Raw genomic sequence first — 576,716 nt, 5'->3', positions numbered from 1 at the left:
ATTTTTAATAAAAAATTGTTTCCAATAGTTATAAAAAAAAAAGGTGTATTTTGTTAGTTGTTGTTATTTTAGTTTTTAGGAGCATTAGCAACTAAGGCCATATTGCTCCGAGATATGTGGTGGTAATTCCCTGACCTTTCCGCATCCTCCGTATTTGGTGGTGACGGGCTCGAACCCCGGTCTAATCAAGAAGTGTGTGCTATGCACTGCTGCTCCTTCCCACCTGGCTACGGAGGCGCCTATTTTGTTAGTCTTTGGTTTGTATCCCCCCACTTTTGTACTGGCTCTTAGTCCCCTATAATATAACACGGTTTTGTACTATATACGAGATTTTATTGGAACTTAACTACCCTGTTATACGAGGGTTACATGTATATGATGTGAAAATATTCTTTATGTCCAGTTCCTTTGTGATCTCATAGTAGCTAATCAGGTTAAGGCATGATTTCTTCTTAACAAATCCATGTTGTGATTGCCTTGCACATCAATTCCTATCATGATAATATTGCATTCCTTTAATTATTGACACCATTATTTATTTTATCTCCTTTTTTTTCTGGCATAGAAGTCAGACTGGCAGGTTTCTAATTACTCACTTCACCCATTGAACCATCCTTTGAATAAGAGATCTTTTGCATATCTCCAATGATGTTATTATCAGCTTTACTTTCTTGCATCTCTTTTTGCTTGGGACTCAAAGATAATTGCATTATTACAGTAAAGGTTTGATTACTTTTGCTGCTGCTTTTAATATAACTGGTCAGATTCCATCAGCCCCAGATATCTTATTTACATTTAGCTGCATCAATTTCCTTTTATTTATCAAATTCATTTAACTTCCAATCACTAGGTAGACTTTTGATATCCCTATCTGTAAATTCCATGAGTAAATGCAGATGCAAAATTTGTTCAATTTGTCTTCAAACTGTATAGGATCAGCAATAGTTATACCATTTATATCAAGTAGACAAATGTAATTAATCTCTTTCCTTCTAGTTTGATTGTAAGCAAAATTTGCTGTTTTGCTTTGTATATTTGCCAGAGTTGCACATCATTCATGCAACAGAGGCAACCCCTCTCCCATGGCAGAATGTACTGATTCCACAGGGATCAGTGCATTCTGCCTTGGGGAGAGTTTCCACTGTGATATTTCCCATTTCTCTATTGTCAAGGGAAATGGGAAATATATTGTGCAAAAAGGATAGGTGGAATAGGACTAGTGTATAGTGTTTATTGTGAAACGGCACCAGGGGTTTCCACTTCCGTTGCAGGCTTAGCTAGACCATCCATTTTAAAACTACCAGACTACCAACCAGAAATATGTTGCACTTAATTAAGAAGAGTTGCTTAATTTGTGAATTAATCATGAATTAAGCAACTTAATTCATGATTAATGCAGTATTCAAGATGTGGCCTGACCATTGCCTTATAAAATGGAAGTGGAATAACCACCTTATCCCTGCTAGCAAAATTCCTGTATATCATAGACAAAACCCCATCTGTTGTCCTAAACTGAGTGTAGTGCCATACAGTTTATATATTAATTTGGGATTATTCCATATGCAGTACTTTTTATTTGTCAATATCAAACTTCAGTTGCCACTTCTCAGGCCATATGCCCAACTCTTCTTGATCCTGTTGCAGTAGCATACTGTCATTAACAACCCTGCCAACCTTTGTATCATCTTCAAACTTGGACATTAAGCCATATACCTTCATCAATATCATTGATAAATATACAAAACAGCAATGGGCCCCAGCACCAAACCATGTGGGACTCCACATTAGTCCATTAAGAGCAATGGATATTGCTCTTAATGGACTAATGTGGAGGTTATCAATGGACTGAAGTCCATTGATAACCACTTCGGTGTTCTCCCACTCAACCATCCCTTTATCCGTATGGCAGTAACTTGCCTGTAATGCTACACTGCTCCAATTTGTACAGCAGCCTTTTATGTGTAACATTATCAAAAGCTTTCCTGAAATCCAAGTATATGATATCAAAATTATTTATTTGCATCTAGTTCCTTTGCCACTGCATCACAGTATCCAATCAGATTGGTCAGGCAAAATTTCTCTTTAACAAACCCATGTTGTAAATGAAGTATATCTTCATTCCTGTGTAGGTGGTCCTCCTACATTTTCTTCTTTAACCAGAATCCATTATTTTCCCTGGAACAGAAGTTAAGCAAACTGGTTTCTAATACTCGTATCACCTTTCGATACCCCCTTTGTAATTGGGAGTACATTCACAAATCTCCAAAGCAGAGGACCTCCCCTGAATTCTAAGATGCTCTCATAATTATGGGTAAGAGTGTGGTTAGCTCCTGTGCTGCTTCTATTAATAAATTGGGTAGATCCCATCTACCCCAGGTGCCTTTTTATACTTGGAAAGTTTTGCTTCCACTTTTCTCTGCTATCACAAAATTATTTAGCACCTGTAGAGTTTGATAAGCCTCTGGCACCACCCTCCCTAAGAAATTCCTTGTGTGTGAATGTAGATGCAAAATACCTATTGAGCCTGTTAGCAACCTGAGCAGAATCATCAACAGTTGACAAAAGTTTCACTTGACGTTGAAACCATCAACATCAAATGAAGCAAGATGATTTGACTCCTTCCTTCTATTGTTAATATAAGTGAAGAAGTCTTTGCTACTTTTCTTGACATTCTTTGCCAGAGACTTCTCATCTGTCTTGACTTGCATAACCTTCTTTGTGATTTTATTGCAGACTAGTTTGTCTACCATAGGCTTCAGTAATACATGATAACTTGTATGCATTTTATTTTTCTGTGCCACGTCTCATTTGACATCTATTTAGTTCTAAGTCTCCAACAGTATTTTTTAGTTGGAATGAAAAGCCTGGTAGCTTCTATGATTATTTTCCCAAATACCACTTTAGTCTACTTTATGAAAGCATAAACCCTTCACTTTACCTTTGATTATAGTTATATCTTTAAGTAAATTCCACATCAATTCACTGGGATCACTGCTGCCTGATAGTTCTTTTATATGTAGCTTCTTAATGTACAAAAAATCATGGCTGATAATCAGATCAAGAGTCTATCTCTTGCTTCTGTAGAAAGTCATCTAATAAATCCACAAGTCTCACTTGTGTGAGTGACCAATTCACAAGTTCCAGTCTAGAAAGTTAATTTCCCATTATAAGACATTTTGAATTACTGGCCCACTGTATTTCTCTGTACAGTTGTTCATTGTACTTATCACTCATTCAGCTTATAACATACTGCTACTCTTATTTTTGTTTTCCTAGTGCTTATGTCAAGCAAACTGATTCAACATTGCACTGGCCACACGTGTCAACTGGATGTGTCTTAGACTTTGAACTTCTTAACTAAGACCATAACCCTTCATATCCTTGGTTTTCTGAACATATTGTACTCGCTCTATTTAAATCTTGCATCCCTTATGTCTGAGTGACATCACTTTTCTTGATACCCCACAATGTCTGCATTTAATGATTTGACCACCACTTCAAATTTATTTACTGTGCTCCTGGAATTAGTGTACATGTGAATATACATACATCTTTTCTTACTCTTAGTTATCCTAACACCGCCCATGCATTCTCTTGTTCTATAATGACCTACAGGAGGCCTTGAATTCCCTGACAACTTTCTTTCCAGGTTGCTGCATGTTCTAATAGCAGTGTAAGAATTGCTTTCACTTTTGCCTGTGGATATCATTAATCTGTTGGTCTGTTATCCTCCCAAACTAGCAGTTTTCCTGACCCACTTAACACTCTTGATAGCATCAGCTCATATTCTTACATACCTATTTCTTCTGTTTAATTATATCCTATCCCTGTGAAAACAGTCTATCCTGTTAACAAGCACAGTCCATGATGAGAAAAATTCTACCCCATGAGCATTGCAAAGGTTAAAGAGGGCAGCTTTTCATTTGAAGACTGTCTTCACTCTTTTTGCCATTCAACTTGAAAAAGTTGTTCGTGATCTGATCAGGAATGATTGGCATTTGACTATCTGCAAAATTGCTAGTGAAATTGGTAATTCTTATGGGGTATGTCAATTTTAACATAAGATTTGGGAATGCGATGTATTTTAGGTAAGTTCATGTCTCACTGATCAGACAAGAGCTTACATGTCAGCATATTGCTGCTGACCCACACTATTTCTTCTGTCATTACTGGTGAGTTATTGTGATGTGTGGCTGTAATTCAGAAACAGTCCAGTTTACTAAATTGGAGATTCCATTTTATCACAGCTGATTATATTTTTTTGACCCTCTGGGTATTATACATTATGAATCTGTTCTGCATGGTTAAATAATGAACCAAGAATACTACAAAACTATGAAAGTGAGGACACAGTGTCCTTGCTTTCGTCGGTGCAGCTGCTAAGTGATACAGCTCCCGCTTTAATCAAGAAAAATATTGGTACCACTTAAAGTATGCCTACTATTTACTATCAATGGGACCCTCAAGAGGAGAACAAGAAGAAGATAAAACCAAGAGCTGCTGAATGTCACCAGGTAACTGCTGATTAGCATTTTAAATAATCAGCACCAAAATAACAACGCTAATGTATACGATATATTTCTAGATGGAACGTATAAGGCCAAGGGCACCTAATTCCATGGCTCTATTATTCCTGTAGTTTGCGACTAGATAGAATGGCATGCAGCCCTTGTTAAGCTCGTTGACCTAAATCCCCAGGGGTGCTTCTCCCTCTCACTCATTAAAGGATAACACACCTTGAGCCCTGAGTAGGTGTTCATATAGCTGTGACGACCCGGATATAGTCAGCGGATCTTCTTCCAACCTTTACACTAAATAAGAACAAAACTGATACATATGTTTGAAGCCTCTCTACCCCCCACCACCACCACTAAGCTTAACTGTACATGGAGCAATGCATCTAAAACCATCTACCGTCAACCCTTAATCAGAATGTTATCACCTAGCAAGTACGGTCACAAGAGTGAAACAGCAACTAACTGAACCAGCTTCCCTCACATGCATAATTTACTATAACTTACTAAAATCTTATGTCAGCCTCTGCGACAATGAAGAATTCAGAGACCTGCAGCCAGTGCCCCAGAGCGATTAAAAATATCAAATGTATTACCTGCAATTCATATTACTGCTTAAGATGTGCTGCAATTTCACATAACTTTCAAGAAGATTACGAAAAATGCATGGCAATGCAGTCCCTGCCAAAACGAATAGAAGTTCTGAGAACCCAATGAATTGCATAGTAGCAAACACCATTGACGAAACCTCCACGTCCATGTGTGCACCTGATAAATCCGACAAAACCACATCAGACCTATAAATAGTATATGAAATGGACAATGATAGCTACGATGCTATTTTCCAAAAAATAAACTGTTTATGCAGAACAGATTACAATAAAAAATGAGATGAGAGACAACACGATGAATCTTCAAAAACATTTGTCATTTTTGCAGAACAAATTAGAGCTCATACTCACTAATCAAGGCTTGCTATTGCATCATCAGTTACAAAGCATAAATTCACAGCAAGCGCTGCTAGACGCGATAAAAAGGAAAAAAGGAAACAGCAATTCAGCTAAACCCAGTCCTCTTGCTTCAAGCTCCAACCACCTGACCAGGCATCAGACGAGCTCATCTATATAGCAATTTTCAACCCGACACCAAACCCTCAATGTCTAGAAGTGTCTGGCGAGACAGATGGCATTATGAACCTTAGAGTAAACGATTTGCGCTCCCCAGATACACCTATACAAACTGAGGACCGTGACAATATGGATTCCCATGAAGGCATATTGCAAACTAGTAAGACCAGCTTGGTCCTCAGAGGAAGTAACCAGCCAGCACTCAATGACCATATGTCTGCACAATACACAGCTAAGCAAACAAAGCGAATACACTGATCATGTGATGTCTCAATAGCTCCAGCATCACTCATTCTCCCAACCACCTACTATATCATTGCATCACACAAGAAGTCAACCTTTCCCTGGCAACTCCATATTGGCATATGCTCACCCAAAACCTGTAGACATCAGGCAATCCTTTAGTAAGGAGGTCCGCAGCTCTTCTGATACTACCTCCCATACCAACCAGCCACGGGGAAAGCATACCCATTGCGATAATTCTTCAACTTGGGCAAACGTCATAGGCGGATCTCGCATCGCGCACAAAAAGACTCCTCCAACTACCTTCCCGGAACCCACTCAATGATTCCCACCAGTACGAGAGCACCTATTTGTCATGGGCACCTCAGCTCTCTGTGCAATTGAACAGCCTACAAAAGCAAGAACAAGCATCTTCATCTCAAAACAAGATCCTCGTGCGACCCCCACCGAAGTCGCAGCCATAGTTGAAGAAATCCGAATGTGTTTCTATAAAGCAGCTGCCAGTCAGAAGTAATAACTATGCAGCTTTTAAACTGGAATGGAACCCAAGAGATTTCAAAATCTCCCACCCATCTATGTGGCCAATTGGAACGATAATCTTAGCATTAGTAGAGGCATTTTATGCAAGAGAGCAAGCTTATGCAGCATCAGCCAAAAAAAAAAATAAATAAATAAAAAAAACCCACTTCCACTTCACCCCTCTGTTCGTTCAAAATACCTGTCCAGCTGAGCCTTAAACTTATTTAGGCTATCAACTTCCACGACAAGGGATGGAAGTTTGTTCCACCAACCAATCACCTGCTGGCTAAAGGCAAATTTCCTCACGTCTATCCTACATCCGTCTTTCCTCAATTTGAATTTATGCCCTCTCAGGTGATTATTCTGAGCAAGAGGAAGAATCCCTTCAGCATTGAGCATGCTCAAACCATTCAAGGCTTTATACATATCTATCAGATCACCTCGCTGGTGCCTAGTTTCCAGACACTGTAATTTGCAAAACTTAAGCCTTTCTTCGTAAGAGCAACCCTTTGTTCCATTCACTAATTTTGTTGCCCTTCTCTGTACTTGTTCCAGCATATCTACATCCTTCTTGAAATGAGGCCTCAAGACCTGTATACAGTACTCTAGGTGTGGCCTGACCATTGCCTTATACAAGGGAATAATCACTTCCTTATCCCTGCTAGAAAACTTCCTGTATATCATAGACAATACACCATGAGCTACTCTTGCAGCCTGTCTGCACTGCTCAGAAAACTTCATATCTGCCTGCACAACCACCCCCAGTTCCCTTTCATTCTCTACCATTGTCAGTGTAGTACCACAGAGTTGATACGTTGCTCTGGGGTTGCTGTTTCCCATATGTAGTACTTTACATTTGTCAATGTTAAACTTCATTTGCCACCTCTCAGCCCATTTGCTTAACCTTTCCAGATCCTGTTGCAGTAGCATAGTGTCAGTAGTGTCCTTGACAACACTGCCAACCTTCATATCGTCTGCAAACTTGGACATTTAAGCTTGATATACCATCATCAATATCATTTATAAATACAGAAAACAATAATGGACCCAATACTGAACCCTGAGGGACTCCACTAATAACATTAGTCCACGATGAGCAGTGTCCATTGATTACCACTCTGTCTTCTCCCCCTCAACCACCCCTTTATCCATAGTAGCAATTTGCCCCCAATGCCACACTGCTCCAATTTGGGCAGCAGTCTTCCATGTGCAACAGTATCGAAAGCCTTTCTAAGATCCAAGTATATAATATCAAAGTTATTCCCTGCATCCAGTTCTTTTGTGACTGCATCATAATATCCAATCAAATTGGTCAAGCAAGACTCCTTAACAAAACCATGCTGTGTCTGAGCTATAACTGAAGTCTTGTCTAGATGATCCTGCAGTGCTTCTTTAACCAGTGCATCCATTAATTTTCTGGGAACAGAAGATAAACTAACAGGTCTATAATTACTTGTGTTGCCCTTTGATCTTCCTTTGTGAATTGGGGTCACATTTGCACATCTCCAGTCCATGGGTACTTCCCCTGAGTCCAAGGAAGCTCTCATAATTATGGCTAAGGGTTTGCTTACTTTCTTTGCTGCCTCCTTTAATATAACTGGATAGATCCCATCCACCCCAGGTGCCTTTCTTGTATTTATCTTCAACAATTTCTCCTCCACTTTACTCTCAGTTATTACAAGATTCTCCAGCTTACTGCCAGAGTTGAATACACCTCTGGCATTCCCTTTGCTGAATAACTCCTCATGTGTGAATGTAGATGCAAAATATTCATTTAGTTTGTTAGCTACCTGAGCAGGATCATCAACAGTTGACCCATCGATATCAAGTGGACCAATCTGATTCATCCCCTTCCTTCTAGAGTTTACATAAGTAAAGAACTCTTTGCTGTTTTTCTTTGTATCCCTTGCCAAAGATTTCTTGTAATCTGCCTTCGCCTGCCTAACCTCCTTTGTAACTTGGATACAGATCAACTTGTATCTATCATAGGCTTCTGTGTCACGTGTTAATTTGTATGTATCCTATGCATTTTTCTATTCTGCCATATGTCTCATTAGTTCATCTGACATCCATTTAGGCCTAAACCTTGAACAATATTCCTTAGTTGGCATGTAAAGCCTAGTAGCTTCCAAGATAAGTTCTTTGAATTCTTTCCATTTTGAATTTGGTGTTGGTAGCATCATCAGTTGGTCCCACTGTGTAGAGTTTAAATACTGTCTCAGTCCATCGTAGTCCCCTTTACGAAAGCAATAACCCTTCCCTTTACCCCTAATGGTAGTTACCTCTTTGAGTAAATCCCACCTCAGCACACTGTGATCACTGCCACCTAGTGGTTCATTTACCTGCATATTCTTAATGCGTCAAGAATCACTACTGATAATCAAATCAAGAGTATTACTCCCTCTAGTTGCCTCCCGAACATGCTGATGTAGAAAACAATCATCCAATAAATCCACAAAAGCCTTGCTAGTGTGTGAGTGACCAGCCCCCAAATTCCAGTCAATATCTGGGAAATTAAAATCCCCCATTATAAGACTCTCTGATTTACTGGCCCACTCTATTTCCCTGTACAGTTTCTTATTATACTCATCAGAGTCATTAGGCCTATAGCACACTCCTACTCTCAATTTTGATCTCCCAATGCTTATGTCACACCAAACTGACTCGACACTGCACTGTCCAGCAATGTCGACTGGCTTCACTTCCTTGGATTTTATGCCGACCGGGCTAGCCGAGTGGGTAAAGTACCTGCCTGGCAACCCAAAGGTCGCGGGTTCGATTCCCGCCTCGGGCTTGGATCAAAGTACTGCAAAAACCTTGAGAGGTGCAATATGGCCACAGAAGCCGATGCGCCAACAACTACCAAATCAAAAAAAAAAAAAAACCTTGGATTTTATGTATTTCTTAACTAATACCATAACCCCTCCTCCCTTCCTATCCTGTCTATCCTTTCTGTAGACATTGTACTCCCCAAATTCCAGTTCTGCATTCCTTATATCTGTGTGACACCACATCTCTGATATCCCAACAATATCTGCCTTTGATGTTTTGAGCAATACCTCAAATTCGTCAAATTTATTTACCAAACTCCTAGCATTGTGTGTACACACAAGTATACATGCACCTGTTCTTTTTCTTAGCTACCCTAACACAACCCATGTGTTTACTTTTACCCCAATGATTCCCAGCAGTCTCTGAAATATCCTGCATCTTATTTTCCAAGCTGCAGCTCATTCCAATAGAAACAGTGCAAGAATCACTTTCACCTCTGCCAGTGGCTGCTGTTAATCTATTAGTCGTTTTATCCCCCCAATCTAGCAGTTTTCTGACCCACCTAACGCTGCCTTGATAGCATCAGCAAACATTCTTGCACCCTTTCTATTGAAGTGTATCCCATCCCTGTAGAAGCAGTCTCTCCTGTCAACAAGTACAGACCAGGCTGAAAATTCTACCCCTTGAGCCTTGCACAATCTTTCCAGGGCCGAATTGATCGACAGGGCTCTCATCATATACTCCCTCCTATCATGTCTGGGTAGAATTGCAGACACTTTCAAATTGAACCCTAATTCATGGCTTTTTTTCAACAGTGACCTGTACTTGTTAAGTAATTCCGCCGGTCTCCTACTCTTAATATCATTAGTGCCAACGTGTACAACTATATCACCTTTTGTGCCCTTAAAAGATGATATCCACTCTATAACGTCATCAACCTTTGCCCCTGGCAGACATACCCTGGTCCTGTTCCACCTATCCTTTTTACAAAGCATGTTTTCTGTTTCCCTGACAATAGTCACTAACAACTACTAGTTCCTTTGGGACCAGTGCATTCTGCCTTGGGGGCTGCCGTTGTGTCGCATGATGACCAAGTGCAAGCTCTGGCATTGGTGTGGGCAGCTGAGAGCTTGATGGGCCCCTCACTTTTAATCCTTCAAGGGCATCCAACCTGTCCTTCAAGCTCTCATATAGGCCCATAACAACGCTGAGTTGTCGCCTGATTTCCCTACACTCCTTGCATCGCGCACACACAAAGATATCCCCCATGGCAGTATCATGTCCCGTACCCGACTGCTCCACAAACATCAAGCAAGTAGTGCATTTTAATAGGCTGTGATTCAGAGGGCAACTGCCACCCTCAGTTCTCCCCTGTGCCACAGCACTCCCATTAGCTTGAGCCTTTTGCTTTTCTGCTCTGGTCTGAGTCATGATTTAATTTCAATTTCAGTACAAAATTAAAACCCTAAACTTATATCCCAACACAGTTATAACGCTAAAATTATGTTTCAATATCGAGTGTTATCTACGAAATCCCTTTATATAACTTCCGTATCAAGTTAAGTATTAATTATTTATTTTTTACTAATTATTTATGTTACGTAACCCAAGTCGTTATATGTATAGTTAAAAGTACAATTTAATTGACAATGAAGTTCAACAAGATTAATTATATGATTAATTGACAATATTATGTACTATACTATACTATATTAAGCTTATGCTATCTATTTAGAGATATTTTGTATCACATAACAATGGCGGCAATTACGAATGGTAAACACGTGAATTTGATACCCTTTCCGATACTAAGTAATACCTACAAAATCTCTATCTAAGTTACTTTAATCTAAGTATCGTATATAGGAATATTAAGTTACTCTAGAAAATAAGTTAATATGCCAATTTAAGCTAATAAAACAGAAAATAAATCAGAAGAAACTTCTCTGTTCCAGGAGTGGCAAAAATGTACTTCCGCACAGGCAATACTCGTTCTCATGTTCTATGAGACCTCTCACCGAGATAGACCCTTCTCAGCCTTAGCAAAGAACCACTGGATCCCAAGTAAGTGACTCCTACAGGACCCTGTTATTAAATTGCTAGGCAGAGAATATGATCATAGTGCATTCGGTCGCACATATCCAGTATCCCCTAGTAAAACACCAATCTTCTTCATCTCCTGCATGCATGCTACCTTCAATGCAGAAAGGTCAGGGAATGACCACCACATATCCTGGAGCAATATGGCCTTAGTTGCTAATGCTCCTTAAAAAAAAAAAAAAAAAAAAAAAAAAAAATCTAAGCTACCTCCAAACCAAATGGACATGACTATCCCAACCAGGATCACAAATCGCTCCTACCATTAGCCACTGATAAATAAATATTATAGGTCAGCTACTTTACCAAAACATGCGTAGCATCAGAAATAAAATTTACACCTTAGAGTAGTTACTCCTAGCTTCGCACTCTTGGATCTTCTCTGCATCACAGAAATGTGGTTAGAACCCCATCAAGAATGTATTGCAATCACTGTCCCAGCTGGATACGGGTCTGCCTTTACATCGAAAGATAACAGGTTGGGAGGGAGTACCGCCATCTTTTATAGACAAAGCCTCTTCACACTGACCTCTACCATTTCAAGTGAATCTCAAGATTTTTATGCCACCTCTGTCAAACTCAAGTACCAATCTACCGTACTTTAAGTGACTGTAGTCTGTGTCCCATTGCTATCTTGAGACCTTATCCTTGAAGTAGCAAACTGGATCCTGCACCAGCTGCAACCGCCCACTGTAAGCATTGTATGTGGTGACTTCAATCAATCTACCCCATAAACTTAATAACCTAAAGCAACTGGTCCTCTCTCACCTTCTTACCGCAGATCTCTGCCTTGTCAGCAAACTCCCAACTCGTGGGCTTAACTGACTTGATCTAATACTAGCCTCCATACCATGCATTGATAAAACCCTAGAGACTGTGCTCAACTCTGACCATGATGCACTTTTCATGCTTCTATTTCAATTACCAACTAATCGCCATCTTGCAAATCGGCAGAACAAAACCACGTCACACGTCAGCCCTACATTCGTGAACATACCGAGATGCATCGAGGCAGCATCGTTAATCCCTTGGTCGATCCTAGTCATGTGATGTCCAGTTAGCCATCACCCTCCTTACCAATTGGACTATATCTGTAACAAGCTATGCAGCCACAAGAAAGATCACAATTTCCCCTTACTCTAAAGCAGGGTTTCCCAACCTTTTTTTGCTTGTGGACTCCCTGAGTACTAACTTTACGTATGTGGACCCCCATATACTCATATGTAATATTCCTAAATGAAATATTTATTTGTAGGTTAGTAAAAGCTAATAATTAAATAATTCCAATATAATATAAAAAATGTAAATTACAAATTTTGAAAATTTTAATTGATAAAACTGAAACATATTTTTACTTGTAATGACAGAATTAGTAAAAAAAAATTTTAAAAAATACTATTTCAAACAACATATATAAATTTATTCCTAAGGCTATTAAATAGGATCCCATTAAATAGGCCCTACTAATGAGATCCTTGTGGCTGATGTTTTGATATTAGCATTTTAATATCTGGCTCCAATTTTGTGAGTCAGATGAAGATCATCTCTTTTTACTATATCATGTCGGTTACGACTTTTTGCCAACTGTGTTACACGACTAAAGCCAGATTCCACAAGATAAGATGATGGGAAAACAATGACATCCATTTTAGCTTTCTCCTGTAAAAGCGGATATTTACATGCAATGTCACTATTCTTCCATACATCATGCTTTCCTTTTTTGAATAGACTTCGGACTGTCTCATCAGACCGCAATTCAACAAGTTCCTCTTGTAAATCAATTTCAACATCAGCAACATTTACTTCAAATGGACTCAGCACCCAATCTGGGATGTTCAGTTCTAGTAAGTCCTTGAATCGAACTTGCATGTCTTCATAATTTTTTTTTTTAAATGATCAACATACACAATACAATCATCTTTTAAACCACTGCTAACTTGAAGCAAGGTTTGGAAACTGGTCAAACACACGGTGCGAGATATTAAGACCGTACAATTTGAGTTTTCCAAGGAATGCATTAATGGCTTCTTTGCTAGATATTAAATCACAATTATGTCCTTGCTGCAGCTTATTAAGAAAATTCAGTTTTTAAAACACATCTGAGAGGTAAAATTTGTCTGTTTTCATGGCAACCAACTGTTTTCCAATTTCCTTTTTGTTTAGAAATGATACAATACTGTCCCAAATGACAACTAAGCGACGAAGACAATTGAGGTTGACAGCTTTTATTACAAGAGTTAAGGCTTCATGAAGACGTCCACTCAATCTCTTCGCCACAAGATGTTGGCGGTGAATCACACAATATATGCAAAATACTTTTGGCAATGCATTTTTTAAATGAGTGATAAACCCTCTGTACCTACCGACCATGGAAGGAGCGCCATCAGTAGCATAAGCCATTAAATTTTAGAGTGGAATATTTTTTTTTCTCTAAAATAAAACTGGACTTCCTTAAATATTGTTTCACCTTTAGTATCTGTTTTGAGGAATCTTGCAAAAAGCATTTCCTCTCTGAGTTGATTATCATCCATACATCTTATATATGCCAATAAAAGTGCTTTAATGCCCATCAAAGTGGATTCATCGAGTTGCATTGCAAAGTGTTTCACTCATAATTGAGCAATAAGTTGATTTTCTGCATCTTCATAATTGAGCAATAAGTTGATTTTCTGCATCTTCACATTTCAACAATGCGTCTGGATATTGTGTTATTGCTCAAAGGAAGGTTATTGGTAATTTCACGTGCATTTTTGTTTAACATTGTTGAAATTACAACTGATATCGAAGGCAAGATGACAGTTTCACCAATGCAATGTGGCTTTCTAGATTTTGCTATTTTGCTGATTTCATATGATGCTAATAAACCGGTATCTTTATTGCTTGCTTGTTTACTAAAAATCTGATGCAATTTGTTTCTTCCTTGAAAATTATCTCATAGTTTTCGTAAATACTCCACTGATTTATTTTTCTTTTCACTGTGCCTTGTCTCCAAATAGTGACAAAGCTTACTTGGCTTCATGCTATCATTAGACAGCACAGTCATAATATGACACATTGGTTTTGTGATATTCGCTGGTGATTCAATAAAACCATACGACAGATATTCAATCTAATATTGTCTTGTTTTCTTCTTTGCATGAGCCATGGGTAATCTGAAAACAATAATAATATTATTAATCTCAAATATTTAATGTTGGAAATGCTTGTAGGTACTAATGGAAATATAGTTCACTAGAACAATAACGTTCAATAACACAAACAATAGATTTCACCACGACAATGTCGATTACTCACTATAGAATGAAATGACTGCCTCTGACTGACTCTTTCTAGATTAGTCAGTACTTAAATAATGTTTTCTTCTTCGAGAATTTTCTATTAAAAGAAATTTTTGTTTTGCGTCAACTGAAGAAGGTTCTAGAAAATAACAGTATCTTCTAACTGCAAATTTCTGGACTTTTCTATGACATTATTATTATTATTTTTATTTAACAAATTATTTTATTTATATTTTATCATGAACCCCTTAGCTCATATTGTGGACCCCCTCAAGCTTCTATGAACCCCCTGGGGGGTCCATGTGAACCCCGGTTGGGAAATGCTGCTCTAAAGCATGGTGGTCCCACGACCGGAAGAAGTGATTCGACCTTAAGCAACATCTACATAAATTGTGGAAGCAGTCTCACAACATTACAGACAGAATTGCCTACTCTAGAGCTCGAGCTGAGTTTAACTGCCAGAAATCCACAGCTATCAAATCGTACCTAGACAGGACCATATGCATAGGGAAAGTTCCATATAAGGATATCCCTTCAGGTTTTCCCCCTCAACTTGATCCCTAAAGCTGGCTTGACTTCATCACCAGGTTTACCACGACTATCAACCCAGAAGACCAGCCCTTGCTACCAACATCTGACACCAGTTTTGACCCATTGACAACCATAATAATATCAAGACAAGAATTGATTAATTCTATCAACTCACTGCCAGCAACTTCTACTACTACTTGACCTGACGGGATTCCACAATTTATGCTTAAGAGCCTGAGTCCTTGCAACCTCTGTTACATATCTTTAACTCAGTGCTCTCAAAGCACTGTTTTCCACACCAATGGTATTCCTTCCATTGATGTTTCCCACACCAATGGAAGGAATACCTAGTCAAACCAAGGCTAAAAATTAGAGTTCCATCACTTGTGAAACATTACAGACCAATCTCAAATTCATCCCATCTATTGAAACTGCTAGAAAAAATACTGCTCCTGATCCTCACTAAGCAAATCCTGCCAGACAATCCTCCACAAATCCACTATGCACTCCCACACAAATCAACTGTGACCAACCTTCAAGCAACAACTAAAAGAATACTCACAGCCTTTGAGAACAGAGACGAGCTGGCATCCACCTACTTAGACATTGAATCTGCATTTGATGCTGTGCATGTCCCGTCTCTCCTAAAAATACTAGAAAAGTGCTATCAGATAGGAGGCGACATCTTAGATTTCCTCAAATCTCTGTTGAATAACCGAATAGTCAATTTATCTGTAGATAACTCACGATACTGCAAAGTAATCTCAGTTGGAGTCCCGCAAGGGGCAGTGCTACCTGGCCTCCTCTTCACCGCCCTTATTGCTCCACTGATAATCGAAAAGTTAAATATCCTAGTATATGCTGACAATCTAAAGCCGCAGTCGCCAACCTTTCGGACCTCACGGACCACTAAACTCAATTTTGAATCCCGCGGACCACTACCATGATTTTTTCCATAAAAGTAACATTCTAAATATGAAATGGTACTTACACTTGTTTTTGCACTCCAAGTTATTTGCAAAAAATTGGATATCATTAATGTTAATATAATTAATAATATAATGGCCTTATAATGATAAAAAAGGTATAATAAATAAACGCAGATATATTTATTATGAAAAATGCAAAAAACATTTCAAATTTCATTTTATTAAAAAATTAACAAACAATTAATATTAACAATTATCAAATATCGAGTGCACTTTGACATGAAGCTGTATAAAGGATTAATTATAGCAAAATAATGTGTGACACTTGTTGCTGCTTGTTTGAAATAAGTGGTTGGATTCTTGGCTCCAATGACGTTACTACAACACGGATAGCCGTTGTATTTCTAGCCAACAGTGGTACTTGTTTTTAATTGCCGTAACTGATGAAAATGTCTTTTCACACATATATGTAGTTGCGAATGGATTTAAAATTTTGATTGCCTTTTCACTCGGTACACACTTTTTACGGAAAGCCAAAAATTAGATCTTGTTAGGGACGAGTGGAAATGACCTTTGAGACTGTCATCAGATGATAGATCAATTAGCCTTTCTTTTTCTTTCATGTTCAAATTACTATCCTCGATTTTTGCTGAAAATGGATCTATTATCCACGTATTTCCATGTCTGGGGTCCTCTTCCTTTGAGTAATAATGACCAAAAGAGTCAGTGAGCGACTAAGTGCAATTGAACAAGAGTTATTACCTGCCGGTTGACATCCTCCTGTTTCATATAATCATCAAAATTTGGGAACATTTGCAGATCTTCAGCTAACCACGTTTGCCACAGCAATGTCTTCCTTTGAAATGCATCCATTTTGCCTCGCAGTGTGAATATGCGGTAAGCTGTCCTTGCAAGGACTTGTTTAGCTCATTTAACAGAGAAAAAATATTTGCCAGGTATGTAAGCTTGGCCAGCCAATCATTGTCAGACAAGAGATCATGGAACCTCTAATTATTTTTCTGCTGGAAGAATAACTTGACTTCTTGGTGCAGGTCAAACAATTGGGTTAGTACTTTGCCCCCCGACAGCCATCTCACGTCAGCGTGAAGAATATGAGTATGCTGAGAGCTCATTTCTTCACAAAATGCCTCAAATATTCAAGAATTGAGCACTTTGTGATGAATTTCGTTTACAATTTTAATTACATCAGAGAGTACTTCGTGCAGTTCTGGAGATAATCTTTTCGCCACAAGTTGCTCATGATGTATAACACAATGCGTAAACAAGATGTCTGGGTGTCCAATGTCTTTCACTTTTGCAACAACTCCCGAATGATGTCCAGTCATGCTTGTGGCACCAGCACCGTCTGTGCATATCCCAACACATTTCTTCCATTCAGTACTGTTTCAGGAAATAACCATTAAATGCATTGAAAATTTCAGAGCCGGTTGTTCTACCTGACAAGATTAGCGAACAGAGGAGTTCTTCCTTTAATTCTCCTTGGCAATCAAACCTCATGTCTGTTGATTCGTCAAGTTGAATTGAATAAAATGTAGAATTTTTCACAAGTGCAATCACTTGATTTTCAATATCTTTGGCCATGTCTTCAATTCTGCACTTCAGTGTTAGCGGACATAGGAATTCCTTTCAGTTTCTGGACAGCCTGTTTCCCCAAAACTTCTTCACAGGCTTGTAACAAGCAAGGCTTAATTAATTCTTCTCCAATCGTATACGGCTTTTTACATCTCACGATTTGAAGTGCTATCAAATAAGATTTTACTAAGGACTTATCTTCAATAATCATTGTTGCTAATGAACTTTTTTGCTTTTTCAAATTTTCATGCATCCTTTGGAAGTATTCAACTGGATTTTTAGCTAAATCTGGGTGTTTTGACTGCAAGTGCCTCTGAGTTTCGAAGGTTTCATGGCATCATTGGGTAAACTCTCAGAACATATAATACAAAGCGGCCGTGGATCCAGTTCACTTCCAGGATTCTTGAATAAATCCAAACTTCAAGTAGTCCACATCATATTTTCTTGAAACCTTGAACTTTTTCTTCTCTCCACCTCTAGTTCTAATGTCCTTCCTGATGATGCCTTGTGGTGGCTCTGATTCATTAACCAACTCATGACAATGCGATGTATTACCTAAGAAGTGCAAAATGCTTGCTTGCTTTTTCTCACTCATTGGGGTTATTTTATTTGAATCTAAAACCAAACAAGAAATAAGATAGTTATCAAATTCAAGCTCTTTGATGCCATTAAATATCACACTATGCACAGTTAAAATAAAAATATCACTGGTCACTTACCTAAGAACTGTGCCATGCCCAGGCTAGGCCATCGATAAGAAACAGAAATAGCTTTCTATATTTTTTCACAATAAAAGCATTGCTAATACTGGATATTGCACTGGACCTTTTATAAGCATGCAATGTAATAAGGTGAAAATTGCAAAAAAGTAGAATCAGAATATAATGAAGCATTTTGATAAACACGAAAATTGCAAATATATTCAAATTACTCTGCGTACCACCAAAATTCTCTCGCGGACCACTGGTTGCTGACCACTGATCTAAAGGTACTCACACCAATAAAGGCAAGCCAAAACTCTTAGAGTCTCAGAAGAGCCTAACCTCCACTCAGTATATATTTACCTCAAACAATTTGGTCTGCGTATCAATCCCAAGAAGTCAGAAATCATGGTCTTCTCATTAAAGAAACAGCTAACAAAAATCTATCCAACCCTCACTGGAGCCTCCATTCCTCTTGTCCAACATCACATTGATCTAGGAATAAGTTTCGATCCGAAGCTTCTTTTCGGCCAGCATGTAGACATACTCCTTACAAAAGCCGCCAGACTGAAATGGAGATGTAAGCAACATCTGCACCATGTAACAGACAAATCCACAATGGTGAGATACATCTCAACAATAGTGTATCCCCCCACTTCTCTATGCTGCAGAGATTTGGGTATCTGCATCTCCTACCATCAAACCAGCTTTCTCATCGGAGTACTGGCTTCTAAAGTGGGTGTGCCACAAACTTAGCCTGCCTCCACAGCTCCGGACTGCCGATATGGCCAATGCACTTAACATCCCAAGGCTCAAGTTGCTCATTAATGAAAGAAGGCTCATCACAACAGTCAAACTTGTGACTGCTCTCATCTCCTCCCCCTCCTTCTGGGAAAACTGTTCATGGAGGATCCCACCGGCACGTCTACGAGCAATCCCCCAGTTATGTCCCACTGCAAAGATGCCTTCAGCTGTCGGACTGGTTTCTTCCTCAGCAGATGCTATCTCGAGTCCAGGACTTAGATGTTGACTTCAATAAGTTCTGTTGTGATAGACAATACAGGAAGGGAATACTCAGTGGGGAGGCCAAGGCTACTACTATTATAATTTGAGTCAATGTATATTCTTAACCCAAAGAACTATGGACATTTATGCACTTCAATGTATATCCTTATAGTATGTATTTTGAAGCAAATGATTGTACACTCAATGTTCTATATATGTAGTATACTAGTAATTTCTCCATTTTCCTGTATTTTTTTGCATTTATTTATCATTTCTATTATTTATTTATGTATTTTGGTTCTTGAGGCAATGTCTCTGTAGTACAATGTTGGCCACTGTGCTATGACAGGCTGTTGCAACTAATATTATGTAAATTATCATTCTAAGCATTGCAATAAAGATTCTTCTGTTCTACAGTGATTGTTTAATGCTGTTTTTAGGGAAAACAGGCTGAAAAGTCTGTCAGGGAATTGGCAATGCTCCTGCATACTTAATGCTTTCTGCATAGGAATTTCTTGAAAAACACCACATCACTCACACTTACTGGATTTACGTCCTTTTTTTTTTTTTTGTTTCTAAAGCTTTTTAGTCCCCTTGAAAAGTCACATATCTGCAGAGACTGAAGAATTTATTCAGAAAATGACACCAGAACTATTAACAGTTCCAAAAGAAGCCTTCCAGGAATGCTCCAGCTTTTGCAAAAGTGTTTGAATTGGTATATACAATGTTGATGTGATTACCTTAAAGGAGAACCATTATATCTTTTTAAGCTTTATTTTCCAAATTTTAGTTCAGTTGCCCAACATCTTGGTTACACCTTGTTTATGCACCTGCTTATGCTCTCAGTAATGGATGCCTCCGTAGCCAGGTGGGAAGGAGCAGCAGTGCGTAACACACGCTTCTTGATTAGACTGGAGTTCGAGCCCGTCACCACCAAATACGGAGGATGCGGAAAGGTCAGGAAATGACCACCGCATATCCCGGAGCAATATGGCCTTAGTTGCTAATGTTCCTAAAAACCAAATAACATGCTCTCAGTAACCTTAATGCTACCCACATAATTGTCCATTGAGCACCGCAACTAGACCTTATATTTTTCCATCCCCTCTACTTTCCAGGATATTGAGTTTTCCAACAGAAGCAACACAAGAATCTGTTCCATTTCTGCTTATGACTGGTATTAAATTCTCAATGCAAGACCATTGATCAGTTTCTGATTTCTGACATTTAAATAGCATCCCTTGATATTATCTGAAAATAAGGTTCTATTCTCCACTTCTATAACAGTTTACATGGTTTGTAAGCTGCTTACTACTCTGCTCATAGGCACATATGGCTTGTTTCTTATTTAACAAGGGCTTGCTAAACACAATATTGTCTTACCACATCCCCCCCCCTTACTCACTTCACCTTTGTCATGCAATTTTTTTTCCTTTTCCTAAAAAGGAAACAATATGAAAGTGTTGCTCTGTCCAGAAATTTCAAAAGTACTTCAAGAAATGTACTAATGGTGGCAAAAGAAAATTATTACTCAATGACTATGTTATAAGTGGCTTTCTGTGTTTTATGCCCTTTGACCACTTCTCAAAGCTGCTTGTAAATGTTTTCTTTAATTGATTTAATTTTTTTTTTTTTTGTAGTCTCTTTTCCAGACATACATTTACATGAAATGTAGATGTTTAATTTCTTTTTTTCACTATTTTATAGGATCTTCTTCCTGTTTTATTCATGTTTGAATTGCCTTCAAATATTAAGGTTCCATATACTATGGAGGCCCATCCAGCAGTCTCATACATACAAAATAAATATGGCTTTTCAGTTGTAATTCATCATTCCAGTTCTTCAAGCCCAGCTTTAGTATCTGTCAGAGGATGCAGCAAAGATTATCCTAGACTACGGCAAGGAATTTTACTTTTAATGGAATATTTAGCAGGATGGAATTTGGTGAGCTAAAAAATCAATCACTTTTAATTTAAATATGACGTGTGTGTGTGTGTGTGTGTGTCAAAATTCAGACTTAGTAAAGCAGTTGGGTAAAAATCTGAAATGTCAGCATTTCACTTCATTTTGCATTAATATCAGACTGATAATAGTGCAAAATGAAGTGAAATTCTGACATTTCAGATTTTTACCCAGTTGCTTTGCTAAGAGTCTGATACACTAAATCCTGGTACTTAAGTTTGTATTGGTAAAAGCTTGCTTGATAATTGCATTTGAATTCTTTTCATTATAACTGAAGTACTGTATGTTAGGCACACTGAATATAGTGAATATTTATCCAGAAAACCTTGCAGAGATAGTAAATATTACCCCTACTCCCTTGGTTTAAAAATCAGAAAAGTGAATGAAGCAGGAAGCTTCATTCACTTTTCTGATTCAATCAATTATGATTGCATTAGATTTCTAAAAATCTAATGCAAAAAAAGGAATCAACGCTTCCTTTTTTGCATTAGATGTTTAGAAAAGGTTAAGGTAGGATATTCATTATTTTTGAAATATAGTGAATATGTTACCTAAAACTACAAAATTGACTCCCTTTTCCATATTTTAAACAAGGGCATGGGGTGGTATGTTCACTATATTCTAAATATAAGTATGTTACCCAGTCAACTTGTCAGGGATAGCAGATATAACCCCATTTCTGATTTTTTAAAAATCAGAAAAGATGATTAAACAGTGCGAAAAGGTAAGTAATAACTACATACTTCATTCAATTTTGATTTTTAAACAAAGGTGTTGGGGGTAGTATGTCTACTGTCCTGCATAGTTGCCTTGATAATATATTAGCATTAGTACAGGCATTTGATGCAAGAAAGCAAGTTTATGCAACATTAGCCAAAAAAAAAAAAAAAAAAAAAAAAACCACTTCCACTTCACTCCTCTGTTTGTTCAAAATACCGGTCCAGCGGAGCCTTAAACTTATTTAGGCTATCAACTTCCACGACAAGGGATGGAAGTCTGTTCCACCAACCAACCACTCGCTGGCTAAAGGCAAATTTCCGCACGTCTATCCTACATCTGTCTTTCCTCAATTGGAATTTATGCCCTCTCAGGTGATTATTCTGAGCAAGAGGAAGAATCCCAACAGCATTGAGCATGCTCAAACCATTCAAGGCTTTGTACACCTCTATCAGATCACCTCGCTGCTGCCTAGTCTCCAGACACTGTAATTCGCAAAACTTAAGCCTTTCTTCATAAGAACACCCCTTTGTTCCATTCACTAATCTTGTTGCCCTTCTCTGTACTCGTTCCAGCAGCTCTACATCCTTCTTGAAATGAGGCCTCCAGATCTGTATACAGTACTCTAGGTGTGGCCTGACCGTTGCCTTATACAAGGGAATAATCACCTCCTTATCCCATCCACCCCGGGTGCCTTCCTTGTGTTTATCTTCAACAATTTCTCCTCCACTTTACTCTCAGTTATTACAAGATTCTCTAGTTTACTGCTAGAGTTGAATACACCTCTGGCTTTCCCCTCGCTAAGTAACTCCTCATGTGTGAATGTGGATGCAAAATATTCATTTAGTTTGTTAGCTACCTGAGTAGGATCATCAACAGTTGACCCATCGTTTCAAGTGGACCAATCTGATTCATCCCCTTCCTTCTAGAGTTTACATAAATAAAGAACTCTTTGCTGTTTTCTTTGCATCCCTTGCCAAAGATTTCTCGTAATCTGCCTTCGCCTGCCTAACCTCCTTTGTAACTTGGTTACAGATCAACTTAGATTATCTATCATAGGCTTCTGTGTCATGTGTTAATTTGTATGTATCCCATGCATGTTTCTTCTCTGCCATGTGCCTCATCAGTTCATCTGACATCCATTTAGGCCTAAACCTTGAACAATATTTCTTAGTTGGTATGTAAAGCCTAGTAGCTTCCAAGATAAGTTCTTTGAATGCTTCCCATTTTGCATTTGCTGTTGGTAACATCATCAGTTGGTCCCACTGTATAGAATTTAAATACTGTCTCAGTCCATCATAGTTGCCTTTACGAAAGCGATAACCCTTCCCTTTGCCCCTAATGGTAGTTACCTCTTTGAGTAAATCCCACTTCAGCACACTGTGATCACTGCCACCTAGTGGTTCATTTATCTGCAGATTCTTAATGCATGAAGAATCACTGCTGATAATCAAATCAAGAGTATTCCTCCCTCTAGTTGCCTCCCGAACATGCTGATGTAGAAAACAATCATCCAATAAATCCACAAAAGCCTTGTGAGTGACCAACCCACAAATTCCAGTCAATATCTGGGAAATTAAAATCCCCCATTATAAGACTCTCTGATTTACTGGCCCACTCTATTTCCCTGTACAGTTTCTTATTATACTCATCAGAGTCATTAGGTCTATAGTACACTCCTACTCTCAATTTTGATCTCCCAATGCTTATGTCACACCAAACTGACTTGACACTGCACTGTCCAGCGATGTCCACTGGCTTCACTTCCTTGGATTTTATGTATTTCTTAACTAATAGCAAAACCCCTCCTCCCTTCCTATCTGGTCTATCCTTTCTGTAGACGTTGTACTCCCCAAATTCCAGTTCTGCATTCCTTATATCTGTGTGACATCATGTCTCTGATATCCCAACAATATCTGCCTTTGATGTTTTGAGCAATACCTCAAATTCATCAAATTTATTTACTGAACTCCTAGCATTGGTGTATACGCAAGTATACATGCACCTATTTCTATTCTTAGCTACCCTAACACAACCCATGTGTTTACTTGTACCACAATGACTCCCGGCAGTCTCTGAAATATCCTGCATCTTGTTTTTCAGGCTTCTGCTCATTCCAATAGAAGCAGTGCAAGAATCTCTTTCACCTCTGCCAGTAGCTACTGTATTCTGAATAAAGTTTTGAAGACTAAATGCTCAAGGCATAATACATCATGGGTTGAAATTAACTATATAATATTGGTGTAAATACGTGCTAGTTTAACTACATACGTAGTGTAACAGCATCGTTTAGGTTTTATCTCATTGTGGCTACCTTCACAATGAGATATCTGAATAAGGTAGTCAGTCCTATCTGTTTGATTTCTGTTTCTATGCCAGAATTTGTACCGATGGTATCTTTACCTTGTCGTGGTGGGCCTCGCGTGTCTCAGTGATCTACAGAGCTATGCTGGTGCTAGCTCGCTACTTGTAGGGCGTCACCCAGAAAGGTTAGCTAGAGACCAGATGAAAAAAGATACCTTGGTCTTCCAGGTTGGGGGTTGATGCAATGGGCCAGCTCCCCATTCTTGATAAAACATTCTTTCAATGCTAAAAGACCTAATAGAGAAAAAATCAGACTGACAAATAGGAATCTAACTGACGAATGGAAAAGGATTATGAATTTTGGCTGATGAAATGTACGAGGGGTTAGCACAAAACATAATGAAATTTTATTGGAATTGGGAAAACATAAATTGGATGTTGCAGTCTTAACTGAAACAAAGAACAAAGAGAGGTGAAGAAATGACTGGAGAATATATTTTTCTTTGGTATAGTGTTGACCAACATGTAAGAGCTAAGGCAGGGGTAGCTGTACTTATTCACAAGAATCTCAAATTTTATTGTAAAATGGAGCTTTGTTAATGAATGAATCTTGACCCTTGAAATTAAAATATATGAAAAAGAAATTATTATTGGGGTATACGCTCCTAATAATTACTCTGCAACAGATATTAAAGATTTTTTTCTGGGAAAACCTGAGAGAAGTAATAGAAGCAATTCCACGTTGCAGAGAGATGGCCATAATGGAGGATTTGAACTCCAGAGTGGGACATGCTGCAGACAATGAAATGGTGGGAAGACACAGAGAAAATGTAAAGAATGATAATGGAGAGTGACTTGATAGGACTTTGCTCTCAATGTAAGCCAAGGATTAGTAACACGTTCCAACATAGACAGTCATAAGGTCACATGGTTCCAAGAAACAAAAGGACTAAAATCAGTAATTGATTGTGATCACAAAACAAGAAGCACAATTTTTGTCTGTGATGTTAGGGCCCAGAGATGAGCAAATTGTGGCTCTGATCACTTTTTGGTGAAGGCTACATTGTCATTTCCATGGATGTGTCGAAAAAGGAAGGCGAAATGGAAAAAAGACTGAGAGGAATGAACAACTTGACACTGAAAGATTCAATATGGCATCACTAAAAGATGAGAGCACTAGGGGGCTTGTGTCAAAGAAAATTAGACCAAGAATTAGATGAAACCTACAGGGAGAGTGCAAAAGATATATATGAATACTTAAAGGAAACAGTGAAGAAAATTGCTGGAGAGGCAATAGGAAAATCTCAAAAGATTGAAAGAAAATGATCAGCTGAAAATGGAAATTAAGGAATTAATAAAGGAGAAAAAAGCATAACGAAGATGGCTAAGCTCAAAAAGTGAAGTTCATAGAAAAATATATAAAGAAAAAAATAAAGAAGTGAAAGTCATCAAGGCAAAGAATGAGTCCTGGGATAGAGCATGTGCCTGAGGTGAACAGCAAACTAGGATGTATAAGATCTGCAGAGGTGTGGAGAGTATTGAAGAGATTAAGGAAACCTCATAAACAAAATGCTAGACTGGAAATGATAGATGTGGAGGAATGGGTCAATTATTATGAAAAGTTATTGAATGAAGGAAGAGAATAATTTAGAGAAACTGAAACAGTTGTGGAAAAAGCATTGAACATCCAAATTAAGGAAGTGGAACTGGAAATAAAAATGGAAAAACACCAGGCCCAGGTGGAATTGACAGAGATCTGCTTAAATATGGAGGTCAAAGTTATAAATCTACTAACTCGATTGTTCAACGAATTAAGCAATGGCGAAGAAATACCAGATGAGATGACAATCAGATACATTACATCAATTTTCAAGAAAGGCGACAGAAGATGCTCCAACTATAGAGGAATATGAGCTCTGTTGCTAAACTATTTGGAAAAATTGACAAAATCAAAACTGGAACAAGAGATTTATTTCTGAGGAACAGTGTGGCTTTTCAACTGGACACTCGCATATAGACCATTTATTCACTGTTAACCAAATTCTGGAAAAATGTCAGGCTACAAACCAAGATGTAGGTATGTTGTTCGTAGTTTTAATTTGTAGACTTAGAAAAATCTTCTGTGTAAGGCTGTGGAAAAAATGTCAATAAGCCAGGCATTAATTGAAATTATTAGAAGAATCTACAAGAACAATACATGCTATATAAAAAGTAGTTCAAAAATATCAAGAAAATTTAAGACGTCCAAAAAGACTACTTCAAGGATGCTGTTTGTCACCCACTTTGTTTAAGCTGTCCCTGGAAGTTGTTCTAAGACAATGATCACAGAAGTGCAGTTCAATGGGTATTTGCTCTTGGTCAAAATAAGAACCTTTACAATTTTCTGTTTGCAGACGACCAAGTTGTAGCACAGCATGATGACGTAAATTACGTGGGCAGAAAGTTACTAAAACAGTATAAAACATGGGGACTGATAGTTAATTTTAATAAGACAGAGTACGTGAATCGAAGTGAGGATGCTCTGGATTTAGATGGAATACAGGTGAAATTTTTGTGCACCTGCCAAATTGTCCATTCTTTCCTCCAACCAGCCACTGCAACAAACATAATAGTCAGTGCTTGAGCATACAATATATGCATCTAGATAGCCTATGTTGATGTGCATGAAAAAAATTAATAATTGCTAGATTTTTATTGTAGTTTAATGAAATTTTTGGATGGCTTTACAAATCTTTCTAATAGGGCTAAATATGAAAATTCATGAGAGCAGTTGTTGCATGGCAGAAAAAAATAAATAAAAGTAGTTGCCAGATTTCTATTAGTCAGCTTTTAATGAAATTTGGAATGGCTTGAGAAGTCTTTTCAAAAGACACAGAAAAGTTTATGAAAATGCATCCACTGGGAGTACTTGTAACATGCAAACAGATGCATTAAACAGATGCATGTTAAACATATGCATTATGTGCATATGTTTAACTTGCCTAAAAATTGAATAAAATGTTCATGGGAAACGGTTTATACTGTCATTAGCAATAAATTATAAACAAAACACTGATAGAAATGGTTGACTGCATATAGGAGACAAACTTGTGGAGAAAGTTATAGCAAAGTTAAATTACTAAAAAACTCAAAGGTCAGCGTATAGTGTTATCTAGCTGCCTGCCAAAACTGAATTATTTCTGCCCTGCTCTGCAAGTTGGGGAGCAGATGGGAGACAGAGTGCACATTCCCTATATCAAGAAGGTGTACTGCTTGAATGTTATGTTAAAATCTGTTTAACTTAACATGGGAGTGCTTCCTTACTGCTAATGAATGACATATGTTGCAAAAAAATTTGTAGTTTTTCCATTGCTTACTCTTGTCTCACTAAAATTTATTAAGGATTACAAATAACATATTTCAACCATCTTTTGAGCTAGGTGAATGCTGTTCTTTGTATGCACAGAAAATTATAAGAGCCACTTTTTGCAGTGTGAGATGCACTTTAAGGACAGTTAGGATTCATCTCTTTAATTCTGTTTGTTTTTCTTTAATTTTTTAATCTTGCAATTGTAATTAATACATCACACTCAAAAATTTGTAATGTATTTTCAAATAATTCTATCCAAGAGGAAAACTGGATTTCTCAAAACCTGTCTTTTGTATCTTATTTTTAAAGGTAATTACAAAAAAAAAAAAAAAAAAAAAAAAACACTACAGGAAATTAACTACTTGGTTTAGTGCCATCATCATCATCAGCCATTTTCAATCCACTGCAGGATGAAGGCCTCTCCAGCAACTTTCCAGTTCCTTCTGTTTTGAGCACTGGCCATCCATTTACAACTCAAAAGCCGACCGGGCTAGCCGAGTGGGTAAAGTACCTGCCCGGTAACCCAAAGGTCGCGGGTTCGATTCCCGCCTCGGGCTTGGATCAAAGTACTGCAAAAACCTTGGGAGGTGCAATATGGCCACAGAAGCCGATGCGCCAACAACTACCAAATCAAAAAAAAAAAAAAAAAAAAAAAAAAACAACTCAAAAACTCATGAATTTCATCTATCCATCTCCGCTTTTATCTTCCAGGTTTTCTTCTAGCTCCTCTTGGGTACCATTCTGTTATTTTCTTAGTCCATCTGTCATCATGTCTTCGAGCTATGTGCCCTGCCCAAGACCATTTTAGTTCTTTAGTTTTGATAAGAATGTCCTTTACTTGAGTTTGCTGCCTAATCCATGTGTTTCTCTTCTTATCTAACAGTCTGATTCCCAATATAATTCGTTCCATTCTTTGCTGTGTAGTTCTTAGCTTCTCTTCCATTCTTTTGGTGAGTGCCCAAGTTTCACTTCCATAAGTCATGGTGGGGAGTATACATTGATTCATTATTTTACGTTTCAGACAAACTGGGATATTGCTCTTCAGTATGTGACTATATTTCCTGAATGCTATCCATCCAAAATTTATTCTTCTCTTGACTTCCAGCCATTTATCATTATTACAGCTAATAACTTGTCCCAGATAAGTATGACTCCACCTTTTCAATTACTGCTCCTTCAATCATTATTTCCCTTTCCGTGGCATACTTGTTCATCATTACTTTTGTTTTAGCCATATTCATCTTTAGTCCAAAATCCTTACTAACTGTGCATAACTGATTAAGATTTTCCTCTAATTCTTTGGGATCGTGGCTTATGACCACAATGTCATCTGCAAATCGTAAATGGTTTAGGTATTCTCCGTTCACATTGACTCCTTTCTGCGACCAGTCTAATCTTCTGAAAGCTTCCTCAAGGGCAGCAGTAAACAGCTTCGGAGATATTGTGTCTCCTTGTCGAACTTTTTCTCGATTTTAAATTTGCTACTGTCTTTGTCTAGTCTAATAAAGGATGTAGCACTCTCATATATTTTCTTCAAAATCATAATATATGGAGTATCTATGCCTTGTCTTTCCAGTGCCCGAAACATTGCCTTTTGCTGTATGGAGTCAAATGCCTTTTCATAATCCACAAATGCCAGGCATAATGGTGTTTTATATTCATTTGCTTTCTCCATTAGCTGTGATATTAAGTGAAGGTGATCCATAGTTGAGAATCCTGTCCTAAAGCCAGCTTGCTCTTTCGGTTGATTCTCATCAAGTATTCTTTCTAATCTGTTAGTAATGACCCTTGTGAACAACTTGTAGATATGGGATAACAAGCTAATTGGTCTATAATTTTTTATAATTTTCATAATCCACAAATGCCAGGCATAATGGTGTTTTATATTCATTTGCTTTCTCCATTAGCTGTGATATTAAGTGAAGGTGATCCATAGTTGAGAATCCTGTCCTAAAGCCAGCTTGCTCTTTCGGTTGATTCTCATCAAGTATTCTTTCTAATCTGTTAGTAATGACCCTTGTGAACAACTTGTAGATATGGGATAACAAGCTAATTGGTCTATAATTTCCAATTTCTGATTTATCTCCTTTCTTATGCAGCAAAACTATGATTGCATTATTGCACTGCTTAGGCGTCACACCTTTTCTAATGCACTTTGTGAAGAGCCTTGCCAGTTTTTGTTATGTCTCTTCCTCCCAATTTTAACAACTCTACAGTAACTTCATCTTCCCCCGGGGCTTTCCGATTCTTCATTTTCTTCAATGCATGTTCTACCTCATCAGGAAGAATATCGGGTATGTCGTATGTGTTGCTACTTTGCAATCCATCTTCCCCACTGCTGGTATCATTCCTTCGCTCCTTGTATAATTCTCTATAGTAGTCTTCTGCTATTTGAATTATGCCTTCTCTGCTGTTTATAAGTACACCATCGCTATTCTTCAGTTTCAGTATCATTTGTCTTTCTGTATTACTGCTCATGGCTGCTGATTTAATTCCTTTGTTTTCCCTTAATGCTTGTTCTACTTTTCTTGTGTTAAATCTTCTTATGTCCTCTCTGAGTCTCTTTCTAATGGCTTTGCATAACTCAGTATACTCAATTTTCTCCCTGTCAGTGTTTTTCTTGCTCTTCATTTGTCGTCTTTGGTTCATCATGACAAGTGTTTCTTGACTAATTTTTTCTTCTTTGGATTTCTGTTTCCCTATAGGTTTCTTGGGCTTTATCACTTTCAGAAAGTTGTAATATTCCTCGTCGATATCTTGGTCCTGAGCAGTCTGCAGAAGCTCAAACTTGTTCTTAAGTTCCAGTACATACTGCTTTTTCTCCTCCTCTGTTATTTCAAAGACCTTTGTATTATTTACTCGAGTCAGTTTTTTCCTTTCCTTTCCTACATCTATATCAAGTGTACATCTTACCATTCTGTGATCACTTCCAACATTTACCTTATTCAGGACGGTAACATCATTCACAATATATCTTCTGTTAGTGAGGATGAAGTTGATTTCATTAGTTGTTAATCCATTTGGACTCTTCCATGTCCACTTTTTGTTCACCCTTTTCTTGAAAAAAGTGTTCATTACTGACATTCCTTGAGATTCTGCAAATTCCACAAGTCTTTCACCTCTTATTTTGTTCACCAATTCCAAAATTTCCTATAGTTCCTCTTTCTGCGCTGTTTTGCCTTTTTCCAACCTTAGCATTGAAGTCTCCCATAATAATAATAGTGTAGTGGGTTTTCTGCTCATCTAGAAGACTCAATTTCAGTGTACATTTCTTCAACCTCTTCATCATCATGGCTTGATGTTGATGCATAAATCATTATAATCTTTAGCTTATACCTCTTAGAAATCTTGAGTATTAGTCTTGACATCCTTGGTGATGTACTTTTGAATTCCAAAATGTTTATAAAATCCTTATGGACCAGAAACCCAACTCCACCTTCACTCCTTTCACTGTTTCCATTAGTGTACAGCAGATTTCCACTTGATAAACTTATAAGTGATTCATTTCTTCTTCTTGTTTCAGCCAAACCGATGATATTCCAATTCACATTTTCTAATTCCTTTTCCAGCTCTAATATCCTGTCTTCACCGATGAGTGATCGTACGTTATAACAGGCCAAGTTCAATTTCCGTGCATGGCAGCCTGGTCGTACCCAGAGAGTCTTAGCACCCTCTGCTTCCACTCTGATCCTCTCGCTGCCGTAAGAGGGAGAGTGAAAACTGCTGGGGACTGAGGGCCATTTGTATTGTTGTGCTCTCATTGCTGGAGGGTTTGGTCTTTTCCTCTTCACGCTGACCAGGCGTCTTCCAAAATTTCCTGTAGTTCCTCTTTCTGCGCTGTTTTGCCTTTTTCCAACCTTAGCATTGAAGTCCCCCATAATAATAGTGTAGTAGGTTTTCTGCTCATCTAGAAGACTCAATTTCAGTGTACATTTCTTCAACCTCACAGATGTAACCATGACGTTGCCAACCTTTTCCATAACTTAATCTAATCAAACTTAGGTTTATCACAGTAAACTGTCAATAACACTACAGCTCTTCTCATTCACAGAAGGAACACTATCAAGATATTTCAAGCCTACATCTGATCATTTTAATTAACCTTAACTGCAATAATCAAATTGTTTTAGTGCCACTCTGCTCTAATGCCATTTGATCTATAGTAGAGTAACATCAATTTTCTTTTTGGTAGGGTTTTACTAAAACTTATTTTAGATGTGTTTACCAAACTTTATATTTGACTTATAATAGAGTAACATCAGTTTTTTTTTTTTTTTTTTTTTTAAGAAGTATCTTTTTGAAATTAAATTCATTATACTAAACTCTTTTACAGGCACAGTTTACAGGATATCTAAAAATGGAAATTGCACCTCAAAATCAAGCTTTTGTTTTAGGACTTGGTGGAATTAATATTCAGCAAATAATGCAGAGAACTGAAGCTGCCATCATATTTCCTGGTGCAAGTCTTTCTCATATCAGCTCCCTGTGTCTTGGGCATGAAGTACCAGTTTCTAAATCAACTGTACTAATTGCAGGACTCTTTGATAATGTATATCTAGCTTGGCAAGAACTTCAGGTAACATTTCATAAATGAATATTTACTTTATTTGGGTTCTGATAAAGTATTTGACGTCTATGATATTTTCATGCGGCATCTGCCAAATCAAATATAGCACATTTTATCTCTGTGACTAGCTTTCTCATATATTGCTGTGACCTTGAATTTGATTATTGCAGTTAAGGTTAATTAAAATGATCAGATGTAGGCTTGAAATATCTTGATAGTGTTCCTTCTGTGAATGAGAAGAGCTGTAGTGTTATTGACAGTTTACTGTGATAAACCTAAGTTTGATTAGATTAAGTTATGGAAAAGGTTGGCAACGTCATGGTTACATCTGTGAGGACTAGTAGGTGTCATCAGTTATTACCTCTAATGACGTTCATGCTTCATTAGAAGCAATAGCATGACTTGTCCATGTTATCGACATCCTATGTAGTCTTCAATGAGTGCCTAGTATGCATGAAAAAAAAAAATCTGGCTTAAAGGTACTCCACAAGCATCTGCTTTGTGTCCAGAAATTGGAACGTATCTTTACAGACAATCGGCAAAACCTTCAATAACAGACAGCAGAAACCCATTTCCACCACCATTATTCAGCGAGTGCAGGAAAATTGATCTACCCAAGTGCATGGTAATCCACAAGCCTCCCACTTTTGAGTGGAAGAAACAAATCCATGTAGCACAAAGCAATATTTCCCAAATCCATCCCTCTTCCCATCTGTGCAGGTAGGGTGGTATCTGGTGTTTGTGGGGTTTGGCTTAGGTCTTCTCATTGTTTTGGAGGTGTCCTGTCACCTAGAGGATATTTCTGAACATTGTGATGGATGAGATTCACTCCAGAGTGCTGACACACCTGGATGATTGATACCGTTCCAAGAGACCACAATCCATAGCCTACAAGCTGTAAATTATGCCAAACTTCAATGATATGTATCAACTGCTATAATCTGCTTAGTCATCTGAGACGTCTCATTGAGAATTTGTGGGTTCACTGGAATAATGCATCAGAGATAAATCTCAACCAATGAATCTCTAATGGAGCTAAAGGTCATTCTGAAACCACAATAGAATAATGTCATTTGGGACATATTTGTACAGCTATCTGACTCTGTTCTAAATCCCCTCAATGTGGGCACCTGTTCATGGTGAGGGGACTTCCCAGTGATGCTGCTGAGTTTGCAGATTAATGAATTTAATCCCTGATATTGAAGGGACAAACTGCCAATTGTCCCTTCAAGATCCAAGAGCTAGTTCAAGGTCTAAATTTCATGTTAGATATATCCATGTCAGCTAGGCAGTTCCTTACTCCTTGGAGTATGCAACTTCCATTTTCTACTAGGTATTGGTGGAAAGTTGATACATACTCATTTGTATATTGACAACTCCTTGGAGTATACACAGCTGAATATTCTGACATTCTGACTCCTTGCCAGTATATACGGATGGTTTGAAGAGTCTGGAGTCTGCTCGAATTTTCCATAGAAATGCCATCTGCAACCAGATTGCCAATGAATGTAGTATAACACCACATAGCTCCATACAATAGAACTGGCATGGGAGCATATAAAAGCTCACCGGTACTAAATGTGAATGGTATATACAGATTCTTATTACTGGCTGTGTCAGATGAGATGAACTCTCATTCAGCGCTTTCAGGTACAGCAAATGCTACAGTCTCTTTTAGAGTTACACTTTGATATCTGCTTTAGCAGTAGTAGAGGCATATGACGCAAGAAAGCAAACTTATATACTATCAGTAAAAAAAAACCCATTCCCGTTTCACCCATCCATTCACTTAAACTTTGTCTAGTTCAGCCTTGAATTTATTTAAGCTGTCAACTTCCACAACAACAGATGAAGTTTGTTCCAGCAATCAACCACCCACTGGCTAAAGGCAAACATCCGCACATCTATCCTACAACTGTCTTTAATCAATTTGAATTTATGCCATCTCAGATGATTATTCTGAACAAGAGGAAGAATCTCATCAGCATTGAGCATGCTTCAAACCATTATAGGCCTTATACACCTCGATCAGATCACCTCACATTTGCCACGTCTCCAGACACTAAAAAATTTCAAAAACTTCAGCTCTTTCTTTGTAAGAGTAACCCTTTTTTCCATTCACTAATCATGTTGCTTTTCTTTGTATTTGTTCCAGCCGCTCTACATCCTTCTTGAAATGAGGCCTCCAGACCCGTATACAGCACTTAAGGTGTGGCCTGACCATTGCCTTATACAAGGCAATAATCACTTCCTTATCCATGTTAGAAAAATTCCTGTATATCATTGACAAGACACCATGAGCTACTCTTGCAGCCCATCTGCACTGCTCAGAAAACTTCATATCTGCCTGCACAATTACCCCCAGGTCCTTTTCATTCTCTACCACTGTCAGTGTAGTACCATAGAGTTGATACGTTGCTGTGGGGTTACTGTTTACCATATGTAGTACTTTATGTTTGTCAATGTTAAACTTCATTTGCCACCTCTCAGCCCATCTGCTCAACCTTTCCAGATCCTGTTGCAGCAGCATAGTATCAGTAGTGTCCTTCACAACCCTACCAACCTTTGTATCATCTGCAAACTTGGACATTAAACTTGATATACCATCATCAATATCATTTATAAATACAGAAAACAATAATGGACCCAACACTGAACCCTGAGGGACTCCACTCATAACATTAGTCCACGAACAGCAGTGTCCATTGATTACCACTCGGTCTTCTCCCAGGCACCTTTGTAGCCAGGTCAGCAGGAGCAGCAGTGCGTAGCACACGCTTCTTGATTAGACTGGGATTCGAGCCCTTGCCCACCAAATATGGAGGATGTGGAAAGGTCAGGGAATAACCACCACATATCCCCGGAGCAACATGGCCTTAGTTGCTAATGCTCCTAAAAAAAAAAAAAAAAAAAAAAACCACCAAATAACAACCGTCTTTTCCCACTCAACCATCCCTTTATCCATTGCAGCAATTTGCCTCCAGTGCCACACTGCTCCGATTTCTGCAGCAGTCTTCCATGTGCAACAGTATCAAAGGCTTTTCTAAGATACAAATATATGATATCAAAGTTATCCTTTACATCTGGTTCCTTTGTGACTACTTCATAGTATCCAATCAAATTAGTCAGACAAGACTTCTCCTTAACAAACCCATACTGTGTCCGAGCTATAACTGAAGTCTTTTCTAGATGATCCTGCAATGCTTCTTTAACCAGTGCTTCAATTAATTTCCCTGGAAAAGAAGTTAAACTAACAGGTCTGTAATTACCTGCGTCTCCCTTTGATTCTCCTTTGTGGATTGGGGTCACATTTGCACATCTCCAGTCCATGGGTACCTTTCCTGAGTCCAGGGAAGCTCTCATAGTTATGGCTTACTTCCTCTGCCACCTCCTTTAATATAACTGGATAGATTCCATCCACCCCAGGTGCCTTTCTTGTGTTTGTCTTCAATAATTTCTCCTCCACTTTACTCTCAGTTATTACAAGATTATCTAGCTTACTGCCAGAGTTTAATACACCTCTGGCATTCCTCTCCCTGAATAACTCCTCATGTATAGTCTCCTTGTATAAGGCAATGGTTAGGCCACACATTGAGTACTGCACAGAGGTCTAGAGGCCTCATTTTAGGTGGGATATAGAGCTGCTCAAACAAGTACAGAGAAGGGGAACAAGATTGGTGAATGGAACAAAGGGTTGCTTTTATAAAGAAAGACGAATTTTGCAAATTGCAGCATCGGGAGACCAGGCACCTGCAATTTTTTCTGATTGAGGTGTATAAGGCTTTGAATGGTTTGATCAAGCTCAATGCTGATGGGATTCTTCCTCTTGCTAAGATTCTGCACCTGAGGGGGCATAAATTTAAATTGAAGAAAGATAGTTATAGAATAGATGTGCAGAAATTTGCCTTTAGCCAGGTTGATTGCTGGAATAAACTTCCATCTGTCATTGAAGTTAACAACTAAAATAAATTAAAGTCAGAACTAGACAAATATTTGGAGTTAATGGATGGGTGAAATGGGAAGGGTTTTTTTTTTGTCTGATGCTATATAAGCTGCTTTCTTGCATCATATGCCTCTTCTAATGCTAATTTCATTTGTTCAACTTCCTTTTGTTCATACACAGCATGTTTTTGTGCAAGCAGTTGTTCAAAGATGATTGGCTAACTAATGCTGTATAATTCTAAATGTTAGGAATAGAATGCTTGCTCTTTTTCCTTAAAGTTTAAAAGACAATTGTCCTATTATGAGAATATAATATAATAGTGTGTGCACATGTTTATTTTCAAATTGATTGCTATTAATATAATTATGTTTTAAGATGTTTCACTAATTTTTATATCTGGCTGGTTCAACCCAAGCCTGGCTTCTTTTCGCTGTATAAGTAGTATTAATATTATTTGCTTTGCTGTTTTTTTCTCTCTCTCCCGAATTAAGTTTCAAGTTCAAGTTTTATTGATGTGAATCTTATACTTGCAGAAACAACTTCCATTGGCATTAATATTTGAACTTAAAGATGTGGATCAGTATAATCCAGGTTAGTTGTAATGTTGATTTTTTTTTGTTTATTTATTTTTTTTTTAGCTAATGTAACTGAAATGGAATTGTTTATTGAAATAGATAAATATCTAAATGTAGTAATTTGGCAGGAACATGTTAATTCGTTAATTCATTGCATTATTTGTTTTCCACATGTGAGACAATGTATGGATTTTCACAATAACAAAATAGTAGAAAACAAAAGTTAAAAGTAGTAAAAGATGCATGCAAACCTGTTTATAATAGAATAGTCTTCAAGAAATAATGCTTGAGTATCAAGGACTATTCCTTCACTGAAATGTAAGTCTCACTATTGTCATCAGCCCATTGTATATCTGTGATGCTGAGATGTATGATCATGAGGGATTGGTTGTGGAAATTAAAGGATACTAATGTGTATGTTCCCAACACTGTAACAAAAAACCATCCATTTACATTTAACTATTTCTTATATATATTTTATGTTTTCAGTTACTGGTTTTTGTCTGATGTCAATACTTTGATATCAGTTGAAGGTTGTTTATTGTGATATTTGTATGTATTACACAAGTGCATACCAATATTGTGATATATAAGAGCCTGTAGTATTCATAATTTTTTTTTTTTTTTTTATTATATATACAGTTTGCTTCAAATTAAATTGTGATTTATCTCCAGGCTCATTCTGTTATACTTCTGAATATAATTCCAAAGCAGATGAAGCTTAGTCATGCCAAGTGATAGTGCCCAAGTGATATTTTGTGCAATACATAGTGCTCTTTCTCAGTGGATTAGTTATATTTATTTTCCAGTGTCTCTATTCTTCCTGTTTTTCATAAGTGATTCTTTACTTAAAAGCTTTGAAGTAGGAATCCAAAAAGGAAACACTCCTTTCTTTTCTTGTATATATATTTATATAATCTGTACTAACCTAACTTTCTAAACTGCTTGGTCACTGGTGGCACCACTCCTGCCTCCACGTGGTGGGGCCGGTAACCTGGGAGAAAAAAATCACTCCCAGGACAAAAAGGAGCAAAGATGGACATAAATAGAAATGTCACTTATGATCTCACGATCTAGCTCTCTCAAACATATGACTTAAATGCATGTAATGCAAAACGGTAGAAAAAAGAAGGAACAGAGACCCCTGCTCCTCTTTTTCTGATGCTGCATTCATTGAGTAAGCTCTCCCCATTCTTAATACAAAAATGTCTTGAAAATGTGGTGGGCCCTCCAAAAATGGTTCGGAGATTAAAATCTGGAGACCTTCTAGTGGAGATGAGTGAGAATAAGCACTCGGAAAGACTGTTAAAAACAGACTTTTGGTGGAATTCCCACAAAGGTTTTCCTTCGTGCCACTCTAAAGGGGTAATGCCTTTGTGATATATTTTTAAAACACATTTCTGGAGGTCTCTACCATAAATCAAAAACAATTTGCAGTTTCCCGTTTATTGGGCTTTTCTGTTAGTGCAAGCAATTATAAACGGGTAGTAAACTCAGTGTTACTGCTTTGCAAAAATACCGATAGCTGGAATTGTGTGGTTTTTTTACGTTACTATCGTGAAATGTGTTTTTCCTTTACTGAAATCTTAAATCATATAAAAAAACAAAAATAAATTTTCAAAATCTTCTTCATTCTTTTTTTGTAAACTTTGTAAACTTGTTACTCCTTGCAAATTGTGTTAGTTGCAATCTGCATTCTGATAAAAAAAAAAAAAAATGCTTATGCATGATATTGAAATTTATAAAGAGAGAAGATTATCTTGGAAACAAAATGCCTCTTGAAGCATTTCTGAAGAATACTGAAGACTACTCCTTGTAAAACAGAGTGCCAAGCCAATAATGAGCGATCAACAAGTGTGCATTTCACCGATGATGATGAAGAATAAACATTCTTTAACATTCGAGGCAGTGTTAGGTGGGTTGGAAAACTGCTAGATTGGGTGGGATACACACAGTAAAAGATTAATGGTAGCCTCAGGCAGAGACGAAAGTGATTTCGTCTCTGCCTTGCACTGCTTCTATTTTAATGAGCAGTAACCTAGAGAGCAAGATGCTGGGGATTTCAAGAGCTGCTGGGAGTTGTCATGGAATGAGTGAATACATGGGCTGTGTTAGGGTAGCTAAGAGTAAGAACAAGTGCACTTGCACGTACATTAATGCTACAAGTATAGTAAATAAAATTGATGAATTTGAAGTGCTGATCAAGACATCAAAGGCAGATATTGTTCGAATATCAGAGATATGGGGTCACACAGATATAAACAGTGCAGAATTAGAATTTGGGGAGGACAGACAGGGCAGGAAGACAGGAGGGGTTATGCTGTTAGTTAAGAAACAGATAAAATCTAAGGAAGTTCATCCAGTTGACACAGGTGGACAGTGCAATGTTGAGTCTGTTTGATGTGACATAAACACTGGGAAAGGGAAAATGAGAGTAGGAGTATGTTATAGGAAACTGACCTTGGCCTGTTGCAACGGAAGATTGCTCATCAGTGAAGACAGGATATTAGAGCTGGAAAGGAATTAGAAAATGTGAATTTTCTAATTCCTAATTTTCTAATAGGATGTAGAGCTGCTGGAACGAGTACAGAGAAGGACAACAAGATTGGTGAGGGGGAAGGGGTCCTCTTACCAAGGAAGGCTTAAGTTCTGCAAATTGCAGTGGCTGGAGACTAGACACCTGCATGGTGATCTGATTGAGGTGAATAAGGCCTTGAATGGGTTGAGCTTGCTGAATTCTGATGGGATTCTTCCACTTGCTGAGATTACGAACCTAAGGGGGCATAAATTCAAATTGAGGAAAGACAGTTGTAGAATAGACGTGCGGAAATTTGCCTTTAGCCAGCGGATGGTTGATTGCTGGAACAACTTCCATCTGTATTTGTAGAAGTTGATAGCTTAAATAGATTCAAGGCAGATGGGTGAAATGAGAAGGGGTTTTTTTTTTTTTTTTTTTGGCTGGTGCTATATAAGCTTGTTTTCTTGCATCGTGTGCCTTTACTAATGCAAATCCTTGTCCATGAATACTGGTTCCAGCTTCTCACCAGAAAAGACTGTTTGTCCATTTTTGTTGCAAGCATAGCCTTCACGCCGAACCTGAATTAAGACTTGGACAAACAACCATTCCAGTAGTATCAGAGATATGTTCTTGGGACTCATATTTGACAAAAAGCTGGCATTCCTCGAATACATTCATCAGCTATGCACAAAGTGCTTGAGAGGGCTTAACATTCTCTGTGCTATCTTCAACTTTTTGGGGCACAGACAGATGCACATTGTTCCATCTGTATTGTGCACTTGTACACTCAAAATTAGATTGTGTCCCAGGTATATTCTGCCAGAAATAATGTGCTACAGTGGCTTGATTCCATTCACCATTGGGCCATTCTTATTGCTACTGATACATTCAGAACATCACCTGTCCAAAGTCTGTATGTTGAAGTAAATGAGCCATATTTGTCACTTTGACAAAAACAGTTCTTTACAGTATACTTCCATGCCACGTGTACATCTGTTTTTGAACCATGATGGGAAAATCTTTAACACATGTTAGACTGCCAACTATCCATTCGGTATTCATGTCCAAGAGCTACTCAGAAGTAGTCACCAAAGCAGTCCCTTTCCCCCCATTGACCTGCTCTAACTCCAGCAGGTGTCTTCTTTAAAAACTGGGTGATGTCAGATACAGCACCTGCTGTCTAACTTCAGCTCTAATCACAGTACAAAGCCAGTCATTCTGACTTCTTGCCTGTGCATACAAATGGCTCAAAGTCAGAATCGTGTGGGATCTGCAGCTGTCTTTCTGACTATAGTATATCCGAGCATCATCATCATCAGCCATTTTCAGTCCACTGCAGGATGAAGGCCTCTCCAGCAACTTTCCAGTTCCTTCTGTTTTGAGCACTGGCCATCCATTTACTACTCAAAAACTCATGAATTTCATCTATCCATCTCCGCCTTTGTCTTCCAGGTTTTCTTCTAGCTCCTCTTGGGTACCATTCTGTTATTTTCTTAGTCCATCTGTCATCATGTCTTCTAGCTATGTGTCCTGCCCAAGACCATTTTAGTTCTTTAGTTTTGATAAGAATGTCCTTTACTTGAGTTTGCTGCCTAATCCATGTGTTTCTCTTCTTATCTAACAGTCTGATTCCCAATATAATTCGTTCCATTCTTCGCTGTGTAGTTCTTAGCTTCTCTTCCATTCTTTTGGTGAGTGCCCAAGTTTGACTTCCATAAGTCATGGTGGGGAGTATACATTGATTCATTATTTTACGTTTCAGACAAACTGGGATATTGCTCTTCAGTATGTGACTATATTTCCTGAATGCTATCCATCCAAAATTTATTCTTCTCTTGACTTCCAGCCATTTATCATTATTACAGCTAATAACTTGTCCCAGATAAGTATATGACTCCACCTTTTCAATTACTGCTCCTTCAATCATTATTTCCCTTTCTGTGGCATACTTGTTCATCATTACTTTTGTTTTAGCCATATTCATCTTTAGTCCAAAATCCTTACTAACTGTGCATAACTGATTAAGATTTTCCTCTAATTCTTTGGGATCGTGGCTTATGACCACAATGTCATCTGCAAATCGTAAATGGTTTAGGTACTCTCCGTTCACATTGACTCCTTTCTGCGACCATTCTAATCTTCTGAAAGCTTCCTCAAGGGCAGCAGTAAACAGCTTTGGAGATATTGTGTCTCCTTGTCGAACTCCTTTCTCGATTTTAAATTTCCTACTGTCTTTGTCTAGTCTAATAAAGGATGTAGCACTCTCATATATTTTCTTCAAAATCATAATATATGGAGTATCTATGCCTTGTCTTTCCAGTGCCCGAAACATTGCCTTATGCTGTATGGAGTCAAATGCCTTTTCATAATCCACAAATGCCAGGCATAATGGTGTTTTATATTCATTTGCTTTCTCCATTAGCTGTGATATTACGTGAAGGTGATCCATAGTTGAGAATCCTGTCCTAAAGCCAGCTTGCTCTTTCGGTTGATTCTCATCAAGTATTCTTTCTAATCTGTTAGTAATGACCCTTGTGAACAACTTGTAGATATGGGATAACAAGCTAATTGGTCTATAATTTCCAATTTCTGATTTATCTCCTTTCTTATGCAGCAAAACTATGATTGCATTATTGCACTGCTTAGGCGTCACACCTTTTCTAATGCACTTTGTGAAGAGCCTTGCCAGTTTTTGTTATGTCTCTTCCTCCCAATTTTAACAACTCTACAGTAACTTCATCTTCCCCCGGGGCTTTCCGATTCTTCATTTTCTTCAATGCATGTTCTACCTCATCAGGAAGAATATCGGGTATGTCGTATGTGTTGCTACTTTGCAATCCATCTTCCCCACTGCTGGTATCATTCCTTCGCTCCTTGTATAATTCTCTATAGTAGTCTTCTGCTATTTGAATTATGCCTTCTCTGCTGTTTATAAGTACACCATCGCTATTCTTCAGTTTCAGTATCATTTGTCTTTCTGTATTACTGCTCATGGCTGCTGATTTAAATCCTTTGTTTTCCCTTAATGCTTGTTCTACTTTTCTTGTGTTAAATCTTCTTATGTCCTCTCTGAGTCTCTTTCTAATGGCTTTGCATAACTCAGTATACTCAATTTTCTCCCTGTCAGTGTTTTTCTTGCTCTTCATTTGTCGTCTTTGGTTCATCATGACAAGTGTTTCTTGACTAATTTTTTCTTCTTTGGATTTCTTTTTCCCTATAGGTTTCTTGGGCTTTATCACTTTCAGAAAGTTGTAATATTCCTCGTCGATATCTTGGTCCTGAGCAGTCTGCAGAAGCTCAAACTTGTTCTTAAGTTCCAGTACATACTGCTTTTTCTCCTCCTCTGTTATTTCAAAGACCTTTGTATTATTTACTCGAGTCAGTTTTTTCCTTTCCTTTCCTACATCTATATCAATATCCGAGCAGATTCCCCTTAAATACACCATACATGCTATAGAGATGGCCTTGGGCCACATAACAGCCTGCCAACATCATTGGGTTATTATATATACTGATTTGTTGAGTGCACTCCAGGCTCTATCAGCGATGAGATACAACAATCATTCAACTCTGTCCCAAATTCATCAGATGATATGCTCTCTTTCTCTCTGTGTGTGTGTGAAAGCAGATTCAGTATCAGCTTTTGCTGGATCTTCAGCCACATTGGCATTGCCGGAAATGATTTTGTTGATAATGCAGCGAAATTAGCAGTCCTGAAATATAATCTTGACCTGTCAGTACCCCCCTGTACATACTACAGGCAAGTAATCCATAATAAGATTTATTTGCAGCGGCAAGATTCATGGTATGGACAGGTAACAAACTAACTCTATCAGATTAAGCCTGTAACCATGGCACTCTAGTCTGCACAGGGATTGTAAAGAGGAAGTTGTTCTTATTCAGCTCTGCATAGAACGTAGTCATCTAACACATTCTTTTCTGCTGAGGGCTGATGATGCTCCTGTGTGTGAGCAATATGATACCATTTTATCTATTAAGCATGTTTTAAAAGAAAGTCCAAATTTTAGAAGTGCACATTTTTATCTCTTTTAACCATCTGACTGAGCTGTATACACTCAGTCAGATTTTATCTGATAATGACCGTGTGTCAGCAGTTTAATTTTTTTATATGCTGTCAATATGTGGCCTCGGCTGCCAAGCATATTTCCTATATTTATATTTTTACTAATTAACTAACACTTGAACTGCTTGGCCTCTGAACGACACTGCTCCTGCCTCCCTGTGGCGGGGCCGGTAACCTGTGGGAAAAGTTATCCTTGGGCAAAAAGGAGTAACCATGGATATAAATGAATATCCACCACTAGAGCCTTCAAATTCAAGGCCAGACAAACCAAATGATGATGATCTGACCCAACCAAAAAGGCTCCGAAGAGAAGTGCAGTGCAATGAGATGCCAAACTTCCTGGTGATACATTCGCTCTCCAGCCAGCCTATTGGCAAATTATCACCATTTGTCATCCAAAGATTTTTGGAATCCATTGCTGGAACACCAAAAATGGTTAAAGGACTGCAATCTGGAGATCTCCTAATCGAAACAGCCTCCTCAAAATATTCAGAGTGGATGCTTAAAACAACAACTTTTGCTGGGCTACCGGTATCTATCACTCCCCACAATACGTTAAATTCGTAAAAAGGTGTCATCACAGAGTGGGACCTGGTTCCTGCACTAATTCCTCTTCAGATACTGTAATCAGGTATCAAAAAACGAAAAACTACAACCAAAAAGTAATTAATACGAAATGTATGAAGACCAAAAAATATGGAAATCTTGTTCCAACTCGATCCATAATTTTAACATTCAGCAACCCAGATTTACCATCCTCAGTAAAAGCGTCCTTGAGGTTGTCACAGACATTCTCTCAGATATGCCAGACAAGCTGTACTTGCTACCTGGGAGTCAAAACGCTGATGGAACTGATATTCGGGTGACACTCAAGTCAAGTGGACCCAATTTCGGCGAAGTCTGGACGGTCTGTGACAACCAAATTGTCTGCTTGCACCTTCACGATGGTGGGACTGTTAGTAATCCTGGGTATAACCTCCATGCACAAGTACATGGTGGGTGACCACCCAGGTGTAAACCAATGTAAGCAGGGGTCGATGTGTGGCGCCCACACCACATGGAGGAATGCCGACCCTCTATGTTACCAGGCAGTACTAGGTGGTAGATGACTCTCATCAACTGGTGAAATACCACCACTTTGCTTATTGGAGGCTTGAAGTGGTGGACCCCATGTTTAGTCTCTAGAGCTAAGTTCTGGTCAACCCTTCCCTATCTCTTCCATCATGCAGTATGATTGATGACTTTTGAGGTTATGATGAATGTCGTGGCGAGATCCAATATTCCTTACATTTCGAGGGTACAGCTCTAAAACAGTGTTCGAAGGCCGGCCGCTAGTTAGTACACCGGACCGAACCTATTGGTAACTCTCTAGGAGGCTTCCGGATCAGCTAGTGTATCTTGCTACCTCTACTCTGCCAGATAGTGACTGGAGGGAGTCAGAGTAGTGTGTATGCCGGGAGCATTGTCGAGGCCACGTTATGTCAAGGATCTGGGTATATTCTTACCACATGTACGCCATATCCAAAAATTTCATTACTTCATACAGTATGTCCCACCCACTTTTTCTTACTATTGAATACACCATGAATTGTCAAACTAATAGAGCAAGTTTATCTGCGAAAAGATCTAAACCTCCCAAGGACTTCCTAATTCATTTCACAAATATACGTGGTCTCAATTCTAATCTCAATGATGTCCATTTCCACTTGCAGTCTGCCAAACCCCATGTACTTTTTCTGACAGAATCTCAGTTATCGGTTGATTCATCTAGTGCTCATCTCAGATGCCCAAATTATTTGCTGTATGATTCCTTTCACCTCAATGGTGGTACTTGTGCATATGTCCATTCTGATATTCCCTGTCAGAGACTTGGCAATTTGGAATCTCCTCTCTTTGATCTTCTCTGGCTTAAAATCTCTCTACCTCATTGTGTCTAATTCATCTGTTGTCTCTACCGTTCTCCCAACTCCACTAATCACTTGGAGCTCCTTGACTTCCTCTCTTTTCAACTTGACTTTCTCCAGTCCAACTTTCCTAACAGTGAGGTAATTTTCCTAGGTGATTTTAATATTCACAACTCCAGCTGGCTTCTGTTTTCTAGTCACACTGATCCAGCAGGTCGAGATGCTGAGGCTTTTGCAATTACTAATGACCTAGCACAGATTGTTCATTTACCTACAACAATACCGGACAATCCTAATCATACAGCCAATACATTTGATCTTTTTCTCACTAACAACCCTTCCAAGTACACGGTCAAAGTGAGTGGTCCTTTAGGTACCTCTGATCACAACTTGGTGATTGTATCTTCTCCAATGGAACCTTTATCTCATGGCTATTCCCAACCTCGTGTTGTTTGGCATTACAAGAATGCAAAATGGGATGACCTGCGAGACTTCTTTTCTTCTTTTCCTTGGTCGGATTACTATTTCAAAACTTCTGATGTCAATGTTTGCTCAGGTCGTGTCAGTGAAATTATTCTTGCAGGAATGGAATCCTTTATCCCACACTCCACTTTAAAATCTCGTCCCTTATCTAAACCTTGGTTTTCCAATAAATGTGCTAAGGCTGTCCAAGAGAAGAATGTTGCATATCGTAATTGGCTTGTTTCTAATTCTTCAGTTTCATTTTCTGCCTACACCAAAGCACACAACAATTGTAAAGCAGTTATTAATCAGTCCAAACTAGAGTTTGAACAGGCTAAGAGTAGAAAACTTGCTTCTTGCCCTAATGGTAGCCAAGCATTCTGGTCTCTTGCCAAAGCTATTGGCTGCAACTTTTGCCCATCTCTGCTCCCATCTCTGTCCAAACCAGATGGTTCTGTTGTCACTTCAGCCAAGTATAAAGCTGACCTGCTAACATCCCATTTTTCTTCCAGCTCATGTATTAATGATCTTGGAAAAACACCTCCCACCATTCCCAACACGCTCCATTCAATGCCTCCTGTGGTCTTCTGTCAAAAGGATATCAGAAAGATTTTGATGAATCTTGATGCTAAGAAAGCTCCAGGTCCTGATGGTATTTCTCCACTTGTTTTCAAAACCTGTGCTCCTGAACTTACTCCTATTCTTTGCCGCCATTTTTCACTTTCTTATTCCAAAGGTTTTTTCCTTCTGCTTGGAAATTTGCTTATATCCAGCCAGTTCCTAAAAAGGGTAACAAATCCCTCCCATCCAATTATCGTCCCATTGCAATTACTTCTACTCTTTCTAAAGTAATGGAGAAATCAATTAACCGCCAACTCTTAAACTACCTAGAAACCTTCGGTCTGATCAACGATCGCCAGTATGGATTCCGTCAGTGTCGATCCACTGGTGATATTCTGGCTTATGTTACCGATTTATGGACTAATTCAATGGAAAGGTTCGGTGAAACACAAGTAGTTGCTCTTGACATCTCAAAGGCTTTTGATCGTGTTTGGCATAAAGGTCTTCTAAACAAGCTTCCATCTTATGGTTTGCCAACTATTTTTAGTAATTGGTTATCCAGTTTTCTCTCTGATCGCTCACTGAGGGTGATGGTAGATGGCTCTCTGTCTTCTAACTTCTCCACTAATGCCGGTGTCCCCCCCAAGGTTCATTCTTTCCCCCACTCTTTTCCTCTTGTATATCAATGACCTTCTTCCACTGACTGGAAATCCGATCCATAGTTTTACCGATGATAGCACATTGCATTCAACTTTCCATTTTGAGAAACCTTGTCCTGCTCAAACAGATTCAACTTCACAAAAATCTGCTACCAATTCCTTAAATGCCGATCTTCAGGTAATTCTCCAGTGGGGCAAAGACAACTTAGTTGATTTCAACCCTTCTAAAACTCAGTCTTGTCTTATATCTCGCAAAAAGGATTCTTCTGCTCCTATGCTTATCTTTAGTGACACTCAGATTTCTAGGCAAAATGATATATCTCTTTTGGGGATTACCCTGACTTCTAATCTCTCTTGGCACCAGCACATTACAAATATTGCTTCCTCAGCATCTAAAAAACTTGGTTTTCTCTTTCGCTCTCGGCGTTACTTTTCTTCCAAACAGCTGCTCACTCTGTATAAATCGCAAATCTGCCCTGCCATGGAATATTGTTCCCACATCTGGGGTGGTGCCCCCAAAACCTCTCTCAGGCTTCTTGATTCAATTCAGAAGTGGGCAGTTAGGTTAATTAATGATTCATCTCTAACAGAGTCTCTCCACTCGCTTTCTCATAAACGTACTGTTTCTGCTGCATGCCTCTTCTGCAGATACTTCCATGGGCACTGTTCTTCTGAATTGGCTTCTATAATTCCCGCTCTCTATTTCAAAACAGTCCGAACACGTGCCGCCACCAGCCAACATCCATTTACTGTCAAACTTCAAACCCACAGAACCAACTTTTCATCTTCCTCATTTATTCATTCAACTGCAGTTTTCTGGAACAACCTTCCTTCATACGTATTTCCTGAAAATTACAGTCTACAGAAGTTCAAGTCCAATGTCAACAAATATCTTCTTTCGTCTTCTCAACCTCCAACCCAAGCACGGTACTAAGTACTATAGGTTCTAATACCTCTCGCGTTTGGGGTTCACATAAAAAAAAAAAAAAAAAAAAAAAAAAAGCTGGCAACTTAAACTGCCAAATACGGCCTTATATCCCTAATTCCATATGTTGCTTTAAATGGCCAAAATATGGACACTCCCAACAAGGATGTAGAGGTGATGCCATTTGTCCAATTTGTGGTTCCAAGGAGCATACACAAGCAGACTGTTCAGCCTCAAGTCTCATTTGCCCCAACTGCAAAGAAAGTCACCCCGCCTTTTCCAAATCTTGTGAAATATGGAATGCTAAATGCTAAATGTGGAAAACAGGAAAGAAAATCCAAAAATATAAAATAGAGCACAGTCACGTACCCCAGGCATGCAGATAGGTTATGTCAACCATGCCCAGTTGTTCATATGCATCTTACACTCAAAGCTTTCATTCAACAGCAGCTCAAACAGATGTATCAATACCCCCCAACACATCTCCAGCTAACTGGGTTAAAAACACATTATCAAACTCTGTAAAAGACACACACCAAATTAAAATCAGTGAATCGACCAACACTCCAATCAGTATCCCAATTGAGACTCGGACAGTCTCGCATGACAAAGAAAAACTAAAAACTACTAAAGACAACAATAAACCTGAATCATCCACCAGTAGTATGGAAGTAGATGTAAACCCAGATCATGAAGAACCCATACTAGAACTTCACGCAAACGACACTATGGATACTGGATGCCCTACCTTCCCAAAAAAAGACCGAAAAAAATCCTCCTCAAACAAAAAAAAAAAAAAAAACAGTCTGATGAATCATCCTCAACTAAACCAAAATGAACCACAGCATTGCAGAGACTTTTGTTCCAACACAGATGATATTCAATACCTAATTAACCAATATTCTCCGGTTGCCTTTTGTTTACAGGAAACTCTCCTAACCTCACAAATTTCTCCTTCGATAAAGAACTATTGCCTGTATCGAAGAGATCGAAATACTGCTAATGCTGCCCATGGTGGTGTGGCAATCCTAGTAAATTCAAAGATCTCAACTAAACATATCCCACTTCAAACTGAAATAGAAGCTGTTGCTGTTCGTATAACTCTCCATAGTGCAATAACACTTGTCTCAATCTACCTACCACCAAACCGTACTTACTCTTTAAAAGATCTTGAAGACCTCTTTATACAGATACCTCCACCTCTCTGTATATTAGAGGACTTTAATGGACACCACCCATTATGGGGCTCTCCTAAATTGGATAGATGGGGCCGACTAATTGAAAGCTTTTTGGAGGCACTAAATCTCACCATACTCAATACTGGTGCACTGACACACGTACAGCTCCCAGCAGGACACACCTCAGCAATAGATCTCTCAATTTGTTCACCAGTACTAGACCCAACCATAGTGGTATGTAATAAACGATCCCATGGACAGTGACCACTTCCCAATAGTAGGCAACTTTCTGGAAGCAAAGACTCATTCAATTCAACCCTGCAGAAAGTGGAAACTTGTCCGAGCAGTCTGGGCAAAATTTCATTTATCAATTGACCTTGATGAGGGAAAATCTGCCTCCAGCATATTGATAATGTGATAGATTACATCACATTGCATCTTCTAAATGTGGCTAAAGACATGATACTACTATCAAATCTGCTGGGCCGAAAGCATTATAATTACTGGTGGAATGACAAATGCACCACAGCAAAGAGAGCAAAAAATAAAGCCTGGAATTTGTTTCGGCAGTGTATGAGCACAGTCAATCTCCTTAATTATAAGAAATTAAGGGCAAAAGCACACTTCATACAAATGCAAGCTAAGAAAGAATCCTGGACCCATTTTGCATCCAGTTTTCACAGAAATACTGATCCCAAAATAATATGGAAAAAAATTAGACAGCTGTCTAGTAAGTTTCCTACCATACCTTCTCCAATCCTCTCCTGGAATAAGAAAGATCTATCTGTCTAATCCTGTAGATATAGCCAATGTTTTGGGCAATACTTTTGAAGAAATCTCAGCAACATCAGCCTATACTACCTCATTCCAACGAATTAAAAACACTAAAGAAAAGCCTTGTTTTAATTTTGAAACTTCCCACCTTCTCCCATATAACAAACCTCTGCAATATTCTGAACTGTTACATGTCATTAGAACAGCCCGCATTGGTGCTGCTGGGCCAGATGGGATTTATTATGTCATTCTACAACATTTTAATGACAAAGCTTTGCACCTCCTAGTCTTTTACAATTGCATATTTTTAGAAAATGTTTTTCCAGCTTCTTGGCATCACTCTACAGTTTTGGCATTCCTGAAACCTGGAAAAGATCCATCCAACCCCTCTATAGCTATAGACCCATATCTCTCTCAAGCTGCCTCAGCAAAATCCTTGAGAAAAGGCGCCTCCATAGCCAGGTAGGCAGGAGCAGCAGAAGTGCGTAGCACACGCTTCTTGATTAGACCGGAGTTTGAGCCCGTGAGCCACCAAATATAGAGGATGCGGAAAGGTCAGGGAATGACCACCGCATATCCCCAGAGCAATATGGCCTTAGTTGCTAATGCTCCTAAAAACCAAATAACAACATAACAACATCCTTGAGAAAATTATCCATAGAAGTCTTATCTGGATCATTGAGTCAGAACAGCTAATGAGCCATAGTCAACATGGCTTTTGTCAAAACAGGTCATGTTTAGATCTTATGGTCAAGGCTGAATTTGCCATCCATAATGCTTTTGTGAAACATGAACATCTAGTAATGGTTTCAATAGACAGAGAGAAGGCTTTTGATAGCACCTGGCGGCATGGTATACTTAGTGATCTTTACTTTCTCAGAGTACATGGCAACCTTCCTATATTTATTGAGAACTTTCTACATACTAGATCATTTCAAGTTCGATACCAACATGCCCTCTCCAACTTTCATTCAGGATGGTGTTCCACAGGGATCAGTATTGAGTGCCACTCATTTTGCTATTAGAATTGATTCCATCAGTAAACAGCTTCCAAACACAATTGAGACTTATCTTTATGCAGATGCATCTCCTTCCATTCCCAAAACATGAGATCTATTGAAAGACAGCTTCAAATATCATTAATAAAATACAACAATGGGCCAGCCTCAACGGCTACCGACTCTCTCAGCAGAAAACAATTGATACATTTTTGTAGACAACGAAAACTTCATCCGGATCCTGAACTTTAAATTTCCAATGTCTCCATCCCAATCGCTACTAACATCAGATTTCTAGGATTAATCCTTGACCACAAATTAAATTTCCTAAATCGTATTAAAAATATACGGACTTCCCAATTTCTGCCCAAACATGGTCAATCTATTCATTTGCCATTATTGGATCTGCAAATAGATTCTCCTCTAATTTTTGCATAAATGATGTTATGTCAGTTTTTAAATCGATCCAGCCAACCATTGTTACATACAATTGTCGCGTTGAAATTGTTTAGCAAATATTTCAGCTTGAGCCTTCAAGATCGGACTGTTCATTGAAAATTCAGCACTTTGTGTGGTGAATCATTGAAGCAATGCTTCATCAACGTTTGTAACCTTGCACTTTCTAATTTTTTTTTTTTTTTTTTTATATTTTCTTTTCCAGTGCCAATATGTAAACATCATTATTCTTCCACAATGTCGATACACTTGAAAAGGACAAAACGTTTTGCACTCTTCAACATTTTTTGCACCATGTAGAACTTGCAAATAATTTCAGTTGTTTCATGAATCGAGAGACACTTTCTTGTTAGTAGACATGTTTCCGAAGGAAGGGTTTGTTTCTAACTGATTTTACTTTAAAATGCTAAAGTAGTCTGCATGAAAACTTCTTAGAGGTCCCAAAATGCATACAACATTCTTAAAGTCCTGAAATGCATACAAGGTTCTTAAAGTCCAGTTTCCAAAATTCTTAGAAGTCCTGAAATAAATTTATGGTTCAATTGAACACAAGACAATCTGTAAATAGGGTATTGTGACAAGCAGAACGCCAATGCACTTGTATACTCCTGTCCCTAGGACAAGGTCATAAACTGGCTGCTAATCTGATGCAGGTGGTCATAAAGCTAAGTTGCCCTTGTCATTTTTGTCTATTCCAATAATTGAGTTTTTTCGATTATCCAAGGAAGTAAGAATTTTCATAGTTACCAAAATTTGTTTGGTATATCCGTTAGTATGCTCGTTATAACAGTGAGCGATTGTATGGAAATAAGCATAAATTTAATCATTACGGCTTTTTGATCATTATAGCCATGATCTCATTATTTCTGTGCTTGTTATAACCAAGTTAGACTGTATACAGTATACAACTTTTGACAAGGTAACTTTTTCAAAGGTTACCAGAATCTCAATTTTTTTTTTTTTTTAAATTTAAATTCTTCGTGCATTATAACCTTTGATGTTTTTGCACCATTAAAACCAAAAATCATCATCAGTATGACCACTTATTACTTAAAGATATAACACTTATGTATGCTCTTACACTGGTACTAAATCCCTGTGCTACTGTTTCAGCATCCCTGTTGACTAATACCAATTTCTTTACAAAGAAATTGGTATTAGTCACAATCCAAAAGAGGTGTCTTTTCATAGACAACTTTTAAGTAAAAGTTTGAAAGCTGTGCTGCTTCACAATGGAAATGCACTCATTGTTTCCTGTTCTCTATTCATAATAAATGGAATTGTAATCTATTCATATTAAATGGAATGTTTGTGGCGACATAATGCTGAGGGATTTCCATGGTAGATTCATTGGTTTTTCTGTCTGAAATAGCAGCAGGACAGTTGATCAACATTAGAACAGTCTGGTAAAATTGAGTTTCAGCTTGGTGCACACCATGTAGTAAATCTCATGGATCTTAGTGAAAGTCTTGCTTCCACCACTCTATATCAAGCTGATCAAATTATTTGTTACAGCATGTCATCCTCAGTATGACACTTTCAAGCATATACAATGTTTCTAAAATTGCCCGAAGCAGAAGTGAAGGGTAACATATTTATTGGTCCATAAGTTAAGCATACGTTGGTTTTGTAAAAACTGAAAGACAATGATTGATGCTGAGTGAAATATTTGGCAGTAATTTTGCCTTGTAATGAATGTTTCTTGGTATGCCTTGTAATGAATGTTTCTTGGTTCCTTGTAATGTTTCTTGGTAACATTAAAAGTGGGAGTTACAATTATCTAATTGACAAGTTAAGTGAAAGAAAAGTGGGATGCAGAATGTCAATCAAACTTCATTACTTGCACTCTCACCTGGGTTTTCAGACCAAATCTGGGTGATGAGAGAGTGTGCACCAAGACATCTAATGCAGACAATGGTCAACAGGTTTCAATAAGGAAGGTGGGATGAAACTAAGATTACACTGACCACAAAAGATATCAAATGGATGTTTAAGAAATTTTTTTACTAACCTGAATGTTTACTGAAGTTAAACATTGTTCATAAATATGATATAGTATTATTGCATATTTACTTTTCTTTTATTTCTAGGCAAACCATTGATAATATACAAATGAACAAAACCTTTTTGAAAACTTGATACATGACATTTGTAATTCAAGTAGTTTCAACTCAGAATATCTCAATGAGTACAACAAAAACAAGACTCTTAATTATGAGAAATCAAGACAGTTGAACAGTCTCATATGTTATCAAACAGGTGTATTTGCCTCAAAAAAATTTTTATTTAAAGTTACAAAAGAAACAATGAACAGTTTGCTATATATTTAGATAGAAAGAACTACCCTTTTTTGGTCAAAATATTAAAGAACAGTGCAGTTATACTGTATGATAAAACATTAGTTGTAAGTAGACAAAACATGTCTGAATGTGACAGTAAGAGTTTAAATATTACATGTAGCCTTGCATACAATGAAAATAAGAATAATTTTGACCAATAACTTTTACTATTTCCACAAAAAGAACCATACTGCAGTTTAAGCCAGTGTTTCTCAACAAGGGTTCTGTGAGAAATTGCAGAATTCACACACGAGGAGTTATTATGCTTTGAAAATAGCAGAAGGTTATTGAATTGTAGCAGGGTGCTTAATGATTTTGTAATAACTGAGAACAAAGTAGAGGAGAAATTGTTGAAGTTAAACATAAGAAAGGCACCTGGGGTGGATGGGATCTATCCAGTTATATTAAAGGAGGCGGTAAAGCAACTAAGCAAACCCTTAGCCATAATTATGAGAGCGTCCTTGGACTCAGGGGAGGTCCCCACGGATTGGAGATGTGCAAATGTATCCCCAGTTCACAAAGGGAGATCAAAGGGTGACACGAGTAATTACAGACCAGTTAGTTTAACTTCTGTTCCAGGTAAAATAATGGAGTCGCTGGTTTAAAGATGCATTGCAGGATCACCTAGACAAGACTGCAGCAATTATTCAGACACGCATGGGTTTGTTAAGGTAAAGTCTTGTCTGACAAATTTGATAGGATATTATCATGTGGTTACAAAGGAACTGGATGCAAAAAATAATTTTGATGTCATATATTTGGATTTCAGGAAAGCTGTTGACACTGTTGCTCATGGAAGACTATTGTACAAATTGAAGCAGAATGGTATTAAGGGTAAGTTGCTTCAATGGATAAAAGGATGGTTGAGTGGAAGAAGACAGAGGGTGGTAATTAATGGGTGCTGCTCTTTGTGGACTAATGTTATTAGTGGAGTCCCACAGGGTTCAGTGTTAGGTCCACTGTTGTTTTGTATATTTATCAGTGATATTGATGAAGGTATATTAAGCTTAGTGTTGAAGTTTGCAGATGATACAAAGGTTGGCAGGGTTGTTAATGACAATAATGGCAGTGTGCTACTGAAACAGGATCTAGATAATTTGGGCAGATGGGCTAAGAAGTGGCAACTGAAGTTTAATCTTGACAAATGCAAAGTACTGCATATGGGTAGAAGTAACCCCAGAAAAACGTATCAGCTGTGTGGTACTACACTTAAGGTGGTAGAAAATGAAAAAGACCTGGGAGTAATTGTGCAGTCATATATGAAGTTTTCTGAGCAATGCAGACAGGCTGCCAGGGCAGGTCATGGGGTTTTGTCAATGATATATAGGAATTTTGCTAGCAGGGAGAAGGAGGTGATTGTCCCTCTGTATAAGGCAATGGTCAGGCCGTGCCTTAAGTACTGCATACAGGTCTGGAGGCCTCATTTTAGGAAGGATAGATTTGCTTGAGTGTGTACAGAGAAGGGCAACAAGATTGGTGAGGAGAATGAAGGGATCCTATTACCAAGAAAGGCTTGAGTTCTGCAAATTGCAGTGGCTGGAGAGTATGCACCTGCGTGGTGATCTGATTGAGGTGTATAAGGCCTTGAATGGGTTGAGTACGCTGAATTCTGATGGGATCCTTCCACTTGTTCAGATTATGAACCTAAGGGGGCATAAATTGAAATTAAGAAAAGACAGATATAGAATAGATGTGCAAAAATTTGCCTTTAGCCAGTGGGTGGTTAACTGCTGAAAAAAACTTCCATCTGTCATTGTGGAAGTCGATAGGTTAAATAAATTTAAGGAGGAACTGAACTGGCATTTGGAGGGAATGGTGTGTTTTTTTTTTTTTTTTGGCTGAAGCTGCATACACTTGCTTTCTTGCATCACATGCCACTACTACTGATAAATAAATAAATAATTTTGAAATACTACAAAAAATTCGAAATATCTCTCAAAATATTGCCTATAAACATTGTGATAGGTAGGGGTTCTGGTGTTCTTCAATTTATGAAGAACTTTCGGAATTCCTTCACAAGGAGAAAGGGAAAAAAAAAAAAGATTGAATGCATTTATCCCATGCGGACACAAGATTTTTGTTTCTGTACCTTGCTCAAGTCTTTTGGTTGCTGTTGATGCCATTAACTTCCTTTCATTGTGAACATGGAATCTACATCCTGTCAGATCATTCCTCGGTAGTCTCTTTTTTTTTTTTTGTCTTATAGGTATATTATTATTATTAATTTTTTTATTCATGTTTTACTTTTTCTGGCTTGATTCAATTATCCAGATTTGAATTCTGGGACAATTCACATATGAACCCAAGGCTATGCAAACAATCAGGATGCGACTTTGGATTAGAATGTTCAGGTATGTGGGTATTCGTATAATTAACACTGAGTGTCTGTGTTGAATGCAAGAGGCAAGAATTCAGAAATACATTATAAATATACAATACAGTCAATATATACTTAGTATATAATATACAACATACTAAAGAAAATAAATATTTAATACAACTTTCAGTTATTTTTGGTCATTAATCTCTTTTTTTCTTGTAAACCTATCTTCATTTGGTTTAGACCTAATATGTACTTCCTTGTTTTCATAACTTTTATGACTTACTGAACCCAATCAGTTTCAATTACTCTGACCTCCTATTCTATTAACCCCCCCCCTTGTTTCTTTTCCAAATATTTCTTAGAACACACATTATAATAACCCCTGTTACTTGAAACCATCCTCACTGTTATTCAAAGCCAGTACTATTCAAATTTCCTTTTTAATAATACATTTACTTACTAATAATTTACTTAATTTATAACTGTACTAATAAATTTGAGAGTTACCTCAATATCCAAATAGGAGATCTTCTTTTCCAACTTCTGGGATAAAATGAATTAGAATAAATCAAAATTTACATTTAATTTTAAATCTCAGAGTATAAGCAAATTATAAAGTTACCTCAATGTGCTCATACTTCCTGTATGTGAACCCTCCAGGTACTGGAAAACAATTCGACATCAGCCAGCCCCAGTATGTTAATTTATAACATACTAAACCAATTCAAAGGAAAAGAGGAATGGGTCAGCATCCTTACTAGGTAAAAAAAAATAAATAAATCAATCCACAGCAGGATGGAAACCTCCTCAACGATTCATATTTAGGGAAATGGATCATAATCTGCCATGCTGGTCCAGTGCGGGGGCAGCAGATAGACCGTATTTAGCAGTCAGGGGTGGGCTTGAACTCCAGTCTACTCAGACCACTCTTCTACAGAGCTCCCCATAGCAGAGTGGTCAGGAATAGGAGGAGTGCAGGTCTGCACTGGATCAGCATTGTAGATTATGATCCATTTCCCTCAACATGAATCATTGAGGAGGCTTCCATCCTACAATGGATTGATAATGGCTCCCCCCTTACACTCAAACTCGGTGAAAGTGACTTTGGAATTGACAACTTGGCAAAATGTCACAATTACGTAAGTTAAGATAAATTGCCATATAATTGTACCATTTTGCTTTGGTTACAATGTCATTTCAAAATTGTGTGCCTTGACTAAACATCAAACTTTAGTGAATCAATCAGCAATATGTATTTGCTTAAAAAATTGTCCCAACCTGCCATTTCCAGTCATCTTTTGCATCTTGAATAGTGTTGTATTACATTAGAATCTGCATTAAGAACCACTATCTACTTTTATTTCTGCTCTTTTAAAAGTTTACATTGTAATATTTTATTATGCTGCATAGTAAACTTATTGATATTATATGTGTACCTGGGATACTTTGGTTATGCAACCAAGCCATTCCTTGTTGCATGATTAATACAGTACTGCATATTGTTTTCTTTGTAAACCAATGCCTCATTATGGAAGTGTTTTTTGTAATAAGAAACTGATAGTCTCAAAATTGAGCTCTTTGAACTCTTGAAAAGTAAAATCGTAAACATTTAGTATCCATTAAACATGTGTAGTTATCAGTGTACTTGAGAACATTGGTTTCATTTTGAATTCTAATCAGTTTGCATCATATTGCAAAAGTTTTTTTACACAGCACAGCACAGTACAGTACTCTGAAAATGGGCAACAATTGAAAAGTTAAGTGTGTGAGGAGAAGTGAAAATGAGAAAATGAAAGAGGAATATGAAATGTGAAGAAAATATTGTTGCTTGTGAATTTAACTTATTGAGCTCAATAGTGCACAATTTAGAATTTAAAAAAAAAAAAAAAAAAAGCAATGGAGTCATTTGAAAAGAATTTTTAGCAAAACAAAACTCCTGAGTAAACCTGAACATAATAATAAGATTCTTTATTAACATAAATTTTATACAATAGTGATTCCTTACACAGAAAGCCAGAGGAATCTTAGTTTGTTTATACAAGTGATTTTGTTTTATAATAGAAAAAAAAAATGAAATAAAATAATAACTAAATAATAATTAATAGATAAAAACAAAGATAATCAAAATGTAAAAATCAAGTAGTAATTACAACGAAAAAGGTCTACAAGTTTAGCAGAACATGAAATAAGATCGGCACTTACATAAATATCCTTTACAGACAGCAAGATAGGACAAGATGCCATCGCGATATGTCTTGTCTACAGTCCACAGGTCGATGTTGAGCGAGTTGAGTGTCCAGAGTCATATTTGGGAAGGGTCTCTTGAAATTCTGTAACTGCTGAAGCCTTGAGCACAAGGTGGGGGTATTACGGAGATGTCTGCCTAGCAAATGCCAACCAACCGTCTTCCGGACGTTGATGTGATCCTGCTTAGCTGAGCACAGATGAAGGAATGACTTTATTTTTAGCACATGGGCACTGTGGACGTGTATTGCAGGTTGGAACAGAGTGCAGATTTAGATGTCATGTAGATCTGGTGCGACCACAAGGTGGCCCACTTCAGCACCCAGAATTAGAGGCCCCACAGTTTCCTGAGGCTGGTGGCTGGTGCCGCTGACCAAACTTCCACGGCATAGGAGAGCACACTACAGAACTAAGTTGCAAGGTATTTCTTGATTATTTGCTTATTGTACATTTTGCACAGATCTATTTTCATTCCCCAGAAGGCTCTGAGATCTTTGGAATATTGAGCTTGTATTTGTTTTTTATAGGTGAGGTTGGCATCAAGGATTACTCCTAGGAATTTGACACTGTCTGTGGGAGTCAGAACATTTCCTGTCAGTTCTGTACTTAGAGAAGATGTCATCTGACTTGGCATAAAGATGAGATAGTTTGACTTCTCTGAATTGACTGACAGGCCAAAAAATTTGGCATACTTACAGAATGTATTTAGGTAGCTGTTTACAGATTCAGAGGAGGTTTGTCTTGTGTGTCACCAACATGGCGTTTGCATGACAAGTAGCATACAATATCATCAGCATATGATAGGAAAGCTGGAATTTGATCCATTAGTGGAACTAATATTGCTGCAAATAGCAAGGCTGAGAGAGAGAACCACCTTGTGGGATCCCTACTTCGATGCTTTTAAAGACTGTAATGCCATTGCCTGTGAAGTGAAGCATTCAACTAGATATCAGATTATTGAGGATCTCGAGCATATTTCCGGATATCCCGTAGAATCCCATAGACTGAGTCGAAAGCAGATTTCATGTCCAGAAAAATGGTGTGATCTTAGCATTAGCATTAGTAGAGGCATTTGATGCAAGCTTATGCAGCATCAGCCAAAAAAAATAATAAATAAATAAATAAAAAATAACCACTTCCACTTCGCCCCTCTGTTCATTCGAAATACCTGTCCAGCTGATCCTTAAACTTATTTAGGCTATCAACTTCACAACAAGGGATGGAAGTCTGTTCCACCAACCAACCACCCAATGGTTAAAGGCAAATTTCCTCACATCTATCCTACGTCTGTCTTTCCTCAATTTGAATTTATGCCCTCTCAGGTGATTATTCTGAGCAAGAGGAAGAATCCCATCAGCATTGAGCATGCTCAAACCATTCAAGGCTTTATACACCTCTATCAGATCACCTCGCTGATGCCTAGTCCCCAGACACTGTAATTTGCAAAACTTAAGCCTTTCTTCATAAGAGCACCCCTTTGTTCCATTCACTAATCTTGTTGCCCTTCTCTGTACTCGTTCCAGCATCTCTACATCCTTCTTGAAATGAGGCCTCCAGACCAGTATACAGTACTCAAGGTGTGGCCTGACCATTGCCTTATACAAGGGAATAATCACCTCCTTATCCCTGCTAGAAAAATTCCTATATATCATCGACAATACACCATGAGCTACTCTTGCCGCCCGTCTGCACTGCTCAGAAAACTTCATATATGCCTGCACAACCACCCCCAGGTCCCTTTCATTCTCTACCACTGTCAGTGTAGTACCACAGAGTTGATACGTTGCTCTGGGGTAGCTGTTTCCCATATGTAGTACTTTACATTTGTCAATGTTAAACTTCATTTGCCACCTCTCAGCCCATCTGCTCAACCTTTCCAGATCCTTTTGCAGTACCATAGTGTCAGTAGTGTCCTTGACAACCCTGCCAACCTTCATATCGTCTGCAAACTTGGACATTAAGCTTGATATACCATCATCAATATCATTTATAAATACAAAAAACAATAATGGACCCAATACCGAACCCTGAGGGATTCCACTAATAACATTAGTCTACGATGAGCAGTGTCCATTGATTACCACTCTGTCTTCTCCCCCTCAACCACCCCTTTATCCATAGCAGCAAATTACCTCCAATGCCACACTGCTCCAATTTGTGCAGCAGTCTTCCATGTGCAACAGTAGCAAAAACCTTTCTAAGATCCAAGTATATAATATCAAAGTTATTCCCTGCATCCAGTTCTTTTGTGACTGCATCATAGTATCCAATCAAATTGGTTAGGTAAGACTTCCCTTAACAAAACCATGCTGTGTCTGAGCTATAACTGAAGTCTTGTCTAGATGATCCTGCAATGCTTCTTGAACCAGTGCCTCCATTAATTTTCCAGGAACAGAAGTTAAACTAACAGGTCTATAATTACTTGTATCGCCCTTTGATCCTTCTTTGTGAATTGGGGTCACATTTGTACATCTCCAGTCCATGGGTACTTCCCCTGAGTCCAAGGAAGCTCTCATAATTATGGCTAAGGGTTTGCTTTACTACCTTTGCTGCCTCCTTTAATATAACTGGATAGATCCCATCCACCCCATGTGCCTTTCTTGTATTTATCTTCAACAATTTCTCCTCCAACTTGACTCTTAGTTATTACAAGATTCTCTAGCTTACTGCCAGAGTTGAATACACCTCTGGCATTCCCCTTGCTGAATAACTCCTCATGTGTGAATGTCGATGCAAAATACTCGTTTAGTTTGTTAACTACGTGAGCAGGATCATCAACAGTTGACCCATCGATATCAAGTGGACCAATCTGATTCATACCCTTCCTACTAGAGTTTACATAAGTAAAGAACTCTTTGCTGTTTTTCTTTACATCCCTTGCCAGAGATTTTTCGTAATCTGCCTTTGCCTGCCTAACCTCCTTTGTAACTTGGTTACAGATCAACTTGTTTGTATCATAGGCTTCTGTGTCACGTGTTAATTTGTATGTATCCCATGCATTTTTCTTCTCTGCCATGTCTCATTAGTTCATCTGACAGCCATTTAGGCCTAAACCTTGAACAATATTTCTTAGTTGGTATGTAAAGCCTAGTAGCTTCCGAGATAAGTTCTTTGAATGCTTCCCATTTTGAATTTGCTGTTGGTAACATCATCAGTTGATCCCACTATATAGAATTTAAATACTGTCTCAGTCCATCAGTCGCCTTTACGAAAGCAATAACCCTTCCCTTTACCCCTGATGGTAGTTACCTCTTTGAGTAAATCCCACTTCAGCACACTGTGATCACTGCCACCTAGTGGTTCATTTACCTGCAGATTCTTAATGCATGAAGAATGACTACTGATAATCAAATCAAGAGTATTACTCTCTCTAGTTGCCTCCCAAACATGCTGATGTAGAAAACAATCATCCAATAAATCCACAAAAGCCTTGCTAGTGTGTGAGTGATCAGCCCCCAAATTCCAGTCAATATCTGGGAAATTAAAATCCCCCATTATAAGACTCTCTGATTTACTGGCCTACTCTATTTCACTGTACAGTTTCTTATTATACTCATCCAATAATACATTAGGCCTATAGCACACTCCTACTCTCAATTTTGATCTCCCAATGCTTATGTCACACCAAACTGACTTGACACTTCACTGTCCAGGAATGTCGACTGGCTTCACTTCTTGGATTTTATGTATTTCTTAACTAATAGCATACCACCTCCTCCCTTCCTATCCTGTCTATCCTTTCTGTAGACATTGTACTCCCCAAATTCCAGTTCTGCATTCCTTATATCTGTGTGACACCACATCTCTGAAATCCCCACAATATCTGCCTTTGATGTTTTGAGCAATACCTCAAATTCATCAAATTTATTTACAAAACTCCTAGCATTGGTGTACATGCAAGTATACATGCACCTGTCGTTTTTCTTAGCTACCCTAACACAACCCATGTGTTTATTTGTACCCCAATGATTCCCAGCAGTCTCTGAAATATCCTGCATCTTATTTTCCAGGCTGCGGCTCATTCCAATAGAAGCAGTGCAAGAATCACTTTCACCCCTGCCAGTGGCTATTGTTAATCTATTAGTCCTTGTATCCCCCCAATCTAGCAGTTTTCCAACCCACCTAACACTGCCTCGATAGCATCAGCAAACATTCTTGCACCCTTTCTATTTAGACCCCTTCCTGTAGAAGCAGTCTCTCCTGTTAACAAGTACAGACCAGGCTGAAAAAAATTCTACCCCACGAGCCTTGCACAATCTTTCCTGGGCCGAATTGATCGACAGGGCTCTCATCCTATACTCCCTCCTATTGTGTCTGGGCAGAATTGCAGACACTTTCAAATTCAACCCTAATTCACGGCTTTTTTTCAACAGTGACCTGTACTTGTTAAGTAATTCCGACAATCTTCGTTGTCATTCCAGGCTTAAACTGTTTTTTCTGTGATGAGGACTGTAGGCAGGTTACAGTATATCTATTAGGCATGGCATAATGGGTATGTTCTGGCCTATGCACAAAGTGCTACATCATTATAGATGCACTTCTCCAGGCATTTCAGGAAGGGAGAGGCAATTGATATTGGCCTGAAGTCAGCCGGTGTTTTTGCACGAGGCTTCTTCGGAACTGTCACAACTCTGTATGACAACCAACTTGAAGGCACCTGTGCATATTTGAGTACTTCGTTGTAGAGTTGAGTGAGCTCTTTGCTGATGAAATAAGAAGCAATTTTTAGACTAAAAAGAGGTATTGTGTCAGTTCTTGTGGTGGACTTGTCAGGTAGTGAATTTATTATTTTTATTAACTGTTCTTTAGAAATTTCTGTATTACTTTAAAAGCTGAAGAAACTTTAAACACTTCGTTCCAAGGATATGCTTCAGACACATACTAATCTCGCTTAAAACGCAGCACATGCTTACACCATTTCTGGAAATCTAAAGATAGAGGGATGCAAGTATGACTTGTGGACCACATGTTTTTCCCTGTATAGCTGGCCGTTCATGAAATTGTCAATAGCAAATTGTTTACTCTTCTGGAAATCCATCCTTGCTTTGGAAAATTTGGCGTATGACTCTTGCGAAGGCGACTTCTTGTAGGCTGCCTGTTTTTCCCTAAAGGCCTCAGTCAGGAGGTGATTCCACCATGGCTTTGAGTGGGGATGTAAGTTTTGGACATTGCAGACCTTGCAATGAATTCCATCCATCTCGAAAGCCAGTAGGTAACCTCACTGATGTTAAGCTCAGTCAGTATGTTCCATGGGTAAAGTTGGAAAGAGTTTAACTTTTCCAATGTTGATGTATTTTGGATTGTATACTCTCCTGACAGTGTTTGTAGTTTGTACTTGCGTACGTTCATCCTTAGGTGCCTGCAGAGATAGCATATCAGTAATTGGAACGTGATCAGATGGGAGGAAGTTCTCAGTTATGGTCAGGGGTTTCATTTACTGAACAGTTTGAGAAGATGCAAGACCAATGCTCATTTAAGACATGTTCAATGATAGTGTATCTAGGAGCTTCTTTGTGGCTGGCAGTGGAAGGTTCAAGTCTGAGGATGATAAGCTTTTGCCAATGATTGATTGTGGATGACAGCCATGCTGTCAGATTAAGGACAGAATCCTCAGAAACTGGTGGAGGGAAATAAACGAAACACACACACACACACACACACACACACACACACACACACACACACACACACACACACACACACACACAGAGATCGCCGACCGGGCTAGCCGAGTGGGTAAAGTACCTGCCCGGCAACCCAAAGGTTGCGGGTTCAATTCTCGCCTCGGGCTTGGATCAAAGTACTGCAAAAACCTTGGGAGGTGCAATATGGCCACAGAAGCCGATGCGCCAACAACTACCAAATAAAAAAAAAAAAAAAAAAAAAAAACAGAGATCAACAAACCAGCAATTTGGTAGATTCCAAGAACAGCTATGTCACCTCCTGTATAAGTGGATGCCTTAATCAGGGGGAGTGAACTCTTTTGACAGATTGCTACGCCGCCGCCTCATCTCTCTCCCAATTCTATTAGCAGCCAGTGTGTGATACCCAAGATTTGAGGTGAAGGCAGCAATTTCCATTTCATCTCTGAGCCAGGTTTCAATCAGAATGACGAAGTCATACTCTGTGCAGGAAAGCAAATCAAGTAGGCCATCTAGTTTGTTTTTGACACTCCTGATGTTTTGTAGGAAACATCGAATATTTACTTCGACAGAAGGTTGTACTATGAAGAGATTACTCTCGGAACAGTATTTGCTTTTCATATAATGATCTGAAATCTCGTCCCGGGATCGATGTCATATTCAATGTGCCCTGTTTCTGGATATTCTAACTGGAATGCAACTAGTCCGATGTTTGCTCGTCATCTCCATGCTAGACATCCACAAATTGCACCCGCTCTTGGATATAATTTGACTCCGCTAGAGAGGACAGGTAGCTATGCTGGCATAGTTGTGCATTGTTGTGGAATGGGGTTTGGGCTTGATAAATTCTTGGCCTTTAGTCTGCCATAGAATGGCATTACCAACAGACCTCTGGGCCAGTATTTGGCATTGTGGTATTGTTGGTAATTGGGCCCATCAGTCTGAATCCTGAAGGAAGCAAAAGATGGATGCTTGGTATTGATTTTGAAAGGCTTACCATGTATGCCTAGTTCCTTCAATAGTGCCTTAATTTCTTCAACTTTTGTCAATGGATCCAGCCTGCTAATGAAGATATTTGTGTGAGTATTGCTGGTCGCTTGGTGATCTTGTATTCTGAGGCTAGTATTAACTACTCTCATGACAATCAAGGTGGTTATGCTGTTTCTGGAATGCCGTTGGCGTGGGGATGCTTGTGTCGGTTGAGGTCCGGGCATCTGGCCTTGCTGTGCTCCATTCATGACTGCAATATCAGAGTTCTGTTTTGTAGATTTTAGCATGGTGCTATAGGTGCTGTCTTTAAAAAGTGCAACTATATCCGTTTCAGGTAGTAGCAATGACTCAGGTGAGGGAGATGGATGTTCCTGTGGGTTAGGACAGGGGAGCCTAGTGTTCACGGGCAAGAGACCTTGTAGTAGGCTCAAGGACTTTCATTGATAAACTTCAAGCTGGCCCAGACATTCCCTTAGTGAGCTATTTTCTGAATTCAGTTTTCTTAGAATGCCTTCAATAGTTTCAAGTTTCTCAAAAAGTGCCACCCCTGAAACACATCACACCATATGAACTGGTGCATTATGACCCACTTAGTCCATGCACCATTAAACCTCAATACAAGCAAAAAGCGCAGCTGACTGAAGCCTTTGATTCCGTTTGAGAACAATTATCAGTAACCCCATGCAAAAGATTGCATGGGGTTACTGATAATATGGTCGTAGCCGGTTCACTGAGAGTGGAATTGTTGTGTGATGATGTCATTAACATCATTCAACATTCCAGAGGGAGAGACTGTGGGGGAGGGAGGCAAGTGCGCTAAAGGAGCAGCCAATATGTCAGCTATATCTGACGAATTCCTATTTTGCTTGTGGCAGAGTGCACATCTCCATTTTGATTTCCAAGTTGCGCAGTCCGTTTTAGATCTTTAATGCCACTACAAAAATTGCATAAAAGAAGCTGGAATGATAAACATTTTATTAGGCAGTTGGAAAGTTTTTCGCAGCTTGAGCAGGGTTGAATATTTTTCGACAGCATTGTACCCAAAATTCACTAAACACTACAGGGAGAGATATGTCAAAGTTGCCGACAGAGTAAAAGCAGAGTACTTACTGACCAAGGAATGTTCATTCGGGCTAGGATTAAGTCAGGTGGTGAAGAGCTGACCACGCAGTATGTGGGCTCCAGCGGGTAAAGGAATACACACTGTACTCACAATGGCGAACAACAAGGTTCGATTCAACTTTAGCAATACTGCCAGGAAATCCGAAATTACTGGACAAATTAGTAGCAAAAAGGACTTCGATACTGATGTTGATGAGGCTCACTTAAAGTGGTTTAAATAGCAAAGAGCAAAAATATCCTGGGAAATGTTCTCTTTTAACTTAACTCATGAACATCTTGTCAAATTTTTGGAACAGAACTTTGTGTTTCACTGGTTGGATAGATCAATTTAAGCTGTCACAACATACATGTTTGTTTATCAAATGTGTGTATATATTTTGGTAAAATTACAGGTAAAGATTTGAACAATACAACTGCTCTAGAGTGGTTCAATTCTGTATGGCCCAAAGTGCACAAAGGATATGCTGACAAAGACATAAGGAAGATGAGGAGGCCCTTTTTAAATTAGTTCTTGTCAGGACAATAGAATTCAAGTAAAAAAAGTGCATATGCAGTAAACTCAATATCAGCTCTCATTTCCATGGGTCAGAAAAAAAAAAAATGTTATGGAAAAATCTAAAAATCCTACAAGGTTAAAAAAAATTACCTCTTTGATAGAGAGCAAAAAAAAAAAAAAAAAAAAAGCTTGGATGACATCAGCAGCCTTGTTTGAATTTGAGCTATTTCATTGGGATTGTTAGAGGCATGGTCAAAAAAATTTTACCTTTAGACAATTATGCCACATGTGAAGTGGATGTAAGCATGATTAAAAAAACATGAAACTTGGGTGGTTTTTCCTGCAAACACAACAAGAATCTTTTGTATAGGTAGGTGTTTTTTATTTTTGATTATCAATTTTACTTAATGATTGCTTCTCTTGAAAGAAAAGCAATATAACAAACACTAGATATCTGGAATTCTGTTCCTCACTCCATTTGAAAATGACAAACTTCATTTTCACTCCTAGAATATTTGAAGAATCTCGGGTTGAAGCAATGGAATTCTCCCATTTGACAATGCTGACAACTTACTTTTTTCCCCATTAGAAGTTGTCTAAGGACAACTGAAGTTTGAAACATTACTATACTACTGTGCTCCAACATGACATTACTCTGTTAAACTGGGCATACTGACACTCAATTTGTACAGACAATCCAACTTTCAAATAATTTCTTGAGTTGTGCTGTTTGCAGATCAGATCACTCCATTCTTGATTTCTGTTTTCCACAGGCCTTCAGTCAACAGCTCAAATTTCTGCTTTTAGAACCCCCCATACAAAGAAAACACGCCCTTATTTTTCTCATGATTACTGAAGAGTAATCATGAGAAAAATAAGGTAACTCTGTAGTGGAAATCATAATCCATGCTGTTGACTGCATTTATTACACATTTGGATTTGTTTCCATCATTTAACAAAAGTCTCTTAGAACTATTTAGTAACAAGTTCGTTTTTCTGTTAATTTTTAATGCAAGGGATGGGCTTGATGACATAATACCAGTTTCTCAATGTGTGATCTAAATTTGCTAAGAAGGAGTCTTAAATCACTGTGTTGTACTAAATATGAAGTTGGGAATGCAATAAGTAGCTTCTTAACCACTGTCCATAGTGTGGGATAGTAATCAGAAATTTTCTTCTATAACCAAAACTTTTGATAAAATTTCTTAAACTTCGTTTCAGCTCAGTATCATTTTGTAACTCCATTAGTTCTTCCTCTGATACCCCAACTTCCTCAATATCTAAAAATCAATCAATTCGTCACCCAATCAAGAATCTCTATCAAAAGAAGATCCTTAAATCATTCAGACATGGTTTTTTTTGCAGTGTATCCAAAATGGTCACAGACTCTCAGATCATCATCCTGTATCCCACCAATTTTTTTAGCTCAGACAGAGAGGGAAATTGATGTAGCTTGTGATGGCCTATATTGCACTTGAATAAAGTTAACATTAAAATAAAAGTGGGTACTACAGATTTGACCTTAATAAGGTTGATATCATTTCCTTGTAACTGTAAATTCATTTAATTGAACTTTGCAAATAATTAGACAAATATGCAATGTCATACCTGATACCTTTTAAGTTTATCACTGAGAAAAGCATCTTTCTCTTCAAAAACTCCAGAACAGAGTCAAAAAGGTTATAAAAGCATCTTATGCAATTGCCTTTTGTCAATATGAAGAAACAAACATTAAATCTTCATTCTCAACTCAAAGTTCCTGGAATAGTCTACTGTTGAGAGCATGGGCTTTGATTTTATTAACGCCAGTAATGACTTGTGAAGGTGATCGCTGAGGTTTTTTGCAACCAGATTTTGGCGATGAATGACACAGTGAATGGTAAAGACATTTGGTACAACTTTTTTCAAGTATGCAACACAGCCTTGGTAGTGACCAGTCATTGATGGAGCACCATCTGTCGCGAGAGCAAGTATGTTAGCAAAGTGCTCAGCACGAAATATCGACTCACATTTAGTATCTATTTTTAACTGCCTTGCAAACAACAACTCGAACTAAACTTCCATCTTTCATAAAGCACACATATGTTAGACGCAAAGATTCATTGCCTGTCAAAGTTTCACAGTGACACAGTGAATGGTAAAGACATTTGGTACAAATTTCTTAAAGTACGCAACAGTAGTGGCCAATCATTGATAGAGCTCCATCCGTCACAAGAGCAATTATGTTAGCAAGTGCAATTTTGTTGTCTTTAAAGAACTGCTCAACAACACTAAATACTGACTCACCTTTAATCTGTTTCTGCCTTGTAAACAATTATTGAACTGAACTTTCATCTTTTATAAAGCTCACATATGCTAGAAGCAAAGATTCTTTGCCTAGAAAAGTTGACTCATCTAGCTGTAATGCAAATTCTTAGTCCTTAGGTATGCTACACAACATATCTTCCACGTTCTCAGCCATTTCATATGTGTCTTTGAACCGAATTGTTGCTTAGAGGAATACTAATAATTACTTCATGTGGTGACTTATGTAAAACAGTACTCAGAACCTCACTTTCTGCTGGTAACATGAATTCATGTAAAGGAATCTTTTATGCTTGAAATAATAATAAAAAAAAAAAAAAAAAAAAAAATACTGCAGAGACCATTGTTCCTATGGATACTTGTATTAAATTCCTTTCCCAGGAAATTTTCTTTTAGAAAAGATACTTCTTACCATCACTTGTTTTTTTTTTTTTTTTTTTTTTATTCCCCTTATTTGTTAAATATTTCATATTTAATGTTTGGGCATTCAATTCTCCCTCTCATCCCTTTTACAGTGTAGCTATTAATCGCTACCTTGAGTATGCTTTGGCATTGGTTTCCTTTTTACTAATGAACTCTTGAAGTTATTCTGTGCACAGCAGATTAATACAAAGCAGATGGGCAGCAATGAAGTTAGTCTGGCCTTTTATTATCCTGAAAGAAATAGTCATGGTCAATGTTTACATGAATTGCTAATTCATGAGGATTGACAAGTATATGATCTTTTTCCCTTCCTTGGAAAAGAGGAAATAACATTTTTAAATTTGTTATAAGATGGATATGGGAAAAAATTCAAACAAACTGTAATTTTCTCTTTCAAAAAACAACAGTAGACCAATTGTACAATACACAAGTTTCTGTGAGTAAATATGATGATTACAAGACTATTTTTTAAATAATCAAAATTAATGACTGCAGATTTTTTCTAGTTTTAATTAGGTCACTGTCTGAACTACTGAATATTAACATCACAATCAAGCCAAAACCAAGTAGTAACATGGTAAGTTATTAATGTACTCAGAGATTATATTTTTATTATTTATACCTTAGATGTTACTTTGATAAAACTGAATATAATTTTTGTTACAGTAATAAATATCTGTTACAATTATAGGTAAATTTAATACTGTAGAGCTTGGATAATTTGAAGCTGAATAGCAACAAAATTACTTCATATTATTATCAACAATATGAATTTTGTGAATGACTCTGTATTAGAAATACAATATTAGCAAAACAATTTTTTTTTTTTTTTTTTTTTAAGCAGTTGTCTCTTTAAATTGCAATTTTATTTTTTAACAAAAAATTGACATTTTTGTATTTTCCTGCTGGCTCAAGTATAGCACATTAATTAATTTAAAAAACTGTTTAGATAAAAAAAAGTTCTAAGCTATTGTTGGTGTTGATAAAAGATGAGCAGTTAGTTGCTAATATTTTTATTGGCATTTCTTAAGTTAAAGAATGTGAGTATTGAATGGAGAACTTATTTACTTTAGAAAGAAGTAAACAAGAAATAAAGAAGTAATTTATTTTCTAACCATATAATGGTGGAAACTTGTTTCACATAATGAGATCATTGAATGCTGGGGGGGGGGGGGAACACTGCAGTAATGCTTAACTGCTGTATAAATGCAAAAACTATTGTATATTATATACCTCAAATTAGGTACATGCCTATTCAAAAGCTAACTAAAGGAAGATACGAATTTCTGGCTTTTTCCTTTTCAACAAATACACAAACTTCTAGTGCATTTCAGAGAATGGAAAATTATCATTCCCATTGTCTTGTACTTCAAAATAGTATTAGTAGTGGCAAGCTTATAAAAAAAATTGGCCAAAAAAAAAAAAAAAACTACACACTTCACCCATCCATACCATCCAAGAATTTGTCTAGTTCTTTGAATTTATTCAAACCACCCACTTCCACAACAATAGATGGAAATGTGTTCTAACAATCAACCATCTGCTGGCTGAAGGCAGACTTCCACACATCTATCCTGTAAGCATTCTTCCTCAAATTGAATTGATGCCCCCCTTATGTGTAGTCTTATAAAGAGGAAGCAGAAGAATACCATCATACTCAATCCATTCAAGGCCTTAAATACCTCAATCAGCTCTCCCTGCAGTTGCCTAGTCTCTAGATGCTCCAATCTAAAGAACTGAAGCTCTTTTTGGTAAGAACACCCTTTTGTTCCTTTCACCAGTCTGCACCCATTCCAGCAGATCTACATCTTTCCTAAAGTAAGGCCTTAACCTGTATACTCAAAATGCAGCCTAACCATGGCCTTGTACAAAGGGATAATTACCTCATTCCTGTTGTAAGAGTTTCTGTACATCATGGACAAAACTCCATGAACTGCTCAGAATTTCATATCTGACTGCACAATTACCCCAAGTCTTCATTTTCCACATTCCCTTGAATGTACTACCACACGTTTGATATGTTAATCTGGGATTAATGCTACCCATATGTTAGTATCTTCCATTTGTCAATTTTAAACTTAGACTACCATTTCTCAGCCCATCAACCTAATTGTTGTTATTATTATTAGCCATATGATGCAAGGAAGCCTGAGGCTTATGCTACACCGGCCAAAAAAAAAAATTTCCCTGTTACCCTGAGAGAGAGAGAGAGAGAGAGAGAGAGAGAGAGAGAGAGAGAGAGAGAGAGAAAGAGTAGAGACTGAGAGAGAGAGAAGAATGATGATATCCAGCTCAAGACCCTGAGTGTGTGCCAAGCCCATGGCACACACTCACCAGATGTGAGCCCCTGGGGGAATTGTCATAGATCTTGTTTCAGTACTTACCCTGCCAACCTTTATATCATCTGAAACTTAGACTTTAAGGCCATATACCTTCATTAATAAATATTGAAAACAACAATGGGCCCAGCAGTTGAACCCTGGAGGAAAAAAACTTCACTAACAACATTAGTCCACGAAGAGTAGTGGCCATTGATAACTATTCTCTTTTCTCCCACTAAACCTTCCCTTTATCCATAGCAGTAACTTGCCCTTAACGCCACTTGCTCCAATTTGTACAGCAGTCTTTTATATGCAACACTATCAAAAGCCTTACTGAAATCCAAGTATAGGATATAAAAATTATTTTTGCATTCAGGTCCTTGGTCACCTTATTATATTATCCAATTGGATTAGTAAGACCAGGCATGCCCTTTAACAACCAATGCTGTGACTGCAATATAATTACAGTGAAACTTCCCCTTAACAGACAGCCACGGGGAACGAAAATGTGTCCGTTAGAGAGAAGTGTCCGCTAACAAGAAGTCTGAGGGAGAAAAAAAAAAAAGAAAGAAAGAAAAATCATTAAACATTTAAAGTAAAATTAAATTAAAATATATACAGATTTTGAACAATATTTTTGTAAATAATATACATACAATTATGCATATTATGACTTTATCTTAAGAAAAATACATACAATAATCACTTATTTTCTTCTGCACCTTCTTCCGGCTGATAATTTTGTTTTAAACATTTGTTTGGAGTGAAGAAACCGTCGAAAGTCCTTCAGTGGCGAAAAACATTTTTAAACGATTGATTTGTATGAGCGTTTCTTCTATTTTCATCGGTGGTTCGTCGTTAATATGTTCTTCGACAGAATGACCTCCTTCCATTTCTTCATCCTCATGAGGAACTTCTTGAAAAATATCGATGATAATGTCGTTGATATCTATAGCACCATCTTCTGTAGTGAGGTTCGAGTCTATATCTTTGTAGCCAGAGTCACTTGTAGCTGAAGTATCGTACATTATCAATAGATGTTGAAGTTCTTGTTCTTCTTGGTGCTCCACTTTGCTGTTCACAACTTCAATTTTTGCGTTTGAGAAGCCAGACTTTACAAAACAGTTCACGACAGTTTGTTTTCTAATTGAGTTTACTGAAGAGGAAATCCATTGAATCGCATCTAGGATGCTGAGTTTCTTCGCAAGGTCACTCGCACATCTTACATCGTTCGTGTTTGCAATGAGATGTCTTAAAACACGTTTTCTGTAGTGAAGTTTAAAATTTTTTATTATCCCTTGATCCAAGGGCTGACACTCTGCAGATGTGTTTGGTGGCAGAAAAACTATTTGAATGTTGGACAATTCAATGTGCGGGTGAGATGCAGCATTATCCATGAAAAGAATAATTTTTTTTGTTTTGACGAATCATGTTTTGGTTAAAGTGACTTATCCATTCGCTCATGATATCTCATGTCATCCACGCTTTTTTTATTAGACTTCCAGTCAACATTCAAAAGATTCAACTTTATGCCCTTGAAACAACGAGGATTTTGTGGTTTTCCTATAACAAGAGGTTGTTCAAAGTCTCCCAGCATATTTGTACACAATAGTACAGTCAAGCGTTCCTTAGAAATTTTTCCGCCCTGGCACTTTTCATTTTTTAGACTCATTGTTTTTTCAGGAAGAGCTTTAAAAAACAACCCATCACAGTTGTAAATATCCTTAGCTTCAAAATCACGACATAAATCTTCCAATTTGATGGTCCTCCAAAGCCTTTTCCCTAATAATAGGCCCGTTAATGGGAATTTTTTTAGCACATTCGTGACAAAACCACTCATAAGTAACATTGTCAATTTGAAGTCCAACAGTTTTTGGGAATGATTTTTGAACCTGATCATTTCCACGTTGGCAAAATTGTTTGAGCAGTTCATTTTTTTTCTTTAGGATGTCGCTTACCTGCGTCTTCCCGATTTTGAATTTTGATGCATTAATGAGTTCGACTTTATCTTTTAAAGTTAAATGTTTACGAGAAGACATTGTGCACTTCACACGACACTGAACAAAACTGAAAAGACGAAAGGCCGACCATATTTCCCCCCCCTGTACACACCGAATTCATCAGAAGTTTTACACTTGCCTTAAAATTCTTGAAAAGGGCTTAGAACCGCAACGTAAACCTTAATAAAATTCAGAGAATCGGAAATAGAAAATAAACACACGATGGAGGCAATACGTGGAAGAAAGTTCCTAGAAAAAGGCCGTAAGCTCGCCCGCTGTCCGTTATGGGGAGATCAAATTAAGTGCCAATCTAAACGAAACAGTGCAGATTGCCTGTCCGCTTCCGTTACAGAGAATGTCCGCTAGACAGAAGTTGAAAACATGTTAAAACCAATAGAGGTGAGTTGGGGAATTTGAAAATGTCCGTTAACGAGAGGTGTCTGTTAGGAGAAGTTTCACTGTACATTCCTGTCTAGATGGCCCTGCATTACTTCTTTATCCAATGACTCCATTAGTTTTGTGCTGACAGACATTAAGCTAACAGGGCTGTAATTATTCATTTCACCTTTTCATCCCCCTTTGTGAATTGGGGATACATTCACATCTCCAATCCATAGGGATCTCCCGTGAGCCCAAGGATGCTCTCATAATTATGGCTAAGGGTTTGCTTACCTCCTTTGCTGCCTCCCCTAATGTAATTGAATAGATTACATCCACCCCAGGTAGTTTTTTAGCTTTAGCTTCAACAATTGCTATTTACTTTCCTTTTGGTTATCACAAATCATATAGCTCCCTGTTAGTTTGATAAACTTGTGGCATCCCCCTCCTTTAAATAATTCCTCATGTGTGAATATAGATAAAAAAATACTTATTCAATTTGTCAGCAACTTGAGCAGGGTCATCAATGGTTAACCCATTGATATCAAATGGCCTAATGTGATTCAACTCCTACTTTTAATATAAGCAATGTTTTAGCTGCTGCTCATTGCATTTTTTGCCAGAGACATCTCATAATCTGCCTTACTTGCCTAACCTCCTTTGTGACTTGAGTCAGTTGTGGCCACAAGCATAGTCAACCAGTTCTGTTGAATAGGGCCCCATGCTCAAATGGTCTAAATAATAATATCATCTGCATCTTTTCCACATTTCTATCAATGAGTCTGCCACTGTCGTAATGTATAGTTACCCATATTATCTTCACTACAAGAGCACTTAGTCAAGTTGATGTAAAATTGCTAGAAGTAGAGCATATACTTTCTCAATGTGTTTGTTTCATTTGATATCGAACATAGGCCATTATTTAATTTTAATGTTATTCCATTATCCCATTCCAAGCTAAAAATAGCTAAATTATTTAAGGTTGTCCATTTGCCAGGAAAGACTAACTTCACTATCAATTACTTCCATCGAAAATGACGTAGCAAAAAAAAATTGGTTATGACGACATCATTGACTTTGCAGCCTAAAAATATTTTGTAATTATCTAAACAATGTTTGTCTGCAATAATTTCTTTTATAATATGTAAATGTACATGATTATTGGTTCCTATTATTATTTATTTGTGTTCCTATTTTTATGAGATGACTGCAATTGTTCAACAGTATTGTTGATTATTGTATTAAATATTATTTGTATTTCAAATTTTTGTTCAGTATAATATAAAATTTAGTTATTTCTTAGTTACTGTAAAATTTGAAAAAATAAATTAAAAAATTGCTATTACAAAAACATCCTGTATAAGTTTTGCACAAGGCCCACAAGTAATTCTTGAACAGGGCGCCACAAATTTTGGGGCAGGCCCTGCTTGAGTTCAGATTTTTATGTTTTTTTATATGTGGGCTTCTGTATCACCTGATAATTTATATGCATCACACATTTTTCTTTTCTGCCACAAGTCTCAATATTCATCTGACAATCATTTATGTCTAAGCCTTGAACAGTATTTCTTGGTATTAAAAGCTTAGTAGCTTCTCTTCTGCAGTTATTTCCTTGAATGTTTCCCATTTAGAATTTGCTGTTGGTAACATAATCAGTTGGTCCCAATACATAGAACTTAAACTATCTGAGACCACTATGCTCTTATGTAAGCAAGTCTCTCCCTTTACCCTTGACAGTAGTTATGTCTTTAATTAAATTCCACATTAATACACTGAACACAGTCACCCAGTGGGTCTTTTACCTGCAGATTCTTGATTTTTGAAGAATTACTGCTGATACCAGATCATGAGTATTTCTTCCTCTTGCTCCCTCTCTACTTTTCTGCTGTAGAAAACAGTCTGATAAACCTAAAAAATCTTGCTAGTGTATGAGTGACCAAACCCATAAATTCAAGTCAACATTTGGAAGATTAAAATCTCCCATTATAAGACATTTAGAGGCCCACTTTATTTCTCTGTATAGCTGTTTGATATACTCATCACCAGAGGCAGATTTAACAGAGGGCACACCGAGCGTGTGCCCTGGGCTCCGATTTCTGAAGGGCCCATGCAAAACCCCAACTTTATACTCAAAACCCCAACAAATTAGTTGAACATATTAGTTCAACTATAATAATATGTTCAACTATTAGTTCAAAACTTTGTGATTATTATTATGCTATAATTAATTATATTATACATATATTATATTCAAATTTTATTGGAAATAAAACATTAATAGTACATAAATTTTTTTATTTATTTAAAAAAATGATTAACATGTTTTTATTTTCCCTGTTTTTTTTTTAAGGGGCCCCAATATTTTCTTCTGCGCCCGGGGCCTCAACCGACCATAATGCACTCCTGCTCATCACAGTGATTTTGCCTATAGCACACTCCTACTTGCATTTTTTGTTTTCTCAATGATTGTCACACCAAACTGACTCAACATAATGTTAGTTACCCATGTCAACTGGATTGACTGCCTTAGAATTATTATGCTTCTTAACTAAGATAATAATTCCCACTCCTCTTGTTCTGTCTGTCCTTCCTGTATACATTTTACTCATTGTATTCAAATTCAGCATTGCTTATGTCTGAGTGACACCATGTCTCTGCTATGTCTACAATGTCTGCATTTGATGACTTATTCAGCACTTCAAATTCATCAAATTTAGTTACAATGCTCCTATCATTAGTGTACATGCAAGTGTACAAGCACCTGTTCTTACTCTTAGTTACCTGAACACAGCACATGTATTTACTTGCTCCTTGATAATCCCCAGCAGTTCTTGAAATCCCTAGCACCTTATTTTCCAGGCTGCTGCTCATTTCAATAGAAGCAGTGCAAGAATCACTTTCACCTCTGCCTGTAGCTATTGTTAATATATTAGTTTGTATATCTCTTGAAACTAGCAACTTTCCAACCCACCTAACACTACCTCAGTAGCATCAGCAAATATTCTTGCACCCTTTCAATTTATGTGTATCCCATCCATGTAGAAAGCACTCTCCTGTTGACAAACACTGACCAAGCTGAGAAAAATTCTACCCCATAAGCCTTGCACAAACTCTCCAGGGCTGAATTGATTCACAAGACTCATGATATACTCCCTCCTATCATGTCTGGGCAGAATTGCAGATGCTTTCGAATTTAGCCCTAACTCGGCTTTTTTTTATAACATTGCCCTGTACTTTTTAACTAAGTTTGCAGATCTCCTACTCTTAATGTCATTAGTGCCAACATTTGATATCTGCTATAGAACATCAACATATCCTCGGAGCAATATGGCCTTAGTTGCTTATGCTCCTAAAAATCAAATAACAAACAAACAACATAAAGACATCATCTTGGCAATATGTCCCGTTCCTCCATAGCTTTGGAGGAATGGGACATATTGCCATAGCTCCACAGACATGAAACAAGCAGTACATTTCATAATGCTGTGATTCAGAGGACCCCCTCCCTCAGTTCTCCCCAAAGCCCCAGTACTCCCACTACTTTGAGCCTTTTGCTGTGGTCAGGAATGATTTTTGGTTCTAATTCAATATAATTAAAAAATACTACACTAAACGTATTCTTAATGGAGTAATAACACTGCACCAGTTATGCTACAAAGTTTACATTATTGAATATATGTATCTCATATCTTCTACTAAGTTTGTTATATGAATTCCATATCTCCTATCAAGTTTAAAAATTACAGGAACTCCCCGACTTACGTAAGGGTTGCGTTTCATGGAATGCTGCGTGAGTCAAATTTTACGTAAGTTGGAATTTCCCTAAATGCTTAATTAGGGAAATTCCATACTCAACTATGCACATTGAATTTGATAGAAGCAAAAAAAGAAATGTTCGAATATGTAAACAGAATTATTCAATTTTTTTATCTCGTGTGCAGGAAAAATTACAAAAATTTCAAAATTATAAAATTACAGAAAAAGAGGAGATGCATAACGTCAGCAATTTTTACCTTTTGTGTATCTTTGCCAGAATTAACTCATCAGCTGATAAGCATGCTGCTGCAGAAGTTGAGGGCTGTGGAGATTTAGAAGGGGTTTTTTCCAACACATCACAATTTCTCTGCAGCTGCAGAATCAGCACGGGAGACTTCAGCGCATACTGTAATGTTCTGGAAACCAGCGCTATGCTTGAACCTATTAAACCACCTGTTGCTTGCCACAAACTTGGGTTGGGGTTTGCTCTACTTACCTTAATATCTTCATAAATACTTCTTGCTTTTGCTTGAATGGCCATTGGACTCGGGGGCACTCTCTTCTGAATCTGATTTTCCATCCATATTATTAATAGCTTTTTCATCTTCGATATAGCACCTGAACGCTGTTTTGTGATCACTGTTGGGGTGGACTGGCCGCAGTGTGAAATACATTGATCCTTGAACATGTTCTTTTATACATGCAGTGTCCCTTAAAATAGTATTCATTGTTGAAGCAGCAAGACCTAATTCTGTGCAATAGATGACAAACTTTGTCCTGCTTCATGCTTCTTAATTAATCATCTTCATTTGTAAATCAATTTTGTTTCATTTCATTTCCTAGTACTGCCAGTGCTTGCACTTTCCATTGGTTGCTTTCCCTTCATCATTGTAATAAGTAAATAGGAATGAAGAGAAGATTCTGAAAATTTGTTTTTTATATGATTGAAGATTTCAGTGAAGGGGAAATACATTTCACCATAATAACATAAAAACCCTCAATTCCAGTTATCGGGATTATTGCAAATGCAGTAACATAGTTTACTACCTGTTTATAATAGATTGTGCTAACATAAAAGCCCAATAAACTGGAAAGTGTAAATTGTTTTTGTTTTATGGTAGTGACTTCCAGAAATGTGTTTTAGAAAAATATCACAAAGGTGTTCAAAATTGATTTTTATAATGGAACATATGATAACGATGAAAGTGTAGTGCAATTTCCATTATAAAAATGACTTTTTTAGAGCTTAGTTATATAGAGAAAATTTCAACTTCCAAGGTCTTGGAACGAATTACCAAAAAAAAAAAAAAAAAACAGTGTTATTGGGTTCGCATTATGATATTTTCACGATACTTCCATTTATTCCTATGGGATGCAAAATACGTTTCCACGATTTTAAGTTTGCACAGGCCAGCAAAAACTTCAAGTTGAATTTGTGTAAATTGAGTATTACATAAGTCAGAGTTCCTGTATATGTATTATGCTATAACATTACATTTGTAAATTCTAAGTAGTTATGATAGTAAATAAAAGATAATAAATTGAATTTTATCTTTTGCCAACTTATGTGTTTTGGAATCTAGTGATGTATTTGCGATACTATATCCATGCCAAATCACCGATACTGAAAGCTCCACATTGTGCATTATGGACTATGTGGTAAAATTAAGTTATTAAAGTACATAAATAGGAATGAAGAGAAAGTCATAAATTATAGTTAAGCCTCTTCTGGTACTGATTACACTGCTACAAAGCTACATAGAAACTCCAGTATCTACTATATCAATACTAAACAATGGCAACAAAAAATGAAAGTTCTTATCCGATCCACACAATGCCGGCTGAAGTAGATGGAATTTTTTTTTTTTTTTTTTTTTTTTTTTTTTTTTAAGCAATTACAAGGGCCAAGTAAATGACAGATACACCAAATTAATTAGAAAATCACAAACAAATATTACACTACTGAATTTAAATCAAAAGTTAGAGAAAAATGGTCATTTCAATCAATAAATAAAGATCCACTCATCGGCTCCTGAAAAAATGTATAGTTCTCTTAGCTTCACCAGCAAACATTCTCAGTGAATAAAAAGTGATCCACTGTTGAAGTAATTATAATAGTAATACTATATATTTGAATATGATCAGTAGTTAATTAAATATGTTACTTTTATTGATGTGTATATTGCATTTTGGACATTGATCAAGAATCATAACGGGACATTCTTGTCCCGTTATGATTCTGGAAATTCTTGCAGGAACTTTGAGCTGTATGACACTATACATGGAACTTGTATGGAACTTTGAGCTGCTTCTGAACTACATATTTCTTTCTACCAACTTTTGTTAAGTGTCTGTCAGAATTTCCCTCCATTGCAGCTGGCAGAGCTAACTTAGATGAGGACTGTTTTGGTTGTGAGATAATCTGACCTCCAATTCATGTTACATGTGCTCAGTGACATTAAGGTCTAGGGTCTGAGCCAGCCAGTCTGACTTCTTAATTTTGTCTGCAGAGCAGTCACGATGATCATCCTGTATGACATGGAGAATTACTATACTAATAAGGCCTGTTTCTATTATTACTACAGACCAAATCTGAATGAGCTGAAACCTTCATTTCTCTCAACACAGAGCACAATCACCATCAGGTGATTGTGCTCTGTGTAATCTATGTATTCAGGCAAGTTTACTGAAATGAAACCTTGTGTAGTGAATTTTGTCACTCTATAGCTGCATCTAGCACTGTCCTAAAGTTCATGAATATTGGGAATGACATTACTCCAAATGCTGTCCTGCATTGGGGTCTGTGATATTGGACTTATGCACAACTATCTAATTGCTGAATACAAGGTCGTGCAGTTCTCAGATAGTTGACTTACAGATATTCCTGTACCCTCTTAGACCTGATCATTGATGTTTTCTATAGAAATGTGAAAGGCATGAGCTATCCTCTGGGATGCTGCTTCCTGGTGACTGCCCCTAGCCATGTGGAGGTGAACCACTACTCAAAAAAAAATATATAATAATAAAAAATAAACCAAATAAATAAAATGAAAAAGATGGCTGCACTCAAGTCTCAGCCAAAATCAAACTCACCCTAGGTAATGATTAATTATAATAAAAATTCAGTCTGCCTGTATAGGATCAGGTCATAGCTGTTGAGCAACTGTTCCTTTACTTTTTTAAACTCCATCTGAAAAGTCAGAGCTGGAAAGACCCTTTTTTCTCAAGAAATCAATGCTTACTCTGTCAGTGGGGTGGGGGATTCTTTATCAAAGTAGAGAATGTTGTTCTGATATCAGCGAAGATCAAAAGATGCAAGAAAAACCTAGTTTCCTTGCATCTGTCAAAAAAAAAAAAAACTGTCCATAGAATCCCTATCCTTATTGTCATATTTCTTCACTGCCAGAAGGAGGAAATCCAGTTTTCCCTTAAACCTTGCCAGACTCTAGACCTCAATCCTCCCACCCATATAGGCAGTGTATTCCAGTCATTGATAATACTGACCAACATGTTGTCACTACACCAACATGTAGAACATGCATCTAATTTTCTGTAGTGCACAAGAAATAAGGTAGAGGTGTTGTAGAGTTTTTCATAGAAGGATCTGCGACTAGTGATCAAGAGGGTGGTGCAAATTTGGGCGGAACTAACCTTTTTTTTTTTTTGTTTTGGAGGACTGGACCTCTAGATTGAATATTTATAACTCTGCACTTTATGGTCACATCCTATCTCTTCTGCCTGATCTGTTCAGTTTTTTTTTCCAATTTGTCCTTTCCCTTCTTTGGGCTGGTGTCTGTGTTCACATGGGATTCCCAAGATTATTATTTTTTTTTTTATTATTATTATCAGCCATATGGTGCAAGGAAGCCTGAGGCTTATGCTGCACCAGCCAAAAAAAAATTTCTGAGTTAACCTGAGAGAGAGAGAGAGAGAGAGAGAGAGAGAGAGAGAGAGAGAGAGAGGTAGAAGGAAATCACCAAGAAAGAAGAATGATGATATCCAGCTGAGGACCCTGGGTGTGCCAAGCCCATACTCACCAGATGTGAGCCCCTGGGGTTTCTCATTGGTCATAGTTTCTTTTGATATGTTGTGATGTGCGACATGAACTGATTTGGATGCCACACAGAACATTACTAATAGTTTCATTCTGGTGGGTTGTCTAGTGGCTGGCCTGAAACTGTGTTCAAGTGGTACCATTGGAATGTAAGGACTTTGGCTCTCTGAATGATGCCTATTATAACCTCAAAAGACATGATCTATACCACACAATAAAAGAGATCAAATGTTGGACAACGTTTGTTGCAACTAGTCAGCATCCATTCACTGTCCAACTCCACTCTCACAGAACCAACTTTTTCTCTTCCTTGTTTATCCCTTCTATGTCTGTTTTGTGGAACAAATTTCCTTCATATGTATTTCCCAAAAATTAGTCTACAGAAATTCAAGACTGAGACTAATGTCAACATATATTTTCTTTTAAATCTTTAACCCATACAGGATAGTATTGGTTCTAATATCTCTTGTGTTTAAGGTTTTCGTATAGGTTAAAAAAAAAAAAAAAAAAAAAAAAAGTTTTTCACCACTTCAAACCTTGCACTGCTTGATACTATCTGGTATTGCTTATTGACACATGGGGTTGGCCATTCCTGTGTAGTATGGATGCAATACTATGAATCCCATTTGTTGTTCACATGAGATATACTCTACTCTGGGTTTACTAACAGTCCCACCATGATAAAAAGTAAGAGCAGAGGATTTGGTTCTCACAGTATGACCAGACACTGCTGAAATTCATCCCACTCAACTTTCAACTGAGATAAATATCAGCTCAGTCAGGATTTTAGACTCCAGAGTAGCAGCCTTAACTAATCACTGGAATAATTTTTGCAACAAACATAGGTAACCTTGTATGGACAACAAGCAATGATTATTTTCCCCTTCAAATATTCTGTACGTAGAAACATAGTATATAATTCTGGAATAGAGAAATAATTTCATTTTTGTTGTACTGTACACTAAATATTTTACAGTTTAGTACTGTGGAAATATTTGCTTTACATTTTCCATTGTAATGTATTGTATATCACTATTCTCTCTCAAATAAAAAGGGAAAGGGGGCTACAAATTGTACAATTCAGTGTACAGTAATTTTGCAGTCTCACTGTGTGTGTGTGTGTGTGTGTGTGTGTGTGTGTGTGTGTGTGTGTGTGTGTGTGTGTGTGTGTGTTCTAGAAATTTCCAGGGTGTCAGTAATCAGATTTTGGAGGTTTGGCTGTATTGTAAAAATTGCATTTCTTTTTTTTTGCCAGACTTTTGGAAATTACACAAAAAACTAATAATACACAAATGTAAATTATTAGTTTTTCATGGCAACATAGTGGCTTCATCACTTGATGCTTAATTTGAAGCGTTTGCATCCCATTGAATTGTAGAAATTTTAAATGCTGAAAGTTGAGCTCAGGCAGAGATAGTATTATGGTTTCCATCTTAAGTTAATCCAGGTTATCAGCCTGCATAGTATAAAAATTGGCTTTTACACACACACACAAGAGAAAATTTCATGAACTAAAGTACAGTAAGGACTGGTGCACAAGTGGCATGAGTAACTGATGTACCAAAAATTTATAGTTTTACAAGAAGAAAATTGTGCAGTATTTAAACAGCATAATTTCAGGTGTGTAAACATTTTAATGAAATAAAGGACGTGATTGTTTTATTTGTAGTAGCCCATTTAGTAGTATATTGCTGTTAAGTTTTCTCAACTCTTCTCTCATTTTTTTATTTTTTATTTTTACACTAAAAATTGCAATATAATTTCATTTCTGTTTCTGTAGTCGGCACTTTTACGAAGTGCAGAGAAAGATTCAAGGTCATTATTTGAAGCACGTAGGCAAATTTTAGGTCTTGACCAAAGTGAGGTGCCGCTCTGTTGTGAAAAGCATACTGCATCACTGACATCAGATGTACTAATGACAGCAGTTCCTCTTAATGAAACTTTGAATAGTGTGGATACATTTCCTATGGCAATAATGAAATCTTACTCAGGTAAAACTTGCACTTTATATTTGTAGCATTCTTCAGTTGTATATCATTAGACATTTTCTTGAAATTACCTTGTTGATGTATCTGATTGATGACACTCCCCCCCCCCCCCCCCATACACACTCAAGTGACTATTATTTGCTCAGAAACCAAGTCTCATATCTGTGGAACTCATTTTAAAGATGATAGAGCTGAAAGCAACTGTTTTTCTTCAAAAACTTCAGATGAATTCAGTATAGATTAAATACAATAAGTATATTGAACTATAGGCTTAATATATTGAAAATAGGGGGAAAATATTGAACATAGTACATATCTTTTATACTCCATTTTCAGAACTTTATTGACCACATGTGTTGTTTGAGAGAGAGAGAGAGAGAGAGAGAGAGAGAGAGAGAGAGAGAGAGAGAGAGAGAGAGAGAGAGATTTTTAATTTTTTTTTACAACATTTATATATGTAATAAGCAGGAATATATGCACATGTTTTAAAAAATATATATTTATTTTTTTAAATTAAAGTTACTTACCATAAGTAATAAATCCATTAAGAAAATTGATATATTGATACTGTAGAAGCAAAATTCAAAGAACCCAAAACTTTTTAAAAAGAAATTGAAAATTTAAAAAAAAATTGAATAATTTAAAATCTAAAAATACAGAGGAAATGAAGCCATGGAACTAGAAATATTGACAAAGCAGTCATTACCGAAACAAAAAAAAAACAACAACGAAGGATCCAAAGAAATAGGTAGCTTCATAACGATGTACTCAGGCGTACCAAGTGAAATATGGGTATCATTGGGAGTTGCTGTTATAATAAAGGAAGAATGGGAAAACAAAATATTAGACTACTCTTGGATATCACTCTGAATTTTGAAATTAAGACTAAAAATTCTATCTTATACAATAACAATCATTGGGATTCTTCCTCTTGCTCAGAATAATCGCTTGAGAGGGAATAAATTCAAATTGAGGAAACACGGTTGTAGGATAGATGTGCGGAAGTTTGCCTTTAGCCAGCGTGTGGTTGAATCCTGGAACAAACTTCCATCTGTCTTAGAAGTTTATAGTTTAAATAGATTCAAGGCAGAACCTGACAAATATTTGGAGCGAGGATATGGGGGAAATAAGGGTTTTTTTTCCCTTTTGGCAGTGCTATATAATCTTGCTTTCTTGCATCATGTGCTTGGTTACAGTCCAGTTTATATCTGTCATGTTGTTTTCTGTATTTATAAATAATATTAATGATGGTATATCAAGCTTAATGTCAAAGTTTGCAGATGATACAAAGTTTGGCAGGGTTGTTAAGGCTACTGATGCTATGCTGCTGCTGCAACAGGATCTGGAAAGGTAGAGCAGATGGGCTGAGAGGTGGCAAATGAAGTTTAACATTGACAAATGTAAAGTACTACATATGGGGAAACAGCAACCCCAGAGCAATGTATCAACTCTGTGGTACTACACTGACAGTGGTAGAGAATGAAAAGGACCTGGGGGTAATTGTGCAGGCAGATAACATCTTGCAGCCCGTCTGCACTGCTCAGAGAACTTCAGATGAAGTCTTCTGAGCAGTGCAGACTGGCTGCAAGAGAAGCTCATGGTGTCTTATCAATGATATACAGGAATTTTTCTAGCAGGGATAGGGAGGTGATTATTCTCTTGTAAAATGCAATGGTCAGTCCGCACTTTGAGTACTGTATACAGGTCTGGAAGCCTCATTTCAAGAAAGATGTAGAGCTGCTGGAACGAGTACAGAGAATTGCAACAAGGTTAGTGAACGGAACGAAGGTTTGCTGTTACGAAGAAAGGCTTAAGTTTTGCAAATTACAGTGTCTGGAGACTATGCACCTGTGAGGTGATCTGATAGAGGTGTACAAAGCCTTGAATGATTTGAGCATGCTCAATGCTGATGGGATACTGCCTCTTGCTCAGAATAATCACCTGAGAGGGCATAAATTCAAATTGAGGAAAGACAAATGTAGGATAGATGTGTGGAAATTTGCCTTTAGCTAGTGGGTAGTTGGTTGGTGGAACAGACTTCCATCCCTTGTTGTGGAAGTTGATAGCCTAAATAAATTTAAGGCTCAGCTGGATAGGTATTTTGAACGAACGGAGGGGTGAAGTGGAAGGTTTTTTTTTTTTTTTTGGCTGATGCTGCATAAGCTTGCTTTCTTGCATCATATGCCTCTGCTAATGCTAATAGGCTTTCATGTCACCCATTAATTTATATGTATCCGATGCATTTTTCTTCTCTGCCACATGTCTCATTAGTTCATCTGACTTTCATTTAGGCCTAAACTTGAATAATATTTCTTGGTTGGTATGTAAAGCCTAGTAGCTTCCAAGATTAAATCTTTGAATGCTCCTCATTTTGAATTTGCTTTTGGTAACGTCATCGCAACAAAAATATTTTTTTGTATAACAACTAGCGAGTCAACAGTGGGGATTCACAAAAAAGAATGGAAGTATTGAAAAATTACATCCAACATAATAGCAGGGTTTCCCTGCATGAAAGCTCAAAAATACTGGTCCCAAAGGAACTAGTAGTTGGTGGTGACTATTGTCAGGGAAACGGGGAACATCCTTTGTAAAAAGGATAGGTGGAACAGGACCAGGGTATGTCTGCCAGGGGCAAAGGTTGATGACGTTGTAGAACAGATATCATCTTTTAGGGGCACAAAAGGTGATACAGTTGTACACGTTGGCACTAATGATATTAAGAGTAGGAGACCGGCGGAATTAATTAGCAAGTACAGGTCAATGTTGAAAAAAAGCCGTGAATTAGGGTTGAATTTGAAAGTGTCTGCAATTCTGCCCAGACACGATAGGAGGGAGTATATGATGAGAGCCTTGTCGATCAATTCGGCCCTGGAAAGATTGTGCAAGGCTCAAGGGGTAGAATTTTTTTCAGCCTGGACTGTACTTGTTAACAGGAGAGACTGCTTCTACAATGATGGGATACACTTAAATAGAAAGGGTGCAAGAATATTTGCTGATGCTATCGAGGCAGTGTTAGGTGGGTCGGAAAACTGATAGCTTGGGGGGATACAAGGACTAATAATTTAACAGTAGCCGTAGGCAGAGGTGAAGGTGATTCTTGCACAACTTCTATTAGAATAAGTAGTGACCTGGAGCGAGGGGTGTTGGGGGTTTCAGGGACGGATGGCAGTCATCGTGAAAGAGGTGGGTATATGGGATGTGTTAGAGTAATTAAGAATAAGAATAGGTGCATGTATACTTGCATGTATACCAATGCTAGAAGTATAGTAAATAAATTTGATGAATTTGAAGTGTTGGTCAAGACATCAAAGGCGGATATTGTTGGGATATCAGAGATGTGGTGTCACACAGATATAAGGAATGCTGAACTGGAATTTAGTGAGTACAATGTGTACAGAAAGGATAGACAGGATAGGAAGGGAGGAGGTGTTATGCTGTTAATAAAGAAAAACATAAAATCAAAAGAAGTGCATCCAGTTGATATAGATGAACAGTGCACTGTTGAGTCAGTTTGGTGTGACATAAGCACTGCGAAAGCAAAAATAAGAGTAGGGGTGTGTTATAGGCCTAATGACTTGAATGAGTACAATGAACAATTGTACAGACAAATAGAGCTAGTAAATCGGAATGTCTTATAATGGGGGATTTTAACTTCCCAGATATTGACTGGAACTTGTGGGTTGGGCACTCACACACTAGTCAGACTTTTGTGGATTTATTGGATGATTGTTTTCTGCAGCAGCATGTTCGAGAGGCAACCAGAGAAAGTAATACTCTTGATCTGGTTATCAGCAGTGATCATTCATGTATTAGGAATTTGCAGATAAAATAACCACTAGGTGGCAGTGATCACAGTGTACTGACGTGGGATTTACTTAAAGATTTAACTACTATCAGGGGTAAAGGAAAGGGTTTTTGCTTCCGTAAAGGCGAGTACAGTGGTCTCCGACAGTTTTTAAATTCTGTACAGTGGGATCAACTGACGATGTTACCAACAGTAAATTCTAAGTGGGAAGCATTCAAGGAATTAATCGTGGAAGCTACTAAAAGGTTCATACCTATTAAGAAATATTGTTCAAGGTTTAGGCCTAAATGGTTGTCAAATGAACTAATGAGACTCGTAACAGAGAAGAAAAATGCATGGGATGCATATAAATTATCAAGCGACTCAGAAGCATATGGCAGATATAAGTTAATCTGTAATCAGGTCACAAAGGAGGTTCGGCAGGCAAAGGCAGATTACGAGAAATCCTTGGCAAAAGATGCTAAGAAAAACAGCAAGGATTTCTTTACTTATATAAACTCTAAAAGGAAGGGGATGAATCTGATCGGTCCACTTGACATCGATGGTTCAACTGTTGATGATCCTGCTCAGATAGCAAACAAACTGAATGAGTATTTTGCATCTACATTCACACGTGAGGAATTATTACAGTTTGAAAATGGAAGAAGGTTATCAAATTGTAGCAAGATACTTAATGATTTTGTAATAACCGAGAGCAAAGTGGAAAAGAAATTGTTGAAGTTAAACGTAAGAAAAGCACCTGGGGTGGATGGGATCTATCCAGTTATATTAAAGGAGATGGCAAAGCAACTAAGCAAACCCTTAGCCATAATTATGAGAGCATCCTTCGACTCAGGGGAGGTTCCCACGGACTGGAGATGTGCAAATGTATTCTCAATTCACAAAGGGGGATCGAAGGGTGACACGAGTAATTACACACCAGTTAGTTTAACTTCTGTTCTGGGTAAAATAATGGAGTCGCTGGTTAAAGATGCATTGCAGGATCATCTAGACAAGACTGCAGCAATAATTCAGACTCAGCATGGGTTTGTTAAGGGAAAGTCTTGTCTGACAAATTTGATAGGATATTATGATGTGGTTACAAAGGAACTGGATGCAAAAAATAATTTTGATATCATATATTTGTATTTCAGGAAAGCTTTTGACACTGTTGGAAGACTATTGTACAAATTGACACGCATGGAAGACTATTGTACAAATTGGAGCAGAATGGTATTAAGGGTAAGTTGCTACAATTGATAAAAGGATGGTTAAGTGCTAGAAGACAGAGGGTGGTAATCAATGGGTGCTGCTCTTCTAGGACTAATGTTATTAGTGGAGTCCCACAGGGTTCGGTGTTAGGTCCACTGTTTTGTATATTTATCAATGATATTGATGAAGGTATATCAGGCTTAATGTCGAAGTTTGCAGATGATACAAAGGTTGGCAGGGTTGTTAATGACAGTAATGGCAGTGTGCTACTGCAACAGGATCTAGATAATTTGGGCAGATGGGCTAAGAAGTGGCAACTGAAGTTTAACCTTGACAACTGCAAAGTACTACATATGGGTAGAAGTAACCCCAGAGAAATGTACCAACTGTGTGGTACTACACTTAAGGTGGTAGAAAATGAAAAAGACCTGGGAGTAATTGTGCAGGCAGATATGAAGTTTTCTGAGCAATGCAGACAGGCTGCCAGGGCAGGTCATGGGGTTTTGTTAATGATATATAGGAATTTTGCTAGCAGGGAAAAGGAGTTGATTATCCCTCTGTATAAGGCAATGGTCAGGCCACGGCTTGAGTACTGCGTACAGGTCTGGAGGCCTCATTTTAGGAAGGATGTAGATTTACTTGAGTGTGTACAGAGAAGGGCAACAAGATTGGTGAGTGGAATGAAGGGATCCTCTTACCAAGAGAGGCATAAGTTCTGCAAATTGCAGTGGCTGGAGATTAGGCACCTGTGCGGTGATCTGATTGAGGTATATAAGGCCTTGAATGGGTTGAGCACGCTGAATTCTGATGGGATCCTTCCACTTGTTCAGATTACGAATTTAAGGGGGCATAAATTCAAATTAAGAAAAGACAGATGTAGAATAGATGTGCGGAAATTTTCCTTTAGCCAGCGGGTGGTTAATTGCTGGAACAAACTTCCATCTGTCGTTGTGGAAGTTGGTAGGTTGAATAAATTTAAGGAGGAAATGGACAGGCATTTGGAGGGAATGGTGTGTTTTTTTTTTTTTTTTTTTTGGCTGATGCTGCATAAGCTCATACATTTACTTTCTTGCATCACATGCCACTACTAATACGGTGTTGTGTGAGGTTTGCCGCAATTCTCTAACCATGTTAGAGTGAAACCGTATTGTAGAAGTACTGTGTTATGTGGAAGGTGCCTGTACTTTCCTTTTGTGATACAATCACTGGAATATGCCTAAGAACAGAACAAGACAGCCACCAACTGAGACAATGACAACCACTGGACTATGACCTTTGCCTTGTTATGACCTCACCTTACCATAGGAATTCCACTGGATTTGATGGACCTGACCAACATTAAGCTTGAAATGACATCCTCCACCAGACAGCAATCTAGACTGTGCATCCTAGCAAGTCTACTTTTAATCCTGCTTGTTTCCATTTACTTTTGGGGATGCCTTCCTCTACATCCCCAATACTTATATCTTTTCACCCCCCCCTCCTCTTGGCACTTTATCCCATACTTTTTTTTTCTTTTTTCTTTTTTTTTTTTTTCCCCGTCTGTCAGGAAGTTTTAGGTGACTCTGGTGGAGACTAGCTAGAGAATATGGGACTGCCTGGCTTACCTCCCAGAGGTAGTGGTAGGCAACGTGGGACCCTGTGGCAAAAAGCCAGATGAACAACAACCCAACGCTACACTTTCACAAAATGATGCAGCTCACTTCTGGCTCTTAGAGTTCAGTTTTATTGCACAGAGAAACAAAGGTGCAGATGTGGGAAACCACCAGTGGCACCCCAACACAAACACTGTGCCACTTTGTATAAGGCAATTGTAAGACTACATTTGGAATACTGTTTAGGTATGAAGACTTCATCTGAAAAAAAGACATCTATCTTCTTGAAAGGGTCCAAAGATGGCAACTCAAATCAGATTAGCAGTAGGATGACAATAGGATGAAAAACTCCTGGAAGACTATTGTACAAATTGGATAAAGGATGGTTGCTATGGATAAAGGATAGTTGAGTGGGAGAAGACAGAGTGGTAATCAATTGACACTGCTCTTCATAAACTAATGTTATTAGTGAAGTTCTCCGGGGTTCAGTGTTGGGCCCATTGTTGTTTTCTGTATTTATTAATGATATTGAGGAAGGTATATCAGGTTTAATATCTAAATTTGCAGATGATAAGTTTGGCAATGACACTAATAACAGTACGCTACTGCAACAGGATCTAGAAAAATTAAGCAGATGGGCTGAGAGGTGGCAACTGAATTTTTGCAAAGTACTGCTACCCATATGCAGTACTTTACATTTGTCAAATGTAACATTTGACAAATGTAAAGTACTGCATATGGGTAGCAGTAACCCCAGAATAACATATCAACTGAGTGGTGCTACACTCAGGGTAGTGGAGAATGAAAGAGAGCTGAGGGTAATTGTGCAGTCAGATATGAAGTTTTCTGAGTGGTGCAGACAGTCTGCAAGAGTATCTCATGGTGTCTTGTTTATGATATACAGGAATTTTTCTAGCAGGGATAAGGAGGTGATTATCCTGTTGTATAAGGCAATGGTTAGGCCACACCTTGAGTACTGTATACAGGTCTGGAGGCCTCGTTTTAGGAAGGATGTAGAGCTGCTGGAATGAGTACAGAGAAGGGCAACGAGACTGATGAATGGAACAAAGGATTGCTCTTATGAAGAAAAGCTTAGGCTCTGCAAATTGCAGTGTCTGGAGACTAGGCACCTTCGAGGGGATCTGATTGAGATGTATAAGGCCTTGAATGGTTTGAGCAAAATCAATGCTTATGGGATTCTTCCTCTTGCCCTGATTAATTGCCTGAGGGAACAAATTCAAATTGAGGAAAAACAGCTGTAGAATAAATGTGCAGAAATTTTCATTTAGCCAGCGAGTGGTTGATTGCTGGAACAATCTTCCATCTGTTGTGGCAGTTCACAGCTTAAATAAATTTTAGGTAGAACGAGATAAACATTTGGAATGAATGGATGGGAAGGGTTTTTTTTTTTTTTTTTTTTTTTGTGTGATGGTATATGTTTGCTTTCTTGCATAATATGCTACTGCTAATGTGGGTTACTAGGCACCTCGGAGGTGACCTGGTTGAGGTTTATAAGGCTCGAGAGGGATTAGTAAAATGAATGATGTTGGAATTCTCACTGTTCCAAAGAATTACAGAACCAGCGGTCATAGATTCAAATTACAGGGCTTGAAGTTTAGATTAGATTGTAGGAAGTTTTAGCAGCAAGTTGTTGATAGCTGGTACAAGTTGCGCTCACAGGTAGTTGAACATGACAGTTTGAATAAATTCACAGGTCAACTGAATATTTACCTGTGTGTGAGGAGGGAAGCATATAATTTGTTTTCTTATCTACTTTTTTTTTTTACCAGTGCAGCGAAAGCTTGTGGTTTCCTTGTATTATATGGCAAATACTATTACTATTCCAGAAACAAGTAGTAGTAATGGCATGTAATGCAAGAAAGCAAGTGTATGAGCTTATGCAGCGTCAGCCAAAAAAAAAAAAAAAAAAAAAAAAAAAATCACACCATTCCCTTCAAATGCCTGTCCAGTTCCTCCTTAAATTTATTTAACCTATCAACTTCCACAACGACAGATGGAAGTTTGTTCCAGCAGTTAACCACCAGCTGGCTAAAGGCAAATTTTCGCACATCTATTCTACATCTGTGTTTTCTTAATTTGAATTTATGCCCCCTTAGGTTTGTAATCTGAACAAGTGGAAGGATCCCATCAGAATTCAGCGTACTCAATATTTAAGGCCTTATACACCTCAATCAGATCACCGCGCAGGTGCCTACTCTCCAGCCACTGCAATTTGCAGAACTTAATCCTCTCTTGGTAAGAGGATCCCTTCATTCCCCTCACCAATCTTGTTGCCCTTCTCTGTACACGCTCAAACAAATCCTCATCCTTCCTAAAATGAGGCCTCCAGACCTGTATGCAATACGCAAGGCGTGGCCTGACCCATTGCCTTATATAGAGGGACAATCAGCTCCTTTTTCCTGCTAGCAAAATTCCTATATATCATTGACAAAACCCCATGACCTGCCCTGGCAGCCTGTCTGCATTGCTCAGAAAACTTCATATCTGACTGCACAATTACTCCCAGGTCTTTCATTTTCTACCACCTTAAGTGTAGTACCACACAGTTAGTACTTTGCATTTGTCAAGGTTAAACTTCAGTTGCCACTTCTTAGCCCATCTGCCCAAATTATCTAGATCCTGTTGCAGTAGCACACTACCATTACTGTCATTAACAACCCTGCCAACTTTTGTGTCATCTGCAAACTTTGACACTAAGCCTGATATACCTTCATCAATATCATTGATAAATATACAAAACAACAGAGGACCCAACACCGAACCCTGTGGGACTCCACTAATAACATTAGTCCACGAAGAGCAGCACCCATTAATTACCACCCTCTCTCTTCTCCCATTCAACCACCCTTTTATCCATGTAGCAACTTACTCTTAATACCATTCTGCTCCAATTTGTCAATAGTCTTCCATGCGCAACAGTGTCAAAAGCTTTCCTGAAATCCAAATATATGATATCAAAATTTATTTTTTGCATCCAGTTCCTTTGTAACCACATCATAATATCCTATCAAATGTCAGACAAGATTTTCCCTTAACAAACCCATGCTGTGTCTGAATTATTGCTGCAGTCTTGTCTAGGTGATCCTGCAATGCATCTTTAACCAGTGACTCCATTATTTTACCCGGAACAGAAGTTAAACTAACCAGTCTGTAATTACTCGTGTCACCCTTCGACCCCCTTTGTGAATTGGGTATACATTTGCAGACCTCCAGTCCATGGGGACCCCCCCCCCGAGTCCAAGGATGCTCTCATAATTATGGATAAGGTTTTGCTTACTTCCTTCCTTTGCCAAATCCTTTAATATAACTGGATAGATCCCATCCACCCCAGGTGCCTTTCTTATGTTTAACTTCAACAATTTCTGCTCCACTTTGCTCTCAGTTATTACAAAATCATTAAGCACCCTGCTACAATTTGATAAACTTCTGCCATTTTCAAACCTTAATAACTCCTCATGTGTGAATGTAGAGGCAAAATACTCGTTCAGTTTGTTTGCTATCTGAGCAGGATCATCAACAGTCGAACCATCGATATCAAGTGGACCAATCAGATTCTTCCTCTTAGAGTTTATATAAGTAAAGAAATCCTTGCTGTTTTTCTTAGCATTTTTTGCCAAAGATTTCTTGTAATCTTCCTTTGCCTGCCTAACCTCCTTTGTGACCTGATTACAGACTAGCTTATATCTGCCATAGGCTTCTGAGTCGTTTGATAATTTATATGCATCCCATGCATTTTTCTTCTCCGTCACGAGTCTCATTAGTTCATTTGATAACCATTTAGGCCTAAACCTTGAACAGTATTTCTTAATAGGTATGAAACTTTTAGTAGCATCCACGATTAATTCCTTGAATGTTTCCCACTTAGAATTTACTGTTGGTAACATTGTCAGTTGATCCCACTGTACAGAATTTAAAAACTGTTTGAGACCACTGTTAATATAATTACATTATTAATAGAATTTTCTTAAACTTTGTAGAGTTTACCTCAAACCAGGGTTCCCCACCACCCTGAAGCTGTGGGAAAAAGTGTTCCTGAAATGTAGCCACAAATGTTTGTATTTGTCATTATGGTGTTGCAATAATTCAAATTGTAACATTCCAGTAATAAATGTGCCACACAATATAATAGTATAGCCTCGGTCAATTAATTTTCTTATTCTGTAATATTCTTGTTTCAGTTATCAGCTCTTTTTATCCCATTAATAGTTAAGTATTTAGTTTCTATCACATTAACCTTTGGGCCACTTTTTTTTTTTTTTTATGAGTACTTAGTCTGGAAAAAAAAAAAAAATTCAATGACTGGTTTTGTGTATTGAAATTGCAGTATCATAGCAAGTTGCAACTTGCTGCAGCTGCTCAGTAACTCAGAATTCAAACTTACCTGTGGTGCACTATAGCCATAGTTGCTGATGTTTCAGAAAAATTTAAAAAAAACAAACAAATCACCTGCAATCACTCGAGATTAATGTGTTGAATAGATTTTTTCACTGCATTTTAAAATGAATGATTTTACTGAATAGAAAATTTTCATTGAATTTTGTTTCAAGTCAGAAGAAATGCAACAGAAACCTTAAAAATGTTAAAAACTGGTATTGGAGCAGGTGCTATGTGTCATTTGAAGACTTCGATGGTTTGAAAAGTTTAAAGAGAGCCACTTCATTGAAGACACTGGTCACTCTTCAGCTTCAAAAATTAATGATTCATTTGCTCATGATCTGATGAGGAGTGATCGAAATTTAACTATCTGTGCTACTTGCTAGTGAAATTGAAATTCTTAGCACAAACCAATAAATTTTAATAAGACTAGAAATTCAATGCATGCTCTGACTCAGAAACAAAGGCCCACTTCTCTCATTTGAAGACTTTTTCCTCCAAGACCCAAAAAATCAAAATCTTGATTAAAAATAAAGATTATGCTTATCCTATTTTTTTTTTTTTTTTTTTTTTTTTTTTTTTTACTTGCATTACATTGGTCCTACATGGTCAGTGACCCAGGAATACTGCAAAACAGTGTGGTGTTTGCACAATGCTGGCGAGAGAAAATGGCCAAAAGTGAGCTTTAGGGAATTGGTCCTTGCATGCTCAGCACTTTCTATACAACAGTTTCTTGTAAAGTGCCCCGGCACTGTGGTTTCCCATCCAGCTTACTCAGATTTGCAGCAACTGAAGGCATTATCCAGAATTTGAAAAAGAACTACAGTATCATCAGTTACAAAAATTCTGTCAGAAATTGCAGAAGTGTCCAAATTGGTTTACTGTAAAGTGTCCAGGAAAATATTTTGATGATCATCCAGATAGCCCGTAAGTTTCATTTCCGATCTCTCGCTCACTCACCCCCTCCCACTGAAGTTTCTGTGACACCTTATATATTAATTTTCTTGTCAAATTCATCTTGGTTGACTAATTTGATAATAAAATATTGTAAATTTTCTTAATTAGTATTAATATTTTAGAGTGCCTCTTATTTCATTCCTTAAAAACAATTTCAATGAGTTTTGAATTTATATGGTGATAAGAATAATTCCCCTTAATTGCTTTCATTACTCATTTGCAGTCTTAGATAATATAATATTTTTTGCGTAAAAAAAAAAATTTTAACTGAATATAAATATTATTTTTATTATTATTTTTAATAATAGCACCAGTTGGAAGTTCAAGATTATTCAGCCAAGACTATTTGCCTCTGCTCACTGGATGGATTGCACAACAGTGTCAGTTAGCGTTACCAGCTGAATCAAATGAATTATTGCCTATAATGAAGCCAGCAGTAACTCCAATATTTTTAACTCCTTCCAATCAAATGCCCTCAGTGTACTCACAAAAACAAGATAGCAAGGATACCACTAGAAAGCAGATGTTCATGGAAAATATGGCACCTCATTACATGTGGAACAATAGCAGTATTCTTCAACCAGAGTCAGGTAAATAAACTTTCTTTCATAAGAAGATGAAAAACAAAAACGAAGTGAGCATATTTTTATAATGATATTAAGAAGTTTCTTTTGCTTTCTGTGATAATTTATTTCAATTTCACTGCCTATATGAACTTCATCAGATCCAATCTTCTGTTATTCCCTTACTTTTTATATTTTTGTCCACTGGCTCACATCTCACCTACGAGGAAAAACAGACCTTCCTCATTCATTTTACACTTCAGATCTCTCCTTAGAAGTATATTTTTAAAACATTCTAGCCCACATACAGGGTGATTCACTACCAGTGTGACAAACTTGCAGGAGGTGTAGTGGGCACAAAGGCGAATCTAAATCACATAGCATTGCAGGGTCTGAAATGCCTTCGTCATGTGGTAGAGGATGTTGAATGGGAAGTCGCGTGAACAGCAATCCAGCTGGAAGTCAGCATTTGCGAACCATTTCTGTTGCAGAAACCAAGTAGCAAAACTCCTCCGGAGTGGATAATCCACAGGCTCCAATGATTGGACGCATTGCAGATGGTATGAACTCATTTGGTTTGCTGACAGTATCCTCCATACAGTGGATTGGGAAATACCCAATCGTTCTATCGCTCGAGTACTCGTACTCGGATTGCCTTCTGCAAGACATAGGACATTCTCCTCATTGTCCGGCATCCTCGTCGTTCGCTCTCGATTCATGGTACCTCTCGTAAAACAACCAGTCTCACGTAACCTTCTGTGCACACGTGCGAAAATCGTATGATGAGGAGCATGCCTGTGCGGGAAACGTTCCTGGTACAAGTGCAGAGTGGTGAGCCCGTTATAGCCCGCAGCTCCATACGCAAGGTGCATGCCGGCCAGTTCAACGTTTGAATACTTGTCCATCCTACTGCCTCGGGAACTGGTTCGCAAATGCTGACTTCCAGCGGGATCGCTGTTCACGCGACCTCCCGTTCAACGTCCTCTAGCGCATGACGAAGGCATTTCAGACCCTGCAATGCTATGTGATTCCGATTTGTCTTTGTGTGCCCCCTACACCTCCTGCAAGTTTGTCGCACTGGTAGTGAATCGCCCTATATACTGAATTCTTCATGTGTGCATTGGTTTGCACTCATTATCAATCTGGTTACCATTCACTGAACCCTCTCCAGAAGATTTTTTATTTTTTAAGTGCAGTCTCCAGAACTGAGTACAGTATTTCAAATGTGGTCAAATCAACTTCCAAAGAGGGACAATGACATCCTACTCCTTAATTATAGAAAAGACCCTATAAATCACAGACTGGACACCATGTGCCTTCCTACCCACCTGCTTTCACCCTTGGAAAACTTCATTTCAGGCCAAATCATAACACCTAAGTGAACCACTTCTAGCTCCTCTTTCTTTATATGTGACTAAGATTTGTAGTCCCAAAATTCATAACATTACATTTAGAAGCATTAAACTTTATTTGCCATTTTTCAGGCCATGTATACAGCCAATCTATCTTTTTGGAGCAGTGTGGACAGGCTTGAATTGTTAACTACCCTTCCCATCTTCAAGCCATGAGCAAACTGACAGCTTACCTTCATCAATGTCATTTAAGAAAATCAGAAATCAGATGGATGCAACACCAATCCTGAAGGACTCTGTTGGTCAATTCTTAAGACTTTTATGATAACCCTATGTCTCTTATCTTTTAGCCAACTGTGATCCAGCATAGGGTCTCACCCCTAATTCTTTTTTCCAGTTTTATATAACAGCCTTCCATGAGGAACAGTATCAAAAGGTTTACTAAAGTTTAGATATATATAATGTTGAAATTGTTACTTGCATCCAACTGTTTAATGGCTACATCATTAGCATTAGCATTAGTAGAGGCATTTGATGCAAGAAAGCAAGCTTATGCAGCATCAGCCAAAAAAAAAAAAGTAACATAAATAAATAAAAATAACCACTTCCCCTCTGTTCGTTCGAAATACCTGTCCAGCTGAGCCTTAAACTTATTTAGGCTATCAACTTCCACGACAAGGGATGGAAGTCTATTCCACCTACCAACCACCCGCTGGCTAAAGGCAAATTTCCGCACATCTATCCTACATCTGTCTTTCCTCAATTTGAATTTATGCCCTCTCAGGTGATTATTCTGAGCAAGAGGAAGAATCCCATCAGCATTGAGCATGCTCAAACCATTCAGGGCTTTGTACACCTCTATCAGATCACCTCGCTGGTGCCTAGTTTCCAGACACTATAATTTGCAAAACTTAAGCCTTTCTTCGTAAGAGCACCCCTTTGTCCCATTCACCAATCTAGTTGCCCCTCTCTGTACTCGTTCCAGCAGCTCTACATCCTTCTTGATATGAGGCCTCCAGGCCTGTATACAGTACTCTAGGTGTGGCCTGACCATTGCCTTATACAAGGGAATAATCACCTCCTTATCCCTGCTAGAAAAATTCCTATATATCATTGACAATACACCATGAGCTACTCTTTGCAGCCCGTCTGCACTGCTCAGAGAACTTCATATCTGCCTGCACAACCACCCCCAGGTCCTTTTCATTCTCTACCACTATCAGTGTAGTACCACAGAGTTGATACGGTGCTCTGGGGTTGCTGTTTCCCATATGTAGTACTTTACATTTGTCAATGTTAAACTTCATTTGCCACCTCGAAGCCCATCTGCTCAACCTTTCCAAATCCTGTTGCAGCAGCATAGTGTCAGTAGTGTCCTTGACAACCCTGCCAACCTTCATATTGTCTGCAAACTTGCTCATTAAGCCTGATATACCATCATCAATATCATTTATAAATACAGAAAACAATAAAGGACCCAATACTGAACCCTGAGGGACTCCACTAATAACATTAGTCCACGATGAGCAGTGTCTATTAATTACCACTCTCTGTCTTCTCCCCCTCAACCACCCCTTTATCCATAGCAGCAATTTGCCTCCAATGCCACACTGCTCCAATTTGTGCAGCAGTCTTCCATGTGCAACAGTATCAAAAGCCTTTCTAAGATCCAAGTATATAATATCAAAGTTATTCCCTGCATCCAGTTCTTTTGTGACTGCATCATAGTATCCAATCAAATTGGTCAAGCAAGACTTACCCTTAACAAAACCATGCTGTGTCCTAGCTATAACTGAAGTCTTGTCTAGATGATCCTGCAGTGCTTCTTTAACCAGTGCCTCCATTAATTTTCCAGGAACAAAAGTTAAACTCACAGGTCTATAATTACTTGTGTCAGCCTTTGATCCCCCTTTGTGAATTGGGGTCACATTTGCACATCTCCAGTCCATGGGTACCTCCCCTGAGTCCAAGGAAGCTCTCATAATTATGGCTAAGGGTTTGCTTACTTCCTTTGCTGCCTCCTTTAATATAACTGGATAGATCCCATCCACCCCAGGTGCCTTTCTTGTGTTTATCTTCAACAATTTCTCCTCCACTTTGCTCTCAGTTATTACAAGATTCTCTAGCTTACTGCTAGAGTTGAATACACCTCTGGCATTCCCCTTGCTGAATAACTCCTCATGTGTGAATGTTGATGCAAAATATTCATTTAGTTTGTTAGCTACCTGAGCAGGGTCATCAACAGTTGACCTATCGATCTCAAGTGGACCAATCTGATTCATCCCCTTCCTTCTAAAGTTTACATAAGTAAAGAACTCTTTGCTGTTTTTCTTCGCATCCCTTGCCAAGGATCTCTCGTAATCTGCCTTCGCCTGCCTAACCTCCTTTGTAACTTGGTTACAGATCAACTTGTATCTATCATAGGCGTCTGTGTCACGTTAATTTGTATGTATCCCATGCATTTTTCTTTTCTGCCATATGCCTCATCAGTTCATCTGACATCCATTTAGGCCGAAACCTTGAACAATATTTCTTAGTTGGTATGTAAAGCCTAGTAGCTTCCAAGATAAGTTCTTTGAATGCTTCCCATTTTGAATTTGCTGTTGGCAATATCATCAAAGTGAATCATGATAGTTTACCAGATCAATCAGGCATGACCTCCACTTAACAAGCCCATGCAGAGATCTATTCTCATTGCTGTCCTTGTTAAGATTGGTCCTAGACTGCATCGTTAATCAGACTCCAAGATCTTTCCTTCCACAGAAGTAAAACTTACTGGCCTATAGTTACCTGCCTCCTCTTCCTAACTACCTTTTTCAGAATGGGAAAGCACTAGCACTTCTCCAGTTCAAGGGACTCTTTCTTGGAGTCCAATAATTCTCTCATTAAAAGTACTTTGTTATAGTCATATGAAACTTTTTAATTATAACTGAATATATACCATCTTTCCCAGGTGCTTTGCTCTCCTTTAATTTCATTATCTTTTCTAACAAATGTTTCTCTGAGATCACTTATTTTACAGCATTCTGATTCCTTAACATTCCCCAAAATTTCAAGTTTTTTCTTTTTTTTTTTTCAACTGTAAGTATCGATGAGAAGTATCAGTTCAACTCATCTGCCATTTCTGCTTGGCTTTCTATGGACTTATCACTGTGACCAAGTAAAGTGTGTTAAGTAAAATAAATGAAGAAATATTCTAACTGGTGAGTGAGATAAGAAAAATTGGAGGACTTGGATATAAAATCTTATGGAGTAACTTTATCATTAAACTCATAATATAAAATTTCTGTTTATACTCCAGGATGGCCACAAGGTTAGAGGAGTTCAAAAGATAAAGAATATAAAAACATTGTATTCTAGTAGCCATGTGGGCTTGAACCATGGTTACTCAAGCATGTGCATATCATCCTCACACTTGACCACTTGGTTACAACAAATGACTCCTCATGTGCAATCAGTCTCTATTATATATTACAATAAAGATATTTTAAAATCTTAAGAAGTTAAATTTTGTTGTTAGGACATAAATATTACTATCCCAATTATTATGCATTTTCAGAATAAAAGATTTTATTTTTTGAATAGATTTTAGTTTACCATTATATCTATGGGAAAATTGTTCCTGATTTACAAGCTTTTGTTTTATGAACTACTTTTCAGGAATGTATGGTGTTTATAAGTCAGATGATTACTGTACAAAATTATCTAGTTATACTAAAATCATCATGAAATAGTATCATCCAATCAATTGAAAATATCTGTTGACCCAGAACTTGGTTCACTGAAAAATTAATTTCTGAATCGCTGTTATCCATTAGTTTTCATTATGAAAACCAATAAAAGTAACTATGCCCTATTTTCAGAATAGCTAAATGATATTTTTTAAATTTTACTGGCAGCAATAAAATGGCAAAAGCAAATATCCATATGGTAGTCAAAGAAACATCTCTCTCTCTCTCTCTCTCTCTCTCTCTCTCTCTATATATATATATATATATATATATATATATATATATATATATATAGAGAGAGAGAGAGAGACTGAGAGACTTTATTGCAGCATTTGACTATAACTGGTTACAAGGTTAAGTATTGCAACTTTCCTTTCACTGCCAAAAGGCCAGGGGTTTACAAGTAAGGTGTTACAATAACATTAAATACTATAAGACATTAAAGAACCAAAAACAAGATGAATTAAATTATATAGGGATAAAACAAAAATGAAAAATGCAGTTTACAATAGTGATGGTTGTCACTCACACTGTCAGGCTCATTTCCCATTATGCTCACTAATTAATTCACGGGGGGGGTCTCCAACCAGGGCAGTTTCACTTCTGTTGATGAGTTGCAATGCTTCGTCAAGAGATGGTGGTGCAACATCCCCTGTGGTCGCTATTCCCTGTATTAGTTAAGGGAATTAGCAGATGTAGCTGACATTTCAGTCTATGGAGTGTGTTGGGCAGAGTATCCCTTGTCTATATTGTCGGTTGACAGCAAATTTCTTAAGGTCAGCGTCGATGTCCTGGATTCATCCGAGCATCTGGTATGGTTGGAAACGATCTGATAGATAGAGGCGTACATAGAGGGCAAATAGTTGGTGGCTGTGAGCTGGGCAGATGGAATCCTCCAGCTGCATAGATCCCAGAATGAAGGAGATGTGATCAGACTGGTCAACATCTTTACTGTGATTATCAGTCTTTTTTCATCAATGAGAGAGGGCAACCTGGGGATTCCCAGTATCTGGGCCATTTCAGTTGTATGAACGTGGGGTAGTGACCTGTTTGACCCATTTGAGAAGCCAATATTCTGCTGCCCAGATGGGTTTTCTGATCTTGGGTGCTGATGCCCAGATTTCAGCTGCATGAGGTAGTGGGGAGTAATGGTCCTGACATATTTTACTGCTGTAACCCCGTCTGAGACTTAATGCAGGTATTTTGCTCTCCATTTCAGGTGCACTGCACAAATGATGAGTTTGTCCATGTGCTTGTTGAATATGAGTTTTGTGTCAAAGACAACCCCCAAATCTAAGTGATAAGGAACAGTCAGGATGGAAACTCCAATGATGTTGGGCAAAGTGATTGTTTCTTTCTTCACTGAGTAGAGCATGCACTTAGACTTCGCTGGGTTAATGTTAAGGCCAAATTGTTTAAGGTAGCCTGCTAATGCGAGGAGGACACTGTTGATTTCCTCTGTGATCCTAGAAGGGTTTGTGTTTGCTTGGATGGTGGTCAATATTTTTAAATATTGACCACCATCCAAGATGGTGGTTAGACAATACATCTGGTCCCTGGCTTATGAAAGGGGATATAATGGCAGTAAAGAGGAGACCAGAGAGGACTCTGCCCTCTGGTACTCCTGTAGATATTTGCTTAATATAGTTTTTTTTTTTTTTTTTAAATGATGAGTATGATGGCAAGATTGAGAATGAGTGATGAGAGGAAGTGCAATGCATCCCCGCCTATAGAGTAGTGGTCTTCAAGCAGTTGTTGGAGGGCAGGTACCTGAACAGCATCAAAAGCTGCTTCGATGTCAAGGTATGTTATGAGGAGTTCTTTTCTCTCAAATGCTGTTAAGGGTGCTGTGGGTGGTGGTGGCAAGAAGATTGGTAATTGTGGACCTATTTTGTAATGAAGAATGAATTTGTGGTGGGGCATCTGGAAGTATGTGAGTTATTAGTTGGAAGGAGGACTCTTTCTAGTAGCTTCAGGAGACATGAGGAATTGGAGATGGGTCTGAAGTGCTTTTCCAATGACAGTGTTCTTATTTTCGGGTGTGGCCTTACCAGATATACATTCCATTGATGAGGGAAGATGTGGCTGGTCAGCACTGCATTAAAGATGCTAACAAGAGGCTTGTGATACATGGTCCCAGGCATCTCAACATGAGCTGCGGTATTCCATCAGCACCCACAGCTGATGTGGTTGAATTCAAGGCTGTCAAGATTTCGTACTTGGATATGGTGATAGGTGTCAGAGTTCTGTTTGTCATGATTGAATATGTGGTCGAGGTTACTGCTGGATCCCACGACGTCTTCAAATCTAGTTATGAAGTCAATCCACCTCGGGGGTTGAATTGCTCTGGGAAACTGGTAGTTTGTTCTGTGTATGGTTTCTTACCTATTTCTAGCAAACGATCAAAATAGCTCTTGATGGCCTGGGATTTTTGGTGATTGAAAATGGCTCTTTTTCTTGAAAAGGCTATTATTAATTTCACCAGGATGCTTTCATTGCTTATGGAGTTGCTGCTTTAGTTGAAAGCTGGATTTTAGATGTGGGGCCCACCATGCTCTAGAGTGGGGAGTGATAGTGACTGTCTTTGAGGCAGTGTATTGAGCTACCTTAATAATCCATTGAGTTAACAGGTTGACTGCTAGTAGAGTATTGCAGGATTCAAGGACATACCATGGGATGAGAGATACTGCTGTAATGCATCTGGAAACATCCAGATATTTTGGACTATTGATTGTCCTTTATATCACCTGTCCTTTTGGGTTGTAACTTGGGGTTGGTGATTCTAGTTGTATTAGGATTGGGTCATGGTCAGAGTTAAAGTAACCATCTTGAAGAGTCAAGCGTATGGGCAATAGAAGTGAAAATCAGATCCAGTTGGTTTGTACCCCTTGTGGGGCCTTTGTTTTTTATAGTAAGGCTAGCCACACCAAGCTGTGAGGAGCAATTTTTTTCATGTGTTCCAGACATGGCGGGAGGTTGAAATCCCCACAAACAATTTTTGTTGATGAGATGTGGCGGTGAAGGATCCAGTTAGTCACCTCTTGCATTGTTTCTGGTTTAGGATTGGGAGGTATGTAAATGACAATGACTTCAATGGAAATGGACCTCATTTTCAGCAATGCGAAGAGCGCCTCGTAATCATCTGAGTTACTGGAGATGCTGTTCTCAAGGGTGAGGATGGCTTGGTTGTAGAATAGTGATGTTCCTCCTCCCCTCCTTTTATTTCTGGATGTGTGAGTACAGAGCCATAGCCACTTGGAGTCATAGCTGCAATGTAATGCTCACTGGGTTCTAGCCAGGTCTCTGTGAGGCAAAGCATATCAAACTTTTTCGATAACAGAATTTTGTCCATGGTTTCAATTTTATTCCTTAAACTGCGGATGTTCTGATACAGCAGCGTGACCTTGGGGATCAAAGGGGATTCTTTTAATTGTCCAGACTCCTTGATTAGTTCTTTCGAGGACAGGCCGTTTCCCTTAATGTGGTCCTGGATATAGCTATCTAGTATATATAGTAGCTGTATTAATTTATAGAAAAATGATATTGTTTTATGGGCAAATCACATAATGGTAAAGTAATTTAGCAAATATTTGCATTCAGAATGAAATGGAAATTTTTATGTCTATTTTATTTTGAATGCAATTTTTTGCAAACCACACAGTCAAATTTTTGACTTTTAATTGGTGTCTGTCCATACCACATACAGGTAAATAGTTATAAGGGATATACTGGAGTGATAAATAGTAATTTAATGGAATAACTATATATTCCATTAAATTACTAGTTTCATGCACTCCTATCATTACAGTAGTAATGATAGGAGTGCATTAAACTAAAACAAAACTGTTGATCATCACTGTCTCAGCTCCTGCAATAAAGAAATGAATGATGAATGAATTTAATTTCTGGTCAGGTCAACTGATGATGGAATTCACCTAGATGCTGAAAGTGGGGGGGGATGGATGACCACCCAGGTCCTTGTACCTCTAACAGGCCTTAAGTCAGTTTTCAAGCCTGGATATGAAATATCTAGGCTGAAATTCAGCCTTAGATATCTGAGGAATCGGGTCCAAAGAGAACCCAGTATAAATCCTGCAATTTTATTAATGTAATTTAAAAAAACAACACTTTGATGTGAAATTATTGTATCTGCTAAAACAAAACTTCCCATCAGTTTCTCATAGTTTTAAGTGAGTCATTGAAAGTCAGAAACTTTTGGTTTTTTGAAAAAGTCAGAAAAACTTTTGGTTTTTTGAAATATTCAAGTTTAATTGTAAATTTCATTTTAATATAATTTAACTTTTTCTAGATTTACAGAATGAATGTATACTGTTATCTGTTTTATTTAATATAAATTCACCTATTATTCATTTTCAATCTTTTTTTTTTTTTTTTTGATTAAACCCCTGGCCACTTGCTGTGGGCATGGCACTATCTCAGTTCCTGCAATAAAAATTATGTATCTATACATTACTATAAACAGTTGGTAAGAAATGGCTCAACTAAAAAAAAAAAAAAAAAAGCTTCAAATGAAGCTTTTAGTAAGAGCAATGTCATGTGGTAGCATTTATCTGTATTTTCCTCTTTGATTTTCATGAGCTTTGTAAAGTACAATAATTTCATTGCACTTGCTGTTTTCTTTACTCTAAAACATTAGCATATTTAGTGTTTTTGCACTCTCTCTCTCTCTCTCTCTCTCTCTCTCTCTCTCTCTCTCTCTCTCTCTCTCTCTCTCTCTCTCTGTTTTAGGTCCTGAGGCCATGAGGCACCTGTATTCAAACCCTGGGGCAAAGCCCCAGGGTTTGAATGTATATGCTCATGAGTACTGAAAAATATGCTCATGAGTACTGGGGAGACTGCAAACTCAACAGTTTGCAGTCTCCCCATTACTTCTTTAGGTCCTCCTTTTTCCAATGCAAAAAGGAGGACCTAAAGAAGTAATGGGGAGACTGCAAACTGTTGAGTTTGACTTCCATGATTAGCAAGATCAGTGAATGCATGTAATCAATCTGCGAGACTAAATAGAGGTGGAAACCTGAGCCCTGGCCAGGCAGTATTTTGGTTATGTTGTGGCATACTATTAGACAATAGGATCTCACCCAAGCCTATACAATATTGCATTACAATTCTGTCCAACTGCCTCTTGGCATTTTTTTTTATTATTATTTTCAGTAGTTACATTTTTTTTTTTTTTTTCATTGTATCACTACCACATATTACTCTCTCTTCTTTACTTTACCAGAGGCAAAGCCAGAAGGAAATGTGTACACCTTAAAACCATATCTTTACTCCTCAGGAATTCAAAACACACCTAAACCTCTTTTTATGCGAATTTTTTTTTACTCGAATTCGGAGTTACGTGAATTGGGATATCAAAAAAATTTTTTATGCAATTTTTATTCACTTTTACGTGACCAACCTAAAGTCTAAGTTAGGAAAAAATTCCTAATTCAAGAAAATTCTGAGAATTTCGTAGAATTGCATTCTTGTTTCAATTAAGAAAATTTGTAAATTCCCCGAATTACATAACTGACTGCTCATAAACAAAAAAAAAAAAAAACAGCAGTTGTTTGCCGTTTGAATTCGGTTTCTTGTATCAACTTAGAAAATTGTTACGAAATTTCATTTATTGGGAATTCCCCAAATTACATAACTGACTGCGCATAAAAAAGCAGTTCTTAGCAGTTTGAATTTGGTGTTAAAAACACAGTTACTGCATTTTTTGCATTTCCATTTTTTCAGTGAAATCAAAATTAAAATCTCGTTATAAAATAATTTTGCCAAGAAATAGTAAATGGTAAGCTACATTGTATGTAACTTTCATTTCATTAATCGAAGATTTTAATCCAGCCCTCATATGATGTTGCCGATAACCAAAAAAATAAGGAAAGGCATTTCCTTGGATATAAAAATTCAAATTTTAGATCGTCTTCAAACTGAGGAAGGTGTGACGGCTGTGGGTAAGCATTTTGGAGTCTATGAATCAACTATCAGATCTATAAATAAAAATGAAAAGGCTATTAGAAAAGCGGTATGTTCTGGTACAAAATAGTGTGAAATTATCATCGTACACAAGAGATGTTCTAGAAAAGGCCGAAAAAGCTTTAGTGATGTGGATAGAAGATAATATACAAAAAAAGAATGCCAGTTGACGGAAATTCCATCAGCATTGAGATTTTGTGAACAGATTAAAAAACTGCAGCCAGATACTTCATCTGAATTTAGAAAAAAATATGAATTTCATGCAAGCAATGGTTGGCTGGCTAAGTTTATTAAAAGACATGCTCTTCATAATATAAAAATTAAAGGTGAAACTGCTTCTTCTGATGAAACAGCTGCTAAAGAATTTCCTCAAAAACTTGCTAAAATAATTGAAGATGGAGGTTACACTCGTGAACAAGTTTGGAATATGGATGAAACTGGCCTTTTCTGGAAAAAAATTCCAAACAGAACTTGCGTATCAAAAATGCAAAAAACTGTTGGTGGGTTCAAAGCAGCAAAGGATCGCATAACACTCCTATTTTGTTCGAACGCTTTAGGAGATTGGATGTTAAAACCACTGCTCATAAATCGATCGTTAAGACCACGGCCAATGAAAGGCGTAGATTTTCAAAAATTGCCAGTTCATTGGATGGCCAACAAAAAAGCTTGGGTGACTATTGATATTTTCACTGAGTGGTTCCACAAACATTTTGTGCCAGAAGTTAGATGCTATTTGAATGACAAGTGTCTCGAATTTAAAGTGCTTTTGATTCTTGATAATGCACCCAGTCATCCTACCATAGAACACCCAAATGTGCAATTTTGTTTTCTGCCGCCCAATACCACATCACTGCTACAACCTCTAGATCAGGGTATAATTGCGTCTTTTAAAACATTGTCAGACAAACATTTCAGTTCGTTTTGAACAAGCTAAATGATGATGAAACACTGTCAGTTATGAATGTGTGGAAAAAATTTTCAGTTATGGATTGTATTGATCAGGTTTGATTTTCGTTATCTGAATTGAGACCAGAAACTATGAATGCATGCTGGAATACTATTTTCCCCGCCTGTGTTAAAGAGAATGCTTCTGTTCCCTTCAATCATACTGTAGAATTCCCCAATATAATAAGTTTGGCATGTGAAATTGGCGGAGAAGAATTCAATGATCTTACGTCAGCAGATATCGAAGAATTGTTAATTGATAAACCTCTTAGCGAAGATGAAATAGTGGAGATTGTTTTTGAGACTCCTGAAAGCGAAGAAGTTAATGATAATGATCAAGATAATCCTACTTTTACTGCTTATATAATTAAAGGTCTTAAACTGGCCAGTAATTTAGGCAATTATTTTGCCCGACATGATCCAAATGGAGAACATGCTGGGAAGTTTTCGCGTGAGCTTAAGTTGTTAATGTCTTCATACAGAGAATTATATCGTGACTTATGTAAAGCATCAACACAGTGATTAATAACCGAGTTCATGCCTAAAACTACTGAAACAACCAGTGGTACTTTTGTTCAAGACATGACAAGAAGAATTCCACAAGTTGAGGCGGAAGTCGATGATGATAATACCATACAGTCGGTCCTCGTATAACATGTGTTTACATTACACAAATTCGATCATACACGATTTATAAATAGGGGAACATTATCTTATATAACACGAACCGAATTCGCTTATGCACGATTCGCCTTTGTGTTTACAAGAAATGGCAGTCGAACGCGGAATCACCCCAACCAAACGCAACACGATAGGAATGAAGAAGATTCTGAAAATGTATTTATGTGTTTTATATCAGTGAAGGGGAAACACATTTCACCATAATAACATAAAAACCAACACGATTCCAGCTATCGATATAATCGCAAATGCAATTAGATGGAGTTTACTACCAGTTTATAACAGATTCCACTAGCAGAAACAAACTGGAAATTGTTTTTATTGTTTTATGGTAGTAACCCCCAGAAATGTGCTTTAGTTAAATGTGGGGTGTTAATAGTGTATCTCGGCCTTTACGGTGTTGTTTATTCAGTTGCTATACGCCCGCAGCTTTGTTTATGTTTAAGCATGCCTCCTCGTTTTGTAATTGCGCTTTATTCCCTAAAAATTAGTAAAATACTTAAAAGGTGTGAAAAGAAAACGTCCTGGCGGACACACTGCAGAGAGAGAGAGAGAGAGAGAGAGAGAGAGAGAGAGAGAGAGAGAGAAAGCAATATTGATAAACAGAGGCGGACTGGATCAAAAATTCTTACCCGGGAAAATTTATAGTGGCCTCATACTACAGTTTATGGCCAAAATCACACAGGCCCCACCGGAATTTCCCGGCTAAGGCTTATGGCCAGTCCGCCTCTGTCGATAGAGAAAAAAATATGAAATTGTGAAATGCTTTGAGCGAAATGAAAGACCATGTGATATTGCACGTGCTACAGACCTAAATGAGGCAACGCGGAGAATTACAAAGAATGCGGAGAAAATAAAAACAACTTTCATAGCAGGAACAACTCAAAGTGTAATTAAAATCCATTAGATTAAGACAAGAATTGGAAGAGATGGAACGGCTGTCATCTGTTTGCATAGAAAATCGAACAAAAAACAAGTTTGCTTACGATAGAAGCAAAAGCGTTAGCAATATTTTATTACGTAATAGTTGTAATTAAATATGTAAGCATTTTATTACGACTTACGTATTATAATTTATACTTACATATTATAAAATACGTAAGTATTTTATTACGATTATTTTATTTAATATAATAAATTTTTTACGAATGAAATAAGTGTTTTATTCGTAAAAAATACTTTTAGTATTAAAAAATACTAAAAATACTTTATTATAATATAATAAAAAATATTTATTATATTATAATAAAAATATTATATTTTTTATTACGTATTTTAATCGTTATAAAATACTTACATATTTTATAACGATTAAAATTACCGGATTATTTATTGTGCTTGGTAATGTTTTGGTTCCAAATGTGTGTTCAATCTTGGGTGGTCGGCACCTAACCCCACTTTTCCCATAGGGCCTGTTGTTTATATTGCACGATTTTGCATTGCACGAGGGTTTCTAGGAACACAACTATCGTGCTATACGAGGACAGACTGTATCTAGTAGTTCTAGTGATATTACAGTCTCACGAAAACAAAAGCTTTTGCGTTTATTGTCAGAAACTGATGGCAAATAACTTTTTTTTTTTTTTTTTTATAGAATCCTTAGCAAACAACTGAAATGAATGTTTTTTTTTTTTTTTTTTTTTAAGTTATTAAAATGCATTAGCATTAGTAGAGGCATTTGATGCAAGAAAGCAAGCTTATGCAGCATCAGCCAGAAAAAAAAAAAAAAAAAAACAACTTCCACTACACCCCTCCGTTCGTTCGAAATACCTGTCCAGCTGAGCCTTAAATTTATTTAGGCTATCAACTTCCACAACAACGGATGGAAGTCTGTTCTACCAACCAACCAACTACCTGCTGGCTAAAGACAAATTTCCGGACATCTATCCTACATCTGTCTTTCCTAAATTTGAATTTATGCTCTCTCAGGTGATTATTCTGAGCAAGAGGCAGAATTCCATCAGCATTAAGCATGCTCAAACCATTCAAGCCTTTATACACTTCTATCAGATCACCTCGCTGGTGCCTAGTCTCCAGACACTGTAATTTGCAAAACTTAAGCCTTTCTTCGTAAGAGCACCCCTTTGTTCCATTCACTAATCTTGTTGCCCTTCTCTGTACTCGTTCCAGCAGCTCTACATCCTTCTTGAAATGAGGCCTCCAGACCTGTATACAGTACTCAAGGTGTGGCCTGACCGTTGCCTTATACAAGGGAATAATCATCTCCTTATCCCTGCTAGAAAAATTCCTTTATATCATTGATAAGACACCGTGAGCTACTCTTGCAGCCCATCTGCACTGCTCAGAGAACTTCATATCTGCCTGCACAATTACTCCCAGGTCCTTTTCATTCTCTACCACTGTCAGTGTAGTACCACAGAGTTGATACATTGCTGTGGGGTTGCTGTTTCGCATATGTAGTACTTTACATTTGTAAATGTTAGACTTCATTTGCCACCTCTCAGCCCATCTGCTCAACCTTTCCAGATCCTATTGCGGCAGCAGTGTCCTTAACAACCCTGCCAACTTTTGTATCGTCTGCAAACTTGGACATTAAGCTTGATATACCATCATCAGTATTATTTATAAATACAGAAAACAATAATGGACCCAACACTGAACCCTGAGGGACTCCACTAATAACATTAGTCCATGATGAGCAGTGTCCAATGATTGCCACTTTGTCTTCTCCCCCTCAACCACCCCCTTTGTCCATAGCAGCAATTTGCCTCCAATGTCACACTTCTCCAATTTGTGCAGCAGTCTTCCATGTGCAACAGTATCAAAACTTTTCTAAGATCCAAGTATATAATATCAAAGTTATTCTCTGCATCCAGTTCTTTTGTGACTGCATCATAGTATCCAATCAAATTGGTCAGGCAAGACTTCCCCTTAACAAAACCATGCTGTGTCCAAGCTATAACTGAAGTCTTGTCCAGATGATCCTGCAATGCTTCCTTAACCAGTGCCTCCATTAATTTTCCTGGAATAGAAGTTAAACTCACGAGCCTGTAATTACTTGTGTCAGCCTTTGATCCTCCTTTGTGAATTGGGGTCCCGTTTGCACATCTCCAGTCTATGGGTACCTCCCCTGAGTCCAAGGAAGCTCTCATAATTATGTCTAAAGGTTTGTTTACTTCCTTTGCTGCCTCCTTTAATATAACTGGATAGATCCCATCCACCCCAGGCACCTTTCTTGTGTTTATCTTCAACAATTTCTCCTCCACTTTACTCTCAGTTATTTCAAGATTATCTTGCTTTCTGCCAGAGTTGAATGCGCCTCTGGCATTCCCCTCGCTGAATAACTCGACATGTGTGAATGTTGATGCAAAATATTCATTTAGTTTGTTAGCTACCTGAGCAGGGTCATCAACAGTTGAACCATCGATATCAAGTGGACCAATACCAATCTAATTCATCCCCTTCCTTCTAGAGTTTACATAAGAAAAGAACTCTTTACTGTTTTTCTTTGCATCTTTTGCCAAAAATTTCTCGTAATCTGCCTTCGCCTGCCTAACCTCCTTTGTAACTTGGTTACAGATCAACTTATATCTATCATAGGCTTCTGTGTCACATGTTAATTTATATGTATCCTAAGCATTTTTCTTCTCTGTCATATGTGTCATTAGTTCATCTGACATCCATTTAGGCCTCAACCTTGAACAATATTTCTTAGTTGGTATGTAAAGCCTAGTAGCTTCCAAGATAAGTTCTTTGAATGCTAACCATTTTGAATTTGCTGTTGGTAACATTATCAGTTAGTCCCACTGTATAGAATTTAAATACTGTCTCAGACCATCATAGTCGCCTTTACGAAAGCAATAACCTTCCTTTACCCCTGATGGTAGTTACCTCTTTGAGTAAATCCCACTTCAGCACACTGTGATCACTGCCACCTAGTGTTTCCTCTATCTGCAGATTCTTAATGCATGAAGAATCACTACTGATAATCAAATTAAGAATATTACAACCTCTAGTTGCCTCCCGAACATGCTGATGTAGAAAACAATCATCCAATAAATCTACAAAAGCATTGCTAGTGTGTGAGTGACCAACTTACGTTATGATATATGTATGTATGTGTGTCCTCTATGAAATGTAAATAAAAATCTTATGATCTTAATGAATTTAATGTTTGTTTTTTTCATTATTTTGCTTATATTTCAGGTTTGGAACCAATCTTCATTTTTTTCTATGGAGTCAGTAGTTCTTTGTATGCGTAATTTTTAGGAACATATCTATCGCGTAAAAAGAGGTTTAGTGTTTTTTTTTTTCCATGGGGAAATTTTCATATCCTTGGAAATCCTTCAGCTCCTTCCTCCATTTCTGAAAATGGCCTAATCATATTTCTGTGTCTAAAATGGCTCTCCTTTTTCACCTGCAACTGAACATATGTAAATTACTTTTGTTTATGTTTAATTTGTTTGAACCAGTTTTTCACAGTTGACTTTACTATGTCTGTAGAATACTCTGTGGAAACTAGGTATCTGCGACAGGACCCAATTGAAGTACACCAGTGAGCCAAAGCATTATGACCAGCAAGTCGTTATACAAATTGCAGCAACTGCAGGTGAACTACGGTGCGGGTCAGGACATGATATAAAAATCACCAGATACTGAGCTCCATTAATTAGTGTTACTTTTTGTTCTTCAGATTGGAAAGGCAGCGGACTTAAGTGAGTTTGACAAAGGGCAAATTGTAAGGACAGGCAAATGAGTTAGAGCATATCCAAAATAGCACGGCTGGTGGGGTGCTCACTGTCAGCCGTGGTTAGTACCTACTGAAAGTGGTCCAAGGAGGGGGAACCCACAAACCGCTGGCAAGGTGTTGGACAACCAGTGCTCATCCGATGTGAGCGAAGGCTCTCCCAGATGGTATGTGGCAACAGAAGGGTGACTGAGGCACAACTTGCCAGTAATTGGAATGCTGGTGATGGGAGTAATGTGTCACAACACAGTACATTGAATCCTGCTGAAAATGGGGCTGCGTAGCTGCATGCTACTCAGAGTGACCATGCTAACAACCACTGTTCACCGGGGACAGTGCCTACAATGGTCACGCGAGCATCGAAACTGGACCTTGAGTGATTGGAAGAATGTCATCTGGTCTGACAAATCATTTTCTGTTGCACCATGTGGATGGCCGGGTATGTGTTCGTCGTTTACCTGGGGAAGTGATGGCATCTGGGTGCACAGTGGGACAAAAGCAAGCTGGTGATGGCAGTGTCATGCTCTGGGCAATGTTCTGCTGGGATACCCTGGCTCCAGTCATCCATGTGCCGATCACTCTGATGTTTACCACCTACCTAAACATCATTGCCGACCAGGTACACCCCTCAGGCAGTGCCGTCTTTCAGCAGGATAATGCGCCATGCCACACTGCCTGGATTGTTCGAGACTTGTTCGCAGAACATGAAGACTTCTATGTATTGCCCTGGCCTCCAAATTCCCCAAACATCAATCCCATCGAGCATCTGTGGTTTGTGTTGGAACAGCAACTCCGATCTGCGGCGTCTCAACCATGGACCTTACAGGAGTTAAAGGATCTGCTGGTTACATGTTGGTACCAGATACCACGAGACACATTTAGAAATCTTGTAGTGTCCATGCCTCACCGGATACAAGCTGTTTTGGCTACACGTGGAGGACTAACATCATATTAGGTAGTCAATGTTTTGGCTCATCGGTGTATTTTAAGGCTTTAAATGGATTCAGCAAACTAAATGCTAATGCCATCATTACTTTTTTTTTTTTTTTTTTTTTTTGTACAACTGTCACACAAGGTAACTGTACATCATTCATTCAGTACACCTTCAGCATGTCCACTTTCTAAGCTGAGTCTTATATGTGGGTTATGCTACATCAGTGAAAAATTTTGAATGTGTTAAAACATTTCATTAAACATCAAACAATTTAAAATTCATAAACAACACTCAATCAAAGGAGAGCACTATACCTCTTTGCCATAGCCATGAAGGATATAGTCTTAGCTAATGTCGTCTCACATATCCTAATGGACTATGTTACCGTCCCCAGCCACGGGGAGGCTGGTACTACTATCTAGCCTTTGTCTTGCTCTCCGCTTAAAAATCAAACTCACAAAATTATTAAAATACCAAAACAGAGCCCTATCCATGAACATGATCCAAAGATTTCCTTTTTCAAGTCCACCTAAGCACACCTCCAACTCATTTCTCAAATCAACCTAACTACTACAATGCAACATAATGAGTGCACTGGTTTCTTGTTGTCCACAAGAACATAAATCACTTTCTGCAAGTCCTAACTCATAATCTTTTGGCCAGTCTGCGTCCTGTAATTAGAAATGTGGCATGCAATCCAAATTGCTGCCAAGGATTTGCTTGCACATTCAATATGTCCACCTTGGGAAGATACATATAGGTAACACGGCCTCTTTCGCTCGTGTCCCATCTTTGTTGCCATACTGCCATTAATTCACTTTTTATTCTTACCTTTTCATCCTTAAGATTACATCTAGTGTATGTCTTATGTGAATCAGGACAAGTGTAAATCAACACTGTTTTTCTTATATTGTTCTTGGTACAATATAATAATGATGAAAATATGGTCCGCAAGTCAGCCGGTAGTCGATCAGCCAAAACCTGCAGAGCATCTGTCGACACCGTCCTATAAGCACGTGTCATACGTAGGAGAGCGAACCTCTGCACTTACAGCAAGTATTTCATGACAATAGAATTTGTTATCCTGTGCAACCAAGCCACTGAAGAGTAAGTTATGATGGGAACAAATAAACAATCATAAAGAAGATTCTTCCTTTTATCCCCCAATCAGTTCTTATCATTCTTCTTAGCTTAGCATAAAGCACCCACACTTTATTTTTTAAATACAGTAAACCCCCGCTATTCGCGGTATCTGTATTCGCGGTTTCGCGTATTCGCGATCGCCGATTTAATATAAAATGAAACCTAAAAAATGTGAATTTTAAAACGCCGTGAATATTTTCCGCCATAAAAAACATGGGCGTGGCTAAAATTATCTTTCCTGGTCAAAACAGCGCTCAGTGGGTGGGGGGAGAGGGGAGAAAAAATCGCGAGCGTGGATGTTTCTCGCTAATCCTTGTTCAGTATGTGTTAGTCATGGAAGGTTTCGTCGTTTGATTTTAATTTATATGTTTATAAATTGAATAAATTTATCAATTTATAAATTGATATGCTTACAAAAATGATAACTCTACCTTTTTGCAGTGTAAAACAGACTTTTTCGAGTGCATTAACGGAAGAAAGTGACTTTATTGTGGTCAAGTTCTTTCTAACCCCTACAAAAATATGGCTACGAATAAAAAGAGAAATGTGAAAATATCAAAGAAGGTGATGACACTAGCGAATAAAATTGAGTTATTAGACGAAATTTCTAAAGGTGAAAGTGTCTCCTCAGTGGCAAAACATTATAAAATCAATGAGTCAACAGTATGATCAATCAAGAAATCGGAAGAAAAAATCTGCCGTAGTGTCCGTGAAACCACGCTAATTGCTTCAAAAATTTGCTCTGTAACTCATGATGTTAAATTTAAAAAAATGGAAAAGCTTTAAATCTGTGGATAGAAGACCGAATTCAAAATAAAATTCCGTTAAGTTCACTCATCATTCGTGAAAAGGCAAAACTTCTTTATCAACACTTTAGCGAAACTGGTGATAGCACTGGCGGGATGTTTTTTTTTGCTAGCAAAGGCACTGATTTGAAAGATTTGTTTGAAATTTCTAATAAATATTACATTTAATATTAAATAGTTTCTTATTTTCATTTCGATGCCATATGCTTGCATTTCACTATTCTGTCATGTACAGTCATATTATGAAGGTACATATAATACATACATAGACAAAATTTTAGACTAGTTTTTCTTATATATTTCATACTTTGGAACGGAACCCCTTTATTACAATGGGAGCCATAACTCAGTATTCGCGTTTTCGGTATTCGCGACATTTCTCAGGAACGTAACCGAATAGCGAGGGTTTACTGTACTTCATATGCTCCACAAGTGCCATTCTCTCCCCCACACATACACCAAGATACTTAACAGAAGTTACGTATCGAATGGACATATCAAGTGCTGTTACCACCGGACACCTATTCATGCTTAAGCGACCCTTGAGCAGCATCTGCACAGTTTTCGTTTTTGAAATCTGTAATTTAAATAGAGTAGACCACTCTAATAATTCTTCCATGATCTGAGAGACACGTACCTCTAGTTGGGACCTTACATTGCCATATACCAGAATTAACAAGTCATCAGCATATGCCATCACGTTCACACCAACGTGATTCCTACACAAAAAGTCATCCAACACTATTGCCCAGGCATGAGGACCAATCATCGAGCCCTGAGGACAACCACTTGTTACATTTCTTCTTACTTCCATGTATCCAGTTCTTACCACTGTCTTACATTTTGAGAAATATTCCTTAAAGATTGAATACAGGTTGTCTCAACATCCAATAGTTCTATCCTAGAGAGGATTCCCTCCCATCAAAGCATGTCGAATGCACCATGAAAATCAACGAAGATTCCAAGGACATAACGCCCCTCATAGCCCTGAACATATGATATCATCTGATAAATAACGTCCTCTGTAGACTTTCCTTTTTTCTAACCATACTGGTTATTAGAGGACATATGATTCTCATCATATTTAATCATAAGTCGACTGATACACAGTCATTCATAAGTCTTTGCTATTACAGATAACAGTGCTATGGGACGATACGAACCTGGTTCGGAAGCTTATCTGGACTCTTCATTATCAACTTCAAAACGGCCACTCTCCATAGGGAAAGAACCCAACTCCAAGCATTTGTTAAACATATTAACTAACAAATCGGGTCTTATATTAAACACCCTCTTCATAATCTTAACCTCTATTAGATCAGGACCAGGCGACTGGCCATCCACCGCCTGTGCAGCAGCACTATGGACTTCCTCCATAGTAAAATTTTGCTCACATATATTGGAACAATGCCTGGCATTGCCTCATATCATATCATTCTGTTCTTGACTTAGTTCTTGTGTATCTATATCGGGAAACAACTCATCCAGGGTCATGTCCATGGATTCACTCCATCCTAAAGTGTCCATACTCCTTGTATTTACAGTAAAATTAATAGAGTTAAAAATATATTTCTCCGTAATTAGCCTAAAAACAGTATTCCAGGGATCTCCTGAGCCTTTCTCCAACACATAAGACTTCCAAGAAGTCTGCTTTGAGACATTTATGGCCTTAACATAACCTTTACACAAGTTCCTATACAAAGATTTGTACAGCTCTGTCATCCGAACGTCCCCAGCCCTTCTAAACCTCTGAAATCTTTTCCTAGTTGCTCTTAGTTCAACCTTCATCCGCTGCAAGTCCCTATTCTACCATATCACAGGTCTTGATTTTTTTCTTTTTCATTGATAGATTCGAGGCTCTATACACTGCATCCTGTAATTTATACACATAGTGTTAGTGACTAAGTGAATCCCAATTTATTTCATTCACTATTTGATTGAAAGTTACATCAAAACTCTCCCAATTAGCAGTTCTGACAGAAAACCTTGCTATTTCTTTAACTTCCCATAATCTCTCAATGCAACTCAGTTGAAACAAATTGCCATTATGATCACTTGTAATCAAATGATCAACCACTTTCCAGTCATGTACCTTATCCAGCACAGACACAGTGCATACTTTAACATCAATATAGGACTGCCCATGTACAGAGCTATACTTTGGTATATTGCCTGGGACATTGATAACAACCATACCAGAGGTAGACAAGAAGACCTCAAGGATCTCTCCTCTATCATCAGACTCCCTACCACCCCACAGGACAGAATTAGAATTGGAGTCCATTGCAATAACAATATGGCAACCTTGTAGTACATCCCTTATTTTCTCCAAGTAATTTATATACGGATTTATGTCATCAGAGTGCTGACAGTAAAGTGAGACCATGTAGACTCTGCCAGTTGCGCCAATTACTTCGACACATATCATATTTTCATTTGATAGGCTTGTAATCTTGGTAACCACCAAATCATGTCTTCTCACCACTATCGCAACTTTCGGACTATTTCCATCTAACAGAATTCTATAATTACTTGAGTACCCTTGTACGTTACCCCCTACTTTGTAGGGTTCCTGCAATAGACTCACATCAATGCCCTTCTTTTCCATTTCTAAGTGAATTTGTGCTGCCACTGCCTTTGCTTGTTGTGCATTAAGTTGTTATACACTTAGTTTTTCAGCCATAACTTATTTTATTTTTATTTAATTCTAAAGCTCTTTTGTACTCAAGGCAATCCTTATCAGTAGCAGTGTGATCACACTTCCTGCCTCAATTCTTACAGTTACAGCAGACTGGTCCCTCAGCCTTATTTTTGCAATCTCTGTATGTATGTCTCATCTAGGCACAATGTCCACACACAGCTTCTCTTTTGCAATATTTAGATACATGACCAAATCCTAGGCATTTGTAACACTGAGCCACAGAGAATATTTTTTTATATTTGTATGCCATCAGGTTAGCATATATCCTTTCTTTCTGTCTTATTACGTTCCAGAGCCTCAATCTAACCTCCAATATCCAATTGGACACATTACCATTCTTAGCATTATTTATTGAGACAATTTCAACATTTTCATTAAACTCTTTCTTAGATACCCCATAATCATTATAGTTCTTTATCCATACCTGTTCCAGAAAGTCTTACTTCTGAATGTCCTTTTCAATATCAAATATAACTATTCTAGGATGAACAACTTTTGTAATTACATACTTTAATCCTACTTCCTGAATCTTTGAACATCCTCCAATTTTCTTAATGTCATCCTCCGCCTCCAACAGAATCCCGCAGTCTCTAATTGTTATGTTTTTAACCTTCTTCTTTTGAGACAGGTCTCAATTCTTTCAAGACTTCTTGTTTAATATCGCTCGCTTGTCTTGAATCTGTCATTTGCTGCTTTTATCAACACGCATCTTGGCGGCTTCTTAATTTCCTTTACTGGTTCTTGAACCACATGACCATAACTTTTCTTTTCCTTCCTCTTCCCCTCCAACTTTTCTTTTAATAACAAATTTTCCATATGGACATCCATAGCCTTTGTTTCAAGAATGTCCCAAAGATCTAAAATTGTTCTCAAGGCTGCAGTAGGGACTTTACTGTGCACATCATATAAGTAGGCCCTAAGCCTGCCCCTTATTTCCTTAACATGTTCAAATCCTTCATACTTAGATCTTTCTTTACTTCCATCTGTTCTTTTCTTATAAGAACCAGTCTTCTTTGCAATATCTTGATTTTTCTTCTCAGCACTATTATCAGCTCTTGCTTTCCTTTTCTTGGTATCACCACGACTTTGTGAATTCTGTTGAAGATTTGAGAGAGAGGAGAACTAAGACTAGGAGAAGTCCTTGACAGGGTTCTTCCAGAAAATACCTCTAACTCTGTTAATTCCTGAACTTGTAACAAGATTTCTCCTGTTATTTCCTCCCTTTCATCATCTGTGACCTCAGATGTTGCCTCGGCCAATTCTTCTTCACTCAGAATACAGTCTGATTCTTCAACACTAGCCATGTATACAATAAAATAGCTATTTACAATTAAAAATTAAATCTCAATAATGAGAAAAAAGAACTATTTACAATATTTACATAGCTCGAGAGTCCTGACCCACAGCTTCTGAATGAATTACTAAAAGATTTCTGAAACCAATTAAAACCGTCCACACCCTAGTCAAACGGGTTGTGGTCCCAGGAACAAAACTTCAAGGGCATGAAAATGCTTTTAACAATCTTTCCTAAATCCCAGAATCAATCAAGCCCATCTAGCCAGCCGGGGAATCTCCCTGACTGCCCACCCCAGACTACGAGGAAGTAAGCTAACTAAACTGGTTCTGGCACTATAAATTGTACAAAGCAAGAAAGCAAATTAACACAACTTACAATAAAATTATATCACTTGGATATCTCGCAATGTAAGCAACCCTGTGGCGTTAACTTTACATCAGAGGAAACAGAGGTTAGAGCTCCATTATACAAGTCAGCAGTGAGCCTACTCTTTGAAATACTGTGTTCAGGTTTGGGAGGGGGAGCCTCTTTTAAGAAAAGACATTGAGCTTCCTAAAAGACTCCAGAGACTGACTCATAGTGCAAACAGCAAAGTGGCACTGTATTCACTCCTCATATATGGTTGTGTATGCACTCACTCATATAGAGGAGTGATTACAAAGTTGTGGGTTACAAAGTTTGGAAACTCACTGAGGTGTATAAGGCATTGGAAGGAAGGAACAAATAAAACATTGATGGAACTGATATTCGGGTGACACTCAAGTCAAGTGGACCCAATTTCGGCGAAGTCCGGACGGTCTGTGACAGCCAAATCCTCTGCTTGCACCTTCATGATGGTGGGACTGTTAGTAATCCTGGGTATAACCTCCATGCACAAGTACATGGTGGGTGATCACCCAGGTGTGAATCAACGTAAGCAGGGGTTGAGATGTGGTGTCCACACCACATGGAGGAATGCCGCCCCTCTATGTTACCAGGCAGTACTAGGTGGTAGATGACTCATCAACCAGTGAAATACCACCACTTATTGGAGGCTTGAAGTGGTGGAACCCATGTTTAGTCTTTAGACCTAAATTCCGGCCACCCCTTCCCTATCTCTTCCATTATGCAGTATGATTGACTTTCGAGGTTATGATGAACGTCGTGGCGAGATACAATATTCCTTACATTTCGAGGGTACAGCTGTAAAACGGTGTTCGCAGGCCAGCCGCTAGTTAGTACACCGGACCAAACCTAATGGTAACTCTCTAGGAGACTTCCGCATCAGCTAGTGTATAATCTTGCTACCTCTACTCTGAGGTGACTCCGTAGCCAGGTGGGAAGGAGCAGTAGTGCATAGTACACGCTTCTTGATTAGACCGGGGTTCGAGCCCGTCACCACCAAATACGGAGGATGCGGAAAGGTCAGGGAATGACCACCGCACATCCCGGAGCAATATGGCCTTAGTTGCTAATGCTCCTAAAAACCAAAAAACAAACAAACAAACCTCTATTCTGCCAGATAGTGACTGGAGGGAGTCCAAGTAGTGTGTATGCGGGGAGTATTGTCGAGGCCATGTTATGTCAAGGATCTGGGTATATTCTTACCACGTGTATGCCATATCCAAAAATTTCATTACTTCATACAACATGTCCCACCCACTTTTTCTTAATATTGAATACACCGTGAATTGTCAAACTAATAGAGCAAGCTTATCTGTGAAAAGATCTAAACCTCCCAAGCACTATCTAATTCATTTCACAAATATACATGGTCTCAGTTCTAATCTCAACAATGTCCATTTCCACTTGCAGTCTGCCAAACCCCATTTTTCTGACAGAATTTCAGTTATCAGTTGATTCAACTACTGCTCATCTCAGATGCCCAAATTATTTGCTGTATGATTCCTTTCACCTCAAAGGTGGTACTTGTCCATATGTCCGTTCTGATATTCCCTGTCAGAGACTTGGCAATTTGAAATCTCCTCTCGTTGATCTTCTCTGGCTTAAAATCTCTCTACCTCATTGTGTCAAATTCATCTGTTGTCTCTACCATTCTCCCAACTCCACTAATCACTTGGAGCTCTTTGACTTGCTCTCTTTGCAACTTGACTTTCTCCAGTCCAACTTTCCTAACAGTGAGGTAATTTTCCTTGGTGATTTTAATGTTCACAACTTCAGCTGGCTTCCGTTTTCTAGTCACACTGACCCAGCAGGTCGAGATGCTGAGGCTTTTGCAATTACTAATGACCTTGCACAGATTGTTCATCTACCTACAAGAATACCAGCCAATCCTAATTGTATCCAATACGCTTGATCTTTTTCTCACAAACAACCCTACTAAGTACACGGTCAAAGCGGGAGGTCCATTAGGCACTTCAGATCACAACTTGGTGATTGTCTCTTCTCCAGTGGAACCTTTATTTCATGGCTATTCCCAACCTCGTGTTGTTTGGCATTAAAGAATGCAAAATGGGATGACCTGCGAGACTTATTTTCCATGGTCGGATTACTGTTTCAAAACTTCTGATGTCAACGTTTGCTCAGATCGTGTCAGTGAAATTATTCGTGCAGGAATGGAATCCTTTATCCCACACTCCACTTTAAAATCTTGTCCTTTTTCTAAACCTTGGTTTTCCAATAAATGTGCTAAGGCTGTTCAAGAGAAGAATGTTTCATATCGTAATTGGCTTGTTTCTAATTCTTCAGTTTCATTTTCTGCCTACACCAAAGCACACAACAATTGTAAACAGTTATTAACCAGTCCAAACTAGTTTGAACAGACTAAGAGTAGAAAACTTGCTTCTTGCCCTAATGGTAGCCGAGCATTCTGGTCTGTTGCCAAAGCTATTGGCCACAACTTTTGCCCATCTCTGCTCCCACCTCTGACCAAACCATATGGTTCTGTTGTCACTTCAGCCAAGGATAAAGCTGACCTGCTAGCATCCCATTTTTCTTCCAGCCCATGTATTAATGATCTTGGTAAAACACCTCCCACCATTCCCAACACACTCCATTCAATGCTTCCTGTGGTCTTCCGTCAAAAGGATATCAGAAAAGGATTTTGATGAATCATGATGCTAAGAAAGCTCCAGGTCCTAATGGTATTTAAAAAGACCCGGGGGTGATTGTGCAGTCAGATATGAAATTTTCTGGACAGTGCAGATAGTCTGCTAAGACGGCACAAGGTGTTTTGTCAATGACATACATCTATTTTGCTAGCAGGGAGAAGGAGATGAATATTCTGATGTATAAATATTGATATATTAGCATTAACATTAGTTGAGGCATGTGATGCAAGAAAGCAAGCTTATAGCAGGGGTGGCAAACAAGTCGATCGCGACGAATTTTAAATATATATAAAAAATAGATTAGTCAAAATCTAAATATTATTATTATGCGCCCCACTGCACATGCTTGTTACAAATCCGTTGAACCACATGACCACTCTTGTCGCCGCGTAGCAGCTAGGCTTGTCTAGTGAAAATTCACGCAGTTACGTTGAGGAGAGCATTGCGTATGTGTCGAATTCTTATTTGGCTTACTTAATATTAATAACTGGACAGTACTTATACGTTAATTTAGTACCCTTTGATTTAAAATGAAGACTAAGAAAAAGAGTAAAACGTATAATTTTCATCAAGAGTGGGAACGAGAATACTTTTTTTGTAATCATAAAAGAAAAATGTTGTTTTTTGATTTGCAATGCTTTCGTGGCTATACTGAAAAAAGGAAATATAGAAAGGCACTTCAAAGTGCTCCATGGTAAATACCAAACGGATTTTCCGCCTAATAGCGACCTTAGAAAAAAAAAAATAAATTAAAAGAAAATTAAAATTCTCCACTTGTTCTCAAAACCTGTGCTCCTGAACTTACTCCTATTCTTTGCTGCCTTTTTTCACTTTCTTATTCCAAAGGTATTTTTCCTTCTGCTTTGAAATTTGCTCATATTCAGCCAGTTCCTAAAAAGGGTGACAAATCCTTCCCATCCAATTATTGTCCCATTGTAATTACTTCTACTCTTTCTAACAAAATCAATTAACCGTCAACTCTTAAACTACCTAGAAACCTTCTGTCTGATCAAAGATCGCCAGTATGGATTCCGTCAGTGTCAATCCATTGGTGATATTCTGGCTTATGTTACCCATTTATGGACTAATTCAATGGAAAGGTTCGGTGAAACACAAGTAGTTACTCTTGACATCTCAAAGGCTTTTGATCGTGTTTGGCATAAAGGTCTTCTAAACAAGCTTCCATCTTATGGTTTGCCAACTGTTTTTAGTAATTGGTTATCCAGTTTTCTCTCTGATCGCTCACTGAGGGTGATGGTAGATGGTTCTCTGTCTTCTAACTTCTCCACTAATGTCAGTGTCCCTCAAGGTTCATTCTTTCCCCCACTCTTTTCCTCTTGTATATTAATGACCCTCTTCCATTGACTGGAAATCCTATCCATAGTTTTACCGATGATAGCTCATTGCATTCCACTTTCCATTTGGAGAAACCTTGTTCTGCTCAATCAACTTCAACTTCTTGAAAATCTGCTACTAATTCCTTAAATGCCAATCTTCAGGTAATTCTTCAGTGGGGCAAAGACAACTTTGTTGATTTGAACCCTTCTAAAACTCAGTCTTGTCTTATATCTCGCAAAAAGGATTCTTCTGCTCCTATTATTTTTATGCTTATCTTTAGTGACACTCCGATTTCTAGGCAAAATGATATATCTCTTTTGGGGATTACCCTGACTTCTAATCTCTCTTGGCACAAGCACATTACAAATATTGCTTCCTCTGCATCTAAAAAACTTGATTTTCTCTTTTGCTCTCGGCGTTACTTTTCTTCCAAACAGCTGCTCACTCTGTATAAATCGCAAATCCGCCCTGTCATGGAATATTGTTCCCACATCTGGGGTGGTGCCCCCAAAACCTCTCTCAGGCTTCTTGATTCCATTCAGAAGAGGGCAGTTAGGTTAATTAATGATTCATCTCTAACAGAGTCTCTCCACTCGCTTTCTCATAGACGTACTGTTTCTGCTGCATGCCTCTTCTACAGATACTTCCATGGGCACTGTTCTTCTGAATTGGCTTCTATAATTCCCGCTCTCTCTTTCAAAACAGTCCGAACACGTACTGCCACCAGCCAACATCCATTTACTGTCCAACTTCAAACCCACAGACCCAACTTTTCATCTTCCTCATTTATTCATTCAACTGACCTTTTCTGGAACAACCTTCATTCATATGTATTTTCTGAAAATTACAATCTACAGAAGTTCAAGTCCAATATCAACAAATATCTTCTTTCGTCTTCTCAACCTCCAACCCAAGCACGGTACTGAGTACTACAGGTTCTAATACTTCTCGTGTTTGAGGTTCACATAAAAAAAAAAAAAAAGAGACAGTAGAATTTTCACACTGAAATGGGACAAAAACCAGGGGGCATAAGTCTATTCTATTGGAGAAAATGAACTGAACCTCAAGAAGTTTACATTTGATCAGCATCAATTAACCACCTTCCTAGGTGGTTAATTGATGTCTGAAGAAGTTTTATGAGGAAACTTGATAGGTAGCTTCTGGCAGCGAGAAGGGTATAAGAGATAGATTTTATAGATAATTTATTGTTTTATTTTTTTGCATCTTGTAGCCTATACTAGTACTAACTCAGTGACTTACTACTACAAATACAAAGTACTGTTTCCTTGGGGGCCTTAAGATATATCTAATTAACTAATTGATTAGATCACATCTAGTGGTTCAACCTTCTAGATGTAACAAAATTACATGGTTTTTTTTTTTTAATAATTGTGTATTTAAAAAGTAACATACACAAAGACAGTGATATGGATTAAACAGTAATATACATTCAAATTTTAATCTGCTATTACGCCTTTCAAATCTTTTATTAGAAGACAATTAAAAACTGGCGCCTCCGTAGCCAGGTGGGCAGGAGCAGCAGTGCGTAGCACACACTTCTTGATTAGACCGGGGTTCGAGCCTGTGACCACCAAATACGGAGGATGCGGAAAGGTCAGGGAATGACCACCGCATATCCCCGGAGCAATATGGCCTTAGTTGCTAATGCTCCTAAAATCCAAATAACAAACAAACAAACAATTAAAAACTGTTACAAATAACAAGTATTTTCACAGTGGAAAGAACACTGACATAATATATACATGCTGTTGAGAAAACTAAATTTATTTCATTAGTTCTTAAAGTGGTTTAATCTTAAGAATTGATAGAATAATCACTAGAATAAATAATGAATAGAATAAAATTTTCTTTCAGGAGTTGGAAAGAACAAAGAGTTACCTGCTGAATTTCCAAGCTGGACAGTTACTGATACCAACACAATTAAGAAGTTTCACCTAAAACCAGCATCTGCTACTGACAGAATGAAATCAGGTTCTCCAGATTCGGGAATTCTTTCACATGAAGGGTAACGTTTCATATTAAGGTTTTTATTTAAAATTATTTTACTGTGATGCTCAAGTAAATACTAACTTAACACTAAGTTAAATTACTTATTGCTTTTTTGCAGTAATGATGCTATAAATTCTGCCTGAAACATGCTCTTTAGCAACCATACTAAACCAACTGTTGCCCACCCTCCCATATCACTAGTTGTGACTGACCTGGTCATATAGTAGTTTCACCGCTGTTTTTTTTTTTTTTTAATATTCTGAAGACTGTAGCATTTTTTTTTTTTTTTTTGCTACTATTTATCCATACGATCATTTATTATTATTATATTTAACATTACAGAGCAATGTGTGTTATGGTAAAGCTTTTCAGTCTCTTAACCCTTGCTTAACTAATTGTTAATTCCAATTTTGGGCAAGGAGAGTTTTTAAGAAAAATAAATGCATGCATACAGTGAGAAAGAAGAAAAAATGTGTGGTATGCATATAAATTATCAGGTGATACAGAAGCCTATGGTAGATATAAACTAGTCTGTGATCAAATCACAAAGGAGGTTAAGCAAGCTAAGGCGGATGATACAAAGTGTCTGCAAAGAACAGCAACAAAGATTTATTTGCTTATATTAACAGTCAAAGAAAGTGGTTGAACCACACTGGAACATTTCATGTAAAAATTTAACTGTTGATGAACTTGCTCAGGTTGCTTACAAACTGATTAGGTATTTTGCATTTCCATTCACACATGAGTTCATTAGGGAAGGGGATGCTGGAACTTTATAAAACTCTAATGGAGAGCTAAATAATTTTGTGATATCTGAAATGAAAGTGGAAGAGAAATCATTCAAGATAAACAAAAGAAAGGTATGGATTGGAACCATCCAATTATATTAAGGGATGCAGCTAAGGAGGTAAGCAAAGCTTTTAACCATAATTATGAAATCATTCTTGTATTCAGGGGAAGCTCCATGGACTGTAGATGTGCAGATGTATCCCCAATTCACAAAGGATAACATGAGTAATTACACAGCTGTTAGCTTAACTATTTTTCTAGGGAAAATAATGGAATTGTTTAAAGAATTAATGCAGGACTATCTAGACAAGATTGCAGTTATACTTCAGTCACAGCATGGATTTGTTTAGGGGAAATCTTGTCTGACTGATTTGATTGTATACTATGATGCATTCATGAAGGACTGCATCATAGTATCCAGGAACTGAATGCAAAAAATAATTTTGACATCATATACTTTGATTTCAGGAAGGCTTTCAATACTATTGTACATAAAAGACTGCTGTACTGGCATTGATGGCAAGTTACTGCTATGGATAAAGGGAAGGTTGAGTGGCAGAAGACAGCGGGTATTAGTAATGGCCGCATGGTACAAGAAAGCCTATGGCTTATGCTGCACCAGCCAAAAAAAAAAAAAAAAAAATGAATAAAACAATGATAAAAAAATATAATAAATAATAATAATTAATAAAAGAAAAGGAAATTAAACCTATCATCCTATGCATTTCCCTGACCCGAAGGTACTGTCCAGATGACCTTTGAATTTCCCCAAGCTATCAGCCTTTTCCACCCATGTAGGCAACTTATTCCAGTAATTTATAACTTGCTGGCTAAAATAAAACTTCCTGCAGTCCAATCTAAACATTTCCCCCTGTAACTTGAATTTATGTCCCATAGTTCTAGCATCATTTATAATCTTGAAAATTTCGTCCTCATTCATTTTACTGATGCCTCTCAGAGCCTTAAACACCTGAATCAAATCTCCTCTAAGGTGTCTAGTTTCCAAACTCTGCAACCCACATATTCGAAGTCTTTCTTCATAAGGACGCCATTTTGTTGATCTCACCAGGTGAGTTACCCGTCTTTGCACCCTTTCAAGAAGCTCGATGTCTTTCTATAGGTGCAGTCTCCATACTTGAACACAGTATTCCAAGTGTGGTCTAACAAAAGCCTTATATAATGGGATTATCGCGTCCCTATTTCTACTTGCAAAAGTTCGATAGATCATCGATAGGACACCATGGGCCTTCCTTGCAACCTGTTTACAATGCTCAGAGAATTTCATGTCTGATTGTATCGTAACATCCAAGTCCCTTTCCTCCAGTACTGGGTTTAGTTGAACTCCACCAAGTGAATAAGTTATTTTGGAATTACTGTTTCCCAGGTGTAATACCTTCCAATTTGTTGGATTAAAGCATAGCTGCCATTTTTCTGACCATTCCTGAAGTCTATATAGGTCTCTCTGAAGAAGCTCAGCTTGACAGTGATCATTAACTCTTCTACCAATTTTAACATCATCTGCAAATTTAGACATCACGCCCTCTATCCCTTCATCGATGTCGTTTATGAAAATTAAAAACAACAGTGGTCCTAATGCTGATCCTTGGAAAACCCCACTTCTTACATCAACCCAATCTGAGGAATAGCCATTTATCACAACCCTCTGCCTCCCTGAAGCCATCCTGCTATCCATCTAAGGATTTTCCCAGCGATTCCAACCTGTTCCAGCTTATAAAGCAACCCCTCATGTGGGACTGAGTCAAAAGCTTTGCTGACATCTAAATAAACAAATGTCGAAATTATTCCCTAAATCCAGCTCATGAGTGACCCTTTCAAAATAGCGAACCAGATTTGTTAAACATGATTTTCCCTTTACAAAACCATGCTGAGTATCTTTGAGAATTTCAATTCGATCCAAATGATCCTGAATTTCACCCTTGATCATTGCCTCCATGATTTTCCCTACCACTGAAGTCAGACTTGACAGGTTGATAATTTCCCACTTACACTTAGAGCCACCCTTATGTATGGGAGATACATTGACACTTTCCCAATCCAAGGGAATCTCCCCAGAGTCTAGTGATGCTCACATAATAGGCTGCCAGGACAGCTCATGGAGTTTTTGTCAATGGTATACAGGAACTTTGCTAGCAGGGATAAGGAGATTAGCATTAGAAGAGGCATATGATGCAAGAAAGCAAGCTTGTGCAGCATCAGCCAAAAAAAATCCGCTCTCATTTCACCCCTCCTTTCATTCCAAATACCTGTCCAACTCAGCCTTAAGTTTATTTACGCTATCCACTTCCACAATAAAAGATAAAGTCTGTTTCACCAATCAACTACCCGTTGACAAAAGGCAAATTTCCACACATCTATTCTACAACTGTCTTTCCCAGATTTGAATTTATGCCCTCTCAGGTGATTATTTTGAGGAAGAGGAGGAATCCCATCAGCATTGTGCACGCTCAAACCATTCAAGGCTTTATATACCTCAATCAGATCACCTCGCAGGTGCCTAGTCTCTAGACACTGTAATTTGCAAAACTTAAGCCTTTCTTCGTAAGAGCAACCCTTTGTTCCATTCACTAATTTTGTTGCCCTTCTCTGTACTCATTCCAACAGCTCTACATCCTTCTTAAAATGAAGCCTCCAGACCTGTATACAGTACTCAACGTGTGGCCTGACCATTGCCTTAAACAAGGGGATAATCACCTCCTTATCCCTGCTACAAAAATTCCAGTATATCATTGACAAGACACCATGAGCTACTCTTGCAGACCATCTGCACTGCTCATAAAACTTCATATCTGCCTGCACAATTAACCCCAGTTCCTTTTCATTCTCTACCACTGTCAGTGTAGTACCACAGAGTTGATACGTTGCTCTGGGGTTGCTGTTTCACATGTGTAGTACTTTACATTTGTCAATGTTAAACTTCAATTGCCACCTCTCAGCCCATTTGCGTAACTTTTCTAGATCCTGTTGCAGCAGCATTTGCAGCAGCATACTGTCATTAGTGTCCTTAACAACCCTGCCAACTTTTGTATCGTCTGCAAACTTGGACATTAAGCTTGATATACCATCATCAATATTTATAAATACAGAAAACAATAATGGACCCAACACTGAACCCTGAGGGACTCCACTAATAACATTAGTCCACGATGAGCAGTGTCCATTGATTGCCACTCTGTCTTCTCCCACTAAACCATCCCTTTATCCATAGCAGCAATTTGCCTCCAGTGCCACACTGCTCAAATTTGTGTAGTAGTCTTCCATGTGCAACAGTATCAAAAGCCTTTCTAAGATCCAAATACAGTGGATTCCGGTTATTTGTGCCACCGGTTAAACGGGGCAGCCGTTTATTTGGGGCAAATCTTAAAAAACAAAAACCAATCGAGAAAATAGCCAGGGTTTACTTCGCTTAATTGGGACAAAATGCCATTTAATCGGGGCAGGAGACCTCAGCACTGGAGATTACCCTACGATTGTCTCCGACTGTACCACGTAGTTCGGTCGGATTTCTGGAGGTCACAACCATAAAACAATAAAAACAATTAGCAGTCACCTGTTTATTGGGCTTTTCTGTTAGTGCAGTCTATCATAAACGGACAGTAAACTCGATCTTATTGAATTTGCGATAATACCGGCAGCTGGAATTCTGTGGGTTATTATGGTGAAATGTGTTTACACTTCCATGGAATCTTCAATCATATAAAAAAAAAATAATTTTCGGAATCTTCTCTTCATTCCTATTTTTAAAGCTTCCTAATTTGTTACTCCGTTCTCACTTGTGCGTGTTGTTACTTGCAATTTGTGTGTGCCCTCTTCTTTGTTATTGATTGCTTATCTTTTTACTGTTTTAAATTTCAGCCCTCACCAACAAATGTCAGTGAACAGAAATGTCAACTAGTTTAGTTAGTATGTACATATTACAGTACGTATTAATTATTCCAATTATCACGTATATTCTTCCGATTTTCACGTATCATTTAATTTTTTTAATTGGTAAGGTAATAAAGGGTAAATTTGTGCTTAATATATCTTTACTTTTATAGCCTGTGGATAATATTCCTCCTATTTTCGCTAATTAGAATCGCTGTTTAGTAGAATTAAAATTCAATTCACAAACGTGATCATAATGACCGGCGCTTACTGCACATCGTATAGTGAACGGTACTGTACTATTTTGAGTTCGTCGTAACGTGATTTGATTGTACAGTGAACTAATTGTAAAGGGGGGGGAGGTAAATTGTATTTTTAACTATTTACGTGAAACTTCGTATAATTGGGGCAGCCGCTTAATCGGGCCAAAATGCACTAGCCCCGATGTGTCCCAAATAACCGGAATCGACTGTATATGATACCAAACTTATTCCATGCATCCAGTTCCTTTGTGACCACATCCAAGTATCCAATCAAATTGGTCAGACGACTTCCCCTTAACAAAACCATGCTGTGTACAAGCTATAACTGAAGTCTTGTCTAGATTCTGCAGTGCTTCTTTAACCAGTACCTCCATTAATTTCCCTGGACCAGAAGTTAAACTAATTACTTGTGTCACCCTTTGATCCTCCTTTGTGAATTGGGTCACATTTGCACATCTCCAGTTCAATTATGAGAGCTTCCTTGGACTCCGTGAGTCGAAGGAAGCTCTCATAATTATGGCTAAGGGTTTGCTTACTTCCTTTGCTGCCTCCTTTAATGTAACTGGATAGACTGGATAGATCCCATCCACCATGGGTGTCTTTTTTATGTTCATCTTCAACAATTTCTCCTCCACTTTCCTCTCACTTATTTCAAAATCATCTAGCTCACTGCCAGAGTTTAATTCACCTCTGGCATTCCTCTCCCTGAATAACTCCTTGTGTGAGAATGTAGATGCAAAATACTCATTTAATTTGTTAGCCAACTGAGCAGGATCATCAACAGTTGAACCATCAATATCCAGTGGACCAATCTGATTCATCCCTTTCATTCTAGAGTTTACATAGGTAAAGAACTTTTTGCTGTCTTTTTTTTTGCCAAAGATTTCTCATAATCTGCCTTTGCCTGCCTAATCTCCTTTGTGACTTGGTTACAGACCAGCTTATATCAATCATAGGCTTCCATGTCACCAATTAATTTATATGTATCCCTTGCATTTTTCTTCTCTGCCACATGTCTCATTAGTTCATCTGACATCCATTTAGGCCTAAACCTTGAACAATATTTCTTAGTTGGTATGTAAAACCTAGTAGCTTCTTTGAATGCCTCCCATTTTGAATTTGCTGTTGGTAATATCATCAGTTGATCCCACCATATAGAATTTAAATACTGTCTCAGACCACCGTAGTCACCTTTACGAAAGCAAAAACCCTTCCCTTTACCCCTGATGGTAGTTACCTCTTTGAGTAAATCCCACTTCAGCACACTGTGATCACTGCCACCTAGTGTTTCCTTTATCTGCAGATTCCTAATTCATGAAGGATCACTACTGATAATCAGATCAAGAGTATTACTTCCTCTAGTTGCCTCCTGAACATGCTGATGTAGAAAACAATCATCCAATAAATCCACAAAAGCCTTGCTAGTGTTGTGAGTGACCAACCCACATATTCAAGTCAATGTGTGGGAAATTAAAATCCCCCATTATAAGACTTTCTCTGATTTACTGGCCCACTTTATTTCCCTGTACAGTTTTTTTATTATATTCATCAGAGTCATTAGGCCTATAACATACTCCTACTCTCAATTTTGATCTTCCAGTGCTTATGTCACACCAAACTGACTCGACACTGCACTGTCCACCAATGTCAACTGGCTGCACTTCCTTGGATTTTGTGTTTCTTAACTAATAGCATAACCCCTCCTCTCTTCCTACCCTTCTTGTATACATTGTACTCCCCAAATTCCAGTTCTGCATTCATTATATCTGTGTGACACCCTGTCTCTGATATCCCAACAATATCTCTATCTGCCGACCGGGCTAGCCGGTGGGTAAAGTACCTGCCCGGCAACCCAAAGGTCGCGGGTTCGATTCCCGCCTCGGGCTTGGATCAAAGTACTGCAAAAACCTTGGGAGGTGCAATATGGCCACAGAAGCCGATGCGCCAACAACTACCAAATCAAAAAAAAAAAAAAAAAAAAAAAACCAACAATATCTGCCTTTGATGTTTTGACCAACACTTCAAATTCATCAAATTTATTTACCAAACTCCTAGCATTAATGTATACGCAAGTATACATGCACCTATTCCTATTCTTAGCTACCCTATCACAATCCATGTGTTTACTTGTACTGCAATGACTCCCAGTCTCTGAAATACCCTGCAGCTTGTTTTCCAGGCTGCTGCTGCTCATTCCAGTAGAAGAGATGGTTATCATCCCTTTAAACAAGACAATGGTTAAGCTGCATCTTGAGTACTGTATACAGGTTCGGAATCCTCATTTTATGAAGAATATAGATCTGCTGGAATGGGTGTAGAGAAGGGCAGTGAGATTGGCGAAGGGAATAAAAATTGTGGTCTTACCAAGAAAGGCCTTGAATAGATTGAGTAAGCTCAATGGTGATGGCATTCTTCCTGTTGATAGGGCTATGCATATGAGAGGGCATAAATTCAAATTGGGGAAGGATGGTTGCAGGATAGATGTGTAGAAGTTTGCCTTAAGATAGCAGGCAATTGATTGTTGGAGCAAACTCCCATCCATTATTGTGTAAGTGGGTAGTTTGAATATATTCAAGAAAGAACTAGACAAATTGTTGGAAGGGATGTAGATGTGATATGGGAAAAGTAATTTTTTTTTTTTTTTTTTTTTTTTTTGCAAATGCTCCAAGTTTATTTTCTTTTCAGAGACAGTTTCCAACATATCTATTTTTTTAACAATACAAAACAAGGCAGCGAAATAATAGTAACTGCCAAAGCCGAGGAATAGATAACGTCACCATTTATTAATACTAATATAGATTTAACCATATGAGATTTATGTTAGATTTTAAAACTCTTGTTTGCTCAATACTTTTAATCTAATTACTTGGAATTATCGGCACTTTTTAGCATCTTTGTAATAGAGTAGTAATAATAGAGTCGAAATAATGCAACATCCAAACTAACAGCACATTCAGATCGGATGTTTACATACAGTGCAAATGTCTTGCAGTGCCTGCAAGACATGTGATTACTGTATTTGTTTACGTTTGCCATTTTGAAAGTGAATTCTGTACTGATATCACGGATTATACCACTGTTTTACATTTATTTTAAGTTAAAAATCCTTCACTATGGCTCCTAAAGTTAAACCTCATATAGAGAAGAAAAGAAGAAAAACATTAAAGCTTAGTGACAAACTTAATATAATCCAAACTATTACATTAGAATTACCCAGAAATTAAATCCATATACCTCTGTGTATTGTCTATAAACTGAGGTACTCTGGTCGATTTGCCTGTTTTGCTGGATGAAAAACCCCCAGTTTCTGAGAGGAAAGCCTTCCTATCTATGCCTGAGGCTAATAGCTAAATGTAATAGTTTGGATTATATTAAGTTTGTCACTAAGCTTAATGTTTTTCTTCTTTTCTTAACTCAGCCACAGAGTGAAAAAAAGCCCATAAGTTCCTCACGTCATCAATGGAATTTGAACTCTGGCCTTTTCCACCCTGTGTAGGGAGGACGGCGATGATATCACTGTGCTATCCGCACAGCCTAAACTTGATATAATAAAGAAAATAGAACAGGAAATAAGCAGGGGTATATTAATGGCAGAATATAACATTTGATCATCAACATGTGTATGATTTTTATGTGCAGTTAATAAAATTGCATTCTTAATCTCTGTTTCTTATTTAGCATTATTTATTCCTCATTATTTCTGCATTAAATATATTAAAAATAAAACTTTCTAGCTAATGGAAAAATCAAAATAGGTGCCATTATTCTGAAAGTCTACTGTATTATTGAAACAATTCGTCGCTGGATTAGCAGTCTTTCTTTAATAGTGCCCATTTACCCACCAGTGAAGCAACAAACTCCTGAAATGGCAATCTGTCATGGTACACAATTGCACAAATTGGTACAATTGCACATAAATAGCAATATACTACTTTTTAGGAGTAATGCTGTTTATCTGAATTGGAAACTGGTAACTTGTGATTAGATTGTGTTGTGATCTATTCCACATGAATTACATTTTCACATTAGACTAGTAGTGGGCAGTGATGCAAGAAAGCAAGCTTATACATCAGCCAAAAAAAAAAAAAAACCTTCCCATTTCCCTTTCAACAAGTTGTCTAGTTCTGCCTTGAATTTATTCAAGCTGTTCACTTCCATAACAACAGATGGAAATTTGTTCCAGCAATCAATCATCCACTGGCTAAAGTCAAAACTTCCATGCATCTGTTCTGTGGTGCCCAGATAAATGTGCACATGAAAAAAGCCCACACAAATTCAACACAGAAAAAAACCCCACTGTCATAAATGCTCACATGAAAGATACCCATGTGGAAAGTTGCTCACATGGATAAATGCAAACATAGAAAAATGCTCACACAGAAGAATGCTCACATTATTTTTTAGTTTACAAAAAACAAATTATTTTATATTTCAAAATGCAACAAAATGTTGAATTTATATATTTTATTTCTACTTCTATACGATGTATTTTAATATAACTTTTGATATAAAACCTTTTGATTTTAATATAAAATAGAATATATTTGGATGTAAATATTTGTAAGGGAAATTACAGGAAATAAAATGCTCTGGTTTTATTGCAACTAAAGCCTTTTATTTTATTTATAAAAAAATTATTTTTTCTCTGTTTTGTAAAGTGAACAGTCAACACTTTTTTGGTTTTTTATCAACAAACAACTAATTCAGACATATTTCAGTGATTTATTTGTCAAGGATTTGAATAGAATTTTCATTACTGTAAGTTAGCCAATCTCTGCAAGTATTTCAGTTTGTCTTCTGCCTCCTCATTTTTCTGCACAAAAGGGGCAACTAAGTCATGCAATGCATCATATCTTCTCTTTTTCACCTCTAGACAACCTGCTTATGCATTAGCCAGTGTCAGCCAGGTACCTCTTCAGTCTATCAAATGAAAACTACATGCTGGGATAACTGCAGTGGAATAGGAAATTAAGTGCATTGTGAAATCCCTCACAGCAGTTTGTAGTTTTAGGCAACCATTCAAGAGCTGCATCATGATGATTCCATTTTCTTATTGAAAACTGGGTATCTCTACCTGCTGCACCCTCAATGTATATGAAAAAGAAATAAGTGAGCACCTCATTATAGCTATCTTCCTCTGGAAATGTTGGCGGCAAGCTCATCAAAGACACTCCTGATATGGACTGGGACAAAGCTCAATGCAGCAAGAGACTTCAGCTTGAGTTTTATATTTATATCAGTTTCAAATTCAGTCTTTAAGCTGACATTGCTAAGTTTCCTGATGAGACTCTGACAGATGGAAATAGCACCCTTTAACCTCAGCGTGTGGAAAGGCAACCCTCACTGCATTCATGCAAGCCTTTTCAAAATACATTAAAACCTTTTGAAGCACCAGATTTGGAACCAACAGCTTCATGATTTCAAACATTCTATTATAAGTATCCAAGTTCTTTTTCTGTAAAAAAAAAAAAAATGTAAATATGTGGTAGGTATGAGTTACCCACCTTGGCATGCCAAGTATACGGTTGGTAAAACATGTTTGGAACTTTATCAAAGGTGCCATCTCCATAAATTGTATCTTTGTTCAATTCAACCAAGAGTTCTTTATCACCTAAAACCAGAATTCTGTCTGGATCATCCACACCTGAATCAAGAAGTATCAGTTGAGGGTACTTCTCCGGAATGTCAAGATTTATTGTTGTTGGATTAGGCAAATGACATTTCTGTGATTGAAAAGATTTCTCGCAAGGGATGATTTTTTGGGCATAAAGGCCAGTACATCGTTACTCAACTCTGACAACACATTCTCCATCACACTGTGAGGAGTGGAACTAACTACCCTCGTGTATTGCCTCATTTTGCTTCTGGCAACGTTGGCTTCTGCTTTTTGAGGACAGGAATTATGAAAATGTTCGGTTGGTTGTCATACTACATTGCCGTCTTTTGTCTTCATAACTAAATGATAATTGACAGTGCAGCAGGTAGAGATCCCCAGTTTCCAATAAGAATATAGAATCATCATGATGCTGCTCTTGAACGGTCGCCTAAAACTACAAACTGCTGTGAGGGATTTCACAATGCACTTAATTCCCTATCCCACTGCAGTCATTCCAGTGTGTGGTTTTTGTTTGATGGACTGAAGAGGGACCTGGCTTGCCCCAGATTGACACTGGCTAATGCACAGGCAGGTCTGTCTAGAGATGAAAATGAGAAGATATGATGCACTGCATGACTTAGTTGCCACTTTTGTGCAGGAATATGAATAGGTAGAAGCCAAACTGAAATACTTGCAGAGATGGCCAACTTATGGATGAAAATTCTATTCAAATCCTTTACAAATAAATAAATCACTGAAATATGTCTGAATTAGTTGTTTGTTTATAAAAAAACCAAAAAGTGTTGACTGTTCACTTTGTAAGACAGAAAAAATTATTTATATTTTATAAATAAAATAAAAGGCTTTGGTTGCAATAAAACCAGAGCATTTTATTTTCTGAAATTTGCCTTTCAAACATTTACATCCAAATATTTTACTTTATATTAAAATACATTGTATAGAAGCAGAAATAAAATATATAAATTCAACATTTTGTTGTGTTTTGAAATATGAAATAATTTGTTTTTTGTAAACTAAAAATAATGTGAGCATTTTTCTACGTGTGGGTATTTTTCTTCTGAGCATTTGACAGTGGGGTTTGTGCGTAGCACACGCTTCTTGATTAGGGGTTCGAGGCCGTCACCACCAAATACGGAGGATGCGGAAAGGTCAGGCAATGACCACCGCATATTCCCGGAGCAATATGGCCTTAGTTGCTAATGCTGCTAAAAACCAAATAACAAACAAACAAACAAACAATCAAACAGTGGGGTTTTTTTCTGTGTGGAATTTGTGGGCTTTTGTCAGGGAACCCTGTTCTGCAACCATCCTTCCTCAATTTGAATTTGTGCCCTCGTGTGTGATCTGAGCAGCAGGAACACTCCATCAGCATTTGAGTGTGCTCAAACCATTCAAAGCCTTAAACACCTCAGTCAAGATCACCTTGCTAGTGCCTAGTCTCCAGACACCCTAATTTACAGAAATGAAGCCATTCTTTTTAAGAGCATATCTTTGTTTCTTTACCAATCTTGTGACCCTTCTCTTCCTAAAATGTGGACTTTACACTTGTATGCAGTACTCAAGGTGTGGCATGACCATTGCCTTGTACGTATAGAACAATCACCTTCTTATCCGTGCTTGTACATCATTGACAAAACCCCATGTGCTGTCCTGGCAGCCTGCCTTCACTGATCAGAGAACTTTATCTGACTGTGCAATTGCTTAGATTCTATACCTGAGGTTCATAAATTCAAATTGAGGAAAGATGGTTGGTTGTAAAATGTGTGGAAATTTGCCTTTGGCCAGTGGGTGGTTGATTGCTGGAACAAACTTCCATCTGTTGTTGTGGAAGTTGAGAGCTTAAATAAATTCAAGGCTGAACTACATAAACTTTTGGAGTGAATGGATGGGTGAAATAAGAATTTTTTTTTTTTTTTTTGCTGATGCTATTTAAGCTTGCTTTCTTGCATCATATGCCTCTCCTAATGCTAACAATTACCCACAGGTCTTTCATTTTCCACTACCTGAGTGTAGCACCATATTGGATACATTAATTTGGGATTACTACTACCTATGTGCTGTACTCTGCATTTGTCAATGTTAAACCTCAACTGCCATTTTTCAGGCCAACTTCCTAATTTTTCTAGATCTCATTGCAGTAGTATACCGTCATTAACCACCCATGCTGCATTGCAGTATACTTGCTTTACAATATGAGATTCCAATTTTTATAGTAAACTCTATTTTCTTTTAGCTATATACACAAATTAAGCTTTTCTCAACTCATTTGCATTAATGTTTTATAGCGTTTATATTCCCAAAGCATTATCTCTAAACATTTACAACTGATCATTGTAAACAAGAGTTGGAAAATTATCAGACTAATTAGCCCAGTGGTTTTGAACCTTCTGCTTCAGTGAAATGTGTAAACTCTTTATTCATCATAAAAAAGAAAAAAAAAAAAAAAAGAAAAGCCGAATTCTTCAATTTCATTGAATTAGAGAATTTAACTTGATCTATAATGAGAATTTATTTTAGCAGACTGGTGGTGGGAAGGAATCATCCCCTCTGTTCAAGAATCATTAATAATTGTCTATGTAATATTCTGTATAACTGAAAACTCTTCAGATTTACAACAGAGAATATCTTTTTTGATCCAATTTGACTCCTCCTCCTCCATCTCACTCTCATATAGTGCCAGAGTGTGTTTTTCAAAAACACCATTTTTCTCAATCTTTACTATTTTTTTTTTTTTTTTAAATAGTAAAGACTGAGTAAAGACCCCCTCTACACTACCATGTCGGTGAGTGTAGAGAGGGTGCACCAGATAAATCTTAGCCGGTTTTGCAGCTCCCAAGAATGAAAAGTTTTTAATTATACTTAGCCGCTTTATTAACTTAATTGTTAGATTAAATTATTTTCTATAAGTAGCTTATAGACCTAGTCAAGCTCCATGGTTTATTTTGAATTTAGATAGCACGATTTTGAAAGTAAATAATACCTTGTGTTCGTAGATTAACCATTCATAACTTGCTGCCATTGTTCTACGTGTGCTAGCATAAGGTTTAACGGAAAACTAGATAGCGAGTATAGTAGTATCAATTAATCAATAAAATTTATTAAACTTATTAAATTTCATTGTCAGTTTAAGTCATATAACGTAACTCGGAGATAATATTCGATACCGAAAAATATATACAGTGAAACTTCCCTTTAACGGACAGCCATGGGGAACGAAAATGTGTCCGTTAGAGAGAAGTGTCCGCTAACAAGAAGTCTGGGGGAGAAAAAAAAAAAAAAAGAAAGAAAGAAAAATCGTTAAACGTTTAATGTAAAATTACATTAAATTATATACAGATTTGGCACAATATTTTTGTAAATAATATACACACAATTGTGCTATGCATATTATGACTTTATCTTAAGAAAAATACATACAGTAATCACTTATTTTCTTCTGCACCTTCTTCCGGCTGATAATTTTGTTTTCAACATTTGTTTGGAGTGAAGAAACCATCGAAAGTCCTTCAGTATCTTCTTCAGTGGCGAAAAACATTTTTAAACGATTGATTTGTATGAGCGCTTCTTCTATTTTCATCGGTGGTTCGTCGTTAATATGTTCTTCGACAGAATGACCTCCTTCCATTTCTTCATCCTCATGAGGAACTTCTTGAAAAATATGGATGATAATGTCGTTGATATCTATAGCACCATCTTCTGTAGTGAGGTTAGAGTCTATATCTTTGTAGCCAGGGTCACTTAAAGCTGAAGTGTCGTACATTATTAATAGATGTTGAAGTTCTTGTTCTTCTTGGTGCTCCACATTGCTGTTCACAACTTCAATTTTTGAGTTTGAGAAGCCAGACTTTACAAAACAGTTCACGACAGTTTGTTTTCTAATTGCGTTTACTGAAGAGGAAATCCATTGAATCGCATCTAGGATGCTGAGTTTCTTCGCAAGGTCACTCGCACATGTTACATCGTTCATGTTTGCAATGAGATGTCTTAAAACACGTTTTCTGTAGTGAAGTTTAAATTTTTTTATTATCCCTTGATCCAAAGGCTGACACTCTGGAGATGTGTTTGGTGGCAGAAAAACGATTTGAATGTTGGACAATTCAATATGCGGGTGAGATGCAGCATTATCCATGAAAAGAATAATTTTTCTGTTTTGACGAATCATGTTTTGGTTCAAGTGACTTATCCATTCACTCATGATATCTCGTGTCATCCACACGTTTTTATTAGACTTCCAGTCAACATTCAAAAGATTCAACTTTATGCCCTTGAAACAACAAGGATTTTGTGGTTTTCCTATAACAAGAGGTTGTTCAAAGTCTCCCAGCATATTTGTACACAATAGTACAGTCAAGCGTTCCTTAGAAATTTTTCCGCCCTGGCACTTTTCGTTTTTTAGACTCATTGTTTTTTCAGGAAGAGCCTTAAAAAACAACCCTGTTTCGTCACAGTTGTAAATATCCTTAGCTTCAAAACCACGACATAAATCTTCCAATTTGACGGTCCACTCTGTTACAACCCCAGTATCAACAGATCGACCTTCACCACTTACGGTTTTCCAAGAAATTTTATGCCAAGTTTTGAACTTGTCTAGCCATCCCACAGAAGCTTTGAACTCATTTACTCCCATAGATTTCGCAACCTCCAAAGCCTTTCCCCTAATAATAGGCCCATTAATGGGAATTTTTTTAGCACGTTTGCGACGAAACCACTCATACGTAACATTGTCAATTTGAAGTCCAACAGTTTTCGGGAATGATTTTTGAACCTGATCATTTCCGTGTTGCCGAAATTATTTGAGCAGTTCATTTTTTTTCTTTAGGATGTCACTTACCTGCGTCTTCCCGATTTTGAATTTTGCAGCGAGATTGAGAACACTTTTTTTTTTTGCCGATCATACGCATTAATGAGTTCGACTTTATCTTTTAAAGTTAAATGTTTACGAGAAGACATTGTGCACTTCACACGACACTGAACAAAACTGAAAACTGAAAAGACGAAAGGCCAACCATATCCCCCCCCCCCCCCCGCACACACCGAATTCATCAGAAGTTTTACACGTGCCTTAAAATTCTTGAAAAAGGGTTTAGAACCGCGACGTAAACCTTGATAAAATTCAGAGAATCGGAAATAGAAAATAAACACACGATTGAGGCAATACGTGGAAGAAAAGTTCCTAGAAAAAGGGCCGTGAGCTCTCCCGCAGTCCGTTATGGGGAGATCAAATTAAGTGCTAATTTAAACGAAACAGTGCAGATTGCCTGTCCGCGTCCGTTACAGAGAATGTCTGCTAGACAGAAGCTGCAAACACGTTAAAACCAATGGAGGTGAGTTGGGGAATTTGAAAATGTCCGTTGTAGAGAGATGTCCATTAACGAGAGGTGTCCGTTAGGAGAAGTTTCACTGTGTGTGTGTGTTTTATAACTGCATTGGAATATAGGTTTAGGATTATATTTTGTATTGGAATTTTATTGAACTTGAATAGAAATCATGACTCAGACCAGAGCAGTAAAGCAAAAGGCTCAAACTACTGGAAGTGCTGTGGCTGAGGGGAGAACTGAGAGGGGCAGTTGTCCTCTGAATCACAGTCTATTGAAATGCACTGCTTGTTTGATGTTTGTGGAGCAATCAAGAACGGGACAAAATATTGCAAAGGGGAATGTCTTTCTGTGTGTGCGTGCAATGCAAGGAGTGGGAGGAAATCAGGTGCCAACTCGGCATTCATCATCATCATCAGCCATTTTCAATCCACTGCAGGATGAAGGCCTCTCCAGCAACTTTCCAGTTCCTTCTGTTTTGAGCACTGGCCATCCATTTACTACTCAAAAACTCATGAATTTCATCTATCCATCTCCGCCTTTGTCTTCCAGGTTTTCTTCTAGCTCCTCTTGGGTACCATTCTGTTATTTTCTTAGTCCATCTGTCATCATGTCTTCGAGCTATGTGTCCTGCCCAAGACCATTTTAGTTCTTTAGTTTTGATAAGAATGTCCTTTACTTGAGTTTGCTGCCTAATCCACGTGTTTCTCTTCTTATCTAACAGTCTGATTCCCAATATAATTCGTTCCATTCTTCGCTGTGTAGTTCTTAGCTTCTCTTCCATTCTTTTGGTGAGTGCCCAAGTTTCACTTCCATAAGTCATGGTGGGGAGTATACATTGATTCATTATTTTACGTTTCAGACAAACTGGGATATTGCTCTTCAGTATGTGACTATATTTCCTGAATGCTATCCATCCAAAATTTATTCTTCTCTTGACTTCCAGCCATTTATCATTATTACAGCTAATAACTTGTCCCAGATAAGTATATGACTCCACCTTTTCAATTACTGCTCCTTCAATCATTATTTCCCTTTCTGTGGCATACTTGTTCATCATTACTTTCGTTTTAGCCATATTCATCTTTAGTCCAAAATCCTTACTAACTGTGCATAACTGATTAAGAGTTTTTCCTCTAATTCTTTGGGATCGTGGCTTATGACCACAATGTCATCTGCAAATCGTAAATGGTTTAGGTACTCTCCGTTCACATTGACTCCTTTCTGCGACCAGTCTAATCTTCTGAAAGCTTCCTCAAGGGCAGCAGTAAACAGCTTCGGAGATATTGTGTCTCCTTGTCGAACTCCTTTCTCGATTATAAATTTCCTACTGTCTTTGTCTAGTCTAATAAAGGATGTAGCACTCTCATATATTTTCTTCAAAATCATAATATATGGAGTATCTATGCCTTGTCTTTCTAGTGCCCGAAACATTGCCTTATGCTGTATGGAGTCAAATGCCTTTTCATAATCCACAAATGCCAGGCATAATGGTGTTTTATATTCATTTGCTTTCTCCATTAGCTGTGATATTACGTGAAGGTGATCCATAGTTGAGAATCCTGTCCTAAAGCCAGCTTGCTCTTTCGGTTGATTCTCATCAAGTATTCTTTCTAATCTGTTAGTAATGACCCTTGTGAACAACTTGTAGATTTGGGATAACAAGCTAATTGGTCTATAATTTCCAATTTCTGATTTATCTCCTTTCTTATGCAGCAAAACTATGATTGCATTATTCCACTGCTTAGGCATCACGCCTTTTCTATTGCACTTTGTGAAGAGCCTTGCCAGTTTTTGTGTTATGTCTCTTCCTCCCAATTTTAACAACTCTACAGTAACTTCATCTTCCCCCGGGGCTTTCCGATTTTTCATTTTCTTCAATGCATGTTCTACCTCATCAGGAAGAATATCGGGTATGTCGTATGTGTTGCTACTTTGCAGTCCATCTTCCCCACTGCTGGTATCATTCCCTCGCTCCTTGTATAATTCTCTATAGTAGTCTTCTGCTATTTGAATTATGCCTTCTCTGCTGTTTATAAGTACACCATCGCTATTCTTCAGTTTCAGTATCATTTGTCTTTGTATATTACTGCTCATGGCTGCTGATTTAAATCCTTTGTTTTCCTTAATGCTTGTTCTACTTTTCTTGTGTTAAATCTTCTTATGTCCTCTCTGAATCTCTTTCTAATGGCTTTGCATAACTCAGTATACTCAATTTTCTCCCTGTCAGTGTTTTTCTTGCTCTTCATTTGTCGTCTTTGGTTCATCATGACAAGTGTTTCTTGACTAATTTTTTCTTCTTTGGATTTCTGTTTCCCTATACGTTTCTTGGGCTTTATCACTTTCAGAAAGTTGTAATATTCCTCGTCGATATCTTGGTCCTGAGCAGTCTGCAGAAGCTCAAACTTGTTAAGTTCCAGTACATACTGCCTTTTCTCCTCCTCTGTTATTTCAAAGACCTTTGTATTATTTACTCGAGTCAGTTTTTTCCTTTCCTTTCCTACATCTATATCAAGTGTACATCTTACCATTCTGTGATCACTTCCAACATTTACCTTATTCAGGACGGTAACATCATTCACAATATATCTTCTGTTAGTGAGGATGAAGTCAATTTCATTAGTTGTTAATCCATTTGGACTCTTCCATGTCCACTTTCTGTTCACCCTTTTCTTGAAAAAAGTGTTCATTACTGACATTCCTTGAGATTCTGCAAATTCCACAAGTCTTTCACCTCTTTTATTTCTTTCACCAATTCCAAAATTTCCTGTAGTTCCTCTTTCTGCACTGTTTTGCCTTTTTCCAACCTTAGCATTGAAGTCCCCCATAATAATAGTGTAGTGGGTTTTCTGCTCATCTAGAAGACTCAATTTCAGTGTACATTTCTTCAACCTCTTCATCATCATGGCTCTATGTTGGTGCATAAATCATTATAATCTTTAGCTTGTACCTCTTAGAAATCTTGAGTATTAGTCTTGACACCCTTGGTGATGTACTTTTGAATTCCAAAATGTTGTTTTTAAAATCTTTATGGACCAGAAACCCAACTCCACCTTCACTCCTTTCACTGTTTCCATTGGTGTACAGCAGATTTCCACTTGATAAACTTATAAGTGATTCATTTCTTCTTCTTGTTTCAGCCAAACCAATGATATTCCAATTCACATTTTCTAATTCCTTTTCCAGCTCTAATATCCTGTCTTCACCGGTCTTGCTATGGGCTTATATGAGAGCTTGAAGGACAGGGTGGATGCCCTCAAAGGATTTAAATTGAGGGGCACATCAAGCTCTCAGCTGCCCACATCAAATCCAGAGTTTGCACTTGAACATCACAAAACACAGTGGCAACCCCCAAGGCACAGGAGCAGCAGTGCGTAGCACATGCTTCTTGATTAGACCGGGGTTTGAGCCTGTGACCACCAAATATGGAGGATGCGGAAAGGTTAGGGAATGACCACCGCATATCCCCAGAGCAAATGACCTTAGTTGCTAATGTTCCTAAAAACTAAATAACAAAACAAAACCCCCAAGGCAGAATGCACTGGTCCCAAAGGAACTAATTGTTCTAGGTGACTCCATTGTCAGGGAAATGGGGAACATAGTGTGCAAAAAGGATAGATGGAACAGAACCAGGGTATCTATGCCAGTGGCAAAGGTTGATAACGTTATAGGGCAGATATCATTCTTAAAGGGCACAAAGGGTGATATCGTTGTACACGTTGGCACTAATGATATCAATGATGATATTGAGACCAGCAGAATTACTTAAGTACAAGACAATGCTGAAAAAAAGCTGCGAGTTACGGTTGAATTTGAAAATGTGTGCAATTCTGCCCAGACACGATAGGAGGGAGTATATGATGAGAGCCTTGTCGATCTATTTCTGCCCTGGAGAGATTGTGCAAGGCTCAAGGGGTAGAATTTTTCTCAGCCTGGTCTGTGCTTGTTAACAGGAGACTGCTTCTACAGGGATGGGATACACTTAAATAGAAAGAGTGCAAGAATATTTGCTGATGCTATCGAGGCAGAGTTAGGTGGGTCGGAAAACTGCTAGCTTGGGGGGATACATGGACTAATAGATTGCCAGTAGCCACTGGCAGAGGTAAAAGTGATTCTTGCACTACTTCTGTTGATATGCAATTGAGCAGCAGTCTGAAAAGCAAGGCAATGGGGATTTCCAGGACTACTGGGAGTCATAGTGGAACAAGTAAATACATGGGCTGTGTTAGGGTAACTAAGAGTAGAAACAGGTGCATGTATACTTGCATGTACACCAATGTTAGGAGTATAGTTAATAAATTCGATGAGCTTGAAGTGCTAGTCAAGACATCAAAGGCAGATATTGTTGGGATATCAGAGACATGGCGTCACACAGACATAATCAGTCCAGGACTGGAATTTGGGGAGTACAATGTGTACAGAAAGGATACACAGGACAGGAAAGGAGGAGGGGTTATGAAGTGTAATCTGAAGTGCATCCAATTGATGTGGGTGGACAATGCAATATTTGGTGTGACATAAGCACTGGGAAAGGAAAAATGAGAGTAGGTGTGTGTTATAGGCCTGATGAGTATAATGAGCAATTGTGCAGAGAAATAGTGGGCCAGTAAATCAGAGTGTCTTATAATGGGGGATTTTAATTTCCCGGATATTGACTGGAATTTGTGGGTTGGTCACTTGCATACTAGCAAAGCTTTTGTGGATTTACTGGATGATTGTTTTCTACAGCACCTTGTTCAGAAGGCAACTAGAGGGAGTAATACTCTTGATCTGATTATCAATAGTGATTCTTCATGCATCAAGAATCTACAGATAAGAGAACAAGTGATCACAGTGTGCTGAAGTGGGATTTACTCAGAGGTAACTACCATCGGGGGTAAAGGGAAGGTTTTTTTGCTTTTGTAAAGGTGACTATGGTGGTCTAAGACTGTATTTAAATTCTATACGGTGGAAACAACTGATGATGATGTTACCAACAGCAAATTCAAATAATCTTGGAAGCTACTAGGCTTTTCATACCAACAAAGAAATATTGTTCAGGATTTAGGCCTAAATGGATGTCAGATGAACTAATTAGACGTGTGACAGAGAAGAAAATGCATGGGATACAAATAAATTAACATGTGACACAGAAGCCTATGATAGATATAAGCTAGTCTGTAACCAAGTTACAAAGAAGGTTGGGCAGGCGAAGGCAGATTACAAGAAATCTTTGGCAAAGGATGCAAAGAAAAACAGTAACGAGTCCTTTACTTATGTAAACTCTAGAAGGGAGGGGATGAATCAGATTGGTCCACTTGTTATCGATGGTTCAACTGTTGATGATCCTGCTCAGGCAGCTAGCAAACAAATGAATATTTTGCATCAACATTCACACGTGAGGAGTTATTCAGGGAGGGGAATGCCAGAGGTGTATTCAACTCTGGCAGTAAGCTAGATAATCTTATAATAACTTAGAGTAAAGTGGAGGAGAAATTGTTGAAGATAAACACAAGAAAGGCACCTGGAGTGGATGGAATCTATCCAGTTATATTAAAGGAGGCAGCGAAGGAAGTAAGCAAACTCTTAGCCATAATTATTAGAGAGCTTCCCTGGACTCAGGGGAAGGTACCCATGGATTGGAGATGTGCAAATGTGACCCCAATCCACAAAGGAGGATCAAAGGGAGACACAGGTAATTACAGACCTGTTAATTTAACTTCTGTTCCAGGGAAATTAATGGAGTCACTGGTTAAAGAAGCATTGCAGGATCATCTAGACAAGACTTCAGTTATAGCATGGATTTGTTTGTTGTTTTTTTTTTTTTTTTTTTTTTAGGAGCATTAGCAACTAAGGCTATATTGCTCTGAGATATGGGGTGATCATTCCCTAACCTTTCCACATCCTCCTCCGTATTTGGTGGTCACGGGCTCGAACCCCTGTCTTATCAAGAAGTGTGTGCTATGCATTGCTACTCCTGCCCTCCTGGCTATGGAGGTGCCTTAATGTGAAGTCTTGTCTGTCTAATGTGATTGGATACTATGATGTAGTCACAAAAGAACTGGATGCAAAGAATAACTTTGATATCATATATTTGAATCTTAGAAAAGCCTTTGATACTGTTGCACATGGAAGACTGCTGCACAAATTGGAGAAGTGTGGCATTGGAGGCAAATTGCTGCTATGGACAAAGGGATGGTTGAGTGGGAGAAGACAGCGCGGTAATCAATGGACACTGCTCTTCGTGGACTGATGTTATTAGTGGAGTCCCTCAGGGTTCGGTCTTGGGTCCATTGTTGTTTTCTGTATTTATAAATGGTATTGATGATGGTATATCAGGCTTAATGTCCAAGTTAGCAGACGATACGAAGGTTGGCAGCGTTGTTAATGACACTAATGACAGTACACTGCTGCAACAGGATCTAGAAAACAGGATCCAAATATATGACATCAGTTATTTTTGCATCCAGTTCCTTTGTGACTACATTATAGTATTCAATCAAATTAGTCAGACAAGACTTCCCCTTAAGGCACCTCCGTACCCAGGTGGGCAGGAACAGCAGGGCGTAGCACATGCTTCTTGATTAGGCTGTGGGTTCAAGCCAGTGACCACCAAATATAGAGGATGCTGAAAGGTCTGAGAATGACCACCTCATATCCCGGAGCAGTATGGCCTTAGTTGCTAATGCTCCTAAGAAAAGTTGAGCAGATGGGCTGAGAGGTGGCAAATGAAGTTTAACATTGACAAATGTAAAGTACTACATATGGGAAGCAGTAATCCCAGAGTAACGTATCAACTCTGTAGTACCACACTGACAGTGCTAGAGAATGAAAAGGACCTTGGGAGTAATTGTGCAGGCAGATATGAAGTTTTCTGAACAGTGCAGATGGTCTGCAAGAGTAGCTCATGGTGACTTGTCAATGATATATAGGAATTTTTCTAGCAGGGAAAAGGAGGTGATTATCCCCTTGTATAAGGCAATGGTCAGGCCACACCTTGAGTACTGTATACAGGTCTGAAGGCTTCATTTTAAGAAGGATGTAGAGCTGTTGGAACAAGTACAGAGAAGGCAAACAAGATTAGTGAATGGAACATAGGGTTGCTTTTATGAAGAACGCTTAAGTTTTGCAAATTAGTGTCTGGAGACTAGGCACCTGCGAGGTGATCTGATTGAGGTATATAAAGCCTTGAATGGTTTGAGCATGCTCAATGCTGATGCAATTCTTCCTCCTGCTCAGAATAATCGCCTGAGAGGGCATAAATTGAAATTGAGGAAAGACGGTTGTAGGATAGATGTGCGGAAGTTTGCCTTTAGTCAGCGGGTGGTTGATTGGCAAAACAAACTTCCATCTGTCATTGTAGAAGATGATAGCTTAAATAGATTCAAGGCAGAACTTGACAAACATTTGGAGTGAGTGCATGGGTGAAATAAGGGTTTTTTTTTTTTTTTGCTTATGCTATATAAGCTTGCTTTCTTGCATGATGTGCCTTTGCCAATGCTAAAAATGCTGCCCTCATATGTCACTAAATTAGTAAACTCCATCTACTTTGTCAATAACAATTACAAAAAACCAGTGAGAGACAAGAGCAGAGATAGTGTTGAACATCAAGACAGGTTGATATAGCAGAACTTTACCAAGTTAGTTTTATACATGAGAGATAGAGAGAGAATTAGTGCAAGTTTATCTGTTGTATTGCCAGTGTGACTTGTGTGCTGATATGATCCAATGAAATGTTACCACTAAAAATATTTACTACACTACTCATAGCAGAAACTATATGATTCTATGAATAAACTTTTTAAATTGTAAACTTAATTTGGTTGCAACTTTCTGTCATGAATTTTTAACATTAAACTGTTCCCTTATGGCAGTATAAAGCCTGTCATTAGCAAACAAAAATCATAGATATAAAGAAGTTGCCCATCTAAGTTATCAGAAGCATTATGTTAAATAATATTCAACTTAAACACAGACTTTTTGAGGAACTAATTCATCATCCAGTAATTGCTATTGAGAATTTTTTTTTTATTATTTTTCTTTAACCAATTTGAAAAGGACTGATTTCTGAATACAGTCTGTCCCCAACATACCTAAGTGATACATTCCAGGGATTCTTATGTAAGTCTGTTTTTATGTAACTTGGTAATGACTAAGAAATATTGCTACTATAACCCTGATATGCCAAAATTACAAAAAATACATAATATTCTCAGAAGAATGAAGGAAAAATAGTTATATACCATAACAATTAAAATCTTTATCTGGGGGTGAATTAACCAGAATGGCACATAAGAAAACATAAAAGGAAGAAAAAAATGTGTTATTGTACTGTAAAAACTGATATGTACAGTGGCGGACAAAAAAACTGCATCACTTGTGAATTTTGCAAATGTGTTTGTTTGAATTTTGCAAATGCAGAAATGTTCGAAATGCATTTTTTAGATGGGGATATATATATATATCTCTGTGAATGAAATCCAATAAAAAGATTCCACCTGATATACCTAATTGCCATAAATATCTTCCCAAAGGGTAAAATGCGTAATTAATGGAAATATGAGAAATCATGCAAATGCAATCATGACAATCAGACTTACATTTACATGTACAAACTGAAATGACAAGTTAATGTACTGTGCTCAAAATAAGTCCTCAATATTTTGTTGTTCCTCCTTGAGCTGCACTTACAGCCTTGCAACGATCTGGCATAGAGTTAATCAAATTCTGGATATACAGTTGCCCAGTTTTGTAACATTTCATTACAATGTGTTCTCTTGCATCTGAATCTTACTTGTTGGCTTCTTCTGAGTAATTTTAGATGACATTATGTACCAGCAATTTTCAATAGGATTCAAATCTGCACTCATGCCAGGCCAGTCCAACACTGTAATGCCAGCATTTCTGAGGTATGACTGCACCTTAAGTGAGAAAAAAGAGGGAAACATTGGTGTAAATATGTTTTTAGCCTTGTGAGATAAGAAGACAAACTCATCATTAAATCTAAATAGCATAAAACTTACCAATTTTGCTGTGTGGCAAGGTGCTGAGTCCTGTTGAAAAATGCTGTTTTGGATGTCTGTGTGGTGATCCCTAATAACGGGTTTCAGGCACTCCTCCAAGATAGCAGTGTATATTTCTGCATTCACCATTCCATTAATAAACTTAATTCGCTCCACCCCTTTGCTTGTTATGCATCCCCAGACCATTTGATCAGTGGGGACTTTACAGTCGGTGTTATGCAGTCAGGATGGTATGCCTCCAATTTTCATCTTCTTACGTATCGCTTTCCATCCAAGCCATGCAAGTTAAATTATTTTGATTCTTCAGAAAAGATGACCATGTCCCATTGCTCTTTTGTCCATGAAACATGCTTTTTAGCGTAAGCGAGTTGCCTCTTCCTCATTTGTTGGGTCAACAAAGGCTTCTTCTTGGGGCGATAGGCATGCAGACCACATTCTGAAAGCAGTCTTTGGAAAGTTCGTGCACTTGTTTCAACACCAGAGGCCATCTCAAAGTCGTTTTAGATCAGGATCACTAGCATGCTGATTAAGAAGGCATAGCAGTTTCAAATATTGATCTTGGAAAGGGTAGTCACTCTCTTATGGCCTGATCCAGGTCTTCTCTTCACATCACTGGTTTCATGCTTTAATTTCAGCACCTGGGTACTGTTGAGTGGTGGCAGCCTCTTTTATCAGCAATAGCATACATAGAAAGCCCTTCCTAGCACAGAGCAACAGCTACACCTTTTTTCTTGGGGGTCAACTGAACATATGGAGCCATGCTTACACCTCCACAAAACAGGATACTAATGAGTGTGTATACCCTTCCAATGCCATATTTATAGAAACGGCTGATGCAATACTTTTCAATTACTGTCTGATGCAATAGAAGCATTATCTGACGGAATATCTTTGTTTTGCAACAAACGAAATGACTGTAATCAAACAATATCTTATGTTTCATTACAAGTTACTTTTTTAAAGGTGATGCAGTTTTTTTGTCTGCCACTCTAAGGTAAAGGTAAACTGCAGTGATTACCAACCCACTGCACGATGGAAGCCTCCTCAACAATTCAGGGAAATGGACCATAATCTGCCAAACTGGCCCAGTGTGGGTTGGTAGATTGACCATGTTTAGAAGTTAGAGGGTTGAACCCTGGTCTACTCAGTGTGTGCTACTTCACTTCCACTCCCAATCACTCAGCTATGGATGCCTTAATTGCAAAGCATTTCGCTCTCTCAGGAAGGCAGCCTGAAGACCAGTCTAGCACAAAACTGTTTTAGTATATAAAATTATCTCTGACTTAGAAGTAGACGCTTTTGGTAATTACTATGCCAACGGCAATGATTTAAAATTGATTTCCTTTAATTCACTACGAGTTTACTTAATTTCTATCTTTCTACAATGCAAACAAAAGAAAAATGTATTTCTATAGGAAAGTATTAGTAATTCACCTTTATCCTTGAGGGACACTCTTTCATCATACTCTTACAATCCCCCACCACCAACCCTGGTGGGTTATATGGATGCTGATGCAAGCAAATATAAAATCTGGATTTCATTGTCTAAATTTAAATGTTTCATGTAAGTTTTTAAGTGAATTTTCTGTTACAATCACCCCCCCCCCCCCCCGCCCCACCATTCCAAATTGCTAGAGCTTATGTAGCATCAACCAAAAAAAAAATTTCACACAACCATTTCCTCTAAAAGTTTGTCCAGTTCCTCCTTGAATTTATTTAAGCTATCACCTTCCACAATGACAGATGGAAGTTTGTTTCTGCAATTAACCACTTGCTAGCTAAAGGCAAATTTCCACACATATTCTACAACTGTTTTTCCTTAATTTGAATTTATGCTCCCTCAGGTTCATAATCTGAGCAAGTAGAAGAATCCCATCAGAATACAGCGTTCTCATCCCATTCAAGGCCTTATACACCTCAATCAGATCACCTCTTAGGTACCTAGTTTCCAGCCACTGCAATTTGCAAAACTTAAGCCTTTCTTGGTAAGAGGACACCTTTGTTCCCCTCATCAATCTTGTTGCCCTTCTCTGTACACACTCAAGCAACTCTACATCCTTCCTAAAATGAGGCCTCCAGACCTTTACACAGTACTCAAGGTGTGGCCTGACCATTGCCTTATACAAAGGGATAATCACCTCCTTTTCCCTGCTAGCAAAATTTCTGTATAAATGTTTGCATTATAAGCTTAATATGGAAAAAGGTATTGGATATTACTGGAAATAATATTTGAGTTATTTTAATTGTAATTCTAAAATTTATTTGCTCAATTTTGAACTCTGCCCTAAAGGTTTTCCCTCCCTCTAGATATGAATCTAGTGACTCAAGTCCACAGCCAGCAAGTTTTGAAGATACAGCAACAAACAGATCAACTAATTTTTCAAGGAACGATTATGAGCAACGGAAGTTTCTAGCTTCAATAGGTTTGTTTTATGATTCATGTAGCTATACATGCAGATTGTGAATTGGGTGTAGCTTGCTTTATAATACACAACATTAAATGATACATTGATGAAATATAAGTTCTCATATGATCCTTTTAAGATTTCTAAAAACAAATTATTTTTAAAATAGAAGTTTACCTCAATATAATATGTAGGCTACTATGTATTATATTGAGGTAAACTTTTCTTATTATTTTATTATTGTATTTTATTATTGTTTTAGTTTATTATAGTATTTTATTATTGTTTTAGTTTATTATAGTATTTTATTATATTATTGAATTTTCATATATTGTAAGTGAAGCAGTTTCTTTAAAATAGCTTAGACAAATCACATTACTTAATTTCCAAATTCTTCCATAAGTGTATAGTGGTACATATGGAGCCATGCTTACACCTCCACAAAACAGGATACTAATGAGTGTGTATACCCTTCCAATGCCATATTTATAGAAACGGCTGATGCAATACTTTTCAATTACTGTCTGATGCAATAGAAGCATTATCTGATGGAATATCTTTGTTTTGCAACAAACGAAATGACTGTAATCAAACAATATCTTATGTTTCATTACAAGTTACTTTTTTAAAGGTGATAATGAGTGGAAAACCCTTTTTTAAAGGGTTTTCCACTCATTATTTGCTTATTTGAGGTTTAGATTTGAATACCATTTCAAGATTAGACAAATTTAAATGTCATTTCATTTCGAGATTTAGTTGGATAAAAGGATGGTTGAGATCGCAGAGAGTGGTAATAAATGGACATTGCTCTACGTGGACTAATGGTATTATCAAAGTCATCCTCACATCTATTCTACAACCATCTTTCCTCAATTTGAATCTATGCCCACTCAGGTTCTTAGTCTGAGCAAGCAGAAGTATCCCGTCATCATCATAGAGCCTGCTCAAGCCATTCAAGGCCTTATACACCTCAATCAGATCACCTCACAGGTGCCTAGTCTCCAGATGCTGCAACTTTCAGAACTTAAGCCTTTCTTCATAAGTGCACCCCTTTGTTCCTCTCGCAGTTATTGCCCTTCTCTGTATTCTTTCTAGCAACTCCTCATCCTTCCTAAAATGAGGCCTCCAGACCTGTATACAGTACCCAAGGTGTGGAATGACCATTGCCTTATACAAAGGGATAATCACCTCCTTGTCTCTGCTAGAAAAATTCCTATACATCATTGACAAAATCCCATGACCTACTCTGGCAGCCCATCTACAATGGCCCGAGAACTTCATATCTGATTGCACAATTACCCCCAGGTCTTTTTTCGTTCTCCACCTCCCTAAATGTAGTACCACAGAGTTAGTACATTTCTCTTGGGTTACTACTACCCATATGCAGTACTTTGCATTTATCAATATGAAACTTCAGTTGCCACTTTTCAACCCATCCGCCTAAATTTTCTAGATCCTGTTTCAGTAGCATACTGTCTTTAGTGTCATTAAAAATCTGCCAACCTTTGTATCATCTGCAAACGTCGACATTAAGCCTGATATACCTTCATCGATATCATTGGTAAAACAGCAATGGGCTCAGCACCGAACCCTTGGGGATTCTGCTAATAACATTAGTCCACGTAGAGCAGGTGTCCATTTATTACCACTCTCTGCCATCTCAACCATCCTTTTATCCATTGCAGTGACTTGGCCTTAATGCCTTACTGCTCCAGTTTGTACAGCGGTCTTCCATGTGCAACAGTATCAAAAGCTTCCTTGAAATCCAAGTATATGATATCAAAATTACTTTTAGCATCCAGTTCCTTTGTGACCACATCATAGTATTCAATCAAATTGGTCAGACAAGACCTTCCCTTAACAAACCCATGTGTCTTAACTATTGCTGCTGTCTTGTCTAGGTGATCCTGCATCACCTCTTTAACCAGTGAATCCATTATTTTCCCAGGAACCGAAGTTAAACCAACAGGTCTATAATTATTTGTGTCACCCTTTGAGCCCCCTTTGTGAATTGGGGATACATTTGTACATCTCCAGTCCATGGGGACCTCCCCTGACTCTAAGGATGCTCTCATAATCATAGCTCGGGATTTGCTTACTTCCCTTGCTGCCTCCTTCATTATAACTGGATATATTCCATCTGCCCCAGGTGCATTTTTTATGTTTAACTTCAATTTCTCTTCACTTCGCTCTCAGTTATCACAAAATCACTTAGATCCCTGTTAGTTTGATAAACTTCTGCCATTCCGCTCCTTGAATAATTCATGTATGAATGTGGATGTAAAATATTCATTCAATTTATCAGCTACTTGAGCAGGATCATCAATAGTCGAATCATCTATGTTAAGTGGACCAATCTGATTCACCCCCTTCCTTCTAGAGTTTACATAAGTAAAGAACTCTTTGCTGTTTTTCTTTCGTCCTTTACCAAAGATTTTTTGTAATCTGCCTTCACCTGTCTAACCTTCTTTGTGACTTAGCATTAGTAGAGGCATATAATGTAAAAAAGCAAGCTTATGCAGCATCAGCCAAAAAAAAAAAAAAAAAAAAAAACCACTTCCATTTCACCCCCTCCGTTCATTCGAAATACCTGTCCAGCTGAGCCTTAAATTTATATAGGCTATCAACTTCCACAACAAGGGATGGAATTCTGTTCCACCAACCAACTACCTGCTGGCTAAAGGCAAATTTCCACACTTCTATCCTACATCTCTCTTTCCTCAATCTGAATTTATGCCCTCTCAGGTGATTATTCTGAGCAAGAGTAAGAATACCATTGGCATTGAGCATGCTCAAACCATTCAAGGCTTTATACACCTCTATCAGATCACATTGCCTGTGCCTAGTCTCCAGACACTGTAATTTGCAAAACTTAAGCCTTTCTTCATAAGAGCACCCCTTTGTTCCATTCACTAATCTTGTTGCCCTTCTCTGTACTCATTCCAGCAGCTCTACATTCTTCTTGAAATGAGGCCTCCAGACCTGTATACAGTACTCAAGGTGTGGCCTGACCATTGCCTTATACAAGGGAATAATCACCTCCTTATCCCTGCTAGACAAATTACTGTATATCACTGAGAAGACACCATGAGCTACTCTTGCAGCCCATCTGCACTGCTCAGAGAACTTCATATCTGCCTGCACAATTACCTCCAGGTCCTTTTCATTCTCTACCACTGTTGGTGTACCACACAGTTGTTACGTTGCTCTGGGGTTGCTGTTTCCCATATGTAGTACTTTACATTTGTCAATGTTAAACTTCATTTGCCACCTCTTGACCCATCTGCTCAACTTTTCCAGATCCTCTTGCAGCTGCATAGTGTCGGTAGTGTCCTTAACAACCCTGCCAACCTTTGTATCGTCTGCAAACTTGGACATTAAGCTTGATATACCATCATCAATATCATTTATAAATACAGAAAACAATAATGGATCCAACACTGTGAACCCTGAGGGACTCCACTAATAACATTAGTCCACGATGAGCAGTGTCCATTTATTACCACTCTGTCTTCTCCCCCTCAACCATCCCTTTATCCAAAGCAGCAATTTGCTTCCAATGCCGGCGCCTCCGTAGCCAGGTGGGAAGGAGCAGCAGTGCGTAGCACACGCTTCTTGATTAGACCGGGGTTCGAGCCCGTCACCACCAAATACGGATGATGCGGAAAGGTCAGGGAATGACCACCGCATATCCCGGAGCAATATGGCCTTAGTTGCTAATGCTCCTAAAAACCAAACAACAAACAAGCTTCCAATGCCAGTGCTCCAATTTGTGCAGCAGTCTTCCATGTGCAACTGTATCAAAAGCCTTACTAAGATCCAAATATATAATATCAAAGTTATTCCCTCCATCCAGTTCTTTTGTGACTGCATCATAGTATCCAATCAGACTGGTCAGGCAAGATTTTCCCTTAACAAAACCATTCTGTGTCCGAGCTATAACTGAAGTCTTGTCTAGATGAACCTGCAGTGCTTCTTTAATAAGTGCCTCCATTAATTTTCCTGGAACAGAAATAGTAGTAGTAATAGTGGTGGAATGTGATGCAAGAAAGCAAGTGTATGAGCTTATGCAGCATCAGCCAAAAAAAAAAAAAAAAAAAAAAAATCACCATTCCCTCCAAATGCCTGTCCAGTTCCTCCTTAAATTTATTCAACTTCCACAATGACAGATGGAAGTTTGTTCCAGCAATTAACCACCCGCTGGCTAAAGGCAAATTTCTGCACAATTAATTGATATAATTATATATATAGTTATATATAATATAATTATATACAGGCATACCTCGAATAACGAATAGGATGAGTTCCACGAAATTACTTCGTTAAGCGAAACTTCGTTTTCAGAGGTAAAAATACTATGACCAGAATAGGGATATGTTCCTACCTAAAGAAAATGAAAAGCTTTTTTTTTTTCGAATAAAGAAAAGTTTTATTAAATAAACAGTCAACTTACATACAAAGTGAAATCACATTTTAAAATAGGAGTCTAAAGTTGATTGCTTATGCTTTTTTTCTCTTTCGTTTAACAATTGCCTATACGGAGTTATTGCATTTAACACTGATCGCTTAACAATAAAACTTCTTCCTAAATCAGGATCATTTTCACTAAAAAAATTTAAAACGTTTTCAATGTCATTTAAGCACCTTTTTAAATCTTTGGTTGTTAACACTTTTTCGGCAGGAACTTCTTTAACTTCGTCTTCATTATCTTTGTCTTCGTTGCTAACAAGGTTTTCTAAATCTTCCACTGAAAAACCATCATCTTCTGCATTCAATAAATTTCTAACATCCTCTTCATCGACATTTTCGAAACCTATTGATTGAGCCATCTGGATAACTTCATTTCTAATTTCTTGGATGTTATTTTCTTCTTCTAGTACAACTTCTGGCCATATTTTGTGCCAAACTCCATTTAAGCATTTCTTGGTGACTTCTTTCCAAGAACTATCAATGTTTTCAATTGCATTTTTAATGGTGTAGTTTTTCCAAAACGTTTTAACTGTCATTTCCTCTTTATCCTCTAGTTCAGTTAAATTGCTTAATGTTCGACGCAGATAATAAGCTTTAAATGATGCTATTACTTCCTGATCCAATGGTTGAATCAGGGAAGTTGTGTTTGCTGGAAGAAACACAACTTTGACAGCAATGCGTGTCCAACGTGTTGAGATCAGTAGGATGTCCCGGAGCATTGTCTAACAACAAAAGAGCTTTTTCTTCAAAGTTGTTTTTCTAACAATATCGTTTTACTTCAGGACAAAAGTGGGGTGAGAGGTGGCAAATGAAGTTTAACATTGACAAATGTAAAGTACTACACATGGGAAACAGCAACCCCAGAGCAAAGTATCAACTCTGTGGTACTACACTGACAGTGGTAGAGAATGAAAGGGACTTGGGGGTGGTTGTGCAGGCAGATATGAAGTTCTCTGAGCAGTGCAGACGGGCTGCAAGAGTAGCTCATGGAGTATTGTCAATGATATACAGCAGGCCCCCATTATAACGCAGTTCGCTTTACGCTGATTCGCTATAACGCTGTTCTTATATTATAACCCGTATCTGACTATAACGCTGTCAAAACTCACTGTAACGCTATTTTACTAGCATACAGATTGAATTTTTGGCAAATCCGTCTTCAGCCCAGTCTGTTTTGAGCCTTTTTTTTTTTTTTTTTGGCAAAAGGAGAAAATAGTCACCATGAAATTAACTACAGTAATTATTTTTTATAATTTCTACTCTATGTACAAAATTGAAACTTTCAATATGCTCTTATTTTCTTGGTGTGGATAGTTTCAAGGGGGAAATTCTTTTTTAGTACTCAAGTTGAAAAAATTTACCATCCAGTGTCATATGTTGTTACTAAGTCTGCATTTTCTGTTCTGACCTGTAATAGAAAGATACTAAAAATAGATTTACTCCCTATCTCTTCTTTTGTTTTACTGTGGGAACTATAACTTGCGAAATGTTTTTCACACAATCAATCCCATGAATGCTAAATGCGGTGCTGTTTCTTGTACAGTATTCTCTAGTCTTCTGAACTCCTCTGACCTTGTGGTTACCCGAAGTACATAAAATTTGTTTGTTTTACTGTTTTGGAAATTCCATAAACATTCTCCATGAGTCACACCATAATTGATTTACAGCACTTTTCCTGCAATAAACAACCATTTGATTTTACTGCACGGTAAAATCGAACTTTTCAGATAAATAAAACATTTGTCACCGTCTTCAGCTCACTTGCCAGAGGAATTCTAGAGATATCATTCAGTGCATACAGTGTTAGACATACAGACAGTTTACTGTACTCGAACATCGTATCACAATCAGTGCAACGCAGTTACATTTGCAGAGAGTTATGGTGTATAAGAATGAAAAAGCAACAATGTCTGGACACGGTGCAAAGATTGGAAAGGTAAGAAAAACATTGAGTTTGAAAATTAAATTAGACGTTTTGAAGAGAATTGATTCCGGTCAAAGACAAGTGGATGTGTGCAATAATTTAGGACTGGCAAGTTCAACTGTAAGAACAATCATAAAAAATAAAGAATCAATTTTAGCAGCTGGAAAAACAGCTGTTCCCCTGCAGGCAACTAGGCCGGCTATTATGATTGAAATGGAGAAACTTCTACATAATTTTATTGAAGACAACATTCAACGTAGAATTCCTTTAAGTTCAATTATTATTAAAGAAAAAGCGAAGATCCTATATGAAGATTTAAAGGAAGCTCACCCCGAAAAAAATGTGGAACCATTTAATGCTAGTAAGGGCTGGTTTGATAGATTTAGAAAGTGCTATAACCTGCACAATGTAGCAATACAGGGAGAAGCTGCAAGTGCAGATCAATAAGGAGCCGAAACTTTCAAAAAAGAATTTGTTAAAATTATTGAAGAGGGATGTTATACTGCTCAACAAGTTTTTAACATAGATGAAACAGGTCTTTTTTGGAAACGAATGCCTAAAAGAAGTTTCATATCGAAAGAAGAAAAAAACATGCCAGGCTTCAAAGCGGCAAAGGATCGGTTAACTTTGTTGTTGGGTGGTAAATCTGCGGGGGATTTTAAATTAAAACCCCTTTTAGTTTACCATTCCGAAAATCCAAGGGCTCTTAAAGGTTTAGCTAAATCAAACCTACCTGTAATCTGGAAGGCTAATAAAAAAGCTTGGGTAACCAGGCCGCTTTTCATTGATTGGTATGCTGAGTTCTTCTGTCCTGCAGTGGAAAAATATTGTGCAAAAAATAACATTGGTTATAAAGCTATTCTAATCATGGACAATGCGCCAGGACACCCAAGCAAAGAGAGCTTAGAAGACTTGAACAATCACATAAAAGTTTTTTACATGCCTCCAAACACTACGTCTCTGATCCAACCAATGGACCAAGGAGTAATTGCCACATTTAAAGCGTACTACATAAGGAACACCTTTTCCCAAGCTATTAAAGCCATCAACACTGAAAATGTACCGAGTTTAAAGGAGTTTTGGAAATCCTATAATATTAAAACCGCCATCTACAACATTTCAAGTGCCTGGGATGAAGTGACTCAGAAAACCATGAATGGAGTGTGGAGGAAAGTTTGGAAAAATTGCATAAAGCATTCCCAGGAACCTGTTGATTCCGTTGAAAATGTTAAAACACAAATTGTTGAGCTCGGAAAAGGAGCAGGATTACACGAAATTAACGAAGAAATCGTACAAGAGATGATCGACAACGACAGGGATGGCCTCTCTAATGAAGAACTAATGGAAATTATAAAAGAACAAGAGCTTGCTATTGAGGGAGATGATCAAGATACTATAGATGAAGAACCGATGAAGTCGCTGACTGCAAAAGGACTTAGTGAAGCTTTTGAACACTTCGAAAAAATGTCTGATTATTTCCGGGAGAACAACCTTGACATGGAACGAAGTGCCAAGGTAATAAGAAATTTGAAGAAAGAAATGAATCCCTACATGATGTTGTACAATGAGAGGAAGAGGGCCAAAGCACAACCCAAAATTGACACATTTTTCTCCAAAGATACGAAAACTCGAGAGCACAGGGCCATCAAATCAATAAATTCATGATTTTCGTTAGTTAATTACCTCATAATTATGTGTATATAATGTAGAATATTTTATATGTACAAAATTTTGAATATTAAATATTTTTAATCGACATTGGTGCATATTTTCACTACCATTTATTATTGATTAGAAAATATCCTATGGAATAGACCGCAACTCACAAATACATATGTTACCTTATGGGAATATGGCGCTCGCTTAGCACGGATTCACTTAGTGCTCTGTTTTCCCGGAACGAACTATCAGCGTTAAGCGGGGGTCACCTGTACAGGAATTTTTCCAGCAGGGATAAGGAGGTGATTATTCCCTTGCATAAGGCAGTGGTCAGACCACACCTAGAGTACTGTATACAGGTCTGGAGGCCTCATTTCAAGAAGGATGTAGAGCTGCTGGAACGAGTACAGAGAAGGGCAACAAGATTAGTGAATGGAACAAAGAGGTGCTCTTCGTCGGTTTGATGATCGTTAGGTGAGGGGGATAAAGAAACATCCACGCTCGCGATTTTGTTACCCCTCTCCCCCACCCACTGATCGCTGTTTTGACACAGCGCTTTAAAAATCAAATTTTTTTAGGTTTCATTTTATATTAAATCAGTGACCGCGAATACGCGAAACCGCGAATACAGATACCACTGCTGCAACAGGATCTGGAAAGGTTGAGCAGATGGGCTGAGAGGTGGCAAATGAAGTTTAACATTGACAAATGTAAAGTACTACACATGGGAAACAGCAACCCCAGAGCAACGTATCAACTCTGTGGTACTACACTGACAGTGGTAGAGAATGAAAGGGACAGGGGGTGGTTGTGCAGGCAGATATGAAGTTCTCTGAGCAGTGCAGACGGGCTGCAAGAGTAGCTCATGGTGTATTGTCAATGATATACAGGAATTTTTCCAGCAGGGATAAGGAGGTGATTATTCCCTTGTATAAGGCAATGGTCAGGCCACACCTAGAGACCTGTATACAGTACTTGCAAGACTCATTTCTTGAAATGAGCCTTGCAAGTACCTCATTTCAAGAAGGATGTAGAGCTGCTGGAACGAGTACAGAGAAGAGCAACAAGATTAGTGAATGGAACAAAGGGGTGCTCTTACGAAGAAAGGCTTAAGTTTTGCAAATTACAGTGTCTGGAGACTAGGCACCAGCGAGGTGATCTGATAGAGGTGTATAAAGCCTTGAATGGTTTGAGCATGCTCAATGCTGACGGGATTCTTCCTCTAGCTCAGAATAATCACCTGAGAGGGCATAAATTCAAATTGAGGAAAGACAGATGTAGGATAGACGTGCGGAAATTTGCCTTTAGCCAGCGGGTGGTTGGTTGGTGGAACAGACTTCCATCCCTTGTCGTGGAGGTTGATAGCCTAAATAAGTTTAAGGCTCAGCTGGACAGGTATTTTGAACGAACAGAGGGGTGAAGTGGAAGTGGGTTTTTTTTTTTGGCTGATGCTGCATAAGCTTGCTTTCTTGCATCAAATGCCTGTACTAATGCTAATGCTAATTAAATGATACACTAAGCCTATTTGCTTCTTCTGGTGCAGTGCACATACGCACCATCGGTATCTTGAAACTGTTTCAACATTGCTGTATTGATTGTTCCTTAAGTGGATCTTTCTGGAATTCCCTTTAAAAAGGTCTCTTTATGGTTGCTGAGGATTTGTTATCCAACAGTTACAACATGCACATTTTCTCCTGCACTGTACCCATTTTAATGCTGTACTTTTGCAATGTTTGCTGTGATCAAGGCTGCCAACTGCATGAGAAAATACTTATTGAGTTTCTTTCATAATTGTAGTAAACCATTTTAAGATACCTATTGCAATAAAATTTTAATCAAGCTTCATAATCAGGTGAATATTTTATAGACTGTCTGTATATCATCTTCTTCAGCCATTGTTGATACTCCAGTAATGAAAGCCTCCTCAGAAAACTTCCAGCAGTGGCAGCCTTGTGCTTTCAGTTGTTATTTCACAACTTCCTTGATCCACCTCATCTTTGTTCTTTTTCTTGGATGTTTAAAATCAAGCCATATCCATTTCAAAATTCATTTGATCATCTGTTGTCATTTCTTCTTGATATGTGGTCTGCCCATTTCCATTTTAAGTGCTTTGTTCTTTCAATGATGTCATGGTGCCTCTGTAGCCAGGTGAGCAGGAGCAGCAGTGCGTAGCACACGCTTCTTGATTAGACCGGGGTTCAAGCCTGTGACCACCAAATATGGAGAATGCGGAAAGGTCAGGGAATGACTACATATCCCCAGAGCAATATGTTGCTAATTAGTTGCTAATGCTCCTAAAAACCAAATAACAAACAAACAAACAAACAATGATGTCATAGATTCTTGGCTTATTGGCAAATATGTGCGCATGGACTAATGTTATTAGTGGAGCCCCCCAGGGTTCGGTGTTGGGCCGACTGTTCTGTATATTTATCAATGATATTGATGAAGGCATATCAGACTTAATGTCGAAATTTTCAGATGATACAAAAGTTGACAGTTGTTAATGACAGTAATGGCAGTGTGCTACTGCAACAGGATCTAGAAAATTTGGGCAGATGGGCTGAGAAGTGGCAACTGAAGTTTAACATTGACAAAACCAAATTACTGTATATGGGTAGAAGTAAACCCAGAGAAATGTACCAAATGTGTGGGACTACACTTAGGCTGGTAGGAAATGAAAAAGATCTGAGAGTAATTGTGCAGTCAGATATGAAGTTTTCTGAGCGATGCAGACAGGCTGCCAGAGCAGGTCATGGCGTTTTGTCAATGATATACAGGAATTTTTCTATTAGGGAAACGGAGATGATTATCCTTTGTATAAGGCAATGGTCAGGCTACACCTTGAGTATTGCATACAGGTCTTGAGGCCTCATTTTAGGAAGGATGTAGTTGCTTGAGCATGTACAGAGAAGGGCAACAAGATTGGTGAGAGGAATGAAGGGGTCCTCTTACCAAGAAAGGCTCAAGTTCTGCAAATTGCAGCATCTGGTGACTAGGCACCTGTGAGGTGATCTGATTGAGGTGTGTAAGGTCTAGAATTGGTTGAGCATGCTGAATTCTGATGGGATTCTTCTGCTTGCTCAGATTATGAATCTGAGGGGGCATAAATTCAAATCGAGGAAAGACAGTTGTAGAATAGATGTGCAGAAATTTGCCTTTAGCCAGCGGGTGGTTAATTGCTGGAACAAACTTTCATCTGTCATTGTCGAAGTTGATAGCTTAAAAAAATTCAAGGAGGAACTGGACAAACTTTTAGAGGGAATGGATGTGTGATTCTTGCATTACATACTACTACTACATGTTTTTTAATCTCATTTGGTTATGTTTAAAATTTGTCACTCCATACTTCTCTGTGTGACCCTCATTCTCTGTTATAGCTTGGGCATTCGGGGTCCATGTTTTACAACCACATATTAGGACAGAGAGAATACATTGATCAAGAACTTTCCATTTGAAAAAAAGTGGCAAGTTTTTCTTGAAGTATACTTAGCTTTCCGAAAAACGTGATGCCAATTTTTTTGTACCACTCAATTGCCTTCATGATGTTTCTGTCTGTTGAAATTTCTTGTCCAAGGTAAACATATCTTTCCACTTTTCCAGTTCTTGTCCTTCGGCCATGATTTTCTTTGGTATGGTAAATTTTTTGAACATAACATGTGATTTCTTGATATTCATCTTCAAACTGAGTACTAAACTTGCTTTCACATTGCAGTTCCTTCAGTGTTTTGCTGTAATTCTTCTGGACCATTGACAAAGGAAATATCATAAGTGATTCAGGTAGTCTCCATTTATCTTGAGTACTTTTTAATTCCAATTTAGTTTGCAAAAAAATTTCTTCTAAATGGGCAGAAAATCGATTTGGAGAGATTGTCTCCCTGTCAGATGCCTTTTTCCTACATTGATTTGAACTTTCCCATTGTTGACCCATAATGATGCATTCACCTTTTCATATATTGATTGGAGAATATTGATGTAAGCTCCATCTATACCTTGGTTGATTAGGGCATTGATTATTGCTTGTTTTGTGACTGAATTGAATTCATTTTTGTAGTCAATGGAAGCTATACATAATGGGAGGTTGTATTCATTGTGTTGCTCTAACTTGCTGCACTGTTTGGATATGATCCATTGTACTGAAGCCACCTCTGAAACCTTTTTCTTTGGGTTGTGCTGCACCAAGAATTGTCTACTCTTCTTGAAAGTATTTTTGTGAAAATCTTGTAGACAGCTAACAATAGGCTTGCCATCAGTAGTTTTTGAATCTGTTTTGTTGCCTTTTCTGCACTTTTTCATGCTACTGGCACTTTGTTAAGTAGAAGACATTTTGAAAAAAGTTTGAACAGAGCTTTATATACCAGCTGGCCTCCAGTTTTCAACAGTGACTTTATCAGGTCCTGTTGCTTGCCCATTTTTCACTGTTTTTATAGCATCTTCTACTTCATCTACCAACATTTTCGGTTCTGCATCTGGTGTTGGATCCAGTTGGATCCCTTAGAAATTAATAAAATTCTTCCCTTGCACTTTTTTTTTTTTTTTTTTTTTAGCTTTTTATTGTTGTCTCCTTAGATCTTCAAAGCAAACATTTGGCTATTGTGTGTAAAACTATTTTTCATTTTGATTTTTTTTAGCCCTTGATGCTCTTCTGAGAAGATTAGCAATGCTTCTCAGAACACTGGAAAATAATAAAGTAGAATTTGTAAAAATGTGCAATCCATTTTTACATATTCTACCTTTTTTCTTATGTTACCACACTGCTTCATTCTTCATTTTTTTCACCATAGCAGTTGTTTCCTTTGATATTCTGGTTGGTTTTTCTTGTTTTTCTGTATGTGCAAGGACACAGCAGTGTCTACAGTTAGTTTTCATGACTTTGTCATTGTTGGTTGAACAATCTGTCAGGAAGTCTTGCAACAGGCCCACCAAAAAGTTGTGATTGGACAGTTCTAGTTCAAATTTTTGAATATGTTCTAATAGTTGGCCAACCTTCATTTTCATCAACTTGATCAATTTCTTTCATCCTTGCAATCAATTTCGATTTTTTTCTCTCAGTAAGCGATGGTGGCTTCTAACGTTAAATGGTTCAATACTGAGCAGTCAGTGAGCAACTTTTTGTTTGTCAGTAGGAAGTCAATTTCATTAGAATTTGTAAAATGACTCTTCCATGTCTTTTTTTTTTTTAAGACTGAATTATTACGTACATGTTTTGTTCCTCTGCAAATTCAATTTGTACATTGCTTCTATCATCACTTTTTCTGGTTCCGTATGGGCCAACAGATCTTTGCTAATTTTAGATCTTGCTAATTCTGCATTGAAATCTCTCATTACAATTTTATAGTGGTAATTGTCTTGCTTGCAAAGGTGCAATGCATCTTCATGAAATTCTTGAATTCCATCATCACTGTGGCCACTTGGAGTATACAATATATATACTGTGGCATGCACGCACACAGAGCTTCTTATAAATTAAATTATGCAGCAAACCATTTTAAGATACCTATTACAATAAAATTAAGCATAATGATGAGGTGAATAATTTATACACACCTTATATGTGTATATATACAGAGCGACTATAAGTAATAAATATATACACAACAGTGTGCCAATTAAATAAAGAGACTGACGTTACTACAAAAAAAAGAATAACATGAATGGCAAAGTAAGGTTATATTTTCGAAGCAATTGCCTCAGATGTCAACAGTGTACATACTGTTTACATCTCTTTTATACAAGTTTTGAAAACACTTTTGGAACTCCTCTTCTAGTACTGCTTTCAGCTGGTCGGTCACTGCAGCCTGGATGTCCTCTATCATCCCGTACACATTATTTTCATGGCTGTTTTGATTTTTTGGGGGACAAAGTAATCTTGCGGGAGCCAAATCCATTGAATATGGGGGGGGGGGGAGTATTTGATGACCGGAATCTATTTTTTGTCAAAAATTGCTTCCTGTTGATTGCAGAATGTGCAGGTGCATCAACAAATAAGGTACAAAACGGGGAACAATTTTTTTTTTTTTCTCTTACCCAGATCTTCTTTTAGAATTTCTCTTACAGATTCCTTACTGCTACTAATCATCTCAGCAAGCAACCTCATTGAAATTGATCTGTCTTCGGTTACAATTTTTCTAACCTTTGTGACAATCTCCAGTGTTCGAACAGAGATCAGTCGGCCAGGTTGGGGATCATCTTCTAACGACTCATGTCCTTTACGAAAATGAGAAAACCATTCAAACACTCTTGGTCGAGACAAACATTCATCAGCACACGATTTTTTTTTTTTTTTTTTTTAAATCATCAAATGTTTCTGTAGAAAATTTTCCCAATTTACAATAAAATTTGATAGCTGCTCTTTGCTCCATTTTTTTTCAATTTTCTGATGACATGCACAAAACTACTATTTCTCTTTCTGTCATAAATCACAAACTACTGGCCGAACAAGTTTCAACTTGCACACTTTGGAAAGAGCACACTCTAGCGGATCTAATCATGTACTATTTTGGCCTCTTACGTTAATACTAAATGCAGAGTGCACGCAGTCTCGTTATTTAATTGGCGCACTGTGTATATGATTTTTTTATTACTAGTAGGAATGCTAATTTCACAAAAAAAAAATACTCCACCATATTGTATTGTACAGTATCATTTATATAGAGGGCGCTGTTGTCTGCCTACTTGGTTAATCACACATGTTTACTGCTCCAGATTTTTGCTTTTAAAAATTAATGTTAACAATGAGTTTTGTTTTAAAACATATACCAACGGATTCCTCGTTGTGTGGACTATCGTGGGAGTAAGTTTATTTTTGATTTTTGGGTTCTCCGCTGGGATATTTTCGTTATTTATCTGGCGCTATTGTCTGTGGGCCGGGTCACCACGCCACCATAGACATAACATTGGAGAGTGTGGTCACTATCTTGGCTGCCACGAAAGTATCTAGGCGACCTTGACTGGGGGTGGGTTTCCCCCTTGTGTGCTGACAGTGGATAGATTTGCATGTGACTTGAGTGTGCTTGAACATTCCGGCAGCTCTGCTGACCTTGAAATTCTCACCAGGTTTTCTCTCACTGACCTTTCTCCCTTGCTGACTGACGGCAAAAAGATCTGTATTGTCTTCCTCAGAGTGTCTACTGTGCTACAACTGATTCTATCATGTTTTCTATCCCCCCCACTTATTCAAATTTTCCGCGACTGACTTCCAACTCCTCCCGTTTCTTGCCCCAAATTCACGCACGAACTTGTGCTTCATCGCATGCATCCTGTAGCTGTTGTGGAGGACTTTACACTGTATAGCTTGCATCCTGTTAACCAGAGAGCCCCGCAAATCCAAAATCATAAGGAAATGGAGAATGGAATGGAAGAGACAGAGCTTGGTGCTCCAAGCACAATTGAGGTCACGCCACCAATACAGGGGACACAACCAAACTTAACCGAAAGAACAGAGGAGACCAAGGATCCAAAATCGGTCACGAAGAGGAAAAATACAAAATTGATGTCGATGTTACCGAAATTTGATCTGGAAACCTGGAGTACAAGTGAGGCCAAGCAACCAAGCGATCAGGTGGGAGGACTTGAAGAACAGCATAAAATGCCAGCGGGAACCATCCTAGACCCGACACTCCCACAGGGAACTGTGCCAGAGCAGACACTCCTACTGCATATGGCCTTCGAAAATATAATGGAGAATAGTAATAGGATTTCTTCATCCATCTGTGCAGAAATAATCCTGCAATGGAATAAGGTGGAGACCATACTAATGAACATACATACAAATTACCAGAGAACAATACCAACACTGGAAGCCCTCTGTGCAGATGGCGGCAATCAAATGCCACAGCGCACCCCATCATATGCTCAAGCGCTGAGGAATACACCCACAGAAACACTGAGAATGGGCAAGGCCACAGAAGCTAAAAAGAAAACACTTCTGCCAACACCCAATATAGTCATTTTAAGACCAACAGGGGAAGAAACTAGTACAAGTGAGGAAATCAAGAAAAAAGTAATCCAAAACCTCAGAAGAATTTGGAGGAACCAGAATAAAAGCCATAAGAAAGACCAGAAATCCAGAGATAGTAATAGAAATGGAGAGTAAGGAAGAAGCAGAAGGAATTATAACAAACCCCAAGATCCCTACACTTGGCCTCACAGCGGAGGCCCCGAAGAGAAAAAGGCCCTCAGTGGTCATCTTCAACATGGACCAGGATTTTACCCCTGAACTTCGGGCAGAGGAGATCTACAGGAAGAATCTAAAAAGTGCACTCCCAGACCGGGATGGGAAAGTGCTGGTTTTCCCAAAATACAAAACCAGAGTAAATAACAGTGGCAACTGTAATTGGGTCATAGAACTTGCCCCTGAGGCTTGGCGAATCCTACGAACACAGAGTACCATCTATGTAGAGTGGAGCAGTCATAAGTATAGGGAGCATGTGGCAGTAATAAAGTGCTATAGGTGCTGCAAGTATGGCCACACCTCCCATACCTGCAACCAGAAAAAAGCTACGTGCGGCCATGCTCAGAAAGGGCATGAATTTAAAAACTGCCCAAACAAGGAGAAAGATCCCATATGTGTCAATTGCAAATCCCTGAGGCTGGACCACACACACTCCATACGGATGCAAAATGCCCAATGTACCAAAGAGTCAAGAGTATTCCAACAACGAATTGATTATGGGGACACACCATAAGAAATAGAACTACGGAGTTCTGAAGATACACCAGATCAGTGGGCGGCGTGCCAGGGCAGTGGTTGACCAGGTGTGCCACAAAGCCGATGAAGAAAATGCCGACATCATCTTTATCCAGGAGCCCTATACACACACACAAACCAGGTCAGGGGATTCCCAATGAGTTATAAAATTATCCAGAGTGATGAGGATACCCCATGGGCAGCAGTGGTAGTGAGGAATCCGGAAATAGCAGCAACAAAATTACCACAGCTCTGTATGCCCTGGGCTGCCTGTGCTCATATAATCAGCTCAATTGGGAGTTTCTACGCAATTTCATTGTACTGCAGACCTGGTGTGGAAATCGACTTTGCTATCACATATCTCCAATCCATCCAGACAACCCTAGCAGGATAAAGAATAATTGTAGGAGCAGATGTAAACTGCCGCTCCCCTGTTTGGCACAGTGCCACACCGGACCGCCGCGGAACCAGAAATGGACAAAGACTGGACGAATTCCTGGCAAATTCAATCCTCACAGTCAAAAACCAACCCTTTAACCTGCCAACATTCTGCAATACCTTGTGGGAAGCCACGATTGATATCACTCTGACCACAAGGAATATTGAAGCCCACATGACCGTTTGGACAGTGCAAAATGCCTGGACCACATCGGATCACCATACAATAACCTACCAAATCAGAAGATCAATGACAAAAATAACTACAGACAGACAATTGGCAAACAGATTCACAATCCAAAAGGCAGACTGGGAACTTTTCAGAGTACAACTGACGAGCAAGGTGCAAAAAACGCTGGAGGAACTGGACAGACAGGCGGTGGACAGTGAGATTAAAAACCCAGATACACTCCAAGAGAAAATCCCCAGTATCATAACTTAAGCAGCAGAGACAGCGATGAAGAGGAAAACCCCCTCAGTCAGGGACATGCCCTGGTGGACTTCAGAATTGCAAAGATTGAGAAAACAGGAAGGAATTCCAAAGAGCACACGGAGAACATGGCCACCAGCAGAGGTAGCAGTACTAGGGCAACAATACAAAGAGGTGCGAAACACCTATACAGAAAAAATTAAAAAGAACAAGCGAGCCTCTTGGGAAACCTGGTCTCCACAACAGGGAACGAGAACCCCTGGGGCATAGTGTATAAAATCACCACAAACAAGCTCCCCAGGGGAGAAGCATCCACTGTAATGAGGATGCCCAATGGAAGCCTGACTAAAATGTGGGAGAAATCGATTACCAATATCCTTAGTGCTATCATCCATGAACCACAAGATATCCTTAATGAACAACAAAAGGTAATATGCCAGGCAAACCAAACATATAGAACCGCCCTTCAAATCGATGAATTACAGGGTGTGGCCTTGCAAATGCGCAACAGGAAATGTCCCGGCCCGGATCTCATAGAACCAGAGATGGTCAAAAAAGCCGTGGAATATATACTGAACCTGATTCTTAATCTCCTCAACCGATGCCTGGAAACTGGGAAATTCCCGACAAGTTGGAAGACTGCACACCTAAAACTTAACTTAAAAAACCCAACAAAACCTCCAGACCAACTGGCCTCATTGCCCCATAGCCCTACTCTCTACCCTAAGCAAACCCTATGAAAGGCTGCTCCACAAAAGGATCATGAACCATTACAAAACCGCCAACCTGGAATCACCCAGGCAATATGGATTCAAACTGGTCTTCTCGACCATTGAAGCAGTCCAAAACCTCATAACCAAGGCAACCCAAAGTAACAAGAAGTATTTTCTGGTAATAGCAGTGGATTTTGCTGGGGTCTTCGACACCGTCTGGTGGCCCAGCATCCTTGGCAGACTCCGGAAAGCAGCACTCCCAGAAAACTTGTATAACAGTGTCCTGGCATATCTGTCGGATAGGAAAATTGAGGTCATCACAACTTTCCGAAGAGTTGTTAAGTGTCCGAAGGGGTTGCCCACAGGGATCTATCCTGGGGCCACTAATGTGGAACATGGTTTTTGATGACTTCTTGGCTCTGGACCTGGGAAATGTGGCCAGTCAGCCTTTGCTGATGATCTCATTTTAATGGTGGAAGCAGACTCCAGAACGGGACTTGAAACACAGGCAAACTAAGCACTACAAACCGTACAGAATTGGGCAAAAACACATGTGTTAATGATTTCACCAACCAAGACAAACTCAGTATTACTAAAAGGCTCTCTAAATATCAGACAACCACCGCAAATAAAGATAGTGGGTTCCACCACTAAACTAGCAAAGCAAATAAAGTATCTAGGTATTATCCTGGATGGAAACCTGTCCTTTACACCTCACCTACTTGAGAGAGAAACTAAGGAACTATGCAGCACTTGTAGCAAGAGTATCTCGCAGGGACTGGGGACTCAACAAGAAGACCCTGTCCCTGTATTATAAAACAATATTCATCCCAGTGATCACCTACGGATTGCCAATCTGGTTCAGGAAGGCCGGAACCGCGGTCAACAGAAGACTGCTGGACACTATCCAAAGAAACATACTTCTAACTATAACTAGGGCATGCAAAACAGTGAGCACCCATGCTCTGCAGGTCCTGGCAGAAGCTCTTCTGCTGGACCTTGAGGTGACTAGATGTGGACTCATGTATTTACTGTCCAAGGATATACCTGCCTCCATCTATGACTTTACCTTGGACCCAACCAACAGTCGGACGGCAGAGAAACAACGAATAGTGGCTCACATGTTGAAGTTTTGGCAGCACAGATGGGAGATGTCGCCAAAGGGTCAAGTTACAAGAAGCTTCATACCGATAGTCGCAAAAATGTACCCAAAAGCCCCCTCGTGGTTCTATCCTGGGCTAAATACAACCTTCCTCCTGATGGGCCACGGCCCATTTAAAGCAAAACTGAATGCACTCGGAATAATAGAAGAGTCCACATGCACCTGTGGAGAACCTGAAACCTGGCAGCATATTATGCACGACTGTGAATGCTACGAAGAACACAAAGTAGACTTATAACTGAGATTCAATATTTGCCAAAAAATCAAGAGTACCATCTACTGGATACAGAAGATGAATACAAAGCCCTCAGCCGATTTGCACTTGATGTCTTCAATAGACGACGAACAGAAATAGCCATCCACAACGAATAGATGACCACAAATAATAAATAAAGGCAAACTGATAAAACATCAACACAGAGGAAAGGATAGTAAAATACTAAGGATAAACAGCGTAATATGCAGCAGAATAAATGAAACAGCATCGACCTAGGAACCAATGGGAGTGGCTCCAGCCAGGATGTCGTCGCTCCCAGGATGAAACCACACACCTAGAAAAGGACCAAGCCTCACCAACGAGTCATCATCAGACTGCACTTGCTGGAGGGCACTGCAAATTGCTGCTATGGTGAACTGGGCAGGGCTCCCTTGCCCAGCCCACTTTCTCTCCCTATCCATGGTGGGGTGAGGGGAAGGTCTTTCTGCCCCTCCCCACCCCACCACCCCCTCTTTTCCCACTGGTGGGGCAAGGGTATGCCCCACTGATATACCTGAGGTCGCCTTCCCTATTGACCCCATATTTTTGTCTTTTTCCCCGAGCCTTCCGTCTTTCCCCCCTACTCTACCTATATCGCCAGCGAAAAGCGAATGCCCCACACAACGTAAAAATTTTAAATGCCAAACTCGACACACTTGCAACCTCTTTTGGCCTAATTAAATTCAAGCGTTTATCCCTCCCCCCCTTTTTTTATATATATATATATAAAATGGGGCTAAGTGTGGGCAATGTTGGGCCTCAATAGGGGTCCAGCGACTAAACGGCCGGATGAACAACAGAACACAACACTACACATGTACAATATCCATACACTTTTAAATCTCTGGCCTTCCCAGTGAACTGGTACACCCACAATGAAAGCAACGCGGAGATGGGGGAAACCCCTGGTGCCGTTAGACACTAAATACACTTTACACTTTTTTATCATTTATATATAGTATATGTTATATACATGAACGTTAAATATTTTGAGTTCATAAATCAAATTTGAGTATCAAATCCTTGTTTAAATGATTCAATTTGTAAATTGGGTGTTCACAAATTGGGAGATTTTTACTGTACTGAAGAAAATTTTCTGTGAGTGCACTGAGATGAAGCTAATACATAGTATTTAAACAAGATAAGCTTACAAAATTTATTGGATCTATGGAACTTTTTTAATACAGTATGTAGAAATTAAGATTATATATATTAAAAACTAATGTGATTGTTTTTCCTTTTCAATAAGCAATGCAGCAAAAAGTGACTGATAAAATAAGAATCCCTACAGATAGGTGGACCGGATGTGGATTTTCTAGATCTGTTCCCCAGCATATGTTTCAAAAGAATTATGCTCCTTCGTCTGGATCATCTAGTCATGTAAGATTTTAGTTAAACAGATATTTTCCCAGATATTCAATCAGTATTAACAACAACACTTAGCAGTTAATAATGGGACTACAGTCTTGAATGTGCCATTATGAATTTTCAGCCTTACCGTGTTTAATGTTTGTGTATTTGTGCTACATGAGGAGATCCATTATCTGGACTGATAAAGCTAATATTAATTACAAGTAAAGAAAATGCTGCTGGATACTTTATAAAAGTATAATACAAGCCTTTATATGTAAGGCTATGTGTGTTTCTGTTAATTTGAAGATAGAATATCAGCATTAGTTGGATATATTACTTCATGAGAGATGAGACCAACACTTCAGGATTCCTCCTCGTTTTCATATTCATCTCAGCTTCCAGGATTTTACAGACAAATTCATTACTCTGATAGAGTATTGAATTTGGTTGTGAACTTCACTGTAGCATCCCCACCCTCCCAGTTAATAGCATATCCATGGGTGTCAAGGCTTAGTTACATAACATTCCTTTAGGAATAGCCAATGAAATCTCCTGTAAAGCAGACTGCATAATTCACTAAGCCTAAATGCACAAGGATCAGCTACCCTCTAGTAGTTTAAGAGTAATTATGTATTGTAATTCTCCCTGCTGATAAGAGCTGATTATGGTCATCATGAGCAAAACAGAATGTCATCAAACTTTTACAGCTACTGGAGGACTATATAAATTTAAAACTTTTTTTTTCCTGTAGAAATCCCTTAATAGGATTAAAGGGATTGGTCAACACCCTTCAAGCCTTAACTTACCATGGTAAAATTACTCAGGGCAGATACTGGAAACTTCATCCAATAGTTGCCACCTTTCTATAGTTCTGTGGCCTCCCCAAAGTGCACAAGCCTGGTGTCTCCCTCTGTGCTTTATTTCTGAGGTTCTCTCACATGTAGTTTGAGTTTGCTTAAAGTCTACTTCCCTCGAAGGGTTTTAGATTTGAGAACAATGGCAACAGTGCAGTGATCCCATTTCACAGGAGGAGTAAATTGCTGATCTTCCTGGAATTGAAATGAGTGATGGAAAAGAGCGAATGTGAAAAGAATTGGTTCTCAGACTGGTTGAACACTTGAGTTCCCTGCACATGTGTCATGCATGAGTGTGAGAAGCCTCCTCCAGCTGGCACTGCTTATATATTGTTCTGTCTTCTGATGATATTCACACCAATTTGCAAATTGTTGCACAAACTTTGTATATGTACACACTTAAGAGATACAACAGGTATTATCTAATCCTGTCCCTCCTTCCCTGATACTGCTAGAAGTGGGGTTGCCTACCATGTGCTATTCAGTGAGTATGATACTTATCACATTTGGGGAGATCATTACAGACTAGCTAACAGAATTTTTGAACACTGTATGATCATTCACACTGGAAATCTGTGTTCAGCAGTAGTCCAGCACTCTGCTACTGAAATGTTTAAAAAATCTTGCTTTCCTTGTTCTAATTTGAACTGCTGTCAACTGATTTTGATGGCCATCTCCTTAGATATTCATTCTCTTAATAAGAATATGTAATTAGGCTTAAACTAGGATGCTTTACTTCTGCATTTGATGCTATTCTTCTCTCTGCTCTCTGTCTTCATAATTTTTATTCAGTATCTGGTAAGATTTTTTTCATTAACTCAATTATAAATAGAAAATTATTGAAATTCTCTGATCGTGTATACTAAAACCATCTCTGTTAGCATTCTTCAAGGAGGTATTTATCTGCTCTGATGCCCATCCCCCCTGCTTCAATTAGACCACCGGTAATTGCTTAGCTGATGATTTGAAGGTCTGGTCAATTTCTCATGCTTCCGATGAAGCATTCTCTGACAATGAAGTTGTCATTCCCAAGGGAACAACTATTTGAAAACTATTACTGATTACTTTACTACCATTGGCCTTGTTCTCAATGCATCAAAATCAGCACACCTGTCCATTTCTGAAAGAAAAATTTTAAGTTTACTTTCATTTTTGATTTTTTCTTTACTTCAAAATTAAAGCATTAAACACATTTTGGCTACTCAAAACTTAATTTGTGTTTTGGATTAAAATATTATTGCTAAGTACATTAAATCATTTTATTCTTGTAATGATGTATGGACCAATTATCTGGTCTGCCATTGCACGTGCCAACTTAATATTTTGTGCTTAAAATTTTAAAATGGGCTGATTTTAAAGCAGGATTTGAGCTCCCACAGTCATGGTCCACTCTGTATAGTTGTCTAAATTATATCCCTTTGTCAAAACTAATTTTTGCAGAGTCTGTACAAATGTTTAAAAATGATTAACTTCACTGTTTCAACATCTTCAATTTTAGAAAAAATGAGAATAAGAATTCCACCAAAAGATATGAAGCTAAAACTTTTGTTCATCCCACTTCAAGCTAGAATTAAGTTGCTCAACCAATGTTTTCTAATATTGTGTAAACTTATTAATGAGAATGTAGTTGATTGTACAATTTGTCGTGGTGGCATCACATATTTTTAAGAAATACCAAATCTAATTCTCTTCCAACAATTGAACAGTCTTGTTTCCTTGTCTGCTTGAATAGGTTAGTTGTCTTGTTCTTATTTACTTAAAATCAGTACTTTACAGTATATGAAATTAAATGAGAGTTAAATTGTATTATATTAATATCTGTTTGTATGTATATATGAGTTATCATATCTTTTAACTTTTCATTTTAAATGACAGAGTCCTTTTGTCATTTGAAATGAAACACAAATATTATAAGCAATACTGCATATTCCTTGACTTTATCATTTTATTTTTTCACTACGTAACAAGTCTAGACTGCAATTAAATTAGCATGGGATAATATTTCACTGAGTGTGGGAAAGTTCCCCAAATCAGCATAAAACATTTTAATGCTATTTTGCTGTTTGTTCTCAATGCTGTTGACTACGTCAAATGAAGTGTTTTTGTTAAGAATGACAAAAATTAAATCTGTCACAGAACTTCATATGGAATCTTAGATTGCCAGTCATGGAAAAGATTTTACTATGTATGGCATGCGTTCATGTATAGTACCTGTGTTCTGTGTTGGTTGTGAAAAGAACGCTGCATGCAAGAAAAAATTCCAGATCAACCAACATGTGAAAACAGCATCATACATTATGGCCAAGCAAAGGAAAAGCAAGGAAAATTTTCCAGAGCAGTCAATTTTAACCAAGCCATGTAGTTTAAAAGGAGAGAAAAGTGATTTTTCAAAGGATTTTTCTTTCCCTGGTATGCAGCCAATATCCCTTTCAATAATTTAAACAATCAAGTCTTCAAGCAATTTTTTGAAAAAATGTATAAATCAAAATATTCCTAATGAATTTCACATGTATTCATTTTAATTTTCCTTGCCCTTATAACAGGCATCATTCAGAGTCTAAGAATGCAGGCAGCATTCAAAAGCTTCTCCTTTGCTACTAGTATGTATTCTATGAAATTTCACAATTAAATATATAAGTTTTTTTTTTTTAATCTCAATGTTCTAAATGTTCATTTCCTAAACAGCCTAAGCCGGTGGATATAATAACTTTAGCATGAATTACACCTCTGGCTGTTGTGTCCTTTATTATAACAAGGGGGAATGGCTATGTATCCTTCCTAATTTTCAGGTATGAATTTCTGTACATCTCATTTGAACCTACTCCATTGCAAATAATACACTACCAGAAAAATTGCCCCATTCTAGGAGTTAATGGAACTGTGAAAAAAATTTCATGATAACGAAATTTCAGCAGCATGCAGATGATCAAATGAACTAGTGAACCATATAATAGTATGCACTATGGCTTGAGTAGCTATGTACCATGAATTTCTGTGGTACAGCTTTAGTGCATAAGCCCTTGATTGCTAAATTCAGCACATAGTTCTGGTTGGCATTTTTGTTGGCATTATGGATGAAGAATATGGAATTCAAGTGCATTAAGCTGCCTAATTCATTCATTGAATCCTTTAAAAACTTGCACATTGTTTCTAAACACCATTGACATGGCTTTCATTCTAGCAAAAAAAATCACTTGTTCATTCATCTACATTTTTTGATTGCACTTTAAGCCTCATGTAAAAAATATGGTTTGTGCATGCATAAGATTGGTTGATATTTGTGTATGCTGCTGGCAAACAAAAGGGACAATAATTGATATTTTTGGATGGAGAGTTCAGAATGTTTCAGTCAAGCAGTTCTTAGCTGCAGTATTCACTGAGTATTTTCAACAGCTTATACATTGTTGTGTTTATGAAACAAAAGTGCAGCTGTCGTCCATTTGTATTTGTGGTTAAAAAAAAAAAAAAAAATTCTTATGCATTAGTTGATTGCACACAGCCTGTGTAGTTGCCTATGCCCATCCGAAAGTTGAGCATATATGTAACTTAATTTAATGTTTTAGAATTTTAAATATGAATATTTGGAGTGGTATTAATTTAATAATTAACATTTCCAGCATAATGCACTTCAAGCAATCTACATTTGTTATAGCTCATGATTTCTGCCCCCCCCCCCCCCCATTATGGAGCTGAATTTTTTGGGTGGGTGGATTCTGGAAACTTATATTAATACATTTTTAGCAATGAGAAACTAAAAATAACAAATTTTCCAAATATATAATTTTATTGTGGACTGCTAATATATATATTTATTTTTTATTTATTTATTTTATTTTTTTGAATAACGTTTGAAATAGTTGGAAACTGAATATTTCATAATAAAGATAAAATAAAAAGGTAAAGCAAACATCAGAGGCAGTAAAAAGCATATTATAAAAATAAAAATAATGCCAGCAGCATGGCAAGACAGAAGAGTGAAAATAGTCAAATTTAAACATAACGATCAAACCAACAGGGAGGGAAGAGAGAGGTAACAAGAGTAAAAATATTGCAGCAGAAACTCTAAGATAATTTAGAACATCTAAATGTAAAGATAATAAAATAATCCATTAAATTTCGAATGCCAATTTAATAGAAATTTAACGATGCACCCTCTGAATGGCACCAGGTCCAAATTTATGTGAAATATCACCAACAGAGATGTAAACCACTACAATAAAATAAACCAAAAATAGACTGACCATTATGCTCCATCTGAACAGAGGACCACAAGGCCAATAATGGTCAGGGAATCGCTGCATTTCGATAGACAAATCGCCGCAAAGGCAAGTCGATCGAAAGATCAGTCCATCTCCAGATCGAAGCGCCAATGCAGAGGACTTGAATAGCGGTGGTACTGATGCAGCAAAAATTAAAAATAGAACAGATACGAGCACTCCCATGCAAAGCTACACCACTGTTTTCGCTCTTCTGTCTTGCCATGCTGCTGGCATTATTTTTATTATTTTTTTATTATTTTTTTTTTAATTCTTATTCTAATTTATTATTATTATTTTTTTAATTCTTATTCTAATTTATTATTATTTTTTTAATTCTTATTCTAATTTATTATTATTTTTTTATATATATATATATATATATATATTTTTTTTTTTTTTTTTTTAAATTACCCAAACAGATGAATCTGCTATTATTGTACATTTAAAAAAAACAGATACTGCCAGGATGGCTGTTTCAAAGCAGCTGGCTTCTCATCAAGTAGTCTCTATTAACAGCTGTGTGCCAAATTGTAAATAATATTTTGTCTAATTGAATAGCTAATGGTATATGGAAGTAAGCTTCCATGTAAACACAACAACCATTGTATGGCTTTGGCCCTTAGAACTGAGATGCCCTGCAGTATACCATAGGATTGTAGAGAGCATTTCAGTTTATTAGCTGAAATCAAATAAAATTCAATTTTTGATCATGGGATCATTCTGCTCCCACTGAAGATTCAGGCTTAGTGCTAACCTCATGCTAATTTTAGAGTGAGGTTAGTATTAAGGCTTGGGCTTGTGTGTCCAATTTAAAAAGACCTTGGCAGGATGGTAAATAAGGTTCCCCCCCCCTCCCCATCCCAGATTTTGAAAAATATAATTTCCTCATATTGCAAAAAAAAAAAAAAATAATAAATAAATAAAAAATATTTATTTTTATTTTTTTCCTTCCTGATTTGACCAAAATAATCTTATTTTCCTCCTGCTTTGTTAGCCATTTTCTGGCTCTTTAAAAGTCAAAGGTTGGTAGCTATGCAGTATGAGCAAGATATGTATTGTGTCTGTGATTTGCCTGTTTTGCTGGACGAAAAACCCCCAGTTTATACGGAAAAATTGCTATCTATGCCTGAGACAGACTAACTCAGCCATGGAGTGCTAAAAGCCCATAAAAGTTCCTTGCATCATTGACAGGATTTGAACCCTGGCCTTTTCTGAAAAACCTAGGTGGGGAGGACAGTGACGATACCATTGTGCTACCCATGCAGACTAAACTCGATATAATAAAGAAAATAGAACGGGTGTAAACAAGTATATTAATGGCAGAATATAACATTGGATCGTCAATGTGTTTGTCTTTTATGTGCAGTTAATAAAATTGCATTATGTACAAGTTAGTGCAAAAAAGCATCATTAGTACGCAGCTAAACTCTGAATTAGCAAAAACATGCAAAGGTGGCATCGTTTAGGTTTTATCTCATATTGTGAATACCTTCACAATGAGTTGCCATGATATTGCACTACTTCGAATAAGTAACACTTTACCAAAGGAGAAGACTGTTTTTACTTATTCTCAGCAGATACCACCATCACCCAGACAGACAGACAGACAGACAGACGGCACCGTTTCAGGGCTATTTGGCCCTTCTTCGGTGGGTGGGTAGATACCCTAGTGATGCAGTGATGACAAAACAGTTATGAAGTACAGTATAACTCCACAATATGAGAGATGTCTGATGGTGTATAATATAAATTAAGACTAAAATACATTATGGGATTTAGCCTCAGGCTACGAGAGATTTAGACAATGTACAAGTTGTCTAAATCTCTGGTAGCCTAAGGCTAAAGCCATTAACGTATTTCAGTCTTAATTTATATTATACACCATCAGGCATCTCTCATATTGTGGAGTTATACTTCATAACTGTTTTGTCATCATTGCATCACTAGGGTACCTACCCACCCCCCAAAGAAGGACCAAATAGCCCTGAAACAGTGCAATCTGTCTGGGTGGTGGTGGTATCCGCCGAGAATAAGTAACAACAGTCTTCTCCTTTGGTGAAGCTTTACTTATTCGAAGTAGTGCAATCATGGCAACTCGTGAAGGTATTCGCAATATGAGATATAACTTAAACGATGCTGCCTTTGCATATTTTTGCTAATTCAGAGTTTAGCTGCATACTAATATGATGCTTTTGCACTAACTTGTATGTTGTCTAAATCTCTCGCAGGCTGAGGCTAAAGCCCTTAATGTATTTCAGTCTTAAAATTGCATTATTAATCTCTCATTCTTATTTAGCCTAATTTTTTTTTTTTTCTGCATTAGATATATTAAAATAAAACTTTCTAGATAACAGAAAATTTTAAATAATAGCACCTTGAATCCTGGAAGGTGCAGTTATTCTGAAAGTCTACTGTATCTAGAGATAATTAATTTTTGTTTTTGTGTGTACTGAGTAATATGCAAGTCCATTGTCTGCTTAATGAAGTGGATTCTTCAGTGTTCATATATATTGTTTATTAATGCTGTAACTTGTTCACAAAATCCTTTTTTCAGGAAGGAAAAAGCTCATTTCAGTATAGGAAGTCAAAAGAAAGTGAAAAAACTACTAAATTTTCATACAAGCATGAAAAAGGTATGTATTCTATTCGTGTAATGATATTTCAGTTTATGGATGTTTAGAGGGTGTGCTTGCATTTGCAGACTTGCATCTAGATACAAGAAGTTTTATTAGAACTTCCTGAGTAAAAGAAACTGTTAAGAATGAAATGAGCTTATAAGAAAGGATATTTAACCAGACTACTCTTTGGACCAAATCAAGGAGTTGAATGATTTGAAGGAATTTCCCCAGATTGGGAAAATTATTCGCTTAATAGATTTGATTTGTGAATTGAGTTAGCAAATCGCTTAGAGTTAAAGTGATGCTGAAAGTGAAAAACAGAGCCTAGTAGAAATGGGAGCAGATGAAGTAATGCTTGTTATATTGTAACAATATATTATAGGACTAATGTTGTATGTTCTAAAATCTATTATACAAGGTCATTGAAAAAGGTGTCAGCGATTTCCCTTTTAATTATCTTCGGAAATATTTGATCGATTGCTGTGATCATAACAGTGTGGTAACTCACAATCATAAGTATGGTAACTCACTGTTTTATTTAACGCCTCAACCTTAGCTGCACTGTGAGTGTGCACAGAATGACTCCTATGTGCACTGCCTCAGTAAGATGGTGACCATGCAACAGAAACTACAGTATGTGTTGTGTGGTATGCTGAATTTAAATCTGTAATAACAGTACGTCACAACACATACACACAGCAGGCCAAGAAAGGAGGAGTTTCCAAAGGTGGAAAGCTCAAGCTGAAAATTGCTACATACATTGCAACAAACTAATGATCAAAAGTATTGTGTGAATGAATTCAGTTGTAACCATCAAGAGGTAATGAAAGCCATTGCAATGATATGAGCAGGAGTGGTTTCAAGCCTTTTCTCGCGTGTGTAACATAAATGTAATGGCTGTGAAGATTTTTTTACCCTGTACGTTAGTTTTGCATTACATCAGATTGCATACACTGTACATTATATATGTATATTATAAATTTATATATTAGCATTAGTAGAGGCATTTGATGCAAGAAAGAAGGCTTATGCAGCATCAGCCAAAAAAGAAAACTCTCCCACTTCACCCCTCCATTTGTTCTAAATGCCTGTCCAGCTCAGCCTTAAATTTATTTAGGCTATCAACTTCCACAACAAAAGATGGAAGTCTATTCCACCAATCAACTACTCGCTGGCATAAAGGCAAATTTCTGCACATCTATTCTACAACTGTCTTTCCTCAATTTGGATCAGTGTTTCCATTCAGATTCTTAATCTGAGAAAGAAGAAGAATCCCATCAGCATTCAGCTTGCTCAAGCCATTCAAGGCCTTTTACACCTCAATCAGATCACCTCGCAGGTGCCTACTCTCCAGGCACTGCAACTTGCAGAACTTAAGCCTTTCTTGGTAAGAGCATCCCTTTGTTCCCCTTACTGATCTTGTTGCCCTTCTTTGTGCTCGTTCTAGCAACTCTACATCCTTCCTAAAATGAGGCCTCCAGACCTGTACACAGTACTCTAGGTGTGACGTGATCATTGCCTTGTATAATGGGATAATCACCTCCCTATCCCTGCTAGCAAAATTCCCATATATCATTGACAAGACTCCATGACCTGCCCTGGCAGCCTGTCTGCACTGCTCAGCAAACTTCATATTCAACTGCGCAATTACCCCTAGGTATTTTTCACTTTACACTTCCCTGAGTGTAGTTGGTACATTTCTCTTTGGTTATTGCTACCCATATGCAGTACTTTGCATTTGTCAATGTTAAACTTCAGTTGCCACTTCTCAGCCCATTTTCCCAACTTATTTAGATCCAGTTGGAGTAGCATACTGTCTTTACTGTCATTAACAACCCTGCCAACCTTTGTATCATCTGCAAACTTGGACATTAAACCTGATATACCTTCATCAATATCATTGATAAATATACAAAACAACAATGGGCTAAACCCTGGGGAACTCCACTAATAACATTTGTCCACGGAGAGCAGTGTCCATTGATTACTACTCTGTTTTCTTCAACCACTCAACCATCCCTTTATCCATTGTAGCAACTTACCTTTAATGCCATATCTCCAATTTGTACAGCAGTCTTCCAGGTGCAACAGTATCAAAAGCTTTCCTGAAATCCAAGCGTATGATATCAGAACTATTTTTGGCATTCAGTTCTTTTATGACCACATCATAGTATCCAATCATATTGGTCAGAAAAGACCTCTCTTTAACAAACCCATGCTGTGTCAACTATTACTGCAGTCTTGTCTAAATAATCGTGCAATGCTTCTTTAACTAGTGATTCCATTATTTTCCCCGGAACACAAGTTAAACTAACAGGTGTATAGTTACTTGTCACCTTTTGAATTGCCTTTGTGAATTGATGATACATTTGTACACTTCCAGTCCATGGGGTCCTCCCCTGAGTCCAAGGAAGCTCTCATAATTATGGCTAAGGGTTTGCTTACTTCCTTTGCCTCCTTTAAATAAATGGATAGAACCCATCCACCCCAAATGCCTTCCTTATTTTTAACTTCAATTTTTCCTCCACTTTGCTCTCAGGTATTTGAAAATCACTTAGCTCCCTGTTAGAGTTTGATAAACTTCTGGCCTTCCCCTCATTGAATAACTCCTCATGTGTGAATGTAAATGTAAAATACTCATTCAGTTTATCAGCTACCTGAGCATGATCATCAATAGTCAACCCATCTATGTTAAGTGGTCCATCTGATTCATTCCTTTCCTTCTAGAGTTTACATAAGTAAAGAACTCTTTGCTGTTTTTCTTTGTATCCTTTGCCAAGGATTTCTTGTAATCTGCCTTTGACTGCCTAACCTCCTTTGTGACTAGATTACAGACTAGTTTATATCTGCCATAGGCTTCTGTGTCACCTGATACTTTGTGCATAGCATGCATTTTTTCCACCAAATAAGAAAAGCAAAAAAAAGATGCCTGGATTAGCTTTACCTCAAGTATAAACAAGGAGAGACCAGACTCATCTGGAGGAAAATAAAAACACTTAAGGACAAATATGTCAGTCCCCATCTTCAATACTAAACTGGGAAAGGAAGGATTTTTCATCTCCAGGAGAAATAGCAAATACCTTAGCCAAATCATTTGCCAGTATATTGGTAGTATTCACCTACAAACCAGTCTTTCAGCAAATTAAAGAATCTGTAGAGCAGCACAAGATCAGTTTTTCTATGATAGTTTCACACCTATACAACCAGCTATTCATATTAACAGAACTTTTAGGGTCTTGATAAAACATGCAATAGTGCTGCTGGTCGAGATGGGATCTACTACATAATGTTAAAACAACTAAACAACAGAACAAAAAAAAAAAACATTGTTAAAATATTACAAATGATTTTTAGAAAATAAATACCCAAACCCTCTGTCAATTGTCCTAACCTTCCCAGCCCGGGAAAGGATCATACCTTTCTACATAACTACAGGCTGTTTAGGCAAAGTCCTGGAAAAAATGGTTCACAGGTGGCTAATGTGGTTCCTGGAAATAAACAATAACTAGTACGGTTTTGAAAGAATTGGTCCACATCAGATGTGATGATAAAATCAGACATCTGGTCATGAATCTTAATATCGAGAAAGCCTTCAATATCACCTGGTAATATGGTGTGCTTAAGATCTTCATTATTTCGGCTTGAGAGGTCAGTTACCCCAATCTATACAGAACTTCCTACACCATGGGATGTTTCTGGTTAGATATATGAATAATTTATTCAAATCATTTGAATAAGAAGAGGATATACCACAGGGTTCTGTTCTCAGTGCAACATTATTTGCAGTAAAAATTACAAACTTGGCAGGGGATGTACTGAATACAGTATAAGCGTACATGTTTGCTGATGACCTCATCTCTTGTCAATCCCAAACTATGAATACCATTAAAAAGAGACTTCAAACTTCCATAACTAAAATAAAACCATAGGCACTGCAGAATGGTTAATTCCCTAGCAGAAAAGAAATCTGCTGAAATTCATTTCTGAAAAACCAAACTATGATTTTTGGAAATGAGAGTAGCTCTGAGTTGGTGATAGCATTTTTCTTAAATTTTTGCTGTTTTATTGACTTAATTGGCATATTAATTTATTTTCTAGAAGTGGCTTTATATTCCATGTTACAGTACTTAGTTTATTTTGAATTTAGATAGATTTGTAGGTTATTACCTAGTAACAGTAAAATTTGTACCATTCGAAACTTGCCACCATTGTTGTAATATATTAGAACATTACCGAGTAGCGTAACATATATCTTGAACTTGATAGCGTAAGGTATAATGTAAAACTAGATATTATAATATGCAGCACTGTATTGGGAATCTGTTAGCTCAGTATAGAATTGGCAATTAATTTATAAATCTTATTTATTTTTATTGTTGTTTAAATTGTATTTAAACAGAAATCATGCATCCAAAATAGAGCAGCAAAGTAACATGCACAAAGTAGCCAAAGTGCTGTCATTCGGGGGAGAACCCGAAGGGGATGATTCTCTAATGCATCACAGTCTAAAAAAAAGTGCAAAATGTGACATGTTTGCAGATCTTTCTAGAACATGATCTAGCTGTGTGTGTATACGCACGCACTAGGAGCAGAGAATGTGAAGAAATCATAATACACAATACACCAACCGATGTTATAAATAGTGTTATGTTTATTAAAATAATGTTTTAAATAAAATAAAATACATTCCAATAAAAACTGATAAAAAAACTGACTGTACAATATAATATGAATTTAAACTGCAAAGAATTGTTTACAATAAAACAATGTATATGAAACACAGGATGATAAAAGCACTAAAATACCATAGCTTTCAGAGGCATCCGCCTCCTTTTTCAACAGTGAGGCTTATCGTACGGCACATGCTTAAATATCAGCAGGCTCACGGTTCTCTGCATGTGGTTCCACAGGAGCATGGGCAGCGTTCTCCCCATGTGCACTAGAACCGGAAATGGCTCGGGAGCATGCCAGGTGGAACCGCTCATCCCGTCCAAGAACCACTGCCTCGAAGAGGGGATGAAAGCGGATTCCCCTGTCTCTGTTAATGGTATTGCTCTCAGAGGAACAAATCCGCAAGCTCTCGAGCCACTTGCTGTCCCAAAATCTATGTGCCCAGTCGACGATAACAGCTTCGTCTGGGGAGATTTGATGGTGCTCCTCCCAAAAATGTTCTGCCACAGCAGATCTTCCATAATCCGTGGTCTTTAACACATTCAAATGCTCCCCCAGACGATCTTTGAACCGCCGTTTCATTTCACCAACATGACATTCCCCCACAATCCGGGCATCTAATCGGAAAGGAGTATGACAATTCGCCAAGGCATAGAAAACATGCTCGCTCTGTATCATAAGTTATACAATGAGAAGGCAAGCACTGCTCAAACTACTTTTGATAAGTTTTTACAAAGAAATAAAACACTTTAATTCTAAATTTTTCTAATGTTTTAAATTACAATGTAATAAATAAATATTAGTTTTACTCCCTTTTTCAATTCCTTTTTTAGTTTTTAATGTTTTGACGAAAAATTTTTAAAGGTCATGGAACAATCATAATTTATCCCATTGAATATTAAGATCGCTTTCCACTGTTATTTTTATGGTCCCGCACTACCATGCAAAGCAAGGACTGCCTGTATGAAGTTTTCTGAGCAATGCAGACAGGCTGCCAGAGCAGGTCTAAGGTTATTGTCATATAAGGAATTTTTCTAGTAGGTGATTATCCCTATGTATAAGGCAATGGCCATGCCTTGAGTACTGCGTACAGGTCTGAAGGCCTCATTTTAGGAAGGATGTAGAGTTGCTTGAGCATGTACATAGAAGGGCAACAAGATTGGTGAGGGGGGAACAAAGTGGTCCTCTTACCAAGAAAGGCTTAAGTTCTGCGAATTGCAGCGGCCCGAGACTACGCACCTACGAGGTGATCTGATTGAGGTGTATAAGGCCTTGAATGGGTTGAGCACACTGAATTCTGATGGTATTCTTCCACTTGCTCAGATTACAAATCTGAGGGGGCATAAATTCAAATTGAACAAAGACTGTTGTAGAATAGGTGTGTGGAAATTTGACTTTAGCCAGTGGGTGGTTAATTGCTGGAACAAACTTCCATCTGGCCTTGTGGAAGTTGATAGCGTAAATAAATTAAAGGAGGAAGTGGAAAAACTTTTAGAAGGGAATGGATGTGTGTGTTTTTTTTTTTTTTTTTTTTTTTTTTGGCTGACGTACACTTGCTTTCTTGCATCACATGCCTCCATTACTATTATTACTACTATTATATGCTTTGTTAGCTGCATCTGGAACCTCCTCAGCAAAAGAAATGCTGAGGAGGGTTCTCTCCCATAAGCAAATATAGATGAGTTGGATGGGAATAACAGATGTCTTGTCAGAATTACTCCTTTTCGCCTGCTTCTCCTGAAACTAGATGCCCACAGCTGGGGTTAATTTTTTTTTTATCTGCAGCAGTTTATTATTGATCTGAGTTTGTTAGCATCAAGACCATTGTTTCCTACATGTTGTTTTAATAATTGATTTGTAGTAAGTGTAGGGCACTTTCAGTTGACAAGAAGATCCAGTGCCAAGATGTTTAGCAGCATCTACAAGTTCATTACCTGGGATGCCAACATGACCGGTGATCCAGCAGAAGACAACCTGGTTGGCTGTTTAATATTGACACAATTTAGATCCAATTTCTTTATAAGAAGGGAATAGGAAGGAGAAAAAGTAGATTGAATGGCAGTGATTGCACTTAAGAGATAATATATATTAGGGATTGCTTGATATGGTGGTTGTTTGTTATGTAGTGCTAGTTTTAATCCAAACAATTCTGCAGTATAGATACTGAATTCAATAGGAAGAGACTTGGCTACTGAGAAGGTGTAATAAAATGCTGTAGCACCTACAGCTGAATGTTTAGGAATGAGGGAGAATTGCTAGGGAGAATTTTCCTTTTACTGAAAACTGCTGCAAAAGAGGCTCTGAAAACTGAGTTTTTGAACTTGTCCATGTAATTCAACCAACTTTTTGTTTTGATTTCTTTTTTTTATTAAATCTTTCTCACATTCTCAATATCAGCATACAGCACTATATAAAAATTGTTTTCCTGCTGTCAAGGAAAACAAGGTGGCATCAGAATTTATAGAGCACTGCATTTATGTTGTATAGGTGGCATCAGAATTTTTTTTTTTATACTATATATTGCTATAAATGACTAGGAAAAAAAATTATCTGCCCATTAGAATGGTTCTTTTTAATAACAGTTCCTTAAAGATGATACTTTTAACACCCATTTTAATTAGGGTGGTCCAAGCTTAGTAACTCAGAGCCACACAAAACCGTTTTATTTAATAAATTAAATACATGAATTTTATTTAATAAAATTCATGCATACAATAAAATTATCAATCAAATGGACATTTCAAAATCATTATTAGTTATTTCACTATCTTTAATGTTCGCATTAATGAACATCACATTATGAAAATACTATCATTTTAGCTTACCCTAAATTAGCTGGAAAAATACAGTAAAAAAAATAATAAATACCACTGGAATTGAATTTAATTTTTTGATCCTTTTTGTATCTAGTTCTCATTAAGGGCTATTTAAACTTCAATATCTGTTTAAAAGTAGAGCAACAGGTGTTTTGGAAAAATGTAAATTTTTGAATAGTGATAATGGCAAAATAATATTTTAAGAATTTTTGTTATTTGCCCAGACACGATAGGTGGAAGCATATGATGAGAGCCTTGTCAATCAATTCGGCCCTGGAAAGATTGTGCAAGGCTTAAGGGGTAGAATTTTTTTACAACCTGGTCTGTACTTGTTAACAGTAGAGACTGCTTCTACAGGGATGGGATACACTTAAATAGAAAGGGTGCAAGAATATTTGCCGAGGCAGTGTTAGGTGTGTCAGAAAACTGCTAGCTTGGGGGGGGATAAAGGACTAATAGATTAACAGTAGCCACTGTCAGAGGTGAAAATGATTCTTGCACTGCTTCTATTGGAATGAGCAGCAGCCTGGAAAACAAGATGCAGGGTATTTCAGAGACTGCTAGGAGTCATTGCGGTACAAGTAAACACATGGGTTGTGTTAGGGTAGCTAAGAATAGGAACACGTGCATGTATACTTGCGTGTACACCAATGCTAGGAGTTTGGTAAATAAATTTGAATTTGAGGTGTTTCTCAAAACATCAAAGGCAGATATTGTTGGTATATCAGAGATGTGGTGTCACACAGATATAAGGAATACAGAACTGGAATTTGGGGAGTACAATGTGTACAGACAGGATAGGAAGGGAGGAGGGGTTATGCTATTAGTAAAGAAACACAAAATCCAAGGAAGTGAAGCCAGTCGACATTGCTGGACAGTGCAGTGTAGAGTCAGTTTGGTGTGACATAAGCATTGGGAGATCAAAATCGAGAGTAGGAGTGTGCTATAGGCCTAATGACTCTGATGAGTATAATAAGAAACTGTACAGGGAAATAGTGGGCCAGTAAATCAGAGAGTCTTATAACAGGGGATTTTAATTTCCCAGATATTGACTGGAATTTGTGGGTTGGTTACTCACAAACTAGCAAGGCTTTTGTGGATTTATTGGATGATTATTTTCTACGTCAGCATGTTCGGGAGGCAACTAGAGGGAGTAACACTCTTGATTTGATTATCAGTAGTGATTCTTCATGCATTAAGAATCTGCAGATAAAGGAACCACTAGGTGGCAGTGATCATAGTGTGCTGAGGTGGGAATTACTCAGAGGTAACTACCATCAGGGTTAAAGGAAAGGGTTTTTGTTTCATAAAGGCGACTAAGATGGTCTGAGACAATATTTAAATTCTATACAGTAGGACCAACTGATGATGTTACCAACAGCAAATTCAAAATGGGAAGCATTCAAAGAATGCTTGGAAGCTACTAGGCTTTACATACCAACTAAGAAATATTGTTCAAAATTTAGGCCTAAATAGATGTCAGATGTACTAATGAGACATATGGCAGAGAAGAAAAATGCATGGGATACATATAAATTAATGGGTGACATGGAAGCCTATGATAGATATAAGCTGGTCTGTAACTAGGTCACAAAGGTGATTAGGCAGGCAAAGGCTGATTACGAGAAATCTTTGGCAAAGGATGCAAAGAAAAACAGCGAAGAGTTCTTTACTTGTGTAAACTCTAGAAGGAAGAGGATGAATCAGATTGGTCCACTTGATATCAATGGTTCAACTGTTGATGATCCTGCTCATGTAGCTAACAAACTAAATGAATGTTTTGCATCGACATTCACACATGAGGAGTTATTCAGCGAGGGGAATGCCAGAGGTGTATTCAACTCTGGCAGTAAGCTAGATAATCTTGTAATAACTGAGAGTAAGGTGGAGGAGAAATTGTTGAAGATAAACACAAGAAAGACATCTGGGGTGGATGGGATCTATCCAGTTATATTAAAGGAGGCAGCAAATGAAGTAAGTAAGCAAACCCTTAGCCATAATTATGAGAGCTTCCTTCGACTCAGGGGTGGTACCCGTAGACTGGAGATGAGCAAATGTGACCCCAATTCATAAAGGAGGATCAAAGGCTGACACAATTAATTATAGACCTGTGAGTTTAACTTCTGTTCCAGGAAAATTAATGGAGGCACTTATTAAAGAAGCATTGCAGGATCATCTAGACAAGACTTCAGTTATAGCTCGGACACAGCATGGTTTTGTTAAGGGAAAGTCTTGCTGACCAATTTGATTGGATGCTATGATGCATATCTTCAAACAGGCCTATGGGGCTGGGAAATTCCATACTGCAATAATTAAAGACAAACACCAGCTAAGGAATTAAAAAATTTTTTACTATAAAAATAATAAAACAATGTGATACACTATCAGAAGACTAAAATATTACAATAAATTGCACTAAAATAAACTACGACAAAATGTTAAAAATATACCGAAGCAATAAAATTATCTAAAATAAACTGGATTAAAAGCGATAATACCTGAAGCTTTTGGAGACTGCTGTCTCCTTCTTCAACAGTATACTATTACTGCAATGACACATCCTTAAGTAGCAGACCCATGGCACTCATGGACGTGGTCCATCAGACACATGGTCGGCATTCCCCACGCGCGCATCGGAAACGGAAGTGGCTCGGGAGCGTGTCAAACAGAACCGGTCATCCCGTCCGAGGACAACCGCCTCAAACAGGGGGTGGAAACATGTCCCCTTGTCCCTGTTAATAGTATTACAACTGGATGAACCGTTTGCAAGCTCTTGAGCCACTTGCGTTCCCAAAATCCGTGGGCACGGTCCGTAATGACCGTGTCTTCAGGGGAGATCCGATGCTGCTTCTCCCAGAAATGCTCTGCCACAGCAGAGAGATAATTTTATTGCTTCGGTATATTTTTAACGTTTTGTCGTAGTTTATTTTATCGTAATTTATTGTAATATTTTAGTCTTCCGATATTGTATCACATTGTTTTATTATTTTTATAGTAAAAATTTTTTATTCCTTGGCTGGTGTTTGTCTTTAATTATTGCAGTACTATGATGCAGTCACAAAAGAACTGGATGCAGGGAATAACTTTGATATTATATATTTGGACCTTAGAAAGGCTTTTGATACTGTTGCACATGGAATACTGCTGCTTGATGCTTGATAACCATCAATATTCAGCAACAAATTCATAACCAAAACCAATTTTTTTTAAGTTACTTTCCTGAGAACAATATCTAAAAAGTGTAATTTATTCTACTGATTTTTTTATTTATTTTTTTGTTAGCTCTTCCTTTCAGCATTAGTAACTACTTCGAGGGCATTTCTCCACGTCTACCAGTACCTCCTACTAAAATATCAGACAATATGGCAGATCTTCTGACTGCATTAGACCTGAAAAAATATCATGAGCTTTTCTTACTTAATGAGGTAAGTAAAATAGGGAAAATTGAATGAAGGTATAAATAAATAGAATAGTTTCTATTACTAATAGAGTAACCCTTAAGTGACGTGAAATATTGCTGCATATGTTTGTCATTTTAGAGAAATTTATTTGCTGTCCAAGTGAGATAAAGTTTGGCATATATTTACATAGAGATAAAGCCCTTGATCTGATTATCAGCAGTGATGACGCATGCATTAGGAATTTGCAGATAAAGAAACTACTAGGTGACAGTGATCACAGTGTACTGATGTGGGATTCAGTTAAAGATGTAACTACAATCAAGGGTAAAGGGAAGTTTTTTGTTTTCGTAAAGGTGACTACAGAGGACTAAGATGGTTTTTAAATTCTATAGAGTGGGATTAACTGATGATGTTACCAATGGTGAATTCTAAATGGGAAGCCTTCAGGGACTTAATCTTACAGGCTACTAGACTTTTCGAACCAACTAAGAAATACTGTTCACAGTTCAGGCCTAAATGGATGTCGGATGAATTGAGGCTCATGGCAGAGAAGAAAAATGCATGGGATGCATTTAAATTATAGGCGACACAGAAGCCTATGACAGATATAAGCTAATCTGTAATCAAGTCACAAAGTTAGGTGGGCGAAGGCAGATTACGAGAAGTCTTTGGCAAAGGACACAAAGAAAAACATCAAAGAGTTCTTTACTTATGTAAACTGTAGAAGGAAGGGGATGAATTGAATCATATTGGTCCACTTAACATAGATGATTCGACTATTGATGATCCTGCTCAAGTAGCTGATAAACTGAATGTGTGTATTGCATCTACATTCACACACAAGGAGTTATTCAAGGAGGGGAAATGCCAGAAGTTTATCAAACTCTAACAGGGATCTAAATGATTTTGTGATAACTGAGAACAAAGTGGAGGAGAAATTGAAATTAAACATAAAAAAGCACCTGGGGCAGATGGATTCTATCCAGTTATAATGAAGGAGGCAGCAAGGGAAGTAAGCAAATCCTTAGCCATGATTATGAGAGCATCCTTAGTCAGGGGAGGTCCCCATGGACTGGAGATGTACAAATGTATCCCCAATTCACAAAGGGGGTTCAAAGGGTGATAAAATAATTATAGACCTGTTAGTTTAACTTCTGTTCCAGGGAAAATAATGGATTCACTGGTTAAAGAGGTGATACAGGATCAGGACCAGGGTATGTCTGCCAGGGGCAAAGGTTGATGACGTTGTAGAGCGAATATCATCTTTTAAGGGCACAAAAGGTGATATAGTTGTACACGTTGGCACTAATAATATTAAGAGTAGGAGACCGGCAGAATTACTTAACAAGTACAGGTCACTGTTGAACAAAAGCCGAGAATTAGGGTTGAATTTGAAAGTGTCTGCAATTCTGCCCAGACACGATAGGAGGGAGTATATGATGAGAGCCTTGTCGATCAATTCGGCTCTGGAAAGATTGTGCAAGGCTCAAGGGATAGAATTTTTTTCAGCCTGGACTGTACTTGTTAACAGGAGAGATTGCTTCTACAGGGATGGGATACACTTAAATAGAAAGGGTGCAAGAATATTTGCTGATGCTATCGAGGCAGTGTTAGGTGGGTCGGAAAACTGCTAGCTTGGGGGGAGACAAAGACCAATAGATTGACAGTAGCCACTGGCAGAGGTGAAAGAGATTCTTGCACTGCTTCTATTAGAATGAGCAGAAGCCTGAAAAACAAGATGCATGGTATTTCAGAGACTGCTGGGAGCCATTGTGGTACAAGTAAACACATGGGTTGTGTTAGGGTAGCTAAGAATAGAAACAGGTGCAGGTATACTTGCGTGTACACCAATGCTAGGAGTTTAGTAAATAAATTTGATGAATTTGAGGTATTGCTCAAAACATCGAAGGCAGATATTGTTGGGATATCAGAGACGTGGTGTCACACAGATATAAGGGATGCGGAACTGCAATTTGGGGAGTACAACGTCTACAGAAAGGATAGACAGGATAGGAAGGGGGGGGGTGTTATGCTATTAGTTAAGAAACACATAAAAACCAAGGAGGTGAAGCCAGTCGACATCGCTGGACAGTGCAGTGTGGAGTCAGTTTGGTGTGACATAAGCATTGGGAGATCAAAATTGAGAGTAGGAGTGTGCTATAGGCCTAATGACTCTGATGAGTATAATAAGGAACTGTACAGGGAAATAGAGTGGGCCAGTAAATCAGAGTGTCTTATAATGGGAGATTTTAATTTCCCAGATATTGACTGGAATTTGGGGGCTGGATACTCACACACTAGCAGGGCTTTTGTGGATTTATTGGATGATTGTTTTCTACATCAGCATGTTCGGGAGGCAACTAGAGGGAGTAATACTCTTGATTTGATTATCAGCAGTGATTCTTCATGCATCAAGAATCTGCAGATAAATGAACCACTAGGTGGCAGTGATCACAGTGTGCTGAAGTGGGATTTACTCAAAGAGGTAACTACCATTAGGGGTAAAGGGAAGGGTTATTGCTTCCGTAAAGGCGACTACGATGGACTGAGACAGTATTTAAATTCTATACAGTGGGACCAACTGATGATGTTACCAACAGCAAATTCAAAATGGGAAGCATTCAAAGAACTTATCTTGGAAGCTACTAGGCTTTACATACCAACTAAGAAATATTGTTCAAGGTTTAGGCCAAAATGGATGTCAGATGAACTAATGAGGCATATGGCAGAGAAGAAAAATGCATGGGATACTTACAAATTAACACATGACACAGAAGCCTATGATAGATACAAGTTGATATGCAACCAAGTTACAAAGGAGGTTAGGCAGGCGAAGGCAGATTACGAGAAATCCTTGGCAAGGGATGCAAAGAAAAACAGCAAAGAGTTCTTTACTTATGTAAACTCTAGAAGGAAAGGGATGAATCAGATTGGTCCACTTGATATTGATGGGTCAAGTGTTGATGATCCTGCTCAGGTGGCTAACAAACTAAATGAATATTTTGCATCGACATTCACACATGAGGAGTTATTCAGCGAGGGGAATGCCAGAGGTGTATTCAACTCTAGCAGTAAGTTACAGAATCTTGAAATAACTGGGAGTAAAGTGGAGGAGAAACTGTTGAAGATAAACACAAGAAAGGCACCCGGGGTGGATGGGATCTATCCAGTTATATTAAAGGAGGCAGCAAAGGAAGTAAGCAAACCCTTAGCCATAATTATGAGAGCTTCCTTGGACTCAGGGGAGGTACCCATAGACTGGAAATGTGCAAATGTGACCCCAATTCATAAAGGAGGATCAAAGGCTGACACAAGTAATTATAGACCTGTGAGCTTGACTTCTGTTCCAGGAAAATTAATGGAGGCACTGGTTAAAGACGCACTGCAGGATCATTTAGACAAGACTTCAGTTATAGCTCAGACACAGCATGGTTTTGTTAAGGGGAAGTCTTGCCTGACCAACTTGATTGGATACTATGATGCAGTCACAAAAGAACTGGATGCAGGGAATAACTTTGATATTATATACTTGGATCTTAGAAAGGCTTTTGATACTGTTGCACATGGAAGACTGCTACACAAATTGGAGCAGTGTGACATTGGAGGCAAATTGCTGCTATGGATAAAGGGGTGGTTGAGGGGGAGAAGACAGAGAGTGGTAATCAATGGACACTGCTCATCGTGGACTGATGTTATTAGTGGAGTCCCTCAGGGCTCAGTGTTGGGTCCATTATTGTTTTCTGTATTTATAAATGATATTGATGATGGTATATCGGGATTAATGTCCAAGTTTGCAGACGATACAAAGGTTGGCAGGGTTGTCAAGGACACTACTGACACTATGCTTCTGCAACAGGATCTGGAAAGGTTGAGCAGATGGGCTGAGAGGTGGCAAATGAAGTTTAACATTGACAAATGTAAAGTACTACACATGGGAAACAGCAACCCCAGAGCAACGTATCAACTCTATGGTACAACACTGACAGTGGTAGAGAATGAAAGGGACTTGGGGGTGATTGTGCAGGCAGATATGAAGTTCTCTGAGCAGTGCAGACGGGCTGCAAGAGTAGCTCATGGAGTATTGTCAATGATATACAGGAATTTTTCCAGCAGGGATAAGGAGGTGATTATTCCATTGTATAAGGCGATGGTCAGGCCACACCTAGAGTACTGTATACAGGTCTGGAGGCCTCATTTCACGAAGGATGTAGAGCTGCTGGAACGAGTACAGAGAAGGGCAACAAGATTAGTGAATGGAACAAAGGGGTGCTCTTACGAAGAAAGGCTTAAGTTTTGCAAATTACAGTGTCTGGAGACTAGGCACCAGCGAGGTGATCTGATAGAGGTGTATAAAGCCTTGAATGGTTTGAGCATGCTCAATGCTGATGGGATTCTTCCTCTAGCTCAGAATAATCACCTGAGAGGGCATAAATTCAAATTGAGGAAAGACAGATGTAGGATAGACGTGCGGAAATTTGCCTTTAGCCAGCGGGTGGTTGGTTGGTGGAACAGACTTCCATCCCTTGTGGTGGAGGTTGATAGCCTAAATAAGTTTAAGGCTCAGCTGGACAGGTATTTTGAACGAACAGAGGGGTGAAGTGGAAGTGGTTTTTTTTTTGGCTGATGCTGCATAAGCTTGCTTTCTTGCATCAAATGCCTCTACTAATGCTAATGCTAATCACCTAGACAAGACAGCAGCAATAGTTAAGACACATGGGTTTGTTAAGAGGAAGTCTTGTCTGACCAATTTGATTGGATACTATGATGTGGTGACAAAGGAACTGAATGCTAAAAATAATCAAAATTATTTTTAGCATTCAGACTTGGATTTCAAGGAATCTTTTGATACTGTTTCACATGGAAGACTGCTGTACAAATTGGAGTGATATGGTATTAAGGGCAAGTTACTGCAATGGATAAAGGAATGGTTGAGATGGCAGAGTGTAGTAATAAATGGACACTGCTCTACATGGACTAATGTTATTAGCAGTCCCCAGGGTTCGGTGCTAGGCCCATTTGTTGTTTTGAATATTTATTAATGATATCAATGAAGGTATATCAGGTTTAATGTCCAAGTTTGCAGATGATACAAAGGTTGGCAGAGTTTTTAATGACAGTAAAGACAGTATGCTACTGCAACAGGATCTAAAAAATTTAGGCAGATGGGTTGAAAAGTGGCAACTGAAGTTTAACATTGACAAATGCAAAGTACTGCATATGGGTAGCAGTGACCCAAGAGAAATGTACTAACTCTGTGGTACTACACTCAGGGAGGTGGAGAATGAAAAAAGACCTGGGAGTAATTGTGCAGTCAGATATGAAGTTCTCGGAGCAGTGCAGATGGGCCTGCCAGAGCAGGTCATGGAATTTTGTCAATGATGTATAGGAATTTTTCTAGCAGAGACAAGGAGGTGATTATCCCTTTGTATAAGGCAATGGCCATGCCACACCTTGGGTACTGGAGGCCTCAGGTCTGGAGGCCTCATTTTAGAAGGATGTAGAGTTGCTAGAAAGAGTACAGAGAAGGGCAACAAGATTGGTGAGAGGAACAAAGGGGTGTGCTTATGAAGAAATTCTTAAGGTCTGCAAGTTGCAGCATCTGGGGACTAGGCACCTGTGAGGTGATCTGATTGAGGTGTATAAGGCCTTGAATGGCTTGAGCAGGCTCGATGCTGACGGGATACTTCTGCTTGCTCAGACTAAGAACCTGAGTGGGCATAGATTCAAATTGAGGAAAGATGGTTGTAGAATAGATGTGCAGAGAAGTTTGCCTTTAGCCAATGGGTAGTTGATTGCTGGAATAGACTTCCATCTGTTGTTGTGGAAGTTGATAGCTTAAATAAATTTAAGGCTGAACTAGACAAATGTTTGTAGTGACTGGATGGGTGAAATGGGAAGGGGTTTTTTTTATGGCTGATGCTGTATAAGCTTGCTTTCTTGTATCATATGCCTCAACTAATGCTAATGCTAAGTATTGATACATGCATTACAGAACTTCTCTAATGCATGTTTTTTGTCCAGAAAGTGAATCATCCTTTCAAAAGCTGATTGAAGATGATACACACATCCTTACTGATTGATCTAAGATGGAGGGGGTTGGAACTACCTGTGGTCTGTCAACACCATATAGAAACAAATGACAAATACATGAAGTGGATGAGAGATGCTCTAACTTTCACGCTGAGCTAAATCCCATTAGGGAGACTTCGTGTTAATGTATCACCTGAAAAAAAATCCAAGCTCCAATCCACTTCAAGTTGGCCAGGACACATGTGGGTCTATTGGGTGATGTAAGGGCTGATGAGCTGGCCAAGAAAGCCATTCAAAATGCCCCACTATCCTTTGTACTTTTCCTAGATCATACATCAATAATACCCTCCAGAAAAATACCATTGGAACTGGCAGCTCTGTTGGAACCAAAGGAGAAAGGTCAGCACAACCACCAACTAATCCATAACATCACAGAATGGCTGAATACCTCCCAAATCATCATGGTGACCCAGACACAATTTCTAACTTGCATTGATTTCACAAGAAACCTCAGCCTGCTCACTCTTACTGAGTGTGGCCTAGGCACACAAGGAGGATACCACCTCCTCTATAAATACAACATATTTACAGCTTCCAGAAACCAACTGGAGATGCTTTCACTGTCTTGAATGGTTATGGCCCTACCTGGTAGAAGCTCTTATGGGAAGGATCCCTCAGAGTAGAATTTAGATCTTCAACTGCTGAATAAGAAAGAACTCAAGGTCGACGTTGTTGTAACAAGATCAGCAAACCACTTGCTGTAAATGGTCAACAATCCAAGTGACTTGGAATCCTGTCCCATTAACTGGGGGGAGACTGGTCTCCCATACCTGACCCACTGGAACTGCACCCAAACTGACCCCTGTTATTTAAAACAACCGACAAAAAAAAAAAATTAGAAAATTTGTATTGAATTTTCTAAATGTCAGTAATAATACAGTAGTTTTAAATTAAAATAAATTAGTTAATATTTTATTTTATATACTTTATAAATTTTTGTAAGTTTCTATGTAAAAAAAAAAAAAAATAAATAATAGAAAAAAGAAGTCGGTACTTTCAGAGTTCAGCTATATTCTTCTTTCATGGGTTAGAAATCCAGTTGCAGAAAACTTTCACTTGCTGCAATATTGACAGAGATAGAAGAAATTAAATCCTTGCAACGAGGAATGTACTTGATAAAGACTGGACAAAACTGTACACCCTTAAAGTGTTACCTTCCATGTCGACTTGGATGACACTAATTTACAAAGATCACTTAATCAGCCAAAACTAAAACTACAATTGCCATTCATAACTAGGAAAGGCTGCATCCACTTGCACCTTTCCCATCAAATTTCAGCCCATGGAGAATACTAGCTTATTTTCATAAACCCTCCCCCTCTCGCAACATTACTGCCTTCTCCCCTGCTAGCAATGTACTGCTTTCCTACTCCTGATCACTTGGTCACTGGTTGGCACCACTCCTGCTTCCAGTGGGGCGAGTAACCTGAGAGAAGGTAGTCCCTCTCCCAGGGCTAAAAGGAGCAATAATCGATTGTGATGCATAATCACCACTAGAGCCAACAGGCTCTCAACCTGCTGAATGTAGAATGGAACACAATCTCAGTCTTACCCAAAGACTGAGAATAGATTCTAACAAATCAGAACTACCAGCATTTTCTGATAATGCTTTTGTTATTTACTCAACTGGTAAGCAAATTCTCTCCCTTTGACATGTCGCATATACAACAGGTACACCAAAAAATGGTAAAATGATTCCGGTCAAGAGATCTATTAATTGAAACCATACAAGTAAGACATCCTGAATTATTATTAAAAATGTCATGTATAAGCAGAATCCCAATCAAAGTCATGCCACATAACACATTGAACTCACTTAAAAGGAGATAGTCATAGAATCACCAAAGAGGAGATAGTCATAGAATTACAAGAACAAAAAGTAACTCAGTGAAGGCAAATTATGATCTGGAAGGACAATAAACTAGTTCAAACACAAAATCATATTCACTTTCAGTACACCTAATTTGCCAACCTCAATTAAGGCAGGCTATCTGCACTGCTGAGTCAGTTCATACATTCCAAATCCCTTAAGATGTTTCAAATGCCAAAAAGTTTGGTCATTCTCAAACAACATGCAGAGGTGAAATTACATCCTAATTGTGTGTCCAAAGGTCATTCTCAAAACAGAGTGTATAACAGAGTCTCCAGAATGTCCAAACTGCAAGACAATCAAAACAAGCTTGATTACTAGCAAGATTATGCATAGGACATACACACCCAACCCATATGTGTCTTCTCATAGGAAATGACTCACCTCAATGCATGCATTGTTCATCACCACTTACTGTCAAACATATTTCTAGATTGTATGTACTATGCTCATATCATATGGAAAGTACTTTTTTGTACTTTCCATTCACTGTCATGACTATCACTTGCCGATGTTATTGGCAATAATGCAATTTTAAATGAACTGTTTACCTTTCTTAAGCAAATACAAATTTATGATTTCCTCAGATGCCAAATTGGACGATTTATTACATAAAATTATAACGCATGAATCGGCACATTTTGGCCTCAGTTGCCCTTGTGCCCTAAAACATCAATACTAGTACAATCAAATTTCAGCCTCTGTTTTAAATACTCTTTCTTAATTAATTACTCTATTTTATTTCTTAATATACCTCACATCTTTATATTCTTGGACTTGGCACATAAGGGCCTAAGTTACCCAGGTGACATTAATTCAGATCATATCTTTATACAGTCAGTTCTGCTATAACATGGTACATGTGTTCTTAAAAATCTCTGCGTTATAGTATTTTGGGCATTAAAAACATTAGAGCTTATGGGAAAAATAGGGATAGGGATAAAGCACCCAAAAAAAAAATGTTCAGTCTGGTTTCTTGAGGTTGTCACAGACATTCCAGACAAGCTGTACTTTCTACCTTGGAGTCTAAAACGCTGATGGAACTGATATTTGTGTGATACTCAAGTCAAGTGGATCCAATTTCGGTGAAGTCCGGACAGTCTATGCCAGCCAAATCCTCTGCTTGCACCTTCATGATGGTGGGACTGTTAGTAATCCTGGGTATAACACCCATGCACAAGCACACTATGGGTGACCACCCAGGTGTGAACCAGTGTAAGCAGGGGTCAAGGTGTGGTGCCCACATCACATAGAGGAATGCCGCCCCTCTGTGTTACCAGACAATACTAGGTGGTAGATGACTCATCAACCGGTGCAATACCACCACTTTGCTTATTGGAGGCTTGAAGTAGTGGAACCCGTGTTGTCTCCAGAGCTAAGTTCCTGTCAACCCTTCCCCATCTCTTCCATCATGCAGTATGACTGATGACTTTTGAGGTTATGATGGACATCATGGCGAGATCCAATCTTCCTTACATTTCGAGGGTACAGCTCTAAAATGGTGTTTGCAGGCTAGCTGCTAGTTAGTACACCAGACCGAACTTCTTGGTAACTCTTTAGGAGGCTTCCAAATCAGCTAGTGTATAATTTTGCTACCTCTACTCTGCCAGATAGTGACTGGAGGGAATCCAAGTAGTGTGTATGTGGGGGGGGGATTTTCGAGGCCACGTTATGTCAAGGAACTGGGTATATTACCATGCGTACACCATATCCAAAAATTTCATTACTTCATACAGCATGTCCCCCCCCACACACTTTTTCTTACTATTGAATACACCAGGAATTGTCAAACTAATAGAATAAGCGTATTTGTGAAAAGATCTAAACCTCCCAAACACTTCCTAGTTCATATCACAAATATACATGGTCTCAATTCTAATCTCAACGATGTCCATTTCCACTTGCAGTCTGCCAAACCCCATGTACTTTTTCTGACAGAATCTCAGTTACCGGTTGATTCAACTACTGCTCATCTCAGTTGTCCAAATTGTTCGCTGTATGATTCTTTTCGCCTCAGAGGTGGTAACTTGTGTATATGTCCGTTCCGATATTCCATGTCATAGACTTGGTAATTTGGAATCTCCTCTTTTCGATCTTCTCTGACTTACAATCTCTCTACCCCATTGTGGCAAATTCATCTGTTGTCTCTACCATTCTACCAATTCCACTAATCGCTTGGAGCTCTGACTTCCTTTCTTTGTAATTTCACTTTCTCCAGTCCAAATTTCCTAACAGTGAGGTAATTTTCCCCTGGTGATTTTAATGTTCACAACTCCAGCTGGCTTCCGTTTTCTAGTCCCAGCTGGTCGAGATGCTGAGGCTTTTGCAATTACTAATGACCTTGCACAGATTGTTCATTTACATACAACAATACTGGACAATCCTAACCATACAGCCAACACACTTGATCTTCTCACAAACAACCCTTCTAAGTACACGGTTGAAGTGAGTGGTCCTTTAGGCACCTCAGATCACAACTTGGTGATTGTCTTTTCTACAATGGAGCCTTTATCTCATGGATATTCCCAACCTCATGTTGTTTGGAATTACAAGAATGAAAAATGGGATGACCTGCAAGATTTCTTTTCCTTGGTCAGACTACTGTTTTGAAACGTCTGATGTTAACGTTTGCTCAGATCGTGTCAGTGAAATTATTCTTGTAGAAATGGAATCCTTTATCCCACACTCCACTTTAAAATCTTGTCCTTTATCTAAACCTTGGTTTTTCAATAAATGTGCTAAGACCATTCAGGAGAAGAATGTTGCATATCTTAATTGGCTTGTTTCCAATTCTTCAATTTCATTTTCTGCTTGCAACAATTGTAAAGCAGTTATTAATCAGTCCAAACTAGATTTTGAACAGGCTAAGAGTAGAAAACTTGCTTCTTGCCCTGGTCTCTTGCCAAAGCTGTTGTCTGCAACTTTTGCCCATCTCTGGTCTCACCTCTGTCAAAACCAGATGGTTCTGTTGTCACTTCGGCTAAGGATAAAGCTGACCTGCTAGTATCCCATTTTTCTTCCAACTCATATGTTAATGATCTTGGTAAAACACCTCCACCATTCCGAACACGTTCCATTAAATGCCTCCTGTGGTCTTCCGTCAAAAGGATTTTGATGACTCTTGATGCTAAGAAAGCTCCAGGTCCTGATAGTATTTCTCCACTTGTTCTCAAAACCTGTACTCCTGAACTTACTCCTATTCTTTGCCACCTTTTTTCACTTTCTTATTCCAAAGGTGTTTTTCTTCTGCTTGGAAATTTGCTCATATTCAGCCAGTTCCTAAAAAGGGTGACAAGTCCCTCTAATCCAATTATCATCCCACTGCAATTACTTCTACTCTTTCTAAAGTAATGGAGAAATCAATTAACTGATCAATCAATTAAATATTACAGTAAAAAGAGCACTGTAATATATACATACTAATTTATTTCTGTTCACTGCCTTTTTTTTTTTTGATTGTAAAATTTAAAATAGTAAGGGTGGCATCAAAATGAACAATTCTAAATTTTTTCTTTCCAATTTTAAGGTTATAAAATGGCATACATGATCCCACAAATCACAAAATTGCTGAAGACCTAACCCACACTATAGGTATCCAACTCAATGCAGGGCCAGTGTGTGTGTATACATAAGAGGTGTGTGATCAAAAATTCAGGGACTGACTATATCTTGAAATTGTGGTATTGTAATGAGTTTCAACTTATCCCAACATGTTCAGTGACTCGACTGGACATTAAATGCATGAAAATCTCCCATTTATCTGTAGTCAGTCTGACTCAATATGTGGTTGAATAGAAAATGTTTTATATGCATTGCATTTTAAACCGAGTGACTTTACTAAGCAGTAAATTTGTATTAATTGTTTCATATTAGGGAAAAGTGCAACAAACTCACAAAATATTAAAAACATCTTTTGGACAAGATCCCATGTGTCATTTAAAGACTTAATTGGTTTTCAAAATTTGAAGAGGGCCTGTTGTGTATTGAAGGTAATCCTCAATTATGGGGCTTGTCAGTTTTAACACAAGATTTTGGGAATGCAGTGCATTTTAGCCAAGTTTGTCTCACATTTTTACTGATGATCACAGAAAGCAGCAAGTTTTCACATATTATCTTCATTAAGATGCTTCTGCTGACCTATATTTTGTTTCTTCCATGATTATTAGTGATAAATCATGGGTATATGAGTTACAGAAGCAAAGGACTAGTCCTCTGAAAAGAAGACTCATCTCTAAGACCCAAAGATGTAAGACAATTTTAATCAAATATGATGGTCATGCTCATTGTATTTATTGACTTGCAGAGCATTGTTCATTATGAATTTGTCCCACATGGTCAAACAATGAACTGAAATACTACAAAACAGTTCCATAATGATTGCCCAATGCTATTTGAAGAAAACTTCTGGAAATTGAGCTTGAAGAAATTAGTGCTTTGCATCATGACATTGCCCCTGCCACTTTCTTTTCTTTTGGGGCACTCATTCACCATTAATCCCCTATCTACCATATTCTCCAGATTTAGCTCTTTGTGATTTTTCCTCCATAAACTTCAAAGTTCCTTTGAAAGATTATATTTGTAATGACTGAGGAAATTGTTCAGAACACGACACAGGAACTGTTAGCAGTTCCAGAAGAAGTCTATTAGGAATGCTTATAGAAGTTGCAGGATTGATCTCCTTCAAAGTGTACTACAGTGGTCTCTGACAGTTTTTAAACTCTGTACAGTGGGATAAACTGATGATGTTACCAACAGTAAATTCTAAGTGGGAAGCATTCAAGGAATTAATTGTGGAAGCTACTAAAAGTTTCATACCTATTAAGAAATATTGTTCAAGGTTTAGGGCTAAATGGTTATCTAATGAACTAATGAGACTCGTGACGGAGAAGAAAAATGCATGGGATGCATATAAATTATCAAGCGACTCAGAAGCCTATAGCAGATATAAGCTAGTCTGTAATCAGGTGACAAAGGTGGTTAGGCAGGCGAAGGCAGATTATGAGAAATCCTTGGCAAAAGATGCTAAGAAAAACAGCAAGGATTTCTTTACTTATATAAACTCTAAAAGGAAGGGGATTCATCTGATTGGTCCACTTGACATCGATGGTTCGACTGTTGATGATCCTGCTCAGATAGCAAACAAACTGAATGAGCATTTTGCATCTACATTCACACATGAGGAACTATTAAGGTTTGAAAATGGCAGAAGGTTATCAAATTGTAGCAGAACTTAATGATTTTGTAATAACTGAAAGCAAAGTGGAGGAGAAATTGTTGAAGTTAAACATAAGAAAAGCACCTGGGGTGGATGGGATCTATCCAGTTATATTAAAGGAGGTGGCAAAGCAACTAAGCAAACCCTTAGCCATAATTATGAGAGCATCCTTGGACTCAGAGGTTCCCACGGATTGGAGATGTGCAAATGTATCCTCAATTCACAAAGGGGGATCGAAGGGTGACACGAGTAATTACAGACCAGTTAGTTTAACTTCTGTTCCAGGTAAAATAATGGAGTCACTGGTTAAAGATGCATTGCAGGATCATCTAGACAAGACTGCAACAATAATTCAGACACAGCATGGGTTTGTTAAGGGAAAGTCTTGTCTGACAAATTTGATAGGATATTATGATGTGGCTACAAAGGAACTGGATGCAAAAAATAATTTTGATATCATATATTTGGATTTCAGGAAAGCTTTTGACACTGTTGCTCGTGGAAGACTATTGTACAAATTGGAGCAGAATAGTATTAAGGGTAAGTTGCTACAATGGATAAAAGGATGGTTAAGTGGGAGAAGACAGAGGGTGGTAATCAATGGGTGCTGCTCTTCTTGGACTAATGTTATTAGTGGAGTCCCACAGGGTTCAGTGTTAGGTCCACTGTTGTTTTGTATATTTATCAGTGATATTGATGAAGGTATATCAGGCTTAATGTTGAAGTTTGCAGATGATACAAAGGTTGGCAGGGTTGTTAATGACAGTAATGGCAGTGTGCTACTGCAACAGGATCTAGATAATTTGGGCAGATGGGCTAAGAAGTGGCAACTGAAGTTTAACCTTGACAAATGCAAAGTACTGCATATGGGTAGAAGTAACCCCAGAGAAACATACCAACTGTGTGGTACTACACTTAAGGTGGTAGAAAATGAAAAAGACCTGGGAGTAATTGTGCAGTCAGATATGAAGTTTTCTGAGCAATGCAGATAGGCTGCCAGGGCAGGTCATGGGGTTTTGTCAATGATATATAGGAATTTTGCTAGCAGGGAAAAGGAGGTGATTATCCCTCTGTATAAGGCAATGGTCAGGCCACGCCTTGAGTACTGCGTACAGGTCTGGAGGCCTCATTTTAGGAAGGATATAGATTTACTTGAGCGTGTACAGAGAAGGGCAACAAGATTGGTGAGGGGAATGAAGGGATCCTCTTACCAAGAGAGGCTTAAGTTCTGCAAATTGCAGTGGCTGGAGACTAGGCACCTGCACGGTGATCTGATTGAGGTATATAAGGCCTTGAATGGGTTGAGCAGGCTGAATTCTGATGGGATCCTTCCACTTGTTCAGATTACAAACCTAAGGGGGCATAAATTCAAATTAAGAAAAGACAGATGTAGATTAGATGTGCGGAAATTTGCCTTTAGCCAGCGGGTGGTTAATTGCTGGAACAAGAATAAATTTAAGGAGGAACTGGACAGGCATTTGGAGGGAATGATGTGTTTTTTTTTTTTTTTTTTTTGGCTGATGCTGCATAAGCTCATACACTTGCTTTCTTGCATCAAATGCCACTGCTACTACTACTACTACTTTGAAGGAGATCCATCCATAAAATAAATAAGCTTCATTCCCCAATATTATTCAGTTCCCAGACTTTCTGATCACACTTTGTGTGTACACACAAGTTTGTATGTTACCCAAAGTGAAGAGTTTCAAATTTATGACTTTTCCTTTGCTGCATTTGATATAAATCCTTCTCTGCTTAGTTACCACTGGCCCTTGTTTTATTGAGGGATAAGAAATTCCTTTGGTTTCTAAAATCATGTATCCCTCGTAGATAGTGACTACTATGAGAAAACATCTATTTGGTAAAGAACCTTTGATTATCAGTTATTCCTTACCTCAGAATTTATTAAAATATGAAGTGAAGATGCATTACCAATAAACTGAATTTTGTGCTTAATTCATTTTAATAGTTTTTCAGTTGTTAGATGCCAATCATTTCAAAATATATTTTGAACATATAGAAAAATCAGAACTGCTAAAACCAGTTACAAAATTTTCACTTAAATGTTTCTTTCCCACCATACAATAAATTACTTGTTGATGAATATACATCTGTAGTAGCAGAATAGGTTTATTTTTGTTCAACTGTTTCTTTTCCTGATGGATATATATGTTAAAAAATGATCTCCCTAGCCTGGTAAGTTTCCCACACTTAAACAACTTATTTGTTAATATCATTAACAATGGATTTCCTAGAGACAAAATAACCATGGGTATACCTAGTCAAAACTAGAATTGATAAGACATTCAACAGTTTCAGTGAATATGAATGAAAAATCCACACACTTATGTAGAGTGGTATACTAAAATACACTTTTCATCTTATCACTCCCACATAATCAGTTTGCAGTAATCTCAGTTGGCTGTGGCTCCATTTAACAGGTTTCACAACTCTAGTGCATATATTTTCAAATAATGACAATATTAAAAAAAAAAAAAAAAAAAAAAAAAGACATTTGCTTACTAAGACTTCTGAAATTAAATTATAAAAATCTTAAACATTTTGCAAATAGAATAAAGATTATTTCCATTAAATCACTTTTGACTTATTAATAGCTTAATATTTTATAGGTGGATATGGAAAATTTTCTTCAGTTGACTGAAAGAGATCTTAATCTGATGGGCATTGAATATGCAGATAGAAAAAAGATGATCTCTGCCATAATGTGTAAGTATACAATTTTATAAACAGTTATAATAACCAAGATTAATTCCTTAACAGATAAATGTAATGTGCAACAATAAAATATGATTATTTGATATAAACTATCAGTTTTAAAATAAAGTGACTTAAAATGATTAATATACTATGAATATTTTATAGAACATATGGGAAATCAGTTATTATTACAACCTCCTTCTATAACTTAGTCCACAGAGGCAGTGTAATACAAATGAAATCACACAGGGTTCCTGACCTAAATAATAAAATTGATACTGGTTAGATGACATTTACTGTTCTACAAAAAAGGTGCCTCCGTAGCCAGGTGGGAAGGAGCAGCAGTGCGTAGCACACACTTCTTGATTAGACCGGGGTTCGAGCCCGTCACCACCAAATACGGAGGATGCGGAAAGGTCAAGGGAATGACCACCGCATATCCCGGAGCAATATGGCCTTAGTTGCTAATGCTCCTAAAAACCAAATAACAGTTCTACAAAAATCAACTTTTTCCTACTCCTTATTTTATATTTGCAGTTACTGTCAAAGAAAAAGATAAATAGGAACATTTAAAACAAACTTAGTCATTCATAGACATGACTTGTCTGCCTTTGTCAACATAAGTATTCATCATTAATTCAATACCTGACAAAACTTTCAGTACATAATATTAAAAGATATTTTGGTTAGTCTTTAGTACAAGGTTCTTACCTATGGATCTTTGCGATAATGAGTGATAGACAGGCCTACCTCCTCCCCACCTCTTCACAGCGGTTGGCTATTAATCACAATGATTTTGGGTTAGAGTGAATGCCATTTTGCTATCTATTCCTTTGTGAAATTGTCTCCTGATTATCCCCATTTGGCACTGGTTTAAAATTGGGAAGTGATTTCTTGCCATTAAGATTGTTCAAAATTCTTCTGACATCCTTCATAGAAGATCACAGAAGGCATTGACTGGAGTACACTGAGAATGGTAGGAGGGGATTTACCAAGTTCAATACAAGAGTCAAAAGAAAAGTAGAATGCAAACAGGTTGGTTTTATCTTTAGCTTAGGTGGCAATAAAACCATTAGGTTTTAACAGAAGTGGGAGTACAGATGTGCAATAATTGCAGCCAATAACTTTGGCAAGAGAGCAGAATGCTCAACTACCATTTGGACAAGAAGCAAGTTTTCAGCTCTTAACCTGTTCAAAATCTAGTTTGGACTGATTAATAATTGCTTTACAATTGTTATGAGCTTTGGTGTATGCAGAAGATGAATCTGGCAAGTTAAATGAAAGCAGTTTGTTATATGTATATGTTGAACAGCCTTTGCATATTAAGTGTAAAAACAGTTTAGATAAAGGACAAGGTTTTAAGGTGGAGTGTGGAATAAAGGATTTCATCCCTACAAGAATAATTTAACTGACACAATTTGAACAAACATTGACATCAGAAGATTTAAGAGTAATCCAACCAAGAAAAGAAAAAATCTCGCAGGTCATTCATTTTGCATTCTTGTAATGCAACACAAAATAAGGCTAATAGTGGTAACAAAAGAAAGGCTGCTTTGAGAAAGAGACCATCAATAGGTTGTGATTTGAAGTACTCAGATGACCACTCTTCTCTACTGTGCTTGGAAGGATAGTTTGTAAGAAAAAGATCAAGAATCTTAGCTGTATACTTAGTACTGTCAGGAAATGGAAAATTCCGAATTAGTAATTGGGAAATTACTAATTTTCCATTTACTAGAAATTGGGAGCCAGCTTCAGTTTGTGAACATTAAAACCACCAGAGAAAATTTTCTCTTTCTTATGAAAGTTGGACTGAAGAAAGTGAAGTGTTATACAGGAGTTTGTTCTCAATGGGTTCGGGCTTCTTTGGACGATACTAGCTGTGTTGCGGGACTGGTTTCCTTCCTTGCGTACTTGTCCCGAGCGTAACACAAGTATACTCACGTGACTGCCTAGTGGCTTTTTATATTAGGGCAATGGTCTCGAGCCCTAAAAGTTCTATTCAGCCGTCGTAGGGAATCGAACCCTCGGCAACTGACCAGAATTGTGTTTTTCACTACAAGACCCTTTCAATTATAGTCAGATCTTGAGTGCAAGTTCTTTTATTCTTACGTCTATGCTCTGATCATCGTGTGAATGGAGAACAGGTGTGAAGCAGAGATATTTAATCAAAACTTAGTTTCATACTGAATCATACTATAGAAATTGTACATATATGGTTAATAAAGCTCTAATGGCAGCGACAGGCAAAATATACATCATCTAGTTACAACAATTCACACTGATTATATAGAAATAGTTTTAACATTATTGATAAATTGGTAATGGATGGGCTCTTAGTGTGTGTACTCTTTGTGTGGATGGCTCATCTCTGGCCTGTACTGGCATGTGACAAACTGGTTACATTTGCTGTCAGAGAATCATAGTGGGTGACAATACTAAAGGTTGCGCTATTTAAGATATCACTCATAAGATATGCTTTAACTTATTATACATCATATTATCTATAGTGAATTATAACAGATGACAATACTAAGTGTCGCACTAATTAAGATAGCAGCATTAGGATATTCTGTAATTTACCAATACTAACATAATAATCATATTTTTGAGGAGTAATGTTTATACATAACAGAAGGGTATCATTATGACTTACCGAAAAAGGGACGATTTGTCCTACGGGGTGTGGAAACTGGTGAGGAACTTCCGTGTTTTCTATCTTCTTTCGGGCTCTGCTACTCTCACTCACTTTCCGTATCGTCTCGTGCTGTCCGTAAAACTTCCTAAAAATCTCTCCCTCTCTCTGTCCTGCTCTGTTGACTATATTGCCCCTTATCACCTGGACTTCTATCGATCTGGTGTTTGAAAAAAAGGAGGGGGAGGGTAACCTGCAACGATTAGCGACAAACAGCATGAAGCAGTTTCTCCAAGAGCGAACGGAGCTCATATTTTTGGACCCCCGAACTTAACTTCTTCAAAAGCGACTGTTATCGTTAGCAGCGGCCTCCGTAGCCGAGTGGGCAGGAGCGGGAGTGCAGTAGCACACGCTCTTTGAGTAGACCGGGGTTCAAGCCCCTGACTGCTGAATACGGTCGATCTGCCAACCCGCACTGGACCAGCGTGGCAGATTATGGTCCATTTCCCTCAGCATGAATTGTTGAGGAAGCTTCCATCCTGCAGTGGGTTGATAATGGCTGCACGTTTGCTTTTTACTTATCTCGAGTTAAGACAATAGTGACCGGGGGAATTTGTTACCGTGAAAGCTACTACGTTCGGATACGGGTTCGACACTACAGAATTTCGGAATCTTATTATTGTCGAAGAGCTGATAGCACTTGGTTTGTCATGTTAGTTTAGTAGTTATGTTTTCCTCTGACATGACCAAAACATCTCTTTAGCAAAAGGGGCACAGCATGGGGGGAATATGGGGAATGTTTTCAAATTAATAAGAAAAATGTGAGCATTTTACAGAAGTTTCAAAGAAAGGAAGTCGAAAGGTTCCAAGTGATTAGTTGGAGTTCCAAGAATGTAGAGGCAACAAATGAATTTGAAATAATGGGGTAGGTCCTGCTATCAAAGAAAAAAATAAAATAAAAGTAGTTATGTAACTTCATAATCTTAGGATACATCATTGCCTACTTTGGGGGGGTGAAATGCCAGTACACCATACAAAATTGGATTTGAGCATAAGCATAATGAGAAATGCAAAACTGAATTCTTTTTTGCTAAATTTGATAATTATTTTATTATTTTGATAAAGTATTATAAAAAAATTGAATTATAAAATGCACCATTTTAAATTGGATCACTTAAATAATTTAAAAATTTAATCCTTTAAATCATTTAAAATAATTTAATATTAAAAAGAAATGAGTGCTTGACTGCAGGCATTAGAGGATTAAGAGCATTGTATAATCTTCTGTCACTTGTGCAACCTTTGAACAAAAATAAAAATAAGTAAGCAATAATAGTAATAATCAAGAAGGTTTTATTGTATTTTTAGAATTTAAGGTAACTGAATCTCCTGGATTGAAACAAATGCTCCATGTGGCAGCTGCAACATGAGCATCTATTTTTGTCAGCTGCTCGTATTTAGCCAGTGAAACCAAAACTTTGGCAAAAATTACACATCTGTTGCTGTCATCTCACAGATGCCACTTGGGAATTGCCTAAAAGAACTGTAGATGCATTTGGTTGCATGGCATTCTCTTAAATGCCAAAATAAATAAATGAAATAATAATAACAGTATTAATAATGGCCATATGGTGCAAGTAAGTCTAAGGCTTATGCTGCACCAGTCAAAAAAGAAAGTAATATATTAATAAAAATTAAATAAAATAAATAATAAAAGAAAAGGAAATAGACAACCTATGCATTTCCCTCCTCCCATAGGTAACTATCCAGCTGACCTTTGAATTTCACCAAACTGTCAGCCTCTACCACCCATGTAAGTAACTTATTCTAGTAATTTATAACTTGCTGGCTAAAATAAAACTTCCTGCAATCCATCTCATCTCCCCCCCCACCACCCGTAACTTGAATTAATGGTCTCTGGTTCTAGAATCATAACCTTAAATTTCCTTCCCATTCATTTTACTTTTGCCTCTCAGAGCTTAAACACATCAATCAAGTCTCCTCTAAGGTGCCTAGTTTTCAAGCTGATCCACATCTTCAAATTCAAATCCACATATTCAAAGTCTTTCCTCATATGAATGCCCTTTGGCTGATCTCACCAGGTGAGTTACCCATCTCTGGACCCTTTCAAGAAGCTCAATGGCCTTTTTTTAGGTGCGGTCTCCATACTTGAACACAGCATTCCAAGTGTGGTTGAACAATAGCCTTGTATAATGGAATTATGACGTCCTTATCTCTACTAGCAAATGTTCAATAAATCATTGATAGGACACATGGGCCTTCTTTGCACCCTGTCTACAATCCTTGGACAACTTCATGTCTGACCGTATCGTAACTTCCAAGTCTCTTCCACTACTGACTTTGTGTCTCTTCCAAGTCTCTTCCACTACTGAAGTGTATGTTATTTTGGGGTTACTGTTCCCCAGGTGTAGGACCTTGCACTTTATTAGCTATATGGTGCAAGGAAGCCTAAGGCTTATGCTGCACCAGTCAAAAAAAAAAAAAATTTCTGAATGAGAGAGAGAGAGAGAGAGAGAGAGAGAGAGAGAGAGAGAGAGAGAGTGAAGAATGATGATATCCAGCTCTGGACCCTGGGTGTGCAAAGCCATACTCAGCAGATGAGAGCCCCTGGGGTGATTTGCAAGGATTAAAGCAAAACTGTCACTTTTCTGACCATCCCTGAAGTCTATCTAGGTAAATCTGAAGAAGCTCTGCTTGGCAGTGATCATTAACTACTCTACCAATCTTTACGTCATTTGTAAATTTAAACATCACATCCTCTATCTCTTCATCAATGTCATTTAAGAAAATCAAAAACAACAGTGGTCCCAATACTGATTCCTGAGAAACCCCACTTCTTACTTTAATGAAATCTGAGAAATAACCATTTATCACAACCTTCTACCTCCTGCCCTGAAGCCATCCTGCTATCCATCTAAGGATTTTCTCTGTGATTCCTGTTCCAGTTTATAAAGTAACCATCCATGTGGGACTGAGTCAAATGCTTGGCTGAAATCTAATAAACAATGTTGAAATTATTCCCTAAATCCTACCCATGAAAATAGCTAACCAGATTTGTCAAACATTATTTTCCCTTTACAAAACCATGCTGCCCATATCCTTCAGATTTCTACTTCTATCTAATCATCATGAATTCCACCCTTGATTTTCCCTACTACTGAAGTTAGACTGACCAGTCGGTAATCTGCCCTTATGTATTGGAGATACATTGGCACTTTTCCAATCCAACAATTTCTCCTGAGTCCATTGATGCTCTTATAATTAGCCTCAATGGTTCAATGCACTCACTTGCCGCCTACCATAAAATAGTAGGATGTATGTCATCAACCCCAGGAGCTTTACTTGACTGTAGGCTTAAGTTTTTTTCATTAAAAATCATGTGGAATTTCAGTATCATTAATTACATATTTTTCAACTCCACTCCCATAATTTCTCATCCTACATAAAGGGTTTTTCTTCTGTAAATATCGATGCAAACTAAGTGTTGTGTTCATCTGCAGCATCAGCTGGGGATCTAATAATATCCCACATCCATTACATAAAGGTTCGATCTGGCAGATAATGAGAAATCACTGGCTCTCTTTGCCAGTGATTTCTCGTTATCTGCCTTTGCCAGCCTAACCTTTTCTGTGGCACTATTACAGATCGATTAGTAGCTGTTTATAGGCTTCAGTACTTTTAATTGCTTTAACTTTTCCATGCCGTCTTTTCTGCTCAAATAATCAGGCAACTTCATTATTCATCCAACTTGGATTCCCCATGGAGTATACTATTTTAATGGTATATACACAGTTCAAGGCTTTTGTGATTGTTTTAAAGGTATACCATAATTCAATTATATTTTCTCTCTGTGAGATATCTACCTGGTTAACAGAGGCCATGTAACACCTTAAGTCATCGTAATTTCTTTTCCTGAATGGGCAAGGAATTGAACTGAAATTATAACCCATTCCATTGCCTCTCTAACTGCTGCTACCTCTCTTTATTGTCCACTGTAGAACTCCGTTATCATTTCCTGCTGTTGGTTCCTGTACCTTTTAGCCCTATTATGTCATCTGGTTCATGGGTGATGATCAGGTCTAGAATATTCTTTTCTCTAGTACTTTCCTTGGCATGTTGATACAAATAACAATCATCTAGTACAGTGTTTCCAAAACTGGAGTCTGTGGACCCCTGAGCATCCATAGACCAACTGCAAAAGGATCCTCTGGAATTGGTCAAATTATTCATTCTATGTATAGCAAATTGATATTAAATAAAGTTATTATATTTATGTAAAAATAAGAATAAGCTTGAGTTGAGCTTATTTTAAACATAACTTTGAATTTTCTTTTCAGAAAATTCACTGTTTTCTCTCTCTCTCTCTCTCTCTCTCTCTCTCTCTCACACACACACACACACACACACACACACACACACACACACACACACTGGGGTCTGTAAACTTTTTTTATTTTTATTTTCGAAGGGTCTATAGATCTCAGTAGTTTGGAAACCACTGATCTAGTTGATTTAAAATTTTGTCCCTCATGTGGAATTTCCTTCCTGTTTGCTCCAGTCAATTAGAGGCAAATTAAAATTGCCCATAAGACATGCTTACTTGCCCATTCCATTTGCATGTAGAACAGGGGGCCCCAAACTATATGGCCTTCGGGCCAGATATAGCTGCCGAAAGAATTTTATCTGGCCTGTGGATACATCGCCACCTACTTTGTGGGGGGTGATGGTGGTGAAATGCCAGTACACCATACAAAATTGGATTTGAGCATAAGCATAATGTGAGAAGTGTAAAACATTTTTTTTTTCTTTTTTCTTTTTTTTCTTTTTTTTTCTTTTTTTTTTCTTTTTTTTTTCCAATTAGATTGCAAAAATTAGTTTGTATTAGATCACAATAAAATTTATGAAAAATACATTTTACAGATTATTTTAACATTCGTTGGTTGATTAATAGTGTTGATGCATGTATGTCAGCTTAGTCTTTAGATATTAATTCTGTTATTTCCACTCAAAGCTATTCTTTGAAACATTGTTAAAATCTGTTAATCTTGACCCTGTCATTAAATAGCAATAGGTATTAGGGATTTCCTAATCCCTTGCCCGCCTGCACAACAACCCTGATGTCCAGAGTATTGGGAGAAAAGGTCGCCCTAGGCTTCCACTACACAACATGAGAATCCCGGATCCAGGATAAATCCTGGCACCAGCAGCATAGTCTGATGATTGGTATTAGTAAGACCCTGAACCAGCATGCACATGAATTTAAGAGTATGAGAACAAAGGTCACCCATCTTCTACTATACAAGAACCCAGATCCAGGATAAAAACATGACACTATCCTATTAGTTAACAGAGTTAATCCCTCTGCTATAAATTAACTGCTGGCAGCCTGTATGCACAAAGTTTCTGGTAACATTGGCAAGAGGAGGCTGTCAGCAGGTATGAATTTAACTCTTTGTATTACCCTGCATTTCCTCTTTTATATTGTAACAGCAATTCAAATCTAATACTTTAGAATCGTAATTTGCAAATTGTAATATTAGAATTGCATTTGTATTATTGAAATTGTAACTGTAATATCCTAAAATCAGATTTGTAGTCATTTCTGTTCTCCCCAAAACAGCATGGTCTGATGATGGATATCAGTAAGATACCCAAAACGTTACCTTATTAAATTATATCATAAATATAGTTTTGTATTTTAATATAAAGCTAAGTTTTATATTATAATAATGTAGTTTATTAGGCAAACAGCCTAAATAAACTATATTATTAATTTCATTTGATGAGTGATATGAATATAATAATCTCCATGTTAAAAATATTTCATAAAATTTCAAGACACGTCAGTGCTTACTTAAATATTCATGAGCATTTTTTTTATATTCCAGTGATCCCATAAAAATCATGTCGAAGTTGATGTCAAAAAAAATAAAAGTTGATGCTTAGTGTTGTATTTTTAATGAGCAGTGGCCAATTAATTACTTTTTTGTACTGCTCAGTGATACTTGCACATGTCTTATTTGCAACGAAGCCTTGTTGGTGTTCAAGGAATATAATGTGAAACATCAGTACACCACAAAACATTCCTTAAATTACGATAAATTTCAGGGAGCTTTGCAGCACCAAGAACAAACCCAAACTTTTCAAAGTCAACAACAGAAAATTAGAACTTTTACTCATCAAAATTTATCTGCATTCAGAGCTAGTTGTCGAGCCTCCCAACTCATTGCCAAACAAGGAAGAGCTTTTATGGATGGAGAACTTGTAAAATGAATTTGTTTGGCAATTGCAGAAGTATGTCCTGCAAAAGTAAAGAATTTTGCGTCTAAGTTTATCTTCATCAACTGTAACGAGAAGAATTGAAGATTTAGGAGCTGGTATTCAAAATCAACTCGTAGAAAAAGTTTGAATTCTCACATTTTTCAATAGCAATTGATGAGAGACGATACAAGCCATGCAGTTCAATTACTAATTTATATCTGAGGTGTAAATCAAAATTTTGCAGTAACTGAAGAGCTAGTTGCATTAAACTTGAGATACAAGTGAAAATATATTTTGAGTGTGTCAGAAGAAATTGATGGCCTCAAATTGAACTGGGATTGGCCATCAGCAGTTACAATGGATGGCACTAAAAATATGGTTGGTACTAAAATTGGGTTCATGGGTCAGCTTCATAAATATCTTGAGAGTAAAAATATTAAAAAAGCAATGCAATTTCATTCTGTAATTCACCAGCATTCTTTGTACGGAAAGTTTGAGTGTAGATTCAGCGCGCGTGCACACAACACTCTCTCTCACTCTCTCTCTCTCTTATATATATGGTATATATTAAAATAATAAAACTAAGTATTGCCTAAGGATCAAATTCTAATAAACTTATTTTTAATTTTCAGTAAATATTTTAATATTTGTTTTTTTTTTTTAATTCTTTAAAAAACCAAAAGGTATACACTATTCACCTAAAAGAATCTGGAGGGTACATGGCATATACCCTCCACCACAGCTCTGTGCATGACCCCATCATCCCTTCTATCTGTCCTGTCCTTCCTAAATACATTGTACATACCGTACTAAAACTCATATCTTCATGTGGCACCACATTTCTGTAAGCAGTCTTTTGTCAGCATTACTTGTCCTAACCAGCAGTTTGAATTCACTCATTTTATTGATGATCAACCCCAAGGGCTCACATCTGGTGAGTATGGGGCTTGGCACACCCAGGGTCCTTAGCTGGATATTATCATTCTTCTCCTTCTTGATGATTTCCTTCTACTTCTGGCTCTTGTTTTTTCTCCCCCCCCCTCTCTCTCTCTCTCTGTTTCTCTGGGTAACTCAAATTTCTTTTGGCTGATGCAGCATAAGCCTTGGGCTTCCTTGCACTATATGGCTATTAATATTACTGTATAAACAATTAAGACAGTCTTTTTGTATAGTTAACTACCCTGACACTTTCCTTGAAGTTATTTAAGCTTGCTTCCATGGCATTAGTTACCTGCTCATTAGAAACATTTCTGCCTTCAGAAACAAACAAGAACTGTTGAGGCATATGCAAGCATTACTTCGACCATTATCAGATAAACTTGTATCTAAATTACCCTTTCCCCTCCCCCCCCAAACTAGCAGTTTCCCTGAACCTTGAAGGTATCCTCAATGATCTGGCAAAAACTCTTGCACCACGTTTGTTTTAAAGTGTCCCATCTCTATGAAATATATTCCTTCTACCTACAAGTGCAGGCCAAGCTGATAAAAATTCCCCCCTTCCAAAAGCCTTCAGAGTCGAAGTCTTGAGTTGATCTACAAAGCATTTCAGCATATAATGCCTCCTATTGTGCCTGGGCAGAATTGCAGACACATTCTGACCTAACTTGCAGAATTTTTCTAGCATGGTCTTATATTTGTATAACAAATACAAATCGTAAATCATGTGCGCTTAATATCATTAGTCCCCACATGAATAATACTCTCTTTACCTCCCCCCCTTTAAAATCTGACAAGGTGTTGGTGACATTATTAATTGTTGCTCCTGGCAGACATACCCTGATTCTAGTCCACCTATCCTTATTACAAGAAATATTTCCAATTTCCCTGACAATGGAGTTTCCTAATAGAACCAAGTTAGTCCTCAACGAGAGCAGTTTGCACTCGGTTATTCTGCTCTGGGGCCTGAATCAGGGGTTGCATCACTTGGTAGGTTATTAGTCTTGAATCCCTAACACAAAACAAGTAATCATAGTCTCATAATTCATAGTATATTGCAATAACAACAGAAAATACTCTATAACCAGTTAGTGAATATTGGTGGGCATAGATACATAGAAGGATTTGATTTCATTGACAAGTTTAAAAAAATAACAGAAAAACTTTTAAAGTTAGATCTGTCAGATGCCATAATAGCAGTGGAAGGTTAATGATGTTATATGTATATTAAGAAATGCAAAATATCAATTTAATTAATTTTGAATTTTTTTTAATTGTTCATAATAACAAAGGCATTCATTTAATCACTAATATAAATGCTTATATTTTTTTTAATCCCCCAGTTCTGAATAAAAGCCACTTAACCACTTTTCAAGATTCAAAGTACTTTCGAAGCACACCAGGGGCAGGAAGATTTTCAATCCCTATCAAGAAATCTTGAAAACATATCATAGGCTGTATATTTATGACCATATAATGGCCTTTTTAATGACAGTTGAAGAAATTCTAGTCATGGACTCTTACTGTACACAATGTAATCTCCATCATCTCATTATAAATTGACATTTAGACTACTTAAATATTGCAGATATTTTTTATTCTTCTAACAGTGAGATTTATATTTAAAGTATTTTTTAAATATTTTAAGTTTTTTAAGATACTGTTCTTTAAATTTCTTTTTATGTATACTGTTTGATTCTTTTAAATCACTGACTATGGCCAATTTTTTTTTTTTTTTTTTTTTGAATTTATTTATCAGTGAAAGTTTAACTGTTTTAGAATGTCAGTGGAGTACTTTTAGATCATGCATATTCTTTGTTTGTAAATTCAAAATTAGGGCCTTCTATTTTATGTATCTGATTTTTTCCTAGTAACTATACAAAGCTTACCCTTTTGAATTAAATATTTATTTTAATTTTTTGAGTACTAAATTACATAATGTGATATTTACTAATATCGGCAGTCAAGTATTGTACTTTATATGTATATATAAAGCAATTCACAATATGTAATAGTGTATTTTTAATAAATTATGCACATTAAATTGTTTGAATTATTTTAATTTATTTTTGTATGAACCTAGTTCTAGCAGAAAGTTGAATATTTAAATATTTGGTTTTGAAATATGGCTTCATTTTAGCCAAGCTTATTCCAAATTTTATTATGGTCTATAATGTCATCTTTAATACCAATTCCTATGATATTTATTTTATTGCCATTTTAAAATTTTAGCAATATGTTAGTTTTTTAAACATTTAAAAGTTCTGCTTTTTAAAATTTGAGATGTTGTAAAAATTAACTATTTTTCCTCTCATCAAACAAATTTCATTTAATTTTATTTACATGTAATGTGAACAACTTAATTTCTTTTGTGTATGAGTGTCTGTGTGTATATATATATGAATTTGAATAAAAAAAAATGCTTTGTATATTAATTTTGTTTTTATATAAAAATTATCTTAGACTCCTAAATAACAATCTATTCTTATAATTCAAGCTGCACTAAATAAGTTAAATTTTCCTTTCACTCAAATTCTTATACATGTGATATGCTTAATGAGCTTAACATTTAACCTTTGTGCATCTGATATACACAATGGTAATTCCCTAGATCCGTGATTCTCAACAAGGGGTACACGTACCCCGGGGGGGTTAGCAGAAGCGGTACCAAGTGGTATCTCAGGTGTTGCATCCAAAATGGCAGATTTTCATGTGGTTAGTTTTTAGTAAAATATTTATCAGCTGATTGTGAAATTTTACTGATTTTTACCATGTTATTTCTGATACTCTAGAATTTGTGCTTTGAGAAAACTAAATCTAAACCAAACTGTCCAGCCTGTCAGTGCTGAAGTGAAATCACATGACTTCTCCATAAATCATTTGTCACTTATCTATATTTTTGCGTAGTTTAGCCCTTTAGCAGATTTTGCTATCTTAAGTGTAACTTCTAGTCAATGAAAGGATGTCATGTGCTATTGTTTACAAAAAAATTTCCTTTGTAACTAATGTACCACATGACAAATGGTAGCCATATTCACTCCCAGAGGTAGCTGTTTGTAATTAGTGTTCCACTGAAATGCTCTTTTATTGCATCTCCAGCTGAGGAGAGAAACTGGGTGTTTACAGTAATTATTCACTGAGTCCAGTTTACAAAAATTACTAAGCAATTGAATGTATCAAAGCAAATATATAGCCAAGTCTTAGCTATTTTCCCCTCTTAGATAAGTTCTAGACTCGCTTTGTGTTGTTTGTACTAGATAACATGGTGGTTTTTCTGCGTAACTATTTTAATTTTCATTTCACACCATCCAATCACGGATAAATTTTTAGTAAGAGGGATAAAGAGAAATTTAGATTCTGTGGGGAGAACAGAAAATCCTGAGAAAAGATGCGAAGACAAGTCAAGAACATTTCAATATTGACAGAGGCAAGTGTAATCACAACCATTCACCAAGTCTACAAGCAAATCAGCTTCAGATTAAAAAAAAAAAAAAAAAAAAAAATTATCAAAATGAATATTTGAAATATGGCTTCTATTGTTTTGTGGTGGAGGTGAGCAGAATCAAATCCATTAAAACTCACCAATAACTATGAAACTGTCTCTGTTGACATATTGGAGACATAGTGAAAGAAATCATTTAGACTTGAACAGCAAGTTCATTGCTTTTTTCAAAGAGAAAAAAGTATTACATAAAAAAGACTTAGTTGGTGAAATCTATATTTGTGAGTTGTAAAAAAAAGAATTATTAGAAGCTTTACCGAAAGTGATGAATTTCGTTGTCACAAATGGTAAAAGAACAGTTCATAAAATTTTACCCCTGTGTGACGACTTATGTGGGTTTGGCATATATTGTGACACAATCAAAAAAGAGAAACACACTTGATGCTTCAGCAGATATTTGCTATCAATTATCAGCTTTGACACTTAATTAGAGCAAAATCACTGAAAAGCTGTCACAGCAGATTTCTCATTAGATCACTGGTTTCCAAACTTTGTTACTACGTCCCCCTTTTAAAAAAATCTAATCTTGGTGCCTCCCCCCCTTTATTTCATAAAATAATACAGACACATTTTTAAATGGTAAAAAATGTATTAATACAAAAAATGAAAAAAAACGTAATTGACAGAATAATAACAAGGTTTTACTATATATATGTGTATATTCATTTTTAAATTATTTTGTTTTTAATGCGATGGATGTGCTTGTTTATTTGCACGAAGTTTATCAAATCTAGGTGTCATTGAGAAGAGTGCTACTCGTAGTTCTTTTTCTATTACTAAACGGGCTCGATATTTGGATTTCATTGCAGCCAATGCAGAAAATTCCATTTCGCATAAATATGATATTACGAATGGCAGCAATACCTGCATTGCTTTACTTGACAAAGTATTATATTCTTCACTTCGATTCAACCAAAATTGAACTAGGGTTTTAGGCGCCTCCGTAGCCAGGTGGGAAGGAGCAGCAGTGCGTAGCACACGCTTCTTGATTAGACCGGGGTTCGAGCCCGTCACCACCAAATACGGAGGATGCGGAAAGGTCACGAAATGACCACCGCATATCCCGGAGCAATATGGCCTTAGTTGCTAATGCTCCTAAAAACCAAATAACAATAACAAACTAGGGTTTCACTCTGAAATTTTTGTTTCAATGAAGTATCGCATGATAATTCTATCAATTTTTCCTTTTCCAAATTCATCATCTTGGATTCTATATCCACGCGAACTTTGTAAAATCAAAATCTTCGAAATAATGTGAAAAGTGCATTAGTAAACCATCCAAGTGTTTAGTAAATAGATTTTTGTTTGCTTCAATATTAACTCTGGCGCAGAAATCATTTAAAAGTGGAAATATGTCCAACTTATATTTTTGTAAATTTGATTTCCACAGCTCAAATTTTTTTATGAATGCTTTCACTTTGTCTTTTTGAATCAGTAAATGCATTTGTGATCCTTGCATTGATTTATTCAAAACACTCAATTTTCCAAAAATTTCAACCAAATAGGCAAGTTTAACAATAAAGTTATCATTCCTAAATAAATTTGCCTCTTCATTATGATTTTCATAAACAAAAATTGCAATCTCTTCTTTTCAGAAGTGATTCAAAGGGTTCAAACACCCTTTGAATCACTTTTGCACGAGATAGCCAGCGCACTTCACAATAGTATAGAAGTGAGGTATAATTACCTTCCATATCTTCACACAGCTTTGCAAACAACCTAACTTTTAAAGGACTGTTTTTTAAGTAACTTATAACTTTCGTAACTTTTGTAAAAATGTTAAGTCCCTCGCTCATATTTTTTGACACAAGAGCTGCTCTGTGAAGCATGCAGTGCATCCAGATAACTTCGGGTGCTTTCTTTTTAATTAATGCTTGAAGACCTGCCTTGTGTCCTGACATTGACTGTGCTCCATCAGCACAGAGTCCAATGCAGTTATTCCACTTTACGTCGTTCTCATCAAAAAAAGTGTCAATTATATTAAAAATTTCATTGGATGTGGCCTTTCCAGGAATGGGGTTGCAAAATAATATATCTTCCATTATATTAGTTTCTGCAACATATCGAACGTATGCAATTAAATGAGCATCTTTAGCTACATCAGTTGCCTCATCTACTTATGTGGCGAATTTCGAAGTACGCAGTCGAGAAACTAACTGATTGCAAAGATCTTCAGATATATCATCGATTCTTCTGCCAGCTGTATTATCAGTGGTATTTGTCGCAACTGTTTCGCATATGATTCGCAGAACATTATTTTAACCATATCAGTAGGTGGTAGATGACTTTCATCAACCGGTGAAATACCACCACTTTGCTTATTGGAGGCTTGAAGTGGTGAAACCCATGTTTAGTCTCTAGAGCAAAGTTTCCGGCATCCCCCCTACCCCCATACTTCTCCTTCAACCCATGCATGGTACTAAGTACTATAGGTTTTGATACCTTCGTGTTTGGGATTTTCATAAAAAAAAAAAAAAATAGCTGCTGGCAAAATTAGAGTTTCTCCTATTGTGTGTGGTTTTTTACATTTCGCAATTCTGTAAGAAACTTGGTATGACGCTAGAATTGCATTTGATGGAACAGAAACTATCTTTTTGAACGTTTGCTTTTGTTCGTTAAACTCATCTACTTTTCTTTGAAAAAATTCTATGGGCTTACCAGCGTATTCAGAATGCATAGTTTTAAGGTGCCGTTTTAATTTGCCTGGTCTCATACTATCTGCAGCCAAAACTTTTGTACAAAACAAACACATTGGCTTTACCAAGCCATCTATAATAACACTTGTGAATCCTAATGATAAATAGGATGAATCGTATTTTCTTGTCTTGGGAGTTCTACCTCCTTGTTCCCTGTTGCTTGTATTCCCACTACCTTTACTTGTATCAGCATCAGTATCTTCATTATTAGTGGATTTTCTTTTGTAACCAGTCAAAAATTTATCCATCCGTCTAAAAATATTAGAATTAACTTTATATTCATAAAAAATACAACTTCTCAATTACTAACAATTATTATCAGTAAGTAATCACGCCAAAAACAATAAAAAACATAATCGCACACCGCTGAAACCGTATTTTCAACCATGCAACTAATGCATGGTTGAAAATACGGTTTCAAATAAATTAAATTCATCATATCAATCATAATTCATCAATCCATTTCAGCAAAATATAATATTTTTTTCCAAATAAATGTTTATCTCATGTTTACATCGAAGTTAGAGTGAGATAGGTGGCGGATGCTTTAAAAAATAGGTTATAAAATTTAATGTTATGTTATGAAAGTTTATTTATATGTATATATTTTTTAATTTATATATGTTATGTTATGAAAATTACATTTCTGTTAAACTTTTCGCGCCTCCTTTTGCACTAGTCTGTGCCTCCCAGTTTGGAAATCGCTGCATTAGATTCACTTAGTAAATTTATTTTTTAATTTAGTCTTAATAATACTTATTTTTTATTTATTTATTTTCTTAAGTTTTAATTTTTTATTTTAAATAAGTTTTATTTTTTTTAAGTTTTAAAATTGTAAGAGTATAAATTATTTTTTGGTTCCACTATAATATAGTACACACATTCAAAAAAACTGAAAAACACCCCTTTCTTAGGGGTATTTTTCAGTTAGGTGTTCTATGCCTACAATAATCTTAGCATTAGCATTAGTAGAGGCATATGATGCAAGAAAGCAAGCTTATTCAGCATCAGCCAAAAAAAAAAAAAAAAAAACACACACACACACCACTCCCATTTCACCCCTCCGTTCGTTCGAAATACCTTAGGAGGTGCATGAGGACCTACCAAACTTTCACAGGGTATCAGCCAGAAAGGTTGAGAACCACTTCCCTAGATGACTGGTAGAAAGTTACAAAATGTTAGTGGGGGTAACAGGAACACAGTAAAATCTGCATTAAGCACCACCTCATGGGACTAGCAAAAATGCCATGCATAAGACAGACTGGTACTTAGAGGCTATGTTATTAAATTAACAAAGCAAACGGGTTACAGCAAAGAATAAAGTAACTTTATTTAAATTATTTTGCAAAAAAAAAAATTTGATTTTAGTCTGGTTAAGATTTTTTTCTAATCTAAAATGATTCTTCAAAATTTGCTAGTTTAAAATATATTTCTTCAAAAGCAGTAAATTCTTTTAATTTTTTGCTACATTTTTAAAGCCTCTTTTTTTCCATTTTTTTTATTACACTAAAGTTTAATTTCAGGAAACTCTGTAGACTGGATTTTCAGACATCCATTGTCAGGTATTTTGAGCATTTACATACCCTGACAAATGTAACCATACATCATCAGTGAAAAATGTAAGATCCAGAGTACCATCAGTATTTTGTGTGAACTGTTGAAACCAGTAGCAGTAAAGTCTTTGCTAAAGATGATCTGCTGCTTTTAATTCTTGGACAACTGTGATACTGTATGAAAAAAGGTGTAGCTTCTTCCTCACTGCTAAATGCACATTTTTGCTGTTATGAAAACTTCTGCAATGATTTTGGATTTTGCAGCATTGAATCTGAAATATCCAGGAGTTTCTCTTCTGTCATTTTTGGTGGCTTGCCATGTTGTGTACAGCACCTATCTCATAAATTTGTCTATTAATGACTGCACAGCATGCTGATATGATATTGTCATATTTGGAAATTTCTTAGAAAAGTTTTACTGGATGCTTTGCATATACTCACGACGCTTGTTAAAAACATAACCAAAAAAAAAAAAATACACCCCTCCAATAACAAAACTATCCTTGGCACACTCCAATTAACTGCCTAACTGACCTTGACACACATGCCACTAGGTGCACAGTGACCCATATTTTACACATTGCTTTCATACAGGTGTATAGTGATTTTCCAAACACTGCATAAGTAAAGAAGTCTTTGCTGCTCTTCTTAGCATTCTTTGCTAGACTTCTTGCAATCTGCCTTTGATTGCCTAACTTCCTTGGTTTGTAAAGTTTATATCTACTATAGGCTTCTGTATCACCTGATAATTTATATGCATCCCATGAATTTTTCTTCTCTGCCATGTCTCATTAGTTCATCTCACATCCAATTAAATCTAAGCCTTGAACAGTACTTCTTAGTTAGTGTGAAAAGCCATGGCTTCTATAATTATTTCCCTGAATGCTTCCCATTTAGAATTTGTTGGCAATGTCATTAGTTGGTCCCACTGTATAGAATTTAAAACTGTCTGAGACCACTGTAGTCTGCTTTATGAAAGCAAAAACCCTTCCCTTCAACCTTCACAATTAAGTAAATCCTCCAGAAATATGCTACGATTACTGTCACCTAGTGGTTCTTTTATCTGCAAATTCTTAATGCATGACTATCACTGCTGATAATCATATCAAGAATACTACTCCCTCTTACATGGTGCTGCTGTAGAAAGTAGTCATCCACAAGTCTTGCCGATGTGTGAGTGACCAACCCACATCCAGTCAATATCTATAAAGTTAAAATCCCCCATTATAAAACAGTTGATTTACTAGCTCACTATTTCTCTGTACAGTTCATTGTGCTTATCACAGTCATTTAGCCTATAACACACTCCTCTTATGTTTTCCCAGCGCCTATGTCACACCAAACCGACTCAACAGTGCACTTGCCACCCACCCATGTCAACTGGATGCTCTGCCTTAGATTTTGTGCTTCTTAACTAAGAGCATAACCCCACCCAATCCCTCCTGTCCTTTCTGTATATATTGTACTCCACATATTTAAATTCTTGTATCTGAATAACATCACATCTCTAATATCCTCACAATGTCTGCATAGATGACTCAACCGGCACTTAAAATTTATATACTATGATTCTAGCAATGGTGTACATGCAAGTATACATGCACATGTTCTTACTCTTAGTTAACTGAACAAGCCCATGTATTTCCTTGTTATTGTTAAGTTCTTGGTCTGTGTAACTCCCAAGCTAGCAGTTTCTCACCCCACCCAACACTGTCTTGACAGCATCAACAAATATTCTTGCACCCTTTCTATTTAAGTGTATCCCATCCCTGAATAATCTTAGAAGGATACAGAAATTTGCTTCTCATACTGTTGCTGACAACTCTGTAAGGAAATCTCAGCAACATCAGTTTATACTACATCTTTCCAGCAAATTAAAAACAAGAGAACAGCATTCTATTAACTTCCAAACTGCCCACATTCTACCATAACAAACCTCTACAATATTCCGAACTTTTGCATGCCATTCAAACAGCTCACAGTGGTGCCGAAAGACCAAATGGGATCTATTATGTCATGCTGCAACATCTTTATGACAAAACTTTGCACCTCCTCCTGGGAACTGCTCTATTATTTTAGCATTCCTGGAAAAGATCCATCCAACCCCCATAGCTATAGACCAATATCTCTGTCAAGCTGCCTCAGCAAAATCCTTGAAAAAAACTGTCTACAGTAGACTCGTCTGGATCATTGAGTCACAACATCTAATGAGCCATAGTCAACATGGCTTTCAACAAAATAGATTATGCTTGGATCCCATAGGCTGAATTTGCCATTCGCAATCCCTTTGTTAAACTCGAACATCTAGTAATGGTTTCAATAGATATAGAAAAGGCTTTTGACACGACATGGTAACATGGCATACTTAGTGATCTTTATTCTCTCGGTCTACGGGGCAACCTTCCCATATTTGTTCAGAACTTTCTACACACTAGATTGTCTCAAATAAGATACCAAAATGCTGTCTACAACTTTCATTCAAGGTGTTCCGCAGGGATCAGGGATCAGTACTGAGTACTACTCTTTTTGCTCTTAGAATCGATTCCATCACTAAACAGCTTCCAAGCACAGTTGAGACATACCTTTATGCGGATGACCTTTCCATCTCCTGCCATTCCCAAAACATGAGATCTATTGAAAGGCAGCTTCAGATATCACTGAATAAAATACAATGGGCCAGCCTTAATGGCTATCAACTCACAACAGAAAACAGTTGCTATCCATTTTTGTAGACAATGCAAACTTCATCTGGATCCTGAACTACAAATTTCCAATGTCTCCATCCCAATAACTACTAACGTCAGATTTTTAGGATTAAACCTTGACAACAAATTAAATTTCTTAGACCATATTAAAAATGTATGTACTTCCTGTTTAAAAAAGTTAAATATACTCAGAACATTATCCATCCTAACATGGTGCAGATCGCACCTCCCTGCTTCGGTTATACAGGGCATTAATCACGTCTCGATTATAGTGCTCCTGTCTATGATTCTGCCAGAGCAAATGCTTTGCGCTGGCTCGATCCAGTTCAGCACAGTGCCTTGAGGATTGCACTTGGGGTTTAAGAACATCAGCAGCACATAGCCTCTACATTGACAAGCATCAAAAGTGAAACAACTTTATGCAGTTCACACTTGCAGATGTATTGATTTTTCTGCAATTTACACAGATGGCTCTAAATCTAACTCAAACGTTGGAGCAGCAGCAGCAGCAGCAGTGTTCCTAAATACTATTATTTCAGCATCCCTTCCACCTGAATTCAGTATCTTCTCAGCAGAATTATATGCAATTAAACTAGCCTTAGAAAATCTGTTCTGACTGCTCATTAAAATTTGTTATTTAGACTGATTCCCTCAGCTCAATTATGGCATTATGTAACTTCTCAGATAAAGTTCACCCTGTTCTAAATGAAATTAAGACTATTACTGCAGATTGAGGAGTGCTATGAACTGATCACCTTCTGCTGGATTCTGGTAATAAATTAGCTGATAAAGCTGCAAAAAATCCAACTATTGTACTTTATATTTAACCAATATCCCTGTTCCAAACACAAGTGTTCCACAAATCATTCATGGTGCATGCCTAACAGAATGGACAGTGCTCTGGCACTCTCAAACAAATAATAAACTTTTTCAATTTAAACAGGATCCTAAAATTTGGCATTCCAGTGTTCATACATCAAGACGAGAAGAAATAGTCCTTTCAAGAGCAGAAATAGTCATACTTGTTTGACTCGCCTTCATTTACTCACAGGAGATGATCCACCACAGTGTCCACATTGTTCTATAAATCTGGCTGTTAAACACATTCTCGTTGAATGCCCATACTATATACAAGACAGAAATGCAACCATGCTGTCATTGGTTAACGTTAGGAAACCAATAACTATAGAGAATGTCATTGGTGACAACGCAAGTATTCCTGAGTTTTTCAACTTTCTGAAGCAAATTGGAGTTTTTAGTCATTTCTGATTTCAGCCTTTTCTGATGTTACAAGAATTTCTCATATATTATTACAATAAATAAATAGGTGCATTATAGCCAAAGCAGCTTATGCGCCATCAAACCCCCACAACAACAGCATATCTTTTTGCCACCCAACAAACATAGACTAACACATAATATAGCTCTGCTGGAAATTAGAAAGTCATGTGAAGCCTGAAAACTTATTTATACGATGGACTGAGGAATGCCTCACATACAGGAGTAAAGTTAAAAATATAGGTATCTTATACTATTGGAAAATGTTTAATAGTATTAAAGCTGAATTTTGCGGATAAAACATCTATTGAAATTAGAAAGTTATACACTAGAAGTATAGTAAATAAATTTGAATTTGAAGTGCTGGTCAAGACATCAAAGGCAGCTAGTTGGGATATCACAGACTTGGTGTCACAGATATAAGCAGTGCAGAATTGAGATTTGCAGAGTACAATGTGTACAGTAAACATTGACAGTGTAGGAAGGGAGGAGGGTTATGCTGTTAGTTAAGAAATCACAAATCTAAGGAAGTGCATGCAGTTGACATCTTGGACAGTGCAATATTGAGTCAGTTTGGTGTGACATAAGCACTGGGAAAAGGAAAATAAGAGTAGGAGTGTTTCATAGGACTAATGACTCTGATGAGTACATCAAACAGTTGTGCAGAGAAATAGAATGGGCCCGTAAATCAGAATGTCTGGTGGGGGGGGGATTGGATTTAAATATCCAGATACTGACTGGAACTTGAGTTGGTCACTCATGCTAGCAAAGCTTTTCTGGATTTATTGTAGGATTGTTTTCTATGGCAACATGTTTGAGCAACATACTCTTGATCTAATTATCAGCAGTGATTATTTATGCATTAAAAATTTCAAGATAAATGAACTGCCAAGTGAAAGTGATCACAGTGTACTGATGTGCAATTTACTTAGAGATGTAACTACCATCAAGGCTAAAGGGAATGGTTTTTTCTTTCGTAAAGGTGACTACAGTGGTCTCAGACAGTTTTTAAGTTCTATGCAGTGAGATCAAATGATGATGATAAAAATAGCGAAACAGCCTTCACAGAATTAGTCTTTGAAGCTACTAGGCTTTTCATGCCAACTAAGAAATACTGTTCAAGATTTAAACATAAATGGAAGACAGATGAACTAATGAGGCTCCTGGCAGAGAAGAAAAATTCATGAGATGCTATAAATTATCAGGCAACAAAGAAGCGTATGACAGATTTCTTTACTTATGTAGACGCTAGAAGGAAGGGGATGAATCAGATTGGTCAACTTCATAGTTCGACCGTTGATGATCCTGCTCAGATAACTGACAAACTGAATGAGTATTTTGCATCTACATTCACACGAGGAATTCTGTAAAGAAGGGGAGGACAGAAATTTACTAAGCTCTAACAGAGAGCTAAATGATTTTGTAATAATGAAGAGCGAACTGGAGGAGAAATTATTGAAGATAAACATAAACAAGGCACCTGAGGTGTATGGAATCTATCCAGTTATACTGAAGGAGGCAGCAAGGGAAGTAAGCAAACCCTTAGCCAAAATTATGAGAGCATCCTTAGTAGTAGTAGTAGTAGTAGTAGTGGCACTTGATGCAAGAAAGCAGTGTAGGAGCTTATGCAGCATCAGCCAAAAAAAAAAAAAAAAAATCACACCATACCCTCCAATTGCCTGTCCAGAATCCTTAAATTTATTTAACCTATCAACTTCCACAACGACAGATGGAAGTTTGTTCCAGCAATTAACCACCCGCTGGCTAAAGGCAAATTTCCGCACATCTATTCTACATCTATCCTTTCTTAATTTGAACTTATGTCCCCGTAGGTTCGTATTCTGAACAAGTGGGAGGATCCCATCAGAATTCAGCGTGCTCAACCCATTCAAGGCCTTATAGACCTCAATCAGATCACCGCGCAGGTGCCTAGTCTCCAGCCATTGCAATTTGCAGAACTTAAGCCTCTCTTGGTAAGAGGATCCCTTCATTCCCCTCACCAATCGTGTTGCTCTTCTCTGTACACGCTCAAGCAAATCTACATCCTTCCTAAAATGAGGCCTCCAGACCTGTACGCAGTACTCAAGGCGTGGCCTGACCATTGCCTTATACAGAGGGACAATCACCTCCTTTTCCCTGCTAGCAAAATTCCTATATATCATTGACAAAACCCCATGACCTGCCCTAGCAGCCTGTCTACATTGCTCAGAAAACTTCATATCTGACTGCACAATTACTCCCAGGTCTTTTTCATTTTCTACCACCTTAAGTGTAGTACCACACAGTTGGTACGTTTCTCTGGGGTTACTTCTACCCATATGCAGTACTTTGCATTTGTCAAGGTTAAACTTCAGTTGCCACTTCTTAGCCCATCTGCCCAAATTATCTAGATCCTGTTGCAGTAGCACACTGCCATTACTGTCATTAACAACCCTGCCAACCTTCGTGTCATCTGCAAACTTCGACATTAAGCCTGATATACCTTCATCAATATCATTGATAAATATACAAAACAACAGTGGCCCCAACACCGAACCCTGTGGGACTCCACTAATAACATTAGTCCACGAAGAGCAGCACCCATTGATTACCACCCTCCGTCTTCTCCCACTTAACCATCCTTTTATCCATTGTAGCAACTTACCCTTAATACCACTCTGCTCCAATTTGTACAGTAGTCTTCCATGCGCAACAGTGTCAAAAGCTTTCCTGAAATCCAAGTATATGATATCAAAATTATTTTTTGCATCCAGTTCCTTTGTGACCACATCATAATAACCAATCAAATTTGTCAGACAAGACTTTCCCTTAACAAACCCATGCTGTGTCTGAATTATTGCTGCAGTCTTGTCTAGATGATCCTGCAATGCATCTTTAACCAGTGACTCCATTATTTTACCCGGAACAGAAGTTAAACTAACTGGTCTGTAATTATTCGTGTCACCCTTCGAACCTCCTTTGTGAATTGGGGATACATTTGCACATCTCCAGTCCGTGGGAACCTCCCCTGAATCCAAGGATGCTCTCATAATTATGGCTAAGGGTTTGCTTAGTTGCTTTGCCGCCTCCTTTAATATAACTGGATAGATCCCATCCGCCCCAGGTGCCTTTCTTATGTTTAACTTCAACAATTTCTCCTCCACTTTGCTCTCAGTTATTACAAAATCATTAAGCACACTGCTACAATTTGATAACCTTCTTCCATTTTCAAACTGTAATGATTCCTCACGTGTGAATGTAGATGCAAAATACTCATTCAGTTTGTTTGCTATCTGAGCAGGATCATCAACAGTCGAACCATCGATGTCAAGTGGACCAATCATATTCAGCCCCTTCCTTTTAGAGTTTATATAAGTAAAGAAATCCTTGCTGTTTTTCTTAGCATCTTTTGCCAAAGATTTCTCGTAATCCGCCTTTGCCTGCCGAACCTCCTTTGTGACCTGATTACAGACTAGCTTATATCTGCTACAGGCTTCTGCGTCGCCTGATAATTTATATGCATCCCATGCATTTTTCTTCTCTGTCATGAGTCTCATTAGTTCATTTGATAACCATTTAGGCCTAAACCTTGAACAATATTTCTTCATCGGTATGAAAAGTCTAGTAGCTTCCACGATTAATTCCTTGAATACTTCCCACTTAGAATTTACTGTTGGTAACATCGTCAGTTGATCCCACTGTACAGAATTTAAAAACTGTCTGAGACCACTGTACTCCCCTTTACGGAAGCAAAAACCCTTTCCTTTACCCCTGACGGTAGTTACCTCTTTGAGTAAATCCCACTTCAGCACACTGTGATCACTGCCACCTAGTGGTTCCTTTATCTGCAAATTCTTAATACACGAATGATCACTGCTGATAACCAGACCAAGAGTATTACTTTCTCTGGTTGCCTCTCGAACATGCTGCTGCAGAAAACAATCATCCAATAAATCCACAAAAGTCTGACTAGTGTGTGAGTGACCAACCCACAAGTTCCAGTCAATATCTGGGAAGTTAAAATCCCCCATTATAAGACATTCTGATTTACTGGCCCACTCTATTTCTCTGTACAATTGTTCATTGTACTCATTCGAGTCATTAGGCCTATAACACACTCCTACTCTTATTTTTGCTTTTGCAGTGCTTATGTCACACCAAACTGACTCAACAGTGCACTGTCCATCTATATCAACTGGATGCACTTCTTTTGATTTTATGTTTTTCTTAATTAACAGCATAACACCTCCTCCCTTTCTGTCCTGTCTATCCTTTCTGTACACATTGTACTCCCCAAATTCCAGTTCTGCATTCCTTATATCTTTGTGACACCACGTCTCTGCTATCCCAACAATATCCGCCTTTGATGTCTTGACCAACACTTCAAATTCATCAAATTTATTTACTATACTTCTAGCATTGGTATACATGCAAGCATACATGCTCCTATGCCTATTCCTTGTTACCCTAACACATCCCATATACCCAACTATTCCAGGATGACTGCCATCCGTCCCTGAAACCCCCAACACCCCTCGCTCCAGGTCGCTTCTTATTCTAATAGAAGTTGTGCAAGAATCACCTTCACCTCTGCCTGCGGTTACTGTTAAACTATTAGTCTTTGTATCCCCCCAAGCTAGCAGTTTTCCGACCCACCTAACACTGCCTCGATAGCATCAGCAAATATTCTTGCACCCTTTCTATTTAAGTGTATCCCATCCCTGTAGAAGCAATCTCTCCTGTTAACAAGTACAGTCCAGGCTGAAAAAAATTCTACCCCTTGAGCCTTGCACAATCTTTCCAGGGCCGAATTGATCGACAAGGCTCTCATCATATACTCCCTCCTATCGTGTCTGGGCAGAATTGCAGACACTTTTAAATTCAACCCTAATTCTCGGCTTTTTTTCAACAGTGACCTGTACTTGTTGAGTAATTCTGCCGGTCTCCTACTCTTAATATCGTTAGTGCCAACGTGTACAACTATATCACCTTTTGTGCCCTTGAAAGATGATATCCGCTCTACAACGTCATCAACCTTTGCCCCTGGCAGACATACCCTGGTCCTGTTCCACCTATCCTTTTTACATAGCATGTTCCCCGTTTCCCTGACAATAGAGTCACCAACAACTAATAGTTCCTGTGGGACCAGCGCATTCTGCCTTGGGGGTTGCCGCTGTGTTGCGTGATGACCAAGTGCAAGCTCTGGCGTTGATGTGGGCAGCTGAGAGCTTGATGGGCCCCTCAATTTATTTCCTTCGAGGGCATCCACCCTGTCCTTCAAACTCTCATATAGGCCCATAACAACGCTGAGTTGTCGCCTGATTTCCTTACACTCCTTACATCGCGCACACACAAAGACATCCCCCATGGCAATATCATGTTCCGTTCCAGAGAGTTCGGCAAACATTTCACAAGTTGCACATTTTTTTAGGCTGTGACGCGTTGAAGAATCGCCCCCCTCAGTTCTCCCCCGAGTCACAACACTCCTGCCACTTTGTGCCCGTTGCTTTGCTGCTCTAGTTCGGGGCATGGTAGTTTAAATTAATAAAATCAATAAATTAAATGTCAGTAGTATTTGAATAGAAACTATGAAATAGAAACAGTGAAGCGTATTACTATATAATTATGCGTTAGAGCTACCGCAATTAAAAAATTTGAATTCCCTACAAAAACTTTGAATTCCCTATATACAAAAACAATGGCTACAAAAATCGAACAAAAATAACGGTTTTACCTATCGTAAGTAAAATCCACAAAAACTCTTTATCTAAATTAAAATAAAAAATAACCAGCGTAACTATAACTATATGACTACGTATTAAGTACAATATAAAACAACAATCATGTAAATAAAAGGCAAACACTTATCGTTTTTGCGGAGCCTGTAACTGTCAGCTGTAACTTTTAAATAGAGTCAGCGCCCTCTTTTTTATTCTAGGAATTATGTAAAGAAGGGGAGGACAGAAATTTACTAAGCTCTAACAGAGAGCTAAATGATTTTGTAATAATGAAGAGCAAACTGGAGGAGAAATTATTGAAGATAAACATAAACAAGGCACCTGAGGTGTATGGAATCTATCCAGTTATACTGAAGGAGGCAGCAAGGGAAGTAAGCAAACCCTTAGCCATAATTATGAGAGCATCCTTAGATTCAGGGGAGGACCCCATGGACTGGAAAAGTGCAAATGTATCCCCAATTCACAAATGGTGACACAATTATAGACCTGTTAGTTTAACTTCTGTTCTGGGAAAAATAATGGAGTCACTTTATAAAGAAAGGTTGCAGGATTATCTAGACAAGACTGGAGTAATAGTTCAGACACAGCATGGGTTTGTTAAGAGGAGGTCATGTCTGACCAATTTGATTGGATACTACGATGTGGTCACAAAAAAACTATGTAAAAAATAATTTTGATAACATATACTTGGATTTAAGGAAAGCTTTTGATACTGTTGCACATGGAAGTCTGCAGTAAAAATTGGAGCAGTATGGCATTAAGGACAAGTTGCTACACTCAATAAAGGGACGGTTGGGTGGCAGATAACAGAGAGTGGTAATAAATGGACACTGGTCTTCCTGGAGTAATGTTATTAGTGGAGTCCCCAAGGGTTTGGTGCTGGGTCGATTGTTGTTTTGTGTATTTATCGATGAATGTATATCAAGCTTTATGTCGAAGTTTGCAGATGATACAAAGTTTTGCAGGGTTGTTAATGACATAAAAGACAGTATGCTACTGTAACATGATCTAGAAAAGTTAGGCAGATGGGCTGAAAAGTGGAACAGAAGTTTAACATTGACAAATACGAAGTATTGCATATGGGTAGCAGTAACCCAAGGGAAACATACCAACTGTGTGGTACTACACTCAGGGAAGTGGAGAATGAAAAATACCTGGTGAGTATGGACTTGGCACACCCAGGGTCCTCAGCTGGATATCATCATTTTTCTTTCTTGGTGATTCCTTTCTACTTCTGACTCTTTTTTGCTCTCTCTCTCACTCAGGGTAACTTGGAAATTTTGTTTTGGCTTCTACAGCATAAGCCTCGGGCTTCCTTGCACCATATGGCTAATAATAATAGTTATTATTATTAATAACCCAGCTTGATATGCTCCAAAAAAAGATTAATTTTTTGTCAGCCCTAAGAATTTTACTTGAATTTTGTATCCTTTTAATTTTGGTTCTTTATCTGGATGATGATGTTTTTGGCAAAAGTGTGCCTCCCCCCCCCTTTTTTTTTTGTGTGTGTGTGTGTGTGTGTGTGTAGTCAGTCTAAATCCAGTGTTCTTGGCCCATTTGACTCTGTTGATGGCATTCCATGTAGTCTGTTTGCAACTGGAAAGTACTTTGGTACCAAACCATTTTTCAAAAGGTAAGGTAAAGAGGCAGTAGATGGAGTATCAGTCTGCCTCACACATGTAGTTTTATATTCTACATCTTTTTGACTTGGCGCATTATAGCCTTAGATGCTAATGGGCCATAAAACTCAAACAATCTGCCTCACACCTGATTGAGCAATACACATTACGTGTACTAGTATGCACTGCCAGACACCTGAATATGACAAAAATGTCTGTACAGCAACATCAAAGTTCTCAGTGGAGTGAAAAACAGTGAATAATGTCCTTAAGTGTTTTGAAGAGGCAGAAGGATGTTAGAGTTTAATTTTACCTATAACTTAACCTACAAGAAGAGCTGCTCTAGACACACTTTATCATAAATAACAATTAAATGGATTAGAAAATCTTCATTGCTGTCATACCTAGAAGATAAATTAAAATCTCCACGTAAGAAGTGGGGAAAAATCAGGGAGTAGGAAAACAGTTGATCAGATATACTATTTTGATAGATGCATCGAACACATTCAAGAATTTTAGTGTTAGTAGGAAGGTGCCCACTCACAAACTCTTGCCAGTTATAAAGCAGATTTTTTTTCCATTCATGAAAACAGCTCTACATGCAATTTTGAAACAAATGGAGTTTTAATGGAAGAAAACGGAAGCCAAATGGAAAGATGACATTTTTCTATGGAAAACATAGTATTTATGGGGATTTGCACATTACTTTGATTCTGAGAAGAACCTAGATTTTTTAGATGAAACTTGGGTGGACAGCAGTGTCCAATTTAACTTTTCATAAGTGTTGGAGGATCAATGGATTATCCTGGAGTCATAGACAGTGGTCACACTGAAAACAGACTTAAGTTCAGGAAGTATAAATGGCATTATTCCAAACTCTGCACTTATATATAAAGCTGAAAACACAATACTATTCTGGCCAAATGAATCAACATAATTTTGAAACTTGGCTAAAGCAGCAACTACCCAAATATTCAAGCAGGTTCTGTAATAGTTTTAAATAATGCACTGTAGTGTAGCATTCAACAAGACAAACTTTGAGGCATAAACAAGATATGGAGTGGCTGGTGAGGCACAATATATCACTTCAGCCTAGTGTGCGTAAATAAATTATTAGAAATTGTTAAACATTCCAAAACATACAGTGGATAGAATACTCCATGAGTGAACACACTGCCTTACGATTACTGCCATCCCATTGCAACTTAAACCCAATTGAATTAAAATGGGCTGAAGAGAAGAATTTTATTCAAAATAAAAATATTCTAGGAGATTGAATATGACACATCAAGTGGAATACAAGAAAAAAAATAGCATAACTCAAGTAAGATGGAAAAGTTACTATTACTGTTTTCAAGATAGAGCAGAAGTATTAGGGAACTGATTGTATTTCTGAAGATTTTACTAAGTCTTTAATGTTTACTACAAGTGAAATAGCAAAATTGAAACAGCAATGGAAACAGATCAAAAGATGATTAATGTAAGGTTTTAATTATATTATTAATATTTATTAAATATTATTGCTAAATAATTATTTCCTTTGACATTTATTTCTAAATATTATGATTGTAATTTTCAGTAATCCAGTATAGCTATAAAAAGAAATAATTACTAAAATGTATCATTCATTTGACCAGCTTCATGCTCTCTTTACTTCCTGACTTATTTCAGAGAATAGAAGTCCCTGCGTAGCCACACCTCAAGTATCCTCCAGCTGCGAACAAAAAGTAGTTGTGGTTCTCATGTTCTGCAAATCGCTAAATGTACTAAAGTTGTCAACATAAAGGATAACTGTTACTGCAGGTGGTAATAGATCTCCATTAGTATTTAATTTAATTGCAAACAAGTTGACATGGGATCAACCTGTGTTACTCCATCCTCTTGGTGGAAGATTTCAGAGTAGGATGTCCATATTTGGACTTGGAAAGTACAGTAAAATTCCATTACAACAAAGACCATTTTAATCAAAGTGGTATTTTTTTGTTAAAATACCATTTTAATGAAAATATATCAATAATGCTTTGTAAATCTCATTTGAAAGTTCTGTTATACTGCTTCATCAGTATAACAAATTTTGCCTATAGTAGAGAGAAATTGTAAGCAGTTGATTAGTTGCCCTCTTTACTCATCCCTTATCTTTCATGCACAAAATTCTTGGTATCAACTAGCTATGTAAGCAGTGCATTTCTCAGGCCAACAGTTTGTTAATGAGACTGTAGTGTGCATGATCATGGAATAGCTAGTGAATGACCTTGACCTTCCTATAGAAATTTTCTTCTATAACATAATTGTCTACGTCAGGATGACCATGGAGAGTCAGGAGTTCCCAAGATAGAAAATATAAGATTGTGCTTGGTAGCCACATGGGCTCAAACCATGGTCAACTCAAATGTGTGCACTGTAGCACTCCTATAATAACCATCCTACTATTAGTTCACTTAAATGAAAATTACAAATGACCCAATGATCCTCACATTGTAAACACAGATCTTGGGGATTTCAAAAGGGGGGAAAAGTTTTAATATGTAGTTAAAGAATCCAGTTTCACACTCTGCTTGTGGATTTATTGGATGACTCTACACCGGTAGGGTAGAGGCAATGAAAAAAAACAGTACATAACTGTTGATCTGATTATCTGCAGGTGGCAGTGATCATAGTGTATTGATGTAACTATTCTCAAGGGCAAAGAAAGGGCTTTTGCCTTCATAAAGGTGACTACAGTGGTCTGTTTTTAAATTCTGTGAAGAAGTTACCAACAGCAAATTCTAATTGGAAAGCATTCAGGGATGTAATTATTAGTAGTGACATGATGCAAACTGACTAGATACTATGATGCAGTAACAGGGGAACTGGATGCAAAAAATAATTTTAACATCATATATTTAAATTTCAGAAAAGCTTTTGTTACTGTTCCACCTAAGAGGGTGCTGGAGCAATATGGCATTAAGGGCAAAGTTATTGCTATGGCTGAAGGGATGGTTGGGTGGGAGAAGACAATAGTTATCGATAGACATTGCTGCTCTTCTTGGACAGACATTAGTGGAATCTTCCAGGGTTTAGTGCTGTGTGTTGTTTTCTGTATTTATAATGATATTAACAAAGACATATCAGGTTTGATATCTAACTTTGCAGCTATTATGAAGGTAGGAAGGGTCAATAATAACAGTAATCAGGAAATGCTACTGCAACAAGATCTAGACAAATTAGTCCAATGGGCTTAAATAAGTGGCACTTGAGGTTTAATATTGACAAATACAAGGTACTTCCTATGGGTAGCAGTAATCCCAGATTAATGTACCAACTGTGTGGTATCACAGTCAGGTTAATGGAAAATGAAAAAAAGACTTAGAGGCAATTGTTCAGTCAGATATGAAATTCTCTGAGCAGTGAAGGCACTGTCAGGAGAGCTCATGGGGTTTATCAATGATATATAGGAATTTTGCTAGAAAGGATAAGGAAGTGATTATCTCAATGTATAAGGCAGTGGCCAGACCACATCTTGAGTACTCCATACAGGTCTGGAGGCCTCATTTTAGGAAGGATGTGCTGGACTGGGTGCAGAGAAGAGCAATGGGATTGTTAAGGGGAACAAGAGGGTGCTCTTACTAGGAAAGGCCTTTTCTGTAAATTGCAGCATATGGAGACTGCCTGCAAGATCTGATTAAGGATTTAAGGCTTTGAATGATTTAGTTGAACTGAATGTTGATAGAATTTTTCCTGTCCGATTACACTCATGATGGGGCATAAATTCAAACTGAGGATGTTGCAGGTTAGATGCAACTATCTGCTGGCTTCAGCCAGTGGTTATTTGACTATTGGAACAAACTCCCATCTGGTGTTGTACAGGTGGGTAGTTTGAATAAATTGAAGGAATAACTAAACAAACTGGTAGACAGAATTGGACAGGTGATATGGTAAGCGTTGGGTTTTATTTGACTGATGCTGTATATGCTTGTTTTATTTCATTGTGTGTCAATACTATTAAGTTTTCCTCATTTTTGAATGCTTATTCTTAAATCCAGTTTGAGGCAGTTGTTTTCACACCATGAAAAATAAGTGGATGTCGTCTATGAGATGACAAATTCTCAATAACTATTTAATTTTACTTGTTACTTTTTGCTCTAGTGGTGGTGGTGGGGGGGGGGGGGGGAACTCCCAATAAAAAACAAAACTAGTTTGTTTTTAGAAATAATTCTTACAAATATTATCTAACTTAACTTAGTACAACTTTAATTAATATTTTTGTCTCCTGTTATTGTTGTGATAAGAGTTCAATGATACAGGGATGACTAAAGCCCAATCAAATCAGATTTTCAGCAGCATGTCATAAGTTTGCAGCATGAATTAGTCTCTTTTGAAGAAAAAGAAAATCTCTGCAAAACTTGCTATATTTCCTAAATTTTACAGTGTTGTAAGGCCCTGAAATTGTCTGAAAAGTGCCTGCCCTCATATTTGAGTAAAGAAGACAGTCAGTTAAGATATGTTGGATAGTGAGCTGGGATTTTAGTGCATTAAGGACTTTCACCCATAAGCAAATGGAGTTTGCAGTATGGTCACACAACCTCCTCTTGTGTTTTATTGGGAGCTAGGAATGCATATCAGTCCAATTACAACAAATCAGGCAAGTAAGTATCCTGCTGGATATTACTGAAATCCACGTTCCAGTTGCTCTTTCACACCAAGACCCTATTAATTTGCAAAAAAAAAAACACTAAAAACAAAAATTGATGTATTAATATGTGCAAAGTTGTTCTTTTTACAGTGTGGGTTATCAAAATTTTATGATACAATATGCTTTAAAAACAAAGTTCTCTAAACAGGTATTTTTACTTCTGTAGTACATGTTTTTGTCATTTTATTGCTAATATTTAAAATAAAAAAGAAATGGCTACTTCTATATATTAAAAACCTGCATTAGAATTTATTTGAACAAATAATGGTTCTTTTGAAATGATTCATGCACCCTCCCAAAAATATCTAATTTTGCAATGAGATATTACAATGAATCCCCACCCAAGGGAATTCTGGATGAAAAAGGGAAGGTATCCTTTAAGTTCAAAGCCTTACATTTTATGTAATATGCTGAGGAGCCACCAAAGTGAATAGGTTCCACCTGAAGCCACATTGTGCATTACTTGGTGATTTTCTTCCAGTACCAAATCAACTTGTTTACTATTTTCTCTGACTTTACAGAGGCAGCTAATTAAAACTATTGCACAATAATGTTTAAGATCTGAGGGATCTTTATCTGATTTAGAAAAGGCTGGCTGTAGCATGATGGCACCAGTTTGTAAATATGTATTATAGAGGAGCAGGATCATCCTTGATGACCCTGCTCCTGTAGGCTCTAGTTTCCTAGTAGCCTCCTAGTTGCTTTATCATATAATGAATCTTATCTGGTCCTACTTCACTCTGAAATAACTGCATGTAGTTTATACATTGAGTCATTATACAAATCGAAGCAACTGCAGGTAAACTACGGCACGAGTCAAGACACAGTATGAAAAACACGTGATACTGAGCTATGTTAATCAGTGTTACTCTTGTTCTTCAGATGGGCAGGGGATTTAAGCGAGTTTGACAAAGGCCAAATCATAATGGCCAGATGACTGGGTCAGATATATCCGAAACAGCACGGCTGGTGGGGTGCTCGTGGTCAGCCATGGTTAGTACCAACTGAAAGTGGTCCAAGGAGAGAAAATCCACGAACTGCCAGCGAGGTGTTGGACAACCACAGCTCATTGATGCTCGAGCTGAATGAAGGCTCTCCCGGAAGGTATGTGGCAACAGAAGGGTGACTGTGGCGCAACTCGCCGGTAATTGGAATGCTGGTGACGGGAGTAATGTGTCACAACATACAGTACGTCGAACCGTGCTTAAAATGGAGCTGTGTGGCTGCAAGCTGCTCTGAGTGCCCATGCTAACCACGGTTCACTGGTGACAGTGCCCATTGCTGAGGAGCCACCATTCACTTTGGTGGCTCCTCAGATATTCATTGTAATATCTCATTGCAAAATGAGATATTTTTGGGAGGGTGCATGAATCATTTCAAAAACTGGACTTTGAGTGATTGGAAGAATGTCATCTGGTCCGACAAATTGTTTTCTGTTACACCATGTGGACGGCCGGGTACATGTTCGTCGTTTACCTGGGGAAGTGATGGCATCTGGATGCACAATGGGACGAAAACAAGCTGGTGGCGCCGGTTTCATGCTTTGGGTGATGTTCTGCTGGGATACCCTGCTGCGTCCAGTCATCCATATTCCAGGCACTCTGACATTTACCTTAACATCATTGCTGACCAGGTCACCCTTTCATGGCAATGGTCTTCCCCTCTGGTGGTGCCATTTTTCAGCAGGATAATGTGCCAGGGCACACCGCTGGATTGTTCGAGACTTTTTTTTTTTATGTGAACCCCAAACACGAGAGGTATTAGAACCTATAGTACTTAGTACCGTGCTTGGGTTGGAGGTTGAGAAGATGAAAGAAGATATTTGTTGACACTGGACTTGAACTTCTGTAGATTGTAATTTTCGGGAAATACGTATGAAGGAAGGTTGTTCCAGAAAACGGCAGTTGAATGAATAAATGAGGAAGATGAAAAGTTGGTTCTATGTGTTTGAAATTGGACAGTAAATGGATGTTGGCTGGTGGCGGCACGTGTTCGGACTGTTTTGAAAAAGAGAGCAGGAATTATAGAAGCCAATTCAGAAGAAGTGCCCATGGAAGTATCTGTAGAAGAGGCATGCAGCAGAATCAGTACATCCATGAGAAAGCGAGTGGAGAGACTCTGTTAGAGATGAATCATTAATTAACCTAACTGCCTTCTTCTGAATGGAATCAAGAAGCCTAAGAGAGGTTTTAGGGGCACCACCCCAGATGTCGGAACAATATTCCATAGCGACTGGTTCACAGAATATGAAGACTTCCAGGTATTGCCTTGGCCTCCAAATTCCCCAGACATCAATCCCATTGAGCATCTGTGGTTTGTGTTGGAGCAGCAACTCTGCTCTGCAGCGTCTCAACCACGGACCTTACAGGGGTTAAAGGAGTTGCTGGTTATGTGTTGGTACCAGATACCACAAGACAAGTTTAGAAAACTTGTAGCATCCATGTCTCACCGGGTACAAGCTGTTTTGGCTGCATGTGGAGTACCAACATCATATTAGGTAGGTGGTCGTCATTTTTTGGCTCATCGGTGTATAAACTGTATCCAAGAGATTATTAGCTATATGGTGCAAGGAAGCCTGAGGCTTATACTGCACCAGCCAAAAAAAAAAAAAAAAAAAATTTTCCTGAGCCACCCTTTGAGTGAGAGAGAAAGAGAGAGAGAGAGAGAGAGAGAGGGGGAATCACCAAGAAGAAGAATGATGATATCCAGCTCAGGACACTGGGTGTGCCATGTCCATACTCACCAGATGTGAGCCTCTGGGGTGATTTTTTACTTTGACAGCTAAAGTACTGTGCTCTTATTCTAGTTTATTTTTTTTTTACAGGGAATTCATAGTAGGATATCTGTGAATTTTGTTGCTGTTCATTCCTCATTCCCACCATGATTTTGGGTGTAGTGGAAAGCATGTAGATGTATTAGAATTCCAGTTTTTGCTACATGGAGAATTTTCTCAGTGATGTTTATCACTGCTGTCAATTTTTTTCCTGATGATGTCAGTTTAGCTATGGCAGTACTTGCATCTTTATTTTATAGGTGCAGACAGGCAGGAAAAAATTCTCATGAAAGGTCATTGATTTCTCAAATTGCAGCATAAATTGCCTTATGCTGCACCTAATAAGTAACACCTCTCTAAAAATAGAAGTTTTAATGTTACTTATTAAAAGGTGCTGATGGAACTATAGTGAACAAGGTCCATCTGAATTTTGTTAGGCAAGCTTTATTTTAGTCTTTGTCTAAATTTAGTCAGTATTGCAGTCTGTGATAAATTTTAAACTGGTAAAAGAGACAATCTTCACGGGCACTTTTGGAGACTTCTGAAATTTTAGACATTCTTCTGTACCTCATTATCTTATCCATAGGCAGAGATATACCATCCTGACTGATATTAACTTCTCATTTTTACTACTTGGTGTATGTAAAAATTTCCCATGTAAAGCCCTGATAATTCATCCCTCCCCCATCATTTTATAAACTTGACTTCTGGGTTAATTAATATAAAATGAATTATTTTAAAACGTCTTACTTGAACTTGCATGCTTTTCTTAACATACAAGGTGGGGCAATAATTCCTGGACTGGTGCTGTTGTGTTGTCATGTTCAATGAGTTTGAAAACAAATGGAAGTGGTACGTTGTAGTTCAATCTGCCTCCAGCAGATGGTGGTACAGGGATGGTCCAGTATGCTGACAAGTAACAAGTTTTGTTAATAGCAGTAATGTTCTATGTCATGATTTTGTAATGGAGTAATGAATATCAGATTTTGCTTTAAACTGGGAAAATCTACAACAGAAACATGAAATGTTAAAAACCATTTATGGTGATGAAATGTTAAATTCTACCAGTGTGTTCAAATGGTATAAGCAGTTCAAAGATGGGTGAGGATGTTTACAAATGATCCAAGAAGTGGGCACCTGTCAACCTCTTGAAATGAGGACAGAGTTCCAAAAGTTTGAGAAATTGTGGCAAGAGATAATTGTTTGACCCTCAGAATTGATGGATATTAATAGACTATCCATTGAATTCTGCATGAGGATATAGGGGAAAGGAAGGCATGTGTAAATTTTTGCCTCACAGATGAGCAAAAGCAATGAAGAATGTCACTGTGAAAGACTTTTTATCCAGACTTGTTGAGACAATCTTAATTTCCTTGACTGTACTGTGAGTGTTAAGTGTTTCAGTATAACTCAAAGATGAAGTGTCAAAGCATGCTGTGGACTTTAAAATCATCATCAAGGTCCAAAATGCTCATTTGTAGAAATCCAGGATCAAGGTGATATTGATCATTTTTGAACAAATGTGATTCACAAGGAACTTGTACCTGATCTACTCTACTCTCATCTAGCACCAGCAGGCTCATCTTTCCAAAGGTGAAAACTGCCCTCAAAGGAAAGATATTTCAGGATGTTGAGGACATAAATTAAAAATGTGACCACCGAACTGAATGTCCTCTTTGGATGCTTTTGCCAAGTCTTTTCAGAAACTTTTAGAGCAGCGTAATAAATGCATTCAATCAGGTGGTGGTTACTTTCAATAAAAAATAAAAACACTTTCTTTCTTTTTTTATTGTCATTTTTATTGCATTAGTCCAGGAGCTTTTCCACACCTTCTATATGCATAATAACAAAGAATTGTGGTTTAATTTATTGATATTGTTTAATTATTAGACTGAATTTTACTGCATGATAAAAATGATCTTAGATTATTGTGGTTATAATGTACTAGGTGTACATTATAACCACAATTTTTAAGACAGTGTTTCTCAATTCTTTGTGTATCAGGGATAAGTATCTTAAATTTAAATGACAAAAATACAGCCATTTCAAGAAGAGGTTACCTTACTTGTTGGATGAAATTATGGGACCAGCCAAAAAAAAAAAACTGATGCCTATAAAATCAACAAGATAAGGTTTTCAATTCATATTAGAATTGAAAACCTTATATGAATTGAAAACCTTATCACGATAAGGTTTTCAATTCATATAATGTGGTATAAAGATGTTCTATTCCTTAATTATTCTTTAACCCCCCCCCCCATGTAATGTCTTCTCAATACTGAACATGTTAATCTAAATTTAGGGCTCCAACTTGGAATGTAATTTAAATTCTTTGTAAAGCTATGATCCATTTACTGACATTTCAAACAGAGGCATCAACCAAGTTTATTTATGCCCTATCCACTCAGCTGACAGTTGGGATTTTGTAAAACAGTTCCCCACTACCATCACAGAACTAACTCCTACATCTACATGTAGATGGCCTAAAAATTACAACTTATAGAAAAGTCAAGAATGCCAACAGAATTTTGTCTTCCTAGCTGTTGCCACACACACAGTACTATAGGTCCATACCTTTGCACATTTGTTCAGTAATAGCTATTAAACAAACTTTAATATTATTTTTCTGTCCATTCCAACAAAAGTATATGGAGCAGGCTGTAATACTTGCATAACTATGCACAAGAGTGTTGGCATAGTGTGTCAACCTCTACTTTTTTTTTTTATATTTAATGTATGTTCTTAAATGATGTGAAATTTCAATATTACTAAATGTGCATAACAATTTGAATAAAGATTTAAAGGAAACAAAATCAACAACTTTATTATCAATGGAGGCAGCTATATTTCTTTCATTCTGGAAGACAACCTTCAAATCATACCAAACGAAAGCAATATCAATATGACCATTTGAACAAAGTTGTTACTGTATATAAAGTAAAAATTTTATATGTAATATTTTCAAATTCTCTAACCCTTTGTGTAATTCATGTAACTTATCAGTTTCACTATGTAAGCAAATCATGACTGTCTGTAATAGATATTAAAAACATATGGTCCCCATTAAACTGCATGATAAAAATGATCTTAGAATGATTCTTTATTTCTCATGTATTTTTATTATACAAGATCTATTTCTGATTGTAGTAGCTTTCCTATAAAGATGGTTCTTTTTCTTGTCAGCAATGGATTTAGTCTAAGCCTATCCAGTAACAACTTTAGAACATTTGGGGCTAGTCATATATTAACAGAGAACAAAATTACCAATTGGCAAAGTCATTTTTCTACTCATATTTGAATGCCTCAATAATGGAGGCATTTCAAATATTAATATAAACTCATCTTGATAATATATCCCAGAAAATATGCCAGCTGGGGCTTTACTTCATCTTAAAAGAAAATATCTGCAAAATCTATACACAATGTCACAGGATATTTAGTTGAAGCCACTCCACAAATTAAAGGCCATATTTACATCAAAATTCATCACATTTATATCTAACAACATCAAATGCAGAAATTGTTTTAAAGTTATTTTTCTTTAAATAAAAACTGTGGCCAGAGACTTCAGTAGTTAACATGGTGTATTAGAAATATTAATAAACTACTATACAATATATTTTGTTAATACTGGCTCACAAACCTAAACTTAAACATATACATTAGTTAATTTCTTCCAACATTTTATAACAACTCATAACAATCCATATTGTTTGAAAATATGAAAGTGATACAACATAAACAATGCTGCAAATTCTATTAAATAAGGATAAAGATATAGTTTGGCTGACAATGCACTGAAATCTTAAAAAAAAAAAAAAAACACCCACTATGATGAAAACAATTAAATATTTAACAAAAGTACCCCTTATACAAAACCACTTCATCTGTACCAATCAAAATGTATAATGAAAATTTTTTTTTTTTTTTTTTCCATTTCAATTTAAAACAAATATTTCCATCAAATATACAGAATGCATTATCACTGGTTCTGCAGTTCTCACTGGGTTTTATATTCCTTAACATGGAATAATAATCCATAATGCAAATGATTGTCATTTTTAATACCAAAAAAAATTAACAAGCTTCCAAGAGGACATTTCACATTCTTAATAAGGATTAACATTCTTATTAACCTTTGTAAAGGTATGAGACTGCGGAAAGGATGAAGGTAAAGTATATTCATGAAATAAGAATTTTGCTCAAGGATAATTTATATAAATTCCTGATTGATCAGGAATCCTTCCACAAACAGAGCTAGTTTGACATTCACAATTTCTAATTAATCATATGATAATTAGATCTTCACGAAACTAAAATTCATAAATACTGTATTTCATACTATGAAGTTCCTAGCTCAAGTAAAAGAGCCATCCCTTTAAGTTCACACTTTTTTTACATCACTTGTTCTTACCAGCAGCAATTCATTCATATCTTGTACTTAGTTATTTATACAAACATTTTAGTGGAATGTAATATTTTTCTTTTCCCCTCTCCCAAAAAAAAAAACAGCACATGCTAAATAATATAACTATTTTGGCATATTTAATTTCCTAGCTACAGATGCTTTTTTTGGCTGAGGCTGTGATGAAACAAAAGTTAAAACAGGAGAAACAAATGTTGCTTGTAATGCTGGACTTGAACCAGATGTAACCAAAGGCAATGGAGGTGTTATAGTAGGGTACTGGAGTCCAGGATTAATTGAAGGTGACATCTGCTTTAATACAGCAGTCCCTTCCAATGAGTTGGGAGAATATAATATTGCTCCCCCACCAGGTGAAATCAGTGAAAACTGGGAACTTCCTGAAGACTGTTGAGTAATACTAGGTGATATGAAACTCTGGCTGGATGTGTGAGAAGTATCTGGAGTAAGAAATGAACTGATGCCCATCATACAGTTACTTGATGGGGAAAGGTATGACATGCCCCAAAATGGAGATTTTGTAAGTTTGGGAGTATGTGCAACGTACTGAGACACCCTTTGGAGAGGACTTGCTGTCATTTCCTGTTCTAAAGACACTGGAAGTTTCACATTTTTGTAGCTTAGAATACCTTCTACTTCTAAGTTGGTGCTTTCATTGCTGCTCCCATCTGGGGATGCATTAAGTGCTGCCCTAATTTCACTTTGCTTCTGCCTGTTTAATTGCCATGGAGAAGGACTGTGCAAAGCACTAGATTCTGATACAGTAAGTGCATGAGCACGCACTTCAGGAGTTAAAGAATGACCACCAAGGTCAGCCTGTGTTGACTTTTCTTTTTTTTCTGAACACAGATGATTAGATATAAGTGGTGAAGTCTGAATGATATATAGATTGTGTGAATTTGTACGAGAATCAATTATTGATTTGCTGAAGCATCTCTTTTTGGTAGAACATGTAGAAGGTTGTTCACAGTTTGAAATTTCAATTTCATTAACCACCTCTTTCTTGGCTGAAGATAAAGACTCACTTCTAGATTTGTGCAGTTTGTTATCCTGAAATGAAATTATTTGTTCACAATTTGAAATTTCAGTTTTATTCACCAGTTCTTTCTTGGTGGAAGATAAAGAATCACGTCTAAGTTTGTGCAGTTTGTTATCCTGAATACCTTCAATCTTCTGTAACACTTCAGTAACAATCTGATTAGTTGGTAAGATGTGATTTACCATCTGTGTTGCACTTGGTGAAGCGTAGCCACTTGGCAAAGTAAAAGGTGAAATTTTAACAGAACCGTCTGAACTGGGAAAGGTAGAAGTCATGTTTTCACTTTCACTACAAATAATCTTCTCATTTGATTCTGGGACACTCCTATATACATTCATGATGCTGCCTGCACTTTCTTCTTGCACATTTTGTTTGCATTCAAAAGAGAAAACTGGAGTACCCTTCACTGAATTTTCTATTTCTGAAAAACTAGGGTTGTCTAGTGAAGCTGTGCCAAAAGTGCAGTCTGAATTTTCTTCTTTGTCTTTATTTTCAATAGGTGTGATGATCCCAGATGCTGATAACTGCTCTGTATCTTTAGCACCAATTAATTTGATTGAAGCCACTTGGCCTACACCCAGGGAGACATTTAATGACTGTAATATAGCTTCACACTGCTGCTGTGTTAAGGTAACAATTTGTTCTTGTGCATAACAGCTGGAATTGTGGTTTGATGAATTAGTCTATTAAGAAAAATAATGGTAATAATTAACACACAGGGAAGAAATAACATTCTTAGTTTATTTTTAATATTAGTGCCAAAATAGCAAGAGTAACAAAATAGTTTTAATTCAAATTACATAAAAAAAATAATAATAAAAGATAAAACTTATTTAATTGAACTTTTTTTTTTATATGTATACATCAAAGAAAGTGCATTATCTAAAATTTCACATTTCTAATCCTTTTTTGCGATGGTATGTTACATAATGACTATCATCACAAATAGAAATATAAACAAAAGATATTTATTAATAGTTAAGGCAGTTCTAAGTAATATTTGACAGGTGCCCTCAAAATATTCCAAAATGTTATCAGAAGCCCTCAATATGCTTCAGTGTATCATTTTAAATGGAAAACAAAATGAAAAGTTCACCAGGTGCAAATTAATATTTAGTTGAACAGCCTCTGGCCTTGATAGCAGTAGCACACTGCCGAGGCATTGACAAGATCAATTTCTGAAGATAATCAACTGATAGTTCATGGTTCAAAACATGAATTATGGCTTCCCAAAGTTCACAAAGGGTCTTTGGTTTTTTTTCTGGCAACTGGAGATTCCACACAATGCCAACTGTTCTCTATAGGATTCAGGTCCAGGCTGTTTCCTGGCCAGCTAAGAGTTGTAATTGACCGTTCTTCCACATAAACACATTACCGCTAATGCAGAAATGAAGCTAAAGTAACTACATAAGTTCCTACTTACACTTTTTGCCCAATGACAAGGAGCAGAGTCGTCCTGAAAGATGCAGTTACTTGGCAGGTTGAAATGGTCTCTAATGGTTGGCAGCAATTTGCCTTCCAATATAGCCAGGTATCCATTGGCATTTACAGAACCTTTTATAAACTGCAGGTGACCTACTCTGTGATATGAAATTCACCCCCATATCATTTGGCTGGTAGGGAATTTCACCGTAGAAGCTATACAGCCTGGATGGTATTTTTTCACAGTGTCTACAGCGAATCGTTTGTCTCCCATCAGAGCCACGCAGGTTCAATTTCTTCTCATTTGAGAAGATAACAGACTTCCACTGCTCGGGGATCCATTTGACAAGCTCCTTACACCAAATTAACCGGGCTTTTTTCATTTTTTGTGTGAGGAGGGGCTTTGGCTTCTTCTTAGGACGACAGGCTACAAGTCCATTTTTGAAGAGGCATCTTCTGACTGTTACTGCACTTGCTATCACTCCTGTATGTTCTTCCCAATCTCTTTTCAGCTCAGACGAAGAAGCTTTATGGTTTTTAAGGCATAAGCGCTTCAAAACGTGGTCCTGTTTTGGTGTAGACTCATTTGCGTCCGGTTCCTTTTTTCCTATCAGCAAGAACCAGTATTCTTGAGTTTGAAAAGAAATCTACTCATTATCAACTGGTTACAAGACACTCTGTAAGCAATAATATCCCTCCTCACGTAAACCAACAATAGCACTCATTCTCCGTGGCGTCAACTGCACGTAACTCGCCATCCTGAAGCAAGGAATGACAACTCTTGCAGAGCGTGCTTATATAGCTGAAAGTAACAGCTGATGCAATATTACGTCATCACCTACGTGTGTCAATCTTATCTGATGCAATCTGTAAAAAATATTGCCATATACTTACGTTATTCGGACGACAATTACAATTTTAACAGGTGATGCACTTTCTTTGAACACCAGTGTATGTGTATATAAAATACACTCATTAGCCAAAATATGACTACCACTGTCTCCATGAATGGATGTGCCCCACAGCACATATAGTGTTTGTCAGTACGAAGCCTGTGCAATGAGGAAAGGGAAAAATCTGATAGTTTGAACAGGGAATGATTTGTCTTGCTTAAAAGGTAGGGATCAGCAACTGCAGGCATTGTTAGACGTTCAAAGGTCACAGTAGTGAAAGTTTGGTAGGAATGATTCGAACAGCAACATCCAAACACAACGTGCCACAACAGGGAGACCACAACTGGTTGACAGTTGGTACGTGCTGTCTAAGGCAGTGGTCTCCAAAGTTGGGTGCGTGCACGGCTAAGGGTGCACAAGATAATCCACAAAAAAAAAAAAAATCTATATTTATTAATTATGAAAACTTTAGTTTTTAAAAACGTAACTGAAAATAAAAATTATTTTTTTTTTTAAATACTTCAATATGCGGCTTTGTGTGATCGCGCAGTTGGTTTCATCCATGTCTGAAATGAAGCAGCCACGTGCTCGCAGTATATCTTCCATCCTTGTTTAACTTACTGAACAAACGTAAATCAAAAAAATTATTTTATATGATTTTAGATAAAATGCCTTACACATAAATGATTTATATTTTAAAAAAATATATTAAACTTGTATATTTAATTTTTTATTCCGGGATGTGCGGTAGTCCTTTTAAGTAAAATAAGGGTGTGCAACCAAAAACGTGAGATCACTGGTCTAAGGTAACACAGATAGTGCACAGAGAAATGTTTCCGAGCATACTATCCAGTGGCCACTCTTGTGAATGGTCATTGGATGGCAACCTATTCATGTGCCCATATTGAACAACCATCATTGACACCTACACCTGCAGTAAATGTGAAAGCACCATTGCTGGATATTGGTTGACAGAAAAGTTGCTTGGTCTTGAATCAAGATGCAGCTCCATCATTCTGATGGATGATGGTATTCAATATATGATGGTATTCAATATGGTAAATGGCTACAACCAGACTGCACGGATGAAAACAGGTAGTGGCATGATGGTTTGCAGAATGTTTTCATGGATACATCACTGGGTCCCCTCCTCCCCACTGAATGCTTTCATTGCCAGTCCTGCCTTGGCACTGTTTTGGACCAAGTTTTCCCCTACTTAGTGACGGTGTATCCAGATGGCACTGGACTCTTTTAACAAGACAATACCCTGTGTAACAAGGCCTGCATTGTGCAGGAATGGTGTGAGGATCTCCAAGCATTTTGTGTGCTTCCCAGCTGCCAAATTCTCCCAATGTCAATCCCATCAAACATCTGCGGGATGTAGTGGAATGCAGCATTTGCCATTCCATGCCAGTGCCTCACTCCTTATCCAAACTCCAAGACATCCTTCTATAGCATTCAAGTTCTCTGGTTAATAATGAACCAAATTTCATTCCAGCTAAAGTATCATCTTATAACTTATCAGATATTTTTATAATGAAATTAGGCTTCAGAAAAATCTTTACATTAAAGAGGGAAAGTTATTCAAACACTTTTTTTTTTTAGGTGCATTATGCGTTAGCATATACGCATAATGCACCTATTTTACACTACGTATGTAATGTAAAAGGCATTGTTTTAATTGTATCTTGTATTGTGGGTGCCTTCACAACAAGATAGCTGGTATTGCACTACTTCAAATAAATAATGCTTTTCTCTAGTAGAGAAGACTACTGTTATTTATTTTCAGTGGATACCACCCACCCAGACGATCGTTTTGAAGCTAGTTGGCTTCGTCATCAGTGAGTGGGCAGGTACCCTGGTAATGCAACATGCCATCACAGTTGCGAAGTTATTTCCACAATATGAGAGATGCCAAATGGTGTATAAATAATAATGTATTAGAAGAAGTTATGCCTTGTGCATTTTGTCTTCTAATAATGCACCTATTATCTGTCCCTCCATCTGCCCATGTAACAACTCAATCTTGGTAGACAGATTTTCATTAAAATTAGACCAATCTGGTAATTATTCTTCCTTCCCCCCCCCCACCATCTGCATATAATAACTTGCCTACTTCCAGTAGATGGACATTCATGAACTTTTTATATCTCGGCCCCCCAAATTTCATTAAAATAAAACCAATAGGAATTACTTTTTTTTTCTTTTTTTTTTTTTGTCTGTACATCTGCATGTAATAACTCAGTTCCTTGTGATGAATTTTCATGAAATTTCACATTTAGATCTTTCAGAAAGATCTGTTGAGTCCTCATAAATTTCATTAAAATTGGACCAATAGACATGTAGCAATTATTATTCATTTTTTTGAATAAATAACATAGTAGTATGTATATTGTAATATATTATGTTTGTTGCCCTGCACTGGTTGGAGGAATGAATGGGTAATGTGGCAGATGAGCAGAAAGAAAATGTTCAGTTCATGGATAAAGTTATTGTTATTTTATTTATTTTTTTTTTTTAATGTAAATCATGAATTATGTACTACACACTAACTTTTTTTTTTTGTACATTGGGATGGTGTTTTCAGTCTATTTAGGTTACATGTTAGTTTTAATGTAGAGAAATAACAGTGCACCAGAGTGGTAATCTGAAATGTTATTGCAATGAGTTTTGTGGCATAAGAGCAACACAGGTCAGAATGTGTTATACTTATAATCAGATGAACAAGTTTCTACTATCATAGAAATTATTCAGGTGTTAGATTGTATCATAGCATTTTCTGCTTCAGAAAGGAGAAAATACTTGCCAATCCTAGATGATGAGCTGTGATGTGGTTCATGGAGTAGGGTTTTTTTTTTTTTGGCTTTCAAGGAAAAGTACTGTTTTTTGTGTTCTGTCATATAAAGTGCATTCTATAACAATCTGTTTGACAGTAAGGTGGGTCTTAAAATTTGAGAATTGGAGTGAATCAGAAGCTGTAAGTAGGTGAGATAGTAGCCTATCCTTAATATGGTTTAATATAGCTATTACAACTTTATGCATTTCTTGAAAAGCTTGTTTTCAAGAACTTTAAATTTATTTATTTATTTATTATTATTAGCTAAATGGTGCAGGAAGCACGAGGCTTATGCTGCACCCGCCAAAAAAAAAAAAATTTCTGAATTACCCTGAGAGAGAGAGCGTGCGCACACACAAGAGTCAGAAGTAGAAGGGAATCACCAAGAAAGAGAACAGTGATGATATCCAGCTCAGGATCCTGGGTGTGCCAAGCCCATACTCACCAGATGTGGGCCCCTGGGGTAATGCCATATAGTTTGTTGTTCACTTTATTATGCAACTATGTTACCATTTTTCAATATACATCATTCCTTTATAATATCTTATAATCATTAACAGTACATTAAAGGAAAAAACAAAAACAATAGGATCCATTGCTTACAGATCGACATTTGGTAGCTTTACATGCATGTTCATTCCCTGGAATGCCTGTGTGACCAGAGATGGATCCGACAAAAGAGGATAACTTGTATTTATTCTTATTTGATTATTCCAAATATGGTGGAATAACTGGTTATTAAGCTCTTTTTTTCTTTTTCCTGCTGTATAGCTTTGACTGCATTAATCAAGCCTGTGCATACAATGTGTAATAGAAATTTATTTCAAATGTAGGTTAAGGCTATTTTAATCATAAAGTTCAACAGTGTAAGTCTTCTAGACATGGCAACATTCAGAAAGATCGCAATGCTATTTCAAGATTTGGAGCCACATGTGTAAATTGGTGTACGTTGCGCATACTGAGATGACAGGATTGCATGTTTTGGTCAAAGGAAAGTATTTTTACATGTTAGCAGTGATAGATCCACAGGGGAACTCCATGAGCAGTATAGGGCTTTATTTCTTAGAAAAGTTGCCATCCATCATGTAAAGCCTGAAGAGATATCCCTGTAGTATGATTTATGGATGGCTAATCTCTACATATAATTTCTCAGTTCAGGAAAAAGAGTGCTCTGTAGATTGGATAATCTGCTGCCCTTTTATTTTCATGGCACAGCTTAAAAGGAGCATTTGTCTATGCAGTTGTAGTGGGGGTTTGCAAATACAAACTCTGAACAGGAGCACTGTGATGGATGGGATCAAGCCATCAGAGGATACTCACATAGCTTGATCTGTAGCAGCTAGGACCCTTAGAATATTCAGTTTTTTAAGGCTTTATATATTCCAGGAGGTTAAGTTAGTATTAGTAGAGGCAAATGATGCAAGTAAGCAAGCTTATAAAGCATCACCCTCCTCTCAAAAAAAAAAAAAAATCCTATATCATCCATCCATCCCCTCCAATAATCTTTGTCTAGTGTTTCCTTGAATTTAGTAAAACCACCCACTTCCACAACAGATAAATTTATTCCAACAATCACCCACAACCTGATTGAAGACAAACTTCCACATATCTATCTTGCACCAATACTTCCTCAATTTGAATTTGTCCCCTTATATGTATGTATTCTAGGCAAAGAGGAAGAAAGTCATTAGCAATGAGCTTATTCAATCCATTCAAGGCCTTAAGTTCAGTCAAATTCCGCAATTTGCAAAACTGAAATCTTTCCTGGTAAGACCACCCTTCTGTTCCCTTTTCCAACTCATTACCTTTCTCTGCACCCACCCCACAGATCTACATCCTTCCTAAAATGAGATCTGTAAACAGTACTCAAGATGTAGCCTCACCATGATGGCCTTGTACAATGGGATAATCACCTCCTTATCCCTGCTAGCAAAGCTCATGAATATAACTGACAAAACATGAGCTTTCCTGACAGCCTCTCTGCACTTCTCAGAGAACTTCATATCTGATTGCACAATTACCCCTGGTCTTTTTAATTTTCCACTATTTGAGTGTAGTACCACACAGTTGGTACATTAATCTGGAATTTAATTGTTAAACTTTAACTGCCATTTCTCAGCCCATCAACCTAATTTTTCTATATCTTGTTTCATGATTGTTTGAACAGTGGTCTGATAAAAAAAAAAATATATATATATATGTTTTTTTTTTTTTTATTATTATTATTTTATTTATTTCAAAAAAAATAATAAAATAACACTTTAATTGTACCTTTCTATAATGTATCGTCAGAATCAAACTGTACTAAATTTCATATCTTTCATTCATTGTATACTAAAAAACCAAAGTAGCTTACCCTGATTATCGTCATTAACCATTCTTTGTATCATCTACAAACTTAGACATTAAGCCTGATCAATATTCAATATTGTTTCATCAATATTGTTAATGAATATAAAGTGTGAGGGACTCGGCACTGAACTGTGGTACTCCTCTAATAACATTAGTCCAAGAAGAGCAGTGCCCACTTACAACCACTGTCCCCACTCTACCATATCTTTATCCATAGCAGTAATTTGTCTCAGATGCTGCACTGCTCCAATTTAGACAGCAGTCATGTGGAACAGTGCGAAAAGCTTTAATGACATCTAAACATGTCAAATTTATTATTTGAAACCTGTAATCTACAGGAATTTCCCCTAAACCAAAGAATGCTCATAGTTATGGCCAAGAGTTTGCTTACCGCTTTTGCTGCTTCTTTTAATATAATTTGACAGATTTCATCAGTTCAAGATTCTGTAGGATTCCATGTTACTTGCTAATTTATAACCATCCCACCCATTTTTCTTCTATATACTAGTCTCATAACTTCACCTGATGTCCATTAAGGTCTAAATCTTATAAAACAATATCTCCTAGTTGGTATAAAAACTTAGTACTTTCTATTATTACATTCTCTGAATGTCTCCCATTTAGAATTAGCAGCCAGTCACATCATCAGTTCATCCTGCTGAAAGGAATTTAAAAACTAGGACCAGTGTAGTTGCCATTACAGAAGGCAAAATCCCTTAACTTGACAGTACTTAAATCCTTAAGTATGTCCCACATCAATATAATATGATCACTGTTATCCAATCATTCTTTTATCTGGTTATTCTTAATGCATGATGAGTCACTGCTCATAACCAAATAAAGAGCATTGCTTTCTCTTGTTACTTAACATTGTTGTTTTCTGTATTTATTAATGATATTCATGATGATATATCAGGTTTAATGTCCAAGTTTGCAGACAATACGAAGGTTGGCAGGGTTGTTAATGATACTAATGACAGTACGTTTGCTGCAACAGGATCTAGAAAAGCTGAGCAGATGTGCTGAGTGGTGGCAACTGAAGTTTAACATTGAAAAATGTAAAAAAGTACTGCATATGGGAAGCAGTAACCCCGGAGTAACATATCAGCTGTGTGGTACTACACTGACAGTGGTAGAGAATGAAAAGGACCTGGGGGTAATTGTGCAGGCAGATATGAAGTTTTCTTAGCAGTGCAGAGGGTCTGAAAGAGTAGCTCATGGTGTCTTGTCAATGATATACAGGAATTTTTCTAGGAGGTGATTATCCCCTTGTATAAGGCAATGGTCAGGCCACACCTTGAGTACTATATACAGGTCTGGAGGCCTCATTTTAAGAAGGATGTAGAGCTACTGGAGTGAGTGTGGAGAAGGGAAACAAGATTAGTGAATGGAACAAAGGGTTGCTCTTATGAAGAAAGGCTTAAGTTTTGCAAATTACAGTGTCTGGAGACTAGGCAACGGCGAGGTGATCTGATTGAGGTGTGTAAAGCCTTGAATGGTTTGAGCATGCTCAGTGCTGATGGGATTCTTGCTCAGAATAATCACCTGAGACGGCATAAATTCAAACTGAGGAAAGACAGTTGTAGGATAGATGTGCAGAAGTTTGCCTTTAGCCAGCAGGTGGTTGATTGCTGGCACAAACTTCAATCTGTCATTGTAGAAGTTGATAGCTTAAACAGATTCAAGGCAGAACTAGACAAACATCTGGAGTGAGTGGATGGACGAAATGAGAAGGGTGGGTCGGTGTGTGTGTTTGGCTGATGCTATATAAGCTTGCTTTCTTGCATCATGTGCCTTTACTAATGCTAACATGTTGCTGTAGAAAGCAGTCATTCAGAAAATTTCTGATACTGTGTGAGTGACCAGCCCACAAGTTCCAGTCAATATCTGGAGAGTTATATAGAGCACCTTTTGTACAATTGAAGTGTAAGATGGTGCTTTAGTAGACACTAAAAACTGTTTCTTTGCTTCTTGGTATGGCACTTTCTGCTTGAATTTGTAATTTTCTTTTCAGCCAGCTGCTGGATGCACTCGTTTTGAATATGCCAAAATGATTTCCCTGACAGGTGGGCAGCATTACATTTCATTAGTGCAGTCTGTGTAAATACATTCTTTCAAACCACAGAGTGTGTACGTCAGTGGTTACACACAGACTGCTCAAGAGTGCCCAAATTTTGGCTCTAAAAACACCAGACTGGGTGTTTGGTCACCCAGTCTGGTGTTTTCAGCAAGTCTAATTTTGCATCTTAGATATCCAGCTTTTATGGTTAATGGCATATTTGGTGTTTAAAATGCACAAATGATTGTCCAAATGTTCCATTTTTCTCAATGACTAGCATTTGTTTCATTTTGATTACTTAGTTCTTGAACAATCTATCCCTTGGATACATCAAGGAGATCCCACTCTGCTATTACCCCTTTATCGGAATTCAAGGTAGTGGTTGAGGTAACTTTTGTGGGAATCCCACCGAATGTCATCTTCAAACCATTTTTAGAGGCCAACCACATTTTCAAGATATTTCTGAATTAAAAATGGGGAGAGCTTACTCAATGGATATTAGAAAAGTATTGAAAATTAGAGCAAGGCTTCTTTCAGTTCCTTCTTTATTCTGCCTCTTTGCATTAAATGCATTTATTTCATCTCTGTTCAACACATCTGCATCAAAAGATCTGTAGGTGGTATGTCTGTTGTCCACCATTGCTCCTTTTAGCCCTGGGGGAGAGATATTTTCTTCTACCAGGTTTCCAGCCCTGCCAGGTGAACATAGGAGCAGTGCCACCAATGACAAAGCAGTTGCTGAAGTATAGGATTTCCTTTTTAGGTTCTCACTTTAAACATATATACATAACCACTTTGAAGGCTCTAGAAAAGAAATAAAACTATTGCTTGGAAAGAGCACTCTGCATATTGCAGACAGAAAATTGCTTGCCACTTGGAGCAGTGTTGGTATTCCAGGTAATTTGAATGAAGGTGGGCAAGTTCCATATAATCCACAGAAGTGGATTATATACTGGATAAAATGTACTGCTTGCATGATGTTTGTGGAGCATTCAGGTATGGGACATGATATTGCTATGGGGAATGTCTTTGTGTGTGTGTGATGCAAGGAGTGTATCGAAATCAGGCAACAACTCAGCATTGTTATGGGCCTATATGAGAGCTTGAAGGACAGGGTGGATGCCCTCAAAGGAACTAAACTGAGGGGCCCATCAAGCTTTCAGCTGCCCACATCAACGCCAAAGCTTGCACTTGGTCATCATGCAACACAGCGGCAACCCCCAAGACAGAATGCACTGGTCCCACAGGAACTAGTAGTTGTTGGTGACTCTATTGTCAGGGAAATGGGGAACATGCTTTGGAAAAAGGATAGGTGGAACAGGACCAGGGTATGTCTGCCAGTGGCAAAGGTTGACGACATAGAGCGGATATCATCTTTTAAAGGCACAAAAGGTGATATAGTCGTACTTGATATCATTAGTTGGCACTAATGATATCAAGAGTAGGAGACCGGCAGAATTACTTAACAAGTACAGGTCATTGTTGAAAAAAAAAGCCGTGAATTAGGGATGAATTTGAAAGTGTCTGCAATTCTGCCAGCGATAGGAGGGAATATATGATGAGAGCCTTGTCGATCAATTCGGCCCTGAAAAGATTGTGCAAGGCTAAAGGGGTAGAATTTTTTCAGCCTGGACTGTACTTTAACAGAAGAGACTGCTTCTACAGGGATGGGATACACTTAAATAGAAAGGGTGCAAGAATATTTGCTGATGTTATCGAAGCAGTGTTAAGTGGGTCGGAAAACTGCTAGCCTGGGGGGGGGAGCAAAGACTAATAGATTAACAGTAGCCACTGGCAGGGGTGAAAGAGATTCTTGCACTGCTTCTATTGGAATGAGCAGAAGCCTGAAAAACAAGATGCAGGATATTTCAGAAACTGCTGGGAGTCATTGTGGTAAAAGTAAACATGTGGGTTACGAGAAATCTTTGGCAAGGGATGCAAAGAAAAACAGCAAGGAGTTCTTTACTTATGTAAACTCTAGAAGGAAGGGGATGAATCAGATTGGTCCACTTGATATCGATGGTTCAACTGTTCATGATCCTGCTCAGGTAGCTAACAAACTAAATCAATATTTTGCATCTACATTCACACATGAGAAGTTATTCAGGAAGAGGAATGCCATAGATGAAGTAAACACTGGCAGTGAGCTAGATGATCTTGTAATAATTGAGAGTAAAGTGCAGGAGAAATTGTTGAATATAAATACAAGAAAGGCACCTGGGGGTGGATGGGATCTATCCAGTTATATTAAAGGAGGCAGCAAAGGAAGTAAGTAAACCCTTAGCCATAATTATGAGAGCTTCCTTGGACTCAGGGGAGGTACCTACAGACTGGAGATGTGCAAATGTGACCCCAATTCACAAAGGAGGATCAAAGGGCGACACAAGTAATTATAGACCTGTGAGTTTAACTTCTGTTCCAGGAAAATTAATGGAGGCACTGGTTAAAGAAGCACTGCAGGATAATCTAGACAAAACTTCAGTTATAGCTCGGACACAGCATGGTTTTGTTAAGAGAAAGTCTTGCCTATCCAATTTGATTGGATACTATGATGCAGTCACAAAAGAACTGGATGCAGGGAATAACTTTGATATTATATACTTGGATCTTAGAAAGGCTTTTGATACTGTTGCACATGGAAGACTGCTGCACAAATTGGAGCAGTGTGGCATTGGAGGCAAATTGCTGCTATGGATAAAGGGGTGGTTGAGGGGGAGAAGACAGGGGAGGTACCTACAGACTGGAGATGTGCAAATGTGACCCCAATTCACAAAGGAGGATCAAAGGGCGACAAGTAATTAGAGTGGTAATCAATGGACTGCTCATCGTGGACTAATGTTATTAGTGGAGTCCCTCAGGGTTCAGTGTTGGGTCCATTATTGTTTTCTGTATTTATAAATTATATTGATGATGATATATCAAGCTTAATGTCCAAGTTTGCAGACGATACGAAGGTTGGCAGGGTTGGCAGAGACACGACTGACACTATGCTGCTACAACAGGATCTGGAAAGGTTGAGCAGATGGGCGGAGAGGTGGCAAATGAAGTTTAACATTGACAAATGTAAAGTACTACATATGGGAAACAGCAACCCCAGAGCAACGTATCAATTCTGGTACTACAGTGGTAGAGAATGAAAGGGACCTGGGGGTGGTTGTGCAAGCAGATATGAAATTCTCTGAGCAGTGCAGATGGGCTGCAAGAGTAGCTCATGGTGTATTGTCAATGATATATAGGAATTTTTCTAGCAGGGATAAGGAGGCAATTATTCCCTTGTATAAGGCAATGGTCAGGCCACACCTAGAGTACTGTATACATGTCTGGAGGCCTCATTTCAAGAATGAAGGTGAGCTCCTGGAACGAGTACAGAGAAGGGCAACAAGATTAGTGAATGGTACAAAGGGGTGCTCTTACGAAGAAAGGCTTAAGTTTTGCAAATTACAGTGTCTGGAGACTAGGCACCAGCGAGGTGATCTGATAGAGGTGTATAAAGCCTTGAATGGTTTGAACATGCTCAATGCTGATGGGATTCTTTCTCCTGCTCAGAATAATCACCTGAGAGGGCATAAATTCAAATTGAGAAAAGACAGATGTAGGATAGACGTGCGGAAATTTGCCTTTAGCCAGCGGGCGGTTGGTTTGTGGAATTGACTTCCATCCCTTGTCGTGGAAGTTGATAGCCTAAATAAGTTCAAGGCTCAGCTGGACAGGTTTCGAACGAACAGAGGGGTGAAGTGGAAGTGGGTTTTTTTTGTTTTTTTTTTTCTTTGGCTGGTGCTGCATAAGCTTGCTTTCTTGCATCAAATGCCTCTACTAATGCTAAAGTGCAGTTGGATAAGAATTCCATACTTCCAAGTGAATCTTTCCCAGATTCAATATTAAAACAATATTGAATCTGGGAAAGATTTTGATGAGAATAGGTTTTCTTGTTTTTCAGTGCTTAGAATCAGTGTAGATGATGCGTTTTTGTATTTTCTTGATTTTTTCACATAATCAAAGGCTATTTTTATTGCTTGGATTTCTGCTATATATGTGGTACATTCCTGTGGGAGCTGTTGTGATAAGGTAACACCTGCAAAAACTGCTGCTGCTTCCAGTGGTTTCTAATTTTTATCTATCCATGTATTCAGGGGTATAGGTTGGAAACTGGGCAATGATCAGAATGTAGCTGCTAGAAGCCAAGTCCAGGTAAGGATGTTCCCCCCCCCCATACTTTTCAAAGGACAAGTTGCAAATTGGTCTTAGATTATTCCAAGGTGATATACAGAGTCAGCAAAAGAGTTCTTGGTCTGTTAGTAGGTTGTAATTTACTAAGACCTCCTGAAGTCTTATACTTTGCCCTTATGTGAGCAGGGTATGTTTTCCCACTTAAGAATGAACAAAGTTCACCACACTGAATGGGCTGTTATTTGTTATTTGGTTTTTAGGAGCATTAGCAACTAAGGCCATATTGCTCCGGAGATATGCGGTGGTCATTACCTGACCTTTCCGCATCCTCCATATTTGGTAATCATGGGCTTGAACCCCGGTCTAATCAAGAAGCATGTTCTACGCACTGCCGCTCCTGCCCACCTGGCTACGGAGGCCCCTACACTGGATGGGCCGGCATGGATCTCATAAATACTTGAATACTAGTTTTTTCTCGTCTAATAGTTAGTGGTGGTTTGTTGGATTCAACAAACTGTGTAGTGATGTTCAAACCTTCCCATGGTTGTGCAAATACTACTGTGGTGGTTAGGTCCAGTTATTAAAAAGCACATTTTTACAGAACCATATACTTGGACACAATGAAGTTTAGATCTTACTAATACTTGGTACTATCTAAGGGTGCAATTTGAAGATATTAAGTCCCCCCCCCCCCAAGAAAGTTGTCCATAACTGCTTGATATGTTGTCTTTACTGGGATTGTGTCCTAATTTTAGTTATAGATAAAGATTACACTTTTGGAAAAATTTTACACAGCTGGGTTTTTTTTTTTTTTTTTTTTGTATAGACAGTATTTGTAGAAGAATAAGAAAAATTTATCTTAATATGATAAGTAGAACATGATACTCTCCAGAAATTAAAACGAATAAAAGATTAATGCCAAATGATTACAGTAAAAAAATCAATTGAACACAATTCAAAAATTAACATCGGAGGTATTAAAAATTAACTTAATCTCTTAATGATTGACCATATACATTTGACACCTTTTCTACTCCGTATCACATACTATGGGAGGTATTTAGATAGTAGTACTATTCGAGACATTTTACATTCGGTTAATAATATTCATCCTAGACTTTATTTTACATTGGAAAGGTAAAATACGGATACTAAGTCATTAAATTTTCTAAATTTCATGCTTACTAGGGATACGAATAAAATCCAATTTAACATCTATCATAAACCAACAAACACCAGTATGCTTCTACATTATAACAGCTATCACCCATTCATCTACAAAAGGGCTATTATCTTTAATCAGTTTCTCAATGCCTATAAATATTCAACGATAGAATCTACTTTAGACTCAGAAATACAGATATTAACCAGAAGATGCTTAAACAGGGGTTACCCCGTTGATACAATAAACCGAATTGGGGTACAAACTAAGGATAGGATACAAAAAACTACACCAACCAACAATAGTAATATCAAAAAATACTTTATTTCTGTCCCATATGTTGAACAGTGGCATAAGCAGCTTAACAGATTCTTTAAAGATACCAAATTTAAGATGGCCAGACCAATATGGAAATTGCATGCTATACTGAACAATTGCTCAGTCCTTTCCTCTTTCATGACACAATTTCGTGACGCTTGATATACAATATTTCTTGCAATGATCTACACGATTTCTGCTGACTGTTCTCGTAAAACAGCACACGTCCTCAGTTCATGCTTCTCATTCAGCCGCGTTAGAATTGGTCTTTCATGCTGTTAACGAAAAACATACATTTTTATTTAATGAGGCCAAAATATTTAGTGTCCAACGTAATTATACGAGACTATTAATTGCAGAAACCATTGAAATTAAATTACATGAATTCTATTAATGTTCATCATCCATATCTAATCTCCAATTCGTGGTCTTTTGAGCACCTGCGCAAAAACAAATAATCACGGCATTTCATGCACATGCATGAGGACAAATAATTTGCCTATTTAAGATTCAAGCTCTCACACTCAGTAATTTCCATTCCTGGGATCACGACACATGGTCAAAAAAGCATTGTCTGCTGCAGGAAGGAAAAAAATTTTTCAAAATTTACATTTAATTTTAATTGATTTTATTAAAATTGTTTTTTGAATTGTGTTCAATTGATTGTTTAATGTAACCATTTTGTGTTAATCTTTTCTTTGTTTTAATTTCTGGAGAGTATCATACAGAAGTGTTCTACGTATCATATTGAGGTTAATTTCTCTTATTCTTCTACAGATATTGATATCAACATAGAATGCATTGAGCACCATAGCTCTGTTATGTACTATCATAGACAGTGTATATCCATTGCAGGAAGGCAAGTTCAAAGAGGTAAGGGCAGTTATTTATTTCTTTACTTGGCGTCCATTGAGATCTGGGCTTTCAAACCCACTTTATGGCTACAATTGTGTTACCATTTTTGGCTGCCATTGTTGTTACATAGAGGTTATCTGCTTTTTTAGCAGGACATTTGTTTCATGCCCATGTGTCCCTAGGTGCTCATTTTAGCATTGAAATTGATGTAGTTTAGCACAAAACACATTGTAATAAGTGTAGTGATTACAGGTTTGATTCATTAATATTTAATGGCATTACTCAAGGCAGCCAACCATCTCAATATAGCCGGGGTTGTCCCAATTTAGAACTTCAAGTCCCGCTTCCCGAAAATGCTATCATTTGTCCCAATAAGAGAGGAAAAAACTTAGTTTATTGATTTTACATATTTTTAATTAATTCTTATTGGAATCTAATGGATATGTTAAAAATTAATTATAACAAAATTAATTATAATAAAATTATTAATTGAGAAAGTCCAAAGGGCATTTTCTCGTCACTGAGTAATGAAAAAAAGAAAATGTGTGAAGATAAATGGGTGCAATTTTTCTCAATTTCCAGAGGCAAATTATAATGTGTCTCAAATTGTAAGCTCCATATTAAGCATTCCACATTCAAATGCTTCATCAGAAAGAGTTTTCAGCTTAATGAAAACTGCTGGGCAGAAAGAGAGAAAGTCTTTTATTAGAAAATTCAGAAGCCAAACTTATGGTGAAAGAAAACTATAACATGTCCTGTTCAGAATTTAAAACCTTCAGAAGGAGAAGAAATTTTAAAATTAGCAAAATCTAAAGAAAAATATATAAACAGTTATTTAAAATAACTGTTATAAATAATATTATAGTTTACATAGGTTATGATTAACAACAAGCATATAACAAATAAATACTATGATTGATTGATAAAAAAATGTATTTTAATTGTAATTTTATATTTTTCTTTTACTTTTTGAAGATAAAAATGCTATACTGCATGTTTTGTTTCAAGTTGTCCTGCTTACCAATTTTCAAAATATGCCCACCCTGGTGTTACTTATTTTATTTTTTTTTTTTATGTGAACACCAAACACGAGAGGTATTAGAACCTATAGTACTTAGTACCGTGCTTGGGTTGGAGGTTGAGAAGATGAAAGAAGATATTTGTTGACATTGGAATTGAACTTCTATAGATTGTAATTTTCAGAAAAAAACATGTGAACGAAGGTTATTCCAGAAAAGGGCAGTTGAATGAATAAATGAGGAAGATGAAAAGTTGGTTCTGTGTTGGTTCTGTGAGCAGCACGTGTTCAGACTGTTTTTAAAGAGAGGAGGAATTATAGAAGCCAATTCAGAAGAACAGTGCCCATGGAAGTATCCGTAGAAGAGGCATGCAGCAGAAACAGTACGTCTATGAGAAAGCGAGTGGAGAGACTCTGTTAGAGATGAATCATTAATTAACCTAACTGCCCTCTTCTGAATGGAATCAAGAAGCTTCAGAGAGGTTTTGGGGGCACCACCCCAGATGTGGGAACAATATTCCATGACAGGGCGGATTTGCGATTTATACAGAATGAGCAGCTGTTTGGAAGAAAAGTAACGCTGAGAGCAAAAGAGAAAACCAAGTTTTTTAGATGCAGAGGAAGCAATGTTTATAATGTGCTTGGGCCAAGAGAGATTAGAAATCAGGGTAATCCCCAAAAAAGATATATCATTTTGCCTAGAAATCGGAGTGTCACTAAAGATAAGCATAGGAGCAGAAGAATCCTTTTTGCGAGATATAAGACAGGACTGAGTTTTAGAAGGGTTGAAATCAACTAAGTTGTCTTTGCCCCACTGGAGAATTACCTGAAGATCGGCATTTAAGGAATTGGTAGCAGATTTTCGAGAAGTTGAAGCTGATTGAGCAGGACAAGGTTTCTCAAAATGGAAAGTGGAATGCAATGTGCTATCATCGGCAAAACTATGGATAGGATTTCCAGTCAATGGAAGAAGGTCATTAATAAACAAGAGGAAAAGAGTGGGGGACACCGGCATTAGTGGAGAAGTTAGAAGACAGAGAGCCATCTACCATCACCCTCAGTGAGCGATCACAGAGAAAACTGGATAACCAATTACTAAAAACAGTTGGCAAACCATAAGATGGAAGCTTGTTTAGAAGACCTTTATTGTTTAGAAAGCCTTTGAGATGTCAAGAGCAACTTCCTGCGTTTCACCGAACTTTTCCACTGAATTAGTCCATAAATGGGTAACATAAGCTAGAATATCACAAGTGGATCGACACTGACAGAATCCATACTGGCGATCGTTGATCAGATGGAAGGTTTCTAGGTAGTTTAAGAGTTGGTGGTTAATTGATTTCTCCATTACTTTAGAAAGAGTAGAAGTAATTGCAATGGGACGATAATTGGATGGGAGGGATTTGTCACCCTTTTTAGCAACTGGCTGGATATGAGCAAATTTCCAAGCAGAAGGAAAAACACCTTTGGAATAAGAAAGTGAAAACAGCGGCAAAGAATAGGAGTAAGTTCAGGGGCACAGGTTTTCAGAACAAGTGGAGAAATACCATCAGGACCTAGAGCTTTCTTAACATCAAGATTCATCAACATCCTTCTGATATCCTTTTGATGGAACACCACAGGAGGCATTGAATGGAGCGTGTTGGGAATGGTGGGAGGTGTTTTACCAAGATCATTAATAAAGAGCTGGAAGAAAAATGGGATGCTAGCAGGTCAGCTTTATCCTTGGCCGAAGTGACAACAGAACCATCTGGTTTGGACAGAGGTGGGAGCAGAGATGGGCAAAAGTTGCGGCCAATAGCTTTGGCAAGAGACCAGAATGCTCGGCTACCATTAGGGCAAGAAGCAAGTTTTCTACTCTTAGCCTGTTCAAACTCAAGTTTGGACTGATTAATAACTGCTTTACAATTGTTGTGAGCTTTGGCGTAGACAGAAAATGAAACTGAAGAATTAAAAACAAGCCAATTACAATATGCAACATTCTTCTCTTGAACAGCCTTAGCACATTTATTGGAAAACCAAGGTTTAGATAAAGGATGAGATTTTAAAGTGGATTGTGGGATAAAGGATTCCATTCCTGCAAGAATAATTTCACTGACACGATCTGAACAAACGTTGACATCAGAAGTTTTGAAACAGTAATCCGACCAAGGAAAAGAAGAAAAGAAGTCTCGCAGGTCATCCCATTTTGCATTCTTGCAATGCCAAACAACGCTAGGTTGTGAATAGCCATGAGATAAAAGTTCCATTGGAGAAGAGACAATCACCAAGTTGTGATCTGAAGTGCCTAAAGGACCTCTCACTTTAACCGTGTACTTAGAAGGGTTGTTTGTGAGAGAAATATCAAGCGTAATGGCTGTATGATTAGGATTGTCCGGAATTCTTGTAGGTAAATGAACAATCTGTGCTAGGTCATTAGTAATTGCAAAAGCCTCAGCATCTCGACCTGCTGGGTCAGTGTGACTAGAAAACGGAAGCCAGCTGGAGTTGTGAACATTAAAATCCCCAAGGAAAATTGTTGCACTGGAGAAAGTCAAGTTGCAAAGAGAGGAAGTCAAAGAGCTCCAAATGATTAGTGGAGTTGGGAGAACGGTAGAGACAACAGATGAATTTGACAACAATGAGGTAGAGAGATTTTAAGCCAGAGAAGATCAAAAAGAGGAGATTCCAAATTTCCAAGTCTCTGACAGGGAATATCAGAACGGACATATGCACAAGGTACCACCTTTGAGGCGAAAGGAATCATACAGCGAATAATTTGGGCATCTGATATGAGCAATAGTTGAATCAACCGATAACTGAGATTCTGTCAGAAAAAGTACATGGGGTTTGACAGACTGCAAGTGGAAATGGACATCGTTGAGATTAGAATTGAGACCACGTATATTTGTGAAATTAATTAGGAAGTGCTTGGGAGGTTTAGATCTTTTCGCAGATAAGCTTGCTCTATTATTTTGACAATTCATGGTGTATTCAATAGTAAGAAAAAGTGGGTGGGACATGCTGTATGAAATAATGAAATTTTTGGATAGGGCGTACACGTGGTAAGAATATACCCAGATCCTTGACATAACGTGGCCTCGACAATGCTCCCCGCATACACACTACTCGGACTCCCTCCAGTCACTATCTGGCAGAGTAGAGGTAGTAAGATTATACACTAGCTGATCCGGAAGCCTCCTAGAGAGTTACCAATAGGTTCGGTTCGGTGTACTAACTAGCGGCCAGCCTGCAAACACCGTTTTACAGCTGTACCCTCAATGTAAGGAATATTGGATCTTGCCACGACGTTCATCATAACCTCAAAAGTCATCAATCATACTGCATGATGGAAGAGATAGGGAAGGGTTGACTGGAACTTAGCTCTAGAGACTAAACATGGGTTCCACCACTTCAAGCCTCCAATAAGCAAAGTGGTGGTATTTCACCGGTTGATGAGAGCCACCTAGTACTTCCTGGTAACATAGAGGGGCAGCGTTCCTCCATGTGGTGTGGGTGCCACACCTCGACCCCTGCTTACGTTGGTTCACACCTGGGTGGTCACCCACCATGTACTTGTGCATGAAGGTTATACCCAGGCTTACTAACAGTCCCGCCATCATGAAGGTGCAAGCAGAGGATTTGGCTGTCACAGACCATCCGGACTTTGCCGAAATTGGGTCCACTTGACTTGAGTGTCACCCGAATATCAGTTCCATCAGCGTTTTAGACTCCCAGGTAGCAAGTACAGCTTGTCTAGCATATCTGAGAGAATGTCTGTGACAACCTCAAGGACCAATGCTACAAAACCAGCAGGAAATGCCCTTCCCGCATGCAAAATTAGCATACACTATTGAGAAGCACAGAGGGAAGGCATATTGTGTATGTACTCTTGATAGGAACAAATACATTAACTACCAATTTGCACCCCATGATGTATACAAAATCAAAGAATCAAAAGGGTAAAGATAAACAAAAACGATGATACTGGAAAAGTGAACTACAGATTCTGAGCCCAAAACTCAGAATTTCAACCTACAGATTGTCCCACATCAGCAATGGTGCTCAGTCAACTACTGAAGATGAGGATAGCAAGCATGAACCAACTTCCAGCAAACAAAAAGTAGAGTTAAAACTAGGTCTAAAACAGAGTGCCCCCCACCCAACCTACTCTAACTTCACAATATGATATACCTGATACTGACAATGACATTGAAAGCAAAGAAGAGACCCACCAAGCTAGCTCTGCCCTGGACCAAAATCATTTTAGTGAGGCTACAACTGGGAAAACTAATGGCAGAAAACAAGGAAGAACCACTGCCTGAGTTAGAAAAAAGATAGTAGAAATGGAGAGGACAATCACAGACCTACATACTGAAAATGACGTCATAAAAGTTAAACAAGAGAAAGGGTAAAAAGAATGTGAAACTCAAAAATAAAGTACTGTGTCTTATGCACAGGTACCAAGCAAATAAAACCCCAGCTGATGACAACATAGCAGAAAAATGAAGACAATGTTGCAATTATTAAACTTGCAGAGAACAACACACTAGACTCCAGTGAGGCCGTTAAACAATGTATTATAAAGAATTTATAAGACCAATTTAAGACTGTCAAAATCAGAGGCCTCAGGAAAACAACTGCAAGCATTGTCATAGAAACCACCAGAGGCAATCAGAAATAGCTCTACAATGACAAACTTAGGGCTAAAAACAGATACCAAAGTGTCCTGGTCTTTGACATAGACAAAACCAGGGCAAGGGATGAACTTAAGTCAGACATATATGAAAAGAATGTCTCTGAGCTTGTCCCCAGAGATCAATTTAACACAGAATTCAACCTCAAACATTCCATAAAGTCCAGATCTATGCCATTCTGCAAATGGATTGTGAAGCTATCACCAAAAATGTGGCAACTAATAAACAAACAAGAAAGAATATATATTGTATGGGGGCAGCCACAGGTTTAGGGAACATTTCTCTATACCAAACATTTCTCTATACAAATGTGCAGTCACAGGCCATGACTACAACCAGTGTAAAGAGTCAGTAACACAAATGCTCAAACTGCAAAACAACAGGACTTCCCTATAATCATTTTATCAGGGGCAACAAGTGCTTCATATATGTTACGGCAGTGAAACAATTCAAACAAAAAACAGATTATGGTAATTAAACCTGACACTTACTAAGCTTTTAAGTTCCTGCAACTAAATGCTCAGAGCCCATGCAGTTGCAGATCAGCTAAAACTAATAATGAAAGAAAAACAGAATGAATTTCCTGTGTCCAGGAGCCTTACACCCATGATGGTAGGGTTCAGGGATACCCTAGGAACTAAAGGATAATAGAATCCTCCACAGACACGTGGGTAACTATCATAATAAGAAATACTAAAATAACAGTAACCAAGATATCACCTCTGCACATATCACCTCCCTTCTGGGGTCTTTTCATGCAATATCACTGTACTGAAGATCCTGCAAAAGCACTGGTACCAGTATACAGTATTTGCAAAATGCTCTTAGTTTCTTACCTAGCACTAAAATAATAGTATCAATGGAACCAAGTTGCAGGTAACCATTATGCTATAGCCATAGAATGGACTCTCACAATGAGCAGGAGATGGAGAATTTCATAACTACACCACTATTTACAGTCATCAACTAGCCACACAGCATTCAGTTGCATGAACGCGTGATAATGTTACTATGGTCATTCAAACCATAGCTCCCAAGTTTACAAATTGGAAAGTATAGGAGATCTGGACTACGTCCAACTACCGGCACCATCACCTTCTTTTAGCTGCTCCACCAACAGCATCCGATCCCACCTCTGGCCCATGATACTATCAGAAAATACAAGGAAACCTTAAACTCCTACATCAGTGAACCCTCCCACAGGATAACAATCATCATAATATTGATATATATGTCAATCAATTAACTAAAAAACTATCAGGAGAGCCACAGGAGCCTCTATGAAAAAGAAGCAACCAAGGGCAAATACTGTCCCCTGGTGGTGGTGCCTCGAGCTGGAAAATCTCCCGCGAAGGGTCAACTGGGCCAGAAAAGACTTTCAGAGATCAAACCAGTGGGCCACCAGCTGAGGTAAATGCCCCAAGGATACCCATCCCCTGACCCAGGAACAGACTGAAATATGCACTGAAAATGATACATATACAGTTACAACTACAGAACCTCTGAGGAATTATCTGCAATTAATAGAACAAAAATTAATAAATGCCCAGGTAATGATTTAATCATTACCTGATCATTTATTAATCAGAAATTGAAATGATAAAGGAATTTACCACTAGCTTTCCAGACCATCTATTACAGCTTTATGATAACTGTTTACATAAGACTGTATTCCCAACAGTATGGAAAATGTTCACCTTATATTAAATAACCCACAGAAGCCACCTAATAACCCAAAGTCATACATATCTCTTGCCCTGTTACCAGTATTTGGAAAAGTACTGGAAAGACTGATACTCCGCAGACTAGATATTCACTACTTGGGTGCAAACCTTGAATCAGATAAGTAATTAGGCTTTAAACCCAGATGCTCAACAGAAAATTCAATGAACTGCCTAATTAAGGCTTCACAAAATGTTGGCAATATCAATTGACTTTGCTGGAGTATTTGACACCTTTTGGTAGCCCAGCATACTCATGAGACTGCATTAAACTGGAATCCCTCAATCTTTATAATTGTGTTAAGGATATACGGCTATCTTGGATAAAATTGTATTACAGGGCTACCTTGGATAAAAACAAAAAGAACCTGGACTCTATACTACTAACTATCATGAGGGTGTACCGCACTGTGATTACACCTGTTCTGCAGGCCCTGGCAGGAGCACTGCCATTAGACTTGGATGTAATAAGAAGAGGCCTCAATTATAGAATTAAGAGATAAATCCCAACTAATATCCTAGGGCAGCGATTTTCAACTGGTGTGCCATGAAATTTTTTTGCCATCCAGTTGGACGAGTCAACTGACATAACTGGTAGCATTCAGCAGGTTTGTTTGTACTGGAGACATCATTCAACAATTTTTATTTTGCAAACCACTTCCAGAAACAATTTTTTATGATTTGTCATGAAAATCGTGCATCAGCATCTGCACCGATGGTGCTCCCTCTATGTCGAGAAGCCTGAAAGGATTTGTTGCACTGGCCAAGCAAAAGAACCTGGCATTGTTTTTACACAGTTTCCTGCACAGAGAGGCCCTCATTTCAAAATCAGTAGTATCTAAACTCCAAAACGTACTGGATGAGACGATCAAAATGGTTAACTGCATCAAGAGTAGACCATTAAAATCGAGGTTGTTTTCAGCACTGTGTTCTGCCATGGAAGTTGCTCACACTTCTACTGCACAGAGAAGTGAGGTCGCTAGCTCGAGGGTGAGTACTTTCAAAGTTCTATGAACTGAGGGAAGATCTTATAATTTTTTTTACGTCTGAAGAGTCTGAGCTGACTGACCTGCTTAGTGATGAGACCTGGTGCAATAAAGTTGCTTTCCTAGCTGACATTTCACAGGCCTTGAACACTCTTAACAAGAGTATGCAAGGAAAGAATGAAAATATTCTTACTTGTACTAACAAAATTAACTCTTTTAAGGAAAAATTAACATTGTGGGGAGCCAGAATCAAAAAAGAGAACAAAGTTGAAATGTTTGCGCTGACAAAAAGTTGCAGACTGGACAAAAACCTTGTTGATTTAATTCTACAAAGTTTGTCACTGCCGAGTAAAAACATTGAAAGGTATTTTCCTTTACTTGATGTATCTTCCTTGGACCGGGTAAGAGATCTGTTTGTGTTAAGTGCACTGGAACCAGTCGAATTAACTGCTGCAGAAGAAGATGAGCTGATGGAAATAAACACAGGACTGAAACTAAAGCCCTCATTCTGGTTGTCTCTCCAACAGGAGTTTATCACAAAAAAGGCGATAGAAGCACTCTTTCCTTTCTCTACGTTGTATCTGTGTGAGGCTGGCTTTCCTGCTATGAACATGATAAAGAGCAAGAACAGACCGCAGCTTCAAACATTGGAGGACGAGGGTATGCTTATCAACCATCCGACCTCAAACAAGAGACATCGTGAGACATCACCAAGCACAGGTTTCCCACCGATATTCCTTTATAAATAGCATCTTTTTCAATGATATCTTATTTCAATAATTGGAATAATAACAAATATATGAACATAAATTTTAAAAATAAATCTTTTGAAATCCAGATCAATATTATTTAAAAAAAATAACACAATGATTAGAATTTTAGCTATTGAACTTTTAAGCACAATCTTAATGTGTTTTTTTTTGTTTTTTTTTTTTTTTTTAATGATAAAATCTCTCCTTAAAAAAACTGACGGTGTGCCTTGACAATTTTAGCACCTTGCTCAGTGTGCCACGAGTTGAAAATCGCTGTCCTAGGAATTACAATAGATCTTGAGGCTGATGTCAAAAAAGAAAAGAATAACAACCACACTTTACCGGCAGTGGCAGACCAGATGGAAAGAGTCAACTAAAGGAGAAGTCACTAGGTGGTTCCTGCCTCGGGTAACCCTAGTCCCCCCCCCCCCAGGTTTGCCCCAGAACTATATGCCTACTTGCTTACAGGGCATGGTTCCCTAAGTGCAAAGTTATGTCAACTGGGTCTTACCGAGGATCCCAAATGTACCTGTGGAGCTGATGAGGATTGGGCTCATGTCCTTTATGACTGCTCCAATGACCATTCCCACAGATGTAGACTTATAACCAAAACTGGATCCATAAATTGCAGAGATGAGCAACTGTTCATCTCTGATGATATACATTATATGGACGTCTCTGAATTTGCTCAAAAAGCTTTTCAGACTAGAAGCAACCATGCTATAATCCAGATTGTGACACTCCCCTCCCCCCTGCACTTAGACAGACGCTTTTATGTAATTGTTATGTTTACTGATAGTGATAAACCCAAATGCAGCTGGCCTATTAAAATGTATTTCTCACCCAGCAAAAATTTTCATGTTAGAAACTGTATTATTTTAGGTGTTTCACCTCTATGCATAACTTCATGCTCATTTTCATAAATATATATGCTATATGTTTTTATAACTAATTCAGGTGTTATATTAACCATATAAATGCCATGGATTCACAGTGCTTAGTTCTAGTGTTATTAGTGCACTTATTTTTGAGCGTATGATTGTATGTATTGTGTGAATATTAATTGTTTGTATAATTATGTGTGCATGGCAATTTTGATTGATTGGGACTCTGTCGCATCTGCATTGTTGGATGTGATATAGAGCTCTAATCTGTGTTTCTGAATCTTGATGTATGTATTAGTAATGAGTGAAAATGTTTATGGCAGTGTGTGTGCTTACTAATGGCTCTCAGTCACGTCTGCAATGCCAGATGTGATGGAGAGCTCTACTCTCTTTTGTATGTGTGAGTAAGTGAAAATGTGTGTGGTAGTGTGTGTGCGCGCGTTAATATATTAGTAGTGAGGGAAAAATGTGTATGGCAGTGTGTGATTGCACCACAGTACCTTTTCCACCAAGATAAGACACTGGCACAGTATATCCACTATATGGAAAATTCTCAATCACTTTACTCATTCTCAAGATCTGGTTCTTAGCATACATATCTTTCTGAAACTTGAAGAGCACTATAATGAACAAAGATTTCACTTGGGTGAAAAAGTGATGAGAGTCTCAATGATGATGCATAGAAGGCAGTGAATTTTTTGTGCATTATAAAAGGACTACTAGTACCGAACTAAGTGCATTTATAGTTAATCTCAAAAGCTTAAATTTTTCAAAAGCTATATTTTTCATAAACATTTTAAAATCTTTTTAAACCACACTCTTACTATATTATTTCATAATAATTTATCGATTTAGTCTTACCTGTATTTGTGAATTATTTGTTTCAGTGGAGGGTGCTATTATTTTTTGAGCACTTGTTGCAGAATGAATATTAAAAACAACCTGTTTGGATGCTGCTGGTAGTAATACAAATGATGAACTGTTAGCTAGAGACTGCGATCCTAATAAAAATAATTTAAACTCGTGAAAATGTAAACAATTTTATATTCATAATAAAGTAATCCAACTGTTGATCAAAAAATGTCTGCACAGAGTTACAATGTTGACACAAAGTTAATTAATTTAAAAATCATTAATTACACTGGCCAATATGATTTTAATCACAACTAATATATCAACTGTTTCTTTCATATTTCACATCATGTCACCATTTCTACATTGTTTTGTTTACCCATAATAAATATATATATATATATCTTACTACAATTTAGGGAAGGAGATATAACACTGGTCTGTTGTATTACCTGCATATAACGTTTGCATATAACAAGTAGTTCCCAACTTCACGAGTTAATTCATTCCTAGCAAATGCTCACAAAGCAGACTCAAAGTGGGAATTTATTTCCCATATTAATAATATTAAAAACAGGGGCTACGTTATGTTAAAAATGTTTATTCTCCATCATCACTGACTAAATGTACACTCATTGATCGTTCATTACTTGATGGTTCATCACTCTGTTTCCGAGACAGTCTTCTCTTTTCTTTATAAATTTGGAATAAGGCAAGACAGCAGAAATGAAGAGCAAGACAACCGCCCTTTGTAAGATCAGCATGGTAACTGCTATATGTTATGTGAATCAGTTAGATGCTCTCATCTGCCTGAACGAACAAACAAATGCACGCACAGTAATATCATATTGTATAGCTACGCATGTGGTTTGAAATGCCATGTTTATGAATGTTTAGATTTATTTATTGCAATTAATGTTCATATTTTTGATTTTGTTGATACTTAAAAAAAAAAATAACTCTTAAACCTGGGAACTCAAAGCGGGAACTGCCTGTACTTACAGATGGCAGTAATGTTGGGGAGGATTAACACGTTCAACCTTGTCTATCTCTCACCTCTCTTAGCGGAAACAGCGTTGGTGTGAGCGCAGGCACAGTTTATCTATTCTATTGCATACTGTTTTTCTTCTTTGTTTTGCTTAGCACTGTATTGTTAAAATGTTTAAGCAAAGGCAGTGTCTGAATCACCAAGACAATTTCTGCTACATGTGTGGACTATTTACAACAAAAATTCAGAGGAAGAATATTTACAGTATTTCTAAATGTGCATATTCTTTGTACTTTGGTTGCAAGATTGGTGATCAGAATAAAACTTGGACTTCATATATATATGCGCTGTATTACCTGCACCACAATGCTGAGAATGTGGCTAAGTGGGAAGATTAAAAGTATGCCTTTTGCTCTTTCTGTAGTGTGATGAGAGCCATGCAACCACTAATGATTGCTATTTCTACATGACAAAAGTATCAGGAATCTCGAGAAGAAGTGAACACAGTATCAAATATCCATCCAAACATATCATCTGCAATAAGGCCTGTTCCACATAATGAAGACCTGTCTATACCAAATCCCTCAAAATCATAGGATAAGGGAAGCAGTGATACATATAAGTGTTCTTGTACTGCAGAATTTGCTGGGCCATCCATTTCAACAGTTCACCAGAAAATAACATGCTGCACCAAATTCAAAAAGAAAAATTCAAAAGGATGATTTTAATGGCTTAGTTTTGAATTTAAACATACCTAAAGATCAAGCATTCTTCTTTTGTTCTAGATTACAATGGTGAAAGAAGTTACTTGACCCAGAAACTAAAATTACAGTACACTGAAAAGTCACGAGGTATTTTCGTAATATTTCATTATGGAAAAAGGTATGTGTTTCAGTGAAGATATTAGTGGTCTTCAGAAGGAACTGGGCAATGAACACAATCCTAATGAATGGCATATTCATTATATCAGTTCCTCTACTTCATGCTTTAGAGTATATTAAAGTACCATGAGACGCCTCCGTAGCCAGGTGGGAAGGAGCAGCAGTGCGTAGCACATGCTTCTTGATTTAGACCGGGGTTTGAGCCAGTCACCACCAAATACGGAGAATGCGAAAAGGTCAAGGAATGACCACCCCATATCCCAGAGCAATATGGCCCTAGTTGCTAATGCTCCTAAAAAACCAAATAACAAACAAAGTACCATGACTTTGCTTGGAACAGCTGTAGTAATCTTCAGGTATTGGAATTACTCGTTGGGTTATCAGAAAAGCATTATATTGTACAGCAGAGGGAAAAGAGGGAAGAAGTAATGTGAAATATGTTCCACTAGTTGAACCAAAAAAGTCTTCATTCACGATTGGATTAATAAACAATTGTTAAGGCTATGAGTAATTCCAATACCTGAAGATATTGGTGGTTAAATTGGTTAAATGATCATAAAAAGGATAGATGAAAGAATTTAATTTAAAAAACCAAACTTATTCATTCTGAAATGCATCCCAGTCAGTAAAAGCATGCCTGTTTTTTTAAATCTAAATAAAACTGATTATAAACTGAAATCAAATTACTTAGCAATGAAATCTGAAATAAGTTACTTCTTCGAAGATGATTCATTTTAGTGTAGCAAATTAGAAAACCACTTTGTTATGAGCACTAACTCATTTTAAATTGTTATTCACAAGAGAACAACACAATGATGGATTATAAGCTATGGAGCAGTCACATGTTTTTGGAAGACTCAGTTAAATGAAGTGTGTGTGTGGGGGGGGGGGGGACATAGGGAGGAAAGAGTTTGATCTTGTTTGTTCCATATTCTTGAAAAATCTACAGGTGGTCTAGCTTAAATTGTTTAGTTTAAATTTAATAAATGCCAGCCAGGCCCTCTGAGAGGAATTTTATCAAGGGGTACAAAGTTTCTTTCGGGCCCCGTTCCCTTCTCCATTAGTCATCCTGTTTTTATTCACTACTGTTTTATACCATGAGCTGTAGCTAATGTTGATTAATGGTTTTAAGACACAAGGGCATCAATGGCCAAGATGTGTCTTTCCAAGTTTTTAATGTAAATCAAACATTTTTTTCAGATTTGTTTATCAAATCTGATTTGCCGAATAAAATTAAACAATTCATGTATATTCGCATTATTGTCTAAGATCTGTTGAAGGGTAACTGGATTCTGGTTATTGTATGAACTCTGAAAATAAAGGAATCTGGAATTTCTGGATCGAGGGCATACCAAAAAAATGTGTTTTACTGAAAGCTGGACTTGACATTGAACACAGAGTGGGGGATTTTTGTTTGTCAATAGATGAAAATGAGTAAGATGAGTATGGCCAATTCTCAGTCTAGCAAGTATTACTTCTTCTCTGCGACTCTCTCTGATGCTGGAGTTCCATATTTCTGGATTAGGTTTTATTTCCTGTAGTTTATTGTTGACTTGATTTTTCCATATTTGGGCCCATTCATTTTCACTTTCTCTAATAATGATGATTGGACTAAAATCAGTGTGTGGAACTATCCTTGTTCTGTTTGGCAGTTCTGATGCTGACTTAGCTGCAATGTCTGCTTTTTCATTGCCTTCTATTCCGCAGTGTCCTGGGATCCAGCAAAGAGTTATTTCAGAGTGTTTCTTTTGACAACGGTTGATTAGAAAGTCGATTTCTTGTAGAAGAGGATGACGAGAATGTCGTTTACCCTGTATGGCTGAAATAGCACTGAGTAAATCCGAGTATATTAAGACAGAGAGGGACGACTGTTGACATATTTCACTAAATGCAAGCTGTATAGCATACAATTCTGCAGATAGAATGCTGCACTCAACTGGAAGAGATTTTGAAATTACGTGAGAAGGGAACACAGCTGCTGCACCTACATGTGACTGGGTCTTAGATCCATCCGTATAGATTGAGTTTTCCAGTGTGTTGTGAAGTATAGTTGGCATGCAACTGTCAGATATTACATAGTGGAATGGTATTTTTTGGCCACTGAGCAAAGTAAAGATCAATGTTTATATGATGTCTATTCCATGGGGGTAAAGGCATATTTGCACTTTCCGCAATTTTGTTGAGATCGAGTTTCCACTTTTTTATTACTTCTTGAAGACGAATCCCAGCAGGCCTGGATTCGTTAGGCTTGGATTCATAAAGTATTGGCCATAAAGGTTGGTTGAGGTATACCCAACAGGGGTGAGTTGGAAAGCTTCTTATTTTGGCAGCGTATTGGCAGAGTAGTCGTTGTCTTCTAAGATAAAGGGGAGGGTCGTGTGCTTCTATATACAAGCTTTGTACTGGCGAGATTCTGTAGGCGCCTAGTGCTGATCGAAAGGCACTGTGTTGGATGGTGTTCACAGACAGTAAGATGCTGTTTTTAGCTGATGCATATACTATAGCTCCATAGTCTAATCGTGACTGGATTAGAGAACGATATAAATTCAGCAATGACTGTCTGTCAGCACCCCAAGATGTTGAGGATACTGCACGAAGGATGTTTAGTTTCTGGAGGCACGTAGTTCGTAGATAGGTTACATGTTTATGGAAATTTAATTTGGTGTCTAAGTTCAGACCCAATAATCTTATGGAATCTGTCATCGGTATTTCTCTGCCTTTCAGTTTTAATACAGGTTCCGGATGAAGCGATCGTAATTTACAGAAGTGTATTGCTGCTGTTTTCCCCTCGGTTAATTGATAGCCATTGCTTTCTGTCCAAGTTTCAATTTTGTTTATTGCTATCTGTAGTTGTCTTTCAATGGTAGCCATGTTCGATGATTGACAGGAAATAGCAAGATCATCTGCATACATATAAACTTCTACTGTGGCTGGGATGTCTCTTATAATGCTACTGGTACGTAATGCAAAGAGTGTGGCACTTAAAATCGATCCCTGAGGTACTCCTTCTTGTGTGTGAATTTTGGACAGCTCATTCTGGAATCTTACTTGAAAGGTCCTGAGGTGAAGAAAATTCTGAATGAATCTAGGCAGGTTACCTCTCAGTCCAAGTTTGTATAAGTCTTGGAGGATTCCATATCTCCAGGTTGTATCGAATACTTTGGTAATATCGAAAGTTATCATTACCATGTGCTGTTTTTTAAGAAAAGCATTTCGAATGTGAGCTTCAACCTTGATGTGGACATCAGTTGTACTCCTGTTACAGCGGAAACCAAATTGATGGCATGATATAGCATCTTGATCTTCAACAATCCAGACAAGTCTCTTGTGAACCATCTTTTCTATTATCTTTCCTAAACAGCTGGTCAAAGATATAGGACGATAACTATTGGGGGAGGAAGCATCTTTACCGGGTTTCACTATGGCTACCACAACTGACTGATGCCATGTATCAGGGTAAACATTCTCCTCAAAGATTCTATTGTAAAATTTCAGTAGTATAGATTTTGAGTTTGAGTTAAGGTGGCGAAGCATTATGTAGAAAATGCCATCTGGTCCAGCAGAACTATTTCTAGAATTCTGTAGAGCTTTGTTGAGTTCATTCATAGTGAACGGAAAGTTATAAGAATAAGATTGTTTTGTAACAAAGTTAATTTTATATTTTTCCACAGAGATTTTTTGCATCTAAATGAGTCTTCATAAGATTGAGATGATGAAGTGACTGCAAATGTTTCTGCTAAAGCCTCTGAAATATCAGTTGGAGAAGAAATATCTATTCCTTTCCAGGACAGGATTGGGGCTTTGGTTTGGTGACACTTTCCACTGAGAATGCAGATCTTTCTCCAAATTATTCTGGGGTCAGTGTTTCTGCAGATGGTAGAACTGAATCGAATCCACACATCCTGTTTAGCTTTTCTACGAATTCGGCGTGCTTCAGCTTTTAGCCATTTATAGTTTATAAGGTTCTCCGTTGTAGCATCTCGGCGAAAAATGTTCCAAGCTTTGTTTTGTTTCCTTTTGGCAAGATAGCAATCCCTTGTCCACCAACTATTATACCTTTGTTTCGTAAGGTTAACTTTTGGTATTACGCTGACAGCAGCTCCAAGTAGTTCTTCTACTATATGTCTAGTGGCATTATTAATAGGTGCAGTAAGAATCAGATGGTTATCAAATTGCACTGTTTTCGAAAACTTCTCCCAGTTAGCTCGGTGAAAATTCCACGTAATTCTATGGTTAGATGTATAGTTTGTATCCGTCTGTATTTTGCAAATTATAGGAAAGTGATCACTGTTGTGAAGGTCAGTTAATACTGTCCAATCAAAGCTAGGATAAATGGACGAGGAACATATGGACAGATCCAGAGCAGAGCTAGAACCTGTAGGCAAGTGGATATAAGTATGCACACCGGTATTCAGTAGTGTTAAGTGATGGTTATAAAGTACAGTTTCGATCATCCTCCCTCTACGATCTATGTTCGGGGAACCCCACAAAGGATGATGAGCATTTAGATCACCTAGAAAGCATACAGGTTGGGGCAGTTGATTAAGTAAGTTGTCAAGTTCTGCAATGGAACCTGAAACGTTTGGTGGAATACAAATGGAGATAAGAGTGAGATTAATTCCAGAACAATACGAACGGCTACTGCTTCTAGATTAGTGGAAAGCTGAACGGGTTTCGATGGTACATTACTACGAACTAATATTGCTACTCCTCCTCTTGCTGGAGACTCAGAACATCTGTCACGTCTATATAGCGTATACCGTGAGAGAAGTATGGGGTATAATTTGATGATAAATAAGTTTCCTGTAGACAAATACATGCAGGATCATGCTGGTGCATTAAGTATTTTAATTCATCAAGATTGCTTCTTAGTCCTCTACAATTCCATTGAATAATTTTCTGCATTACTTGGGTTTAGGTTAGGTGGATTGATCTGATCGTTTGTTTTTTCCTCGATCCTGTTTATATTTCTCTCGTTTTGAAAAGACTGGGCGAGTAATATCCATCTCATCATCAGCATGAAGCAGGAGAACAGCATCTTCATTATCTAACTTCTCATCGATTTCCATAGTTCGTTCAGTTGGTTTATTTTGTGTACGATGAGCATCTTTCTCCTTTGATAATGTGCCTGAGTTGGAAACGTCTTGTAGCTTGGATGGCTTTGTATTAGTAACATTGGATGGACTCTTTGTCTTTGTTGCTGTCAGTGTCTCACCATCTGCAAGGATGAATCTAGCCCATTGAGTAAGAGATAATTTAGGAGGAATAGTAATATAAGTCTGTGTAGAAAATTCTTTAGTGTTTTTAACTGCATTGGAATATGTTTTGGCAGGCATCACATTTAATATCTGTTTACGTGCCTCTTGGTAAGATACATTTTTCTCTACCTTGTATTTCATTATTTTCTTTCCCATTTTCCATAATTCGCAAGTTCTAGAATATGCGGGATGAGTACCCTGGCAATTGGGCCACTTTGGTGTTGCAGCTGTACATTCAGTTTGGGAATGGTCTGATGAGCCACACAGGGGACAGATTGTCTTACCTTGGCATGCTGTTTGAGAATGACCATACTTCTGGCATTTAAAGCATCTAAGCGGATTTGGTATATAAGGTCGGATCTTACAGGAAAGGTAGCCAGCTTTTACTGATTCTGGGAGATTTGGACTGCTGAAGGTAAGGATAACATTTCTTGTGGGTGTAAGGACACCATCTTGTTTGGTCATAATTCTCTTAGCACCGACAACACGTTGTGCTTTAAGTTCTTCGGCAATTTCTTCCTTAAAAACATTAAGGAGGTCCCATTCCAAGATGACTCCCTTTGAGGTGTTTAAAGTTCTGTGTGGGGTAACCGAAATGGGAAGGCCTCCGAAGGTCGTTTGCTTCAGGAGTTGTCTAGAATGACTGGGATTGAAAGTCTCTATAAGAAGATCTCCTGAGCGAAGGCGTTTGACAATTTTGGGAGTACCTACTACAGCCTCTATGCATTTTCTGCACAAGAAATGGCGATAAGCTACTAAGAGGTTTCGTTGATAACGAGTGTATAATTAAAAAAGCAGGTAGATCATGTGAAGAATCATCTTTTTTGATTCTTTTTGCTTGAGATGACTCAAGTTCATGCGAGCATGTAGGCTCTACAGTCGGTGATATTAATGGATCCATAATTGCTCCTTTTCGCCCTGAGTATTGGATTAATACTCAGACTACCAGCCCCGCCACGTGGAGGCAGGAGCGGTGCCACCAGTGACCAAGCGATACGAGATTAGTGGTTAGTTTGTTAGAGAAATTGGTTATATATATATATATATATATATATATATATATATATATATATATATATAGATATAAAAAGAAAAAAGGTATCTTTCCTTCCTTTATACGAAGCTTAGTTCTTTATTTAGAAAAAGCCAAAATTAAATAACTTTAAATAAAGAGGGTTTTAACAATCTCTACAATCTGTCACTTAGAGAAAAGACGCTTTCAAATCACTTTGGAAATATTGCTATGATCATTCGCTTGGCACTCGGGGCCATAGCTGTAGCCTGTAAAGGCTAAAAAAGGGTATGGAAGATGAGAGAGAAGTGGAAGGGAGTGTTCTGTTGGTTTTCTGCATTTGAGGCCTTATTCTCCCTTACTCCCTCTATGATAAATATAAATAAAATAAAATAAGAGGATCAGAGAGAAGGAAGCACATTTAATTTGAACATCTTTATTTATGCAATAATACAGAGAAGGAGAAGGAATTCACATTGAAATATCATTTTATATTGCATTAGCATTAGTAGAGGCATTTTATGCAAGAAAACAAGCTTATGCAGCATCAGCCAAAAAAAAAAAAAAAAAAATTGCAATGCAGATCAGATCATCAGAAGACATTAATTATTAGTAAAAAAAAAAAAGGTAGATAGGCTTAGTATTTACTATAATTTAAAAAAAAAAAAAGAAAAAAAAGAGCTTTCCTGGCCTTTTTTTGTGAAAAATTTCAAATCAGAACATGAAAATTAATTGTTCTGGCAATGTTAGATTCAATACTTAGCCTGGCCAAATCCATAAGACGTTCCTGTCATATTGTAGACCTTAAATAATTCTTAATCACTTGGGTTTGCTAAATGACCTCTCTGCAGAAGCTACTGTTGCTGGAATTGGAACAGGTCACCAAGTCTCTACTCTGTTAACAAGTTCAACAGATCTAATGGCTTTAACTGTTCATTTACAAAATTTGCTTTATGTACTGAGGGTAAATGTTGCATTTCTTTTCCAAAATCATCACCATTAAGGTCATTGGATATCAGAGCAATATCCTGATAATCATCAGGATATTGCTCTGATAAAGATAAAGCTTTCCTCTCCACATCGCTTTCAGACATGGTGAAATATTTCCACAAGAAATCAAATTTTTCTGCCAACTGCTTAACAGCATTGAAGCAGACAATTAATCCTGCTATAACATTGTCTACCAAAACATAAAACACACTTTCTGAAGTAGACCACTTCTGGCGTATCATCTGTGTCATTCATTTCCTCCAAGTTAGCATCAGGTGTCATCATCATGCAGCCTTGCCCTCTTGCACCTAACTCCACCACATCTATGGGATAGCTTTATTTCTATCTTTAGGTTTGATGGAACCAATTTGGCTTCATTCCACATGCATTTTCAGATCTGTGAGGAGAGTTTGTTTGATACTTCAACGTCCAGTGTGGCATCTCTAGCTTGGATGACCTTGTTGCAAATATCTATGCCATCTGACATCAACACACAAGCAAAAGATGTCACATATAATAAAACTCCATGGACTTCATTTCTCGTTTTGGCCATCAAATTTAGTTCTAGGAGGTCTTCCAGTGCTAATTTAATGCCAGGCAAGTGAGCTGCAAAAGGTTGCTCACTTGCCTGGCATTACACATTCAACATGATCTGACCATGTTTCAGACATACCATGAAGAGAACAACCAATACAGTTTTGTAGTAATTCCCACCACTTAGGACTGGAACTGAACAGGTGGTACACAGTTTGAATTGTTCCGAAAAAGGTTATTGCTTCAGGTATGCATTCTGCAGCAGCAGCATCATTTCCACAGAAGTTGAGTGAGTGACAACTACAAAGTGAAAAAATTGCTGTTGAGCATTGTTCTTGTATTTTTGCTTGTGTGCTGTTGTATTTTCCAGCCATATTTGCCCCATTATCGTAGGCTTGAGCTCTACAGTCACTGAGAGGAATAGCATGTTCTTTCAATATATAATTTATGAACTGAGCAATTTCTTCCCCTCTTTTGTTGCTACAATCTGTAAACTTGAGAAATCTTTCTTGAATCTCATACTGTGTTTCTTTTAGAAGTACGTATCTCAAAAGAAATGTTTGTTCAATATGGGAGGAATATGGTGTGATCCATCTACTATTACTGCAAAGTACTTTGCAGATTGCCTCTCCAGCAAAATGTGTTATTTCACAAGATTCAAGCATTCTACAATAAATTCATTTGGTGAGTCAGGGGACAGATAATGGACTTGAAGCAGCTCACTCCTTTTCTGCAAATCCTCTACACTTAGCCCATGTTCCTGAAGGATGGGGTCCCACCTGGAGAGCAGTTCAATGAGTCCTAAAAAGTGTCCATTGTTTGAATCACCAATTCGATGGGATGAATGTGTAAATGCCAGACCACATTCTCCCAAGAAGAGTACAACATCGATGATGCGCTTTAAAAAATTGTACCATTTCACAGCTTCAGTTTTGATTGACGCTTTAAAGATGGTGTCAACTCCTGTCCCAGACAGCAGGCGCCTTTCTAGTTCTTGCCAAGCTAGGTAACATTCTCTGTGACTATTGCCTTTTTCACATGCAGAGGAAGCAATATTTGTAATGTGCTTGTGCCAAGAGATATTAGTAGTCAGGGTAATCCCCAAAAGAGATATATCATCTTGCCTAGAAATTGGAGTGTCGCCAAAGATAAGAATAGGAGTTAAAGAATCCCTTTTTGTGAGATATGAGGCAGGACTGAGTTTTAGAAGGATTGAAATCAACTAAGTTGTCTTTGCCTCACCAGGAGATCGGCATTTAAGGAATTGGTAGTGGATATTCGAGAAGTCAAGATCCCAAAGAATTAGAGGAAAATCTTAATCAGTTATGCGAGTTAGTAAGGATTTTGGACTAAAGATATATATGGCTAAAACAAAAGTAATGATGTACAAGTATGCCATAGAAAGGGATAACCAATGTGCCATAATTATGAGAGCGTCCTTGGACTCAGGGGAGGTTCCCACGGACTGGAGATGTGCAAATGTATCCCCAATTCACAAAGGGTGACACGAGTAATTACAGACCAGTTAGTTTAAATTCTGTTCTGGGTAAAATAATGGAGTCACTGGTTAAACATGCATTGCAGGATCATCTCAACAAGACTGCAGCAATAATTCAGACACAGCATGGGTTTGTTAAGGGAAAGTCTTGTCTGACAAATTTGATAGGATATTATGATGTGGTTACAAAGGAACTGGATGCAAAAAATAATTTTGATATCATATATTTGGATTTCAGGAAAGCTTTTGACACTGTTGCGCATGGAAGACTATTGTACAAATTGGAGCAGAATGGTATTAAGGGTAAGTTGCTACAATGGATAAAAGGATGGTTAAGTGGGAGAAGACAGAGGGTGGTAATCAATGGGTGCTGCTCTTCTTGGACTAATGTTATTAGTGGAGTCCCACAGGGTTCGGTGTTGGGTCCTCTGTTGTTTTGTTTATTTATCAATGATATTGATGACGGTATATCAGGCTTAGTGTCCAAGTTTGCAGATGATACAAAGGTTGGCAGGGTTGTTATTGACAGTAATGGCAGTGTGCTACTGCAACAGGATCTAGATAATTTGGGCAAATGGGCTAAGAAGTGGCAACTGAAGTTTAACCTTGACAAATGCAAAGTACTGCATATGGGTAGAAGTAACCCCAGAGAAACGTACCAACTGTGTGGTACTACACTTAAGGTGGTAGAAAATGAAAAAGACCTGGGAGTAATTGTGCAATCAGATATGAAGTTTTCAGAGCAATGCAGACAGGTTGTCAGGGCAGGTCATGGGGTTTTGCCAATGATATATAGGAATTTTGCTAGCAGGGAAAAGGAGGTGATTGTCCCTCTGTATAAGGTAATGGTCAGGCCACGCCTTGAGTACTGCATACAGGTCTGGAGGCCTCATTTTAGGAAGGATGTAGATTTACTTGGTGGGTACAGAGAAGGGGAACAAGATTGGTGAGGGGAATGAAGGGATCCTCTTACCAAGAGAGGCTTAAGTTCTGCAAATTGCAGTGGCTGGAGACTAGGCACCTGTGCGGTGATCTGACTTGAGGTATATAAGGCCTTGAATGGGTTCAGCAGGCTGAATTCTGATGGGATCCTTCCACTTGTTCAGATTACGAACCTAAGGGGGCATAAATTCAAATTAAGAAAAGACAGATGTAGATTGGATGTGCGGAAATTTGCCTTTAGCCAGCGGGTGGTTAATTGCTGGAACAAACTTCCATCTGTCGTTGTGGAAGTTGATAGGTTGAATAAATTTAAGGAGGAACTGGACAGGCATTTGGAGGGAATGGTGTGTTTTTTTTTTTTTTTTTTTCTTTTGGCTGATGCTGCATAAGCTCATACACTTGCTTTCTTGCATCAAATTGCCACTGCTACTACTACTACTACTATTTGAAGGAGCAGTATTTGAAAAGGTGGAGTCATATACTTATCTGGGACAAGTCATCAGCTGTAATAATGATAATTATTACAGCTAATGATAAATTTTGGATGGATAGTATTCAGGAAATATAGTCACATACTGAGGAGCAATATCCCAATTTGTCCGAAACGTAAAATAATGAACCAATGTATACTATCCACCATGACTTAGGGAAGTGAAACTTGGGCACTCACCAAAAGAATGGAAGAGAAACTGAGAACGATGCAGCGAAGAATGGAATAAATTATATTGGAAATCAGACTGTTAAATAAGAAGAGAAACACATGGATCAGGCAATAAACTCAAGTAAAGGACATTTTTATCAAAACTAAAGAACTAAAATGGTCTTGGGCAGGACACAGCTCGAAAATATGATGACAGATGGCCTAAAAGAATAACAGAATGGTACCCAAGAGGAGCTAGAAGAAAAAACCTGGAAGACAACAACAGAGATGGGCAGATGAAATTCATGACTTTGTGGGTAGTAAATGGATGGCCATTGCACAAAACAAGGAACTGGAAAGTTGCTGGAGAGGTCTTCATCCTGCAGTGGATTGAAAGTGGCTGATGATGAAGCTGATTGAGCAGGGCAAGGTTTCTCAAAATGGAAAGTGGAATGCAATGTGCTATGATTGGCAAAAATATGGATGGGATTTCCATTAAATGGAAGAAGGTCATTAATATCCAATAGGAAAAGATGGGGGAAGAACTGAACCATGGGGGACACCAGCATTAGTGTAGAAGTTAGAAGACAGAGAACCAGATACCATCACCCTCAGTGAGTGGTCAAGAGAGAAACCTGGATAACCAATTACAAAAAACAGTTGGCAAACCAAAAGATGGAAGCTTGATCAGAAGACCTTTATGCCAAATATGATCAAAAGCCTCCTGAGCAACTGCTTCTGGTTCACCAAACTTTTCCATTGAATTTTTCCATAAATGGGTAACATAAGTCAGAATATCACCAGTGGATCGACACTGTCGGAATCCATACTGGTGATCATTAATCAGACGGAAGAATTCTAGGTAGTTTAAAAGTTGGTGGTTAATTGATTTCTCCATTACTTTAGAAAGAATAGAAGTAATTGCAATGGGTTGATAATTGGATGGGAAGGATTTGTCACCCATTTTTAGGATCTGGCTGAATATGAGGAAATTTCCAAGCAGAAGGAAAAACACCTTTGGAATAAGAAAGTGAAAAAAGGCGGAAAAGGACAGGAGTCAGTTCAGGAGCACAGGTTTTGAGAACAAGCGGAGAAATACCGTCAGAACCAGGAACTTTCTGAGCATCATCAAGAATGGTCAAAAAGCTTCTGACATCCTTTTGACGGTATTTCCAGTAGGCATTGAATGGAGCATGTTGGGAGATGTTTTACAAAGATCATTAATACATGAGCTGGAAGAAACATGGGATGCTAGCAGGTCAGCTTTATCCTTAGCTGAAGTAACAATAGAACCATCTGGTTTTGACAGACGTAGGAGCAGAGATGGGCAAAGTTGCAGCCAATAGATTTGGCAAGAAACCAGAATGCTCGGCTACCATTACAGCAAGAAGCAAGTTTTCTACTCTTAGCTTATTCAAAATCTAGTTTGGACTGATTAATAACTGCTTTACAACTATTGCGAACATTGGCATAGGCAGAAAATGAAACTGAAGAAATGTAAACAAGCCAATTATGATATGCAACATACTTCTCTTGAACAGCCCTAGTACATTTATTGGAAAACCAAGGTTTATATAAAGGATGAGAATTTAAAGTGGAGTGTGGAATAAAGGATTCCATTCCTACACGAATAATTTCACTGACATGATCTCAGCAAACACTGATATCAGAAGTTTTGAAACAATAATCTGACCAGGGAAAAGAAGAAAGGAAATCTCACAGGTCATCCCATTTTGCATTCTTGTAATGCCAAACAACACTAGGTTGGGAATAGCCATGCGATAAAGGCTCCACTGGAGAAGAGACGATCACCAAGTTGTGATCTGAGGTGCCTAAAGGACCACTCACTTTGACCGTGTACTTAGAAGGGCTGTTTGTTAGAAAAAGATCAAGCGTGTTGGCTGTATGGTTAGGATTGTTCAGTATCCTGGTAGGTAAATGAACAATCTGTGCGAGGTCATTAATAATTGTAAAAGCCTCAGCATCTCAACCAGCCGGGACTAGAAAACGGAAGCCAGCTGGAGTTGTGAACATCAAAATCACCAATAAAAATTATCTCACTGTTAGGAAAGTTGGACTGGAGAAAGTCAAGTTGAAAAGAGAGGAAGTCAAAGAGCTCCAAATGATTAGTGGAGTTGGGAGAACGGTAGAGACAACAGATGAATTTGACACAATGAGGGAGAGAGATTTTAAGCCAGAGAAGATCGAAAAGAGGATATTCCAAATTACCAAGTCTCTGACAGGGAATATCGGAATGGACATATGCACGAGTACCACCTTTGAGGTGAAAAGTATCATACAGTGAACAATTTGGGCAACTGAGATGAGCAGTAGTTGAATCAACCAATAATTGAGATTCTGTCAGAAAAAGAAAATGGGGTTTGGCAGACTGCAAGTGGAAATGGACATCATTGAGATTAGAATTGAGACCACGCATATCTGTGAAAATGAACTAGGAAGTGTTTGAGAGGTTTAGATCTTTTTGCAGATAAGCTTATGCTATTAGTTTGACAATTCATGGTGTATTCAATAGTAAGAAAAAGTGGGGCAGGGGACATCTGCATGAAGTAATAAAATTTTTGGATACGGTGTACACATGGTAAGAATATACCCAGATCCTTGACATAACGTGGCTTTGACAATGCCCACTACATACACAATGCTCGGACTCCCCCTAGTCACTATCTGCCAGAGCAGAGGTAGCAAGATTATACATTAGCTGATTGGGAAGCCTCCTAGAGAATTACCAATAGGTTCAGTCCAGTGTACTAACTAGCTGCCAGCCTGCGAACATCATTTTAGAGCTGTACCCTCAACCTGCAAGGAAGTTTGGATCGTGCCATGATGTCCAGTCCATCATAACCTCAAAAGACATCAGTCATACTGCATGATGGAAAAGATGGTAATGTCTTCTATTCCTTCGTTTTGAACACTATCTGTCCTAGCAGAAGCTAATTCATCAAACAAATTTGAAAATGTCATAGTAAAGCCTGAGGTATCTTGATCTTCTGTAGAACTGGTTGAAGCATATCCTGTTGAAATATCAAGAGAATCCCCCCCCTCTTACCTCCATTTGATCTTGCTCCAGAGCTTATGAAACCCATTCCTTTATTTTCTTTTTCATATCACTTCTTTAAAATTTCATCTTAAATCTAGGATCTATAAAATTAGATAAATAGCAAAGATTTATTTTCCATGTAAATGAAAAGTCTTTTCACAACTGATGATTTAAGCTCCTCAACTGTGGTAAGAATTCCACTGAAATTATCATTTTGTACAGCTTTGGGCAAAAATACATTGAGTCAAAATTGTAGGGATTGTCATTGAAGTGGTAGATTCTCCTTTACTAGCTTCATTAGTAATTTCTTCAAATGTAACTAGGAGTTAGACAATTTTTTTCTACAAATCCCCACTAATATAAACTTAATGTTGGAATATTGTTATCCACAGTAAATGTTGCGAGGGCTTTTTGCTGTTCTGTATTTCTTTCCAGAACGTAATACAGTGAATTCAATGAGTGGATATCTTGAATTAATTTATGCTTTTTTTAAATTTAGTTGCTCCTGTATTTCCATTAATTTGTTAACTGCTGAAGCAGAATGAAGTATTTTACAATATTCCTATTAATAGTAACAATAGTCCTTATAGCCTGCTGAGTAAACATGGAATCATTTATTGAAAGTTGTAATATGTGTATTAAACATGATTGTGACTGGCACAAATATGGTAGCTACCATATTTGTTCCAGAATTTTGCAGTATGAGGAAGACTGCTTTTTGAGATCTTATATTCTTCCTATTCAATTCTTTACTGATCTCCATATGACAAACTGAAAAAGGAAGAATTCTTAGGGCAGCCCTGAGTTGTTAACACTCATTTGAAAGCCAATGGCCTCTAATACTCAGAAATGTTGGTGGCTTTATCAAGGGATGTTTATCAGCGAAATATTTTCTACTTGGAATACTGTAATTTGGGCAAATTTTTTTTTTTAATAGCCTTTGAAATCTGTCATGTTAGAGAATATGGTTGAAGGTCAACAGCTATCATTTCTTCAATTAAATAATGGATCTCTTTAGCCCTGTGGTCATTAATATCCCAAAGCTTCTTCTTTGTTAATACTGCTTCTATAGTAGTTTGCACTTCAACAGGAGGTTCAATGGTGCTGCTACTTGCTGAACATCTAGCATGTGCTATGAGAGCTTCTTTGGACTCAGGGAAGGTACCCGTGGACTGGAGATGCGCAAATGTGACCCCAATTCACAAAGAAGGATCAAAGGGAAACAAGTAATTATAGACCTGTTAGTTTAACTTCTGTTCCAGGAAAATTAATGGAAGCACTGGTTAAAGGAGCACTGCAGGATCATCTAGACAAGACTTCAGTTACAGCTTGGACACAGCATGGTTTTGTTAAGGGAAATTCTTGCCTGACCAATTTGATTGGATACTATGATGTGGTCACAAAGGAACTGGATGCAGGGAATAACTTTGATATCATATATTTGGATTTAGAAAGGCTTTTGATACTGTTGCACATGAAAGACTGCTGAACAAATTGGAGCAGTGTGGCATTGGAGGCAAATTTCTGCTATGGATAAAGGGATGGTTGAGTGGGAGAAGACAGAGTGGTAATCACTGGACACTGCTCACCGTGGACTAATGTTATTAGCGGAGTCCCTGTTTTCTATATTTATAAATGATATTGATGATGGTATATCAAGCTTAATGTCCAAGTTTGCAGATGATACGAGGGTTGGCAGGGTTGTTAAGGACACTAATTACAGTACACTGCTGCAACAGGATCTAGAAAAGTTGAGCAGATGGGCTGAGAGGTGGCAAATGAAGTTTAATTGACAAATGTAAAATACTACATATGGGAAGCAGTAAAGTATCAACTCTGTGGTACTACACTGACAGTGGTTATTTGTTTTTTTTTTTTTTTTTTAGGAGCATTAGCAACTAAGGCCATATTGCTCTGGGAATATGCGGTGGTCATTCCCTGACCTTTCCGCATTCTCCGTATTTGGTGGTGAACGGCTCAAACCCCGGTCTAATACTGACAGTGGTAGAGAATGAAAAGGACCTGGGGGTAATTGTGCAAGCAGATATAAAATTTTCTGAGCAGTGCAGATGGTCTGCAAGAGTAACGCATAGTCTTGTCAATGATGTACAGGAATTTTTCTAGCAGGGAAAAGGAGATGATTATTCCCTTGTATAAGGCAATGGTCAGGCCACACCTTGAGTACTGTATACAGGTCTAGAGGCCTCATTTTAAAAAGGATGTAGAGCTGTTGGAACGAATACAGAGAAAAGCACACCAAGAAGAGTACAACAAGATTAGTGAATGGAACAAAGGGTTGCTCTTACGAAGAAAGGCTTAAGTTTTGCAGATTACAGTGTCTGGAGACTAGGCATCTGCGAGGTGATCTGACTGAGATGTATAAAGCCTTGAATGGCTTGAGCATGCTCAACGCTGATGGGAATCTTCCTCTTGCTCAGAATAATCACCTGAGAGGGCAGAAATTCAAATTGAGGAAAGACAGATGTAGGATAGATGTGTGGAAATTTGCCTTTAGCCAGCAGGTAGTTGGTTGGTGGAACAGACTTCCATCCTTTGTTTTGGAAGTTGATAGCCTAAATAGATTTGAGGCTGAGCTGGACAGGTATTTGGAATGGGGGGATGAAATGGGAGCAGGGTTTTTTTTTTTTTTTTGGGTGATGCTGCATAAGCTTTGCTTTCTTGCATATGCCTCTACTAATGCTAATGTCCTTTTCAACTTATCTGATGCTCAGTTTCTTTTGCCATTTCTTCTGGATGGGACTTTTTGAGATGATTCATCATATTTGTGGTTGTAAACCTTTTGGCTGTTTTACCACTCCTTGATATGGTGGCATCACATAAATTACATATGCAAACTTGGGATTTATCGTAAAATATTTCCATGCAATACTTGGTGCCATAATGGTCCCCTTGACAATTACTTAAATCCAAGGCTGTATTGGAGGTATATGCCGTATACTCTCTGAATTTTTTTTTTTTTTAGGTGAATAGATATACCTTCTGGTTTTTGAAAGACTTGAAAAAAAAATCATTAAAATATTTACTGAAAATTAAAAAAAAATTTATTAGAATTTGATTCTTAGGCAATACTTATAGTTTTAAGTGAATTCAATTAATACTACTTAATAAATCACCTACTTAATAAAATTTAATATTTATAAATATTAAATGTTATTAAGATTTACTGCTTAAATCTTAATAAAATTTAATCTGAAAAAATATTAAGAGGCTTAGAAACACATTATGGATTAACAAGGTGTACAAACAAACTGAATACAACAAGGGGCGAAGGTAAAGAAACTCAACATGAAACACATGGGAAACTAACCGACAACAAGCACAGTCTCTTTCCCGAGAATGCAGCAAAAAACTGAGGTAGCAGTTTGTTGAGTAAGTTTCCCATAATTTATCATGGTTCTCGTGTTGGCTTTCATTCCAAATTTCCAGCATCCTCCTTATAAATGACTTTTTCAAGTCCCAAGTTTGACAAAAATAACCAATATGTATTCTAATACTATTATTAATACTGCAAATAACAAAATATCACTTAAATTTACCTATAAAACCATTACTCATTGGTGTCGAGTAGAATTGAAGTCCCCAGCGCTGCCCAAGTCCAGAATGGTAGCAACGTAGAAAGACTTAAGTAGAAAAAAAAAATTTTTTTTCATACACAAGCAATTCTTCTTAACAGAGTCACGTGAGTGGTGTTTAATTGTCTGTGCGTATCAGGGAAGTGCTTCTGAGATGCAAATGATGCATCGGTGTCTCCGGGATGCAAAAAATGCCCGCCAGATGATGATCTAAAAGAACTAGCTACAGATATGTAACTAATTCTGTAATTGCACACCCTTAGACATGAATCATTATAATATTCCTTATATTAGCACTGTTTAGTTGATATTTGACTGCTGTAATTAAGCAATAGACTTTTTCAGTGGGCTGCTGACTATTAAGGTGGGAAAAAGCATTGTAATGACTGATCGGCCGATTGACAGAAGTTGATTAATCAATAATCGGGCAATTTTCCTATCAGTGCAACTCTAATTTCAATACAAAATAATTGATGTCAAATCCTATTATCAATTTCTTATAAATTCATAATAGGAATTAAGTTCACTGTAATGGAATTTACTGTATATAAATATTAAAAGTACAATACTTCTCCATTTGAAGGTAACACATTTCTTTTGTGTTGCCTTCAAAAGAGGATATCTTGTGGAGTTACTGAAACTAAGAAGTCAATAAAAATCAAAAGTTCACTACACGGGATTGTTGAAAACAACAATAATACAGTAACTAAGGAATGTAATCATGTCACCAACTGTATACCTGCAGGACTGCTCTGTTTTAAAGGGCTATAGTTTCACAGGAGGACTACAGTATAAAGAGAGGGGTGCATTACAAAATGAACCAGAGTGTGACTACCTGCAGTGAAAAATGTAACAAGCAGGGTTTCAGATTTTGAGTGTTATAAAGAGAGGATCATTATTCACTTGGGACAGGGTATTATTCGAATATGAACTGAGTTTAATAGGTAATAGGGACATGCTGAAAACTGTCAGGAGTCAATGTCACAATATCTGTGTCTGCAAAAAGGCTTGGGGTGGAGAGGAGGGATTCAGTGTAGCCTTCCATAGTCAGGCAGAATAATTTTTGTAGAGATTTGAACAGAAGTGACACAGGGGTATTTTATGAAGGCCCTGAAGAGAAACCCTTGCACCCTCACCCCACAGTGAGGGAGGATGCAATGTAGCTGTTCCGATGAGCATAACACATTAGCCAACGAGCCTTCTGACACTGGAAGAATGTCCCAAGGATAGTGATGATACAAATGAATGGAAAGCTAAAGACAGGGCAAAAAATTTATATAATTTTAATGGATCTGTAAGTGCAGTAAATAATATAAGCCTGTCTGAACCCAATGTTCAAATTAACGTTAGAAGTGTTGCTAAAAAATAATGTATGAAACCATATTAGGGTGACTAATGCTGACATAGTAGGCAGTACAGAATTTTCCTGTTTTTACAGAATCTGGTGATGCCCAGAAACAAGAGATGAGATTTGCTGTATTCAAGATGTACAGACATGAGAAAAGGTGTTGAGTGAGGTGAAGGTAATGAGAAAGAAAAAAAATATATATAGTGCTTTTTTTGGGATGGTACGGCGTACCGCCACCTTTATTAACAGTGACGTGTGACATTTGGATGTAATGCACTTCGAAATTTGTAATATTCCGTAAATTTGCTATTCAAATAAGCTTAAAATTATTTAACTAAATTTGCATTTTTCACTGTCTATTGTTAAGATATTTTCTGTATAAAACTGTATAACAATTTTTATAATTCTAAATTATTCAGTTGGACCAATTTAACAAAGTCCTTTTATAGTGAATTATTTTTAATTCCCCTTGGAAGTTGCATCTAAAATACTTTCCGATGAGCCACAAAATTTTCATATAGCGAATGGATTAGGAGAGAATTAACTCAGTATGCACTGTTCGTATTTCTAGCCTTCAGGCAATTAGTGCTGCTACGCATATTAAAAGGGCTAAAGGGATTACCATTCAACAACTTAGTGGTACCTGGTAAAACGTATTCAACCACCTGTCCCACATATGGAGAAGTCATGCTGGTCAGCAGTGAGCAGATCAAGGGGTATTCCCAATGCGCTCTGGTCCACCTTCTACTACGGTGGTGTCCAAAATTTTCTCGTACAGGGGCCATATTCAAAATAAATTCGAAGTTAGATTTATTTAGTGTGTTCCTTTTCCCATATCTGGTTGCATTTAAAAGTAAAATTTAAAATATTCGAAAATTTTATTAAGTACAATACACAATTATATTTACTGAACAAAACATTTAATGAGAATTTTTTTGATAATTAACAAAATTTAAAATGCTATTTTAGTTCACTTTCCTGGCGGGCCATAGGTTGGACACCGCTATGAATCAACTGTAAGCGTCCCGTTCGAGAATTAGGAAGGAGTGATTTTATTTTACCCCAACAAATAATCATCTGTTGTTTCACGAAAGTGCGTTATCCACATTTTTCCATAAATTACTATAGTAGTAGTTGTGGCATGTGATGCAAGAAAGCAAATGTATGAGCTTATGCAGCATCAGCCAAAAAAAAAAAAAAAAAAAAAAAAATCACACCATTCCCTCCAAATGCCTGTCCAGTTCCTCCTTAAATTTATTTAACCTATCAACTTCCACAACGACAGATGGAAATTTGTTCCAGCAATTAACCACCCGTCGGTTAAAGGCAAATTTCCGCACATCTATTCTACATCTGTCTTTATGCCCCCTTAGATTCGTAATCTGAACAAGTGGAAGGATCCCATCAGAATTCAGCGTGCTCAATCCATTCAAGGCCTTATACACCTCAATCAGATCACCACGCAGGTGCCTAGTCTCCAGCCACTGCAATTTGCAGAATTTAAGCATCTCTTGGTAAGAGGATCATTTCATTCCCCTCACGTATCTTGTTGCCCTTCTCTGTACACGCTTAAGCAAATCTACATCCTTCCTAAAATGAGGCCTCCAGACCTATATGCAGTACTCAAGACGCGGCCTGACCACTGCCTTATACAGAGGGACAATCGCCTCCTTCTCCATGCTAGCAAAATTCCTATATATCATTGACAAAACCCCATGACCTGCCCTGGCAGCCTGTCTGCATTGCTCTGAAAACTTCATATATGACTGCACAATTACTCTCAGGTCTTTTTCATTTTCTATCACCTTAAGTGTAGTACCACACAGTTGGTACGTTTCTCTGGAGTTACCTCTACCCATATGCAGTACTTTGCATTTGTCAAGGTTAAACTTCAGTTGCCACTTCTTAGCCCATCTGCCCAAATAATCTAGATCCTGTTGCAGTAGCACACTGCCATTACTATCATTAACAACCCTCCCAACCTTTGTATCATCTGCAAACCTCGACAATAAGCCTGATATACCTTCATCAATATCATTGATAAATATACAAAACAACAGAGGACCCAACACTGAACCCTGTGGGACTCCACGAAGAGCAGCACCGATTCATTACCACCTTCTGTCTTCTCCCACTCAACCATCCTTTTATCCATTATAGCAACTTACCATTAATACCATTCTGCTCCAATTTGTACAATAGTCTTCCATGCGCAACAGTGTCAAAAGCTTTCCTAAAATCCAAATATATGATATCAAAATTATTTTTGCATCCAGTTCCTTTGTAACCACATCATAATAGCCTATCAAAGTTGTCAGACAAGACTTTCCCTTAACAAACCCATGCTGTGTCTGAATTATTGCTGCAGTCTTGTCTAGATGATCTTGCAATGCATCTTTAACCAGTAACCATTATCCATTATCCATTATTTTATCCAGAAATTAAAGTTAGAAGTTGAACTAACTGGTCTGTAATTACTCGTGTCACCCTTCGATCCCCCTTTGTGAATTGGGGACACATTTGCACATCTCTAGTCTGTGGAGACCTCCCCTGAGTCCAGGATGCTTGTAATTATGGCTAAGGGTTTGCTTAGTTGCTTTGCTACCTCCTTTAATATAACTGGATAGATCCCATCCACCTCAGGTGCCTTTCTTATGTTTAACTTCAACAATTTCTCCTCCACTTTGCTCTCAGTTATTACAAAATCATTAAGCACCCTGCTACAATTGATAACCTCCTGGCATTTTCGAACCTTAATAACTCCTCATGTGTGAATGTAGATGCAAAATACTCATTCAGTTTGTTTGCTATCTGAGCAGGATCATCAACAGTCGAACCATCGATATCAAGTGGACCAATCAGATTCATCCCCTTCCTTTTAGAGTTTATATAAGTAAAGAAATCCTTGCTGTTTTTCTTAGCATCTTTTGCCAAAGATTTCTCGTAATCCGCCTTCGCCTGCCTAACCTCCTTTGTAACCCAATTACAGACTACTTTATATCTGCCATAGGCTTCTTAAGTCGCTTGATAATTTATATGCATCCTATGCATTTTTCTTCTGTGTCACGAGTCGCATTAGTTCATTTGATAACCATTTAGGCCTAAACCTTGAACAATATTTCTTAATAGGTATGAAACTTTTAGTAGCATCCACGATTAATTCCTTCAAGGCTTCCTACTTAGAATTTACTATTGCTAAAATCGTCAGTTTATCCCACTGTACTCACCTTTACGGAAGCAAAAACCCTTTCCTTTCCTTTACCCCTGATGGTAATTATACCTTTAGGTAAATCCCACATCAGTACACTGTGATCACTGTCACCTAATATGTTCCTTTATCTGCAAATTCTTAATACACAAATGATCACTGCTGATAACCAGATCAAGAGTATTACCCTCTCTGGTTGCCTCTCGAACATGCTGCTGCAGAAAACAATCATCCAATAAATCCACAAAAGTCTTACTAGTGTGTGAGTGACCAACTGACAAGTTCCAGTCAATATCTGGGAAGTTAAAATCCCCCATTATAAGACATTCTGATTTACTAGCCCACTCTATTTCTCTGTACAATTGTTCATTGTACTCATTCAAGTCATTAGGCCTACAACACATTCCTACTAAGGCGCCTCCGTAGCCAGGTGGGAAGGAGCAGCAGTGCGAAGCACACGCTTCTTGATTAGACCGGGGTTCGAGCCCATCACCACCAAATACGGAGGATACGGAAAAGTCGGGGAATGACCACCGCATATCCCGGAGCAATGTGGCCTTAGTTGCTAATGCTCCTAAAAACCAAATAACAACAACAAACACTCCTACTCTTATTTTTGCTTTCACAGTGCTTATGTCACACCAAACTGACTCAACAGTGCATTGTTCATCTATATCAACTGGATGCACTTCTTTTGATTTTGTTTTTTTTAATTAACAGCATAACACCTCCTCCCTTCCTATCCTTTCTGTACACATTGTACTCCCCAAATTTCAGTTCTGCATTTCTTATATCTGTGTGACACGTCTCTGCTATCCCAACAATATCCGCCTTTGACCAACACTTCAAATTCTTCAAATTTATTTACTTTACTTCTAGCATTGGTATACATGTACCTATTCCTAGTTACCCTGACACATCCCATATACCCACCTGTTTCACGATGACTGCCATTAGTCCCTGAAACCCCCAGCACCCCTCGCTCCAGGTCGCTACTTATTTTAATAGAAGTTGTGCAAGAATCACCTTAACCTCTGCCTGCGGCTACTTTTAACCTTTTAGTCTGTGAATCTCCCCAAGCTAGCAGTTTTCCGCCCCACCTAACACTGCCTCAATAGCATCAGCAAATATTCTTGCACCCTTTCCATTTAAGTGTATCCCATCCCTGTAAAAGCAGTCTCTCCTGTTAACAAGCACAGACCAAGCTGAAAAAAATTCTACCCCTTGAACTATCTCTGTTTACATGGTCACAGTACCTGAATATCCGAATGATACTGACAGTTTCAAAAAAAGAAAGAAAAGAAAAAATTCAAATTTAAGAACTAATGAGAACATTGGTGACGAGATGAGGACAACGAAGGTAATAAACCTTGAAGTTGAAGGTAATAAAATGAAGTTAGAAAATTGTCAATTAGGTTACAGTTAAATGAAAGAGATACAATTCGTGGATTTCGGGAATACCTAATTGAAAAGATGGTTTCGCAAGAATTGAACCATTTGATGGACTCTCTGAGTACGATACCAATTTCATCGAGTCAATGTGAACAAGGATTTTCACAAATCAATCTGATTGTCAGCCCAACCAGAGCTTCGATGACAAAAATAGTTTCTTAAAATTGTAGGCCCACCACCGACCCGCTTCGATCCAGCAAAATATGTCAATTTGTGGCTGCTTCAGAAACGTCATTCAGCAACCAACACACAAAGAGGAAGAAAAGAAGTCGGCGTGTCAGGGTTTCGGATGAAAACTTAATAAAAATTTGGAATATTCTACAAAAACTTTATTCTAAAATTATTTTTACTTATGTTATTTATTTTTACTTTTTATTTTTAGGGGCCGTAGTCTAACGAAGGACCCTTATAATGTCACTCGGTTGTCTGTCCGTTGTCTGTCACAGCACTGTATCTCTGGAACCACTCGACCTATTGACTTGAAATTTTGCATGGGTTTGTACATCATGTGGGCCAACATAACACCATATTGATCATTGTTGGAAAAAAGTCTTTGAAATGTGGGGGTAACAAAATGTTGTCGACAACCTATAGCTTATTATACACCATTGGAAACAGCTCAATGAGTAGGTTTAAAATATTTTTTAAATTAAAAATGGTGGCACCAGACAGGAAAATGTGAGTAATTTTCGTGTACCCCCCCCTCTATTTCCCTCGCTGATGGAGCTAAAAATTTAAAAATCACGTTAGAATTTGTTATTCGATATTTTTCGAGGGAAAACTATTCCGATTGAAATCTATCATTTACTTTTTGTGTTAAAATAAAAAAACCAATGTTGTATTGCACTTCGATAGTGCGCTTCTTTGTATTAAGCAACTCTCCTTTTGGTGACAAAAATGTTGCTAAATAGTTAGTTAATAATTCTATAAAGGTCATTTATAAATTTTGCGACAAGAAGTAATTTTTAACAGTTTTCAAAACTGGAGTTGTCCTGACAAGGAGGTACTCAGAGAGCCAGGGTGGGGAGGCGCCTGCGCGGAGTCTTTCACAGCCCTCACCTGCCAGTCGCTTCTCCTCCAAGACTTTAATCGCTTCTCCAGAAAGAAGTTGGAGTCACTTCTCCCACCCTTTTCATTCATAGCAACTGCAAAGACTCAAATAGACAACATTTTCGTTAGTTCCTCAGTTTTAGGCCAAGCCGGGGTACTAGAAACTTTTTTTTCAGTTACCATAAAGCTCTCTATTTGAGATACTACACTAACGACCATTCGTGATTACGGATCCTTCATCCTGAGTGCCTGGCACTCAGTAGTTGACCGATTTATTTACTTATTTTTTTATATACTTGAATAATAAATTTATGCTTAATAAACTGTGTTAATATACTAAATTTGTTGTTCTTATTCCAAAAACATTACTACGAAAGTAACAATATCAGGAAAAAAAAAACTTTTAGAGTACTTGTCATATCTTTTTAATTTTCAATTTTTCCTGATAGCAAAAAATGAGTACGGCACCTATTTTTCTACAAAAAAAGCACTGTATACATATATATATTAAAAAGAAAGTGGAAAAGAAAATGATTGAGGCCAATAGTAAATAAGGCACCTATGGGCGATAGAATCAATCTGATTATATTCAAAGAAATAGCAAAAGGGTTAAGCAAACCATTGGCCTTAAATATGAGAGCATCCTTTGTTCAGGGAAATACCTATTGATCAGAGATGAGCAAATATCTCATCTGTTCAAAAAGTAGGATCGAAAGGTGAAGCAAGTAATTAGAAACCTGTAAGCTTGACTTCTCTCCAGAGAAAGTAATGATCAGTGGTCAAAGAAATATTGCACACTTTGCTACTATGGAAGAGGTGAGTGGCAGATGACAGGGCGATTATAAATTGGAACTGTGCTTCAAAGACTAATGTTATTAGTAGTCCCTCAGGGTTCAGTGCTGGGTTTCTTATTGTTTTCAATAGGTAATGTCAAGCTTATTGTGTTTACAGATGATACAAAGGTTGTAAAGGTGATTAACAAGAAGAATCAAGGTATAATACTGCAGCAAGACCTAGAAAAATTAGGCAGATGGGCTGAGAAGTAACAATTGAAGTTTAACACTAGTAAATGCAAAGCCTCGAGTAGCAAAGTGATCAGGAGTGGGAGTGCAATAGCACACACTCTTGAAGCAGACCAGGGTTCAAGCCCCTGGGCTGCTAAATATGGTCGATGTGCCAACCTGCACTGGACTAGCGTGGCAGATCATGGTCCATTTTCCTCAACATGAATCATCAAGGTGGCTTCCATCCTCCAGTGGATTGATAATGACTGCAGTTAACCTTTACCTTTTTTTTTATATCCGAGGTGGAGGACAAAAGAGACCTCAGGGTCACTGTATAGTCCAATATGTTCTCTGGGCAGTGATAAAAGGATGTGAGGACAGCTCATGGTGTTTTGTTGGTGATATTTAGGAATTTTTCCAGCAGCAGCAACAAGGTCATTATCCTGTTGTATAAGGCAATGGTTAAGTGGCACCTTGAGTACTGCATAAAGTTTTGGAAGCCTTATTTTAGCTAAGATATGGATCTGCTGGAATGGGTGAATAAAAGAGATTAGTATTGGCACAAATGGGTATTTTTACCAAAAAAAACTTCAGTTCTGCAAGCTGCAGCATCTGGAATCTAGGCAGCTGCAAGGAGACCTGATTAAAGTGCTTAAGATTTTAAATAAATTGAGTAAACTAAATGCTCGTGGAATGACACACATGAAGGGAACTGAAATTGAGAAAGGTTAGTTGCAGAATAGATGGGTGAAAATTTTCCAGAGAGTAACTGAGGCCCCGGATGCCAAGCGTTTTCCGTGGCCAAGCGATTTTCTGAGCTCTATAAAGCGATTCAAAGCGTTCTCCTTTAAAGGAATCACTCTTCTTTTAAGTTCCCCGTTAGTTTCTCTTAAGTTCTTAAAAAAAGCACTGTAGACTTCATCTTACAAGTTGTAAGTTAAGTCAGGAAAGAAAAGGCAACTTTCCTTTTAATTTTATTAGAGTTACTAACCCAACTAACCTAACAACCGCTTGGCCACTCGTGGCATTACTCCTGCCTCCCCGTGGCGGGGCCGGTAACCTGAGTGGGAAAGCCAACCCTCAGGGCCAACAGGAGTACAAAATGGACAAAGAAACCTTTCCCTCACTTGATCAGTTGAGATCACCTACTGATCAAGACCAACCCGATCATGACTCTTACCAAAATCAAAATAAAAGACAAAAAACAGACCTATGTCAACAAGATCACCCAGCCTTTCTCCTTATTCATTCTGTTTCAGATTCTCCGGTTAGCAAATTATCCCCATTTCTAATCCAGAAATGCTTGGAAAATGCTGCAGGATCACCGAAGATGGTAAAGCGATTACAGTCTGGAGATCTGCTGGTAGAGACAATGAAGCCAAAACACTCAGAATTTTTATTGAAACTGACAACTTTTGGTGGAATTCCCGTGAAAATAACGCCTCATGCCACTCTGAATACATCAAAAGGAGTTATAGCAGAGTGGGATCTGATTAACATCTCAGAGGATGAAATTGTACAAGAATTGACAGATCAAAAAGTAATACATGCAAAAAGAATATTAATCCGGAAAGATGGAGAATTAAAGCCAACAAGGAACATAATACTGACCTTTAGTACCCCAAACTTACCAACAATGGTTAAAGCAGGGTATCTGAATTGTCGTATACGTCCATATATACCGAATCCCATCAGGTGTTACAAATGCCAGAAATATGGACACTCCCAGGTAGCTTGCCGTGGCACTATGATTTGCCCAAACTGTGGTTCAACAGAACACACTCAAGCAGATTGTACCGTAACCTCCTTCACCTGTCCCAATTGCAAAGGTAACCATCCGGCATATTCAAAAAATTGTGAAATGTGGAAAGTGGGGAAAGAAATACAAAAATACAAAACAGAAAACAAAGTAACGTATCAGGAAGCCAAAAAGCACATCATGCAGTTTATGCCAAAACGCACGTATGCACAAGCAACCAAACACACTCATTCTATTGCTACTCAAACTGACATTGCAGTCCCTCCAAACATTTCTTTTGCAGATTGGGCCAGGTCCGTGCTTAATGTTAAGCCACAACCTGCCAAACACAAGCAACTGGAACAAGCAATTAATACACCAATTTCAGTTCCTCCTAATGTGCCTGAAACTACAAAAAAAGCAGAAAAAATAGTACCTACAGATCAAGCTCAGACCAAGAAACAGTTCCCTATACATATGGATGTTGACAATAAAACTGACCAAGAAGAAACTATATTAGAACTTCATGCAGAAGAACACATGGATACAGAGAGACCGGTTTTCCCCAAAAAAGACAGAAATAAATCAGATCGTTACAAACAAACTGCTTCAAAAAAACAGACAGATCAAAACACAATTCCTAAAAGCAAGTAATGCAGCACATACTTCAATGGAATTGCAGAGGCATACGAGCCAATATTGATGATATATATGATCTGATTAATAAGTACAATCCAGTGAGTGTTTGTCTGCAAGAAACAAATTTAACACCACAGGTAACCCTCTCAATTAGAAACTTCACAATGTACAGAAAAGACAGGAATACTGCAAAATCCGCACATGGAGGAGTAGCAATACTAGTTAACTCTAAAATCCCAGTTCGACATATCTCTCTACAGACTGACTTAGAAGCTGTTGCTGTGCGTATTGCGCTTGGAATAACACTAACTCTTGTTTCAATATACCTCCCACCAAACAGACTTTTCATGCTTAAAGAACTAGAAGATCTTATAGCACAATTGCCAAAACCTTTCTGCCTTTTTGGAGATTTCAATGGGCATCACCCGTTGTGGGGATCTTCAAGCATGGATAAAAGAGGACATATGATAGAGACATTACTGAATCAACAGCAGTTAACCTTGCTAAATACTGGCCATCACACTTATGTCCATCTACCCACAGGCTCCTCTTCAGCAATTGATCTGTCAATCTGTTCTCCCATACTGTTCCCCAGTATGGAGTGGTCAACCTTATATGATCCACACAACAGCGATCATTTTCCAATTATATGTAAAATTCAAACAAAACAATCCCACTCTCCAGATTACAGAGTAAAATGGAAATTCACAAAAGCGAACTGGACAAAATATTCATTCTGTATTAATTTTGATGATCAATTTATTAAAACACAACCAATAGATAAAGTCACAGAGCACATCACCGCACAAATTTTGGCAGCAGCTTCTGAGGCAATTCCTCAATCCTCTGCAAACCAAAAAAGACATGCAAAACACTGGTGGAATGAGGCCTGTAAGAGTGCAAAACGAGAAAAAAATAAAGCTTGGAACCTATTTCGTAGATTTCCTACAACAGCCAACCTCATTTTATATAAAAAACAAAAGGCAAGGGCACGACAAATCAGGAAACAAGCCAAAAAAGAAGCGTGGATAACATTTGCCAGTACCATCACGAAGGACACCAGCAGTCGGCTAATATGGAAGAAAATCCAACAATTAAATAATAAGTACATTCCCTTCTCTGCTCCAATCTTGATTAAGAATGGACGAGAACTGTCCTCTCCAAAGGAAATAGGCGATTTCCTTGGAGAGACCTTCAGTCAAATATCATCAGCTTCTGCGTACGACAATCCTTTTCTGAAAATCAAAACCTGTGCAGAAAAATATAAATTAAATTTCAACACCAACCAATCCCTTCCTTATAATCAACCATTCATCCTAGCTGAACTCCAAGAAGCTCTGAACAGATCAGCAAACAGCTCAGCAGGACCGGACGGAGTCTATTATATAATGCTTAAACACCTAAATAATGCAGCTTTAAGATTATTACTAGTATTCTACAACCGGATATTTCTTGAATGTGTTTATCCTTCCTCATGGCATCATTCTGTAATTCTTGCCTTTCCAAAACCAGGAAAGGATCAATCGCTTTCACAAAACTACCGACCAATTTCCCTAACCAGCTGTTTGAGTAAAACACTAGAAAAAATGATACATAGGAGATTAAAATGGATACTAGAAAGCAAAATGCTACTAAATATCAACCAATATGGTTTCAGACAAAACAGATCCTGTTTGGACCTTATGGTAAGAGCCGAAACTAACATTCGGAATGCATATGTTAAAAATGAGCATCTGGTAATGGTGAGTCTAGATATTGAAAAGGCATTCGATACCACATGGAGGTATGGCATTCTTCGAGATCTGTATACCCTAGGGTTGAGAGGACACATACCTCAATTCATCCAGAACTTTCTCAAGTGCAGAACCTTTCAAGTTCGTCACCAGAACGTACTTTCACGATATTTTATTCAAGAAGAAGGGGTACCTCAAGGGTCCATACTTAGTCCTACCCTCTTCGCAATTAGACTAAATACCATGATGCAGAATATCCCCAAAACCGTAGAAATATATATGTATGCCGACGATCTTGCTATATCATGCCATTCACCAACCATTAACAGCATAGAGAGGCAGTTACAACTTACCATAAATAAGTTAGAGACATGGACTGTAGAAAATGGTTATCGCCTGTCAAAACAAAAGACAATTGCAGTTCATTTCTGTAAAAAGCGCAGATTACATCCAGAGCCTGAACTTAAAATAAAAAACCAACCAATCCCTCTTGCCAGCAATATCCGCTTTTTAGGTTTAATATTAGATACTAAACTCAATTTTGCTATGCACATAACTTATCTCAGAACTCAATGCTTGAAAAAACTCAATATACTCAGAGCCATCTCTGCCATGGCATGGGGTGCAGATAGATGCACTCTCCTGCATTTGTATCGTTCGCTCATCAGGTCTCGTCTAGATTATGGTTCAATAGTATACGACTCAGCTAGGAAAACTGTACTTACAAGACTGAATACAATACAGCACAGTGCTCTTCGCACTGCTCTTGGAGCTTTTCGAACATCTCCGGTCCAAAGTCTCTATATAGAGGCATACGAACCACCACTCCATCTCAGAAGGAAAATGTTACTCCTCACCTATGCAGCCAGGATTAAAAGCCTTCCAGATCATCCAAATCAACCGCTGCTTTTCAATCCTGAAAGGTTAACATTCTATAACAATAAACCTACTGAAAATAGACCAACTGGTATTAGACTAAAAGATTTGATGCTTTGCTGGAATGTTCATTTTGAAAACACGCTCAAAGAAACCAAAATATCTGATCCGTCTTGGTCCTCAAACCCACCTTACTGTGATACCTATTTCCAACAATGGGGAAAAAAGTCCATGGAAAGCTGTTACATCAAGCAATTGCACCAAGCACATGCCACTAGCAATGCGCAGAGCTGCTTAATATATACTGATGGCTCAAAATCAGATGATGCCGTAGGTGCTGCAGCAGTCTTTCCCACATTTACAGTATCTGTATCTCTCCCGACTGAATGTAGCAGTTACACTGCAGAACTTTATGCAATCCACCTAGCTATATACAATATCAATATTTGTCTCAACACTAATAGTTTAATTTATACAGACTCCATGAGTGCGCTTTCCGCAATAAGTAACAATTTCTCAACCCCACATCCCATAATAAAAGAAATCCGGTCTCGTCTAAATCATTTGAGGAATCTGAATCATACCGTAAGTTTCTGTTGGATTCCAGGGCATGCTGGAATCACAGGTAACGAAACAGCAGACCAGGCAGCTAAGCACCCAAACAGCAATGCACCTCCATCTTACCAAGTACCCTATATAGATTTATTAAAACATATCCGAAGTATCTGTAGGGAACAATGGTTAAACATTTGGAAAACACAGACAAACAATAAATTATTTGAAATTAAACAAGAACCACAAATATGGAGCTCGAGCTTGAGGAAAAACAGGCATGAAGAAGTAATACTGGCAAGATTGCGCATAGGGCACACACACCTGACCCACTTGTTCCTGCTCATGGGCGATGACCCTCCTGTATGCATGCATTGTTCATCACAACTTACAGTTCGACATATTCTGTTAGATTGTTCTTATTACTCCCATATCAGAAATACTACCTTCCTTTCTCTGACACAAATGCAAGAACCTTTATCACTAACCCACCTATTGGGAAACAATGCCAACCTCGATGAGCTTTTCGCTTATCTCAAACAAACTAGACTTTATGAATGTATCTAATAACAAATAAGGCAAACTCCGGTACCATTCCAAATATTTGAATAGGCACATTTTGGCCACAGTTGCCCTTGTGCCGAAAAACCTCTACACCAACAACAACAACAACAAGAGTAACTGATCATCTGAACAAGCTTTCATCTAGTATTTTGGAAGTGGACAGTTCGAATAAATTTAAGGAAGGATTAGACAAACTGTTAAAGGTGATGGACAGATGATGTGCTAGGTTTTTTTATTATGGTATATAAACTTGCTTTCTTGCATCATATTTGCCACTACTGGGTCCACATTTCCTTGTATGACAGTTTTGTGTATGATAATTTGATACATACAACAATTTGATGAATGACATTTCACTGTATATGGCAACTTGGTGAAAGACAACTGGTGGCTACAACAATTCAGCGAGTGTGACTATTTGGTATGTATGTGCAACAGTTGGGTGCATCAAACACAGATTAGAAATTAACAAAATCAATGAAGTAAAAAGGTTTAGGAAACAAGAGAAATTTTAACAACTTAGGAAGCGTGGGGTAGAATTTTAAAAGTATTTCTTTACATCTTGTCACTCAACTAATGAGATTCCAGGTAGCTTTGGTGGTTAGAATCCATACCTAACTGGACCAGAGTTTTTCCATGTATTGAACTCAGATTCCAATTCAAACTCCTGCACAATCTCCAGGGTGCTTGCCCACCTGCCCTTAACCCATCAGTGGCAATAGCCTACTACTTCTTTCAATAAAAGCTATAGTACGGGTCACAAACTGAACATTAGAAAATGCACATTACCTAGCCAGCATCTATTAAATGACCTCTAATTTGGTCTCTGGAACAACTTCCCTTACCTCATGTGTATTTCCTAAAAAATTCAAATTACAGAAGTGAAAGTAAAGTGGGAACAAGGTTCTCTTGTACAGTAAACCCCCGCTATTTGTGGGGGTTACGTTCCCGAGAAATGTCGCGAATACCGAAAACTGAGTTATGGCTCCCATAGTAATAAAGGGGTTCCGTTCCACAGTATGAAATATGTAAGAAAAACTAGTCTAAAATTTTGTCTAGGTATGTATTATATGTACCTTTATAATATGACTATGTACATAGACAGTACATAGTGAAATGCAAGCATATGGCATCGAAATGAAAATAAGAAACAATTTAATATTAAATGTAGTATTTATTAGAAATTTCAAACAAATCTTTCAAACCAGCGCCTTTGCTAGCTAAAAAACTTATCCCGCCAGTGCTATCGCCAGTTTCGCTGGTGTTGATAAAGGAGTTTTGCCTTTTCACGAATGATGAGTGAACTTAACGGAATTTTATTTTGAGTTCAGTCTTCTATCCACAGTTTTAAAGCCTTTTCCATTTTTTTCTAATTTAACATCACGAGTTACAGAGCAAATTTATGAAGCAATTAGTGCGTTTTCACGGACACTACGACAGATTTTTTCTTCTGATTTTTTGATTGATCATACCGTTGACTCATTGATTTTATGTTTTGCCACTGAGAAGACACTTTCACCATTAGAAATTTTGTCTAATAACTCTATTTTATTCGCTAATGCCATCACCTTCTTTGATCTTTTCACATTTCCCTTGTTATTGATAGCCATATTTTTGTACGGGTTAGAAAGAACTTGTCCACAATAAAGTCACTTTCTTCCATTAACACACTCGAAAAAGTCTGTTTTACACTGCAAAACGGAAGATTTATCACTTTCGTAAGCATATCAATTTATAAATTGATAAATTTATTCAATTTATAAGCATATAAATTAAAAGCAAACGACAAAACCTTCTATGACAAGCGTATAATACATACTGCACAAGGATTAGCGAGAAACATCCACACTCGCGATTTTGTCACCCCTCTCCCCCCACCCATTGAGCGTTGTTTTGACCAGGAAAGATAATTTTAGCCACGCCCATGTTTTTTTATGGCAGAAAACGTTCACGGCGCTTTAAAATTCACATTTTTTTAGGTTTAATTTTATATTAAATCAGCGACAGCGAAACCGCGAATAGCGGGGATTTACTGTACCCAAATCTTTATGCTATGTGTGGCACGTTTTTAATAGTATCTCCTAAAAAAAAAAAAAAAAGTAGAATGTGCATTAAAAAAAGTGGAGTACACCCCATCAAAAACATAAAATATCAAAAATGGTATCATAATCACTATTTACATTATAGCATGTTAAATGTTTGCATTTTCTGTCTTGCTTTGCCGTACAATGAATTCTCCCAGAGAATTCACCGAAATGTCGTAGCCACCAATCGTTCACCATATTGTCACATACAGGTGATACAGTTGTACACGTTGGCACTAATGATATTAAGAGTAGGAGACTGGCAGAATTACTTAACAAGTATAGGTCACCGTTGAAAGGGTTGCTCTTACGAAGAAAGGCTTAGTTTTGCAAAATACAGTGTCTGGCGACTAGGCATCGGCGAAGTGATCTGATAGAGGTGTATAAAGCCTTGAATGGTTTGAGCATGCTCAATGCTGATGGGATTCTTCCTCTTGCTCAGAATAATCACCTGAGAGGGCATAAATTCAAATTGAGGAAAGACAGATGTAGGATAGATGTGCGAAAGTTTGCCTTTAGCCAGAGGGTAGTTGGTTGGTGGAACAGACTTACATCCCATGTTGTTGGAAGTTGATAACCTAAATAAAATTAAGGCTCAGCTGGACAGGCATTTCGAACGAACAGAGGGGTGAAATGGGAGTGGTTTTTTTTTTGGCTGATGCTGCATAAGCTTGCTTTCTTGCATCATATGCCTCTACTAATGCTAACAGTGAAATGTCATTCACCAAATTTTCCCAAACTATCACCCACCATCTTGAGAATGTCATACACTGAATTGTGATGCACCAAACTGTCATACAACAAGATGACGTGATGCAGCCACTACTAATACATACGAAAAATTGATACTACTGAAGTTGGAAAGTAATTTTTAATTATCCAAACTTACATGAAAACCCTATCATCTATGGCAAAAATTTTTTTACAACACAAAGAAAAATTCATTTAAAATGTTATATAGAGAGAATACAGGGGCTACAAAATAAATATACGTACCCTCCAGTAATGAAACTCTTTCAAGTGAAGTTTTCTTAATCTGATTGTTGTCTTTCTTGGTTTCTTCTTTTTCATGATTTGATTCTGTATTAATGGGAACTGACAGTAGCAGAGGCACACCAACAGCTGGAGTAGGAAATAAAGACTTAGTTTCTATTTCTGGCAAAGAAACATGAGAACTGCACCTCACGTTTGAATCACAAATAGTTATGCCTGGTGATATATGAGCATTGTTTTCAGGAGATTTAACAACTTGAATTTCAGGTATTATCCTTTCTGTAGATGAAAGTGAAATAGATTTTGCGATCCTTGTTTGTGATTCTGGATCTTTCTTTTCAGTACCAGATACTTGAATGGAAGCTACTGATTTTGTACATAAGATCTCTGCATTTTTCACAGGATACAGAGTAACTTTGCTGATACTACTTCTAAAGGGAGTGTCTGCTAAGGTAGTAACTGAACCAGAATATAGTTTCTGTCTCTCGATTTCAGCAACCTCACAAATGTCCTGTAGGGAAGCATGTCTTACTAAAGTTCGACAAGGAGTTGTTTTATACCTCTGTTGTAATCCTAAATCTTCGCTCTTGGTCCGAGGAAGTTTGGTTTTTGTTACTAGAATAGTGAAGAAATATTAAAATAAGAATGTTCAAAGAAGACTTGACAACAAATGCAAATTATCAAAATTGAATTGCTATTCCTTAAATGATAGGCCGCGAAAGTAGGATCAGAAGAGGGCATAATTTTTGCCCTCTATAGGCATATTGATGGTAAATTGCCAACAAAACAACTGAAATTTTAAAAATATCACTTTAAAGAGATATTTTAAAAAATATATCTCTTAAAGTGATGTCAATGTGAATTTTAGTTTTCTTTCATTATTGACTCAACTTTTAAATGTATCATTAATTGTTTTGTTTCAAAGAATTTTGGCCATAAAAATTAAATGAAAGCAGTTTTTCAGATCTTCTGGCATATAATTATCTACCATTCTAAAATGTGAATTTAAGGTTAGCAACTTTTTTATTATACAATTATCAAATGCACTGGCTCCACATTTAATACAGCATCTTGTAATGCAAAGCATTAGCATTGCAAGATGTTTTGTTTACATTTAGGAATGCTTCACATGCAAAGAAGAGAACGGCAAACCAGATCGGACCCTTATGTAATGGACATGGGATACTATTAGATGCCCCAGCTTAAGTTGCAGATAAACTTAGTTATTTTGCATCAATATTTATAGAAGAAAAACCCTTTGTGTCAATGAGAAATTATGGGAGTGAAGTTGAAAAAAAATGTGATTAATGATGTTGAAATTTCACAGGTTTATTTAATGAAAAAACTTTAGAGCCTACAGGCAAGTAAGACTCCTGGAATTGATGGCATATACCCTATAATCTTAAGGGAGACAATGGGTGAGTGCATTGAACCACTGAGCCTGAGCATTATAGACAGGTTGCAAAGAATGGCCATGATATCCTATCAATGATTCATCAAACAATTGTTAGTAGAGATAAGGACATCATAATCCCATCATATAAGGCTATTGTTAGCCCATACTTGGAATAGTATGTTCAAGTATGGAGACTGAACCTAAAGAAAGACATTGTGCTCCTTGAAAGGATCCAAAGACAGGTAACTTGCCTATTGAGATTGGCAAAAGGGCATCCATATGAGGAAAAACTTTGAATATGTGGGTTGCAGAGCTTAAAGATTAGGCACCTTAGAGGAGATTGAGGTGTTTATGCCTCTGAGAGGCATAAGTAAAATGAATGAGGATGAAATTTTCACAGTTATAAATGATTCTAGAACTAGGGGAGTCATAATTTCAAGTATGTTTAGACTGGATTACAGAAAGTTTTATATTAGCCAGTGAGTTATAAATTACTGGAATAAGTTTGGAGAAATTCAAGTCAGCCAGATTACCTACGGGAGGAGGAAAATGCACGATTTGTCTATTTCCTTTTTGCTTATTAATTATTTATTTTTTAATTTTATTTTTATTATTTTAGTTATTATTATTATTTTTTTTTTTTTCTGGTGCAGCATAAGCCATAGGCTTCCTTGCATCATGTTGCCATTACTAATACAGGTCAACCATCACTAATCAATCCGGCAGTGTTGGGACCTGTGGGGTGCCGGATTAGTGAGTTTGCCGGATCACTAGTGGTTATTTTAGCACATAGTTTATCCAACAACTAACCACCTCATCCTACCTTTTAACACGTTGACTGCCAAGCCAGTTGAAGGAAAAAATTCTCCAGCGGCCAAAAAATATTTAACAAATAATTTGATTAGTAGTTCTAAAATAAATGTTTTAATGTTAGTGTTGTCTTTTTTCTCTTAAAATATCAAATAAAAAAAAAAAAAAGTCTTTGTTTTGCATATATGTGGCCGATGTGGCCCAGTAGGTTGCTTTATTTCTTGAGAAGCTGTGTCGGCCACATAAGTGTGACGCTATTACAGCATATATATGAAGGTCATTTGTGATTAGTTTATTACACGTGTGGCAAACGCTGCAATAAAACTAATTGCGATAAAATAAACTCTCAAATGTCGCAATAATTTTGTCAGTATTGTTAGAGATTTTGTGAAAACAATTTCATCAGTACGCTGTATTAACCATCATATTGTGTTGTGTTTTTCCGAAAGCTTGTACAAGTGTTGTAAAAGAAAATTAGTAAAATAAGAGGAACTGAGAGAAATTGCTAGAATTTACAATTAAGCAGAGTTAAACTTCTCGCAGGACACACCGCTGTCGAGTTTTTTCAGAAGTTCAACTTTATCTGTTATGGACAATGTACAGTGTTTACGCTTTACACCACAAGAGGCACTTCCTTTATGCATTGCAAGCACAGCTGGGGCTAAATGTGAGCAGGTTATAATAATAACAAATGCAGAAAATCAAGTGGGAATGGCTTGCCAGTGTTTACGAGTTCGCGACAACAGCTGATGCTGCAACCAACACCACTAAAACAGTAGCGACAGGTCAGTGTGCCGATGCTGGGAAATTATGAACGAATTAGTGGTGGAACCGGATTACCGGTGGCCGAATTGGTGATGGTCGACCTGTATTAATTTATCACCATTATCCAATGGCTGAAGTGCGCAGATTTTTTGATTCTTGTTTCTTTCAGTTTCACTCATTGACAGTGAAGATGGTGCCCAAATGTGGGCATTAAAAACATGTCTAAAGCACATGTGTAGTGTGTGTCAGAGGGGATTTTATTTTAAAAGATGTTTTCAATATTAAAAAATAATGTATTTTTCATCAAAGATTGAAAATAAACAATTTTGCATTATTTTGTGGCTTTACATCAAGCAAAATAATGGTACAAAACTTCCACCATGGTGTCTGCTAACGTTACACCTTTATAGCATCTTCTGGGGGGGCTAAATAGTGTGTGAATTCTGATCATAAAAGTTTTGAAATTTTTTTTTCCCCTTTCCCCATTTTAAAAACCATATGTAATGGTTACTCAGTGGGTACTAAGAGAGAAGATCAGCTAAAGAGATATGAAGCCTAAGAGTGCAATCAACCAAATATTTAAAAAGGCTGTATGATTTTGTCTCACCTCTCCCAGCAAAAGACCAAATGAACAAGACATTCAAGTCTTCTTCACATATACAATGCAGAAGAAATATTTTCATGAAACCCAATGGAATTTAATATGCTACATATTAATATTAAATGAAAGTAGAATTGTTTAATTAGAGTTTTACTGACACACATGATGTGGTTACAAAGGAACTGGATGCAAAAAATAATTTTGATATAATATATTTGGATTTCAGGAAAGCTTTTGACACTGTTGCGCATGGAAGACTATTGCAGAATGGTATTAAAGGTAAGTTGCTACAATCGATAAAAGGACAGTTGAGTGGGAGAAGACAGAGGGTGGTGATTAATGGGTGCTGCTCTTCGTGGACTAATGTTATTAGTGGAGTCCCACAGGGTTCGGTGTTGGGTCCTCTGTTGTTTTGTATATTTATCAATGATATTGATGACGGTATATCAGGCTTAGTGTCCAAGTTTGCAGATGATACAAAGGTTGGCAGGGTTGTTAATGACAGTAATGGCAGTGTGCTACTGCAACAGGATCTAGATAATTTGGGCAAATGGGCTAAGAAGTGGCAACTGAAGTTTAACCTTGACAAATGCAAAGTACTGCATATGGGTAGAAGTAACCCCAGAGAAACGTACCAACTGTGTGGTACTACACTTAAGGTGGTAGAAAATGAAAAAGATCTGGGAGTAATTGTGCAATCAGATATGAAGTTTTCAGAGCAATGCAGACAGGCTGTCAGGGCAGGTCATGGGTATTGTCAATGATATATAGGAATTTTGCTAGCAGGGAAAAGGAAGTGATTATCCCTCTGTATAAGGCAATGGTCAGGCCACACATTGAGTACTGCGTAGAGGTCTAGAGGCCTCATTTTAGAAAGGATGTAGATTTACTTGAGCGTATGCAGAGAAGGGCAACAAGATTGGTGACGGGAATGAAGGGATCCTCTTACCAAGAGAGGCTTAAGTTCTGCAAACTGCAGTGGCTGGAGACTAGGCACCTGTGTGGTGATCTGATTGAGGTGTATAAGGCTTTGAATGGATTGAGCACGCTGAATTCTGATGGGATCCTTCCACTTGTTCAGATTACAAACCTTACGGGGGCATAAATTCAAATTAAGAAAAGACAGATGTAGAATAGATGTGCGGAAATTTGCCTTTAGCCAGCGGGTGGTTAATTGCTGGAACAAACTTCCATCTGTCTTTGTGGAAGTTGATAGGTTAAATAAATTTAAGGAGGAACTGGACAGGCATTTGGAGAGAATGGTGTGAATTTTTTTTTTTGGCTGATGCTGCATAAGTTCATACACTTGCTTTCTTGCATCACATGCTGCTACTACTAAATCAACATATTATATAGTGCAGCAGGCTTATGTGGGATATATATATATATATATATACAAAGGTTAATATTACCTAAATATTTCCTTGTATTACTGAAGTCGCTCTCTCTTTTTTATGCCTATGACAAATTGATCTAATATTGCTGTTCAGAGATGTTACATACAGTCTGTCCTCGTATAGCATGATAGTTGCGTTCCTAGAAATCCTCGTGCAATGCAAAATCGTGCAATATAAACAACAGACCCTATGGGAAAAGTAGGGTTAGGTGCCGACCACCCAAGATTGAACACACATTTGGAACCAAAACATTACCAAACACAATAAATAATCGGGTAATTTTAATTGTTATAAAATACTTACGTATTTTATAACGATTAAAATATGTAATAAAATTAATATTATATTATAATAAAGTATTTTTAGTATTTTTTAATACTAAGAAAAGTATATTTTACGAATAAAATACTTATTTTATTCGTAAAAAATTTATTATATTAAATAAAATAGTCGTAATAAAATACTTACGTATTTTATAATACGTAAGTATAAATTATAATACGTAAGTCGTAATAAAATATTGCTAATGCTTTTGCTTCTATCGTAAGCAAACTTGCTTTTTGTTTGATTTTCTATCCAAAGAGATGACAGCCGTTCCATCTCTTCCAATTCTTTGTGTCTTAATCTAATGGATTTTAATTACACTTTGAGTTGTTTCCGCTATGAAAGTTGTTTTTATTTTCTCCGCATTCTTTGTAATTCTCGGCGTTGCCTCATTTAGGTCTGTAGCACGTGCAATATCACATGGTCTTTCATTTCGCTCAAAGCATTTCACAATTTCATATTTTTTCTCTATTGACAGAAGCGGACTGGCCATAAGCCTTACGGGGGAAACCACGGTGGGCCGGAGGCCGGTGTGATTTTGGCCATAAACCGTAGTATGAGGCCACTATAAATTTTCCCGGGTAAGAATTTTTTGACCCAGTCCGCCTCTGTTTATCAATATTGCTTTTTTTTTTTCTCTCTGAATCTGCAGTGTCTTAGCCAGAAAGCTTCCTTTTCACACCTTTTAAGTATTTTACTAATTTTTAGGGAATAAAGCACAATTACAAAACAAGGAGGCACGCTTGATACACATAAACAAAGCTGCGCGTGTGTAGCAACTGAATAAATAACACCGTAAAGGCCGAGATACACTATTAATTAACACCTCGCATTTTACTAAAGCACATTTTTGGAGGTTACTACCATAAAACAATAAAAAGAATTTCCAGTTGCGTTTCTGCTAGTGGAACCTGTTATAAACTGGTAGTAAACTCCATCTAATTGCATTTGCGATTATATCGATAGCTGGAATTGTGTTGGTTTTTACGTTATTATGGTGAAATGTGTTTCCCCTTCACTGATATAAAACACATAAATACATTTTCAGAATCTTCTTCGTTCCTATCGTGTTGCGTTCAGTTGGGGTGATTCCGCATTCGACTGCCATTTCTTGTAAACACAAAGGCGAATCGTGCATAAGCGAATTCAGTTCGTGTTATATAAGATAACGTTCCCCTATTTATAAATCGTGTATGATCGAATTCGTGTAATGCAAACACGTGTTATACGAGGACCGACTGTATTGATCTTCTGGAAGGAGAAGACCTGTAATGTTTGAGCTGTCAACTGAGATTGATGTAAAGATAAATGATTGATGCTCAGGTGAAGCAAGAAACATTTGGTATTCTTTTGCATAAGCAGAGCAAAACCACAAGGATGTGCTTGATATTAAGTTGTGTGTTACATCTAAGGACACTGAGTTCATCCCTCTTAATAGAGGGGGTGAACAAGTATAACTTCCTCTTCACTCTGAAGCTAGATGACCATGGAGGACTGGTTTAATGTTTCAATTTGTTGTTTCTTTCATCTTCCCAACTTAGTTACCACTAGTATATTGCAATTAGGCCGGATTATCTGTGCATAGTCTTGGTAAGGTGTATACTCTCTCTCTCTCTCTCTCTGCTTTCAGATGGTGTAGTAATTTATTAATAACCTTATCTGCCATTCGTTTGCTAAATCAATTACTACATACCAGGACACATAGGAACTATGGAATTCCTACATTATCCAGGTTTCCAGCAATGGCTATGTCTCTATCATATTCTGCAACAAAAGCAGCAAACAAAATTTCACAGGAGTATATGAGAAGCATCCAAGGGATTCGTCAGTGCTTGCAGTGAATTTATAGAGTCAGTGTATGAAGACCGGTATGAAAGTAATGCCTCCTAATTTTTTGCTTTCAAATGTGCCACCGTAGATCATTTCATGTGTCATTGAGTGGACACTAGAGGTCTCTAGTTTCACCATATTGAGTGTCACTGTGATCGGTCTTGTGAGTGCAGCACACGGATAGTTCAAAATGGTGGATGTTACCGATATAAGTATCAAGCAAAGAGTGATGAATGAATTTCTTACCAAGAAAGAAGTGACACTTATCGAAATCCATGTGTGTCTCACAAATGTTTATGGTGACAATACTGTAGATGTGAGTAGAGTTAGATGTTGGGTAAGACACTTTAAGAGTGGGGAAAGTATACAGAACTTCTCCAGCATTATGAGTATGAAGAAGTTTTTCTTTCATGCATAGTCACAGGTGACGAAACCTGGGACCCTGAAACAAAAAGATGGTCAATGGAGTGGCACCATCAAAATTCACTACACAAGAAGTTCAAAAGATAGCCTTTTTTTGAACGTTGGTAAAGTCATGGCAACAGTGTTTTGGGAGGACAAAGATGGGGGTCTTTCTTGTGGACTTCTTTGAACGTGGCACAACAATCAACTCAGATGAATATGTGGAAATGTTGAAAAAGCTGAAAGCCCACATCTGTAGAGTTCGACCAGACAAAAACCTTAATGAGGTTCTTCTCCATGACAGTGCACGACTCTGCACCAGTTTGTGCACAATGGAGGTAACTGCAAAACTGGGGTGCACTGTTCTTCCTCACCCCTCTCATAGCCCAGACCTTGCACCTTCACAGACTGAAGGATGCACTCCATGGAACCCATTTTGCAGACGACAACCAGCTCAACCACAGTGTTCACGAAGGCCTCCAGAGCAAGAGTAAGGATTTTTACAGGACTAAATACAACATCTAACCCAGAGGTGGCAGAAGGGCATAGAAAATGATGGTGCATAGTGTTCCCAAAGCCCTCCAGAGCAAGAGTAAGGACTTTTACAGGATTGGAATAAACCATCTGACTCAGAGGTGGCAGAAGTGCACAGAAAATTATGGTGAGTGTATTAATAATATGTATATATATGTGTATACACATATAAAAATATGTGTATTTAATTGATGTAAAAGGCATTATAGGAATTAAATTTTCTGAGGGAAAAAAAATAGTAGGCATTACTTTCGTACTGCTCATCGTACTAATAAACTGTGTGTTTGTTCTAAGGCCATTTTTAGTTGTTACATTCATTACAGTCATTTGATTTAATGCGATATTTAGAAAAACTGCAGCTATTCCAACTTATGTTTCGCCTTCTGACCCACTTGTGTACACTAAAATGTAATTGGAATGTTGAGCTGGTGACATGGCAGCATGCTATAGGATGTTCTCTTTGAGTATTGAATTATTATTCCAGTTTTGAAGTTGAAGGTTACTTTTCAATGGTGGTGTTTGAATCTTTGGAGTTTGCAATGGTGTCGAATAAATGATTTGAGTTCCTTAAGTTGCATATTAATTGGACAACTGACAGATGATTGTGGCAGAATTTCTCATTGTGATGTAAATAACATTAGCCAGTTTGGGTGTTCAGGTTGAGAACAGATTTTATATGCATATTGCAACTTCAGCTGTTGTCTCTAAATGTCGAGTGGTGGTTGACAAGCAGCATATAACCTATGGATTGGAGAATACAAAAAGCTCCTAATAAATTATTATTATTAGCTATATGGTGCAAGGAAGCCTGAGGCTTATGCTGCACCAGCCAAAAAAAATCCCGAGTTACCCTGAGAGAGAGAGAGAGCGAGCGAGCGAGAGAGAGAGAGAGAGAGAGAGAGAGAGAGAGAGAGCGAGCGAGCGAGTGAGAGCGCGCACAAGAAAAGTAGAGAGGAATCACCAAGAAAGAGAAGAATGATAATATCCAGCTCAGGACCCTTGGTGTGTCAAGCCCATACTCACCAGATGTGAGCCCCCGGGATTAAATCACAGATTACATAAAAAAAATTATTACACAAATATTCAAGAAAAATTTATTCTAAAAATTGTCATATAGAATTTACTTCTTTATTAATATTTGTTGTCGAACTTCTGCTTTACTCAAGCTGAGTGATGATTACAGAGGAATGGTTTGACGTAACGATCCAGATCAAATTGAAGCAATGGTTTTCCATTTAGATGTAGGGTCGACATTATTCATTAATTTATACAATATTATTCATTACGCTGAAAGCACTGCTAATTGCAGTGCTTTCAAAGATATTTCTAGCTTTTATAATTGAAGAGGGAATTTCACTCGATTTTAAAAATAAACTGTCTTCGACAAAATCTCTAAAATCATTAAATTTTTATTTCATATTTTATCAGAAAACTTAAATTTCTTATTCGCTTTTCAGTCTTGCCACGGAGACAAAAGTTCTTTCGTATTCCACGACTGCAGGTAGCATATGTTTAAAATTTCTTTCAATTCCTCATCGTCAATAGTATCATTATTTTCTTTATTTAATTTAAAATTACTCTGTTGCATTACTAACTTATTCTTAATATCGTGGCACGAGGTAATTTTTTAAATGTGTTCTTACTTTCGATTCCTTCAAATTCTTTCAACTTCAACATGCTCTCAATTTTAGCTTCATAAATTCCTTCAGAATTTTTGAACAGGTTAGAATTAAAACTTTTTTTTCCTGCCACTAGATAGGTGTCACTATCTAGTTCCCCCTCCCACCTGCTTTTGGTTTCAAATTCAGTTTAGCATGCTTTCTTGTGGCAGTAACTTCACTTTCCTTCCTGTTATATCCGTGTTCTCTGTAGGGTCAGTTATAAACTACATGCCTGCTATATTAATCCCCCCACACCTTTTACATTGAGCTTTAATTTCCTTGATGCTTCAACTTCCTTTATATCTTAATTTATTTCAAATTAGTTAGCACATATAGTTTAAACCTAAACATTTTGGCACGTATTTTACAGACTCAATATTGTCAGTTTTTCTTGCAATTTTGGTGATTAAGTTAGATGAAAATATCTCTTTCCTTAGTATTCTGTTATTTTATCATGTTTTCCCCTCTTTTCTATTTCTCTCCTACTTTTGTCATTAAACTTTCTTTACAAAGACAAATATGAAGAAGTATCCCCATTCAAGAAAGATTTGCTACAGCAAATCTTTCTTGAACAGGGATATCTGGCTATCGGAGACAGTTTTACAAGTCTGTCTTTCTTATTTAAGTTTCCTGTGCAAACTTTCTCAAGATGCATAATAAAGTATGCAGTACTTTGACACAAAAAATTACAAGATGAAAATAAAGGTAAGCAAAGTCATAAAAATATTTTTTATTAAAAAATATGATTAACACAAAAGTATAATAGGGAATTTCTTAAATTAAAAATAGTAATACAATATAGTTTACATGTAAAAAGCACAATTATTGAAATAAGTTTGCCAGAACTATGTCTGGTTCACTATTAAGTGGAATGGGTATGGTGGAGACTGTACACCCTGTTGATGATTAAGACTGAGGAGGTGGGAAGGAGTCAAGGAATATCCTAGATGTGGCTGGGATGAGAGGAAGAAAATCTTGGTGAAATGACATTATGAAAATACCCATTGGATTCATATGATGAGGTGATGCTTGCAATGACTTTATTTGTTGTCGCTGCTACTTAATAAGGTAAAGATAAACTGCAGCCATAATCAATCCACTGCAGGATGGAAGCCTCCTCAACACTTCATGTTGAGGGAAATGGACCATAATCTGTCATGCAGGTCCAGTGCAGATTGGCAGATGAATTGTATTTAATAGTCAGGGGTTTGAACTCCGGTCTACTCCAAGAGCGTGTGCTATTGCACTCCTGCTCCTGACCTCGTGGTCAGGATTGTTGCTTAATACTATATATTAAATTATCAATCTCCAGCATAGCCATTTCACAAGTGTTCTGTGCAGTCTCATCAAAAGCTCTCAATTTCTTGGCCATACAATGGACATTCTTCTTGATCAGAATTTTCAGACATAACCTTCATGAGACTGTATGCCTCATTCATTTGTTTTTCTGTCTCTACAATCTTATTTAATTTTGTGTTTGTTTGGTTTTTTTTTTTTTTTTTATTGATCCTCAGTCCTGAACCACCTGGGGAATTAAAATAATGTTAATTATATTTTCTGAGAATGCAGAGTGTGATTCTGCTGTGTTCATCTTATTTACTGTGAATACTTCATCATCAGGTGTATTACTTGTTCCTCAGATTCAATATGGCCATCTTGCAAATCCTAAAAGAAGGAAAAAAGTTTTATCAAATCCATTCCTACTTCCAATTTTTTAATAATTTTAGGAAAGTTAAATGTAATCAATCTAATATAAAAATATATTAATATTCTGAGAAGTTAACTCTAGTAGCAATCTGTTATATTTCTTTTTGTTTTCAGTTGCCTAAAACTCCAAATGAGTGGCTGATGATAGCAAATGAGTAAAAAAAAAATCCTCGCTGCCTAGGTAGTATAAATAGAAAACACTGAGTAATGTGTGTCCTTTTAACAGTAGATCAGAATTCATCAATTACAAGGGCACCCTTCAAGTGTAGTGCTGATGGCTTTAGTGGATGCTAATTATTTCATTACATTTGCAGAATCGGTGATGGAGGTGTTTTTCCAGAATTCATCCTTTTTCAGAAAATTGGAGGAAATGCAATTAAATCTCCTACCAGATAAGTCACTATCTCTTGCCTTTGCTTTAAGTGTTTTTGGATGAAAATGCAATTGCCATGAATAGAAATATGATGATGCCATGTCCTGAAGTTAATAGACAAGGAACCGCCAAAAGAGTGTTCAATTATCACCTTTCGTGTGCCCATTTGAGTGGTTGAAAACATTTTTGGAATAATATCATCAGTCTCTCAAGTAATTAGGAAATCAATGCTACTAGAGCCCGACAAGGCTTTAACTATCACAATGATTTGTGCTTTACTACATAATTTTCTAAGAAGTAAATATTCAAAATCATCATACTCACCCCCAGGTACCTTTGATTCAGAAAAGAACAGTAAGCACATTCCTGGATCATACCAAACAGGTCATTTTAAAGAGTGCCCAGGAAACCAGGACTTGAAGCTAAGGCTATCAGAGAATCATTTGCTGAATAATTTACAACAAATGGCACACTACCTTGGCAGGATAAATACTGAAAATATTATTTTAAATGCGACAACAGTTTCGAAAATATTGAAATAAATTAGTGTTAAATATAATTTTGTGAAATTATATTATTACATTAGGTCTTAGTTTTAAACATAAATTTGTGAAATCTATTCGTGATAAACATAAATAGTAAAACAAATTCAGAGAAATTAGTGTTAAAGACTTATTTTTATATCTGAAATTAATAAACAGAATATCTACTATATGTTAAATTAAAATTAATAATGATTTTAACTAACATTAGTTAATAGTGTTATCTAAACCTTATAAATAAAGAAATTTCCAAACATACATCTCAACTCTTTGTTTTCCTTGGAATGTAAATTGCATGAAGAAACTTGGCCATTGCTACATATTCAAACCAGTTCAGTTTTAATATGCTAGCGAACCCACTTCCCATCTTCATGCTGGCCTTCACTTTAGAATTCAGTTTTTGGAATGTGACCATTAGTCCATCCGCCTTTTTCTTATGCTCTGTTATTGATTAGTTCCCACTAAATTTCTCCTCTATCCTTGGAAAAGAATAGAGGAGAAATTTAGTGTGAATCAATCAATAACAGATTAATAATCAAACACTTCATTTCAGTTTTTATGATGTTAATGTCTGGGATTCTACATACCTGGTTCTCCTGCATATAGTATGAAAAATTCCAACACAAATTTGTTGGACCAATCCATGCCTAACAGTAAGTCAACTCTTCCCATTCACTATTAAAAACAAACCTGAAGAGCAAACAAGTCTGTGGGAACACGTCAGCAAGTGTAGACAAGCAGAACCTAGTGGAGTGCTCGTCTCCTTTGACTTATGCCATATTTACCGACAAGTGACAGGAATTACAAGCCATGCAGAGCCTTGAACAAGCTGTTCCAAGCTTCCCCCTTCTGATGGCTCGTGACTCAGCAAGTCAACTTAACATTTGAGGTCATGAAGATCACTGTTAGCATGGAAACCACAGAAATTCCACAAAACGAGAGTATATATTGTTTACTTTTGTTGTGCCTTCAGATTATTTCTGAAGGGCCGAACCTTTGTGTTTGCCTTGCTTGTGATATTTTTAACATTGCTTTTCCAGCATTCATGTCCTTTTCAACAAATTTGGAACACAGTATCATCTGATGGTGTTTCCTTATCTATATCGATTTATTTGGGGGGGGTTGATATTTTGGGTTTAATTGTTCCCTTCATGGGATGAAGAAGACTTTTTTTCAAGCAGTTTTGAGATTGGGATATTTTCATATTTTGATCCTGCAGTGATGGAGATGTAAGCAACTTTTTAATTTCCAAGTTAGGGCTTCACCAATACCACAGTTTAAAACACTATTGTACATGATACAAGTATTAAACGGCGCCTCCGTAGCCAGGTGGGCAGGAGCAGCAGTGCGTAGCACATGCTTCTTGATTAGATCGGGGTTTGAGCCCGTGACCACCAAATACCCCTGGAGCAATATGGCCTTAGTTGCTAATGCTCCTAAAAACCAAATAACAAACAAGTATTAAATAACTTTGTAAATTAAATACAGTAGAACCTCGGTTATAAGTTCCAAGTCAGTTATCCGGAATAAATTTGAAAGGCTGATTTTTTTTTTTAATTAATAACAAAAATTTTACCATAAAAAACTGAGAAAAATAATAAATTGCACAATTTCAGGCTGATATTATTCTTACCGAATGCAGAGCTAAACTAATTTGAAATTCACTCATATTTTTCTAAAGCACATTTCTGAAGGTCACAACCATAAAACAATAAAAACAATTTGCAGTTTTCAGTTTATTGGGCTTTTTTTGTACAATCTGTTATAAACAGGTAGTAAACTTGATCTTTTGCTTATTAGAATCAAAATTCAATTTGCAAACATGATCATAACCTGCACTTAGTGCAGTAAGCACTGCACTAAGTGCAGGTTTTTCGTAATATGATATCTAATTTTCTCTTTGACCGTTCACTGCGGTGAAGGTGAATGGCTCTCTGTGTTCTACGTAACTTCTCCATTAATGCTAGTGTTCTCCAAGGTTCAGTAATTATTAATAGTGTTACTACTCAAATTTCTAATGATCCATTTTTGTGGCCAAATGTTTTAAATGATATTAGACAACTTATTGTAAAAAAAGACCTATGAAAGTGTCGGATTCAGATTTTAAGTTCTCTCAAAGTGATGGTTGGTGGTTTCAACAAATTTTTATAACAGACTTAATAATGAAGTGATTGAAAGATCTTGGCTTGTTTACTCCATAAAAATGATGCAGTTTATTGTTTCTGTTGTAAACTATTTTCCTCCGACAGGTACGCTTGGTCAAGCAAAGGCTTTTCAACATGGAAAAATCTAGGTAGTACATTAGAAATGCCTGAAAAAAATAAACAGCAAATCTTTTAAAATTTGGAAAGAGTTAGCACTGCATCTTAGAACAAAAAAAAACTATAGACTGTGGAAACCAAAGATTAATCAATGCTGAAAAAAAGCACTGGGGTGGTGTTTTAGAGAGACTAATTAGTGTTGTACAATTTTTGGCAGGTCATTCACGAGCATTTTGAGGAAAATCGGATAAATTATTCCATCATAATAATGGAAACTTTAGGAAAATTTGATAAAGTGATGTCAGAACATTTTCTAAAAATAAAAGACAATACCACACATACTTATTATCTTAGTAAAGATATAAAAAATGAACCAATTAATTTATTAGTTAAATCAGTGCAGACTAAAATCTTAATGGTATAGAAGCCAAATATTACTCAATTATTTTAGATTGCACACTCAACAGATGATATTATATTAGATTTGTTACCTTCAATAAAGAAACCAATAAATTTAAAAATTAGGGAGCATTTTTTGTGGTTTGTACCAGTACCTGATTCCACCGGTTTGGGGCTAGCATACCATATTAAAACAATTAGAAAGTTTTGGTTTACCTTTGGGTGATCTACGTGGGCAAGAATATGATAACAGGGCAATCATGACAGGTAAAAATTTAGGTGTACAGTGGCAAATATTAAATTTAAAATACATGTGCATTTTTCATTCTTTGCGTAAATCATTCATTAAATTTAGTGATTAATGATTCTGTATCGTCCTCAATAGAAGAAATAGCTTTATTTAATACCATTCAAGAGCTTCATGTATATTTTTCCGGTTCTGAAGTAACTTTAAAACCTCTGTCTGAAACACGTTGCTTAAGTCGCATAGATGCTCTTGAACCACTAAAATGTCATTAGATGGAGTTATCAGAAAATGAGGGGGGGGTACTATGTCTTGTCATTTAGCAGAGTCACTAGCAAGAAAACTAATAACTTTCAAATTTATATGTTCAGTTGTGATATGGTACAGTATCCTAAAAAAACTTAATGTGGTTTCCAAGATTTTGCAGAACCCATGTTTAAAACTACTTAAAGAAGCTAAATATTTTTTTTTTTTTTTTTTGGTAGGAAAATGTTCTTATGTAGGGTTTGAAGAACATACAAATTTCTAGCAAAGTTGCAAATGCTTTAGACAAAGAAGCTACTTTTAAAGATATTGTACCTCTAAGGGCTCGGAAAAAAAAAAAAAAAAGTTCGATTATGAATGACATTTCGAGTCACACAATGAATGTATTCAGGACCTCACACTCAAATTTAAGATTGAATTTTACTTCTGTTTTAGATAAATCAATAGATTCTATTGAAGAACAATTAAAGAAAGATCATTGTCACAAGTTTCACTTTTTTTTATAATTTTAAAGCTTTAGAAGAAATGTCAAAAGATGATTTAAGTGAATTACTAGATCTATCTCCTCCCACTGATATTCATTACCCTTTAGACGTTCTCAAATATTTGCATAATAATGAATTGCTGTCTGTTTCCAAATGTAATAATTGCATTAAAAATTTTACTGTGGCTTCGGTAGAATGCAGTTTCTCAAAATTAATGACGATTAAAAAAACTACATGAGAATAACAATGACACAAGATTGTTTAGTAGTGCTAGCGGTAATTTCTATAGAAAAAGAGATATTGGAGAACATTGATTATTCAGACCTTTTAAACGAATTTACAGATGTAAAAGCCAGAAAGATTGAGCTTATATAAAATTCATTTATTTGTAACCCTTCTGTTTTGAAAATATATTTGTTAGGCATCATTGCGTTTATCATTTATTATTTTTGTTACCCCTCTTGTTAACATTTTACAACTCCAAATTTTGAACATATTTCTAAATTTAGGAATTATTAATAAAATATTTTAAGTGCTTTCCTGTAATGGTTCTGCAGAGTGCAGTCACTTTTCTGTATTAGGCACCATTACAAGGTTTTGCCTTGGGTGCAACAGCCTCTTACCACATTCTCACAGCACCTTCAAGTCCCTTATATGGATCACAAGCCTGTAATTTGCAAGGCCTCTTATGAAAACTGGTTACAGATCTGGAAAAGTAATGCCAACAACAAACTTTACCCGATAAAACAAGAACCAAAATTGTGGCTTTCTGGATTCAGACAAAACAGATGAGAAGACTCCTATTACACACTTGTTTTTATTACTGGGAGAAGATCCATATCCTGTCACACCCAACTTACAGTCCACCACTTTCTTGTAGACTGTCCTCTTTATTTGTCTATCTGTTCTAGCACATTTCAGTTATTCAGCAAAGCTGAGATTTTTCCCATTTTCTTGGAAATCATGCAAACATAGAAGAATTCTTAATTCTTCTATGTTTGCATGATATTAACACATATTAACATACTTAAATCGTATTGGCATATATGCATGTATATAATTCAATTGTTAAAAGATATATGAAATAAACTATTAACTGACAAAAGTTGACCTTAGTAGCCCTTGTGTCATTAAACTTAATACCAACAACTACAACAGGTTTGGAGGGAATTCTTAGAGGAAATAACATACTAGACTAGCTCAAATTTCATGATTGGTACAAAATTTTACACTACTGAAAGGTAGAAAATCCATGTTTAGTTTTATTTTATTATCTACATATCTATTTATAATTTTATGTAATTGTCATGTATTAGATGCTTTATATAAAAAGGAATATCAAAAGTATGAAGTAAGCTACTGCATATACTTTTCAATACTCATTTTTATATATCTGTTTGAAAACTTATTAAATGAATAAGTTGAAAGAGTACATAATTATATATAATATATTCCCAGTCTCACTGAACATTTTCCCAAACTTCCATATTGCAAATTTTGATGGTGCCTTATGACATTAAAAACATTACCTTGAGTAACTTGAAATGCTCAACACCCTGTTCATTTACTGCTTATGTTGTGCATACACATTCATAGTATTTCATATCTTTAGCATTGCTTTACTTCAATTATTTTGCATTTGCTTGGGTTTTCATTTAAAATTATCACTCTATAGAAAGTCTAAAGATGATTGGCTAAACAGATATTTGAAGCAAAAATTAATGGCAATAGACCCAGAGGTAAACCAAGAAGAAAGTGCATTGATAGTGTTAACCAAGAATCAGAAGAAAAAGAGTTTACTCTGGAGCTAAAAATCTAACAAGTAGGACAGCATAAAAGAAATTTGTGAATGGAATGATAGTCCAGAAGCACTGCTTTTTACTAGTATAGTGACCTTTCAGCAGTATCACTATAGTAGTAATATACAGTGTTACACCCACTAGGTATAACAAATTTGGAAGATGATAAGCGATTGGATTGATGGGATTTGTAAAATTTCTCTGGGGTACTTATTAAAATGTGACAAATCAATAAGTATACTTGCTTTAATTTTTTTTTTATTCTGGATATACCCTTTCTTGAAATAAGCTATTTCAAGTTTAAAAATAAACTTTTTTTTTTAAGTTGATATAATTACCTGAAATCTGGGATGAACAAGTTGCTTTGTTTAACATAATCAACCTTGATGACCCTGAAGACTGAACTTTTTCTTGCAGTACACAAAAGTTATCAGTATTTGTGGCAGAATTCAGAGAGCAGAGTTCAGCTAATAAAAGGGGAAAAAAAACCATAAAAAGTGGTGGCACTCATTCTCTCAGACCATATAACAACTTAATAGTAACAGTACAATTTTTCTAGTTTGACCTTATCATAACCCATTCTATGAGGTGTGATCAAACAGTTCAAGGACTGACTCTGGCTTTAAACTGCAGCTTCACAGTGAGTTGCAACTTGTTCCAACATATTTAGTAACTCATCTAGAAGTAATGCATGAATCATCCATTTATCTGCAGCCAGTTTGAATTAGCACACATTGAACAGAAGTTCAATTTGGTGCTTGTGTTATGCTGCATTTTAAAATGAATGATTTTACTGAGCAGGAAATTAGCATCAAATGTTGTTTAAAATTAAGGGAAACATGCAATAAAAGCCTATGAATTTTTAATAATAGCTTTCAGGGAAGATTTCACTTTTCATGTGAAAATTTTTCAATGCAACAATGTTTAAAAAGGGCTGCTTGTCTGTTGAAGATTGAAGATAATCCTAGTTCTGGCAACCCTTCATTTTCAAAAACCAATGATGCAATTGCTTGTGTTCATGAACTGATTAGGAGTGATTGAAATTTAACTACTCATACAGTGGATAGTTTCACTATCAACTGTGTGAGTAGTTGATAGTGAAACATACATACATATCAATCAATTTTAACACAAGATTTAGGAATGCAACACACTTCAGCGAAGTTTGTGCCTTATATCCTCGCTGATAATCACAGAGAACAGAAGTTCACACATGTCAGGTTCTAATCAACATGCTGCTGCAGACCTACACTTTTTTTTTTCCCCCATTATTAATAGTGATGAATCATGGGTGTATGCCCATGACCAGAAACAAAGGTCCAGTCCTCTCTCAATGCAAGACCTGTCTTTTCTCCCAAGTCCAGAAAATCAAGACCATGTTTACACAATATTTTAAACCCTTGAGCATAGCACATCCTATTCAAGAATTTCTTCTAAAGTTCTCCATCACTCTGGTCTCAACTACACCATGCTCAGCGAATTTAGCTCCCTGTGATCCTCTCCCCCAAGCTTAAAGACCCCCCTGAAAGATCACAGGCTGAAGAAATGACTGAAGAAATTATTCAGAACATGACACAGGAACTAGCAGAATTAGAAAAGAAGCCTGACAGGAATGTTTCCAGAAGTTACAAGAGTATGGTAATCAGTATATACAATGTCACGGAGACGAGATTACTCTGAAAGGGATAAATCCAAACAGCTGGTAAGCTTCATCACTTTCCAAATATTAGTTCAGCCATAAAAATTTTTATTCGCATCTCATACTGTTTCAGTAACATCTGAGAAACTATACAATATAAATGAATATGGATTCTGAAATTTTTTGAAATGAGCAGTTCAAAAAACAGAATTTACTTGAAATTCAGCTTCAAAGCTTGATAGCAGCTTCAGAAACTTGTTTTTGAAGGTCATTTGCCAAGACATTCAAGGTAGTGCTTTATCCAAATCACCACACCTGTCAAAGAACCAAATATCAATGTCATTTGAAATCTTTTCACTGAAGAGACTTCAAAATTTATCCCTTTCAGCTTTAAAATATTTTTGGCTTTTGTTCTTTCACATTTAAAATATTATTTTTTCATGGATTTTATGTTTCTGTTTTATATTATTTTCACTGTTACAGTTATTGGTTATATTCCTTCCTTTCACAATTTGTTTATATTCTAGTGATACTGGTCTGTGTCAGATATTCAATATTTGTCCCTACAGTTCTATTCGCATCTTATTCATTCATTTATTCTTATGTAAGTTAAAAAACACACACACAAAATATAATGTGCGTGTGTTGGAGAGTGGGTACATGTGAACAGGCGAAGTTTTTACAGCTCCAGCAAACAGAGAATTTTTTGCTTTTTTATTAACTTAAATTGGCATATTAATTTATTTTTTAGTTGCTTTATATTCCTAGTAACAATACTTTAGTCTAAACTGAATTTAGATAGTTTTTGTAGGTTATTACTTAGTATCGGTAAGGGTATCAAATCCACGTGTGGACAGGTTTTGCAGCTCCAGCAAACGAAAGTTTTTAATTATCCTTAGCCACTTTGACTTAATTATTAGATTAAATTATTTTCTATAAGTTGCTTATAGACCGAGACAAGCTCCGTGGTTTATTTTGAATTTAGATAGTGTGATTTGGAAAGTAAATAATACCTCGTGTTCGAAGATTAACCATTCAAAACTTGCCACCATTGTTATACGATACATGTGCTAGTGTAAGGTTTAACAGAAAACTAGATAGCGTGTATAGTAGTATCAATTAATCAGTAAAATTTATTAATCTCATTAAATTTCAATGTCAATTGAATTGTACTTTTTTAACTAAATAAATATAGCGACATAGTTATTACAAACGTAACATCATAAATTAAAACATATAAGTTGGCAGGGGATACGAAAGTCATAACGTAAATTGGAGATAATATTCGATACCAAAATACATATACAGTAAACCCCCACTATTCACGTGGGTTACGTTCCTGAGAAATGCCGTGAATACCGAAAACACGAATACTGAGTTATGGCTCCCATAGTAATAAAGGGGTTCTGTTCCAAAGTATGAAATATATAAGAAAAACTAGTCTAAAATTTTGTCTATGTATGTATTATAAGAACCTTCATAATGTGACTATGTACATTGACAGTACATAGTGAAATGCAAGCAAAAGGCATTGAAATGAAAATAAGAAAAAATTTAATATTAAATGTAATATTTATTAGAAATTTCAAACAAATCTTTCAATCCAGCGGCTTTGCTATAGCTAAAAAACTTATCCCGCCAGTGCTATCACCAGTTTCGCTAAAGTGTTGATAAAGGAGTTTTGCCTTTTCATGAACAATGAGTGAACTTAACAGAATTTTATTTTGAGTTTGGTCTTCTATCCACAGATTTAAAGCTTTTTCCATTTTTTCTAATTTAACATCACGAGTTACAGAGCAAATGTTTGAAGCAATTAGCATGTTTTCACGGACACTACGGCAGATTTTTTCTTCCGATTTCTTGACTGATCGTACCGTTGACTCATTGATTTTGTAATATTTTGCCACTGAGGAGACACTTTCACCATTAGAAATTTTGTCTAATAACTCAATTTTATTCACTAATGTCATCAGCTTCTTTCATATTTTCACATTTCTCTTGTTATTCGTAGCCATATTTTTGTACGGGTTAGAAAGAACTTGTCCACAATAAAGTCACTTTCTTCAATTAACACACTCGAAAAAGTCTCTTTTACACGGCAAAACGGTAGATTTATCACTTTTGTAAGCATATCAATTTATAAATTTATTCAATTTTTAAGCATATAAATTAAAAGCAAACGACGCAATCTTCCATGACAAGCACATAACACATACTGAACAAGGATTAGAGAGAAACATCCACGCTCACGATTTTGTCACTCCTCTCCCCCCACCCACTGAGTGCTGTTTTGACCGGGAAAGATAATTTTAGCCACGCCCATGTTTTTTTTTTATGACGGAAAACGGCGCTTTAAAATTCACATTATTATTATTTATTTATTTTATTTTTTTTGGTTTCATTTTATATTAAATCAGCCACCGTGAATACAGATACCGCGAATAGTAGGTGTTTACTATATATAGTGTTATAACTACATTGGGATATAGGTTTAGGGTTATATTTTGTATTGGAATTTTATTCAGCTTGAATAAAAATCATGACTCAGAGAAGCAAAGCAAAAGGCTCAAACTAGTGGAAGTGCTGTGGCTCAGGGGGAGAACTGAGGGGAAGCAGTTCTCCTCTGAATCAGTCTATTGAAATGCACTGCTTGTTTGATGTTTGTGGATCAATCAGGAACAGGATATGATATTGCCAAGGGGAATGTCTTTGTGTGCGCGCGATGTAAGGAGTGATAGGAAATCAGGCGGAAACTCGGCATTGTTATGGGCTTTTATATGCTTACTTGAAGGACAGGGTGGATGCCCTCTAAGGATTTAAATTGAGGGGCCCATCAAGCTCTCAACTGCCCACATCAATGCCAGCGCTTGCACTTGAACATCATGCAACACAGTCAACCCCCAAGGCAGAATGCACTGGTCCCAAAGGAACTAGTTGTTGTAGGTGACTCTATTGTCAGGGAACATATTGTGCAAAAAGGATACATGGACCAGGGTATCTCTGCCAGGGGCAAAGGTTGATGACGTTATAGGGCAGATATCATTCTTTAAGGGGACAAAGGGTGATATTGTTGTACATGTTGGCACTAATGATATTAATGATGATATTGAGACCGGCAGAATTACTTAACAAGAAAAAGACAAAGCTGAAAAAAAAACAGACATAAGTTAGGGTTGAATTTGAAAGTGTCTGCAATTCTGCCCAGATTTGCAGACACTTTGCAGACTCCAGGGTCGATCAATTCAGCCCTGGAGAGATTGTGCAAGGCTCAAGGGGTAGAATTTTTCTCAGCCTGGTCTGTGCTTGTTAACAGGAGACTGCTTCTACAGGGATGGGATACACTTAAATAGAAAGGGTGCAAGAATATTTGCTGATGCTATCGAGGCAGAGTTAGGTGGGTCGGAAAACTGCTAGCTTGGGGGGATACATGGACTAATAGATTAACAGTAGCCACTGGCAGAGGTAAAAGTGATTCTTGCACTACTTCTATTGAAAGACAATAGGAATTTCCAGGACTGCTGGGAGTCACTGTGGAACAAGTAAATACATGGGCTGTGTTAGGGCAACTAAGAGCAGACACAGATGCATGCATACTTGCATGTACACCAATGTTAGGAGTATAGTTAATAAATTCGATGAGCTTGGAGTGCTAGTCAAGACATCAAAGGCAGATATTGTTGGGATATCAGAGACATGGTGTCACACAGACATAAGCAGTGCAGTGCAGAACTGGAATTTGGGGAGTACAATGTGTACAGAAAGAATAGACAGGACATGAAGGCAGGAGGAATTATGCTGTTAGTTAAGAAACACAAAATCTAAGGAAGTGCATCCAATTGATGTTGGTGGAAAATGCAATATTGAGTCTGTTTGGTGTGACATAAGCACTCGGAAAGGAAAAATGAGAGTAGGTGTGTGTTATAGGCCTGATGAGTATAATGAGCAATTGTGCAGGGAAATACTGGGCCAGTAAATTAAAGTGTCTTATAATGGGGGGATTTTAATTTCCCGGATATTGACTGTAATTTGTGGGTTGGTCACTAACAATAGCAAGGCTTTTGTGGATTTATTGGATGATTGTTTTCTACAGCAGCATGTTCGGGAGGCAACTAGAGGTAGTAATACTCTTGATCTGATTATCAGTAATGATTCTTCATGTATCAAGTTGCAGATAAAGGTGGCACTAGGTGGCAGTGATCACAGTGTGCTGAAGGGGGATTTACTCAAAGAGGTAACTACCATCAAGAGTAAAGGGAAGGGTTTTTGCTTTCATAAAGGTGACTACGGTGGTCTGAGACAGTATTTAAATTCTATAAGGTGGAACCAACTGATGATGTTACCAACAGCAATTTCAAAATGGGAAGCATTCAAAGAATTAATCTTGGAAGCTACTAGGCTTTTCATACCAACAAAGAAATATTGTTAATGATTTAGGCCTAAATCATTAACAATATTTCTTAGAACTGAACTAATTAGACATGTGACAGAGAAGAAAAATGCATGGGATACATATAAATTAACATGTGACACAGAAGCCTATGACAGATATAAGCTGGTCTGTAACCAAGTTACAAAGGAGGTTACGCAGGCGAAGGCAGATTATGAGAAATCTTTGGCAAAGGATGCAAAGAAAAACAGCAGAGTTCTTTACTTATGTAAACTCTAGAAGGAAGGGGATGAATCAGATTGGTATTGGTCCACTTGATATCGATGGTTCAACCGTTGATGATCCTGCTCAGGTAGCTAACAAACTAAGTGAATATTTTGCATCGACATTCCCACAGGAGGAGTTATTGAGGGAAGGGAATGCCAGTGGTGTATTCAACTCTGGCAGTAGGCTAGATATTTTTGTAATAACTGAGAGTAAAGTGTAGGAGAAATTTTTGAAGATAAACACAAGAAAGGCACCTGTGGTGGATGGAATCTATCCAGTTATATTAAAGGAGGCAGCAAAGGAAGTAAGCAAACCCTCAGCCATAATTATGAGAGCTTCCCTGGACTCAGGGGAGGTATACATGGACTGGAGATGTGCAAATGTGAACCCAATCCACAAAAGAGGATCAAAGGGGGAGACAGATAATTACAGACCTGTTAGTTTAACTTCTGTTCTAGGGAAATTAATGGAGGCATTGCAGGATCATCTAGACAAGACTTCAGTTACAGCTCGGACACAGCATATGTTTGTGAAGGGGAAGTCTTGTCTGATTAATTTGATTCGATACTATGATGTAGTCAAAGGAACTGGATGCAAAGAATAACTTTTATATCATATATTTGGATCTTAGAAACGCCTTTGATACTGTTGCACATGGAAGTCTGCTGCACAAATTGGAGCAGTGTGCCGTTGGAGGCAAATTGCTGCTATGGATAAAGGGATGGTTGACTGGGAGAAGACAGAGAGTGGTAATCAATGGACACTGCTCTTCGTGGAGTCCCTGAGGGTTGGGTCCATTGTTGTTTTCTGTATTTGTAAATGATATTGATGATGGTATATCAGGCTTAATGTCCAAGTTTGCAGATGATACAAAGGTTGGCAGGGTTGTTAATGACACTAATGACAATACACTGCTGTAACAGGAGCTAGAAAAGTTGAGCAGATGGGCTGAGAGGTGGCAAATAAAGTTTAACATTGACAAGTAAAGTACTACATATGGGAAGCAGTAATCCTAGAGTAACGTATCAACTCTGTGGTACCACAGGAATTGATACGTTACTCTGGGATACGTTACCACACTTGTGGTAGAGAATGAAAAGGACCTGGGGTAATTGTGCAGGCAGATATGAAGTTTTCTGAGCAGTGCAGACAGTCTGCAAGAGTAGCTAATGGTGTCTTGTAAAACATATACAGGAATTTTTCTTGCAGGGGAAATGAGGTGATTATCCCCTTGGATAAAGCAATGGTCAGACCACACCCTGAGTACTGTATACAGGTCTGGAGGCCTCATTTTAAGAAGGATGTAGAGCTGTTGGAACGAGTACAGAGAAGGGCAACAAAATTGGTGAATGGAACAAAGGGGTGCTCTAACGAAGAAAGGCTCAAGTTTTACAAATTACAGTGTCTGGAGACTAGGCACCAGCGAGGTGATCTGATAGAGGTGTATAAAGCCTTGAATGGTTTGAGCATGCTCAATGCTGATGGGATTCTTCCTCTTGCTCAGAATAATCACCTGAGAGGGCATAAATTCAAATTGAGGAAAGACGGTTGTAGAATAGATATACAGAAATTTGCCTGGGTGGTTGATTGCTGGAACAAACTTCCATCTGTCATTGTAGAAGTTGATAGCTTAAATAGATTCAAGGCAGAACTTGACATACATTTGGAGTGAGTGGATGGGTGAAATAAGGGTTTTTTTTTTTTTTTTTTCGGCTGATGCTATATAAGCTTGCTTTCTTGCATCAGGTGCCTATGCTAATGCTAAGTAAAAATAAGTAAGGTGTATATACTATAGCATTTGAATGGGCTGCTTTTCACTACCTTTGCTTATTGCAGCCTAAGGACAATAATCTGGTCTGTGATTCAACCATCTTGCAGTAGTAGTATCCATAGTAGTAACTTGTCCCTAATGGTACACTGCTCCAATTAGACCATTGATTGTAATAAGTGTATATGGCAAAATAAAGAAGGAAAACATAAAAGAAATTGATAAATTTTATCATCAATTAAAAAGCTAATAAGAATGATAAGGATAAACTAGTAATAACAGCAGGAGATCTAAATGCCCAAACAGGAAATAAAATAACACTGAGAATTTGTCAGCAGTTCAATGAACATACAATGAACTAAAAGGAAATAAATTATTACAACTTTAAGATAAGACTGTACAAGATTATGAATACTAAATTAACAATATAGTTTTTAACATAAAGAAAGACATAAAATAACATTGACATATGAAAGTAACAGTAAATGATTATATAATTATTATAGACACTGTTCTCACCAGAAAATTTTGCCAGCTGGGTGGGGAAGTGTAATACTTTGCAATATTATAAAATTTTCTGTTATTTATAAATGTGACTTAAGCGATCCAGAGCAAAAATTAATTGCATAATTTAACATTATATTATGCAATTGAGGTCACATTGACCTTGATCGTATAGTATGTTCAAATTAATATTGATCAAGATCAGTACATACAGTAAATCGCTTAAATTTTAGCTGGGGAGTCAGTTAAATTCACTGATCGGTGCACCCATTCGATTGGTCCTGGGGAGAACACTGAAAGAAGCATAAAACCAGAAAACAAATAAAATAAAAAAAATAGCATTAGCATATGATGCAAGAATGCAAGCTTATGCAGCATCAAATACTAAAAAAAAAAAAAAAAACCCACTTCCATTTCACCCCTTCGTTTGTTCGAAATACCTGTCCAGCTGACCCTTAAATTTATTTAGGCTATCAACTTCCACAAGGGATGGAAGTCTGTTCCACCAACCAACTACCCGCTGGCTAAAGGCAAACTTCCGCAAATCTATCCTACATCTGTCTTTCCTCAATTTGAATTTATGCCCCCTTAGGTGATTATTCTGAGCAAGAGGAAGAATCCCATCAGCATTGAGCATGCTTAAACCATTCAAGGCTTTATACTCCTCTATCAGATCACCTCGCTGGTGCCTAGTCTCCTGACAATGTAATTTGCAAAACTTAAGCCTTTCTTTGTATATAATACCACCAGTAGATATTAGAAGTGATAATAAATTAGTAGTAAGAGAATTTAGACTAAAAACAAAGTAAAAAATCAATAAGACAAAGAAAGAAAAGTTCAAGAATGAATTCTTCCAAGGTCAAAGTATTAGATCTATATAGAAAATAGAATATTTAAAATCAAGATAAATAAAAAAAATTTTAAAAATGGCCAATAGAAATAAAAGAGAAAAGAATTAAAACTTCTGTAAATGAAACAGCATATGAAATATTAGGGGAACAATAGAAATTAAACAAAAATAAATTGGACAACATAGTACACAGAAGTAAAAGAGTTAGCTAAGATCAAAGCCAACAAACTTCAGAAACATTTAATGATCATTGCAATTAATTTTCACTAAAATTTATCAAATAACATGGATGTATAAATATATCAAAAATTATAAAGTGATTTGAAACAATTAATGCAGAGCACAATTCAGAAAAATAAAAGATTATTTTTATGCAGCACCAAAAAAAAAAAAAAAAAAAATATATATATATATATATATATATATATATATATATATATATACACACAGGGTGTTTCAAAAATGATGGTCAATTTAAAGATGAAAAGTACAAACTAAAATAAGCAAAAAAGTCCTAGTGAACATCGGGCCACAAATGAACCATGTTCTCTAAGGCATTGATGTACCCTGATGAATGTGCTTGTTGGGCTGCCTTCGGCGGGGAAATGCTTCTTGGTACAAACGTGCAGTCTCGAGTGCAGTGCAGTGCAGTTGGCTTTACCACACATGAAGTGCACATCCGCATACTCTTCGTTGCTGTAACCTCTTTCCATGTTGACTATACTTTGACAAGTACTAGTATGCCTGCTACTCAGAGCATTGAGAGGGGTAGAAAAGGAGAGAATGAGCATAACATAACCTAAACAAACAAGTCAGTTGTGGATCCCAACTAGAATGCAATATCCTCGAAAACGATTCACTGAAGGACCCATATTTACTGGGCTTTTTTTTTTTGCATATTGTAGTCTGTACAGTTCACCTTTAAATCATTGACCATTACTTTTGAAACACTCTGTATGTATAATAATAATATAAAACTAAAGAAATAATTAAACATGTCCAAATAAGAAATGCAGGCTCAACTATATAGGAAAATTATTTTAAAAAATTACATACTAGTGAAGAAGCAAATACCAGAAAACAAAGAAAATAATGAGGAGATTAAAGAAATAATACGATAACTAAAAAAGTAGAAAAGCATCGATATAAATAAAAGAAATAATGTACTATTAAAATATGAAGAGGAAAAGTTATTTACAGAATTAACAGAAATATTAAAAAGATTATTAAAGGAAAGAACATATACCTGGTGACTGATGGAAAAATAATACCGATACACAGTCAAATCTCATTAATATAAAGTTCAAGGGACCTAAAATTTCATGTTTTGTAATAAGGTCCCCAAAAGTATCAAAATTTTACCCTCCCCCCCTTTTTTTTCTTTGTACATACTATCAAAAATAAATTTAAATTAATAAAATAAATAATAAAAAGAAAAGCCTTGCCTAATAATACAGTAATAGGAATAACACATTTTTTAAAGATTTTATTTGTAAGAGAAAAGCAATTAACGAAAAGGAAAATATTGTACAATATATTAGCATTAGTAGAAGCATATGATGCAAGGAAGCAAGCTTATATACAGCATCAGCCAAAAAAAAACACCTTCCCATTTCACCCATCCATTCGCTCCAAAAGTTTGTCCACTTATTCCCTGAATTTATTTTACTATCAAGCTTCCACAACAAATAGAAGTCTGTTACAGCAACAGTAACAAATTGAAGTTTGTTACTGTTGGCTAAAGACAAATTTCCACACATCTATTCAACAACTGTCTTTCCTCAATTTCACTTTATGTCCCTCCCCCAGGTTTCCAATATGAGCAAGAGGAAGAATCCCATAAGCATTGAGCCTGCTCAATCCATTCAAGGCCTTATACACCTCAATCAGATCACCTTGCAGCAATTTACAGACCTTAAGTCTTTCTTTGTACGAGCACCCCTTTGTTCCCCTCTCTGTACTCGTTCCAGCAACTTTACATCCTTCCTAAAATGAGGCTTCCAGAACAGTACACAAGGTGTGGCCTGAACATTTCCTTATACAAGGGGATAATCACCTCCTTATCCCTGCTAGCAAAATACCTGTATATCATTGACAAGACCCCATGACCTGCTCTGGCAGCCTGTCAGCAGTGCTCAGATACAATATATATAAAACGTTGTATATATATTTTGATATATACAATATTTTAGTATCATAGTAAAAAGAATTAAATCTTAACATAAAAGGAGACATACAAACCATTAACTTTTTAATAAATTAATCTAATTTGAATAAAGAATTCAATGTTGTTTGCGCAGTTTTGTCCTATATGCATTTTTAACTATAGCACAGACATTATCAAATGCAATGGTTGTTTCTTTATCAACTTTACTGCAGGCCACCACATTATTATGCTCAATGCATTTTCGGCATCTTTTTTAGGTGTGTGTGTGTGTGTGTGTGTGTGTGTGTGTGTGTGTGTGTGTGTGTGTGTGTGTGTGTGTGTGTGTGTGTGTGCTGCTTCACTTTTGCTGTCACTGGTAACAAAAACATCATTGTTTTGCTTGATGCTCAGCAACTCTTCTAGTGTTGGCATTGCTGTGGTAGGAACTTCATCACCCACCTCCACAAACTCTTCAAATTTGTCAACAAAATCCATATGGTCTTTCAAATTCCCCTATTCCTGAATATTGCTATCACATTCATCTGCTGGACCACGTTTTTTTTATGATGTTCTCTCCAAAACCACTCTTTCTGAAGCAGTTGATTATTACACCTGATACAATACTGTCCCAAGCAATAACAAGATTACAGATAGCATCCAAGACATTCCAATTTGGCTGTAAATTGTTCCAGCCTTCTATGTTTCAGATCAAGTACCTTCTCAGGTGGGCTCTATATGTTCTCTTGAGATTATAATTAATGCCTTGATCCAGTGACTGCATACAACTTGTGGTATTGGGAGATAAAAACAACAGATGTGTTATTTGTCAACTTAAGTGTCTCAGCAGAATGTACTGTACAATGATTTAGAATCATCAAGTTCCTTTTTTTCTGAAGCCATTCTTCTGTCCGCTTTTGATAACCAAGACTGAAAAATTTTGACCATAAACAAAGCACTTCTATTGGCCTCTAACAGCAAATTATAAAATAAACCTGTTGCATCAAGATCTTTTGCCTCATATTTTTCAAGAATGGACAGTGCAGAACACAACCAGTCGGTAGTCTTCTCTTTGTCGACTAATCCAGACTCTCCGCAAACATTTCATGAAACCAAGTTATCCTGTCTTAAAATATTTGTAGCCAGTCATTGCTGCATTTGGAATCGCTAATTCATGTTGCTGAGCTAGATAATTTGCCTTTTCTTGCAAAATCAGACCTGATATTGGCAAATTAGATGCACACATTTGTTGGACTAGTATGATATTTTTATTCATCTTCAAAACACAGAAATCCATTATTACTGTTATCCTCATGGTCACTGCTGCCTGATAGTGAACTGTCATTCTCATCAAACAGAATATCATCAATGCCATCCATAGTGTTAATGATGCAACACTTCATAAATGACTTCACAACTGTCTTGGTCTTTACTTCATGCCAAGAATTCTTTACTCATTGGCAGACATGAGAAATTGTTGGTGTCTTCATACGACCAGTGGTTAAGTTGTGTTGTGGTGGCTTCATCCACTCATTCTATTTTTTTATGAATGCTTTAAAAGGCTTGTTAATAGAAACATCCAGTGGTTGTAGTCAGCCAGTAGGTTCACATGGAATTACAGCAAGTTGTGTTTTTAACTTTTCCACCCTCCTCTTTGTGGCCTCTGTTTTATGTTAATGAAATTGGTCTCATACCATTAGCGCTTATTTCTTGAGAAAGCCACCAGGACATCATGATCACACTTTTTCCAGCCACAGTTTGACTCCATCATCCATCCCACCCCTTAGGATGAACATGGACAAAAATTCCAAGAGTTTTTCACTTGAATATGAGGATAGGTGGAAGTTTTATTCCATCAGCACAAAAAGCTAGAACAGTATGATGTGTCTTTTTGTGGCCTGATGTCTTTACAGTTACTGATTTTGTACCTTTAACATCTACACTTCAATCTTAGGGTACAACAAATGTTAAAGATACTTTATCCCTATTACCAATCTGGCCTAGTTCATAGTTTGTGAGCTTCCTAGCATTAATTACAAATCTATGAAATTCCAGGATTTGGTTTTCATATTGTTGTCTAGCATTTTCTGAGCTATCCATATTTGTGTTCTCATAGCCAAGCTGCTTTGCTTCATAAATCTATAACACCAACTTACTGGGCGACCACAATCATCAAGTCCCTTTGCTGCTGACCTGACTTTTGCCTCAGAAATTATTCTTTTTGTTGACACATATACCACAGTTCTTCTGCTTTATTACCCAGCTATTCAGTGCATTCTCAGGTCTCACCCATTTTGCTGTTGGTTGACAAAGGTTATTCTGAAAAGGATAACATCAACCAACACACTGAGTTTATCCTCTTTTTACACCACTCATGGATCATCTTCTCTATTGGTGCACCAAAATGTCTTTCTGTGGCTCTGTTTCTGTGTTTTCTCTGTTCCTTTGCACAACTGACTTGTAATTTTTTTTTTTTTACCATTAACTTATAAGACAGAGGGTGATTTTTTGAGATAGATTTCTGGGTAAAAAGTGAACCTAATAAGGAGGGAAATACAATAATAGTGACTAAATGTATATTAAAGCAAAAACAAGGAAACACAGAAGCAATGAAATAACTAAAGGTATAAGACAAGGAGACTAAGCAAGTTTCTTCAGTCTTTTCAGTTTATGATATATGAATTTATTAAAACAAAGTAAATAACAGAATTAAAATAAAAAAACAAATTAAATATAATCTTCTGTGCAGATGATGCAGTACTAATGGCATTAAAATAAAATGATTTGCAAAGAATGCTACATAATTTTAATAAATATTAAAAAATCCATGGGGAAAATAGAATTTAAGACATTTAAATTCGGCGCCTCCATAGCCAGGTGGGAAGGAGCAGCAGTGTGTAGCACACACTTCTTGATTAGACCGGGGTTTGAGCCCGTCACCACCAAATACGGAGGATGCGGAAAGGTCAGGGAATGACCACCACATATCCCCAGAGCAATATGGCCTAGTTGCTAATGCTCCTAAAAACCAAATAACAAACAAACAAACAAACATTTAAATTCTTTATATGTGTTAGTGGCAGCAGTTTTAAACAGAGTTTAAAACCTCTGCCATTCTTAAGCAGACAATAAACAAGTGCTGTAAAATTAAAGGCATGATGAAATTAACAACTGCTTGATGTCAGTATGATGACTGAACTCTGTTTAGAAGAACTGCAGTTTTATTTGTTCTTTGCTTGCATTGCCATTAGTTTATGTACATGGAATAAACTTTTGATAAAATTTGGAGGTTTCAAATAGTCAAAAGTTTATTCTATATACAATCTGGAGATTATATATAGAATTAAGAATTATTATATAGAATTAAGAATTATTATATAGAATTAAGAATTATATACAATTAAGTATTTATTTTTGAAGTGTAAAAACTGCTTCTCACCTTTTAAAGTATCCACATCAGGTCCTATATATTTAAAAGCAGGTTTTCGTCCTCTTACTTCAGTGACATAAACTTTCTGAATTAAACCCAGACTTGAGAGAATATTAGCTATGTCATATAATCTTCTGATCTTGGCTGCATTAATAAAACAAGAACTGAGAGTAAAATTAGAAAGGGAACATATATTATCAGTGGAATCCTATAGAGAACCAAATATCTGACTTGGAAAATTTAGTGAGTGGTTCTTCTCTTACCATTTATATATATATATATATGCAATCAAACCCTTCTCTATAACAAAATATTCTAGTCAGCCTTGAATATTGAAGAAAACTAATTTTTATAATAATGTTTTAACTAGAAGCTTGTTCAATGTTCTCTTATTGAAACAGATCAAGTATACTAAATCCAGCTGAGTGTAGGTAGCACCACATGACTTTGTTTGATAAGTCTGCACAAATCTAAAAACTAGTAATCGGTTTGGCACAGGTTAAGAAAGACTATTAAAATTCTATCAATGACCTACTTTCCCACTATATGCTCAATGGTCTAAATTGCTCTCAATCAATCAGTTGGACCCAATTTCTTACCAGTTGCAGTGGCAAAACATTAGATATTAATGCTGCAGTCCTTAGTGCATTCTGCTATTAGATGGTGATGATGAATGAAACACCAACTGGTGAATGTGAAGTTACCAAAACAAACAAACAATTTTATCTACTACTGAAACACTTAATTTTGCAAAAATTGAAGTGCTTCAAAAGATGAAGAATATTTGCAAGAACTTGCATATAATTCAGCAACATAACTGCTAAGCACTTAATGGGAAGCATTACTGAGAAGTTGATACAGGGGGAGGGGGTACATCTGCAGCACCCACTGCATTGATGAACATAAAACCAGTGTATATTTTAGTGGAGTGAAAATGTTGGTGTGGGCTGAATATTGAACATGTGCCAAAAAAAAAGTTTTTTTCCATTGTTGGAGGCAATTTACATAAGATGGGATAAAAGTAACCAATGGTTTTTTTTTTTATCTATTCCAAGTTGTATCAAGATAAGCATTGTGTTAGATTTCATAATCTGACACTGACAGGCTGATATGCATTTGGTTTATTTCTGTAATAAACAGACTGACTTTCAGTATCAGCCCCATTTGGCTGATACTGAAAACCAGTATCAGCCAAATGGGGTAAGTAGGAAAGCTTTGAATTTCAGCTGTGCAGTTCAATAGTAACATTTGTTTTCTGATACTGCCTTATGGTTAGCACTAGCATTAGTCAAGGCACACGTTACAAGAAAGCAAGCTTATATAGCGTCAACAAAAAAAAAAAAAAAAAAAAAAAAAACCTACAAATCTTCTAATTTCACCCATACACTCACTCCAAATGTTCAAAAGGAACTAAGTCTGTTTAGTTCTTCTGTAAGAACGTAGGGCAATCTTGAGAGCACAATGTTAATAGAGATGACGTGAAAGTGCCAGCACACTAACAGCAGCAGAATCAATAAGGTGCATCACAGTTCAAAAGAAATATCTGATTAGGGTCCTGTATATGTGAAGCAAGATTTGAAGATCTGCAAACCTAAGCACAACCACCACCAGAAAGCTTTATGCTTGATACAAGAAAATTCAAAATTTGTACTTGCTCACAAAATTTTACCAATGGCTGAAGATGTGTCACATAAGACTAACATTTATTCTGCTATGTGGAATATCGTCTTGGGAATTAGAGCCCCTCTTAATTTTTCATAAATTTGCAGACTGTGCTTTCATGAAAACTGGCAAGCACTAATTCTGAATTTTACACTGGGAAGCAAACATAGTTCCCAATATTATCATCAGTAATAAAAAATAAAATAAAAATAAAGGACTTGCTTTGCACCACAAAATTCAGAATTAGTGGTTGCTACTTTTTGCCAAACGGCTAGGAGGAAAAACATCGAAAAGCTTTAGAGAACTGTTTAAATATGCTGAAAAATGTGAGGAAGTGCCCCCACCTTGGCTGCTTCACAGAAAATTTGAATGAAGCATAAACTAACCCCTTTATAGTTTGTTGAACATATTCCATAAGTTTGTGTGTTATCCAGACATCTTTTATGGTTGAGGTCTCATTTAGACTTCAATCTTTGTATAACATCCACCACAGCGAATTTTTGGAGGTCAGACAAGTCATATCTGCTGACGCAAAAATCATGATGTGATATTCAACCACCACCCAGTGTTGAAATTTTAAATTCTGATCCACAATACATACTAGCTTCTAATGTACTGCTGCTGCTGCACAGGCAACTTATGACACAGTATACAATATTTTTGATGAGTATCTGAATACTTTTGGTCATGTAGCATATATGATATATGTCTGTAATTTAATAAATAAATAAAATAAAAATAATAATAATAATAATAATAAAAAAAAAAAAATATATATATATATATATGCAAAATTGACTGCATTCTGTACTAATTATTTTCTAATCACAATACTTCTTATCCTACAACATTCAGAAAGTTCAATTATAATAAGTAAAATTTGTCACAATGAAAATTTATGGTGATTCAGAAATGATGCTACCATAGAGGAGTTAGACTATATTTTTCAAAAAAAAAAAAATTCAATTATCTAAATCATTCAACATCATATTCATTTGAATATATAAATGAATGCATATGACATTTAATTATATATTCAAATGAATGGAAAATCATCTTAAGAGACTACTCAATCTTTTCTTTATATTTAAAAAAAAATAGCAAAATATGATTTCCTGATGACAACCGAAAAGAATGTATCGCTTTTCGTTGTAATTAAACTTTTAACTCCATTATTGATACTTACACAACAATAACATTTAATACCACTTCAAATACTATGCAGCAATGAAGAAAAAGGGTTCAATTTAAATACTGAACTGGCAAGTTTCTCACAGAGTATGCAACTTAACTACCACCAAATTTTAAACGAGAGGGTGGGTAGTACATAAAATGTAACAATAAAATTACAGTAAGCCTCATAATTCAGACTAATAGGGGGAAGTCCAAGTACTATATACTATATATACTCCTTATTATATTCTGTCTATTACAGAATATAATAAGGAGTATATATTTTAAACTTGTAGTTCATTAAAATGAACTTATTTGCAATTTAGTAATGTTTTAATTTAAATGGAATTAGGAGACAAAAGAAAATGAAATATTTCATGAAAAATGTTTATATTAAAAATAAAACTTTATGTAAAGAGTTCAAATCAAATAAAATAAAATAGTATAAAACCTGACTGGTTAATTTGAAGTTTTTAAGGACCAAAATATATCCATTCCAATTTAAAAAGGTTAAAATTATCACACGAGTTCAGAACTTATCAGTATTAATTATTCAAGAAAGTTTTTGTTGATTTGGTAGTTGGCGCATCGGCTTCTGTGGCCATATTGCACCTCCAAAGGTTTTTGCAGTACAGTGATCCAAGCCCGAGGTGGGAATCGAACCGGCGACCTTTGGGTTGCCGGGCAGGTACTTTACCCACTCGGCTAGCCCGGTCGGCCCAAGAAATTTTTAGTCACCCTTATTAATACTTTACAGAAGTACAGAATTTTTATAATTCTCATTTAAAATATTAATTAACTTTTAGTAACATTGTGGCAGACATTCATAAATAGATGTTTAATATGTTAATTTTAGTCAATATGTGAAAAATTGTACAGTGCAGAAATTCATGTTTCTTTTTGGGATATTATTATTTTTTTTTTTTGCATTGTTGTTTTCAGTAAACTTTATATAAGCACAAATTGCTTTTGCTAATTAAGCTATATGCACCAGTAACAAGCTTCACAACACTTTAGAATAGCTAAGTTGAGACAGAAAATGACCAGTGTCTAAGTTTAGCTATATAAATATATCTTTGATTACAGCTGCAAAATTTTACCTTTTTCAAGGGGTTAAATTAAAATTAACCACAGAAGCTGCACAAAAGGAAAATATTATATGCAACTGTACACTGCAATAAACAATACATAACAAAACACACACAATTTCAGACCATTAGAACTATTCAATTCAAATATGGAAGTATATGACAAAACTTTTATATTTTTCATTTATTAACTTTGTTCTGCAAAGTAGTACAGGATGACCATCGCTAATCTGGCAGCGTTGGGTTCTGTGGGATGCCAGATTAGTGAGCTTGCTGGATCACCAGTGGTTATTTTAGCACATACAGTTTACCCAAAAAATATTTAGCAAATAATTTGATCAGTAATTCTAATATAAATATTGTAATGTCAGTGTTGTAAAAAAAAAAAAAGTCTTTTTGTTTCGCATATATGTGGTGGACATGGCCCAGTAGGTTACTTTATTTCTTGAGAAGCCGTGTCAGCTATATATGCGTGACACTATTACAGCATACATATGAAGGTCGTTAGTGATTAGTTTATTGCACGTGCAGCAAGCGCGTGCAATAAAACTGATTGTGATAAAATAAACTCTCAAACATCGCAATAAGTTTGTCAGTAGTATTAGAGATTTTGTGAAAACAAGTTCATTAGCACACTGTAGTATCCATCATATTGTGTTGTGTTTTTCTGCAAGTTGTACAAGTGTGTTGTAAAAAAAAAAAAAAATTAAAAAGGAATTGCTAAAAGAAAATTACTAAAATAAGAGGAACTGATAGAAATTGCTGGTATTTACAACTAAGCAGAGTTCAACTTCTCACAGACACACCACTGTCAAGTTTTTTTCAGAAGTTCAACTTTATCTGTTATGGACAATGAACTGTGTTTGCGCTTAACACAACGAGAGGCACTTCCTTTATGCACTGGAACCATGGCTGGGGCTAAATGTGAGCAGGTTATAATAATAAATGCAGAAAAACAAGTAGGAATGGCTTGCCAGTGTCTATGAGTTTGCACAAACAGCTGATGCTGCAACCAATGCCACCAAAACAGTAGTGGCAAGTCAGTGTGCCGACCTGGGAAATTTGAAATTACGTTCGTGGATATTATGTCCGAATTAGCGGTGGAGCTGAATTAGTGATGGTAGACCTGTATTAAAAAGAAGAATAAATTCCGGAAGCAGCTACATTCTCTTCCATAAATAGTGAATTCTCTACACAACCAAGATAAAATTTTACAACTATAACCAAACATACAGTTTCCGAAGGTGGTCACTATTTCACACAAGCATTCAATGACTAGCTTACACAGCTGTAATTAGCAGGAGCACGTTAGTGTTATATTAGGAAGTTTAATGAATGAGCAACAGAGCAAGAAGGAAAAAAATGTTGCCATGCCATTTTATGCATGAATTACAACTATTAAACAGCAATTATATCCCAAAATATGAATTCTCTCTCTCTCTCTTATACATACAATTAAACATAATAAAAAAAATCACTTCTTTTAATGTATGAAAATTGGTTTAAATTCTTGCAATATATAAATGCAATGAAAGAATATATTTCATGTATAGTTTTAACAGAGGTTAACTTAAAAAAACTGTGTGTGTACCCTGTACACATAAAAGGTGTTTTATGTGTTAACATCTTTGATGACACCTACTAAATTTTGAACAGCTAGACCAAAATTGCAAACGATGTAATGTTTTATGCTCATGCCCGCTACTTACCAAATCAATGTTGGTGATGTTAGTGTCATTATTCAGTCCAAAATATTTAGTATGAATGATGTAATGTTTTATATAAACACCCACTGCTTACTCTACCAAATCAACATTTGGAAGAGGTTAGGCCAATAGCCTAATTATCCATTTGACTATAGACATTTGTTGAATAGTATGATTGCAACAATACAAGTACGGTTGATTCTGGTTATTTAAGCCACCGGTTAATCGGGGCAGCCGTTTATTTGAGGCAAATCTTAAAAAACAGAAACCAATCGAGAAAATAGTCAGGGTTTACTTCGCTTAATTGGGACAGCATGCCGTTTAATCGGGGCAGGAGACCGCAGCACTGAAGATTACCCTACGATTGTCTCCGACGGTACCATGTGGTTCGGTCGAAATTCTGGAGGTCACAACTATAAAACAATAAAAACAATTAGCAGTCACCTGTTTATTGGGCTTTTCTGTTAGGGAAATCTATCATAAATGGACAATAAACTCAATTTTACTGAATTTGCGATAATACTGACAGCTGGAATTCTGTGGGTTATTATGGTGAAATGTGTTTACACTTCCATGAAATCTTCAATCATAAAAAAATTTATTTTCAGATCTTTTTGTTCCTATTTTTAATAGCTTTGTAACTTGTTACTCCGTTCTCACTTGCACATATCATAATATTTTTTTTTTTTTTTTTTTTATGTAAACCACAAACACGAGAGGTATTAGAACATATAGTACTTAGTACCATGCTTCGGTTATTTGGGCCACCGGTAGACTTCTGTAGACTGTAATTTTCAGGAAATACGTATGAAGCAAGGTTGTTCCAGAAAACAGCAGTTGAATGAATAAATGAGGAAGATGAAAAGTTGGTTCTGTGAGTTTGAAGTTGGACAGTAAATGGATGTTGGCTGGTGGCGGCACGTGTTCGAACTGTTTTGAAAGAGAGAGTGGGAATTATAGAAGCCAATTCAGAAGAACAGTGCCCATGGAAGTATTTGTAGAAGAGGCATGCAGCAGAAACAGTACGTCTATGAGACAGCGAATGGAGAGACTGTGTTAGAGATGAATCATTAATTAACCTAACTGCCCCCTCTTCTGAATGGAATAAAGCAGCCTGAGAGGGGTCTTGGGGGCACCATCCCAGATGTGGGAACAATATTCCATGGCAGGGCAGATTTGCGATTTATACACAGTGAGCAGCTGTTTTTTTAGATGCAGAAGAAGGAATATTTGTAATGTGCTTGTGCCAACAGAGTTCAGAAGTCAGGGTAATCCCCAAAAGAGATATATCATTTTACCTAGAAATCGGAGTGTCACTAATGATAAGTATAAGAGCAGAAGAATTCTTTTTGCGAGATATAAGACAAGACTGAGTTTTAGAAGGATTCAAATCAACTAAGTTGTCTTTGCCCCACTGGATAATTACCTGAAGATCGGCATTTAAGGAATTGGTAGCAGATTTTCGAGAAGTTGAAGCTGATTGAGCAGGACAAGGTTTCTCAAAATGGAAAGTGGAATGCAATGTGCTATCATCTGCAAAACTATGGATAGGATATCCAGTCAATGGAAGAAGGTCATTAATATAAAAGAGGAAAAGAGTGGGGGAAAGAACTGAACCTCGGGGGACACCGGCATTAGTGGAGAAGTTAGAAGACAGAGAGGCATCTACCATCACCCTTAGTGAGCGATCAGAGAGAAAACTGGATAGCCAATTACTAAAAACAGTTGGCAAACCATAAGATGGAAGCTTGTTTAGAAGACCTTTATGCCGAACACGATCGAAAGTCTTTGAGATGTCAAGAGCAACTACTTCTGTTTCACCAAACCTTTCCACTGAATTAGTCCATAAATGGATAACATAAGCCAGAATATCACCAGTGGATCGATACTGACGGAATCCATACTGGCTATCGTTGATCAGATGGAAGTTTTCTAGGTAGTTTAAGAGTTGGCGGTTAATTGATTTGTCCATTAGCATTAGTAGAGGCATTTGATGCAAGAAAGCAAGCTTATGCAGCATCAGCCAAAAAAAATAAATAAAAATAAATAAATAAATAAATAAAAAATAACCACTTCCACTTCACCCCTCTGTGTGTTCGAAATACTTGTCCAGCTGAGCCTTAATCTTATTCAGGCTATCAACCTCCACGACAAGGGATGGAAGTCTGTTCCACCAACCAACCAACCAACCACCCACCCGCTGGCTAAAGGCAAATTTCCTCACATCTATCCTACATCTGTGTTTCCTCAATTTGAATTTATGCCCTCTCAGGTGATTATTCTGAGCAAAAGGAAGAATCCCATCAGCACTGAGCATGCTCAAACCATTCAAGGCTTTATACACCTCTATCAGATCACCTCGCTGGTGCCTAGTCTCCAGACACTGTAATTTGCAAAACTTAAGCCTTTCTTCATAAGAGCACCCCTTTGTTCCATTCACCAATCTTGTTGCCCTTCTCTGTACTCGTTCCAGCATCTCTACATCCTTCTTGAAATACAGTACTCTAGGTGTGGCCTGACCATTGCCTTATACAAGGGAATAATCACCTCCTTATCCCTGCTAGAAAAATTCCTATATATCATTTACAATACACCATGAGCTACTCTTGCAGCCCCTCTGCACTGCTCAGAGAACTTCATATCTGCCTGCACAACCACCCCCAGGTCCCTTTCATTCTCTACTACTGTCAGTGTAGTACCACAGAGTTGATACGTTGCTCTGGGGTTGCTGTTTCCCATATGTAGTACTTTACATTTGTCAATGTTAAACTTCACTTGCCACCTCTCAGCCCATCTGCTCAACCTTTCCAGATCCTGTTGCAGTAGCATAGTGTCAGTAGTGTCCTTGACAATCCAGCCAACCTTCGTATCGTCTGCCATCTTGGACATTAAGCTTGATATACCATCATCAATATCATTTATAAATACAGAAAAGAATAATAGACCCAATACTTAACCCTGAGGGACTCCACTAATAACATTAGTCCACGATGAGCAGTGTCGATTGATTACCACTCTCTGTCTTCTCTCCCTCAACCAACCCTTTATCCATAGTAGCAATTTGCCTCCAATGCCACACTGCTCCAATTTGTGCAGCAGTCTTCCTTGTACAACAGTATCAAAAGCCTTTCTAAGATCCAAGTAGATAATATCAAAGTTATTCCCTGCATCCAGTTCTTTTGTGACTGCATCGTAGCATCCAATCAAATTGGTCAGGCAAGACACTTCCCCTTAACAAAACCACGCTGTGTCTGAGCTATAACTGAAGTCTTGTCTAGATGATCCTGAAGTGCTTCTTTAACCAGTGCCTTCATTAATTTTCCGGGAACAGAAGTTAAACTAACAGATCTATAATTACTTGTGTCGCCCTTTGATCCTCCTTTGTCAATTGGGGTCACATTTGCACATCTCCAGTCCATGGGTACTTCCCCTGAGTCCAAGGAAGCTCTCATAATTATGGCTAAGGGTTTGCTTACTTCCTTTGCTGCCTCCTTTAATATAACTGTATGAGATCCCATCCACCCCAGGTGCCTTTCTTGTATTTATCTTCAACAATTTCTCCTCCACTTTACTCTCAGTTATTACAAGGTTCTCTAGCTTACTGCCAGAGTTGAATACACCTCTGGCATTCCCCTCGCTGAATACCTCCTCGTGTGTGAATGTCGATGCAAAATATTCATTTAGTTTGTTAGCTACATGAGCAGGATCATCAACAGTTGACCCATCGATATCAAGTGGACCAATCTGATTCATCCCCTTTCTTCTAGAGTTTACATAAGTAAAGAACTCTTTGCTGTTTTTCTTAGCATCCCTTGCCAAAGATTTCTCGTAATCTGCCTTCGCCTGCCTAACCTCCTTTGTAACTTGGTTACAGATCAACTTGTATCTATCATAGGCTTGTGTGTCACGTGTTAATTTGTATGTATCCCATGCATTTTTCTTCTCTGACATATGTCTCATTAGTTCATCTGACATCCACTTAGGCCTAAACCTTGAACAATATTTCTTAGTTGGTATGTAAAGCCTAGTAGCTTCCAAGATAAGTTCTTTGAATGCTCCCCATTTGGATTTGCTGTTGGTAACATCATCAGTTGGTCCCACTGTATAGAATTTAAATACTGTCTCAGTCCATCGTAGTCGCCTTTACGAAAGCAATAACCCTTCCCTTTATCCCTAATGGTAGTTACCTCTTTGAGTAAATCCCACTTCAGCACACTGTGATCACTGCCACCTAGTGGTTCATTTACCTGCAGATTCTTAACGCATGAAGAATCACTACTGATAATCAAATCAAGAGTATTACTCCCTCTAGTTGCCTCCCAAACATGCTGATGTAGAAAACAATCATCCAATAAATCCACATCTGATCAATATCTGGGAAATTAAAATCCCCCATTATAAGACTCTCTGATTTACCGGCCCACTCTATTTCCCTGTACAATTTCTTATTATACTCATCAGAGTCGTTTCATTAAGCCTATAGCACACTCCTCTCAATTTTGATCTCCCAATGCTTGTCACACCAAACTGACACGACACTACTCTGTCCAGCAATGTTGACTGGCTTCACTTCCTTGGATTTTATGTATTTCTTAACTAATAGCATAACCCCTCCTCCCTTCCTATCCTGTCTATCCCTTCTGTAGACATTGTACTCCCCAAATTTCAGTTCTGCATTCCTTATATCTGTGTGACACCACGTCTCTGAAATCCCCACAATATCTGCCTTTGATGTTTTGAGTAATACCTCAAATTCATTTACTAAACTCCTAGCATTAGTGTACACGCAAGTATACATGCACCTGTTCTTTTTCTTAGCTACCCTAACACAACCCATGTGTTTACTTGTAACCCAATGATTCCCAGCCGTCTCTGAAATATCCTGCATCTTGTTTTCCAGGCTGCGGCTCATTCCAATAGAAGCAGTGCAAGAATCACTTTCTCCTCTGCCAGTGCCTCTGCTACTGTTAATCTATTAGTCCTTGTATCCCCCCAATCTAGCAGTTTTCAGGCCCACCTAACACTCCCTCGATAGCATCAGCAAACAGTCTTGCACCTTTCTATCTAAGTGTATCCCATCCCTGTAGAAGCAGTCTCTCCTGTTAACAAGTACAGTCCAGGCTGAAAAAAATTCTACCCCTTGAGCCTTGCACAATCTTTCCAGGGCCAAATTGATCGACAGGGCTCTCATCATATAACTCCCTCCTATCGTGTCTGTGCAGAATTGCAGACACTTTCAAATTCAACCCAAATTCACGGTTTTTTTTCAACAGTGACCTGTACTTGTTAAGTAATTCCGCCGGTCTCCTACTCTTAATATCATTAGTGCCAACGGGTACAACTATATCACCTTTTGTGCCCTTAAAAGATGATATCCGCTCTACAACATCATCAACCTTTGCCCCTGGCAGACATACCCTGATCCTGTTCCACCTATCCTTTTTACAAAGCATGTTTCCCATTTCCCTGACAATAGAGTCACTAACAACTACTAGTTCCTGTGGGATCAGCGCATTCTGCCTTGGGAGCTGCCGCTGTGTTGCGGGATGCCCCCAAGTGCAAGCTCTGGCATTGGTGTGGGCAGCTGATAGCTTGATGGGCCCCTCACTTTTAATCCTTCGAGGGCATCCACCCTGTCCTTCAAGCTCTCATATAGGCCCATAACAACGCTGAGTTGCTGCCTGATTTCCTTACACTCCTTGCATCGCGCACATACGAAGACACCCCCCATGGCAGTATCATCAAGCAAATAGTGCATTTTAAAAGGCTGTGATTCAGAGGGCAACTGCCCTCTGAATCACAAAAAAGGAATGCTCGACTGTGTTATCAGGCAATATTAAGTGGCAGACAACTAACATCAACCAGTGCAATACCACCACTTTCCTTAGTGAAGGCTTGAAGTGGCGACACCCCAATTTAGTCTCCAGAGCAATGCTCCAGCAATCCCTTCCCCCTCTCTACCGTCATGCAGTATGAATGCTGTCATTTGAGGTTACGACGGGCATCATGATGTGATCTGATCTTCCTCACATTTTAAGTGTACAGATAAGAAAACTGTGTTCACAGGTTGGCCGCTGTATCGAATGTATTGGTAACTCTATAGGAGGCATCCAGATTAGCTAGTGTATAATCTCGTTGCCTCTACTCTGTCAGATAGTGACTGGAGGGAAGTTATGTCAAGGAGCTGGGTATATTCTTACCATCAGTACACCATATCCAAAAATTACTTCACATGTGTCTGCCCCTACCTTTTTTTGTTACTACTGAATAGTCAAACAATAAAACACACTTATCTGCAAAAATCTCTAAACCTCAAAAACACTTCATTCATTTCACAAATATATGTGTGGCCTCAGTACCAGTCTCGATGTCCATTTCCACTTAAAGTCTGACAAGCCACTTAGGTTTTGGTTTTTTTTTTTTTTTTTTTTTCCTGACAGAGTCACATATATCGGCTGATTCAAATACTGCTCGTCTCAGTTGTCCTAATTATTCACTGTATGCTTCCTTTCACTTCAAAGGTGGTACTTGTGCATATTTCAACTTTGATATTCCATGTCAGAGAATTAGTGATTTGCAATCTCCTCTTCTTGATCTTCTCTGGCTTAACATCTCTCTACCCCATTCTGTAAGATACATCTGTTACCTCTATCATTCTCCCAACTCCACTAATCATTTGGAACTCTGACTCTTTTCTTTGAAACTTAACTTTCTCCACTCCAACATTCCTAACAAGTCAACAAATAAGTTCCCTTGGTGATTTTAATGTTCACAACTCCAGCCTGGTTCTGATTTCTAGTCACGAGGATTCAGCTGGTCCAGATGCTGAGGCTTTTTTCAATTACTAATGAAATTGCACAGACTGTTCATTTACCTATCAGAATATCAGACAATCCAAACTACGTGGCCCACCTGTACTTAGAACAACCCTTATAAGTACACTGTCAAGGTGAGTGGTCCTCTAGCCACAGCAGATCACAACTTGGTGATGGTCCCCATCCCTTCCCAAGTGTAGCCTTCCCTTGTGGCCATTCTCAAACTCATATTGTTTGGCATTACAAGAATGCAAAATGGGATGATCTGTGAGATTTCAATTCTTCTTTTTCTTGGTTATATTACTGTTTTAAGTCTTCTGATGTCAATACTTGCTAATATCATGTCAGTGAAATTATTCCCATAGGAATGATATGCAACATTCTTATTCTAGATAAGAATGTTGCATATCACAATGGGCTTGCAACAACTGCAAAGTGGTTATTAAAGTCCAAACTAGATTTAATACAGGTCAAAAGTAGAAAACTTGCTTCTTGTCCACATGGTAGTTAAGCATTTTGGTGACAAAAGTGAAATTATAGTAACCTTATAATACCGTGATAAATCGGACTAAAAATGAATAGCAAATGCTTAGAAAACGGTACTCACCTTGTATAAATCTGCAATAAATTTTTTTGGTAGATGGTGGTTAAATTTAGGTTGGAAGATTGTTGTTGATTTGGTAGTTGTTGGTGCATCGGCTTCTGTGGCCATATTGCACCTCCCAAGGTTTTTGCAGTACTTTGATCCAAGCCAGAGGCGGGAATCGAACCCGCGACCTTTGGGTTGCCGAGCAGGTACTTGACCCACTCGGCTAGCCCGGTCGGCTAGGTTGGAAGAAGCATTAAAAAGAACTAAGGCGGGGAATGGGGTGAAAATATTTTAAACAGATTTTAAAATGAGCGCAAGGAAGTAGAAATGCAGATCTCCAATCCTTGGTTGTCATAAAGAGGTTAAAAGACGTAAATGAAAAAACAGTTGTTGTTAGGTTTGTTGGTGCATCAGCAACTATGGCTAAAATGCACTGATTTCTGACTAGTATGTCTTTGTTGTTGATGCTGATTCTGATAAAAATTTAAACAAGGTGATATTTATTAATCAATTTTAGGAAAACAAAAATGTCATCCATATCTTGACGATCTTCTAGAACATTACGTAGTGTTAATTGATTGCAATTTTTGAAAAGTAAGGAGAAAGCAGTTTTTCGTTATCTTAAATAAAGTGGGCATTCAATAACGATATGCTTTACAGTGAGTGGACATGAACAGTTACTGCATTGTGGGGCATCTTCCTTTCTTAATAAATAACTGTGAGTGAGGTATGTGTGACCAATGCGCAGTCGCGCTAGTACAGTTTCTTCTTTTCTATTTTCCCTTAGACTGGATCGCCACTGTTTGGGTTCTTTCTTTATTTCAAAAAGTTTATTATTTGTTTCTTTTTCCCATATATGTTTCCACTGTTCTTTAGAGGTCTGCTGTATAATGGATTTAAAGTCAACATAAGGTGTCCTGAAATTGGAAGAAATAGGATTGGAAGCATTTTTGGCAGCTAAATCTGCCTGTTCATTTCCTGGGATTCCAGAGTGTCCAGGAATCCAACAAAAAATTATGCGGTGACCACGTGCATGAATTGCCATTAACTGAGTCCAGATTTGTTGTACCAGAGGATGACTGTTGGGGCGTTTACCTTGTATACAATTCACAGCACTTAATGAATCGGTATAGATTATGGATTGAGTATATGAGGCTTCTTTTATTTTCTCCAGGGCTAGTAAAATACCATACAACTCAGCAGTAAAATTACTACATTCTGAAGGGAGCTGTTTAGCGATGATAGCATCCAGCAGGACTACAGCTGTACCAACTTTACTGGCAGTCTTGGATCCATCTGTATATAGCTGCACGTAACTGCTAAACTGAATTGAGTGGGCCAGATGTAAATGTCTGATGTTAATATCTGGAAGATTATTCTTTCCCCATTTCTGATAGTATTTTTCAATATCTATCGTGGGTATTTGCCATGGCTGGATTTGCATGCTAGTATCCTGCATTATGTCATTCATGCTGAGTCCCCAGCTAGTGTTTAGAGCTTGAAGCCTAATGCCAGATGGTTTGTTGATACGTGATTTAGTACGATAGAGGTTTTCCCATTTTGGTCTGAAGAGATATTGCCATATCGGGTGTTGTGGAAAGCTGCTGATTTTCACAGCATAATTTAGGAGAAGAATTTGTCGCCGAAGGTCTAGTGGCGGTTCATTGGCTTCCGTATATAGACTTAAAATGGGAGATGTACGAAAGGCACCCAGTGCTATTCGAAGTGCACTATGATGAATGGGGTCAAGCCATTTCAGTACACTTGGCCTGGCTGAGGCGTATGCAGGAGATGCGTAGTCTAAGCGGGATCTAATTAATGAGCGGTATAAATGTAGCAACATGTACCGATCTGCACCCCATGACATAGAGGAGATTACTCTGAGAATATTTAGTTTCTTAAGGCAGCTGGTACGAATATATTTTATATGTTCAAGGAAGTTTAATTTTTTATCAAGTATTATACCAAGAAAACGAGTGCTTGGTTGAAATGTAATACAATGGGAGTCTAACTGAAGGTTTGGATCAGGATGCAATGTACGTTTACGACAGAAGCGTACTGCAGTTGTTTTCGGTTTAGAAATTCTGTAGCCATTGTTTTTGGCCCAAGAGACTATTCTATTAATGGTGACTCGTAGTTGTCTCTCAATAAGTCGCATATTTTGAGAATGACATGAGATGGCAAGGTCATCAGCATACAGGTATGCATCAACTGTGTTAGGTATACAATTGGTTATAGAATTGATCCTGATGGCAAAAAGTGTTGCACTTAGCACTGAGCCCTGGGGAACTCCTTCTTCTTGAACATATGTGCCAGAAAGTGACGAGTGGTAGAGGACTTGGAAGGATCTGTTAGATAGGAAGTTCTGAATGAATTTCGGGAGATGACCCCGAAGACCAGATTTATGTAAGTCTCGAAGAATCCCATAACTCCAAGTTGTATCAAATGCTTTCTCGATGTCAATGTATATCATAACAAAGTGTTCATTTCTTAGAAAGGCGTTTCGAATATTTGCTTCTGCTTTGATAATGAGGTCAAGCGTCGATCTACTTCTCCAAAAACCATACTGGCTTGGACTCAGAATGTTTTGAGTCTCCAAATACCATGTTAGTCGGGTGTTAAGTATTTTTTCCATTGTTTTTCCCAAGCAACTTGTTAAGGAGATAGGTCGATAGTTTGTTGGGTTTGTATGGTCTTTTCCTGGTTTCGGGAAGGCTAGCACATAAGAATGGCACCAGCTGGTGGGGTAATATTCCTCTAAAAAAATTCTATTATAGAGTAGTAAGAGACCACTTAATGATCTTTCACTTAAATGGGAAATCATTGAGTAATAAATTCCATCAGGACCTGGAGCACTGTTTTTCACTTTTGTGAGCGCATTAAGCAATTCAGTCATGGTCAACGGCAGATTGTATGAATGTTTGAGAGCTGTATTAAAATTCAGTTTATACTTTTCTGTATTTTGTTTTAGCATCTGAAAGGCTGGTTCATAGGCGGAAACAGCTGAGAGTGATTCAAAAGACGAGCCAAATGCATTAGCAAGTTCTTCAGGTTCAGAAATTTCCTTTCCTTTCAGAAATAGAATCGGGGAAGTAACAAGTGGGTAATTGCCATTGATACGTTTGATTTTTTTCCAAACTGTAGCAGTATCTGTGAATCTGTTTATTGTGGCAGCATAGCGTGACCATGCTTCTTTTTTACTCATTCGTCTTAAATAACGAGCCTTAGCCTTGCTCTTTTAAACTGTAGGAGGTTGGCTGTGGTTGGATGTTTTCTAAACTGATTCCAGGATTTATTTCTTTCTCTTTTAGCAATGCTACATGCTTCGGTCCACCACATTTTTGGATGGAGTCGGATTTTAAATGATGATTTTGGGATAGCGGATTCAGCTGCTGTCATTATTCGTTCTGTGATATAGCTTACTGCAGAATCTATCTTGTCAGTAGCAATGATAGTGGAATCTAAATGAGCTATTTCTTGATATTTAGCCCAGTTGGCCTTGTCAAATTTCCAAATTGTTCTAATTCTGTTGATCGGAGGAGAACTTGTACAGAAATTACAGATGATCGGAAAGTGATCACTATCAAGAGGATTGTCAGTAACTGTCCAGTCAATGAGAGGAAATATTGTTGGAGAACATACTGTTAGGTCAATGGCAGAGCTTGAGCCAGATGGTACATGAATATATGTGTGATCACCTGTGTTTAAAATAGTTAGATTGTGTTTATCCAAGAATTTCTCAATTATTTTCCCTCTGCAGTCAAGTTGTTGAGAACCCCATAGAGGGTTATGGCCATTCCAGTCACCCAGAATACAGAAAGGAGCGGGTATTTGTCCTACTAGGTCATCTAAATCAGCAAGGGTGTAAGCGTGGTTTGGTGACAGATACAATGAGACTAAAGTTATCGTTATGCCTATGGTGATACGGGCTGCAATTGCCTCCAACGGTGTTTGCAAGGGAACAGGTCTGGAGGGAATTGAAGAGTTTACTAACAGCGCCACTCCTCCGTGTGCTGCATTAGAGCAGTTTCTATCTTTTCTGTACATGGTGAAGCGTTTAACTGTTATAGATACTGCATTCGTCAGGTTTGTTTCTTGTATGCATGCTGCAACGGGCTTATATTCACTTAGGAGATCGTAGAGGTCATCGATATTAGCACGAAATCCGCGACAATTCCATTGAATTACTGTGTGCATTGTTCGGTTTTAAAAGGAGGGTTTGGTTTCTTACGGCGGATTTTTTGTTTGCGCTTGTCTACTTTTGCTTTTTCTTTTTTTGGGAAGACTGGCCTACCCGTGTCAATGTCATCCTCTGGATGAATCTCAAGAATTGAATCATCTTCATCTTCATCTATCTTTTCATCAATATCCATGGTATCGGATATAAATTTAGTAATGTTGCTTCTTTCAGGAGTCTTGGCTCGTTCATTTGGTTGTTCATTAGGCTTCTTATCTGGAGGTATTGTTACAGGAGTATTTGCTTCTCGAGTAGCATATTTAGGAGTAGGTTTTTCCTTTGATGAGGAGAGGAGCGATTTAGCCCAACCAGATATTGAGATATTTGGAGGGACTGAGCAGTCTGTCTGAGTTTCTACTGAGCGTAGCCGTTGGGTAACTGAAGCATATGTAGGTGACTTAGCAGGTACTGCAAAATGTTTTTTAGCTTCTTGATAGGATACTTTCTGCTCTATCTTATATTTTTGAATATTCTTTTCTCTTTTCCATTGAGGGCATTCCTTAGAGAAGGCAAAGTGGTTACCATGGCAGTTAGGACAAATTTGCACTTCAGTGTTACAGTTTGTGTGTGTATGCTCTTTTGAGCCGCAGTTAGCACAAGTGGCTACACTTCTGCAGACAGCTTGGGAATGACCAAATTTTTGGCACTTAAAGCACCGGACTGGATTTGGAATGTATGGTCTTACTTGGCATCGAAGATAACCAGCTTTAATAGAAGTAGGCAGATTTGGTGTTTTGAATGTTAGGATCACCGTGCGTGTGGGAACAGGTTCTCCATCTCTTTTAATCACAATTCTTTTGGCTTGTACTACGTTTTGATCTCTTAGTTCATGCACAAGTTCATCCTCTGATACGTTTAATAAATCCCACTCTGATATTACCCCTTTAGAGGAGTTTAAGGTGGCATGTGGGGTAACCTTCGTGGGAATTCCACCGAAAGTAGATATTTTCAATAGCCTCTCAGCATGTCGATGTTCGGTCATTTCGATCAATAAATCTCCGGATCTTAATCGCCGAACCATTTTTGGAGGGCCAGCCACATTTTCGAGACATTTCTGTATCAAAAATGGGGACAGCTTACTCAGTGGTTGGTCTGTGGAGGAGTGTAGTATTAGAAAGAGTGGCGTGATCTTATCCATTCCTTCTTTTTTTTGTCTCTTAGCATGGGATACATTTGTGTCGTCATGATCTGGATTATGTTTGTCCAGTTCTGAATCATAAGATCCACACGAGGACTGTTTATTTTTGTCCATCGTTGCTCCTTTTAGTCCTGGGAGAGTGGATTTCTTCTCCCAGACTTCCAGCCCCGCCACGTGGAGGCAGGAGCAGTGCCACCTAGTGGCCAAGCGGTTGGAGAGGTTAGTTTGTTAGTGCGAAAATACTAGGAAAAGAAAGGTAATTTTCCTTTCTGGGTTCTTACTTAGGACCTGTTAAGTACAGAACCACTTATAAAGAAATAAGGATGAGAAAAGCACTGGAAAGAAAATATAACAAAATCACTTAGAAAGAGCACTATATATCACTTAGGAAAATCGCTTGGACACTATCGCTTGGCACTCGGGGCCATGAAAAAACAGAGAGAGAAGACTGGTGGTGCCAATAGTCGTTATGAGGGACTTTCGTGAGTAAACCGTCATCAGTTGGCAAATGGAAGAGAAGTGAGCGCGTGTTGTATTTAAAGTTTATCTAAACTCCCATGATGCTCTTTTTGACATGTGGGAACTTTAGCCGCGAGAGGTTCCAAGCCGGTGACAGGTTGAAGGGAAGTTTAGCGTTAATAATGTTGAGATCGGAATGGTGTCGGTACCATTCGATGGCGAGGGCTTCATATTGAAGAATTCTGTAGCCCGATCTAAGTTTAATAATAGTGATGGCAGAGTCAACAAGGGGGGTGTGGTTGTGGGTTCCCTATGATGTATCAGGGTTGAACTTATTTTTTCTATTTGCTCAATAATTCAGAGTTTATTTTATGTTTTCGTAGATAACAGCAGTAAAGCCATATTATTGCCACTACCAAGTTATCCGAAACTGATGTGGTGAGATAATGACGCTCCTCACATAACAGCTTATGAGACAAAAATTATTAATTATAAACTGCCTTTATTTGAAAATCTTTCAAAATTGCACAAATATAATTTAAAAAAAAAAAAGAAATAAATCAACTCACTTTTGAATTTCACAGATTCAGTTCTGTCTATTGTAGCATCACCAATCAAAACTTTAGCTGCAAGTTCCAAATTGACTATCTTTGGCTGATGGAGTTAAAAAAAAAAAAGTTTATGTAAATACTTGACATTATGATTCAATAATTCTTGATATGCTACTTATGCAGGATGTAAACTGTGCAAATGAAGAATTTTGAGCTTTTGGAAAGGGATAAGCATTTTGAAAAATTTTGCTGTTTTCTCAATTAATTAACATATTAAATTGTGTTCAACAAACAGTTTAAATAATGTTAGTAACATCTGTTAGCTTATATTTAAATTTAATTAGAAATTTTGAAAATTACAACTGAATATTCACAGAGACTAACATTATAATTAAATAATTATATCATATTATATCTGGTAACTAGTATATCTGGTAAGAATATCATATCTGGTATCTAGTAACTTTTAATGCATAGTAGTGGAATTAGCAGTGGTAAATGATGCAAGAAAGTAAGCTTATAAAGTATCAACAACAACAACAACAAAAAAACACAGCATCATTTTGCTTATTCATTCCGTCCAACAGTTTGTCTAATTCCTCCTTGAATTTATTTAAACTATCAACTTCCACGACAGATGGAAGTTAGTTCCAGCAATCAACACTCACTGGATAAAGGCAAACTTCCACACATCTATTCTGAAACCATCCTTCAAATTGAATTTGTACTCTCTCATCTGCGGTCTGAGCAAGAGGAAGAATCCGATCAGCATTGAGCTTGCTCAATCCATTCAAAGCCTTAAACACTTCAATCAGATCACATCGCAGATGCCTAGTCTCCAGATGCTGCAATTTTCAAAATTTGCCTTTCTTGGTCAGAGCACTCCTTTGGTCCACTCACAAATCTTGTTGCCATTCTCTGTACTTGTTTAACAGGTCCACATTCCTCTTAAAATGAGGCCTCCAGACCTGTATGCAGTACTCAAGATGTGGCCTGACCATTGCCTTATACAATGGGATAATCAACCTCCTTCTCCCTACTAACAAAATTCCTGTATATCATTGACAAAATGCCATGAGCCATGCTAGCAGCCTGTCTGCACTGCTCAGCAAACTTCACATCTAACTGAACAATTACCCCAAGTCTTTTTCATTTTCCACTACTTTGCATATAGTACTATATAATCAGCACATTACTCCGGGGTTACTGATACCCAAAATGCAGTCCTTTGCATTTATCAACGTTAAACTTCAATTGCCATTTCTCAGCCCATTTGCCTAACATTTCTAGGTCCTGTTGCAGTAGCACGCTGCCATTACTGTCATTAACAACCCTGCCAACCTTTGTATCATCTGCATACTTGGACATTAGCCTAATATAACTTCATCAATATCATTAATAAATATACAAAACAACAGCGGGCCCAATGCTTAACCATGGGGAACTACATTAATAATACTTGTCCACGAAGAGCAGTATCCATTGATTACCACTCCATCCTCTCTCATTCAAACAGTAGAACTTCTTGGCTTTCCAAGCCTTTGCAACTGTAATATTTCTTGGGCGGAAGACACTTCTGCATCTGGAAACCTTGGATTTCTAATGCGGTATGGTGTATGCCGAATTACCTAAAGTTCCGTGAAATCATGGAGGCTTGAGTCTGCTATATCCACTGCTACTCCAGCTCCTTGTGCTGGCATTTCTGTACTCGGTAGCTCCTTGTGCTGGCATTTCTGTTCTCAACAGCTCCTGACACTGCTGGCTTTTCAACAGACCGTGAACAGATGTAGCTCTTTCCAATGAAGTTTGGACTTTGTCTGAAATTTAATTATATGTATATTTATTTTTTATGTGATTTGATAATTTTAAGTTTGTTCATATCAATATTTTTTGGTCATAGCAGTTTTTTTCTCTCCCTGTGCTTGGGCAAACAGGAGAGGGAGTATATAAGAGTACTGCTAAATTATGTGTAACTGACAGCGGGGTTTCCATTGGTTGGCTGGGACCACTTTAAGTAAAAAAATCAATCAAGCATCCCTTTATCCATAGCAACAACTTGCCCTAAATGCCACACTGCTCCAATTTGTATAGCAATCTTTCATGTGCAACAGTACCAAAAGCTTTCCAGAAATCCAAGTATATGATATCAAAATTATTTTTTGCATCAAGTTCCTTTGTGACCACATTGTATTATCTAATCAGACTGGTCAAACAAGATTTCCCCATAACAAACCCATGCTATGTCTCAAGTATAATTCTGGCCTTGTGCAGATGATCCTGCATTACTTCTTTTACCAGTGAATCCATTATTTTCCTGGGTCTGAAATTACTCATATCACTCTTTCATCACCCTTTGTGAATTGTAGGGTTAAATTGAAGTAAGTGAGCAGACCAAAGGTTATAATCACACAGGTTGGCATGCATGTGTACAGGCCAACAAATCAACAGAAACAGGTATGCATGAGACATTAATTTAATATGGCTATTTGTCCTCTCAAAGTCACTGACAAATAGCAGAGAGATGGCCACATGGAAGAACATATCTTCCCCCCCCCTCTTTTTTCCCTTTTCCATCTTCTCTAACCTTTCATTCCATTCTGTATTCCTTTTTCATATTGTTTTTATAATCCTTTAGCCTTATCTTATTTTTCCATTTCCTCCAACCTTTTATATTCTTTTTTAAACTGATTTTTAATTTAATTTAATTTTACAATATAGATCTTTAGGCGAGCCGGCATTTGCTAACACACAAAAATTGCTAGGAAGCACTGTTAGGCCTTAATGCCTTCCATTCAAATTATAAATTATACAACATACACAAAGCCCAAAAAAAAAAAAAAAAAAAAAAAAGATTTTGCCCTATATCAACGTGCATGTAATTGACAACTTTTACAATAGCATTAATGCCACATAAAACAAACACAATACAACTGGAAATTTATTCCTTCAATGTGCATAAAATATAAAATTAGCAAAGTGTGTGTGTGTGTGTGTGTGTGTGTGTGTGTGTGTGTGTGTGTGTGTGTGTGTGTGTGTGTGTGTGTGTGTGTGTGTGTGTGTGCACGAGCACACATACTTCTTTTTTTATTTATTTTTTATTTTTAACTAAGAAATTTTATTATCTAGTAAGGCCATTACTAATTTATAATTTTATGAATGTAATGGTATAGCATAATACATAAAACATGAACCTTGTAGCTTAATTAGCATTAGCATTAGTTGAGGCATACAATGCAAGAAAGCAAAGTCATGCAACATCAGCAAAAAAAAAAAAAAAAAAAAAAACACACTCCCATTTCATCCCCATCCATTTACTCCAAATGCCTGTCCAGCTCAGCCTTAAATTGATTTAGGCTATCAGCTTCCACAACAAGAGATCAAAATCTGTTCCAGCAACCAACTACCCACTGGCTAAATGCAAATTTCCACACATCTATTCTACAAGTGTCTTTGCTCAATTTGAATCTATGCCTCCACAGGTTCATAATCTGAGCAAGAGGAACAATCCCATCAGTATTGAGCTTGCTCAACCCATTCAAGACTTTATATACCTCAATCAGATCACCAGGAAAGGAAAAATGAGAGCAGGTGTGTGTTATAGGCCTAAGGAATCTGATGAGTATTATGAGCAAATGTGCTGAGAAATAAAGTGGGCCAGAAAATCAGAATGTCTTATAATGGGGGATTATACCTTTCCAGATATCGACTGGAACTTGTGGGTTGGTCACTTGCAAACTAGCAACACTTTTGTGGATTTATTGGATGACTGTTTTCTACAGCAACATGTTCGAGAGGCAACCAGAGAGAGTGATCTCAGACTCTTGATCTGATTATCAGCAGTGATTATTCGTGCATTAAGAATTTGCAGATAAAGGAACCACTCGGTGACAGTAATTACAACATATTGATGTGGGAATTACTTAATGATGTAACTACCATCAAGGCTAAAGGGAAGGGCTTTTGCTTTTGTAAAGGTGACTACAGGGGTCTCAAAAAGTGCTTAAATTTTGTACAGTAGGATCAACTGACGATATTAAAAATGTTGAATTCTAAATGGGAAGCCTTCTGGGACTTAATTTTGGAGGCAACTAGGCTTCTCATTCCAACTAAGAAATACTGTTCAGGGTTTACGACCAAATGGATGTGAGATGAATGAGGCTCGTGGCAGAGAAGAAAAATGTATCGGATGCATGTAAAGTATCAGATGACACAGAAGCCTATGGCAGATATAAACTAGTCTGTAATCAAGTCACAAGGAGGTTAGGCAGGCAAAGGCAGATTACGAGAAATCCTTGGCAAAGGATGCAAAGAAAAACAGCAAAGAGTTCTTTACTTATGTAAACTCTAGAAGAAAAGGGATAAATCAGATTGGACCACTTAATATGATGGATTGACTTTTGATGATCATGCTAAGGTAGCTGATAAACTGAATGAGTATTTTGCATCTACATTCACACATGAGCAGTTATGAGTTATTCAATGAGGGGAGTGCCAGAAGTTTATCCAATTCTCACAGGGAGCTAAGTGCTTTTTGTAATAACTGAGAGCAAAGTGGAGGAGAAATTGTTGAAGTTAAACATAAGAAATGCACCTGTGGTGAAGCAGATCTATCCAGTTATATTAAAGGAGGCAGCAAAGGAAGTAAACAAACCCTTAGCCATAATTATGAGAGCTTCTTCGGACTCAGGTGAGGTACCCATGGACTGCAGATGTGCAAATGTGACCCCCAATCCACAAAGAGGGAACAAAGGGAGAAAAAAGTAACTATAGACTTGTAACTAGTCTAAAGTAACTAGTTTAACTTGGGTTCAAGGGAAATTAATGGAATCGCTGGTTAAAGAAGCATTGTAGGATCCTCTAGGCAAGACTAGGCAGTAATGGTTAGGACACAACATGGATCTGTTAAAGGGAGGTCTTTTCTGACCAATTTGACTGAATACTATGATGTGGTCACAAAGGAACTGGATGCATATACTTGGTTTTCAGGAAAGCTTTTGATACTGTTGCACATGGAAGACTGCTGTACAAATTGAAGAGGTATGGCATTAAGGGTAAGTTGCTACAATGGATAAAAGGATGGTTGAGTGGGAGAAGACAGAGTGGTAATCAAAGAACACATCTCTTCGTGGACAAATGTTATTAATGGAGTTCCCCAGAGTTCAGTGTTGGGCCCATTTTTGTTTTGTGTATTCATCAATGATATTGATGAAGGTTATTAGGATTAATATCCAAGTTTGTAGATGATACAAAAGTTGGCAGAGTTGTTAACAACAGTAAAGATGGTGGTCATCATCATCAGCCATTTTCAATCCACTGCAGGATGAAGGCCTCTCCAGCAACTTTCCAGTTCCTTCTGTTTTGTGCAATGGCCATCCATTTTCTATCCACAAACTCATGAATTTCATCCATCCATCTCCGACGTTGTCTTCCAGGTTTTCTTCTAACTCCTCTTTTGTACCATTCTGTTATTTTCTTAGTCCATCTGTCATCATGTCTTCGAGCTATATGTTCTGCCCAAGACCATTTTATTCTTTAATTTTGATAAGAACTGAGGAGCAATATTTCAATTTGTCTGAAACGTAAAATAATGAACCAATGTATACTCCCCACCATGGCTTATTACGATTATTAGCCATATGGTGCAAGGAAGCTTGAGGCTTATGTTGCACCAGCCAAAAAAAAAAAAAAAAAAAAAAATTTCTGAATTACCCTGAGAGAGAGAAAGTAGAAGGGAATCACCAAGAAAGAGAAGAATGATGATATCCAGCTGGGAACCCTATATTTCCTGAATGCTATCCATCCAAAATTTATTCTTCTCTTGACTTCCAGCCATTTATCATTATCACAGCCAATGACTTGTCCCAGATAAGTATGACTCCACCTTTTCAATTACTGCTCCTTCAATCATTATTTTCCTTTCTGTGGCATATTTGTTCATCATTACTTTTGTTTTAGTCATATTCATCTTTAGTACAAAATCCTTACTAACTCTGCATAACTGACTAAGATTTTCGTCTAATTCTTTAGGGTCGTGGCTTATGACCACAATGTCATCTGCAAATCGTAAATAGTTTAGGTACTCTCCATTCACATTGACTACTTTCTGCAACCAGTCTAATCTTCTGAAAGCGTCCTCAAGGGTAGCTGTAAACAACTTCAGAGATATTGTGTCCCCTTGTCGAACTCCTTTCTTAATTTTAAATTTCCTACTGTCTTTGTCTAGTCTAATAAAGGAGGTAGCATTCTCATATATTTTCTTCAAAATCATAATATATGGGGTATCTATGCCTTGTCTTTCCAGTGCCCAAAACATTGCCTTATGCTGTATGGAGTCAAATGCCTTTTCATAATCCACAAATGCCATGCATAATGGTGTTTTATATTCATTTGCTTTCTCCATTAGCTGTGATATTACGTGAAGGCGATCCATAGTTGAGAAACCTGTCCTAAAGCCAGCTTGCTCTTTCAGTTGATTTTCATCAAGTATTCTTTCTAATCTGTTAGTAAAGACCCTTGTGAACAACTTGTAAATGTGAGATAACAAGCTAATTGATCTACAATTTCCAATTTATCTCCTTTCTTATGCAGCAAAACTATGATTGCATTATTCAACTCCTTAGCCATCACACCTTTTCTGATACATTTTGTGAAGGGTCTTGCCAGTTTTTGACGGTATGCCACTCCAACTAAGTAAAGACAACTAACTACTCCAACTAAGTAAACAACATACCGTAAAGATGGTATGCTACTCCAACTGGATTTTAATAAGTTGGGCAAACAGGCTGAGAAGTGGCAACTGAAGTTTAACATTGACAAATGCAAAGTACTGCATATGGGTAGCAATATCTTAAGAGAAATGTACCAATTGTGTGGTATTACACTCAGGGAAGGGGAAAGTGAAAAAGACCTGGGAGTAATTGTGCAGTCAAATATGAAGTTCGCTGACAGTGCAGACAGTCTGCCAGGACAGGTCACGGAGTCTTGTCAATGATATATAAGAATTTTGCTAGCAAGGAAAGGGAGTTGATTATACCATTATACAAGGCAATGGTAAGGCCACACCTAGAGTACTGTGTACAGGTCTAGAGGCCTCATTTTAGGAAAGATGTAGAGTTGCTAAGAGTGCAAAGAAGGGCAACAAGATTGATGAGGGGGGCCAAAGGGGTGCTCTTACAAGAAAGGCTTAAGTTCTGCAAATGGCAGCGCCTGGAGAGTAGGCACCTGATTGACAGGTATACAGCCTTGAATGGGTTGAGCAAGCTGAATGCTGATGGGATTCTTCCTCTTGCTCAGATTAAGAACCTCAAATGGCACAGATTCAAATTAAGGAGACACAGTTGTGGAATCGATGTACGAAAATTTGACTTTAGCCAGCGGGTAGTTGATTGGTGGAACAGACTTCTATCTTTTATTGTGAAAGTTGATAGCCAAAATAAATTTAAGGCTGCGCTGGACAAGCATTTAGAACAAATGGAGGGGTTAAATGGGAGGGTTTTTTTTTTTTTTTTTGCTGATGCCACATAAGCATGCTTTCTTGCATCTTATGCCTCTACTAATGCTAACTCGCATACGCCTAGTTTCCATCGGCTGAAATTTGCAGAACTTAAAAGCCTTTCTTCGTAAGAGCACCCCTTTGTTCCCCTACTTTGTTCTTGTTCTATAAACTCTAGATCTTTCCTAAAATGGGGCTTCAAGACCTGTACTGACCATTGCCTTGTACAACAGGATAATCACCTCCTTATCCCTGCTACAAAAATTCTTATATATCATTCACAAGACTCAGTGACCTGCTCTGGCAGCAGTGCTGCCAGAGTAGGTCTAGTTTTGCTCCACTGCTCAGCAAAATTCATATCTGACTGCACAATAACCCCCAGGTCTTTTCACTCTCCACTTCCCTTAGGGTGCCTCCATAGCCAGGTGGGCAGGTGCAGCAGTGCGTAGCACACGCTTCTTGATTAGACCGGGGTTCAAGCCCATGACCACCAAATACGGAGGATGCAGAAAGGTCAATTACTAGGGGTAATTCTGCAGGCACATATGAAGTTCTCTGAGCAGAGCAGATAGTCTGCAACAATGACCACCGCATATCCCCAGAGCAATATGGCCTTAGTTGCTAATGCTCCTAAAAACCAAATAAAAACAACAACTTCCCTGATAGTTGCAAAACACAGTTAGTACGTTTCTCTTGGGTAACTGCTACCCATATGCAGTACCTTCCATTTGTCTATGTTACACTTCAGTTGCCACTTCTCATCCCATTCGGCTAAATTATCTAGATCTAGTTGAAATATCTGCAAGGTTAGCAGAGTTGATGACGATGACACTAATAACAGTACGCGTTTGCAACAGGATCTAGAAAAGTTGAGCAGATGGGGTGACAACTGTAGTTTAACATTGACAAATGCAAAGTACTGCATATGGAAAGCAGTGACCCCAGAGTAACGTATCAACTGTGTGGTACTACACTACAGTAGTAGAGAATGAAAAGGACCTGGGGGTAATTGTGCAGGCACATATGAAGTTTTCTGAGAAGAGCAGATAGTCTCCAACAATAGCTCATGGTGTCTTGTCAATGATATACAGAAAATTTTATAGCAGAGATAAGGATGTGATTATCCCCTTGTATACATACAGCAATGGTCAGGCAACACCTTGAGTACTGTACACAGGTCTCGAGGCATCATCTTAGGAAGGATGTAGAGCTCCTGGAGCAAGTACTGAGAAGGGTAACAAGATTAGTGAATGGAACTAAGGGTTGCTCTTACGAAGAAAGGCTTAAGTTTTGCAAATTCCAGTGTCTGGAGACTAGGCACCTGCAAGGTGATCTGATTGAGGTGTATAAAGCCATGAATGGTTTGAGCATGCCCAATGCTGATGGGATTCTTCCTCTTGAATAATCAACTTGAGGGTACATAAATTCAAATTGAGGAAAGACAGTTGTAGCATAGATTTGTGGAAATTTCTCTTTAGTCAGTGTGTGGTTGATTGCTGGAACAAACTTCCATATGTCATAGAAGTTGATAGCTTAAATAGATTCAAGGCAGAACTAGACAAACACTTGGAACCAGTGGATGGTTGAAATGAGGTTTTTTTTTTTTTTTTTTCCTCTTGGCTGATGTTATATAAGATTGCTTTCTTGCAAAATGCCTTTAATAATGCTAATCCCATCAGAACTGAGCCTGCTTAACCCATTCAAGGCCATATACACCTCAATCTGATCACCTCGCAGGTGCCTAGTCTTCAGAAGCTGTAATTTACAGAATTAGGCCTTTCTTGGTAAGACCACCCTTTCGTTCCCCTCACCAATCTTGTTGCCCTCCTCTGTACTCACTCAAGCACCTCTCCATCCTTCCTAAATTGATGCCTCCAAACCTGTACGCAGTACTCAAGGCATGGCCTGACCACTGCCTTATACAAAGGGATAATCACCTCCTTTTCCCTACTAGCAAAATTCTGGTACATCATTGACAATATCCAATGACCTGCTCTGGCATATTATCTGCACTGCTCAGAAAATTTCATATCCGACTACACAATTATTCCCAGGCCTTTTTTCATTTTCTACCACCTTAAGTGTAGTACCACACAGTTGATACATTTCTCTAGTGTTACTTTTACCCATATACAGTACTTTGCATTTGTCAATTTTAAACTTCAGTTGCCACTTCTCAGCCCATCTACCCAAATTTTCTAGATCCTGTTGCAGTAGCAGATTGCCATTACTGTCATTAACAATCTTGCCAATCTTTGTATCAGCTGAAAACTTTGACATTAAATCTGATATACCTTCATCAATATCATTGATAAATATACAAAACAACAGTGGGCCCATCTGTTGTTGTGTATATTCATCAAAACAACTCTAGGTGGCTCCACAAAGAGCGGCATCCAGTGATTACCACTCTGTCTTCTCCCACTCAACCACCCTTTTATCCATTTTAGGAACTTATCCTTCATACTATACTGCTCCAATTTGTACAGTAGTCTTCCGTGAAGAATAGTGTCAAAAGCTTTCCTGAAATCCAAGTATATAATATGAAAATTATTTTTTGCATCCATGCCCCTTTGTAACCATATCATAGTATCCAATCAAATTTGTCAGACAAGAAAGCCCTTAACAAACCCATGTTGTTAGAATTATTACTGCAGTGTTGTCTAGATGATCCTGCAATCCTTCTTTAACCAGTGACTCCATTATATTCCCCAGAACAGAAGTTAAACTAACTGGTCTGTAATTAGTCGTGTCACCCTTAGAACCCTCTTTGTGAATTGGGGATACATTTCCACATCTCCAGTCCATGGGGACTTCTCCTGAGTCCACATATGCTCTCATAATTATGGTAAGAGTTTGCTTACTTACTTTCCCACATACTTAAATATAACTGGATAGATTGCACTCACTTCAGGTGCCTTTCGTAGGTTTAACTTAACAATTTCTCCTCCACTTTGCTCTCAGTTATTACAAAATCATTAAGCACCCTGTTACAGTTTGATAAACTTCTGGCACTTTCCTCCCTTAATAACTCCTCATGTTTGTTTGTTTGTTATTTGGTTTTTAGGAGCATTAGCAACTAAGGCCATATTGCTCCGGGATATGCGGTGGTCATTCCCTGACCTTTCCACATCCTCCGTATTTGGTGGTGACGGGCTCGAACCCCGGTCTAATCAAGAAGCGTGTGCTACGCACTGCTGCTCCTTCCCACCTGGCTACGGAGGCGCCTAACTCCTCTTGTGTGAATGTAGATGCAAAATACTCATTCAGATTACCAGCTATGTGAGCAGAAACATCAACAGTTGAACCATCGATATAAAGTGGACCAATCTGATTCATCCCATTCCTTCTAGAGTTTATTGTAACTAAAGAAACCCCTGCTGTTTTTTGACCATCCTTTACCAAATATTTTGATAATCTACCTTTGCTTGCCTAACTTCTTTTGTGAATTGATTACACACTAGCTTATCTCTACCACAGGCTTCTGTGTCGCCTGATAATATATATGCATCCCATGCATTTTTCTTCTCTGCCACGAGTCTCATTAGTTCATCTGACATCCATTTAGGCCTAAACCTTGAACAGTGTTTCTTAGTTGGTATGAAAAGCTTAGTAGCTACCATGATTACTTCCTTGAATGCTTCCGTTTTAGAATTTGCTGCTGGTAACATCATCAGTTCATCCACTGTATACAATTTATAAACTGTCTGAGACCACTGTAGTCATCTTTACGGAAGCAGAAACTCTTCCCTTTACTCCTGATGGTAGTAATATCTTTAAGTAAATCCCACATCAGTACACTGTGATCACTGCCACCCAGTGGTTCCTTTATCTGCAAATTTTCAATGCATGAATAATCACTGCTGATTACCAGATCAAGAGTAATACTCTCTCTGGTTGCCTCTCTAATGTGTTGCCATAGTAAGCAATCATCTACAAGTCTTGCTAGTGTGTGAGTTCCAGTTCCAGTCAATATCTTGAAGTTAAAATCACCCATTATTAGACAATCTGACTGACTGGCCCACTCTATTTCTCTGTACAGTTGTTTGTTATACTCAGAGTCATTAGGCCTATAATACACTACTACTCTCATTTTTGCTTTCCGGGTGCTTACATCACACCAAACTGACTCAACATTGACTGACCATCTGTGTCAACTGGTTGCACATGCTTAGATTTTGTGTTTCTTAACTAGCAGCATAACCCCTCCTCCCTTCCTATCCAGTTTATCCTTTCTGTACACTTTCTGTATACAATGTGTACAGAAAGGATAAACCAATTTTGCACTGCTTATATCAGTGTGACACCACGTCTCTGATATTCCAACAATATATCCACATTTGAAGTCTTGACTAACAGTTCAAATTCATCAACTTTACTTACTATACTCTTAGCATTGATATACATGCAAGTATACACACAACTAATCTTATTCTTAGTCACCCTAACACAGCCAATTTATTTGTTCTGTGATGACTCCCACCAGTCTCTGAAAACCCCAGCACCCCACCCTCCATTTGAGCCCGTCACCACCAAATACAGAGGATGCAGAAACGTCAAGGGAATGACCACCGCATATTCCCGGAGCAATATGGCCTTAGTTGCTAATGCTCCTAAAAACCAAAATAACAACGACAACAATAACAACCCCACCCTCCAATCTAATAGAAGCAGTGCAAGAATCACTTGCAACTCTGCCTGCAACTACTGTTAATCTTTTATTCTGTGAATCCCCCCCCCAGGTAGCAGTTTTCCAACCTACTTAACACTGCCTCAATAGCATCCGCAAATATTCTTGCACCTCTTCTATTTAAATGTATCCCATCTCTGTAGAAACAGTCTCTCCTGTTAATAAACACAGACCATGCTGAGAAAAATTCTACCACATGAGTCTTGCACAATCTCTCCAGGACCGAACTGGTTGAAAAGGCTCTCATCAAGTACTCCCTACTATTGTGTCTGGGCAGAATTGCAGACACTTTCAAATTTAACCCTAACTCACGACTTTTTTTCACTATTAACCTATACTTGTTAAGTAAGTCTGCAGATCTCCTACTCTTAATGTCATTAGTGCCTAAGTGTACAATAATATCACCCATTGTGCTCTTAAAAGATGATATCTCCTCTACAGCGTCATCAACTTTTTCCCCTGGCAGACATACCTTGGTTCTATTACACCTATCCTTTTTACATAATATATTACCTGTCTCCCTGGTAATCATGGTAAGCTACTGTAATCATGTTGCAGTAGCTTACCATGATTACTGTCATAATGCTATTTGGCCCAGGAGAGCCTAGCAAGGCTTGTAGGGTAAAATTTTTCACAGCATGGCCTGTGCTTCTTAACAGCAGAGACAATTTTTGTATCTGATGTTAATAAGTGCAGATGCTATCAAGGTAGAATTAGATAGGTCAGAAAACCCACATATGGGGGAGATACAAAGACACAAAGGCAGTGTTCTGAGTGATTCTTGCTTCTGCTGGAGCATGCAGCAGTGTGGAAAGCAAGGTGTTGGGGATTTCAAGAACTGCTAGGAATCTTCAAAGAACAAGTAAATATATGAGCTGCGTTAAGGTAACTAAGAATAAGAACAGGTGCACATATACTTACATGTACATTAATGTTAGGAGAATAGTAAATAAATCTGATGAATTTGAACTACTGGTTAAGCAAATGGATATCAGAGACATGGTGTCACTCATGTGAGAAATGCAGAATTTCAATATGGGGAGTACAATTTATACAAAAAAGGATACAGTGTTCACTATGCTTCTGATGCTGGAATTCTCTGATAGCCGCAGCTGCATTGTTGCTGATAGTACAGCTTCACTAATAGCACCTTTTCCTGCAATGTTCTTAGCATTGCTGCTGTAGTGCAGCCAAACATCTACTGTATGATTTTGAAGAGACTGCTTTGCTTTTATACAGTACAGTACAGTACAGTACAGTACAGTACAGTACAGTACAGCACAGCTGAGTAGTCACACTGTGGCAACAGTAGTGGCGTTGTGGTCCTTGAGGTTGTCACAGACATTCTATCAAATATGGCAGACAAGCTGTACTTGCTACCTGACAGTCTAAAATGCTGATGCCAGATAGTGACTGTAGAGTTGGTTGGTTGGGGATTTATTTGGCACATCAGCATCTATGGCCATAGTGCACCATTGACTGTAGGGAGTCCAAGTAGTATGTATGGAGGGGGGGGCATTGTTGAGGCCACATTATGTCAAGGATCTGGGTATATTCTTACCATGTGTACACCATATTAAAAAATTCATTACTTCATACAGCATGTCTTCCCCCCCCACTCAAGTCAAGTGGACAAGTCAATCCTCTGCTTGAACCTTCATGATGGTGCGACTGTTAGTAATCCTGGGTATAACCCCCCATGCAGAAGCACACTGTGGGTAACCACCCAGGTGTAAACCAACATAAGCAGGGGTCGAGATGTGGCACCCACACCACATGGAGGAATGCCGCCCCTCTGTGTTACCAGGCAGTAGATAATTCATCAACCAGTGCAATACCACCATTTTGCTTATTGGAGGCTTGAAGTGGTGGAACTCATGTTGTCTCCAGAGCTAAGTTCCGATCAACCCTTTCCCATCTCTTCCATCATGCAGTATGACTGATGACTTTTGAGGTAATGATGGACATCATGGCAAGATCCAATCTTCCTAACATTTCGAATGTACAGCTCTAAAACACAGTGTTCGCAGGCCAGCCGCTAGTAAGTACAATGGACCGAACCTATTGGTAACTCTTTAGGAGGTTCTCAGATCAGGTAGTGCATAATCTTGCTACCTCTACTCTGCCAGATAGTGACTGTAGAGTTGGTTGGTTGGTTGGGGATTTTTTTGGCATATCAGCATCTATGGCCATAGTGCGGCATTCACTGTAGGGAGTCCAAGTAGTGTGTATGCAGGGGGCAGGGGCATTGTTGAGGCCACATTATGTCAAGGATCTGGGTATATTCTTACCATGTGTACACCATATCCAAAAATTCATTACTTCATACAGCACGTCTTCTCCCCCAACTTTTTCTTACTATTGAATACACCATGAATTGTCAAACTAATAGAGTCAACTTATCTGCAAAAAGATCTAAACTACTTCATAGTACATTTCACAAATAGACGTGGTCTCAAATCTAATCTCAACGATGTCCATTTCCACTTGCAGTCTGCCAAACCCATTGTACTCTTTCTGACGGAATCTGAGTTATCGGTTGATTCAACTATTGCTTATCTCAGTTGCCCAAATTATTTGCTGTTATGATTCCTTTCGCTTCAAAGGTGGTACTTGTGCATATGCCCGTTCCGACATTCCCTGTCAGAGACTTTGTAATTTGGAATCTCCTCTTTTCGATCTTCTCTGGCTTAAAATCTCTCTACCTCATTGTGTCAAATTCGTTTGTTGTCTCTACCATTCTTCCAACTCCACTAATCACTTGGAGCTCTTTGACTTCCTCTCTTTGCAACTTGACTTTCTCCAGTCTGACTTTCCTAACAGTGAGGTAATTGTCCTTGCTGATTTTAATGTTCACAACTCCAACTGGATTCCGTTTTCTAGCCACAACAACCCAGTTCGCCAAGATGCTGAGGCTTTTGCAATTACTATTGACCTTGCACAGATAGTAGTAGTAGTAGTAGTAGTGGTGGCACGTGATGCAATAAAGCAAGTGTATGAGCTTATGCAGCATCAGTCAAAAAAAAAACTCACACCATTCCCTCCAAATGCCTGTCCAGTTCCTCCTTAAATTTATTTAACCTATCAACTTCCACGACAGATGGAAGTTTGTTCCCGCAATTAACCATCCACTGGCTAAAGGCAAATTTCTGCACATCTATTCTACATCTGTCTTTTCTTAATTTGAATTTATGCCTTTAACCCCTTAGGTTTGTAATCTGAACAAGTGGAAGGATCCCATCAGAATTCAGCATGCTCAACCCATTCAAGGCCTTATACACCTCAATCAGATCACCTCACAGGTGCCTAGTCTCCAGCCACTGCAATTTGCAGAACTTAAGCCTCTCTTGGTAAGAGGATCCCTTCATTACCCTCACCAATCTTGTTGCCCTTCTCTGTAGACGCTCAAGCAAATCTACATCCTTCCTAAAATGAGGCCTCCAGACCTGTAAGCAGTACTCAAGGAGTGGCTTGATCATTGCCTTGTACAGAGGGACAATCACCTCCTTTTTCCTGCTAGCAAAATTCCTATACAGTGGTACCTTGGTTTGCGAGCATAATAATTAGTTCCGGAAACGTGCTCGTAATCCAAAGCACTCGTATATCAAAGCGAATTTCCCCATAAGAAATAATGGAAACCCAGATGATTTGTTCCAAAACTCAAAAATATTCATACACTGTAAAAATGATTAATACAAAATACATACATACCTTTTTATATTTTTAATATTTAAATTTAATATACATAAAGCAATCAAATTTATTAATTATTGGGTAGGACAACTTTCACTGTCACTAATGGAATCACTGCTATCTGTTGACTTTTTCTTTTTTGGCGACTTTAACAAGAAACCTATTAGAATGACACTTGCTTTTGCCTCCTTTTGAGGATTTCGCAGAAACATGACATTGCATTGTCGTTAAACAGATTCTTCGCTTACACTGCCATAGCCTTCCTCGGGTGGTGCTTTTCTACAAAAGTTTGCACTGTTTCCCACATTTTACACACTTCCCTAATCTCATTTGAATAGAGGGATGTCTCCATTTTTTCTCCTCCTCAGACGAAATCTCCTCCATAACCACTTGCTGTTGCTCGCAATGCAGATCCATCAGTTCGTTGGAGGTAAACTCCTGGACATGTTCCTCCACCAGCTCTTGAATGTCGTCCTTATTCACCTCCAGTCCTGTGGTCGTCCCCAAGGACACAATTTCATCAACAACTGGCAGTCCTGTTCATGAGCAAACCCTCAATGCAATCAGACCACAGTTTTCTCTACGCAGAATTGAGGGTTCTCTTGGTGACCCCATCCCAGGCTTTATCGATGATCTTGAGGCAGTTTATGATGTGGAAATGATTTTTCCAAAACTCTCGGAGGGTAAGGTTAGTTCCTTCGGTCACCGCGAAGCATCGCTGAAATAGTGCCTTGATGTAAAGCTTTTTAAAGTTCGAAATGACCTGCTGATCCATGGGCTGAAGTAATGGAGTACTGTTGGGAGGAAGGAACTTGACCTTAATGAACTCTAATTCTTCCAGTAAGTCATCCTCATGGCCTGGAGGATGAGCAGGAGTATTATCCATAACCAGCAAGCCTTTGAGTGGCAATTTTTTTTCTAAAAGGTATTTCTTCACTGCAGAACTGAAGACCTCGTTGATCCACTCAACGAACAAGATACAAGTGACCCATGCCTTGCTGTTGGACCTCCACATAACGTTTAACTGGCTCTTCTGCACCTTGCAGGCATGCGTGCCGACCGGGCTAGCCAGGTGGGTAAAGTGCTTGCCTAGCAACCCAAAGGTCGCAGGTTCAAATCCCGCCTCGGGTTTGGATAAAAGTACTGCAAAAACCTTAGGAGGTGCATTATGGCCACAGAAGCCAATGCGCCAACAACTACCAAAATAAAAAATACAAAAAAAAAAAAAAAAAAAAAATGCACCTTTCATTTCTTGAAGGCTCGTGGATTCTCAGAATGATACACGAGCAGGGGCTTGACTTTGAAATCACCGCTTGCATTAGCACACAGCAAGAGGGTGAGACGGTCTTTCATGGGCTGGTGACCGAGCATTGCATTCTCTTCTGCTGTAATGTAGGTCCCCTTTGGCATTTTTTCCAAAAAACTCCATCTCATGGCAATTAAAAACTTGCTGCAGCAGGTAACACTCGGAAACCATGAACTTCTGGAACGCAGCAACGAATGCCTCAGCTGCCTTAGCGTCCAAACTCGCAGCCTCTCCGTGCCTCACAACACTATGGATGCCACTTCTCCTCTTAAAGTTATCAAACCATCCCCTGCTCGCCTTGAAGCCTTCTTCGTTTTCTGTAGACGTACCTGGCAGTTTACTTACGAGGTCGGCATACAAGGCCTTTCCCTTCTCACAGATCAAGTTCTCGGTCACAGTATCACCTGCTAGTTGGTTCTCGTTTATCCACACCAAAAGAAACTTTTCTACATCTTCCAGAATACGTGGCCGTTGCTTTGATATTCTCGTGACTCCTTTTCCTACGTCTAGTCCCCTTAGGTCTTCTTTAATACTGTGCAAATCGTTGGATGTAGACTTCTTATAAAATCTTGCGATGGCAGCCACTTTCGTACCATGTTCGTGCTTCCTGATGATTTCCTACCGTAATCATCTCCTCCATCTACCGCCTTCCTTTCCAACCCTTTTCTTCATTGGGGCCATTTTCGTAGTGTACAGTTAATAAAGAACAGTCACAAAATTTGAACACAAAATAAAAAAATGCTTTACGCACATACACATGGTCACAACACTAGCACGAATATTGACTGCAGTGTTGACTGTATACGAATGAGTTATGACGACTGAGACCGAGCATGCAAGATGATTACCCACAATCCCAAGCAGCATGTGATCATGTGACACTCGGCAGACAATTTTTAGGGAATAAAGCACAATTACAAAATGAGAAGGCACATTTGATACACAAACAAAGCTGTGCACGTGTAGCAACTGAATAAACAACATCGTAAAGGCAGAGCTACACTAATAACACCTCACATTTTACTAAAGCACATTTCTAGGGGTTACTACCATAAAACAATAAAAACAATTTCCAGTTGCTTTCCTGCTAGTGGAATCTGTTATAAACTGGTAGTAAACTCGATCTAATTGTATTTGCGATTATACTGATAGCTGGGAATTGTGTTGGTTTTTACGTTATTATGGTGAAATGTGTGTTTCCCCTTCACTGATATAAAAAACATAAATACATTTTCAGAATCTTCTCTTCATTCCTATCGTGTTGCGTTCGGTTGGAGTGACCTGCATTCGGCTGCCATTTCTTGTAAACACAAAGGCAAATCGTGCATAAGCGAATTCAGTTCGTGTTATATAAGATATCTTTACCCTTTTTATCAATCATGTACGATTGAATTCATGTAGCGTAAACATGTGTTATACGAGGACTGACTGTACTTGCATTGCAAGACCTTGCTCGTTTATCAAGTTAAAATTTATTAAAAATTTTTGCTCGTCTTGCAAAACACTCGCAGACCAAGGTACCAACTGTATATCATTGACAAAACCCCATGAACTGCCCTGGCAGCCTGTCTGCATTGCTCAGAAAACTTCATATCTGACTGCACAATTACTTCCAGGTCTTTTTCATTTTCTACCACCTTAAGTTTAGTACCAGACGGTTGGTACGTTTCTCTGGGATTACTTCTACACATATGCAGTACTTTGCATTTATCAAGGTTAAACTTCAGTTGCCATTTCTTGGCATCTGCCCAAATTTTCAGATCTTGTTGCAGTAGCACACTGCCATTACTGTCATTAACAACCCTGCCAACCTTTGTATCATCTGCAAACTTCGACACTAAGCCTGATATACCTTCATCAATATCATTGATGAAGGTATATCAGACTTAGTACAAAATACAAAATAAAAAATACTTAATACAAAACAACAGTGGACCCAAAACTGAACCCTGTGGGACTCCACTACTAACATTAGCCCACAAAGAGTAGCACCCACTGATTACCACCCTCTGTCTTCTCCCGCTCAACCATTGTTTTATCCATTGTAGCAACTTATCCGTAATACCAATTCTGCTCCAATTTTCACAATAGTCTTCCATGTGCAACAGTGTCAAAAGCTTTCCTGAAATACAAATATATGATATCAAAATTATTTTTTGCATCCAATTCCTTTGTAACCACATCATAATATCCTATCAAATTTGTCACACAAGACTTTCCCTTAACAAATCCATGCTATGTCTGAATTATTGCTGCAATCTTGTCTAGATGATCCTGCAATGCATCTTTAACCAGTGATTCCATGATTTTACCCAGAACAGAAGTTAAACTAACTGGTCTGTAATTACTCGTGTTACCCTTCGATCCCCCCTTTGCGAATTGGGGATACATTTGCACATCTCCAGTCCATGGGTACCTCCCCTGAGTCGAAAGAAGCTCTCATAATTATGGCTAGGGGTTTGCTTACTTCCTTTGCTGCCTCCTTTAATATAACTGGATAGATCCCATCCACCCCGGGTGCCTTTTTTATGTTTATCCTCAACAATTTCTCCTCCACTTCACTCTCAGTTATTACAAAATTATTAAGCACCCTGCTACAATTTGATAACCTTCTGCCATTTTCAAACCTTAATACTTCCTCACGTGTGAATGTACATGCAAAATATTCATTCAGTTTGTTTGCTATCTGAGCAGGATCATCAACAGTCGAACCATCGATATAAAGTGGGCTAATCAGATTCATCCCCTTCCTTTTAGAGTTTATATAAGTAAAGAAATCCTTGCTGTTTTTCTTAGCATCCTTTGCCAAAGATTTCTCGTAATCTGCCTTCACCTGACTAACCTCCTTTGCGACCTGATTACAGACTAGCTTCTTATATCTGCCATAGGCTTCTGAGTCGCTTGATAATTTATATGCATCCCATGCATTTTTCTTCTCTGTCACGAGTCTCATTAGTTTGTTTGATAACCATTTAGGCCTAAACCTTGAACAATATTTCTTAATAGGTATGAAATTTAGTAGTTTCCATGATTAATTCCTTGAATGCTTCCCACTTAGAATTTACTGTTGGTAACATCATCAGTTGATCCCACTGCAGAATTTAAAAACTGTCTGAAACCACTGTACTCACCTTTTCGGAAATACAAACCCTTTCCTTTACCCCTGATGGTAATTATATCTTTACGTAAATCCCACATCAGTACACTGTGATCACTGCCACCTAGTGGTTCCTTTAACTGCAAATTCTTTATACTAGTGTGTGTGTGTGAGTGACCAACCTACAAGTTCCAGTCAATATCTGAGAAGTTAAAATCCCCCATTATAAGACATTCTGATTTACTATCCCACTCTATTTCTCTGCACAATTATCCATTGTACTCATTCAAGTCATTAGGCCTATAACACACTCCTACTCTTATTTTTTCTTTCGCAGTGTTTATGTCACACCAAACTGACACAACAGTGCAGTGTTCATCTGTATCAGCATTTCCCAACCGGGGTCCACAGAAGCTTTGAGGGGGTCTACAAGAAAAAAATTGTATTTCAGAGGTCCATAATATGATTAAAGGGGTTCATGATAAAATATTATAGATAAAATAATTTGTTAAATAAAAATAATAATAATAAAATAAACTAATGTCATAGAAAAGTCCAGAAATTCGCAGTTAGAAGATAATCGTATTTTCTGGAACCTTCTTTAGTTGATGCAAAAAAAAAAAAATTCTTTCCATAGAAAATTCTCGAAGAAGAAAACATTATTAAAGCACCGACTAATCTAGAGTCAGTCATTTCATTCTATAGTGAGTAATCAGCATCGTCGTGGTGAAATCTATTGTTTGTGTTATTGTTCTAGTGAACTATATTTCCATTAGTACCTACAAACATTTCCAACATTAAATATTTGAGGTTAATAATATTATTATTGTTGTTTTCAGATTACCCATGGCTTATGCAAAGAAGAAAACAAGACAATATTTGACTGAATATCTGTCGTATGGTTTTATTGAATCACAAGAGAATATCACAAAACCAATGTGTCTCATATGTATGAATGTGCTGTCTAATGATAGCATGAAGCCAAGTAAGCTTCATCACCATTTGGAGACAAGGCACAGCGAAAAGTAAAATAAATCAGTGGAGTATTTCCGAAAATTACGAGACAATTTTCAAGGAAGAAACAAATTGCATCAGATTTTTAGTAAACAAGCAAGCAATAAAGATAGCAGTTTATTAGCATCATATGAAATCAGCAAAATAATAGCAAAATCTAGAAAGCCACATAGCATTGGTGAAACTGTCACCTTGCCTTCGATATCAGTTGTAATTTCAACAATGTTAAACAAAAATGCACGTGAAATTACCGGTAACCTTCCTTTGAGCAATAACACAATATCCAGATGCATTGATGAAATGTCTGAAGATGTAGAAAATCAACTTATTGCTCAATTACAAGTGAAACAGTTTGCAATGCAACTTGATGAATCAACTTTGATGGGCAATGAAGCACTTTTATTGGCATATGTAAGATGTATGGATGATAATCAACTCAGAGAGGAAATGCTTTTTGCAAGATTCCTCAAAACAGATACTAAAGGTGAAACAATATTTAAGGAAGTCCAGTCTTATTTTAGAGAAAAAAAATATTCCACTCGAAAATTTAATGGCTTGTGCTACTGATGGCACTCCTTCCTTCCATGGTCGGTAGGTACAGAGGGTTTATAACTCATTTAAAAAAATGCACTGCCAAAAGTATTTTGCATACACTGCGTGATTCACCGCCAACATCTGGTGGCGAAGAGATTGAGTGGACGTCTTCATGAAGCCTTAACTCTTGTAATAAAAGCTGTCAACCTCAATAAGGCTAATGCTCTTCAAGATAGTCTCTTTCGCAAATTTGTGATGAAAATGAAGAAGGATTTGACCGTCTTGTACTGCATACAGAGGTGCGATGGTTGTCTAAAGGCAATTGTCTTCGTCATCCTTTGGAACACTATTGTATCATTTCTAAATGAAAAGGAGATTGGAAAACGGTTGGTTGCCATGAAAACAGACATATTTTACCTCTCAGATGTGTTTGAAAAACTGAATTCTCTTAATAAGCTGCAGCAAGGACATAATTGTGATTTAATATCTAGCAAAGAAGCCATTAATGCATTCCTAGGAAAACTCAAATTGTACAGTCTTAATATCTCACGCTGTGTGTTTGACCAGTTTCCAAACCTTGCTTCAGTTAGCAGTGATTTAAAAGATGATGATTGTGTTGTGTATGTTGATCATTTAAAAAAAATTTTATGAACACATGCAAGTTCGGTTGAAGGACCTACTGGAACTGAACATCCCAGATTGGGTGCTGATTCCAATTGAGGTAAAAGTTGCTAATGTTGAAATTGATTTACAAGAGGAACTTGTTGAATTGCGGTCTGATGAGACAGTCTGAAGTCTATTCAAAAAAGGAAAGCATGATGTTGTATGGAAGAATAGTGACATTGCATGTAAATATCCGCTTTTATGGAAGAAAGCTAAAATGTATGTCATTGTTTTCCCATCATCTTATCTTGTGGAATCTGGCTTTAGTCCTGTAACACAGTTGTTAACAAAAAAATCGTAATCGACTTGATATAGTAAAAAGAGGTGATCTTCGTCTGACTCTCACAAAATTGGAGCCAGATATTAAAATGCTAATATCAAAACATCAGCCACAAGGATCTCATTAGTAGGGTCTATTTAATAGCCTTAGGAATAAATTTATATATGTTTGAAATAGTATTTTTTAAAATTTTTTTTTACTAATTCTGTCATTACAATTAAAAATATGTTTCAGTTTTATCAATTAAAATTTTCAAAATTTGTAATTTACATTTTTTATATTATATTGAATTGTTTAATTATTAGCTTTTACTAACCTACAAATCAACAGGATGCACTTCTTTTGATTTTATGGTTTTCTTAATTAACAGCATGACACCTGCTCCCTTCCTATCCTTTCTGTACACATTGTACTCCCCAAATTCCAATTCTGCATTCCTAATATCAGTGTGACACCACGTCTCTGATATCCCAACAATATCCGCCTTTGATGTCTTGACCAACACTTCAAATTTATTTACTATACTTCTAGCATTGGTATACATGCACCTATTCCTAGTTACACTGACACATTCCATATACCCACCTGTTATATGTTGTTGTTGTTATTTGGATTTTAGGAGCATTAGCAACTAAGGCCATATTGCTCCGGGATATGCGGTGGTCATTCCCTGACCTTCCCGCATCCCCCGTATTTGGTGGTGACGGGCTCGAACCCCGGTCTAATCAAGAAGCGTGTGCTGCGCACTGCTGCTCCTTCCCACCTGGCTACGGAGGCGCCTACCTGTTTCATGATGACTGCCATCGGTCCCTGAAACCCCCAGCACCCCTCACTCCAGGTCGCTACTTATTCTAATAGAAGTTAATGGGATCCTATTTAATAGCCTTAGGAATAAATTTATATATGTTGTTTGAAATAGTATTTTTTTTTTAATTTGTTGTGCAAGAATCACCTTCACCTCTGCCTGCGGCTACTTTTAACGTTTTAGTCTGTGAATCCCCCCCCCCAAGCTAGCGGTTTTCCGACCCACCTAACACTGACTACAAGAATACCAGACAATCCTAACCACACAGCCTGATCTTTTTCTCACAAACAAACCTTCTAAGTACACGGTCGAAGTGAGTGATCCTTTAGGCACCTCAGATCACAACCTGGTGATTGTCTCTACTCCAATGGAGCCTTTCCTAGTTTTCCAACTTCGTATTGTTTGGCATTACAAGAATGCAAAATGGGATGACCTACAAGATTTATTTTCTTCTTTTCCTTGGTCGGATTACTGTTTCAAAACTTCTGATGTCAACGTTTGCTCAGATTGTGTCAGTGAAATTATTCTTGTAGGAATTGAATCCTTTATTCCACACTCCACTTTAAAATCCCGTCCTTTATCTAAACCTTGGTTTTCCAATAAATGTGCTAAAGCCGTTAAAGAAGAATGTTGCATATCGTAATTGGCTTGTTTCCAATTCATCAATTTCATTTTCTGCCTACACCAAAGCTTGCAACAACTGTAAAGCAGTCAATAATATCAGTCCAAACTATATTTTGAACAGTCTAAGAGTACAAAACTTGCTTCTTGTCCTAATGGTAGCAGAGCATTCTGGTCTCTTGCCAAAGCTATTGGCTGCAACTTTTTGCCCATCTCTGCTCCCACTTCTGTCAAAACCACAAAGAAAAACAGCAAAGACGTCTTTAATTTATCTTTACATTAGATTCTTTTCTAGCAGCGATTTAACTGTCGATGATTTGGCTCATGTTGCTAACCAAGTGAATAGGTATTTTGCATCTACAATCACACATGAGAAATTCTTTAGGGAGGTGAGACCAGAAGTTTATTAAACTCTAAAACTGAGAGGAAAGAGGAGAAATCATTAAAGCTTAAGATAAAAAAGCACCTAGCAGATAGAATCCATCCAATTAAGTTAAGAGGGGCAACAAAGGAGGTAAGCAACCTTGGCCATAATTACGAGAGCATTTTTGGGTTCAGGAGAAGTCTATGTGGACTGGAGACATACAAATGTATCTCCAGTTTGAAAAACGGAAACTAAGGGTTATGAATATTTACAGATCTGTTAGTTTAACTTCTGTTCCAGGGAAAATAACGGAATCACTGGTGTAAAAAGTAATGCAGGATCATCTAGACAGGAGTAGTCATGCTGCAATCATAGCATAGATTTGTCAATCTTGTCTGACCAATTTGATTGGATACTGTGATGCAGTATCAAAGGAACTACATGCAAAAAATAATTTTGATACCATATACTTGGATTTCGGGAAAGCTTTTTATACTGTTACATATAAACGACCACTGTAATATTGGAGCAGTGTGGCATTAAGGCAAATTACTGCTGTGGATAAAGGGATGGTTGAGGGGGGGAGAAGTAATCAATGGTCACTGCTCTTCTTGAACTAATGTTATTAGTGGAGTCTCCCAGGGTTCGGTGTTAGGCCCACTGTTGTTTTCTATAATTATCAATGATATTGAAAGAAGCATATCAGGCTTAATGTCTAAGTTTGCATATGATAAGATGGTCGGCAGAGTGGTTATTGACAGTAATCAAGTTAAGTAACTGCAATCTGCAATAAGATCTATAAAAATTAGATGTGCTACAAAATGGAAACTGAAGTTATATATAAAATGCAACGTACTAGATATGGGTAGCAGAAATCCCAGATTAATGAACAACTGTGAGGTACTACACTCAAGGTGGTGTAAAATGAAAAAGCCCTGGATGTAACAGTTTAATCAGATATGAAGTTCTCTGACCGGTACAGCCAGACTGCTAGGACAGCTCGTGGGATTTCGTCAGTGATATATAGGAATTTTACTAGCAAAGATAAGGAGGTGATTATCTCATTGTACAAGGTAATGGTTAGGCAGCATCTAGAGTACTGCATACATGCCTGGATGCCTCATTTTAGGAAGAATATAGATCTGCAGGAATGGGTACAGAGAAGGGCAACAAGATTCGTTAAGTGAACAAAGGGGTTCTCTTACCAAGAAAGGCTTCACTTCTGCAAACTGCAGTTTCTTGAGACTAGGCACCTGCAAGGTGATCTGGTTGAAGTGTTTAAGACTTTGAATGGACTGACAAAAGATCAATTCTTTCACTTGCTCAGACCACACAGAAGTATTGAGGAAGGATGGTTTCATGATATATGTGCAGTAATTTGCATTTAGCCAGCAGGTGGTTGACTGTTGGAACAATACATCCATCTGTTGTTGTTGTTGTGGAGGTGGGTAGTTTGAATAAATTCAAGTAAGAACTTTAGAGAGGGAAGGGTAGGTGATGTGAGAAGGTTCCTCTCTTTTTTTTTTTTTTTCTTTCTTTCTTTTTTGCTGGTGCTGCATAAGCTTGCTTTCTTGCATCATTTTCCAGTAATACTAATGTGTTTGATATGTTACACTCTGTAACAATGAAATTGCACCGCCCAGAAGGAACGTTCAGAAGTGCATTAAAATCAGAAGATGACGAGTTCTATTGAGATAATAAATTATTAAAATATGGGACCAATTATCTGGAAGCTTCTGCTAAGATTAAAACAAACACAGATTGTGGAGGTCAAAGCAATGCTTTTGTGACACAGTTAACAGGCTTCTGTCTCACAAGAACCAATTGCAGAAATTGTACAGCAGGTAGAGACATCACATTCGACACCAATATCAGCAACTCAGTGAGTTTTATAAGCAGCATATTTGAGAGAGAGACTTTGAAAAAAGTGAACAACCAGCCTGCAAGAGCTGAATGGTTTCTTTGTCATGTAGCGGATCATATGGATTGGAACAATACAGCACACAGATGTTGGTAACAATGGTTGCAGGAAGGTATGACTGCTCATTGAATGGTTAGGGAACTGGTCTACAGAACAGTAAGCTCATCTTATCTGTCAACATGTTTACACTGCACCTAGAGATACACGGGCTATCATCCAACAAGCTATGACATTAGTTGGCTGTCAGCCCATCACCCACATAACCGCTGCATGCCAACTGGAAGAAGGGATCACCGTGCATACTGTCCATTGCATCAATTATCTGACTGCTGCGAATCAACAACAGTGTCTGGAATGGTGCTGTGCACAGGTCACCTGCTATACACAATGCTGTCAAATGGCCTTCAGTGGTGAATCACGCTTCTGCTTGTGGCCCTATGATTGTAGCATACATGTGTAGTGATGACATAGTGAATACAATAATTTGAAGTTATTGCTGAACACCATATTACACATCCTGATAAAGTTATGTTGTGGTGAGCGAACAGTTTTGATAGTCATGTGTCATTGGTGTTAGTCAATGGCAATCTGACTGTATGTTGGTGTCGGCAAGATTGTGGAACCTGTCATTCTTCCTATTCTTATTGGGTGATGCCATTTTTCAGCAGACAATGTCTGAATACATACTACAGGGGTTTCCTCTGAGTGTCTTTATGGTGCAGATGTACTGTCTTCTCCAGCCAGGTCTCCAGATTTCTCACTCATCAATGGATGCTATCTACACCCAAAGCAGCACAGACGGACCACGGATGTTTTGTGGGACTAGGTGCAAGAGTTTTGGTGGGAAATATTGTAGGTGCCATTTAACACTGGTACGACTCAATGCCCAGGTCTTTAGGTCAATGTATCTGCAACTGGGATGGATTTACATCATCATACTGATCTGACCATTGTAAGCACCATTCTGTGCAATTAAATGTGATAATAATTTATTAAATAAATTTAATAATTATTAAATGACATAATATAATTAATTATTAAATGATATGATACAATTTAGTCGTTTAATAATTGTGTTCCTTAACTCCTTGCTTATCATTATTATAATGCAGTCACAAAAGAACTGGATGCAGGGAATAACTTTGATATTATATACTTGGATCTTAGAAACGCTTTTGATACTGTTGCACATGGAAGACTGCTACACAAATTGGAGCAGTATGACATTGGAGGCAAATTGCTGCTATGGATAAAGGGGTGGTTGAGGGGGAGAAGACAGAGAGTGGTAATCAATGGACACTGCTCATCGTGGACTAATGTTATTAGTGGAGTCCCTCAGGGCTCAGTGTTGGGTCCATTATTGTTTTCTGTATTTATAAATGATATTGATGATGGTATATCAAGCTTAATGTCCAAGTTTGCAGTTGATACAAAGGTTGGCAGGGTTGTCAAGGACACTACTGACACTATGCTGCTGCAACAGGATCTGGAAAGGTTGAGCAGATGGGCTGAGAGGTGGCAAATGAAGTTTAACATTGACAAATGTAAAGTACTACACATGGGAAACAGCAACCCCAGAGCAACGTATCAACTCTGTGGTACTACACTGACAGTGGTAGAGAACGAAAGGGACGTGGGGGTGATTGTGCATGCAGATATGAAGTTCTCTGAGCAGTGCAGACGGGCTGCAAGAGTAGCTCATGGAGTATTGTCAATGATATACAGGAATTTTTCCAGCAGGGATAAGGAGGTGATTATTCCATTGTATAAGGCAATGGTCAGGCCACACCTAGAGTACTGTATACAGGTCTGGAGGCCTCATTTCAAGAAGGATGTAGAGCTGCTGGAACGAGTACAGAGAAGGGCAACAAGATTAGTGAATGGAACAAAGGGGTGCTCTTACGAAGGAAGGCTTAAGTTTTGCAAATTACAGTGTCTGGAGACTAGGCACCAGCGAGGTGATCTGATAGAGGTGTATAAAGCCTTGAATGGTTTAAGCATGCTCAATGCTGATGGGATTCTTCCTCTAGCTCAGAAAAATCACCTGAGAGGGCATAAATTCAAATTGAGGAAAGACAGATGTAGGATAGACGTGCGGAAATTTGCCTTTAGCCAGCGGGTGGTTGGTTGGTGGAACAGACTGCCATCCCTCGTGGTGGAGGTTGATAGCCTAAATAAGTTTAAGGCTCAGCTGGACAGGTATTTTGAATGAACAGAGGGGTGAAGTGGAAGTGGGTTTTTTTTTTTTTTTTTTTTTTGGCTGATGCTGCATAAGCTTGCTTTCTTGCATCAAATGCCTCTACTAATGCTAATGCTAATAACTATTCTCTCTGTAATCCTGTTCGTTCACAATGCTGCAACTAGCATTAGAGGCATACGATGCAAGAAAGCAAGCTTATGCAGCATCAGCCAAAAAAAAAAAAAAAAGCTCGCATTTCAACCCTCCGTTCATTCCAAATACCTGTCCAGCCCAGCCTTAAATTCATTTACGCTATCAATTTCCACAACAAAAGATGGCAGTCTGTTCCACCAATCAACTACCCACTGGCTAAAGGCAAACTTCTACACATCTATCCAACAACTTTCTTTCCTCAATTTGACTTTATGCCATCTAAGGTGATTATTCTGAGCAAGAGGAAGAATCCCATAAGCACTGAGCATGTTCAAACCATTCAAGGCTTTATACACCCCAATCAGATCACCTCGCAGGTGCCTAGTCTGCAGACACTGTAATTTGCAAAACTTAAGCCTTTCTTCGTAAGAGCACCCCTTTGTTCCATTCACTGCTCAGAGCCTTTGATCCTCCTTTGTGAATTGGGGTCACATTTGCACATTTCCAGTCTGTGGGTACCTCCCCTGAGTCCAAGGAAGCTCTCATAATTATGGCTAAGGATTTGCTTACTTCCTTTGCTGTCTCCTTTAATATAACTGGATAGATCCCATCCATCCCAGGTGCCTTTCTTGTGTTTATCTTCAACAATTTCTCCTCCATTTTACTCTCAGTTATTACAAGATTTTCTACCTTACTGCCAGAGTGGAATACACCTCTGGCATTCCCCTCGCTGAATAACTCCTCATGTGTGAATGTCGATGCAAAATATTCATTTAGTTTGTTAGCTATCTGAGCAGGATCTTCTATAGTTGACCCATCGATATCAAGTGGACCAATCTGATTCATCCCTTTCCTTCTAGAATTTACATAAGTAAAGAACTCTGCTGTTTTTTTTTTTTTTTTGCATCTCTTGTCAAAGATTTCTCATAATCTGCCTTTGCCTGCCTAACCTCCTTTGTAACTTGGTTACAGATCAACTTATATCTATCATAGGCTTCCATGTCACGTGTTAATTTATATGTATCCCATGCATTTTTCTTCTCTGCCATATGTCTCATTAGTTCATCTGACATCCATTTAGGCCTAAACCTTGAACAATATTTCTTAGTTGGTATGTAAAGCCTAGTAGCTTCCAAGATAGGTTCTTTGAATGATTCCCATTTTGAATTTCCTGTTGGTAACATCATCAGTTGGTCCCACTGTATAGAATTTAAATACTGTCTCAGACCATCGTAGTCACCTTTACGAAAGCAATAACCCTTCCCTTTACCCCTGATGGTAGTTACCTCTTTGAGTAAATACCACTTCAGCACACTGTGATCACTGCCACCTAGTGGTTCATTTATCTGCAGATTCTTAATGCATGAAGAATCACTACTGATAATCAAATCAAGAGTATTACTTCCTCTAGTTGAAGAGGCAAATGAAGTTTAACCTTGACAAAGTACTACATATGGGGAAACAATAACCCCAGCATAACGTATCAACTCTGGTACTACACAGACTGTGGTAGAGAATGAAAAGGACCTGGGGGTAATTGTGCAAACAGATATGAAGTTTTCTGAACAGTGCAGACGTGCTGCAAGAGTAGCTCATGGTGTCTTGTCAATGATATACAGGAATCTTTCTAGCAGGGATAAGGAGGTGATTATTCCCTTGTGTAAGGCAATGGTCAGGCCACACCTTGAGTACTGTATACAGGTCTGGAGGCCTCATTTTAAGAAGGATGTAGAGCTGCTGGAAAGAGTACAGAGAAGGGCAACAAGATTAATGAATGGAACAAAGGGTTGTTGTTGTTATGAAGAAAGGCTTAAGTTTTGCAAATTACAGTGTCTGCAGACTAGGCACCTGCGAGGTGATCTGATTGGGGTGTATAAAGCCTTGAATGGTTTGAACATGCTCAGTGCTTATGGGATTCTTCCTCTTGCTCAGAATAATCACCTTAGATGGCATAAAGTCAAATTGAGGAAAGAAAGTTGTTGGATAGATGTGTAGAAGTTTGCCTTTAGCCAGTGGGTAGTTGATTGGTGGAACAGACTGCCATCTTTTGTTGTGGAAATTGATAGCGTAAATGAATTTAAGGCTGGGCTGGACAGGTATTTGGAATGAACGGAGGGTTGAAATGCGAGCTTTTTTTTTTTTTTTTGGCTGATGCTGCATAAGCTTGCTTTCTTGCATCGTATGCCTCTAATGCTAGTTGCAGCATTGTGAACGAACAGGATTACAGAGAGAATAGTTATTAGCATTAGCATTAGTAGAGGCATTTGATGCAAGAAAGCAAGCTTATGCAGCATCAGCCAAAAAATTAATTAACCTGCCAGGAAAATTAATGGAGGCACTGGTTAAAGAAGCACTGCAGGATCATCTAGACAAGACTTCAGTTATAACTCTGACACAACATGGTTTTGTTAAGGGGAAGTCTTGCCTGACCAATTTGATTGGATACTACGATGCAGTCACAAAAGAACTGGATGTAGGGAATAACTTTGATATTATATACTTGGATCTTAGAAAGGCTTTTGATGCTGTTGCACATGGAAGACTGCTGCACAAATTGGAGCAGTGTGGCACTGGAGGCAAATTGCTGCTATGCATAAAGGGGTGGTTGAGGGGGAGAAGACAGAGAGTGGTAATCAATGGACACTGCTCATCGTGGACTAATGTTATTAGTGGAGTCCGTCAGGGTTCAGTGTTGAGTCCATTATTGTTTTCTGTATTTAAAAAATAATATTGTTGATGGTATATCAAGCTTAATGTCCACGTTTGCAGACGATACAAAGGTTGGCAGGGTTGTCAAGGACATTAGTGACACTATGCTGCTGCAGGAGGATCTGGAAAGGTTGAGCAGATGGGCTAAGAGGTGGCAAATGAAGTTTAACATTGACAAATGTAAAGTACTACATGTGGGAAACAGCAACCCCAGAGCAAAGTATCAACTCTGCTCTGGTTAGGGCAGAGTTGATTCTCTACCATTGTCAGTGGTACAACACTGACAATGGTAGAGAATGAAAAGGAAGTGCAGGCAGATATGAAGTTCTCTGAGCAGTGCAGATGGGCTACAAGAGTTGCTCATGGTGTATTGTCAACTACCCGCTAGTTAAAGGCAAATTTCCGCATGTCTACCCTACATCTGTCTTTTCTCAATTTGAATTTATGCCATCTCAGGTGATTATTCTGAGCAAGAGGAAGAATCCCATCAGCATTGAGCATGCTCAAACCATTCAAGGCTTTATACACCTCTATCAGATCACCTCGCCAGTGCCTAGTCTCCAGACACTGTAATTTGCAAAACTTAAGCCTTTCTTCATAAGAGCAGCCCTTCGTTCCATTCACTAATCTTGTTGCCCTTCTCTGTACTCGTTCCAGCAGCTCTACATCCTTCTTGAAATGAGGCCTCCAGACCTGTATACAGTACTCAAGGTGTGGCCTGACCATTGCCTTATACAAGGGAATAATCACCTCCTTATCCCTGCTAGAAAAATTCCTGTATATCATTGATAAGACACCATGAGCTACTCTAGCAATCCGTCTGCACTGCTCAGAGAATTTCATATCTGCCTGCACAATTACCCCCAGGTCCTTTTCATTCTCTACCACTGTCAGTGTAGTGCCACAGAGTTGATACGTTGCTCTGGGGTTGCTGTTTCCCATATGTAGTACTTTACACTTGTCAATGTTAAACTTCATTTGCCACCTCTCAGCCCATCTGCTCAACCTTTCCAGATCCTGTTGCAGCAGCATAGCATCAGTAGTGTCCTTAACAACCCTGCCAACCTAATTGTAGAGGTTCACTATAAGAAAGTTTGACTATTAATTTTGTATTATCAATATTTAGCCAGTGACTTTCAGTAGCATAATATTATGACAATTTTGTGGAACCATATTCTAAAGATTATCCAAGCTTTTAATAATACAAGAGTTTTGGAAACATTTTACGTCAGTATATGATAAAGATTACAGTATTGTTACCTAATTTAGACAAAACTGACTACTTACAGAAATCAGATTTAATTTTATTTGATACAGATACATACATACAAAAGTCAGAATAGTTCCATACTACCAAGATTAAAGTATAATCTATATACAATTCTTTGGAAGCTTAGAAAAAAAAAAAAAAAAAAAAAAAAATTGATGTACACACTTTACAATAAACTGGTATCAGAAATGCCCTAACTCTTAAGGTTGGCTTATTTTTGAAACCTATTTGAGACCTGGTGTCTCATACAAACACTCTGCTTTTGCAGGTCTCTCCCAATTTATTGTTCAAATTATTTCTCCCCTCATGAAAACATCAAGATTCCAGCAGTTAATATTAACAAAGCACAACATTGAATTAGTAATAGTTTCATCCTTCCAGATAATGCTTCAGCTCCCTTCAACATAGCCTCACTATACACAAGTGTGGGCATTAATTATACTATAGCATGAATTTTATTGTAATAGGACATCAAAACAGTGAACCAAATTGTCTTCTAATGATGGTATGAAACTTATTAAACTTCCATTGCAAGTCTGGTAAATTACACACAGATCAAACATCTTCCACTAAATTTTTCATCTATCTATGAAACTGCACATATCAGAGGCCTGGCGGAAATTTACCTGACCTCAGCTAAAGATCACATCCTTGCTTTTTCATACTTGGAAAATAGATGTTTATATATCTGACACACAGAAGGTATTTTAATTATCTGTAGCCATAACTTCATAAATTAACTCTTTTCCGATTTCAGTTCGTTTCAACCCAAGCCTGAAATATTCTCTTTAATTAGAATAAAATAATAGCATAAATTTTCTCAACCTTAATATAGCTAAATCAAACAATAATATACAGAAATTATTTAGAAAGCTCACTCACACTAGACAGTTCCTCCATTTCAAACTTCACCACTCCACCAGTGTGAAAAAATCCATTCTGTTAACAGAGGTTTTCAATACCATTAAGTCCCTGACCCTTAACCACAAGGTGTTTAAGACACCAGACTCCACCTTACTTCAGGATAATAAATACACGAGGAGTGGTACAAATGTAATGCCTCCCCCCCCCTTCAAAAAATTTAATTCCTACAAACTATGCCTTTTACATCAATTAATCCTCGATCATTAATAAACACTGTTATTTTTCCACAAAGTCACTATCATTTTCTATGCACTTCCACTGTCTGAGTCAGACGCTATATTCCAATCCTATAAAAGTCCTTACTCTTGCCCCAGAGAGCTTCGCGAACACTGTGCTTGAGCTGGTCATCGTCCACAAAATGGGCTCCACTGAGGCATCCTTCAGTGGGCAAAAGAGGTGATAGTTGGAAGGTGCAAGATCCAGGCTAAGAGAGGGGGTGAGGAAGAACAATGCAACTCAATTTTGAAATGGCCTCCATTGTGAGCAGACTGGTGTGGGGTTATGCGTTGTCATGAAGAAGAACCTCATTAAGGTTTTTGTCTGGTTAAACTCTACAGATGTGGGCTTTCAACTTTTTCAACGTTTCCACATATTGATCTGAGTTGATTGTGGTACCATGCACCAAGAGGTCCACAAGCAAGACCCCATCTTTGTCCCAAAACACTGTCGCCATTACTTTACCGACAGAAGGCTGTCTTTTGAACTTCTTCTTGTGTGGCAAATTTTGATGATGCCACTTCATCGACTCTCTCTTCATTTCAGGATCACAGTGGTGCACCTCGGTTTCGTCACCTGTGACTATGCGTGAAAGAAAAACCTCTCCTTCACTCTCATAGCATTGGCGAAGTTCTGTACAGGATTTTCCATTCTTTGTGCTCATGTGTCAGCATTTTCAGGACCTACTGAGCACAAACCTTGTTGTAGCCTAGTTCCTTTATGATGGTTATCACAGAAGATTTCCGTAAACCTACTGCACTGCACAATTCACACATTGTGATGAGGCAGTCCTTTTTGATCAGCGCGTTGATCTGCCTCTTGTTGTCTTTTGTCACTGACGTTAATGGCTGGCTGCTTCGAGGCTTGTAAACAATGTCACTTTCCCCATTCTTAAAGTGTCTTACCCAATGTCTAACTGTACTAACATCTACAGTATTGTCACAATAAACATTATTGAGATGCGTATGGATTTTGACAAGCATCACTTCTTCCTTCATAAGAAATTCAATTGCCACTCTTTGCTTGATATGTATATCTGTAACATCCACCATTTTGAACTATTCGTGTGCTGCACTCAGTATGGTAAAGCTAGATATCTCTAGTGACCACTCAGTGACAAGCGAAATGATCTATGGCACCACATTTGAAAGCAAAAAATTAGGAGGCATTACTTTCATACCAGTCTTCGCAGAATAGCGATTATCCTAATGTCTTCAGATCATTAGAAAAGACCTTACCCTAGCAAGTTTATTAATAACGCCATTGATAATGTCTTTTGCAGGTTAATCTCTCCACATGTCTACTGTTACACAAAATTAAATAATAGTATTACCTTATTGTGCACAACTAGCCCACAGACATAAAGCATTCCTACAAATAGATATAACTTTAATCTTTTCCACCTACTGACATATTAGTTCAATAGTAAATAAAAACAATAATAACTTCAATAGACTTTAATATCATTTACATGATCCAATGCCAGAAGTGTGATGGCAAAAACACAGGTAGCACTACAACCAAATACAGACCATCAAATGTTTCAGAATACAGTTCCACAGAACTGCCAAAATTTTGTTAATGAAAATCACTGGCTAAATATTGATCATGCAAAATTGAGTCATACAGTCAGTCCTTGTGTAACACATGTTTACACTACACAAAAATTCGATCATACACGATTTATAAATAGGGGAATGATATCGTATATAACATGCCCGAATTAGCTTATGCGCGATTAGTTTTTGTGTTTACAAGATGTTGTTGTTTGAGAGCTATTGGCGCAATACCAGCTTAGGCTATAATGCGCCTAGTCGTGTTTACAAGAAATGGCAGTCGAATGCAGAATCACCCCAACTGAATGCAACACAATAGGAATGAAGAGAAGATTCTGAAAAAGTATTTATGTTTTTTTATATCAGTGAAAGGGAAACACATTACACTATAATAACGTAAAAACCCATGCAATTACAGCTATCGGTATTACCACAAATGCAATTAGATCGAGTTTACTACTAGCACTAGAAGGAACGCAACTGGAAATTGTTTTTATTGTTTTATGGTAGTAACCCCCAGAAATGTGCTTTTTAGCATTTTTAGCATTAGTAAAGGCATTTGATGCAAGAAAGCAAGCTTATGCAGCATCAGCCAAAAAAAAAAAAAAAAAAACCCCCACTTCACCCCTCTGTTCGTTCAAAATACCTGTCCAGCTGAGCCTTAAACTTATTTAGGCTATCAACCTCCACTACAAGGGTTGAAAGTCTGTTCCACCAACCAACCACCCGCTGGCTAAAGGCAAATTTCCGCACGTCTATCCTACATCTGTCTTTCCTCAATTTCTTTGAATTTATGCCCTCTCAGGAGATTATTCTGAGCTAGAGGAAGAATCCCATCAGCATTGAGCATGCTCAAACCATTCAAGGCTTTATACACCTCTATCAGATCACCTCGCTGGTGCCTAGTCTCCAGACACTGTAATTTGCAAAACTTAAGCCTTTCTTCGTAAGAGCACCCCTTTGTTCCATTCACTAATCTTGTTGCCCTTCTCTGTACTCGTTCCAGCAGCTCTACATCCTTCTTGAAATGAGGCCTCCAGAGCTGTATACAGTACTCTAGGTGTGGCCTGACCATTGCCTTATACAAGGGAATAATCACCTCCTTATCCCTGCTGGAAAAATTCCTGTATATCATTGACAATACTCCATGAGCTACTCTTGCAGCCCGTCTGCACTGCTCAGAGAACTTCATATCTGCCTGCACAACCACCCCCAAGTCCCTTTCATTCTCTACCACTGTCAGTGTAGTACCACAGAGTTGATACGTTACTCTGGGGTTACTGTTTCCCATATGTAGTACTTTACATTTGTCAATGTTAAACTTCATTTGCCACCTCTCAGCGCATCTGCTCAACCTTTCCAGATCCTGTTGCAGCAGCATAGTGTCAGTAGTGTCCTTGACAACCCTGCCAACCTTTGTATCGTCTGCAAACTTGGACATTAAGCTTGATATACCATCATCAATATCATTTATAAATACAGAAAACAATAATGGACCCAACACTGAGCCCTGAGGGACTCCACTAATAACATTAGTCCACTTTAGTAAAATGTGAGCTAGTGAGGTGTTAATAGTGTGTGTCTGCCTTTATGGTGTTGTTTATTTATTCAGTTGCTACACGCACGCAGCTTTGTTTATGTGTATCAAGCCTGCCTCCCCATTTTGTAATTGTGCTTTATTCCCTTAAAAATGAGTAAAATACTTAAAAGGTGTGAAAAGGAAACACCCTGGTGAAGACACTACAGGTTCAGAGAGAAAAAAGAAAAGCAATGTGGATAGACAGATGGACTGGGTCAAAAATTCTTTAAGGAAAAATTTGTAGCGGCCTCGGGTTTATGGTCAAAATCACACTTCTGGCCAGAGGCCAGAAGTGGGAATTAGACCATAAACATGATTTTGAAGTGTGATTTTGAGGGTTTCTGGGAAAACCCCCACTTACTGAGGTTTTCCTAGTAAGTGGGGAAAATATGGCCAGTCTGCCTCTGTTAGAGAAAAAAATATGAAATTGTGAAACACTGAGCGAAATGAAAGAACATGTGATATTGCACATGCTACAGGCCTAAATGAGGCAATGCTGAGAATTAGAAAGAATGCAGAGAAAATAAAACAACTTTCATAGCAGGAACAACTCAAAGTGTAACAAAATCCATTAGATCAAGACCCAAAGAATTAGAAGAGATGGAACAGCTGTCATTTGTTTGGATAGAAAATCAAACAAAGAACAAGTCTGCTTATGATAGAAGCAAATGTATTAGCAATATTTTATTACATAATTGTGTTTGTCAATGATTTGGTTACAAATGTGTGTTCAATCTTGGGTGGTCGACACCTAACCCTATTTTTCCCATAGGGCCTGTTATTTATATTGCACGATTTTGCATTTCATGAGGGTTTCTAGGAACACAAGTATCGTGCTATACGAGGACAGACTGTACTTTCTTCTAATAAACTTCAACAATTATATGAAGCTAAGAGCTTTGCAAGTTTGCAGAAACTAAGTTACTAAATATGTATTTAATGCATGCAAACTTGTGTGGTCATCTAATGTATCCTTTTCCTGCATCACTGTGAGAGCTACATGATGGAGTACATACTGGGTTCTGCTTTTTTTTTTTTTTTTTTTTTTTAAACCAATGCAGCTCTTCAGTCCTTCAGTATTTTCACTGCTGACTGATGATGCAATGGAAGGTCTGAAGTGATTAGCTTTCTTCTTTCTTGTATTCACATACATCAAAATTTCCTTATCCCCATTCTTTGCACTCTTAGCCACTGCTTTCTCATAAGAAGTACTGGCCTTTATGTGTGGTACTATTACAAATCAACTTATAGCTGTTGTAAGCTTCAGTACTTATCATCATTCTGTAACTATCTTTTTCTGCTCCATTTGAACAGCCAGCTCTGCAGTCATCCATTTTGGCATCCTCCTGTAATATTTCCTTAAAGGTATGTATGCATTCCTGGCATCTGTGATTTTTGCTTTAAAAATATTTCATAATTCAAATGTTTTTGCCATTGCTAGGCAATCTGCCAATCTGCATTTAAATACAGTTAAGTTTCAGCCATTTTATTTGCAAAACTTCTGACATTACTGTAGACACAGGTGAGACTAAGTAATCTTCTATAGTTTACTATCCTGACACACCCCTTGAAATTATACAGGTCTGTATCCCAAGCTTTATCTTCCCTCTCATTTGAAACGTTGCTATCCCAAGCACATCGTATCAACACCAGATGTTGTGGCAACAAACAAGAATTCATGAGGCCAGTGCAAGCATTACTTTGACCCATATCATCAGATTCTGATGATATCGATCAAAGTACTGCTTGCACTCACCTCATCAATTATCAGTTTCTCCAATTCTTAAATAATTATTTGGACTATTTAAGACTTTTTTTGGGACTATTTTGGACTATTTAAGAACTGAACCCACGAAGAGCTAAAAGAAAACCAGGATGACAACAACAGGGATGGTATGATGAAATTCAAGAGTTCGTGGGCAGTAAATGGATGGCCATTGCACAAAACTGAAGAAACTGGAAAGTTGCTGGAGAGGCCTTCATCCTGCAGTGGGTTGAAAATGGTAGATGATAATGATGATGATGATAAAGAACTGAAACAGCAGGACGGATTTATATTTCTCAAAAACGCCCTGTAGTCAGGAAATCTGAGTTTAAATATACTTACTGATGAAGCAAGAAAGAGCATAAGGAACCTCTGGCTCATCACACCAAGTGATTTCTCTTTCCTAACATCAGAGAATGAATTTGATATATCTTCAGATAAACTGCTACTACCAGATGCAGACGTAAAAGAATCTCTACTACATGACTGATCTTCAATTTCACTATCAGCAGAAAAATACTGGCTACTCGATTCCAGAGACTGTGTGAACTGAAAATCTTTAACTGAGTGGATCTGTTCAGCAATGTTTTCCTTTTCAGCAAGAGCCTTTAAAAAAATTGATATAAAGCAAGGTTAACAAATGCTTTTGACTGGCATTCAACTGTTCAAAACATTTTTCAAACATTTAACAAACAAACAAACAAACAAAAAAAAACCCTTTTCAAAAGGAAAATGAATATATAATAATAATTCTACACTATGAAAAAGCAAGTAAAGTCATCCTATTAGTTGCACAGGGATAACTGATTTACACATTCAGTAAACATAAATGCATTAGAATCAGTAGAGGCATTTGATGCAAGAAAGCAAGCTTATGCAGCATCAGCCAAGAAAAAAAAAAATAATAATAAATAAATATATAAATAAAAAATAACCACTTCCACTTCACCCCTCTGTTCGTTTGAAATACCTGTCCAGCTGAGCCTTAAACTTATTTAGGCTATCAACTTCCATGACAAGGGATGGAAGTCTGTTCCAACAATCAACCACCCGCTGGCTAAAGGCAAATTTCCTCACGTCTATCCTACATCTGTCTTTCCTCGATTTGAATTTATGCTTACTTCCTTTGCTGCCTCCTTTAATATAACTGTATAGATCCCATCCACCCCAGGTGCCTTTCTTGTATTTATCTTCAACAATTTCTCCTCCACTTTACTCTCAGTTATTACAAGATTCTCTAGCTTACTGCCAGAGTTGAATACACCTCTGGCATTCCCCTCGCTGAATAACTCCTCATGTGTGAATGTCGATGCAAAATATTCATTTAGTTTGTTAGCTACCTGAGCAGGATCATCAACAGTTGACCCATCGATATCAAGTAGACCAATCTGATTCATCCCCTTCCTTCTAGAGTTTACATAAATAAAGAACTCTTTGCTGTTTTTCTTTGCATCCCTTGCCAAAGATTTCTCGTAATCTGCCTTCGCCTGCCTAACCTCCTTTGTAACTTGGTTACAGATCAACTTGTATCTATCATAGTCTTCTGTGTCACGTGTTAATTTGTATGTATCCCATGCATTTTTCTTCTCTGCCATATGTCTCATTAGTTCATCTGACATCCACTTAGGCCTAAACCTTGAACAATATTTCTTAGTTGGTATGTAAAGCCTAGTAGCTTCCAAGATAAGTTCTTTGAATGCTTCCCATTTTGAATTTGCTGTTGGTAACATCATCAGTTGGTCCCACTGTATAGAATTTAAGTACTGTCTCAGTCCATCATAGTAGCCTTTACGAAAGCAATAACCCTTCCCTTTACCCCTAATGGTAGTTACCTCTTTGAGTAAATCCCACTTCAGCACACTGTGATCACTGCCACCTAGTGGTTCATTTACCTGCAGATTCTTAATGCATGAAGAATCACTACTGATAATCAAATCAAGAGCATTACTCCCTCTAGTTGCCTCTCGAACATGCTGATGTAGAAAACAATTATCCAATAAATCCACAAAAGCCTTGCTAGTGTGCGAGTGACCAACCCACAAATTCCAGTCAATATCTGGGAAATTAAAATCCCCCATTATAAGACTCTCTGATTTACTGGCCCACTCTATTTCCCTGTACAGTATCTTATTATACTCATCAGAGTCATTAGGCCTATAGCACACTCCTACTCTGAATTTTGATTTTCCTATGCTTATGTCACACCAAACTGACTCGACACTGCCCTGTCCATCGATGTCGACTGGCTTCACTTCCTTGGATTTTATGTGTTTCTTAACTAATAGCATAACCCCTCCTCCCCTCCTGTCCTGTCCTGTCTATCCTTTCTATACACATTGTATTCCCCAAATTACAGTTCTGCATTCCTTATATCTGTGTGACACCACATCTCTGATATCCCAACAATATCTGCCTTTGATGTTTTGAGCAGTACCTCAAATTCATCAAATTTATTTACCAAACTCCTAGCATTGGTGTACACGCAAGTATACATGCACCTGTTTCTATTCTTAGCTACCCTAACACAGCCCATGTGTTTACTTGTACCGCAATGACTCCCAGCAGTCTCCGAAATATCCTGCATCTTGTTTTTCAGGCTTCTGCTCATTTCAATAGAAGCAGTGCAAGAATCACTTCCACCTCTGCCAGTGGCTACTGTTAATCTATTAGTCCTTGTATCCCTCCCCAACTAGCAGTTTTCCGACCCACCTAACACTGCCTCGACAGCCTCAGCAAATATTCTTGCACGCTTTCTATTTAAGTGTATCCCATCCCTGTAGAAGCAGTCTCTCCTGTTAACAAGTACAGACCAGGCTGAAAAAAATTCTACCCCTTGAGCCTTGCAAAATCCCTCCAGGGTCGAAATGATCGACAAGGCTCTCATCATATACTCCCTCCTATCGTGTCTGGGCAGAATTGCAGACACTTTCAAATTCAACCCTAATTCATGGCTTTTTTTCAACAGTGACCTGTACTTGCTAAGTAATTCTGCCGGTCTCCTACTCTTAATATCATTAGTGCCAACGTGTACAACAATATCACCTTTTGTGCCATTAAACTATAATAGTCATTCATGGGGAACTGTATAAAATGCTTTACTGAAGTCAAGGTAAATAATGCCAAAGTTGCTCCTTGCACCAAACTGTTTTATGATTTTGTCATAATAATTATCTAGATTGGTCAGGTAAGACCAATAACTTAATTAAGTAACAAAAACCCACACTGTGATCCTTTACGAATACCATCGTATTGTATCCTTAATCAAACTCCATGATCTTACTCACCACTGTAAAATAAAAAAATATATAAACAAATAAATAAAAATAGTATACAGCTGAAGGTCACTCACTGGCTTACCACTCCATACAAACGCCATGAAAGAGAACGCCTAATGAGTGACCTCGACCACTTCTTTTCCTCTCTGCTATAGTTACAATGGTGACAAAAACAAAACTTAGCAATCTTTGCTATTACATATGCAAAACCAGTTGAATTTCTCCATGGTACATTATTAAAAGCAAAATGTCATGTAAACCAATAAAGATTGCCACATTTAAAACAATTATTACTTAAGAAGAATAGTTTTTCTTATTCTCCATTGTAAAGTGTTTTTCCTCTGAAGCACATACATTGATATTTTAACAACACATGCCATGCTGTGACTATATTTATTGTCATTTGTTCACATTTAAACTGGACCATTATTTACATTATAACCTATCTTTTAACCAAAAACATTTACAGATGTAAAGAAATTCATTTGTTGGTGTGAATAATAGGTGCTTCTCCAAAACTACTCAATTACTGGGTGTAGCTCCCTAAACTCTGGAAAATTTGGGTATTTCTCAATTTCCAAGAGTCATGGATTTTAAAGAGCTTACTTTAAAAAAAATAACTCCTATATATATATATATATATATATATTGATACGAAAATGCAGTAGTGTATTTAATGTTAGATATAAATAATAGATTATATCAGAACCGATTAATGCCATCTGTATGGTCTTAATGGTTTAAACATTAAATCTGTCTGTAAATATATAATAATATATATATGGTAGTAGTTGAATGTACCTCGAAGGTGAGGTATAAGTACATCGGTATAGTGTAGACCCATTGTAGCCTGTGATACGCCATAACCCATCAAAACATGAAGACCTATGCACGTGCCAACGTAAACTGGAAAAAAAATAATATATACACATACAACATATAAAAATTATTAACATGTTAATTATAGGTATGTAGATACGTTGAAAGGGACTTTATCGAGGGCTAACCCTTTCAATGTATCAACCATAATTAACGAGCTATCCGTTTCTGTTATCATCATCCAGTCCAACAAATCCAAATGATAGTAAAAAAGTATACATAAGTGTGGTATACGAGAATGGGAGTTCCAAAAAGTAGACACCCAAGTGTGCATGCCCGAAAATTTCAACTTTATTAGGATGTTAAGGTTATCAATGTATAATAAAGTATGATAAATTTTGCAGTAGACTGGCGTGATGACATTTAGCCCGACAGATAGCTAATTTACAAAATTAATAGTTAGTATTACTAAGAATGAGATCCATCCACTGTTATACTTATATATGTGATAAGAGTTTAGCATTTTAATTATTAAATCAAAAAGATAGCAAGCGCTAACAGAAGGTGAACGGTGGTAGAGTAGAGTATAGCTATAGTACCTCAATCCCCCTCGAATTACTCTAACAGTTCATGAGGTATGAGGCCTCCATAGCAAGCTGGGAAGGAGCAGTAGTGCGTAGCACACACTTCTTGATTAGACCGGGGTTCGAGCCCATCACCACCAAATACGGAGGATGCGGAAAGATCAGGGAATGACTACCGCATATCCCGGAGCAATATGGCCTTAGTTGCTAATTCTCCTAAAAAAACAAAACATGAGGTATGAAAAGTAGTTTTTTTACAGCAGAAAGCAAGGTCAGCATAGGAAAAAGCAAAGATAAGGTTACTTAAGATTAAACTGGGAGTGCAACTGCCCATCCCTTATAGTAAGGGATCCTGGTTTTTGATTAGGTACGAAAAATTAGCAAGCATAAGCAGTGTCTAAGATATCTAAAAGGTCTAAAAGGATACGACTTACCACGTGTAGTCAGACAGTTAGAAAGACCGAATAAAAGCGCATATGTGATATATATGCGGCAATAGCAGTGTCAAGCGCCTACTGGTGTTTATAGTTAACATCATTAAAATTTCTAAAATGCTACTATTTATTTCAATTAATTCATTAGTATGTGGTGCCCTCTGTAGTTTTGTTATGTAAACTGATAGATGGTTCTCGAAGTAAAAGTAGAGTATGAAAAGAATATTTTTCCTGCCCATGGAGTAAATATAGGTACGACTTTTTCAATGAGTGTAAGCTATATATAACATACTCCATGGGTAGAACCTACTATATACATATATATATACACACATGCCCAGCCAATTGCAAGGATGTCATCATGATAAGACCACGAAATGTAACCACCAAATTTAAATGGCGTAAGTGCCATTCAAAACTTGATCGCATAAGTGCCATTCAAAACTATTATTGTTGGACTGGATGATGATAACAGAAACGGATAGCTCGTTAATTATGGTTGATTCTTTGAAAGGGTTAGCCCTCGATAAAGTCCCTTTCAACGTATCTACATACCTATAATTAACATGTTAATAATTTTTATATGTTGCATGCGTATATATATTATTTTTTCATATATATATATTATATAATTTTTATATGTTGCATGCGCATATATTATTTTTTCATAAATATAATTATATATTATATGTTATTTTTTACGGGCCTCCATAGCCAAGTGGTCAGGAGAGGGAGTGCAGTAGCACACGGTCTTTGAGTAGACCTGGGTTCAAGTGCCTGACTGCTGAATACGGTCGATCTGCCAACCCGCATTGAACCAGCGTGGCAGATTATGGTCCATTTCCCTCAGCATGAATTGTTGAGGAGGCTTCCATCCTGCAGTGGGTTGATAATGGCTGCACTTTACTTTTTTTTCTTTTTTTTTTTATTATTATTTTTTTCCAGTTTCCTTTGGCCCGTGCATAGGTCTTCATGTTTTGATGGGTTATGGCGGATCACAGGCTATAATGGGTCTACATTATACCGACCTACTTATACCTCACCTTCGAGGTTCATTCAACTACAACCATATATATTATTATTATATATATATATATATACACAGTGCTTTTTTTGGGACGGTACGCAACGGTGCACCGGTTTGGGGCGCTGACTCCCTTTAGAAAATACAGCTGCGAGTTACAGGCTCTGAAAAAAACGATAAGTGTTTGCTTTTTATTTACATAATTGTTATTTTATATTGTACTTAATACGTAGTCTTATAGTTCTAATTACGGTGGTTATTTTTATTTTAATTTATATAAACAGTTTTTGTGGATATACGTAATACTTTATAAAACCATTAGTCCGTTCGAATCTTGCAGGCATTGTTTTTTGTTTATAGTGATAGGGAATTCAAATTTTTAATTGAGGTAGCTAGGTAGCTCTAACGTATAATTATAGAAACAGTAATACGCTTCACTGTTTCTATTAGATAGCGTAGTATTGACATTTAATTTAATTTAATTTATTGATCTTATTAATTTAAAATATCATGCCCCAAACTAGAGCAGCAAAGCAATGGGCACAAAGTGGCAGGAGTGCTGTGACTCGTGGGAAAACTGAGGGGGGCGATTCTCCAACGCATCACAGCCTAAAAAAATGTGCAACTTGTGAAATGTTTGCCGAACTATCTGGAACGGAACATATTGCCATGGGGGATGTCTTTGTGTGTGCGCACGGTGTAAGGAAATCAGCCGACAACTCAGCGTTGTTATGGGCCTATATGAGAGTTTGAAGGACAGGGTGGATGCCCTTGAAAGATCTAAATTGAGTGGCCCATCAGGCTCTCAGCTGCCCACATCAATGCCAGAGCTTGCACTTGGTCATCACGCAACACAGCGGCAACCTCCAAAGCAGATTGCGCTGGTCCCAAAGGAACTAGTAGTTGTTGGGGACTCTATTGTCAGGGAAACGGGGAACATCCTTTGTAAAAAGGATAGGTGGAACAGGACCAGGGTATGTCTGACAGGGGCAAAGGTTGATGACGTTGTAGAGCAGATATCATCTTTTAGGGGCACAAAAGGTGATATAGTTGTACACGTTGGCACTAATGATATTAAGAGTAGGAGACCGGCAGAATTACTTAACAAGTACAGATCACTGTTGAAAAAAAGCCGTGAAATAGGGTTGAATTTGAAAGTGTCTGCAATTCTGCCCAGACACGATAGGAGGGAGTATATGATGAGAGCCTTGTCGATCAATTCGGCCCTGGAAAGATTGTGCAAGGCTCAAGGGATAGAATTTTTTTCAGCCTGGACCGTACTTGTTAACAGGAGAGACTGCTTCTACAGGGATGGGATACACTTAAATAGAAAGGGTGCAAGAATATTTGCTGATGCTATCGAGGCAGTGTTAGGTGGGTCGGAAAACTGATAGCTTGGAGGGATACAAGGACTAATAGTTTAACAGTAGCCGTAGGCAGAGGTGAAGGTGATTCTTGCACAACTTCTATTAGAATAAGTAGCGACCTGGAGCGAGGGGTGTTGGGGGTTTCAGGGACGGATGGAAGTCATCGTGAAAGAGGTGGGTATATGGGATGTGTTAGAGTAATTAAGAATAAGAATAGGTGCATGTATACTTGCATGTATACCAATGCTAGAAGTATAGTAAATAAATTTGATGAATTTGAAGTGTTGGTCAAGACATCAAAGGCGGATATTGTTGGGATATCAGAGACGTGGTGTCACACAGATATAAGGAATGCCGAACTGGAATTTGGGGAGTACAATGTGTACAGAAAGGATAGACAGGATAGGAAGGGAGGAGGTGTTATGCTGTTAATAAAGAAAAACATAAAATCAAAAGAAGTGCATCCAGTTGATATAGATGAACAGTGCACTGTTGAGTCAGTTTGGTGTGACATAAGCACTGCGAAAGCAAAAATAAGAGTAGGAGTGTGTTATGGGCCTAATGACTTGAATGAGTACAATGAACAATTGTACAGAGAAATAGAGTGGGCTAGTAAATCGGAATGTCTTATAATGGGGGATTTTAACTTCCCAGATATTGACTGGAACTTGTGGGTTGGGCACTCACACACTAGTCAGACTTTTGTGGATTTATTGGATGATTGTTTTCTGCAGCAGCATGTTCGAGAGGCAACCAGAGAAAGTAATAAGTCAGTCCTCGTATAGCACGATAGTTGTGTTCCTAGAAACACTCGTGTAATGCAAAATCGTGCAATATAAACAACAGGCCCTATGGGAAAAATAGGGTTAGGTGCCAAAAACACAAGATTGAACACACATTTGTAACCAAAAACATTACAAACACAATAAATAATCGTAAAAAAATACTTACGTATTTTATTACGACTATTACGTAATAAAATATTGCTAATGCTTTTTCTTCTATCGTAAGCAAACTTGTTTTTTGTTTGATTTTCTATCCAAACAGATGACAGCCATTCCATCTCTTCCAAATCTGTGTGTTTTAATCTAATGGATTTTAATTACACTTTGAGTTGTTCCTGCTATGAAAGTTGTTTTTATTTTCTCCGCATTCTTTGTAATTCTCGGAGTTGCCTCATTTAGGTCTGTAGCATGTGCAATATCACATGGTCTTTCATTTCGCTCAAAGCGTTTCAAAATTTCATACTTTTTCTCTATCGACAGAGGCGAACTGGCCATAAGCCTTACCAGGGAAACCCCGGTGGGCCGGAGGCCGGTTGGATTTTGGCCATAAACCATAATATGAGGCCACTACAAATTTTCCCGGGTAAGAATTTTTGATCCAGTCCGCCTCTGTTTATCGATATTGCTTTTCTTTTTCTCTGTGAATCTGCAGTGTCTTCACCAGGACGCTTCCTTTTCACACCTTTTAAGTATTTTACTCATTTTTAGGGAATAAAGAACAATTACAAAAAGAGGAGGCACCCTTGATACACATAAACAAAGCTGTGCGCGTGTAGCAACTGAATACACAACACTGTAAAGGCAGAGATACACTATTAACACCTCACATTTTACTAAAGCACATTTCTGGGGGTTACTACCATAAAACAATAAAAACAATTTCCAGTTGCGTTTCTGCTAGTGGAATCTGTTATAAACTGGTAGTAAAATCGATCTAATTGCATTTGCGATAAACCGATAGCTGGAATTGTGTGGATTTTTACGTTATTATGGTGAAATGTGTTTCCCCTTCATTGATATAAAAAACAAATACATTTTCTGAATCTTCTCTTCATTCCTATCGTGTTGCGTTCGGTTGGGGTGATTCTGCGTTCGACTGCCATTTCTTGTAAACACAAAGGCGAATCGTGCATAAGCGAATTCGGTTCGTGTTATATAAGATATCGTTCCCCTATTCATAAATCATGTATGATCGAATTCGTGTAGTGTAAACACGTGTTATACGAGGACTGACTGTACTCTTGATCTGTTATCAGCAGTGATCATTCATGTATTAGGAATTTGCAGATAAAAGAACCACTAGGTGGCAGTGATCACAGTGTACTGACGTGGGATTTACTTAAAGATTTAACTACTATCAGGGGTAAAGGAAAGGGTTTTTGCTTCCGTAAAGGCGAGTACAGTGGTCTCCGACAGTTTTTAAATTCTGTACAGTGGGATCAACTGACAATGTTACCAACAGTAAATTCTAAGTGGGAAGCATTCAAGGAATTAATCGTGGAAGCTACTAAAAGGTTCATACCTATTAAGAAATATTGTTCAAGGTTTAGGCCTAAATGGTTGTCAAATGAACTAATGAGACTCGTAACAGAGAAGAAAAATGCATGGGATGCATATAAATTATCAAGCGACTCAGAAGCATATGGCAGATATAAGTTAATCTGTAATCAGGTCACAAAGGAGGTTCGGCAGGCAAAGGCAGATTACGAGAAATCCTTGGCAAAAGATGCTAAGAAAAACAGCAAGGATTTCTTTACTTATATAAACTCTAAAAGGAAGGGGATGAATCTGATCGGTCCACTTGACATCGATGGTTCAACTGTTGATGATCCTGCTCAGATAGCAAACAAACTGAATGAGTATTTTGCATCTACATTCACACGTGAGGAATTATTACAGTTTGAAAATGGAAGAAGGTTATCAAATTGTAGCAAGATACTTAATGATTTTGTAATAAGCGAGAGCAAAGTGGAAGAGAAATTGTTGAAGTTAAACGTAAGAAAAGCACCCCGGGTGGATGGGATCTATCCAGTTATATTAAAGGAGACGGCAAAGCAACTAAGCAAACCCTTAGCCATAATTATGAGAGCATCCTTGGACTCAGGGGAGGTTCCCACGGACTGGAGATGTGCAAATGTATCCCCAATTCACAAAGGGGGATCGAAGGGTGACACGAGTAATTACAGACCAGTTAGTTTAACTTCTGTTCCGGGTAAAATAATGGAGTCACTGGTTAAAGATGCATTGCAGGATCATCTAGACAAGACTGCAGCAATAATTCAGACACAGCATGGGTTTGTTAAAGGAAAGTCTTGTCTGACAAATTTGATAGGATATTATGATGTGGTTACAAAGGAACTGGATGCGAAAAATAATTTTGATATCATATATTTGGATTTCAGGAAAGCTTTTGACACTGTTGCGCATGGAAGACTATTGTACAAATTGGAGCAGAATGGTATTAAGGGTAAGTTGCTACAATGGATAAAAGGATGGTTAAGTGCGAGAAGACAGAGGGTGGTAATCAATGGGTGCTGCTCTTCTTGGACTAATGTTATTAGTGGAGTCCCACAGGGTTCGGTGTCAGGTCCACTGTTGTTTTGTATATTTATCAATGATATTGATGAAGGTATATCAGGCTTAATGTCGAAGTTTGCAGATGATACAAAGGTTGGCAGGGTTGTTAATGACAGTAATGGCAGTGTGCTACTGCAACAGGATCTAGATAATTTGGGCAGATGGGCTAAGAAGTGGCAACTGAAGTTTAACCTTGACAAATGCAAAGTACTACATAATGGTAGAAGTAACCCCAGAGAAACGTACCAACTGTGTGGTACTACACTTAAGGTGGTAGAAAATGAAAAAGACCTGGGAGTAATTGTGCAGGCAGATATGAAGTTTTCTGAGCAATGCAGACAGGCTGCCAGGGCAGGTCATGGGGTTTTGTCAATGATATATAGGAATTTTGCTAGCAGGGAAAAGGAGGTGATTATCCCTCTGTATAAGGCAATGGTCAGGCCACGGCTTGAGTACTGCATACAGGTCTGGAGGCCTCATTTTAGGAAGGATGTAGATTTACTTGAGCATGTACAGAGAAGGGCAACAAGATTGGTGAGGGGAATGAAGGGATCCTCTTACCAAGAGAGGCTTAAGTTCTGCAAATTGCAGTGGCTGGAGACTAGGCACCTGCGCGGTGATCTGATTGAGGTATATAAGGTCTTGAATGGGTTGAGCACGCTGAATTCTGATGGGATCCTTCCACTTGTTCAGATTACGAATCTATGGGGGCATAAATTCAAATTAAGAAAAGACAGATGTAGAATAGATGTGCGGAAATTTTCCTTTAGCCAGCGGGTGGTTAATTGCTGGAACAAACTTCCATCTGTCCTTGTGGAAGTTGATAGGTTGAATAAATTTAAGGAGGAACTGGACAGGCATTTGGAGGGAATGGTGTGATTTTATTTTATTTTTTTATTTTTTGGCTGATGCTGCATAAGCTCATACATTTGCTTTCTTGCATCACATGCCACTACTACTACTACACAGTGCTTTTTTTGGGACGGTACGCAACGGTACAGCGTGCTGGCACCTTTATTAACAGTGACATTTGGATGCAGTGCACTTCGAAATTAGTGATATTCCGTAAATTTTTTTCATGTGGTTACCTACTATACAAATAAGTTTAAAATTATTATTTAACTACATTTGCATTTTTCACTGCCTATTGTTAAGATATTTTCTATAAAAAACTGTATAACCATTTTTATAATTCTAAATTACTCAGTCGGACCTCTGTTTAACAAAGTCCTTTTATAGTGAATTATTTTGAATTCTCCTTGGAAGATACATTTAAAATTCTTTCCATTGAGCGAAGAAAATTTTCATATAGCGAATGGATTAGGAGAGAATTAACTCGGTACAAACTGTTCGCATTTCTGGCCTTCGGGCAATTAGTGCTGCTGCGTTAATTAAGAGAGGCAAAGAGATTAGCATTCTACAACTTAGTGGTACCTGGTAAAACCTATCCGACCGCCTGTCCCATATACGGTGATGTTGTTTGTTATTTGGTTTTTAGGAGCATTAGCAACTAAGGCCATATTGCTCCGGGAATATGCGGTGGTCATTCCCTGACCTTTCCGCATCCTCCGTATTTGGTGGTGACGGGCTCAAACCCCGGTCTAATCAAGAAGCATGTGCTACGCACTGCTGCTCCTTCCCACCTGGCTACGGAGGCGCCTCCATATACGGTGAAGTCGAGCTGGTCAACAGTGAACAGATCAAGGGGTATGGTCCACCTTCCCGTACAGGAGCCATATTCAAAAAAAAATTAAAAGTTAGATTTCTCTAGTGTGTTACATTTTCCACATCTTGTTGCTTGTCAAAGTAAAATTGAAAATATTTGAAAATTTTATTAAGTACATTACACAATTACATTTACTGAACAAAACATTGAATGAGAATTTTTTTGATAATTAACAAAATTTAAAATGCTGTTTTAGTTCACTTTCCAGGCGGGCCATAGGTTGGACACCTCTGTGAATCAACTGTAAGCGCCCCATTCGAGAATTAGGAGGGAGTTATTTTCTTTTACCCCAACAAATAATAATCTGTTGTTTCGCGGAAGTGCATTATCCACATTTTTCCGTAAATTTTTCCTATTAGCATTAGCATTAGTAGAGGCATTTGATGCAAGAAAGCAAGCTTATGTAGCATCAGCCAAAAAAAAATAAAAAATAAATAAAAAAATAACATAAATAAATAAAAATAACCACTTCCACTTCACCCCTCTGTTCGTTCGAAATACCTGTCCAGCTGAGCCTTAAACTTATTTAGGCTATCAACTTCCACGACAAGGGATGGAAGTCTGTTCCACCAACCAACCATCCGCTGGCTAAAGGCAAATTTCCGCACATCTATCCTACATCTGTCTTTCCTCAATTTGAATTTATGCCCTCTCAGGTGATTATTCTGAGCAAGAGGAAGAATCCCATCAGCATTGAGCATGCTCAAACCATTCAAGGCTTTGTACACCTCTATCAGATCACCTCGCTGGTGCCTAGTTTCCAGACACTGTAATTCGCAAAACTTAAGCCTTTCTTCGTAAGAGCATCCCTTTGTCCCATTCACCAATCTTGTTGCCCTTCTCTGTACTCGTTCCAGCAGCTCTACATCCTTCTTGAAATGAGGCCTCCAGGCCTGTATACAGTACTCTAGGTGTGGCCTCACCATTGCCTTATACAATGGAATAATCACCTCCTTATCCCTGCTAGAAAAATTCCTATATATCATTGACAATACACCATGAGCTACTCTTGCAGCCCGTCTGCACTGCTCAGAGAACTTCATATCTGCCTGCACAACCACCCCCAGGTCCCTTTCATTCTCTACCACTGTCAGTGTAGTACCACAGAGTTGATACGTTGCTCTGGGGTTGCTGTTTCCCATATGTAGTACTTTACATTTGTCAATGTTAAACTTCATTTGCCACCTCGAAGCCCATCTGCTCAACCTTTCCAAATCCTGTTGCAGCAGCATAGTGTCAGTAGTGTCCTTGACAACCCTGCCAACCTTCGTATCGTCTGCAAACTTGGACATTAAGCCTGATATACCATCATCAATATCATTTATAAATACAGAAAACAATAAAGGACCCAATACTGAACCCTGAGGGACTCCACTAATAACATTAGTCCATGATGAGCAGTGTCCATTGATTACCACTCTCTGTCTTCTCCCCCTCAACCACCCCTTTATCCATAGCAGCAATTTGCCTCCAATGCCACCTGCTCCAATTTGTGCAGCAGTCTTCCATGTGCAACAGTATCAAAAGCCTTTCTAAGATCCAAGTATATAATATCAAAGTTATTCCCTGCATCCAGTTCTTCTGTGACTGCATCATAGTATCCAATCAAATTGGTCAGGCAAGACACTTCCCCTTAACAAAACCATGCTGTGTCCTAGCTATAACTGAAGTCTTGTCTAGATGATCCTGCAGTGCTTCTTTAACCAGTGCCTCCATTAATTTTCCGGGAACAGAAGTTAAACTCACAGGTCTATAATTACTTGTGTCAGCCTTTGATCCCCCTTTGTGAATTGGGGTCACATTTGCACATCTCCAGTCCATGGGTACCTCCCCTGAGTCCAATCTCTGTCCAACCCCTATCTCTGTTTACATGGTCACAGTACCTGAATATCCGAATGACACTGACATTTTGGATAGTTTCAAAAGAAAAGAAAAGAAAAATATCAAATTTGAGAACTAGTGACAATACCAATGATGAGAGAAGGAAAACAAGGACAACAAAGGTATTAAAACCTTCTAAACATGAATTGTTAGCATTTGGTGAAAATAAAGTTTTCACCAAATGAAAATTCAATTAGAAAATTACAGTTAAATTAAAGAGATACAATTCGTGGATTTCGGGAATACCTAACTGAAAAGATGGTTTCGGAAGAATTGAAGCATTTGATGTACGCTCTGAGTATGATACCTATTTCATCGAGTGAATATGAACAAGGATTTTCACAATGAATCTGATCGCCAGCCCAACCAGAGCTTCGTTGATGACAAAAACAGTTTCGTCACTACTGTTTCTTAAAATTGCAGGCCTACTGCTGACCTGCTTCGATCCAGCAAAATATGTCGATTCATGGCTGCTTCGGAAATGTCATTCAGCAAGAGACGCACAAAGAGAAAGAAAAGAAGTCAACATAGGGTGTCTGATGAAAACTTAATAAAAATTTGGAATATTCTACAAAAACATTATTACGAAAGTATTTTTACTTGTTATTTATTTTTACTTATTATTTTTAGGGTTCTTCATTAGACTACGGACCCTTATAACGTCACTCGGTCATCTGTCCGTCACAGCATTGCATCTATGGAATCACTCGACCTATTGACTTAAATTTTGCATGGGGTTGTACATCATGTGGGCCAACATAACGCCATATCGATCGTTGTTGACAAAAATTTGTTTGAGAAATTGGGGTAAAATGTGGGGGAGGAGACATAAAATGTCGACAACCTATAGCTTATTATACACCATTGGAAAGAGCTCAAACTAGTAGGTTTAAAATATAGGTTTAAAATATTTTTTAAATTAGAAATGGTGGCGCCAGACAAGAAAATTTGAGTAATTTGTGTCCCCCCATCTATTTCCGTTGCTAATGGAGCTAAAAGTTTAAAAATCACATTAGTTATGCGTTATTCGATGCTTATCAAGGGAAACTATTCCGATTGAAATGTATCATTTACTTTTTGTGTTAAAATTAAAAAACCAATTTTTTATTGCGCTTCGATTCTTTGTACTAAGTAACTCTCCTTTTGGTGACAAAAAGGTTGCTAAATAGTTAGTTAATAATTCTATAAAGGTCATTTATAAATTTTGCGATGAGAAGTACTTTTTAACAATTTTCCAAGCTGGAGTTGTCCCAGCAAGGAGGTACTCAGACAGCCAGTGTTGATACAGCGGTGGTGGTGGTGGGGAGGCACCTGCTCGGAGTCTTGCATGGCCCTCACCTGCCAGTTGTTTCTCTCCCAAGACTTTAAATCGCTTCTCCAGAAAGAAGTCGGAGTTGCTTCTCCCACCCTTGTCATTCATAACAACTGGAAAGACTCAAATAGAAAACGTTTTCGTTAGTTTCTCAGTTTCAGGCCAAGCCAGGGTACTAGAAACTTTTTTCATCTACCATAAAGCTCTCTATTTGAGATACTACACTAATGACCATTTGTGACTAGGGACCCTTCATGCTGAGTGCCCGGCACTAAGTAGTTGACCAATTTATTTACTTATTTTTTTTTTTATACTTGAATAATAAATTTATGCTTAATAAACTGTGTTAATATACTAAATTTGTTGTTCTTATTCCAAAAACATTACTAAAGTAACAATATCAGGAAAAAAAAAAATTTTTTTTTAACTTTAAATTTCCAATTTTTCCTGATAGCAAAGAATGAGTACCAGCACCTATTTTTTTACAAAAAAAATACTATATATATATATATATATATAGCATTAGGCTCTACCACTATTACTAACATCTTTAACAGATATTATATTTAGACTATTTTAAATATATACAGGGTGATTCCCTACCAGTGCAACAAACTTGCAGGAGGTGTAGGGGCACAAAGACGAATCGAAATCACATAGCATTGCAGGGTCCGAAATGCCTTCATTATGCGGTAGAGGACGTTGAACGGGAGGTCGCGTGAACAGCGATCCCACTGGAAGTCAGCATTTGCGAACCATTTCTGTTGAAGAAACCAAGTAGCAAAAATCCTCTGGAGTGGATAATCCGCAGGCTCCAATGATTGGACACGTTGCAGATGGTATGAACTCGTTTGGTTTGTTGATAGTATCCTCCATAAGGTGGATTGGGAAATACCCAATCGTTGACTTATCGCTCGAGTACTCGTACTCGGATTGCCTTCTGCAAGACGTAGGACATTCTCCTCATTGTCTGGTGTCCTCGTCATTCGCTCTCGATTCATGGTACCTCTTGTGAAACAACCAGGCTCACGTAACCTTCTGTGCACATGTGCAAAAATCGTATGATAAGGAGCACGCCTGTGCGGGAAACGTTCCTGGTACAAGCGCAGAACGGCGAGCCCATTACAGTCCGCAGCTCCATACGCGAGGTGCATGTCGGCCAGTTCAACATTTGAATACTTGTCCATCCTACTGCCTTGGGAACCGGTTCGCAAATGCTGACTTCCAGCGGGATCGCTGTTCATGCGACCTCCCGTTCAATGTCCTCTACCGCATGACAAAGGCATTTCAGACCCTGCAATGCTATGTGATTCCGATTCGTCTTTGTGTCCCCTAACACCTCCTGCAAGTTTGTCGCACTGGTAGTGAATCACCCTGTATATATGCTTTTTGCTGCCTCTGATGTTTTATTTACCTTTTTATTTTTATTATGAAAGATTCAGTTTTCAACTATTCAAACATTATTCAAATATATGTATAATTATATCACATGACAGTAGTGGGCAGATTTGCTAACGCTGTGCCCGTGCTGCCATCCATAGTTCATTTTTGTCTATATAATCTGGTTAAGATTACTTTTTGTCAGTGGTGTGGCTTTGCATTGGAGTGCTTGTATCTGTCCTATTTTTAATTTTCGCTGCATCGGGACCACCACTATTCAAGTCTTCTGCACTGGCAGTTCAATCTGGGGATCGGGTGTTGGACTGATCTTTCGATTGACTCGCCTTTGCGACAATTTGTCTAGCAATCGAAATGCAGCGATTCCCTGACCATAATTGGCTTTGTGGTCCTCTGTGGTGAGATAAATAATAAATAAATAAATTTTCTGTTTATACTCTGGGACGACCAAACGGTCAGAGGAGTTCACAAGATAGACAGAATACACGAAACAGCACCGTATTCAGTAGTCACGGGCTTGAACCCCGGTCACTCAAGGCACGTGTACTTATGCACCCGCGCGCCTGACCACTAGGCTACAGCGGGGCGTAATGGTCAGTCTATTATTGATTTATTTTTGTTTTATTTTATTGTAGTTGGTTTATATCTCTGTTGGTGGTATTTCACATAAATTTGGACTGGTGCCCGTCAGAGGGGGCACCGTTAAATTTCTATTTAATTGGCATTAAAAATTTAATTGATTATTATTTTATTATCTTTGCATTTAGATGTTCTAAATTATCTTGGAGAGTTTCTGCTGCAATATTTTTACTCTTGTTACCCTTCTCTTCCCTCCCTGTTGGTTTGATCGTTATGTTTAATTTTGACTATTTTCGCTCTTCTGTCTTGCCATGCTGCTGGCATTATTTTTATATTTTAAAATTTATTTATTTTTTATATATATATAAAAGATAAATAAAAAATAAACTTGATATATATATATATATAAAGCAGTCTTTCCCTATTCACATTTTTCCTTCATTTTACTATTCCCTCTCTTAGCCCTACAGACCTCAAATGAGGTTCCTTCCCCCTAAGGTTGGTTGCCAAGCTAAGTAGCCCACACATTCAGTATTTCCTCATAGCACAACACAAATATTGCTTCCTCTACATCTAAAAAACTGTGTTTTCTCTTTCGCTCTCAGTGTTACTTTTCTTCCAAATAGCCACTCACTCTACAAATCTCAAATCCACCTACCAGGGAATATAGAATGAAAAAGACTACAGTAATTGCACAAGCTGACATGAAGTTCTCTGAGCAGGTACAAATGGGCTACAAGAACCGTTCATGGGATTTTGTCGATAATATATATGGAATTTTGGTAGCAGGGATGGCAAGAAGGTAATTAATGTATTATATAAGACAATAGTAAGGTCACCTGCTGAGTATAATGTGCAGATATGGGAGTCTCGTTTTAGGAAGAATGTGGAACTTTTGGAGCAGATACAGAGAAGAACAACAAAATTAGTGGGCATGAAAGATTTCTTTCTTTCCAAGGAAGACTTCAGTTCTGCAACCGGCAGCACTTGCAAGGAGATCTGACTGAAGTATTTAAGACTTTGAATAGACTGAGTAAGCTAAATGTTGATGGCATCCTTATTCCTGCTCAGACAACATACATAAGGGGCATAAATCTAAATTGAGGAAGACTAGTTTCAGGACAGATGTGCAGAAATTTGATTTCACCAGAGGGTAGTTGATTGTTAGAACAAACTTTCATTTGATGTTGTGGAAATGGGTAGTTTGAATAAATTTAAGGAGGAATTAGGCAAATTATTAAATCAGACAGGTAATGGGAGGGTTTTTTTTTTTTTTTTTTGCTAATGCTACATGAGCTTGTTTCATTGAATCGTGAATATTACCCACAGCATAGGAAAATACATGCTGGACTTCACTGTATTTTATATGAACAATTAGCACTCAAATTTTTTCTGCATAGAAAGCAACCTTCAAACCCCTATATTCACTTATGCTTTTAGTTCTATACCTATCATTACAGAACTTGAAACGTGTGTGTGTGTGTGTGTGTGTGTGTGTGTGTGTGTGTGTGTGTGTGTGTGTGTGTGTGTGTGTGTGTGTTGTGAACCCTCATACTAAGCTAAAAATAATTTTAAAAAAATAAATACAGTAAACCCCCGCTATTCGCGGTATCTGTATTCACGGTTTCGCGTATTCGCGATCGCTGATTTAATATAAAATGAAACTTAAAAAATGTGAATTTTAAAGTGCCGTGAATATTTTCCGCCATAAAAAACATGGGCGTGGCTAAAATTATCTTTCCCGGTCAAAACAGTGCTCAGTGGGTGGGGGGAGAGGGGTGACAAAATCGCGAGCGTGGATGTTTCTCGCTAATCCTTGTTCAGTATGTGTTATGCGTTTGTCAGGGAAGGTTTCGTCGTTTGCTTTTAATTTATATGCTTATAAATTGAATAAATTTATCAATTTATAAATCGATATGCTTACAAAAATGATAAATCTACCGTTTTGCAGTGTAAAACAGACTTTTTCGAGTGTGTTAACGGAAGAAAGTGACTTTATTGTGGACAAGTTCTTTCTGACCCCTACAAAAATATGGCTACGAATAAAAAGAGAAATGTGAAAATATCAAAGAAGGTAATCACAGTAGCGAATAAAATTGAGTTATTAAACAAAATTTCTAATGGTGAAAGTGTCTCCTCAGTGGCAAAACATTATAAAATCAATGAGTCAACGGTACAATCAATTAAAAAATCGGAAGAAAAAATCCGCCGTAGTGTCCGTGAAAACACGCTAATTGTTTCAAAAATTTCCTCTGTAACTCGTGATGTTAAATTAGAAAAAATGAAAAAGCTTTAAATCTGTGGATAGAAGACCGAACTCAAAATAAAATTCCGTTAAGTTCACTCATCATTCGTGAAAAAGCAAAACTCCTTTATCAACACTTTAGCGAAACTGGTGATAGCACTGGCAGGATAAGTTTTTTTGCTAGCAAAGGCGCTGGTTTGAAAGATTTGTTTGAAATTTCTAATAAATATTACATTTAATATTAAATTGTTTCTTATTTTCATTTCGATGCCATATGCTTGAATTTCACTATGTACTGTCTATGTACATAGTCATATTATGAAGGTACATATAATACATACATAGACAAAATTTTTGACTAGTTTTTGTTATGTATTTCGTACTTTGGAACGGAACCCCTTTATTACTATGGGAGCCAAAACTCAGTATTCACGTTTTCGGTATTCGCGACATTTCTCAGGAACATAACCCCCGTGAATAGCAGGGGTTTACTGTACTGGCATTATGAAAAAACATGGTGCACTATACAATATAATTAAATTGATATTAACCATTGGGTGGGGACTTAAGGAGAATATTCATATAAAGTTATAAATTTTAACAATGGGATGGAGGTAATAAAAAAGACATTTCATTTTATGATGGGGGGGGATGCATTCCCACTTTATTATTGCTAAGTGGAGTTTACTATGAGAGTTATAGATCAGGAGACTATTAATATAAAACTTATCAAATTAACAGTAATACTAAATTTATTACCTTTAATTTACAAAGTGTTCCAGGTAAAGCTGCTTTCCCAAACCACTGGTACTTATTTTTGGCAACCTTTGTTAACAGCTCCACACTTTCCAGGACATTAACTATGTCATAAATTCTTCTCCTCTCTACTCCTAAAAACAAATCAAACCACAAGTTTAAGAAACAAAAATTCTTTATCAATTCTATGATATTTTTAAATATAAAAGAATCACCAATGTACCACCCAAAGCCCAAAAGAGGCATATTCCAAACTATAAAAAGATTAATAATGCTCAGGCATTGTAACATCTTTTAAGCTACTTTCTGCAATCTAATCCAAAACTTTGGATTAGATTGTAGATTGGAAAGCTTCATAGTCATCATTTAGTGTTAGTACTGAAAAATGATGCAAGAAAGTAAGCTTATACTGCATCAGCCAAAAAAAAAAAAAAAAACCTTGATCATCTGTACATTTGTGTAATTGGCCAATCCTTCTTTATTCAAACAACCCACTACACAACACCAGGTGAAGGTTTACTCCAACAATCAATCTCTTGGCTGAAGGCAAATTTTCACACATCTTTGCTGCATTTTCATAGACCTAATTCAAGTTAGATTAATGTCCCCATATGTATGTTTCATATGGGGATACATTTAGTTTATTCAATCTATTTAAAACCTTAAACAATCAGGTTACAATCAGGTCTCCTCACATCTAGTTTGAAAAAAGACAGAATCCAATCTTTCTTGGAGAGGGCATCCTTTTGTACAACTGACTAATCATGTTACCCTTCTATGCACTCACTAAATGGATCCACATCCTTCCTAAAATAAGGCTTCCAGAATTGCATACAGTACTCAAAGATGTGGCCTAACCTCTGCATATACAATGGTATAATCATGTCCTTGTCCCTGCTGGCAAAATCCCAGTATTACTGACAGAAACTCTTGAGCTGTCCTAGCAACCTGTCTACACTGCTTAGAGAATTTTGTTAGAGGGTGCAATTATTCATGTCTTTTACATTCTTTACACCTCAAGTGTGATACCATCCAACTGGTATGCTATTTGCTATCCACACAGCATGCATTTATCAACGTTAAACCTCAGTTCCAACTTCTTTTTTAGGTCTTATCACAGCAGTAAACCCTGATTCCTGTCACTAATCAGCCTGAAAATCTTTGTATCTTTTGAAAACTTTAAGACATTAATCTTGATATACCTTTGTCAATATCATTAATAAATATTGAAAATTGCAAGGGGACCTGACATTGAACCACCCTGAGGGATACCACTAGTGTGTGTGTGTGTGTGTGTGTGTGTGTGTGTGTGAGAGAGAGAGAGAGAGAGAGAGAGGGGGGGGGGGGGGAATCACCAAAGAAAGAGAAGAATGATGATATCCAGCTCAGGACCCTTGGTGTGCCAAGCCCATACTCACCAGATGTGAGCCCCTGGGTATTAGTCCAAGAAGAGCAGTGTCCATTTATGATCTCACCCTTCATCCATAGCAGTAACTTGCCCCTAATGCGACACTGCTCCGATATGCACAGCACTGCTTCATGCGAAAAGTGTCAAAAGCTGTGTTGAAATACAAGTATATGGTGTCAAAATTAATTTTTGTATCCAGTCCTTTGTTACTGCATTATAATATACAATCAGATACCTACTAACAAATCCATGCTGCAACTGCCATATTAAACTATATTTCTGTCAAGATGATCCTACATTACTTCTTTAACTGCCAACACCATCATTTTCCTTAGAACAGAGGTCAAGTTCACGGTTCTGTAATTACTCAAATCACACATTTATTATCTCCTCCCCTTGTAAATAGGAGAAACATTTGAACATCTACAACCTATAGGGACCTCACCTGAATCCAAGGATGCTCTCACAATTATGGCTAAAAGTTTTTTTTTTACCTCTTTTGCTGCTTACTTTTAACATAACTGGATAGAATAGATTCTATCCTTAAGTGCCTTGTTACTTCCAGCTTCAATTTCTCTTCTACTTTCTTCTCAGTTATCACAAAATCATTTGGCTCCCATTTACAACTTGGAATAGTTCTGGTATTTCCATCAAAAAAATTCTTCAGGTGTAAATGTAGATGAAAAATATTTAGTCAGTTTGTCAATACAATGAAAAGGATCATCAATAGTTATGCCATCCATAACTATTGATGTAAAAGTAGCAAAGAATTCTTTGCTACTTTTCTTCATATTCTTGCTGACAACTTCTTATAATCAGCCTTAGACACCCTTAGTAACTTAATTCAAACTATTTTATACTCTAGGTCTATGTGTTCTCAGATAATTTGCAATCATTCCATGCATTTTTCTTCTCATTCACTCTCCTGCTGAGTTCACTCTGACATCCATTTAGGCCTAAACCTTAAAGAATAACTGTTAATTGGTATAAAAAGCTTAGTAACTTCTAAAATTACTTCCTTGAACTTTATAATTTGCAGTTGTTAACATCAGTTAGTCCAATGAAAAGAATTAAAAAACTGCATAAAACCATTGCAAATCACCTTTGCAAAAGCAAAATCTCATAGCTTTAAACTTGCCAGTAGTTATACCTTTATATAAATCCTACATCAGTATTCTATGTTTACTAGTTTTTTGCCTGAAGCAGTGGCGTGTTTTTTTTTTTTTTTGTTTTTTTTTACCTGAAGATTCTTAATGAACAAAAAAGGTACTACTGTTAATTCAGATCAAGGGTATAGTTCTTTCTCATTGCTTACCATGCTGATATATAAAACAGTTAACCAGTACATCCAGAAAATCTCTGCTACTGTATTAGCAACCAGCCCCAAACTTCAAGTTGATATCAAAATCCTCCATTAGAAAACATTTTGATTTACTAGTCCATTCTATTTATCTGTGTAGCTGTTTATACCCATCAGTCATTTTAGCCTACAGCATGTTCATACTCTCATTTTTGTTTCCCAGTGCTTATGCTTATGTGACACAAAACTAACTCAACACTGAACTAGTACCCATGCCAACTGGAGGCACTGCCTTAGATTCTATATGCACCTTAAGCAAAAGCATGGCTCCCCCACCTCCTGTCCTGTCTGTCCTCTGTATATACTGTACTCACCATATTCAAATTCTGCATACTCTATATCTGAGCAGAACCATGTTTCTGATATTCTTATAATGTCCACATTTGATGACTTAACTAATACCTCAAATTCATCAATTTACTATGTACTTAGCATTAATATACAATGCAAGTATGTAGAGTGAGGACTTAGTATCCTTAACACAGCCCAAATATTTGTTTGTCACATGAGGGCTCTTACACCAGGCCTTGTAATCCTTCACACTGTGCTTTCCAGGCCACTGTATATCCCAATAGATGCAATGAAAGAATTAATTTTGCCCCTGTTTGCAGCTACTGTTAAACTATTAGTCTGCATATCCCTCCTCCTAATCTAACAGTTTTCCAACCCACATAACATTGCTTTGAATCATCAGCAAATATTCTTGCATCCCTTCTATTTAAGAGTATCCCATCTGTGTAAAAACAGTCTTCCTTGTTAACACATTTGCTTCCACCTATATCAGAAAGAGTGCATTCACTATGCCGTAATTTTCAAAATGTTGAGAAATATTTCAGAACCTCAACGTTCCAAAAATTCATATCTAATAGTTGAAAAGTAAAAGTCTGGAATTCATAGCTAAAAGTGATCACTTACTTCTGAGCTGAGCAATACAGCAGAACTAAGGCAGCAACAGAAAGCAATGCTCTTGGTCTGATCATTTCAATGAATGACCTCCTTCCATTAAAAATCTCCAGATAAAAGAACCAGTAGATTAGTGATCATGGAGAGGCTGGAACTGAGGCTACAGCATATGGGTATATTTCTGAAGCTCTTACTTGCAGATTAGTTTTTGAAATAAATTTGAGGGTTTTTTTTATTTTAATATACTAAATTACAGTTAATATATACAGTGAAACTTCCTTTTAACGGACAGTCATGGGGAACGAGAATGTGTCCGTTAGAGAGAAGTGTCCGCTAACAAGAAGTCTGAGGGAGAAAAAAAAAAAAAAAAAAAAACAGAAAGAAAAATCGTTAAACGTTTAATGTAAAATTAAATTAAAATATATACAGATTTTGAACAATATTTTTTAAATAATATACAATTACATACACAAGAGATAAAGAAAAATCGTTAAACGTTTAATGTAAAATTAAATTAAATTATATACAGATTTTGCACAATATTTTTGTAAATAATATACATACAATTGTGCTATGCATATTATGACTTTATCTTAAGAAAAATACATACAGTAATCACTTATTTTCTTCTGCACCTTCTTCCGGCTGATAATTTTGTTTTCAACATTTGTTTGGAGTGACGAAACCATCGAAAGTCCTTCAGTAACTTCTTCAGCGGCGAAAAACATTTTTAAACATTTTTAAACGATTGATTTGTATGAGCGCTTCTTCTATTTTCATCGGTGGTTCGTCGTTAATATGTTCTTCGACAGAATGACCTCCTTCCATTTCTTCATCCTCATGAGGAACGTCTTGAAAAATATCGATGATAATGTCGTTGATATCTAGAGCACCATCTTCTGTAGTGAAGTTCGCGTCTATATCTTTGTAGCCAGGGTCACTTGTAGCTGAAGTATCGTACATTATCAATAGATGTTGAAGTTCTTGTTCTTCTTGGTGCTCCACATTGCTGTTCACAACTTTAATTTTTGCGTTTGAGAAGCCAGACTTTACAAAACAGTTCACGACAGTTTGTTTTCTAATTGCGTTTACTGAAGAGGAAATCCACTGAATCACATCTAGGATGCTGAATTTCTTTGCAAGGTCACTCGCACATGTTACATCGTTCATGTTTGCAATGAGATGTCTTAAAACACGTTTTCTGTAGTGAACTTTAAATTTTTTTATTATCCCTTGATCCAAGGGCTGACACTCTGCAGATGTGTTTGGTGGCAGAAAAACGATTTGAATGTTGGACAATTCAATGTATGGGTGAGATGCAGCATTATCCATCAAAAGAATAATTTTTCTGTTTTGACGAATCATGTTTTGGTTAAAGTGACTCATCCATTCGCTCATGATATCTCGTGTCATCCATGCTTTTTTATTAGACTTCCGATCAACATTCAAAAGATTCAACTTTATGCACTTGAAACGACGAGGATTTTGTGGTTTTCCTATAATAAGAGGTTGTTCAAAGTCTCCCAGCATATTTGTACACAATAGTACAGTCAAGCGTTCCTTAGAAAAATTTTCCGCCCTGGCACTTTTCGTTTTTTAGACTCATTGTTTTTTTCAGGAAGAGCTTTAAAAAACAACCCTGTTTCGTCACAGTTGTAAATATCCTTAGCTTCAAAATCACGACATAAATCTTCCAATTTGACGGTCCACTCTGTTATAACCCCAGTATCAACAGATCCACCTTCACCACTTACGATTTTCCAAGAAATTTTATGCCGAGTTTTGAACTTGTCTAGCCATCCCACAGAAGCTTTGAACTCATTTATTCCCATAGATTTCGCAACCTCCAAAGCCTTTTCCCTAATAATAGGCCCATTAATGGGAATTTTTTTAGCACGTGCGTGACAAAACCACTCATACGTAACATTGTCAATTTGAAGTCCAACAGTTTTCGGGAATGATTTTTGAACCTGATCATTTCCGTGTTGCCAAAATTGTTTGAGCAGTTCATTTTTTTTTCTTTAGGATGTCGTTTACCTGCGTCTTCCCAATTTTGAATTTTGCGGCGAGATTGCGAATACTTTTTTTTTGCCGATAATACACATTAATGAGTTCGACTTTATCTTTTAAAGTTAAAGGTTTACGAGAAGACATTGTGCACTTGTGCACTTCACACGACACTGAACAAAACTGAAAACTGAAACTCAAAAGATGAAAAGCCGACAAAATCCCCCCCCCTGCACACACCGAATTCATCAGAAGTTTTACACGTGCCTTAAAATTCTTGAAAAAGAGTTTAGAACCACAACGTAAACCTTGATAAAATTCAGAGAATCGGAAATAGAAAATAAACACACGATTGAGGCAATACGTGGAAGAAACGTTCCTAGAAAAAGGGCCGTGAGCTCACCCGCTGTCCGTTATGGGGAGATCAAATTAAGTGCTAATCTAAACGAAACAGTGCAGATTGCCTGTCCGCGTCCATTACAGAGAATGTCCACTAGACAGAAGCTAAACACACGTTAAAACCAATAGAGGAGAGTTGGGGAATTTGAAAATGTCCGTTAAAGAGAGGTGTCCGTTAGAAGTTTCACTGTAGTTTGAATTCCTATAGTCACATAGGTTAGTTTATTATTCTATTTAGTTAAGAATTTTAAAAGTTACAGTGCAATATTTAGATAGCCTTTATTACTGATATTTTGGCAGGAACTTCGTAACTTTTGTTGGGTAGCTTAAACTTAATTTCGCTAATGGTTAAAAGTAGAATGGATCCCGCTTTGCAATATTAATCCATTCCAGAGACACTATCGTATCGTAAAAGTATCATAATGCGAACCCAATAACACATTGTTTTTTTTGGTAATTCGATCCAAGACTGTGGAAGTTGAAATTTTCACTATATAACTAAGCTATTTATTTCTCTAAAACATCATTTTTTATAATGGAATTGTATTAGTTTTATATAAATCTATGTCAAATAAGCACAACACAAAAAATCACTTCAATCAAAGGATTCAAAAACAAAACACACGTGGACAAATTTACAAATGCTGCTATTAGCTGAGAGGAAGGACCATGTAGTCCAGTCGGAGACAATCTTAAGTCCATCGTAATCAGTAGGCACCGGTTAACATGATCACTGGTTAGTAGAATCAGCGCTTAGCGCCTTATGGAATCAAATTTCAAGCATTTCATTGGTATCATATGTTTGGTTATAAGAATCAATTTTGAATGCCTTTGTGATATTTTTCTAAATCACATTCTGGAGGTTACTATCATAAAACAATAAAAACAATTTTCACTTTCCGGTTTATTGGGCTTTTCTGTTAGCACAATCTATTATAAATGGGTAGAAAACTCAATCTTATTTCATTTGTGATAATACCGGTAGCTGGAATTCTATGAGTTTTAACATTTGTATGGTGAAATATGTTTCCCCTTCCCTGAAATCTTCAATCATATAAAAAACATAAATAAATTTTCATGTTTTTAAAGCTTCATAAACCTGTTACCCTGTATCTCACTTGTGCAATTTGTGCATGCCATGTTCTTCATTACTGACTGCTTATCTTTTTTACTGTTTTAAATTTTACAACCCAAAAAAAAAAAAAAAAAAAAAAATATATATATATATATATATATATATATATATATATATATGTATGTATGTATACATATATATCAGTGAACAGAAATATCAATTAGTTAGTATGTAAACAGGAACTTCCCGACTTCCGTAAGGGTTGCGTTCCATGGAACGCTACGTAAGTCGGGTTTTACATAAGTCGGAATTTTCCCCCATGCTTGTGCAGCACTCGCAACTGATTAAATCAAAAAAGAAATGTTTGACGAACATGTAAATAGAATTATTTATTATATTTATTTAATTTTTTATCTCATGTGCAGGAAAAATTACAAAAGCGTGGAATTTAAAAATATTTCAAAATTATAAAATTACAAAAAAAAGGGAGGAGACAGGCATAACATCAGTAAGTTTTACCTCTCGAGCATCGTTGCCAGAATTGATGTCTTCAGCTGATAAGTACGGTGCTGCGGAGGTTGAGGGATGTGGAGATTTAGAATGTGTCAGCTGCTCAACCTTACAAAAGAACATATTAATGGATGGCAGCTTTTTTCTTTTCATCATAGATTTATTTGTAGCAAGCAAGAATATCATTCACCCCCTCTGTTAACTTTTAAGAATCGTTCGCTGTCAGGATCCATCTTCTCACAATTTCTCGGCTCCTCATTTAGTTCATCTTGAGCTTCGTCAGCATTTTCTTCTTTCACTATCACTGCCTGCAAATCAATAAGTTCTTCATAAGATAATTCCTTCTCTTCTTCCACTATTAACTTCTCCAAGTCTTTGGCATCAATCTCCAACTGAAGTAGCTCTGCAACCTTTACAATCTTATCTGTAACCTCTTCAAATGATTCGACTTTTTCAAATCCTTCGAAGCCTTTTACATGCCATGGACATATTGTCTTCCATGCACTATTTAAACAACGTTTAGTAATTTCCGCCCAGGCCTTATTAATGTTTAAGATGGTGTGGTAAATATTGTAAGATTTCCGAAAGTCCCTTAGCAAAAATTTTTCTCACTGTCTACTGCAGACAATGCCTGAGCAAATGGTGTGCATAAATAGTATGCTTTTAAATTCAAAACAACACCCTGATTCATAGGTTGGATGAGTGAAGTCGTGTTTGGCGGTAGAAATATGACTCTCACACATTCAAACTGAAATCATCTAGGTGCATAGGATGTCCAGGAGCACTATCTAATAGAAGCAAAATCTTGAAAGGAACCTCGTTGTCTTTACAATATTTTTCAGCCTCGGGAATGAAGCAGCATTTAAACAAATCCTCAAAGAGAGATATTGTTATCCATGCTCTCTGGTTTGATCGGAAATGCACGGGTAGTGTGGCTTTATTGATGCTCTTAAATGCATGAGGATTTCCAGAATGGTATACAAGCAGTGGTTTTAATCTGTATCTCCTGCTGCATTGGCCCCAAGCAAGAGCAAGGCCCTATCTTTTGACGCCTTGAAACCTGGCACTGTATTTTCCTCTTTGGCAATGTATGTTTGATCCAGCATTTTTTTCAAATACAGAGCAGTCTAGTAAACGTTAAAAATTTGCTATGTTGAATAGCCACCTTCATCAATAATTTTTTTCAACACATCACAAAATATCTCTGCAACTGCAGAATCGGCACTGATGACTTCACCGCATACTTTAATGTTGTGGAAATCAGTGCAATGCTTGAACCTATTAAACTACCCATTGCTTGCCACGAACTTGGGTTAGGGTTCGCTGTACTTATCCTTAATATCTTTATAAATATTTGTTGCTTTTGCTTGAATGGTCATTAGAATCAGGGGCACTCGCTTCTGAAACTGATTTTACATCCATATTATTAACGGTTTGGCTGAAACAAGAAGAAGAAATGAATCACTTATAAGTTTATCAAGTGGAAATCTGCTGTACACCAATGGAAACAGTGAAAGGAGTGAAGGTGGAGTTGGGTTTCTGGTCCATAAAGATTTTAAAAACATTTTGGAATTCAAAAGTACATCACCAAGGGTGATGTACTTTTGAATTCCAAAATGTTGGAATTCAAACTAATACTCAAGATTTCTAAGAGGTACAGGCTAAAGATTATAATGATTTATGCATCAGCATCGAGCCATGATGATGAAGAGGTTGAAGAAATGTACACTGAAATTGAGTCTTCTAGATGAGCAGAACACCCACTACACTATTATTATGGGGGACTTCAATGCTAAGGTTGGAAAAAGGCAAAACAGCGCAGAAAGAGGAACTATAGGAAATTTTGGAATTGGTGAAAGAAATAAAAGAGGTGAAAGACTTGTGGAATTTGCAGAATCTCAAGGAATGTCAGTAATGAACACTTTTTTCAAGAAAAGGGTAAACAGAAAGTGGACATGGAAGAGTCCAAATGGATTAACAACTAATGAAATCGACTTCATCCTCACTAACAGAAGATATATTGTGAATGATGTTACCGTCCTGAATAAGGTAAATGTTGGAAGTGATCACAGAATGGTAAGATGTACACTTGATATAGATGTAGGAAAGGAAAGGAAAAAACTGACTCGAGTAAATAATACAAAGGTCTTTGAAATAACAGAGGAGGAGAAAAAGCAGTATGTACTGGAACTTAAGAACAAGTTTGAGCTTCTGCAGACTGCTCAGGACCAAGATATCGACGAGGAATATTACAACTTTCTGAAAGCGATAAAGCCCAAGAAACCTATAGGGAAACAGAAATCCAAAGAAGAAAAAATTAGTCAAGAAACACTTGTCATAATGAACCAAAGACGACAAATGAAGAGCAAGAAAAACACTGACAGGGAGAAAATTGAGTATACTGAGTTATGCAAAGCCATTAGAAAGAGACTCAGAGAGGACATAAGAAGATTTAACACAAGAAAAGTAGAACAAGCATTAAGGGAAAACAAAGGATTTAAATCAGCAGCCATGAGCAGTAATACAGAAAGACAAATGATACTGAAACTGAAGAATAGCGATGGTGTACTTATAAACAGCAGAGAAGGCATAATTCAAATAGCAGAAGACTACTATAGAGAATTATACAAGGAGCGAGGGAATGATACCAGCAGTGGGGAAGATGGATTGCAAAGTAGCAACACATACGACATACCCGATATTCTTCCTGATGAGGTAGAACATGCATTGAAGAAAATGAAGAATCGGAAAGCCCCGGGGGAAGATGAAGTTACTGTAGAGTTGTTAAAATTGGGAGGAAGAGACATAACACAAAAACTGGCAAGGCTCTTCACAAAGTGCATTAGAAAAGGTGTGATGCCTAAGCAGTGGAATAATGCAATCATAGTTTTGCTGCATAAGAAAGGAGATAAATCAGAAATTGGAAATTATAGACCAATTAGCTTGTTATCCCATATCTACAAGTTGTTCACAAGGGTCATTACTAACAGATTAGAAAGAATACTTGATGAGAATCAACCGAAAGAGCAAGCTGGCTTTAGGACAGGATTCTCAACTATGGATCACCTTCACGTAATATCACAGTTAATGGAGAAAGCAAATGAATATAAAACACCATTATGCCTGGCATTTGTGGATTATGAAAAGGCATTTGACTCCATACAGCATAAGGCAATGTTTTGGGCACTGGAAAGACAAGGCATAGATACTCCATATATTATGGATTTTGAAGAAAATATATGAGAGTGCTACATCCTTTATTAGACTAGACAAAGACAGTAGCAAATTTAAAATCGAGAAAGGAGTTAGACAAGGAGACACAATATCTCTGAAGCTGTTTACTGCTGCCCTTGAGGAAGCTTTCAGAAGATTAGAATGGTCGCAGAAAGGAGTCAATGTGAACGGAGAGTACCTAAACCATTTACAATTTGCAGATGACGTTGTGGTCATAAGCCAGGATCCCAAAGAATTAGAGGAAAATCTTAATCAGTTATGCACAGTTAGTAAGGATTTTGGACTAAAGATGAATATCGCTAAAACAAAAGTAATGATGAACAAGTATGCCATGGAAAGGGAAATAATGATTGAAGGAGCAGTAATTGAAAAGGTGGAGTCATACTTATCTGGGACAAGTTATTAGCTGTAATAATGATAAATGGCTGGAAGTCAAGAGAAGAATAAATTTTGGATGGATAGCATTCAGGAAATATAGTCACATACTGAAGAGCAATATCCCAGTTTGTCTGAAACGTAAAATAATGAATCAATGTATACTCCCCACCATGACTTATGGAAGTGAAACTTGGGCACTCACCAAAAGAATGGAAGAGAAGCTAAGAACTACACAGCGAAGAATGGAACGAATTATATTGGGAATCAGACTGTTAGATAAGAAGAGAAACAAATGGATTAGGCAGCAAACTCAAGTAAAGGACATTCTTATCAAAACTAAAGAACTAAAATGGTCTTGGGCAGGACACATAGCTCGAAGTCATGATGACAGATGGACTAAGAAAATAACAGAATGGTACCCAAGAGGAGCTAGAAAAAAACCTGGAAGACAAAGGCGGAGATGGATAGATTAAATTCATGAGTTTTTGAGTAGTAAATGGATGGCCAGTGCTCAAAACAGAAGGAACTGGAAAGTTGCTGGAGAGGCCTTCATCCTGCAGTGGATTGAAAATGGCTAATGATGATGATTATTAACAGCTGTTCCATCTTCGATATAGCACCTGAACGCTGTTTTGTGATCACTGTTGATCTTAAATGCGTTGATCCTTTGACATGTTCTTTTATACGTGCACTGTCCTTTAAAATAGTATTCACTGTTGAAACAGCGAGACCTAATTCCCTTGCAATAGATGACAAACTTTGCCCTGCTTCATACTTCTTAATCATTTTCATCTTCATTTCTAAATGAATTTTGTTTCGTTTCCTGGCACTGCCACCACTTGCACTTTCCATTAGCCACTTTCCCTCCATCATTGTAATACATAAATAGGAATGAAGAGAAGTTTCTGAAAATTTGTTTTTTATATGATTGAAGGTTTCAGCGAAGGGGAACACATTTCACCATAATAGATTAAAAACCCACATAACTGCAGTTATCGGTATTATCACAAATGCAATAAGATCGAGTTTACTGCCCATTTATAATTAGATGCACTAACAGAAAAGCCCAATAAACCAGAAAGTGCATATTGTTTTTTGGTTGTGACCTCCAGAAATGTCCTTTAGAAAAATATCACAAAGACATTCAAAATTGATTCTTATAACGAGAACATATGATAACAATGAAAGGGTAGTGCAATTTCCATTATAAATAGAGAGATAAATAGCTTAGAGAGATATCTTTTAGAGAGATAAATAGCTTAGTAATACAGCAACATTTTAAACTTCCAAGGACTTGGAACGAATTACAAAAAGTGTTATTGGGTTCACATTACGATATTTTCACGATACCTCGATTTCTTCCTACGGGATGCAAAATACGGTTCCATGATTTTTTTAAGTTGCACTGGCCAGCAAAAACTTACATAAAGTCAAATTTCCGTAAGTCAGGAAGTTCCTGTATATTACAGTATTAATTAAGCTATGTACATAAGCGTAAATTTGTTTTTGTTTTGCTAACCTGTGGAAAATATTCTTCCGATTTTCACGTATCATTTAATTTTGTTAATTGGTAAGGTAATAAAGTGTAAATTTGTGCTTTATATCTTTACTGTAGATAATATTCCTCCTATTTTCGCTTATTAGAATTTAGTAGAATTAAAATTCAATTCACAAACATAATCATAATGACTGCCACTTACTACATATCATATAGTGAATGGTATTTTGTTATGGAGAATCCATCGTAAAGTAATTTGATTATACAGTGAGCCAATCATTAAGTAGGAGTCCACTGTATATTGTATTCATTTTGTAAGTTTAAATTTGTGAAGTATTTGGAGTTACAGCTTAATATTCAGATAGCCTTTGTTTTCGATATTTTGGTGCGATTTTCGTAACTTTCGTTTGGTAGTGATTTAATGATTCCCCCCCCCCTTTAGTGATTTCGTTTTTGTAAACAGTTTAATTTCTGTGAAATTTTGTTAACAAATTCTGTAATATATATTGTAAATTTTAATTTCATAATCTTTATAAGTTCAAATTTTACTTAAATTATGGTTGGTGCAAGATCCACTTACAATACAAAGTTCAGGGACATCAGGACTCAAACGGAAATGCCTACGGGAATTTCTAATGTGTCACGACTTCATCGCTTGTTCAACCTGTGGCATGTATTCTAAGGTTGGTCTAGTAGACAGACCTAGCTCACCTTGTGATTCTTTTCTTTGCAACCAATATAAGGCATGTACCAATCTCAAGTTATAACTTGGTGCATTACGAGAATTTGTGTCACTGAAGGAATGATTGCTTGACCTAGAAACAAACGTAATGGGGAGCTCATCAGGGACTCAAGTATCTTCTGACATGTAAAGTGAAGCCCCGATTTGGGACTCAGAAAAGAATAGTCAGTTGCAGATTACTCTGGTCAAAGGTGATCTAGGTTTATTGGATGACTCTACTATCAGGGAAACAGGTAACATTTTTTGTAATAAAGACAGGTGGTCCAGAACCAGAATGTGTCTGCCAGGAGCTACAATTGATGATGTTACCAACAGATTTTAAGAGAGGTAAAGAGCGAATTATTATTCATGTGGGGACTAAGGATATTAAGCATACACAACCTGACCATCTGTTGGAAAAATATAGGGCTATGCTGAAAAAATGCCACGAGTTAGGTCACAATGTGTATGTGTCTGCAATTCTGTCCAGAAAATGACAGGAGGGACTATATGATGAAAGCCGTGTGGATTAACTCAAGCCTTGAGGGAATCTGGAAGACTCTAGTGGAGAAATTTTTTTTTTTTTTTATCAGTGTGGCCTGAAATTGTAGATAGTAGGAATCTATTCTGCAGAGATGATATTCATTTGAACAAAGGTGGTGTGAAGATTTTTGACAGTATCACTGAGGGTAACTCAAGGGTTGAGGGGGAACTGCTAGTTATGGGGGATAACAGCAATTTAGATCCACATAATGCTTGCACTCACCTCATCAATACTGTTGTTTTTTTTTTTTTTTTTTTTTTTGTAGTTGTTGGCACATCGGCTTCTGTGGCCATAATGCACCTCCCAAGGTTTTGCAGTACTTTGATCCAAGCCCGAGGCAGGATTCAAACCCACAACCTTTGGGTTGCCAGGCAGGCACTTTGCCCACCCGGCTAGCCCGGTCGGCATCAATACTGTATGTTGCCACAACAGCTGATGTTGATAAGATGTTCTGAGGGTAGCAGTGTTTCAAGTGAAGGGGAAGATAAAGATTGGGAAACATTAGCATTAGCAGAGGCACATGACGCAAGAAAGCAAGCTAATACAGCATCAGCCAAAAGGGGAAAAAAAAACGAACATAAATAACGTCAAGGGGTCAGGGTAATAAATTATAGAAGATTACTTAATCCCAACTGTGTCTACAGTAATGTCAGGAATGTTGCCAATAAAACTGCTGAATTTGAACTCCTAGTTAGGACAACTAATGCTGATATAATAGGGCTAACAAAAATGTGGTCCACCCAGAAATTGGTGATGACGAGTTCCATTACGGTATGTTAAATGTATTTAGGTTGGTTAGTTGGTTGGTTATTTGGTTTTTAGGAGCATTAGCAACTAAGGCCATATTGCTCCGGGATATGCGGTGGTCATTCCCTGACCTTTCCGCATCCTCCATATTTGGTGGTGACAGGCTCGAACCCCGGTCTAATCAAGAAGCGTGTGCTACGCACTGCTGCTCCTTCCCACCTGGCTACGGAGGCGCCTAATGTATTTAGGAAGGATAGGGAAGATAGGAAGGATGAACGGGTCATGCTTCTTATCAAAAGTAACCTGAGCATGAAAAGAGCTTTAGCTGAATGAAGTTACATCTGCGGGCATAGAACCTGTGTGATCTGAGTTAGTTGGAAGCAAAGGAAAAATAAGAGTGGGAGTAATCTACAGACCAGAAGATTGTGAAGAATATGACAAGAGTCTTCATATGCAGATGGAATGGGCAAGCAAGAATGAATGTCTTAATATGGTTGTCTTTAATCTGCCCCAGATTGATTGGAATAAGTGGGAGGGAAACTCATGATGGGGAAAATCTTTTTTAAATAAATTAGACAATTATTATTTGTATAGCATGTTAGAGAAAGTACTAGGAGTGACAATATTCTTGACCTCATCATTACTAATGATTCAGATGACATCACAGAATTTTAAAGTATAGGAACCACTGTCAGGAAGGAAGTGATCATGCAATCGTTACATGGAATATGAAGAAAAATGCCGCAATAGTTAAAGGTAGAGGCACGGGTTTAAACTTCAGAAGAGGTGACTTCAACAGCTTTTGGTGCTATATGGCATCTGTGAACTGGGCACATTGACAAGGGATGCCGAATGCATTTGAATTATGGAATACTTTGAAAGCAAAAATCCCAGAAGCAATGAATGCTTACATATCTTTAAAAAAAACATTGCAGGAGGAGGAGGATGCTGAAATGGATGACTGCGGAGTTGGCTGGTCAAATAGAGCAGAAAAGGCTAACATGGGACAGTTACAGAGTCACAAAAAGTACTGAAGCCTACAACAGGTACAAGTTGATCTGTAATAGTACCACAGGATGCTCAAACCTACCCCTCTCAGACTTCATATAAGCCCAGATCAATGGCCAAAAATCCATCTCAGTGGTAACACAGCTTCATCCTCTAATGGGCAAGTTGAATCTAGATATTCTTCTCCTTCAGGAACCCTACTGTGCCTGTGGAAGGGTCTCTGGTTACCCCCTGGCTTTCAGGAAGATCCAGACGACAAACCAATTGTGCCTCGCTGCTATCATCATCCGCAGATCTAGTAGTAACACAGATAGAATCACTTTGCACTCCCCACATAGCTGGGGCTACAACAGAAGGCAGCTTTGCCATATTGCGGTCTTAACAGCATACTTCCAATTTGGTACTGATATCCTCCCATACATAGCTCGACTGGAACAAGCTCTTGACCTCCTGGAGAACACCGATGTCATTTTAACAGCAGATTTGAATGCCCAGTCGACACAATGGTTCAACACCTCTACCGATGCAAGAGGAGACATGTTAGATGAATTCATTGTCTCACGCAGTCTTGAAATCATCAACAGACCAGGACAACCAACCACCTCTCTTTGGGAAATGGAGAGTCTAACCTGGACATCACACTGACTACTTCTTCTCTTTGCAATAGATGCTTTCAATGGCAGGTGCATGACACAGCCACACTAGCAACCATCGTCTCATCACCTACACACCAATTCTGCCATCTCTCATCAAGTGACAATGTAATTCAAGATGTTCTTCATGAACCAGCTAGCAACACCTACCAATCAATGAAGTGTGCAGAAAACAGACTTTGTGCAGTCTGCTTCTCAAAGCTTCAGAGGCTTCCACGAAAAAATGGTCACAGGAACTCACAAACCTGCGCAATTCTCTGAAGCACACTCACAAAGAGTACCAACGCAAGCGAAGGACTGAACCTGCTCACATCGTAGAACGGTATAGAACCAATTCAAAGCAGTCCACTGTGAATATACTAACAAAATTTACTATGCCGTGGGGTTTAGTCCACAAACTGAGGAATAAGCTGGGATCCATGGAGGTCAAACTCTGTCAGCTCTGATGACTCATCCGAGACTACACACTGGGACGATACACTCAACCAGATTCTGGAACGAATATATCAGGACAACACCAACAATATATCCACAGGAAGACTGAAGCACAAAATTCAAGCTTCCAGCCAGACATTATGGAGGAACCATTCACAGAGGAGGAAGTCGATGCAGCAATTAAAAAAATCAAAAAAGGTAGAGCTCCTAGTCTGGATTTTATTGAAGGTGAGACTGTGCAATGTCTCTGGGCCATAGCTCCAACAATACCAATGATACTTCTTCAGCTGTTCAACACCTGTCTAAGGGCAACTTTCCATCACGTTGGAAGCATGCTAACCTGAGGCTCTTACCTAAGGATCCCACAGGTACCTCCAAGGCATACGCTTGATTGTGCTGCTTCCTATTCTCGGCAAGGTTTTTGAGAGACTGCTGCTCTCCCACTTCCAACCCCGATATGAAGCCAATGGTTTGGCATCCTCACTTCAATTTGGATTCAAACAAGGGTGCTCCACAATTGATGCTCTATCTAAAACCTTCAAAGTGGCAGAACAGTCGAATGCAACTTATGTACTGGCAATCTTCATTGACTTCAAAGGAGCTTTTGACACAGTGTGGTGGCCGGGCATTCTTCAGAGAGCCAGAGTCTCTAACTGTACCTGGAATTTCTACCACTGCCTCAAAAGCTACTTCTCTAACCGCAAGCTCAGCATCAAAACAAAATATCACTGCATCACCCGACATCTAACCCGAGGCTGTCCCCAGTGCTCCGCCACCATAGAAACCCAGGCAGCAGTTGTTCTCTCTGCTCTATCTGTATGGGCCATGGAAAATAAACTCTCAGGTCTACACTGAGATGAGCAAAACCCACCTATTGAAAGGCAAACTGGACTTCTCCAGACCTCCTACCATACGTTTTAATAGCTGCCCACTGAAAAACTACTGATCAGTGAAGTACCTAGGAGTAATTTTGGACGACACGAGAACTTTCATCCCCCACATCCAAGCTATCAAAGAAAAGATAAAAAATTACATCACTATTTTTGCATGCTTTACCCGTAAGAACTGGGGTCTTCAAGGAACAACTCAACGCCTTCTATATTCAACAGTCTTTATACCAATTGTCACATATGGAGTATGGTACCACCGAATGACTACAGTGCATGCACAATGTCAGTTTCAGCAAATTCAACGACTTATGCTACTACAAATGACCCATGCATGCAGAACGATATCAACTGCCACCCTACAGGTACTAACAGGCTGCCTCCCCTTGGACCTCCATGTCGCTTTTATTGGACTCTCTCATGCTATTAAGAAGAATAAAGAAGCAGAATTCCTCGCTATTCAAACCTGCACCATTCAAACCAATAACCGACATCAAACAGGAACATAAACGTGTGTGGCTAGAATTGATAAACCAATGGCAAACCCGCTGGAATAACTGCACAACTGGTGCAACTACTAAACTTTTCCTCCCTAAGGTAACCTACATCAACAAACGATGTTCCACTTGGTTCTTTCCTAACGTCTATGCTTCCTTCCTATTAACTGGCCACAGGTCCTTCAAGAGACGCCGTCTAGAGTTCGGCCTAGTCGAGGATGCCCTCTGTACCTGCGGAGAACCTGAAGACTGGGACCACATGATGCACTCATGCAACGTATACTTAGACCTCCATACTACATCACTTCAGCCAGAAAGCAAGTTATTGGAATCTAACGATGCCTTCCGTGCACTGACCAGTTATGCCAATGAGATCTTTCGTCGTTGCTGGCATCACCTGCAACTCCCTAACACTACTGCTGGATAACCTCCTCCACACAGCAACTGATACCCAGCACTGGAAACTTCCAGTCATGAAACTGCAAATTGCAGCCAGTTCTGTCGACACCATGATTCTCCATTGTGACGATCCCGGACTCTTTAATTTGAACTTTACCTGTTGTCTTCTCCCTACCCACAGTCCTTTTTCAGGACTCCCACAACTGCACTTAGCACTCTTCTTGCTCCCTCCTTTTCACCTGGGGGGGGGGGAATGCCTATGCTCTGTCATCCCCTGCTGTCTTCCCTGTTTTCCACTTTCCTGTCTCTTCTCTGTTCTTTTTCCTTGGCCTCTCCCCACTTTGTTCCTGCAGGAGTGTGGATGGCCCATTAGATGTCATTTTACTCCCTGGTCTGGCTCCTTGTGCCAGTGGATGGATGCTGGGAGGCTCCTTCCTGGTGATCGCACCTCCCAGTAACAAAGAGGCCAGTCAAACAACACACTACTCACACAACCCACACTGACTGGCATTGCAATGTTAACAGAGTACTGAACGCAGATTTGTGGGAAACCACAGGAACCACATAACAATAACATTATGTCCACTATGTAATAGTACCACAATTAAGGTCAGGTAGGCCAGGGCTGTGTATGAGAAAGAATTGGCTAAAAGAGCAAAGAATGGAGACAAAGAATTTTCCATGTATGTGAATACAAGAAAAAAGCAAATCAGATTGGACCCTTGTGCACTGGGTGTGGGAAAATCTTAGACAATCCAACTGATGTTGCGGATAACTTGAACAGGTACTTTTCATCTGTCTTTACTGATAAAAGACCCTTTATGCTGAGAAGAGGCTGTGCAAGTGAGGCTGAGCCATGTGAAATTAGTGATGTTGTAATTACAGATGACTGTTTATTAGAAAAACTTCTGAGCATAAAGGCAAGTAAGGCTCCTGGAGTTGATGTCATATGCCCTGTAGTTTTGAGGAAGAGAGTGAGGGAGTGTATTGAACACTGAGGTTAATTTTGAGGGCATCTTTGGAGATTCCTTAGGATTGGAGATCGCCAATACATAAAAGTTCTTATAAGAGTGAAGTTGGTAACTACAGACTGGTGAGTCTGACTTCAGTGGTAGTAAAATCTTAGAAGCAGTGATTAAGAGTGGAATTGAGGGACATTTTGATAGATGTGGCATTGTGAAGGACTCACAACATGGCTTTGTTAAGAGTAAATCATGCTTAACTTAGTAGGCCATTTTGACACAGTTACTCATGAGCTGGATTTAGGGAATAATTTCAACATAGTTTATTTGGATTTTAGCAAAGCATTTCACTCTGTTCCTCATGAGAGGCCACTATACAAGTCTGAACAGGTTGAGATTACTGGTAAGATTTTAAGATGGACTGCTGTGCGGCTGAAGAGCAAAAGGTTGTGCTCTTAACAACCTTTTGCTCTTCAGATGTGATTAATGGATGTTCTTCAGATTGGTGTAACATCATGTCCCTCAAGGATCGCTTCTTGGACTTCTGTTGTTTCTCATTTTCATAAATGACATCGACAAAGGGAAAGAAAGCTTGACGTAAAAATTTGCAGATGCAGACGACGTAAAGATTGGCAGAGTCGTTAATTATCAGTGCCAAGCAGCACTCCTTCAGGATGACTTGAACAGACTTCAAAGATGGCCAGAGAAGTGGCAGCTATGTTTTAATGCTGCTAAATGCAAGGTCTTACACTAGGGGAATAGCAACTCACAAATAAATTATACACTTGGTGGGGTTGAATTTCAAACAGTGGAAGAGGATCTAGGAGTTATAATGTGGGCAGATGTGAAGTTTTCTGAACAGTGTAAACAGGCAGCCAGGAAAGCCCATGGTGTCCTATCAATGATTTATCGAACACTATCCTGTAGAGATAGGGAGGCCATAATCCCACTGAATAAGCAATTGTAAGACCACATTTGGAATACTGTGTTCACGTATGGAGACCTCATCTGAAAAAAGACATCAAGCTTCTGGTAAGGGTCCAAAGACAGGCAACTCGAATGGTGAGATCGGCAGAAGGACAACCGTATGAGGATAGACTGCAATTATGTGGGCTACAAAGCTTGGCAACCAGGCACCTCAGAGGTGACTTGGTTGAGTTTTATAAGGCTCTGAGAGGGATTGGTAAAATGAAGGTGGAATTCTCACTGTTCTAAACAATTGCAGAACTAGGGGTCAAATTCAAATTAAAGGGGTTGAGGTTTAGATTACATTGTAGGACATTTCTTTTAGCCTTTGAGTTTTTGATAGTTGAAACAAGTTGCCCTCACAGGTATTTGATGCTGACAGTTTGAATAAGTTCAAGGGTCTACTGGATACTTACCTGTGTGAGGAAGGAAGCATATAATTTGTGTTTTCTTATCTACTTGATTGAAGAGTTTGTGTTTTTTTTGCCAGTACAGCTTACTAATACTATCATAATATGTTGAGGTGAGATTTAATTAAGGATATAACTATTGTCAAGGATAGAGGGAAGGGATTTTGCTTTCCTAACAACAACTACAAAGGGGTTTAGGGCTGAAAGCCTCAGACTATGGGAAATTTACTAATCAGTCAAAGAATCATTTTTAGTTCCTAGTAAATCATCAAAGTGAAATATAGCATAATTTTTGTTACATCTTATTTTGTGAACACCTTCACGAGTTGCCTGTTATTGCAGTGCCTTGAATAAGAAATGCTGCCCCAGTAGAAAAGCCTAATGTTACTACCACATAAAAAAACAGCACCATTTCGAAGCCTGTTGGCCTCTCATCAGTGGGCTGGTAGGTTACCCTGGTGATACAATGAGTGGCAACCCAGTTATGAAGTTTAACTCCACAATATGAGAGATGCCAGATGGTGTGCAATAGTAAAGTACTAAAAATGTTTTAGGGCTGAAAGCCACAGACTACAGGAAACTTACTGGGATTGTCATGATGGGATTTTCAGTCGTAAACCCTTTTTAGTACTTTACTATTGCACACTATCTGGCATCACTCATATTATAGAGTTAGACTTCATAACTGGTTTGTCACTCGTATCACCTGCAGCTGATGAGAGGCCAACAAGCTTCAAAACAGTACTGTCTGGTGGATAACAGTGCCCAGACAGTACTGTCTGGGTGGGGTATCCACCAAGAATAAGTAACTTTAGTCTTCCCTACTGAGGAAGCATCGCTTATAGGTAGTGGAATAACAGGCAACTCATTGTGAAGTTGTTCAAAATATGAGATGTAACAAAAACGATGCCATTTAACCTACTTCTGTGATTACTATAAACTAAAATATTTTGCACTAATTTGTTGTTCTATTTTATTATCACTATATGGTGAAATCTCTCTAAAACTTTGGTTGGTGGTAAGAAAAGAGTGTCCACTATAAGGAGGTATTAGTATTAGCCATAGTGCAAGGACACCACAGACTTTTGCTGCACTGGCAAAAAAAAAAAAAAAATAGATAAGAAAATACAAATTATGTGCTTCCCTCCTCACATAGGCAACTATGTGAGGAGGTCAACTATCCAGCTGACCTCTGAATTTCTTCAAACTGTCAGCACCTGTGGAGGCAACTTATTCCAATAAACAACAACTTGCTGGCTAAAATAAAACTTCCTACAATCTAGTGTAAACCTTTTCCCCATAATTTGAATTTATTGTCCCTATTTTATGAATCCTAAGGGTGGCAGCTTTGCAGAGGTCAGTGCAGCCATTTTGAATAATTTGAAAAAATGAAATATCCTGTAGCTGGTTGTTTATTCAGTTTTTTTTTTTTTTTTTATCATTGTTGTGCATGTGTTCAATTAATTAACTTTTAGTGAACACATCATTAACCTTTATTACAAATGAAGGTAAGTGGCTCTATTTAAAGTATTTAATTTTCATTATGGATAATTAGATAACTTACTAGTTTACATTCATAATTTTTACTTATGCAGAATATTTTTTAATTAATAGGATACACATCCCTCCTCCCCTTTACAAGTTCAAAACCCCTCCCTTTTCAAATTTCTGCATACAACAAGAAATTTCATTTCTTAAAATATTAGTACAGTCAGTCCTCGTATAGCACGATAGTTGTGTTCCTAGAAACCCTCGTGCAATGCAAAATCGTGCAATATAAACAACAGGGCCTATGGGAAAAATAGAGTTAGGTGCCGACCACCCAAGATTGAACACACATTTGTAACCAAAACGTTACCAAACACAGTAAATAATCGTATTAAAATACTTAAGTATTTTATAACGATTAAAATACGTAATAAAATATAATAATTTTTTATATTTTTTATTATTATTATATTATATTTTATTATAATATAATAAATAATAAAAATATGTAAGTATTTTTTACGAATAAAATACTTACATATTTTATTACGACTATTACGTAATAAAATGTTGCTAATGCTTTTGCTTCTATCATAAGAAAACTTGTTTTTTGTTTGATTTTCTATCCAAACAGATGACAGCCGTTCCATCTCTTCCAATTCTTTGTGTCTTAATCTAATGGATTTTAATTACACTTTGAGTTGTTCCCGCTATGAAAGTTGTTATTTTCTCTGCATTCTTTGTAATTCTCAGGATTGCCTCATTTAGGTCTGTAGCACGTGTAATATCACATAGTCTTTCATTTCGCTCAAAGCGTTTCACAATTTCATATTTTTTCGCTATTGACAGAGGCGGACTGGCCATAAGCCTTACCGGGGAAACCCTGGTGGGCCGGAGGCGGGTGATTTTGGCCATAAACCATGGTATGAGGCCACTATAAATTTTCCCGGGTAAGAATTTTTGACCTAGTCCGCCTCTGTTTATTGATATTGCTTTTCTTTTTCTCTCTGAATCTGCAGTGTCTTCACTAGGACGCTTCCTTTTCACACCTTTTAAGTATTTTACTCATTTTTAGGGAATAAAGCACAATTACAAAATGAGGAGGCACGCTTGATACACATAAACAAAGCTGCGCGCGTGTAGCAACTGAATAAACAACACCGTAAAGGCAGAGATACACTATTAACACTTCACATTTTACTAAAGCACATTTCTAAGGGTTACTACCATAAAACAATAAAAACAATTTCCAGTTGCGTTTCTGCTAGTGGAATCTGTTATAAACTGGTAGTAAACTCGATCTAATTGCATTTGCGATTATACCGATAACTGGAATTGTGTTGGTTTTTACGTTATTATGGGAAAATGTGTTTCCCCTTCACTGATATAAAAAACATAAATACATTTTCAGAATCTTCTCTTCATTCCTATCGTGTTGCGTTCGGTTGGAGTGATTCTGCGTTCGACTGCCATTTCTTGTAAACACAAAGGCAAATCATGCATAAGCGAATTCGGTTCATGTTATATAAGATATTGTTCCCCTATTTATAAATCGTGTATGATCGAATTCGTGTAGTGTAAACACGTGTTATACGAGGACTGACTGTACACAATTAACGCAATCTAGGAAAATTTCAGCCAATATTCAAAGGGGAAATCTGCATACATGAACAAATTTCATATATAATTAAATTCTAATTAAATGAGCACCATTTCTCACTGTCAAGTGAAAATGGTATGTGATGGCACAGGATAATTGTCATCATACCTCAGTCAGAAAATAACTGCAAGTATCATATAGTGCTTTTATTGAATAAACATGGAATGTGCAGGGTGTCCACACAAACCTCCTTTACAAAACTAAAGCATTACTGCATGGATAAGATAGGCATAATATAAATCTGAAACCACTTTTAAGTGATAGGGATACCTTTCCAAGTTTTTATTCACCCACCGAAAAATATGTGCTGTGGCATATGACAGCATAACTGCAATTGTGGAGAAATTTCAACAAAATTCTATCCTCTTGGTTTTTTTGTTGATCAATGGCTTCTGTGTGAGTGATTTCATCCTTAGAATGCCACTTAACATGTTACACACTGTTGACCTTAACAAGTTAAGCTCATGATTGCATGTTGTTTGAGATCTTCCTGGGCTTTTCGTAAAACTTCTCAAACCAGCTCCACTGCACTGACCTCTGTTCAACCACCACTTCTGCTAGGATGCCTGTACAAAAAAGGCATTCTTTATGAATTTTCTGTACCATTGCAGAACTGTGGGTTTGTATTGTGGCTTCTTTTTAAACTGTGTTTGCAATTTACATATAACACTGGTGGCAGACTGCAGCTCATTAAACTGAAGTATGAACTGCATCTTCTCAGGTTTAGTAAATTCTGCCATATTAAAATTTTGTGATTATGCTGCCATCTACTGCAGAGTACACTTTTCCTTAAAACTTGAAAATATCTTCTACCATCTGGAAGTGGTTTCAGATTTGTATCATGTTCCCTAATTAAAGAATAATGTTTTAGTTTTGTAAATGAGGTTTGTGGATACCTTATATTTCTGCATGTGGAAGATCCTCATAAGTTACTTGTCAAAATTATCTATGCAGTCCATACTCCTTTCTTTCTTTCCTTCTTTCTTCTAAATCTGGACACAACATTTCTGTTTGGCAATTTTTATTGCCTTCCTAAGTGGTGCCCAACAGTAGAATAGCATTGGATAACCCAAATAAATTTGTAAGCATTCCTTACCAGCAGTTGTAAGCATATTAATGACATATGCCAATTTCTCGATAAACAATCCATGATGATCACAAGTCTAATTAGAATTACTATAATGAGCTTGACCTTCACTTGCTTTCACTGCAAATACCTGCTGATCAACAAAAATACTTATGCATTCCAATTACCCTTGAAAATGTCCACGTCCATATTAGAGGATGTGGATACTTTCAAGAATACTTTTGGCCAGGAACCAAACATAAGTGTCTAGAACAAGAGTTGTCCCTTTTAGAGAGATGCATTTTAAGGGAGATTTCAATGTATTTTGTAAGAACTATTCAAGACACATGTTTAGAGATTTTTGGAACTATAATCATGACAGAGTCGATACTTTCATCCCTTAAAAAATGTAAAACTAGATATTTACAACAATTATATATCATTGTATGTTTTACACGTGATTCAATTTCCACAATTGAACACATAATCCAAAATATATCCTAAACATAAGCAAAAAATAAATAGTAATAATCAGAATCCAATTTACCAAGTACTTTAGCCACTTCATCCAGGCTAATTATAACTTCTTGTTCCTCAGTTGGATACTCTGGATATAAGAAAAGAAACCTGTAATAAAATTTTAACATTACTGAATCTGCTTCTCTGAATACTACTGTCTATTTCTTGTATTGGCATTGTCTTCCTAAATAAAATACTAAATTAATAATCAGTATTCTAATTAAGAAGGCAATGATTTCAAATATGATTTTTTTAAAATCATATTTGATATCATTACCCTTGAAAAAAGTTTTAATTTTCTTCTATCACAACTTAGTTTTATTATATATGACCACTGTAACTTTAAAAAGTTATTATTTTAAAATAAACAAGTAGACTGCAGAATCTCAACATCCTGCCAGGAAGGTTGGTTATTAGACTGAAAGCAGCACACAGAGTATCCATAAAAGATTTTTTAAGTTTTAATCTTTTACAGATCACAACACATTTTAGGTTTTCAATTTATCACCCAGGTTACAGACTACCATGCATTAGTACTAGTTTTGATACTAGAGAGCTATTACGTGCTCGATAATTCCTATATTCTATTATATTATGAATCAACAGGGCTTACCTTTATTTTTTGATATAGGAAGCTTCTTTTCCAACTCTCCTTGTCCAACTCGCTAATAATTCATGGGGAAGGCGATGTCAATTTTGCAAAACATTGTCATAAAGTTAGATTTTGGAGGTCTAAACGGGCTAATAATTAAGGATCGATTTTTCTTTTTGGTCCTGTGGCTGGAATTTTGAGTTAAATTTAGGGGTCTAATAATTGGGTAAGGGGCAGGGGTGGGGGGTAGGGGTTGGGGGTTATTCTCTACATTCCTTAAGTTGGACTAGAACTTTTCGGGGCATCATGTTCACAGGAAGAGAGTTACTCACAATTAATCCGAAACTTTTTTCTTTCCTTATGTTGTAGTATTTGTTCTTCACGCATACGTATAAGTGACCAATCGTCGGACAAGGAATGGCCTACGGATATTGATTGAAGTTTCATGTAGTTTCATCTCTAAGGTTTCTGCAATGAGTAGTTTGTAGTAGTTGTGTTGAATATTTATAATTTTTGTTTCAGTAAAGCCGAATGTGTGTCGTTCATTTATTGCGTGGAACGAAAGTTCCGATGCATTTGAACGACCCACCCGCACCGAAGCTTAGTGTTGTTTTGCTCGAAACTGTGCCACTCCCATGGTGGATCCTACGTAGACAGCGTCACAATTTTTGCATGGTATACTGTATACAAGGTCATGCTGTGATTGGAATGTGGTGTTTGAAGGCCGATTTCTGAAGAATGTGTAGTTTGTTTATGGGTTTTGCTATGATTTTCATGTCGGTTTTCCCTTGCATATTTGGTTAAGTTTATTGTACCAGTGCTCGATATATGGGATGGTGATGAAATATATTTTTTTGGTCTTGTCGGATTTTTTTGCTATATTTGTTGCGAGGTTGTTGTTATTTATTTTATCACGGGCTATTGTTTTGACTTTGTTTATATAGGTTAGAGGGTAACCCCTATTTGAGAATCTTCTAGTTAGTTCATTTATTTCAGTGGTTAGAGAAATCTGGGTGGAAGAATATTTATAGGCATTTTGAAATTGGGTGGAAGAATATAAATATTCTTTCACCCAGATTTCTCTAACCACTGAAATAAATGAACTAACTAGAAGGTTCTCAAATAGGGGTTACCCTCTAACCTATATAAACAAGTCAAAACAATAGCCCGTGATAAAATAAATAACAACAGCCTCGCAACAAACATAGCAAAAAAATCCGACAAGACCAAAAAAATATATTTCATCACCATCCCATATATCGAGCACTGGTACAATAAACTTAACCAAATATGCAAGGGAAAACCGACATGAAAATCATAGCAAAACCCATAAACAAACTATACACATTCTTCAGAAATCGGCCTTCAAACACCACATTCCAATCACAGCATGACCTTGTATACAGTATACCATGCAAAAATTGTGACGCTGTCTACGTAGGATCCACCATGGGAGTGGCACAGCTTCGAGCAAAACAACACTAAGCTTCGGTGCGGGCGGGTCGTTCAAATGCATCGGAACTTTCGTTCCACGCAATAAATCAACGACATACATTCGGCTTTACTGAAACAAAAATTATAAATATTCAACACAACTACTACAAACTACTCATTGCAGAAACCTTAGAGATGAAACTACATGAAACTTCAATCAATATCCGTAGGCCATTCCTATTGTCCGATGATTACTACAACATAAGGAAAGAAAAAAAGTTTCGGATTAATTGTGAGTAACTCTCTTCCTGTGAACATGATGCCCCGAAAAGTTCTAGTCCAACTTAAGGAATGTAGAGAATAACCCCAACCCCTACCCCCCACCCCCGCCCCTTACCCAATTATTAGACCCCTAAATTTAACTCAAAATTCCAGCCACAGGACCAAAAAGAAAAATCGATCCTTAATTATTAGCCCGTTTAGACCTCCAAAATCTAACTTTATGACAATGTTTTGCAAAATTGACATCGCCTTCCCCATGAATTATTAGCGAGTTGGACAAGGAGTTGGAAAAGAAGCTTCCTATATCAAAAAATAAAGGTAAGCCCTGTTGATTCATAATTAGTACTAGTAAATGATGCACAGAAGCAAGCTTATACAGAATCTGTATATATATATATATATATATATATATATATATATATATAAAAAAGGCCTCACCCTGCCATACCAGCTAACAATTTGTTTTAAACGTTAACAGTGCAAATAAGTACAAGAAGGATCCACAAGTAAATAATTCTGGGTATGGAACTGTTTTACTTGTGAATCTTGCATTAATGTTTTATGATATTATGTTGTAAAATGATCAAAAAACATCGATTTTTTAACAATGGTTGTGTCAAAAATGGAAAAGTACTGGTAGGCCTGTGAGTGAAGTATGTGTTGATATCATTACACAATTTTCATGCAGTGTATAGAAAAATCATGATATATTCAAGTGTCTTTGGTGAAATAATAAATTACAGTGGTACTAGTTTGGCACAGTAATAATAGCAAATGTGGAGGTTGAAAATGAATCATGCAATGATTCATGGGTACACCACTTTGAACTTATCAAACGTGCATCAATGCAATGGAAAGTAATGGTGACTCTTTTCTGAGACTGTCCTAACATTCTTCTTGTGCCTTTTCTAAATGCTGAAAGACAATGTGAATGCTGCATTACAAAACTTCTGAAAGAACTTAGCAATACAATTTATAGAAAATATCTGTACTATTAAAACATGGAGTATTACTGTTACATGACAATTCAAAGACATAGAAAATGTAATCCAAGAGCCTATTAATGATTTTAGGGTGGGAACTACTTGTATGTCCTTCCTACAGGTGTTAAGTCACCTGTAGAAATTCCATTTATGGATGTAAAACTGACACAGCTGACAAAAACAATGGCACTCACTCCTTCATAGAAAGGTCAATGACAATGCACCTCCAGTAGTAATACCTTCCATACTTAAAACTATTGACATTTAAAATTCATGTTAGAGCTTCACAAGAAACTATGACAAACAACAGAAACTAAAAAGCTGTACATGAAGTTAGGTATCAAAAATGCAGTGAAGGTCAAAGTTCACTACAAACTTTGCCAGGAATAGGCCAACATTTTTTTTTTTTTTTTTTTTTTTTTGAATGAATGAATTTATGGCAATTCTACCATTGCTAGAATTAGAGAATACCAGGAAAAATTATTAGCATGAAAATAATTAATACCCTGTCCAGGAATGTTAATTTTTTATTCTAATATTTTTAATGCTAATGATAATAACAATAATAATCATCAGTGTGGTTATCATTACCATTCTAGGATTAGACAACAGCTAAGTGAAAAAAGTTTTTCTGACAATCTGGAGGTGATGTACATCACAGGTCATAACCAATGATATATATAACTGATTATGACAGTAACCAAAACACTTATTCCATCACTTTATTAAATTCAGGAAATCAATTCATAAAAAAGACTAGTTTGCAGAATTTTATTAAGCAATGGAATAAGTGTAAAGATGTTTTGGGTGATTATTTTGAAAAATAAGTGCAGTAATTCAGGCCAATTTCCTTCTTTTTTTCCTTTATTTTGTAACTTTCTGAGTCTCCCTTGTAAAGTGCATTCAATTTTTGTGTTCCTTTTGTTAACTGACTGATAATAATACTTCAAGCAAAATTTGACAAATCTCAGAGTTGTAAATAATCCCGTATGCCAATGTGCTTCCCCTGAGGATTGGGACCACATCATGTATCATTGTCCCAGCTATGACTACAGGAAATATATTCACATCTACTGCTGACATCCTTAAAAGACCAAGAGTATCTATATTTTATGGAGGAAGACTGCTACTTTGCTCTCATTTCATTTGCCCAAGCAGTCTTCCAGAGAAGAAGATCCAATACCCAACACAGGCTGCACACCATCACTGTCCCCTGATATTAATTACATGACTGACGTTAATGACAACTCCATCTGCTTAAAGAAATACTTGCTTATGCAGACCTCTTCCAGTGTGTGATTTACTAGCCATTGAACTACTGTCTCTAATCAGCGATCTCACAGAGATCCCTGTTCTCTGTGACTTTAATCAGCCTGGGCTTGTGCCCAACCCCCTCCCAAATATATCTCTTCCTAATCTCTGGGTGGGCACTCTTCCTATTGCTCACATTTTCTTTCCTTTCCTTCCTCACATTCTGGCCCATTCTTGACTATTTCCCCCATGCTCTTCAATTTTTTTAAAGGCTCTCTGGGCCCTCTCTGGGAAGCTCAGGCTCACCAGGGTTAGCCTAGTCAGAGTAAAACTGGACTTCCTGGCATGCCTCCCTGTGCCATAGATCAAAACTAGGGGTCTTGATGGTTCCATATGGGGACCCCCTAGGCTGAGGCCAGAAGTAAAAAACAGAACCCAACACCTCACAACATAAACACCACACACTATCTGGCCTTTACAGGGAACTGTATAACAGCACAACAGTACATATGGAGGAGTTGGAGGAAAATACCAGTGCCACTTGACCCCCAACACTATGTTCACCATATTATGAAAAATTCTAGAACTAGAAGCTAGGGCGGAGGAATTACATGGGAAGAGGATTAGACTAGCTTGTAGCAAGTTTTCTTTCAGTCAATGAGCTGTTGATTACTGGAACAAGTTGCCTCCAAGGGTAATTGGGGCTGACAGTCCTAAGAAATTTAAAGGTCAACTAAATACAGTAGAGTGTCAGTTATCCAGAATAATTGATGGAAGACCTCTTCCGGATAGCCAAATTTTCTGGATAATTGAAACAGAAAATTTTCCAGATAATTTTTCTGGTAAAATTGAATAAATTTAATATTTAATATTAAATTAAATTTTAGATTATATAATATTTTTTTTTTTTTTTTTTTTTTGATTTGGTAGTTGTTGGCGCATCGGCTTCTGTGGCCATATTGCACCTCCCGAGGTTTTTGCAGTACTTTGATCCAAGCCCGAGGCGGGAATCGAACCCGCGACCTTTGGGTTGCCGGGCAGGTACTTTACCCACTCAGCTAGCCCAGTCGGCATAATATTTTATATAATTTATTTAATATTAAATTTAATCTTACCTTATGATTAAATAAAATAAAATTAATTAAATAAAAAAAATTATAAACCAATCTCGAAAAACAGAAACATCCATCCAGGCATTTTTATGATTTTTATACAAAACAGGAAAATTAGAAAGATTTTTAAATGCTCTTGGTTTTTCAACTTGCCAATAAACAAGCATGGACAATCTGTGCATCCAAGTGGCATTTGTACACACAGCAATTGTAACTAGCTCTTTTCTCATCTTAAGACTTGGTGCAGGTAATTCTCTTTTAGTGGCTAGGGTTTTTCTAGGTAATGCTTTACATAATAAGCCCAACTCATCAACATTATATATGTTACTTTCTCTTAATTTGCTATAACTGAAGCAAACTTACTTTTAAAGGACACCGCTGCTGATTCATCTGCAGAAAGTTTCTCGCCTTGAATATCTAGTTCATGTATACTGTGTCTCAGTTTAAAGTTTCTCAGCTAACCTGTGCTTGCCTTAAAATCTTCATTACCTCTTAATTTTCAATTAAAATCGAATGATTTTTCACACAACACTGGGCCAGACACTGGTTCATCTAAACTTCGCTCTGAAGAAAACAAAAAAAATAAAGTGAGTGCACTCTCTAAAGTGGCATTTTCAGGTTTCAACAGCATCTTTTTCTTGCTAGATACTCCTTCACTATGCACGATCGACACAAATTCTGCTATAGCATTGGAATTTTTCTTGATGTCGTAAATTGTTGAAGTCCCCACAATAAACTCTTTGGAGAGATTCCCTAAATTATCATCTTTTCTAATTCTATTAATAATTTCTGTTTTTTTTGTTGCAATGTTAAAACCACATGTTTTCTTTTCATTCACATTTTACCGTAAAATAATAAATAGCAGAGTTTCGGGCCGATATTACTCTCACCTAATCTGGAGCTAAACTAATCTTTAATAAATAGACACTACTGGGTTTCCGAGAAAACCCAGTAGTGTCTGTGATATTTTTCTAAAGCACATTTCTAAAGGTCACAGAATTCTAGAGGTAATGACCATAAAACAATAAAAACAATTTGCAGTTTTCGGTTCATTAGACTTTTTGTTTGTACAATCTGTTATAAACAGGTAGTAAACTCAATCTTCCGCTTATTAAAATCAAAATTCGATTTGCAAACGTGACCACTATAACCGGAGCTTATTGTACTACCGTTCATAAAAGAAAGATCAACCTTTCTCAAATTATTCCAGATACTTGACTTCTGGAAAAACCGACATTCTACTGTAGTTACGTGAGGAGAGTAGCACATGATTTGTATTTTCTTATCTACTTTTTTTTTTTTTTTTTTGGCAGATGCAGCAAAAGTCTGTGGCTTCCTTGCACTATACGGTTGGTTAGATTTCGATTTTATTGGCGCAAAAGCCTTGCATTATACAATTAATACTAAAAACACATAATGGTGCCATATGATCGAAGTTCCTGATGCACCTAGAATAATACAATAATGGTTGGCACAAAATACAAAGACAATTACCACTCATTTAAAGAGGTCTGGGTTTTCAATTGTCATTGACAACTGAAAAGATTTATAAAGTTATCTTCAACGGAACCCATAGTTATTTCATCTCATGTGGAGGGAGTAGGGATCCCCCCCCCCTCCAAGTTTTCACACCACACAGCATTCAAAATCAGCCCATAAATAAGAGCTTCTACAGAGAGAAAAAAAATAATAATATAAAAAATAAATAAATATATATTTTATTATTTTTTTATATATATATATATATTTTGGAAATAAACAAGGAGTTACCTTTTATTCAGTCCGTGGGATTTCTTCTTTCCCAAATCTCCTTATACGAATAAATTATGAAATGATATTTAAACAAAATTACATAATTAAAATAATTTAAAACTCATAATGTATACTATTAAATGATATATTTTATATATTAAATAAAATATATTTAATATATAAAATATATCATTTAATAGTATTTTATTCGTATTCCAGTGAGGAATTTTTAATTGCATGGTTTTATCATAAAGATGCATTGCAGGATCATCTAGACAAGACTGCAGCAATAATTCAGACACAGCATGGGGTTTGTTAAGGGAAAGTCTTGTCTGACAAATTTGATAGGATATTATGATGTGGTTACAAAGGAACTGGATGCAAAAAATAATTTTGATATCATATATTTGGATTTCAGGAACGCTTTTGACACTGTTGCGCATGGAAGACTATTGTACAAATTGGAGCAGAATGGTATTAAAGGTAAGTTGCTACAATGGATAAAAGGATGGTTAAGTGGGAGAAGACAGAGGGTGGTAATCAATGGGTGCTGCTCTTCGTGGACTAATATTATTAGTGGAGTCCCACAGGGTTCGGTGTTAGGTCCACTGTTGTTTTGTATATTTATCAATGATATTGATGAAGGTATATCAGGCTTAATGTCGAAGTTTGCAGATGATACAAAGGTTGGCAGGGTTGTTAATGACAGTAATGGCAGTGTGCTACTGCAACAGGATCTAGATAATTTGGGCAGATGGGCTAAGAAGTGGCAACTGAAGTTTAACCTTGACAAATGCAAAGTACTGCATATGGGTAGAAGTAACCCCAGAGAAACATACCAACTGTGTGGTACTACACTTAAGGTGGTAGAAAATGAAAAAGACCTGGGAGTAATTGTGCAGTCAGATATGAAGTTTTCTGAGCAATGCAGACAGGCTGCCAGGGCAGGTCATGGGGTTTTGTCAATGATATATAGGAATTTTGCTAACAGGGATAAGGAGGTGATTATCCCTCTGTATAAGGCAATGGTCAGGCCACGCCTTAAGTACTGCGTACAGGTCTGGAGGCCTCATTTTAGGAAGGATGTAGATTTACTTGAGCGTGTACAGAGAAGGGCAACAAGATTGGTGAGGGGAATGAAGGGATCCTCTTACCAAGAGAGGCTTAAGTTCTGCAAATTGCAATGGCTGGAGACTAGGCACCTGCGCGGTGATCTGACTGAGGTATATAAGGCCTTGAATGGGTTGAGCACGCTGAATTCTGATGGGATCCTTCCACTTGTTCAGATTACGAACCTAAGGGGGCATAAATTCAAATTAAGAAAAGACAGATGTAGAATAGATGTGCGGAAATTTGCCTTTAGCCAGCGGCTGGTTAATTGCTGGAACAAACTTCCATCTGTTGTTGTGGAAGTTGATAGGTTGAATAAATTTAAGGAGGAACTGGACAGGCATTTGGAGGCAATGGTGTGATTTTTTTTTTTGCTGTTGCTGCATAAGCTCATACACTTGCTTTCTTGCATCACATGCCACTACTACTACTATCTTATTTTAATAGTACAGTGGATTCCGGTTATTTGGGCCACCGGTTAATCGGGGCACCCGTTTATTTGGGGCAAATCTGAAAAAACAGAACCCAATCGAGAAAATAGCCAGGGTTTACTTCGCTTAATTGGGATAACATGCCATTTAATTGGGGCAGGAGACTGCAGTACTGAAGATTACCCTATGATTGTCTCCGACCGTAGCACGTAGTTCGGTCAGATTTCTAGAGGTCACAACCATAAAACAATATAAACAATTAGCAGTCACCTATTTATTGGGCTTTTCTATTAGTGAAATCTATCATAAACTGATAGTAAAGTCGATCTTATTGAATTTGGATAATACCGACAGCTGGAATTCTGGGAGTTATTACGTTGAAATGTGTTTACACTTCCATGGAATCTTCAATCATATAAAAAAAATAATTTTCAGAACCTTCTCTCCATTCCTATTTTTAAAGCTTCATAACTTGTTACTCCATTCTCACTTGCGCAATATCGTGTTACTTGCAATTTGTGTGTGCCGTGTTTTTTGTTATTGATTGCTTATCTTTTTACTGTTTTAAATTTTAACCTCCACCCACAAATGTAGAGTGAACAGAAATGTCAAATATTTCGTATGTACATATTACAGTATGTATTAATTATTCCGATTATCACGTATATTCTTCCAATTTTCACGTATCATTTAATTTTTTTAATTGGTAAGGTAATAAAGGGTAAATTTGTGCTTAATATATCTTTACTTTTATAGCCTATGGATAATATTCCTTTATTTTCGCTAAATAGAATCGCTGTTTAATAGAATTAAAATTCAATTCACAAACGTGTCACAATGGCCGGCGCTTACTGCACATCGTATAGTGAACGGTACTTTACTATGGCGAGTCCATCGTAACGTGATTTGATTGTACAGTGAACCAATTGTAAAGCGGGGGTCCATTATATTTTTAACTATTTACGTGAAACTTCGGATAATTAGGGCAGCCGCTTAATCGGGCCAAAATGCACTAGTCCCGATGTGGCCCAAATAACCGGAATCGACTGTATTTTATTTGTATTCCAATTTCGCATTTATAACAAAATGTCTTCCTTCACTAGAGATTGCATGGGGGTTTAATATTTCTGAGGTTGGAGTGGGGTTCACCGCTGTGATCCTGGGGTGTTGGACTGTCCATGTGTCAATAGTGAGGAATACATTATTAGTTTTAAATTATTTTAATTATGTAATTTTCTTTTTAAGTATCATTTTGTAATTTATTCGTATAAGGAGATTTGGGAAAGAAGAAATCCTACAGACTGAATAAAAGGTAACTCCTTGTTTATTTCCAAAATATTAATAGAACGTAGGAAAAATTGAGCATATGTATGCTCTCATTTGTGTAGTTTATATATACAGTAAACCCCCGCTATTCGCGGGGGTTACGTTCCTGAGAAATGTTGCGAATACCGAGTTATGGCTCCCATAGTAATAAAGGGGTTCCGTTCCAAAGTATGAAATATATAAGAAAAACTAGTCTAAAATTTTGTCTATGTATTTATTATATGTACCTTCATAATATGACTATGTACATAGACAGTACATAGTTAAATGCAAGCATATGGCATTGAAATGAAAATAAGAAACAATTTAATATTAAATGTAATATTTATTAGAATATTTCAAACCAGCGCCTTTGCTAGCAAAAAAACTTATCCCGCCAGTGCTATCACCAGTTTCGCTAATGTGTTGATAAAGGAGTTTTGCCTTTTCACGAATGATGAGTGAACTTAATGGAATTTTATTTTGAGTTCAATCTTCTATCCACAGATTTAAAGCTTTTTCCATTTTTTCTCATTTAACATCACGAGTTACAGAGAAAATTTTTGAAGCAATTAGCGCGTTTTCACGGACACTACGGAGGATTTTTCTTTCTGATTTTTTGATTGATCGTACCGTTAACTCTTGATTTTATAATGTTTTGCCACTGAGGAGACACTTTCACCATTAGAAATTTTATTCGCTAATGTCACCATCACCTTCTTTGATATTTTCACATTTCTCTTGTTATTCGTAGCCATAATTTTGTAGGGGTTAGAAAGAACTTGTCCACAATAAAGTCACTTTCTCCCATTAACACACTCGAAAAAGTCTGTTTTACACTTCAAAACGGTAGATTTATCATTTTTGTAAGCATATCAATTTATAAATTGATAAATTTATTCAATTTATAAGCATATAAATTAAAAGCAAACGACGAAACCTCCATTACAAGAGCATAACACATACTGAACAAGGATTAGCGAGAAACATCCACGCTCGCAATTTTGTCACCCCTCTCCTCCCACCCACTGAGCGCTGTTTTGACCGGGAAAGATAAATTTTAGCTACGCCCATGTTTTTTTATGGCAGAAAATATTCACGGCGCTTTAAAATTCACATTTTTTTAGGTTTCATTTTATATTAAATCGCGATCACGAATACGCGAAACAGCGAATACAGATACTGCGAATAGCGGGGGTTTACATCTATATGAAAACCCAAACATGAGACATATTAGAACCTATATTACTTAGTACAGTGCTTGGGTTGGAGGTGGAGAAGATGAAAAAAGATATTTCTTGACATTAGACTTGAACTTCTGTAGACTGTAATTTTCAGGAAATACGTATGAAGGAAGGTTGTTCCAGAAAACAGCAGCTGAATGAATAAATGAGGAAGATGAAAAATTGGTTCTGTGAGTTTGAAGTTGGACAGTAAATGGATGTTGGCTGGTGGCGGCCTGTGTTCGGACTGTTTTGAAGCTGACTGAGCAGGGCAAGGTTTCTCAAAATGGAAAGTGGAATGCAACGTGCTATCATCGGCAAAACTATGGATAGGATTTCCAGTCAATGGAAGGTCATTAATATACAAGAGGAAAAGAGTGGGGGAAAGAACTGAACCTTGGGGGACACCGGCATTAGTGGAGAAGTTAGAAGACAGAGAGCCATCTACCATCACCCCCAGTGAGCGATCAGAGAGAAAACTGGATAACCAATTACAAAAAAAAAAAAAAGGTTGGCAAACAATAAGATGGAAGCTTGTTTAGAAGACCTTTATGCCAAATATGATCGAAAGCCTTTGAGATGTCAAGAGCAACTACTTGTGTTTCACCAAAATTTTCCATTGAATTTGTCCATAAATGGGTAACTCTTTTTTTTTTTTTTTTTGGTAGTTGTTGGCGCATCGACTTCTGTGGCCATAATGCACCTCCCAATGTTTTTGCAGTACTTTGATCCAAGCCCGAGGCGGGATTCAAACCCGCGACCTTTGGGTTGCCAGGCAGGCACTTTACCCACCTGGCTAGCCCGGTCGGCCCATAAATGGGTAACATAAGCCAGAATATCATCAGTGGATTGACACTGATGGAATCCATACTGGCGATCATTGATCAGACGGAAGGTTTCTAGGTAGTTTAAGAGTTGGCAGTTAATTGATTCCTCCATTACTTTAGAAAGCATAGAAGTAATTGCAATGGGATGATAACTGGATGGGAGGGATTTGTCACCCTTTTTAGGAACTGGCTGTATATGAGAAAATTTCCAAGCAGAAGGAAAAACACCTTTGGAATAAGAAAGTGAAAAAAGGCAGCAAAGAACAGCAGTAAGTTCAGATGCACAGTTTTGAGAACAAGTGGAGAAATATCATCAGGACTTGGAGCTTTCTTAGCATCAAGATTCATCAAAATCCTTCTTACATCCGTTTGACGGAAGACCACAGGAGGCATTGAATGAAGAGTGTTGGGAATGGTGGGAGGTGTTTTACCAAGATCATTAATACATGAGTTGGAAGAAAAGTGGGATGCCAGCAGGTCAGCTTTATCCTTGGCTGAAGCGAAAACAGAACCATCTGGTTTTGACAGAGATGGGCAAAAGTTGCGGCCAATAGCTTTGGCAAGAGAACAGAATGCTCGGCTATCATTAGGGCAAGAAGCAAGTTTTCTACTCTCGGCCTGTTCAAAATCTAGTTTGGACTGATTAATAACTGATTTACAATTGTTGCAATCTTTGGTGTAGACAGAAAATGAAATTGAAGAATTGGAAACAAGCCAATTACGATATGCAACATTCTTCTCCTGAACGGCCTTAGCACATTTATTGGAAAACCAAGGTTTAGATAAAGGAAGAGATTTCAAAGTGGAGTGTGGAATAAAGGATTCCATTCCTACAAGAATAATTTCACTGACACGATCCGGGCAAACGTTGACATCAGAAGTTTGAAACAGTAATCCGACCAAGGAAAAGAATTCTCGCAGGTCAACCCATTTTGCTTTCTTGTAATGCCAAACAACATGAAGTTGGGAATAGCCGTGAGATAAAGGCTCAATTGGAGAAGAGACAATCACCAAGTTGTGATCTGAGGTGCCTAAAGGACTACTCACTTCGACCGTGTACTTAGAAGGGTTATTTGTAAGAAAAAGATCAAGCGTGTTGGCTGTATTGTTGGGATTGCCCAGTATTCTGGTAGGTAAATGAACAATCTGTGTGAGGTCATTAGTAATTACAAAAGCCTCAGCATCTCAACCAGTTGGGTTTGTGTGACTAGAGAACAGAAGCCAGCTGCAGTTGTGAACATTAAAATCACCAAGGAAAATTACCTCACTGTTAGGAAAGTTAGACTGGAGAAAATCAGAGGTTCAAGTGATTAGTGGAATTGGGAGAATGGTAGAGACAAAAGATGAATTTGACACAACGAGGTAGAGAGATATTAAGCCAGAGAAGATCGAAAAGAGGAGATTCCAAATTACCAAGCCTCTGACGGGGAATATCAGAATGGACATATTCACAAGTACCACCTTGGAGGCGAAAGGAATCATACAGCAAATAATTTGAGCAACTATGATGAGCAGTGGTTGAATCAACCGATAACCGAGATTCATTCAGAAAAAGTACATGGGGGTTTGGCAGACTAAGTGAAAATGGACATTGTTGAGATCAGAACTAAGACCATGTATATTTGTGAAATGAACTAGGAAGCATTTCTAAAGTTATCTAAAATTCTAAAATTTTTGAAGTTATCTTCAACTGAAATCAGTTATCTCATCTCATGTGGAGGGAGTAGGGATTCCCTCTAAGTTTTCACACAATTTTCAGGCCACACAGCATTCAAAATCAGCCCACAAATAAGTGCTTGTACAGAAAGGGGAGATATATATATATATATATATAGAGACAGAGAGAGAGAGATCAAATACATATAGACAAATGTATTTGATCAGTGTATTGAGTAGGGTTTCTGAACTGTCAAGTGTAATTACAATGGAATAAATTGAGAATGCCTGCAAGATAAAAGCAAATTACCTGAAATTAAATGAAATTAAGATTAGCTTAAAAATAACATAAAAATAATAAAAATGGTAACTAATGCTCTAGGTCCTAGGACTTTAACTATGTCATCATTGTGTCGGCAGCCAAAACCGTAGGAGCCACATAGCAACAGGCAAGATCTCTGTTTCTGTTATGATGTATATGTACAAAACGTATACATCATAGCCAAACCCCACAGAGACCAAAAAGTAAGGATTTTTAACTAAAGTCAAAAATAAATAAATAAATAAAAGTAAAATGCTAAAATAAAACTGTTAAATTCTGTCAAAGGAAAAAATTTTAAGTATGAAAGAAGGTAAAAAGTTAAAGGAAAATAAACTTAATATTAAAGAATAAAGTTATTTATTTGACAACTTAACCCTCAAATAAACCTGACTTTATTTTTTGCATCTTAAGTTTACTTTGTTTAAATTTCAAACTGGGCATTTTTATATCACCTTCTAAACCCTCTTTATGGATTGGGGATACATCTGCACATCTCCAGTCCATCCACTCCATCACCTTTTTTATGTTTAGCTTCAACAAATTCTCTTCCACTTTCCTTTTAGTTATCACAAAATCATTTAGATCCCCATCACAGTAACTTCCGAAAACCCCGTCCATAAAGAATTCCTGATGATTGTAGATGCAAAATCCCTTTTGAATTTGTCAGCAACCTGGGCAGGTTCATCAATAGTTAACTCATTGGCATCAAGTGGCCCAATGCAGTTCACCTACTGTTAATATAAGTACAGTGTTTGCTGTTGTTGTTTTCATTCTTTGCCAGAGACTTCTCATAAACTGCCTTAGCTTGGTTAACTTCTTTTGTGACTAAATTACAGCCTAATTTATATGTACCACAAGCTTCTTTCTATATTACCTGATAATTTATATGCATCCTACACATTTTTCTTCTCTGCCTCTTATATCATCTAGGTCTAAGCCATCCATTTAGGTCTAAGCCTTGAACCACATTTCTTCATTGGTATGAAATGCCTAGTAGCTTCTATTATTACTTCCCTGAATGCTTCCAATTTAGAATTAGCTGTTGGTAACGTCAGAAGTTGGTCCCAATGAATTTAAAAACTGTGTGCCCACTGAAGTCACCCTTATGAAAGCAAAAGCCTTTCCCTTTACCATTGACAGTAGTTATATTTTTAATTAAATTCCACATTAGTACACAGATCATTTGCATCTCAGTGAGTCCTTTACCTGCAGAATATTAATGCATGAAGAATCACTACTGATAACCATATCAAGAGTTATTGCTTCCTCTCACTGCTTCTCTAACATGTTGCTGTAGAAAACATATATCCAATAAATCTACAAAAGTCTTGCTAGTGTGGAGTGACCAACCCGCAAATTGCAGTCTCCATCTAGAAAGTTAAAATCCTCCATTATAAGTCATTCTGCTTTACTGGGCCACTATTTCTCTGTATAGCTGTTTGGTACACTTATCAGAGTCATTAGGCCTATAACACATTCCTACTATCAATATTGTTTTCGCAGAGTTAACATAACACCAGACTGACTAAACATTGCACTGGTCACCCATGTTGACTGTATGCACTTCCTTAGATTTAATATGCTTCTTAGCTAAGAGAAGGAGGAGATGGGGGCCATATTATGCAAAAAGGATAGGTGGAACAGGACCAGGGTATGTCTGCCAGGGGTAAAAAAGTTGATGACGTTGTAGATCAGATATCTTTCAGGGGAACAAAAGGTGATATTTTTGTACATGCCGGCACTAATGACATTAGGAGTAAGAGTTCAGCAGATTTAATTAGCAAGTACAGGTCAATGTTGAAAAAAAGTCGTGAGCTAGGGTTGAATTTCAAAGTGTGCAATTCTGCCCAGATACGATAGGAGAGAGTATATGATGAGAGCCTTGTGAATCAATTCGGCCCAGGAGAGATTGTGCAAGGCATGTTGGGTAGGATTTTTAACAGCATGGTCTGTGCTTGTTAACTGGAGAGACTGTTAACAAGCACAGACCATGCTGTGCTTGTTAACTGGAGAGACTGTTCTACAGGGATGGGGTACACTTAAATAGAGAGGGTACAAGAATATTTGCTGATACTATCCAGGCAGTGTTAGGTGGATTGGAAAACTGCTAGTTTGGGGGATACATAGACTTAAAGATTAATAGTGGCTGCAGGCAGAAGTGAAAGTGATTCTTGCACTGCTTCTATTGGAATGAGCAGCAGCCTGGAAAGAAAGTTACTGGGGATTTCCAGGACTGCTGGAAGTCAGAGAAACAAGTAAATACATGGGCTGTGTTATGGTAACTAAGAGTAGGAACAGGTGCATGTATACTTGCATGTACACCAATGCTAGAAGTATAGTTAATAAATTTTATGAGTTTGAAGTGGTGGTCAAGACAAAGGCGAATATTATTGGGATATCAAAGATGTGGTGTCACACAGATATAAGTTGTGCAGAATTGGAATTTGGGGAGTACAATGTATACAGAAAGCATTAACATAGGCACATGATGCAAGAAAGCAAGCTTATATAGCATCAGCCAAAAAATATATAATTGGTTGAATGGGCTGAATGGGTTGAGCAGGCTCAATGCTGATGGAATTCCTCCTCTTGCTCAGATTAAGAACCTGAGGGGGCATAGATTCGAACTGAGGAAAGATAGCTGTAGAATAGATGTGCACAAATTTAGCTTTAGCCAGCGGGTAGTTGATTGCTGAAAGAGACTTCCATCTCTTGTTGTAGAAGTTTAAAGCTTAAATAAATTTAAGGCTGAGCTGGACAAGCATTTTGAGTGTAGATCAGTGAAATGGGAGTTTTTTTTTTTTTTTTTGGCTGATGTGGCATAAACTTGTTTTCTTGCATCATATGCCTCTTCTAATGCTAATAACATCTCCACCACTCCTGTCTTGTCTTGTCTGTCCTTCCTGTATATATATTTACTTGCCACACTCAACTCCTGCTTCCTTATGTCTGAGTGAAACCATGTATACACTATCCCTCCAATATCTGCATTTGATGTACACAATGCTCCTAGCATTGGTGTACATGCAAGCATAAAGCACATGTTCTTACCTTACTCTTAATAACCATAACACAGCTCGTGTATTCACTTGTTCCACGATGAACTACAGCAGGGCTTGAAATCCCCAAGGCCTTGCTTTCCAGGCTGCTGCTCACTCCAACAGAAGCATTTCAGAATCATTTCACCTCTGCCTGCCACTCTAGTAATTTATTAGTCTGTGTACCCCCAAGCTAGCAATTTTCCAATCCACCTATCACTGCTTTGAATGCATCAGCAAATATTCTTGCACCCCTTTTATTTAAGTGTATCCCATCCCTGTGAAAATGGTCTCTTCCATGAGCCTTGCACATACTCTCCAGGGTCGGACTGATTGACAAGGATCTCAACATACTCCCTCCTATAGTGGCTGGGTAGAATTGTAGACACTTATAAATTCGATCCTAACACACGACTTTTTCCAAACTCTGCCCTGTACTTTTTAACTAGGTCCTCAGATCTCTTACTCTTAATGTGATTAGTGCTTGGTGTATGGCAATATCACATTTCATGCATGTAAAAGATGATTTCTGTTATACAAAGCTATAAACTTTTGTCCCTGTCAGACATACACAAGTTCTATTCTACCTATCCCTTTTTTGCACAACATATTTATCGCTTCCCTGATAACAGAGACACCGACAACAACTGCCACCTTTCGGACCAGCACATTCTACCTCCGGGATTACAGTTGTATTGTCTGATGCATTTGAGGTCTCTGGCCTGGAGTTGGACAGCTGACAGCTTGATGGAGCCCCCATTTTAATTCCTTTGAAGGCACCCACCGTAGTCTTCAAATTCAAACACCAATCAAAACGCCGAGATGGCATCAAATTTCTTCACACACTGTGCCAAACACACACAAAGACATCTCCCTTATCTGCATCATGTATTGTTCCAGAAAGTCTGCAAACATTGCAACTTGTGCAATGTTTGCAGACTTTGTGCCTGTTGCTTTGCTGCTCTAGTCTGGGACATGATCTCCATTTAAATACAATTTAATTGATTCACACTGAAAATTAATAAACTTAATCAATCTAATTGATTAATTGATAATAGTAAGCTAATAGCTAATAAATTCCTAAATACAGAGGTATGTATTATGCTATCAAGTTTACATTATACCTTGCAAAATGTTTGCCGAACTCTCAGGAACAGAACATGATCTAGCCAAGGAGGATGTCTTTGTGTGTGTGTGTGTGTGCAAGGTGCAGAGTCTCTAGAAATTAGCGTTCTAATGGGCATCTATGAGAGCTTGAGGTGTAGGGTAAATGCCCTAAAAGATTATAATATGAGGGGCCCATCAAGCTATCAGCTGCCCAACTCAACGCCAGAGCTCACTATTGTGCATCAGGCAACACAGCGACAATCTCCAAGGCAGAATGCGCTGGTCCCAAAGGAACTAGTTATCGCTGGTGATTCTATTGTCAGGGAGACGGGTAATATATTGTTTAAAAAGGATGGATGGAATAGGACCAGAGTATGTCTGCCAGAGGCAAAAGTCGATGATACTGTGAAGCATATATTATCTTTTAAGGGCACAAAGGGTGATATTGTTGTACTCGTTGGCACCAATCATGTATCACGTCAGGTGAATGTTGCAAAAAAGTCGTGAGTTAGGGTTAAATTTGAAAGTGTCTGCAATTTTGACCAGACATGATAAGAGGGAGTACATGATGAGAGCCTCGTCAATCAATTCGGCCCTGTAGGGAATGTGCAAGGCTCGTGGGGTAGAATTTTTTTTTCGGCGTGGTCTGTGCTTGTTAACACGGGAGACTGCTTCTATAGGGATGAGATACACTTAAATAGAGAGGGTGCAAGAATATTTGCTGATGCTATCGAGGCAGGGTTAGGTGGGTCAGAAAACTGCTAGCTTGGCGGGGATTCACAGACTAAAAGATTAAAAGTAACCGCAGGCAGAGGTGAAGGTGATTCTTGCACTACTTCTATTAAATAAGCAGCGGCTTGGTGCGAGGGGTGCTGGGGGTTTCAGGGACTGAGACCCCCAGCAGTCATCGTGAAAGAGGTGTGTTAGGGTAACTAGGAATAAGAATAGGTGCATGTGTACCAATGCAAAATGTATAGTAAATAAATCTGATGAATTTGAAGTATTTGTCAACGCATCAAAGGCGGATATTGTTGGAATATCAGAGACGTGGTGTCACACAGATATAAGCTGTGCAGAATTGAAATTTGGGGAGTACAATGTATACAGAAAGGATACACAGGACAGGAAGGGAGGAGGGGTTATGCTGGTAGTTATGAAACATATAAAATCTAAGAAAGTGCATCCAATTGATATGGATGCACTGTTGAGTCAGTTTAGTGTGACAAAAGCACTGCGAAAGCAAAAATAAGAGTAGGAGTGTGTTATAGGCCTAATGACTCAATTAAGTACAACGAACAAATGTACAGAGAAATAAAGTGTGCTAGTAAACCAGAATATCTTATAATGAGGGAATTTAACTTCCTAGATATTGACTGGAAGTTGTGGGTTGGTCACTTGCACATTAGTAAGGCTTTTGTGAATTTATTGGATGATTCTTTACTGCAGCAGCATGTTCGAGAGGCAACCAGAGAGGGTAATACTCTTGATCTGGTTATCAGGAGTGATCATTCGCATATTAAGAATTTACAGATAAAGGAACCACTATGTGGCAGTGATCACAGTGTACTGATGTGGGATTTACTCAAAGATATAATTACCATCAGGAGTAAAGGAAAGGGTTTTTGCTTCCATAAAGGTGAATACAGTGGTCTCAGACAGTTTCTAAATTCTGTACAGTGGGACCAACTGATTATGTTACCAACTTCAAATTCTAAGTGGGAAGGAATTAATTGTGGAAGCTACTAGACGTTTCATATCCATTAAAAAATATTGTTCAAGGTTTAGGCCTAAATGGATGTCAGATAAAGTAATTAGACATGTGGCAGAGAAGAAAAATGCATGGGATGCATATAAATTATCAAGCGACACAGAAGCCTATGGCAGATATAAGCTAGTCTGTAATCAAGTCACAAAGGAGGTTAGGCAGGCGAAGGCAGATTACAAAAAACCTTTGACAAAGGATGCTAAGAAAAACAGCAAGGATTTCTTTACTTATATAAGCTCTAAGAGGAAGTGGAAGAATCAGATTGGTCCACTTGATATCGATGGTTCTACTGTTGATGATCCTGCTCAGATAGCAAACAAATTGAATGAGTATTTTGTATCTACATTCACACATGAGGAGTAAAGGATTGAAAATGCCAGAAGGTTATCAAAATGTAGCAGGGTGCTTAATGATTTCGTAATAACTGAGAGCAAAGTGGAGGAGAAATTGTTGAAGTTAAACATAAGTAAGGCACCTGGGTGGATGGGATCTATCCAGTTATATTAAAGGAGACAGCAAAGGAAGTAAGCAAACCCTTAGCCATAATAATGAGAGCTTCATTGGACTCAAGGGAGGTCCCCACAGACTGGAGATGTACAAATGTATCCCTAATTCACAAAGGGGGATCGAAGGATGACACGAATAATTACAGACCAGTTAGTTTAACTTCTGTTCTGGGTAAATTAATGGAGTCACTGTATTGCAGGATCATCTAGACAAGACTGCAGCAATAATTCAGACACAGCATGGGTTTGTTAAGGGAAAGTCTGGTCTGACAAATTTGATTGGATATTATGATGTGGTTACAAAGTAACTGGATGCAAAAAATAATTTTGATATTTATTATTTTATTTATTATTATTATCCATATGATGCAAGGAAGCCTGAGGCTTATGTTGCACCAGCCAGAAAAAAAAAAAAAAAAAATGTCTGAACTACCCTGTGAGAGAGAGAGAGAGAGAGAGAGAGAGAGAGATAAAAGGGAATCACCAAGGAAGAGAAGAATGATGATATCCAGCTCAGGACCCTGAGCTGGATATCATATACTTGGATTCAGGAAAGCTCTTGACACTGTTGCGCATGGAAGACTACTGTACAAATTGGAGCAGAATGGTATTAAGGGTAAGTTGCTATAATAGATAAAAGGAGGGTTGAGTGGGAGAAGACAGAGGGTGGTAATCAATGGAAGCTGCTCTTCGTGGACTAATGTTATTAGTGGAGTTCCACAGGGTTCGGTGTTGGGCCCACTGTTGTTTTGTATATTTATCAATGATATTGATGAAGGTATATCAGGCTTAGTGTCGAAGTTTGCAGATGATACAAAGGTTGGCAATGGCAGTGTGCTACTGCAACAGGATCTGGAAAAGTTGAGTAGATGGGTTGAGAGTGGCAACTGAAGTTTAACATTGAAAAATGTAAAGAACTGTTTATGGGTAGAAGTAACCCCAGAGGAACGTACCAACTGTGTGGTACTACACTTATGGTGGTAGAAAATGAAAAAGACCTGCGAGTATTGTGCAGTCAGATATGAAGTTTTCTGAACAATGCAGACAGGCTGCAAGAGCAGGTCATGGAGTTTTGTCAATGATATACAGGTTATGTTGTTTTTTTGTTATTTGGTTTTTAGGAGCATTAGCAACTAAGGCCGTATTGGTCCAGGATATGCGGTGGTCATTCCCTGACCTTTCTGCATCCTCTGTATTTGGTGGTGACGGGCTCGAACCCCGGTCTAATCAAGAAGCGTGTGCTATGCACTGCTGCTCCTTCCTACCTGGCTACGGAGGTGCCATGATTTACAGGAATTTTGCTAGCAGGGAAAAGGAGGTGATTGTTCCTCTGTATAGGGCAATGGTCAGGCAAAGCCTTGAATACTGCGTACAGGTCTGGAGGCCTCATTTTAAGAAGGATGTAGATTTGCTTGAGCGTGTACATAGAAGGGCAACAAGATTGGTGAGGGGAATGAAGGGATCCTCTTACCAAGAGAGGCTTAAGTTCTGCAAATTGCAACGGCTGGAGACTAGGCATCTGTGCGGTGATCTGATTGAGGTGTATAAGGCCTTGAATGGGTTGAGCATGCTAAATTCTGATGCGATTCTTCCACTTGTTCAAATTACGAACCTAAGGGGGCATAAATTCAAATTGAGGAAAGACAACTGTAGAATAGATGTGCGGAAATTTGCCTTTAGCCAGCAGGTGGTTAATTGCCGGAACAAACTTCCATCTGTCGTTGTGGAAGTTGATAGGTTAAATAAATTTAAGAGGAACTTGATAAACATTTAAAGGGAATGGTTGTGTGATTTTTTTTTTAAGCTCATATGCTTGCTTTCTTGCATCATATGCCACAATTACTATTACTATTATGTTTTCAGTGTGTTTAATTAGTTATATCCTAACTAAAAGTAAAATTTCTAAGTTAAAAACAAAAAAAAAATATGTCAAACTACATGATTAGAACCTTTGAGGTACTTATTTATCACAATTAAAATCCTACTATTCCGCTGTACAATATTGGACCAATGTGAATTACCCCTTCCTTATATTGTTAATATAAATAAAGAAGCCTTTTCTGCTTTTCTTTGCCAGACACTTCTTGCAATCTGCCTTAGCTTGCCTAAACGCCTTCTGTCACTTGAATGCAGACCAGTTTATATCTACTGTAGCCTTCTGCATCACCTTATAATCTATATCCTCCCCATGTATTTTTCTTCTCTGCAATGTTGTTGTTGTTAAGTGGGGTTTCGTAGCACATAAGAGCTGCTTTGACTATAATGTGCCTTCTCTGTAATGAGTCTGATCAATTCATCTGACATCCATTTAAGTCAATCTTGAACAGTATCTCTTAATTGGTATTTTAAAAATAAACAAGGAGTTACCTTTTATTCAGTCAGTAGGATTTCTTCTTTACCAAATCTCCTTATGCAAATAATTACGAAATGATATGTTGAAACAAAATTACATAATGTAAAATCATTTAAAACTCATGTGTTCCTCACTATTGACAGCCCTCATTTATTTAGCTTAATTGGTATAAAAGACCTAGTAGCTTCTATTACTTCCCTGAATGATTCCCATTTAGAATATGCTGTTAGTAACAGCATATTCTAATATCAGAATAGAATATCAGTTGGTCCGAATAAATACAGCGTAAATGTCTGAGACCACTACAGTCACCTTTATGAAAGAAAAAGCACATCCCTTTGTACTTCACAATAGTCACAATAGTTACATCTGATGAGGAGTTAACACCTCCACAGACACACTAGCAAGTTTTTGTGTATTTATTGTGTGGCTGTTTTCTACAGCAACATTCTAGAGAGGTAACAAATTGAAGCAATACTCTCGATATGGTTATCGGCAAGAGTTCTTCATGAACTAAGAATCTAAAGTTAAAAGATCCACTCAGTGGAAGTGATCACAGCATATTGATGTGAGATTTAGTTACAGACATAACTACTGTAAAGTGTAAAGGCTTTGGAATTGGAGCAACACAGCATTAAGGGAAAAGTATTGCTATGGATAAAAATGGCTGAATGGAATAAAATAAAGAATGGTTATCAATGCACACTGTTCTTCTTGGACAACTGTTATTAGTGGAGTTCCCCGGGGTCAGTGCTGAGCCTATTGTGTTTTAATACATTTATTAATGATATTGATAAAACCATATCAGCATCGATATTTAAGTATTCAGATGATACGATGGTTAGTAGGTTGTTAATGACAGTAATTAAGGTATTCTACTGCAACAAGATCTATAAAAATTGAGCATATTGGCTGAGAAGTGGCAACTGAAGTTTAACAATGACAAAGCAAGGTACTGCATATAAGTTTCAGCAATCCCAACTGAACTTAGCAGTTCTATTAGAATTAGTAATGGCCATATGGTACAAGAAAGCCTAAGGCTTATGCTGCACCAGTCAAAAAAAAAATAATAATAAAATAATAATAAAAAAAAATTTTAATAAAATAAATAAAAGAAAAGGAAGTAGCAGTAGTACAGGCCCATGATGCAAGAAAGCAAGTGTATGAGCTTATGTATCACTAGCCAAAAAAAAAAAAAAAAATCTCACATGCATTCCCTATAAAAGTTTGTTCTTAAATAAATTCACTTGAACTTATTTAAGCTATCAACTTCCACAACAGATGGGAGATTCTTCCAACAATCACTACCTGTTGGCTAAAGGCAAATTTCCACATATATATATTCTACAACTGTCTATCCTCGATTTCAAATTATGCCCCTCTCAAGTTTGTAAACTGAGCAAGTGGAAGCATCCCATCAGAATTCAGCGTGCTCAACCCATTCAAGGCTTTATACACCTCAATCAGATCACCTCACATGTACCTAGTCTCCAGGTGCTGCAATTTGCAGAACTTAAGCCTATCTTGGTAAGAGTACTCCTTTAACCACTAACCTAACCTTTCACCACTTAACTACTGTGATCAGGGTAACTATGGCGAGATTGGCAAAAGGGACGACCATAGAAGAAAGACTTAGTATATGTGGGCTACTGATCTTGGCAACCATCTTAGAGGGCATCTTAGAGGTGACCTGATTGAGGTTTATAAGGCTCTGAGAGGGGTTAGTAAAATGAATGAAGATGGAATTTTGTTCTGTTATAGAGAATTCCAGAACTTGTTAGTATAAATTCAAATTACAGGGCTTGAGGTTCAGATTAGATTGCAGGAAGTTTTCTTTTACCTGTGAGTCATTGATAGCTAGAACAAGTTGCCCTTGCAGGTAGAGGCTGACAGTTTGATTAAATTCAAAGGTCAACTGGATACTTACCTGTGTTAAGGAGGGAAGCATATAATTTGTGTTTTATTATCAACTTGTTTCTTTTGCCAGTGCACTAAAAGCCTGTGGATTCATTACACTATATAGCAAATAGTAGTTGGTGACTCTGTTGTCAGAGAAACGGGGAACATGCTTTGCAAAAAAGGATTGGTAGAACACGACCATCTGCCAGGGGCAAAGATTGATGATATTGTACAGCGGATATCATTTTTTAAGGGCACAAAAGGTGATATAGTTGTACTCATTGGCACTAATGATATTAAGAGTAGGAGACCAGCAGAATTACTTAACAAGTACAGGCCACTGTGGAAAAAAAGCCATGAATTAGGATTGAATTTGAAAGTGTCTGCAATTTTGCCCAGACATGATAGGAGGGAGTACATGATGAGAGCCTTGTCGATCAATTCGGCGCTGGAAAGATTGTGTAGGGCTCAAGGGGTAGCATTTTTTTCAGCTTGGTCTGTACTTGTTAACAGGAGAGACTGCTTCTACAGGGATGGGATACACTTAAATAGAAAGGGTGCAAGAAGATTTGCTGATGCTATCGAGGCAGTGTTAGGTGGGTCGGAAAACTGCTAGCTTGGGGGGGGATACAGGGACTAATAGATTAACAGTAGCAGAGGCACTGGCAGAGGTGAAAGTGATTCTTGCACTGCTTCTATTGGAATGAGCAGAAACCTGGAAAACAAGATGCAGGATACCCTAACACAACCCATGTGTTTACAAGTAAACACATGGGTTGTGTTAGGGTAGCTAAGAATAGGAACAGGTGTATGTATACTTGCATGTACACCAATACTAGGAGTTTGGTAAATGAATTTGAGGTATTGCTCAAAGCATCAAAGGCAGATATTGTTGGGATATCAGAGATGTGGTGTCACACAGATATAAGGAATACAGAACTGGAATTTGGGGAGTACAACGTCTACAGAAAGGATAGACAGGATAGGAAGGGAGGAGGGGCTATGCTATTAGTTAAGAAACACATAAAATCCAAGGAAGTGAAGCCAGTCAACATCACTGGACAGTGCAGTGTTGAGTCAGTTTGGTGTGACATAAGCATTGGGAGATCAAAATTGAGAGTAGGAGTGTGCTAGAGGCCTAATGACTCTGATGAGTATAATAAGAAAATGTACAGGGAAATAATAGAGTGGGCCAGTAAATCAGAGAGTCTTATAATGGGGGATTTTAATTTCCCAGATATTCACTGGAATTTGTGGGTTAGTCACTCACACACTAGCAAGGCTTTTGTGGATTTATTGGATGATTGTTTTCAACATCAGCATATTCGGGAGGCAACTAGAGGGAGTAATATACTTGATTTGATTATCAGTAGTGATTCTTCATGCATTAAGAATCTGCAGATAAAGGAACCACTAGGTGGCAGTGATCACAGTGTGCTGAATTGGGATTTACTTAAAGAGGTAATTACCATCAGGGGTAAAGGGAAGGGTTATTGCTTTCGTAAAGGTGACTGTGATGGTCTGAACAGTATTTAAATTCTATATAGTGGGACCAACTGATGATGTTACCAACAGCAAATTCAAAATGGGAAGCATTCAAAGAACTTATCTTGGAAGCTACTAGGCTTTACATACCAACAAGAAATATTGTTCAAGATTTAGGCCTAAATGGATGTCAGATGAACTAACGAGACACATGGCAGAGAAGAAAAATGCATGGTATACATATAAATTAACACGTGACACAGAAGACTACGATAGATATAATCTGGTCTGTAACCAAGTCACAAAGGAGGTTAGGCAGGCAAAGGCACATTATGAGAAATCTTTGGCAAAGGATGCAAAGAAAAACAGCAAAGAGTTCTTTACTTATGTAAACTCTAGAAGGAAGGAGATAAATCAGATTGGTCCACTTGATATCGATGGTTCAACTGTTGATGATCCTGCTCAGGTAGCTAACAAACTAAATGAATATTTTGCATCGACATTCACACATGAGGAGTTATTCAGCGAGGGGAATGCTACAGGTGTATTCAACTCTGGCAGTAAGCTAGATAATCTTGTAATAGCTGAGAGTAAAGTGGAGGAGAAATTGTTGAAGATAAACACAAGAAAGGACCTGGGGTTGATGGGATCTATTCTGTTATATTAAAGGAGGCAGCAAAGGAAGTAAGCAAACCCTTAGCCATAATTATGAGAGCTTCCTTGGACTCAGGGGAGGTACCCATAGACTGGAGATGTGCAAATGTGACCCCAATTCACAAAGGAGGATCCAAGGCTGACACAAGTAATTATACACCTGTGACTTTAACTTCTGTTCCAGGAAAATTAATGGAGGCACCGGTTAAAGAAGCACTGCAGGATCGTCTAGACAAGACTTCAGTTACAGCTCGGACAAAGCATGGTTTTTTTAAGGGGAAGTCTTGCCTGACCAATTTGATTGGATTCTATGATGCAGTCACAAAAGAACTGGATGCAGGGAATAACTTTGATATTATATACTTGGATCTTAGAAAGGCTTTTGATACTGTTGCACATGGAAGACTGCTCCACGAATTGGACCAGTGTGGCATTGGAGGCAAATTGCTGCTATGGATAAAGGAGTGGTTGAGGGGGAGAAGACAGAGAGTGGTAATCAATGGACACTGCTCATCATGGACTAATGTTATTAGTGGAGTCTCTCAGGATTCAATGATGGTCCATTATTGTTTTCTGTATTTATAAGTAATATTGATGATGGTATATCAAGCTTAATGTCCAAGTTTGCAGACGATACAAAGGTTGGCAGGGTTGTTAAGGACACTATTGATGCTCTGCTGCTGCAACAGGATCTGGAAGGTTGAGCAGATGGGCTGAGAGGTGGCAAATGAAGTTTAACATTGACAAATGTAAAGTACTACATATGGGAAACAGCAACCCCAGAGCAACGTATCAACTCTGTGGTACTACACTGACAATGGTAGAGAATGAAAAGGACCTGGGGGTATTTGTGCAGGCAGATATGAAGTTCTCTGAGCAGTGCAGATGGGCTGCAAGAGTAGCTCATGGTGTCTTGTCAATGATATACAGGAATTTTTCTAGCAGGGATAAGGAGGTGATTATTCCCTTGTATAAGGCAATGGTCAGGCCACACTTTGAATATTGTATACACGTCTGGAGGCCTCATTTCAAGAAGGATGTACAGCTGCTGGAACGAGTACAGAGATGGGCAACAAGATTAGTGAATGGAACAAAGGGTTGCTCTTATGAAGAAAGGCTTAAGTTTTGGAAATTACAGTGTCTGGAGACTAGGCACTGGCGAGGTGATCTGATAGAGGTGTATAAAGCCTTGAATGGTTTGAGCACGCTCCGTGCTGATGGGATTCTTCCTCTTGCTCAGAATAATCCTGAGAGGGTATAAATTCAAATTGAGAAAGGCAGATGCAGGATAGATGGGCGCAAATTTGCCTTTAGCCAGCGGGTAGTTGGTTGGTGGAACGGAATTCCCTCCCTTGTTGTGGAAGTTGATAGCCTAAATAAATTTAAAGCTCAGCTGGACAGGTATTTCGAATGAACGGAGGGGTAAAGTGGAAAGTTTTTTTTTTTTTTTATGCTGATGCTGCATAAGCTTGCCTTCTTGCATCATATGCCTCTGCTAATGCTAATAACATCCCTCTTCAATAATTTTAACAAGTTCTTTTTTGAAAGTTTCGGCTCCTTCTTGATCTGCACTTGCGGCTTCTCCCGGTATTGCTGTGTTGTGTAGGTTGTAGCACTTTTTAAATCTATCAAACCAGCCCTTACTAGCGTTAAATGATTCCACATTTTTTTCTGGGTGAGCTTCCTTCAAATCTTCATATAGGCTCTTTGCTTTTTCTTTAATAATAATTGAACTTAACTCTGTTCTGCATTGAATGTTATCTTCAATAAAATTATGTAGAAGTTTCTCCATTTAAATCATAATAGCCGGCCTAGCCCTAGTGAATTTAGTTGCCTGCAGGGGAAGAGCTGTTTTTTCGGCTGCTAAAATTGATTCTTTATTTTTTTATAATTGTTCTTACAGTTGAACCTGCCAGTCCTAAATTATTGCACACATCCACTTGTCGTTGACCGTAATCAATTCTCTTCAAAACATCTAATTTAATTTTCAAACTCAATGTTTTTCTTAACTTTCCAGTCTTTGTACTGTGTCCAGACATTGTTGCTTTTTCATTCTTATCCGCCATAACTCTCTGAAAATGTAACTGCGTTGCACTGATTATATTGATACGATGCTCGAGTACAGTAAACTTTCCGTATGTCTAATACTGTATGCACTGAATGATGACTAGAATTCCTCTGGCAAGCGAGCTGAAGACAGTGACAAATGTTTTATTTATCTGAGAAGTTCGATTTTACCTTGTTGCGGTAATCAAATGGTTGTACTGTAATCCTTTATTGCACAAAAAGTACTGTAATCAATTATGGTGCGAGTCATGGAAAATGTTTTCTGCTTTAAATGGACGGAAAGTACTTGTCAATATTCCATCTGAAAATAATGTCAAGTGGTGTGAAGACAGTAACAATAGGTGTTTTATTCTGATCAAACAGGGAAGTTACCCTTTATGTTACCGAAAGTAATTCGTTACTGTGGGGCAATGTAAACTGCTTCTAATAGATGTATTTGCCAATATTCCCAAAGGGAATAATCTCAAGAGAATGCAGCTTAGAAGACAGAATGGAGTACATAAGGCCATTTCGACAGTAAAACAAACAAATTTTATGTACTTCATAAAATTTGTTTGTTTTACTGTCCACACGGTCAGAGGAGTTCAGAAGATAAGAGAATACAAGAAACAGCACCGCATTTAGCACTCATGGGATTGATTGTGTGAAAAACCTTTTCGCAAGTTATAGTTCCCACAGTAAAACAAAAGAAGAGATAGGGAGTAAATCTATTTTTCAATAGGGTGTACAGTATCTTTCTATTACAAGTCACAACAGTAAATGTACACTTTGTAACAGCATATGACACTGGATGGTAAATTTTTTCAGCTTGTGTACTAAAAAAGAATTTCTCCCTTCAAACTTTGTGATAACATCAAATCCACAACAAGAAAATAGAGAATATTGAAAGTTTTAATTTTGTACATAGAGTAAAAATTATAAAAATAATTAGTTAATTTCATGGTGGCTATTTTCTCCTTTTGCCAAAAAACAAGCTTAAAAATGGACTGGACTGGACAGAAGCAGGATTTTCCAAAAAATTCAACCTGTACGCTAGTAAAATAGCATTATAGCAAGTTTTGACAGCATTACAGTGAGATATAAGTTATAATATAAGAACAGCATTATAACAAGGACCTGCTGTAATATTGAAGATGTAGCCTAACCATTGCCTTATACAACAGTGCAATTACCTCCTTTTCCCTTCTGGAAAAATTCCTTTACATCACTGACAAAACTACATGAGCAGCCCACCTGTACTACTCAGAGAATTTCATATATGGCTGCACAGTTATTCCCAGGTCCTTTTCATTTTGGCACCTCCGTAGCCAGGTGGGTAGGAGCGGCAGTGCGTAGCACACGCTTCTTGATTAGACCGGGGTTTGAGCCCGTGACCACCAAATACGGAGGATATGGAAAGGTCAGGAAATGACCACTGCATATCCCCGGAGCAATATGGCCTTAGTTGCCAATGCTCCTAAAAAAAACCAAAAACCGTTTCATTTTCCTCTACCTTGAGTGTAGTGACACACATCTAGTACCATTCCTAGAAGAAGTTGAGTCCCTGAAAAAAAACGGGTGCTTACCCTCAAGACTAATGTAACTGGGAGCTCGTCAGTGTCTCAAGAGTTGTAACTTATGTAACCAAGTGATGTACTCCCGATTCAGGCCCCAGAGCAGATTAACCAAGTGCAAACTGCTCTGGTTCAGAAGGACTTGGTTCTATTAGGAGACTCTATTGTCAGGGAAATGGGAAATATATTTTGTAATAAGGATAGGTGGACTAGAACCAGGGAATATCTGTCAGGAGCAACAATTAATGATGTCACCAACAGATTGTCAGATTTTAAGGGGGGTTAAAGAGAATATTATTATTCATGTGGGGACTAATGATATTAAGCACATACAATCTGAGAGTTTGTTAGAAAAATATAGGACCATGTTGAAGAAATGCTGCAAGTTAAGTCAGAATGTCTATGTGGCTGCAATTCTGCCCAGGCACCATAGGAGGGATTATATACCGAAAGCCTTGTGGATTAACTCAAGACTTGAAACACTCTGCAGGGCTTTTGGTGGGAAATTTTTATCAGTGTGACCCACACTCGTAGGTAGAAGAAATCTGTTTTGTAGAGACGGGATACATTTAAACAAAGGTGGTGCGAGGGATTTTGCCAGTATTATTGAGGATACCTTAAAGGTTCAGGGAAACTGCTAGTTTGGGTCAGCGACAAGGGTAATATAAATACGCATTTATCTGAAAATATTGGTCAAAGTAATGCTTGCACATACCTCAAGAGTTCTTGTTTGTTATTACAACAGATCATATTAGCAGGATGTTCTGAGCACAGAAACGAGCGGTTAACCAATTACAGAGGAGCAAGCTTAAATAACTTCAAGGGGTGCAACAGGGTGGTTAACTACAAGATTGTGTGCTAGCGCAAGATTTAACGGAAAACTAGATAGCGAGTATAGTAGTATCAATTAATCAGTAAAATTTATTAATCTTATTAAATTTCATTGTCAATTGAATTGTACTTTTTTAACTAAATAAATATAGCGACCTAGTTATTACAAACGTAATGTCATAAATTAATACAATTAAGTTGACAGGGGATAAGAAAGTCATATAACGTAACTCGGAGATAATATTCGATACCGAAATACATATATATATGTAATAACTGCATTGGGATATAGGTTTAGGGTTATATTTTGTATTGTAATTTTATTGAACTTGAATAGAAATCATGACTCAGACCAGAGCAGCAAAGCAAAAGACTCAAACTAGTGGAAGTGCTGTGGCTCAGCGGAGAACCGAGGGCGGGGGGGGGAGCCAGTTGTCCTCTGAATCACAGTCTATTGAAATGCACTGCTTATTTGATGTTTGTGGTGCAATCAGGAATGGGACATGCTTGCCAAGGGGAATGTCTTTGTGTGTGCGTGATGTAAGGAGTGCGAGGAAATCAGGTGCCAACTCGGCATTGTTATGGGCTTATATGAGAGCTTGAAGGACAGGGTGGATGCCCTTGAAGGATTTAAATTGGGGAGGGCCCATCAAGCTCTCAGCTGCCCACATCAATGCCAGAGCTTGCACTTGAACATCATGCAACACAGTGGTAACCACAAGGCAGAATGTGCGTCCCAAAGGAACTAGTTGTTGCAGGTGACTCTATTGTCAGGGAAACAGGAACATATTGTGCAAAAAGTATAGATGCAACAGGACCAGGGTAGGTCTGCCAGGGACAAAAGTTGATGACACTGTAGGGCAGATATCATCCTTTAAGGGCACAAAGGGTGATATTGTTGTACATGTTGGCACTAATGATATTAAGAGTAGGAGACCGGCAGAATTACTTAACAAATACAAGAAATGGCTGAAAAAAAGCCGTGAGTTAGGGTTGAATTTGAAAGTGTCAGCAATTCTGCTCAGATGCGAAAGGAGGGGATATACGATGAGAGCCTTTTCAATCAATTCTGCCCTGGAGAGATTGTGCAAGGCACAAGAGGTAGAATTTTTCTCAGCCTGGTCTGTGCTTGTTAACAGGAGAGACTGCTTTTACAGATTACACTTAAATAGAAAGGGTGGAAGAATATTTGCTGATTCTACCAGCAAATATTATCGAGGCTGAGTTGCTGCTATCGAGGCAGAGTTATGTGGAAAACTGCTAGCTTGGGGGGGGGGGGGATACACAGAATAATAGGTTAATGGTAGCGGCTAGCAGAGGTAAAAGTGATTCTTGCACTACTTCTATTGAAATGCAATTGAGCAGCAGCCTGGAAAGTAAGGCAATGGGAATTTCCAGGACTGCTGGGAGTCATAATGGAACAAGTAAATACATGGGCTGTGTTAGGGTAATTAAGAGTATAAACAGGTGCTACTATACTTGCATGTACACCAATTCTAGGAGTATAGTTAATAAATTTGATGATCTTGAAGTGCTAGTCAAGACATCAAAGGCAGATATTGTTGGGATATCAGAGACATGGTGTCACACAGACATAAGCAGGTCAGAGCTGGAATTTGGGGAGTACAACGTGTACCGAAAGGATAGACAGGACAGTAAAGGAGGAGGGGTTATGCTGTTAGTTAAGAAACACACAATATCTAAGGAAGTGCATCCAACTGATGTGGGTGGACAATGCAATGTTGAGTCTGTTTGGTGTGACATAAGCACTAGGAAAGGAAAAATTAGAGTAGGTGTGTGTTATAGGCCTAATGAAGCTGATGCATATAATGAGTAATTGTGCAGAGAAATAGTGGGCCAGTAAATTAGAGTGTCTTATAATAGGGCATTTTAATTTCCTGGATATTGACTGGAATTTGTGGGTTGGTCACTCACACACTAGCAAGGCTTTTGTGGATTTATTAGATGACTGTTTTCTACAGCAGCATGTTCGGGAGGCAACTAGAGGGAGTAATACTCTTGATCTGATTATCAGTAGTGATTCTTCATGCATCAAGAATCTACAGATAAAGGAAACACTAGGTGGCAGTGATCAGTGTGCTGAAGTGGGATATATTCAAAGAGGTCACTACCATCAGGGGTAAAGGGAAGGGTTATTGCTTTCGTAAAGGCGACTATGATGGTCTGAGACAGTATTTAAATTCTATACAGTGGGACCAACTGATGATGTTACCAACAGCAAATTCAAAATGGGAAGCATTCAAAGAATTAATCTTGAAAGTTACTAAGCTTTTCATACCAACAAAGAAATATTGTTCAAGATTTATGCCTAAATGGATGTCAGATGAACTAATTAGACATGTGACAGAGAAGAAAAATGCATGGGATACATATAAATTAACATGTGACACAGAAGCCTATGATAGATATAAGCTGGTGTGTAACCAAGTTACAAAGGAGATTAGGCAGGCGAAGGCAGATTACAAGAAATCTTTGGCAAAGGATTCTTTACTTACGTTAACTCTAAAAGGAAGGGGTTAGAATCAGATTGGTGTACTTGATGTCGATGGTTCAACTGTTGATGATCCTGCTCAGGTAGCTAACAAACTAAATGAATATTTTACATCAACATTCACACATGAGTTGTTCAGGGAGGGGAATGCCAGAGGTGTATTTAACTCTGGCAGTAAGCTAGATAATTTTGTAATAACAGAGTAAAGTTGAGGAGAAATTGTTGAAGATAAACACAAGAAAGGCACCTGGGGTGGATGGAATCTATCCAGTTATAAATGATGATTAGGTGTTTAGCCAGTAAAATGGCTAAACACCTAATCATCATTTATCATCCTATGGATTCCAGTACAACAGGCCCATTTACCCTATCCAGTTATATTAAAGGAGGCAGCAAAGGAAGTAAGCAAACCCTTAGCTATAAATATGAGAGCTTCCCTGGACTCATGGGAGGTATCCATGGACTGGAGATGTGCAAATGTGAACCCAATTCACAAAGGTTAATCAAAGAGAGACACAGGTAATTACAGACCTGTTAGTTTAACTTCTGTTCTAGGGAAATTAATGGAGGCACTGGTTAAAGAGGCATTGCAGGATCATCTAGACAAGACTTCAGTTATCCCTCAGACACATTATATGTTTGTGAAGGAGAAGTCTTGTTTGACTAATTTTATTTTATACTATGATGTAGTCACAAAGGAACTGGATGCAAAGAATAACTTTGATATCATATATTTGGATCTTAGAAAAGCCTTTGATACTGTTGCACATGAAAGTCTGCTGCACAAATTGGAGCAGTGTGGAATTTGGAGACAAATTGCTGCTATGGATAAAGGGATGGTTGAGTGGAAGAAGACAGAGAGTGGTAATCAGTGGACACTGCTTATCGTGGGCTAATGTTATTAGTGGAGTCCCTCAGACAATGGACCTAACACTAAACCCTCAGGATTTAGTGTTAGGTCCATTGTTGTTTTCTGTATTTATAAATTATATTGATGATGGTATGTCAGGCTTTATGTCCAATTTTGCAGATGATAGTAAGGTTGGCAGGGTTGTTAATGACAGTACACTGCTGCAACAGGATCTAGAAAAGTTGAGCAGATGCACTGAGAGGTGGAAAATAAAGTTTAACATTGACAAATGGAAAGTACTGCATATGAGTAGCAGTAACCCCAGAATAACGTATCAACTGGGTGGTACAACACTCAGAGTGGTGGAGAATGAAAAAGACCTGGGGGTAATTGTGCAGTCAGATATGAAATTTTCTGAGAAGTGCAAAAAGGCCGCAAGAGTAGCTCATGTTGTCTTGTCAGTGATATACAGGAATTTTTCTAGCAGGGATAAGGAGGTGGTTATCCCCTTGTATAAGGCAGTGGTCAGACGAAGCCTTGAGTACTGTATACAGGTCTGGATGGCTCATTTTAAGAAGGATGTAGAGCTGTTGAAACGAGTACAGAGAAGGGCAACAAGATTAATGAATGGAAAAAAGGGTTGCTCTTATGAAGAAAAGCTTAAGTTTTGCAAATTACAGTGTTGGAGACTAGGCACCTGCGAGGTGATGTGATTGAGGTGAGTAAGGCCTTGAATGGGTTGAGCACGCTGAATTCTAATGGGATTCTTCCACTTTCTCAGATTACGAACCTAATGGGGCATAAATTCAAATTGAGGAAAGACAGTTGTAGAATAGATGTGCGGAAATTTGCCTTTACCCAGCGGGTGGATAATTGCAGGAACAAACTTCCATCTGTCGTTGTGTGAGTTGATAGCTTAGATTCAAGGCAGAACTTGACAAACATTTGGAGCGAGTGGATGGGTGAAATAAGGGGTTTTTTTTTTTTTTTTTTTTTTGGCTGATGCTATATACCCTTGCTTTTTTGCATCATGTACCTTTGCTAATGATAATGCTAAGACACAGCATGGGTTTTTGAAAGGGAGATCGTGTCTGACCAATTTGATTGGATACTATGATGTGGTTACAAAGGAACTGGATGCAAAAAATAATTTTTTATCATATACTTGGATTTCAGGAAAGCTTTTGATACTGTTCCATATGGAAGACTGCTGTACAAATTGGAGTGGTATGGCATTAAGGGTAAGTTGCTAGAATGGATAAAGAGATGGTTGAGTGAGAGACGGCAGTGAGCTGTAATCAGTGAACACTGTTCTTCTTGGACTAATGTTATTAGGGGAGTTCCCCAGGGTTTGGTGGTGGGCCCATTGTTTTGTGTATTCATCAATGATATTGATGAATACACTGTGGGTAGAACAGGTTTAATGTCCAAGTTTGCAGATGATACAAACATTGACAGTAAAGACAGTAGGTTACTGCAACTGGATCTAGATAAGTTGGGCAAATGGTCTAAGAAGTGGCAACTGAAGTTTAACATTGACAAATGCAAAGTACCGCATATGATAGCAGTAACTCAAGAGAAGCGTACCAACAGTGTGGTACTACACTCAGGGAAGTGGAAAATGAAAAAGACCTGGAGGTAATTGTGCAGTGAGATATGAAGTTCGCTGAGCAGTGCAGATAGGCAGCCAGAACACATCATGGAGTCTTGTCAATGGTATATAGGAATTTTGCTAGCAGGAAAAAGGAGGTGATTATTCTGTTGTACAAGGCAATGGTCACGCCATACCTTGAATACTGTGTGCAGGTCTGAAGGCCTCATTTTAGGAAGGATGTAGAGTTGCTAGAACAAGTACAAAGAAGGGCAAAGTTCAGTAAAAAAAACTAGCAAAGAAGGGTTTTTGAGCACTGCTGTAACAAATGCAAATGTTACAAATGGTGGAACAATTGTTGAAGGAAGACAAAACACTATTATTGCAAGAATTAGTAACAAAATTAAGCATTTCTTTTGAATGGCATCACAATATTGCTACTGTAAAATTAAACATATCCCATGTCTGTTTAGGCCTTACAGACAAACAAAAACAAAAGTGAGTTGAAATTTATCAACTCTTTGTAAGACAGGTGGAACAAAAGCCAGATTTTTATCCACAGTTGTCACATGTGACAAATCATGAATACAATATTATTAAACAGAGGCTAAGCAGAAATCCAGCGCTTGGAAAAACTGACTACAACATTCTGTACTATTTATTCTGCCAAAAAAAAAAAAAAAAAATCTTCATACTGTGTTTTGATGCTAAAGGAATAATTTTACAGCACTCTATCTAGGGCTTACAATACCGAGATTCCAGGATCCCAGTCATTTTTTTTTTTTTTTTTTTTTCCAGGATTTGAAATACCAGTATTAATACAAAAATACTAGTTTTTTGGTACTAATTTGAAAAATAATTGTTTATGATTTATTCACATAAAGGTTATAAAATCAACAACAATAAATCATTAATATTACAGAATGTGTAACAGAGTAACAGTTGAATTTCTATTGTTATACCCAATAGAAATTCAACGGAAACCTGAAAACTAAGACAAAATCTTACAAATATATTTCTCTTAGTAAGAAATATTTACTGTGTGGAAGTAAAGCATTTAAGGAATAATGAAAGCTTCATTACGGAAATATGGTAGGGCACTTAAGGAATATGATAAACGATGGCATGGTAGGTGCAGAAGGGTTAAAATTAAAAGTTTCTAAACAATAGTTTATTCCCTCTATTACATCACTACTTGAGGATGTGACACTTAGTGCATTTTGGGAAACAGCATCGGTATGGAACAGTTCAAATGCATTGTCAGCAGGCAATCTAGAGATGAAAGATGAAAGAGTTTCACTGTGTGGGAAAAACATTCTGTTTTTCCCACCAAAAGAAGAATAGCAAGTTTAAAGAATAACACAGTGACTGGGTCAGATTTAAATTAGTTAGGCAGAGATACGTAAACGAAAAGGAAATAAATAAGGGTCTCGCACCAAAAGAGTGGGTTGTGGTTGTTGTTCAGAGTGGTTGCAGACTTGCAGTGGTAGTTCTGGATTCAGTTCAGGATCCAGTTCTGGGAGTGTCCCACTATATAGTGAAGAGTTCTGCCGGGCATGTTCCTGTGCTAGAAGTTAATCCAGAAGCTGAGTAACAAGCCAGTCAGATAGTGCCCTGGTTTCTACTACTGATGTGGTAATTTCCTTCAGTATTAACAGAGAACTGGTCCCAAAATAAGACAGTACTAGAAGAGCTATATGGCAGAATTCAACTAAGAAGAAAGACTTCACTGCACCCATGGAAGGAATCTGCACAAAGGAATCCTGCCATGAAATAGAAAGAAGGTAAGTCCTCTAAACTGTGTTGTATTGAAAAGGGTGCTTAGATAAAACTGTAATTATTTTAAAGTAAGGATGAAGTTGAAGAAATTACAAGAAATTTACAGAAATGTTTATTGGTTGAAGTTGTAAAGAAAATTGATATTGCTAAATTAAGAGAGAGAGAGAGAGAGAGATATATATATACTGTATTTCTTCGATTCTAAGACGCACTTTTCCACCTCCCTATAAGCATCTCTAAAAATGGAATGCGTCTTAGAATTGATGGCGTCTTACAATCGCAGTTTTCTTTTTCAAATTTTCCCGCGCTTTGCACAGCACCACATATTTTGTTTTTACGTGGAAACCCAGTCTCCAAGTTTGACCATTATCGCATTCTCCAATTCCAATGGAGAATAAAGTGGCGTGGGTGATTTCACGTGCTTTCGAAATAACGGTGGCTTCACAACGTGAAGCCCCGTTATTTCATTATATTGGAGCTCACTCAGCGAAAACTAGGAAGTTTTGTTTGTATCTTCGAAAATACGTAAGTGGAGTTACTGTATTTTGCTAATTTTGATCCCTTATTGCACATTAAAATGTCAAAAAGATTGCACTACGAAGCCGCATTGAAACGAAAAGTTATTGTGTATGCAAGAGAACATGGAAATCGACATTTTGACATTAGTGAAGTAAATGTTCATCATTGGAGAAATGATTGCAATTCCATATTTTCGTGCAAAGCAACAACCAAGTGCTTTACAGGGCCTAAGAAAGGAAGATTTCCACAAGTCGATGAAGCTGTGATACATTTTGTAATGGAGACACGCACAAAAGGATTACCCATCACTTGACAATCCATGCAATTGAAAGCCAGAGAAATTGCCAAGTCCCTCTGAATAGAGAAAATAATTTTTAAAGACAGTCGCGGCAGTTGCGACAGATTCATGGTGTCGTAGTGGATTATCATTAAGGTGCCAAACATCTATCTGTCAAAAAATTCCCGCAGACTTTCAACAGAAGCTGATTAACTTTCAGCGACAGGTGATGAAATTAAGGAAAAAAAAAAGAAACTATGAGTTTAGTCAAATTGGAAATGCTGATGAAATCCCAGTCTTCTTCGATATGCCTCGAAATTACACCATCAACGCTAAAGGTGCTAAAGAAATTAAGATTATAAGCATGGGCTATGAAAAGCAGCGTATCACTGTGATGCTATGCATCACCGCTGATGGTCGAAAGTTGACACCATATTTAATTTTAAATCAAAAAACCATACTAAAGAATGAAATTTTCCCCAACGATGTTATTATGCGTGCACAAAAAAAAATGGATGGATTTCGGCAGAGCTTATGGAAGACTGGCTAAATGTTGTGTGGAATAGATGCCTTGGAAGTCTTCGTAACCCACTCAGCATACTAGTACTTGATGCATTTCGTGGACATTTGTCTGAACGGGTCAAAAATAAAATTGTGTAAAAACATGGTGATTGGTTGTGATTTCTGGTGGCATGACTAGCCAACTGCAGCCACTCAACGTTTCAGTCAACAAACCATTTAAAGATTACTTGAGAAAGGAATATGAATTCTGGCTGTTGACCGACAACCTCCCACTGACACCTTCCGGAAAAATTAAGAGAGTGCCAGCATCAAAATTGGCAGAATGGGTATCAACAGCTTGGAAGCTGATCCCAGAAAGAATAGTCAAGGACTCATTTAAAAAATGTTGCATCAGCAACGCTCTCGATGGCTCAGAAGATGATATATTATGGGATAATGAAGATAACGACGGCTCAGAAGAATCTGACCCTGAATGTGAAGTAGACTCTGATATTGATTTAGATGCAGATATCAATGGCTCAGAAGATTCAGAAGGAAGTGATGAATAACATACCTACTGATAAATACCGGTATTATTGTTGTTAGTAAATTGAATTCAATTATAATAAAAATATTTGTTAGATTTATTTTAGTGTTTTATTTTATTTATTTTTGTTTCTTAGAATCAAAGCTTTTTTTCTAAAATTAAGGTACTGAAATTAAGGTGCATCTTACAATCGATGGCGTCTTAGGATCGAAGAAATACGGTATATGGAATTGTTAGTATTAAGTCAGCTTATGGATTGCTATTGTGAAGAGAATTGATATTGCTGATTAAGAGAAATATGAAGAAGTGATTAAGATTGAATTAGCTTAGTGTTTGCAGCTGTAGAGAGTTGATATTGTTAATTGAAAGAAATTTTATAGAAATGATAGCAGGTATTAACAGATTAAATGAGAAAAATTAATGTTAGATGTAAATGAATACCAATTACGTATATACAGTAAACCCTCGATTTAATGGACTAATAGGGGAAAAGGGATGTCCATTAATGCCGAAAGTCCGTTAAATCGAATGTAACCTGGAGGGGCATTTTTTATTGTTCTTAACGTAGTTTTTATCACGCAACTTTCATGTGTTTTCTACTCCCCTCTGTAGAACCACATTTAGAGCTATCAACACTATTTTAAAGAATAATGTTGCAATTTGGCCTTTGATTTACAGATATCAGAAACAGTTTGTTTTTTAATGCCGTAAATTTCACAAACACGTGCTACTGAGACGCCTTATTTTAATTTCTCAATTAGCTCTAATTTCTGTGCCACATTTAAGTTCACATGCTTTAACTGCTCTATCACTTGATGACACTTTAAATTGTAAAAATTGCAAAATTATTTAATAAATAAAGTCAGAATTCAGAAATCACAGAAACACTGTATACAACCTGACAACACAATAGCTTGAGGCAGACTGAGACTGAAACAAAGCGAGTCGGTAGATCTGCAGTTTAGTGTCCTGAGCCAGGTTCAGCTCACAAGTCACCGCCTGCTCTTATCTGTTATCTGGGAAAACAGCTATTTGAACGCGTTTTCAGAAAGAATAAAAAACAATTTCCTGATTTTGATTATAAAAGTAGGTAATTATCAAAACAATAATGGAAATAGGTAATTATTATTAAATATTAATTAATAATAACACTGAATAACTTATGTTAACCTAAAAAAAAATAATATGGTCAAGATTAATATGTACATTACTGCATTATTATTAGTCCGGTCCGTTAAATCCGAAATCCATTATATACGGGTCTGTTAAATCGAGGGTTTACTGTACTTGTTAATAGTTTTGTATGATAAATGACTTGTTTTATAATATTTGTGTCATTGCTCATGAGAAAATATGGGAAAATCCATCAGCTCCTGCAAATTTGATTTTTTAACACAGTCAGGTAGCATGTGGGCCTTAGTGCTTGAGAGGAGCTGCTGTATGAAAATCATAATAATGGCCACCGATGGCAATACTAAGGTACAGAGAAATAAAAATTAATAAATAAATAAATAACCCCCACATCTTAGATTTGGTTTCCTCACCAAGCTTAAACATCAATCCCTTTCTTTCATTAATACGGATATAGTGACATAAAAAGTCAAAAAGAAAATAAGATTTTTTGAAGATGAGGGAATAAGGGAGGGGGTAAACTGCAACTCATCTACGACTATCTCAGTACAATAGCACCAACCAGCAACAGAATCCAAAAGGATGTTTTCTGCCGCCAATTAAATATGTACCAAAATTAGATCCAGTTTAAATGATAACACTATTGATTGCTTGTTTCTTAAGAGCTCACTTTATTCGGACAGGTAGTGTGGATGCTTAGACAACCAAATTTGCAGTTTCAATAAGTATATTTTTTTGTTTTTAGAATAACTGTATGTTTAATAATTTTTTGTTAGAATATTTATTATTGTAATAAAAGTTTGATTTAAAACATGAATTCAAGTAATTACTTGTTTTTTTTCTTACTTTACTGCACCTAATTGTCATCAAAATTCATAAATTAAAAATACCAAAATACTGGTATTAAGATTTTTACCGGTATTGTGAGCCCTAACTATCCCAGAAAATCAAACTACAAATTGTTTTTATTATGCTAACATGTTGCAAGTATATTTGGGTAGGGCTCTCCACCAAAAAAGATCCTAATCAGATGAAACAGCTGTTTTCTTTTGCAAAGATAATATAAACCCTCTTATCACCCAAATAGTCAAAGATGCTCTGTTGAGTATTGTTGAGCTTTAGCTATACTAAAAATCTCTCAGAAAATGGCCTGCAGCACATCAATTAAATATTATTGAGCCACAGGCCATCTTCTCAGAGCATTTCTACTCTTTTATTACGTACAAAATAGCATGTTTGCACTACACACATGTTACCAAAGATAGACTTAAGAATTTTTTCTTTAAACCATCAGGAATTGGAGAATAAACTCCCACCAAATTTTTAAGAGTTAAAAACTAAGTGAATTTAATGATAGGCTAGGATTTATCTATATCAGCTAAATATTAGCTGTAATAGACAAATGAATGAAGGATAACAATTGCAATCTAAAGTGTTTAAGGTTCTGCTAAATGAGCATTATCTCATAATACTAATATATATGAAAGTTTTAAATAAAACTAATGAGTCCATTTTCCACTTCTTTAAAATAAAGCAAATAATGAAATCTATTTGAATGTTGTTTCAAAATGGTGGATCACAATAAAAATATCCCCTGAATGATCCTCATATGTAGTGTAAATAGTTGGAGTTTATAATTACACGGCAGATTGAAATAAAACACTTTAAAAGGACATCCTGATACAATGCTTTATTGTAAGTTTCATAAATGATGTAAATTTGGTTTGGATCATCCCGAAAACATTGTGGGGAAGCAGGCCAGAGACATGCATGAGTACAAATGTAATCTTATCAAGCCACGACTGATTTTTTAAAAGTAAGCTAATAAAAATAAATGCTAAAAGATGTAAATTCATATTAAGGGGAAAATGAAAACTATACATTTCAAAACTCACCTTTTACACAAAAGCCCCAAGGACTTTTCTTTTCTACTCACACGCTGACTGCTTTCACCATAAAAACCTTCCATGTTATCAAAATCATCATCATCATCTGTTTTTGCCATTTCTAACCTTCTCCCAAAAGATTTCTAAAAAGGTAAATGTGTTAGGAAATAAAAATCAAGTCGAACCACAAGCTTTTTTAATTATTTTTTTCCCCCCTGAAATAGTAATTATTAACATACTATCAATTTATAGACTTATTAGTTATAAGATATTATTTTGGTATTCTTAACTGATTAAAACAACAATAAATATCAATTCAATTTGACACTTTTATTGGCATTTCTAACTTTTATACAAAACTAGTAAAAAACATATCGACACTTCCTCTTTCTCCCCCCTCTCCCACAAATTATTAAAATTCCTGAAAAATACCAGGAAAAAACAGATTAATCCAAATATCTCTTATGCATAACATTACGTTACGTAACATAAAAAAAAATAATTACATAAGTGCATACCAATACTTTGAGATATATATATACTGCAATATTCATATAAGTCTCTCTCTCTCATCTCCCTTTTCCAATTTACTATGATTACCACATAAAGTCTAAGAAATCTCCAGACTCATTCTGCTATGTCTGTACATATATAGGGCGGCAAAGATGAAACATGCATATAAAACCTGTTTTGAAATCCCTACAGGTGATCAAGAAAAATTGTGGAACCTGATTTCTGCTGTGGTAGTTGCAGGTCCAAATTAGAGGAGGATGATTTTGTGATAGTCATGTCTGCCTTTTGCTATAGCTCAAATATGAAGAAAAATCATGAAAAACTGCTGTTTGTATGGTGCACATGCCACAGGTTTAAAAGTCCTGATCAAAAATCTATAGTGATGTATCCCAACATACCAATCTCTACTGAACTGCGCAAAAAAGTGAAAACTATTTTATTAGTTTGACTATTCATGATGTAGTCAGTAGAAAAGAAAAGGCAACAGGAGCATGTATAAAGTAATAAATTTTTTTCCACATGAAGTACACAGAGCAAAAATATACCCAGCTCCTTGACATAACATGTCCCCAACAATGCCTTCTCCCCAGGCATACACACTACTTGGAATCCTTCCAGTCATATCTGGCAGAATAGACTAGCAAAATTATAGATTAGCTGATTCAGATGCTTCCTAGAGAGTTACCAGAAAGTTCAGTCCAGTTTACTATCTATCAGCCAACCTGCAAATATCGTTTTAGAGCTGTACCCTCAAAATGTAAGGAAGATTGGATCTCACTATGATGCCCATCGTAAACTCAACAAAAATCAATCATCATGCATGGGGTTGTGCAGGAGCTTTGCTCTAGAGACTAAACATTGGTTTCACCACTTCACACCTCCAATAAGCAAAGTGATGGCACTGAAACTGTTGATGAGATTCTTCTACCCATAATATTGACCCCTGCTTGCATTAGTTCGTACCTGGGTGGTCACCTTCAGTATATTAGGAGCAGTATTTCAGGACTTGCACACAGAGGTTATACAGAGGGTTACTAACAGTCCCACCATCATAACGGTGAGAGCAGATTATTTGGTTGTCACAGAACTGAATTTTGCCGAAATTCAGTTCTGTGAATTGAAGTATCACCTGAATATTAGTTGTATCAGCATTTTAAACTCCAAAATAGCAAGTAATTGCTTGTCATACCTGAGAGAATGGCTGTAACAAACATAAAGGAACAATTCAATGGTTGCAGTATGGTCACAGAACTATGGCTGTTTGAATTTAAAAAAAAAAAAAAAAAAAAGGCTATGGAATTTTCAATGAAAAAAAAATAAATAAGAATACGCTGACACATATTGACTAAATTATTTATTTTCTCCACATTATAAACACCCCGTGTGTGTGTGTGTGTGTGTGTGTGTGTGTGTGTGTGTGTGTGTGTGTGTGTGTGTGTGTGTGTGTGTGTGTGTGTGTGTGTGTGTGTGTGTGTGTGTGAATAAATTTTATTGAGTTTTGTTTACTTGACATATTTTTTGATTTATTGGTTTTTTGCACTTATCTTAGCATGATATATTTAACCAGTTTGCTGTATAATTTGATACTGTTTAATAGCTTACATGGTGCTCAGTTTGGTTTCCTAAAAACATGATATCACACATTCTCGTGTTTAAGTGTACTCTACTGGTTGACAGGTATGTTTTACACAGCACTATGCCACTTACTGAACTATACACTAACAGGCAACAAGGTGTGAACTCATTCCTAGAATTCAATGCATATTAGATTGTTCCCATATCAACTAGTTCCTGCATTAATAGCATTAGTAGAGGCATATGATGCAAGAAAGCAAGCTTATATAGCATCAGCCAATTTTATAAATATTTCACCCATCCATTCATTCCAAATGTTTTTCTAATTCTGCCTTGAACTTAGTTAAGTTGATGACCTCCATCATAACAGATGGAAGTTTGTTCCAACTATCAACCAGCTGCTGGCTAAAGGCAAATTTCCACACATCTATTCTACAATTGTCTTTCCTCAATGTTAATTTATGCCCCCCCCACCATGAGTAATCTGAGCAAGAGGAAGAATCCCATCAGCATTGGGCTTGCTCAAACCGCCTTATGCAATACTTTACATTTGTCAATGTTAAACTTCAGTTGCCACCTCTAAGCCCATCTGCTCAACTTTTCCAGATTCTGTTGCAGTAAAGTACTGTCATTTCTGTCATTAACAACTGTGCCGACCTTCGGCACAGTTGTTAATGTCTAGGCTGCAAACCTAGACATTAACCCGGATATCTTCTTCCAGTTACATAGCTTCCTGAGGAGCTATTGTGGCCACCAACAAATTCCTCCAACTGCATCGATCGTGTGCTATACGAGCAGCATCACATTGTCATGCCCAGAAGTTCACTGATCCCATCCTTCCACCTAGTTGCAGATCTTCCTCTGCACCTCTTCCCCTCGGTTTTTCCTTCCATTATATTCTTCAACAAAAAGTTTTCACTTCTTACTATACGACCAAAAAATATGAGTTTTCTTTTGTTGATGCCGTTGTCGTTGTTGTTTGGTTTTTAAGAGCATTAGCAACTAAGGCCATATTACTCCAGGGATATGCGGTGGTCATTCCCTGACCTTTCCACATCCGTATTTGGTGGTCACGGGCTCGAACCCCGGTCTAATCAAGAAGCGTGTGCTACACACTGCTGCTCCTGCCCACGGAGGTGCCCCTTTTTTGTTGATGCTATGAAGAAGAATTTTAGGCCTGCCAATTTTATTCAATACCTACTCATTTGTTCTTCAATCCAAGTAAGAAATACGCAGTATTCTCCTGTAATAGACAAGAAAATACCTCAATTTTCTTCCTGTAAACTCTTTTCAGATTCCATCCTTCACATCCATAAGTTGCAACTGGAAAAATTAACGAATCAATGATTCTCAGTTTTGTCTTTAAGGGCAGATCATGATCTCTCTGTAATTTTATCAGATTAGCGACTAACATTTTAGCAATTGCCTGTCGTCTCTTTACATCGTTTGAACAGTCAATATTTTTATTTATTCTTGACCCTAAGTGATCAAATTCATCAACTTCTTCAATATCTTGTCCATTAACCTTCACTTTACTGAAACCAAGATTATCACCAATCACCATAATTTTAGTTTTACACACATTCAGAAACAATCCTTTTTTCTTCCTTGCTTCACATACTCTCCTCAGAGTTCCTTTAAGAAATTAGCACAGCACCATCTGCATAATGAAGGTTGTTTAACTTCAGCCCTCCAATTTTGATGCCAGTCTCTAAATCTTCCAAAGTTTCACGCATGATATCTTCAGCATAAAGATTAAAAAGTTGAGGTGACAAAATACAGCCCTGCCTGTCACCAATACCTATCTTGAAAAAGTCCGTGTTTCCCATGTTTGTTCTCACAGTTCTTTCCTGTTCCTAGACAGCAGATTAATCGAGCTGAATTATGTAGATTTGGAAACCCATAATAGTCATTGTTTCCCCTATAGTTTCTCATGTTGAACACAATCAAATGCTTTTGCATAATCTATAAAACACAACATGACCGGAACATTGAATTCTTTGCATTTTTCAATAATCAGTTGTAGATTTAAGATCTGATCTCTGGTTCCTCTACCCCTTCTGAGACCTGCTTGCTCTTCTGGCATTTCTTCAAGTTTTCTTGAGATTCGGTTTAATATGATTTTAAGAATCTTGCTAGCATGAGAAATTAGGCTAATAGCCCTGTAATTTGAACAAATTTTCAGATTTTTTTTTTTTTGGTAAGGGGATGAAAATTGATTTCTTCCAATCTGATGGCCACTGTCCCGTTTCCCAAATTTTTACAATCATTTTATGAAAAAAAACTCTGTACCCTTCAACCTGTAGCTTTAATCAATTCCAGGTGAGTTGCCACACGTTAGTTCACTGATGGCTTTTTCGACTTCTTCCTTCAGTGGTACTGGTTCATGAACACACACTCTTGAAAAGGGGGGGGGAGGAGAGATCATTAGTGCCAGCAGGTGCTCGGAAGAGCTGCTCACAGTATTCTTTCCACCTTCCTTTGATTGTGTTCTCCTCTGTTAAAATTTCCCCCTTGGAGTCCTTAATTACATTAAGTTTTGGTCGAAACTTTTGTCTTAAGGACTTAATTACATCATAGATCTTTTGAGTGTTGTTTCATTTCTTGTGGTATTCGATTTCTTTACACTTTCAATTGATATAATCCTGTTTGTCCTGGCTTAAACAGCGCTTGATGACTTTGCTTAGTTCCTGATACTCTTCGTTTCTTTGTATACACCCTAGGCTTATACAGTTCTTCTCTGTTCAATAAGTTTAAAAGTGTCTTCTGTAATCCAAGGCTTCCTGATCTTACCTTCATCCATATCATTAATAAATAGAGAAAACAACAATGGGCCCAACACCAAACCGAGGGGAACTCTACTAATAACATTAGTCCATGAAGAGCAGCATCCATTGATTACCATTCTCTGTCATCTCCCACTAAACCATTCTTTTATCCATTGTAGCAACTTGCACTCAATACCATACTGCTCCAATTTGTACAGTAGTCTTCCATGCGCAGCATCAAAATCTTTCCTGAAATCCAAGTATGATACCAAAATTATTTTTGGCATCCAGTTCCTTTGTAACCAGATCATAGCAATAGTAATCGTTGCATGTGATGCAAGAGAGCAAGCATTGGAGCTTATGTAGCATCAGCCAAAAAAAAAAAAAAATTTACATAACCATTCCCTATAAATGTTTGTCCAGTTCCTCCTTAAATTTATTTAACCTATCAACTTCCACATTAACATTTTACACTTAGGGTGGTAGAAAATGAAAAGACCTGGGAGTAACTGTGCAGTCAGATATGAAGGTTTCTGAGCAATGCAGATAGGCTGCCAGAGCAGGTCACGGGGTTTTGTCAATGATATACAGGAATTTTGCTAGCAGGGAAAAGGAGGTGATTGTCCCTCTGTATAAGGCAATGGTCAGACCACGCCTTGAGTACTGCGTACAGGTCTGGAGGCCTCATTTTAGGAAGGATGTACACGCTACAGAGAAGGGCAACAAGATTGGTGAGGAGAATGAAGGGATCCTTTACCAAGAGAGGCGTAAGTTAAGCTAAAATCATTTAGCTCCCTGCCAGAGTTTGATAAATATCTGGTCTCCACTTCCCTGCTTACTTCCTCATGCATTAATGTAGATGCAAAATACTCTTTCAGTAACTATACACTAACAGGCAACAAGGTGTGAATTCATTCCTAAAATTCACACCTTGTTGCATATTAGCTTGTTCCCATATCAGCTAGTTCCTGCATTAATATTTTATGCTTAGCTATTTGAGTTAGTATATTTGATTTGCTAAGACACTTGTATGCTGTGATATTCCTTTTGGAAAATGGCTGTAATTTATTTTAGCACTGTAATGAATAGTATTTTTGGTTTTGGCATTACTTCATCAAAACTGGTTTCATTTCAACTGCTATTTTCATTCCAATAATTTGTTTGATCTATTTTATTTTATTTTTTATAATGAGGCTATTGATTTCATTTGACTAAGAGGCCATGTTTTACTCATCTATTTCATTTCATTATATTATCTTGACATGATATATTTAACTTGTAACTGAACACCAGTGTTTTTTTGTCTCTCTCTCTCTCAATGAAATATAAAGTTATAGTTATCCTATTTATAATCTTAAAAATCAGCAAGAATTAATTCAAAATTGTTCACTTTATTCTGCCACCTTTATTTTCAATCTATTATAAAAAATATGAACACATCTGTGAAAAATCAATTTTATATATATACAGTAAAATCTCATTAATACAAACTCGGTTTATACAAAGTACTTGTTTATATGAAGCACATGCCATTCCCCTGCGAAAGGATAGGCTTTTCTATGTAAATATATTTGTTTATTACAAAATTCGGTTAATATTTATTACAAAGTTCATTTTCACCCCATGAGAAATAAATATTGTCACTTTGTATGTTTAATTGTTATTTGTTATTTGGTTTTTAGGAGCATTAGCAACTAAGGCCATATTGCTCTGGGGATATGCGGTGGTCATTCCCTGACCTTTCCACATCCTCCGTATTTGGTGGTGACGGGCTCGAACCCCGGTTTAATCAAGAAGCGTGTGCTACGCACTGCTGCTTCTTCCCACCTGGCTACAGAGGCACCTTGTATGTTTAATACGAATCTTGGCAGAGCAATCTGATTATTGCCTCCCCGGCCACCTGGCTCCCTACTTCCTGAATGATGGCACTGACTTGTTAGAAATTAGTTTTGTGTAAACAAAAGCAGTTTATGGTAGCTACAATGTCAAGGGCACTCTGAAAAAACATCTTTCTGAAGGATGAGTTGCTAAATTAACAAAAGAATAAAAAGTTTTTCTAAGTTGTTTACATGCACTCCCTCGCTCTCCATGGGAATAAGGTCAGTTGCAATTGTTACCCCAGTTCAAAGTCTTTTTCTATTGTATACAGCAATCTAATTTTTGTGGCATTTTATCTGAGCTGATGTCTTTTTCAGAACTTGTCTTTAAATTAATTTAAAATTTGTTTATATTAAATTTATCTAGCAGTGTTATAGCGACAAAATGTAGACAGACAGAATTAAGCCTGGAAATTAAACTAAAAATTATACAAGAGGCTGACAGGACGGAAAGAAGCAAAATGGACATTGAAAAGGAATACAACATCCCTTTAACTACTTTATCTACAATACTGAAAAAAACCGAAAAAGACTTGAAGTGCATCATGATACCGGAGCAGCGATGAAAAACAGGAATAGAATTCGTGGTGCAAAACACGAGGAGCCTGAAACAAAACATTGAGTGGTACCAACAAATGCATGCATCTAATTTGCCAATATCAGGTCCAATTTTGCAAGAAAAGGCAAATTATCTAGCTTATCAACATGGGATTAGCGACTTCAAATGCAGCAGTGGCTAGCTCCAAAGATTTAAAGACAGGAATAACTTGGTTTCGCGAAATGTTTGTGGTGAGTCTGGATTAGTCGACAAAGAAAAGGCTACAGACTGGTTGTGTTCTGTACGGTCCATCCTTGAAAAATATGAGGCAAAGGATATTTTTTAATCTTGACGAGAGGCACCTCCATAGCCAGGTGAGCAGGAGCAGCAGTGCGTAGCACACGCTTCTTGATTAGACCAGGGTTGAGCCTGTGACCACCAAATACGGAGGATGCAGAAAGGTCATGAAATTACCACCGCATATTCCCGGAGCAATATGGCCTTAGTTGCTAATGCTCCTAAAAACCAAATAACAAACAAACAAACAATCTTGACGAGGCAGGTTTATTTTATAATTTGCTGCCAAACAAACCATTTGCTGTTTGAGGAGCGTCTTGTCATGGTGGAAAATTAAGTAAACAGACTCAATGTTCTGTTTTGCTGCAATTCAGATGCAGTACAAAACTACACCCACTAGTGATTGGTAAGTTTTCCAAGCCAAGATGTTTTAAAGCAGTTAACCAACTTCCCTGCGATTATGAGACCAATAGAATTGCTTGGCTTACGGTCAAAATTTTTCAGTCTTAGTTATCAAAATTGGACAGAAGAATGGCTTCGGAAAAAAGGAAATTTGATGATTTTAGACCATTGTACAGCACATTCTGCTGAGACACTTAAGTTGACAAATATATGGCTGTTGTTTTTACCCCTCACCCCAATACCACCATTTTAATGCAACCACTGGATCAAGGCATTATTTATAACCTCAAGAGAGCATACAGAGCCTGCCTGATAAGGTACTTGATCCGCAACATAGGAGGGAACAATTTGCAGCCAAATTGGAATGTCTTGGATGCACTGCCATCTAAAAAAGATGCCCAAAATTCAACATAATAGAGAATGTGTTGGCCTGCAGTAAGGTTGATAAAGAAACAACAATTGCATTTGATGACGATTGTGCTGTAGTTAAAAATGCATATAGGATAAAAACTGTGCAAACAACATTGGATTTTTTTCTTTAAATTAGATTAATTTATTAAAAAGTTAATGGTTTGTATGTCTCCTTTTATATTAAGATTGTATTTTTTTTTACTGTGATACTAAAATATTGTATATATCAAAATATATACTGTACAATATTTTCAATTCCTTTAATATTGCTTTTCACTTAGTTTATCTTGCAAATAAAATAAAATCTTTAAAAAATATGTTATTCCTATTACTGTATTGTTAGACAAGGCTTTTGTTTTTATTTTATTTTATTAATTTATTTTCGATATTATTATTCTTAGATATACAGTATGTAGGGGAGAAGGAAAAAAAAAAAAGGTTGAATTTTGACACTTTTGGGGGACCTCGTTATTACAAAATGTGAAATTTTAGGTCCCTTGAACTTTGTATTAATGAGATTCCACTGTGTGTGTGTATGTATATATATTAAAAATATTTTTAATATATTTGTTGAAAATAAAATGCCCTCTGTAGCACTTTAGACACTTTATTATCACCTCTCCTGTTCAAATAGTTTGAAATATTATCCTGACTGATAGCAAGCTTACTTTCAGAAAGCTTACTACTGATTTTATGCTTGGTCTAATCTTATATTACGTTGTTAATAGCTATATGCTTATTTATGATACTCTAGGTAAATCTACACTGATTTTCATGATATATTTATACACTCCTATTCATGGATCATCTAGACATATTTTCCCCTCTTTTTGACTTTATGTCCTTGAATTTTTGTTCTTTGTTCTTTTTAAAACATTATACTAAGCTTCTTTTTTTTTTTTTTTTTTTTTTTTTTTTTTTTAATCTTATTTTTCCTTGGATTTCTGCTCAGTTAAACTTTGCTATAACATTATACCATGCTTCTTAAGGTTCAGCATTTGATACTTGATGTTCACCACCTCTACTCTGTCATTTCCATTTTTGGTTCATTCCTATAGGTTGTCAAGGCTGGGACATTTTCTAGTATAATTTCTAAACACAGCAATATGCCACTTGTTAGGGCCTTAGGTCTTTCACAGCACCACATAATTAACTAAGGCATTCTGATCACATGATCTGCCTGATGATGGCATTTTGAATTATTAAAGCCCTAAATTGGACAGTATTTCATAGTTAAGCCTAGATTTATCTGTATATTACCTTCATTACCATTAATATTTACCTTCCTCAATGTTTGTCTTATTTTGTTTGGGTAGTAGTAGTGGCATGTGATGCAAGAAAGCAAGTGTATAAGTTTATGCAGCATCAGCCAAAAAAAAAAAAAAAAAAAAAACACACCATTCCCTCCAAATGCCTGTCCAGTTCCTCCTTAAATTTATTTAACCTGTCAACTTCCACAACGACAGATGGAAGTTTGTTCCAGCAATTAACCACCCGCTGGCTAAAGGCAAATTTCTGCACATCTATTCTACATCTGTCTTTAAGGCCTTATACACCTCAATCAGATCACCGCACAGGTGCCTAGTCTCCAGCCACTGCAATTTGCAGAACTTGGTAAGAAGATCCCTTCATTCCCCTCACCAATCTTGTTTCCCTTCTCTGTATACGCTCAAGTAAATCTACATCCTTTCTAAAATGAAGCCTCCAGACCTGTACGCAGTACTCAAGGTGCCTGACCATTGCCTTATACAGAGGGACAATCACCTCCTTCTCCCTGCTAGCAAAATTCCTATATATCATTGACAAAACCTCATGACCTGCCCTGGCAGCCTGTCTGCATTGCTCAGAAAACTTCATATCCGACTGCACAATTACTCCCAGGTCTTTTTCATTTTCTACCACCTTAAGTGTAGTACCACACAGTTGGTACGTTTCTCTGGGGTTACTTCTACCCATATACAGTACTTTGCATTTGTCAAGGTTAAAACTTCAGTTGCCACTTCTTAGCCCCATCTGCCCAAATTATCTAGATCCTGTTGCAGTAGCACACTGACATTACTGTCATTAACAACCCTGCCAACCTTTGTATCATCTGCAAACTTCAACATTAAGCCTGATATACCTTCATCAATATCACTGATAAATATACAAAACAACAGTGGACCTAACACCGAACCCTGTGGGACTCCACTAATAACATTAGTCCACAAAGAGCAGCACCCATTGATTACCACCCTCTGTCTTCTCCCACTTAACCATCCTTTTGTCCATTGTAGCAACTTACCCTTAATACCATTCTGCTCCAATTTGTACAATAGTCTTCCATGCACAACAGTGTCAAAAGCTTTCCTGAAATCCAAATAGATGATATCAAAATTATTTTTTGCATCCAGTTCCTTTGTAACCACATCATAATATCCTATCAAATTTGTCAGACAAAACTTTCCCTTAACAAACCCATGCTGTGTCTGAATTATTGCTGCAGTCTTGTCTAGATGATCCTGCAATGCATCTTTAACAACTGGATCCATTATTTTACCTGGAACAGAAGTTAAAATAACTGGTCTGTAATTACTCATGTCTCCCTTCGATCCCCCTTTGTGAATTGGGGATACATTTGCACATCTCCAGTCCGTGGGAACCTCCCCTGAGTCCAAGGATGCTCTCATAATTATGGCTAAGGGTTCGCTTAGTTGCATTACCGCCTCCTTTAATATAACTGGATAGATCCCATCCACCCCAGGTGCCTTTCTTATGTTTAACTTCAACAATTTCTCTCCACTTTGCTTTCAGTTATTACAAAATCATTAACATGGAACAGTGGGTATCTTAATCCACTGTTCCATAGATCAGCTTCCTGTTCTATCTTCTATTCTTGACTGAAATACCAAGAGACCATATTATGACAGAGATAGTTCAGCTTGCAATTTGCCTGAGTATTATTGTCAATAACTTTCTCTTGTCTTTTATGTTTACTAATTAGCTTTCTAATTTACTGTTCCATGGATAATTCTTAACTGAAGTTAACTGAGGTTCTATTCTTAACTGAAATACCAAGAGACCATATTATGACAGAGATAGTTCAGCTTGCAGTTTGCCTGAGTATTATTCTCAATAACTTTCTCTTGCCTTTTATGTTTAATTAGTAGTAGCAGCATGTGATGCAAGAAAGAAAGTGCATGAGCTTATGCAGCATCAGCCAAAAAAAAAAAAAAAAAAAAAAATCACACCATTCCCTCCAAATGCCTGTCCGGTTCTTCCTTAAATTTATTTAACCTATCAACTTCCACAACGACAGATGGAAGTTTGTTCCAGCATTTAACCACCCGCTGGCTAAAGGCAAATTTCCGCACATCTATTCTACATCTGTCTTTTCTTAATTTGAATTTATGCCCCCTTAGGTTCATAATCTGAACATGTGGAACAATTAGCTTTCTAATTTTTATATCCCATGATCCATTACCATAGATCATGGGAATATAATAATTTCTAATGATAATCATTAGAAATAGCACCCCCACTTTCTTTGAAGCACCCAAGAATTAGCACCTCACTTTCTTCAAAGAAAGTGGGGTGCTATGCCTAGCCCATTTCTACCAATTATTTCATCTAGTGTTGGTATTTCCTTGTTCCTACTATACTTCCCCCCCCACTGACATTCCTAAACCTGGCTGGTGTAGTGAATTTTGGCATAGCTGTAACTGGCAAATGTCAATTATAACTGGATAACTATAGCTAATTATGGTTTAGGCCAGTGGCAGCCAACCTTTTCCAACGTATGTTAGAAATGTGTCATGTGCCATATAAGTATGGGGTAAACTGAACCAAGAAAAGCAGATTAAATTTGAGAGGGGGGAAGAACAAAAAGCAACAAATAAAGAAAAATATCACAATGTCACAGACTATATTTCAAAAAGTTCAAAACATTAAGAAAATTCCATACAAAAACTTTTACTCAAAGGGAAGTCAACAATACCAATCCTCCCCATATCACTGATCGATGCCTGACTCCACTGAATATTTTTACTAACTACATAAAGGAATATTATGCTCAGTGCTTGAGAGATTTGATGATTTACTTAACAAGTACAGGCAATGTTGACAAAAAGTTGAGATTTAGGATTAAATTTGAAAGTATCAGCAATTCCGCCCAGACACGACAGGAGAGAGTATACAATGAGAGCCTTCCCAATCAATTCAGCTATGGAGAGTTTGTGCAAGGCTCATGAGGTAGAATTTTTCTCTGAATGGCCTATCCTTGTTAACAGAAAAGACTATTTTTATAGGGATGAAATATACTTAAATAGAAGGAGTGCAAGAATATTTGCTGACAATATTAAGGTACTGTTAAGTGGGTCAGAAAACTGCTAACTTTGGAAAATACACGAACTAATAGACTGACAGAGGGCACTGGCAGATTTCAGAGTGATTCTTGCACTGCTTTTTTTTTTTTTTTTTTTTATCGTATGATGTGAGCAATACATGAAGGAATCAGTTTTTTCCTGCTTCCTTCGTGTATCGTGGCCGTTGAGGTCCAACGGGACAGTACGGCACCATCGTAATATCCAGGCCCAAGGGATTCGAACCCACGACCTTTGGGTTCCAGCAGGCACTTTATCCACCCGGATAGCCCAGTCGGCACTGCTTCTATTTAGGACATGCAGCAGCATGGAGTTTATGGTGTAGAGGATTACAAGGTTTGCAATGGGTTCTCATGGAACAAAAAATGCATCAGCTATGTTAGGGTTACTAAGAGTAAAAACCAGTGCATATATACTTGCACAATACATTAATCTAGGAGTATAGTAAACAAATTTGATGAACTTGAAGTACTGAATAGGACATCAAACACAGACACTGTAGGGCTACCCTAGACATGGTGCCACTCAGATATAAGGGATTTGGAATTTGAATATGGTGAATAGAATATGTACAGAAAAGTCAGACAAGAAGGGAGACAGGGGAATGGACTTATACTCCTGGTCAAAAAAACACTTAAATCTAAGCCAGGGCATACATGTTGTGGCCATTCAATGTTCAGCCAGTTTGGTGTGCACTGGGAAAGCAAAAATGAGAGTAGGGATGTGCTATAAGCCAAAAAAAGCTGTGATCAGCAAAATAAAAAAACTACATAAAAACAGAGTAGGCCATAAATCAGAATGTCTTATAATGGGGGATTTTAACTTTAAAAATAGCAACTAGAACTTGTGGGTTGGTCACTGACACAGAAGGCAGAAATTTTCTGGATTTACTGGATGACTGTTTTCTAAGCAGCATGTTAGAGAGGCAACAAGAGAAAGCAATACTCTTGATCTGAATATCGGCAGACTCTTCATGCAGTAAGAATATCCAGATAAAGAAAACACTATGTGGAAGTGATCATAATGTATTGATTTATCTTTAAGTAGATAAAGGGGAAAGGCATTTTGCTTTAGTAACGGCAACTATGGTGGTGGTAGATAGTTTCTAAATTGCCTTCAGTGAGACCAGTTAATGAAATTACTAATTAAAAATTTGAAATGAGAAGCAATCAAAGAAGCTTTTTATACCAATTAAGAGATATTGTTCAAGGTTTAGACTTAAATGGATGTCAGATGAACTGATGAGACTAGTGACAGAGAAGAAAATGCACAGGATGATTATAAATTGTCAGGAATACAAATACCTATAGTAAGTACAAAATAGTCTGCAGTCATGTTATTAAGGGGATTAAGGTAAGCTAGGGCAAATTATGAGAAGTCTTTGAATAAGAATGCAATGAAATGTAGCAAAGAATTTTTTGCTTATGCAAGATGTGACAAGACTGAGCTCAGCTGCTACACACCAAATGCCACCTGTGAAACACAGGCAGAGCAGTTGACCTTCAACCTTTCCCTAGTTGTCTGTCAAGTCACATTCCAATACGTGCATTCACTTTACAGTGAGACCAGTTTTTATACCTTATGTTTTTGCAGTTTGCCAGAAAAATAACAGACAAAAGAATTGAACAATGAATCAACCTCAAATTTTTAACAAAACTTGAGAAAATCCCAATTCAAAGTTATGAGTGGTTATGTCAAGTTTATGGGGAAGAAACTACGTCAAGGGCTTGTGTGTTTGAATGGCAAAATATTTTTAGAAAGAAGAGAGAATGTGGAAGATGATGAATGACCAGTCCTTCTGGTATCTGTGAAAACTGATGAAAATGTAGACCAGGTAAAGACACTGATTATAAGTGATCATTGTTTAAGCATTAGAATGGTTGCATCAGAACTCAATATGGACAAAAAAAAACAGATTAATTTCAACTGAAAATTTTGGCATGAGGAAAGTGTGTACCAAGATAGTACCAAAAATTAGCATTAGCATTAGTAGAGGCATATGATGCAAGAAAGCAAGCTTATTCAGCATCAGCCAAAAAAAAAAAAAAAAAACCCTCTCCCATTTCACCCCTCCGTTCGTTCGAAATACCTGTCCAGTTGAGCTTTAAATTTGTTTAGGCTATCAACTTCAACAACAAGTGATGGAAGTCGGTTCCACCAACCAACCACCCGCTGGCCAAAGGCAAATTTCCGCACATCTATCCGACATCCGTCCTTCCTCAATTTGAATTTATGCCCTCTGAGGTGATTATTCTGAGAAAGATGAAGAATCCCATTGGCATTGAGCATGCTCAAACCATTCAAAGCCTTATACACCTCTATCAGATCACCTCGCCGGTGCCTAGTCTCCAGACTCTGTAATTTGCAAAACTTAAGCCTTTCTTCGTAAGAGCAACCCTTTGTTCCATTTACTAATCTTGTTGCCCTTCTCTGTACCCGTTCCAGCAGCTCTACATCCTTCTTGAAATGAGGCCTCCAGACCTGTATACAGTACTCAAGATGTGGCCTAACCATTGCCTTATACAAGGGAATAATCACCTCCTTATCCCTGCTAGAAAAATTCCTGTATATCATTGACAAGACACCATGAGCTACTCTTGCAGCTCGTCTGCACTGCTCAGAGAACTTCATATCTGCCTGCACAATTACCCCCAGGTCCTTTTCATTCTCCACCACTGTCAGTGTAGTACCGCAGAGTTGATACATTGCTCTGGGGTTACTGTTACCCATATGTAGTACTTTACATTTGTCAATGTTAAACTTCATTTGCCACCTCTCAGCCCATCTGTTCAACCTTTCCAGATCCTGTTGCAGCAGCATAGCGTCAGTAGTGTCCTTAACGACCCTGCCAACCTTTGTATCATCTGCAAACTTAGACATTAAACTTGATATCCCATCATCAATATCATTCATAAACACCGAAAACAACAATGGACCCAACACTGAACCTTGAGGAACTCCACTAATAACATTAGTCCACGTTGAGCAGTGTCCATTGATTACCACTCTCTGTCTTCTGCCACTCAACCATCCCCTTATCCATAGCAGCAATTTGCCTCCAATGCCACACTGCTCCAATTTGTGCAGCAGTCTTCCATGTGCAACAGTATCAAAAGCCTTTCTAAGATCCAAATATATAATATCAAAGTTATTCCCTGCATCCAGTTCTTTTGTGACTACATCATAGTATCCAATCAAATTGGTCAGGCAAGACCTGCCCTTAACAAAACCATGCTGCGTCTGAGCTATAACTGAATTCTTGTCTAGATGATCCTGCAGTGCTTCTTTAACCAGTGCCTCCATTAATTTCCCTGGAACAGAAGTTAAACTAACAGGTCTATAATTACTTGTGTCAGCCTTTGATCCTCCTTTGTGAATTGGGGTTACATTTGCACATCTCCAGTCTATGGGTACCTCCCCTGAGTCCAAAGAAGCTCTCAGAATTATGGCTAGGGGTTTGCATACTTCCTTTAATATAACTGGATAGATCCCATCCACCCCAGGTGCCTTTTTTATGTTCATCCTCAACAATCTCTCCTCCACTTTCCTCTCAGTTATTACAAAATCATCCAGCTCACTGCCAATGTTTACTTTACCTACATCATTCTCCTTCCTGAATAACTCCTCATGTGTGAATGTAGATGCAAAATACTCGTTTAGATTGTTAGCCACCTGAGCAGGATCCTCAACTGTTGAACCATCAATATCCAGTGGACCAATCTGATTCATCCCTTTCCTTCTCGAGTTCAAGTATGTAAAGAACTCCTTTCTGTTTTTCTTTGCATCCTTTGCCAAGGATTTTTCGTAGTCTGCCTTTGCCTGCCTAATCTCCTTTGTGACTTGGTTACAGACCAACTTATATCTATCATAGGCTTCCATGTCACCCATTAATTTGTATGTATCCCATGCATTTTTCTTCTCTGCCACATGTCTCATTAGTCCATCTGACAACCATTTAGGCCTAAACCTTGAACAATATTTCTTAGTTGGTATGTAAAGCCTGGTAGCCACCAAGATTAGTTCCTTGAATGCTTCCCATTTTGAGTTTGCTGTTGGTAACATCATCAGTTGGTCCCACTGTATAGAATTTAAATACTGTCTCAGACCATCATAGTCGCCTTTACGAAAACAAAAACCCTTCCCTTTACCTCTGATGGTAGTTACCTCCTTGAGTAAATCCCACTTCAACACACTGTGATCACTGCCACCTAGTGGTTCATTTATCTGCAGGTTCTTAATGCATGAAGAATCACTACTGATAATCAGATCAAGAGTATTGCTCCCTCTTGTTGCCTCACGAACATGCTGATGTAGAAAACAATCATCCAATAAATCCACAAAAGCCTTGCTAGTGTGCGAGTGACCAACCCACAAATTCCAGTCAATATCTGGGAAATTAAAATCCCCCATTATAAGACTCTCTGATTTACTGGCCCACTCTATTTCCCTGTACAATATATTATTATACTCATCAGAGTCATTAGGCCTATAGCACACTCCTACTCTCAATTTTGATTTCCCTATGCTTATGTCACACCAAACTGACTCGACACTGCCCTGTCCATCGATGTCAACTGGCTTCACTTCCTTTGACTTTATGTGTTTCTTAATTAATAGCATAACCCCTCCTCCCCTCCTGTCCTGTCTATCCTTTCTATATACATTGTATTCCCCAAATTCCAGTTCCGCATTACTTATATCTGTGTGACACCACGTCTCTGATATCCCAACAATATCTGCCTTTGATGTTTTGAGCAATACCTCAAATTCATCAAATTTATTTACCAAACTCCTAGCATTGGTGTACACGCAGGTATACATGCACCTGTTTCTATTCTTAGCTACCCTAACACAACCCATGTGTTTACTTGTACCGCAATGACTACCAGCAGTCTCTGAAATATCCTGCATCTTGTTTTTCAGACTTCTGCTCATTTGAATAGAAGCAGTGCAAGAATCACTTCCACCTCTGCCAGTGGCTACTGTTAATCTATTAGTCCTTGTATCCCCCCCAACTAGCAGTTTTCCGACCCACCTAACACTTCGAATGAAGTGTTAGGTGGGTCTGAAAAAATTTCGAATGAAGGTCAAAGATTGTGAGGATGATTTGAAGAAAAAAAATTAAAGATCCACACTTAAGTACTGTAATTACTTGCAATCAAAGTTGGCTGTTCTAGCATGACCCAAAAACTAAAATACAGTCAATGCAATGGAAGACAAAACAATCCCCCAATCCAAAAAAAGGTAAGAATATAAAAATCAAAAATGACAACCATGTTGTCTTTGATAGTAAAGGCATTATTAAAGCTAAATACATATCAACAAATCAGACTGTCAATCAAACATACTACATTGAAGTTCTGACAAGGTTACATGAAAAAATTCAAAGGAAAACATTCAAATTGGATGCTCCATGAAGACAATTCTCCAGCACACAATGCACTCTCTGTTCACCAGTTTCTGGCCAAAAAACAAATCCCTGTGTGTAAACATGCACCCTACTCACTAGACCCTAGCCCTTTGACATTTTTTCTCTTCCCTAAACTGAAAAGTCTACCTAAGGGTACCCATTTTCAGTCTGTTGAAGACATTCAGAAAAAAAAACAACTAAAAGGGCTTACCAGAAGATGACTTCCAGAAATGTTTCTGTGCTTGGAAGATGTGTATGGAAGTGTGTGTGTGCAAGCCAAAGACAATTATTTTGAAGAGAATAACTTGTAAGGTATGAAATATTTCATAATATTTATTTTATTGCAACAGTTCCGTTATTTAATAGCCACATCTCATATTAACATTTGAAGGAATGGGACAAACCACATTGGTGCAATAGAAATATATGTGCTAACTACTGATGTTCCTGTTCTGACAGCTGACAAGCTGAATAAATAATTTGCATCTAAATTTACTTGCAAAGAAGTTTTTAAGAATTGGAATACCAGAACTACACCAAGTTATAACCAAGAGCTAAAGAATTAGTGATAACTGAGAAGTGGAAGAGAAGTTTTTGAAGCTAAAAGTAAATAAAATATCTGGGAGTGATAGGATCTATCTAATTATGGCGCCCCCGTAGACAGGTGGGAAGGAACAGCAGTGCGTAGCACACGCTTCTTGATTAGACAAGGGTTCGAGCCCGTCACCACCAAATACGGAGGATGCAGAAAGGTCAGGGAATGACCACCACATATTCCCGGAGCAATATGGCCTTAGTTGCTAATGCTCCTAAAAACCAAAACAACAACAACTATCTAATTATATTATAATTGGATAGATTATAATATAATTAGATAGTAATATAATTAGATAGATCCCATCCCATCCAGGATATCCAGTAATATTATTATTAAAAGAGCATCACTGAATTCTTATAGAATGGATATGTACGAATCTCCCCAATTCACAAATGGGGATCAAAGAGTGAAAAGGGTTATTACAAACCTGTAAGCTTAACTTTCCTCTTTTCCAGGTAATATAATGGAGTCACCAATTAAAGAAGTAATGCAAAACCATCTGGAATGATTATACAGCAAATCACAGCATGAACTTGTTCAAGGGCAATCTTATCTGAACTAGCTCATTACCTACTACTATGAAGTATCAAAAAACGTGTTTGCAAAAAAGCTTTAATATACTTTGATTTCAGAAAAGCTTTTGATACTGTTCCACATGAAAGACTGTTGTACAAATTGGAGCAGTGTGGCATTAGAGAAAAGTTATTACTATGGACACAGAGATGGTTGCATAGGAGATGACAAAGTGGTTATCAGTGACTACTGGCTTTCTTGAACAAATGTTATTAGTGGAATCCCCCACCCCAGGGTTCAATGCTGGGTCTATTGTTCTTTTTAATATTTATTAATGATACTGAAATGCATATCAAGTTGAATGCCTAAGGTTGCAGATAATATAAAGGTTGGCAGGGTGATCAATGACAGTTATCAGGATATGCTATTGCAAAAAAATCTAGAAAAATTAAGCAGATGATTTAAAAAGCAGCAAATGAAGATTAACATTAACAAATGCCAGGTACTTTCCATTTTTCCGTTAAGTTCCCGTTTTCAGACGACCATTCCCTGGACCGAAGTCCATCCATGGTTAATGTCATGAAAATGGTAATTTTTGCTAGTCTAATTTAAAATATTTTGTTAATCAAAATAATATAACACAACTCAACACAAATTAATTAAAAACTTTAAATCGGCCACTAGGCTTCCCATAAGAAAGATTAATCTTGATTAATCCATTTATCTCAGTTATGGGAGTTCCCGTCCCTTCCATGAGGAGACGGGCCTCTACTATCTTCCCGTATCCTTTTCCTTCGAGTAAATACCATAACTACAAATTTATTAAAATACGAGAAGAAACACTTATTCATAAACATGATCCACAGACCACCCCTCTCCAGACTTCCAAGAGACATCTCTAATTCATGCCTCAAATCAGCATATATTATGCATTCAAACATAATATGCAATGATGTCTCTGGACTACCACAATGACAAAGTCCACTGTCCACCAGCCCCAACTGATTTAGCCTCAAGGCAAGTCCATGTCCAGTCAATAGAAACATCGAGTTCAATCCAAACTGTAGCCATGGTTTCTTCTTCATATCCACAATTTCTACACTCGGAAAGAACTCATAGGTCTGTCGTCCTTTATCGGACATATCGCAATTTTCCTGCCATTTAATTAAAATTTCTTTCATAATCCTTTTCTTTTCCAATTTTACATCTAATTTAGAATAAGTCCTTGTATAATCAGGACAAGATGTTATACCTAAATATGTTCTATTTATATTTCTTTTTGTTAGGAACAGCAGACCTGCCAACAAAACCATTGACTGAACAGGGACCTTGCCCGAGACCACCTGCAAGGCCTCTGAGGAGACAGTTCGACATGCTCGAGTTATTCCTAATAATGCGAATCTTTGCGCTTGGATCAAATGTTTTTGAATTATTATGATTGGTATCCTGTGCACCCAAGCCCCAGAGGCGTACGTTATAATCGGAAGGAACAAACATTCATATAATAGATTTATGGCTCTACCCTTTATCCCCCATTCAGTACGCACCAACCTCCGGAGCTTAGCATACAGTGTCCGAATTTTTTCTTTTAAATACTTAACATGTTCGGTAAAATACAACCGTTCTTCTATTTTGAGTCCAAGATATTTAGTTACTCTCACGTAACGAACTGCATCACCCAGAAGCCTCACAGTAGGAGCCCGATTCATACTCAGTTTTCCTTTTAATAACATTTGGACAGTCTTTTCATTAGATATTAACAACTTATGTTTTTTGGACCAGTCTGCTAACTTTCTTAAAGCCTCATCAGCCTTACTTTCAACTTGTGATCTGGCATTTCCAGAGACAATCATAACCAAATCATCTGCATAGGCAATACTTTCCACATCTGATATTTCCTCATTCAAAAATTCATCGAATACCATGTTCCAAGCAAAAGGGCCTATCACCGAGCCCTGAGGACAACCTCGATATATTTTCCTGCTCACCTCACTAAATCTTGTTTTAACAACAACTTGTCGTTCACTAAAATAATCCTTAAACACAGAATATATTTTATTGGAACAATCTGTTCTACTAATCCTATTAAGGACGCTCCCCCACCATAATCTGTCGAAGGCACCTTTAAAATCAACAAAAATACCCAGCGCATATCTCTTCCCACAGCTCTCCACAATCTGGACCAATTTATAGGCCGCATCTTCAGTCGAAAGACCTTTCTTGAAACCATATTGTTTACTAGATGCTAGGCCTTTATTATTATAACTAATCATCAATCGGTTTATACATAACCGTTCATAAATTTTTGCCATGACCGAAAGGAGAGCAATGGGACGATATGAACTGGTCTCATTTAACATTTTATCCATATTTTTGATCAATAATTTAACTTGTGCCCTTCTCCAGCACGACGGGAAAGCTCCCTCATCTAAACATTTATTATACATTATTGTATAAACTTCAGGAAATTTTTCATAAGTTCTTTTTATTACAACAACTTCAATTTTATCCAGGCCCGGCGATTTGCCATCCCTTGCAAGGGACACGGCATTCCCAACCTCCTCATTTGTGAAAGGTTCTTGTAATGTAAGCGAATTATACCTTCTATTTGCTTCAGTAATCTGCCTATGCAAATCATTTTCTTCTTCTAGGTCATCCGGAAAGAGGTCATCCAGGATCCGGTCTACAGACCTTTCCCATAGGTAGGTCCATGCCTTTAGATGTTTCCTGTTCTACTCCTATAGAACAGGAAACATCTAAAATTTGCCGTTTATTATTGATTAATTTAAAAACAGAATTCCACGGATCCTTGCTCACATACATATTTTCTCCATTTCTCAATCTTAGTTTTGTTGATGGCATGAACGTAGTCACGTCTGAGAACTCTATACTGATCTTTTACGATTTCACACATTTCAATATCACCAGATCTCCTAAGTCTTTGAAATTGGCGCCTTTTCTTAAACACTATTTTCCTTTTCTGAGTCAACTCCATTGTCCACCAGAACACAGGCCTATTTACACCCTTCCTTTTCTTCAAACACCTATTACAACACTTTTGTAACATTTCAGTTAAACTTTTAACCATTTCTTCCTATGATAATTGAGTCCAGTCCACCTGTATAACATTCTGTTCAAATTCAGTGTCAAATCTGGTCCATGTCGCACTGTTTATCTTAAATCTATCTATATCATAACATTTTCTCACATTATCAATACTTTCAATAACAAAAGAAATGCCATTGTGGTCACTAGTAGTTAAGTTCTTGATCACCTTCCAATCCTTAATTTTATGCACGACCGAATAAGTCGCCATCGTCAAATCAATAAATGACTGTCCATGCGTTGACGAATAGGTAGGTCCATGCCCTGAAACATTAACCACCTCTAACCCAGAGGCAGCAATTAACTCCTCTAGTATCTGACCCCTATCATTAGAGACATTACTACCCCATAGGGGAGAGTTAGCATTGGAGTCAATGGACACCACCACGCCACAAGAACCCAACACTCTGTATAACTTTTCTAAATAAGTTATATATGGCTCTATTTCTTCAGATGGTGGGCAATACACTGTTACAAAATAAAACCTACCAATATTACATATCACTTCACAGCATAAATACTTCTCACTACACATAGATTTTATTCTAGTTACCACATACTCTTTATTTCTAACTATAATTGCTGTTGTAGGTCTATTACCTTCATAAACAATTCTATATCCGACAGGATATCCCCTCACCTGACCATCCACAGAGTAAGGTTCCTGCAGCAAGGCGATGTCCACGTCCTCCGTTTCCATTGCTTTGTGCAACTGGGCGGCGACTGCCTTAGAACGTTGTGCATTAAGTTGCAAAATTTTAATGTTTCTATCCATAATTAATCTTCTTTTTAAAGTTGTCAGTCGCCTTAATATATTCTGGACATTCCCTGCTCACCGCAACATGTACAGCCTTCACTCCCTTCTTTAAACAATTTCCACAAGTAGGCTCATTACTTCGGTCTACACAATCTCTAAATGTATGACCTGACTTTGCACAGTGTCCACAAAGCATTTCTCTCTTACAATACTTTGCGACATGGCCAAACATAAGACATTTAAAACATTGAACAACAGCAAAAACTTCTTTAAATTTACAGGCGGACCACCATATAAATAGACGTGTTCTATCACTTAATCTTTCCCACAATTCATTATTCACCTGGAGTATCCAGTTATTTAACTGAGTCTTTTTATTTTTATTAACCGTTAATATCTCCACACACTCTTTAAATTTCTTTTCAGTTAAACTTTCTTTGAAATTTCCTTGCCAGATTTGACTCAGAAGTTCTTCTCTTTCAATGTCCGATTCAACATCAAATATGACAATCCTCGGATAGATCGGCTTCGGCACAGTAGACTTTAATCCAAGTTCTTGCAATTTGGAACAAGTCTTGATTTTCATAAGGTCATCTGTTGTATCTGCTTCTATAAGCACCCCACAGTCTCTAATAGGTCTTATATTTCTGACCTTAACCGTCGCTAACATAGGTCTTACCTCTTTTAATATATCAACTTTTACCTCATCACTAGTTTTATGTCTACTCGAGGTGGCTTTTACGATCATAACTTTTGGAACACTAACTCTTTCTTCCACTTTCTTTGACACTACAGATGAATAACTTTCATAACGATCCACTTTCTTCTTCAGATTTTCCTTTAATAACACATTCTCAACATGTACTTGATGCGCCTTCTTTTCAACAATATCCCAAATATCCAATATTGTTTTTATCGCTATTATTGGTACATTACTATCTGTGTCCCAGAGAAACTCTTTAAGCCGTTCTCTAGCCTTGAAAATATAATCAAAGTTTTCATCAACGTTATCTTTATTTATATTCTTCTTTTTCTTGGTCTTTTCCCTATTGCTTAAGCCACCACAATCTGAGGTCATTTCCCCTTGCTTCCTCTTCTTTTTCTTAGATTCCTTTTGAGTATGTGAAGTACTTGGAAGAGACAACGACCTAGTCTTAATTGGGGTCCGCTGCAAAGTCTTTCCCGAAAAAATATTATCTCCAATTGGTTCTTGTACCTGTGCTACCAACTGTTCCGACACTAACCCTTCAGGTTCATTATCAGTGACCCCGTCCATGACCATCAACGATTCCTTATCAGTTATATCATCTTCATCACTAGATGAAGACATTGTATACATAAAAACAGTTATTTACAATTAAAAGTTGCACCTAAAAATGAGGAACAATTAAATATTTACAATATTTACACAATATTGTAAATGAGCAAAGAGCTTCAGATCCAGACCGAACTTAATGGAAATTAAAACACGCGAAAATCTATCCACGTGATAAAAACTCCACCACCCAAGTTAAACGGGTGGGGTCCCAGGAGTAACTATAGTTAGCTTGAACAAGGCAACTCAACTCAACTCAACTGGTTATCTTTGCAATCCGTAACCTCGGAGTGCTCAACTCAATTCGATTTTAATTTATCAATTCCAATAGCACAGAATGCTCAACTTTAACTAAAGCAAATCCAAAAGGGCACGGAAATGCTAAACTTTAACTCAATTAACAAGCAAAACCGATGGCACAGAAATGCTCCAAGGACCTCAAGAGGAGAATAATTTGAAACTCCCCTCTTGAGTCAAGATAAACAAGAAGCCTCGTCCCCTAATCAGGCTCAACTTAGCCAGGCAGGGGATTCACCCCTACCTGCCCGCCCCAGACCACGAGGAGGTGTGAGCCTAGACACTGACAATCAGCTTTGGGCAACGGAAGCAAGAACTCCTGCGTATCACACAGAATATTCAGCACTTACTAATCAGCAAGCAAAATATATAGCTTTCCGAACTTTAGCCCCAGCGTCACCCCCGGGGCAAATGCCAGGTACTGCAGTAATCCTAGAAAAACATACCAACTTTGTAGTACCACGTTGTGCAGTCAGACATGAAGTTCTCTGAGCTGCACAAATAGGCTGCTAGGACATCTCATGGAGTTTTTTCAATGAAGTATTTGGCTGTACAAGACAATGATAAGGCAACATCTTGAGTATTGCATGCAGGTCTGGACAGCTCATTTTCGGAGGGATGTGGATCTTTTGAAACAGATGCAGAGGACAGAAATGAGATTAGCGAGGAGAACAAAAGAGTACTATACACTTTATACATTTATTTCTATGTTAGAAGCAGCTTTAATGATCAAGAAAGACTTCAGTTTTGCAAACTGCAGCATCTGAAAACAGGCACCATGAGAAGATCCGATTGAGGTTTAAGACTTGGATTGAGTAAGCTAAATGTTAATGGCATCCTTACTCTTGCTCAGACACACACATAAAGGGGCATAAATTTTAATTCAGGAAGAATAGTTGCAAGATAGATTGTGGAAATTCTTTACGCCAGATGAAAGCCAGTTTGAAACAAACTTCCATCCAGTGGTGTGAAGTGGGTAGTTTTGAATAAAAATAAAGAGGAATTAGGCATATTATTAGGGGGATGGACAAGTGATGTGGAATGGAAAGGAGATTTTTTTTTTTTATTATTTATATTTTTTTTAGCTGATGCAATATAAGTCTGCTTCCTTGTATCATTTGCCAATAGTAATAACTATTACCACTAAACTAATGCTAAGAGGTGGTAAATATCAAACTAGGTTTCTGTCAGACAAATTTCAAATATAACTTCTGATAATAAAAGTGGAACTTAAACTGTATGTGTATCATCATATTTGATTTTTAAAATCAGTTGTATAATCCCCCCCCCCCATATTGGGGATGTGCTACTTGCAGTGCACATGCTGCAAGGATGGCAATCTCTTGTTTATGTGCAATGGTGCTAGCTCTTAATAAAATACCATTCAACATACTCTATTAATAAGCTTTTATGTGTATAACATTTTTTTACATTTTTATAATTTTAATTATCTTTTTCATGCATGGCATTTGTAGTTTACATTTCATACATTTATTTATTCATGAATATACATTTATTCATACATTTATTTCTATGTTAGAGACAGATTTAAATGTTAAATTGTCCAATGTTCAGTTTGATGAATTATTCTTGTCTGACACATTACCTTTACCATTACCTTCCAACAGCTATTATAATTAACTTTGCTTCATATTTAATTCTATATTTATATTAGAAGCAAACTTAGTTATAATAGCCATATACAGGGTGATTCTAAAACAAGTGTCACAAAATTTACAGGCATGTTCTACACCTCGAATTTGAGAAAAAAGTCCCTAAAAACATGGGTCTACAAACTCCTGGTTTCTGAGATAAACCGATTTTAAGTTGCAGCGTGCATGCATACATGTTGGCATAGGAAAATATTTCTTGTATCAGACAAGAAATAGCAAAGCAAATAATCATAGTTAATATTATCTCTGTTGATGACCTTGCCATATATACCGACAACAAAAGTATGTATTCGTGATTTCAGTTTATCAGTTTTGTAAGTGAGCTATGTTCTTCAATTCCTTTCTTGTGTTAAAATAATGGGTAATGAATACACTTTTGCAGAAATAGCTAATATGCATTTCTGTTATGGTCGTGCTAATGAGAATGCATGTAGAACTTTATGAAGAGTCCTTTCCTACTCGTGGAATCCCATGTGCTCATACTTTCAGTCATCTTCATTCGCGTTTAAGGGAGCATGGTTCGTTTTCTAAAAATGTACATGACACAGGAAGATTAAGAAGTGTTTGAACAGCAGCAGTTGAAGATTGCATACTCCATGCATTGAAGATAATCGTCGAAGCAGTACACGAAGGATTTCAGCAACTGAAGGTGTTCAAGTCCGTTGTGTGGAGAATTGTACACAAAAATTGACTGTATCCCTATCACTTGAACCATGTACAAGCTTTGTTAGAACCTGATTATCAACATAGACTACAATTTTGTCAATGGTGCTTGCATAAATGTGTAGAGAATCCTTACTTCCACCATTATGTGTTCTTCACAGATCGAGCAACGTTCACAAGACATGGAATTATTAATTTCCATAACACTCATATTTGGAGCGAAGAGAATCTACATGCAATTATTGAAGCAAATCATCAGCATCAAATCTCCGACATTTGGGCAGACATACTTGGAGATGCATTGGTGGGTCCAAGTATGTCTGCCCACCAATGCATCTCCAAGTATGTCTGCCCAAACATACTTGGAGATGCATTGGTGGGTCCATATGTTTTGCCAAATAGGCTGACAGGACCTCCATACCATGGGGTGTTAGAAAATTTAGTAGATGTTCTTCCAAATTTATTAGATGTTCCACTTGAGAGAAGAATGCACGTGTGGTTCATGCACGACATAGCTCCGCCACATTTCAGTCTTGTGGCCCAAGAATATCTTAATCATAACTTTTGTGAGAGGTGGATAGGTCATGGTGGACCGGCTGCATGGTCGCCTCGATCCACTGATTTAAATCTCCTTGATTTGTGGGGTCACTTGAAATCAATAGTGTATTCTAGTCCAGTAGAAAGAGTTGAAGAATTACGGGCACGCAGTGTAAATGCATGCAACATGATTAGAAACACGCCAGATATTTTCATACATGTAAGACAATCAGCGATGCGATGTATGAACACCTGTGTGCTTAGCAATGGAGGCCATTTTGAAAACACCTGTTGTGATTACTTGTGGTGAGTAAGCTATGTTCATACTAAAATAAAATTGATTTATCTCAGAAACAAGAAGTTTGCGGACCATGTTTATTACAACTTTTTTTCTCAAATTCGAGGTGTAGAATACACCTGTAAATTTTATGACACTTGTTTAGAATCACCCTATATATCTACAGCATGTCCCAAATTCCACTTTCATAGTAGAAGTCTGTTATATATAAAATACTGATAAGTGAAAGAGAAAAGTTGTTGCAAATCACAGTTTTCCAATTTCAAGTGTTGGAATTTTTTTTACCTAGAACAAAACATTATGGGACTAGCTACCCCTTAGCATATCAATAGTAGTAAAAGATGCCAGCAATGTTGTTACTTTGATGTAAGAGCAAATAAAGGGTTTGTTTCCAGAGTAAGGAGAAGCAGTACTATGGTAAACATTAATGTTGAATGAAACTATTGAGTTTTATTTGCATTTTACTGAACATTTACAGAAACTATTTACAAAACTACACAGTACTGGGCCAGCTTAATTGAAATCAAATCAAAATTTATAAACTTTACCTACATTCGATTTCGATCATTGAAAGACTTTCAGCTCTCAGTGAAGACCAATTGCCAAGTACTTTGTGAAGTGACTTGAGCTTGCATTCAAATTAGCGTAAGCGCAAGCTTCTGGCCTACTATTATCCACGATTCTAACTGAGTTGCTAACCTTTTTAAATTAAACAGCATTGCCTAAATAGGTGAATCAACTACACATTTAAAAATCTGAGATGCTTCCAAGATAGCTGTTTTGAAGCTTACTGGCTTTTCAGTTGGCAAGTGTGATCTATTGTGAACATAAATGTTCAATAATAGACCCAACCATCAATAACAATTAAACTAGTGCACTGAATACCCATAACAATCCTATAGCATTGTATGGCATACGACTACAAATATTTGCATGAAGAAATTAAAATAAGATAGGTTAAACTTTATTTTTATTAAATCCATACTTAAATTCAATTGGATTAATGGAAAAAAAAAAAAGAATACACTTGAATTATAGAATACCTTTAAAGCAAAAATCACAAAGCTGTGAACGCATACATACCATTAAGAAAATATTGCAGAAGGATCCCGAAATGGATGAATGCAGAGCAGGCCAGTCAAATGGAGCGGAAAGAAATAGCATGGGAAGAGTCATGAATAGTATACTGAACCCTAAAACCACTACAAGTTGATTTGTAATAGTACCCCAGATAAAGTTAGAGAGGCCAAGGCTGCATATGAGAAAGCACTGGCCAAGAGAGCAAAGAGTAGGGACAATGAATTTTTAATGTATGTGAATACAAGGAACAAAAAAGCGAATCAGATTAGAACTTTATGCACTGGGTGTGGAAAGTCTTAGACAACCCAGATGATGTTGCAGATAAATGGAGCAGGTACACAACATCAGTCTTTATTGATGAAAGACCCTTCATGCTGAGAAGAGACTGTGCAAGTGACATGAGTCATATGAAATTAGTCATTTCAAAATTATATATTACTTTTTATTAGAAAATCTTTCAACCATAAAGGCAAGTAAAGCTCCTGGAGTTGATGGCATATATACAGTGATTTTGAGGAGGCCATCAAAGAGTGTATTGTACCACTGAAGTTAATAATGAGAGTATATTTTGACTCAGGAGACATTCCTTTGGATTGGAGAACTCCCAACGTATCACATACATAAAGGCGGTTCTAAGAGCAAAGTTGGTTAGTCTGACTTAGATCTGACTTACGTCTGACTTAGGTGGTAACGAAAATATTTGAAACAATGATTAAGAGTGCAATCCGGGGACATTTAGATAGATGGCATGTTGAATAACACACAACATGATGTTTTGCATGATGTTTGTGGAGCAATCGGGTACAGGATATGATATTGCCATGGGGGTTGTCTTTGTGTGTGCGCGCACGATGCAAGGAGTGTAACGAAATCAGGCGACAACTCAACGTTGTTATGGGCCTATATGACAGCTTGAAGGACAGGGTGGATGCCCTCGAAGGATCTAAATTGAGGGGCCCATCAAGCTCTCAGCTGCCCACATCAACGCCAGAGCTTGCACTTGGTCATCAAACACAGCGGCAACCCCCAAGGCAGAATGCGCTGGTACCATAGGAACTAGTAGTTGTTGGTGACTTTATTGTCAGGGAAACGGGGAACATGCTTTGTAAAAAGGATAGGTGAAACAGGACCAGGGTATGTCTGACAGGGGCAAAGGTTGATGATATTGTAGAGCGGATATCATCTTTTAAGGACACAAAAGGTGATATAGTTGTACACATTGGCACTAATGATATTAAGAGTAGGAGACCGGCAGAATTACTTAACAAGTACAGGTCACTGTTGAAAAAAAGCCGTGAATTAGGGTTGAATTTGAAAGTGTCTGCAATTCTGCCCAGACACAATAGGAGGGAATATATGATGAGAGCCTTGTCAATCAATTCGGCCCCTGGAAAGATTGTGCAAGGCTCAAGGGGTAGAATTTTTTTCAGCCTGGTCTGTACTTGTTAACAGGAGAGACTGCTTCTACAGGGATGGGATGGAATACACTTAAATAGAAAGGGTGCAAGAATATTTGCTGATGCTATCAAGGCAGTGTTAGGTGGGTCAGAAAACTGCTAGCTTGGGGGGGGGGGGGATACAAGGACTAATAGATTAACAGTAGCCGCTGGCAGAGGTGGAAGAGATTCTTGCACTGCTTCTACTGGAATGAGCAGAAGCCTGAAAAACAAGATGCAGGATATTTCAGAGACTGCTGGGAGTCACTGCAGTACAAGTAAACACATGGGTTGAGTTACGGTAGCTAAGAATAGAAACAGGTGTATGTATACTTGCGTGTACATCAATGCTAGGAGTTCGGTAAATAAATTTGATGAATTTGAGGTATTGCTCAAAGCATCAAAGGAGGATATTGTTGGAATATCAGAGACGTGGTATCACACAGATATAAGGAATGCAGAACTGGAATTTGGGGAGTACAATGTGTACAGGAAGGATAGACAAGATAAGAAGGGAGAATGGGTTATACTATTAGTTAAGAAACACAAAATCCAAGGAAGTGAAGCTAGTCGACATCGCTGGACAGTGCAGTGTTGAGTCAGTTTGGTGTGACATAAGCATTGGCAGATCAAAATTGAGAGTAGGAGTGTGTTATAGGCCTAATGACTCTGATGAGTATAATAAGGAACTGTACAGGGAAATAGAGTGGGCCAATAAATCAGAGAGTCTTATAATGGGGGATTTTAATTTCCCAGATATTGACTGGAATTTGTGAGTTGGTCACTCGCACACTAGCAAGGCTTTTGTGGATTTATTGGTTGTTGTTGTTGATATGGAGGTTTGATGGCGCATAAGCTACTTTGGCTATAATGCGCCTATTCATTTATAATAAAAAGAAATGAAAAAGTTTCATAAATTCAGAATTGATTAAAAAGTCCAGTTTGCTTTAAGAAATTGAAAAATTCGGAAATATCTGCGTCATCTCCAATGAGATTCTCTAAAGTTATTGGTCTACGAAGATTAACCAGTGATAGCAGGGTTGAAGTTCTGCCTTGTTCATAGTAAGGGCAGTCAATGAGAATATGTTTAATACTCAGATTTATATTACAAAGTGGACACTGTGGCGGGTCATTCCCTGTGAGTAAATAAAGGTGGGTCAGGTAAATATGTCCTATTCTTACCCTTGAAAGGACTACCTCTTTTCGTCTTGATGTGCGGACACTGGAGCGCCAAATTTTTGGATCATGTTTAAATTGAAATAGTTTGTTATTAATTTGAGAGTGCCATATTGCTGTCCATTTTGACAGGCATGCAGCCTGAATGGTTAATGCATAGTCTGATGGAGGAACAGGGATATCAGTTAAGTCGAAGCTAGTTGGATTTTTTGCAGCTTTATCAGCCAGTTCATTGCCCACAATGCCAGAATGAGCTGGAATCCAGCAGAAGGTGACCAGTTGATGGCGTTCTTCAATTTTTAGTAATATTCTTTTTATTTCGTCAAGAACAGGGTGTACTTTATTTAAGGAGTTACATAAAGCCAAGATTGAGCTGAGGGAATCAGTGTAAATAACATATTTTAAAGCACAGTCAGAAGAGAGATTCTGTAAAGCTAGTTTGATAGCATATAATTCAGCTGAGAAGATACTGAATTCAGATGGCAAGGATGCTGAAATAACGGTATTTGGAAACACTGCAGCTGCTCCAACGTTTGAATTAGATTTAGAGCCGTCTGTATAAATTGGAGAAAAGTCAAGATATCTTTGAGTGTGAGCTTCGTGAAGTTGTTTGATATTTAATGTTTGTAAAGTGTTCTTTCCCCATTGAGAGAGGTAAGTGTCACAGGTCGGTATAGGAGGTGGAACCCATGGTGGCTGCGTACAAGTTGTTACCTGTTGTACGGAAAGGATGGAAACATTCCAAATTTGCATCAGTTCAAGAAGGCGAAGACCAGCTGGCTTTACTATGCTTGGTTTATTTCTGAAAAGGTTTTCTAATGGTGGATTGAACAGGTATGACTGAGTCGGATGCATGGCACAGCTTTGTATCTTGACAGCATAGTTCAATAACAGTGTTTTCCTACGTAAAGTTAGTGGGGGTTCGTGGGCATCAATGTAGAGACTATGTGCTGGTGATGTTCTGAAAGCACCGAGTGAAAGTCTCAAGGCACTGTGTTGAATTGGATCAAGCCAGCGCAATGCACTCAGTCTGGCTGAATCATAGATGGGAGCTCCATAATCAAGACGGGATCTGATTAATGCCCGATATAGCCGAAGCAGAGATGTACGATCTGCACCCCATGTTTGGGAGGATAAAGCTCTGAGTATATTTAACTTTTTTAGACAGGAAGTACGTACATTTTTTATGTGGTCTATTAAATTTAACTTATTATCAAGTGTTAATCCTAGAAATCTGATGCTATTAGTGACCGGGATGGAGACATTATAAATTTGAAGTTCAGGATCCGGATGAAGTTTGCACTGTCTACAAAAATGGATGGCAACTGTTTTCTGCTGCAAGAGTTGATAGCCACTGAGGCTGGCCCACTGTTGTATTTTATTAAGTGATATATGGAGCTGCCGCTCAATAGACCTCATGTTTTGGGAATGGCAGGAGATGGAAAGATCATCTGCATAAAGGTAGGTCTCAACTGTTATTTGGAAGCTGATTGGTGATGGAATCTATTCTAAGAGCAAACAAAGTGGCACTCAGTACTGATCCTTGTGGTACTCCTTCTTCCTGTATAAATGTTTTGGAGAGGGAATGTTGGTACTGAACTTGAAATGATCTAGTATGTAGGAAGTTTTGAACAAATATAGGAAGGTTGCCTCGCAGACCAAGAGAGTAAAGATCACTAAGTATGCCATGCCGCCAGGTAGTGTCAAAAGCCTTCTCGATATCTATTGAAACCATTACAAGATGTTCACGTTTAACAAAGGCATTTTGAATGGCAAATTCAGCCTTGACCATAAGATCTAAGCACAACCTATTTTGACTAAAGCCATATTGGCTATGGCTCATTAGATTTTGTGACTCAATGATCCATACGAGTCTTCTGTGGACAATTTTTTCAAGGATTTTGCTCAGGCAGCTTGATAGAGAGATCGGTCTATAGCTATAGGGGTTAGTTGGATCTTTCCCAGGTTTTAGGAATGCCAAAACAGTAGTGATGCCAAGAAGTTGGAAAAACGTTTTCTAAAAATATACGATTGTAAAAAACCAGAAGCAGGCTTAAAGCTTTGTCATCGAGATGTTGAAGCATGATATAATAAATCCCATCTGGCCCGGCAGCACCATTGTGGGCTGTTCTAATGGCATGCAGAAGTTCAGAGTGTTGCAGAGGTTTGTTATATGGAAGAGTACGTGCGGTTTGAAATTTTATGGCATGCTTTTCTATAGTGTTTTTAATTCGTTGGAATGATGTAGAATATGCTAATGCCGTTGATATTTCAGCAAAAGTATTTCCCAAAGCATTAGCAATATCTAAGGAACTGGATAGATCTTGCCCTTTCCAGGAGAGGATTGGAGAAGGTATAGTAGGAAACTTACCAGATAACTGTAATTTTTTTCCATATAGTTTTCGGATCAGTGTTTCTGTTAAAGGTCGATACAAAACGGGTCCAGGATTCTTTCTTGGCTTGCCTTTGTACAAATCGTGCTTTTGCTCTTAGCTTCTTATAATTAATGAGATTGTTTGTGGTTGGACATTGCCGAAATAAATTCCAGGCTTTGATTTTTGCTTCCTTTGCTTTTGTGCATTCGTCATTCCACCAGTAATTATAATGCTTGCGACCAGGGGGATTTGATAATGGAATTGTGTCCTTGGCCACTTTTAGGAGATGTGATGTGATGTAATCTGTTACATTATCAATATTCTGGAGCTGGATTTTTTCCTCGTCAAGAGAGATTGATGATCGAAATTTTGCCCAGTTTGCACGAACAAATTTCCATTTCCTGTGGAGTTTGTTTGAAGGAGACTGTGATATTAAAAAATTGCATATGATTGGAAGGTGGTCACTGCCCATAGGATCATTTAAAACATACCACTCTATGGTTGGGAGGAGTATTGGAGAACAAATTGAGAGATCTATTGCTGAGGTGTGTCCAGTTGGGAGTTGTATGTGAGTGTGCGCACCAGTGTTGAGTAAGGTGAGGTTTTGTGACTCTAGAAAGCTTTCAACGAGTCAACCACGTGTGTCTAGTTTAGGATCGCCCCACAAGGGGTGGTGTCCATTAAAATCCCCTAAAATACAGAGAGGTGGTGGTATTTGTATGAGGAGATCTTCAAGATCTTTTAAACAGTAAGTATGGTTTGGTGGTAGGTATATTGAGACAAGTGTTATTGAAATATGGAGAGTCATATGAACAGCAACAGCTTCTATTTCAGTTTGAAGTGGAATATGTTTAGTTGGGATCTTTGAATTTATTAGGATTGCTACACCATGGGCAGCATTTGCTGTATTACGATCTCTTCGATAAAGACAATAGTTCTTTATTGAAGGAGAAATTTGCGAGGTTAGGTAAGTTTCCTGAAGACAAAGGGCAACTGGAGAATATCGGTTAATTAGATCACAGATATCATCTGTGTTGCAACGAAAGCCTCTGCAATTCCATTGTAAAATACAAGGCATTATTTGTGTTTGATTGATGGAGATATATCTGACTGCTTTTTGAAGGTTACTGGCTTATGACGTTCTAATTTAGATTTATCTTTTTTGTAGAAAACTGGCCGACCTGTGTCCATTTCTTCTTCTGCATGGATTTCTAGAAGGGGATCTTCCTGTATGGATGTGCCATCTGTGTCCATGGTTGTATCTTGAAAATTTTTCACTACATTTGTGTTTGAACTATGAGATATGGTATCTATGACTGGAGCAGGAGATGACACTGGTATTGTCAGAGGAGTATTATCTGCCTGGTCAAGAACTTGGATTGTTGCTTAGAAAGAACATTTCTAGCCCAGTCAGAAATTGATTTGTTAGTGGGAACTGTTACATCAGTTTGAGTGGAGACTGTCTGAAATTTTTTTACAGCATTGGCATAGGTCATATTTTTGGTTATAGTAGGAGCGACTAATTTTCTCGCTTCTGGGTAACTTACTTTGTTCTCAACCTTGTATTTTACTATTTTTTTCTCGGTTTTCCACTTTTCACATGTCTTCGAATATGCAGGATGGTCACCTTTGCAATTTGGGCAGGTCATTTTTGTAGCTGTACAGTTACTTTGTATGTGATCTGAGGAACCACAATTAGGGCAGACAGGAACTCCTCTGCATACAGTTTGTGAGTGGCCATACTTTTGGCATTTGTAACACCTTAAAGGGTTTGGAATGTAAGGTCGGATGCGGCAAAGTAAATAACCTGCTTTTACAGAGGAGGGTAAGTTGGGTGTATTGAAGGTGAGAATAATATTTCTTGTAGGTGTCAGTTGATTATCTTTTTTAGTCTTTTTGCTTCAATTACATTCTGTCCCTGCAGTTCTTGGGTTATTTCTTCCTCGGTGACGTTCAGTAAGTCCCAACTGGATATCACACCCTTAGATGAATTTAGGGTTGTGTGTGGAGGTATTTTAACTGGAATGCCAGCAAAGCTTGTAAGTTGTAACAGCTTCTCGGAACTTCTGTGGTTGGTGGTTTCTACTAGTAAGTCTCCTGATTGCAGTCTCTTCACCGTCTTGGGAGATCCTGCAATACCGTCCAGATGTCTTTGTATGACAAACGGAGACAATTTATTCATGGGCTGACTAGTAAGGGAGTGGATGATTAAGAACGACGGGCAAGGTTGCTCCATCCGATCAGTCTTTTGTCTCTCTTTGGATTATCGTTCTCAATATCCTGATGGTCTGTGTTATCCATGATTGCTCCTTTTAAGCCCTTGGCAAGTGGACTTACTTGCCAAGATTTCCGGCCCCGCCACGGGGAGGCAGGAGCAGTGCCGCTAGGAGGCCAAGCGGTTAAAGTGTTAGTTGATTAGTGACCTAGAAAAATGAATAAAAAGAAAGGTGGTTTTTCTTTCTCTGCTCTAACTTGTGGCTTTTCAAGTGTAGAACGATTTTAAAAAAATAAGGCTTTTGATAAATGTATAAACTTAAAAATAACTTTAATTGCCTTTGAAGAGCACTTTATAATCTCAAAAATATCGCTTGGCCTCGAAGTACGCTTGGCACCCGGGGCCAGGATTTATTGGATGATTGTTTTCTTCATCAGCATGTTAGGGAGGCAACTAGAGGGAGTAACATACTTGACCTGATTATCAGTAGTGATCTTTTTTTTTTTTTTTATGTGAACCCCAAACACATTAGAATCTAATATAGATTCTAATCTAATATAGATTCTAATGTATCTATATTAGATTAGAATCTAATATAGATTAGATCAGAAGGTATTAGAATTTATAGTACTTAGTACCGTGATTGGGTTTAAGGTTAGGAAGACGAAAGAAGATATTTGTTGACATTGGACTTGAACTTCTGTAGATTGTAATTTTCAGGAAATACGTATGAAGGAAGGTTGTTCCAGAAAACGGTAGTTGAATGAATAAATGAGGAAGATGAAAAGTTGGAGATGAAAAAAGATGAAGATGAAAAGTAGTGATTCTTCATACATTAAGAATCCGCAGATAAAGGAACCACTAGGTGGCAGTGATCACAGTGTGCTGAAGTGGGATTTACTCAAAGAAGTAACTACCATCAGGGGTAAAGGGAAGGGTTTTTGCTTTCGTAGAGGCGACTATGATGGTCTGAGACAGTATTTAAATTCTATACGGTGGGACCAACTGATGATGTTACCAACAACAAATTCGAAATGGGAAGCATTCAAAGAATTTATCTTGGAAGCTACTAGGCTTTACATACCAACTAAGAAATATTGTTCAAGGTTTAGCCCTAAATGGAGGTCAGATGAACTAATGAGACACGTGGCAGAGAAGAAAAATGCATGGGATACATATAAATTAATGGGTGACATGGAAGCCTATGATAGATATAAGCTGGTCTGTAACCAAGTCACAAAAGAAATTAGGCAGGCAAAGGCAGATTATGAGAAATCCTTGGCAAAGGATGCAGAGAAAAACAACACAGTTCTTTACCTATGTAAACTCAAGAAGAAAAGCGATGAATCAGATTGGTCCACTGGATCTTGATGGTTCAACTGTTGATCATCCTGCTCAGGTGGCTAACAAACTAAATGAGTATTTTGCATCTACATTCACCAATGAGGAGTTATTCAGGGAGGGAAATGCCAGAGGCGAGTTAAACTCTGGCAGTGAGCTGGATGATTTTGTAATAACTGAGAAGAAAGTGGAGGAGAAATTGTTGAAGATAAAAATAAAAAAGGCACCTGGGGTGGACGGGATCTATCCAGTTATATTAAAGGAAGCAGCAAAGGAAGTAAGCAAACCCTTAGCCATCATTATGAGAGCTTCTTTAGACTCAGGGGAGGTCTAAAGAAGTCTCTTTACCCATGGGCTGGAGATGTGCAAATGTGACCCCAATTCACAAAGGAGGATCAAAGGGCAACACAAGTAATTATAGAATGGTTAGTTTAACTTCTGTTCCAGGAAAATTAATGGAGGCACTGATTAAAGAAGCATTGCAGGATCATCTAGACAAGACTTCAGTTATAGCTTGGACACAGCATGGTTTTGTTAAAGGAAAGTCTTGCCAGCCAAATTTGATTGGATACTATGATGTGGTCACAAAGGAACTGGATGCAGGGAATAACTTTGATATCATATATTTGGATCTTAGAAAGATTTTTTATACTGTTGCACAGGGAAGACTGCTGCACAAATTGGAGCAGTGTGGCATTGGAGGCAAATTGCTGCAATGGATAAAGGGATGGTTGAGTGGGAGAAGACAGAGTGGTAATCAATGGACGCTGCTCATTGTGGACTAATGTTATTAGTGGAGTCCCTCGGGGTTCAGTATTGGGTCCGTTGTTTTCTGTATTTATAAATGATATTGATGATGGTATATCGAGGAAGCAGCAACCCAAGAGTAACGTATCAACTCTGTGGTACCACGCTGACAGTGGTAGAGAATGAAAAGGACCTGGGGGTAATTGTGCAGGCAGATATGAAGTTTTCTGTGCAGTGCAGGCGGTCTGCAAGAGTAGCTCATAGTGTCTTGTCAATAATATACAGGAATTTTTCTAGCAGGGATAAGGAGGTCAGGCCACACCTTGAGTACTGTATACAGGTCTGGAGGCCTCATTTTAAGAAGGATGTAGAGCTGTTGGAATGAGTACAGAGAAGGGAAACAAGGTTACTGAATGGAACAAAGGGTTGCTCTTACGAAGAAAGGCTTAAATTTTGCAAATTACAATGTCTGGAGACTAGGTACCGGCGAGGTGATCTGATTGAGGTGTATAAAGCCTTAAATGGTTTGAGCATGCTCAATGCTGATGGGATTCTTGCTCAGAATAATCATTTGAGAGGGCATAAATTCAAATTTAGGAAAGACAGATGTAGGATAGATGTGCAGAAGTTTGCCTTTAGCCAGAGGGTGGTTGGTTGGTGGAACAGACTTTCATCCTTTGTTGTGGAAGTTGATAGGCTAAATAAATTTAAGGCTGAGCTGGACAGGTACTTGAAACAAACAGAGGGGTGAAATGGCAGCGTGTGTTGTTTTTTTTTTTTTTTTTGGCTGATACTGCATAAGCTTGCTTTCTTACATCATATGCCTCTACTAATGCTAATACAGATGATTGTTCATGAGAAAAAAAAAAAAACTTTTGAACCTGAAGGCAAGTAAGAGGCTGGTATGTTGCATATACTCAGTTATTTGAATGGAATCATCATCGTCATTATACCATTAAAGTTAATCTTGAGGAGGACTTCTTTAGACTCAGTGATGATTCTCTTGAATTGGAGAAGTGCCAGCATATTGCATATCTACAAAAATTAAATGAATAATTACAGGCAAGTCAATCAGGTTAGAGTTTTAAGGAAATTGTAGCGACAGTGATTAAGAATGCAATAACATTTGTCCAGTGAAGAATGGTTTAGTGGTTTACAAGACAGCTGTATGACAGGAAACAAATAATTGTAATTAATAGTTACCCTTCAGAATTGGCTATGGTAAGAAGTAAGTTTCCTCAATGATTCCTTCTTCAGCTGCTCCCATTTCTGATTTTCTTAAATATTTGACATGGTGAAGGGATACTTATCCTGATGTCAAAATGTGCAGATGTGAAAACTGTGAGAATGGTTAGTGACCAGCATCAAACAGTGCTCCTTTGCTGAAGGGATTTAGGAAGTTACACAGTCAAGCTCTCTTTGTACTGAAGACAAGTAGCAAGGAAGGATCCATAATTCTCTTTCAATGATTTATCAAACAATTGCATGTAGAGGCCAGGGGCTCACATATGGTGAGTATGGGCTTGGCACATCCAGGGTCCTGAGCTGGATATCATCATTCTTCTCTTTCTTGGCGATTCCTTTCTACTTCTGGCTCTCTCTCTCTCTCTCTCTCTCTCTCTCAGGTTAACTTGGGAATTTTTTTTTGATTGGTGCAGCATAAGCCTCAGGTTTCCTTGCACCATATGGCTAATAATAGTAATAATAATAACACCAAAATATATTACACACACTTGGTGGGGTTGAATTAAAAACAGTAGAGGAAGAAAGGGATCTGGTAATTATAATACAGGCAGATATGAAGTTTTCTGAGCAGTGTAAACAGGTATCCAGGAAAGCCCATGGATTTTTTTTTTTTATCGATGATTTATTGAACATTATCCTGTAGAGATATGGAGGTTATAGTCCCACTGTATAAGGCAACTGTAAGACCACATTTGGATACTGTATTCAAGTATGAAGATCTTATCTGAAAAAAGACACTGAGTTTCTTGTAAGGGTCCAAAGACGAGCAACTCGCTAGGTGAGATCAGCAAATGGGCGACTATATAAGGAAAGACTAAATATGTAGGCTGTAGAGTTTGGCAACCAGGCACCTCAGAGACCTGATTGAGGTGTATAAGGCTCTGAGAGGGGTTAATAAACTGAAGGATGACAGAATTTTCACTGTTATAGAGAATTCATAAATTCAAATTAAAGGGGAAGAGATTTAGACTAGATTGTAGGAAGTTTTCTTTTACCCAGTGAGTCATTGATCACTGGAACAGGTTCCTTCACAGGTAGTTGATGTCGACAATTTAAATTAATTCAAAGATCGACTGGATTTTTTTTTTTTTTTTTTTTTTTATGAAAACCCCAAACACGAGAGGTATTAGAAACTAGAGTATTTGGTACTATGCTTGGGATGGAGGTTGAGAAGACAAAAGACGGTATTTGTTGACTTTAGACTTGAACTTCTGTAGACTGTAATTTTCAGGAAATACATATGACAGAAGGTTGTTCCATAAAACGGCAGTTGAATGAATAAACGAGGAAGATGAAAAGTTGGTTATGTGAGTTTGAAGTTGGACAGTAAATGGATGTTGGCTGGTGGCGGCACGTGTTCAGACTGTTTTGAAAGAGAGAGTGGGACTAATAGAAGCCAATTCAGAAGAACAGTGCCCGTGGAAGTATCTGAAGAAAAGGCATGCAGCAGATCAATGAGATAGCGAGTGGAGAGACTCTGTTAGAGAGGAGTCATTAATTAACCTAACTGCCCTCTTCTGAATGGAATCTAGAAGACTGAGAGAGATTTTGGGGGCACCGCCCCAGATGTGGGAAAAATATTCCATGGTAGGGCAGATTTGAGATTTATACAGAGTGAGCAGCTGTCTGGAAGAAAAGTAACGCCAAGAGCGAAAGAGAAAACCAAGTTTTTTAGATGCAGAGGAAGCAATATTTGTAATGTGCTTGTGCCAAGAGAGATTAGAAGTCAGGGTAATCCCCAAAAGAGATATATCATTTTGTCTAGAAATCGGAGTGTCACCAAAGGTAAGCATAGGAGCAGAAGAATCCTTTTTGTCAGATATAAGACAAGACTGAGTTTTAGAAGGATTGAAATCAACTAAGTTGTCTTTGCCCCACTGGAAAATTACCTGGAGATCGGCATTTAAGGAATTGGTAGCGGATATACAAGAAGTTGAAGCTGATTAAGCAGGGCAAGATTTCTCAAAATGGAAAGTGGAATGCAATGTGCTATCATCAGCAAAACTATGGATAGGATTTCCAGTCAATGGAAGAAGGTCATTAATATACAAGAGGAAAAGAGTGGGAGAAAGAACTGAACCTTGGGGGACACCAGCATTAGTGGAGAAGTTAGAAGACAGAGAGCCATGATGGGATATCAAGTTTAATGTCTAAGTTTGCAGATGATACAAAGGTTGGCAGGGTCGTTCAGGACACTACTGACGCTATGCTGCTGCAACAGGATCTGGAAAGGTTGAACAGATGGGCTGAGAGGTGGCAAATGAAGTTTAACATTGACAAATGTAAAGTACTACATATGGGTAACAGTAACCCCAGAGCAATGTATCAACTCTGCGGTACTACACTGACAGTGGTGGAGAATGAAAAGGACCTGGGGGTAATTGTGCAGGCAGATATGATGTTCTCTGAGCAGTGCAGACGAGCTGCAAGAGTAGCTCATGGTGTCTTGTCAATGATAAAGAGGAATTTTTCTAGCAGGGATAAGGAGGTGATTATTCCCTTGTATAAGGCAATGGTTAGGCCACATCTTGAGTACTGTATACAGGTCTGGAGGCCTCATTTCAAGAAGGATGTAGAGCTGCTGGAACGGGTACAGAGAAGGGCAACAAGATTAGTAAATGGAACAAAGGGTTGCTCTTACGAAGAAAGGCTTAAGTTTTGCAAATTACAGAGTCTGGAGACTAGGCACCGGCGAGGTGATCTGATAGAGGTGTATAAGGCTTTGAATGGTTTGATCATGCTCAATGCCAATGGGATTCTTCATCTTTCTGAGAATAATCACCTCAGAGGGCATAAATTCAAATTGAGGAAGGACGGATGTCGGATAGATGTGCGGAAATTTGCCTTTGGCCAGCGGGTGGTTGGTTGGTGGAACCGACTTCCATCACTTGTTGTTGAAGTTGATAGCCTAAACAAATTTAAAGCTCAACTGGACAGGTATTTCGAACGAACGGAGGGGTGAAATGGGAGAGGGTTTTTTTTTTTTTTTTTTGGCTGATGCTGAATAAGCTTGCTTTCTTGCATCATATGCCTCTACTAATGCTAATGCTAATCTACCATCACCCTCAGTGAGGGATCAGAGAGAAAACTGGATAACCAATTATAAAAAAAAAGTTGGCAAACAATAAGATGGAAACTTGTTTAGAAGACCTTTAGGCATCAAGAGCTACTGCTTGTGTTTCACTAAACTTTTCCACTGAATTTGTCCATAAATGGGTAACATAAGCCAGAATATCACCAGTAGATCGACACTGATAGAATCCATACTGGTGATCGTTGATCAGACAGAAGATGTCTAAGTAGTTGAAAAGTTGGCAGTTAATTGATTTCTCCATTACTTTAGAAAGAGTAGAATTAACTGCAATGGGACGATAACTGGATGGGAGGGACTTGTCACCCTTTTTAGGAAATGGCTGGATACGAGCAAATTTCCAAGCAGAAGGAAAAACACCTTTGGAATAAGAAAGTGAAAAAAGGCAGCATAGAACAGGAGTAAGTTCAGGAGCACAGGTTTTGAGAACAAGTGGAGAAATACCATCAGGACCTGGAGCTTTCTCAGCATCAAGATTTGTCAAAATCCTTCTGACATCCTTTTGACGGAAGACCACAGAAGGCACTGAATGGAGTGTGTTGGGAATGGTAGGAAGTGTTTTACCAAGATCATTAATACATGAGTTGGAAGTAAAATGGGATGCTAACAGGTCAGCTTTATCCTTGGCGGAAGTGACAACAGAACCATCTGGTTTTGACAGAAGGGGGGAGAAAAGATGGGCAAAAGTTGCAGCCAATAGCTTTGGCAAGAGACCAGAATGCTCGGCTACCGTTAGGGCAAGAAGAAAGTTTTCTACTCTTAACCTGTTCAAAATCTAGTTTGGACTGATTAATAATTGCTTTACAATTGTTACAAGCTTTGGTGTAGCCATAAAATGAAACTGAAGAATTGGAAACATGCCAATTACGACATGCAACGTACGATCTTCTCTTGAATAGCTTTAGCATATTTATTGGAAAACCAGGTTTAGATAAAGGATGAGATTTTAAAGTGGAGTGTGGAATAAAGGATTCCATTCCTACAAGAATAATTTCACTGACACAATCTGAGCAAATGTTGACATCAGAAGTTTTGAAACAGTAATCCAATCAAGGAAAAGAAGAAAAGACATCACGCAGGCCATCCCATTTTGCATTCTTGTAATGACAAACAACATGAGGTTTAGAATAGCCATGAAACAGAGGCTCCATTGGAGAAGAGACAATCACCAAGTTGTGATCTGAGGTGTCTAAAGGACCACTCACTTTGACCGTGTACTTAGAAGGGTTGTTTGTGAGAAAAAGATCAAGCATGTTGGCTGTATAGTTAGGATTGTCCGGTGTTCTTGTAGGTAAATGAACAATCTGTACAAGGTCATTAGCAATTGCAAAAGCCTCAGCATCTCAACCAGCTGGGTCAGTGTGACTAGAAAACGGAAGCCAGCTGGAGTTGTGAACATTAAAATCGCCAAGGAAAATTACCTCACTGTTAGGAAAGTTTGACTTGAGAAAGTGAAATTGCAAAAAGAGGAAGTCAAAGAGGTCCAAGTGATTAGTGGAGTTGGGAGAACAGTAGAGACAACAGATGAATTTGACAAAATGAGGTAGAGAGATTTTAAGCCAGAGAAGATCGAAGAGATGAGATTTCAAATTACTATGTCTCTGACAGGGAATATTGGAACAGACATATGCACAAGTACCACCTTTGAGGCGAAAGATGGTACTTGTGCGAATAATTTGGACAACTGTGATTCTGTCAGAAAAAGTATATGGGGGTTGGCAGACTGCAAGTGGAAATGGACATCGTTGAGATTAGAATTGAGACCACGTATATTTGTGAAATGAACTAGGAAGTGTTTGGGAGGTTTAGATCTTTTCGCAGATAAGCTTACTCTATTAGTGTGACATGGTGTACTCAATAGTGAGAAAAAGTGGGGTGGGGGGAAAACATGCTGAAAGAAGTAATGAAATTTTTGGATATGGTGTATACATAGTAAGAATATACCCAGATCCTTGACATAACGAGGCATTGACAATGCCCTCCCTGCATACACACTACTCGGACTCTATCTGCCAGAGTAGAGGTAACAAGATTATACCCTGGCTGATCCGGAAGCCTCCTAAAGAGTTACACTGGACCTATAGGCCGGCCTGCGAACACCGTTTTAGAGCTGTACCCTCGAAATGTAAAGAATATTGGATCTCGCCATGATGTTCATCATAACCTCGAAAGTCATCAGTCATACTGCATGATGGAAGAGATGGGGAAGGGTTGACCAGAACTTAGCTCAGGAGACTAAACATGGGTTCCACCACTTCAAGCATCCAATAAGCAAAGTGTTGGTATTTCACCAGTTGATGAGAGTCATCTACCACCTAGTACTGCCTGGTAACACAGAGGGGTGGCATTCCTCCATGTGGTGTGGGTGCCACACCCCAACTCCTGCTCACGTTGGTTCACACCCAAGTGGTCACCCACAGTGTGCTTGTGCATGGAGGTTATAATCTGGATTACTAACAGTCCCACCATCGTGAAGGTGGAAGTAGATGATTTGGTTGTCACAGACCATCCGGACTTCGCTGAAATTGGGTCCACTTCATTTGAATGTCACCCGAATATCAGTTCCATCAGCGTTTTAGACTCCCAGGTAGCAAGTACAGCTTGTCTGGCATATCTGAGTGAATGTCTGTGACAAACTCAAGGACCAAAGTTAGACCAAGGACAGTAAACTACAGGAGAAGGAAAGCAAATAATTTTTATTTTCTTATCTACTACTCCCTTTCCCCTCCTAGCAAAAGGTTCTGGCTTCCTTGCATTGTATGGCTATTACTATTATATAACACTAAAACAAGTTAGAAAATTAAACAGACTCTTAACAGATTGCAAACTAGACAAAATGTGTGCACATTTTTCATGTGCAGCTGGCCAATTTATATTCACCCATTGAAATTTAAGCATGAATTTAGTATAGGTATGGTTTGAAAAAAAAAATTAGAATTTTAATCATCCAAATCTTAAACCATCAAATTAAAGCAATTTAAGAGATATTTACGGATGTTTTAACTTCATGCAGAGCAGTAACAACAATACAATTCTCCAATGTCCCATACAGCTTATAAACATTCACTGCTTCATAAAAAAACATTCATATATAAACTTCATAAAAAAACATTCATATATATATATATATATATATATATCTCGATGTCAGTTTTTCCACTAGGGTAGCAGCTCTGTAGTGCATGTTTTTTTGTGATATTTTAAAAATTAATATAAATGAAAATTTTATGCATAATGTTTTTAAATATCAATTTGTTCTTATTTGATTTTGCCTAATGTTATAGTGACACTCAAAATTTAAATCAGACTTAAAAAATATATAAAAAAAAAACAAAAAAACCGTGACTCGATTCATTTTCATCAACTTTTGAATCTGAATTCCAAAGAAATTCTACTTTTGTAAGCCCAATTTGGAAATCAGAGGCTAACAATCTCCTCTTCTGATTTTCAAAGCTGTCATACTATCATCTGTTATAAAATGTCCACTATTTCATGAAAACATAGCTAAGAGACAACAGCATCTACTGGAAGATTAAATCCATTTGTACATAAACATCAAAGTGTGCAGCAGCACACCTAGCCAAGTTCCTAACAAGCTGCTCACACCTTTTACTCAAACCAAAAAATATCTGTTTTCACACCTCTGTACCTCTGAACATGAAAAAGTCAGAAGATTAAAATCTTGGATTTCTGAAAGACTGGACTCTTCAGACAAAATATACTAAATTTCCTTTCCTCTGTGATGAACCACTGTTCTTCTGTAGATCTTCAAACATAGTACTTTTTGCTGTCTGACTCACTCACTCATCAATATTCTAACATATTTCTAATTATAAGTTAATTTGAAATTTGGTACAGTCATAGGATAGTCTTTCCTGATAATGGGAAAATTAATAAAACTATGACAAGTTATCTAGAGGCTGCATGTATTAAAATAACAACACAAGTGATAGTTTTAATTAATACAAACGATCTCTTTAGCACATTAAAACAATAGCAGTTACACTGCAGACCATTATTTGCTGTTGATGACCCTGCATGTAACTGCCATTGTTTAAACGTAGATCATTTGTTTGCATAGCCCAGAGAAGAAATGTTTTCCAGCTAACTGTTATTGTTATTTGTCAATATAATGTAGCATGTTAATGTGTTGAAAGTTTAATAACTTTGCAAAAAGATTTGATATCTTAATTAAAAACAAAAACTTGTAAAAAAAGTGAACCAGGTTCTTTTACAAGCTTTGTGAAAACCACCGTGAAAAGTTTAGATCAAACAGAATTATGATGATATCAATGTTCATTATAACCTCAGCCATGAAAAGCATTGATATCAAAAAGTTGTGCCAAGTTCATTATAGGCTCAACCATGAAGAGCAGTGAGATGAACAAGTTATGCCAAGTTTGCTATTGGCTAACCAAATTAAAATTTGTCATATGCTCAGCAGATTCACAACCTTTACAAAACTAGAATGAACTGCAATTTAAATACAGTCAGTTCTGCTATAATGCAGTACATGTGTTCCTAAAATTCTCCACGTTATGGTATTTCATGCAATAAAAACAACAGGGCTTACGGGAAAAATGGGGATAGGGGCAGAGCACAAAAAAAAAAAAAAAAAACTCATTCTGGAAAGTAAAACACCAAAAAAAGTTAGAAACCAATAAAATTACTAACACGGGTTTAAACATCTTAAATTTCTAATAAATAAATAAATATAGCACTGTTAATATACATACTAATTGATATTTCTGTTCACTGATATTTTTTTTGGATTGCAAAATTTAAAACAGTAAAAAATATATACAATCAATGACGAACACAGCATGCACAAATTGCACAAGTGAGATACGCAGTAACAAGTTTACGAAGTTTAAAAAATAGGAATGAAGAGAAGATTCGGAAAACTTGTGTGTTTTATATGACTGAAGATTCCATGGAAGGAGAAACACATTTCACCATAATAATGTAAAAAAACCACAGAATTCCAGCTATCAGTATTACTGCAAATGCAATAAGATCACATTACTACCCATTTATAATTAGATTGCACTAACAGAAAAGCCCAATAAACTGGGAACTGCAAATTGTTTTATGGCAGTGACCTCCACGCTATCCTGCCTCACGAAATTTCTGTTCGAACAGAAAATCTTGGGATAAATAAATATAAAATACAATTTAAAATTTAATATAAAATACATTTAAATTTTAATATAAATATTTTATATTAAAATGAATTTTAATATAAAATACAGCAAATGACAACAGTGTCTCCAACCAATACAACTACAGTAAATGAAAAATATAGTTCTCACACATTTGACGTTTGAAATTTTTTAAGCTTCGTAAACTTCTATGTATTGCTGCGCAAATTGATACATTCAGCTTGGTGCTGGGTTTTACGTTCACCTGGTGTTACTCGCAAATGAAGTTGCACACCAGCCAATGCAAAAATCGTATTATAGTTGCATTCTGAAAATGCACGTTATAGTTGCATTGTGTAAATCTGGTTGGCCAATAGCAAACTTGGCATACAACTACAGTAAATGAGAAATATAGTTCTCACACATTTGACGTTTGAAATTTTTTAAGCTTCGTAAACTTCTATGTATTGCTGCGCAAATTGATACATTCAGCTTGGTGCTGGGTTTTACGTTCACCTGGTGTTACTCGCAAATGAAGTTGCACACCAGCCTTTTTCATCCCAATGCTTTTCATGGCTGAACCTATAACGAACTTGGCACAACTTTTTTAATATCAATACTTTTCGTGGCTGAGGTTATGATGAACTTGGCATCACTGTTTGATTTCAAACCTTTTCACAGTGGTGGTTTTTGCAAAGCTTGCAACAGAACTTGGCTCACTGTTTTACAAGCTTTTGTTTTTTATTGAGATACCCATTATTTGAAACATACTCCTAAGAGCCCACACATAAAAAATTAAATATACATACTCCACAAAGGGGAAATTCCCATCAATTTGGACCCTGGCACCAGCTATTAATAATAAGAAGAAACAAATATATATATTCTGTTAATTTACAGGAAAGAAAACAAAATTCTTAAAGACTTTGTAGACCTTAAGGTAATTAGTCCAGTAATTCAATTAAAAAATAAGAACATATGTATACCTTTCCTGATTCTTCTGAGGCATATTCCAGACTAGCTGCTACTGATGCAAGCATCTTCCAATTGGCACTGGGAGTAACTGGATCCTGCTGCTGTTGCTGCTGCATTTCAAGTGGTTTTGTGGGTGTTGTCTGAACCTTCTCTCCTCTAATTACTGGTAAACAGCCACGATTACAACTTGACAGAAGTGGTCTTCTTGGTGTTCGATGCTTATGAGACTTTGGACTTAGTCCATTCCTAGATGGAAAAATATTCTCTTTTGAAGAACTACCATGTCTTAGCCTTTGATGTTTTGGTTCATTTACTTTCTTACATTTGTCCATTTCCTCAGCGTGCCTCTTGCAAGAAGTAACTACCATTTTAGGAGATGATTTGGAAAGTAACTTTGAAAAACAAAGCTCTTCCACAACTGCCATTCCTTAACAATCAGGATCTAAAGTTGGTTAGCACAAAGAATATATAAAAAAAATAAAATAAAATAAGGAAACAAATACACAAAATTCACAAAGTAAACAGAAAGACAGATAAGGAAACTCATTTCTTAAATTCATTTATTAAAAATATAATGTGAAGAAATGAAAAATAAGCCTAAATTAAATTAAAATTCATAATCCCAAATAAACACAAATTTTTTTTTTTTTTTTTGGCTAATTTGGTTTGTTATATTTCAATTTGTGGGTTAATGCCACAAAATTTAAATACAATAAACCAAATTAGCCAAAATAATTTGCCAGAAGTTTCAACAAGCAGAGCTACTGAAAACAAGGACAGATTGATCACTAAACACCACAACATATACATATACATGCAGATAGCTCTCACTTAACGACAGGTTTAGGTTCACCGAAAATGAGTCGTTAAGTGAATGGGGATTTCCTATATATTTCCATGTTATAATAGATGCATTCTTTGAAAAAAAAAAAAAAAAAAAAAATTGAGTAGTAAATTCTAAACACAGCAGTAATTAGAATATAATAGAGTAAGAAGTAAACTTGCTTGTTTTGCTTCAATGGCATGATAACAACTGTCCAGCTATACAACAGTATAATAATAAGAGAAAATTGAGACTATGGATCATTGGTTCAAAAATACATGTCATCAATGGTACCTACCCAGAATATCCTTTGAAAATACTGTTCTTCAATGAGTACAAGTCCACATGAAATTCTACTTTTGTTAAGCCCAAATTGAACAATTAAGGCTAAATGGTGCAAATATCCTCCTCTGATTTTCAAAGCAAATTTTCATGTTATTATATCAATTATTATAAAATGCCTACTATTACTTCAAAATACAGATAAGAGATAGCAGCCATAAGATAATTTGCCAAAAGTTCCAACAAGCAGAGCTACTGAAAACGGGCAGATTGATCACTAAACACCAAAACATATATACATGCAGATATACCTCACTTAACGACAAGATTAGGTTCACCAAAAATGAGTCATTAAGTGAATGGGGATTTCCTATACAGGATGTCTCAAAAATATAGGTACAAACGTTTAGGGGAGGTAGGTACCATCTAAAAGGAATGTGAATAGCATAGGAACCCATAACCGGAAACGTCACCATAAGTCGGTACATGGCGCTGTTCATCAGTTCGCGAGAGGGAAAATTTCTGGTTTACTCATTCAAGCAGTAGACGCCGCACGAAGAGCATGCATCGATATACGAACTGTGAGCTGGCAGACATGCACCTAGTGTATGGATTAGCAGAGGGCAATGGACGAGCCACTCAACGAATTTATGGAGAACGCTTCCCAGACAGACATGTACCGGACCACCGTTTGTTTGCGCATGAGCATCAAAATTTGTGCGATTATGGGTCATTTAGAGGTAACAGGAGTAGTGCGGGCAGACCACGTTCGACTCAAACTCCCGCCATAGAAGAAAGTGTATTGAATGCCATCCAGACTAATCCTACTACCAGCACGCGTGCCGTTGCCTCAGGAGTGTCTTGTTGCAGAGTACAGTGTGTCGGGCACGACAATTCCTTACACTCCATTCATCTCCAAAGGTTCAGTTACTGCTCCCCCAAGATCATCCTGCACGTGTGGCTATTGCACAGTGGTTTCTCCATGAAAGTTTCAAGACTGAATTTTCCAGGCTATGTTTTGGTCACAGATGAAGCTTATTTCACTCGGGAAGGCTTATTCAATCAGCACAATGCTCATGTGTGGGCTCATGACAACCCACAAGGTGTGCACCCCCATGCGGCACAACATCGCTTTGCAATAAATGTGTGGGCAGGTATGGTCGGTGACTGCTTAGTCGGCCCATACCTGTTACCATCCCACATGAACTCCGCTAAATATCGGATCTTTCTTGAACAAGTTCTACCAGAGATACTTGACGATGTTCCAGCAAATGTGAGACGCAATATTTGGGTTCAACATGATGGGCTGCCTGCCCATTATGGAAGGTGTGTTCGTGACCATTTGAACATGCATTTTGGGCATCGATGGATTGGCCGTGGTGGACCCGCTGCCTGGCCCCAACGCTCACCTGATTTATCGAGCCTTGATTTCTTTCTGTGAGGCCCCTCAAATCTATCATGTATGAATCGCCTGTGGAGCCGGAAATGGATCTCGTGGCGAGACTCGTCTGCGCTGCTGCTACTGTCAAAGAAACTCCAGGTGTGTTCGACAGTGTCCACCAATCCATGCTGCGTCGGTGTCACGCATGCATCGCGTCTCATGGTGGAACCTTCAAGCATCTGTTGTAACATCATGAAATGCATCCATCTCGTACTCCATTATTAATATTATGTCAAATAAATGTTTGCCACTAATTACTGTTTTGTGTCATTTCTGCTTCTTGTGCCTCTGCTACTACTTTCCCGTAACGTTTCCGGTTACGGGTTCCTATGCGAATCACATTCCTTTAGATGTTACCAACCTGCCCTAAACGTTGGTACCAATATTTTTGAGACACCCTGTATATTTCCATGTTATAATAGATGCATTCTTTGAAAAAAAAAAAAATTAGTAGTAAATTCTAAATACAGCAGTTACTAGAATATAATAGAGAAAGAAGTAAACTTGCTTGTTTTGCTTCGATGGCATGATAACAACTGAATAATAAGAGAAAATTGAGACTATGGATCATTGGTTTATTTAACGTGGAACAAAATCAAAATAATCAATTAGCATTATTAGAGGCATATGATAGAAGAAAGCAAGCTTATATAGCATCAGCCAAAAAAAAAAAAAAAAAAAAGCTTCCCATTTCACCCATACATCACTCCAAATGTTTGTCTAGTTCTGCCTTGAACTTATTTAAGTTGCTGACCTCCACTACAACAGATGGAAGTTTGAGTTTGTTGTTCCAACTATCAACCAGCTGCTGGCTAAAAGCGAATTTCCGGACATCTTTTCTACAATTGTCTTTCCTCAATTTGAATTTATGCCCCCTCAGATGAGTAATCTGAGCAAGAGGAAGAATTCCATTAACATTGAGCTTGCTCAATCCATTCATAGCCTTATACACCTCAATTAGATCACCTCGCAGGTGCCTAGTCTCCAGAAGCTGCAATTCACAAAACTTAAGCCTTTCTTGGTAACACTAAACCCTTTGTTCCACAAAATCTCATTGCCCCTCGCTGTACTCATTCTAGCAGCTCTACATCTTTCCTAAAATGAGGCCTTCAGACCTGTATACAGTACTCAAGGTATGGTCTGACCAATGTGTTATACAAGGGGACAGTCACCCCCTTATCCCTGCTAGCAAAATTCCTGTATATCATTGACAAGGCACCATGAGCTACTCTTGCAGCCTTTTTGTACTGTTCAGAAAACTTCATATCTGATTGCACAATTACCCCCAGGTTCTTTTCATTCCCATAAACAGTACATTACATTAGTCATGTAATGACAAATGTAATGTCATTGTTATGTAATGTTACATAATGTTATTTAATTGTGTAATGTAATGTTATGTAATGTTACATAATGTTATTTAATTATGTAATGTAATGTTATGTAACGTTAATGTAATGTTACGGCTACCCATAAACAGTACATTACATTTGTCAATGTTAAACTTCAGTTGCCACCTCTCAACCCATCTGCCCAACTTTTCCAGATCCTGTTGCAGTGTACTGTCATTAACAACTCCACCTACTTTCGTATCATCTGTAAACTTAGACTTTAATCCTGATATACCTTCAATATCATTGATAAATACAGAAAACATCAATGGGCCCAACACTGAACCCTGGGGGACTCCACTAATAACATTAGTCCATGAAGGGCAGTGTCCATTGATTACCACTCTGTCTTCTCCCACTCAACCATGCTTTTATCCATTGTAGTAACTTGCTCTTAATGCCATACAATTTGTATAGTAGTTTTCCATGTGCCACAGTATCAAAATCTTTCCTAAAATCCAAGTATACGATATCAAAATATTCTTTGCATCCAGTTCCTTTGTGACCACATCATAGCATCCAGTCAAATTTGTCAGACAAGAATTCCCCTTAACAAACCCATGCACTGTCTGAACTATAACTGCAGGCATGTCTAGATGATCCTGCATTGCTTCCTTAACCAGTGACTCCATTATTTTCCCTGAAACAGAAGTTAGACTAACAGGTCTATAATTACCCTTTGTGAATTGGGGACACATTTGCACATCAAGTCCTTGGGGACTTCCCTTGAGTCCAGTCCATGGAAGCTTTCATAATTATGGCTAAGTGTTTGCTTACTTCCTTTGCTGACTCATTTAAATATGACTCGATAGATCTCATCCACCCCAGGTGCCTTCCTTACTTCAATAATTTCTGCTTCACTTTTTGCTCTCAGTTATTACAAAATCACTTAGCTCCCTGTTAGAGTTTGATAAACTTCTGGCATTCCCCTCCTCGAATAACTCCTCATGTGTAAATGCAGATGCAAAATACTCATTCAGTTTATCAGCTACCTTAGCATGATCATCAATAGTTAAACCATCTACATTAAGTGGACCAATCTTATCCATCCCCTTTCTTCTAGAGTTTACATAAGTAATCTTTGCATCCATTGCCAAAAATTTCTCGTAATCTGTCTTCACCTGCCTAACCTCCTTTGTGACTTCATTACAGACTAGCTTATATTTTGTGTTGGCTGATAATTTGTATGCATCCCATTCATTTTTCTTCTCTGCCAGGAGCCTCGTTAATTCATCTGACATCCATTTAGGCCTAAACCTTGAACAGTATTTCTTTGTTCGTATAAAAAGCCTAGTACCCTCCACGATTAAGCCCCTGAAAGCTTCCCATTTAGAATTCACTGTTTGCATCATCAGTTGATACTGCTGTATAGAATTTAAAAACTTTGAGACCACTGTAGTCACCTTTATGAAAGCAAAAACCCTTCCCCTTACCCTGATGGTAGTTACATCTTTAAGTAAATCCCACATCAGTACACTGTGGGTTGAATTTTCATTTACCATTTAAAAATCATATAGAGCTGTAAACCTTTCATATAACAACCTTTCATAAAACAAACAAGGGCAGTTCAACTCTACAAACACAATGACAGGATTACGTTCAACGAAAATGAGTTGTAAAGTGAATGGGGATTTCTTATATATTCCCATGTTATAATAGATGCATTCCTTAAAAAAAAAAAAAAAAAAAAAAAAACTAAGTAGTAAATTCTATATACAGCCGTTACTAGAATATAATAGAGCAAGAAGTAAACTTGCTTGTTTTGCTTCAACGGCATGATAACAACTGTCCAGCTATACAACAGCATAATAACAAGAGAAAACTGAGACTATGGATCACTGGTTTATTTAACGTGGAACTAGTGATGGGCATAATTAAGAATCAATCAAAATAATAAATTATATGCAAATAACTGATGTTTGTAAAATTGACAAGAACACACACACACACAGATTCAATTTGATGTTATCATCAACACTAAAAATAAAGAATAAAGTTCCGTTACAATTCAGCTAGGTTTAGCCTATTTATTCTCTGTGTGTGTTGCGTTTGTGCATCTGTGTGCATTTCCATTTGGCCACTACTGTGGTCAATTTCATAACCAACTAATTTACATATAATTGATTATTATATGTAAATTAGTTGATTATTTCAATTATTAAAATAATCGATTATTAATCATTCAATTATGCCCATCACTACATGGAACCATCGGGCCCTTATCTATAAAACCATAGAAAAAAAGGAAAATTGTAGAATGCAAAAATGAACATTTTTCATGGAATTCAAAGAGTTATAGGTAGTCAAAATTTTACCATGTGAAGTAAATTGACTAAATCAGGCTCTCAATATTATTTTGGAAAAGGTTGCAAGAAATTTTTTGCAGATTCCACTATGCTTCTTCATATATCCTATACCGGATTCTCCAAGTCCACAGTAATTTTGAATAAGCAGACCATAATTCTCACCATTCTACAGTCATATTTTGATGTCTTAACTTGCTTCCACAATTCTCAAACCTTTTATAAGAATTTTGGAACTATTTTGAAAGAGACCTACTGAGGTGACACCAGTAAATGAATCAAATAAGCATAAATGAAAATGGCATACAGAGTACCTTCCGCTTACTAAATGACACTTGGTTTGGCGAAAAATGTCACAACAGTAATTTTTTTTAATCAAATTCGAAGGCTGCTATTCGTTGGTGCAATTCTTAATATTTTTAAAAATAGGAGTATAGTTAATAAATGTGATGAGCTTGAAGTGCTAGTCAAGACATCAAAGGCAGATATTGTCAGGATATCAGAGACGTGGTGTCACACAGACATAAGGAGTGCAGAATTCAAATTTGGGGAGTACAATGTGTACAGAAAGGATGGATAGGACAGGAAGGGAGGAGAGGTTATGTTGTTAGTTAGGAAACAAAATCTAAGGAAGTGCATCCAATTGATATTGGTGGGCAATACAACGTTGAGTCTGTTTGGTGTGACATAAGCACTGGGAAAGGAAAAATGAGAGTAGGTGTGTGTTATAGGCATAATGAATCAGATGAGTATAATGAGAAATTGTGCAGAGAAATAGTGGGCCAGTAAATCAGAGTGTCTTCTAATGGGAGATTTTAATTTCCCACAGATTGACTGGAATTTGTGGGTTTGTCACTCACACATTAGCAAGGCTTTTGTGGATTTATTGCATGTTTGTTTTCTATAGCAACATGTTTGGGAGGTAAGTAGAGTGAGTAATACTCTTGATCTGGTTATCAGTAGTGATTCTTCATGCATTAAGAATCTGCAGTTAACGGAACGACTAGGTGGCAGTGATCACAGTGTGCTGAAGTGGGATTTACTCAAAGAGATAACTACCATCAGGGGTAAAGTGAAGGGTTTTTGCTTTCGTAAAGGTGACTACGGTGGTCTGAGACAGTATTTAAATTCTATACGGTGGAACCAACTGAACATGTTACCAACAGCAAATTTAAAATGGGAAGCATTCAAAGAATTAATCATGGAAGCTACTAAGCTTTTCATACCAACTAAGAAATATTGTTCAAGATTTAGGCCTAAACGGATGTCAGATGAACTAATTAGACATGTGGCAGAAAAGAAAAATGCATGGGATACATATAAATTAAGAGGTGACACAGAAGCCTATAATAGATATAAACTGGTCCGTAACCAAGTCACAAAGGAGGTTAGGCAGGCAAAGGCAGATTTTGAGAAATCTTTGGCAAAGGATGCAAAGAAAAAAAGCAGAGTTCTTTAATTATATAAACTCTAGAAGGAAGGGGTTGAATCAGATTGGTCCACTTGATATCGATGGTTCAATTGTTGATTATCCTGCTCGGGTAGCTAACAAACTAAATAATGAATATTTTGCATCTAAATTCACACATGAGGAGTTATTCAGGGAGGGGAATGCCACAGGTGTATTAAACTCTCGCAGTAAGCTAGATAATCTTGTAATAACTGAGAGTAAAGTGGAGGAGAAATTGTTGAAGATAAACATAAGAAAGGCACCTGTGGTGGATGGAATCTATCCAGTTATATTAAAAGAGGCAGCAAAGGAAGTAAGCAAACCCTTAGCAATAATTATGAGAGCTTCCTTGGACTCAAGGGAGGTACCCATGGACTGGAGATGTGCAAATGTGACCCCAATCCATAAAGGAGGAGCAAAGGGAGACACAGGTAATTACAGACCTGTTAATTTAATTTCTGTTCCAGGGAAATTAATGGGGGCACTGGTTAAAAAAGCATTGCAGGATCATCTAGACAAGACTTCAATTATAGCTCGGACACAACATGGGTTTGTTTAAGGGAAGTCTTGTCTGACCAATTTGTCTGGATACTATGATGTAGTCACAAAGGAACTAGATGCAAAGAATAATTTTGATATATCATATATTTGGATCTTAGAAAGGCTTTTGATACTGTTACACATGAAAGACTGCTGCACAAATTGGAGCAGTGTGGCATTGGAGGAAAATTGCTGCTATGGATGAAGGGATGGTTGAGTGGGAGAAGACAGAGTGGCAATCAATGGACATTGCTCTTCATGGACTAATGTTATTAGTGGAGCCCCAAAGGATTCAGTGTTGGGTCCATTATTGTTTTCTGTATTCATCAATGATATTGATGATGGTATATCAGGCTTAATGTCCAAGTTTGCAGATGATACAAAGGTCGACAAGGTTATTAATGACACTAATGACAGTACACTGCTGCAACAGGATCTGGAAAGGTTGAGCATATGGGCTGAGACGTGGCAACTGAAGTTTAACATTGACAAATGTAAAATGCTGCATATGGGAAGCAGTAACACCAGAGTAATATATAAACTGCATGGTACTACACTGACAGTGGTAGAGAGTGAAAAGGAACTGGGGGTAATTGTGCAGGCAGATATGAGGTTTTCTGAGCAGTGCAGACGTTGTGCATTGTGTCTTGTCAATGATATACAGGAATTTTTTTAGCAGGGATAAGGAGGTGATTATCCCCTTGTATAAGACAATGGTCAGGCCACACCTTGAGTACTGTATACAGGTCTGGAGGCCTCATTTTAAGAAGGATGTAGGAATGAGCTGCTGGAATGAGTACAGAGAATGAGTACAACAAGATTTATGAATGGAACAAAGGGTTGCTCTTACAAAGAAAGGTTTAAAAATTTTAAAGTTTAAAGGTTTGCAAATTACAGTGTCTGGAGACTGGGCATCTGCGAGGTGATCTAATTGAGGTGTATAAAGCCTTTTTTTTTTTCTGCATGCTCAATGATGATGGGATTCTTCCTCTTGCTTGGGATAATCGCCTGAGAGGGCATAAATTCAAATTGAGGAAAGACAGTTGTAGGACAGATGTGTGGAAGTTTGCCTTAAGCCAATGGGTGGTTGATTGCTGGAACAAACTTCCATCCGTTGTTGTAGAAGTTGATAGCTTAAACAGATTCAAGGCAGAACTAGACAAACATTTGGAGCAAGTGGATGGGTGAAATGAGAAGGGTGGGTGTGTGTGTGTGTGTGTGTTTTTTTTTTTTTTTTGGCTGATGTGATAAACTTGCTTTCTTGCATCATGTGCCCTTGCTAAATTATTTTTTTAAGATGTTATAACAAGGCAAGGGATGTTGCAAACTGAATATGGATGGCAATTAGCATTAGCAAAGGCACATGATGCAAGAGAGCAAGCTCATATAGCATAAGCCAAAAAAAAAAAAAAAAAAAAAAAAAAAATTGAGTTACTCTGAGAGAGAGAGGGAGAGGGAAGACTTTGATGAAACCAATTTTCAATGATTCACTCTTTCCTTGGGATTTAGAAAGTTAATGTTAGTTTCTTTTATAGGTTAGCATGCATTCAGTTTTGAGTATACAAGAGAGGGTCAAAATCACAGCCCCCCTATGAGGTGTGAGTATTTATTATGATAGTTCAAAAGTGGTGGAGGGCAGAATGTGGAATCCATGCAACACTAGGTGCAAAAACAATAAAAAAAAAAAATTCCCATCAAAAGTTAATAACAGGCTGAGTCACTGATAAGAGGAGAACAGGAAAGGCCATCAACGTCATGGACCCTAGACAATACAACAATGACTGTGATGTTCTCAATTACCCCACAGAAAGGGGCGCCTCCATAGCCAGGTGGGCAGGAGCAGCAGGAGCAGCAGTGCGTAGTACACGCTTCCTTTAGACCGGGGTTCGAGCCCATGACCACCAAATACGGAGGCTGCGGAAAGGTCAGGGAATGACGACCGCATATCCTTGGAGCAATATGGCCTTAGTTGCTAACGCTCCTATAAACCAAATAACAACAACAACCACCCCACAGAAATCACTGCATTAAGGAGCTTGTGGAAAGTGGAAGCCACGTTACATACAGAGATTATAGTTGTGATACTGCAGCTGACTGTTATCTTTGGATTACCCTGAGCCTTTTCAGCACGACTTTGCGTTTTCTGCTACCTAATAATAATGGCAGTTGTGTAGATTAACAAAACTGCCACAATATAAAACACAGCCCTGTCACTCTAAACCAGTGGTTTTCAACCGAGGTGCCACATAATTTCGGTTTAAGTTACTTACACATACATACACATAGTAGGTGGATTCCAGTTAATTGGGACACATCAGGCCTAGTGCACTTTGGCCCGATTAAGCGGCTGCCCCAATTACGTGAAGTTTCATATAAATAGTTATAAAAATATAAAAAAGGGGGGCAAACTACCATTTAACTGAGCAATAAATTTATTCAAATAAATTTCAGAATAAATTAGAGCCAAATATTTAAATATTCTTCATGCAAAACTTTCCATTTTCGCTCATCGTCAATATCAAACATCGTTAATGACCTATCCGAGGATAAGTACTTTGTCCTTAAAGTCCCTCTATCTATCTAATCCTGTTAAAGCAATATACATAGCAAATTAGAGAAAATATTTGATATTTAAAATTTTTATTTATATAACAAACCTGCACATACTTGCCCATCAACTTTTAGTTCCAACTGTCATTGATGGAGTATATTCATTGATTGACTGTGAGTGAACAAAATCAGCCCAGATATCTAGTGCAGAGAATGGACTGCCTTCGTTGCCTTCCTGCTTGACGTATCATCGTAACCATTTAATGAATTTCCTGGCATACTGTGCAGTAACCTTTTCAAGTTCAGATGTGTCACCTTCATCACTGTCCTGGCCTTCTGATTACTAGTCTAGGTGCTTTGAAAGAAAGCTTTCAACGATTGCATACTTCACATCTTCATTTTGTTATAACATTCAATATTATTAGCATTAGCAGAGGCATATGATGAAAGAAAGCAAGCTTACACAGCATCAGCCAAAAAAAAAAAAAAAAAAAAAAAAAACTTTCCAATTTCACCCATCCATTAGTTCCGAATGTTTGTCTAGTTCTGCCTTGAATTTATTTAAGCTATCAACTTCCACAACAAGAGATGGTGGAAGTCTGTTCCAGCAATCAACTACCAGTTGGCTAAAAGAAAATTTATGCACATCTATTCAACACTGTCTTTCCTCAATTTGGGTTTATGCTCCCCTGAGGCAAAATCACCATATCCCTGCTAGCAAAATTCTTTTATACAGGGTGTTTCAGTTAAACATTTCAGAACTTCTAAGAGGGGTAGGGTACATCCTGACAACTCGAAATCATATAGCAATGTGGGGTCGGAAATGCTTTCCTGAAGCGGTGTTGTACACATAAGCACCATAAAGAAAAGAGACCGTAAGTGAGAAATCGTTTTAATAATACATGAAAAGAAGCAAAAGGTACATGGATTAAAGTAAGTGTTCGAAGTTTCTTCCACGGGCTACAATGTACGCCTCACATCTCCGACGCATGGACATCCGAACATTCTGGAATACTCCAGGCGAATTTCGAATTTCTTGAACAAGAACGCCAAGTTAGTAGGATGGATGATTACACGAACGCAGAGTTAGCCAATATGCATTTGGCGTACGGGGCTGCAAATTGTAGTGGGCCAGCCGCACAGCGTTTGTACGCGGAACGATATCCGACGAGGCGTATTCCCAGTCATAATTTCTTTGCAAGACTGCACCAGAGGTTAGCTGAGAGAGGTTCATTTGAAAGAGCTGACAGGGACAGGGTAAGAACAGCACGGACTCCAGCCGTCGAACAGAATGTGCTGCAGCATGTACAGGGGAATCCAAGAACAAGTACACGAAGTCTAGCAAACGCAGTCAGGGTTTCCCATTGCAGCGTCTGGAGGATTCTCCGAGAACAAGACATGCATCCGTTTCACGTGCAGCGTGTCCAGACACAGCAACCGGAGGATTATGCACCTCGTATTGCTTTCGCACAGTGGTACCTTGGAAAATGTGCTACAAATCCCCTTTTTCCTGCTGAAGGGTTGTTTTCCGATGAGGCATCCTTCACAAGGGAAGGAATTTTCAACACGCATAACGACCATATCTGGGCGGTCGAGAACCCGCATGCAATACCACGTCGTGCAGCACAGATTCGATTTTCGGTCAATGTATGGGCCGGTATTATGGGAGATCACCTCATCGGACCTTACCTGTTACCGTGTCGTCTAACCGGACCTATCTACTTGATCTTTCTGCAGCAAGTATTGCCACAACTTTTGAGAGATGAACAGATTTCTGCATCGACGCAACAGACAATGTGGTTCCAACACGATGGAGCCCCTGCCCATTATAGCGGAGATGTTCGTAACTACCTGGATGTCACATTTGGTCAACAGTGGATCGGACGTGGTGGTCCCGTGCGTTGGCCTGCTCAGTCACCCGACCTATCATGTCTTGATTTTTATTTCTGGGGTCATATGAAATCGCTAGTTTACGACACCCCTGTTGACAATGCTGAGGAGCTGGTTGCAAGAATCGCAGTAGCTGCCGAAGAAATTCGAAATTCGCCTGGAGTATTCCAGAATGTTCGGATGTCCATGCGTCGGAGATGTGAGGTGTGCATTATAGCCCGTGGAAGAAACTTCGAACACTTACTTTAATTCATGTACCTTTTGCTTCTTTTCATGTATTATTAAAACGATTTCTCACTTACGGTCTCTTTTCTTTATGGTGCTTCTGTGTACAACACCGCTTCAGGAAAGCATTTCCGACCCCACATTGCTATATGATTTCGAGTTGTCAGGATGTACCCTACCCCTCTTAGAAGTTCTGAAACGTTTAACTGAAACACCCTGTATATCATTGACAAGGCCATATGAGCTACTCTTGCAGACTGTCTACAATGCTCAGAAAACTTCATATCTGACTGTACAATTACCCCAGGTCTCTTTCATTCTCCATCATCATGAGTGTAACACCGAGTTGGTATATTTCTCTGGAGTTACTGCTAGCCATATGCAGTATTTTGCATTTGTCAACGTTAAACTTCGGTTGTCACCTCCCAGTCCATCTGACCAACATTTCCAGATTTGCAGGAGCATGCTGTCATTACTGTTATTTGTTATTAACAACCCTCCCAACCTTTGTATCATCTGCATACTTTGACATTAGGCTTGATATAACTTCATCAATATCATTGATAAATATATAAAAAAACGTGCCCAACACCAAACCATGGGGGACACCATTAATAATATTAGTCCACGAAGAGCAGTCCATTGATTACCACTCTGTCTTCTCCCACTCCACCATCCTTTTATCCATTGTAGCAACCTGCCCTTAATGCCATACTGCTCAAATTTGTACGGTAGTCTTCCAGGTGGAACAGTATCAAAAGCTTTCCTGAAATCAAAGTATATGATATCAAAATTAATTTTTGCATCCAGTTCCTTTGTGATCACGTCATAGAATGCAATCAGATTGGTCAGACAAGACATCCCCTTAACAAACCCATGCTGTCTCTGAATTATTACTGCAGTATTGTCTAGATAATCTTGCAATGCTACTTTAACAAGTGACTCCATTATTTTCCCTGGAACAGAAGTCAAACTAACAGGTAGTAATTACTTGTGTCACCCTTTGAGCCCTCTTTGTGAATTGGAGAAACATTGCACATTTCCAGTCAGTGGAAACTTCCCCTGAGTCCAAATATGCTGTCATAATTATGACTAAGGGTTTTCTTACTTCCTTTGCCACCTCCTTTAATATAACTGGATAGATCCCATCCACCTCAGGTACCTCTCTTATGTTTAACTTAAACAATTTCTCCTCCACTTGGCTCTCAGTTATTACAAAATCATATAACTCACTATTAAGAGTTTGATAAACATCTGGCCCTCTCCTCCTTGAATAACTCCTCATGTGTGAATGTAAATGCTAAATCCTCATTTAGTTTGGCAGCTATCTGAGAATGGTCATCTACAGTCAAACCATTGATATCAAGAGGACCAATCTGATTCATCCCCTTCCTTTTAAAGTTTATATAAGTAAAGAAGTCTTTGCTGTTTTTCTTTGCATCCATTGCCAAAGATTTCTCATAATGTGCCTTTCTTGCCTAACCTCCTTTGTGACTTGATTACAGACTACCATTTGGCCCTAAATACTGAACAGTATTTCTTAGCTGGAAGAAAAAGCTTATTAGTTTCCGAGATTAATTCCTTGAATGCATCCCATTTCGAATTTGCTGTTGATCACATCATCAGCTGGTCCCACTGTATAGAACTTAAAAAAAAATCTTTGAGACCACTGTAGTCACCTTTACGAAAGTAAAAACCCTTGACTTTACCCTGATGGTAGTTACATCTTTAAGTAAATCCCACATGTAATCACTGCCACCTAGAGGTTCTTTATCTGTAAATTCTTATTGCATGAATAATCACTGCTGATAATCAGATCAAGAGTGTTACTCTCTCTGGTTGCCTCTCTAATATGCTGTTGTAGAAAACAATCATCCAATAAATCCACAAAACACTTGCTAGCGTACAAGTGACCAATCTACAAGTTCCAATCAATATCTGGGAAGTTAAAATCTCCCATTATAAAACACTCTGATTTATTGACCCAATCTATTTCTCTGTATAATTGTTCATTGTACTCATCAGAATCATTAGGCCTATAACACACTCCTTTTCTCATTTTTGCTTTCCCAGTGCTTATGTCACATCAAACTGACTCAACATTGCACTGTCCATATATGTCAACTAGATGCACTTCCTTAGATTTTATGTGTTTCCTAATTAACAGCATAACCCCCTCCTGCCTTCCTATCCTTTCTATACACATTGGACTCCATAAATTCCAATTCTGCATTCCTTATATCTGTGTGACACCACATCTCTGATATCCCAGCAATATCCGTCTTTGATGTCTTGACCAACACTTCAAATTTATATACCACACTTCTAGCATTGGTGTGCATGCACCTGTTCTTTTTCTTAGTTTCTTTAATACAGCCCATGTATTTACTTGTTTCATGACTCCCTGCAGTTTCTGAAATCCCCAGCAACTTGATTTCTTGTCTGGTGCTCATTCCAATAGAATCAGTGCAAAAATCATTTCCACCTCTGCCTGCAGCTACTGGTAATCTATTAGTCTGTCAATCCCACCAAGCTAGCAGTTTTCCGATCCACCTAACATTGTCTCGATAGCATTAGCAAATATTCTTGCATCCTTTCAATTTAAGTATCTCAGTTTTGAAACGGCTTCATATTCACTTTTGGCTGTTTCTGGCATCTCCAAGCCTGAAAGCTTAACACAGCAGTGAGGAAAAACAGTTCTGAATTGTCTTACTGCTTACTTCTTGCCAACTATTGGCAAAAAACTGTAGCACTGGGAGAAGGCCTTTGCACTCACTTCCTTGGCTGTGGAAAATGATGTCAGCAGATTTTCATCAATTGCTTCTAGAATGTGGTTCACTAACTTCCCGTGGTACATCAACTTCAAATTTTTTATGATTCCCATATCCCTATCAAAAAATTTCTGGCTGCAAGTCTTCGCAGCCAGAAATTCCAGCTGGATGTTTTTCAAACATTCTGAACATTTGGGGTTTGTCGCACAATTGTCAAGGATCAGAAGAACTTTTCTTGATTTCTGCTTTAATTCCACGTCCCACCCCATTAACCATTCCTTAAAAATTTCGGAAGTCGTCCATGAATTCTTATTAGCATAGTACTCAACCGATGAACTGCCCATTCTTAGCCCCTTAAAGCATAGAGGCTTAGCACTTTTCCCAATAACCAACAGCTTCTTTTTATCAGTTCCTGACATGTTTGAACAACATAACACAGTTATGCAATCCACTGCTTTCTTTGAACCCAACATTGTTACACGACTGTAGCACAGGGAACCATCTGGCGTGGCATGATAAAGCAGGCCTGTTTCATCAGCACTGTAGATATCATTTGCACAAAATTTCTGAAGTAAGATGGGTAGTTTCTTGGATTTCCAACATCAGCATCATCTTTTTCACAGAGTGCTTTCTTGAATTTAAACTCATGCCTACATTTCCATCGAGATAACCAACCATCTGTTGCTTTAAAATCATCATGACCAAGCTTCTTAGCTAACTGTTCGGACTTCTTTTTCAACATTGAGTCAATGACTTGCACTCCTCTTCCAGTTACAATGGAGAACCGATTTAGTGTGTTCTCAACGTCAGGATACTTACCTTGACATTTACATTTTTGGGATGCTCCCTGTTTTTCGTGTGTCCATTATTCTCGCAGTTTATCTTACTGGTGTATAAAGCGTGCAATTGTAGATTTCGGTACTCCAGTTATCTCCACCCAATGACGATGACTGATATTAGGCGGATGGCCTTTTATTTGGTCCAGTAAGGCAATTTTTTATGGCTAGTGACAAATCTTTATGTGGCATCTTGTTATGGGTCAGAAATTTTATAAAATTTTTAAAAAAAAATTATCAAAAATCAGTACTGAAATATCTCTACACTTCCTAATTCAGCATTGGTTCAGTAGCAATAATAGCACAAATGCACACAACTGAAGCTAATTAGAGAACTGTATGCTCTCAAAAGGCAAAGTAAGAGTGAGACGAGAGATGATTCATTCACGTGCAACAACTAGAAGGACTGTGGACAGTGGTGTGCTAGTAAATTTTTAACTGGCTCATCCTTTTTTTTTTTTTTTTTTTTTTTTTAACAACCCCTACCCTCTTTAGAAACTACGCCGCAGTTTCTCCGTTTGTGAGAATTAGCCCCCCCCTCGAAAGTAGAAACAAATTCGATCACAGTACTCTATAAGTAAACATCCTCTTAAATTTGCATGGCCCACTTCTTAGAGTAATGACTTCGAAGTTCACAATTCTAGAAACGTGACAGACATTGAGCATGGGAATGTCATTACCTTAAGAAGTGGCCCGGGCAAAATTAACAGGCAAAGAAAACCCTGGCTATTTTCTTGATCAGGTTCTGTTCTTTAAGATTTGTCCCAAATAAACGGTGCACCGATTAACCGGTGGCCAAAATAACCGGAATCCACTGTGTATACACACACACCAAATCAGATCTAACAGGCCGAAAATTGAGTAGGGGTGGAACAAAATAAAATTAATTAATTAAGAGTGCCATTATAAAAAAAAAAAAAAAAAAAAAAAAAAAAAAATGGTCAAAAACCAGTGCTCTAAACAATGTTATCAAACAGCTTTGGCCACTCTTCATTCTTCCACTGCAGCATAATTTCTGCAAATTTCATCCTTTTGTCATTCATCAATAAACATTTGCTGAACTGTGGTTTCCATGGTTTGAAAGACAGTATAGAAGTCAAATTGGAATTTGGAATTCAAAAGTACATCACCAAGAGCATCAATACTACTACTCAGGATTTCTAAGAGGTACAAACTAAAGGTTATAATGATACATGCACCAACATCGATCCATGATGATGAAGAGGTTGAAGAAATGTACACCAAAATTGAGACCTTCTAGATGAACATAAAACTCACTACACCATCATTATGGATGACTTCAATGCTAAGGATGGAAAGAGACAAAACAGCACAAAAATGGAAACTATAGAAAATTTTGGAATTGATGAAAAACTTATGGAATTTGCAGAATCTCAATGAATGTCAGTAATGAACACTATTTCAAGAAAAGAGTGAACAGAAAGTGGACACGGAAGAGCCCGAATGGAATTAATAAAATTGATTCAACCTCACTAACAGAGGATATATTGTGAATGAAATTAGCATTAGTCGAAGCATATGATGCAAGAAAGCAAGCTCATACAGCAACAGCCAAAAAAAAAAAAAAACCCTTCCCATTTCATCCATCCAATCACTCCAAATGTTTGTCTAGTTCAGCTTTATATTCAGTTAAGCTATCAACTTCAACAATAACAGATGGAAGTCTGTTCGAGCAATCAACTACCCACTGGCTAAAGGCACACTTCCGCACATCTATTCTACAACTGTCTTGCCTCAATTTGAATCTATTCCCCCTCAGATTCTTAGTCTGACAAGTGGAAGTATCCCATCAGTATTGAATCTGCTCAAACCATTCAAGGCCTTGTACACCTCAATCAGATCACATCACAGGTGCTTGGTCTCCAGATGCTGCAACTTGCAGAACTTAAGCCTTTCTTCATAAGCACACCCCTTTGTTCCTCTCAACAATCTTGTTACCCTTCTCTATACATGTTTTAGCAACACTACATCCTTCGTAAAATGATGCCTCCAGACCTGTATGCAATACTCAAAGGGTGGCCTGACCACTGCCTTATACATAGGATAATCACCTCCTTGTCTCTACTAACAAAATTCCTATATATCATTGACAAAATTCCATGACCTGAACTGGCAGCCTGTCTACACTGCTCAGAGAACTTCATATCTGACTGCACAATTATTCCCAGGTCTTTTTCATTCTTCACCTCCCTGAGTGTACTACCACCCAGTTAGTACATTTCTCTTGGGTTACTGCTACCCATATGCAGTACTTTGCATTTTTCAATGTTAACTTCAGTTGCCACTTCTCAGCCCATTTTCCTAACTTTTCTAGATCTTGTTGCAGTAACATACTGTCTCATGTTACCATTCTGAACAAGGTAAATGTTTGAAGTGATCTCAGAAGGGTAAGATGCACACTTCATATAAATGTAAGAAAAGAAAGGAAAAAACTGACTAGAGTAAATAATACAAAAGTCTTTGAGATATCAAACAAGCAGAAAAAACGGCATATACAGGAACTTAGAAACAAGCTTGAGCTTCTGCAGACATTTCAGGACCAAGATATCGACAAGGAATACAACTTTCTGAAAGTTGATAAAGCTCAAGTAACCTATAGGTAAAAAGAAATCCAAAGAAGAAAGAATTAGTCAATAAACATTGGTCATGATGAACCGAAGACAACAAATGAAAAGCAAGATGTATATCTTGCTTTTCATTTGCTGACAAGGCCAAAATTGAGTATACCGAGTTATGTTTGTTTGTTATTTGGTTTTTAGGAGCATTAGCAACTAAGGGCATATTGCTCCGGGGATATGCGGTGGTCATTCCCTGACCTTTCCGCATCCTCCGTATTTGGTGGTGACGGGCTCGAAACCGGTTTAAAGGATGCGTGTACTACGCACTACTGCTCCTTCCCACATGGCTAGGGGGATGCCTACTGAGTTATGCAACGCCATTAGAAAGAGACTCAGACAGGACATAAGAAGATTTAACACAAGAAAAGTAGAACAAGCATTAAAGGAAAACAAAGGATTTAAATCAGCAGTCATGAGCAGTAATACAGAAAGACAAGTGATAATGAATGTAAATTATAAATAGAAGAGAAGATATTCAAATAACAGAAGACTACTATAAAATATTATATAAGGAGCAAGTGAATGACACCAGCAGTGGAGAAAATCACAAATTAGCAACACATACAACATACCGAATATCCTTCATGAGGTAGCACATGCATTGAAGAAAATGAAGAATCAGAAAGCCCCAGGTGAAGATGAAGTTACTGTAGAGTTGTTAAAATTAGGAAAAAGACATGACACAAAAACTGGCAACACTTTTCACAAAATAAATTAGGAAAGGTGCGATGCCCAAGGAGTGGAATAATGCAATCATAATTTTGCTGAGTAAGAAAAAGGAGATAAATGAAATTGAAAATTATAGACCAATTAGCTTGTTGCCCCACATCTACAAGTTGTTCACAAGGGTCATTACTATCAGATTAGAAAGATTTTTTGATGAGAATCAACTGAAAAAGCAAACTGGCTTTAGGACAGGATTCTCAACTATTCATCACCTTCATGTAATATCACGGCTAATGAAGAAAGCAAATGAATACAAAACACCATTATGCCTAGCATTTGTGGATTATAAAAAGGTATCTGACTCCATACAGCATAAGGCAATGTTTCGGGCACTGGAAAGACAAGACATAGACATCCCATATAAGGTGACTGAAGAAAATATATGAGAACGCTACCTCCTTTATTAAACTAAACAAAGACAGTAGGAAATTTAAAATTGAGAAAGGAGTTCAACAAGGAGACACAATATCTCCGAAGTTGTTTACTGCTGCCCTTGAGGAAGCTTTCAGAAGATTAGACTGGTCGCAGAAAGGAGTCAACGTGAATGGAGAGTACATAAACCGTTTACGATTTGCAGATGACATTGTGGTCATAAGCCACGATCCCAAAGAATTAGAGGAAAATCTTAATCGGTTATGCAGAGTTAGTAAAGATTTTGGGCTAAAGATGAATATGGCTAAAACAAAAGTAAGGATGAACAAGTATGCCCCAAAAAGGAACATAATGATTGAAGGAGGAGAAATTGAAAAAGTGGATCTTGGACAAGTCATTAGCTGTAATAATGATAAATGGCTGGAAGTCAAGAGCAGAATAAATTTCAGATGGATAGCATTCAGGAAATATAATCACATGCTGAGGAGCAATATCCCAATTTGTCAGAAAAGTAAAATAGCCCAATGTATACTCCCCAATATCACTTATGGAAGTGAAACTTGGGCACTCACCAAAAGAATCGAAAAGAAGCTGAAACTACACAGCGAAGAATGGAACAAATTATATTAGGAATCAGACTGTTGGATAAGAAAAAAAATACATGGATTAGGCAGCAAACTCAAGTAAAGGACATTCTTATCAAAACTAAAGAACTGAAATTGATTTGGGCAAGACATAACTCGAAGACAGATGAACTAAGAAAATAACAAATGGTACCCACGAGGAGCTAAAAGAAAACCTGGAAGACCAAAACAGAGATGGGCAGGGTCAGTAAATGGATGGCCATTGCACAAAACATAAGGAACAGGAAAGTTGCTGGAAAGGCCTTCATCCTGAAAATTGAAATTGTGGATTGAATTGAAAACAGCTGATAATGATTATGATGATCTTTACTCAGGATGGTTGCAACTGCATATGAGAAGAGGGTCCACCTTCACGCAGTGGTTTCTTGATATGCTGAATAGTGTGTGTGTGTGTCCAATTATTTCACTGTTGGATAACATTGAAATTCTTAATTTTATGCAGGATGGAGCACCTCGCTTATTTTGCAAATAATGCCCATAAATGGCTGCATATACTATAGATTGGCAGACAGGGTATTAGTCTCAGTTTGAACTATACAGCATAAAGAAACCACAAGCTTTGGCTACACCAGCAAAAAAAAAAAAAGAGATAAGAAAACAGACAAATTAGCATTAGCAGAGGCATATGATGCATTAAAGCAATCTTAAACAGCATCAGCTAAAAAAATAAACCTTACCCAATTCCATTTGCTTCAAACGTTTGTCCAGTTCTTTCTTGTATTTATTTTAACTATCAACTTCCACTACAACAGATGGCAACAATTTGGTATCAGTTTTTTTTTTTTTTTTTTTTCATCTATTAATAATTAAACCTGAAGCCCAGATCAAAAGCAGCCCCAAATATCAATAAAATGCCACCAATTCAAGCAAGAAATCTTCCTTGCTGTCCTTTTCCACAACACTGAATTTCAATAAACCTACTTGAACTCAAGGATAAACCCTGTTCATGTTAAGCAAAGCAGGGGTGTATTTATATTCATGCTTTAAGGTGTTTCTTATTACTTTTATAAATTAACACACCATTTTGTTTATAGCTATTAATTCTGTTTAGTTTACCTTTTATAAACTAAAAAATTTTCATTAACAATTTAATTAGGAGGCTTGAAGTGGTGGAACCCATGTTTAGTCTCCAGAGCTAAGTTCCAGTCAACCCTTCCCCATCTCTTCCATCATGCAGTATGACTGATGACTTTTGAGGTTATGATGGACATCATGGCGAAATCCAATCTTCCTTACATTTCAAGGGAACAGCTCTAAAACAGTGTTTGCAGGCCAGCCACTAGTTAGTACACCGGACCAAACCTATTGGTAACTCTTTAGGAGGCTTCCGGATCAGCTAGTGTATAATCTTGCTACCTCTACTCTGCCAGATAGTGATTGTAGGGAGTCCGAGTAGTGTGAATGTGGGGTGGCATTGTCGAGGCCATGTTATGTCAAGGATCTGGGTATATTCTTACCATGTGTACGCCATAGCAAAAAATTTCATTACTTCATACAGCATGTCCCCCCCCCCACTTTCCATACTATTGAATACACCATGAATTGTCAAACTAATAGAATAGGTTTACCTGCGAAAAGATCTAAATTTGCCAAACACTTCCTAGTTCATTTCACAAATATACGTGGTCTCGATTCTAATCCCAATGATGTCCATCTACCAAACCCGATGTACTTTTTCTGACCGAATCTCAGTTATCAGTTGATTCAACTACTGCTCATCTCAGTTGCCAAAATTATTCGCTGTACGATTCATTTTGCCTCAAAGGTGGTGTTTGTGCATATGTCCGTTCCGATATTCCCTGTCAGAGACTTGGTAATTTCAAATCTCCTCCTTTCGATCTTCTCTGGCTTAAAAACTCTAACTCATTGTGTAAAATTCATCTGTTGTCTCTACCATTCTCCCAACTCCACTAATCACTCGGAGCTCTTTGACTTTCTCGCTTTGCAACTTGACTTTCTCCAGTCCAACTTTCCTAACACTGAGGTAATTTTCCTTGGTGATTTTAATGTTCACAACTCCAGCTGGCTTCCGTTTTCTAGTCACACCGACCCAACTGGTCGAGATGCTGAGGCTTTTGCAATTTCTAATGACCTTGCACCAATTGTTCATTTACCTACAATGATACTAGACAATCCCAACCATATAGCCAACACGCTTGATCTTTTTCTCACAAACAACCTTTCTAAGTACACGGTCAAAGTGAGTGGTACTTTGGGGACCTCAGATTACAACTTGGTGACTGTCTCTTCTCCAATGGAGCCTTTTATCTCATGGCTATTCCGAACCTCGTATTCTTTAGCATTACAAGAATGCAAAATGGGATGACCTGTGAGATTTCTTTTCTTCTTTTCCTTGTCGTATTACTGTTTCAAAACTTCTGATGTCAATGTTTGCTCAGATCATGTCAGTGAAATTATTCTTGTAGGAATGGAATCCTTTATTCCACACTCCACTTTAAAATCTCGTCCTTTATCTAAACCTCGGTTTTCCAACAAATGTGCTAAGGCTGTTCAAGAGAAGAACATTGCATATTGCAAGTGGCTTGTTTCCAATTCTTCAGTTTCATTTTCCACCTCCACCAAAGCTAGCAACAATTGTAAAGCAATCATTAATCAGTCCAAACTAGATTTTGAACAGGCTAAGAATAGAAAACTTGCTTCTTGCCCTAATGGTAGTCGAGCATTTTGGTCTCTTGCCAAAGCTATTGGCCGCAACTTTTGCCCTTCTCTGCTCCCACCTCTGTCAAAACCAGATGGTTCTGTTGTCACTTCAGCCAAGGATAAAGCGGACCTGCTAGCATCCCATTTTCTTCCAACTCATGTATTAATGATCTTGGTAAAACACCTCCCACCATTCCCAACGTGCTCCATACAATGCCTCCTGTGGTCTTCCGTCCAAAGTATGTCAGAAGGATTTTGATGAATCTCGATGCTAAGAAAGCTCCAGGTCCTGATGGTATTTCCCCACTTGTTCTCAAAACCTGTGTTCTTGAACTTACTCCTGTTCTTTGCCACCTTTTTTCCCTTTCTTATTCCAAAGGTGTTTTTCCCTTTTTCTTGGAAACTTGCTCATATCCAGCCAGTTTCTAAAAAGGGTGACAAGTCCCTCCCATCCAATTATCGTCCCATTGCAATTACTTCTACTCTTTCTAAAGTAATGGACAAATTAATTAACCACCAACTCTTAAACTACGTAGAAACCTTCCATCTGATCAACGTTCACCAGTATGGATTCCGTCAGCGTCAATCCCTTGGTGATATTCTGGTTTATATTACCCATATATGGACAGATTCAATGGAAAAGTTTGGTAAAACACAAGCAGTTTCTCTTGACATCTCAAAGGCTTTTGATCGTGTTTGGCATAAAGGTCTTCTAAACAAGCTTCCATCTTATTGTTTGCCAACTGTTTTTTGTAATTGGTTACCCAGTTTTCTCTCTGATCGCTCACTGAGGGTGATGGTAGATGGCTCTGTCTTCTAACTTCTCCACTAATGCCAGTGTCCCCCAAGGTTCAGTTCTTTCCCCCACTCTTTTCCTCTTGTATATTAATGACCTTCTTCCATTGACTGGAAATCCTATCCATAGTTTTGCAGATGATGGCACATTGCATTCCACTTTCCATTTTGAAAAACCTTGCCCTGCTTAATCAGCTACCAATTCCTTAAATGGGTATCTCCACGTAATTCTCCAGTGGGGCAAAGACAACTTAGTTGATTTCGATCCTTCTAAAACTCAGTCTTGTCTTCTATCTCGCAAAAAGGATTTTTCTGCTCCTATGCTTATCTTTGGTGACACTCCGATTTCTAGGCAAAATGATATATCTCTTTTGGGGATTACAATGACTTCTCTTGGCACAAACACATTACAAATATTGCTTCCTCTGCATCTAAAAAACTTGGTTTTCTCTTTCGCTCTCAGCGTTACTTTTCTTCCAAACAGCTGCTCATTCTGTATAAATCGCAAATCCGCCCTGTCATGGAATATTGTTCCCACATCTGGGGTGGTGCAATTAGGTTAATTAATGACTCCTCTTTAACAGAGTCTCTCCACTTGCTTTCTCATAGACGTACTGTTTCTGCTGCATGCCTTTTCTACAGATACTTCCATGAGCACTGTTCTTCTGAATTAGCTTCTATAATTCCCACTCTCACTCTCTCTCTCTTTCAAAACAATCCAAACACATGTTGCTACCAGCCAACATCCATTTACTGTCCAACTTCAAACTCACAGAACCAACTTTTCATCTTCCTCATTTATTCATTCAATTGCAGTTTTCTGGAACAACCTTCCTTCACAAGTATTTCCTGAAAATTATAGTCTACAGAAGTTCAAGTCTAATGTCAACAAATATCTTCTTTCGTCTTCTCAACCTCCAACCCAAGCACGCTAAGTACCATAGGTCTATTACCTCTCGTGTTTGTGGTTTTTATATTAAAAAAAAATTAATCTAATAACATTTAACCAATAATGACTTTAACACCACCTGTTAAACAGATTTCTTTTACATTTTAATTTTATTTGTACAGGAAGAAACTACTAAGTTTTCTCTTACATTTTAATTTTACTTGAACAAAAAGAAAATATTAAATACATTATCTGCCAACCACAAACTGACTACAATAGAAAGAATAAAGACAAAGTTGAACAGCTGTGTCAGTATTTCAAGTGAACATGAAAATACAGTTGAACTTGCTTATAACAAGCATCAAGGGACTGACAAAATTGCCTCGTTATAACCGTTACTCACTGTATCAGTGATAGCAGACATGGGAAACCCTTGGCGCCGTTATACAATGAACACTTCATATTAGTGATAAGTTAAATCTACCTCCTATTTTATTAAATTCTTAATAACTTGATAAAATGATACATTCAAAAAACAAAAGAAATATTTGAGAGAAAAAAAATAATAAGTATATACCTACACATTATTTGTATTAATATGCTTATATAAACTACAATACACTTAATATTAAACACAATTTATTTGTTGGTAATTTTAAAACCATACTCTTAATACTATACACAATTTATTTCTCTGTAATTAAAAACAATACTATTTAATAATAAACACAATTTCAATTAGTCTTTATTTATGAATCTTAAAATTGATGCTTGTTTTAAAGATTTCACTTTGATATTTCTTAAGTTCCCCCTTAAAACACACAGTGCATTAAGAGTCTCATTATTTGCCTCAGTTCCTTCAAAAAAAATTGACTAATGTGTCCATTGCCCCTTGAGCTCGTGAGACTGTCGGCACTGATTCTGCTTCACTTTCAATTATCATCATATCATTATCACAATCATAGTCTAACATTGTCATTGTTGTCTTTGTTGAGCACAGCATCTACGATATCACTCTCTGTAGGAAGACTACTAGTTAATAAGTTGCCATCCGCTCATACAAATTCATCGATGTTATCTGTATTAAAACCTACAACGTTGTTGTGTAGCAACCATTCGGATAATGGTAAGTTGTTTTCTTCATTTCCATCTTCTTCATCTACAATTGAAATTTCATTTGAATTTAATTTCAATTTCTTGAAACAATTCAATATGGTTCTCAAATGATGTGTTGTTAAATGCATCAGTCAATAAATTTATAGCATCCAATAACTATATAGACTCGGTAAGTTTCTGTTCTCTCTGAGAACAGAAACTTACAATCAAGCTTTTATAAAATCTTTTCAAACTCTTGATTACACCTAAGTCCATTGGTTGTAAAATTGATGTCGCATTGGGTGACAGAAACACTACCTTAATGTTGGACAAATTTTGAATCTGGGGATGTGCGGGACAGTTATGAACTAACAGTAAAATATTTTTCTTCTTTTTGAATAGCTCTTTATTCCAATCATTTATGTATTGCCGAAACATATCCGAAGTCATCTCAGCTTTCTTGTTTGCAGCGTAATCCACAGAAAGTTTCCTTATGTTTTTTAAACACCGAGGTTTTAACGATTTTCCGATAACAAACAGTTTTTTTTTTTAATCAGTTTCTGTCATATTTGCACATATGAGCACCCTTTGAATTTAAATGTATTGTCAGGTGTCAAATTATAAAAAAGTTCTATTTCGTCAGTGTTCTAGTAGTAGTAGAGGCATGTGATGCAAGAAAGTAAGCAGCTTATGTAGCATCAGCCAAAAAAATAAATTTCACACAACCATTAGCTCTATAAGTTTTTCCAGTTCCTCCTTGAATTTATTTAAGCTATCAACATCCACAACAACAGCTTATTGCCGGTTTATTCGAACAATTAACTACCCGCTAGCTAAAGGGAAATTTCGGCACATCTATTCTACAACTGTCTTTCCTCAATTTGAATTTATGCCCCCCCCTCAGGTTCCTAATCTGAGCAAGCAGAAGAATCGCATCAGAATTCAGTGTGATCAACCCATTCAAAGCCTTATACACCTCAATCAGATCACCTCGCAGGTGCCTAGTCTCCAGCCGCTGCAATTTGCAGAACTTAAGCCTTTCTTGGTAAGAGCACCACTTTGTTCCCCTTACCAATCTTGTTGCCCTTCTCTGTACTCGTTCTAGCAACTCTACATCCTTCCTAAAATGATGCCTCCAGACCTGTATGCAGTACTCAAGGGGTGGCCTGACCACTGCCTTATACAAAGGGATAATCACCTCATCTCTGCTAGAAAAATTTAGGATATCATTGACAAAACTCCATGACCTGCTCTGGAAACCCATCTGCACTGCTCAGAGAACTTCATATCTGACTACACAATTACCCCAGGTCTTTTTCATTCTCCACGCAGTTGGTACGTTCCTCTGGGGTTACTTCTACCCATATACAGTATTTTGCATTTGTCAATGTTGCCACTTCTCAGCCCATCTGCCCAAGTTTTCTAGATCCTGTTGCAGTAGCACAACTGCTATAGATGTCTTCGTCATTGAAATCTTTCCTGATTTCTGCCCAAACACAGTCAATCCATTCATTTGCCATTATTGAATCTGCAGATCGAGATGCTCCACAAATTTTTGCATAAATGATGTTATGTCGGTTTTTAAATCAACAATATGAGATCGACAAATTAGTGTTGATATTAGTAGTGTACACACACAATAATAAACTAATCCTCCCCCAAGATAGCAGTTTTCGAACCCACCTAACACTTCCTTAACATATTCTTGCAGCCATTCTATTTAAGTGTATCCCATCCTTATGAAAAGTCTCTTTTCATAAGGGGGTCTCATCCTTTAAACTCTTCCAGGGCCGTGCCGAGCCATTTTAGTACCTGAGGCAAGAATGAAAAATTGCGCCCTACTGTTAATGATGGCAACGTTGGCAATTATTTAATCTTTCTTTTTGGCACCACTTTCTGTGTTTAACCTGGGGCAAGAGCCTCATTCGCCTCAAATCTTCGGCATGACTCTGCACTCTTCTATTGTCTGGGCAGAATTGCAAAACAATTTCAAATCTAATTCTGACTCGCAACATTTTCTCAACATTTCCCTGCACTTGATTATCATTATATGTTTAAACTAATGATATTCTTAATATCATTAGTTTAAACATGTACAACAATATCATGTTCATTTAAAAGATTACAGCTTCTCTACATCAACTCCCCTTGTATAAGGCAATGATCAGGCCACACCTTGAGCTGCACACAGGTCTGGAAGCCTCATTTTAGGAAGGAAGTGCAATTGCTAGAATGAGTAGAGAAGAGCAACAAGACTGGTGAGGGGAACAAAGTGGTGCTCTTATGAAGAAAGACTTAAGTTCTGAAAATTGCAGCATGTGGAGACTAGGCACCTATGAGGTGATTTGATTGAGGTGTATAAGGCCTTGAATGGTTTGAGCAGGCTCAATGCTGAAGGGATTGTCTTGTGCAGATTACAAACCTGAGATGGCATAAACTGAAATTGAGCAAAGACAGTTGCCAAATAAATGTGCAGAAATTTGCCTTTAGCCAGTTGATTGCTGGAACAAACTTCCATCTGTTGTGGAAGTTGATAGCTTAAATAAATTCAAGGAAGAAGTGGACAAACTTTTGCAGTGAATCGATGGGTGAAATAGGAAAGTTTTTTTTTTTTTTTTTTTGGCTAATGTTGTATAGGCTTGCTTTCTTGCATCCTATGCCCACATACTAATGCTAACTTCTGATCCAAGCAGACATACCCCTGGTCCTATTCCACCTATACTTTTTTACAAAATATATTAACCGTTTCTCTAACAATAGAACCAACAACTGATACTACTAGTGAGACCAGTACACACTGCTGTGGAGGATCCCACTGTGTCAGCATCACCAAAGAGTAGTCTCCAGCATTGAGCTGAGCACCCGAGTGTCTGAAGGATCTATCTTTTTAATTTCTTTGAAAACATCAGCCCTTTTCCTCATGCCCTCATAAGCCCAACAGAAGGTTGACTTTGCACTTGAGATCCTCACACTCTCTGCAACAAAAGAACATGAACCCCTGCCATATCATGTCCCATTACAGTTAAAAAGGCCACAATTAGCACAACAAATGTAGCTGTGATTTGCAAGAGAACTGCCATCAACAGTTCTCTTCAAAGCCAAAATATTCCTGCTATTTTTTGTTTTTTTGCTTTCCTGCACTAGTCTGAGATGTAATTCTAGTTTAAGTTTAATTTAAAAATAAAAAAATTACAGTACATACTAAAAGGTAAGAGCATATCAACATACACTTAACAGATTTTGTTGCATACTAAATGCTATGATACTATATTTTTAAATAATGCTACTGACTTACTAATTTCTTACTTAAAAACCAAAAAATATGATAACTTACATGATTAGAACCTTCAAACTACTTATTTACTACAGTTACTACTATGACGCACAATGATACAAATTAATAATTGTAAGATATAATATTTGCACCAAAATTACCAATAACAAAGGCTCTTTGAACATTAAGTCGTAACTTACTAAATCCTTAGCTAAACTTAAAAATAAGATAACAAACATGATAGGACTATTTTAACAGTCCTAGTAATGAACTAGAATTAACATACCAAATTAACACAATTTGGTATGTTAATTAAATAAAAAATGGCAAAATTTTCCAAAAAAACTTATCTGATTTCTCTAAATTAATAATAGTATTAGTAGTGTAAAATGGTGCAAGAAAGCAACCTTACACAGCATCAGCCAAAAAAAAATAAAAACTTCGTATACCACCTGTCCTTCTCCTCTAATAGTTTGTTTACTTCTTCCTTGAATTACCCAAACTACCCACTTCTGCAACACCAGATAGAAGTTTGTTCCAACAATTAACTATCTGCAGGCTGAAGGCAAACTTCTGCACATCTGTACTGAACCCATCCTTCTTGAATTTGAATATATGACCTCTTTGTAATTTTTTTCAGACTTTGTAGTCTGAAAAGAAGAATTCCATCAACACTGAGCTCCCTCAATCCATTCAAGGCCTTAAACACCTCAATCAGATCACATCTCAGGTGCCTAGTCTTTGGATGCTGCAATTTGCAGAACTAAAGCATTTCCTAGTAAGAGCACCCATTTGTTTCTCTCACTAATCTTGTTCTTCTCTGCACCTGTTCCAACAGATCTACACCCTTCTTAAAATAAGGCCTCCAGATCTGTATGCAGTACTCTAACCACTGTCTTATACAACAAGATAATCACCTCCTTATACCTGCTGGCAAAATTCCTGTGTATCATTGACAAAACTCCATGAGCTGTCCTGGTATCCTGTTCATACTGCTCAGAGAACTTCATATCTGATTGCACAATTACTCCCAAGTCTTTTATTCTCCACTACTCTGAGTGTGCCCAACTTCCACAGACCCCTATGGAATAAAAAAGCACTCAGGATTCTTAAAATTTGCTGAGGTTCTGTGAGATTTTTAATGAGAGAGAGAAAATTTTATAATTGCCTATGTTTGTTATTTGGTTTTAAAGAAAAAGGCATAGGAAAACACAGAAAGGAATCTGAGATGAGAGTTTTTGAAATAAACACTTTTTTAACTCACTAATGAAGAAATAGCTAAGATTTTTGAACTGTCTGAAAAAATTCCCGAATAGTGACTTTTAAAGAGTCATTACCTTCAAGAATTAATTCCAGTAAGACATAACTATAATTATAAAAACACTATTACTCCACAACATTTACCTGTATAAAGAGGGAATTTATACCAACTCTTGAGAGAAGATGTAATAAAAGTAATTGATCCCTGAATGGACAACGGGACCAAGAAAACCTGTCTTATCCTTTAAAGTTCTGATCTGATAGAAGTGTATAAGGCTTTGAATGGTTTGAGCATGCTCAATGCCAATGGGATTCTTCATCTTGCTCAGAATAACCACCTCAGAGGGCATAAATTCAAATTGAGGAAGGACGGATGTCGGATAGATGTGCGGAAATTTGCCTTTGGCCAGCGGGTGGTTGGTTGGTGGAACCAACTTCCATCACTTGTTGTTGAAGTTGATAGCCTAAACAAATTTAAAGCTCAACTGGACAGGTATTTCGAACGAACTGAGGGGTGAAATGGGAGTGGTGTGTGTGTGTTTTTTTTTTTTTTGGCTGATGCTGAATAAGCTTGCTTTCTTGCATCATATGCCTCTACTAATGCTAATGCTAAAGATCAGTTCTCTTATATTTATGTACATGGATTTTATAGCCCAAGTTAAAAAATAAATAAATAAAAATTTTAAAAATGGAAAATGAAACAAAAAAATGGAAAACAAACAAAACAAAAAAAAGTTTATATATCATAAAATTATGTTTTGTTGCTGATAAAGTTGCATCTGTAATGCCTCTATATCCTTCCCCATATTTCTATTAATTGTCTTCTCTTTAATTTTCTTACATACATAGTTTCTGTAATTTTTCTTTTAGTAAAATTCCCCTTCCCCCATAATTTCAAGATTGTTTACATGAACAGAATGGGAACTACTACCTATGCTTTCAATATAAAAAGAATTTTGAAATTATGGTGGGGGGGATTTTTACTAAAAGAAAATTAAAGAAGCTATGTATAACAAAATTTAAAGAGAATACAATAAACAAAAATATGGGGTGGTATATAGGGGCATTATGGATGCAAATTTTCGGTAACAGAATAAAAATTTATACAGAAAAAATTTTTGCTTTTTTTTTTTTTTTTTGTTATTGTTTTGTTTTCATTTTCCTTTTCTAACTCTGGCTAAAAGAATCTGTCTTTAAAGGATGGGATAGGTTTTCTCTCTATCTCACTGACCAATCGGGAGTTCAATTATTCTTATGACATCTCCCTTTTTTTACTTGCTTTGACATCCTGGCCACCAAGAGGTGTTGTGCATTTTATCAAGGGAATGGTATAGATCCTAGAAATGTGATGCTCTTTATACAGGTAAA

General features: G+C 37.6%; 2 protein-coding genes across 2 annotated transcripts; one reads left to right on the top strand and one right to left on the bottom strand.

The window, feature by feature from the left end:
- Positions 1–25,459: 25,459 nt before the first annotated feature.
- On the top strand, positions 25,460–220,982 carry LOC150076359 (protein bicaudal C homolog 1-A-like). Its single transcript, XM_090387331.1, has 13 exons — positions 25,460–25,582; positions 31,975–32,217; positions 36,685–36,742; positions 69,635–69,705; positions 83,418–83,628; positions 95,877–96,158; positions 126,675–126,825; positions 153,988–154,103; positions 175,076–175,206; positions 182,847–182,925; positions 193,680–193,822; positions 209,604–209,700; positions 220,885–220,982. The coding sequence occupies exons 1-13, from the start codon at positions 25,460–25,462 to the stop codon at positions 220,980–220,982; spliced, it is 1,803 nt and encodes a 600-aa protein (XP_090243457.1).
- A 94,050-nt stretch (positions 220,983–315,032) lies between these two features.
- LOC150076358 (transcription factor E2F8-like) lies at positions 315,033–544,916 on the bottom strand. Its single transcript, XM_090387330.1, has 8 exons — positions 544,503–544,916; positions 495,771–495,904; positions 452,659–452,738; positions 426,900–427,030; positions 406,477–406,740; positions 367,322–367,406; positions 347,895–348,029; positions 315,033–315,718 (listed from the first exon to the last, which is right to left on the bottom strand). Exons 1-8 carry the CDS (start codon positions 544,914–544,916, stop codon positions 315,033–315,035), a joined length of 1,929 nt encoding a protein of 642 aa, XP_090243456.1.
- Between the last annotated feature and the right edge of the window lie 31,800 nt (positions 544,917–576,716).

This window comes from Mastigoproctus giganteus, chromosome 13 (genome assembly GCF_048544385.1).
Source record: "Mastigoproctus giganteus isolate SK-2022 chromosome 13, ASM4854438v1, whole genome shotgun sequence".
NCBI classification, from domain to species: Eukaryota; Metazoa; Arthropoda; class Arachnida; order Uropygi; family Thelyphonidae; genus Mastigoproctus; species Mastigoproctus giganteus.
The sequence above is the reverse complement of the archived record's forward strand: the minus strand, read 5'-3'. Positions and strand labels throughout refer to the sequence as shown.

Coding starts and splice junctions, on each gene's coding strand:
- LOC150076359 (XM_090387331.1), top strand. CDS start 25,460: ATGAGAGCACTAGGGGGCTTGTGTCAAAGAAAATTAGACCAAGAATTA. Junction 126,826..153,987: donor GGAATTCTTTCACATGAAGG/GTAACGTTTCAT, acceptor CCCTCCCTCTAG/ATATGAATCTAGTGACTCAA. Junction 209,701..220,884: donor GATGATCTCTGCCATAATGT/GTAAGTATACAA, acceptor TTAATCCCCCAG/TTCTGAATAAAAGCCACTTA.
- LOC150076358 (XM_090387330.1), bottom strand. CDS start 544,916: ATGGCAGTTGTGGAAGAGCTTTGTTTTTCAAAGTTACTTTCCAAATCA. Junction 452,739..495,770: donor TTGGGGCTTTTGTGTAAAAG/GTGAGTTTTGAA, acceptor ATTTTATTACAG/GTTTCTTTTCTTATATCCAG. Junction 348,030..367,321: donor TGAATCTGTGAAATTCAAAA/GTGAGTTGATTT, acceptor TTATTAATGCAG/CCAAGATCAGAAGATTATAT.